This window comes from Ranitomeya imitator, chromosome 1, assembly GCF_032444005.1.
Source record: "Ranitomeya imitator isolate aRanImi1 chromosome 1, aRanImi1.pri, whole genome shotgun sequence".
Lineage (NCBI taxonomy): Eukaryota > Metazoa > Chordata > Amphibia > Anura > Dendrobatidae > Ranitomeya > Ranitomeya imitator.
In genome coordinates, this window is record NC_091282.1 from 1,034,108,709 (window position 1) to 1,034,685,424 (window position 576,716).

Here is a 576,716-nt window from a genome sequence, read left to right on the forward strand (position 1 = left end):
AAATGTACACTAGCGCATGGCCGTGCAGTCATGCAAACCTTTTATAGCTGCAGCATGTACAGGACCTTCCCAAAAGGACCAATGGGAGGCTGCCACAGAAGTTGAGCACCTTCAGGACCTTCCTGGAGGACCAAAGGGATCTGCTGCAGTATCTGAGCATGTGACCTTCGATCTCCAAAGGGAGATCTTGCCCTGGGCATGCTCAGAAGGGAAAAAACAGGACAAAAGCATCTGCTCGCCGCTGCCCAGCACTGGCTTCAATGGCAGAAGCTGGAAAAGCAGCAGTAACCCTTTGCACAGAGTGAGACTGAGCAAGATGCTGGGACCGACGTCTCCGCTGAGCAGGCTCCACTGCAGCAGAATGGGAGACCGCATCGGAGATGGCCCGAGATTCCCCCTGTGCAGAGGCGGGAACTCGGCCCCTAACATATACTTAACAAAAAAGGGTGAAACATCTGAAAATATGTCTTATATTCTAGGTTCTTCAAAGTAGCCACCTTTTGCTTTTATGACTGCTTTGCACACTCTTGGCATTCTCTTGATGAGCTTCAAGAGGTAGTCACTGGAAATGGTTTTCACTTCACAGGTGTGCCCTGTCAAGTTTAATAAGTGGGATTTCTTGCCTTATAAATGGGGTTGGGCCCATCAGTTGTGTTGAGCAGAAGTCTGGTGGATACACAGCTGATAGTCCAACTGAATAGACTGTTAGAATTTGTATTATGGCAAGAAAAAAGCAGCTAAGTAAAGAAAAATGAGTGGCCATCATTACTTTAAGAAATGAAGGTCAGTCAGTCCCAAAAATTGGGAAAACTTTGAAAGTGTCTCCAAGTGCAGTTGCAAAAACCATCAGGCGCTACAAAGAAACTGGCTCACATGAGGACCGCCCCAGGAAAGGAAGACCAAGAGTCACCTCTGCTTCTGAGGATAAGTTTATCCGAGTCACCAGCCTCAGAAATTGCAGGTTAACAGCAGCTCAGATTAGAGACCAGGTCAATGCCACACAGAGTTCTAGCAGCAGACACATCTCTACAACTGTTAAGAGGAGACTTTGTGCAGCAGTCCTTCATGGTAAAATAGTTGCTAGGAAACCACTGCTAAGGACAGGCAACAAGCAGAAGAGACTTGTATGGGCTAAAGAACACAAGGAATGGACATTAGACCAGTGGAAATCTGTGCTTTGGTCTGATGAGTCCAAATTTGAGATCTTTGGTTCCAACCACGTCTTTGTGCGACGCAGAAAAGGTGAACGGATGGACTCTACATGCCTGGTTCCCACCGTGAAGCATGGAGGAGGAGATGTGATGGTGTGGGGGTGCTTTTGCTGGTGACACTGTTGGCATTTATTCAAAATTGAAGGCATACTGAACCAGCATGGCTCCCACAGCATCTTGCAGCGGCATGCTATTCCATCTGGTTTGCATTTAGTTGGACCATCATTTATTTTTCAACAGGACAATGACGCCAAACACACCTCCAGGCTGTGTAAGGGCTATTTGACCAAGAAGAAGAGTGAAGGAGAGCTACGCCAGATGACCTGGCCTCCAGTCACCAGACCTGAACCCAATCGAGATGGTTTGGGGTGAGCTGGACCGCAGAGTGAAGGCAAAAGGTCCAACAAGTGCGAAGTATCTCTGGGAACTCCTTCAAGATTGTTGGAAGACCATTTCAGGTGACTACCTTTTGAAGCTGATCAAGAGAATGCCAAGAGAGTGCAAAGCAGTCATTAAAGCAAAAGGTGGCTACTTTGAAGAACCTAGAATATAAGACATATTTTCAGATGTTTCATACTTTTTTGTTAAGTATATAATTCTACATGTATTAATTCATAGTTTTGATGCTTTCAGTGTGAATTTACAATTTTCATAGTCATGAAAATACTGAAAAATCTTTAAATGAGAAGGTATGTCCAAACTTTTGGTCTGTACAGTATATCTTTTTTATGTTTTGGTGCTTTTATACAATAAAAACTATTTTATAGAAAACAATTATTTTTGCATCGCTTTATTCTGAGGGCTATAACTTTTTTATTTTGTTGCTGATGATGCTGTATGTCAGCTCGTTTTTTGCGAGACAAGATGACATTTTCAGCGCTACCATGTTTATTTATATTTGTCTTTTTGATCGCGTGTTATTCCATTCCACTTTTTGTTCGGCGGTATGATGATAAAGCATTGTTTTTTGCCTCATTTTTTGCCGCGTTAATTAGTGGGACAGTTTTATTGGTCGGGTCGTTACGGACGCGGCGATACGAAATATGTGTACTTTTATTGTTTTTTTTTTATTTAGATAAAGAAATGTATTTATTGGAACAATATATATATATATTTTTTATTTAGGATTTTTTTTTTATAACTTTTTTACTTTGTGCCAGGGTGGGACATCATGATCAGCGATCTGACAGGCAGTGCTGCAGGCTTGCCGGTGCCTGTGAGCAGGCGCTTGCAAGCCAACTCCCTGCTGGACCCGGAAGGCCCCCCATGGCCATATTAGATTAGGAGGATGGAGGAGACGCTCAGAACAACCCCTCCCTGCACGATGCTTCCCTATGCCGCCGGAACGCTGTGATCATGTTTGATCTGGCACATAGTGCCAGATGTCAGCTGTAATAATCAGCTGACACCCGGCCGCAATTGGCCGTGCTCCCCCGTGAGCGCGGCCGATCCCCTATGACATACTATCCCGTTCCTGGGAATTAAGTCCCAAGTCACCTCGATGGGATAGTACATCTAATGGCAGAAAGGGGTTAAAGTGGGGCCCCAAATGTTCACATATTACACCATCACACTGAAACATTTCTATGGTATTTACATACGCTGAGTTCAGGCCTTTAAACGTGCGTGATTGACAATAATGAAGTCATTTGATACTTGTTTCCTGGCCTCTTTAATCTGGCTGAGGAAGAATGATGGGTACAGATAGTCCTCGATATAGAATAATGCAGGTTCCATATAGTACAATGCACTCCCCTCAGAGTAAAATGCAACCTCCTTCAGAGTATAATGCAGCCTCCTTCAGAGTATACTATCGCCCCCCTCAGAGTATACTGCAGCCCCCCTCAGAGTATAATGCAGTCCCACACACACATGGTATAATGTAGCCCCCTCAAAGCATACTGCAGCTCCACCCGAGGATAATGCAGCCCCCCACAGATTATAATACAGCCTCGTCAGAGTATCAGTAATGCAGTCCCCCATACAGTATAGTGCTGCCTGCTCACACACAGTATAGTGCAGCTTCCCTACACACAGTATAGTGCACAAACACACTAAAATGCATATACACAATACTTACCTCTCCTCATTCCCCCACTGCTCTGAATTCTGCAGTGCATCTAATCAGCTCCACTGCTGGCACATGCTGCTGAGTCAGAGGCAGAGTGTTGGGAGAGAGAGCGTCAACACTGCTTTCAACTGTATCGGCATCTATTAGCGGCACGCCACTGGCTGGGGCCCCTGGACAAGTGGGGGCCCTAGGCAGCTGCCTGGTCTGCCTGCCCCTACTCAGAGGGAAAATTGTCAAATGATTCATATATGAATCGGTTTGCCACATAACTGAAATCATGACAAGCAAATATGCAGATATAAAACATTACCAACCTAGACCTGTCTGAAAAGAATAGCTACAAGAATCACTAAAAGTGCATTTAAGCTACTTTCACACTAGCGTCGGACTCGGCCCGTCGCAGTGCGTCAGGCCGAGGTTCCGACGCTAGCAGTGAATGCGCCGCACAACAGGGCAGCTGATGCATTTTTCCTGCGCATCTGCTGCCCCATTGTAAGGTGCGGGGAGGTGGGGGCGGAGTTCCGGCCGCGCATGCGCGGTCAGAAAAAGCGGTCCGTCGGCAGCAAAAAAACGTTACATGTAACTTTTTTGCTCCCGGCGGTCCGCCACAACACGGCACAACCGTCGCACGACGGTTGCGACGTGTGTCAATGCGTCGCTAATGTTAATCTATGGGGCAAAAACGCATCCTGCAAACAACTTTGCAGGATGCGTTTTTTCCCATAAACGACGCATTGCGACGTATTGCAAAAACGCTAGTGTGAAAGTAGCCTTAGACAGTCCAGAATCAGTTGAGACTGATTTTCTTTTAGCACTATGGGTGTTGTTGTGGCCCAGAAATCTTGTATGATTTATGACCGGTAACTTGCCAAGGAGGAAGTTATCCAACATGTTTATCAAATCTCGAAGGGTGCAATATTTCAAGCCAGTGGCTCAAATTTTGGTTCAATGCTTCTACCTTTTGCATGCCATTTCTATTTCACTGCAACACTTGTTCACAATTAATGACCAGTTTCAAGATAATAACGATCACCCAATGGAAGAAAATGCTGTTCTTCGGTTGATCAGATAATTTATGTTGACAAAAATCATTGTTATCCACAGCAAATTGCTTTCTGTAAACAGGGAATGTGCTACCGTCAACAAGATGATGTATGGAGACTGGGCGATCATATTAACGAATATTCTGTTCCCCTCAGTTTTCATTAGCCCGCATGAACAAGCCAGTAAATGTGCTCTATTTCTTTATTATTGATCACAGCTTGTTTACACACTGACATTAGATCTATATGCGCCTTAAGCAGAAGTCTGTTATAGACCCCATACACATTAGATGAAAGTTGTATGAAACAGTCATTTTCAGTAGAACCTTCTGACCACCTAATGTGTAAATAGGCCTCCTGACTCTAACCCAGGGTTGTTCAACTCCAGTCCTCAAGAGCCACCAACAGTGCGTTTTTTCAGGATTTCCTTAGCATTGCACAAGTTGCTGGAATCCTCACCTGTGCATGTCATTAACCCCTGACAGCGGCATTTAACTAGCGCTTCCGGCCATCGAGGCGGAAATGAGCGCATCGCTGACCTGTGTCACGTGATCGGGGGTCAGCGATGCTTCGGCATGACAACCAGAGGTCTATTGAAGACCTCTATGGTTGTTGATGCCGGATTGCTGTGAGCGCCACCCTGTGGTTGGCGCACATAGCAAGCCTGTAATTCAGCTACATAGGAGCGATCTATGCAGCAAACCAACACATATTTGGTATCACCGCATTCAGAATCGCCCGATCAATACAAAAAAAAAGGATTAACCTGATCGCTAACTGGTGTAGCGAGAAAAAGAGTGAAACGCCAGAACTACGTTTTTTTGGTCACCGCGACATTGCATTAAAATACAATAATGTGATCTAAAGAACGTATCTGCACCAAAATGGTACAATTAGAAACATCAGCTCGTCAAAAATAAGCCCCCACCCAACCCCAGATCATGAAAAATGGAGACGCTACAAGTATTGGAAAATTGCACCATTTTTTTTTTTTAGCAAAGTTTGGATTTTGTTTTACCACTTACATAAAAAAAGAACCTAGACATGTTTGGTGCCTATGAACTCGTAATGACCTGTAGAATCGAAACGGCAGGTCAGTTTTAGCATTTAGTGAACCTAGCAAAAAAGCCAAACAAAAAACAAGTGTGGGATTGCACTTTATTTTGCAATTTTACTGCACTTGGAATTTTTTTTCCCGTTTTCTACTACATGATATGCCAAAACCAATGATGTTGTTCAAAAGTACAACTTGTCCCGCAAAAAATAAGCCCTCACATGGCCATATTGACGGAAAAATAAAAAAGTTATGGCTCTGGGAAGGAGGGGAGCAAAAAACGAAAAAGCAAAACCGAAAAAAGCTGGGGTCATGAAGCGGTTAAATAATCACCTGTGTAATATTAAAGAAAGCCTGAAAACGTGCGCTGTTGGTAGCATTTGAGGACTGGAGTTGTGCACCCTTGCTCTGACCCAACAGATGCCAGGGCAGGGAAAGAGAAGGCAGTTGAAATGTCATTGTCTAATCCTTTTGTATTTAGGAGTGATATGCTCCTGTCAGATTTGTCTTGCAGATGCTTTCTCCTTCCTCTATGTTGCACGTTTTACTGTGTTGAGTGCTCATGTATGGGGAAGATGAACAAAGATTTGTCTGACATCCATCTCATGTATGCCCAGCTGTAGATACCCCTTCTTTTTCTGTGGGACACGATGAGCGTTTTTATTTAGGGGACAACTCATTAGGCAATATGAGGCATTCTGGAGGGGCCACCAAAATCCCAATAAGAATATTATCCACTTACAGTCAATGCAATTATGGTAAAATTGATGACAAGCTTGGTAGTTCATCCGGAAATAGATGATTGTAGTAGATCCTTTAGTAGATTTAGCAGCTGGACTCCCATCTCAGCTTGACTTTGGGGACATCTCTTCAAAACCTCAAAATGTTAATCAATGAATAGAATGAAATTTGTCTGTTAAACTTTTTATCCAATGTTAAATCTAAATAATTACAAATTGTTACAGTCTTGGATTACAGGAGATCGACACTAATGCTTAAATATACACAAGTCAGAGGCTAAGAAATAGATGAATATGTGGGCACCAGTAACTAAACAGTTGCATATGGCCTCATGAATTCTAAAATAAAACCTACCTTGACAGTGTAATAAATGAAATAGCACACTGTAAGGCCTGTAAGTCTGGTTAGGACGGAGAAAAGAATAATCAGATCCACAATTTCCCTCGGGATCAATAAAGTATATCGTATCATATCGTAATTCATATAAAGAAGGCGAAACATATCATCTAGAAAAGAGTGTTAAATGACTATAGAATTGTTTATTCTCATAACAAAGCATGGTCATTTAAGGATAACACAAAGACACAATGACAACGTTTTTACATCCTAATATTTTGTTAATAGAAAACTGTAAAATTGTATAGATGTTCCATCAAAAACATTTGATAACATTGTAAGATCCCATTGTTACTACAGAATACCACTTACTGAGCCAGCACTTTACTCACTTGGTATTCAGAGAGTGATGCCAGGCAGTATCCCACTTCCCTGTGTCGTGTACCGAATAACCATTGGATAAAAAAAAAAAAAGACTGAACGAGCTGCCCTGTTGCCACCAGTCAGCATCTTTACACTATCCTGGATCTTTTAAAATGACTCTTCTCTTCTGGGACTTTCTTGGGCCAGATTTACACACACTTCATGATCTCCTCTTATAGGGAAAATAAGCATATAAAGTGCCATATTCCTGGCCTATTAGGCAACAAAAAAGAAATGTGCAAGTATTTGAACACTAGCACTCTCATCATTGAGGGTCAAGGTTATAAGAGTTGGTAGGTTAAAACGAGTAAGTCAGCTATATTTTAAAGATAAATTCTCTTTTTCATAAATTTGTTATTATTAACTATGTATTTGAATTATTCCCACAGAACCGTGCAAAAATCTGAGCCATGAAAGCTCAATAGTCAGTACCGAACGCTCTTTATATACCCACTGCTCCATTTTCACACTTTTTTCACTTTACTCGAGTTTACTTCTTTTATTGCCAAAAATATAATCTTGTGGGTGAGCAGGGGAAGCTTTTTTTATTAAGGATCTTGACATTATTTGGTAAGTGCAACTTTAGCCATACTATATGGTAATGCCATATATTAAAAATGTAGATTTTATTTTTAAATATATCTGTTCTCTAACAAAATACTTATCATTCTCAGAAACCCTGGTGTGCCAGTCTAAGTCTACACTAGTACTTGCATGGCAACCAGTACTATTGATTGAGCCCCAGTATACTCTAGATAATGTAGTTTTGGGGATTTTGGATTATGTCATACAGCAAGTAAAGTGCACTCAAGAAAGTTAATTTTTGGCATGCCTCATCACACCTCGCTTTGTCATATCCCTAACAACTGATGCATGGAGATATTGTAGTTTCCTCTTCAAACAAGCATATCTTAAAAAAAAAGGGACCCTGGAATCCCGTAAGAAGGCTTTGTGTTCAGTAAATTTCTCAGGAAGCCTTTCCTATGATTTAGCTAATTCCAAGATACTTACAGTAACTCCATCTTGGAGGTTAAAATAGTGTAATTCACAAGGAAAAAGGAAAGATTCCTAGAAAGTGTGCTCCAATATTTGTTGCAAGCAGTACACAAAAAAGTAGAACATTTTCCTTTTTACAGAAAAGTAGAAAACCTTAAATATAACTGAAAAAGGGGGTTAAAGTGTGTCTATTTACAAACAGATATTGCAAAATGGTAAATTAGATATGATGCTAAAAAGGCACAGCTTTCCCTTCCTTAAATACACTGTAAACAGTTCAGAATCCATGCAAAACATTTTCACTTTACAAAAAAAAAATTACCTTATTTAGACAAAGATAGTACTTAAATATTCTCCATCAAAATAGAATTCTTTCAAAAATACTTTCCTATGCTTTCCATTCATCCGTAGTCATTAAAGATTGTTTGCCTCATTTACAAAATTACCATACATTTTTTGATCCATGTCCTTCACAATTTATACATATACAGCAATATACAGTACAGCATAGACTGCATTAAGCCAGCACAATATAACCCTTAGAAAATCCAGATGGGGGCATTTTTCTATCTTCCTTTTTAATTAAATAAATGTCTACATTACACGTTAGGGTTTGTGGAAAAATTGCTGCATGCGTATACGGCAGAGGACATCTGGACTGCGGCCTGGGCGCACTGCTCAGAGTGCCCATTTCGATGATCACTCTTCAGCAAACATAAAAGAATATGGCCACTGCCTGCATCCTGCAACATGATGGGACAACTAATGCCACAAATGCGTAGTGATATTCAACATCAAATGTTTCTTAATATTTTATACAATAGCTTTTTATTTTTATTTTTGATACAAGAAAAGAATATTTAATGCCCCATAATGACCAAACACATTGTGTGCAAACCAAGGATAACCTTTTAAAAAGTCTTTCTGAGTCCATAAACCCAATTAAAACAAACAAAACCAGAAACTCCATGGCATATTTTAAAATTTCATTGTTAAAATATCAAAATGAATCAGTTATTGACTAGATATGGCTTTTTATCCATAGGAATAGGAGTAATTTTCAAGCGCTTGGGGTGCTGGCGGCAGCTCTCTTTATTCCTGGCATGTCTTCTGTGCCCAAACAGTGCGATTTATTTTTATCATTTCATGTTTGTCTTTGTTTTTGAATGAAAAGTGTCATTTCTTGGAACCAGCTTGGGTATGGAACATCAGAGGAAACTTAAGGCAAAGTTCTCCTGTAAGACTCTTCCAGTTACTTTCTATGAAAGTATAAAGGCTTGGCGTTCCCAGATTCCACTTTTGGTAGTTGATCACTAATGATTTCCACAAGCATTGCAGGAAACTCCACTTTGAGTGCCTGAGATTCCCTAAATGTGTAGAAGCAGAACTCCAATAAATCGCCTACCACCTGTAATAGAGCACAAGTTTGTTAAGTCACATGAATTGGCATCAGCATCTAAAAGAAATTCAGTGCATACTGAAAGATATTATGGTCATCCTAAAAATGTCAAGTAGGGTATCCACATTGTTACTTAGAGTCTTAAAGGGACACTGTCACCTGGATTTGGAGGGAACAATCTTCAGCCATGGAGGCGGGGTTTTGGGGTTTTTGGCTGCATGCTGGCTGCAATATTGGATTGAAGTTCATTCTCTGTCCTCCATAGCACACGCCTGCGGAAGGCAAGATTGCACTGTGCAGGCATGTACTACGGAGGACAGAGAATGAACTTCAATCCAATATTGCAGCCAGCATGCAGCCAGCGGGTAAGGAAAGGGTGAATCAAAAACCCAAAAACCCCCGTCTCCATGGCTGAAGATTGTTCCCTCCAAATTCAGGTGACAGTGTCCCTTTAAAAAATATCCCTGTCTTTGACTGTGTTCATCTTACTTGCAGCCATTTTAGGCTGCCATCACACTATCAGTATTTGGTCAGTATTTTACATCAGTATTTGTAAGCCAAAACCAGGAGTGGAACAATTAGAGGAAAAGTATAACAGAAAAACTTCACCACTTCTGCATTTATCATCCACTCCTGGTTTTGGGTTACAAATACTGATGTAAAATACTGACCAAATACTGCTAGTGTGACAGCAGCCTTATTGTGATTTATAAAGTATATCCTCCTTAAGGCAATAAGGATTCTTAGCTTGCAGTCTCATATCCAATACCCAAAATACTAATTTTACAGCATTCAGTCAATTTCCAAAGAGATTTGGTAAGAAAGTAAACAGTCAAAAGTTAATCTCAAATGTGGCATCCTGCATAGAGACGAGCGAACCCTAAAAAGATTGGTCCCGAACCAAATAGTAGTCAATGGGGACCTAAACTTCGGTGCTTTAAAATGGCTGTAAAATGGTTATAGTCAGGGCTAGGAGGCTGCAAAAGGAAGCTAAATGGGGGTAAGAGCAGGTCAATTGCCCTGCACACAAATGTGAATAGGGAAATGGCAAAAGGGTTCTGTCACCATAACAATCACAGTAAAATAGGAAGTAAATGAATAACAATTTTAAAAGTGCCCTCAAAGAGACTGCGGCTAGCTACTTCCAGTCCAGTTAAAAATTTCACCCACAGATCATGGGGCACAGTACCCCCAGAGCTCCGAAATGTCTGCTCCAACAGCGCTTATTCCAAATGCCGCCAATGAAAAACTTGGCTTGCTCCCAGCAGTCCAGTTACAAATTTCACACACAGAGCATGTTTCCACATTTCCCCCACAGAAGCTGATAACAAATTTCACACCAAGACAATGGCCCACAGTAACCCCCACAGGCAGGGTTACAGAGTACACACAGTGGCTTAAAGGACATTACTCCCAGAGATATGGGTTAGGCTAGGGTCACATTGCGTTAGGGCAGTCAGTTTAGCGCATAGCGCTACGGACTGCGCTAACGCAATGTCCCAAAAGGTATCGCGTTAGCCGATCCCGCTAGCGCAGATCCCCAATCTGCTCTAGTGAGGAACGGACCGCGAACGCTGCAAGTAGCGTTCGCGGTCCGTCACTCAAATGACGGCACATCGCTAGTGCACGCCCAATGTGGGCGTGCGCTAGCGATGCGTTCGCCATTACAATCAATGGCGGCGTTAACGGACTACATTACACCGCGTTATCCGCGGTGTAATGTAGTCCGTTAAACGAGGTCACATAACGCAATGTGACCCTAGCCTAAAAGAATACATATAGCAGCTTTTGGCAAAGTACTCCACAGATATGGGCAAGAATATAGACAGCGGCTTTTGACACAGTACTATCACAGACATGGTTGCCTAACAGTAGAAAAATGTTTACACACACATCACTCCAGGGCAGTGGGCAGTGTTATATACTACGTGGCTGTGCTATATACTACGTGGGCTATGTTCTATACTGCGTGCTCTGTACTACGTGGCCAGTGTTATATACTACGTGGCTGCTATATACTGCGCGGGCTGTGCTATATATTACGTGGCCAGTGTTATATACTGCGTGGCTGCTATATACTGGGCTGTGTTATATAGTACGTGGCTCTGTTATATGCTGCGTGGCCACTGTTATATATTGCGTGGCCTGTATTAACGCATCGGGTATTCTACAATATGTATGTATATAGCAGCTACATAGTATATAGCACAGACCACGTAGTATCTGTCTGCTATATACTACATGGCTCCTATATACTACGTGGCTGCTATAAACATACATAAATACATATTCTAGAATACCCGATGCGTTAGAATCGGGCCACCATCTAGTATTCAATAAAGACAATGAAGACACAAAAGAGAATAGTAAAACCAAAAACACTCAGTTTGAAAAAATGTTGCAGTAATCCGCAAGTGCTAGTAAAAGATGTAAAAAACAGGGTATTTGGTTGATACGTTTTTTGCAAAAAATGTATACTAAGCTGCTCTACCAATCTTCACGGTATACCCTTATCAGAGCAGTCCTGACTAATGTATGCAATCCCTATCTGATGTATTTAAAAACCTGATCATCTGTATATAACCTGTGTGAACAGGGTTCAGAGAGGAAAAATCCATGTGTGCATACAGGGTAGAACAGCTTTTGTGCAGATAGCCCAAGAGGAGTGGTGGAACTCCCCAGTCTTGTAGACACAAGAGAACAATTATGGAAACAGGAACACATGGGCTACTTGCACAGTGAACAAGTCTGTATGATCATGTTCACACACCACCAAGAAATAATAAAGACAATGGTCTATATTCCATATGTAACCCCATTTAAGGCGTCATACTAAGAACAGACAGAACCAAAAGGCATAGAATAACAGATAAAACTATTACATTACCAGAGCTGGAGTGTAGTACCCTTATGATAATTTCAATATAGCTATATCTTCAGATCAAATGTAATACACTATGTAGTTACCATACTTAACCTATCTGGAATGTGCACCAATTTTTGGCTAGTTTTGTATGTGTATTTCTTTATGATTCATTTAATAAAGTTTATGTTTTACTTCAAAGATGATGGGGTTACTTACAACTTCTTTCCTATATGATCTATGCTAATTAGGTGTAACCAATTTCTACGGTCCCTGTTATTCTGTATCATGTCAATGACTATAATACATTATTAACATACTTATTCTTTGATACCAGTTACAAGTTGCCGGCTTTTAGAGATGTAGGAGGAGAGATAGCATTAGTTGATAGTTAGTAATAGTTGTAGCAGAAGTAATATCACTGAAATATACATGGTAATAGTAGTTCTGGGAGAAGTATTCGCATTGGTATATATTTAGTAATTGTAGTTATAGAAGAAGTGACAGCATTATTATACAGTATATGTAGTAAATGTAGTTGTAGAATTTATAACATTAGTGTGGTATATATTTAGTACTAGTGATGTAGAAGAAGGAATAGCATTAGTATAGATTTCGTACTAGTAGTTCTAGAAGAAGTAATAGTTCTTGGAAAAGTAATATTAGTATATATTTAGCAATAGTAGTTTTAGCAGAAGTAAATGCATTAATATATATTTAGTGATAGCTGTAGGGTAAAGTAATAGCATTAGTAAATATTTAGTTATACTAGTAAAAGTGTTGGTAGCAGAAGTAATATCACTAGTATATATTTACCGTAGTACTACCAGTTAGAGGAAGTAATTGTGGGTGTAGCAAGTGCAATAGAAGCAAAGTCACTATACACGGTACAATAAGGCTATGTTTCCACGTTCCATAAAGGCAGCGCTTTGGACGCAGCAGATACCCACTCTGTCCAAAGCGCTGCCAGCTTTTGTACGTGTGGTGATTCCGCATGTGTTCATTGAACACGTGCGGACTCACTGCATCCTATACATAGGACAGTGCTATTTATCTTGTGGAGACTGAGCAATATGCGTGCGTATACGCAGGTCTGCCACCTGCATCTTTAAACGCATAGTGGAGACGGGATTTCATAAAATCCTATCAACCATGGTGTAACATCTGGCCGCTGTACGCAATGTCCAATCCGCAGCAAATACTGGACGTGGAAACACACTTTAAGTAGTACAATATGTGAAGTAGAGAAACTAATAGTAGCAAGTACTAATCAAAAGTAACAATAATAAAGTACATAGGTGTAACAGAAATGTTTGCAGTAGCTTTGGTGGAACTACTGTAGTCATAGTAATTATTCTGATCTTTTATCAAAAGAATTAGATTCAATTTTCACAGAATAATATAAAAAAAAAAACGCTTCCCAGAAAAATGGGTTTCCATATCACTGGAATAATGAAATGCTCTATATTAGGCTGCAATTCCGTCACGTTGTAGATACATGCATTTCCAACTTCCTGCTTCATTATAGAGGCAATGACGAAACCTTACTTGTTCACGTATGACTAATATGCTTGCCTTGAAATACAGGCAAGCATCTCCCTTAACACATGCTCCTTACTTATACGTGATCAAAATGACTACTCACAGCACTGTATGGAATAGTACTCTCACTATCCTCGAAGTGCCAATAGAGCCACAGAAAGAAGGGCGAGGGGTTATGATTATGACCTTACTACTGTGCCTGCCTGAATCAGACATCCCTGCATGAATTTAAAAGAAAAATAATACAGAAAGGAGGGAAATTCATGACATCTGAAATATGCAATTGAAGAGAACTGGATACATATTTCTTCATATCGCTCTTTTGAAGGCACATTAACAGGGAGCGGGGATAGGTGCAGATGAAATAATTCTTGGACTATTTGCTGCTATTTTGTGCTTCTTTAACATGAAAGCCTAACAAGTGTGACTAGATTCATCTTAACCTTGCTTCTACTATCAATGAATCTATCTACAGTATACATGTATGTGTCTGTTGCATGGAAGCATTTAAGTCATACAGTGCCAGCAAAAAAAATCTTTATAAGTTCAACGAAGTCACAAAATATTAACATTCAAGTGTTTTATTGTGGATATTTCATTACAGTTAGTATTTTGTCACTAATATTTACATTTTATTAAGCCAGTTTTGCTATTAGACAGTTTTCGGTTATCTCCCGCATTGTGTGCACTTTTAAGAAGTAAAATCATGACGTGGATTTTACATGTAAAGATTTTTTTTGCCAGCACTGGTTAATGATCTTACAGTAATAAGGTCGGGGTGGGTGGGGGACATATCTGTGTCAGTTATTTCTGTTTTATAGTCACATAATTATAGCTCTTATGATATCCTGCCTGGGTGGATTTTACCTGGGAAGTAGGTGACGTGGTAATCATTGGGAAACACTTTCTAAGTCTCAGTTACTAATAATCCAGGACGTGGCACTGATCTGCACCCACTAAATGGTCAAACCTGGGATATAGGGAAGTCCTGATATCTTGCGCACAGTGAAGAAAGAGAGGTAAAAAGCAGCGATAGTCCACCATCATAAATGGACGCATCAAATAATCCTGAAATCTACACCGCATATAACCAAGTTCACGAGGCTAAATTTAGAGATGAATGAAATTTGGAAATTATCCAATCTAATTGCTGACATTTCTCATTTTGTCTCTGAAGTTGTGGCATTTTCAAGTTAGCTGATTAATAGCATTAAACAGTGTGAGTTTTAGTTGATTAACGTTCCTACAAGATCCAAGGAGATATTCAATGTTATATTACAAGAAATAGACTTATTTTTTTATGTAGCGCAGTGTTCTCCATCATAGGTCAAGGAAGCAATCTGCTGATCAGTTGTTATCGCAAGATATGCCACAAGAGCCCATACATTTTACCTGCAGCCCCAAAAATGTTGACCATGAAATGCAGGTTCTGTTTCGGCAGACAGCGCAGGAAAGCTCCCCCTATGACACCTGTCATGCGTTTTGTGGTTTTTAAACAAGGGTTATCTTATAGAACATCTTCAATCTTGAAGACATCAATGCTCAAAAAGCCAGATTTAGAGTTGAAGAGGAAATCAGATTGATGCTGGCCAATGAATTGGTTGGCACTGCATGGCTTTTAGTGGAATGCACTTTTTTTTTTATTATTCCTTAGCTGTGATTTATTTATTGGAAGTATAGGGATGAAATGTGCTGTTCATCTGTTATTCTCATTGGAAATGTATGATTAAATGGACAGCTGCATACCCACTGTCTTGACAAGACCACCTTGTCAATATAGTCATACGCTGCCAAAAGAGTTAATGAAACAAATAAGAATTCTAAGAAAATGTTCCATGACATTTTTTATGGGAAATACATTTATTAACTATAATACAAAAGTCATGAGAGCTGAGAAATCCTTGCTGAACCGAGAAATAAATGAGAGGAGCTAAACTTCCAGCCGATGTACCCATGAAGTAATATGGTCCCAATAAGGAACACAGTGTGGATGCCGCCTTAAGTGGTGGTGATCTGGGTGCTGGGTGAAACTTTCCAACAACGATGGACTGAGAGCCTCAGATTACAACATTGAATTGTTAGAAAATAACAGTATCCGCTTGTCTGCAGTGTCACTCTTACTTCACTTTTTAAAGCCGTAGCAGGAAACCTTACATAAAGCGAAGCACTATTCCCCTTCCCACATCAATCACAAATAACTAATTATTATCTCATCACGCATCGTACCTTTCTCACGAACAGGAAGCATGAGTCACCCTGGCTTTCTGCACGCATTCAATATGCCAAGCAAGTTTTTTTTTTTATTGATTTATTTGAAATATCTATTATTTTGGTATCTTCCCACTGTATTTATATGACAACAGTACAAAAGGTGCCTGAAATCTGCCAAGGGTAAAGCCAGCAATTTAAGTCTGTGTTCAATTCACTCAGTTTCTTAGCTTTTCAGAAATAATAACTGAAATTCTGGCACATGCTTAAAGTCACTTGGTGGCAAAAAAATCATAGGAATTCTTCTGAGCCAAGATGCAAAGTTTAAAAAGAAATCGTAATGGGATAAAACACAATGCATTAGATATTCAGTGTGGAAAGCATTTCTTTCAACAATGGTGGATCACATTTTTGTCAATTAAGTGTGTGTGTACAAATATATACATATTTACACATTCACACACACAGACACATACTCACACATTCACACATATGTATAAATGGATATACACACAGTGCTCAGCATAAATGAGTACACCCTAACAAATTTGTCAGAAAACCTTTAGCTTCCTTTCAGAATCAACATTTTCTCTGGGATACCATTCTATAAAAAGCTGTGCTGTGCGGGCGATCACCGTCGGGTGTCAGCTGATTCTGACAGCACTGCTCCCGGGACTTTAACCCCCAAAATGCTGTGATCGAATGAGATTGCGGCATTCCGGGAGCTGGCAGAGGGCCCTCTGCTTTTGAACCAGAGACCCCGCAACATGACTCGGGGTCCATATTATTGCTATGGTGACCCGATGTCGTCATGACGACTTCCGGGTCACCAGAGCTAGGAAACTTGCTGATTATGTGCAGTGCATGATCAGCAACTTTCCCTGTCAGTGCAGAGCTGACAGTTTATACAGCCTGGGGATGCTGCTGCATCCACATGCTGTAGAAGCGATCAGCCCACAAAAAATGATAGTTCCATAGTGGGATAAAGTAAAAAAAAATGAAAACATTTGTTTTAAATAATTGTAAAAATATTTTTTTTAAAAATCAAAAATAATAAAAAAATCAAAAGCTATTGAATACATAAATACATATTTGAATATTAATAATAATAATAAAAAAAACAATAAAAGTACACAAACAATCAAGAAAAGAATTATTTGATTCCTTGCTGATTTTTTAAGTTTGCCCACTGACAAAGACATGAACAGTCTATAATTTTAAGGGTAGGTTACTTTTAACATTGAGAGATAGAATATCGAAAATAAAATCCAAAAAAAATCACATTTTATAAATTATATAAATTTATTTGCACTTTGCAGTGAGATATAAGTATTTGATCCCCTACCCTCCATTAACCCCTTTCTGCCATTAGACGTACTATTCCGTCCATGTGAGGTGGGCTTTACTTCCCAAGGACGGAATAGTACGTCATAGGCGTTCGGCCGCGCTCACGGGGGGAGCGCGGCCGATCGCGGCCGGGTGTCAGCTGCTTATCGCAGCTGACATCCGGCACTATGTGCTAGGAGCGGTCACGGACCGCCCCCGGCACATTAACCCCCGGCACACCGCGATCAAACATGATCGCGATGTGCCGGCGGTGCAGGGAAGCATCGCGCAGGGAGGGGGCTCCCTGCGTGCTTCCCTGAGACCCCTGCAGCAACGCGATGTGATCGCGTTGCTCTGGGGGTATCCTACCTTCCTCCCTGCAGCAAATCCCAGATCCAAGATGGCCGCGGATCCGGGTCCTGCAGGGAGGGAGGTGGCTTAAGCAGGCACTTGGTAACGCTGCAGCACTCTGAGACAGATCGGTGATCTGTCAGAGTGCTGTGCAAACTGGCAGATCACCGATCTGTATTGCCCCCCCTGGGACAAAGTAAAAAAAAATTTTTACAAGTGTGTAAAAAAAAAAAAAAAAATCCTAAATAATGAAAAAAAAATAAATATTATTTTTATATATATAAATACATTTCTTTATCTAAATAAAAAAAACAAAACAATAAAAGTACACATATTTAGTATCGCCATGTCCGTAACGACCCGACCTATAAAACTGGCCCACTAGTTAACCCCTTCAGTAAACACCGTAAGAAAAAAAAAAAAACGAAGCAAAAAACAACGCTTTATTATCATACCGCCGAACAAAAAGTGGAATAACACGCGATCAAAAAGACAGATATAAATAACAATGGCACCACTGAAAGCGTCATCTTGTCCCGCAAAAAACGAGCCGCCATACAGCAACATCAGCAAAAAAATAAAGAAGTTATAGTCCTCAGAATAAAGCGATGCAAAAATAATTATTTTTTCTATAAAATAGTTTTTATCGTATAAAAGCGCCAAAACATAAAAAAAATGATATAAATGAGATGTCGCTGTAATCGTACTGACCCGAAGAATAAAACTGCTTTATCAATTTTACCAACTGCGGAACGGTATAAACGCCTCCCCCAAAAGAAATTCATGAATAGCTGGTTTTTGCTAATTCTGCCTCACAAAAATCAGAATAAAAAGCGATCAAAAAATGTCATGTGCCCAAAAGTGTTACCAATAAAAACGTCAACTCGTCCCGCAAAAAACAAGACCTCACATGACTCTGTGGACTCAAATATGGAAAAATTATAGCTCTCAAAATGTGGTAATGCAAAAAATATTTTTTGCAATAAAAAGCGTCTTTCAGTGAGTGACGGCTGCCAATCATAAAAATCCGCTAAAAAACCAGCTATAAAAGTAAATCAAACCCCCCTTCATTACCCCCTTAGTTAGGGAATAAAAAATAAAAAATGTATTTATTTCCATTTTCCCATTAGGGTTAGGGCTAGGGCTAGGGTTAGGGCTAGGGTTAGGGCTACAGTTAGGGTTAAGGCTACAGTTAGGGTTAAGGCTACAGTTAGGGTTAAGGCTACAGTTAGGGTTAAGGCTACAGTTAGGGTTAAGGCTACAGTTAGGGTTAGGGTTTGGATTACATTTGCGGTTGGGAATAGGGTTGGGATTAGGGTTAGGGGTGTGTCTGGGTTAGAGGTGTGGTTAGGGTTACCATTGGAATTAGGGTTAGGGGTGTGTTTGGATTAGGGTTTCAGTTATAATTGGGGGGTTTCCACTGTTTAGTCACATCAGGGGCTCTCCAAACGCGACATGGCGTCCGATCTCAATTCCAGCCAATTCTGCGTTGAAAAAGTAAAACAGTGCTCCTTCCCTTCCGAGCTCTCCCGCGTGCCCAAACAGGAGTTTACCCCAACATATGGGGTATCAGCGTACTCAGGACAAATTGGACAACAACTTTTGGGGTGCAATTTCTCCTGTTACCCTTGGGAAAATACAAAACTGGGGGCTAAAAAATAAGTTTTGTGGGAAAAAAAAGATTTTTTAATTTTCACGGCTCTGCGTTATAAACTGTAGTGAAACACTTGGGGGCTCAAAGTTCTCACAACACATCTAGATAAGTTCGTTGGGGGGTCTAGTTTCCAATATGGGGTCACTTGTGGGGGGTTTCTACTGTTTAGGTACATTAGGGGCTCTGCAAACGCAATGTGACGCCTGCAGACCATTCCATCTAAGTCTGCATTCCAAATGGCGCTCCTTCCCTTCCGAGCTCTCCCATGCGCCCAAACGGTGGTTCCCCCCCACATATGGGGCATCAGCGCACTCAGGACAAATTGGACAACAAATTTTGGGGTCATATTTCTCCTGTTACCCTCGAGAAAATACAAAACTGGGGGCTAAAAAATAATTTTGGGGGGAATGTTATTTTTTATTTTCACGGCTCTGCGTTAGAAACTGTAGTGAAACACTTGGGGGCTCAAAGTTCTCACAACACATCTAGATAAGTTCCTTGGGGGTCTAGTTTCCAATATGGGGTCACTTGTGGGGGGTTTCTACTGTTTAGGTACATTAGGGGCTCTGCAAACGCAATGTGACGCCTGCAGACCATTCCATCTAAGTGTATTTCAAATGGCGCTCCTTCCCTTCCGAGCCTTCCCATGCGCCCAAACGGTGGTTCCCCCCACATATGGGGTATCAGCAGCGCACTCAGGACAAATTGCACAACAAATTTTGGGGTCCAATTTCTCCTGTTACCCTCGGGAAAATACAAAACTGGGGGCTAAAAAAAAAATATTTGTGGGAAAAAATTTTTGTTTTATTTTTACGGCTCTGCATTATAAGTTCCTTAGGGGATCTACTTTCCAAAATGGTGTCACTTGTGGGGGGTTTCAATGTTTAGGCACATCAGTGGCTCTTCAAAGGCAACATGGCGTCCCATCTCAATTCCTATCAATTTTGCATTGAAAGGTCAAACGGCGCTCCTTCCCTTCCGAGGTCTCCCATGCGCCCAAACAGTGGTTTACCCCCACATATGGGGTATCAGAGTACTCAGGACAAATTGTACAACAACTTTTTGGTTCCAATTTCTTCTCTTACCATTGGGAAAATAAAAAATTGGGGGCGAAAAGATCATTTTTTTTTCACAAAAATTATTTTTTATTTTTACAGTTCTGCATTATAAACTTCTGTGAAGCACTTGGTGGTCAAAGTGCTCACCACACCTCTAGATAAGTTCCTTAGGGGGTCTACTTTCCAAAATGGTGTCACTTGTGGGGGGTTTCAATGTTTAGGCACATCAGTGGCTCTCCAAACGCAACATGGCGTCCCATCTCAATTCCAGTCAATTTTGCATTAAAAAGTCAAATGGCGCTCCTTTGCTTCCAAGCTCTGTCATGCACCCAAAACAGTGGTTTACCTCCACTTATGGGGTATCGGCGTACTCAGGACAAATTGTACAACAAGGTTTGGGGTCCATTTTCTCCTGTAACTCTTGGCAAAATAAAACAAATTGGAGCTGAAGTAAATTTTTTGTGAAAAAAAGTTAAATGTTAATTTTTATTTAAACATTCCAAAAATTCCTGTAAAACACCTGAAGGGTTAATAAACTTCTTGAATGTGGTTTTGAGAACCTTGAGGGGTGCCGCTTTTAGAATGGTGTCACACTTGGGTATTTTCTATCATATAGACCCCTCAAAATGACTTCAAATGAGATGTGGTCCCTAAAATAAAATGGTGTTGTGAAAATGAGAAATTGCTGGTCAACTTTTAACCCTTATAACTCACTAACAAAAAAAAATTTTGGTTCCAAAATTGTGCTGATGTAAAGTAGACATGTGGGAAATGTTACTTATTAAGTATTTTGTGTGACATATCTCTGTGATTTAATTGCATAAAAATTCAAAGTTGGAAAATTGCGAAATTTTCAAAATTTTCGCCATGTTTCCGTTTTTTTCACAAATAAACGCAGGTAATATCAAAGAAATTTTACCACTATCATTAAGTACAATATGTCACGAGAAAACAATGTCAGAATCACCAGGATCCGTTGAAGCGTTCCAGAGTTATAACCTCATAAAGGGACAGTGGTCAGAATTGTAAAAATTGGACCGGTCCATAATGTGCAAACCACCCTTGGGGGTAAAGGGGTTAAGAGTTCTGGCTCCTACAGACCACTTAGACGCTCCTAATCAACTCGTTACCTGCATTAAAGACAGCTGTCTTACATAGTCACCTAAAAGACTCCTGTCCACAGACTCAATTAATCAATCAGACTCTAACCTCTACAACATGGGCAAGACCAAACAGCTTTCTAATGATGTCAGGGATAAGATCATACACCTGCACAAAGCTGGAATGGGCTACAAAACCATACGCAAGAAGCTGGGTAAGGCCGGAGTCACACGACCGTAATACGGCCGAGTGCAATGCGATAAAAAATGGCATAGCACTCGGCCCAATGTTAATCTATGGGGCAGCTCCTATTATCCACTTTTTTCTCGGCCGCATTACATATCCGAGTGAAATCGCAGCATGCTGCGATTATCAGTGTATCTCGGCCGAGAATCGCCAATGCAAGTCTATGGGTGCGAGAAAAAACCGGATTACACACGGACCATCAGTGTGACTTGCGAGAAATACGCACCGATGTTCTATAGAAAAGCCGGCAATTCATTGTGGGGTACAGTAAAATCACACTGACAGGTTAGAATAGAACAGATAAAATTAATGTCTACTAATGTTAGAAGCGTCTGTGTGCAAAATTTGGGGGCTCTAGCTGTTAAAATAAAGGGTTAAACCACGGAAAAAACTGTTGTGGGCTCCCACGCAATTTTATCCACCAGAGTGGGAAAGCCAGTGACTGAGGGCAGATATTAATATCCTAGAGAGGGACCATGGTTATTGGCCCCCCCTGGCTAAAAACATCTGAATGACACACGGATAATTTTTGGAGGAAAAAAATCGCATCCTCGCATTGAATACGGATCACTGTTCAGGATATTTTCTGCGTATCTCGGCCATCAAAAATGGACCGTATTTTTATACGTTGTTTGTGACTCTGGCCTAAGAAGGAGATATTTGTTGGTGCAATAGTAAGAAAAAGGAAGAAATACAAAATGACTGTCAATCGACATCGATCTGGGGCACCATGCAAAATCTCACCTCTCCATATCCTTGACCATGAGGAAGGTGAGAGATCAGCCTGAAACTACACGGGGGAACTTGTTAATGATCTCAAGGCAGCTGGAACCACAGTCAGCAAAAAAACCATTGCTAACACATTAAGGCTATGTTCACACTTTGCGTTGTCCTTCTGCGGGTTCTCCCGCAGCGGATTTGATAAATCTGCAGGGCAAAACAACTGCGGTTCTCCCTGCAGATTTATCGCGGTTTGTTCCGCGTTTTCCGCTGCGGGTTTCCGCCTATACTATTGATGCTGCATATGCAGCAATATGCAGTATCAATAGTAATGTTAAAAATAATAAAAATTGGTTATACTCACCCTCTGACGTCCCGATCTCCTCGACGCTGCACCCGGCGGTCCGGTTCCAAAGATGCTGTGCGAGAAGGACCCTTCGTGACGTCACGGTCATGTGACCGCGACGTCACCGCAGGTCCTGGTCGCACAGCAACTCTGACCGGACGGCCGCGTGCAGCGCTGAAGACTTTAGAGCGTGAGTATAACATGATTTTTTATTTTTTAACCCCAAATATGGTTCCCAGGGCCTGGAGGAGAGTCTCCTCTCCTCCACCCCGTGTAGGAACCGCACATTATCCGCTTACTTCCCGCAACGTGGGCACAGCCCCATGCGGGAAGTAAGCGGTTCAATGTATTCCTATGGGTGCAGAATCACAGCGATTCTGCACAAAGAAGTGACATGCTGCGGGTTGTAAACCGCTGCGTTCCCGCGCGGTTTTTCCCGCAGCATGTGCACAGCGGTTTGCGGTTTCCATAGGGTTTACATGTTACTGTAAACGCTATGGAAACTGCTGCGGACCCGCAGCATCAAAATCGCAGCGGTTCCGCGGTAAAAACCGCAAAGTGTGAATATAGCCTAAAGGTTTAAAATCTTGCAGTCCCCACAAGGTCCCTCTGCTCAAGAAGGCACATGTGCAGACCTGTCTGAAGTTTGTCAATGAACACCTGGATGATTCTGTAAGTGATTAGGAGAAGGTGCCATGGTCAGATGAGACAAAAATAGAGCTCTTTGGCATTAACTCAACTTGCCCTGTTCGGAGGAAGAGAAATGCTGCCTATGACCCTAAGAACACCCTCTCCACTGTTAAGCATGGAGGTGGAAACATTATGTTTTGGGGGTGTTTCTTTGCTAAGGGCACAGAACTACTTCACCGCATCAATGGGAGAATGGGTGGAGCCATGTACCGTAAAATCCTGAGTGACAACCCCCTTGACTCCACCAGGACATTAAAAATGGGTCGCGGCTGGGACTTCCAGCAAGACAATAACCCAAAATATACTGTCAAGGCAACAAAGGAGTGACTCAAAAAGAAGCACATTAAGGTCATGGAGTGGCCTAGCCAGTCTCCAGGCCATAATCCCATAGAAAACTTATGGAGAGAGTTGAAGCTCCGACTTGCCAAGCGACAGCTTCAAAATCTTAATGATTTAGAGATGATCTGCAAAGAGGAGTGGACCAGACTTCCTCCTGACATGTGCGCAAACCTCAGCATCAACTACAAAAAACGTCTGACTGTTGTGCTTGCCACCAAGTATTAAGTCTTGTTTGCCAGTGGGATCAAATACTTATTTATCACTGCAAAATGCAAATACATTTATATTATTTATACAATGTGATTTTCTGGATTTTATTTTTGATATTCTATCTCTCAAAGTTAAAATTAATCTACCCTTAAAATTAGACTGTTCATATCTTTGTCGTGGAGGAGAGCGCTGTCCTCCGCGACTTTGGTCGCATTTCACTCTAAACTGCTGCATACAGGACATTTCAAGGCATCCAGACAACTTAAAACCTTTGGATCTGCAAAGGCAGGAGATTGATAATATCTACTATTCCAGTAAAATTGTTCTGATGAAGGTCCGCATGTGGACCGAAAACATTCAAACCTTCTGCTTTATGGATGCACAATAAATAATGTTTTTTCAAGCCACAATACTACTTATTCACTCTCGTCTGGACTACTGCAACTCTCTTCTAATCGGTCTCCCTCTTTCCAAACTTTCTCCTCTCCAATCCATCTTGAATGCGGCAGCCAGGGTCATATTTCTGTCCAACCGCTTCACCGATGCCTCCATCTTGTGCAAGTCATTACACTGGCTACCCATTCGCTACAGGGTCCAGTATAAACTCATCTCTCTCACCCACAAAGCTCTCCGCAGTTCTGCACCGCCTTATATCTCCTCCCTCATCTCCGTCTATCACCCTACACGTGCCCTCCGTTCTACAAATGACCTAAGACTAACATCCCCCGTAATCCGAACCTCGCACCTCCGTCTCCAAGACTTCTCTCGTGCTACGCCAGCTCTCTGGAATGCACTTCCCCAGACGATCAGACTGATACCTAGCCCCGACCTATTCAAGCGCGCTTTAAAAACCCATCTCTTCAAACAAGCCTACCACATCAACTACTCAGTAAACTAACTTTGTCCTGTTCCCTCCTTCCAAATATTATCTGCATGTGAATCTGCACCCTACTATTCATCTGTCCCCACACCCTCCATGCACACGATAACTGCACTTGATACTTGACTATTGCACTTAAACACACGTGCTGATGACCGGATCATGCAGCTTCATATGAAAATCCCTATTTATTATAATTGCCAGACCTGAAATAACAAGCACTTTTCACCTATTGTGTCCCCCCATTTCCTTGTAGATTCTAAGCTTGCGAGCAGGGACCTCACCCCTAATGTCACTGTTTAAATTGTCTTAACTTATACAGAATTTATGTCCCCGCTTAATTGTAAAGTGCTGCGGAATATGTTGGCGCTATATAAATACAAATTATTATTATTGTTATAATTATTACTTGAGTGCCAAGTTCTTTTCTATTTTTAGTTTCAAAATGGTGTCACTTGTGGGGGATTTTCATTGTTTAGGCACATCAGAGGCTCTCCAAAAGCGGCATGGCATCCACCAATTGTTCCAGCAAATTTTGCATTCGAAAGGTCAAGTGGCGCTCCTTTCCTTCCAAGCTCTGCCGTGCGAACAAACAGTGGTTTCCTCCACATATAGGGTATTGGCATGCTCAGGAGAAATTGCACAACAAATTTTGGGGTCCATTTTTTCCCTGTTACCCTTGTCAAAATAAAAAAAAACTGGATCTGAAATAAAATTTTTGTGAAAAAAGTTAATTTTTTTTCCACATTCCAAGAATTCCTGTGAAGAACTTGAAGGGTTAATAAACTTCTTGAATGTGGCTTTGAGCACCTTGATGGGTGCAGTTTTTACAATGGTGTCACTTTTGGATATCTTTTATCACATAGACCCCTCAAAGTGACTTTAAATGTGATGTGGTCGCTAGAAAAATGGATTTGTAAACTTTGTTCTAAAAATGAGAAATCGCTGGTCAACTTTTAACCCTTATAACTTCCTAATAAAAAAAAATGTTTGTTCCAAAATTGTGCTGATGAAAAGTAGACATGTGGAAAATTTACTTATTACCGGTAAGTATTTTGTGTGACATATCACTGTGATTTTAGGGCATGAAAATTGAAAGTTGGAAAACTGCAAAATTTTCTAAACTTTTGCCAAATTTCCATTTTTTTAACAAATAATCGTATCAAAGAAATCTTACCACTATCATGAAGCACAATATGTCTTGGAAAAAACAATTTGAGAATCACCGGAATCCGTTGAAGCGTTCCAGATTTATTGCCTCAAAGTGACAGTGGTCAGAATGGTAAAAATTGGACCGGTCATTATGTGCCAACCACCTTCGGGGGTAAAGGGGTTGAAAAAAAAAAAACAAACATTTTTTTTTTTTACTTTTTCCCACTTTGGAACTTTGACAGCTCTGATCGTGGTTATAAATAATAGCAATGCAGGAGCTGCATTGACATGTGTTAGTTAGATCATGCATGGTGCATGACCTAACTAGCTTGACAGCCCTGGTAACAGGATGTGGTTAGGACGACATCAGGTCACCATGGCAACGATCGGTCCCTCACAATGACGTCGCGTCGGTGCTAATTGCCTGCCTTTTAAATGCTGCGATCGGTATTGATTGAAGCATTTAGAGAGTTAAATGGCACTGAGTGCCGTGTGTCAGTTGTCACGACAGCTGTACACTTACCAACCAGTATGTATGGAAATGCTCAAGGTCATGAAGGGATTAAAGATGTAACCACAACCTTATATTAAGAGGGTTGGGCTGGCCAGTAAAACAGGTTATCACCTATTCATTGGATAGATGATGGTGATAACATGCTCATTAGTTGGTGTCCCACTGCAAGGACCTGCACAGATTTGCAGATGAAAGAACTTTTATTCCTGACAAGAAAATGTTGTCCCTGTTACAAAATGGTATAGTAGGTCAAACACCTTACCGCCAGTCTATTCATTCTCCATCTGTCTGATTGAAAAGTTGGGTGCAGCACTCGGGAGCCCCATGAGTAATTAATGGATTGCAGATCACAAAAAAATGCACATTGTCAATCCATTATAAATGTATATTATATATATTTTTTAAATGCCTTCTTATTACATACCACTGAGCATTCAGCAATTTGGCATTTGTGTTAATATTTATGCCATGTACCATACTTTACCAGTCGGAGAAGGCTCTTCAATAAATGAAGGCAGAAGCGAAATGTCTTCAATTATTTAGCCATTCCCATCTATTGTTGGTTAATTATGTAACATTTAATTATCATTTGAGAATATAAGGACAGGGTAGTGCTACTGTTCACAGATAATTATTTTGAAACCAATACTGGCAAGAAGCACCTAACCGGGACCCAAGAATCCATCCTATGAAGAAAGGACTTTGTTTTGTGCATTGCAACATACAGAGTGAGTCTCAAAATAAAATTAGGACATAATGTTTTGCCAACAAAACCTTAAGCTCTTCCTTTATCTAAACATGGCTGGGACCAGAGAGCACACCCCGATGTCACTCTTCAGGGACACAGCAGTTTGTTTTTGGCCAGTTTTGAAAGAGGCATTAGAAATAAACTATTGGAAATTCTTAAAAGTAGTAAAAAAAAATTAGAAACTTTGCTTCCTAAATTGAAAAGTGAAGACACAAAAGAGAATAGTGAAACCAAAAACACTCAGTTTGAAAAAAATCGCAGTAATCCGCAAGTGCTAGTAAAAGATGTAAAAAACAGGGTATTTGGTTGATGCGTTTTTTGCAAAAAATGTATACTAAGCTGCTCTACCAAACTTCACGGTATACCCATATCAGAGCAGTCCTAACTAATGTATGCAATCCCTATCTGATGTATTTAAAAACCTGATCATCTGTATATTACCTGTGTGAACAGGGTTCAGAGAGGAAAAATCCATGTGTGCATACAGAGTAGAACAGCTTTTGTGCAGATAGCCCAAGAGGAGTGGTGGATAACTGAGTGTTTTTGGTTTTACTATTCTCTTTTGTGTCTTCAGGTTTCTTGGTGGTGTGTGAACATGTTCCTACAGACTTGTTCACTGTGCAAGTAGCCCATGTGTTCCTGTTTCCATAATTGTTCTCTTGTGTCTACAAGACTGGGGAGGTATCCACCACTCCTCTTGGGCTATCTGCACAAAAGCTGTTCTACTCTGTATGCACACATGGATTTTTCCTCTCTGAACCCTGTTCACACAGGTAATATACAGATGATCAGGTTTTTAAATACATCAGATAGGGATTGCATACATTAGTTAGGACTGCTCTGATATGGGTACACCGTGAAGTTTGGTAGAGCAGCTTAGTATACATTTTTTGCAAAAAACGTATCAACCAAATACCCTGTTTTTTACATCTTTTACTAGCACTTGCGGATTACTGCGATTTTTTTCAAACTGAGTGTTTTTGGTTTTACTATTCTCTTTTGTGTCTTCAGGTTTCTTGGTGGTGTGTGAACATGTTCCTACAGACTTGTTCACTGTGCAAGTAGCCCATGTGTTCCTGTTCCTAAATTGAAAAGTGCAGCATTAATAGATACAGTGGCATGCACAACTTTGGGCACCCCTTGTCAAAATTACTGTTGTTGTGAACAGTTAAGCAAGTTGAAAAATAAATTATCTCTAAAAGGCTTAAAGTTAAAGAAGACACATTTCCTTTATATTTTAGGTCCAAGAAATATACATTATTATTTTTATTTTAAAAATTACAAAAAGGAAAATGGTCCGATGCAAAAGTTTGGGCACCCTTGGATATTTGTGCTCTCAGATAACTTTGAGCAAGGTTTCAGACTTTAATTAGCCTGTTAGGGTTATAGGCTTGTTCACTATCATCGTTACTAAAGGCCAGTTGATGCAAATTTCCCAGCAAATTTCCCGGTCCAGAAAGCTGGCGGGGAAGGGGGAGCAGGAAGCTGGCGGCTATAGCACAGTGACAGCTGATGACCTCAATAATCACCCTCTGTTGCTGCATCTCCGTCCCTGCATCTCTGTCCCGGCACCAGCAGCTCTTTCCTGTTCCTGTGCTCAGCGATCAGGTGGTACCGCTCATTAAGGTAATGAATATGTACGCGACTTCACTTCCATAGGCCCTGGAGCTCATATTCATGACCTTAATGAGCGGTACCACATGACCACTCAACACAGGAAGAAGCTGATGTGCCTGGACAATGGAAATGCAGGGACGATCAGCGATGGCGTGAGGAGGGTGAGTTTGACAGGTGAGGACGCCGTACAAGATGGGATGGGGGAGCCATGCATGCAAGGATGGGATGGGGGAGCCATGCATTCAAGGATGGGATGGTGGGAGCCATGCATACAAGATGGGACAGGGGAGCCATACATACAACAGGGGTGGCCACTCAGAGCAGGACAGGGGAACCACGCATACCGGGATAGCAATGAGGGGACAATACATACCTGGCTTATACTCGAGTCACTAAGCTTACCGAGTTTTCCGTGGCAAAATTATGTACCTCGGCTTATACTCAGGTCAGCTTATACTCGAGTATATATGGTAATATGATGACTGCAATATATTAAGACAATAATAAGTTTGATGGGAGTGCTTCTTCAACCCCTTTACAACCTATGGCAGGGGTGTCAAACTGCATTCTTCGAGGGCTGCAAAAAGGTCATGTTTTCAGGATTTCCTTGTACTGCACAGGTGATAATTTAATCACCTACACAAATAATGAGTTGGTGATTAAATTATCACCTGTGCAGTACAAGGAAATCCTGAAAACATGACCTGTTTGCAGCCCTCGAGGAATGCAGTTTGACACCCCTGACCTATGGCATATAAATACATCATATGTCATGTCTCTCCTTTTGATGCGGGCTCTGGCACTGAGCATGCATCTTTAACAGCACATGACAGCTGATTTGATCAGTTGTCATGTGCCCCTAACAGCCACGGGTGGAATAGAGATCCATTCACTGTCGGCACTTCACATGATCACCCTGGAAGTGTGTCAAACCCTACCTGTCGGTGCCCCTTTCACATGAGCGCCCCTTTCACATGATTGCTGTGGCGATGGGTTGCCATTAGGGACGGGCGAACCCCTGGATGTCCGGGTCAAGCAGGTTCGGCAAAACATTTAAAAAATAAATAAAAGTTTGGTTTGGATACCAGAACAGTATTCGAACCCTGACCACATTCAAAAAAATTTCTCACAATATACTCACTGAACTCAGCGCTGCACAGTGAGACTTTTTCTCGGTGCTAGCAGTGGTCTCACTGAGGTCACCGCATTTCATCAGCTTGGTTGGGAATGTCACCTCAGTGACCTGCGGTAACCTCGATGACATCACCGCTAATCACGGATGCTGAGCTCGCAGCAGCTCATTCTGTGGTTTTCAGCCTGGACGGTCACATCTTGGCAACGTCCAGATTCAAAACCAATTATCGCCGACATGGATTACGGCATGCGACCGTGTGCTGGACAGGTATTTTTGTTGTTTATTTTTTTTGTTTTTAACAGGAGACCAGGGCTACAATGGAATGGGAAAAAGGTGAGTATAACAGTGTTTGTTATTTTTAAATAAATGCATAAAATGGTCTGCATTTTAATTTCAAATAAAGGACTTCATTCAGTTTTCTTTATTGACAATATGATTACGGGGTTAGTAATGGAGAGGCATCTTGTAAATGCCTCTCCATTACTAACCCATTGGCTTGATGGTCACCTGACCATACAAAGGTATCAACAACCCCACAAATATCAACCCCACTTGCCACCGCGAAAGAGCAAGTGGGAAAAGCTGGAAGGAGCCAATATTCATTGCCCCTTATCAGCCTGAGAATACCAGCCCCTAGGAGTCTCCTTTAGATTGGCTGGTCGTTAAAAATGGGGGGACCCCAAGCCACTTTTAAAAAAAATATATTTAAATAATTTTAAAATATGGCATGGGGACCCCTGTATTCTTGATAACAAGCCATGATAAAGTTTACAGCTGAGGGTTGCATCCCGCAGCTGTCAGTTTTGCCATGCTGGTTATCAAAAATAGAGGGGAACCCACACATTTTTTTATAAATTTATTTATAGCGCGGGCACCAGCTGATTAATACTCACATCAGCCGCACCTGCTATTGCTGTTATTAGTGGCAGCAGGCGTAGTATGATGGGAGTAGTACTCTCTCATCAGCTGCTGCCACTCTGAGTGGAGGTAAACTTTTTACTGCCGGTAACAGCTGCTGGTGCTCTGACTGGTGGTAATCATCTTACCGTAGATGAGGGTTGCCAGTGTTTCTCGTGCTGCTATGCTGGATCCTTGCCCGAACAGTAGGTATTCAGTAAAAACCTGAACTTTACTGTTCAGGATTGCCCATCACTAGTTGGCATGACAACTGGGGATTTGCAGAAGATCTCCGTGCTTATCATTGCTGATCTGCTATGATCAGATGATCGCAGCTTCAATTCTCCTAAGTGGACTATGGAAGCCAGTAAAAAGTTCTTAAAAATGTTAAAAATTTAAAAAATATAAAAAAGTTTAAATCACCCCCCTTTTGCCTCCATTCAAAATAGTAGTAACAAAAAAACAACACATTTTTGGTATTGCTGGGTTGAGAAATGCCCGATCAACATATAAACTAAATTAATCCTATCGAAAAACTGTCTAATGGAGAAAAAAAACAAAGTGCCAGAATTAGTTTTGTTTTTTTGCTGCATGATTGTATTATATCGTGGCAGCACTGTGAAAACTATTAATGAAAATCTGTTTATTAAATACAAGGGTATTCTTGTATATCCACATATCTTTACATTATGAGAACACTTTTAAACAATCTTTGATACTGTTTATGTTTGTATCACATGTATTGAAAGATCCTTGGTCAATATTACAGTAATGATCACACGCACAGAAGGTTGTCAGAAATATTTATGCAGGAGTTCTGAATCCTGAAAGAAAAGCCCAGAGAGGTTTATTTTTCATGAAATACTTTATATTTCCTCCCAAATTTGGCTTTTTACGGTTTACTTTTCAGCATAAAATGAGCACAGATATTTACTGACACTAAATGCAGCAGACTATAAAAGTGTCGGACTACTTAGTCATTTCCTACTGAGAAAAAATACCAAGAAAGTCAGAAAGAGAATTGCATTAATTTCTATGTGAAAAAAAATTGTGAATATTTCTGTATATAATTCTATAAATATGTGCTCACAAAGTTTAATATGGAAATTATACACATCAGACAGTGATCATGACTTTATTGCAATTAGCCTACGAGTGAATAGGTGAAGTTGCTGTGGAGCGCCATGTTGGAACGTTAGCATTTCTGAATGGTGCTTTTAATTCAATCTTTACTTTTTATTCATTTTTTTGCCATTTGTAAAGGACCTCTAAACTTAAAAATTACAAAGCATATGTAAATATAATTGATGAAGAAAGCTTATATCACTAACGCATATATATGGACGTATTGGACAATTACCATCATCCTCTTCCCAGTGGCTAAAATTGTATTTACCTTTCCATCAAATGTAAATTGCATTGACAACAAGTTTGCAGTCATAGATCATTAGAGTCAGATTACAGCAGACATGTAACAGTAGATGCCACTAGAGGTCACCCTACCAGTATATTACCCACTGATACCAGGATCCATGTAGGACTTGTTGAGCTGCATACACACAAGTGAAAGGAGCATTTTCTACACATGAAGCTGCATGTAGAATATGGAAAGACACAGAATACAGGAGGACACAACCTTTTCTGCCATAGAGAAACATAACTCTTGTGGGTCACAATAGAGTTATTACCATGAGTCATTTATGTCAAATTAAAACTATATAACATGAATGTCTGATGGGTGCTGGCTCCTATTCCTCTTTAACTCATATACAACGTTTCTAGTGTTCCAAACTTAGATCTCATCTTCTGATATGGTATATGGGGACTCAGATACAGTTACAGAGAACACCATTAATGTGTTACGTCGCTGACCCGAAGCTACTCCTCTAAGATATGAAAATTATATTTAAGCAGTCAAACACAGACAAGCATTTCTCTGTGGAAATGGTCACAGACCATACAGAATAGAATGAAGGGGCACGTAGCCTCAGGGCTCCCTCTGTTGGATTAGAGCTATGTGAGTAACATCAGTACTTTATATTGATGGCCTATCTATAGGGTAGGTAATCAATATCAGATCACTGGAGGTGTGAAACCTGGCACCTCCATCGATCAGCTGTTCTCGGTACCTGGATGTGATCATTTACAAGGTTGAGCTCCATATCCATCAACTTTCTAATGGAAGCAGCAGGGTACTGTAGATCCACCTATATTGAAATGAATAGGCAGGGATCTGCAGTGCCCCACTGAAGCCACTGTACAGATCACACGGCTGTGTAATTCTGCTCCATAACTGTACTCATCCGGCCATCACCAGCACCGATAGCAGCTGATCGGCAGTTGTGCCAGGTGTCCCACTAAACGGATATCAATGACCTACACTAAGGATAGGCCATCAATATCAATTACCAGACAACCGTTTTACATGCACTTGCAGTGTTAGGTGCAGGGAAAGTGGATACTACAATGTTAAATTGTGCTGCAGGAATGCACGCATTCTAGGAGGGATTTTATAAATGCACATTCACTAAGGCTCTCCTCACATCTGCATCGTGGGACACAGTAATAGTGGAAGCAAGAAAGAGGTCACAATGTCATCACGTCAGACACCAGCAGAGACTAAGGCATCCAATACGGTCAGGATCTGTTTTGCTTGGAAAAATAGTGCTTTATGCAACGTGATTTTTAGCTCTAAAAACTGCGAACTTGTGATGGAGGCGCGTAAAAATGCCTTCGGTACAAATGTGCCCCAGGGCTAAGATGTAACATTATTGATAGATTAGCCTCATGATTTCTAATATGTTTTTAATTCTGAAAGTAGCATTAGATTTTCCAAGAATGTTGCAGAATGATGCCTCGTCTCGCATGTGAAACCCTAGCTCTGGCGCCGGCACTCCGGAGCAGAGCGTGCGGCCGCATAGGAACACATGGAGCTGCACTCTCCGCTCCCAAGTGCCGGCGGCAGAGCTTGGGTTTCACATGCGAGACACGGACGTGCTTCTCACATGTGTAAAAAAGCAGCAACCAGCAGCACTCAATCAACCAGGATGCACGCTCCAACGTCCATGGATCCACTGGACCAATACTCACAATGTAGAAAAAGAAGCAGCATCCATTCCAGGTGAAGGGTATATGAAAGAAAAGTCTTTATTCCGCCATCACATCATACAACGTTTCGGCCAGACAAAGGCCATGTCTGGCCGAAACGTTGTATGATGTGATGGCGGAATAAAGACTTTTCTTTCATATACCCTTCACCTGGAATGGATGCTGCTTCTTTTTCTACATTGTGCTTCTCGCATGTGTGATCCCGGCCTTAATCTAATAACAGAGTGTCCGAACAGGTAATCATTTTATTGTTTTCTCTTGGATTCCATATAAATTTGACCTGCTACATTAAAGAGGTGTTATATCTAACTGGCCATATTCACATTTTTGCAATCAGCTTTTAAATACATTTTCATGTCCTGATAAAATGAAGTAAATTTAGCTGAGGGTGGTGGCCTCTGTCATCCATAGTCTATCTTTAATGAAAGATATGTTTGGTTGACAGATACTGCTAGTTACTCAGAAAAGCCTCCATTTACCATATACATGACAAGTTTTGCCCACCTAAGTACAGGTTTCAATACAGTTCTTCACACCAAATGGTGGCAGATATTGTACCTACTGGACTGTGGGACCTTAAATTATGGTTACAAATGCTGTACAGATTTAATTTTTTTTACCTATTTTTATATAAAGTCAAAGCCAGAGTGGATCATACAAAGAGAAAAAGTACAAAAAAAGTTAGATTTCAACTCTAATCTTTGTCCATTCTTGGTTTTAGTAGAATTTCTACATTGGTCTCTTGAAGTACAGCGGTAACAAAAGCAACTGTTTCTACATTATCTATTAATTGTCAAAATATTGATATCGCAACAATTAACACAGCAGATGTAAGAACAGTTTTACAATAGTCCCCAATGAGATCTAACAAGATTTTCTACAGAAGTGATAATGGTAAGAATCACACCTTCAGTCTATCCAGACATCTTGCAGATATTTGCAATTCACCCTTTACCAGCACACATTACCCCTATGCAAGTGCTTTCTGGTTCTCTTAATAAAGGAATTCTAAACCTAGAAATGAATGAATTAATAAATTAATAGATTGAATAAGAAGTATAGCTGCCCTTGCTGTCTGTTAGTCATTTTCTGTAGGCTCCTGAAACAGTCTTGTATAAAGCCTGCAGAAAACACCAATTTTTTTCTGCTGATCAGGTTCATCTTTAGCTTGTTGCCTGGTGAAATCACATACTCTTAAGCCAACAGGGTGAGGCTTAGTGATCTTTCTATATATTTTCAGTTTTAACTTAAATATGAGACAAAGTATGATCACAGGAAAAAATAAATAAAATAAAGGCAGGAATGTCAGGATATTTTTTTTTACATATTTTTGTGGATTTTATGAGTTTAGTGTTCCTTTAAAGTTAGAAAGTCCTAGCCTATCCCTTTATTTCCAATTAAAGTAAAACTAGAGAAACCCAAAGAGGGCCAATCACAACTTGATGGCTATATCGTATAGGGTAAATTGCATCAAGGCACCTTGCACTTTCACGCATTAATTTTTCTTTGTTGCAATCAATTAATAATAGGTTTTATTGCACCCCTTGCTCTCCTGGCAATCTGCATTATGACAGATTGCACTATAGCACTATGCACTTTATTATATCATCTATAACTTTGCTGTAATGTGACTAAGTGTTGAGCCTATGCTATGTCTTTATTCATACGTGCATTCTAATGATATCTGAGGAGGATAAATGTGGAACCTTCTATTTTCACTGTGAATGGGATATTAATGGGTGTTCCCACATATTGCCTCCATCACAAGTAAGATACTCTCTCTCTCTATATATGACTATATTAAATGCACCAAATTATTAATATTAACTTTTTTTGCTACTCCTATCAATTTAAATAGAATTTGATTCATTGGCTCTTTTTTACATATTGTTGTAAAACTTCCTCTACCTCCTGCCTTGAAGTGTACTTTGTTGTCATCTTTCACTTTTTAGTTGTTTTGTCTCTATGTGTGAAGAGAACACGGGTATTCTACCTACACATCCAAAGCACTCAGCTATCAGATGTATGTCCATCTTGGCTATATATACATTTTACCTTGAGGGCAAAAACCCCCGTAATGTCTTAATAGTCATAACCTTATAGTATGTATCTACTTGGAGCACACCAGACAAGTTCATTGTGAGGTCTACAGAGCATGGTAACCCAAAAAAATGTCCATGACTTGTGAGGCCACGTTCACACGTTCAGTATTAGGTCAGTGTTTTACCTCAGTATTTGTAAGCCAAAACCAGGAGTGGGTGATAAGTACAGAAGTGGTGACATGTTTCTATTATACTTTATTTCTGATTGTTCCACTCCTAGTTTTGGCTTACGCATACTGATGTAAAATACTGACCAAATACTGAGCGTGTGAACGTGACCTGAGAAATGTATATAAATGTGGGTATATGCAGGTTTGACCCCAAACTTTGGCAAACTATTTGTATGTGCACCACAGTTAAAAGCACCTCTGCAACCTATTCTGTTCATATAAATGACTGTCTGACTGCCAATGTATAAAGAAGATGCATTTAGCAAAATATGTCATTGCCAGGGGAATATTATCTTCTGCCTCCTACAGTGCTTTTCAAAGAGAAGGAGCAAAAAACACTCCAGAAAAATAATTCCATATGTAAGTTCTTTAAACAACACCAAGCTGTAGTATTCCGGCATGTCCTGAAGTGCACTCCGCTCACCCTATGATCGCGTATGAAACATAAATAATGAACACACATTGGAGTCAGAGGTACTCTCGCATGCCAGCAGCTATATAACAAGCCTCAGTACAGTCAAAAGTTGAGCTCAGCATCAAATAAAGTGACCACATATTGCTTCAACAAGACAGACACAGATCACTTCTGCCTGCTCCAAGATATAGATTACCACAGGTTTTTTCAGTCTCATAAAAGCAAAACTACACTGAAGTAAAAACAGCTCTAGAATCATGTACAAGGAAATACAGGGTCTTAGCACATCATTTTAACTTGGCAAAATCAAGCAGGTAGCACAGTCGTAAACATCACAGGCCAGTACGGCCACAAATTAACTTCTTCTGCAGTATTTATTACTCATTACAAGAAATAAAAATGTCACATAAAAGGATATAGCAATATTCACATAAATCATTTCAACCAGCTACATACCTCAAGTAAGGCAAGGTCAGAGGAATATCCCTAGACAAAATACAAGAATATACCGTATACACTACAATACTAATGGTACAAGAAAATCAGAGCAAAAAGTATCTGTAAAGTGTAAACTGAGGAAATGCATAAATGTTTAAAGGGAGTCTGTAATACCCAAAGCTCAAACTGAACTATTTAGATATTCATATGGGCGCCTTAGCCCCTATAAAAATCAGACTTGTAGTATACATAGTATACATTTTAGTACCGTAATTTCCTTTTATATAAAAACAGTTTTATCAGATATGCAAATGAGGGGGCTTTGGTGCACCCCTGGCGTGGCCAAAGGCTCAGTGCATCATTCTGCCCCCTCAGTTACCACCATCCGCCCCTTGACTGTGCGCACTGTGGAACACTCCCTGATCTAAATGCCCAGACCTGCACACCAACACTGCAGGGGCCGAGAGCACACACAATGTCAGTGTGTTGAGGTGCCTTTTCATTCCTCTCCTGTGTGCATCAGCTGCTTGCTGCACGTAGGCCCACAAAGAGTTGGCGGCCGACATTGACAGGAGAGGAAGATGAGAATGCAAAATGTCAGTGTGTCCGTGCTCTTATTTCCCTGTATGGACAGCTTTGGTTGTCCACAGCTGTGTGATCCTGTGTGCAGCAAGCGGCCGGCCGCTATACACAGGAGAAAGGTAAGAGCACACTGACAGTGCAGTGACCAACTGTGTGCACACATACAGTGCGAGTGCTAATCTCTCTCTCCTGTTACCATCAGCTACCAACTGCTTAGTGCTCCTTTTTGCAGCGAGTGGTTGCTCCACACAGGAGAAGGAAGAGCACTGACATGCACGCATTGACATTATGTGTGCTCTCACCATGCAGTGTCAGTGCGTGAAGGGCTGGGAATTTAAATCAGGCAGCACTCCACAATGAGCACTGTCAATCACCTCAAGGTGTGGAGGATGGTAAACGAGGAGGCAGAACAGTATGCAGAACCTTTGGCCACACTAAGGGTGCACCAAAGCATCCACATTTATATATCTAGTAAAACTGTTTCATATAAGACGAAGTTAATTAAATCTACAGTGCAAGTATGATTTTTATAGGGGCTTGTCCCCTATATGAATGTCTAAATAGTTCAATTTGAGTTTTTGGGGTGACAGACTGCCTTTAAGACTATAAATGCAAATAATAAATTGAACAGCTATTCCCTTCATCTAGCTGTCACCAGCCTGTGCACAATGTCACCCTGTAAAGCCTGTCATGATGGGTGTGGTGACATCACTTTATCTGACCAGCCAACTGATGTCATCTGTAATAAATGTGAGGAACCAGAGGGACATCTAGAAATTAATTCCTTTCTCTTAATAAAACAAGTGATGGAACTTAGATTTCATTTGGTTTTAATATTTTACTATTCTCCTTATTATATTTTTTATTTCAGTTTGTAGTTTGAGACTAGAGCCAGTAAGGGAAAATGTGAAATCTATATTAGGATTAGAAACATATGATCAGAAATTGCACTTTTTCAGCTGCAAGTAACTGTAGGCCAATGCTTCTTCCTGACTACCTGGTTGCCCTACAGGCGACATTGAGACACCCCCTTCCAGATATGTATGAAGTATAGAGCCTGTGTATGGCTTTCAGAGAAGAGTTGATAAGTGGATCAGTACTGTCAGGTCTCTTGTGTACAATCTTAACAGAAGAAGGAACCAGCTATATGTTTTATATTAAGAAAATTTCATATCAACTTGTAAATTATCTGATCTTACAAGTTACCGCAATTTTTCGGACTATAAAATGCACCTTACTACATAACGTATATCTATGTTTAGGCAGCAGGAAATGGGAAAACATATTTCAAAATAATTTAAGGGAACCTGTCAGCTTTCCCAGCAGGCCCACCCAATCACCACCATGTATGTACTGATCTCTTTATACTTTTACTAACAAGTGTTTTTTCATGGATGACTGATTTTTTAATATGTATAAAGTCAGTTTTAAGTTTGGGCTTGTGATATGCTAAACTCTCTGCAGCACACAGTGCACACACACACACACACACACACACACTTAATTAGTCAGAACCTTCAACATCTGTGCAGATCTGATGACATACAGAACCTTGTAGCTTTCTCTCCTGCCCTGCACCGATCAGCAGACTGGTCAGTGTTAGGCTGGAAGAGGGAGAGCTGTGCAGCTCTATAGTTCACTCAGTGATTGTGAAGGAGGCGGTGTCAGCGTTCTCCTTGATCATAGGACGTTGCCTTCAAAGTATAAGACACATACTATTTTAATAATGTGACGGATAGAATGTAAGTCCCGCAAGGACAGGGTCCTCTCCCCTCTGTACCAGTCGGTCACTGTAAACCTGTTTACTGTAAACGATATCTATAACCCTGTATGTAACCCCTTATCACATGTACAGCACCATGGAATTAATGGTGCTATATAAATAAATAATAATAAGCTTTTTTTATTTTTGCTAAAAAGTGAGTCTTACAGTCCAAAAATTACATTAAATATGGAATAATTGCGGGTGGCTTAGCAAACGTGAACCCCCACACACTAGTCATGGAGGAAGAGCAGAGAAGTAAACTGACCACTAGCACTTTTCAAACAAACATTACTCATGCATTATCATTGGGGAGGAGATAAAATGAATGCTATGTGCGGGAGTCACTTACATCATGCATGGAGTCAAGAAGTTTAGTTAAGTGGAAATATCGCTGCCAGCTCTGTCCAGCACTGTGTGGACTCTTCATTAATATTTTCCTCAGTTCTTTAATGTAATTCAGTCTCATTTCTTCAAACGCAGCTTGGCATTTAAGTCCATCTTTGGGAACTTGGTTGAAAAAAACAAAACAAGAAGTCATTGTGCTAAATGTTAAGAGGTATACTAAGAGCAAAAAATGCATAGCCAAAGCACATTTCTATACCTATATATGCATATCAAACGGAGAGGAACTTTGATTCTTATGGCCGATCATTCAATATATAGAAAGTGTTCAGTAACATAAAAAAACATACAAATGGATAACCACACAGAACACTTTTTAATCACAAAATGTGATTTTTAATTCAGTACTTTCATAGCCCTTCAGTCATTTTAATAACGTCCCCCATGTTAATTTTCTGTCACTACAGTTTCTACAGTGTTGCACCAATATCATTTTAGCTGGCAAATATAATAGAAGGGAATTCGACAAACAAACTGAACTAAGTTTAAACACAAAATTCTGGAACAGTGCCCAGATTCGTGGATTGGGCTTATTGAACACAGTTGTACTATTGATCTGGATAACTTCCAATTCTCCATGGTATAGGAAGTATATGAAACACTATGTAATAGGCAAAAAACACACAATGTTTTGCCATTTCTGTTTCATAGTTTGTGACTACAGATAAAACAAATATGTCAACAAATATGTCACCATCCACAATTGTGAGTAATACAATACTGCCAGAACATGATTGCCATGACATTCCATCAGATATACCATTAAATGTATACATTTGAAATCTCCATTCACATAAATGCTAACATCTTGAAATCAGGGTCAGTATTGATTGTATTTTTTATGGAGTGTATCAAGGCCCAGGAAAGAGTGACCCTGAACCTGGGCTGGGATGAGAGGTAGGCACATGCCTGGGGCACTACCTCCAGCTTGCCTGAGGTAAAAAAAAAATCCTGACATTGCTGAATGTCTGTGGTCGCTTGTCACCTTCCTCCGACTGCAGGCATTCAGCACAATTATGGCCTCTCTCTGCCTGTGCACCGGCAGTTGCTCCTTCTCCACACAATTATATTTATGTCTGTAAATGTGCGAATGTTGTTGTTTGCTCCTCATAGGACGTTGTGATGTAGTGATGTCATCCCTCCGTACAGCGCCCACTGCTGCACCAGATGGAAGAGAAGACTAAGCTGCGCTGGACAGTGAGCCTGGATTAGGTGAGTATAAGCTTTTATTTTTATTCTATTATTTTCCTAATTAATGGAGGTTATCTAAGAGGGGCTGGCTATGGGGACATAAGGAGATAGCTATAGGGACATCAGAGGGGATGTGGTGACATCACAAGAGGGTCTAACTATGGGAACATAAGGGTCTGGCTATGGGGACATTTCAAGAGGGTCTAGCTATGGGGACATTACAAGAGGTGGCTGGCAATTTAGATATAAGGAGCTGACTATGGGGAAATTACAGCTCCTTACAATTTATTTACTGATAATGGTTCTTGGGATGTATTCATGCACTGATGGTGGTTCTAGTGACCTATTAATTTACTGTTTGTGATTTTTTTGGTGCCGTTTTTATGCACAGTTAATGACTCTGGTGATGTATTCATGTACTGATGACGATTTTGGTTTTGAATTCCTGTACTGATGATGGTTCTGGTGATGAATACAGCACTAGAACCATCATCACTATGTGAATACATCACCAGAGCCATCAATAGTACATGAATACAGCACCACAACAACCAACACTACATGAAGAGGTCACCACAACCACCATCAGTACAGGGTTACTTGACCAAAACCAACAACAGTACATGAATACATCATCAGAACCACTATCCATACAGGAATATGGCACCAGAACCACCATCAGTTTTGTTGCAAACTGTATTTGTTGAATGACGGATATAAAAACCATCATACGTATCCCTTCAAAATGGGGTCTGTTTAGCTTCCATTGGTGTATCAGCAGCCCCCATTATAGTTAAGTAATATTAGCTTCTATGTCTGTCCTTGGGTTTGTCATTTAAAATATAGGATGTTAGGGATGAATATCGTTATTTTTCCCAGGTATCCTGTAAATGGTCTGCAAGCATATCTAACTATGAAAACACACTCCCTGTTGAGTCTCAAGTTTGAATCAAAATGTCTTGATCTCAGCTGACAAAGGTAGTTAGGATTAATATAATTTGATAAAATTAATGATAAGTGTAAAGTAAACAATTGCTTGAGCAACTGAATATCCCACCAATGTGTTAAAGTGCACTGCTAATATCTTCGGTAAACTATTCCAGACCAATTCAACTCCCACTGTTGTTGTTACATTTGTAATTGTAGATTTTTTCATGAAGTCAATGAAACTTTTTTGTTCAGAATAGTCTATTTTCCAGACATAAAATGTTTTCCACTACACATTGTTTTCAATTTGCCCTTCTTTCAAAAAATGTTTTATGGTTTCACATAGGTCTTACATTGGTGCCCTAACACCTTGCATTGTTCATGATTGTATGGTGGAAGCAAAGCTAAACTTTGGGATCTTGAAAAAAGCAGTAAGAAAAGCAGCAAAAAAAGCCAGCAAAAAGAAGCCAGCAAACTTGCAGCATTTTTTTTTTTACAGCCAAGAGATCAGGCTTTGGCTGCAGCAAAAAAAACAAGGAAACTACCGTAACTACAAGATCCTTTCCAGGTGGTGTAGGACCCCAGAACGCATTCACCATATGTTCCCTGGGACCTCAGACAGATGTTGGAGGTGAGATTCAGATGAGGGTAGTATAATCCATATATGGTGGTCTTGTCCTAAAATTATTAAACTTTGGAGAGCTATCTTTGACCTTTTTTAATAACCTGTTTGGTACTACATTGTGATACACCTCAAGCAGCACACGTCTCTGTGTTTCCTACCTGACTTTCATCCATCAGAAAAAGTTTATTAAGATTATTTTTAGCAGCAACAAGACAAATCATCCCTAGACACTGGAGGTCACCTATCCCTCAAATCTGTGGACTTTTTAATTCATATGGAGGACATGATGGTTTTGGATTACTGGCTGCGGTTACAATCCTATGAATATGAACCTGGCTAGCCTGGACCTCCTTTAGAGGTTCACCTGAGTTTAAAATTTGGATAACTTACCCAACTTGAGTTCAAATAAACTAAAAACAACCCTGGACCTATGAAAAAAATTAAATGGCCACTGCAAAAAGTTTAAACCGTTTTTGTATACGGTTGTAAGTAGTGCTCTGCTCCCAGATCCCAGGAGGTGCCCTTTTAGGTATGGGAGCACTAGTCATTTACCCATTTATCCATACATTTACAATAAAATTATCATCATTAGTGAAATGGCGTAAATATAAAAAAAAAGTTTTTTTCAGCTACATTAACACCTTAGTGACAGAGCCAAATTTTTCAAATCTGACCAATGTCACTTTATGTGGTAATAACTCTGGAACGATTCAACATATCCCAGTGATTTTGAGATTATTTTTTCACGACACATTATACTGTATGATAATGGCAAATTTAAGTCGATATGTTTTGTGTTTATTTATAAAACATATCAGAAATTTGAGAAAAATGTTAAAAAATTAGCAATTTTCTAACTTTGAATGATTATCCCTTTAATCCAGATAGTCATACCACAGCAAAACATTAATAAATATCATTTTCCACATGCCTGCTTTACATCAGCACCGTTTGTAAAATGTTCTTTTGTTAGCATTTTGGGAGGTTTAAAAATGTAGCAGTAAATTTTCATTTTTTGAAGGAAATGTACAAAATTTATTTTTTTAGGGACCTATCCATGTTTGAAGTGACTTTAGGGGTCCCATATATTGGGAAACCCCCAAAAGTAATACCATTTTAAAAACAGCACCCCCTGACATACTGAAAACTGCTGTCAGGTAGTTTATTAACCCTTCGGGTGATTTTCAGTGATTAATACAAAGTGGCATGATAGGAATGACAATGTGTATTTTTACCACCTAAATGCCTCTAACTTCTGAACAGGTTACAACAGCCATCAGACTCTAAAGGTACCTTCACACAACGATTTCGTTAACGATATCGTTGCTTTTTGTGACGTAGCAACGATATCGTTAACGAAATCGTTATGCGTGACAGCGACCAACGATTAGGCCCCTGCTGGGAGATCGTTGGTTGCTGGGAATGATCAGGACCTTTTTTTGGTCGCTGATCACCCGCTGTCATCGCTGAATCGGCGTGTGTGACGCCGATCCAGCGATGTGTTCACTGGTAACCAGGGTAAATATCGGGTTACTAAGCGCAGGGCCGCACTTAGTAACCCGATATTTACCCTGGTTACCATTGTAAAAGTTAAAAAAAAAAACAGTACATACTCACATTCCGATGTCTGTCACGTCCCCCGGCGTCAGCTTCCCGCACTGACTGTCAGCGCCGGCCGTAAAGCAGAGCACAGCAGTGACGTCACCGCTGTGCTCTGCTTTACGGCCGGCTGGCGCTGACAGTCAGTGCAGGGAAGACAGTTTCAATGATGCCGAAGTCTTTCCCCTGATCGTTGGTCGCTGGAGAGAGCTGTCTGTGTGACAGCTCCCCAGCGACCACACAACGACTTACCAACGATCACGGCCAGGTCGTATCGCTGGTCGTGATCGTTGGTAAGTCGTTTAGTGTAACGGTACCTTTAGGCCACTATTAGGCCATGAATTGCCAGGGCAAGCATCAGGACCACAAAATCATGATCTGAGAACACCAATTGGGATAAAGAGGAAGCTCCCACACTCTGTTAACCATTTATAATGATGTAGCCACTATTAACAGCAGCATCTAAAGGGTTAAACAGATTTGGACAGTGCAAACACTGAGCTTGGCTGATGTAGCAAGTTGTCAGCTATAGTGCACAGCCGACAGCTGCTGGATTGTCACTTATGTGGGAATGCTATTTTCTCATATCGCAGGTCAGTTAAAAGACGTATTGGCTGTCATTAAGGGGTTAAAGGAGTCTTTATGTAAACATTGTAGTGATAGTGAACTGCAATCTAGCCATTGAGACTATTTTGTACAGCTGCAATAACTATTGTTATTAAGAACAATACAATCTTTGGCATCAGCTGAAGTAGTTACCTAACATATTTCACAGATGAACCCTGTCATTGTATTATATTGATTTCATTGTAGATTGCTTTGTATTTTAAATTGAAATCTGTTGATAACTTTGCGAGTAGCTGATGTCTTTTAATTATACAATGAAACCTATTGTGCAATGAATGGAGGCTCCGAGAAAGTATACATAAGCCCACTGGTGGGGGTTGGGTAATTTATCACAATTTTCCAACATCATGTAAAAAGCAAAAATTGAAGCAAAAATGCACGATGGCTGCAGAAACCCGCCTAAAGGTCCATTTGCACAGCTCAAAGTGCAGCGTTAAATGACCGCCAACATGTTTGCCGGTCGTTGGTCGATCAACAACATGCTTATGGAGAAAACTCCAATCAGTAATAGATAGTTCAGAGCTCGCATGCTGCCATTGTTCTCGGCATAACACGGCCCATTTTCACAGGACGATGCGCAACTGATGAGCGCTCGTTCACGATAATTGTGCAGAGTAAACACTTTTAGAATGTCTGCAGATATCTAGCTGAATTTCACCCAGGATATCAGCAAAATGATTGCTTTATTACCGGCACACTGTTCAGGAGCCAGATTACGTTTGGGGCTCTTCTTTGCTTTTTGGAACTGAAAATATAGCTAAAGAAGGTCCATTCAAGGACTAAACCCAACATAACATATGATCCTTGCTACTCTGCCATGGTTTGATACAAATTGATATGCAGATAAGATGTACAGCTTCTTTTTGCTGACTCAGCCATCCATATTTTCTGTAAGTGTGTTATTACAGAAGTGTTTTTTTATGCAGTTAGATTAAAGTCTTTTTAACAGATAAAAGGCCATTTATAGGCTTATCGCCACAAAAATAAATTGAACAAGTTCCACTTAACTTTGCCCTTTTCATCCCACCCACACGTCTCACAGAGAAAACACTCATTAGCTTTCTCTTTTTTATGCGACAGAAGATTATTTTTTTCCTTCAAGACATACAAACTGACAAAGTATACTATGCTGCTTACTGAAGACTACCACAACCCCGGCACAGAAAAGTAGGTCCATTGGACCTACATGAGGAGGAAAGCTGATCATACACATCACAAAGCAGTTTTCTATAAAAGCGCCTGTTGATCGAGCAGGTGTGGACTTCTCAAAGGTGATATCGGCATAAATGGCTTATATCTGTAGGGAACAAAGCATTGGCTCTATTGTAATGCCACTACATGACTAACAATTGCAACTGTCCACACATGAAAAAACACCTTCATGCCCTCTTCAAGTAAACATTATTTTTCTTGCATTTAATTATAAAAAATATAAGGTTTTCATAGTGCTTTGTCATTTTTTTAATTGTGTTACATTTTTTTTCTCTGGCATTTGTCCTATACAAAAACTTGATGCAAAAAACATCAGGAAAAAAAAACAGCATTGATTTCCAATTGTTGCAACCTTTTCTGAGCAATAAGGGTAAGTTCAAATGAAAACTTCATGCTGTGGATCTGGCTACAAATCTACATATGTTTCATGCAAAATGTTTTTGAGCCAAACCTAGAAGTGGATCCAGTAGGAAGGAGAAGCAAAGTTTTACAGTGCCAGCAAAGCGTATGAGATTTCAGAAATCTCATGCACACAGCTTGTTTTTTGTCCTCAGTATTTTTTTGCAGAACCTTGTTTTTTTGCAGAATGGAGCATGTCGCTTTTTTTTCAGCGTATTTCACTAATTGAAAGCAATGGGTGGTGCAAAAATGCTGAAAAAACGCAGGCATTAGTCTTTTCTGTGTTTTTTGTGCCAAAACCTGATGAAGTAGAATCACATTTTTGTATGCACTAAATCTTATCAGCATGCACAAGAGACAAATGTATCATGACAAAAAACGCAACAAAAACCTGTTTTTTTGCGGCAAGTTTCTTACTGCGAATAGTGTAGGTTTTGCCTTAGGAAAAAAACACAGCAAAAACGCAACGTGTGGACATAGCCTCAGGCTATATTCCCACATCCATGTGAGTGTTACCATGAGAGAGAAAGGGACGAATGTTTGTCAGGAGTCATCTTAGTTGCACCAGCTTTATGCTCAACCCCCTTTTCTATTGTAGCAGTTAGACAGCTGAACTCATTTTATACATTGTCTCTTAAAGGGGTTGTCCAGTCAAAACTGATAAATATGCAGTCACTCTGTGTGACTGCAGACTTATGAATCCCCCCAGCGCACACATTGTGCGCTGCGTGGATTTGCCAGTTTCAGACTGGGGAACAGTGGGTATGTATGAGTTATACATACTCAAGGCCAGTAGATTTAGCCTCGCTCCATACACTTTTATTGAGCCGAGGCTGCGCCCAGTAGAGTTATGGGGCCATCTAGTAGGCGTGGCCTCTCTCCATACAAGTGTATGGAGCGAGGCTGCACCCACTGGCCTGGAGTATGTATAACTCATACATATCCTCAGGTCCCGGGTCTAAAACGGGTGAATCTTCCCCAGCACATGGTGCATGCACTGGGGGGATTCATAAGTCTGCAGTCACACAGAGTTTTATAATTTATCGGTTAAATATGGATGAAGCTCAAATGGAACTCTGAAGTATAAAGCCTGTCTTTCCTAGATTCATCCATGTCCCATGGATCTCCATAGACTTTAATGGCCGAGACTAATCTTCAAATCAAATAAAAATAGGACAGGCTTTGAGGCTCACAGACCGGAGGCAAGGGCCCATTTGTATCAGATTTGTAAATGGATCAATGAAAATCTATTCATCCTTCGGCCTCACTCAATGGTCTTCTACAGCCACCCACAAAGATGGCTACACACTGGACCTCATCTTCACCCGCTTCTGCTCCCTATCTAACCTCTCTACCTCACCTCTTCCCCTCTCTGACCACAACCTTCTCACATTCTCTTCCCTCTCCACTCCATGTCTACAATCCCCACCCCACAAACTTTCACACCGTTGCAGAAATCTTAAACACCTTGACCTACACTCATTCTCTGAATCCCTCCTCCCTCTCACAGATATAAGTTCCTTACACAATGCGGATGCTGCTGCTGCTCTATATAACACCACAATAGCTGTAGCTTTGGAATCTGCTGCCCCACTTACACATACCAAAGCTCGCAAAATCAACAGACAGCCCTGGCACACCAGCCTGACCAAAGAACTGAGGCGAGCTTCCAGGGCTGCTGAGCGCAGATGGAAAAGATCCCACTCCAACGAGCACTTCATCGCACTACTTTCAAGACCACACTCGCCAAGGCTAAACAAACCTACTTCTCATCTCTCATATCCTCCCTGTCTCACAACTCTAAACACTTATTCAACACCTTCAACTCTCTCCTCCGTCCCCCAGCACTTCCTCCCTCCCCACTCATCTCAGCTGAAGACTTTGCCTCATTTTTCAAGCAGAAGATTGATAACATCAGAAACAGTTTTGGTCAACAACCCCCAGAACCCTGTCTCCCGACTTCCCAGCCCTCCACCTCCAAAACAAACTTCTCCACCATTACAGAAGAGCGACTCTCCACTCTACTCTCAAGATCACATCTCACCACCTGTGCACTTGACCCGATCCCATCCCACTTCATCCCAAACCTCACCAGTCTTCATCCCAACCCTAACCCATCTCTTCAACCTATCACTAACAACTGGTGTTTTCCCCTCAAGCTTTAAACATGCCTCAATCACACCTACCCTCAAAAAGCCCTCTCTTGACCCATCATCTGTATCTAGCTATCGCCCTATATCACTTCTCCCCTATGCCTCCAAGCTACTAGAACAACACGTCTACCTTGAACTGTCCTCCCATCTCTCTTCTTGCTCCCTCTTCGACCGCTTACAATCTGGCTTCCGGTCACTACTCCACTGAAACTGCCCTAACTAAGGTCACCAATGACCTCTTAACCGCCAAGAGCAAGCGACACAACTCTGTCCTCTTCCTCCTGGACCTGTCGGCTGCCTTTGACACAGTGGACGATTCCCTATTATTACAGACCCTCTCATCCCTTGGCATCACGGACTTGGCTCTATCCTGGATCTCATCATACCTAACAGACCGGACATTCAGCGTCTCCCACTGACACACCACCTCCTCACCTCGCCCCCTATCTGTCGGAGTCCGACAAGGTTCAGTCCTAGGGCCCCTGCTCTTCTCCATTTACACCTTTGGCCTGCGACAGCTCATAAAATCTCATGGCTTTCATTATCATCTCTATGCTGATGACACACAGATATCACCTCCCTACTAACCAGAATCCCTCAATGTCTGTCAACTATTTCATCCTTCTTCTCCGCTAGATTTCTGAAACTTGACATGGACAAAACAGAATTCATCATCTTTCCCCCATCTCACGTGACCTCTCCAACGAACCTATCCATTACAGTAAATGGCTGCCCACTCTCCCCAGTCCCACAAGCTCGCTGACTCGGGGTAATCCTTGACGCTGATCTCTCCTTCAAACCACATATCCAAGCCCTTTCCACTTCCTGCCGATTTCAACTCAAAAATATTTCACGAATCCGTTCATTCCTCAACCAAGAATCTGCAAAAACCCTAGTCCATGCCTTCATCATCTCTCGCCTTGACTACTGCAACCTCCTGCTCTGTGGTCTCCCCTCTAAAACTCTCGCACCCCTCCAATCTATTCTAAACTCTGCTGCCCGACTAATCCACCTGTCCCCCCGCTATTCCCCAGCTTCCCCCCTCTGTCAATCCCTTCACTGGCTTCCCATTGCCCAGAGACTCCAGTACAAAACCCTAACCATGACGTACAAAGCCATCCACAACCTGTCTCCTCCATACATCTGTGACCTCGTCTCCTGGTACTTACCTACATGCAACCTCCGATCCTCACAAGATCTCCTTCTCTACTCCCCTCTTATCTCCTCTTCCCACAATCGTATACAAGACTTCTCTCACGTATCACCCCTACTTTGGAACCCTCTACCACAACACATCAGACTCTCGCCTACCATCGAAACCTTCAATAAGAGCCTGAAGACCCACCTCTTCCGACAAGCCTATAACCTGCAGTAATCACCGATCGACCAAACTGCTGCATGACCAGCTCTACCCTCGCCTACTGTATTCTCACCCATCCCTTGTAGATTGTGAGTCTTCGCGGGCAGGGTCCTCTCTCCTCCTGTACTAGTTATGACTTGTATTGTTTAAGATTATTGTACTTGTTTTTATTATGTATACCCCTCCTCACATGTAAAGCGCCATGGAATAAATGGCGCTATAACAATAAATAATAATAATCTATGGGTCAGTGTGCTGACAGCACTAGGACGCTTCACACGTTCATGTGAATGTAGCTTTAAGAAAGATAAAGACCATATGATAGGTAAGGAAAAGTATACATAGGTGATTACTATAGCTTACCTGTGCTAAGTAGAAGCAAAACTTTCATGATTGTATATTCCTCAAAGTTTAGCTGCAAACGATTAAACTCCAGACTTATCTGCTGCATACTTTGGCACAGCTCATACATGGCAGACTGGCGCATCCTATCTCTGCAAGAGAATAAAAAATATATATAATGAGGCATATATGTAAATAGTTCTGTGCAGTCATTAAATCGTAATCAATTACCTAAGATAAAAATGTTATATTAACTTAGAGAAAAACCCGGCCAAGCAAAAATAAGGACACCATGCTTTAAATATGTACTGATAAGGCATAACCTCAGCTAATCTGGTAAGAGATAGTCCTAATATGAAACCTTACAAAGCCGTGCAAATTAAAATTAAATTATTTTCCAGACGGAGATGAGAGAGGGCCTAGGAGCTGTGAAATGTGGAGTTGTAGATATTGCAAGAGATATTGAAAGATTTCCAGGAATTTCTTTTCATTTTTCTTAATGTATTATTAAATGCTGAAATCCAACCAACATGGCGTCTTAGTAGCCTCATATATGCTTGATTTTGGGGGGAATTTTAATTGAGAATTTTACTGCATATGACAGTGCTTCTACGGTATATTTCAGCTTTGTATCCTTTCTGCACAGATGTCAAATTCTTGCAGAGAAAAACTCTAGTCATAAAATCCATATTGACCTCTAAAGGGATCAATGAATGAACTTGTTTGGTTTTTGCAGCAGCAGAGGGCAGAGCGCTTCAGCTACTTGACAGTAATAGATATCACCACAAACCACACAATTACTTTATTTAAATAAACGAATAGATATGGCAGAAAATGACTTTCCCATACAGGAGATAGCGGTGTTACTTCGTATTGCCCTGCAGATACATTGTCTGTATGTGTTTACTACAAGATGTATGTAGCGCCCATGGAAAGACATTAGTGTGCTCACTGAAGATACAATGAAGATTAACATTCATGCATGTATTATAGCAGAGTTTTCATACATCAAAACAACCTGAAAAAAAATCTCCTAAATATCCTATACATACAGTATTACAGCTATATTTAGGACTTGCCAATACTGGACTTTGTACAGTACATATACATATTGAGCTATATTGCTCTATCACCAATAAAAGATTTCATATCTGTCTTCACAATGGTCATAGACCCATCAATAACACAACTGATAATGAGCAGTGAGACAGGTAATTGGTACGTCTAGAATACAAAATCGCCTGCTTACAAGAATGGAAGTCTTTATCAAATAATCACTAGACCCGCCTAAAAATTGACAAAATTATTCCTGAACTAAAAGTGGTTTTCCCACAAAGTATGTTTTAATCACTAGATATTGGAATAATAATAAGTTCCACAATTGGATGTGTCTAAAAATAATGTTCCTGAGATAATTTTATAAATGTTTCCCTACTTTGTACTGTGTAATGGCTGTGTCTGACCGTATAGGGACATGGTTTAACCATACCACATCTCCTGGACAGCATGGTTGTGGAGTCGGTAAGACAAATCTCCCAACAAATCTCATACACTTTATGCAGTTAATAGCCCTCTGTGTCTGTACTGCTACATACTTAGGCAGTTAACTTGTTCATGCAGCTTTACATGAACACCTGAGCCTTACACTTTCGCTGGTCCGAATAACTAAAGCAATTTTTACCCTCCACCTCTCGTGTCTCCCCTTTTCCTCATAGTTTGTAAGCTTGCGAGCAGGGCCCTCATTCCTCCTGGTATCTATTTTGAACTGTGATTTCTGTTATGCTGTAATGTCTATTGTCTGTACAAGTCCCCTCTATAATTTGTAAAGTGCTGCGGAATATGTTGGCGCTATATAGATAAAATTATTATTATTTATTATTATTAACTTCGACTCCTCAATTCCGTGACTCCAATTCCACAGCATGGCCTCACTATTGAGCATGTACATAAAGTGCAGCACAGACTCATCTCAACTAAAAGCAGAGCTCAGGAACAGAACAGACATTTATAGGACACTAGATGGTGGCCCGATTCGAACGCATCGGGTATTCTAGAATATGCATGTCCACGTAGTATATTGCCCAGCCACGTAGTATATTGCCCAGCGACGTAGTATATTGCCCAGCCACGTAGTATATTGCCCAGCTACGTAGTATATTGCCCACTTACGTAGTATATTGCCCAGCTACGTAGTATATTGCCCAGTTACGTAGTATATTGCCCAGCTACGTAGTATATTGCCCAGTTACGTAGTATATTGCCCAGCTACGTAGTATATTGCCCAGTTACGTAGTATATTGCCCAGTCACGTAGTATATTGCCCAGCTACGTAGTATATTGCCCACTTACGTAGTATATTGCCCAGCTACGTAGTATATTGCCCAGTTACGTAGTATATTGCCCAGCTACGTAGTATATTGCCCAGTTACGTAGTATATTGCCCAGCTACGTAGTATATTGCCCAGCCACGTAGTATATTGCCCAGTGACGTAGTATATTGCCCAGTGATGTAGTATGCAAAGAGCCACGTAGTATATTGCACAGTGAAGTAGTATACAACACAGAGCCACGTAGTATATTGGCCAGTCACGTAGTATATTGCCCAGCTGCGTAGTATATTGCCCATATTGTCACAGGTGAAAAAATAAAAAATAAATATATACTCACCTTTCCGAGGGAGCCCTTGTAGTCCACGGCAGCTTGCGGTCCCAGGGTTGGTATTAGCGCAGGACCTGTGATGACGTCGCGGTCACATGACCGTGACGTCATGGCAGGTCCTTCTGCCACCGGATCCTGCAACGGAAGATGGCAGCCGGCGCGAGCTGCTACGGAGGGTGAGTATAGCAGGTGTTTTTTTTTTTTTTTCATTATTTTTAACATTACATTTTTTAATATTGATGCCGCATAGGCAGCGTCAATAGTAAAAAGTTGGGGACACACATGGTCAATAGCGGCGGTAACGGAGTGCGTTACCCGCGGCATAAAGCGGTCCTTTACCGCCAGCATTAACCCTGTGTTAGCGGTGACCGGAGGGGAGTATGCGGGCGACAGGCACTGACTGCGGGGAGTAAGGAGCGGCCATTTTCTTCCGGACTGTGCCCGCCGCTGATTGGTCGCGGCAGCCATGACAGGCAGCTGGCGAGACCAATCAGCGAATGAATAACCGTGACAGAAGGACAGACAGACGGAAGTGACCCTTAGACAATTATATAGTAGATTTTATAACGTTCCCAAATTCTTATGAAAACGTTTGCAGTACCATCCTGCATTGTACAACTGTACCCAATTTATTATATATTTTAAGAGTCGTTTTATACCAACTCTGATTCCATCAAAATGGACACCAACTCCGACTCCACAGTCCTGCTGGGCAGGGGAGCTGTAGTAAGATCAAACCATGTCAAACATTGTTGAAACATTTTTAATTTTAAGAATTTTATAATCCTTGCAGTTTTTGTTCTGACAAAGGAGGCTTAGACGAGTTAAAACATCCTATCGTGTAGAGTTTATTCTCAGAAGATACCATATTATAAGATACTGGATAATAGAAAGCAACATTTCAAGTATAAAGCTGGAGCCAAATCAGAGTCACTTGAAGGCTCACTACTACACCTTAAGATACATTCCCATGAATATATTTTCGGTTCATATACTCTCTGAGCGTGCAATTGACCGCACATGGATATGAACGGAACCCATGTTCGTTCTAGTTATAGGTCCTATGTCCGTAACTTCCAGACGTGAAGGGACCACAAAGTTAAGAGCTCATCCTAACTTACCATAACCTAACGCAAAGAATATTCACAAAACCCTCCCATTGAGAAATGCAATAGGCCATTTTCTTTGTGGGGTTTTATATGTTTATGTGGGTGCTGCATTGCAAATTTCAAACAAAAACAATTTATTGTGGCAAAAAAAAGTACAAAATGACATAGATATATAAGTATGTCGGTTTAAGGTAAATGTTCTTGTGGTCTACTTTTTTTTTTTTTTAAACCTTTGCATAAAGCCCCCATAACTTTATTTGTAACCAATAGTGCTGGTACAATGTAGAAACCTAGGGATCATTTTCGACAGTTCGTAAAGTCTAGGTTCTGAAATTATGGTGACATTGCAGTGGACCTCTATCTTTTGGCCTATACACGGGTCATGGCTGATTTTTATCATATAAAAAAGTCAAAAACAAGAAAAAACTTGGCACTAGCTTATCTCGCATTATGTATTGTGGCCCAGTTGTCAGGCGTTGTCTGCAAATGTTTGTGGTGGCTTTATCTGCTAAAAGGTGATCAGTCAAGTAACCATTAGAAGAGTCCAAAAAAGAGCTTTACTGGCATTCATCAAATGCAATGAAAAAAATTAGAAAAGCAAAGCTAATAGACATAGGAAGTATTAGCAAAATATTTTACAGTCGACAACTGTTTTGCACCTGCTGGGACTTTTTATATGCCTAGATCTTTTTTTTTTAATGGATTTTATTATTTCCCTTGAATATGTCAAAAAATCCCTAAACATTTACCAAAGTAATATAATAGAAAAATTCAGACGTAAAGTAAAAAAAAAAATAATTAGTATTGCTGTAAATACAAATTGCATACAAAATAATAAGAATGTAAGCAGCAGGTAATCAAAGTGGCGAGTGGTGAATGCATGATTCATCCCTCAAATGGTTTTCTTTGTGGGATTTCTATTCTGAAGCTATGAAATAAGAGCTATGGAATAACCATAGATAAGACATCACAAGCAACAGCTTAATCCACTATGTTGAAAATATTTCCTTAGTGCGATTATTACTTTGGACTCGGTCCTTGATTAATTCTTTTAGTGGGTCAGTTCCCTCTTTATGCATCATTTCCTCTGAGATAGTCAGCAGATGCCAGTGTTGTTTGCAAACAATGACATAATCTGCATGTTCTTGCTTTAAGATGCTACTTTACTTCCACAGGAGAATATGGTGTCTCACAGGGAACTCACAAAGCTTTCTAACACAGATCTGTATGGGCTCTGTACACATGACTTTACATGCACAGGGCCAAATGTTTCACCTGATCTCGTCCTCTACTAAAAAACACTATTAACAGAGATTACTAATACCAGAGACTAGGGTTGAGCGAAACGGGTCGGCCAGATTCAGAAGTCGCCGACTTTTGGCAAAGTCGGGTTTCATGAAACCCGACCCGACCCCTGTGTGGGGTCGGCCATGAGGTCGGCAATCTTCTGATCTGGAATCGGACCTCCGATACCGAGTTCCGATATGTTTAAGATATCGGGAATCGGTATCGGAATTCATATTTAAGTGTAAAATAAAGAATAAAAATAAAAAAATATTGATATACTCACCCTCGGACGCGCCCTGGTTCTCACCGGCAGCCTTCCTTCCTAAGAATGAGCGCCTGAAGGGCCTTCGATGACATCGCGGCTTGTGATTGGTCGCGTGAGCGGTCACATGGGCGTCACGCGACCAATCACAAGCTGCGACGTCATCTAAGGTCCTTCAGGCGCTAATTCTTAGGAAGGAAGCGTCCGAGGGCGCGTCCGAGGGTGAGTATATTCCTAATAGGTATATACTCACCCTCGGACGCGCCCTGGTTCTAACCCGCAGCCTTCCTTCCTAAGAATCAGCGCCTGAAGGACCTTCGATGACGTCGCGGCTTGTGATTGGTCGCGTGACGCCCATGTGACCGCTCACGCGACCAATCACAAGCCGCGACGTCATCGAAGGTCCTTCAGGCGCTCATTCTTAGGAAGGAAGGCTGCCGGTGAGAACCAGGGTGCGTCCGAGGGTAAGTATATCAATATTTTTTATTTTGATTCTTTATTTTACACTTAAATATGGATCCCAGGGCCTGAAGGAGAGTTTCCTCTCCTTCAGACCCTGGGAACCATTAGAAACCCAATGCACTGCATTGGGTTTCGTGTTTCGGCCGACCCCGACTTTTCTATAGGATCGGCCGATTTCACTCGACCCAACTTTTGAAAAAGTCAGGTTTCGTGAAACCCGACCCGATATCCTATAAAAAGAAAAGTCGCTCAACCCTACCAGAGACCAATTACTATCTCTGTCTTTGAAGCATGGAGCAGAAGTGCTGAAGGTACAAATCAATTGGCATCACCCTTCTTTTTGCATGTTAGAAATATAAGGCAAGATTCAACAGAAGTAGAATATAGCCCATCTGCAAGTTCTGTCATCTGGTGCTCCTTTCCATTAGCAATGAATGCCCTGTCTGCTATGTCACATTAAAATGACCACAGGACAGTCAAGTGATTAGGGAAAATTAAAAGCAAGTGACCTGTAAAAGGGAGTCTCAGCAGTTTTACTGCAGTACTGCTGACAGAGCTTGGCTGGTGACCTGGACTGTAAGTTCACCATACCTTTGTGGATGGTATTATTATTACCATCACTTTGAAAGAGAAGTTTAATAATACATACACCGTTCCCTTAAGAGCTCTGATGCGTTGATCTTTCTGCAGTATGTACTTCACAACATCTTCCCTCCGCTCTTAAGTGACAGCTGTAGCAGTTTCTTGGTTGGATGATACAGCTGTCACTCTAAACAGAGAGCCGAGGTTGTGATAAGAACCAAAACATTTCAGTATTGGGGTTAACAAAAAGTGAACCAGATATATAACATATATAAAGATTTTATATATGAGTTATCCTTAGGTTATGTCATCATTATACGAACGGTGGAGGTCTGGGCATTGGGACCCCAACAATCAGATACTATCATCTCGGACGAATGTAAACAGTGGCACAACAGAGCTCTGTACATTGTTTAGTGGCTGCTGGGGAGTCTACAGATCAGCTTCTAGTCTATTCACCAGTAGCTGATCTGCAGCGCCTGGTAGCGGCCACTAATCAATGTACAGAGCTGTAGTGGTTTTCACAATCTATTACCGTACATTCAGAAATTTACGCATCTAGGAAATCTATGTAAAAGTAGTGGACAACCCCTTGAAGCGCTAAATACATCAGAATGCATACTACTATTCATCAACTTTCACTACAAAATAAAATGCAAATGTAATACCTTAATTCACAATAGGATAAAAGCCATATGAATGTCAGATAACTAAATGGGTTGCCCATCTCTGAAATTTTTTGCCTTAGGAATGGATGTTGTGGAAAGGGTTATCCAGGACTATTTTGTTTCCTATGGGACTAAGCACTTCTTGGTAGCTAGTCGCTAACTACCTGCCTGTTCTGCCCTCCCATTATTTGCCCCGACCCTCCTGTGATGTCACATCCACAGAACAGTTCTTACTCTTTCACTCTGCTCTGTCAACTGGGCGTTACTTCCAACGACATGTTAAGTTACAAACAGCTCCCCAATGCTGCCTTACTGCAGGGGGCCAGTTGTCAATCAACATGACTTCAGCAGTGATGCCTGTCAACAGATCAGAGAGGAAGATAAGGAATTGCTTGGTCACAAGTGATGCCACAAGAACCATTGGAATCAGCGCCAGGATTGGTCCGTGACTACTCTGACCTGGGAGAGTTTGTCACAGGGCAAAACAGGCAGAGAGTTAGCAACTAACTGCCAATAAGTGCTTAGTCCCATAGGAAAGAAAGAGGATCCTGGATGAAGCCTTTAAAATTGCAAAATAGAGGTATACGCACCTTTTGTGACTCTGGCAGATGCAGTCCAGGCCACCACCGGTCTCCAGAAACAAAATCAGCACAATCCAGATGTCAACAGGACCTCTAAACCCTGTGATTTAGATGCAGCAGTCAAGTACGTCATTTGAGAAAGAAATCTTGAGGCAGTCTTACAATCACAGGCTTCAGCGGTCCTGTTGAGATCTGGACAGTGCTGGCATCGCTTCCAGGCCTGGATCCATGTTGGTGATGGTAGGATAGTAGGTCTCAGGTTGTTGTATTAAAAAAAATCCATGTCTAAGAGAAAAATGTACAGCATCGGACAACTCCTTTAATTAAGTAAACATACCATTCAACAATATTAGCACTAAACAGGTAAGCACACACGATGTTCACATCACTAACTGTACAGCTTGTTATGTGAATTTATCCTGCTTACCGTTACTATAGAAATCAGAATACCAAGAAGAATTACAGGCTTTATAACTAAAAGGTCATTAAGAGGTAGCTGCAGTCTTACAGAACATTATGCAATGCTAATCCCAAATTTCTGAGGCTGCAAACAAATTATCATGTGAAAACACAGGCAAGTAAACGGTGAATATCATATTTACTGCGGCTGAATGTCAGTCTCAAAGGTGACCAGAGCTTGCATGGTTTGCTCTTTATTAGTCAGGCCTAATCATGTTTACTTGTTGTTATTGTTGGGTATTTTATGGTGGCCTTTATAGACTTGGCACTTTAACTTTAGGATGAAGAATGATAAAAAAATAACAAAATAGACATTAAACAGTCCACCTACCACAATACATATGAAGAACAATATGAAAAGGCAAAACTTACAGTCTATCCCTAAACCTTCAGCAACGTAAGGTCTGTATCCATATGGCAACACTTCCAGTCAATACCGGTCCTTGTTCAACATTATCATAGGGACTAGTTTAAATCCAGATCATCTACCACGTCACAATGAAGGCAAGTACATTAAGTGCCACCATTCATGTCAAAAGGTCTACACCAACATTCATGCTTACTTGGATCCACAGGATTAACAAGGCAGTGTGATACAGACAAGTAGAGTGATATTACGGACGCTTTCTGCTTGTAAATAAACCATCAACAAATCAAGTTTGAAAAATAAATCAAGGACACCTAGGGACTGGCATACAGATGCTCTCATGGAATTAAAATAGCCCTTATTTTTTTATCGGGCCGATACATGGCTTTCCATCTAGGATGGCCATTTTTATGTTTTACAGATATACATATGAAGCACACAGATGGCCAGCCTAGATGGAAAGATGTAATATATATGTATCGGATATGTGGGTTTTGTTGTAATATTGTTTTCTTGCTTGCTGTTTCATAAATATCATTCATTTAAAACAAGACAGTCATAAGAAAGAATATGAAAGCCTTGCACCAGGTAAGAACACGCACAGATTGAATTAATTATTTCTTACATCTGTTTGCAGTAAAAATATCAGAATATATCCCACACTGCAATAAGGTAAATTCTTTCAAGTCTTACAATACCACTGCACAGCTCATATAGACTTCCCATTTGTACATGCGTAGAGAAAGGAAAAATAAATATTTCTATGTATAGAAAGGACGGTTCAACCAAGTTCATCTCTTTAATAATTACACAATGTTTTATTTCCGCTGACTCTCCACAGACCCAGTGACTCAATCTGGTGCACTCAATTGCTTTGAATATTAGGAAGTTATTTTAGGACGCAAAACCCACATTCAGCCAAAGTGTGAACATATATCCATATGTCTATGCTGATTATTCCATGTGTGATCTATAGTATTAGAGACACTCAATAATTCCAGGAAAACAGTGCAAAATTAAAGCTGGGGGGGCAGATTCTTTCTCTCTTTTTTTCCACATATAAAAGAACAATAAAAGCATAGATTAATATAAAGTATAAAGATGACCGCTAGTTTACAGTACATATAACAAACCTGGGATGGGATGCAGTTATTTAAATAAATAAAAAACAACTTTAAACTCTATGGCTGAACATATCAGGACATAATGGAGAAAAAAAAAACATCTCTGTCCTTGGAAATTAGGCACTGTGAAATAATTTAACAAAAAAACTATGCCAAAATGCAGAAACAGTCTGTGAAAAATTAAATACACCCCATTAATCAATAGCCCGTAGAAGCACCATTAGCATCAACTACTAGAAGAAATAATTTTCAGTATGACTATCAGTCATAAGGGAATTTTGGTTAACTCTTCTTGATGCCCCCTTCACACGTCGTGATTAGGGTTGAGCGACTTTTACTTTTTTAGGGTCGAGTCGGGTTTCGCGAAACCCGACTATCTCAAAAGTCGAGTCGAGTGAAATCGGCCGATTATGGCGAAAAGCAGCATAGTTAGCGCTGTTCCCAGATGCTGAATGCAGTTCTCATCATTGTCATCCGGTCTCCCTGTGATCATCGAGACCATGCTGCGTTGATGAGTCTTGCAGTCAGCACCGCCATTTGTGTATGGCGCGTATAAAATAAATAATAAAAAACCTGGTGTGGGGTCCCCTATAATTCTCTTGACTAGCTGAGGGAAAGCTGACAGCTGAGGGCTGGTATTAATATTCTGGGAAAGGGGCAAACAGCCACTAAGCTTCCCAGGCTATTAAGATCAGCTCACAGTTGTTTGCTTAGCATTTACTAGTTATTAAAGAGGGAACCCCCCAAAAAATAACGTGGGTTCCCCCCTATATTTACAAGTCAGCAAAGGCTAAACAGACAGTTGTGGGCTGATATTATTAGGCTGGGATAAGGCCATGGATATTGGCCCCCTCCCAGACTAAGAACATCAGCCGACCCAGATACGCCATTGGTGCTGATAGTTTCATCTGTCCAGTAGATACTGTTCCAAAAGTCTTGTGGTTTGTTCAGATGCAACAGTGCTAACGTTAGCAATGTTTTTTTTTTTTTTTTTTTTAAAGGCTTTCTCATGCCAACCTTGCAAACAAGTCAAACTTGTTTAGTCTAATTTTCAAGTTTCTTTTTAATTTTACTGTCTTGAAGTTGAACATTTAGCATGCTAATTGAGATCTATAGAGTCTGAGCCATGGCTCTTTTTTCTTTTCCAATTTCTCAGAGTATTGGACGGTATGACAGTGGGTTAAATTTGCTGAGACGTCCACTCCTGGGAAAGCTTTCAACGGTTTGGAATTTTTTCCACTTGTGAAGAATCCTTCTCATAGTAGAATACTGGACTCCAAATTGTTTGGAAATTGCCTTGTAATACTTCCCAGACTGATGGGCAGCAACAAATGCCTCTATAAAATCACTGACGACTTTCCTTTCTAATATTGTGTTAACACATGCCTCAATGGTCCAGAAAAGCTCACGGCCACAATGTCTATTTTTACAGAGGTGGGCACACTTGATGAGGAATTAATCAAGGACATTTGATTAGTAGCACCTGGCTATCACTTACCTTTTTAAGTCCTATGGAAGCAGTAGGGGTGTATTTAATTTTTCACACACCATTTCTGCATTTTGGCCTAGCTCTTGGTACATACCGTAAATACAGACAGTGTAATGTGTCGCGCTGCTCAGCTGATGTTGTGTTTACCTAATTTTAAGACAATTTAAGGACCAGATTTTTACATATTAAGGCTGCCGTCACACTAGCAGTATTTGGTCAGTATTTTACATCAGTATTTGTAAGCCAAAACCAGGAGTGGAACAAATAGAGGAAACATATAATAAAAACATATGCACCTCTTCTGTATTTATCACCTACTCCTGGTTTTGGCTGAGAAATACTGATGTAAAATACTGACCAAATACTGCTAGAGTGACAGCAGCCTAAGTCATGACACGTAAAACCATAGAACTCAAGAGTACCGTATGTATTTCGTTTTTTCATGACTACATATAACCGTTTCATATTGTCCAACACCTCTTCATGCACAAGACCTATTTCATAAAGTCATTGCATAGTGAGTAGATATGTAGATAACCTGACAAATACACACAATTGGTTCTATGGTTAGTTCATGTGGATTGTAATCACGTTGTTTATGGGCATACAGACTGATACTTAATTTTACTTAGTACAAGTGATCCGCTCACCCTACAGCAGGGGTGTCAAACTGCATTCCTCGAGGGCTACAAACAGGTCATGTTTTCAGGATTTCCTTGTACTGCACAGGTGATAATTTAATCCCCAACTCATTATTTGTGTAGGTGATTAAATTAAAGGGGCTACCAGGTACACATAAAATTGGCCATTTTTATGCGCTAAACGCTCTCATTTTTCATATTTCTAGTGCAGTAATGCAGTTCAAATTTCGTGTTTCAAGTTTGCATGTTTCAGCGCTGCAGTGTGCTGCCTTATTTACTTAACTATATACGAGTTGGCGACTCTAGGTTCAGCACCTGTTCACACTTAGTCTACGTTTGGATGTGCCGGTCAGGTTTTTGAAAGGTGATTAAATTATCACCTGTGCAGTACAAGGAAATCCTGAAAACATGACCTGCTTGCAGCCCTCAAGGAATGCAGTGTTACACCCTTGCCCTACAGGTTATTTACTGTAGATATTATGGGCACCTTGTAGACCGTACTAATAGGTATCTAACATGATAACCTTGCTACAATAATTTTTCATATGAATATGCATTCTATAAGTGACATGTCAGTGCAGTAACAATTGTAGACTAGAAGGCTCCGTTATAAAATGTAAGAAACTGGGTGCTAATGGACAATAGGGAAATCAAAAGAGGAACAAACATGAAGAATTAGGGAAGTAGTTGAACCAATACAGAGACTGTATGCAGTCATATAGAGTAATCATGGCGTATGAGACTGTTAGGATATATTTATTCTATGACAAAGGCTCCTTGGGAATGTTTTTGTAGAATGTGCGAGGTGCAGCCTTCATAATTATTAACAAGGAGGTTCTGCGTCAGTGTTGGGAATTGTGCACCACATTTCAAAATCGGGTGTGTGTTTTTCTTCATGATATATTTAATTGCTGTAATTATCTATCCATTCTTATCTATCATTTTCCTCATATCTGTTTTTCAGTCCATCTGTTTATTTACAAATGTTTCCTTTCATAATTTACCACTAGATCTATGTCAAGGGGGTGCCTTTAGGTAGGTCGTCCACTGGTCATCTATCACCTATAGGTCTCCATAAAACAATCTATATGTTTAATGCCCATCTGTCCATATTTATCCATCTCTCCATATTTATCTATCCATCTCTCCATTCACCCATCCATTGTACTGCTGACACACCACAATGTATTTAAATTCTTTGCAGTCTTAGGCAATAGGATTTTCACAGCTCTTGTAACTGAATAGGACTTAATACATACAAGTTAACTTGTGGGAAAACCAATTTCAATCACGAGAGACTGTCTCCCCCCCTTTCTTACATGTTAAATATTTGTACTAAAGAGCATCCCACTCAAGGGAATGAGAAATGAAAATAGTGAATAAGCAATAAATCGTCTATGCTACATGGATAAATGGAAAAATAAAAATCTGCACTGAAGAAATAGCTCAGCTCGGCAAGATTACTTTATGCAGAAAAGAGCAAAATTAACTTGAATATATTGGTTTAAAAAGATAAATGCCTATCCACTCTTCTTAGGATTCGGCAGAAATGAAAAGTAATGTTCTTTCAGGACACATTTTCTGACTTTATGTTTTGGTGGTAAAAAGCATCACAGAAACAAAGCACTCTGCGAAATCAGATGAGTGTAATAGTGTCATTTACATGAAAACAAATAATGTATTATCTTTCATCCTGGAAGTTGAATGAAGACAATTGTTGCATAAAGCTTATTGTTAACCTACTGTTAAAATGTATTTTTTTATTTTTATATCACTAACTATAGTAAAAAAAAAAATCTAAAATCTTTACTAGACTCAAACGCCTTGCTTTGTTTTTTTTTTCTCCAGACTTACTGACTACTAGAGAAGTATTTTCTGGGCATGCTCTGATCTGTGCAAATATTGTCATGAAGGAGGTAGGAGGAGAAGGTGAGCTGTGAGCAGCATTAACATCACGTACTGTTAATTAAGGATCCTGTGTTATCTACCATATACAGAGGAATTATCATTATCTGCCTTTATAATCTTGTCTGTGACTATAATGAGGCTGCTGGTTGTCATATCACAGACAAAATGTGAGAGCTGAATGCAGTTGCTCCTGATACAGAAGAAATGTAGTATTACATGCAGCCATACATTAATAGTTATTTATTCTGGCTCTGCTGGCTGACCTTAGAGAGCAGTCACCCTAACGATTCTTCACCACCAGATGTCTCTCCTGACGCCCCCATACACATCAACGGTTGATTTGGCCAAGCTTTCATGGCTTCTCAATGAAGAGAAAGGAGAAGCCACAGCCAGACAGAATATTAGAAACTAGAAAATTAGGATTTAATATGTGAAATCATATTTTAATGTGATGTTTGGAATCCGTCTATTTCTTAGGGGTTGTCCTCCTTGTTTTACAAAAGACGGATCTAGACACACAGTCCGTGACCAATCTTTTAGGTCTGATTTAAAGATGACTTGATACATTTCTATTTGTGGCAGGATATGATTAATTCAGCTAGTATTACTATGTTTAATTGTCACTTAATATATGGGAAATTATGGTATACTTATTGCATGATAGTCACCCTGGGAATTACATAGCTTTATGTCCTGTGAAGGGGGTCATCATGTCAGTCCACACAAGATTCGAGGTGATTTAATTGCGTGGAATGTACCACTGAAGGTTTTCATGGGGGTAGTGGGGAGGGACAGAAACTCATATCAAAGATAATGATGATGACTGCAAAGTACCCGCCACACAATAATAATGTAACAGATCACAGTCCAGCCTTGCTGACTGTCTACTTAAAATCTATTAGTTTATTTAGGAGAACATAGAGATGGTACTAGCTCTATCTAGTTAAGTAATGCTGTACTGATGTATAAGGGAATTTTTAGGAGAACATAATGAAAAAAAATGCAGGATGAAAGCTAGCAATCAAAGTGGAAGCTGAAAGGATTAAAACAAGAGGCTGAGCTACATGGAAATAAGTGCAGTATATAAAGTCTAATTTGTTAAGCATCCATATTTTTTTGCCCTGAAGGAGTCTATGAGGCTTTCAAAGGCAAGACACCTCGCATCATATTTTCATACAATAAATATTAGTTCTATGTCTGTGAATTGAGATATTGATTTGGCTTTTATCCTTGGTCATATTGCACGACTCGTTAAAGGGTTGATTGTGACTTGTAGGATCGCTACTTCCAACAGGTGGCGCTATAGAGTTTAAGTCCTCTTTTTCTCAGAAGAGGCAAATATAGTTCTATGTTAGTGAGTGATTAAGAAAAGTACTACCTCTTAGCTGCCAGCATCCATTGCTCAGCTCTTGATTATCTGATCCGGTTCGACTTTACATGGGTGCAAAGCCAACTGATCAAAAGAGCATCAGTGGATGCCGGGGGTTGAGAGGGGGAACGCCATCTCCCATTCAGTGGCTAAAGACCACTCTTGTGGCTGATGGCATGGGACGTGCAAATAAATTTGCATCAACTGTAATTACACTATATGCCCAATTTAATTCCTTAAAAACGCAATCCAGCTACACAAAATGAAAAATTCTTTAGAAAGTTAAACTCAGACTGTCCAGAGACATATCAAATAACAAAAATTGTGCATGAGGGTAGTCGTGGAAGGAATTTATAATACTTACTCATTAAATATCAGGTCTGGAGCAAAGTATAGATATTGGCTGTTTGCATGTTTATACGATCTCCAGCTCAAGGCAAACGATGACAGGCACATCCAGGAGTACTGAATTAAAGTAATTTGGTCCTCAAGAGGCAGGTTCCTAAATCCTGTAGGAAAGGAATAATCACAAATTGATATAATTAAGGAATATTGAAGTACAAAAACATATAAAGGGGAGTAACTTTGCAGTTATACTGTGTTTGTTACTTATCTAGTAATGATCCTGACTGATCGTTTGTATAAAAGCCAAGGGTTACAATAGTGGGGTCCAACTGGTACCCCACTATTATACTGCAGCCCTTCTCAAGAACCTGTTAGGGTGCACAGGAAATCTGGAGACACCCATGAGACCCTATTTTAATTTATAACTGACTTGGCCATGAAGCTTTTAACTGGTTATCCAGTTCTGAGCTTTATGCAGCCAGCTGCTCAGTGTGAGTACATCAAATATGAGACTTATCTGCCTGGTTAGACTGGGCCTGGTATGTTATCAGCAATTTATTAAGATAGCCTAAAACTCTACATAATGGAAATAAAGCCAGTGGCACAATGCTCAGCAATTTCAGCAGTAATGTTGAACATTCTCATGTTGTGCAGGGAGAGGTGAAATAATGTTTATATAATGTCTTCCCCGTTCTACCGCTGATAGATGTGGAATATAGAGATGACTGCAGCAAACTAATAAAGCTCTTCCCTGCTAGGGTCTCACATAGCGGAGGGACACATTTCCTAAATACTTTGTTATAACACTGGAAAATACATCTCTTTAAGCTCAATGTGAGTAAAACACAGAAAAACTATCTGAAAGTCTACAAATTATCAAAGTAAACATTAACAAAAAGAAATAATTTTGTGTTTTTGTAACTGTGATACAAACGTTGAAATAAGTATTAATTGTAATATGAATTTGTCACTTTTAAGACATCAGTTATCAGATATTTGATCGTATGTAGCGGATTTATTGTGGATTTTCAATGTGGTTTTGGTAACAAAAATATACAACAAATTTGAGTACAATGATTGTGAATGTAAAGAATCCTATTCACATGTGGCTGAAAATTCATAGCATATTTTAGGACATTTTCTAGATATTCAAATCTTAATGTAAATTAAGTACGGTATATGCCTAATAAAAATGAATGCTGATCAATTTTAAATGTGTGCATCGTAACCTGTCATTTCTACAAAACCTTCAAGGGACTCTTGTCAGCAGGTTTTTCTGCTATTTAATTTGACAGCAGGTAATATAGGGTAAGAGCATGATTCCAAGGATATGTCACTTATTAGGCTGTGTGCTGAATTTTCATACAATCAGTGTTTTATCAGCAGGAGGTTATAACTGCCTGAATAGGTCAAAAGTGTAGCCCAGTTTAGCTAATCTGTGTAATTCCACCCCCCCCCCCCGCGCATTGTTAGCTTGGAGACAATGCACAGGGTACACAGAAAGTTGCCAGTCAAAGTTTAGGCAGAGCTACACAGCTCAGCGATATCTACAACAGAAAAAAACATGGATTTTATCAAAACGGCATAAATCAGTCTAGTAGCTGATACATTGCTCTCTGCCTCTACATCATGCTGATCCCAGATTGCATAGCAAAAACCTGCTGACGGATTCCATGTAATGGCCTGCAGATCATATCATATATCCAATGCATATAGCATAAGCAACTCCCAACAGAATAACGTGAAATCATGTTTTCTTATAGCTGGTCATCTTTTATCTTTTAATATGCCAACCAGAAAAGGAAAGACGTCTAAATTCCACAGTCCTAACCTTCTAGGTCATTAAAAAGATTTTCTTTTGCATAACTGAAAGACTATGGTCTTGTTGCAATTTTTATCAGGTAATTAGTTATAATGTGATGTTTATGCTACAAATGTATAATTTACTGGGCATTGCGAAATAGCACCTACAGTCATGTTTCAATTATGCATCTAAAGGTCCGATTTGGAAATGCTGCTATATGTTTATCAAGCTTCAATCCCATGTCCTCAGCTAGTCCTACAACTAGGAAGATCATTACACATACATTACTTATTCCTTGCAATCTAAGGGATTACATAATTTGACTCATTGCATATGTGTATTTTTGCATGTTTGGTTCATTTACCTGGAATTACTTTTGCCCATTTCACCACTTGTATCATCTGCTTCCCAGCCAAACGGTTGAGGCTGGACAAGAGGTGCTCCGCTGTGTCTGGCTGAGCACTGTCATATCCTGCATACACTATTTCAGGTTCAATATTTTCAAGTATCACAGCTGCTGACAGGGAAAGTCCGGGGGATACAGCAGATATAATTGGAACGATAGTTGTGTTTGTGGAAACAGAGGTCTCTTTTGAGGTGGACGTGAAGGTAGGCTCCTCTTTTGGACTCTGTACAGGAGGCTGTTGATGTGGTGGTGGTTGCTGGTGATCTTCATGGACTCCTTTTAATTTTCCTAACTTTTTTGACTTTCGAGCTGAAATGGCAAAAATAAAATGAAAAGGAGATTATATGGAACAGTATATAAACATGTGCTTAACCAAAATTTTTTTGCAAATATTCTGAAGCTCTGATATCAAAACTAAAGCTTTGTGAAATTATTGATAAGATTAGGGGCATGTTGACATTCTGGATTGTCTGTGTTGTGGATATTAGAAGTATATTGAATTTAATCTTCAATTTTGTGCAATCTGGTGCCTAGTGCTACATTTCCTGAATACATCTCCAAATATACATGACTTATTTTATGAATTTGATTGCCATCACAGACCTTCGGCATTCGGTATATTTATAATATGAAAGATTCATCTTATCATTCATAAGAACTGACATGTGAAAGGATTACACTGATGGAGTGCCACAAACCATTTGACATCGGATAGAATTTGGTAACTCAACATTTTAATCAAAGGGTCATTTAAATCAATATCAATTTTATGAAAAGTTGTGTCAAATTGTCAACAAGTGAAATTTGTGAGCAGTCCCAAAGGGTTCAAAGAGTTTTGTTCTTTGTTGAAATTGTTTGTCGTCAGGTTCACTGAATTCATCGATTTGACAGGCTTCTATGACGGGGCTTGCAACTCATTGCCTTTCATTTCTTACTATATTCACTTACGGAAGTGATGATATCTGATGTTGCCCAGTATGATGTTTGAAACAGTTTTTGTTTTTTTTCATCTGAACACACAGCTAAGAGTAAGACACGGGTCTTCTGACAGTTTTGAATGATTTTCTTTTGCATTTCTTTTGGAGAAACAACATAAAAACATAAACTTTAAAACTTTAGGGAATCTATGAATACTTACAGCAAAAACCAACACACTGTTTGAATAGTTGACGTGTGCAGAGATATTGAATTTTTTTTCCATCTGTCAGCTGCCAGAAAAACTTGACCAGAAAAAAAGCTTCTTTGTAAACTCTGTGAACATTTCCTACCATATTGAATCTTTTACTCATTGTTGATTGAATTAGAAATAGTCATTACCTTGAGAGAATTTTTTTTTACAAAGCCACATTAACATGCCAAAATACCACAATATCTTCAAATGGAACTAATGGGGCATTTTGCTTTGTATGAATATATAATATAAGTTCTGTGGTTTTGACACATGCAAATTACTTGAGTAGTGTAAAATAGTAATGCAATAGAGAAAAAATGTTAATCCGTTTGTATGTTTTTTTCTGGCCTCAAAGTTTTACTAAAAAATTATACCCTCATGGTAGGTTCATTCAGAGTTTTTATGTGGATTTTTTCTGGCTAAAAAAAATAAAGAAATGCTTCAGAAAGTTAATTTCTTTAGAATATTTTTACATGTCTTTTGAGCATTAGACATTGTGCCCCTTTATTGATTCAGTGATGAAATGTTTTTTGGTTGTTTAGATAGAAACACCTTAATAGAATGTGAACATAAAATCTTTTAAACCAACTGAGTTTTCAAAGAGGAAGACACTTCGGGAAACATCAGTGTTTATATGGTCGTTTATTCAGTGCTTGCTTCCTCCATTTTCAATAATGGTGGTTTTTCTATCATTTTTGGGTTGTCTTTATTACTTAAAAGATTCTAGTAGTTTTTTTTTTTTAATGAATTTAACAATTAAGAAACCACTAGTGGTTTCTGAAGCAAAAATGCTCAAAAAGACATCTGGCTGGCTTTTCAGACTTCCCATGAACTTCTATTATAAATTATAAAGCATCTTCCAAGAGGAAGACGCCTGAAAAATTGTCAGGTCACTTCTTTTAGACACTCGAAAACCTGAACAAATGCACAGTTACGTTATTTACACATGGAGCTTTTTTAGTTAGTTTTTGGAGCAGAAAGTAAGCACGAACAGTAGATACTCTCCAAATCCAAATTCTCCTAAAGAAAAAACAAACTCCATAAAAACTTATTGGGCACATACCTTAAGTCGTTTTTACATAGAAAACACATATGTTCATTATTTTCAACATTTTCTGAGTGTTTTTTTTTAGTCTGCCTTCACATGTCTGTGTTTCAGGAACCTGTAGCATCCATTTTTTTTGCTGGATACCACATGTACCCATTTTAATCTATCGTGCTGTACACATTTCCATGTATCCGTGCCAACTACACGAAGACAAGTCCGTTTTGTACCAGCTGCATGGTTGACAAGGGTCAATACAAGGCCATGAGTCCGTGGGTGGCATCCGTGTGCCATCCGCGTTTAACATTGCAAAGTGTAGGAAAAATTTTGGAATTAATTTTTTGAAGCCGTAACAGTAAAAAACGGATGGCACACTCATCCACAAAACACTGATGACACCGATACCGTTTTTTCCCGGTACTGGTATTATATAGATGTGTGAAGGGGTCCTTAGGTGGGTTTCATGGTGGACCTGCCTAAAAAAAGAGTGTGCACAAACTCTAAGGCTAGTTTCACACAGCGTGTTTTAATGTGGATTTTGAAACATCCACTTCAAAATTTACATCAAAGAGTATTCTTAGGGTACATACACAATTTATGTAGATTTTAGAGTGTATTCTGTTACATAATCCACAAAAAAATGCTTCAAATCTTTGCGTAAATTTCTTAATTGATGTCAATAGGAAACATGTCTATAATGCAAACTGTGTTATTTTTCCATTTGTTTTTTTCCCTCGTATAAAAGGAAGCAATATGTCAATTCCTGAAAAGTTTCTGCTGGGGAAAAAAAAACCCAAAGCTGTAAGGGCTTGTTCACATGCTGCATGTTTGCAGTATTTTTTTTCTGCACATTTTTTATGCTGAAAACACACAGCATTTGACATCACCAGAAAAGTGATTGAGAGTTCTGAAATCTCATACACATGTTGGTTATTTTTTTCTTGCAAATTTGAAGCAATTTCATATCTGCAGGATGTCAATTCATTTAGTGTTTTTTCATCATTTATCATCTATTCAAATATATTGGAAAAACAAACGAAAAACGATGAAAAACCATGTGCATCTTAGGGCTCTTTCACACGTCAGTGTCTCCAGTACGCGTGGTGAGTTTTCACATGTAGTGGAGACACTGACACAAGTGAATGGGTCTGTGCACATGTCAGTGTGTTTCCATGGACTGTGTGTCGCTGTGACCCACACGTAGACATGTCCGCATTTTACGGTCAGCACGGGCCGCAAAAAGGCCAGCATAAGTTCACATGGAGAACATAAATGGATGTTATCAGTGTGACACGCACCGGCACCTGAGAAGCAGCAGTACAGTAAGCACTGTTCCCTGGCGCCGTGTACTCAAGATAGCTCTCATCATTCTCCCCTGATCTGCAGGTGATCAGCGCGAGCAGAGGAAAATAATGAGAGTTGTATTCAAGTGATCACAATGACGGCAGGTGGCGGCTGATGGGACTATTACTCCCATGAGCCTAAACCTGCTGCTGCCACTAATAACAGTAGTAAACGTATTGGCCTACACTCTGTTGTATGACGAGGTGCTGGTGTAACGGGCCAAATGACCCTTAGTCCATTCAATGAAAATTCACTGCACACTCTGTAATTTTGTGGTAATGCATAAAATAATATTTATTTCCAGTTCGTTTGAGCAGAAAAAATAGAAATAGGTAAAGCGCAGGAGAAAATTCTAAAGCGACTATATTTGAGTAACGTTTCGACCTGTCCCAGGACTTATTCAATACGTCGTTGGTAATTCCTTAGTCATGGAGATAGATGCAGTTTGTATGAGGCTATTTCCCTGATCAGGGTAGTGTGGAAAGTGAGCTTTAAATCACATTACTGGTGGTGCTCCTGCACCTTGTCTGGCCTCCTGCTGAGGTGTCGCCAGGTCGAAACATCACTAAAATATAGAAGCTTTCAAATTTTCTCCTGCGCTTTACCTATTTCTATTTTTTCTGTTCCCACGAACTGCAAATAAATATTATTTTTTGGCATCACCACAAAGATAGAGAGTGTGCAGTGAATTTTCATTGAAAGCTGCTGAGTGGCCGATGAGAGTATTAATCAGCCGGCTCATGCGCTGTAAATAAATAATTAAGAAAAAAAAAACTACAGCGTGGGTTCCTCTCTATTTTCTATAACCACCCAGGCAAAACTCACAGCTGGGGGCTGCAACTCACAGCTGTTGGCTGCAACCCACAGCTGTCAGTTTCATTGAGGTTACTTTTCAAGAATAGAGGGGTCCCCACGCTGTTTTTTTAAATTATTTAAATAATTAAAAAATAGCATGGGGTCCCCCCATTTTTTACAAACAGCCTTGCTAAACTGACAGCTGGGGGCTGGTATTCTCAGAGTGGTAAGGGGCCATTGATATAGGGGGTCCCGGCCTAAAAATAGCAGCCCGCAGCTACCCAGAAAAGGCACATCTGTGAGATGCGCCAATTCTAGCGCTTTGCACGGCTCTTCCCACTTGCTCTGTAGCGGTGGCAAGTGGGGTTCATATTTGTGGGGTTGATGTCAAATTTGTATTGTCAGGTGACATCAAGCCCACGACTTGGTAATGGAGAGGGGTCTATAAGACACCTATTCATTACTAATCTTACAGTTATATGTAAATAAGGACACAGCCAGAATAAAGTATGTTAACAGAAATAAAACAAAACACGGCAGCACCCCTCTTCCCTGGGTGGGAGAAGAGAACTGACAGAGGGCTGATTCAGGAGATAAGGCAAGGATGGAGGCCCTGGCATCTGCACCTTCAGAAGTATCTCAGGGAATAGGGTGAGCAAGGCCGCTAGTGTTAGGGACATGAATGGAGCCCCTGAGTCATCCGACTACTGTGTCGCTACAGGTCTCTTCCTTCCTGGATTGTTAATGGGAGAGAAGATGATCTCTATCCTCCTGGTAGGTGGGAGTCAAAGATAACTCCTCCTCATATAACCACCAAAACACCTGTCCTCCAAGTCATGCAGCATAAGCTAGCTCTGACGAAGTGTTTCAATCAGGACCCAGATTATAAAGCTGAGCGCTAAGACTCCCAGAGCTCCCAACATGGCCGATTAACCCCTGCTCTGCCAAAAGAAATTAACATTATTTAAAAAGGTGAAGTGCTTCTTTTCAGTGCCGGAGAAGGAGCAATCAGATGCTGATGTCTTCTGGCACTCTGTTGCCGTAACCACGTGACAAGCCCTTGGATTCAGCTTTCTCCATAGTTTCTGTGGAAAGTTGGCACAGTCGAATATTTGATTTCTTCCATAAACGACAAGGATTAAGGCACCCCTCATGCATTTCCACTCCTTCACATCATATACACCTTCGCTAGATGATGACATGGTCACTCTCATGGCCACACTGCAACTTAATAGATACCCACCCCTACAGTGCTACCCGACACTCCTCTAATCCCTGACATGGAAAGCACATATGAGCAGCCACCAAACACTGTCAGGCATGTCCATGACCAGATAGTTGATGGCTGCACAGAAAGGCATCGAGGGGGACATGTGGCCCCCGGGCTACAGGTTGTGCACCCCTGCTGTAAAATCAACAGGATTGTATATTTTTCTAAGAGATGAAGAGCTTACATACATAAACCTTGCTAATATTGTGTAGCTATAAGCTGTCCTTCACAGAGCTGCTTTAACTGATTTGCGATTTCTGATGAAAATACTTTAGGCATCTACCTGTTAGGCAATCACAGACAATCATGCAAAACCGCTTAGTGGCATATTTACATTTCCCCTGTGTGATCCGCCACGTCTGCAATTCTTTTTTACATTATGATTCTAATGGATTCAAATGAGTGTTCTTCAAAACTTTACAAGAGCTAAACGGCATTTTCACTGGTCACAAAATCATACATTTCATGAAAGCCTTGGAAAAATTAACGCGGAGTATTAACAAAAGCTGGTGTACAGCATTAGTTAGAGACTGGTTGCCTTCCACATTAGTGGAAATCAAAGGCAATGACTGTCTAGAAACATGCTGCAGAGATCAGGAATATTCATGCTGCAGAGCTGTCGCTCTCTTTTACCTTTTAAACCATTTTAAAGGCAAATCATTTTAGAAAATGCTCTTACTGCAATGTTCTTACTGTCTCCACCTGTAATTAAATAGGTCAGCAGCACTGTTCAACTACTATTTCCACTAGCAAGACCCTATTTCTCAGCTAATTACAAGCTCTCATGACAAGCACAATATGGTCTATCAGTTGGAATGCTAAGATTTTCTTGATTGAAGGGTGTGTGTAAGCAGTTTTGATCACTTTACTTTTAGAGATTAAAAGGCTGTATTGGTTTCAGAAAATACAGTAAAGATCCTATATATTATAATTAAAAAAAACTAAAGATGTGAACTGGGATATAAACTGGCATGCATGCAGCATGTAAGAGCACGTTCACACTGGTCACTAAACAGAAAACATACTGATTGAATACCCTGCAGTACATAAAATAACATATGGTACATAGTTAATTTTTTAATAACAAAATGCAAAAGCCATCCCACCACTTCACGGTGACCCTCATTGGGACAGTCCTAACTCTAATATGAATAACCTTACCATTTGTCAAGTGACATGCAGGTGAATAAAGGCTGAGAAGGACTGGACACACAGTCATGGGGAACCACATCAATATAATGTCCAGCTTAAAGAAAGGCAGGGTATTAAATCATTATGTTTCTATAATTATAATTAGTAGTGGACACAGACTGAAGAGGGGACTCTATACAAGAACAGTAAATGGGCCCCTTTTTGTGTGACAAATTCTGCGGGCTGCTTTGGAGGTGAAAATCTTGGACCCATGTGCAGCTGCACTGACTGCACCGATGGTTTGTCCACCCCTGATAATAATGATGCAATATGTTAAAATGCTTGTGTATTCATTTACCAGTCTTCATATATGTATCTAGTCATATTTGTTTTATCTAACCACCTGACTTTATGGATGATGAAACATTTTTCAGTCCTTACACCTTCCTCAGACTGGCTAAAAAATACAATAGATAGAATTACACTATGTTTGCCTGTTTTATTTTATCAATCTTTAATGAGCAACAGTATGGTCCTATAATGGCTAACCTCAGAATTTTGGACGTTCACAAAGCCTTACAAAAGAGAGTAGTAGAAAGGAACTGGAAACCATAAGGAACATGGAGATGCTTAATTTGAATTTATTCAGAATATTTCATATCCATAAATTACACAGCATCAGTTGAGATAAATACTCTCAAAATTATAAAGGTCCAAGTTTTGGGGTGGGCTTAATCAGAACAAAAAGGCAAACCAGGACCAAGCATTATTTAGAGTGAGAAGTCCAAGACTTGGTTCTAGTTTGCCTTTTTTTCTCTGGGTAAGCCCACCCTAAATCCTGGACCGTTCTGATTTTGAGAGCATTTACCACAACTGACATATCTGATGAAGGGCATTTTTACCTGAAACATTTTTTTGTATATTCTGAAGGTGGCATAATCTATGGATATGAGCTATTCTGAATGAATCCGAATTAAGCACCTGCATATGCTTTATGGCGCGCACTTTGTTCCATTTACTATGGATCTACAGGAGCTAAGTGGTTGGCTTTAAAGGATTTAGCACCCTATACAAATTCATACCTTCCAATAAGGGGTTGCCACTTATCCCTTTTGATTATGCCATCCTAAAAGAGAGTCACACAGTTGGTATCACACTATACCTTCCCACATACCACAGAATATTTGCTACTCTAGATACGATACATGAAGATGGATCTTACTAATAACAAAAAATTCTGCATTACACATAAAAACTGTTCTGTACTGAGGGGCGATCTAATAACCATGTATAAGTATATAAGGGGACAATACAAATATCTCGCTGAGGATCTGTTTATACCAAGGAAGGTGACGGGCACAAGGGGGCATTCTTTGCGTCTGGAGGAGAGAAGGTTTTTCCACCAACATAGGAGAGGATTCTTTACTGTTAGGGCAGTGAGAATCTGGAATTGCTTGCCTGAGGAGGTGGTGATGGCGAACTCAGTCGAGGGGTTCAAGAGAGGCCTGGATGTCTTCCTGGAGCAGAACAATATTGTATCATACAATTATTAGGTTCTGTAGAAGGACGTAGATCTGGGGATTTATTATGATGGAATATAGGCTGAACTGGATGGACAAATGTCTTTTTTCGGCCTTACTAACTATGTTACTATGTTACTATGTTACTCTACTGTACTTAGTTGTCTGCTGTGGTAAATTCATTAAGCCTCCTAAACATCCTCTCTAAATCTCAAATTTTTTGTGCTTGTTAACCCTTCTTGGTTTATTGCTTATACAGTAACACATCCAATAGAGTGTGTTATTAGGAGTTCATACAGGGTCCTTGGGAAAAAAAAATCATGAAAAACACTTTGTGATGACCTACATAGACTGCAAGAGACGAGGAGGATGTAATTTGTTCATTTTATCTAGAAATTTTCATATTTCAGTTTTAAGGTTTTTCTTTTAGGTCAATTGCAACTTTACATGATGCTACTTTTAAAAACATAACCAATGAATTTTTACAAACATAATTATTCTTTAACTTTGTCAATGTGAAAAACATGATAGCCTTCTTTTCGTTTGGCTTTTATTAAATGAAATGCACAGAAACACTTCTCCGGTGATGTAATAGATTTCTTCAAACATATAGAAACTTAGTTAAATACAGAAATATTGAAATGACTGATCTTGAAACTGTTACCTTGGTGACCAAACTTTCTGACAAAAAGTTACAATTCCATATCGAAGGTCAGATAAGATGGTACTAGAGCTGGCTTATAAAAAAGACCTTCTGCCTCCGAGAACTACCCGCATGTCATAGATGTCTGAAAGAACTTAGCTACGATTTCTCGATATTATTTGTTTGGAAAAGCAGATGTACTATGTTGCCAAGGAACCGATTAACTACATACAGACACATCAGATTCATAATGTGTTTATCTGCTAATGTGTAGAATGTCTACAATACAGAAAGTCTTGGAAACAAATGAAAACATTTCATTTACTATAGCAAGCAGCAAAATTAATAGAACAGTAGAGTCTTCTCATGGCAGCACAGCAGCACATACATTAGTTATTAGTCAGGTGAAAATGGTTTACAGGTAGCCGAAACTATTCTTTACTTAGGCTAATACATGATAAATTATTTTTAAAGTGGTTTGTCACGCTCTCTCCCTGACTGGTGGGCGTAGCTCTGCCACAAACCAGACTACCCTGGAAGGGGCGTGACTATGACAGCTGCCTGGGTTTTCACTGGAGCCTCTGATGGTGAGGTCAGGCTTGTGCAGCAGGCAGCTGCCAGGTGCTACTCCAGGGTGGTGTCTGGCTGTGGCTGCTGATCCCACTTGGAGAACAGGAACACTAGGACAGGTGCGGGCATCAGGAAGGACTGGCAGAAGAGCACGGCTGAAACTCAGACGAGTAGGCTGGCACGGCTGAGACACAGGGCTGGCAGAGACACGGCAGAGAACACAGGGCTGGCAGGCACGGCAGAGAACACAGGGCTGGCAGGCACAGCAGAGAACACAGGGCTGGCAGGCACGGCAGAGAACACAGGGCTGGCAGGCATGGCAGAGAACACAGGGCTGGCAGGCATGGCAGAGAACACAGGGCTGGCAGGCAAGGCAGAGAACGCTGGGCTGGCAGGCAAGGCAGAGTACACTGGGCTGGCAGGCAAGGCAGGGAACACTGGGCTGGCAGGCAAGGCAGAGAACACTGGGCTGGCAGGCAAGGCAGAGAACACTGGGCTGGCAGGAACACAGGACTGGTTGGTGTGGTGTATGAAGGAACAGGTAGGGACCTATTCACACAGGAGATGCAGGTATGGATATGTAGTAAGAAGAAACAGGTAGGGACCTGTTCACACTGGAGGTGCAGATAAGAAAACAAGCAGAAAGGAATGAAGTATGAAGGAACAGGTTGGGACCTGTTCACACAGGAGGTGCAGTTACGGAAACAAGCCAGAAGGAAAGAAGAATGAAGGAACAGGTTGGGACCTGTTCACACAGGAAGAGAAGTGCAAGACTGCAGATAGGAGTGGAAAAGCAGCAAGAGATAGTGTAGCAACAAAAGCTAAACAGAGCGGAACCGCAAGGAATGCGGAGAGGAGCTGCAGCAAGAGATTACTGCAGCAGCAGAAGCTAAGCAGAGTGGAGCCACAAGGAATGTGGAGAGGAGCTGCAGCAAGAGGTTTCTGCAGCAGCAGAAGCTAAGAAGAGCGGAGCCACAAGGAATGTGGAGAGGATCTGCAGCAAGAGGTTTCTGTAGCAACGGGAGCGGAGTAGAGTAGAACGGAGCAGGACCACAGTAGTGCGGAGTAGAGATAAAGCCACGAAGCTACAGAGCAGGCAGAGCCGCAAGAGTGCGGAGCATAAGCAGACTAAGAACACAAGGAAAAACACAGCAGGGAAGGAAGCCACAGACAAGGAGACCGAGATAAGACAAAGTACAGACAAGGCAATGGAACAAGACACAAGGACAAAGACACAGTGACCAGGATATTCTGCCTCCTGGAGGGCGGACAACAAGATCAAGGCAAGACGAGGAGAAAAGCCTCTAGAGAGGGAGTAACACAGAGCAAGGCCTGGCAAACTCAGAAGCAAAGCACAAACTGAGTTAACACATTGCACAGGCCCAGTCCACTGGGTGGAGCTTGTTATGCACCAAATCAGAGGCAATCCAGTGACACAGTGTGCCAGCAATCAGAGCACATACAGTGATCTGACAATAACCCAAAAACAATAGAACGAGCTCTGAGACGTGGAATCTCTGTAGACCGCAATACCTGAACCTAACCTAAACACAACTAAAGGCAGCTGTGGATTGCGCCTGACACTACCTATGCAACTCGGCACAGCCTGAGGAGCTGACTAGCCTGAAGATAGAAATACAAGCCTGACTTGCCTCAGAGAAATACCCCAAAGGAAAAGGCAGCCCCCCACATATAATGACTGTTAGCAAGATGAAAAGACAAAACGTAGGGATGAAATAGATTCAGCAAAGTGAGGCCCGATATTCTAGATAGAGCGAGGATAGCAAAGAGAACTTTGCAGTCTACAAAAAACCCTAAAGCAAAAAACCACGCAAAGGGGGCAAAAAGACCCACCGTGCCGAACTAACGGCACGGCGGTACACCCTTTGCGTCTCAGAGCTTCCAGCAAAACGAAAAGACAAGCTGGACAGAAAAAGTAGCAACAAAAGCAAAAAAGCACTTATCTAAGCAGAGCAGCAGGCCATAGGAAAGATACAGAAGCTCAGATCCAACACTGGAACATTGACAAGGAGCAAGGAAGACAGAATCAGGTGGAGTTAAATAACAAAGCAGCCAACGAGCTCACCAGAACACCTGAGGGAGGAAGCTCAGAAGCTGCAGTACCACTTGTGACCACAGGAGTGAATTCAGCCACAGAATTCACAACAGGAGCTGCACTAAATACTGGAGGTCTCTTGGTAATTGGTCAGAAACAGATTAAACAGGTGCACCTGATTCCTATAAGAACCAGAGCGTTCAGGCACCGCCCCCCTATGCAAACAACCAGGAAGCATGCAGAGACCAGAGGAACAGAATATGGAGCTGGCAAGAAACAAACCACATCATGGCCTGGAGCAGTGGGTAAGATAGTGTGAAAGATGAGAGGCTATGCCGTGATGCCAGCAGAGTTGTTACATGGTTGTTACATGGTTTTTGGATGTTTCCCTTTCTTACAGTAATAGAAGTATAATGGCTGGCACTGACAGCAAGCACACAACCAATGACTATGAGGATCTGAAGGAAAAATAAAAGAAAATGTTTTTTTTTCTTATCATATGTCAGTCTGAAAATCTCATTGAGCCTGTACCAGTCAAAAGCCCCAGTCCCAAATTCTTACAACGGTGCAAGGGAAGGTGCAAAACGGTCATGCCTGGGTCCTGCTCTGCCCCGTCTATGGAGGCCTGCAGGAAAATAGAGAGGTTTAATACTAAAGTTAAGGAACTTCCTAATTGGATAGACCATATCGTGATGGGATGACTTTTACATTATTTTAAAATCAAAATAGTGTCAACTAAGTCCCTTATGTTACTTACATGCACTATTATTTACTTACTGTAGGGTATTTACTTGTTGTTTTTATTCTAGGTTTTGTCTGTTAGGGGTCGAGTTCCCGCCTCTGCACAGGGGGAATGTCGGGCCATCTCCGCTACGGTCTCCCATTCTTCTCCTGCCGCAGTGGAGCCTGCTCAGCGGAGACGTCAATCCCAGCGTCTTGCTCAGTCTGACTCTGTACAAAGAGTTACTGCTGCTTTTCCTGCTTCTGCCATTGAAGTCAGTGCTGGGCAGCAGCGAGCAGATGCTTCTAGGACTAAGTCCTGCTTTTCTCGTTCTGAGCATGCCCAGAGTAAGATCTCTCAGTGGAGATCGAGGGTCACATGTTCAGATACCATTCAGATACCATTGGTCCTTCAGGAAGGTCCTGTAGGTGCTCAAGCTCTGTAGCAGCCTCTCATTGGTCCTTCTAGGAAGGTCCTGTACTTGCTGCAACTATTTAAAGCTTGCATGGCCGCACGACCATGCGCTAGTATCTTTCTAAGCTATGTGCTTTGCGCCAGTGTGATCATGTAAGATTGTGCTCCGGGACCCAGCTGAAATAAGCCCCTAGAATGCTGGCACCTCCAGCGAGGAGATTGTGCTTGTGTGTATTCAGGGACCTGGCTGAAATAAGCCCCTAGAATGCTGGCACCTCCGGCGAGGAGTTTTGTGTGCATGCATGACCAATGACTGCTCTCAGTTGGGTAAGTGAAGTCTAACAGGGAGCAGTGCTTTGCTTTCACGGCTACTCTGTGAAATAACAGAGCTAGTTCATACCGCCATATAGTGCCGCCGTTTGACAGCAGCAAGTTCTCCTGCATGGTGGACCCCGTGCTGCGAACTCATCTATAACAATAAAACATCTATATTTACTCGGTGCGTTCCGCTAGCCCTAACATTGTCTATATACTATTAGAATTTTAATCAATGTCCCAACATATACCAAAATGGCACTTCCCGGAAGAAGCAAAAGGGCGAAACGCGCGTTGGGGCGTGGAGGGTCACTGGCGGACATAACTCCCATTTCTCTTCACTTTCTATTGTTTGTATTAGGATATAGCATAGGTATATATGTGCATACAGGGATCATTTGTTAAACCAATAGAGGAGATACTTTTTAGCACTTGGTAAACTGATTAATATTATGATTCATATACAAGTGCATATCTTTAAAGTGTTTATTTGGGTGTATAATTATTTGTTTTAGTATAACTGTACATCTTTCAATATTAATCGATTTGCCAGTGTTGCCCTCCTCTGGGGTAAAGTTTTGCGCAATAATGGATATGTGGCTCATTTTAAAAAAGGTTTTGTTTTTTTTAAAAAAACCTTTTCAAAAATAAATATCTAAAGTTGTTATGTTTCGCTTCATTTAAGTGATGCTTCATTTCACCGCCCCTTTTTGAGTTGTATATACTACTAGAGTCTGAATAAGACCTTGAAGACAATATTGTTCAAACATTAATGTGATTGCCTAGTATAAAAACAAAATCCATATATAAATTCCATCAAATAGCCTATCAGATAATCACCATTATTATTAGTATTCTGGATCTCCATTAGTGCCTAAAGGAATGCCCCATCAAGTCCCAAAGAGATTGTCAAAACCTAATAAAGTAATTAGCATTTTGAAAACCCCCCTAGTCCAGCATCACTTTGGTTACATGAATCTTGGCTCAAATATAAAGCGTAGGAATCATATTGCAAGAGTCATGATAGTAATGTAATATAGCAACAGGCATTGGCTACTACAATCAAAGAAGATGTGCTCAAACTGTGAACGATCCATTACCAAGATCAATAAATATGCAGTAACATGAAAACCCCGACAGGCAGAGGTGCCTATGAGGTGTCTATATGTACCTTTGTAAGATGAAATTTTGGCACATAAAAGCTTTTCCCTCTCATTGATTATGTGAAAAAATTTGGGCATGCTCAATGCCATGATGCCTTACGGACCAAATTACTTCCAGGAAATAATACTGAGATACAGACACAGAACGTTGATTATGAGGCTTATTACGACAAATAATAATAAGCAGTGCAAGTGTTGCCAATAAGATACAATTAGGTCACAAGGGTTAATTTAGCAGCTACTGGTAACTGACAATACTTTATGGAATGTAAAAGTGTATTGTGGTCAAAGGTGGCCTAAATTACTAACTCATTGGTTGTATACAATATATGGAGGGGACAAAGTTTTACTAAAAGTATGGGATATGGTGTGATGAATTCTAAAATTGGAGAAACATCCAATATGCAGTTATGTAAAGAAGTTTTCCAAGACTTTGATACTGAAGGCAAATCTTAAGAAGAGGTCAGCACCCCCCAAATTTCACAGTTTACAGAGATAAAACACCACAGCTCCATACACTGTACAGTTTCCATTCTTGGGTACTTCAGCTTAGCTTCAATTAAGTGAGCTGAGCTGTAGTACCCACAATGGCCACTATGGAGCTGTGGTGTTTTGGCTCTGTGTAGTGCTTGTTGCCAGCACTCAATTACCTATTTAAACTAAACAATATATGATATACATTACATATTTTATCATTAAATAACATCTTGGTCAGTATTATTCAAATAGAATATGAAAAAAGACTAGACAATACAGATGGCAAAATACTAATAAATGAAATACAGTCAACAGAGTGGAGAATAATGACAAAAATCTAGACAATGCAGTTGTCTTATCTTTCATAAATTAAAAACAAAAGGAATTAATGTGGAATACTGAAATTGTTATATTTTATAACGATAGATTGCAAATAACATGATCCTAAAAAAATAGCTTTCTTCCATTGTGAATCAGCACAATCTTTTTTTTCTTGTGACAGATGGAATTATCTCCTTGGGTTACGCCTGGTTGATTTCACAGGACAGACCATATGGTGTCTATCCCTCAGTCTTGTACACACAGCTAGGCATTTGGGAGGGAGTTGTACGAGTCTAGAGAATCAGTCATCTACAGTTTCTCATTTCTATACGTTTTCATCACATTTTTGTGGCCTGGCTATTACTTAAATTATTTCAAACTTAAAGGAGTTGCTTCCTTTCAGACAGTGCCCAAGCTGCAGCTTGTTAAAGCTTAACAAACCATGCTGTATTCATCTTCCCTCTGTCCACACGCGAGTCTCCAGCACGTCTCCCGATGTCTGGCATTGGCTGCAGCGCGGACATCAGCTCAACAGCTTCTTGTAAATGAAACAACCCCTGCACAGCCACCAAGCTCACTGACTGGTGGCCTTGCTGTTGACGTGTCACCATCACAGTCAATGCTATACACCGGGAGTAGTGGCGGAGACTCAGTGGTGGGCCCGGGGAAGGCAAGAACAGCTTGGTTTGTTATGCTTTTACAAACTGCAGCTGAGGCAAAAGATTATCTGAAAGGGAACAAAATCTTTAATGAAAAAAGGAAATTCTTGTATCCTGTTTAGGTAGTAAGCTATTATAAGCAAAGTGGCCTCTCCTGTTGGATCATAGTTCATCTTTCTCTGATTAAATCATTTTTTTCACTATTTCCTGAATTATTAAAGACTGTGGAATATGGTAGCTATAGAAATATTTAGAAACACACTTGTTATTACTATTCAATTTTCATAGACCTAGAAGGCAAATTTGAAGGAGAATGGTGGCTGAATCCATGTTGGATTGTGGCGGTTTAAAGGGACCATGTGTGGCTGGACCTCCTTACGGGCACTGTGGCTGGCATAGGGCATATGCAGATGGAACTCAGGAGCAAAAAGCCACAATTCAAGAAAATATAATTTATGTACTGTTCATCTGTCTGTAGCTTATCAGTACTGTGGAAACAATTGGTCACAGTGTGCTGGTTGTGATCAGTCATAATATTTTGGTATTATTGAATTACTTCAGCATTATATGGTCCTTGCATTGTGGCAATATTCATTATGACAACAATTTGTTTAATTATGATATGCAAAATTATTCTGCGGTGGCATGAAAACTGGACAAGCCATATTTCAGTGAAATCCCTTTCTATCACCATAACCACCACCCCAAGTCGACAACCAATGTCTTCAAAGTTTACTAAAGCCCCTGAATTGAAGAGTAAACTGATTACCAAATTCACCCATGTGTGTAGGATAAACATTAATTAATATGGCCTTTAATTAATTTGAACAGATAACATGACGATATCTCACATATGTGAACATATATTGAAAAATGGCGATTACACACATAGCTTTTTTTAAAAAAAACACCAATGCAGTTTTAAATGCAGATTTTTTTAACCATAACGCTAATTGATTTTTAATTCAAAGATTTATAAGTACATCTGACATCTTTGTATTTATAGTGTTATCCAAGTTTGTGCGTACACTACTAATCAAAGTCATTGCACAATTGCACAACTGCAGATCTGTACAGAGACACAGACATACAGTCGAGAAAGTTTGGAGAGTTGAAACAAATTTTGACTTTCACAAAACTTGCGGCTTCAGAGTTTTAGATCTTTTAGTCAGTTGTTTCTAACGGTACTAAAATATAATTATAAAATTATAAGCATTTCTTAAGCCTTATACTTTTATTGGCAAATACATGAAGTTGTTGCATAGACTCGATATTTACCATTTTGACTCATTTTTGTAGTTCGCCCTGACATGCCAGGTATCAGCTCCTGAGCCAAATTCTGACTGATGACAACCCAATCTTGTCTAATCAGTTCTTGGAGTTCATCACAATTTCTGTGTTTTAATTTGTTTACGCGCTTTTTGAGGATAGACCACATGCTCTCGATGGGATTGAGACCTGAGATGCTCCCTGGTTATGTAACCAAAATTTCAATGTTTTGTTCACTAAGCAACTTACCGTAGTTATCACTTTTCACTTGATGCTGCATCATGCTGGAAAAAGCATTGTTCATCAAAAAATTGCTCATAGATGATGTCTAGATACCATTCTATATTTATGGCAGTTCTTGAGTGAGACCATTCCCCTAGAAGAAGACCGACTCCATTCATGAATGGTCTCAGGATGCTTTACTGTTGGCACAATACAGTACTCATGGTAGCGCTCAATTTTTCTTCACTGGACACTCATTCATAAAGATGTCCCAAACAATCTGAAGATGTCCCTGAGTCTTTGCATAAAGTTGATGCATTTGTCAATAATAGTTTCAAAAATTTGAGATGCTTATAACTGTACTTTTGCGTATGACTCGAAGGTCGAAAAACACTGAAGCAGCAAAGTTGGTGAAAAACAAAATTTGTGTGAATCTCAAAACTTTTGGTCACGACTTTAGAATTAAATCGCAGAGAAGTGAAACAAGCAAAAGGAAAAAAGAAGCAATAGAACAGTAACTAAACTAAGCTTCATGAAGTAGGAAAAGTCCTTGCTTACATATTTGCCATTCCCTTTGAATCTACTCCTGGCTTTGGCTCATAAAACTGCATAAAATGCAGAGAAACCACCCTAATATTGCCTTCATTAAAACAAAAAAAATCAATTCATATTCAATGTAATTTTCCAGAAATGATCTGACACCTCCATGGCTAACCTCAAAATGTAATATAAAGGTTAACATAGCTTAAACATTCAAAGGTTTACAAATTATAAAAGGTGACTACACATTTACTGACAGTATAAGGATGAACACTACCAATCACTGGGAAACAAGCCACAGTCAACAATTAGAAGTTGAAATTGAATGTGTTTGTTCCTTGAATAAAGGTTTTAGATGTTCTTTCTTCGTTACCAAAGTTCAGCTCTACACATTTGCTGAAACACATTAAACTTTTCAAAACTTAAATCTGCCGAACACAGCAAAGTACACAGTAAAATAAATTACACTAATTTAATTAGATCTACTGAGGTATTCATCTTTATATTATGTTATTTATTATATACAGAAACTCCTATTTAATAGGCCTAAAAAAAGCCACAAATCAAATGAAAGACAGAATAAAAACATGTGAAACACTTTAAGAAAGTCTTCTTTCATACTAATGCCCAAATATTCATCTTACTCAGCCCTAGTTGGAAAGGGCATTTAAGGTGACCTCCTCGAAGATAATAAGAGATATTATATTAAAGCAAGAACAGGGAAAATGTATTTCAGGTTTCTGCCTCATTAATAAAATAGAGAGTTTCATGACTGTGGCTGAACCACTGATCTACCTCTATGTAATATATAAAAATCATTCAAGACAGGCCAACACCATCATTTCAATTGTACAAATATACACCTTCTTAAAGTATATAAAAATGCAACTATTCTGCATCCATAAGTGGCCATGTAACAATCACTTTTAATAATGCGATGAAATTGGAAATAGAAATTTTATATAAAGAGATCTTAAATGGCCTTAAAGAATAACTTTTTCATTTGAATTACCCTTTTGGCATTACAATATTATGAATTTTTGTAATATGCTTCATTATTTTATCTTGCTTCCTTCTCTTGAAAAAACGATGCTGCAGTGTTCCAATGCTCAATTTATGCTGCTTTGGGGTTTCTTTTCAACTGCTACTCAGCAAAAATCCATATACTAAATTCAAACACTCTGTGTACAGGACTGTCCCCTGTCTGAGCCTCTAGTACCAACTCAATATTCAGACCCAGGAATTCCCTTGCATCAGCTGTTTGAATATAGGTGTACTGTTTATATATCTATATAGTGTATTGCTGAGAAGCAGCTGAACGGTGCTTCTAAAAGAAGCATGACCTGGGCATTGAAACATCACAACTGCAGTGTTTGGGAGAGATATTACAAACCTCACAACTTTTCAGTGCCTTGAGCATAATTAAAATTAAGGTTAAGTTACTCTTTCAAGAAACACCCAAGTAAAACTGTTCTATTCCTGAGTAATGCACTGAATGCTCAAGGCCTTTACCAGGTTAAAGCACAGCATGTAAGCTTGAGGATTATTCTGTTATTTTTAGGGCTGCAGAGAATACAGTGCTATGTATGTACAGGTGCTTCTCTCAAAATTGAAATATCATCAAAAAGTTACCGTAATTTATTTCAGTTCTTCAATACGAAAAGTGGAACTCATATATTATATAGCGTCACTACAAAAAGAGTGGTCTAAGTCAAGTGTTTATTTATGTTAATTTTGATGGTTAAGGCTTACAGCTAATGAAAACTCAAAAGTCATTATCTCCGTAAATTAGAATAATTTATAACACCAACTTTAAAAATTATTTTAAAATCCGAAATGTTGGCCTACTGAAATGTGTGCTTGATAGCTTTGATAGCCACCGTCAGCTTGTCTGCATTGTGGGGTCTGGTGTCGCTTATCTTTCTCTTGACAATACCACATAGATTATCTATGGGGTTAAGGTCAAGCGAGCTTGCTGGCCAATCAAGAACAGTGATACTGTTGTTTTTAAACCAGGTATTGGTACTTTTGGCAGTGTCGACAGGTGCCAAGTCCTGCTGGAGAATGAAATGTCCATCTCCAAAAAGCTTGTCGGCAGAGGGACGCATGAAGTGCTCTAAAATTTCCTGGTAGATGTCTGCACTGACTTTGGTCTTGATAAAACACAGTGGACCTCACAAGCAGATGACATGGCTTCCCAAACCAGCACTGATTGTGGAAACTTCACACTAGATCTCATTCAACTTGGATTGTGTGCCTCTCCACTCTTCCTCCAGACTCTGGGACCTTGATTTCCAAGGTCTAGTGTGAAGTTTCCATAACCAGTGATGGTTTGGGGAGCCACATCATCATGGACAAAAAACCCCATACCAAGTAGAGTCATAAAATAGCGTTTTCCACTTTTAATGTCATCTATAATTTGTACAATTCAATTGAAAAAAAACCCCTGAAATCTCTAAGGGTGGAAAAAAATTAATGAACCAGCGTAATGTAGTTGCATAAATATGCACACCCTCAAACTAATACTTTACTGGAGTTCCCTTTGAATTTATGACATCATTCAGTCTATCTGAATGGCACATCTAGAAATGGCAATCTTTGCCCTCTCTTCCTTGCAGTAGTGCTCCAAAAATGTCAGATTGTGAGGGCATCTCCTGTGCACATCCCCCTTCACTTCTGTGTTCCCCTCACCACGAATCCTGCTTCAGACCCTCTTTAACCCCTTAGTGACCGAGCCAAATTTTTGAAATCTGACCAGTGTCAATTTATGTGGTAATAACTCTGCAACGCTTCAACAAATCCCAGTGATTTTGAGATTGTTTTTTCGTGACACATTATACTTTATGATAATGGTAAATTTAGTTCAACATTTTTTGTGTTTATTTATAAAAAATATCAAAAATTTGAGAAAATGTTAAAAAAATTAGCAATTTTCTAAATTTGAATGATTATCCCTTTAATCCAGATAGTCATACAACAGCAAACCATTAATAAATAACATGTCCCACATGTCGGCTTTACATCAGGACCATTTGTAAAATGTTATTTTATTTTGTTAGCATTTTAGGAGGTTTAAAAATGTAGCAGCAATTTTTCATTTTTTCAAAGAAATTTACAAAATTTATTTTTTTAGGGACTTATCCATGTTTGAAGTGACTTTAGGGGTCCCATATATTGGGAAACCCACAAACGTGATACCATTTTAAAAACAGCACCCCTAAACATATTGAAAACTGCTGTCAGGTAGTTTATTAACCCTTCAGGTGCTTTACAGGAATTAATGCAAAGTGGTATGACAGAAATGAAAATGTGTATTTTTACCACCTAAATGTTGCTAACTTCTAAACAGATTACTACAGCCATCAGACTCTAAGGCCACTATTTGGTCATGAATTGCCATGGCAAACATCAGGACAACAAAATCATGATCTGAGGGCACCAATTGGGACAAAGAAGAAGCCCCCACACTCTGTTAACCATTTATAATGATGTAGTCACTATTGACAGCAGCATCTAAGGGGTTAAACAGATTTAGATGGTGCAAATACTGATCGTGGCTGGTACAGCAAGTTGTCAGCTATAGTGTACAACCGACAGATGCTGGATTGTCACCTGTATGGGGAGGCTATTCTCTTATATCTCAGGTCAGTTAAAAGACGTATTGGCGGTCATTAAGGGGTTAAATAAGATCTGTAGAGTACCGAATGCCATTGCATGTCATGAATTTGATGAGTGTTCGGCATGTCATGAATTTGATGAGTGTTCGGCACGCCCTATCCCACCCCAGCTACAGCACAACCCATTTTGGCGGAGCTGGGTGACACTGGTGTGAAGATGCCAGAAGACAATGGATCCTACCAATCCTTTAAATCAATAGACTTCTTGCCCAGGAGAGTCATACCTAATAGAAATGGTTTCCTTCCAGATAAAAGTCGCCTTGCCAAGGTCTGTGGGCACAAAACAAATTGACCAATCTGTAGACTAAGTACCTTCATTTTATAAGTATATTTTATATAGAAGTAATACTTCATTCTGTTACGAGGTGCAGGTCGGATTTTTGTTTCTTTGCAGTAAACACACACTAAAGATTATTGGAATTTAGTCATAATTGACAACTCTCCTTTGACAAAATAGGTAAATGCCTTGAAAACGATTTTGATTATAGGCCCCATTCTGACCCTAATAACCTGCCCTTACCTATAGCACTGACCCAGGTAATAACTTAAAACAATTCATTGTACTCTTTGTAGCCAGACCTAGGACTCAAATGACACCCTTGTATTCTTTGAATAAGTAATCTTCTCAGTAGCGAGCGCCCACTCTGGACCTCTATTGATGAATCTATACAGAAGTGTAAAATATGTATAATAAAAGTGCTAAATATCAGTAATAATATTAAAGGGGTTGTCTCTGAGTGTGTCCTTCACTTCTGATAACCTGGACAAATGGTTTTGCAGGGAAATGTCAAGGTCAGCCAGGTGGCCACTGTAGGGGAAATATAGTATTATATGCCGGATGAATGAAATAGAAGGACGGAACAAATATGTTTACCATCATTAAAAATAATATTTCTACATAGCATTCCATTCCAAACAGATGATATACAGAAAAATTCTTGTGTTCATTCAAGATTAATGCAATAATTAAGATTACCCTATTTATCTATCCCTGAGGAACAAATGATTGGTAATTTAACGTGAAAATTGTTCATTTCTGGGAATCAATGCAAAATAAATAATATGTAAAGCTTCCAATATTGTGCTTAGTCAACTGCTTTCATATGATATTTAAATAGTTATTACCAATCATTAGTGAATTTGACAATTACAGAAGAACTTTTAAGGACATGGATCGCTTAGTTATAAGAATTAATTATTATCTAATATCAACAGACATTTATTTAATCATGGTCACAGCATGAGTCAACCGAAAAGTATAATTCTTCATCAAGCAAAAGTAAAACTAATAATATGGTACATTTTTTTTCAAAGTTAATAAAAGGCGCTGTCTTTTTCTGCAAGCCTGATGTGGAACAATGCAAAGTACAGTCTTGCATAAAGACTTAAAATAAAAAGAAATAAATGGTTCAGTGTACAGTCTCACTCAAGGTCAGTGTAAAACTTCACCATCCTGAACCTGCCATATAATGGCCCATTTTAGAATAGAAAGGTTTAGTGGCATAGAAGAGCATAGCCTATAACTTGTCAGAAACAAAAGGATAGTGGAACACAGGATTTGAGGTAAACCGCCTGGATTATCATTAAACTCATCAATACACACTTGTAATGGATTAAGTGATAACGTCGGATTAAGTGATAACGTCAGGTTTTCTATGACCACTGTTGAAGAGAACCTCTATAGCCAAAGTTGCAAACCAGTCAACGGCAGTTCAAGCTCCAATTTAAACCTTATCTGCTTCCTCCATAGAGTTTGGGTCCACTTTGGTAGACTGCAGAACAGATCTACTCTGAGCAAAGGAGAACACAGCCCAAGTAAAAGCAGCAGCCATCAATGTTCCTGACTAAGGAGCCAGATATCCTATACCAGTGCTGGCGAACATTGTAGGGAACAAGTACCCAAACTGAAACCTCAAACCCACTTATTTATGGCAAAGTGCCAAAACGGCAATTTAACCTGAATGCTGAGGTTTTAGTGTAGAAAAAAACTTTTATGGACAGCAAGAAAAGCGGGAGAGAGCAGGTAGGGACAGCAGAGAACAGCCAGAGATGGGCGTAACAGTACCAGACTGCAGATATAAAGGGATATGTTCCCTATCCTGGTATATCATCCCCTCATCCTTGTTTATGCCACCCATCCTGGTATATGAATCCATCATCCTGGTATATGAATCCCCTGTCCTTGTGGTATATGCTCCCTCCATCCTTGTATATGCTCCCAAATCCATGTTTCCCCAATTCAAGTATATGCTCCCCGAATTCATGTATATGCTCCTCCAATCCATGTATATGCTACCTCAAAGCAAGTATATGCGCCTCCATCCTTACATATGGTCCCACAAATTCATGTATATCCCCCCATCTTAGTATATGCTCCCTCATCCATGTATATGTCCCTTATCCTGCTGGCACCGCTGTTGTTCAACGCATAGAAAAAAAACACAATAAACACTTCTACTCACCTTCAGTCCTCTCCCCCACCGCGCCGTCTTCTGAAGCCAGCAGCTGACTTCAGCATCCAAGAGAGAGCGACAGGGGAGCATAACGTCAATGACAAGTGCCCAGTCACGTGTATACCGACATCAGCTGCTTGACTCTGATTGGCCAGGAGTGGGTATTGATGCGCACGGATCCAGCAAGTTTGAGCGCTGCAATACACTTCAGTTGGATGTGTGTCCGAGGACACAGATTCAGCTGAAGTAGGAGCTGGTGTCGTATGCCGCTGGGAGGGCTCTGCGTGCCCTCTCTATAGCATGCGTGCCATAGGTTCACCCCACCTCTGTCCTTTAGGCTTGGGATTGTGTGGTAAGTGGGCTAAGCTGAATTGCAACACCAAGGCAGGCACCTACGCCACCACTACAGGATACTAGTAAACAGCTAGAGGTGAAGCCACCTTTGACAACTATTCTTGAAGGCACACTGTTTGGGACTTATTTTGGGGGGCACTGTGGGCATCATACATCATCATTGGCATTGTTAAGGGCACTGAGCTGGGCAATAGTTACTGTCATGATGATTGTCCACAATAATTTTCTAAAACAATATTTGTGAGATTACTATGTGGCAGCATATGAAGCATTGTATACGATACTGGGATTTTTTTTATTTTTTTTTTACTGAAATGCCTTAATTTTGAGCAAAAATAATATTTGCAATTATGTTTCATAAAAAGTTTTCTGCCATTTGGCTTATAAAGCTGTAGGTTTCCCTGTACTTTGCTGGCTGCTGAATGAGATTAAAGAATCACTCCCTATAATTTATTTCCCTTAAGCCTGTGTAAATGCTAGTGCATGAGAGAATCAACAACCACGTGACCCTGGCTTAAAAGCCACTACTCGGTCAGAGAGCGCTGTGTGACCAGGAGAGTCTGAATCGCCGCCACATGACTCGACTCAGAAGAGGAGCAGAGCGGCACTGGACACTGGAGAAGATGGCCATCATTTACCAAACTGCTTATACAAAGTTGACCGTACTACAGATGCGCACTGAACGGTCAGTAATAGATCGATTAGTACGCATAGGTTGCCAATGTTCCAAGCAGATAAGATCCTGTTTCGACAGGATGATGCACTGCTGAGAACAATGATTTTGTGAGCAAGCCGAAAGATCATTTCACCCAACGTGATCGATAGGCTTAGAGTTAGACTTCATGATTATCAAGAAACGTGTTCCTGGGGATGCTCATTCACGATAATCGCACCAATGTAAATGCATTTTAGTGATCCAATTCTGCAGTCACAAGGAGACAGTGCAACAAAGAGGATATAAAAGACAAATGGTGCAACATTTGTCATGAAACCCAATTTAACCCCTTCGTGACTGGAGGTATTTTCATATTTGCGTTTTCGCTTTTTGCTCCCCTTCTTCCCAGAGTCATAACTTTTTTATTTTTGGGTCAAAATGGCAATGTGAGGGCTTGTTTTTTGCAGAACAAGTTGTACTTTTGAATGTCACCATTGGTTTTAACCTATCATGTACTGGAAAACGGGAAAAAAATTCAAAGTGCGAAGAAATTGCAAAAAAAGTGCAATTCCACAGTTGTTTTTTGTTTTTTATTATGTTAAACTAAATGCTAAAACTGACCTGCCATTATAATTCTACAGGTCATTATGAGTTCATAAACATCTCTAGGTTCTTTTTTATTTAAGTGGTGAATAAAAATCCAAACTTTGGTTAAAAAAATAAATAAAAAATTGCGCCATTTTCTGATACCTGTAGCAGTTCCATTTTTCGTGATCTGGGGCTGGGTGAGGGCTTAGCCCACCGAGCTGACGTTTTTATTGATACCATTTTGATGTAGATACAATCTTTTGATTGTCTGTTATTGCATTTTATTGCAATGTAGTGGCGACCAAAAAAACATAATTCTGACATTTTGATTTTTTTCTGGTAACGCCGTTTAGCGATCATTTTTTTATATTGATAGATCGGGCGATTCTGAACGCGGCTATACCAAATATGTGTATATTTGATTTTTTTTATTGTTTTATTTTTAATGGGGCGAAAGGGGGGTGATTTGAACTTTTATATATTTTTAAAAACATTTTTTTTACTTTTTGCATGCTTCAATAGTCTCCATGGGAGACAAGAAGCTGCAAGTGAGCAGATCACCTGTGTGTAGCAGAAATGCTCACTTGCTTTGAGCACAGACCACCGGGAGGCATTAATAGCAATCCGGCTATGACAATCATAGAGGTCTCTTGGAGACCTCTTGGGTGTCATGCCAACCCATCGGTGACTTGCGATCATGTGACGGGGTCACCGATGGGCGGGATTTCTGGCGTGTTTCCAGTAAGCATGAGTTAAATGCCGCTGTCAGAGATCGACAGCGGCATTTAACAGGTTAACAGCTGACGGTGGATTGCGATTCCACAAGCGGCTGTTAGAGGCACATGTCAGCTGTTCAAAACATCTGACATGTGCCGGGAAATATGTGGGCTCAGCACCAAAGTCCACATCAAGGGGAGGGATTCTGATGTGGAAATACCATTACGCCCAACGTCGGAAAGGTGTTACACAATTATTTTTAGCACAAAACTCATTTGTTCAAGTAAAAAAAAAAATATATGGTCTCCAAAAGGTGTCCATATCCTTGTATGCATGCATGCATGTTGACAGAGTAAAAATAGGCTAGTGAATGATGCACTCCTCCCAGTCCACAATCTTAAATGTAAAGTATATTCAGCCTCTTCTCCATTTTTTTAATGAAATTTACAATCCCTTTAAGCTAACAGATTATCTTAACATGTTTCTGTTTAATTTTAAGGAAAGTGAAAAGAAATCTGTTTAAAAAAAAAAAAGTTTTCAGATATGATAAAGATCAGCTTAGTTTCTGTCATTTTCATCTGAGGTGTCTTAGCCACATGGTGAAATTGCCAAGTCAGCAGCACACATCTAAGGCTGCCGTCACACTATCAGTATTTGGTCAGTATTTTACATCAGTATTTGCAAGCCAAAATCAGGAGTGGCTGATAAATACAGAAGTGGTGCATATGTTTCTATTATACTTTTCCTCTAATTGTTCCACTCCTTGTTTTGGCTTACAAATACTAATGTAAAATACTGACCAAATACTGCTAGTGTGACGGCAGCCTAAGAGTATAGAAAGGTGTAAACATGTAAAGCAGCTCTCATCTGCTAGAGCTAGTATGCAAAGTCAAGCACATGTAAAGGTGACCTAGATGGTGCAGAGAATGTTTCAAACTAGAGACAACTCGTTAGCATGTTAAGAAAAAATATTTCAGAAACTGCATTGGGTGAAATTTTAATCGTTGCTTTTAATTGGAAAATGGTGAAAAAAACCCAAACAAGGCACATATAACACTTTACAACAAACTGTAATGGTATAAAAATGTGAAGATAAGTTGTTAGCTTTCCTGACCTCTAAAATAACAATTTCAGAGCATTTTTTTTTTTTTTTAAACTCCGCTTCGGCCTGTTCCCTTGTTGCTCTTCCTGGAAATGCAGAAATACAATGGCAACTAGGAATTGCTAATCCTACTGTAAATTATACATTTTTCCTACACAAACAAAAGAATACAGCAGCACACTGTAAGAAGCAAGATGTATGTAAACATTGAACACATTAAATTTGACCTGCATCACTGTTCAGTATGTTCAATGTTTGCATCCATCTTCGCGCTTAAGGTACCGTCACACTTAGCGACGCTGCAGCGATACCGACAACGATCCGGATCGCTGCAGCGTCGCTGTTTGGTCACTGGAGAGCTGTCACACAGACAGCTCTCCAGCGACCAACGATGCCGGTAACCAGGGTAAACATCGGGTAACTAAGCGCAGGGCCGCACTTAGTAACCCGATGTTTACCCTGGTTACCATCCTAAAAGTAAAAAAAACAAACAGTACATACTTACCTACAGCCGTCTGTCCGCTGCACTCCTCCTGTACTGTCTGTGTGAGCACAGCGGCCGGAAAGCAGAGCGGTGACGTCACCGCTCTGCTTTCCGGCTGACCGACGCTCACAGACAGTACAGGAGGAGTGCAGAGCACAGCGCTGGAGGACAGACGGCTGTAGGTAAGTATGTAGTGTTTGTTTTTTTTACTTTTAGGATGGTAACCAGGGTAAACATCGGGTTACTAAGCGCGGCCCTGCGCTTAGTTACCCGATGTTTACCCTGGTTACCAGTGAAGACATCGCTGAATCGGTGTCACACACGCCGATTCAGCGATGTCTGCGGGGAGTCCAGCGACAAAATAAAGTTCTGGACTTTCTTCCCCGACCAGCGACAGCACAGCAGGGGCCTGATCGTTGCTGCCTGTCACACTGGACGATATCGCTAGCGAGGACGCTGCAACGTCACGGATTGCTAGCGATATCGTCTAGTGTGACGGTACCTTTACAGAGTGCTGCTGTATTCTTTTGTCTGTACAGTATATTATGCAGTCGTTGCAGCTTGCACCTGTTCACACTTGCTTTATTCTGATCGGAGGAGCTGGTCAGTTTATTTATTTTTGTAGTATATTGGATGTGGAGACTGCCTCCTTTTCTCAGTACTCTTGCCATCAGCCAAAAGCTATTTTTGATTATTGCTAAATCCTATCTGCCCTTTGTATTTGTAGGCTTTAAGCTCGGGAGAGGCACGATATTAGGTCAGGGTGGGCTCTCATGAATTGGCCAATAAGTACCTTCATTTTTGCAAGTATAGTCTATATAGCAATAATACAATTCAAACTTCATGTGTTCAATGTTTGCATACATCTTGGCACTCAGGTTGCTGCTATACTCTCGTTTGTATTTTTCCTACAGTCTGGCACTGTCTAATCAGTGCTAATAATGTTTTTTTTAACCGTGTAAAGGCAATTTATTCATAGTTTAACAGGATAGATGACAATGGAAGGGGAACAGCACAACTTTGAGTTTACTTTGTAAGTTATTTGTATCTTCAATAAACTCAGCAGTAACACGTGGCATTTATAAATTTAGAGAAATTCTTATTGAGCTTAATATGTGAGCAATAGCCAATGTCGAGATCCCATTTTTCACGTAAACATAACATAGAGGATTCAAGGATGGCAGAAACTCTTTCTTTATTCAATTCTTATTAACAACACGTTTCTGGGTATAAGTCCCTCTTCATCAGGTTTAAAAGACAGCAAATACACATATAAACTCACGATCCATACGAATTAGCAAGGCCGGCTTCCCCTGTGAGGCGGTCAATGTCAAAGAGAATGCCAGAACACTAGAAGCACTTGACCTAAGAGTTCCTATTATACTCTATGAAGTTGTGTTTATTCCCTAGCATAACCCATAGAGGTGAGCCTCACCAACCTTGAATAAATAAACCATTTCTATTGTTCTTTCTAACCCAATCCCTATTTATGACTTTAGAACATCAACTAGTATGATCTATGTGTGGTGTTCATAGTCATAGTGGTTTCCAGAGATCAGACAAGATTGGCTCAAAATCTGCTAAACCAAACAAGATTTACAAATGTATTGGAGGTCCTTAAGTCTTTATTCACAGGTCTGTACTGGTGATGTCCTGTCTACAACATACTGTATGACCACTAGAGCCAATCTCTGGTCTCTGCAGTGATGCTGATGTAGATGGCAGTGATTTGCTGCAGCGGTCATACGTTGCAAATAGGACAACACCGCGGCAGCCCGATAAACAAAGGGCAGCACGGAGCAGAAGAGACGTTGCTGGAGTAGCACGGGCTTCAATAGGGTAACCGTTGCTTATTTCATTATTGCTTTACTTAGCTTTGTCACAATTTTTTCTAATCCTGGACAACTCCAGTGATATAGTTAAGTACGGTCTGTTACTACAACCTGCTACGAACATTAATATATATTTGTATGCTTGCTGACCAGCATACAAGATGTATTTGTGCCTTACCTCCTAAATTCATCCCAGCCTGGAGACACTTCTGTAATCGGCATGCAGGACAATTCTTCCTCCGAATCTTGTCAATAATGCAGTCATTCCTTCCTGCACAGAGATAGCTGTGCTGCCCTGAAAATACACAAAAAGGAATTATTTTCCATCTCATCACTTTCACACTTTAAGTACACGCATTTGTTTGTAAATCTTAACATCAAGATTAATATGATTAAAAAAGATGAGGCAGTCAAAACTGATGAGGAATGTGGTGACATCGAAACAAGAACTTGGACACGGAACAAAAAACAGACATTGATGGATACAGTGAGGATTGTGCTGAAATATATATGTTCAAAAGATTGTAATTTACAAAAGAAGTTTCATTTACATCTCATACCAGGATGTCATTCACTGTGCGACTATCTCAATTATCTCTCTCACTTTCAATAGGATAAAAACCCACAATGAACATCTAAATAGCACACATGCGGGGCAAACAATAATCTAGAAAAGCAGCATTATAGAGAGATGACATGTAGGTACTCAAGGGAGCCTTGTGATATTCTATACTGAATACATCTACATAATAGATGTATGGATTGCCGTGCAATGTGTTTATTCCAATACAGCCCAAGAACATTATCAGAATGAACCACAGTGTAATAGGTTGTCAGTACCATCGCTGGGAATTATCTGTTCATCAAGCCCTACATTGCCACCGATCCTTGAGAAAATATTTTCCACTTAAATGGGTATAAATCACATACATTATGTGAATCTCCAGAAAATTGCTTTAAACATTAAGGAAAATATGTCAAAAACATGATTATTTCTAGAACCTTACAATTACTTTGTGAAATGCAATTCCTTATTTGAAAGTTCATAGAAGTTAAATACCGATATAAAGTAAATGATCAATTTATAATACAATGTCATCATTAGGCTCAAAATTCAGGGCAGATACATTTATAAAGATATGTTTATTGTGGGGGTTCACTGTAGTGTTGTACGACTCTCCAGATCACTGGCATAAAAGTAGCTTAGGTGCTTGCTGTACATTGTTTTCAGCCTCATTCAGACATCTGTGATTTTTAACATACACAAAAAGTAGTACAAGTGTCACTAGTGTTTTGGATCAGTGTATCATCAGTGTTTTTCACGTATTGATTAATACATTTACAAAGATTGTCCTATCCTTTGCAGTAGTAGCATTCACGTGCTATCAGTGATTCTCACAGACTCATAGGGTATGTTCCCACGATCAGGAACTAGGAGCGCTTTGGATGCAAAACATGTTCGCAGAGTCCAAAGCGCTGCCTTTTATTGAACACAGGTAAATCCGCATGTGTTCACTGAGCCGTGCGGATTCACTACGTCCAAAATATTCTATCGATGACCTTCCTGTTGCGGAGACTAGCGGAGGGCCTCTGCAATAGTAACTGACAAGTTGCACTCTTGAAAGACGCGCTGCATGTCAGTGTCCGCAGGTGATCCACAGGCGACTAGGCACTCAGAGTGGACATGGGATTTCTAGAAAGTCCATCCACTATGCTGTAACATCTTGCCGCTGTAGTTTTGACGCAGCGTCAAACCCGCAGCAATTCCTGAGCATGGGAACGTACCTACAGACTTGTATTGGTACTTTTCATCCATGATGTTGATAAATGCGGACATGTCGCTCTGATTTTTGAATCGACAAAGAAACACAGACATGAGAACGGCCTCATAAGCTATAATTGCTATGTGTACTATCCATAAAAATTAGGGATAGAAACCACTGATGTCTGAAAGAGGCTTTATAACTTGTTTTAATGTATACCAGTATGCAGTTGTGGCTGCGGTATACCAGACTAATATCAAAAGATGTAGATAACAATATGGAGTCATTTTTGGAGAGTCTACTGGAGAGTCTATGATTGATACCATCTTGGGATGGAAGAAGGCCAGGTTGAGTAGTACTAGACCTATGCTTGAGGAAGACTGCAGCTGAGTCTAAGGCATTCAGACATCATTGATTTTACTCCCATGCAAAAAAAATGGTCAGAGTTTCATCAGAATGTCATCAGTGTTTGGTTAGTGTGTCAGTTTTTACCATCAGAGTTTTACCAATTTTTGTCAGATGAAAAAGAAGCCAATGATGAAGGTTTCTTAAACCTTCTCCTATCAATCAGTGTGTAAAAAATGGACAGTATATGGATGACATCCTAGTAGTGTCTGATTGTTTTGAGGAGCCATAGACATGCACTGGTGACTTAAACATGTCTTCATGATTTTCTGCAGACCACTTGGTCCGCAATAATACCCAGACATGTGAACAGCTCTATAGACTTTAATAGGTATGAGTTCTATCCGTGAAATCCATGGGCAGAATTTATATGCGAAGAAAATATGGCTGAATGAGCCCTTAGAGGTAATGATTGGGACATCAAAATGTAGAGGACTGGTCAGCAGAAGGTTGGCAGCCCTGATAATCGTAGTATCATCTGGTTGCTTCAGTCCTGTGCTATATAGACATAATTAATTCACATTGGTTAATAAAGGGCTCAGGTACGGACTGGGACTGAAATTCAGCCATGTCATTTGAAATCACACAGGCCCATGCTGTCCCCGTCCCCAAGCACCAGGTGGAATATATTACTAATATTACCCTGGATGGAAATTTACTACATGACCAATATTTCTAATCATTCCCTTGGCCTGCTGGGATAAGTGATGGAGTTGGCGACTTTGTGCTCCATCACAACTCTTAACAGTATAGGTGTCTAGAGAACACCAATTCTGTTAACAATGAAGCAGACAAGGCGGCCCATGACCAGACAGGCCATTCTGGCATTTGCCAGAATTGCCAGTCCGGCCCTGAAAGGGTTCATAGGAATAGCAATAACGCTCTTCCTATTTGATAAAAAAAAGGCTAAGCAGTGAGATAATGCTTAACTGTGATAAATCCTAAAATATGGTGTAAAGAAAACACCGTCCTGAGGTTTGTGTGAAAGCAACACTGGTCTGAGGCCCTGTAAAGTCAACCATGGCCAGTGAGTGACACTGTTGTGTTCTGGAATAGATGATAGCTCCATCTACTAGATACCGGTAATTGTCTAAGGGTCACTTCCGTCTTTCTGTCTGTCCTTCGGTCTTTCTGTCACGGATATTCATTGGTTGCGGCCTCTGTGTCATGGAATCCAAGCCATTGATTGGTCGTGGCAAAAACGCCCACGACCATTGCCACGACCAATCAGCGACGGCCGCAGTCCGGCGGCAATATGGCCACTCTTTCCTCCCCGCAGTCAGTGCCCGCTCCATACTCCCCTCCAGTCAGCCCTCACACAGGGTTAATGCCAGCGTTACCGGAGCGCGGTGTAACGCACTCCGGTTACGAAGCTATTAACCCTGTGTGACCAACTCTTTACTATGCAGCATCAATAGTAAAAAGATCTAATGTTACAAATAATAATAATAATTAAAAACGTTATTCTCACCGACGTGTCGTTCTGTCCTCGGCAGTGCAAGCGGCAGGTGCTAAGGATGATATGCGAGAAGGACCTGCCATGACATCACAGTCATGTGACCGCAACGTCATCACATGTCCTGCGCTCATACCAACCCTGGCACTGGAAACTGCAGTGCACCCAGTCCTCATCTCTCTCTCCAGCCCGCAGCTATGGCATTTCCAGGAGGAGGCTACTATCCGGCCCCGGGGGTGAGTGCTGTGCCGCGGCCTCTGTGCGCTCACTGACTGCCTTTGGTTAGTGATGACCAGGAGGGGGGCTAGGTATAATCGCATGCGGTACCGCGTGTAGTCTGCACGAGGAGCTCACAGGGCGGAGTGCAGGTATGCACAGGGTGGGGTTCCTCACTTGGTTCCTTGAGAAGTCACTTTTAGGGCAGTTCCCACATTTTGCAAATTGGACCATAGTCCTGTATAGGAGGTAATAGTGCAAAAAAAGGAAGTTCTAGGAGCCACGTAATACTACGTGACTGGGCAATATACTACGTGGCTGGGCAATATACTACGTGGCTGGGCAATATACTACGTGGCTGGACAATATACTACGTGACTGGAAAATATGCTACGTGGCTGGGCAATATACTACGTGACTGGGCAATATACTACGTGGCTGGGCAATATACTACGTGACTGGGCAATATACTACGTGGGCTGTGCAATATACTACGTGGACATGCATATTCTAGAATACCCGTTGCATTAGAATAGGGCCACCATCTCATCTAGAATATACTGCAACCACAAAGCATCTGAGCCTTGTGTGAGATGTAACGATCAAGTGTGTTGTGCCACAGCTGTGTGAAAAAAAGGAAAAATACATTTATTTTTTCTTTAACCAATAAAGGAAAACTTTTTATTTAAAGGGGATCACTCAGGCTACCTTATACAAAGTCCATTCCTTATTTAACTAAAATTATGAAGTAGCAAACAAGAAAACAATTTCTGAAGCAGATTGTGTAAAGGCTTTCAGTGAACACCTCTGACTTTTTTCCCACTGTTTCAAATTACATAATCTGCAACTGAATAAACAGGCAGTGGGAGCTCTACTAACGTTTTCAGGCTTATGACCACTATATTGTGATGCTTCTAATACCTGGTGACTAATATAATCTCATTTTGATTTGTCTGCACCAATCTCTGACTACAAAAACTAGAAGTCATTAACCTTACTGGGGTTTACCATGGACATTTTCTACACTATATCAGCATTCCTCACACTCCCCAGGTCCAATGCTACCTCTCCGCAACTTCTTCGGTGACTGTTTACAGGCTGCAGTGGTGACATCACAGAGCTGCTGTCAATCACTAATTTCAGTGTCAATGTAGACAGCGAAAACCCCTTAAAGGTTCCAAGTAGACAAAAAGTGGCTACAAAAACAAGGACTGAGCATTTTATGATAAGCTCACCAGGTACAAAACCTATTTGACATGGTACGCAGATACATAAAGGGCAGAGCCTACAAACCATGGTAAAGGTGAGGCTACAAGGGGTGCTGAAGTGGCACTTGCACCAAAAGACACTTGTCTGATTAGAAGACACTAGTATTATAAATGGCAAAGATAGTTGGGGCACACATTTCACACATTGCACTGGGACCTGCTTTTGAATGAATTAATATAAAAAATTGCACACCATGCAACCTTGAACTAGCCTCCGTGTCACAAGGGCACAGGAAGTAAAATTTATCCCACTGCCTTAAAAGTAACTTGTCTAATGCCTGGATATGAGAAATTTGCAGTTTTCCATAGGATAAAACAGCACAGCTGCGAACACATTTCCAGGAACTGGGAACTATGACATCTTTCATGCATCATCTATGTGGTGAAGATCCTCTCTCCTAATAGTGCAATCTAATACCGGCTTAAAAATCGTTAGCTAGCATTAAAATATTTCAGAAATTTCGTAAGAATTCAGGTAGCCCAGTCCACACGTTTGTTTAATATGCATAATATTACCAAATACTGGCATTAGGAGAATATATGCCATTTTGCAGAACAATGATTCACATATTCAGATCTTATCACGATTGATTGCTTTTTGTCTTTGTTTTTGTTTCAATGCAGAATGAACATGCATACGCTAGAAAAAAGGAGTTTATTATCTAATGTTACAATCTTACCTAATAAGTGACCGATTAAACAAAAAATAAAGTTACCAAGCAGCAAGAAGTGATGGGCAAGTGGCCAGTAAAATAAACTTGGCTTCGTGACACTACATGGGCGCTGCCCAAATCTGCTTCCTGTCTCATTGAAGTAGCGGAGTAGACGGTAAAACAGAGTTATGTAACTGTTGTGATCTAGCCTTAAAGTGGGACTGCCGTTGCTGGGCAGTTTCTGGAGACTCAGAGAAAAATCCTTAAAAGTCTCGAGGAGGAAATGTTCCACAAAGAAGACTGAAAACAGTTTAATCACTGCACTAATCACTAGTATACAAGGCACACTGATCATTTTCATAAACCCAGCGAGTGTGAGATTAAAGACAAGTTCCAAAACCAATTTTTTTGCTATCTATTAAGCATCTTTTAGCAATGATTTCTTGTATCAGCAACAATAGGGACAGCGGGAGTATTTCTATACAAACTCCACCATGGCTGGCGACATCAATGCACCGCTCAGTCATTATATTGTCACTGTATGATGTAAGTAACTGCTCCTATTTATAATATTTATAAGGCTAGTTTCACACATCAGTTTTTTTTTTTCAGGCTAAATCCGGCAAATTTGTAAAAAAAACGGATCCGTTTTTTAGCTGGATCCGGCCTTCTTTAATGCGCATGGATTTTTGACTTCCTGTTTCGGGGACGAGAGAGAGATAGACCAGAACGGAAAATCTGCATGATTTGTATGGAAAATGCTTTGAAAACCGGATTCATTGTTTCACACCTCCGTTTCATGTGTTTTTGGCCGCTTCCGTCACTGTGCGCTTTTTTTCGCCAGACAAAAAAACGTTGCTGTGGACGTTTTCTCCGTCCGCTGGAAACGACTATTTGGACGGATTCAGAAAAAAACGGATGAAACGTCTGGCCATCAGGCACAATCCAGCGCTATACAACTCTATGGCATAAAAAAAAGGATCCGTTTTTTCCAAAAATTGCCGGATTGTGCCTGAAACAAAAAAAAACATTTTTTTTCCTTTTATATATTTTTACCCATTTTTCCCTGTAGTTCCCTACTTTTAAAGGTATCTGGTATGATTAGCCACAAAAACAGATAAATTATTCCTAAAGAAGATTTCAATCCTTACATTAGTGAGGGAGGCAGAGGCATGCAAGACTCGTGGCCGGAACGGTGCCTTGAGTCTTTTGGCCACACCAAGGGTGCGCCGAGCACACTAAATAGCATAGCTGTTGAAACATCAGTTTCTGCTGAACGAAGACCACCTAAAACACTGAAGGAGAGAAATTTGTAGGGGTTACGTGCCCTACAAGGCTATGTGCTTTGTCTACACTGTCAGCGCTACAAATCCTTCCCATGTCTCAGATATCAATCAGGTTTATAATGTTTAGAGCAGAAAAATATCGCTCCCGAAAGACTGGTTACATGGCTTTACTGGACTCCTAAGTGGCAAATGGCACTTATGTAGTCATACATTACTTCTCCTGTATCATAACATATATAGGCAAATTTGTCAAGAATGGGTTTGAGAAAGCTGTCAACTGGAAATTTGCTGAAATGTTAGCTATCTGATAAAACTCATGTCATGTTTGAAAGAGAGGGTGAAAATCTGTGCTACAATCTATGTTCAGGCTCTCCATTCTATTAGGGTATGTATCCACGTTCAGGATGGCCAGCACTTTGGACAGAGCGTAAAACTCGCTCTGCCCAAAGCGCCGCCCCCTTCTGTAGACGCGATGATTCTGGATGTGTTCACTGCACACATCCATAATCATCGCACCCCATTCATAGGGCCCTGTGTGTTACCTTGCGGCGGCGCAGCGTCGCCACAAGGTAAACAGACATGCTGCGTTGTAAAAAGACGCGCCGCATGTCCGGAAACGCAGGGCCGCCGGGTGCGTGTTCGCACGCATAGTGGAGACGAGATTTCATAAAATCCCCTCCACTATGCTGTAACATCTGTACGCTGCGGATTGAACGCTGCGGCTCTACGTAGTGTTCAATCCGCAGCTATTCCGGATGTAATACGGCCCATGGACACATACCCTTAGTGTATTCATAGCTCATAATAAGGGAATATTGGGTAATGAACACGATGAAGAACTGATCTCTATTACAGATGTAGCACTTCCTCTTAATGTGAGAAAAGCAATGGTGAAGAAAGAAATTTCACTTTTAAATCTAAAAACTAACACTTTTTTGTAACGGGCAAACCAACAATGGAAACTGACTCATCTCACCAAAGCTTTTCTTGTCTTAACTCGACTGATCTGATAAGCACATCCTTTTCCTCTACAATAGAGTGTTACAAAAACTTTAAGCTAAACATCCCCATGATTTGCTGAGGTAATCAATTTACAATGTATTTTCATTCAATTTAAATATGCCATACATGGATAATAAAAATAACTCATTCATTATCAGCCAACTATTTCCAAGGTTTAGTTTCCAACAACTGAATTTTACATAAAAAATATTAAATTCTGAATATAAGAGGGTTTTTTTGTTCAGCTCCTCTCCTTACTGTTACTATCACCTAAAGGCATAGGAAGATTCAACAAATTTAGTTTTGGTTTTGTGAAAGTTTTCAGATGTGGAAAATTTCGGTGCACAATATATTTGGGATAAAGTTGCAATACTTTTCAATTCTTAAATTGAAGAGTATGAAAGGTAAGGCAGCTTTCAACCGTTCGTCCAATGGAGTTATTAAGGCGGGATTGCAGAAAATCAACTTACATGCATAGGATGCAGAATTTGATCCAAAATGTATGCTCTTTTTGTTTTTTTAAAGATGTATAGCACTTAAAGAGGACAAGTCACTTGCTCAAACAATTGAGTTAAATACCTTGCAAATATCTGTGCTCCCTTAGTTATTCAGCTCTTTTACCTTTTGTACTGCATCATACCATTACATAGATATTCACATTTGATTCTTCCAGAGCGCACTATGTGAAATCTGTGTTGCAATCCAACTGGGCGTTTATTCAGAGTATTCTCTTGTACCGTGCGCTTTCATCTCTCCTTCCCAGATGTTGTCACATCTTTTACAGCATTCTATAATGTGGTCCGATGAGTGTCGCCGGTCCGGGTCTGGCGCCTCCCATCTTTGTTGTGCTGCTACCCTCCTGCTCCTTCATCGCTCCCCGGCATCAGCGCTCCTGTGCAGGCGCTCCTGTGCGCCTCCTCCTTGAGGGAAGAGTAAAGTACTGCAGTGCGCAGGCGCTGGGCCTCTGACCTTTCCCAGGGCAGAAAAGTACACCTGCGCAGGAGTTCAGATGCCCGGGAGTGATGAAGAAGCAGGAAGGCATCGTCGCAAAAAGATGGGAGGCATTGGACCCCGACATGCGACACCCATCGGACCAGACAGTCCCCCCGGGTGAGTATAATATAACTTATTTTTGTTCACTTGCAGGTTGGACCGGGGGCTTATCTACAGCATTATGTAATGCTGTAGAGAAGCCCTGAAAGGCAGTGGCCATATCTTATAGTGGCAAAATCTGCTGACAATTTCCCTTTAAGTGAGTTAAGATGATGCATCTGAGGCATGGATGGAAATAGACTAGGGTTCCAGGTCTACGTGCATTGTAGTTTAGGTGTGATGCTAAAAGCAATGCAATAAACACTTTATTTCTGTGTATATTGTCTTCCTTAATGTTATTTTACACTATGGCAAGAAAATGAGCGGAGACGTCACCAGGCACAGCTAAATGACATTTGATTGAGTTGTCTGTGTGGGTGGAAAACTTGTTTTTCATTTTTTTTCCTCTCTCTCCCTGCGTAGCAGCAAATTGTCTTAAAAATATCAGGCGCTGTCACGTCGGTAAATAACTTAATGTAGGCCTCTAACGTGCAGCATGTGTTACATACGGCAGATCAAGAATTTATATTCAACTAAATATACAAAAGAAGTCCTGAAATTGCTCATCAGTTGTCTAATTGCTAAAGGCTTCATTATGTTCTCATGACTAGGCTCCGGATATCTGTAATAGAGATATTGATGCTACGTATCTGCTGTGTGTTCGGATATGTTGCAGTAGTCAAGCTTTAAGAACAGACAAAAATGGCTCCATAATATTTTATTTTATGAGACTTTCTTTATTGAGTCTTGGCATAAAGGGGCCATATGAAGCCATATGAAGCCGAGAAATATGATGAATGCTCATTCAACTCTGTAGGTACTAAATGCATTCTTCCTTTGTAGTACTGAGTTTATGAAAAATATCTCAATACTGCCTGCATGGCAGTGCACATAGACTGTATGGCTCAGTACTCAGGACTGTTCTTGTTTCTGGTGTCATTATCCGCTTATCATTGTGTTTAAACTGTAAACAGGCTGACGTTACGCTGGACGCCCACAGCTGGATCCTACACTCTGTTCAGCAAGAATGAGGCCCCATACGGGGAGATAACCAGCAGTGCTATTTGTTACAAGCACAATCCTTTGCTTTTCTCATCGCAGCATAAATTGGCATATTTTTAATTTTCTAAGTAAATCAATTGCAGCAATTATAAGCCACATTTAACTCAAAGGTCAGTGAGACAGTAAGGATATTTCTGTACTTCCTAGGTGCCCCAACAAAGTACAGGAGTACTCTTCTCGGCAAATATAAAGTAGATGGGTGCACAGCGTTATTGTGACATCTGTCTACCTGCCCTACCTGTCTCTGCTTCTGTGCTATTGTTGTGGTTGACAGTTCTAGTTCTGTGTCCTCTGGGACTTGTAGTTCTGTTCAGGCTGGGAGATATATGGTAACTTCAGTCGGTGTTGCTCCTTGCTGGGTGGGGCTGCAAGCTATTTAAGCTCCAGATTTCTTGCTATCCTCTGCTAGTTATAAACGGACTTGCTCCTGTGTTTTCTGTGCTTTGCTATATTTCCAGTAGAATTCCTGTTTTTGACTATTCTAGATCTTTACTATTTTGTCTCTACACTGACCTCTTATTTCTGACCCAGCTTCCAGACTATTCTTTTGAATCTGATTTGCTCCTCTGGACCGTTTTTGATAGTTGAGAGCTGCTACATCGCTCCAGTGTTTGCTTGGCAAGCTGCAAGTCACTTCTCAATGTAAGTGAATGGGAGCCAGAAAGAGACCCTCAAAGACACACATTGACCATTACCTCTGACTTCCAGTCAGTCAGAAGCTGTGGTCAAAAGCTAGTGGATAGGGACTGATCACTACAGTGGCACTGTAAAATATATTAGCAGGGTCAGGAAACTTACATTTTTCATACCACTCCAGTGGTGAAATAAAAGAATAAAAACACTTTAGTGGTGCATTAAATCCAGGTCTAAAGCAAACTAAAGTGTTTGCAATGTTGATCTTAAGGTATGATAGTTGTCCTTTAAATACGATTTCTCAAAAAATATATTTATCACTGATCCGAAAGAAAAGAAAAACATATGATTACTAGGAAAAGTTCTGGTTTTTATTTCTCCATAGAGCTTGATCTGAGAAAAAAAAAAAGGTGGCGTAAAAGCGTAAAATAGCTTTAGGCCTGGGCTACACTTTTTAACTATTTAGCTATAGCTGTAGTCCAAAGCAATACCTTGAGTTGTACGCAAATGTGTGGACTCCAGCAACCACTTAAGGATCCCAGAAAAAGTAGCAGTGGAGCCGAAGCCTTATGCATATAAAAGAGTAGGGGTACACTGTACAGAATGATTGCTGCAAATCTGCTATCATTTCACAGCAACATCCACATATATACATGGTGAAAATCAATGGCAGGAGGAGCTGCATACTCTATTTCACTGCCAGAAGGTTTTTGCTACATTTGAACTGCAGTTTTATAAACACACACACACAGTATATATTGTACGTTAACTTGCTGTCAATTGTGGTGTAGAATCTGCAGCAAAAAACTGAAACAAAAAGCTGCATGTTCCACTACATGAAACTGGTGACCTATACTTAGGATAGCCCATTAATATATGACAAGTTGAGTTCCAACATCAGTCACTCCCACTGATCAGCTGTCCTCAGCCCCTGTGATGGCGGAATGTCAGCAGTAGAGGTGTTGCACAGCACAGCTCCATCCACTACTTAGTGGCATCTATTCCCTATTCACATGAATAGAAGCAAATCTGCAGTGATTAGCAAATGAAAAGCAAAGGATCTATCTGGCAGATGTTTTTGATTGACCTATGCTGTGCTTCACTCCTCAACTGCTCAAAACCAACCATTGCTGAGAACAGCTGAGTAATGGGGTGCTGAGTGTCTGACCCTCATTAACCTGATATTGATGACCAACAGCTTCACGGATTCTATGAGCCAGATTCAAGATTGGCATTGTTCACGCCAGTCATGATAAGGGTGTGTGCTGGAGTCAGACGCTCCTCATTCATGAAGTGGTGTATGCCTCTTCATGAAACTGGATCGTCTGATGAGTGGCATGCACCTCCATGCGCAGCGCCAAAAATCTCATTCCAGTCAGATACTTGAGTGAGATTTCTGCAGTACGCAACGCCACAACTTGTAACGCATTAGACAAGCTGTGGTGTCACATCACTGCTTCGCCGCATTCCGCTTATTTTGACGAAGCTGGGAGAAACTGGCATGAAAACTGCATAATTTAGTTGCAACTCCGTTTTGTGCCAAAATGTAGCACCTTTTCAAAGCTTTTCCACCAGAATTCTGGCATGGAAGATTTGAAAAATCAGGCCCTGTTTGTTCTTCCTTCGTGTTTCAGTGGTTTCCCTCAAGGTCTCCTAGTTTCCTTGCACTCCTAAAAAACATCGATAAGTTTACTGCTGTCCCATAATACTGGCCCTAGTGAGTATCTATTTGTTTTACCCATGAAATTTGTGAGACTTTTGGGTGCAAGGAATGATGATGTGAATGGTTACAATGTTGGGAATTCTTTAAAATCACTAAATTGTTAAGCATTTTAATATCAGGCTTTAGTCACAATGGTGCTTTCCTATTTTTCTAGTCTATCCCAAGCACAGACAAAACAGGACAGATAGACACAATGACCTTGAAACGGTTTCATGAATGTAATGTTGGGTTTTGTCAGACCTCTATGTAATCAATTATTTCACTTCATTAAAAAAGCTCTCAGAAATTCTGTTTATGGACTTGGTACCATTTTAATGTCTCTGAATATAAGGTACTAGATCACACAGTAGAAGTAAATTAAATTCACAATAGCAGTAATACTTCAAAAAGCTGTCAGTAAATAGTCTACTGTCTTTTTCCTTAGGGACCTCAGATTCCGATAAGAAACCACTTTTCTTACTTTTCCATTTCAAAATTATCTGTGATGATACGAGTTATCAGGAGAGTTATAAAATGCCTTCTAAAAGAAACGTACACTGGTTTGTACAGATAAAAACTGTTTATGTGATCTATTGTACGGATAAATCTGATTTATGCTTCCGTAAATGCATCATTTACATATGCAAGGCATGTTGCAATATAACATCGCAGCACGACATTTCACAACCCGGCAAGGATTTTACTCTCCTTCACTTATTTAAAGATGTAAAGCTACATCGAATTATTAGAATTCATATTGGGTAGAGACGTCTGGGTGAATGTTCTCTCCCACAAGCCATGAAAATCTCGGCATTAAGACTATCATTCCATGTAGACTGACTTGACTCGGAAACAGAGGTAAAAAAGTTGTGGGCAGTTGATGTGACAGATGAACTCTTTAGGGACAAAGTTATACAACATGCAGGTCTCAGGGGACGCTTTATGACAAGAAGCAATCTGGTTAAATAAAATACTATACTGTTAATATCGGTAAAAATGCAGCAATTTTTCACCAGTCCATCACCATTTAGACAATATTACTGCCATACAGCTGCAATAAGAGGAGAGAATAACGCAATCCTGACCTGTTCAAGGTCTTTTACATAAACCTGTGCTGAAGCACTTTTCTCAAAATTGTTTTTGCAAGAAGCCTTAATAAATGTGCAGGTAAAAACCTTGAGAACATTAAAGCCCTTTTTGGCATTTTTTAAATATGTTTTTTGTAGTTTTATTTTGTGTGTCTTTTTTCATACATATTTTTCCAGGCTCCTCTGAAGACAAGGTGCTACTACGAAGAAGCTTATGTGGGAAAAGCACCTAAAAAAAATCTTCAGAATGTTGTTTTGATAAAAATGCTACTGACCCCCAAAATTAAAGGCCAAAGTTCTGAATATGTGGACATTTTTATATTTTCCAACAGACCTTTAACCAACATGACTGTAATGTGTTAGACCCCCCACCCAAAAATACAGAGATAAACAGAATAAAAAAACAGCTTCATCTGGCAGGGTAAAGCTGTAATCTTCTTTCACACTGTACATGCAAAAGGCCATAGACTTTGCTGGCCAATACGGTGTTCTTTTGGCATATATTTGCCGAAAAAAAAGTCAGGTTTCTGCTCCAATACATTGAATCTGACAAACCCCCTACGCAGTTTTCTACGTTGAATAATGGTGTCCAGAAATGTGATCCTACAAAGGTATCATGTATATGCCACTGACTACAATAAGTGTATTTTGTAATTGGTGCACTTAGAATGTAATTATAAAAAGTTGACACACACTATTGTTATAACAAAACATAAAGTTACTTGAAAATTAGTCAACTCTGCAAACAAAACATGCCGAATTACCGATATGCCAGTCGTAATAACTAATTATACAAAACAACAAATTACCCATAAATTAGTCAACACAGCACAACATAAAATACATTCTACTACTTTGTGTGCAGACTATGGAAAGCAATCTTTAAAAGACTTCACAAATACTGAAAAGAATTTGACTTTGGGAAACGGAAAACTTTCCCCTAGAGTTTTCTCTATCTTTTCAGATTTTGGCAATACATTTCCTGACTACGACGTTAATTATTCAGACATCATAACTAATTGAATGTCAAAATGATTAAGAGTTACTTTCCAATGGAATGGAAAGAACAGACAAATATAAGGCAGTGAAAACTGCAACCCTCTGTGTAGTAGGGAAACGAAATGAGGTTTAATTGCTTATTAAAAATGGACTGTGTCTGCAACAGAAGAGAAGATGAGGCGATTTGTGGAAAAAGCATTTTGGGGTAGGTAGATGGACTGCTTAGTGGAGGGGGTAATTACCTTGACAGTAAATGAAATGTAGTGTTTTGAGTAGGTCTGAGTATTGTGCTGCATTGTTTTCTATGGATTGATTAAAACTAATAAAACGAGATATACTAACCTTCCTGCTCTACCGCTGATCCAACACAGGTGGCTCCTGAGGTCTCCTCCAACTCTGGACACGGTGTCTGCCCTGTTCAGAAGTCGCAGAACAGCTGCAGCGATCAGGTGACTAGTAGAGCATGTCATTGGATGTTTCTTCAATGCTTTATTCTAGTCACCTAACCGTTCAAATTACTTAGGCCGGGATCACATTAGCGTTTCTGTGTGCAGCATATGATTCGCATGCATCATGCGTACATATGTTTAACATGATGTACGTAGGGACATGTGTTTGCGAATGCATCGTTTTGCGGTGTGCGGCGGTGCCCTGCAAACGCAACATGTTTCATTTTTTGAGGCGTCAAATATTGTGCAATCATGCGCATGCGGATGATTGAGGATTAGTGCGTACAAAAACGCATTACAGTTTATGGGAATGCATTGGAATGCACGGACATGCGTACGCATGCGTTCGATACGCATGCATACTTCAGACTGAACAGGAACTGGCTTTAGCCACTCAAAAAACAAAGGGGTATAAAAGGGAGTGAGGACACAGCAATTTCATTACTTTCAAGACTCTGGATGTAAGCACAAGACTTTGGATGTAAGTATAGAAGCTTTGAACAGGTCTAATTTTTTTGTTCCTTCTAGACAGTTTGCTGTTCCGGTCCTGGTGCTGCCGTCCTAGTGCTGCCATCCTGGTGCTGCCTGACTGCTGTGCTGTTGGACTACTGCCTGTAATGTAAGTATTGGTGTTCATTGTTCTGTTTTTTGGGGGGGCTACATTGTGTTTGTCTCTTAACAAGTTAAATTTTTCTTATCTGTTCTTTTCTCTAGTGCTTCACTTGATTCCTGCCTGCTATTCCAACATGTCCTCCACTGAGGCTTCTGAAAGTGGACATGACACGGATTACGTAATCACATTTGATTTACTGATTGGTATGTATTGACTGGCAATACTATACATGTGGTAAATCATGTATTTTCTTTACAGGTACCCTCCAAAGTGGAAGAGCAGGAGAAACCAAGTGGATTCTTCCCAGGGTCGTCGGCCTCAAGTTGCTGAGGAGGAAAGACGGGGGTGTAAGTAGGCTTTATCAGAGTTGTAATTGAATTTGTTTTCAGTTTTACTTACAAATTCTTTTTTGTATTTCATCTATAGGTTCCACAGCGTGAGGAAGGACGTGACGTAGATAACGACCTACTTATTCACGTTGTGCAAGAGCAAGCAGCGTTGTGGGACCCCCGTGATCGGAATCATTCCGACTCAGCCTTGATCCGACGACTCTGCGAAGAAGTGGCAACATCGCTGCTGGCTGTCCAATCCAAAATTGAAAATGTAGAGATCTTAAGGTCTCTCCGGTAGCCAGGAATCGGTGGAAAAGAAATTGGGAAAAAAACAGTATGTGGCTTTTAGAACAGTAATATTCATGACAGGTGTTTCTTTTTCAAAATGACGTACCTTAGGCTCACCAGACGTTCCTCAGCAGAAATTGCTCTACATAGCTTGTGTCCTGCCTGGTGAGGGATCCTCTGACACGTAGCAGCAATTCTTGGATGCTCTTTTCAGACATTCTTGTCTACTCGAAAAACTTTTGCGGGTTTTCACGAAGCTCAGTTTACAATGAGTGGTAGGCTCCACGGCTCTCTCGGACTTCAACAATGGGGTGCTGCAAATAGCGACGATGAAGTCTTCTCCATCTTTCTCTTCTCCCTTCTTCCTCACAACCCACAGCAAACGCAAAAGCTAGTTTCAATGATAAATCCAGGTCCAGATAGAAGCTCTCCAAGCTAAGATCCATCTTGCAGCAGGATACAGCATCAAAAGACGATGATTTCATCTGTGCAGTGTGTCTATATATAGAAATCCCATAAGCCATGACCATTGGGAAATACCGTACACGCATGCGCATGAACAATGCAAACACATACAAAAACGCATACAAAAGCAGCGTTTTTTTATGTAATGCGCAAGATCATGCGGATAAAAACGCTGCGTAAACATGCGTTTCCAAGCGTTTTGATATGCGTTTGCGAATGCAGATGACATGCGCACAGAAACGCTAATGTGAACCTAGCCTTACAGTTGCAGTGATACTGACATTTCCAAGCAAGGCAGACACCACTTCAGCAGGTGGCAGAGACCTTTGGCGTAGCCTGCGCTGAATCTGCGGGGGTGCTGCAAGATGTGCATGTGTCCAATTATTTTCAATTAATCTCTGCCTGAAAAAAATATTTTCCTCTCAGACAGCCTCTGTAACCCCAATAGCGTGTATAAAATGAGTACAGAAGAAGATAATCAATGGCCATTGTCTCTGCACAGATAACTGGGAAAATATTCAGGGAGAGTGAGTAAAACAATAAATCTTTCCTCCATGTAACAGTCAGTGAGTTCAACTCTAAAGGTACTGTCACACTAGACGATATCGCTAGCGATCCGTGACGTTGCAGCGTCCTCGCTAGCAATATCGTCCAGTGTGACAGGCAGCAGCGATCAGGCCCCTGCTGGGAGATCGCTGGTCGGGGAAGAAAGTCCAGAACTTTATTTCGTCGCTGGACTCCCCGTAGACATCGCTGAATCGGCGTGTGTGACACCGATTCAGCGATGTCTTCACTGGTAACCAGGGTAAACATCGGGTAACTAAGCGCAGGGCCGCGCTTAGTAACCCGATGTTTACCCTGGTTACCAGCGTAAAAAAACAAACAGTACATACTTACATTCAGCTGTCTGTCCCTTGCCGTCTGGTTCCTGCACTGACTGCTGGCCGCAAAGTGAAAGCAGAGCACAGCCACAGCGGTGAGTCACCGCTGTGTGACTCACCGCTGTGCTGTGCTTTCACTTTACGGCCAGCAGTCAGTGCAGGAACCAGACGGCAAGGGACAGACAGCTGAATGTAAGTATGTACTGTTTGTTTTTTTACGCTGGTAACCAGGGTAAACATCGGGTTACTAAGCGCGGCCCTGCGCTTAGTTACCCGATGTTTACCCTGGTTACCGGGGACCTCGGGATCGTTGGTCGCTGGAGAGCTGTCTGTGTGACAGCTTTCCAGCGACCAAACAGCGACGCTGCAGCGATCCGGATCGTTGTCGGTATCGCTGCAGCGTCGCTAAGTGTAACGGTACCTTAAGGAATTGGCACTGAGCACACATCAGTAGTATCTGCAATCACCTTCTTCGCAAACCACCTTTGTACACAATAGTATTGTTCAAGATGTCATAAAGCTATAGTCTATGCCATGGAACAGAGACAGACTGTTTGGATCTGATGAGGCACAAAACCACAGGTACTAGTGTTTGGAAGCCTCTCAGCAGGAGACCCCTACCAATATTCTTTTCCAATAACTCTATGAAAAATTAAAGTATAAACATTTGTGCACATAGTTCACCTTTTTGTCTAAATAAATAATACTAGTCCCATGTTAAGATTAAATAATTATTGTAGTTTCAATAAACTTTGCATAAATGAATATTACAGCTGAATATAATACAATTTATATTATCGTTTATGGAAGAAATCTGCTTCTTTTTCCACTTATTAGCCACTTTTCCCTCTCCCTCTACAATCTGTCATGGTCAAAGCAAGATGGATTGCCAGCATAGTGAGGTGACATGTTACACAGCATATTAAACTCTATGTAAAGTACAGGGAGAGGTGATGAGATTAGTGGAGAGTGAGGTGTCTTCAGCAGAGTGAGACCAGACACATTGAGCTGCAGCTTCTAGCAAATATATTTTACTATAGTGCAGGATTCACAGCCACAAAGTTCAGTACTGTCATATAATGTCCTCTATGCTGCTGCTGAATCTCTTTGTGTACTACAGAGAAAGAAGCCATATTTTTCTGCGTACTGTGTATGGGAAACATCATAGCAGATAATCTCCACCCCCTAGCTCAGAGACAACTGAAAATTAGAGATTTAGTATTAGTATTGTGAAAAATTAATTCAGGATACAAGTCACTTATTGGCCCGAAATGGTGTTATTCTTCATGTACACAAATAGCATCCTATTCTGAAAAGTCACCTGACAGGACAGGCATGCTTAAAAATGTATAATTATTCATTTAATGTTGACATCACTGCATCACATTTTAAGAACATTTGCCACATACACTCATGCAGTATGAATTGTATATCATTTTTTTTAACCTGTGACTTTTTGAACAAAAGTCTGATGCAGTGCAAATACATATGGCTTTACAAAAACCCATTTGTAGGTTTTTTTTTTTAAAATAACTAAGATTTCACCTATTTTATTCAAATGTCTACGGTAAAATCTGCATATTAATGCAGAAGGATTCACATTCTGATTTATCCCAGCCACATTACGGAAAGAATGTGCTTGGTGTGAACTGTACCATACAGCCACACTTAACCCCCAGCACATGCCTCATTTCTCCATGTCTTGATACATCTATGGACCCTGGGCTGTCAGGATTTTATAAGCACAGACCGCGAGCTGGGGTCATATTCAGGTACTTTCAAAGGCAGAATGCAATGCTCAACTAGTGCCCAAATCAAACTTGACAGGTTAGAGATGATGTTTAACAGCTGGATTTAATTTTCATGTTATACATTTACAGTCTAGGAGACACACAAAAAAATATAAGAAGTCTGAACTGATTTTGACCCCACATATCTCACTAAGGCTGCACTGGAAGATATTGTTATGAGAAAGATGCTTCCTGGTGATCACATGCATACAGTGAGCCAGGAGCAATGAATATAGCATAATATATACGGCAACCTAATCCATGAAAATTCAATTTAACATTGTCACACTTTTCATGGTCGCCCAATGCCAACACAAGCTCTAAACTTGTCACAGCTTTTCATATATATTAAACATAGGCAGGTTGACAGGACACGTCAAAGCTGAAAATGTACATGCACTCATTAAGGAACTGACAATAGAAGTAGTCTGACAGATGCCAGATCTGAAGTCTATATAATGTCACCCAAAAAAAGCAGGCTTACTAAGTTAAAGTGGTTGCCAGGTCTAAAACTACAAGGCCACGTGCACACACTGAGTATTTGGTGAGTTTTTACCCCAGTATTTGTAACATAACCCAAAACCAGGAGTGGAACAATCAGAGGAAAAGTATTAGGGTATGTGCACACGTCCGGATTTTTGGCGTTTTCTTTGTGGAATTTCGCCATAAAAACGCTATAAATCCGCTAAAAAAATGCTAACATTATGCATCCTATCATTTAGAATGCATTCCGCATTTTTTGTGCAGATGTTAGCGTTTTTTCCCGCAAAAAAAACGCATACCGCAAAAAATCCGGACATGCTCTATCTTTTTGTGGATTTTTTGCGGATTACCTATCAAAAAGGACATTCCGGAAAATAAAATAAACGCAAAAAATCCGCGCAAAAAACGCGCAAATTCCGCGAGAAATCCGCACGAAAAAAGCGTGCGGATTTCTGGCAGAATTCTCAGGATTATGTCAGGAAAAAATCCTGACGTGTGCACATAGCCTAATAGAAACATGTAACCACGTCCTCATGTTTCACCCACTCCTGGTTTTGGCTTACAAACACAGAGGTAAAAACTCACCAAATACTCAAAGGGTACAGACTTGTGAGTCCTCACATTGCACACACTGTACGCTATGAAGATTCTCTGGTGCCAGTGAAGTTGGGTACAGGGTCAGTTGTTGTGGGCCTGAACTGAGTTACCTTTGACCTGAAAGCCCCCTTCTAAACAGGAATCACAGCTGAGTGTGATGTGCTTTCTTTATTTACTTGCTGTTCGGCAGTCCTTGTTACCTACCCTTCTATGGGACAGGTTACAGCTACAGACATGACAGGAGACTATAGGTCCAGTTCATCAAGTTCAGCTTTAATGTGCAATTCGGATACATGTTAGTGCAGCACACAGAACACAGAGTGAGACAGAATCCACTCTAGAGAATGTTCCCTTTGTCTAGTGTACTATCAGTCCTTGACCCGTTCTGTCCACGCCTCAATAGCTCCTGTTGGTACCAGGGACCTTCTATCTGGCATAACAGCTTCCCTGAGGCCCATCATCCTTCCCTTTTGCTGAGACCCGGCCGAACTCTTCCTCACAGAGACAAGAGATATGGTACTCAATACCTCTACACTCCAGGCCACATTCCGACTAGATGGCCGCAGCCTTTCTTAATGCAAATATATTGTGTGAAGCCAGAAAGAGTCTAGTCAGAATGTGGCTGGGAGCATGCATGTCACACACTTGCAGTCACATGATCACCACTCTTGGTGCCGGCACTGATAAAATCTTTACAGAGCACACGTTCTGAGGTTTCACAAGTCTGAGGTCACAGAGTGACGCAGGCTTTTAGTTTTAGATCAACAACCCGTTTAAGGCGCCCATATAACTTTGGCCAGTTTCACACATCCAAAATGTAAGGTCTAAGTATGACACATGATGGCTGTGGATCTCCTAACCAAAAACAAAAAAAACCTCATAGGCATATATGAGGCTGTTCAGTCTGGGCCAAGAGAGCAGAGTCCCTACATCTGACTGTGAATGACGAATGTGTGAAATTGCCCTGAGATTGTTTGTTGAGCACTTGTTTGGATCTCAGTTATGTCTTCCATCCCTCCTGTACACATACACGTTTGACTTGTCTGAGCACACGAGTCTTCATTGAGGAAAGTGGAATAAGACCTGTGTGAACAAAAAGTTTCTTGTGTTGAAATTCAACAAGACTAATCCTTCTTTCAAGTGCCATCATCGGTTGAGGAAGAATTGGGAGACAATTATTGTGGCTGAATTCTACCATCTAATCTAGATGTACCTTTAGGGAAATTAAAGGGAATCGGTCACCGGGATTTTGCTATCTGAGCAGAGCCCCTTATTCTGACAATGTGTCACTTGTTGGGCTGTGTGTTGCTGTTGTGATAAAATCACTGCTGCAGATCTAGCAGTTCTCTAAAGGCTGAGCTCTGCATAACCCCACCCACAACCCCGACTGAAAGCTTTCTGTGCACATTGGCAGCTTTCTGCCTATGCACAATCACTGGTGGGGTTATACTCAACCTAAATTGTACATCGCAATAATACTGTAAAATTGTATATCGCAATAATACTGTATAGTACCCATTACTTTTAATTTACATAGAGGAATACTGAGGCTTCAATTTGCTGAACTTCAACCCATGTCTGACAAAAAGAATTGCGGTATGCTATATCTACCATTGTATAGAGCAGTACTTAGCAATGCTTTCAGGGAAGAATAACCCCGCACTGTATGAAGCACCATTTGGCGGCACACTGAATGGCCTTAGTCTGAATAATGATTGCACTACGTCTGAAGTCTTCACGTTATGAACACAGATATATACAGCCAATTTTACTGCATGGGGCTTTGCTGTTCTGTACTTATTAATACCAAGCTTTAAAAAGTAAACCTCACACTGCTCTCTATACATCATGCCAATACCAGCAAAATGGAGAGAGTGCCTTGAGGCAGTGGGTGGCATAACCACTATCCATTTGAAATAGGACCTAGGTTTGATTTATTTCTCCAAATAAATAAAAAAAAAGTCAGCTGAGATCTTTACAGCAGTTTTTCTTTCCTTTCAAGAAAAAAAAACAAAAAACAGCTTTTAAATAAAATGCAAACCCACACATCAATTCGCACATTTTTTCCCCTCCATCATTCCTTTCACAATAAATGGAGTAAGCAATCAAATGGAAAAGGCTGACCTTATTTTGTCTGTGTATGTGAGTATTTTTTTATAAAGTGAATTATTGATTAAAACATTACAGACTTGGCTGAGCACTGCGGCAATGATTACTGCTAAGAAATGGACCTTCCCCAATTTATTGAGAGTTTAATTGTGTCCTTATGAAATATTTTTCAGTGGTCTCTTTACTTCGTTTTTTTCCTTCAGAAACATGAAATACATACAGAAAGCTGTCACACAACTGCCGATGATGGGGATAATTATTATTAGACATGATATTTTTACACTGAACACGTGCTCAGTATGACCGCTATATGGAAACAAGTGACTGTATCCTGGCTAATGCTGCACATAGCGTGTCTACAAGTCTAGCCAACCAATATTTTTCACTATATCTCAAAAAAAAATATACCATATGACATTGGCTTTCCTTATACTTTCTTATATTTGTTCTGGTCAGTGATGACTGACTTATAATACCAAAGCACCATATTTAAAGGGGATGCCCATTACTAGGACAACCCTTTCTTGATCTAAATGTTTTGCCCTGATGAAATAAAAAAGCTTATACATGTGTCATGTGCCGGCACTGTTCCAGCAGTGACGGATCTCGCAGTCCCAGGGCTCTAGTGCAGTTGTTATGACACGTGAGCCAGGCGCCCAATGAGCGCTGGAGTCACTGTCCCCACCTTTGTAAATATGGAGGAAGTCAGGGCTGCGGTTGATCTCTGACTTCATCTTCATGTTCAATTCGTACAAAGGCGAAGACCGTGACACCAGCTCTGATTGGGCGCCAAGGTCACGTGTCACAACAATGCACGAGAGCCCTGGGAACCCGAGTGCCGAGGACACTGCTGGAATGGCGCTTTAACGGGAGTTGAGTATAAGCTTTTTTTATTTTATCAGGGCCAAACATTTAGATCAAAAAGGTGTTGTCCTACAAGTGGACAAGCCCTTTAAGTGATGGATAGGGGAATGCGGATGGATACCGGGCGCTGGGGGCTAATAGAGGTTAATCCAGGCAATAGGTATAAAAAAACCTTCCAATTTATTGCAACACATTTCAGAGTAGAACCTACTACTTCCTCAGGCATCATAATAGTGTGAGTACAACAGTCGAAGAAGCAACCAGAATTGGAATATACATCACTCCTTACATAGCTGTGCCGCGCACAACTTGTTCAAGTGAGCGATCAAACCTCCAACTCACCCTTACCTGCTGTCCATGATGTTACACAAGGAGCACCTCTTGTTTTTTCGCTCTTTGTGAAGCGTTTAGGAATTGATTTCATTTTCCCATTTGGAAAGTATTTGGACATTATCATAAATAAAATATTTTTTAATATTTTGTAAAAAATCCTTTGCAGGCAATGACTGCCTGAAGTCTGGAAGCCATGGACGTCACCAAATGCTGGGATTCCTCCTGTATGATGCTTTGCCAGGCCTTTATTGCAGCGGACCTTTAGTTGTTTCTTCTTTGTGGGTCTTTTTGCCTTACGTTTTGTCTTAAGCATGTGAAATGATGCTCGATGGGATTAAGAGCTGGTGATTGACTCTTCATTGCAGAATATTTCACTTACTTGCTTAAAAAAACTCCTGGGTTCCTTTTACAGTCATTGTCCATCTTTAATGTGAAGCTCTGTCCAATTAACCTTGCAACATTTGGATGAATCTAAGCAGAGAATAAAGCGCATATACTTCAGAATTAATTTGACTGTTTCTGTGGCACCGAGGGCAGCACACTCAGTACTCCGGGCATGGGTCGGATCCTTTCTAACTTACATGGGGTTTGGGAGTCATACCCGATGCCTGGCGCTCTGGTGTACAGTGAAAAAAAATGGGCACACTGCTAAGGGTATGCAGGGGTTAACACTGCTTCTCAGACTGTTCTCTCTCTTTGTGTGGTGGTAATGGTGGTGTTCTCATGGTGCTGATGACTAGGGAGGCAGGAGAGTCAGAAGGCAGATGAACTTTATAACAGAAGAAACTTTTACTTGCAACACAGCCAAAAAGGATCACAGCCCTAGATGGTACAACATAACATGTGCAGATGACAAATTTCCTCAAACGGACACTCAACAGATGCAGGAAATGGCACATATGAGGTGTGATAAACAGCAAGCTGACACAATAGAGTCTTCTTCTATCCCAGCGTGGTGATGTTCTCCAGTAGTAGACCCCTATATCCCTGCTTCAACTGACCTTCATTATGTTGTAGGATTTCAGTTTTCCCATCTCCATTATGGGGGACCACCCTCCAGGCCGATACTCCTGCATCCACAGCATTGTATTCTGGTCGGCTAAGGGTGCTTTGCAGACCAGAGAAAGCCATCTACCTCAAGGGTCCTAGTCCTCAGGCTATCCTACAGGTTTTCGTCTGGTCAGTCCATCTCTATTCGGCCCACTGGAAGGGGGGAAAATAATCCCCTCACATGTTTTCCGGCTTAATCACTGTCTGGTCCCCAACTGATCTCTGAGGCGCTCACTGGAACTTAGACTGTAATAACGGTTACAGGTTTTTTTTAGTACACCAGAGGCTTCACCTACCAAGCCATTCGCCCAGCAACTGCCTCAGTGAGGAGCCTAAGGCTACGTTCACATTAGCATCATGTGACGCAGCGTCGCCGACGCAACGCACGACGCATCGAAAACGCACGCAAAAACGCACCTTTTTTGACGCAAGCGTCGGACGGATGCGTCGTGAAACGCAGCGTTTTTGTTGCGTTTTTGTTGCGTTTTTTCAAAAAACGCAGCGTTTTACGACGCATGCGTTGTCAAACACTGATTAAATCTTTACACACAATTTAGTGTCTAGACACTAGATAACACCACCAATGAATAGAAGAGGGTGGGTCTAGTGTCTAGACGATCGATAATGCCACCAATGGGTAAATGGGGGTGGGTATTAATGTAATAGTGGTATATATACCCCGGCATAGATTATTTCCAACCATAGAGCATCAAGATGGATCGTTCCATGGAGAGTATCTACCTCAATTTTCAGCTGGAATTAGCCCTTGCTATTTCTTATGCTATTGCCTGTCATGAACAGAGGAAAAGAGACAAACTACGGAGAAGGAGTCGTCGGCGTTTTTGGCTACACCCTATAGTGGAAGTCCGAGAGAGTCGTGGAGCCTACCATTGTCTGTTTGGCGAATTAAATGAGAACCAGGACAAATACTTCGAATACACCAGGATGTCAAAGGACAGCTTCCGATATCTGCTGCGTCTGGTGGAAGGAACCATTTCCAGGCAGGACACGCAGCTCCGTAAATCGATTTCCCCTGAGGAACGTCTGCTAGTGACTCTACGGTACGTAATGGAATGTGAAGGATTTATATGTTGTTGCCATTTTTTAAAGTACGTGTTTTTGTTTTGTGGGGTGGGGGGGATTGTTATTAAAAATGAAAAATTCTTTCATAACAATTTTATTAATTATATTTATTTATTTTTCTTCTTGTCAGTTTCCTGGCTACCGGAGAGACATTGAGATCACTGCATTTCCAGTTTCGGATTGGAGTCTCAACACTGTCGGGTATTATTGCCGACACTTGCCGCGCATTGTGGGACAACCTCCGGGAGGAATTTTTACCCATCCCTACAAGAGAAATATGGCTTGCCAACGCCCAAAAATTTGAGCAAGTGTGTTCTTTCCCTAACTGTATTGGAGCCGTGGATGGGAAGCACATTAGGATTACCAAGCCTTCAAGAAGTGGATCTCTTTTTTATAATTATAAAAAATACTTTTCCACCGTGCTGATGGCAATTGCAGGTGCGGACTGCAGGTTTCTCGCTGTGGACATTGGAGCTTTTGGTCGTGCAAATGATTCACGGACATTTAAGGAGTCTGATATGGGCCGAAGATTGTACAATAACAATTTTAATTTCCCCCAGCCACGACCTCTTCCCAACACCGACGGCCCGGCCCTGCCATTTGTTGTGGTTGGGGATGAGGCTTTTCAAATGAGTGGCAACCTACTTAAACCTTACTCAAGTCGTGGGTTGGACTGCACAAAAACTATATTTAATTACAGACTGTCCAGGGCCAGAAGAACTGTGGAGTGCGCCTTTGGCATCCTGGTCTCCAAATGGCGTATCTTAGGATCCGCCATAAATTTGAAAATTGAGACAGTGGATGAGGTGGTGAAGGCGTGTGTGGTTCTCCACAATTTTATTATTGATAAAGAGAGAGTCAACGTGGAACTTGATGAACCCATACCAAATCCATTGCATGATTACCAAGCTCATCCTCTGCGGACAACTCTGGAGATTGCTCATATGAGGGACCAATTTGCTGCATACTTTGTTTCAGATGTTGGGCGTGCTTCATGGCAAGATCAAATGGTTTAATTCTTCGTGTTATTATGATGTCATGTAAACACCGTGTAGTCCATGTCATTTAACCATCCTATGTTTGGTTATTGTTATAATGTCCCCTGATTTTCTAATGAGTTGTGTTTTGAAATAAAGTTCTTGTGCCTTTCCGTTTTCACCAAACAAATCTCACATACGTTTTTCCATAGTTAATAGAATTGTAAAATCCAATATTGAAAGTAATGTGTGTCACACAAAATTTGTGTGTTCCATAGTTTGGATGTATAATTACATAATCGGCTCCCACCTTGTCAACCATTTTTAATCCTGCAGACTATTTGCATATGGAACCTGGCTTGACAAGGAGGGAGACGATCATGTTTGCAAAACTCTACAGAGTTAACACTATTGTACTCAGGATGATAGAATTTGTCCAGAGTAAAATAGTGGCGACACTGTGAACATTGCTTCCACCTCACCTGACCAATAATCTTAAGGTACATTAATAAAACTATTATCCAACGATACCGACCAGTGATACGACTGGATCGAGATCGTTGTTTAGTTGTCGCGTGGTTGCTGGAGAGCTGTCACACAGACAGCTCTTCAGCGACCAAAAAAGAGCAAGTCCCGTGTAATCTGGGTAAAAGCGCTTTGCCACACTCACGATGTTTACCATTGTAAATGTAATTTTAAAAAGTACAAAAAAAACTTACACTCCGGTGTGTGAAACGTCCATCGCCGTCAACTTCCCGTACTGTGCCAGCCCTAAAGCACAGCACAGCGTTTATTATTAAGTCAACGCTGTGCTCAGCTTTACGGGCGGGAATCACAGTGTCAGTGCGGAAAGATGACGGCGAGGGACGTGGTAGACACCTTTTTATATTTGTGGGGTATTGTTAACTTTTTATTTGAGTGTTTAAAACAGTGCGCTAGTAACCCAATATTCCCTTGTTTAAAACAAAGACATCGCTGGATCGGTCTAAACTCGCCGATCCAACAATGACAGCGTCTGATCATTTACCCAAAAAAAATTCCAAATCATTCGCTGACACCAAAAAACTCACAGCAGGGGCTCAATCGTTTTACGATTTCAGAAAAGATAACGTTGGTTACACACAAAAACCAACGTTATCTATACTGAAATTGTTGTGTGATGGTACATTGTAAACTTGACATATTGAGCAATGCTGTTTGTGTTGTAACATCTGAGTACAATGAGCGACAGCCCTATAAAACAATAAAAAATAACAAATTTATAAATATTGTCAGACATTGCACATCAGGTGTTACAAAGACAAGATTTGTGTATACGGCGCAAGGTGTGATTTGGTGCAAACTTTATTTGAGACAATAAAAACTAATATTTTTTTAAAAAAATAACATTTATTTAGGTTACAAAAAAAAAAATTGGGAAATGTTATTAGGGGGTACCAACATCGGCAATTAAAGGAGATTGATATCCCACATTTTTTGGGGGAGTTGACGAGACAGAGAAGGAGGAGGACGAGGGGGAGGAAGCAGCAGCATAGTCTATCACACTAGACGGGATGCCGACATCAATCCAGGCAGTGGATGGTGGTGAGATTAGCAAAGCAGGAGGTGAGGGAGGAGGAGGGACGACCAGTGTCCTTGGCTGGCTACTCCGGCTCCGGGTCGACCCAGGCTGTGTAGATGGTGTACTCCTCGTTGACCCAGGCTGGGTACTGGGTGTGCTCCGTGTAGACCCAGCCTGGGTACTTGGTGTGCTCCGGGTCGACCCAGGCTGTGTTCTGGTGGTAGTTGTGGGAGCAGCCATAGCCAAGGTCGTATTGCTTGTCGTCGTCGTTGTCTTCTTCTTCTTTTTCCTCCTCTCTCCCTCTGGGTGTGGGTCGGCATCCCGTCTGTGTCCCCTTGAAGGCCTGTCAGGCTCTGAACTTTGGGGCTCTGTTCTGTGGTGGCGGTGGCGGTGGCCCTCGGCACGCGGAGCTCTGTGGTGGTGCTCTGCAGCAGGAGTCGGAGTCATGGCAGCTAGCGATGGTACTGCGGGCATATTTGTCGCTGACTGCATGACCCGAGCCTGCTGCAGAGCAGTGACATATGCGTTGTTGCAGGCCTGCATGACCGAAATCTGGAGTTCCGGCGTAAGATGTTCAACCATGCCGTTGTGAATGGCATTAAAAAAAATGTTTGGCCGGCCTCGAGAGATCCGTTTCGATGTTTTCAAGACGCCGTTCGATATTGCACATTTTATCGCACAGCGCCTTGAAACCATTCTGAAATACGGTACTCAGATGTAAAAATTCGGGCATGGGCGCCCTGTCCGAGGCCCGCTGACGCTGTCGGAAAGACCCGAAGGAAGGAACGCCAGAGGCCTCGGCCAGGGGAACATCTGATGGACCGGCTGCCGGTTCGCCAGATTGTGGTGGTGCAGACCTGCTCTCGCTGTGGGATGGCTGCGAATGTTCAGATGGCGCTTCACAAAGGACCGCTCCAGAGGGTCGGACAGTCTCGCGGGTGCTGCTGTGTGTTCTGTGAAAACATAAGGAAACCATTAATATACAAAATATCACATTTCACATGCGTCATTAATTAACTTTACCGGCGGTATCCATTGCCGCCGTTAATATTAACCTATTTTTAATATTGACACTGCATATGCCGCATCAATATTAAAAAAAGAATGCATTTATTTATTTAAAAATAGTCACCCATGGTTGTGGTTTGCAACGCCAGACAATTATGCTTACGTTGGAACTGCCATGACGTCACGGTCATGTGACCGAGACGTCATCACAGGTCCTGCGAGCTGAGCAACCATGGGAACATAACCTGCTTTGCAGTGGAATGTATGCCGTATCTATTATATTTTACTTTTTTGTGTTTAAAAAAAATCGGGGATATACCTGGATAGCCACTATACTACTACACTATTAAATATTGGCTGGGCATGGCCATTCTACTATTTTTCTGTGTTCTGTATACTTCTGATTTCAGTGAAATTGCTAGTAAGTCAAGCTCACCATTGTAGTAATCCCAGAAGGGAGCCGCTGTGTCAAGTGTGAGAAGACCAGAAATGAATAAAAAATTCTAGGTCAACGAGGCGTGAAAAGTAAAAACAAAATACTTTATTCACTTCAATCAGAAGCAGAGGATGAAACATCTGCACAATACAATAAAAACACTATCTACGCGTTTCAGGTCTGATGTTCCCTGTCACCTGAAACGCGTAGATAGTGTCTATTGTATTGTGCTGATGTTTCATCCTCTGCTTATGATTGAAGAGGATAAAAGTCTGTGTTTTTAACTTTTCACGCCTCGTTGAGCTTTCCTTTTTTTCTTCCTTTCTATACTTGGTACTTGCCAAAATAAATGGCTGGGCAATAAGCTACGTGGCTGTAATGTAGTATGTGAATATTAATGTTGTAAAAACTAGGTGTGTGCATAGGTACTATACTTACTCTCTGCTTTCAAGGACCGGTCGCAAGAACTGCAGTATACGGTTGTACTTATACACCGAGGTCCTTGAAGCGGCAGCACCACTACGAGTCTGTCCCTCCTTTTTCAGACCCCTCCGGAAGCGGTCCTTCATGGAGCGCCATCTGGTCCTCAATTGTTTAACTGTGTATAAAGATAAAAAATAAAAAAGGTTTTAGATAATATATTGAAAACGATTACGCAACCGTGTGCAATCCCAATAGAAGACATCACAGACGGTTGTGTAATCCTGGCATGATGGGTCACAGCAGCATTTTGTTAATACTTACGGAAACTAGTTTTGGCCTTTGGTGAAGCGCTGTCGAAGCCATCCCACAGCAATTGTGCCACCTCCAACCACAGACGCCGCAATATGCCCTGGTCCGCGTGCCGGGGGTCACGGCTGTCCCACAACGGGCCCCGTGCTTCAATGGATGCCACCATGAGGTCTATGTCGAGTGGTTCATCCAGGGCCCGTTGTGAAACCTAGAAAAAATGGAAAATATTAATGTTTGAAAGATAAAAACAATGGTCCCTACCTCCTCCACCGCCACCTACTACACACAACACCACAACCTCCCACCACCCCCCATAACCGCAAAAACAAAAAAATTAAACAAAAAAAAAAAAAAAAAAAGGTTTGAAATAAATACTTACTCTCCGTCCTGCAACCACAGCTTGGCCCCGTGGTCCCTGCTGCTGCTCCCTCTCTTCCTCCTGGTTCTCCTCCTCACTTGAAGAAGCCTGCAAAATAGTTTACCAAAAAGTTGAGTGACCCATCTACTAATGACAGCGAATATAAGCAATAGTAGATCATGTACTCACCGGACTCCTCAGCGGTGGGGTTTGACTCAAGTCGCTGCCGCTGGCCATGACTAATGCAATTCTGAAATAAAGAACAAAATAACATTGATACTATGCTCCTATGCACAATCCAGCAATAAATAAAAAAAAAAAAGGCATTTAAACCACAAAGAACATTGCACTCCAACTGAACTAACGCTGAGCAAACAACACTGCCACATTGATTAAATTAAAGAAACAATGGCAGAGACAACCCAATGGCAGAGTACAAAAGCCTAAAGATAAGAAAACTAATCTACAACAGACCCTATGTAGTAATCCCAAAAGAGTGTTTTTTTTTTTTTTTTTTAAAGTACAGTATGCACGGAGCAACCCAAAAAACACAATAGTTTTTTGAAAGTAAAAAATTAACAACCCCCAAAAATTAAGGGCAGAAACATTAACACACCATACTTTACAATAAAACCGACAGGGACGGAGACAATAAAAGGCCACACAACGCCATTCATCACAACCATAAACATACAACAATGTCTTTACACAACCACAGTGCTGAACATAATACACAACTTGCAATAAAAATTATTACATTTAATAACAGGGCGCAGAATCATTCTATACTACCATACTTAACAATAAAACCGACAGGGACGGAGACAATAAAAGGGCCATACAACGCCATACATCACAACCATAAACATACAACGATGTCTTTACACAACCACAGTGCTGAACATAATACACAACTTGCAATATAAATTATTACATTTAATAACAGGGCGCAGAATCATTCTATACTACTATACTTTACAATAAAACCGACAGGGCCGGAGACTATTAAACGCCATCATATAACGCAAGAAAAACATCACAACTGAATACAAAAAACACCACCAAACCAAAAAATGGAAACGAAAAATCTATCCTGGAACAATAATCTAGGCCGCAGACAATGAAACGCCATTCTACAACGCCATACATCACAACCAGACTAAAAATACCACAATATCTTTAACCACAGTGCAGATTATAATACACAATTTGCAATAATAATTTTAAAAAACATGTAGAAAATGCACAGAATCATTCTATACTTACATCTCTGGACAGCGGATGAGAAGACAGTTGCTCAGATTTTCTGGTGTGATGTAGACTGTTGTGTAGCCTGCTGCAGAAGTGACAAACAATCCAAAGATTTTCTTTATATATGGGGGATGTTTTTCTCACTGTTTGCACTGTCTAGACACTTTTTTGTTTCATTTTATCTAACGACGCATGCGTCGCACAACGCACGCACGACGCACACCCGCAACGCAAGTGTGTTGTCAATAGGTTTCAATGGGAAATTGAACGCATTGACGACGCACGAGCGACGCAAGTGCGACGCGTGCGTTTTTTGGACGCTAGAAAAATGCAACAAGGTAGCGTCGCCGACGCCACTCAGGCGCGGTGAAACGACGCATGCGTCGTGCGTTTTACCGAAAACGCACGACAACACAACGCATGCGTCCCCAATGATAAAGATAGGGGCGCATGACGCATGCGTTGTCGTGCGTCGGCGACGCTGCGTCACATGACGCTAATGTGAACGTAGCCTAACTGCTTTCTACCTGGGCTGCTGCAATAAGGGCGGACATACAATAACAATACTACAAATCCCTACTATGAAATAGTACTAAACGCCTAAAAGATAAATAACAGCACACAAAGTTATAGTAATACCCAACTCTGGGGTATTACATTTCTGTCTTCAGTCACATCATCAATAAACACTAGTGACCCAGTGCCATTGGAAGCCATTCATGCACGTGTCATCACACTGCCTACACAATGTTTTACAGAGGATGTGGTGTGCTTTGGATCATGAGCTGTTCCAAGCCTTTTTCCAAAGTTTCTTATTCCCATCATCCTTGTGCAGGTTGATCTTTCAATTGTCCAAAGAATGCTTTTCCAGAACCAGGCTGCCTTCTTTAGATGTTTTTTGTCAAAGTCTATTTGGGCCTTTCTATTTTTAAGGCAGATTAATGGTTTGCACATGTAGTGAACCCTCTGTATTTGCTCTCATAAAGTCTTCTCTTTCTGGTAGAATTAGATACTGAAATACCTACTTCCTGGATGTTCTTCACTTGGGTGAATGCTATGAAGGGGTTCTTCTTCACCATGGAAACGATTCTACGATCATCCACAACTGCTGTCAGCCATTGACGTCTAGGCTTTTTTGAGTTCCCAAGCTCACTTGTGCGCTTTTTTTTTGCAGAATGTACTAAACTGTTGAATTGGCCACTCCTAACAATTCTGCTCTCTTTCTCTGATGTATTTCTTTTTTTCTGTCTAATGATGGTCTGTTTCTCTTCCACTTAGAGCTCCTTTGACTGAATGTTATAGCTTCAGAAATATATATACAATACATATACAAATATATATACAATATATACATAAAAATGTTTTATTAAGAAATTGTGGCTTTGCCACTTATTGTACGATTCCTCCTTGTATGCCTGATCATAGCACCATGGACCTGAAATTACTTGTATTGAAAGGTAACTTCAAATCTCAGAGAGACAGGAGAATTTGGGAGTATAAATTTATGACAACCTTTGACACACTTAGTGCAGGAATGAATGTTTCGCATGGAGTTATGTCTTTTTACATCAATTAAGGAATTTGCACATCAGACCATGTGGGGTCATCATAACAGAACCAGACCCCAATCAGAGGACAACAAAACATTCACTCCTAATCTAGGAACTGTTCCAATATTTATGGACACAAATGTTTATCACTTATCACTCTCCCATAATGGCAGTTCTGTGCTGTGTTGTGTATAAATATGTGATTCTTCAGATGTTGTATTAGTCTATACCTGATGAAGAGGCCTGAGTAGTCTCGAAAGCTTTCAATTTGTTACTATCTTTTCAGTTAGCCATTAAAAGGTATCAACCACTGATGACCCTTAATTCAAAATATTTTTCCTGTAGGTCTATTCATTTCATAACTTCTAGTTATTACCCTTTGGGATGTTTATTGTTGAAGATATGTATTGCATGAATATACACTCATAAGTGGATTACTCTTTTTCACTTACCTGCTCATCACCCCTTTTGTATGTCTATTTTTTGTATGGTTTTAATTGTTTTTAATGTGGAATGGTCCTGGTAATAGACCTGCTGCCAGACATGTCTGGCGACAGCTTTCTCATAGAGAACACCCTTGTACATGGGAGAGATGGTCAAGATGGCTGTCTGCGAATGGATGGCCATAGCAGCGTTTTTCCGGCAACCCCTCAAAGTGTATGATGAGCTTAAGAGTAGTCCTAGCCTACGGGCCCTCACCCACATTAAATGGTCAGATTCTTATTACGTTAATGTGTACAATAACAGATGATAATTGGGGAATTAAGGATCGGACCATAGAAGTCTAGCTCTTAATCCTTTGGTTCTCCATAGAGATAGGCCACCACCAGAGGTCTCTGGCAGCGGCTTTTTCTCTCTTACCACTGAAGGCACATGAACACTTGTCTAAGCTGAATGCTCACTTGTATAGTGGGGGAAGAGAGCCGTCAGCCAAATGATCCTTCATCAAAGGAATATGTCCACCCTAATATAATTTGTAAGAGCAGTTCTCTCCATGATGGGATGGAATGCAAGGCTCCTGTACAGTGTCACCATTACACACACCCATACTAAAATGATGGATATTGATTTATAACAAAAATATGAAAAAGTGTATAACTTATTTCTCCACTAACAAACATTGTTTTATTTCTTTCTAAGCACATATGACTGAATCACTTATTGTATTAGAAATGCACCGCGCAATATCAAATTGTTTTCTATTGCCATTTTATGATCACATCTTTCCTCTATAGATTGCGGATCTCTTCATTTCTTTACCATATAATCAGCTTCATAAACTCCAAGCTGCTCAGAGAAAAGAGACAGTCCTATCGGGATTAGCATATGGAAAGTGCAGTTAATCCTGCTGACCCCAGTACAGTTTCCTGAGAGAACACACCTGTTCTAAAATGCCAAATGTCAGGAATACGCCAGTCTTCATGTGCCATAGGCTGATAATGCTCTATTCAGGAAAAGTAAATGCTGACGGATACGTGGAGGTCTGGTGAAGTATTACTGTACTTACACTGTAGCACTTTCAACACTCAAAGGTGCAAATGTATCTTGCTCAAAGTTGCTGACTTTACCATATCATTATCCTTCTATCGTTAGCACTCCTAGTAATGGCTCATTCAGACATCCGTTATTTTCATGTATGAGTAGTCTCTCTGTGATCTTGCTCATGGTCTCAGTTCATTTTTATCTGAGTGTTACCTGGGTTTGGTCTGAGTTTTATCACAGACCCATAGATAGACTTGCATTGCTAATTTTGATCTGAAACTCGGCTCAATATCAAACATGTCTCCACGATTTTGCAAGGTACGAATAGAAAAACACAAATAGAACTCGTATGTGAAAAACAGACATCTGAATGATCCTTTAGTTTTATGTAGAGAACACAAATACCTGCCCATTATTATACATCCTTGATAAAACAAAGCAGATTCTGGCTAACAGTATCAAAACCCCCAGCGTGGTTAGCTATGGAAACCCTTCTAAATAAAAACAACCACCCCAAAGATTTAATTATAAAAACACTAACTGGTCATCAACTCAACTCAGTGACTCACCCAATATTCCAGGCCACCAAACATGCTTGGGAAAAATTGTCCAGATCAAGAAAGGGAACATCCAAAAAATCTATCTTGGTTAAAATTCCTCTCTCTACTATTTCTACATGTAACAATATTACACTTCCAACTCTATGGGAAGAAAGGGGAATTACGAGATTGGGAGACGTCAATGACGGTAGCTCTTTCATAAAATTTAGCAACCTAAAAGAGAAGTTTAGACTCCCGTCATCGACGTTTTTACAATTTGTAATGTTAAAAGAACAAGTCATGAAGTTTCTCCAGAAGGGTCCTAAATTCTCCGAAGTATCCTTAAACTTAGTAAGTAACACGGAGTCTTTTGGAGTCACAAATATATTTATGACTGGTTTAATCATGATTGGGAAATGCCTAAACACCCCTATATATGCAAGTGGGAAAGGGAACTGCAGTCTACCTTTACCAGAGAAGATTGGGAGGACGCTCTGTCTTCCACATATGATTCCACGTTATCTATGTCTCTTCAAGAATGTCATTTCAAAGTAAATACCCGCTGGTACTATACTCCAGCACGATTAGCTCATATTAACCAAGATGGATCTGCCTCCTGTTGGAGAAAATGTGGCATTAAAGGGGACCTCCTTCACATGTTTTGGCATTGCCCAAAACTAAAACCTCTCTGGACACAAATATCTACCCTTATTAACAAAATTTATGGCAAACCACTAAATTTAACTCCCCATATAGCTTTGCTTTCCCTGGGCCTCGAGGACCTTAGTCTAGATAAAAGGAATATGATTATACAAATACTACTGGTAGTAAAAAACAGCATAGCTTTTAACTGGAAACATCATCTCCCTCCTTCATTTTCAGACATAATAGAACAACTATCTCTCCATAGGACATATGAATTATCCTTCGCCCTAGCGAATAACCAACTGGTGAAATATACAAATAAGTGGTCTCACTGGGACAATATATATCCATAACATCTATTCTCATAGATATATATCTAATATACGTACCTTAAAAATTGTTGTATAAAGTTTACTTTATTTTTGTACATTTCAGTTTATTTTTACTGTATATCTATAAAGTGATATAAAGCGTTTATAATACCCAAAATTGATATTGAAGCAAAATAAAGCTTTATAGAGAATGATTAAATATAAAAATATTATATGGTATGTTATGTTACATATCGGCAAAAATGCCTATAAAAATGAGTCATGTTTTGTTACGAAAACGAAAATATTGGAATGTACTTTTTCTGTACTTTTTCTATATCTTTAACACGATATGAAGCGTTTGATACGCTTAAAATTGTTAATGAAACAATACAAAGTCTTATAAACACCCATTATATGTCAAATGTCTATTATAATATGGAATATTATATGTTACCTAATGACAAACAATGCCTTCAAACTTGAATCTTGTTATGTTGCTAAAATGAAAATAAAAACATTGGAAAAGAGAACACAAATACCTACTAAAGGGAACCCATCGTTAAAAAAATGCTATTACCTGCAGATATGGGATTAATCTGCAAGCCAATAGCGCTCCGCCACACTGAGAGCCCCGCTGCCAGGAGGAAATTAACTTTCTTCCCACCGGCAGCCTCGCTTTTTCAGTCATTGGGATGATGCCGGCATGGTTTCAATCACCGCTCTGTACATAGACAGAAGCGACTATAATTGTGCCCTCGGCACTGACAGCAGCTCATCGAGTTTTCTTTTACATGACAGGTTCCCTTTAATTACATATCCTACGTCTTTACCAACGTGTCCTGTGAATCAGTAGGAATACAGAATAAACTGGAATTCAAGAGGCGGAGAGATTCAGGAGACAGCAGGGTGTTTTAAGGACACCATATGATTTATACGAATCTAATAACTATGTATAACAGTGCTGCCGCTATCACAAAAGCTGGATTCAGTTTACCTTGGGTCAGTGGCTGCTCACAATATGGGTTTCCTATTAAATTTGTATAACTGTTCATGTGAACTCTGAGGCTTCCCCTTAATATTCAACGTACAACACCAATATAGAGACATGTCAGGATGAACAAGACAGAGAAGAAATCCCAAATGTAAGATTAAAGGGGAAGATAACACATGTAATTATTAGATATTATTGCAAGAGAAAGTATATAACAGTATATGCTTACAACATGCATACTGTACATACCATAGTAAAGCAAGTATATTGCTATATATTAATCATATACTGGCATAACCATATAGTAAATGGCGCTATATAGCCATAATAATAACATCTAGCCTTATATTGCCATACACTGTATATATTTCTACACTGTACAGTATAGATACATTCATTCAGCATTATGTCTTCACACTAAAATGCTATGTTATACATTTATTCCACATTGTGACTACACGTTTAAAGGAGTTCCCCATATATTTTTTAAGGTGACCCTGCAGTCAATCAGCGGCCTCAGTAGTCAGGTCACTGGTGGTCCCGACGTCATTGCTTCTAGTCTGGTAGACTGTAGTGAGGAATGGGCTAAGGCCAGTATCACACTGGCGTATTGCATCGGATGCGAGATCATCGGATGCGATATGCTAATGACACTCGGCTCCTGTTCGCAACAGAGCAGGAGGCGAGTGTCATGCGTCTGTGCTCCGATTCTCTCGCACAGGGAGGATCGGAGTACAGCTGCGGAGGAGGCGGAGAAATGAATTTCTCCATCTCCTCCATTGCTGGGGTCCGCTTATAACGCACAGCACTCAGATGATATCCGAGTGGTGTGCGCTGTCTCACTCGCACCCATAGGCTTAAAGTACCGTTACACTAAACGACTTACCAACGATCACGACCAGCGATACGACCTGGCTGTGATCGTTGGTAAGTCGTTGTGTGGTCGCTGGGGAGCTGTCACACAGACAGCTCTCTCCAGCAACCAACGATCAGGGGAAAGACTTTGGCATCGTTGAAACTGTCTTCAACGATGCCGAAGTCCCCCTGCAGCACCCGGGTAACCAGGTTAAACATCGGGTTACTAAGTGCAGGGCCGCGCTTAGTAACCCAATATTTACCCTGGTTACCATTGTAAAAGTAAAAAAAAAAAAACAGCACATACTCATATTCCGATGTCTGTCACGTCCCCCGCCGTCAGCTTCCCTGCACTGACTGTTAGTGCCGGCCGTAAAGCAGAGCACAGTGGTGACGTCACCACTGTGCTCTGCTTTACGGCCGGCGGCGCTGACAGTCAGTGCAGGGAAGCCGACGGCGGTGGACGTGACAGACATCAGAATGTGAGTATGTACTGTTTTTTTTTTTTACTTTTACAATGGTAACCTGGGTAAATATTGGGTTACTAAGCACGGCCCTGCGCTTAGTAACCCGATATTTACCCTGGTTACAAGTAAACACATCGGTGGATCGGCGTCACACACGCCGATCCAGCGATGACAGCGGGTGATCAGCGACCAAAAAAAGGTCCTGATCATTCCCCACGACCAACGATCAGGGCCTGATCGTTGGTCGCTGTCACTCATAAGGAGATCGTTGGCGAGATCGTTGCTACGTCACAAAAAGCGTGACGTTGCAACGATATCGTTAACGATATCGTTATGTGTGAAGGTACCTTTATATGGGTGCGAGTGAGCCGAGAGTTTTCCTCGGTCCGAGACAATCGCAGCCTGCTTCGATTGTCTTGGACCGAGGAAAACGGCCGACAAAAAGTCGGCTGCTGGGAGCTGCCCATAGCTTAACATTGGACCGAGTGCAATGCAATTTTTTATCGCATTGCACTCGGCCGTTTAAAACGCCAGTGTGACGCCGGCCTAAGAGTCAATGTCTCTTATACTAAGTAGTAAAAATGCTTGTAATGAAGGGTTTGAATAATTTTGATACTGCTGTAGTCAGGAATAGTGGCATTTTGTGCTGAATTTGGAGAAACAACTTGTTACCTAAGTTGTATTGAACTATATAAATTGTTTTTGTTTGATTGGTTTTGCAAACAGCAGAAAGTCTTAAAATGTTACTAAAATAAATAAATAAATAAATCTGTATTAGGAGTAGGGTTTGAGTATTTTTCATTACAACTGTATAATGGGGTCTTTCAGATTTCATTGGCGTGATCTGTCATTTGAAGGCTAGAAATTAACCTCAAGGTGTGTTAATCTACCATCAAATCCACTTAAAGGTAATCTGTCAGCAGGTTTTTGGTAGCTCACCAGCATGATGTAGGCAAAGAGAAGCTGAATCCAGTGGTGTATCACTTAGATTATTGTGTGCAGTGGTTCTGACACAATCAGAGCTTTTACATTTAGACTGAAGCAGAGCTGAGAGAGCTAACCCCACCCACGCCAGGCTCTGCATGTACAATACCCATAGACAGGGAGGTGCTTAGTTGCAGGAATAGTCGGCAATGTTACTCTCTTAGTGATAAATCTATATATATATAAGAGGCATCGTGATTACTTGCTAATCCCGCCCCCTGCACAGTAGCTCTGCCCCCACCCCATTACCACACACAATCCCGCCCCCCACCCCATTACCACACACAATCCCGCCCCCACCACATTACCACACACAATCCCGCCCCCCAATCCATTACCACACATAATCCCACCCGCCCATCACCACACATAATCCCACCTGCCCACCACATCACCACACATAATCCCACCTGCCCACCACATCACCACAGATAATCCCGGCCCCCACCACATCACCACACATAATCCCACCCACCACATTACAACACATAATCCTGCCCCCCCACCACATTACCACACATAATTCCGCCCCCCACCACATTACCACTTATAATCCCACCCCCCCACATTACCACACGAGGCTCTGGCCCCACACATTACAACACGAAGCTCTGTCCCCACACATTACCACACGAGGCTCCGTCCCCACACATTACCACACGAGGCTCCGTCCCCACACATTACCACACGAGGCTCCGTCACCACACATTACCACACGAGGCTCTGTCCCCACACATTACCACACGAGGCTCCGTCCCCACACATTACCACACGAGGCTCCGTCCCCACACATTACCACACGAGGCTCCTTCCCCACACATTACCACACGAGGCTCCGTCCCCACACATTACCACACGAGGCTCCATCCCCACACATTACCACATGAAGCTCCGTCCCCCCACATTACCACACGAGGCTCTGTCCCCACACATTACCACATGTTAATTTACCACCTGTGTAAGCGCTATTGAATTTTGTCATTATTTACTTTAGTTTAATCACCAGCAGCGTTAATTAGATAGCAATGAGCGTGCTGAGCGTTAGCTGGCTGGAAACACCTAGTCCTTCATAGTTAGTAAACAGCACGTACTTTGACAAGTGACACATCTCTGAATTCTGTGTTTCAGCAGCGATCTTCTGTCTTCAGATTACATAGCAAAAAACTGCTGACAGATACCCTTTAATACAACAATGGAAACTCTGATCCATGAATAGATGTAATAACATGAAGGTTAATTTCTCAGAATGAGTTTTTGAAGCTGCGTATTTTCACTGCGTATTACACTTCTAGAAAACTGTACGAAATTTATATAAATCTCATGCCCACTTTGCTTCTTTTTTTTTTACTCAGTATGAACTGAACTGTGGTGCGCAAAATGTACATTTGTTTTGTGGTAAATATGCTTTCATTTGCACATGTTTCCTATGAACTTGAACGAGATGAGGAGAATCCACAGGTAAAAAACACAAATGCGCTTTTATTGTGTCTCAGCAGCAGAAAAGTCCTAAAAATCATTTAATCCGCACATGACAGTGTCAAACTTTTATCAAAGCAACAGAAGTATCAAAAACAAAGCAGCTTGACATACCAAAAAAAAGACAAAAGCGCAATAGAAAAAGAAAAAAAATGCTATAAAAGGCATGTAAATAAACGGAATTAAAAAATGCAGGTAACCCAAGATAGCTAATGGGTACAGAAGTGCTCCAGAAAATGTGCAGCATCAAATACTCACTAAACACTCATCCAGAAAACTTAACTTTAGGGAAGAGTCTGACGGCCATATAACTCAGACAGGGATCGCAATGCAATGCTCGGACTGGCCACTGGCTCTCTATGCATCTGTCACCCTCCGGTCAGGAGAGCCAACGGCCAGTCCAAGCATTGCACTGAGATCTACAACAGGTTATAAGGCCTTCTGAATCTTCCCTTATTGTGCGAAGTTATCACTTAAATAATGTGGTTTAGGTTAAGAAAATAAATTGGCATCAATGCAGAAATATTGATCAGTTAATGGACACAGAATGGTCAGATTTTGGCAAGACAAAAGTATGGCGCTCACAGAAAGAAATGTGATATTCAAACAAATAATTAACTTAAAATACAAATATATGTTGCATAACATTAGTGAATGAAGTTGTGGTGTTATTAGAGTCATATTTAATATTTTGTGTGACTTCTATGAGCTTGAAGGACTGCATCCATGCAGTACAACAATGATTCATACAATTTATTAATGAAGTCATCAGAAATAGCAATGAATGCAGTCTTACATGCCTCCCAGATTCTTTGGTTTTGTCTTCCAAGCTTCCTCTTTCATCCTACCCCAAACATGCACAATGATGTTCATGTCTGGTGACTGTGCTCGCCAGTCCTTGAGCACCTTGATCTTTTTTGCCTGGAGGAACTTTGTTGTAGAGATGGATGTATGAGATGAAGCACCATCCTGCTGCAGAATCTGACCCCTTTTAAGATTTGGAATATAAGAGGTAGCTAATACTTATTGATATTTTAGGCTATTGATATTGCCTTCCACCTTGCAAATGTTTTGCACACCGCCATACTGAATGTAACCCCAGACCATGATCTTTGCATCACCAAATTTAACTGTTATCTGGGTCTATTTTGGATCCAAACGGGCTCCAGTAGGTCTCCTGCAGTATTTGCGGTGGCTGTGGTGTAGTTCTACTGAAGATTCATCAAAGAAATTCACCTTCTGCCACTTTTCCAGCGTCCATCTATTTAGCAGGCTGTGAGACTTTGCAAATGTCACACAGTTTTTTATTTGCCTTTTGTTTAGTGCTGGCTTCTGGGCACTGATTCGACCATGGAGGCCATTTCGAGACAATCCTACAAACTGTTCTAGTTGACACAGGGACTTGAGGTGACCAGGTCTGTTGGAGCTCTGCTGCAGTGGAAGATGGGCTTGCTTTGGATTTTCTAACCAACAATCGTTCCTCCTGAGCAATTGTCTTGCGGGGTCTGCCGGACCTGGGCTTGTCAAACACATCTCCAGTCTTTCCAAATCTTTGTTTAATTCGTTGTACTTGATGCTGAGACACATGAAAGGTGCCAGCCACCTCTGCAGTGGATCTGGTCTTCAGCCTCTTGATATTCCAAGCTTTGGTCGCAGGGTGGATTTTTGGCATGTTCTCAGAGCTCAAGTTGCAGTTCAAGTAAAGGTCTGGGGTGCTGGGTTTCTTTTTATACACACACTAATTAACCAATCATTTACTGAGCACAGGTGAGGATGTAAACTAGGATTGGGTGCATTATATGATCAGGCGTCAAAACTTTTGTCTTGCCAAAATCTGACCATTCTGTGTCCATTAATTGATCAATATTTCTGCATTGATGCCAATTTATTTTCTTAACCTAACCCACGTTTTGGAGGGTTTCAGCTTTCAAAAGAATAATTTATACAACCAATGGATGAATTTAATGTCAGGTTAACATGGATAAGCGACATAACTTCTGTCAGGGAGTGTATATACTCGTGTATAAGCAGAGTTTTTCATAACCTTTTTGTTGTGCTGAAAATGTCCTCCCTCGGCTTATACACGAGTCACGGTACAGAAAGCCATGGGGGAGTGGCGGCGGTGGAGCAGGGGGTGCTAGGAGCCGGCGCACACATTATACCTACCTGCGTGCCCTCGGTGCTGGCACTGCATCTCTTTCCGGCCGCCGACGCCTGCCTGCAGCTCTTCCTGTGCTCAGCGGTCACTTGTTACCGCTCATTAAGGTGATGAATATGGATGCGTCTCAACTCACATAGGCATGGAGCGCATATTCATCACCTTAATGAGTTGTACCATGTGATCACTGAGCACAGGAAGAGCTGCAGGCAAGCGCCGGTGGCCGGAACGAGATGAGGTGCCAGCACCTAAGGTACGCAGGTAGGTGAGCATGAGGTTTTGTTTTTTTCTCAATAGGAAACATGCACACAGAGATAGGGGATAAGTAGGCATGTATACAGGGACGGAACGAGGAAGGCTTGCATGCAGGGACGGAATGGGGAAGGCATGCATACAGGGACGGAACGGGGTAGGCTGTTGTGAGTTCTGTTTCTGGGCTCCCTCTGGTGGTTACTGATGGTACTGGGTGACTTGTGTTTTCTGCGGTCTCTGGTGTCCACCTGTTCCATCAGGTTATGGGAGTTTCCTATGTAACCTGGCTTTTTTTGTCATTTCCTCGCCGGCTATCAATGCAATCAGCGTGTCTTTTTACCTCTGCTCCCTGCGTCTGTTATCTTCAGGACAAGCTAAGTTTTGATTTTCCTGTTCCACGTTTTGCTTTATTTTTGTCTTAGTCCAGCTTGCAGATATGTGATTCCTTGCTGCTGGTTGCTCTAGTGGGCTGAAATTACTCCTCATGTTCCATGAGTTGGCACATGAGTTCAAGTAATTTCAGGATGGTTTTTTGAAGGGTTTTTCGCTGACCGCGCAGTTCACTTTTGTATCCTCTGCTATCTAGCTTTAGCGGGCCTCATTTTGGCTGATTCTATTTTCATAACTACGTATGTGCTTTCCTCTCATTTCACCGTTATTACATGTGGGGGGCTGCTATTTCTGTGGGGTGTTTCTCTGGAGGCAAGTGAGGTCTGTGTTTCTTCTGATAGGGGAAGTTAATCCTTCGGCTGGCGCGAGACGTCTAGGAATCATCGTAGGCAAGTTCCCCGGCTACTGCTAGTTGTGTGTTTAGGTTCAGGATCGCGGTCAGCTCAGGTTCCATCACCCTAGAGCTTGTTTTGTTTTTGTGCTTGTCCTTTTGTGATCCCCTGCCATTGGGATCATGACAGTAGGCATGCATATAGGGACGAAATGGGGAAGGCATGCATACAGGGACGGAAATGGGGAGGCATGCAGACAGGGGCAGGGACGGGGAGGCATTCATACCAGGACAGGGAAGGGGGAGGCATGCATACAGGGACGGAACGGGAGAGGCATGCATAGAGGAGCAGGGACGGGGAGGCATTCATACCAGGACAGGGAAGGTGGAGGCATGCAGACAGGGACAGGGAGGCATTCATACCAGGACAGGGAAGGGGAGCCATGCATAGCAGGACAGGGACGAGGGGACAATGCATATCCGGCTTATACTCGAGTCCATAAGCTTACCCAGTTTTGAGTGGCAAAAGTAGGTGCCTCGGGCTTATATCCGGGTCGGCTTATACTCAAGTATATACAGTAACTAAAATTAAGACATGAAAATAAAAGACCATATAAATAATAAGGAACGTAATTCTTCATGGCGTCTACGCGCTAGACAAATCATTTTTCAAAGTTTTTCATTTACAAAAATATGGATGGCATGGAATTTGTGTGTTTTTCCTATCTTGGCAGGAGTTTTCTCCAAGTTCTCCAGCTTTCTCACACATAAACATACAAAAAATACTGATAGGTTAAATTGATCCTAGTGTGAGTACTGCGTTGCATATTTTGGCGAAATGTAAGTAACAAAAAAACACCTACATAAACATGTAAAATTGCACGTAAATGGGCAGACAGGGCGAGACATAGGCAAGAAATTGAGGATAGTTTCTTTTCTTCTGGGGCTGAGCACACCTTTATAGCAGTCACCGCCATCAGCTGTGAAATCATCAAAAAAAAACAAACACATAAAACAGATTCTAATGAGACAACTGATATACTATAATTAGTGTGATTTCTGCCCAAAAGATTACAGAATGACATACATCACAGGCAGAAATCTCAGAGGAGGACACATTTGTAATTTATTGTAACCACAAAGAAGCATAATCTCTAAACACACTTCCAGGCAGCGACTGCAAGATTTATCTAATGAGCTGGGACGTACTGCGTGCTCATCGAAATCAGACTACAGGAGTCCTCGCTTTATCCACTGGACAGAGAAGACACAAGTTACTATTCGTTTTCTTTGAAAGATCTCTCCCAAACAATTACTACTGAAGTAAAGCAAGAGAAGCAATCACAGAAAGAAAGGCAAAAAACACGTGAGACTATCTGTAACCATGAATCCAGACAAGAGGTGTACATATGACGATGGTCATAATGAGATCGTTAAACAACGATGTGTAAAATACAAGTCTGCTTTAGGGAAATGGCAGATGGGCCTTTCATATCAGTACAATTTTTTTCATTGGGAACCAAAAAATAACCAAAAAAGAGCATCCATAAAGTATGCGTCCAGTGTCATACTGTATGTAATATCATCATACAAAATCTGATATCAAAACTCATGCTATGCTCCATCAGACTCCGCATGTGCAGAGAACAGCTGCGGACTGCTCACATGTGCCATGCCAAGGTGCATGAGACCTAACATGTTGAGTCTGTTGACTGCAATTATTGATTTACTTCTTTTCCTACTTTATTCCTACAGTATATCACAAAAGTGAGTACACCCTTCACATTTTTGTATATATTTTATTACATATTTTCATGGGACAAGACTGAAGAAATGACACTGATAAAATGTAAAATAGTCAGTGTACAGGTTGTGTAATGGTAAATTTGACATTAATGGCTGTGTGTTGCGTCATTTAGAGGGCACATCAAATTTACACTGTTATACAAGCTGTACACTGATTGATACAATATAAAGTGTCATAGCTTTAGTGTTGTCCAATGAAAAGATATAATAAAATATTTATAAATATGCGAGGGGTGTACTCACTTTTCCGATACACTATATACGGTAACTACTACATAAACCTTAGACAAAAATGTAATTTTGATGATACTGTAGTCAACTGCGATGTAGAATACTTGGTACTCATATAGGTGTATTCAAGAACTTATTTATTGAATGTAGAAATTCCAGAAAAATAAGAGACATTTCGGTCAATACCTGAGTCATCTTGATAGAGGAGACCTGTGTTGTTGCAGTGTGCTGTATGAGGGTCTGCAGTGTCCACTGCTGAGACTGGAAGCGCTTCGGTCTCAGAGGTGGACAGTCTGGTTGATAAATTATCTAAAATTTATGAATAAAAGGAAGTGTAGGAGGATTTTTTTAAATCACTTAAAAGTGAAAATATTGTGAAGAGTAAGGGCTTGTTTCCATTTGCGAGAAACACGTCCGTGTCTCGCATGTGAAAACCAAGCTCTGGCGACGGCACTTGGGAGCGGAGCGTGCGGCTCCATGTGTTCTTATGCGGCCGCACGCTCCGCTCTGGAGTGTCGGCGCCAGTGCTTGGTTTTTACATGCGAGACACGGATGTGTTTCTCGCAAAGGGAAACAACCCTAAGGAGTGGACACAGACAGAAGAGGGCCCCTGTGCAAGAACAACATATGGGTCCTTTGCAGACCAATAGCTCATCATAATGCACATTTCCATTTGATTTGATGGTGAAGGTGGCCCCCTTTTTGGGCACTAGTGCAGTATATTGATTTGCCTGTCCCTGAACGGAATGCTCAAAGTGTCACATTTACATCTCATTCAAACATCGGTGATTTTTATGGTATCCAAAAAAAAATGGTCAGAATTTCATCAGTGTTTTGGATCAGATTTTCATCGGTATTTGGTCCATGTGTCAGTTTTTACCATCATTAATTTTCCAGTATAAAAAAAAAAAAATACCGAATATACTCCTGTATAAGCAGAGATTTTCAGCACATTTTTTGTGCTGAAAACACCCTCTCAGCTTATACACGAGTCATTGTACCAGAAAGACGGCGGGAGAGGGCGGGAGCGATGGAGCAACGGGTCACAGGAGGCAGGAGATGGCAGCTGCAACTGTGCCCACTGCTAAAGAGAAATGAATATTCACTGCGCTGGCCGCAGCCTACATACCTTCGCTGCGCACCCTCGCTGCATCTCCTTCTGGTGCCAGTCTTCCGACCAAGCGATCACGTGTTCCCGCTCATTAACCCCTTTCTGCCATCTGACGGAATAGTACGTCAGCTGGCAGATCCCCTGCTTTGAGGTGGGCTCCGGCGGTGAGCCCACCTCAAAGCCGCGACATGTCAGCTGTTTTGTACAGCTGACATGTGCGCGCAATGAGCGCGAGCGGAATCGCGATCCGCCCGCGCCCATTAACTAGTTAAATGCCGCCGTCAAGCGCTGACAGCGGCATTTAACTAGCGCTCCCGGCCGCGCGGCCGGAGTTACTCGCACTGCTGACCCCCGTCACATGATCGGGGGTCATAAGTGCATCGCCATAACAAACAGAGGTCTCCTTGAGACCTCTATGGTTGTTGATGGCCGATTGCTTTGAGCGCCACCCTGTGGTCGGCGTTCAAAGCAACCCTGCATTTCTGCTACATAGAGGTGATCTGTACTTCACCTCTAAGTAGCAGAGCTGATCGAGTTATGCATGCTTCTAGCCTCCCATGGACGCTATTGAAGCATGCCAAAATTTAAAAAAAAAAGTGATTAAAAATATATAAAAAAAATATATAAAAGTTCAAATCACCCCCCTTTCGCCCCAATCAAAATAAAACAATTAAAAAAAATCAAACATACACATATTTGGTATCGCCGCGTTCAGAATCGCCCGATCTATCAATAAAAACAAAGGATTAAGCTGATCGGTAAATGACGTAGCGAGAAAAAAAATCAAAACGCCAAAATTACGTTTTGGTCGCCGCGACATTGCATTAAAATGCAATAACGGGCGATCAAAAGAACGTATCTACACCAAAATGGTATCATTAAAAACGCCAGCTCGGCACGCAAAAAATAAGCCCTCACCTGACCCCAGATCATGAAAATTGGAGATGCTACGGGTATCGGAAAATCGCGCATTTTTTTTTTTTTTTTAGCAAAATTTGGAATTTTTTTTTACCACTTAGATAAAAAATAACCTAGACATGTTTGGTGTCTATGAACTCGTAATGACCTGGAGAATCATAATGGCAGGTTAGTGTTTGCATTTAGTGAACCAAACAAAAAACAAGTGTGAAATTGCACTTTTTTTGCAATTTCATCACTCTTGGAATTTTTTTCCCGTTTTCTGTTACATGGCATGGTAAAATCAATGGTATCGTTCAAAAGTACATCTCGTCCCGCAAAAAATAAGCCCTCACATGGCCATATTGACGGAAAAACAAAAAAGTTATGGCTCTTGGAAGGAGGGGAGCAAAAAACGAAAATGAAAAAGCGGAAAAAGCTCTGGGGGTGAAGGGGTTAAGGTAATGAACATTCACCCCTCTCCACTCTCATAGGCGTGGAGTGAATATTCATTACTTTAATGAGCGGGGACACGTGATCGCTCGGCCGGAAGAGAAGTTGGCGCCGGAACGAGATGCAACGAGGGCGCGCGGAGAATGTAAGTAGAATGTTTTTTGTTTTTTTTATAGGAACCATACATACAATGATAGGGGATAAGGAGCCATGCATACAAGGACCCATAAGGAGCCATGCATACAGGGATGGGAAGCCATGCATTCAAGGACTGGGAGCCATACATACAATGACGGGAAGCCACGCATACAAGGATGGGGAGCCCTGCAAGCATAAATGGAGAGTCATGCATACATGGACAGGGAGCCATGCATACATGGACGGGGAACCATGCATACAAGGACGTGGAGCCATGCATACAAGGACGTGGAGCCATGCATACAAGGACGGGGAGCCATGCATACAAGGACGGGGAGCCATGCATACAAGGACGGGGAGCCATGCATACAAGGACGGGGAGCCATGCATACAAGGACTGGAAGCCATACATAAAAGGACAGGGAGCCATGCATACCAGGATAAGTATGGGGGGACAATGCATACCTGGCTTATACTCGAGTCAATATGTTTTCCTAGTTTTTCGGGGGAAAATTAGGTGCCTCGACCTATACTCAAGTATATATGGTAAATTGCCAAGCTTCCCCTATACATTACAATGACAATCAGGGATATCACATGGATGACAGTGTGCTATCCGTGATTTTCAAGGAACAATAGACTTGTATGGGTAAGTCTGATTCGTGACTTGGATCAAACACATGGTCTACAAAAAAACCACGGACAGTGAAGAGCTCCATAGAGCATAATAAATATGTGTTCCATTTGTGAAACACACGGATAAAACACATGAATGAGCCCTAAGTGTCACAATTATGGCCAATTTCTTTACTTTTCCTTATAAAGTAACCGAATATCACATTTTTGTTTCCAAGAAACTGGAACCAGGAAATAACAGCATTTCTCTCTATGTTCGCTTGCTCCAACCTCACAGGTCACAGAGAGCTATAGTCAATTTAACGCAATTGACATATCATTACCTCATAACATGATTGCATGGATATTTTTCTTGGAAAGCCATAACATTTGTATAGAAATCTGGATATGTTTCCTTGGCATTTAGGAGAAAAGGGAGGAAATACCAAATCAATTAAATGATTCCAACCACATTCTCTCATTAAATTTTCCTTGATGTGCTAAGTCTTTCATCTGTTCAATATGAATCACTCACTGTATGCTATCAGACCACTGTGCACTCATTCACAGAGTCAATTAAAACCACGTATAAAAAAAAGGCACGGCCAGCTAAAATGCCAGGAACGAGCGCAAGAACACAATTATTCATTACCCCGGCATCACATCATAATTTATACTTCATTAAGTGATGGGCAACTGAGAGTTATGAATTGGTGTTAATGGTATAAATAACCTAAGCCAATCTCAGGTCATCAATTCAGAAGACAGAAAAACTAAGACAGATTGAGTTATACGGCCATTTAGTGCTAAGTGGCATATATAAATGCTTCAAAGAAATAGATACATACATGCTAGCCACCTTAGGGAGAGACCCAAGTTGGGCTAAATGTAGCGGGACGAAAGAGACCGAAAAGCCCTCTACTTAAAGGAAATACATAGTGGATGCTTTCCTGAAACGGAAAGTACTTGCAAGCAGCATAATACAAAGAATAGCAGGTTTACCCAGAATCCTTTGCAGTAGGCGGAGCTATGCAAATCATCTCTTTCCACCCCTGTCTAATCCACAGCGCTTGGAACCGCCAAGCGTGCAATGCTGCGGATTAGTTTCTAAATTTACACAGCCAACCAATTCCTACCTGTGGACACGTGTTTCGGGCTTTAGGCCCTCATCAGCACAGGGCTGGAATTGGTTGGCTGTATGGAGTGGGGCTCGGTGAGCAAGCGATACATACATGCTAGCCACCTTAGGGAGAGACCCAAGTTGGACTAAATGTAGCGGGACGAAAGAGACCGAAAAGCCCTCTACTTAAAGGCATAGTGGATGTTTCAGGAAAGCATCCACTATGTATTTCCTTTAAGTAGAGGGCTTTTCGGTCTCTTTCGTCCCGCTACATTTAGCCCAACTTGGGTCTCTCCCTAAGGTGGCTAGCATGTATGTATCGCTTGCTCACCGAGCCCCACTCCATACAGCCAACCAATTCCAGCCCTGTGCTGATGAGGGCCTAAAGCCCGAAACACGTGTCCACAGGTAGGAATTGGTTGGCTGTGTAAATTTAGAAACTAATCCGCAGCATTGCACGCTTGGCGGTTCCAAGCGCTGTGGATTAGACAGGGGTGGAAAGAGATGATTTGCATAGCTCCGCCTACTGCAAAGGATTCTGGGTAAACCTGCTATTCTTTGTATTATGCTGCTTGCAAGTACTTTCCGTTTCAGGAAAGCATCCACTATGTATTTCCTTTAAGTAGAGGGCTTTTCGGTCTCTTTCGTCCCGCTACATTTAGCCCAACTTGGGTCTCTCCCTAAGGTGGCTAGCATGTATGTATCGCTTGCTCACCGAGCCCCACTCCATACAGCCAACCAATTCCAGCCCTGTGCTGATGAGGGCCTAAAGCCCGAAACACGTGTCCACAGGTAGGAATTGGTTGGCTGTGTAAATTTAGAAACTAATCCGCAGCATTGCACGCTTGGCGGTTCCAAGCGCTGTGGATTAGACAGGGGTGGAAAGAGATGATTTGCATAGCTCCGCCTACTGCAAAGGATTCTGGGTAAACCTGCTATTCTTTGTATTATGCTGCTTGCAAGTACTTTCCGTTTCAGGAAAGCATCCACTATGTATTTCCTTTAAGTAGAGGGCTTTTCGGTCTCTTTCGTCCCGCTACATTTAGCCCAACTTGGGTCTCTCCCTAAGGTGGCTAGCATGTATGTATCGCTTGCTCACCGAGCCCCACTCCATACAGCCAACCAATTCCAGCCCTGTGCTGATGAGGGCCTAAAGCCCGAAACACGTGTCCACAGGTAGGAATTGGTTGGCTGTGTAAATTTAGAAACTAATCCGCAGCATTGCACGCTTGGCGGTTCCAAGCGCTGTGGATTAGACAGGGGTGGAAAGAGATGATTTGCATAGCTCCGCCTACTGCAAAGGATTCTGGGTAAACCTGCTATTCTTTGTATTATGCTGCTTGCAAGTACTTTCCGTTTCAGGAAAGCATCCACTATGTATTTCCTTTAAGTAGAGGGCTTTTCGGTCTCTTTCGTCCCGCTACATTTAGCCCAACTTGGGTCTCTCCCTAAGGTGGCTAGCATGTATGTATCGCTTGCTCACCGAGCCCCACTCCATACAGCCAACCAATTCCAGCCCTGTGCTGATGAGGGCCTAAAGCCCGAAACACGTGTCCACAGGTAGGAATTGGTTGGCTGTGTAAATTTAGAAACTAATCCGCAGCATTGCACGCTTGGCGGTTCCAAGCGCTGTGGATTAGACAGGGGTGGAAAGAGATGATTTGCATAGCTCCGCCTACTGCAAAGGATTCTGGGTAAACCTGCTATTCTTTGTATTATGCTGCTTGCAAGTACTTTCCGTTTCAGGAAAGCATCCACTATGTATTTCCTTTAAGTAGAGGGCTTTTCGGTCTCTTTCGTCCCGCTACATTTAGCCCAACTTGGGTCTCTCCCTAAGGTGGCTAGCATGTATGTATCGCTTGCTCACCGAGCCCCACTCCATACAGCCAACCAATTCCAGCCCTGTGCTGATGAGGGCCTAAAGCCCGAAACACGTGTCCACAGGTAGGAATTGGTTGGCTGTGTAAATTTAGAAACTAATCCGCAGCATTGCACGCTTGGCGGTTCCAAGCGCTGTGGATTAGACAGGGGTGGAAAGAGATGATTTGCATAGCTCCGCCTACTGCAAAGGATTCTGGGTAAACCTGCTATTCTTTGTATTATGCTGCTTGCAAGTACTTTCCGTTTCAGGAAAGCATCCACTATGTATTTCCTTTAAGTAGAGGGCTTTTCGGTCTCTTTCGTCCCGCTACATTTAGCCCAACTTGGGTCTCTCCCTAAGGTGGCTAGCATGTATGTATCGCTTGCTCACCGAGCCCCACTCCATACAGCCAACCAATTCCAGCCCTGTGCTGATGAGGGCCTAAAGCCCGAAACACGTGTCCACAGGTAGGAATTGGTTGGCTGTGTAAATTTAGAAACTAATCCGCAGCATTGCACGCTTGGCGGTTCCAAGCGCTGTGGATTAGACAGGGGTGGAAAGAGATGATTTGCATAGCTCCGCCTACTGCAAAGGATTCTGGGTAAACCTGCTATTCTTTGTATTATGCTGCTTGCAAGTACTTTCCGTTTCAGGAAAGCATCCACTATGTATTTCCTTTAAGTAGAGGGCTTTTCGGTCTCTTTCGTCCCGCTACATTTAGCCCAACTTGGGTCTCTCCCTAAGGTGGCTAGCATGTATGTATCGCTTGCTCACCGAGCCCCACTCCATACAGCCAACCAATTCCAGCCCTGTGCTGATGAGGGCCTAAAGCCCGAAACACGTGTCCACAGGTAGGAATTGGTTGGCTGTGTAAATTTAGAAACTAATCCGCAGCATTGCACGCTTGGCGGTTCCAAGCGCTGTGGATTAGACAGGGGTGGAAAGAGATGATTTGCATAGCTCCGCCTACTGCAAAGGATTCTGGGTAAACCTGCTATTCTTTGTATTATGCTGCTTGCAAGTACTTTCCGTTTCAGGAAAGCATCCTCAAAGAAATAGATACTTTCTAACAGGAGATGGCACCTCCGCAATACAACAATACGGCCATGTTCCCATGTAGTGTAAATAATGCATTTTTTCCACTGCATTTTTGTGCAGAAAATGTGCTGCATTTAACTGTTCAATTAAAGTGGGTGAGATTTCATAAAATTCTTGTCTACTGTGCATCTATAGACGCTTTGAAGTGAAGTGCAGAATCAAAGCTTTTCTGTAGTAAAAAAAAAAAATCATTAAAAAATGCTTCAAATCTGCACCCAAATTGCATCCCATAAGAGGAAAATGGCATTAAAATGAAATAATTTAAGAAGATTGCTATTGTGCATTTTTGTACAAACATCTGCAGAAAACATGTGGATAAAAAGCAGCAGAAAAAAAATAGCAATAACGCTATGTGTGAACATTGCCAAGCTTTAAAGCAGACTGCAGTGACCAATTGCAATATTACCATTTCTTTTAGACTATGTGCACACGTTACGGATACATACATTAAGCATCCCATCATTTTTAATGCATTCCGCAATTTTTGTGCACATGTTGCGTTTTTTTCCGCGATAAAAACGCATCACGGAAAAAAAAAGCAGCATGTTCATTATTTTGCAGATTTTTTGTACTCGTTGCTCAGGTTTTCCCCGAGCACGCTTGGGTGACCTCCGAGTATTTATGACTGCTCGGAGATTTAGTTCTCATTGCGGCAGCTGAATGATTTACAGCTACTAGCCAGCCTGAGTACATGTAGGGGATGCCTGGTTGCTAGGGAATCCCCACATGTAATCAAGCTGGCTAATAGCTGTAAATCATTCAGCTGCAGCGATGAAAACTAAATCTCCGAGCAGTCAAATACTCGGGAGATCACTCAAGCGTGCTCGGGAAAACCTGAGCAACGAGTACACTCGCTCATCACTAATGCTGATACACTATAAAGCAATGAAGGAGTAGAGAGCGTCATGTGATGCTCGCTCTTCCATCATCCCCCTTCTGACACAGTGGGCGGGATTACGTAATCGTGCACAACGCTGTGCTGTGAGCCGGAGAGTGGAGTGGAGCCTTACTATATCAGCAGCGTGAAATAAACGATCATTTGATAAAAAAATATATAAAGTATTTAAGGTGTGTTTGTGATTTTTTTCTTGCTAGAATTATGGGAAAAATACATAAATAAAAAACTGCTTTTCTGCCCTAACTTGTAAAAACCTGTGGGTTTAAAAGGGTTGTCCACTACTAAAACAACTCCTTCTTAAACAAAATGTTCGACCCCGAGAAAATAATAAAGACTGTACTCGTCTCCTGTGCTGACTCCATTCCCGCGGTGGAATGATACGTGATGCCAGGCGCCCAACCAGCGCTGGCGACACTGTCTCCACCTTCCGACAAACTAAACATGAAGAGCAAGTCAGGGATCAGCTGCAGCACAGGCTTCCTAATCATATTCAGTTTGTCTGAAGGTGGAGACAGTGAAGTCAGCGCTGGTTGGGTGCGGCATCACCTGTCAAAGCAACAGCATGGGAACGGCGCTGGCAGGGGAGGTGAGTAAGGGCTTTATTATTTTATCAGGGCTGAACATTTAGTTTAAGAAGGGGTTGTCCTAGTAGTGGAGAACCCCCTTTAAATACAGCCTATATCCAAGTTCCACAGCGTAAACTGACCTGTGATGCATTTTTTGTAAGTCAATCTCTCTTGCAGTAAACATGCGTTTATTTGCAGATTTTCCCCACTGACTTGATTAAGATGACAAAAATCGCATAAAAAATGCATATTTACCGCCATAGAAGTTTACATTTTGCAAATCTAAAAAATGCCCAACAGGTCTGTTTATGCTGCATAAAAAAAAGCACAGTGACCATAACATTTCCTTAAATTCCATGCACTCTGCTAAAGTTTTTTTTGAGCAGAGAAAATACACAGCAGCGAAACAATCTACTAAAAATGGTGATTGACACTGGAATCTTGTAGAAATGTTATGGAATTGCAATTCTAATAAGGCCACGTTTTGTGCTAGATGGCAGAGTGTTCAAAGTGACTTTCGATGTTCGGCTCTGTTAGATTAAGAGAAAATCGGAACTCCTTCCAAAAACTGAAAAAAATTAGGCTGCATCATTTGCTTTTTCTCCTCATTTGCTTTTTCTCCTCGTAAAAATTATGTCACTCACGATGGAAGTTTAAAACAAGTTCTTGGGAATAGCAAACTCGCATCCTATGGGCTCGTGCACAAAACAGATTTTCTCGTACAGCACTCGTACCTACGGTATTCTATAAGACTCTCCACATGTCCAATTTTTTGCTCGTAGTCGGAGGAAGAAATTGAAGACTGATTTGGATCTGACTGTTGGAACCAAATTGACGCATTTCCAATCCGCAGCATGTCAATTTATCTAGCAGGAAAGCGGAGTTTTATGTGTGGATTTTTCCCATAGACTTGCATTAGATGTGGAAAATCCACGGTAAAAAAAAAACACGCATTAGTGCATGTCCGTGGCAGAAGCATAATAAAAACACATGTAATCCGCACATGACTATATTCAAGTTTTGTGAAAGCCAAATACCAGGAAGTATCAAAAACAAAGCAGCATTGTTTAAAACATGGCATAACAACAAGAGATAAAAAACAGCGTCAAAAGCGCGATATTCTAAAAATGCAATGAAAAATCGCAAGTAAGCTAATTTACTTAATAATGGTTCTAAAAGTCTGCTATATCAAAACCTCCTCAGAAGCTCATCATAGAAGCGTGGCCTGATAGAGAAAAATCTCCTCCCGTACTGCATTCCACAGGACTGAGAATTATGGAATACATTTCTAGCAGAATGATGAACGCTTTCAATGAGAACAGTATTCCACCATAAATATCATATAGACATGAACTTTATCCCTAGATGTAAAAATAATTTATAGCTGCAAAAAGTCTATTGAAATTAATTTTTCAAGAAGCATAATGTGCAAAAATAGGATTGCCGATTGCAATAGACATAAATGGGTAATAGGTAACTTACAAAATCGAGTTTTGATAGAATGATCTAAATTAACAAGTCTGCACACCCCCCTCCGAGCCCACAGTCTACATACGGCATTTACGTTAATATGTGGCTGCACAAGTGGTCATTCCTGAAACAATTTATGTCAATTTATCATCGTCTTCCTAAGCCATAAATTGCTGTTGACGAGATTTTGAGAGGCAATGGATTGTTTCTGTTTAGTGTTTTGCTATGTATGCTGCCATTTGTTCAGCCTGCTAAATCTTTAATGCTTGAGGGCCTGTAATGATTAAGTGCTCGGCTAATTGGCTAAGCCAACTAAACTATCAGCAAGATGCAGCTGAAGATCTTGAAGGCGAGTGTTAACCAGTGCCATGCTGCATTTCCTAAATAGAAATATATACATTTCTTGAGTTTATATATAAATAGAGATGAGCGATGAGTTTAAAGTTCATACCGCATGGTTCGTGTCTGATCCAAAATGCCGAACAAAGACTTCTACCGGAAGTCCGCTGTAATGTTCGGAGTTCCGGGGGAAGTCTGGGAGTAGAGAGATAATTTTCTAGATCAAAGGTTTGAGTCCCCATTTTTTTTGTAATGGGGTTTTTGCTCTGGTTTAAATTCAGGTACAGTTACCCGGAATTGGAAATAAAATTCTGTCGGGTATGTTCATCCCTATATATAAATACATACACAAATGGTATGCATACAGTAGACAGTTTACCTAATTCATCGTATCCCCTTTTTTTTCTCCAAGGCCCACACTGGTTCTGCATGGTTTGTTCTAATATTTTGTCACCCAACAGTTGACACTGGGTTGATGTCTGGTTTCTATTCTACTATACTTAGCCTCTATTTATTTGAATGCAAATCATATGTATTAGACATAATGGAAGCTGAAAAAATATTAAGGGGATTGTCTCAAGTTCCTAAAAGGGTAAAATTGCAAAATGCTTGTAAAAAAAATAAAAAGCAATTTTGCAATATATCTTTTAATTTTATAGTGTATGGCACATTGCCTAGGTTACCGGTCACCTGTAGTTTCAAGAGGGTAGCGCTTATAGTAGGAGTTATGTCTTACAACCTGCTTGCACCACTCTTAAGTTGGCTGGATCAATGGATCTGACCAGCCTCTGTGTGCCTGTACTTCTCCCATGTGGCCTAGGCAAAGACTGTCTCTGCTTGCAACCCGGTAGAGCACTCGACTGTATGACCATGCTGCTGGACTGAACTGTTAATCTTCAGGAGTGCGCTGTCCCTGGGAATCAAGAAGCCAGGAGACAGAGCAGCGGTGTACTCCTGAAGACCCCCTTACCTATAATGATAGTCTTAGGCCAAGTTCCCTGGATATTTGGGGTGTTTTTCCGCTGTGTATGTTCATTGCACAAATACACAGCATGGTACAGTTTCAGCAAAGTGAATAGGATATCTCTGAATATCTTGCCCACTGCTCTTTTTCATGCTGCATAAACTACCGTAATCTGTAAAGCAAGTTTGCAATCTAAAATCTGCAACATGTCAATTTCTCTTGTGGTAAATCGGCATTTTATTTAAGGAAATATTTTCTCTGTAGTCTTTAGTGAGTTTAGAAAAATCTGCACATAAAAGAAGCATATGCGTTTTTAGTGTGTTTCTGTAATGCAATCTGCATGATTTTAGAAAAAAAAATTGTTTAGCCAAATACCAGAAAGCATGAAAACCATCCCAAAAAACGAGGTAGGGTCCCACTATAATTAATAACCAGCAAAGGCTTGTTTTTATCTTAAAGACACCTCTTCATTACTAACCTCTGGGCTTGATGTTAACGACAATACAAAGATGACATCAACCCCAATACTATCACCCCACCTACCAACGCATCAGAGCAAGGGGGAAAGCGAGGCTACATGCCAGGATTGGCGCATCTTATGGATGTGCCATCTCTAGGGAAGCTGAGAGATGATGCATTTAATCTGGGAGTCGGACAATATCCATGGCCCCTTCCTAGGTTATTAATATCAGCCCGCAGCTGTCTGCCTAGCCTATGCTGGTGGTTAATTACAGGGGAACCCTAGGTCATTTTTTTACTTGCATTAGCGACTCTCGTCTGATATATGAGGACAATTGCAGCACACTGCGATTTTTTTTCTCAGTCTAATTTCAGCTGAGAAAATAATTGCACATGAGCAGGGACTCAGATAAATATTGGTCCGAATCCAATCTGATTTTTCATTGGATTGCACTTATGAATTTTTCTTGCAGATGAGTATGAGCCCTAACACAAATAACAGAGCTGGCATTTCAAGACACAAAAAAGTGTAATTTGACACCTTACATGACATCAGTCAATGGATTGGGCAATGTTAGTTTATCTTAATCCTCATAGAGGGGTTGTCTCCTGGGACTAAAGGTACCGTCACACTCAGCGATGCTGCAGCGATATAGACAACAAGCCGATCGCTGGAGCGTCGCTGTTTAGGTCGCTGTAGAGACGTCAAACACAATTACTCCAGAACGATGCAGGAGCGATCCAGTGACGTAACGGCGACTCACTTATCGTTCTCGCTGGTTGTTAGCTCCATGTAAAACATTGCTGGCATCGTTGCTTTTGATGTCAAACATGACGATACACGCCGACCTGACGACCAAATAAAGTTCTGGACTTCTAGCTCCGACCAGCGATGGCACAGCGGGATCCAGATCGCTGCTGCGTGTCAAACACATCAAGATCGCTATCCAGGACGCTGCAACGTCTCGGATCGTTGTCGTTCTCGTTGTAAAGTTGCTGAGTGTGACGGTACCTTAACACTGATGTCCTATCCTTAGTATAGGTCATCGATGAATGATTGGTGGGGGTGCAACACTTGGTTCACTTGCCGTTCAGATGTTCAGTGTCAGCGGCAGCCAGAACTGCTCTGTTGCAGAGATGCACAGCACAGATCTGTCAAACAAGTAGTGGCCACAGTGGGGTACTGCAGATCCACCCCTATTCAAAATAATAGGGGGCAGATATGCAGTATTCATCAGTCGCCATCTACTGTTGAGAGAGCTGTTCTGTGCAAAAAAAAAAAATTGGGCATATGCATACAATCCTATAGTGTAATCTGGTGTATTCCAATCAAGTGTTTCTTCCAGCTTAGCAACTAAGCTGTTCCGGCTGACACTGGGAACAGCTGATAGGCAGGGATGCCAGGTGTCGTAAAACCAATGACATTGGTGGACAACCTCTTTAAGTAAGAAAACATTCTGTAACAAGTTATCAAGATGGCGTGAAATTTATCAAGTTAAACCTGGCTATATCTAGATATACTGGAGAATCACCTATTCAGGTTGTACTACAGTGACTATTTTGAGTTCATCAGTAGTGTTGAGCATTCCGATACCGCAAGTATCGGGTATCGGCCGATACTTGCGGTATCGGAATTCCGATACCGAGATCCGATATTTTTGTGATATCGGGTATCGGTATCGGAAGTGTAAAATAAAGAATTAAAATAAAAAATATTGTTATATTCACCTCTCCGGCGGCCCCTGGACATCAGCGGGAGGATCCGGCGTCCGGCACGGCTTCTTTCTTCAAAATGCGCGCCTTCAGGACCTGTGGAATGACGTCCCGGCTTCTGATTGGTCGCGTGCCGCCCATGTGACCGCCACGCGACCAATCAGAAGCCGCGACGTCATTCCTCAGCTAAAGTCCTAGAATGAGCGCCTTCTAGGACCTGAGGAATGACGTCGCGGCTTCTGATTGGTCGCGTGGCGGTCACATGGGCGGCACGCGACCAATCAGAAGCCGGGACGTCATTCCACAGGTCCTGAAGGCGCGCATTTTGAAGAAAGAAGCCGTGCCGGACGCCGGATCCTCCCGCTGATGTCCAGGGGCCGCCGGAGAGGTGAATATAACAATATTTTTTATTTTAATTCTTTATTTTACACTTTAATATGGATCCCAGGGCCTGAAGGAGAGTTTCCTCTCCTTCAGACCCTGGGATCCATGAGGATACATTCCGATACTTGATGTCCCATTGACTTGTATTGGTATCGGATATCGGTATCGGCGATATCCGATATTTTTCGGGTATCGGCCGATACTATCCGATACCGATACTTTCAAGTATCGGACGGTATCGCTCAACACTATTCATCAGACAAGAAAGTACAAGCCAATGTTCATGATCTCTCTGGAATGGCAGTAAGAACCTCAGCGGGAGAAACAGTACCAATTGTAGATTGATAGCGAATTAGCATCCTCAACACCAAGTGGTCAAGACAATTTTTCAGCACCAAATGTTCATGAAATCTAGGACCCATCACTGCTACTTGGCAAAGGTGCTCACTGAGCCCATAAATGCATTATACATTCAGACATAAAATAATGCTTACATTTATATCATATCACTGAGGGCTCCTGGAAGTTTTGCTTTAAAAAATTGTCCAAGCCATTCTATTAAAGATGAAAACGTCCTACCAGTCTACAAGACACAATTTGGATGGTTTGGACACAATTGGATGGTTTGGACACCACACTGCAGGATCCTTCCACTGTGAACACTAATTTTAATTCTTTGTAGGTCATAAACATACGGTATGTAGCATTTTGAATAAATGATTTTATCCAGTTTGCTGCTTCACAAGTAAATAAAAAAGACAGACAGGATCATCGTTGGAAAGATTGCCAGGTCATGTATTACACTATGGTTGCATTTTTGGCGTGATAATATTCCCTTTACACCTTAAAGTCTAAATTCCCCAGAGAAAATACACTGTCATGTTATTGGTCGTGCTAATACTTTTTTCCATATGTCTTAACAAAGACATTTTATTTCTCAGATTGCTCACTTTATAGAAGAAATTTAAGTATGCAAACCACCACCACTCTATTACAGATGAAAGGAAAAAATAGAATGTACAGGGATGAATGCAGGCAATGGTCATTACAGCACAGTGCATCTCACACATATACAATGGACAATGGTACAAATTTTAGGCTATGTTCACATGTCCAGTAGCGATCAGTTAGAGTGGATCCAGTAGCAATCCGTTGGCCAATAGTTGTGCAGACACAGCTTTTTAGTCTGTTTTTAAAAACGTTTTTGACAATGGATTGCTGCTGGATCTGTTCTAACTGATCACTACTGGACATGTGAACATAGCCTAAGAGTTACACAAAGGACTGCACTGTAAACAAGCTGGCATGTAAATGTTCCAAAATCACAACAACAAAAACATTGAGTAAAATAGTAAAATATAATCACCCACTTGAACATTTACCTTCCACTGCTCTTTTGAAGAAGACTTTACAGCTTCCACAGGTGACTACTCCATAATGGCATCCAGATGCCTCGTCCCCACAAACTAAACAAACTTTGGACGGTCTAGATGACCCTGTTGACATGGTCCGTAGTGCAGAACTAGGGAAAAAAAGGAATTAATATAACAATTAGTGACCATATTTAAAAATCAATAGTGTGGCAAGTACAGAAAAAAAGAAAACATTCTTCAGAGCTTAGATGGATGATTCAAGCACCAGAGAAGGTTTTACTATGGGTATAGTCTCACTGAAATCAGTTCAATGAATCTAAATGGAGTTTTTGCAGCAACCATGAAAGGATTTCTCAAGCCTTATTCAGTCTGCAGCAAAACTTATAACAAAATAATTTAGCAAAGCTAAATACTGTTTTCCCCTAAATTAAGACCCTGAAAATAAGCCCTAGCATGAATTTTCAGGATTTTTGAGGAAGCCTGAAATACAAGTCCTTCTCCAAAAATAAACCTCAGTTACAGTTCATAAAAAAAAGTAAGTTTAAATAGAGTCCAGGCAGCTCTACATGTAAAAAGGCTAAATCAATTGGCAATAGAATATAGTAGAATAGAAAGACCCTTCACTAAGAAAAGTGGACACCCTCAAAAGAATTGCACTCAAAAGACCACATGAAACCCCAAATAACAAATTTTGGCAAGTGCCAGGTTGTCACATACAGAGCAGATAGTCCCGCTAGCTTCACTCCACTCCCTAGCCCATTATATAATAGCGTTATGGCTGCTTTTGGTCATCATGGGGAGCCAACGGCTACACTTGGCATCAGCAGAACGCGGAAGAGAGCAGCTGGGACCTGGCCGCATGTAATGTGCCTGTGACAGGAGAGACGCCAGCTGGACTACCTGACCTGTGTGTAAGAGCCCGGAATTTGCCACCCCTTATTGTTTGGGGTGTCGTGAGGACTTTTGAGTGCGATTCTTTTGTGAGTGTCTGATTTTGTTAGTGAAGGGTCTATCCACCATTTACTATGGTACAGAACAGTAAGTATGTAAACAATTGAACAAGAAATATACCGTAGTGGTAATAAATGTAGATTGTTGTTCATGGAAACATAAGACATCTCGTGAAAATAAGCCCCAATGAATCTTTTGGAGCAAATGTTAATATAAGACCTTGCCTTATTTTCAGAGAAACAGAGTAGATTGTGCAGTGTGTAATAATTAGGGGCAAATTAGAACAAACTAATTGTATATGAAATTACTGAAGGTGCTTTGTTTAGGAGGGCACAGTTCATAAGCATAATAGAGAATAATTATGACTCATAGTTTAAAGCTAATGCTTACATTACATAAAATATGTTTATGATGCTTTTGAGCTTCTAATGAATGGAGTAGTTTATACCATACATTAAATGGTCTCCTATTCATTATTGCATTCACATACGGTACATAGAAGATTACTGGGAGTCAAGTCGAGGTTACAAGCATCTCAACTATTTCTTTCTAAACAATGGCTCACAGCAAAAAAACCCAAAGACTTTTCATGTTGCCCTTTATGTACTAAAAGAAAATGAAATTATTATTTTGTAACAGCATTAAATCTCTTCGCTTTAACTTGAAATTCAGTCAGTCTGTTCAGGAAAGCTGTTTCTTGCACAACATGTATACACAGATGGCTGGAAATGAAATTCTCTTGCATCAAGTCTGCAGCATGCTGTCAGATAAATTCTCAATCACTTCACTTGACCATAACTGCCGACATAATGAGATGAATAGAGCACAGACGATATACTTTACTCCTACAGAACGCATGGGTGTTGAACTCTTTTGAACTTTTTTTTAATTGCAGCATTTTGCCTTTGGTGTAAGGTCACAAGCACACTATCCTATTCCGCATCTGTGTGGTACTGATCCTGGATGCACCACCACAGAGTACCTCCATCTCTAAGAAAAAGACTTCATCACATGAACCATTATGGAGGAATTCTCCCCTAAAAGCATTGGAAACACAATTCAGCAGCACACAGATTGCCTATGGGTCCTTCGTATACACCTGTATATACTTAAAGGGGTAATCCAGGACTATATTAATTTTTTTACTTTTGGCCTAAGAACTCATAGGCAGGTAAGTTGCTAACTACCTGCCTGATCTCCCCAGCGCAGATCTCTAATGGCGCAAAGAGGTCAACAAAGCAGCTGCTTTTCTCCTGCTCGGTTGACGGCTCATGCCATGCTGATTGACAGCCACTACATCACTGCGGAAAGCAAGCTGTCAATCAGCATGACGTCAGAAGTCATGAACCATCGATAGAGCAGCTTGGAAGAAGAGCTGCTCTGTTGAAATAGAGCAGCTGAATAGACAGCGAGAGCCAGCGCCAGATAGGACAGCCAGGTAGTTGGAACTAGCTGACCTGCCTAATAGTTTTTTGGCTCTTAATACAAAATAATTTTGTCCTGGATAACCCCTATAATTTGCCACTGTGTCGAATCTATGCATGGGCTATGTCAGAACCACAAGTGAAACATACATAAAGAAAAAGTATAAAGTACTACTTGTGTTTTTGACCCACTCCTATAGAATAATAAATGCAAGTGTGGACAATGCTGAATTGTATACCATGGAGTGATGAACGAGCATGCTTGGATAAGGTGTTATCTGAACATGCTCGGGTGCTAACCGAGTGTCTTCGGCATGCTCTAATAATAGTACCCGCAGCTGAATGTCTCGCGACTGTTTGCCAGTCGCAACACATGCAGGGATAGCCTGTTTGAGAGAAATGCAGGTGCGAGGACCCAACATATAATTTGAGCACGCTAAAGACACTCAGATCCAGAGCATGCTCGGATAACACCTTATCCAAGCATGTTCACTCATCACTAGCACCAATGTAACTAATCATGATCCACGATTTAAAAAGAAAAAAAATATATATAAAAAATTCTCAGTGTGAGAACAAAGAATACTTGAGAGAAATCATATACAAACCTTCCAATAAAGTCAGAGATAAAAACACTCTGATAATCTACACAGCTTCGTCTGGCACTGGAGGGCCCAGTTATTGTACAATTGAAGGAAAACTAATTGGACAATTAACATTAAGTAAAACAAAATAACTGGTTAAAAGGACTTTCCAAGATTTGGATGATTAAGCATCCACGATTAAACTGTGCGTAAGAGTTCTCCTCGGACCTATTTATTGTCTCAATGACTACAGATCTCACTCTTGGCGGGATCATCAAAGTCATTGTGAGCACTTTAGGTGCACTAGTACACCAACACTGCAGCTTATAGCGAATGTGAGAACATTTTTCTATTTTAGAAGCACGGTTCTATAACTGTTCCTGAGTGTGGCATATAAATACACCTTTAAGGCTCACTCAGACGTCAGTTTTTCACATATGAGTACTATCCGTACTCATACCTATTATGGTCTTTAGAGCCATTTCACATATTTTTGCAGACTGAGTGGTCAACACAAAATCACAAAAACATGTCCAATTTTGATCCGAATAGCACTCACCAATGCAAGATTACTAGTTTGTGAAAAAAAAAAAAAATCGGCCAGCACTCAGATGCCATCTGTGTGCGCTGTTCGTTTTTCATGGGCTGTTTGATAGGAGAAGCTCGAGAAACCTCCATCAGGTTTTTTTTCTTCCAATAAAAACTGATAAACCTCTCCCCAAACTATGATGGCAAAATTTAAACCATGAGAAAACTCAAAAACACTGATGAATCTGAGGCCATTTTTTTTGTATAAGAAAAATCACAGATGTCTGAATTAGCTCTTGAGGGATACAATGACTTATAGCAGAAACCAGTTCGAGATTTTATTCTACATGAAAATATGCAAAAATCTTTAAAAACTAAATAATTGAGTAGACAGACTTTCCAGTATGGTCACGCTCCGCTCCTACTGAATGTCCCACTTGGGTTGCAGGTCTTTCCTAGTCTGCCTGAGATCTGGAAGGTGAATGGTTGCTAGATCACTTTTTCAAAAAGATTTTTTTTCATTGAGAAATAAAACGTTACTATGTTCCGATGTATAATAGAGAACACCCGACAATTGTCTTCATACAAAAGGCCACTTTATTTGAAAACAGAGCAATCTTGGCATGCACATCCCTATTTACTACAGCAAGGTCTGGCTGGCAGCCAAAATTGATGTTACTTTTCTTTTACACTATTTTGTTGTTTGCAATCAAGGAAAAACACTTATGCTTATGGTGTTGCTGACCCGCTTTTCAACTCCAGCATTATAGGAAGTCTTGCTGTTGCCATAGAATATCATGACCTTCCTACTAGATTGCAGCTTGTTGAAACTAGGATGCATCCCTCCTGGCAGTGTGTCAAGCTTGTGTTGTGTTGCAATATTGAAAAGTTTTTTTTCTGGTTAAACTGGTTAACCTGACAATTTATTTCATTTACTTTAAGCAAATTGGAGACATGTAAAATTTGAAAAAAAAAAAAATCATAAATCATCAATATACAAAATGTCTCTGTTTTCAGGTACACAAAATACTTTTGAAGAATAAAATAAGTACAAATAATGACTTATTCTATAAGACAAGGAGGTTATAAGACTAATACAAACGGGGAGTACGAAATCCTGACTTGGTTACAGAGACAAACCTGCTTTGAATGTTTTATATTTTGCAATAATCTTGTAATATATTTATGGAAACTGAATTTTATTAAGGCTTTGTTCACATGTCCAGCTGTCATCCAATTGTACCGAATTCATTATTTAAAGAATGTGATCATTTATTTGAACAGTCACAATACGGTAGGATGGCTCTAAGGGAGAGCCACACACGGCAGCTTCCAATGTGCCCAGTTATTGAGAGCTCCACTTACAGCATCTTCCCACACTCCTCAGCACATATTTACAAGGTTCATCCATCACAAAGACTATAGTAGTATATTCTAGCATCATATATCCTATAGATGGATTCGGCATAGGAAGAGGTATCAGAAAGTCACAACAGTCAGGCTGATGATCACTGGTCAGCGAAACATTACTTGTTTTGTTACTTACTTTCTGTTGCAGTAGATATATGAAAGCCACAACTTTCCCTTCCCACCACAATTTAGCAATCTGACAAGCAAAAACACTGACATTTATGACCAAACCAATAAAGCACATTTTGAGTGATAATTTTATTTTGATTTAGATGTACTGAAATTGAAAAGAAACGCGCACTACAGAATACTATACAAAAAGCATAATACACAATTACTAAATCATTGAAGTTTCAGCGTTATCTTGGTCTCCCCCCTCTGAGTTGGTACATACTTGATGTCAACCACAATCTGCATATTTAGCAGTTTCACAGTGTAAGTAGCTGAACAGAAATTCGGGCTTAACGAGATTGCCCACTAATAGGAAAACTCCTTCTTGATCTTAGCATTTGGCCTCGATTAAATAAAAATGCCCATTATCACCTCCTGTGCCGGCACCGTTCCAGCGGTGTAAGTACTCGCGGTCCCAGAGAGCTCGTCTGGTTGTTGTGACATGTGACAACAGTGCCCAATCAGTGTCATCAACACTATTCCAAAGACATACTGATAGGGAATTTAGATTGTGAGCCCCATCGGGGACAGCGATGATAATGTGTGCAAACTGTAAAGCGCTGCGTAATATGTTAGCGCTATATAAAAATAAAGATTATTATTATTATTATTATACCCGCCTTCAAACATATCAAACATGAAGAGGAAGTCTGGGCTGCAGCTGCTTGCTCACTTCCTCATCATATTCAATTCGACATGAGGTGGAGACCGTGACGCCAGGACTCATTCGCCAGGGTCATGTGTCTCAACAACAGCACAGGGGCTCCGGGAAGAGCGAGAGCCGGCACCATGGGAACGACGCCAGCAAGGGAGGTAAGTATAAGCTTTTTTAATTCTTCGGCGCAAAGTGTGGGGTAGGAGAATAAGTTGTCCAAGTAGTGGAAAACGTCTTTAAAGGAAATCTGTCAGCAGGATTTCCTCTAAACTATTTATACACCCTTGTAGTTCTTTGAAAGACAAGACAAGCAATACTTTTACATGGCCAGTCCATTCCTTCATTACTAAGAAATCAGCTTTTGAATTGATACGCATATGAGGCTAAAGAACTATTTGTAGATCTGAAGTCTCCGTCACCCCAGCTCTATTCCCTGTCCGATGTTGCCTCCTCATTCTTGACAGATGACTCCTTTGCTTGAAGTCACATAGCATGGAGGCTGTCAGTCAAGGAATAGAGCTAGAGTGACAAAGTATTCAGGTCTACAAATAGCTCTTCAGTCTCATTTGCATATCAATTCAAGCGTTGATTTCTCGGTAATGGAGGAAAGAACTGACCATATAAAAGCATTGCTGGACTTTTGTTTTATAGAGCTACATGTACTATTAATAGGTTTGGGGGGTGAAATCCTGCTGACAGGTTCCCTTTAAAGAGTTTTTCCCTATTTTAACCCCTTCATGACCTTTGACGTATAAATAAGTCATAGGTCATGTCGCTCCCTTTGACGCGGTCTCTGGCACTAAGCCCGCATCTTTCCTGGCACATGACAGCTGATTTGATCAGCTGTCATGTGCTCCTAACAGCCACGGGTGGAATCACAAACCACCAGTGGCTGTTTACATGTTAAATGCCGCTATTAATCACTGACAGCGGCATTTAAATGGAGAATGTCGGAAGGCATCACAAGACTTGCCCATTGACGCCCGTCAGATGAGTGCGGGTCACCAATGGATTGGCACGACAGCCGAGGGGCTGCAGAAGACCCCCGTGCTTGTCATTGCTGATCACGGGCTGGTGTTCATAGGAGATGATCTCTGCTACACATAGCAGGGCTGAAGCTGATTGAAAAGCCAAAATTACTTTACTTGGTTGCCACAACATTGCAATAAAATGCAATAACAGGCGATCATAACATCATATCTACACTAAAACAGTATCAATAAAAACGTCAGCTTGGCGCACAAAAAAATAAGCCCTCGCCCAGACCCAAATCCTGAAAAATGGAGACGCTATGAGTCTCAGAAAATGGCATGTTTTTTTCTTGCACATTTTGTATTTTTTTTTTCACCACTTAAATAAAAAAGAACCTATACATGTTTGGTATCTGAGAACTCGTAATGACCTGGAGAATCATAATGGCAGGTCAGTTTTAGCTGTAGGTGAATGTGGTAAGAAATCCCAAAACACAATTGTGGAATTGCACATGTTTTGCAATTTCCACGCACTTGGAATTTTTTTCCCATTTTCCAGTGCAGTATATGGTAATCAATGGCGTTGTCCAAGGGTACAACTCGTCCTGCAAAAAATAAGCCCTCACACAACCATATTGACGGAAAAATGTAAAAAAGTTATGGAAGGGGAACAAAAAACGAAAACGCAAAAATTGGAAGATAGTGAAGAGGTTAATACTTATTGTGTACAGGTCCAGGGTGTATAATAAAAAAAAAAAAAAGACAAAATGTGAATGCTACACCTATTCTGCAGGGTATGGAAGAACAACACTGTGCTCAGAGGAGAGACACCGCCACTAACAGTTTACACTATCATTATTGTGTTTTGGAAACCCCTTTCATGTTCTGTTCAGTAATTTCTATTTCAGGAGAAGACACAATAACAGAAATAGGTTTATACCTGAAGTGAAAGCAGAATATGGTGAAATATCACAGCAATTTTACAATATTTTTTCACTTTCACACTTCTATGCAAGAAATCAAGGAGCCAAAAGCAACAATAGTGTGTATCAGCAGCGCTTTCTCTCTGTCTGCATTAACACTTATCTTGGACATTCAGTTTTTAATTTACACTGATTAAAGTGAGAGGACATAGCAATGATTTCGTACTGTAATTACACAGCACAATACAGTGTCTTTTCTACCATTTCAGAGTGGTGCGTTATGAATAACCCACTCTGTGATGTGTGCATGGTGCTGTGCCAGTGTATGTCACTTCAGCCCTCTTTGCCAAACCCCTCTGGCCATCAACACAAAAGTAAAAAAAAGAGCTAGAGGCAACATCCAGTCCTGAACTTGGAAGGAACAGTAACACCTGGACTTTACTGGCCTAGATTCAAAAGACAACATTTCATTCTCCCTCCTAGATTTTGAAGCTTTTAAATAAATAATGGCTCTATTATGCCACAGTCATTTGTAGCCACTACAATAGTGACACTTTGTGATGCAGATAATTATCTTTAGAAGACAATAAATACAATAAAAAACTGGGCTGTTCCTAGGCAACAAAACATAAGTAGAACTTTTCCACAAGGGACCATGTTAAAAGGACATATGAGAAATAAGCATCTATTAAACAATGTTACACAGTTACAACAAAATGCAAAAAAAAACAAAAAAAAAAACAATCTGTGGCCAACTCTCATTATGTTTTACAACATTTTTTACGTGTTGTAAAGTATGGTTCTGATTCTCACGTCAAATACATCTGATACTTTGTTTTCTTCTACATAATTGTATGCAGAGTTCCTTATAATTGTTATCAATTGTTATTACTTCAGCATTTTTTCTTTGGAAATACAATGTTTACTCACTCATCACTATTTTCTCTACTTATTTAGTTCATCCTACCTTATTTACAGCTATACAACCTCCCCCCCCCCCCCCCCTAAATATTAGGAAGTTGGGTCATGGGTCCTCCAGCAAAAAGTCCAGAAAATGATCTAATCTATAGATCTAAAGTCAGTCTCAGAGTTCCTGTGAACTATAGGATGTATAATCAGCCATTAAGTACCGCCTAGCAGCCCTCAGACTGCTTCCCTCCCCACCCTGTCACCCTGTAATATCCTGAAGATAAAGGTGAAAACTTATCAAATAGGTAAAATTCTCTGTACTGCCCACAGCAACCAATCATACGGCAGCTTTCATGTATATTCTGCTCCAGATAAAATTTAAGTTGTGCTGTGACTGGTTTATTTTTCTATTAGACACTTTTGCAATTTTAGCCTATTACTCTGCTCTTTAGAAGAGAACAGTGACATAGGTAAAGATGTATCACACAGAATATATTGATACTCTGCTGTATCTATCACATAGGATACACAGATTATTGTATACTAACAAAAGGAAAGACAAGAGACTATTTGTCCAAATCAGTAACAAAAGCTGGATAATGTGGAACACTGCTGAAGCACCGGTACCCTTTTTAAATATTATAAATATCAATAAGGTGGATCCATAAGGTTAGCTGCAAAAAAAGTAAAGTGCTAGGTATTAACTTGATCTAATCGTTCATTCAATGCCCCTATACAGTGTTTAATAATCCTTAAGCATATGGATATATACTAACTATTCAGTTACAATCTCAGTTACAGTGTTCTGTAAGATTTGACCCTTAGCACCACTTGGTATAGGGTTCTACTGATATGAGTATGTATTCTGTTCTATGGTTTTTGTTTTCAACATATTATTGTATGCATTTCATAGGATACACTGAGACTGCTGTATACATCACATGAGCTACAGAGTCAACTTTACACATCACATGGCATACCTTGACACTGTGCTATAGACACCTCTCCATTACTAAACTGTGGGTTTGATGTCACCTGACAATACAAAGGTGACGTCAACCCCACAAATATGAACAGCTACAGGACAAGTGAGAAAAGCCAGGCAAAGCACCAGAATTGGCACATCTAATAGATGCGCCTTTTCTGGGCAGTTGCAGGCTGCAATTTTTAGGCCGGGGGAGGAAGGGAATATCCATGGCCCCTTACCAGCCTGAGAATACAAGCCTCCAGCTGTTAGCTTTAGCAAGGCTAGGGGGACCCCACGCCATTTTTTAATTATTTATTTAAATAAGTAAAACTAAGGTGTGGGGACCCCTCAATTCTGGATAACCAACCTTGCTGAAGCTGAGGGTTGCAGCCCCCAGCTGTAAGCTTTGACTCGACGGTTATAGAAAATACGGAGGAACCTACGCCGGGTTTTTCATTCATTTAGTCATATCGCAGGAGGGTGATGAATACCCCCATCACCCAGTGCCGGAGAACAGTGCTTACTGTAGTGCTTCTTCCCCGGCGCCGATGCGTGTCAGATGGATAACATCCATGTGTATTCTCCATGTGCATGCACGCAGGATGTTTTGCCACCCATGCTGACGGTAAAAACCGGACATGTCTACGTGTGGGGCCCACGTTCCGTGGAAACACACTGACATGTGCACAGACCCATTCATTTGAATGGGTCTACATGTGTCAGTGTCTCCGCTACATGTGAAAACTGTCACCACACATACCGGAAACAAACACAGATATGTGAAAGGGCCTAAAGTTGAGGAGGGAGAGAAGAGCGATTCTCCTCCTCCTGTGCAGGGATGGATAGTGAGTGGAGGGAACGGTTTCTGAGCTGCCTCCACCAATCACACATCTGTCTCTGCACACTATGTAATGTTGCAACTATGGTACTCACAAGTCCGAGATCCTTTTAGGAAAGGAGAGCAAACAACCCCCATCATCCTTCAGAATATACTGTATCAATGGGTATATTCTGAAGGATAATGGGGGTTCTAGCCATACTTAGTGTAAATACAGACTGTAATGTAGTGTCCAAAATGTTTATTGCAAATGTGACTACCATCTCCCTCCTCTTTCAGAATACAACCATGTATACAGTAAGTGCGTGTATTCCTGAGGATTAGGGTGGTGGTAGTCACAATATACGGTACTGAAGGCACTGCGCTGTAATTCACAGATCCCCAATATCAGAGCGTCATACACAGATAATATTTTTGTATTTTATTAAAGGTTTTTGCACACTATTTGGCTCAAAATATTTTTTTTCCTTATTTTCCTCTCTAAAATCTAGGTGCGTCTTATAATAGAGTGCGTCTTATGAAGCGAAAAATACGATAAATCAAATGAATGAAAATATCTACATTTAGTGTTCCTCAAAGCATGTTCTGCGATTTTGAAATGTTGCCATAATGGCTACAAATATTTTATCTCATTTGCATGTAAGCCTCAGCATTTATTGGGTTTAGCAGCCAAATAGGCATCGCTAATTTTTTTTGTTTTAGAGAAATCTATGAAGAGATTTCTTAGCATTCTTAAAACAGTCCAACATGTTAACTACATAGACAGAAAGATGAAGCTTATAAAACTCCAGCCTTGCCTGCTCCAAAAGAAGGAAGTGATTCAATTTGATTTCAAAGTCAGGGAGGACTTGTGCGCTTCCCTGAAATACATAAGATGAGGAACAGAGATCCATTCACTTTAATTACACTGATGAGTGAGTTTAGCTGAGTTTCCTAAGGATAACAGAGTCATGAGGAGCATGGACGTCTTCCAGTGAACTGCAGCTATTGAGTACATTAGAAGAATATGTGCGGTACATGGCTGACCAAGGTCATATAAGGCAGACGGAAAAACATCCGACTCCTGTGTATGTGTGTATATATACACACACACACATACAGTACAGACCAAAAGTTTGGACACACCTTCTCATCTAAAGATTTTTCTGTATTTTCATGACTATGAAAATTGTACATTCACACTAAATGCATCAAAACTATGAATTAACACATGTGGAATTACATACTTAACAAAAAAGCGTGAAACAACTGAAATTATGTCTTAAATTCTAGGTTCTTCAAAGTAGCCACCTTTTGCTTTGAGAACATGTGAGCCAGTTTCTTTGTAGCTCTTGATGGTTTTTGCCACTGCACTCGGCGACACTTTCAAAGTTTTCCCAATTTTTCGGACTGACTGACCTTCATTTCTTAAAGTAATGATGGCCACTCGTTTTTCTTTACTTAGCTGCTTTTTTCTTGCCATAATACAAATTCTAACAGCCTATTCAGTAGGACTATCAGCTGTGTATCCACCAGACTTCTGCACAACACAACTGATGGTCCCAACCCCATTTATAAGGCAAGAAATCCCACTTATTAAACCTGACAGGGCACACCTGTGAAGTGAAAACCATTCCCAGTGACTACCTCTTGAAGCCCATCAAGAGAATGCCAAGAGTGTGCAACGCAGTCATCAAAGCAAAAGGTGGCTACTATGAAGAACCTAGAATATAAGACATAATTTCAGTTGTTTTACACTTTTTTGTTAAGTATATAACTCCACATGTGTTAATTCATAGTTTTGATGCCTTCAGTGTGAATGTACAATTTTCATAGTCATGAAAATACAGAAAAATATTTAAATGAGAAGGTGTGTCCAAACCTTTATCCTGTACTGTATATAGTTAGAAAAAAATTAAACAGCACTAAAAGTTAAATGGGTGCAAAGTCTCCCAGCAATCAATCCATACTTGCCAACATATAGCAGTAAAAAAACAGAAGGCAGCACTCCAAGAAGTAGTTTCAAAAAGGTGGACTTTATTAGGTCCACATGGCGTGGCGACGTATCAGCTATAAGCCCTTTATATATATTTTATTTTTATACATATATGTACAGCTTAAAAAAAAGGAACACTAATATCCCACATCCCAGTTGTAAATCTTTATTCATTACATAGTGGAATGTGTTGAGAACAATAAAACCTAAAAATTATCAACGTAAATCACAACTAATATCCCACAGAGGTCTGGAGTTGGAATGATGCTGAAAATCAAAGTGGAAAATTCAGGTCTGGGGAACAAGTGGGGCAGTCCATAGTTTCAATGCCTTCATCTTGCAGGAACTGCTGACACACTCCAGCCACATGAGGTCTGGCATTGTCCTGCATTAGGAGGAACCCAGGGCCAACCGCACCAGCATATGGGGATCTCATCTCGGTACCTAATGGCAGTCAGGCTACCTCTGGCGAGCACATGGAGGGCTGTGCGGCCCTCCAAAGAAAAGCCACCCACACTGACCCACTGCCAAATCGGTCATGCTGAAGGATGTTGCCGGCAGCAAATTGCTCTTCATGGCGTCTCCAGACTCTGTCACGCCTGTCACATGTGCTCAGTGTGAACCTGCTTTCATCTGTGAAGAGCACAGGGCGCCAGTGGCGAATTTGCCAATCCTGGTGTTCTGTGGCAAATGCCAAGTGTCCTGCATGGTGTTGGGCTGTGAGCACAACCCCCATCTGTGGATGTCGGGCACTCAGACCATCCTCATGGAGTCGGTTTCTAACAGTTTGTGCAGACACATGCACATTTGTGGCCTGCTGGAGGTCATTTTGCAGGGCTCTGGCAGTGCTCCTCCTGTTCCCCCTTGCACAAAGGCTGAGGTAGCGGTCCTGTTGCTGGGTTGTTGCCCTCCTACGGCCCCCTCCACGTCTCCTGGCACACTGGCCTGTCTCCTGGTAGTGCCTCCAGCCTCTGGACGCTCGCATTGTTGTGCCATCCTAAATGAGCTGCACTACCTGAGCCACTTGTGTGGATTGTAGAGTCCGTCTCATGCTACCACGAGTGTGAAAGCACAACCAACATTCAAAAGTGACCAAAACATCAGCCAGAAAGCATTGGTACTGAGATGTGGTCTGTGGTCCCCACCTGCAGAACCAATGCTTTATTGAGTGTGTCTTGATAATTGCCAATAATTTCCATCTGTTTTCTATTCCATTTGCACAACAGAATGTGAAATTGATTGTCAAACAGTGTTGCTTCCTAAGTGGACAGTTTGATTTCACAGAAGTTTGACTTACTTTGAGTTATATTCTGTTTAAGTGTATCCTTTTATTTTTTTGAGCAGTATATATATATATATATATATATATATATATATATATATATATATATATATATATATATATATATATATATATATATATATATATATATATACACATATACACTCATTGTGTCTGCAGGGATAGACTTGTCCCTACTGTCTGCACTATCTATGTGATATATATTCCACAGAATATTCTACAGACAAGCTTTTTAGAGAATTAGATAAAATAAGTGGAAATAAGTGCTTTGAAAATTAGGGGATACATAGAAACCAAAATGTGCTAAGGGACGACTCCAGGAATTTATTGCTCTGTACTTATCCACAACTTTTAATAGTGTGTTGTGTTCTCCACCTAAACAACTTTGCCATGTAAACAACATTACGATGTACCAAAAATCAATATAATGCAGTTGAAAAGAAGACTATTTTGCTCTTCCTCTAACATTATATAATTAAATGTGGTCCAGCAAGAAAAACAATAACATAATTATCCCAATGATTTAATAGGCTATAATTTGATGTGACATTTTATTCTACATTTCAGACTGTACAAATAATGTTAAATAAACAGACATAATCCTCTGTGAACATAAGAGCAAAACATAAAATGGGTCACAAACCTTTTGTATAGCTAAGTGCTAACGTGTATAACTCGTAATGCCACATGTTTTTACTTATGTATCACAAAGGTATGGGCAGTGTAGAGCCACCAGTACTATTAAAAAAAATTCACGGATAGTAGCCAATCACTACAAAGAAAAAAAAATAAAGATTTGCTACAGTCACCATTCCATGGTGAGTCAGTCAGACGTTCCATGAACAGTTTAATCAATTTCATCCTACCATCAACTTGACACTCAACTACTCCTGCAATGAAATTAACGTTTTGGACACCATCATTAAGCTGCAGAACAATAAAATAGAGACATCCCTGTATCAGAAGCCAATCGACCGCCCAACATACCTTAAATGGGACAGTTTCCATCCAAAACACATAAAAAACTCTATTGCCTACAGCCAAGTCATCAGATACAATCGTATATGTTCCAACCCAATGGATAGGGATGAACACCTTGGTCGCCTCAGAAAGACCTTTTTGAATCAGGGCTACCATCCAAGAGCAATTGAAAACCAGATTACAAGAGACACCAGAATATCAAGGAATCCCCTGCTACATTACAAAGCTAAAGAATAAAATAACCTGGTGCCTCTAGTAGTTACCTACAATCCAAATCTGGAGGTGCTAAGGGGAGCTGCACGGAAATTAGAACCTTTACTGCAAAAAGATGCCCGCTTACAATCCATTTTTCCAGACCCCCACTACTGTGTTTTAGGCAGCCCCCAAATCTAAGAAGCATCATTGTCAAGAGATCCCTGTCCTCTCCAACAGCTGCAGGTACCTTTCCTTGCAACCAGAAAAAATGTAAAACCTGTCCATTTATAATGACCACGGACAAGATAAAGATCCCCATTTCACATCAGGACTACAAGATCCCAGGTACTTTCAGCTGCGTCACTTCTAATGTGGTGTACCTAATTATTGGTACTAAATGTCCAACTAGGGGTCTGTATGTGGGGGAGACAGGGCACAAGCTTAGAACAAGAATGAATTCTCACCGCCACACAATAAGAGAAAAAAGAATGGATCTACCTGTGGCAATACATTTTTGTCTCCCAAATCATAACATTATGTATATGAAATTACTTGTGTTAAAAGGTAGCTTCAAATCTCAGAGAGACAGAAGAGTCTGGGAATATAAACTGATGACGACCTTTGACACTCTCACTGCAGGAATGAATGTGTCGCACGGATGTCTTTTTACATCAAGTAAGGAACTTGCCCCTCAGAATATGAGGGGTCATCACAACATAACCAGACCCCAATAAAACAATCCTTATCTAAGAACTGGCCCAATATTTAAGGACATAACTGTTTATCACTCATGGTAATTCTGCTTCATGTCACCTGTCTTATCCATGGTTTTTCCTTTTTTTTTTTTTTTCTATGCTATGTTGTGCATAAATATGTCATTCTTCAGAATTTGTTTTAGTCTTTGCCTGATGAAGAGACCTGTGTAGTCTCGAAAGCTTGCAATTTGTTACCATCTTTTCAGTTAGCCATTAAAAGGTATCAACCACTGAGGACTCTCAATTCTAAATATTATTCTACAGTCACCATTACAACTTTTCTATTATCCTAGTATATACTCTCCCTCTCCCCAAATTTGTATAGATTCATTAATTCAAATTCTCAATTTCTCTGGTTAGAAGATTTTAATACAATTTTTATGTAATATTGTATGTAACATTTATGTTTAAGGGCTCATACAACCGTTATATTTTTGTGCCAAGACTTATATATGCAGCAAAATATTTGTTTTATTATTAAAAAAACATCTGGTGTCCTACACAGAAGAATATGGTAAAAACATCTTACAAAAAATGTTGCATTTTGAAAAACAAAACACATCACTAACCATAAAAAAAACCGCAAAAATGTCAAACACCAAAATGCTATGTACGTGACATGAAATGTCCTATATCGATATCCCAAGAATGATGCGAATTAACTCAATTCAACTCAATTGAGTGAATTCAGAGTAAAGCTAGTCATACACATTAGATATAAATGAGAATTGGATCAACCATCTAATGTGTAAAGGAGCCTCCAGACTCTTCCCAAACGATATTGGGGGCGATAACGATAGGGCACTTTAATTTCCACCAACTGTTTTGTTTATGGAAAAATTAGCAGCAGTTAGAGGTGGTGTCTGGCATCGGCTTACTCCTTTCTTCCTACTGATAACACTCTTAGTGTGCATATGTATAGCGGAATCAGGCAACATGCTAATATTTTTGGATAGGCTAAAGGTGCTTTTACACATACCAGGTATACGGCCAATTTTTGTCAATTATCCAGTACCAATTTAAATTGGTAACTAAATGGCCAAGTCATTTGTAAAAAAAAAAAATAATCTGCCAATCACAATAATTTTAACATGTAAATTGGAAAAGCAAGTCTATTATAGGGAATAAAAAGTCATAACTTGAAAAATCAGGTGAGGATGATGAAAATTGGTTTCTAGCCTAACAATAGACAGGCTAACTCAGACCAATGTCATCATCTGACAGATGGGTCTAATTGGTCAGAAGTATGAGTGTAAAGGGTAACAAAGGTCTAGAAAAACTGGAGTACATGAATAGATTCTCACTTTTCAATTTTTAGGTCAGTTTTTAACTTCTGCTTTTGGTCTTGTGGATAATCCTTCAGATCTATACTAGAAACAAGTAATGAATTACCAGACTTTCTAGATTATTGGATGCCACTATAGTGTAATTTTACTGTACAATACATAGAAAAATCGGAAAGAACAACAGGAGTATTTAATATTTTAGCTATGTCAAGTGCATTTATTCTTCTTTTTAAGATTTGAAAGCTAGAACGTCCATATCCATCACATTGATTTCTGGGCTATGAAAAGCCTCTTCAGTATTCCAAGAAGCCGCTGTACTATATCCATGCCAGTGCAACCTTCAGAGTGCTGTGCCACTGATGGAGTGTTGGCGCTGCATACTGAGCAGGACCTGGTGATTGATCTAGTAAATTAGAAATGCGTCTTAAGAAAAATGAAATTGACAAAGAAAGATGTAAGATTTTTTTTCACAAAACTAAAAATCACAGCACCGGCAACCTTACTAATAAGCTCATTAATTAAAAGTGAATGTGTTGCATAATGTTGTTTGGATTGTACTGTGTCTCTTTCATGGCAGTGACTTTCTTCTCCAATGGAAAAAAAAATGAAATTAAGAAAAAAAACGGGCAGAAAAAGCATTACTGTTGCCAAAATAGACAAAAGAAATTCACTGAAACAATTTAATGAACATTTACACAATCGTCTAGACCAGAGTTTCCCAAACTTCAGTCTTCACCGCCCTCACCACCATGTTATTAGGATTTACTCAGTATTGCACAGGTGAGAGAACTTGTGATAATTTCTGATGCCTTGATAATCATTTCATCAGCTGTACAATACTAAGGGAATCCTGAAAACATGATTTGTTGGGAAGCTATGCCGACTGGCGTTTGGGAAACACTGGTCTAGAGCCTCCAGAGAGTTGCATTTGCTCAACCTTCACTCCATTTATGGTTTACACACTGGAATACCATAATAAATCATTATGATTATAAGTGATAGATATCCAGCCCATAATACTGATAAGACATAAGCTGCATTTACAGTAACCTTGAAAATGATAATTACAGTCAAAATAATCTGTATGTTTCTTCAGCTTCAAAAAAAAAAAATCACAGACACCTTATTTTTTTTACGGACAGGGCAGATGAGTGACCTATTTTCGCGGTTGGTTTTGGAATTTCAAATAAATGGATATCCACATATGGCTTTAAAGATGCAGTTTGAGATTAGAATATGGATATATGCACAAGCATACATTTTCTACTGTGGCTATGGTTGCTGTGCCTATGATTAATTTTTATCTGCTGTCAACATTCAGTTTTGCGAAGAACGCCAACCGGAGAAGCTAACGCAAAACGCGCCTTGGGGTTGGTCACCTCTCAGTACCAGGTAGTATTTGGCTATTTACTCAAGGGTCTGCTGCTATTTGTGGTCTAAGTATGCATTTGAGAATGGGACTTTGGTTGGTTTGTTAGACAATGGAAGTTTGACTTATGTAGGGCCATTAATTCACTTTGGAAACTTCCATATTATATTGTAAATTGTCTATATGGCAATCTATTGTTGTCACTGTTGACATGTCCGTTTTGATTATAGTAATCGTCCTTTGTCCCCATGTGTGTGGCATATGTACCTTTTATTGTACTCCACTATTAGTAATCAACTGAAATGTGATACTATATACCGGTACTTGGATTTGTGGGGATTATATACACCGCATGGCGCTATGAAACTCACGGACACTTCTTGTTTTTAATTTACATTTTGCAAATAAGTGCCTTTTGCTTCTTTTCTTTTGGTTGGAATGGTATATTGTTGGAAGTGTGTACTAATGCTGACTGCCTAAATTGGATTATCTATTACAATACAGGTTTGATCAATGAACCCATATGCATTGGTGACAGTCTATGTACCCATAAGGCCAAATTCACAAATCCATGTTTCAAAAGCATAGCGCACGGATGCCATATGAGTGCTGTCCATTGGCGAGTGTAGTGTGAAAACTGGACCAAATTCAGACAAGTCTTTGTTCCTTTCTTGTGGATCATCTGGCCACATATAAAAAATATGTGAAAAGGTGCAGACTATAAAGTGTGCATTTGTAATCCATTAAAAAAAATGGATAGCACGAGTACATGAAACATGGATGTGTGAATGAGGCCTAGAATTTATGCCAGGGGGAAGACACCCAGAAAATGCAATGTATGCATTGACTAGAGGCAGCCATGTGAATCATTGTAGTCTGGACCAGAGTTGCCGCCTCCACTATGTGTAGATAACAAATACACTTTAAAGACCAAGAATCATTATTTCTCCATTCCCCTTTCCATAGTACCAAAGCAAAACTCGTTGCTCCATTGTAAATCCCAGTTATTCCAAAAGCAGCACAAAATAAACACGTATTTACACAACTGTATTCTCGTGCCAACGTTGGAACATGCGGTTTCTCTCAAATGAAAGGTGCATGATGTGGTAGATTAGTTGATAGGCAAAAAAAGTTGAAAGGGGAAAATTATTGTTCAAGGTTGACTGTAGAAAACAAACAAAGTTGAAAACGTCATCGTCTAGGTACTGTAGTTAGCACAGCAGGTCACAGAGTTATTGTGGAGGCATGCGAGCGCTACAAAAGCTAAGGTGTACAAAGTTAAATGCACTCATTAGGCGATGCAAGCAAAGATGAATTAACAGTTGTTCATATGCAGAATGTCAATCTAGTGTACCACGCCGTGCACTATGGGCTGGCAGCACAAACCAAAAGGACCCCAGTATTATGGATACTGTACTCAAAACCGCAAATTTGCCAAGCAAAATGAAAGCGCTAGAATATAAAGTATTGCCTGACAAAATTTACAAAGCCAATCTCTTCATGTGTAAATGAAGGCATAAGACTGAAGCCTAATAACACACATCTAATGATGCACACAGATAGATTTATTGGAATCAAACTTGACTTGTTTAATTATCCATTAATAGCTTTCATTGTTGGATTCAATCTAAAGTAATAGTTATAAAATCCCTGTGGAAGACAGCCTGTACACCATACAAGAATTGCATTTCTCCATTACATGGATTATAACAAGCACAAGAAGGCAGGTCATGCTGATGTCATAGGTGGATAAAGTGATAACACTTAAATGCGCATTTATAGAAGAGCATGTCTCTTCTATATAAAAATATGAACACGGAAAGTCAGTCAGTGGTAAAGTGATATATGAGGAGCATACAATGTATACAGGGAGAGACACAGTAAGACAAAATCATATTCCTAATTCAATTTTAAGAAAAAAAGGAGGGGATCACAGCTCAGTTTCATGCAAAAATTGACCGGCCATCATCAAAAAACAGTATATCACCATCACAGATGAGGTGTGGGAGGCGACCCAGTAGTAGATTGCATAGATGAAATAAATATATACGAACTCAAAAATGTATAAATGCAGATAGGAAATATGAGGCAATGGCACCAGAAGCCCAAAAATGGAACGTTAATGTGGTCATAAAGCAGCTAAGAAGATTGTTCAGGCGAAAGAAGAAAGGGGTTACAGACCCTACCATCAGAATGAGATCACTGTTAGCTCATTCTGTAACTTCCCATGTACTCTGATACACACAGGCCAAATGGTACAAGACAAAATTTAATGAAATTTGATGGCAGCAGTAATTTCTTTTAGTGAAAAAAAATTATATATACGGTATATATACAGTACAGACCAAAAGTTTGGACACACCTTCTCATTTAAAGATTTTTCTGTATTTTCATGACTATGAAAATTGTACATTCACACTGAAGGCATCAAAACTATGAATTAACACATGTGGAATTATATACTTAACAAAAAAGTGTGCAACAACTGAAAATATGTCTTATATTCTAGGTTCTTCAAAGTAGCCACCTTTTGCTTTGATAACTGCTTTGCACCCTCTTGGCATTCTCTTGATGAGCTTCAAGAGGTAGTCACCGGAAATGGCCTTCGAACAATCTTGAAGGAGTTCCCAGAGATGCTTAGCACTTGTTGGCCCTTTTGCCTTCACTCTGCAGTCCAGCTCACCCCAAACCATCTCGATTGGGTTCAGGTCTGGTGACTGTGGAGGCCAGGTCATATGGCGTGGCACCCCATCCCTTCTTGGTCAAATAGCCCTTACACAGCCTGGAGGTGTGTTTGGGGTCATTGTCCTGTTGAAAAATAAATGATGGTTCAACTAAACGCAAACCGGATGGAATAGCATGCCGCTGCAAGATGCTGTGATAGCCATATGCTGATTCAGAATGCCTTCAATTTTGAATAAATCCCCAACAGTGTCACCAGCAAAGCACCCCCACACCATCACACCTCCTCCTCCATGCATCACGGAGGGAAGTAGGCATGTAGAGTCCATCCGTTCACCTTTCTGCGTCGCACAAAGACACAGTGGTTGGAACCAAAGATCTCAAATTTGGACTCATCAGACCAAAGCACAGATTTCCACTGGTCTAATGTCCATTCCTTGTGTTCTTTAGCCCAAACAAGTCTCTTCTGCTTGTTGCCTGTCCTTAGCAGTGGTTTCCTAGCAGCTATTTTACCATGAGGCCTGCTGCACAAAGTCTCCTCTTAACAGTTGTTATAGAGATGTGTCTGCTGCTAGAACTCTGCGTGGCATTGACCTGGTCTCTAATCTGGCTGCTGTTAACCTGCGATTTCTGAAGCTGGTGACTCGGATAAACTTATCCTCAGAAGCAGAGGTGACTCTTGGTCTTCCTTTCCTGGGGCAGTCCTCATGTGAGACAGTTTCTTTGTAGCCCTTGATGGTTTTTGCAACTGCACTTGGAGACACTTTCAAAGTTTTCCCAATTTTTCAGACTGACTGACCTTCATTTCTTAAAGTAATGATGGCCACTTGTTTTTCTTTACTTAGGGGCTTTTTTGTTGCCATAATACAAATTCTAACAGTCTATTCAGTAGGACTATCAGCTGTGTATCCACCACACTTCTGCACAACACAACTGATGGTCCCAACCCCATTTATAAGGCAAGAAATCCCACTTATTAAACCTGACAGGGCACACCTGTGAAGTGAAAACCACTTCCGGCGACTACATCTTGAAGCTCATCAAGAGAATGCCAAGAGTGTGCAAAGCAGTCATCAAAGTAAAAGGTGGCTACATTGAAGAACCCAGAATACAAGACATACTTTCAGTTGTTTCACACTTTTTTGTTAAGCATATAATTCCACTTATTATATATATATGCACACACATATACGGTAATATATATATATATATATGCCGTATATATGTCCTCCGACCTAGGCTGTCAACCTCAGTAAGCAATTAATTATTATCAGCTTGCAGTGAATTGTACTTAGGAGTGCAGCAATTACCTCGTTGGGCGTCAGTCAACTTCTGCAAAGTTGCAGAAGTAAAATGGTCCTGTATGTAGCATCAGAGTTAGAACAGTTCAGGCTAATGGCACTACCACCTGAATTTTTAACCATTCAAGAGTGCAGCGTCCTGGTAAGCAGGAAGTCGGGAGGCAGGGGAGAGATAAGGAAAGAGAGCAGCAGACACAGCGAATGGTAAAACAAGAGGTGCGTTTAAGACTCCCTCAGACAAGAAGCAAATTAGCCAATATAGAAGAGTACAAGTAACAGGTAAACATTACCTATAATATACGGCCTAAATATACTTTACAGAGCTTACCGTAACTAGAAACCCACTTTACATTGATAACACAAATTAAAAGATTTCAAAGTAAATGCTGCTTAGCTATAGTCATCATAACCCAACCACAAAGACAAACGAACCTACAGGAATCCAGCCTGGGTGACAGTGAGCTTTATATCGATCACATATCTTTCAGTTATGTGTCGTATAATGATGGATAGCCCACCACCTGCCAACAGTCCATCCTTGTCATACAGAGAAATAATTACCTACTTTATGATTTATATCGACAGTAGAGGATAACGCTTCCTTACAGTACTGCGCAGAACTTCCCAAGTTTAGTTCCAACATGTCAAGAGTGATGGAACTAATCACAATCATTCAGGACTTATATATTATGGAATCACCATGACCTTTCTATTAATGAAGTGACAGAGTTTCAAATGTTTCCTATGTGAAGTTTAGTCATTGTAATACAATAGATACATTAGGAAAACATTATTATATTGGGTAACAATATATTTCCAATATGTGGAGGAGCGCAATAATGACAGAAAATGACCGAATTGATTAGATTGCACAAGACTGAACGGTGGATGACACATTCAATATATAACCCAATGGCAAAAGAACAGGTTACATATTTGGAGTGCACAAGCCCCACCTTCAGACATATTAGAGATAATCTCTTTGACTCTCATCTATTAACACCGGCGAAGAGGGGGCATGCTGAATTCAGATGCTCCTGATTTATTAAGAAGCACACGCCTCTTAAATCAGGAGCGTCTAACTAGTGGACTTTATCATGGGGGACCTGCTGCATCCTGTTTGTACATTTGCCTGGACATGGTATTGCAAGTATGGCTGCTTTTTCTCCCTTTCAGTGATGTTTTTTTAGCGGACTACTGAGCCCACACCATGACTTTAACTCCAGTCTGTGCAAGGAATGCCACAGCTCGTCATGATTAATATGAGCTATGGTGTCATTCCCCTACTATGCCCATTTTCCAGCTCCAACCATTTTGGCAAAGCTGAGCAAAACTGTTGTGAAGATGGCAAAAGTCACATAGTTGCGCACCCATTGAGACTCTTTAAGGTATTTTACACCAGACTTTTGTCATAAAAGCCTTGATGAATTTGGGCCAAGTCTTTAGACAGTGGTGTCGTGTTTTGGACAGCACCCTTAGAACTGGCATCACTTTCACATTTACTGGCCATAATAAAATAAGTAAATTGTGCTTAAAATCAGAGTTTCGTTCGGATACCTCCAAATGACTGGCTGTCAACTTTCCACTGTCTTGCCAGTTTTATGCAACTTAATAAGATAATATTGGCAACACAATATAGCTCTCCTTAACCTTTATTTGACATGATAGCATACAGGCTGATATCAAACACTGTGTCTAGCTGTATATGACCACTCAGGGCTGCCACTAGGAATTTCAGTGGCAAAACTTTTTTGCCTCCTTGAGACTGCGCCCAGGCTCCACCCAAGCTCCGCCTCCACCTCTCAAATCTACCACAGTCCCACCACCCACTCTTGGAAAAACTCCACTTCTGCACCACATCCCCACAATCACACATTAACAGTTTCGATCAAACTCCATATCACATACATAGCCATCAGTTTTTGCTTTAGCCAAAAGATTTCTTCAGCCTGCCACCACGACAAGATAGACTCTTTTGGCAGGGCCCTACTCTAACCTATTAAAAATTTCTTAAAATACCCAATACATTTTAGGTATATTTTTATTTATTTTTCTTTAAGGTAGCGTGTCACATACATTTTTTAAAATGACCAATAATACCACATACAAAAGACAAACACCATCAAGACATGGCCGGACCACATATTACTACATAGTGACCGAATACTACAATACTGATCAGTTAAAAACCACAATACTACGTGCCATTATACAAATGAGCTCTCTATATTGTGTCAGTGTACAAGTAATACTGTGATCACCGGTGACATTATACACAGAAGCTCTGTATATAGTGTCACTGTACAGGTAATACAGTGACTCATCAGTGGCATCTCTAGATGAAGTCTTTCATTTTCGCTCTTCTTCATCCAGCACAGACCGCTATCACTTCTTCCAGTCAGAACTTGCCTCTGCAGAAAATAACACACTAATACAAATCACAGCTACCAGAGCACATTTCCCACTTTTTCCGCAACTTCTACTCAGCTGTATATTGACGTGCACCCACCATTAATATATTCGTTATTATGCAACCCACCATTTCAAATATAAACTGTAAACCACGAGTGTGCCCCCACCAACTATAAATAGCCACTTTCTTTACCCAATAAATATTTAAATTAATTAGCAGTTGTACTCTTTCCCTCAATTCAATACCAGTCACACTCCTCAATAACCTCACTTTGTACCTCACGCTCACCCGATTCATTATACGATTCATTATATTTACATGCCCCTTCCACCTCAATTCAATGTTATTTCTTCCCTTTCTCCTACCTCTACTCATTATCAACAGCTTTCCCCACACTCAATATATCATTATATGCTGCCCCACACCCAATTTCATCATAATTTATTGTCCCCCACCCTTCATTCATTTACTGTCCTCATCCCCCAGTCTCAATACATCATTTACTTCCCCACCCTCAAAATTCATCATTTGCTTTCCTCCAGACCCTCAAGTCATCACTTGCTCTCCACACCCCATCTTCAACTCATCATTTGCTTTCCCCACCTTTAATTCATCATTTGCTGTCCACCACCCTCAATTCATTATTGGCTGTCCCCCACCTCCCACCCTCAATTCATTATTTGCTGTCCCACACCCTCAGTTCAACAGAATTTGTTCCCTCCCTTTTCAGACTTACCTCTCATATGATCCCCTGCAGGCACAGGGTGGTGTCCTGGAGACCGTGAGCGTACATGCCGGCGTGTACGTGATGACATCATCGCGTATGCACTGTCACCAGACATCACAGAAAAAGCGTCGGGAGCAGGAGCTGTGCAGCTGTTTAGTTTACATAGCCGTGGAGCTCTGGGAAAGCTCCCTGAGCCGAGATGTGTGCAGCCAAACAGCACTATTATACCTTAGGGCCCCAGTGAATAGAGGCCCGCCCCCTGTGCATTTCTGCTCACCAGTTTCCATACATTAGTAAAGGCAGTAATGCCCTTATGGTGGTCTTGTGTCCACTCACCCACTGTATAATTCCACTCACTATGATATCCAATCAACACACAATTTGGTTTCAGTATCTTGGGGTTATTACGCGTCATGGGGGTGGAGCTGAGGTTGCAAGTAGCTACATGCTGTGTGTCCACAGTATCTCCCTAAGAATAATGTGGTAGTAACAGCAATTAGTTTTCAATTAGATTGTCTACCATAATAACTGTATTAGAAGTGATAAAGTCAAGTTAACACAAGATATCTTGCAACCCTTTGTGCCAAACGTCACTGGCACCCACTTTTGTTATAAACTTGCTTCCAAAACGTGAGTAGGATAAACTAGTGAAAGTGATATTCACCAATTATTCTTAGATCATGAAGTCACTGCATTAAAATACCAAATTGCTGACATATTATTTCCAGGTTCATTTTTCCCTTATGCTAAAGAAAAAAAACTCAGCAATGAAATGGACGTTATTGACCTTAAAGCTAAGGACACCACACTATTTCAATGATTTATGGAGAGGTTTGAATTGCAATCAAGAAAATATTAAGGCTTCAACTTTTTCTTAATGCAAAAGATTTCTCTAAAGAAATTAAACCCTGAGGAACTTCCCATTTAGAAAGAAAAAGAAACAATATTCTTTGTTCATTTATTTAGGTGACTCAGTCTCCGGTAGAAACAGAACCTGCAGAGCTGGCCTTTTCTCTAAATTAGCAAGTTCTACACATTAAACACTCTTATGAGCTTTCTTGCCCAGTTGTACCTGAAGTTACCCAGATGTTACACCTCAGTGAAGAAACCTTTCGTTTAACATCTACATAGTAAAACTAAGCGTGGCTATTCCCTAAATGTAATACTTCATTTTAACTCTTGTCAAAATATATTATATTCTTTTGATATGTAAGTAACTAGCTGAAGAGCCCGGCGTTGCCTGGGCATAGTAAATATCTGTGGTTAGTCATAGCACCTCAATTCTCTTATTTTCCCATCACGCCTCTCATTTTCCCCCTCACATCTCTCATTTTCTCCCTTACACCTCTCATTTCCCCCCTCACTCCTCTCATTCCCCCCTAACACTTGTCATTTCGACCTCATATCTGTCATTTTCCGATCACTCCTCATTTTGCACTCACACCCCTCATTTTCACCTCATACTTCTCATTTTCCCCTCAGTATATACATGTTTGTCATCTCCCTTATACATATACACCTGTAATATCATCTCCTGTATATAGATATACCTGTATGTCATCTTCCCTGTAAATAGTATATACCTGCTGTATGTCATCTCCTCCTGTATATAGTATATACATGTATATCATCTCTTTTGTATATACTATATACCTGCATGCCATATCTCCCTATATATAGTATATACCTGTATGTCATCTCCTGTATATAGTATATACCTGTATGTCATCTCCCCTGTATATAGTATATACCTCCTGTATGTCATCTCCTCCTCTATATACCTATGTGTCATCTCCTCTTTTATATACAGGTCCTTCTCAAAAAATTAGCATATAGTGTTAAATTTCATTATTTACCATAATGTAATGATTACAATTAAACTTTCATATATTATAGATTCATTATCCACCAACTGAAATTTGTCAGGTCTTTTATTGTTTTAATACTGATGATTTTGGCATACAACTCCTGATAACCCAAAAAACCTGTCTCAATAAATTAGCATATTTCACCCATCCAATCAAATAAAAGTGTTTTTTAATAACAAACAAAAAAACCATCAAATAATAATGTTCAGTTATGCACTCAATACTTGGTCGGGAATCCTTTGGCAGAAATGACTGCTTCAATGCGGCGTGGCATGGAGGCAATCAGCCTGTGACACTGCTGAGATGTTATGGAGGCCCAGGATGCTTCAATAGCGGCCTTAAGCTCATCCAGAGTGTTGGGTCTTGCGTCTCTCAACTTTCTCTTCACAATATCCCACAGATTCTCTATGGGGTTCAGGTCAGGAGAGTTGGCAGGCCAATTGAGCACAGTAATACCATGGTCAGTAAACCATTTACCAGTGGTTTTGGCACTGTGAGCAGGTGCCAGGTCGTGCTGAAAAATGAAATCTTCATCTCCATAAAGCATTTCAGCCGATGGAAGCATGAAGTGCTCCAAAATCTCCTGATAGCTAGCTGCATTGACCCTGCCCTTGATGAAACACAGTGGACCAACACCAGCAGCTGACATGGCACCCCACACCATCACTGACTGTGGGTACTTGACACTGGACTTCAGGCATTTTGGCATTTCCTTCTCCCCAGTCTTCCTCCAGACTCTGGCACCTTGATTTCCGAATGACATGCAAAATTTGCTTTCATCAGAAAAAAGTACTTGGGACCACTTAGCAACAGTCCAGTGCTGCTTCTCTGTAGCTCAAAAGTGGCTTTACCTGGGGAATGCGGCACCTGTAGCCCATTTCCTGCACACGCCTGTGCACGGTGGCTCTGGATGTTTCCACACCAGACTCAGTCCACTGCTTCCTCAGGTTCCCCAAGGTCTGGAATCGGTCCTTCTCCACAATCTTCCTCAGGGTCCGGTCTCCTCTTCTCGTTGTACAGCGTTTTCTGCCACATTGTTTCCTTCCAACAGACTTACCATTGAGGTGCCTTTATGCAGCACTCTGGGAACAGCCTATTTGTTGAGAAATTTCTTTCTGGGTCTTACCCTCTTGCTTGAGGGTGTCAATGATGGCCTTCTTGACATCTGTCAGGTCGCTAGTCTTACCCATGATGGGGGTTTTGAGTAATGAACCAGGCAGGGAGTTTATAAAAGCCTCAGGTATCTTTTGCATCTGTTTAGAGTTAATTAGTTGATTCAGAAGATTAGGGTAATAGGTCGTTTAGAGAACCTTTTCTTGATATGCTAATTTATTGAGACAGGTTTTTTGGGTTATCAGGAGTTGTATGCCAAAATCATCAGTATTAAAACAATAAAAGACCTGACAAATTTCAGTTGGTGGATAATGAATCTATAATATATGAAAGTTTAATTGTAATCATTACATTATGGTAAATAATAAAATTTAACACTATATGCTAATTTTTTGAGAAGGACCTGTAGTATATACCTGTATGTCATCTCCTCCTGTATATAGTATAGACCTGTGTGTCATCTGCTCCTGTATATAGTATATACCTGTGTGTAATCTTCTCCTGTATATAGTATGTACCTGTGTCATCTCCTCCTGTATATAGTATATACCTGTGTGTCATCTCCTCCTGTATATAGTATATACCTGTGTGTCATCTCCTCCTGTATATAGTATATATCTGTGTCATCTCCTCCTGTATATAGTATATTTCTGTGTGTCATCTCCTCCTGTATTAGACCGCATTCACACGTTATTTGGTCAGTATTTTTACCTCAGTATTTGTAAGCTAAATTGGCAGCCTGATAAATCCCCAGCCAACAGGAAGCCTTTGTGCAAGGAGGAACAGGAGGAGCACTGCCAGAGCCCTGCAAAATGACCTCCAGCTGGCCACAAATGTGCATGTGTCTACACAAACGGTTAGAAACCGACTCCATGAGGATGGTCTGAGTGCCCGACGTCCACAGATGGGGGTTGTGCTCACAGCTCAACACCGTCCAGGATGCTTGGCATTTGCCACAGAACACCAGGATTGGCAAATTCGCCACTGGCGCCCTGTGCTCTTCACAGATGAAAGCAGGTTCACACTGAGCACATGTGACAGACGTGACAGTCTGGCGACACCGTGGAGAGCGATCTACTGCCTGCAACATCCTTCAGCATGACCGATTTGGAAGTGGGTCAGTAATGGTGAGGGGTGGTCCTCCATGTGCTCGCCAGACGTAGCCTAACTGCCATTAGGTACCGAGATGAGATCCTCAGACCTCTTGTGAGATCAAATGCTGGTGCGGTTGCCCCTGGGTTCCTCTTATTGCAGGACAATGCCAGACCTCATGTGGCTGGAGTGAGTCATCAGTTCCTGCAAGATGAAGGCATTGAAGCTATGGACTGGCTCGCCCATTCCCCAGACCTGAATCTGATTGAACACATCTGGGACATCATGTCTCGCACCATCCACCAACGTCACATTGCACCACAGACTGTCCAGGAATTGGCGGATGCTTTAGTCCAGGTCAGGAAGGAGATCCCTCAGGAGACCATCCGCCAACTCATCAGGAGCATGCCCAGGCGCTGTAAGGAGGTCATACAGGCACATGGAGGCAACATACACACAACTGAACATAATTTCCTTGTCTTGAGGCATTTCCACTGAAGTTGGATCAGCCTGTAATTTGATTTTCCACTTTGATTTTAAGCAGCTTTCCAAATCCAGACCTTCATGGGACATTCATTTTGATTTACATTGATCATTTTTATGTTTTATTGTTCTCAACACATTCCACTATGTAATAAATGAAGATTTGCAACTGAAATATTTCATTCAGTGATATCTAGGATGTGGTATGTTAGTGTTCCCTTTAATTTTTTGAGATATATATATATATAAATATATATATATATATATATATATATATATATATATATATATATATATATATATATATATATATATATATATACTAGCTGAAGAGCCCGGCGTTGCCTGGGCATAGTAAATATCTGTGGTTAGTTATAGCACCTCACTTCTCCTATTTTCCCATCACGCCTCTCATTTTCCCAATCACATCTTTCATTTTCTCCCTCACACCTCTCATTTTCTCCCTCACTCCTCTCATTCCCCCCTAACACTTGTCATTTCAACCTCACATCTGTCATTTTCTGATCACTCCACTATTTTTCCTCACTCCTCTCATTTTGCACTCACACCTCTCATTTTCACTTCAGTATATACATGTTTGTCATCTCCCTTATATATAGTATACACCTGTATGTCATCTCCTGTATATAGTATATACCTGTATGTCATCTCCCCTGTATATAGTATATACCTGCTGTGTGTCATCTCCCCTATATATAGTATATACCTGAATGTCATCTCCTTTTATATATAGTATATACCTGTATGTCATCTCCTCCTGTATATAGTATATACCTGTGTGTCATCTCCCCTGTATATAGTATATATCTGAGTGTCATCTCCTCCTGCATATAGTATATACCTGCATGTCATCTTCTATATATAGCATATACCTGTATGTCATCTCCTCCTGTATATAGTATATACCTGTATGTCATCTCCTCCTGTATATATATGTACCTATATGTCATCTCCTCCTCTATATAGTTTATAACTGTGTGTCATCTCTCCTGTATATAGTATATATCTGTGTGTCATCTCCCCTGTATATAGTATATACCTGTGTGTCATCTCCTCCTGTATTAGACCTCGTTCACACGTTATTTGCTCAGTATTTTTACCTCAGTATTTGTAAGCTAAATTGGCAGCCTGATAAATCCCCAGCCAACAGGAAGCCCTCCCCCTGGCAGTATATATTAGCTCACACATACACATAATAGACAGGTCATGTGACTGACAGCTGCCGTATTTCCTATATGGTGCAATTGTTGTAGTTTGTCTGCTTATTAATCAGATTTTTATTTTTGAAGGATAATACCAGACTTGTGTGTGTTTTAGGGCGAGTTTCGTTTGTCAAGTTGTGTGTGTTGAGTTGCGTGTGGCGACATGCATGTAGCGACTTTTGTGAGATGAGTTTTGTGTAGCAACATGCGTGTAGCAACTTTTTGTGTGTCGAGTTGCATGTGACAGGTTAGTGTAGCAAGTTGTGTGCAGCAAGTTTTGCGCATGGCGAGTTTTGCGCGTTGCGAGTATTATGTGTGGTGCCTTTTGAGTATGTGCAAGTTTTGTGTGAGGCAACTTTTGCATGTGTTGCAACTTTTGTGCATGTGGCAATTTTTCCGCGGGTGCAAGTTTTGCGTGTGGCGAGTTTTTCATGAGGAGAATTTTGCACTTGTGGCGAGTTTTGCAAGAGCCTAGTTTTTGCATGTGGCGAGTTCTGCGCGTGGCGAGTTTTGAGTGGCGACTTTTGTGTTTTCACTTTTATGTGGCGAGGTTGGTGTATTTGTGGTGAAATGTGTGCTGAGGGTAATATGTGTTCAAGCACGTGGTAGTGTCTGGCGCATTTTGTGTGTGTTCATATCCCCGTGTGTGGTGAGTATCCCATGTCGAGGCCCCACCTTAGCAACTGTACGGTATATACTCTTTGGCGCCATCGCTCTCATTCTTTAAGTCCCCCTTGTTCACATCTGGCAGCTGTCAATTTGCCTCCTACACTTTTCCTTTCATTTTTTCCCATTATGGAGATAGGGGCAAAATTGTTTGGTGAATTGGAAAGCGCGGGGTTAAAATTTCACCTCACAACATAGCCTATGACGCTCTCGGGGTCCAGACGTGTGACTGTGCAAAATTTTGTTGCTGTAGCTGCGACGCTTCCAACACTTTTCCGTTAACTTTTTTCCCCATTATGTAGATAGGGGCAAAATTGTTTGGTGAATTGGAAAGCGCGGGGTTAAAATTTCACCTCACAACATAGCCTATGACGCTCTCAGGGTCCAGACGTGTGACTGTGCAAAATTTTGTTTCTGTAGCTGCGACGCCTCCAACACTTTTCCTTTCACTTTTTCCCCATTATGTAGATAGGGGCAAAATTGTTTGGTGAATTGGAACGCACGGGGTTAAAATTTCACCTCACAACGAAGCCTATGACGCTCTCAGGGTCCAGACGTGTGACTGTGCAAAATTTTGTTTCTGTAGCTGCGACGCCTCCAACACTTTTCCTTTCACTTTTTTCCCCATTATGTAGCTAGGGGCAAAATTGTTTGGTGAATTGGAAAGCGCGGGGTTAATATTTCACCTCACAACATACCCTATGACGCTCTCGGGGTCCAGACATGTGACTGTGCAAAATTTTGTGGCTGTAGCTGCGACGGTGCAGATGTCAATCCCGGACATACACACACACACATACACACACACACATTCAGCTTTATATAGTAGATATATATTATATATATATATATACATATACACACACACACATTATATATATATATATATATATATATATATATATATATATATATATATATATATATATATATATATATACACACACATACATACATATAGATTCAAGATTCAAAGAAGCTTTATTGGCAGGACCAAATACACATCAGTTTTGCCAAAGCAAGTGGATAAAGGCAATAGGGATAGGGACTGTGGGGATGTTGGGTAGGAGCTGTAGGGAAGGTGGATGGAGCAGATCCATTGTGGGGGCTATAGTCCATGGCATAGGGAAGGTGGATGGGGCAGATCCAGGTTGGGGGCTATAGTCCATAGCATAGGGGAGGTGGATGGGGGCAGATCCAGGGTGGGGGCTATAGTCCATGGCATAGGGGAGGTGGATGGGGGCAGATCCATTATGGGGGCTATAGTCCATGGCATCATAGTTCTCTTTTTCGCAGTCTATGACATTCGCTCACATCCCGCGCTGCTATCTCCACCGCTCTCTCTTCTTCTCCCAGCAGGATATATGTTTTCTCTTCCTCCTTCATGGTGATGAAGTCTGGGAAGAGATGTAAGAGTCTCCTGAAGTGAGTGTCCCTCACTGCTGAGTATTTGGAGCAGTGTAGCAGGAAGTGGGTTTCGTCCTCTATGGCCTACTGGTCACAGTGTTGGCACAGTCTTTCCTCCCTGGGCTTGTAGTTCTGCCTGTGTCGGCCACATTCGATGGCCAGACTGTGGGCACTGAGTCTATATCGGCTCAGGATCTTGCGGTCTCTGGGGTCCGGGAGTTTCTCCAGATATGGGGCCAGTCTGTAATCTCTCTATAGGCTCTGGTACATGATCAGTTTGTGAGCTGTTGATATCATTCTTCCAGTCACTGACATACCTCTCCTGGCCTTCGTCTGCCATCTTCCTAATTCCGGCTTTTGTCAGGTTGTTGTGATTGGTGTTCTGGTCCGGTTGGGTTTGGCTGGGCTGTTCCGAGGGTTCTGGTTTTTCTGTTTCACCTACATGTATCAGGGCTTTATGGTGATGGGAGCTTGGATTGCCCCTATGCAGGTGAGCCCGGAATGACAGCGCCCTCTTTAGAACTGTTAGGTGTAGAGGGAATCTGCCCAGCTCGGCCTGACAAGCACTGTTGGAGGTGCTCCGATGGACCTGGAGAAGGTGCTTGCAGAATTCCAGGTGAAATATCTCTGTTGGACTGGAATCCCACTATGACCAGTCTGGGTAGGTGTGAGGACCCCAGACTTCGCTGCCATACAGGAGGATTGGGGCGATGATGGAGTCGAAGATTTTTAGCCAGACCCTCACTGGTGGCTTCAGATGGTAGAGTTTCCTTCGGATGGCATAGAAGGTTTTGCAGGCCTTGTCTTTCAGGGTCTCTATGGCTTGTTTGAAGCTCCCTGACCAGTGAATCTCTAGGCCCAGGTAGGTATATTTGTCCGTTCCTGTGAGGTCGCAGTTGTTGAGGACAAATGATGGGTGCTGGTCTGATCTTCTCTTTCTCCTCTGGAACACCATGGTGTTGGTTTTCTTTAGGTTGACCAGTAGAGCCCAGGTGGAGCTGAATTTCTCTAGGATTTTCAGGTTGTCCTGGAGGCCTTTCTCGGTTGGTGACAGCAGCAGCAGGTCATCTGCATACAGCAGGAATTTCACCTGAGCGTCGTGGAGGGTGAGACCTGGTGCTGAGGAGGATTCCAGGGCGGTAGCCAGCTCGTTGATGTAGATGTTGAAGAGCGTTGGACTTAGGCTGCAGCCTTGTCTGACTCCGCAGCTCTGCTGGAAATAAGCCGTTCTTTTGCCGTTCACACTCACGCTGCAGCAGTTCTCGGTGTAGGAGCGTTTGATGACACTGTAGGTCTTTCCTCCTATTCCACTCTCCAGCAGTTTCAGGAATAAGCCCGGGCGCCACACTGAACAAAGGCCTTTTTAAAGTCCACAAAGCAGGCGTATATCTTCCCATTTTTTGTATTGTAGACGTGTCTCTGAATGAGGCTGTGTAGAGTATAGATGTGGTCAGTGGTGCGGTGGTTCGGCATGAACCCTGCTTGGCTCTTGCTGAGGACGTTGTACTCTGTGAGGATCCTCTTGTTCAGGATACTGTTGAACAGTATTCCCAGGTTGCTGCTGACACATATGCCTCTGTAGTTGGCTGGGTCATACCTGTCCCCACTCTTGTGGATGGGTGTGATGAGGCCTTGGTTCCAGGTACGAGGGAAGTAGCCGGCACTCAGCACAATATTGAAGAGTTTAACCATTCAGCCTGTATTTCTGGTGGGCTGTACTTCAGCATTTCTGGTAGGATTCCATCCAGGCCGCCGGCTTTTCTACATCTTATGGAGGAGAGTCTCTCGGTTACTTCCTGTAGTGTTATAGGTGTATCCGAGTTTTGGAAGTTTTTGATTTTTTCCTCCATTGCTTTTAGTTTCGCCATTATGTTTTCCTGTTCTTGGCTTAGTCCTTCCTTTGGAATGTCTTTATAGAGGTCTCTGAAGTATTGGAGCCAGAGGTTGCCATTTTGGATATGGGTGTTGTTTTTCTTGTCTTTGGTGCCCATGTGGTTCCATAGTTCCCAGAAGGAGTTGTCTTGGAGGGCGTCTTGGAGTTGATTAAGCTTGGTAGAGATGTAACTCTGCTTCTTCCTCCTGAGGATGGTTTTGTACTGCTTTTGTATGGAGTCATAGGCTTCCCTCAGACCCAGGTGGTTGGGGTCTCTGTGTTTCTTGTTGGAGGCTGTTCTCAGGGTCTTCCGTACAGCTTTACATTCTTTGTCAAACCAGCCATTAACCTGTGTTTCTTTTGGTCTCTTGTAGTCGACTTTTTTAAGGTCGGACAGTCTGGCCATTGCGTAGAATATATTGTTGAGGTCCTTTGCGGCTTGGCTCACTCCCTCTGGGTTTGGCGTGTACTCGAGGTTGTAGAAGTGGTGGAGCATCCGCTGTATTTCAGGTCTGCTGGAAGCTTCTTTATACTTTAGTGCCGACATTTTGGACCATTTATAGGATGGAGGCCGGGTGAAGAGGCCGCTCTGCTGTGGCTTCTGAGTGGATGGTTTCTCTGTAGATTTCATGTACAGAAGAAGTTGGCTGTGGTCTGACAGGTGCGTTTGTGGGGTGACTATGAAGGCGCTGACATCTGCCAGGTTCAGATCTGTAATGGCGTAATCAACTACACTCCTCCCTACATAGGAGTTTAGTGTATACCTTCCTAAGGAGTCACCCTTGCTTCGTCCATTAAGGATATGAAGTCCTAAACTTTTACATACGTTCAGGAGCTTTCTGCCACTTTTGTTGACTGTACTGTCATAGCTGTTTCTCTCAGTGTGTACAGGGTCTTGGCCGTCATTCTCTGCTCCAAGTATGTAGATGTTTCCATCCGTGGTCAGGAAGTCTCTCTCTCTCTCCCTGTTCTTGCATTGAGGTCTCCAAAGATGAGAACTTTGCCCAGGGCCTGATAATGGGCGGCTTCTCTTTGTAAGATCTCGAAGCAGTCTGGATTGAAGTAGGGGGACTCTGGCGGTGGTATATAGGTGGCACAGAGGTGGACATCAGACTGACAGGTGAGGATGGAGCTGCTGATTCTGATCCATATGTGGCTGCCTCCTTTCTTCACCGGTTTGATGTACTGGTGGAGCTACTCTTTATACCAGATCGCTACTCCTCCTGAGCCCCGGCCCTGTTTGATGTTTTTATTTTTCTGGGCATGGACCGAGAATTCCTTGTATCCAATAGGCACCAGGGATTCGTTTTCGGCTCTGGTCCATGTTTCCTGGAGGATCTGAATGTCTATATTTTTCATACTTTGTATAAAATCAGGGTCCTTTGTTTTAGATCCAAATATATATTTTAGATAGAGAGAGAGGGGGAGAGAGAGAGAGAGACAGAGAGAGAGAGAGGGAGAGAGGGAAAGAAAGAGAAAAAAAAAGGAATAGCACAAACGAGGCATAAAAGGTGGTTGCAAGGCCTCCCAACCAATAATCCAATTTTATGAGAAATGAAAAATGTAAAAAAAACAGACAAAAGATGGTGACAAACAATTTTTAATCTTTATTCACTACTTAACCCCTTAATCCCATATGACGTACTATCCCGTCCAGGTGACCTGGGACTTAATTCCCAGGGACGGGATAGTACATCATATGCGATCGGCCGCGCTCACGGGGGGAGCGCGGCCGATCGCGGCCAGGTGTCAGCTGCCTATCGCAGCTGACATCCGGCACTATGTGCTAGGAGCGGTCACGGACCGCTCCCGGCACATTAACCCCCGGCACACCGCGATCAAAGATGATCGCGGTGTGCCGGCGGTGCAGGGAAGCATCGCGCAGGGAGGGGGCTCCCTGCGGGCTTCCCTGAGACGATCGGTACACGGTGATGTACTCACCGTGTACCGAGCGTCTTCTCCCTGCAGTCCCCAGATCCAAAATGGCCGCCGGGCTGCATCCGGGTCCTGCAGGGAGCACTTCCGGGTCAGGATCAGGCTGCAGCTGCAGCTCTAATCCTGCCCGGCTGTATGTCAGATCACCGATCTAACAGAGTGCTGTGCACACTGTCAGATCGGTGATCTGTATTGTCCCCCCCTGGGACAAAGTGAAAAAGTAAAAAAAAAAATTTCCACACTTGTAAAAAAAAAAAAAAAAAAAAAAAATTCCTAAATAAAGCAGAAAAAAAAAAAATATTATTCCCATAAATACATTTCTTTACATAAAAAAAAAACCAAAAAAACAATAAAAGTACACATATTTAGTATCGCCGCGTCCGTAACGACCCGACCTATAAAACTGGCCCACTAGTTAACCCCTTCAGTGAACACCGTAAGAAAAAAAAAAAAAAAACGAGCCAAAAAACAACGCTTTATTATCATAACGCTGAACAAAAAGTGGAATAACACGCGATCAAAAAGATGGATATAAATAACCATGGTACCTCTGAAAACGTCATCTTGTCCCGCAAAAAACGAGCCGCCATATAGCATCATAACCAAAAAAATAAAAAAGTTATAGTCCGCAGAATAAAGCGATGCCAAAATAATTATTTTTTCTATAAAATAGCTTTTATCGTATAAAAGCGCCAAAACATAAAAAAAATTATATAAATGAGGTATCGCTGTAATCGTACTGACCCGAAGAATAAAACTGCTTCATCAATTTTACCAAACGCGGAACGGTATAAACGCCTCCCCCAAAAGAAATTCATGAATAGCTGGTTTTTGGTCATTCTGCCTCACAAAAAATCGGAATAAAAAGCGATCAAAAACTGTCACATGTCCGAAAATGTAACCGATAAAAACGTCAACTCGTCCCGCAAAAAACAAGACCTCACATGACTCTGTGGACCAAAATATGGAAAAATTATAGGTCTCAAAATGTGGAGACGCAAAAACTTTTTTGCTATAAAAAGCGTCTTTTAGTGCGTGACGGCTGCCAATCATAAAAATCCGATATAAAAAACGCTATAAAAGTAAATCAAACCCCCCTTCATCACCCCCTTAGTTAGGCTAGGTTCACATTGCGTTAATGGGTTAACGCTAACGGACAGCGTTGCACGGCGAAAATGTCACAATGCCGTGCAACGGGTCCGTTAGCACAACCATTGACAGCAATGTGATTTTCGGGTGTAGCGCATCGCTAGAGCGTGCTATTTTCGGCTCGCGCTAGCAAGGTGCCATTCTTTTGTGGCGCGCCTCAGACGCTGCTTGCAGCGTCCGCGGCGCGCCCGAGGTCCGATCCCCGATCTTCCAGACCGGGGACGTTAACGCGACCACTAAACACGACACCTAAAAAGACATTGCGTTAGCGCAATCCGCTAGTGCTAAACGGATTTCGCGAACGCAATGTGAACCTAGCCTTAGGGAAAAATAATAAAATTAAAAAAAATGTATTTATTTCCATTTTCCCATTAGGGTTAGGGTTAGGGCTAGGGTTAGGGTTTGGATTACATTTAGGGTTGGGATTAGAATTAGGGGTGTGTCAGGGTTAGGTGTGTGGTTAGGGTTACAGTTGGGATTAGGGTTAGGGGTGCGTTTGGATTAGGGTTTCATTTATAATTGGGGGGTTTCCACTGTTTAGACACATCAGGGGCTCTCCAAACGCGACATGGCATCCGATCTCAATTCCAGCCAATTCTGCATTGAAAAAGTAAAACAGTGCTCCTTCACTTCCGAGCTCTCCCGTGCGCCCAAACAGGGGTTTACCCCAACATATGGGGTATCATCGTACTCGAGACAAATTGGACAACAACTTTTTGGGTCCAAGTTCTCTTGTTATCCTTGGGAAAATAAAAATTTGGGGGGCTAAAAATCATTTTTGTGGGAAAAAAAAGGATTTTTTATTTTCACGGCTCTGCGTTGTAAACTGTAGTGAAACACTTGGGGGTTCAAAGTTTTCACAACACATCTAGATAAGTTCCGTGGGAGGTCTAGTTTCCAATATGAGGTCACTTGTGGGTGGTTTCTACTGTTTGGGTACATCAGGGGCTCTGCAAATGCAACGTGACGCCTGCAGACCAATCCATCTAAGTCTGCATTCCAAATGGCGCTCCTTCCCTTCCGAGCTCTGCCATGCGCCCAAACAGTGGTTCCCCCCCACATATGGGGTATCAGCGTACTCAGGACAAATTGAACAACAACTTTTGGGGTCCAATTTATTCTGTTACCCTTGTAAAAATACAAAGCTGGGGGCTAAAAAATCATTTTTGTGAAAAAAAAGAATTTTTATTTTCACGGCTCTGCGTTATAAACTGTAGTGAAACACTTAGGGGTTCAAAGTTCTCACAACACATCTAGATAAGTTCCTTGGGAGGTCTAGTTTCTAATATGGGGTCACTTGTGGGGGGTTTGTACTGTTTGGGTACATCAGGGGCTCTGCAAATGCAACGTGACGCCTGCAGACCAATCCATCTAAGTCTGCATTCCAAATGGCGCTCCTTCCCTTCCGAGCTCTGCCAAGCGCCCAAACAGTGGTTCCCCCCCACATATGGGGTATCAGCGTACTCAGGACAAATTGGACAACAACTTTTGGGGTCCAATTTATTATGTTACCCTTGTGAAAATACAAAACTGGGGGCTAAAAAATAATTTTTGCGAAAAAAAAAAAAAATTATTTTAACGGCTCTGCGTTATAAACTGTAGTGAAACACTTGGGGGTTCAAAGCTCTCAAAACACATCTAGATAAGTTCCTTAGGGGGTCTAGTTTCCAAAATGGTGTCACTTGTGGGGGGTTCTAATGTTTAGGCACATCAGGGGCTCTCCAAACCAACATGGCGTCCCATCTTAATTCCAGTCAATTTTGCATTGAAAAGTCAAATGTCGCTCCTTCCCTTCCGAGCTCTGCTATGCACCCAAAAAGTGGTTTACCCCCACATATGGGGTATCATCGCACTCAGGACAAATTGCACAACAACTTTTGTGGTCTAATTTCTTCTCTTACCCTTGGGAAAATAAAAAATTGGGGGCGAAAAGATCATTTTTGTGAAAAAATAAGATTTTTTATTTTTACGGCTCTGCATTATAAACTTCTGTGAAGCACTTGTTGGGTCAAAGTGCTCACCACACATCTAGATAAGTTCCTTAAGGGGTCTACTTTTCAAAATGGTGTCACTTGTGAGGGGTTCCAATGTTTAGGCACATCAGGGGCTCTCCAAACGCAACATGGCATCCCATCTCAATTTCAGTCAATTTTGCATTGAAAAGTAAAATGGCGCTCCTTCCCTTCCGAGCTCTGCCATACGCCCAAACAATGGTTTACACCCATATATGGGGTATCAGTGTACTCAGGACAAATTGGCCAACAATTTTTGAGGTCCAATTTCTTCTCTTACTCTTGGGAAAATAAAAAATTGGGGGCGAAAAGATCATTTTTGTGAAAAAATATGATTTTTTATTTTTACGGCTCTGCATTATAAACTTCTGTGAAGCAATTGGTGGGTCAAAGTGGTCACCACACATCTAGATAAGTTCCTTAGGGTGTCTACTTTCCAAAATGGTGTCACTTGTGGGGGGTTTCAATGTTTAGGCACATGAGGGGCTCTCCAAATGCAACATGGCGTCCCATCTCAATTCCTGTCAATTTTGCATTTAAAAGTCAAATGGCGCTCCTTTCCTTCCGAGCTCTGCCATGCGCCCAAACAGTGGTTTACCCCCACATATGGGATATCAGCGTACTCAGTACAGATTGTACAACAATGTTTGGCATCCATTTTATCCTGTTACCCTTGGTAAAATAAAACAAATTGGAGCTGAAATAAATTTTGTGTGAAAAAAAGTTAAATATTCATTTTTATTTAAACATTCCAAAAATTCCTGTGAAACCCCTGAAGGGTTAATAAACTTCTTGAATGTGGTTTTGAGCACCTTGAGGGGTGCAGTTTTTAGAATGGTGTCACACTTGGGTATTTTCTATCATATAGACCCCTCAAAATGACATCAAATGAGATGTGGTCCCTAAAAAAAAATGGTGTTGTAAAAATGAGAAATTGCTGGTCAACTTTTAACCCTTATAACTCCCTAACAAAAAAAAATTTTGGTTCCAAAATTGTGCTGATGTAAAGTAGACATGTGGGAAATGTTACTTATTAAGTATCTTGTGTGACATATCTCTGTGATTTAATTGCATAAAAATTCAAAATTGGAAAATTGCGAAATTTTCATAATTTTCGCCAAATTTCCGTTTTTTTCACAAATAAACGCAGGTACTATCAAAGAATTTTTACCATTGTCATGAAGTACAATATGTCACAAGAAAACAATGTCAGATTCACTGGGATCCGTTGAAGCGTTCCAGAGTTATAACCTCATAAAGGGACAGTGGTCAGAATTGTAAAAATTGGCCCGGTCATTAACGTGCAAACCACCCTCGGGGCTTAAGGGGTTAAAATAAAAAAAAATACAGATTTAAAGGGGAACCTGTTGGGTCCCCCGTGCCCCCAGAACCACCAGCAGTTGTGTCTGCATATATAATCACACTGCCTAACAGTCCCTGTATTACATTACACACAGACAGATTTTTAGAAAAAAGTATTTCTATAGTCCATTTCTGATATGTAAATGACTGCTTTGTCTAATCGATGGGGCGTTAGTGTTCCCAGACTACCCAGCCCACTAAGATGTCATCACGCACCTGTGGGGGTGATAACATAACTTACAAGCGTCAGCATTATTGCCAGCTTTATACCTCTCGCATACAAGCGGCTTTTCCTCTTGCATCATTGATCCTCTAAAGCTAGGTGTATGCGTGTCGGCTTCAAACAGGTGCACTACGCATGACCAGAAGTTTTCTGCACTTCCGATCATGTGCAGTGCGCCTCTCTGAATACGGGACACGTACACCGGGATTCAGGGGATGAATGCAGGAGGTAAAGAACCCGCGTGCATGCACAAGTTAAGCATAGCGCTAGCGATGACGCTTGTAAGTTATGTTATCATGCCTACAGGGGCGTGATGACATCTAAGTGGGCCGACTAGTCTGGGGACACGAACGCCCTATCGATTAGTCAAAGCATGAAAAATAATATCGCCAGGTCATTTTTACCACAATAAGCACAAAACCCCCCCCCAAAAAAAAACAATGGTAGAATTACTCTTTTTTCACCATATCACTACACTTGATTTTTTCCCCCCAATTTTTCAGCACATTGTATAGTAAAGTGAATTGTGTAGAATTAAAACATAACTTTTCCGTCACATATATAAAAACCACTATAGTAGTATAAAAACTAGAACACCTCAGTCTCTCATGAACATAGATTTGAATGAATATACAGTGGTGGGCAGTGCATCTGTAAACACAATATAGACCTGCAAGGATTTTTTTATATACATATGCCTAAAAAATTACAGCGGTCACATATAATTCATGTAAGATAATTAAGAAACTGTAGGCTACTGAGGAAATAAAATTGGAAATCACTCACCCAAAGTTCAGATCCATGGGGTAGATAGAAAATTCCTCCTCATCCCAAACAAACACCAGACATGATCCTCCTCAGGTCAACGGCTAATGTCATTTTTTAGGCATATGCATCAAAAACATTTTCTTGCAGGCATATATTGTGTTTGGAGACACACTGTCCACCACTGTGGCAGTATATTCATTTAAAGCTATATTCCTGAGAGACTGAGGTGTTCTCATTTTTATACTACTAGAGTAGTTCTTACATATGTGAAGTAAAACTTGTTTAATTTTTCTCACTTTGCTATTCCATGTCTATAAATATGGGAGTTATTGAGGACCACAAAGTTTGTATGGGCTCACAATGGTGACACCCAAAACTTTTAACTCGCAATGCAAAAAAAAAAGTCCCCATACGTTTATAAGTCGATGGAAATATATAAAATTTACGGCTATTGGAAGAAAGAAAAGAAAAAATAAATGCAAAAATGAATCTTGGCCAAAGTTGCAACGGGTTAATAAATAATGACCTATGGGTATTACCAAAAAAATGGAAATAATGAAGTAGACAAAACATATAATCCTGGCTACGCCATGTACTCCCAGCAAAATATTTATCACAGCGGTGGACTAAATACATATTTTAGGTCAGCATTTCCCAATCAGCAAACCAAGTGTTCCCTAGACGACAGAAAAAAAAAATTCTGCCGCTTTTACAGTGGAAATAGCAAAATGATTTCAGCCTTCTCATAGTTGCCTGGCATGAGGGCGGCACTCAACAAATCTCAGCCAGAAGAATGAATTATAGAATGGAGTTAGGGACAACTCCAGGCGCCAGTTAAGTTGTGTGGCGGGAGGAACTGCAAGATTGAGGAGATCAAGAAAAATGGTAGCATGTGGTCTGCAAGGTTCGTGAAATTTTGGCTCAAAGGTACAGCTGTGGGGACTCAAACATATTTTTCAAGCACGCTGAAGACACTTGGTTAGCACCCATATGGTGTTATCCGAGCATGTTTGCTCGTCACTACTTACGTCATAAAGATGAGCCCAAAGTGTAATTACAAACGCTAGTAAAGGTTGGTAAAAAACACAGCTCACAGAATTAGGATGGCACAAAAGAAATTTCATAACTTCAGAGCTGTGGAGTTGGAGGCATGGAGTCGGAGACCGAGTCGGTGTCCATTTTGGTGCAGTTGGTATAAAATGGACTGACTCTGAAAATATATAATAAATTGGTTTCAGTAGTACAATGCAGAATGTTTTCATAAAAATTTTGAAAAGTTATGAAATGTCCTATAAATGTCTGCCCTGTTCCTGATCTTGGCTTTTAGTTGAGATGAATCTGTGCTGCACTTTACGTACATGCTCAGTAGTGAGGCAGTACTGTGGAATCGCAGTACTGTGGAATCACAGTCGGGTGTCAGGGAAATTGAAGAGTTGGAGGTTTGGCTTATCGACTCCACAGCCCTGGTTTTGATATCAAGCACTGGCTGATAGCAATGAAAAACAGACTGGAACATACATTTGGAGCTTGATGCATTTACTTATACCTTTAAGTGCTGTGCTCATCTTCTTTTGCTTTTCTCTATATTACTATAGTGTTAAAATCAAGCTTTACTTTTAGAGTATTAAAAAAAAATGTTATTAGATATAATATACCGTATATACTTGAGTATAAGCCGACCCGAGTATAAGCCGAGACCCATAATTTTGCCACAAAAAAACAGGGGAAACTAAATGACTCGAGTATAAACCTAGAGTGGAAAATGCAGCAGCTACCGGTAAATGTCAAAAATAAAAATAGATACCAATAAAAGTAAAATTAATTGAGACATCAGTAGGTTAAGTGTTTTTCAATATCCATATTGAATCAGGAGCCCCATATAATGCTCCATACAGTTCATGATGGGCCCCATAAGATGCTCCATACAAAATACGCCCCATATAATGCCCCATACAATTTATGATGGGCCTCATAAGATGCTCCATATTAAAATACTAGATGGTGGCCTGATTCTAATGGATCGGGTATTCTAGAATATGTATGTATATAGCAGCCACATAGTATATAGCACAGGCCACGTAGTATATTGGAGTACTACGTGGCCTGTGGTATACCATGTGGCTGCTATATACATACATACATATTGTAGAATACCCGATGCGTTAATATAGGCCACACAGTAAATAACACAGCCCACGCAGTATATAGCAGCCACGCAGTATATAACACAGCCACGCAGTATATAACACAGCCCACATAGTATGTAACACTGGCCACGTAATATATGACACAGCCCACGTAATATATAACACAGCCCAAATAGTATCTAACAGTGGCCACGTAGTCTACAGCACGCAGTATAGAACACAGCTACGTAGTATATAACACTGCCCACGTAGTATATAGCAGCCATGTAGTATATAACGCAGCCCACACAGTATATCACACTGGCCACGTAATATATAGCACAGCCCATGCAGTATAGAACACAGCCCACAAAGTATCTAACACTGGCCAGGTAGTATATAGCAGCCACGCGGTATCTAACACAGCCCACGTAGTATTTAGCAGTGTGGGCACAATATCCCTGCTAAAAAAAAAAAATGAGTAAAATAAAAAATAGTTATATACTCACCTGGCGGGATCCAGCGAACCTCTGGCGGTGCGCGCGGTTGCCGCCATCTTGCGTTCCCAGGATGCATTGCGAGATTACCCAGATCACTTAGTGGTCTCGCGAGACGCTAAGTCTTCTGGGTAATTTCGCAATGCATCTCTGGGACCGGAAGCTGGCGGCAGGCGCGAGTGCATCGTCGGACTACCGAAGGTAAGAATAGCAGGTTTTTTGTTTTTTTTAATTATTTTTAACATTAGATCTTTTTACTATTGATGCTGCATAGGCAAATGATGATTATGGCCCCATAAGATGCTCCATAGACACATTTGCCTCGTATAATGCTCCACAAATGCTGACTATGGCCCCATAAGATGCTCCATAGACACATTTGCCTCATATAATGCTCCACAAATGCTGATTATGGCCCCATAAGATGCTCCATAGAGATATTTGCCCCATATAATGCTGCACATGGCCCCATAAGATGCTCCATAGACATATTTGCCCCATATGCTGTTGCTGCGATTTAAAAAAAAAAAAAAAAAATCACATACTCACTTCTCGTCGCTCAGGCCCCTGGCACTTGCTATAGTCACCAGTCCGCGTTTCACTGTTGAGCGTCGCTGTGTCTTCCGCGTCCTCTGCACTGACTGTTCAGGCAGAGGGCAGCGCACACTAATTGCGTCATTGCGCCCTCTGACCTGAGCGTCACTGCAGAGGATGCGGTGGATGGCGGGACAGGTGAATATCGCGCACTGCCCCCGTCATACTCACCAGCTCCTGGTGCGGTCCCTACACGTCCCTGGTTCTCCAGGTGCTGACAGCTTCTTCCTGTAATGAGTGGTCACATGGTAACGCTCATTACAGTAATGAATATGCAGCTCCACCCCTATGGGAGTGGAGTCGGGTCCATATTCATTACTGTAATGAGCGGTACCATGTGACCGCTCAATACAGGAAGAAGCTGCCAGCGCCCGGAGAACCAGGGACGTGCAGGGACCACGCCAGGAGCAGGTGAGTATTATTACACAGCTGCCGCTCCCTCTCCCCTGCCGACCCCTTGGAGTAACTCGAGTATAAGCAGAGAGGGGCAATTTCAGCCTAAAAAAATGGGCTGAAATTCTCGGCTTATACTTGAGTATATACGGTAATTTAAATAAAATATTTATAGCTAATAAATGTTATTACATATAATTTAATGTTGTTAGAGACATATGGCCAATAGCCTTGAAGGGAATCCGCAACCAGCTTTTGCTATGTATTCTGAGAGCAGCATAATATAGATACAAAAACAGCAGTCCAGTGATGTGTCACTTACTGGGTTGCTTGCTGTGGTTCTGATAAAATCACTGTCTTATCAGGAGATTATGACTAGTAAACCTCCTGCTAAGTAGTCCTCCATATTTGTGAGCTCTCTATAACTCCACCCCTATCACCGATTGTGTTGTGAGTTCTGTTGTCGGGCTCCCTCCTGTGGTCATGAATGGTACTTCGGCTGGTTCTGTCCATGGACTTCCTCTGGTGGGTGTTTCTAAATTTCCTTCCACAGGTGACGAGGTTAATTCATTGGCTGGCTGCTCTATTTAACTTCACTTAGATCTTTGCTCCATGCCACCTGTCAATGTTCCAGTATTGGTCTAGTTCACTCCTGGATCGTTCCTGTGACCTGTCTTCCCAGCAGAAGCTAAGTTCCTGCTTGTATTTCTTTGGTTTGCCATTTTTCTGTCCAGCTTGCTATTTTTATTGTTGTCTTGCTTGCTGGAAGCTCTGGGACGCAGAGGGAGCGCCTCCGCACCGTGAGTCGGTGCGGAGGGTCTTTTTGCGCCCTCTGCGTGGTCTTTTTGTAGGTTTTTGTGCTGACCGCAAAGCAACCTTTCCTATCCTCGGTCTGTTCAGTAAGTCGGGCCTCACTTTGCTATATCTATTTCATCTCTGTGTTTGTATTTTCATCTTTACTCACAGTCATTATATGTGGGGGGCTGCCTTTTCCTTTGGGGAATTTCTCTGAGGCAAGGTAGGCTTTATTTTTCTATCTTCAGGGCTAGCTAGTTCCTTAGGCTGTGCAGAGTTGCATAGGGAGCGTTAGGAGCAATCCACGGCTACTTCTAGTGTGTTTGATAGGATTAGGGATTGCGGTCAGCAGAGTTCCCACGTCCCAGAGCTCGTCCTTTATTATCAGAAACTATCAGGTCATTCCGTGTGCTCTTAACCACCAGGTCCATTATTGTCCTGTCCACCAGGTCATAACAGGATTGGCAGCTTTCTGCCTTTGTGCGGTGTACACAGAAAGCTGCTGCCAATCAGTGTTGTAAGCGGGGTTGTACAGAAGACAGAATTCAGAGAACTGATGAATGTGCAGCAGCAATAACAGTTTTTACTAAAAAACTGCAGAATCCAGCTCCCTATTGTGCGGTTTGCTTCAGTTTTAGACGGTGTTTCTGTTTTACTTCTTATTTGTATATTTGTATTCTTCATGAAATAATTTGGATCCTCTTTTCTAATACCCCTACACTATTATTCTTCTATTATTTCTCCTAGAAAAGCATTAAGGGGGTTGTCCACCATTCCAGTGATGACTGCAAGCCGTTGATTGTCATGTAGGGCTCACATGACTATGTTACGCGAACAGTGCAGCCAATCCACAGCTGCTTCACTCTAACCTTCTTTAGATGGAACAGACATTTGGGGGGACGTCAGAGAGCAGCAGATCTCACTTCTTCCAGTGTCAGTTTCCTCCGAGGAAAGAGACAGTGAAGCAGCTGACAGGGATTGTGTCACAACGTCATGTGAGCCCCGGCAGACTAAGCGCTGGCGTCACTGAAAAGGTGTTGGCACCAGAGGGGAGTATGGGCTACTTTTATTTTAGAAGGAGTAATGTAGCAATTCTGGAGGGGTTGTCTGAGTAGTGGACAAGCCCTTTAATATATTGAGAACTGGGAACGCCCCTGCACGGTTAGACACTGTAAAATCAGTGCTAATAGTGCCAAACTATGACAAGGTGAATTATATCTAGGAGGATAACAAAGGAATGGTACAATACAGAGTTCTTAGAAACGATGCTGCAAAATTGTTACTTCATGGGAGAATGCAATTATTTACTAAAAAACATACCAGGAGAAGGAACAGATATTTCTTAAGAAAATCAGCCAAAGTCATATGTTTCTTTTTGAACTATAATTTTACCACCAACAACTTCCAATGCTGAACCCCACTTTATGGTTAGCAGACAAGAAGGCAGAGCCCGAAGCCCAGGATACTGGTGATATCTTGCTGTATAAAGTGCCATAATTAACAAATGTTATTCTACGCTACCCAAACTTCCAAGTAAAATGTAGTTTCAAATTTGGACAGTGTTACACATTTCCCTGTATACTGCCCATAGTTACAGTTACATTTCCTCCAAACTTCAGGCGCTGATGAAGCTGCTAGTGTGTAATCAACAGGGGACCGATTCTCAGCACTGATCATATCCAAGGCTTGAATTGCTCACAGCCAATTTGTTCCTTGCCAGAAAGAGGGAACTAAACATTTTTTAGGAAATACAGTAATGTGTAGAAACTTCAAGATAAGTTCCAGTTCAAGGAATAAAGTGAAGCTCCTCCACTGATGGAATAATCACACATTATTGCAAAATACCGCATATACTCGAGTACAAGCCGAGATTTTCAGCCCATTTTTTGGGGGCTGAAAGTCCCCCTCTTGGCTTATACTCGACTCATACCCAGGGTCGGCAGGGGAGGGGGAGCTGTTTAACTATACTCACCTACTCCTGGCGCAGTCCCTGCAGGTCCTTGGTTCCCCGGCGCTCCAGCTTCTTCCTGTACTGAGCAGTCACATGGTACCGCTCATTACAGTAATGAATTTGCGGCTCCACCTCCTATAGGGGTGGAGCCGCATATTCATTACTGTAATGAGCGGTAAAGGTGACCGCTCAGTACAGGAAGAAGCTGCGGCACCGAGGAAGCAGGGACTGCATCGCGACAGGAGCAGGTGAGTATAACGGGGAGGGGAGCGCTGCACGATATTCACCTGCTCCTCGTTCCGGGTGTCGCTCCGTCTTCAGCATCTTCTGCAGTGACGCTCTGGTCAGAGGGCGCGATGACGTGGTTAGTGTGCGTCCTCTGCCTGAATGTCAGTGCATTAGATGCTGAAGATGGAGCGGCGCCGGAACAAAGTCAGGTGAATATTGAAAGTGCCAGGGGCCGGAGCGACGGAGAGGTGAGCATGTGTTCTTTTTTTTTATATCGCAGCAACAGCAAATGGGGCAAGTGTCTGTATGGAGCATCTTATGGGGCCATAACGTTTGTGCAGCACTATATGGGGCAAGTGTCTGTACGGGGCCATAATCAACGTTTGTGCAGCACTACATGGGGCAAGTGTCTGGATGGGGCCATAATTAACGTTTGTGCAGCACTATATGGGGCAAGTGTCTGTATGGGGCCATAATCAACGTTTGTGCAGCACTACATGGGGCAAGTGTCTGGATGGGGCCATAATTAACGTTTGTGCAGCACTATATGGGGCAAGTGTCTGTATGGGGCCATAATCAACGTTTGTGCAGCACTATATGGGGCAAGTGTCTGTATGGGGCCATAATTAACGTTTGTGCAGCACTATATGGGGCAAGTGTCTATATGGAGTATCTTATGGGGCCATAATCAACGTTTGTGCAGCACTATATGGGGCAAATATCTTTATGGAGTATCTTATGGGGCCATAATCAACATTTGTGCAGTATTATATAAGGCAAATGTTTCTATGGAGCATCTTATGGGGCCATTATTACCCTTTATGCAGGATTATATGGGGCATATTTTAATATGGAGCATCTTATGGGGCCATCATAAACTTTATGGAGCATTATATGGGGCGCCTGATTCAATATGGATATTCAAAAACACTTAACCTACTGATGTCTCAATTAATTTTACTTTTATTGGTATGTATTTTTACTTTTGACATTTACCGGTAGCTGCTGCATTTCCCACCCTAGGCTTATACTCGAGTCATTAAGTTTTCCCAGTTTTTTGTGGCAAAATTAGGGGGGTCGGCTTATACTCGGGTCACCTTATACTCGAGTATATACGGTATGTAAGGCTCTGTACACACTAAATGTAAAATAACAGACCATATACGGTAATATTCCCAACCAGTGAGAAAACTATAAGTTACAAGTACAAGTGTAAGCAGACCCTTAAAGGCAAATTTATACATCCATGTTTGTGAATGCAGACTTGTGGATCCTCACATCACGCGTACTGCACGCTGTGAGGATTCTCTGGGGTTGGATTGGGAATGGCAGAAACGTGACCGTAAGTAGGCAATATCCTAAAAACAGAAAAAAAAGGTGGCACTCACCATCCGGTAAAACATTCCTTTATTTAGTCCATAACACTGGTACAGCGGAAGAGTAGCGGATCCCTTCTGTGGACGACCGCTGTTTTGCTCTAGCTGCACTTCAAGGGGTCCTATCAGGTCAGAAGGTATGGTGTTCCCATAAATCAGGGGTGGGGAGCTTTTTTGTCTTTTACTGCCAAGGGCCATTTGGATATTTATACCATCTTTTGGGGGGGTCGTACTAATTGTGTGCTAATTCTTCCCAAGAAGTACGTCCTGACACTAGCACTGGTGTCAAGACGTAATCTTTCATTGTACGTGCCTCAGCGTTCAGTAGTGAAGACTGCTTGCACATTAGCACTGAGAAAGAAGAAATTAAAAGGCCTGTGGCCTTCAAGACACAGCTGCTGGTCCAAGCACTGCGGTGCCCGGGAATCTACCCACGGCCAGAGAAAACAGCATGAGCTTTGCCTGTGTAGATGGCATGAGCAGCTAAACTAAGCTCACTAATTGGCTGCAGAGCTATCAACATTATGTCAGCTCTGCAGCCAATAAAAAAACACTAAGAGCAGTGAGACATAACGCTGGACCTGGGGAGGGGAGTAAATAACTTTTTTTTTTTTTTTTAAATAAACAGCACTTGGGGACAGGGGTTTTCTGATAATAGAAAACCCTTTCAAGTGATGTCCCCTATTAAAATAAGCTCAAAGAGAAGTTAAAGATCCAGGCACTGAACCCACCTCCCTGCAGAAAGCAGCGGTGCTGCAATGCATGCAGACTCCACAATGAGCTGTGTCCCTGGATCAGATACAGCAGATACAGCCCTTGGCTCGGACACATGGGCAAGCAGCTGAAATACATTTTCTGGTCCATTTGGAAAATGTTCTGCTTTTTGTTATGTCTAGTCCTTCAGGACATTTATAGTTAAAAAAAATTTTTAGGCCCTGAAAATAGAATTTAACAACTTTATAACTAGGAGGATGTATACAGATTCCAAAGCCGAATTTCAATTAAACTAACTTTCTGGAAATATGAACAAGAATGCTGGGTACAAGAATTCTGAATGAGAAAAAGTCCCTACTTTGTGATGGATACATTTCCCTGCTGCTTAAAACATATAAATATATTGGACTTTTTTATTTTAGACATCAAAGAGTAACTGAAAGCTACTCTTAGCAAGAACCATCAGCTGACAGTTAATGCTAAAAAGGGATCTAAAGCTTTTCCAAGCTTGTTTTAACTAACATTTGCAGCTTATGTAGTTATTCATTTACCACAATGTGCTGTCTATTCAGATATATTTAACTTAGTAATAATTTTAGCCTTACTTTGCAGCAGCATATTATGCTAAAAAGCTTCTGGAAAAGTATGCTAAAAGAGGTCCTGTTTTAGCACAATTGTTTTCCTTGTGAAAGAATTTAGGATTGTGTTTTCTTCGAACTCTGCATTGTGTTGGACCTCTGTTACTGGCAAGTGGGAATAACCAGTTAGAGGTGTGTCTCTACATAGGCAATGTCCAATCTGCACTGACCGTGTAGACACACCCCTTTGACAATAAGAATGGTAACAATTAGTTGTCAATTTATTCAGAAATGTCTAGGTGGAAAAACTGAGGAGCAGTACAATTCACTTTTGAAAGGATACTGGATCAACCCTCCAACGTTGAATAAAATGGTACCTCGATAGCTGCGATCTGATGCCTCATGCTAGAGAAATCCACATGTAAATGAGCTGTTAAGATCTATGGGCCGGACATCTGATCTCCGAGAATCTCCTGCCAGAGATTATTTTAAATGAAAAGGGAACTTACCAGTGAGAGACATGTAATGACTGATGGTCTGCTCTCCTGATTTAGGCATAATGCCCCCTTCATTTAAGATTAGCTCTGGAGGCAGATTCTCAGGGAGATCTGTTTCCGGTCCATAGATCCACCACAAGCAGAGCTCAGTTCCGGATATTAGACACAGATTCCGGCTATGTAATATAGTTGGTATATACCTGTGTGTGCCCTCTACGCACACGAGAACCCCTGCAATGACAATTATGTACATGATCTTGCATTAATGGGTTAATATGCATGCCTAATAATGTCACTAGGAATTCAGAAAGATCAAGGGTATGGAGGAGTATGTATTTGTTTTCAGGCCTTCAGACATGCAACCAAATTAGACTTTCAGACACACAGCAACATTGTGCATTAAAAGTATATAGAAATATACAATAACAGACACAGATCTATCAACAATACATTTGTGCACTGCACGACACAGCTTTATTCAATCTATTCAAACATTTGTTGCAAAAGGTCCTACATGGTATATGCATCCATAGCTTCAATGGAATTGTCTGAAAGACTACTGATACAGATACAAAGAGAAAAAGACCATATGTATTGGTTTACTGTGAAAACATCTATTGTATATTTGACATCATTTCCTCCAATAGATCTTATTGCATCTGTTAGAATAAACCAAAACAAAATGGCCACTGACGTTCAGAAGCCGCCATCAATAAGTGAGTGCAGCATTTGTAGCGGATTTATTTTCAGCTATTACTATTTTTTCTATGCATCACCATCCACAGAAAAGTCGAAGAAGGGAGCATCTACTCGGCTTTAAATTTTTAAGTAAACGGAATTATATAAAGTAGCATTTTGGGAGTTCATATCACTTGTTTCCATAAATAATATAAAAGCTGACGAATTAAAAACAAAAACAATAAAAAAAACAACTTTGGATGGTCAGCCTCTAGTTACAAAGTATTAAAGTTTATAAAGGCCCACCAGAATAGATTAATGCCGTTGCTTAGCAACAAGTTCCCTTAGCCGTCCGATGACTAAGCTGATTCTCAACATTCACCTACCATACTGTATAAAGGTGAACATGACTAACGATCTTCAAAACTTATGTTTATGGTGCAGGGAGGGAGGCAGGTAGGAGACACATTACTGTCTGCCTCCTGGAAATTTGTCAAAAAGAGAAAAAAACAACATTATTTGTATGAAATAACAGAATAATATTACGTCAACAAATAACAATATTTTAGCCATAAGAGGAGACTAGCTGAAAAACTGAAACAAAGTAATGAATTTTCCTATTGCCTCGCTTTATAATTCATGGAAGGAGCTGCAGAAACTGTACATATGGGAAGTGGGTGGAAGTGACAGAGAATAACAGAGGAAAAGGATGTTTTATGTGTTTCTTCAAGGGCACGGCAGATTGATTTAGAGGACAACAGCCGAGCAGGCAACTGCAGCGTGCACAAGCCTTCTCATGAAGCAAGCAGTATTATAGATCTTATGTAAATCATCTCAGTAAATACATCCTGGACAGTATACAGCAGAACGCCCAGAATATATAGCAGGCATGCCCCAACGTACAGGTAACGACATCTACTGTACACAAATAATGATCAAGAATAGATCGGTCTGCACAACAGATTCCCAAGTCAAGTGTTGCTATCACTTGTCAATGCCTACATGCATGTCTGAAGGAGTCTTCTGCGTAACACCATAGATACAAACAGTGCGTGACCAATGTCAGAGTAATCAAGTAACGAAAGTCATCCACAAAGTGGGAGGAAGAAACTAGCAATGCCATTGCTTCCCTTATCCTCACCTGACAGGGAACATAAGACCCAAGTCTCATCTATTAAATAGGAAAGACAGAGTTAACAACTACAGAAGGGAAACACATTTTCAGGTACACCACCCTGACCCATTCATTGCTCATTTTAAGAATGGACATTTTATGTCGTTAAAATACATCTGCAAATTTGATTCAGTCAGAAGACATTGACTTCATCAGATTTGTGAATAATGCAACAGATTCGTTACCCATAACTACCAAATATTATCTCAAAAAGAACTCTAACTTGTGGTTTATATTATTTTTCTTCCTTTTCTTTTTTTTTCTTGTACTGGTCATGGCCAGTCAACTGTGCAGTCTAAGCAGCCAGACTACAACCCCAAGATACTTTGTCCAAAAAGATCTCTGTCAAAATAAATGACTGCTGAGGAGATACAATCCCATAAATGACGTCGGTGGCACGGACATCACACCTCTCTGCTTCCGCACACACAATGCACTACTGTAAATATCAAGGCAGAGAGAAATAACCAATAAAAGTTTTATATCTATCATTTATCTAATTTGTATCCACCATCTCTTTTGATGGTTGAAAATAAAATCTAAAATTAATAATAGTCCATAGAGCTTTCTTTCTACCAACCATTGTTCAAAGAGCAAGACAAAGCAACAGCCAGAAGAGTACAACTAGTGACTTTCAGATTCCATCTATTAACAAGGAAAACAGAATCTATGATTTATCCAAATTTACCATAATATTGATAAATTGCAAATTCACATTTCAGGTCATTATATTATATAAAACATACAGTTATTATGTTTCACAGCAAACGCTAGTGCTATATAAAGTTCAAGAAAAGTTTTCAAATTCAGCAGGTGCAGAAATAGGTGTTTAGTTGAAAGTTTATTAACTAAACAAGTTTTAACTCAAACAGATAACCAAATCTGTAACCCAGCTAAGAAATGGATGAACAATTGTAGTCAACCAATCGCAGTAATAGTTCTAGAAGTTAAATGATAGAGAAAACACTACCAGCCAGCCATCAATATCTGTACTAGATAACATCTTAGTATAAACTGTCAGTAAGATGCCTACAGACAATATAGACATACATTGGTGCAATGTGTTGGGTCATTATGCTAGTTGTATTGACAAATTCATACAATATTGTAAAGTAAATCCATCAAGCTATGACTAACATCTGATCAATGCTTTTTATACCATATCCATCTGTCTTCCATGTGTCTAAAACATGAGAACAGCAAAAAAGAATTTACTTAAAACATCAGAAAGAGCCCAAACACGAGGAAAAAGTATACCGGTGGGTCTCCATCACAAAGCAATTTTTTTTATTTGTAATTAACAAGGAATGGATTTGTAGCATAAGTATTGTGATCATGTTTTACTATAGGGAAGATGATGGGAAAAAGCCAAAAAGAGCAATGCCTACAGAATATTGTATTAAAAAAAAACAAGCAAAAGATAAAAATGCACCAAAAAGCGTTTTTTGGGGAAAAAAAAACAGCGTTTGAAATCACCCATAACTTGTCTATCGAAATTGTTGTCCATGTCCTGAGAGAGTGCAAAACTTTGACTGTCTCAATGACGGGCTAGCAAAACATCCGACACCTCCACCAATCAGCTTATCTTCTCTGTTGACTGTTAGATGACAATCACAGAGAGCCAGAACAGAACAGCTACCTACAAGACCATATACAGCAGTCATCATTTCGTGGGTTTATTTAGGGTTCTTCCGTTGTTAAGAACTTAATCACAAAGCTCCAAATCCCTCACCTTCTTTGAAGATCCGCACTGTGTAATGCACTCGCCACCCTATGACTTTCATAAGAATGAACTTCTACTATGTCTGTTGCCTGTCCAGACATGTCTCAACAGTGGGTGCTCCTAGGTACTGCGCCGTATCTCCCATTTATTTGGATAGGGGATAAAGAGAAGACCTCCACCGATCTGATATTGATGACCAATGGATATGTCACCAATATGTTAGTCCTGGACAACCACTTTAATTTGTCCACTTTGTACAACTAAATAACGATCACTGCTTTATAATAATAATTATAATAATAATAATTTATTGTTTGAAAAACCCAGCATGATGCTCTTTCTTTTAATACATCATTAGTCAATTCCAGCAACAACGAAAAATGCTGATATTGTCGCCTTTTTTATGTTGCAGCTGGATGTTAACTGTAATTTATTAGGAAATATTTATTTTATTATCTTTTTTTTTCACTTCTTTGGTGTGTTTTGGGGTCCTTTTTTTTGTTTAAAAATGCAATAAATAGGCTGCCATTTTTCCTGATAAGATTATTATTTTACTAAATTCAGCTAGTTTGAAAAATTTGCATGTAGCCAAATTCCAACACATGACTGGCTTTAATTAAATAGCGCCAAGATAATGAACAATCGACTGTATTAATGGTCACATTGATTAAACACTGATTGCAATCTACGTCCTCACATTGTAGCATACTCGGAGGATAAAAGAAATATCAAAGCATCTTTCTAAACAGAGATACATTATTAGATAGAAGGCATACCTCGATAAAAAAACAAAAACAAAACACCAGAATACTTTCCAACAATAATGAAGAATGATGGGACTTCTCGGAGACTGCTATATATGTGCCCTGGTAACTCAGTCTCCCAATCCACCCATAGGCTGCTTATTGTTACATTAGAGTTTATTTCTTTGGCGGTTTGTTTTCCTTTGCTGGCTCTTTGTTATTCACATAGATTTCTGCCAGAGCCTTTTCCCCTCCACATTCTGCGCACAACTCTGTAACTGCATTGCAGGGAAGAAAAATGAGGAGTCATATCTACAACTCCAAGCTTGCTTCCTAAATATTTTATAAACTTGCCGCTTTAGAATTCAAGTCTACACTGTGCTTTGGATTCACAAATGTCTGACTAGACTTTGATTGCAGAAATACTAATAACTTTTTTTTTCCTAGGGCTTTACACTCAACCAACTGAGAGATAAAGTCTGAGTGAGTATATTGTCCTCCACTGAACAAGATCAGTCAATCTGTGATTGCTCTGAAAGACTGAGGTTTACATATAGTTCAAAAGGATTTAAAGTGGATCACAAATTTCCCAATAAAATATGTATTCTATTGATTTTCCCATGGTGTATTGTAGTAATTGCTGTCATTAACCACACAAAAGAGCCCATTGTCATCTACTACTGCTGAAATATAACTTGGATTGGAAACATTTACTGTAATGAACTTATTGTAACTTCTTAAAGGGCCACAGAATATGTAATTGTTGGATCTCTCGCTTCACTTGATCAAATCTTCAATGGTCATTTCTACTCATTAGCACTTAAATTATGCATTTCTAGTTGGACGAGATTGTTTTTAACCAGAAGACAAACAGACACACATAGAGAGCAGACATGAAAGATGTCACTAACCATACATTGTGGCCCCATAAGATGCTCCATACATTGTGGCCCCATAACATGATCCATACATTGTGGCCCCATACGAGGCTCAATACATTGTGGCCCTATAATATGCTCCACACATTTGCCCCATATGCTGTTGCTGTGATTAAAATAAAAAAAAAAATCACATACTCTCCTCTCTTCGCTCAGGCCCCCGGCACTTGCGATAGTCACCTTCCTCGTTCCACGCGCCGCTCCTCTGCATTGACTGTTCAGGCAGAGGGTGGCGCGCACACTAATCGAGTCATCGCGCCCTCTGACCTGAACAGTAAGTGCAGAGGATGGAAGACAGAGCAGCGCGCAGCGGTGGAACGAGGAAGGTGACTATCGCGCAATGTTCTCCACCCCCGATATACTCACCTGCTCCTGGCGCTGTCCCTGCATGTCCCATGCTCTTCGGGAGCCGGCGACATCTTCCTGTGTTCAGCGGTCACGTACCGCTCATTACAGTAATGAATATGCGTCCATATTTATTACTTTAATGACCGGCACCATGTGACCGCTGAACACAGGAAGATACAGCCGGCTCCCGAAGAGCATGGGACATGCAGGGACAGCGCCAGGAGCAGGTGAGTATGTCACCGCGCTGCTCCCCCTCCCCTGCCGATTCCCCCGCTGACAATGACTCGAGTATAAGCCGAGGGTCACTTTCAGCCCAGAAAAGTGGGCTGAAAATCTCAGCTTATACTCGAGTATATACAGTATATGTCAAAAACAAAACTACCTTTACAACACTTCTAAACTTTCCTACTCTCCTATCAGCATCCACCAGGTTCTAGCGCAGGGCGTTCCGTGGTCTGTGCAGAGACAGGAAGCAGTGATGCCACCATTACACCAAATACTGAAATGCTGCGATCTGTGATTGGTTGCAGCAGTCACGTGACTTTGACCAGAGCCCCATCATAAATCATCTGATGGTTCATTGATGAATTCACCTAAGCCTTACAGACCATCTTAGGCCATGGGGCAGCTGTTGGGATGATGACATTACTACTTCCTGTTGTTGGGCAAACCACGGACTAAGCTGCATCTGCTGCATCAGGATGGGTGAGAGCAGGGTATGGCTGAATTTGTTTTTTTACATATTCATTCCCTTGAACAAAGGTATATTTTGCCCAGACAACAGCTTTAAGGGGGAAATGACTTGTAGCAGAATTGAGGTAGAAATTGAAGTTTTGCATTCCCATCATACTTTTCCCTAGGCAGATTTGCCTACTAAGGCATTATGGTGCATCATCACTTTTGCATGCCAGCTACATTATTTTGTTGACACCTTGCTGTAATATTCGCTTTGATCAAAGCCTTTTTCCAATGATATGTAAAAAAGCTACGCGGCACTCCAAGAAAAGGGGTGCACAAATAGGATACTACTAGAAAAACAGAATTCGGCATTCCCAATTGAGATGCAAAAAAAAACAACAACATTTTTATTAAAGTACTTATATCCAAAATTGATGTTTCGGCCAATACTAGGCCTTCATCAGAACTACATTATCAGTTCCTGAGGACAAAAAGGTCCGGCACACCTTGAGCAAATGGATATGAAGAAACCAGAACGAGCAAAGTCTGATGTGAACAAAAGTGCCCCCAAACACAGTATGATGCCCTCACAGTGAATACTTCAACGCATGGTATGATGACCCTAATGTACACCCCACACCCCCTCCCTCAATACTCCCAACAAAGAATGGTGAACCTTTCACAGTAGGATTCTCCAACTGTAATCCCCACACAGCCCTCAATACAGTACAATAGCCTCAAAAAGTGCTCCATACAGTAAATAAGAGCCCTGCATTGCCTTCCATACAGTATAATGGGCCCCACATACAGAATAATGGCCACAGAAAGTGCTTCATACAGTGTAATGGCCCTATATAGTATAAAAGGTTCTACATGAAAAAAATAAAATACTCACCTCTGCCCAGTCCCCTGCAGCTCCAGTCTCTTCATAGTGTTTTCATTTCCTTTGCACATCTCTGAACAGCGGGAGAATGGAATGCCGTCATCACCTCTGCTACGCTGAGACGTCAGATGCAAAGGGGGAATGATGGGAGAGGAAGTGTCAGCTGATGCTCCTTCCCCCATCTTTGCTTTCAAGTGTATCAGCATCTAGGGCAAAACATATAGTTGTGGGCCAAATATACTCTCGGAGGACCTGCCTGGCATCGCAGGCCAAATGTACTCAATTTGGGAGACAGACTTTGATATGTGATCTAAGTCAGAGGGAGGGGGTGCTTCCATCATACCTTCAACCACACTAGACAGTAAATGCCATAAAATCAAAAACTTGGAGAGACCTCCCCTCCCCCCTTAAACTCTTCTTCTTTCGGTTCTTTTCTTGTTATATGATTTTGGTAAAGGAGAGTCACAGCAATAAGTTCTCACTTTCATGAGGTGGGAGCTCTAGAGCTTTTAATCTCTCTATATTCATCTGGAAATTAATAGCCATGATGTTTGTAATCTTTTAAGTGCGGAAGTGAAATATTGTACCAATGTCAGGTCATGATTGATTAGATCTTTTTGCTACCAACTGTGGACATAAAAATCTTCATATACCATTTTGGAAAAGCATAGGAATAAGTTGTCACTTGCACGAGGTGGTCGCCCCTGGAGCTCTTATTCTCTCTCTATATATATGGATATAATAGTCATGATGTTTGTAATCCTTTAATTGCGGAAGCGAAAGATTGTACAAGTCACGATTGAGGATATCTTCTTGTTATCACTGTTAATATGGAAATCTTTAATATGAGCTTCCATATAGGAAAGGCAGTCTGCCAGCACATACCGGTACCTGCCAGATAGAGGCCAGAGGAACAGACATCTGGCCATGGTAGGCCGAATTGGGGCCTATGGTGTCTGTCGGAAAAAGCTAGCAACAAACACAGTGGGCACCTAGTCTAAATGATCCAACCTAGAAGATTCAGCGTTTCCATACAATGCTTATTATTGCGATATTATTTTAATGTTTTTTGATTAAATCAGAATTCCATAATGTAAGAATTAGCATAAAATGATTATGCTATCTGGAAATTTAGCATTGATGTTGCACACTAATCAAACAATTATATCACACGGAGAGAGACGGGGAACAGAAAAACAAAGCTAATTAGCTCCACAACTTTACATTTGCACAATGCAGAGAGCCTTTATTTGCAATCACGTTAGGGATTTGTTGAAAAGAGGCGAAGAACCGCTGACCTAAAGGTTTCACGCACCTAAAATAAATAAAAAAGAAATATCTAAAAGTAATTAGAAGTCTCTACTACAAGAAACCTCCAGAGAGCGGGGTTCACAGTTTGGCTTGCGCTAGTGTTTTCAGCCACTGCTAGAAGAGTATGATAAAAAGAAATCACATTCTGCATGGCTCCTTTGACCAAGCAAAGATAATAACTCTGCTGTAACTACCTACTGAGCAGCAGATAAAAGGTCCGGCATGGTTACTAGAATATATTACCAGGCAGAACCGTCCTGCCATGAAACAAGTGGCATTAACACATGAGATACTAACTGTGGTGTGCGCTCTTTAGTGGCATCCAGCCAGCCGAAATCTGTGCAAATAATAGGCAGCAGTCTTAGGACTTGTCCTGTACTCCCTCCTGTACAAAGCATCCATCTGTATTCTCCGAAGGAACCAGCATAAAGCCTCTGGGTGTCCTGTTATTCTCGCACTACAAGGCTCAGCATGTCCTATGGCTGCAATGTGGCCTGACGGAAAAGCCCATGCTGACACCTTTAGTTCCAAACAATCTCCAGCATTCAGATGATAAAGAATAAGAGAATAGTAACTCATGAAAGGGTAATACAGTCACTGTTCATTCTAAACAAATCTAGCTGCCAAATATACATATGCTGGATGACTGAATTTTCTTTACTTTATAGAAATAATATTTTTTCATATTAAAAGGGGTTTTCTCATCCAGCATTCTTTGCTAAAAATAATAGAAATAACCAGAACTCACCCTCCCAGGGTTTACTGATGTGTCTCCACCGCCACTCCAGTGATCGTTGGGACCACTGACTTTACAGCCCAAGACAGCACAAGTAGCTGCGCCCACTGATTGTTTACCAGCTGCAGAAGTGAGGTTACATGAACAGCGCTGCAGCCAATCACTGGAGCAGTGGGGAGGGAGAGTACCGTCTGTTTCTGTTATTTTGAACATCGGCACACCAAATATGTGCAGAATGCTGAAAAGAATAAGCTTTTTAAAGGTAACCATGAAAATGCAGTCTAATCGGCAGGCACAATGTTCTAGAGCAGGGAGAGTGTATGAATTGTGTCATTTAAAGCTCTGCCTCCGCTGGGAGTTTTGGCCCAGTAGAGGTCCCATCAGTGACTGACAGCTTTCTTGTATAAGAGTGCATATTGTGTTACAGTAGCTGTCAGTCACTGATAGGACCGCCCAGTGGACTAAAAAACTCTGAAAGAGCAGAAGTTTATATGAGGAAAACACAAGTTAAGGTACCTTCACACATAACGATATTGTTAACGATATCTTTGCTATTTGTGACGTAGCAACGATATCGTTAATGAAATCGTTATGTGTGACAGCGACCAACGATCAGGCCCCTGCTGGGAGATCGTTGGTCGCTGAATAAAGTCCAGAACTTTATTTCGTCGCTGGACTCCCTGGAGACATCGCTGGATCGGCGTGTGTGACACCGATCCAGCGATGTCTTCACTGGTAACCAGGGTAAACATCGGGTAACTAAGCGCAGGGCCGCGCTTAGTAACCCGATGTTTACCCTGGTTACCATGCTAAAAGTAAAAAAAAACAAACAGTACATACTTACCTACAGCTGTCTGTCCTCCAGCGCTGCGCTCTGCACTCCTCCTGTACTGGCTGTGAGCCGGAAAGCAGAGCGGTGACGTCACCGCTCTGCTTTCCGGCTCCCAGACAGTACAGGAGGAGAGCAGAGAAGCAGAGCGCAGCGCTGGAGGACAGACGGCTGTAGGTAAGTATGTACTGTTTGTTTTTTTTTACTTTTAGCATGGTAACCAGGGTAAACATCGGGTTACTAAGCGCGGCCCTGCGCTTAGTTACCCGATGTTTACCCTGGTTACCGGCATCGTTGGTCGCTGGAGAGCGGTCTGTGTGACAGCTCTCCAGCGACCAAACAGCAACGCTGCAGCGATCCGGATCGTTGTCGGTATCGCTGCAGCGTCGCTAAATGTGAAGGGGCCTTTACCGGTATACACGCTCCCTGCACTCTCATAACATTTTATGGTGACAGTCTCCCTTTAAAGATGAATTGGTATTGTTTCAAAGTAAAATATACAAGATATTCTCAATTAGAGAATGCACACTGCATTTAATGAATACATGAACTCCACTATTGTTATACACATTAAAAAAAAGAATTAGGTAACATTTTTTCATCCAACCATGTAAAGGTGTACCTTAATTTTGGATGATCCCTGTATCTGGTTACTCTCAGTATGCCTTTTCAGACTTCAACTGAACAAAGGAGGAAATAGGAACCAGGTTTCGTTCTTAATTAAAACCATTCGGGAAAAATGACTGCTCCACTACAGTAATTTACACTATTGGTGTGCAAGGTCTTTTTCTATTCTTTTGTAGTATTTTCAATTAGGCTATGTTTTTAGGCTATAAAAACGAGATAACACCGAAAAAAAAAAAAACACATTAAGCATCCTATTATTAGAATGCAATCCGCACTTTTTGTGCACATGTTGCGTTTTTTTCCGCGGTGGAATCACATTCCGGAAAAAAACACAGCATGTTCATTCTTTGTGTGGAATTACGGGGATTCCGCACACATAGGAATGCGTGGATCCGCTTACTTTGCCCATGGGGCTATGTCCACCATGCGAGAAGTAAGCGGATCATGTGTGGTTGGTACCCAGGGTGGAGGAGAGGAGACTCTCCTCCAGGCCCGGTGAACCATATAATTGTTAAAAAAAAGAATTAAAACAATAAATCGTGATATTCTCACCTTCCGGCATCCCTCGCAGCGTTCCCGCTTCTTGCAATGCTTCTGTTCCTAATAATGCATTGAGAGAATGACCTGACTGAACGCTAAGTCATCCAGTCATTGTCGCTACGCATCATTGGGAACGGGAGCTGCCGGGAGCATCGCGAGGAGCGGGAAAGCTGCTGGGGATGCCGGAAGATGAGAATATCACGATTTTTAATTTTCTTAATTATTTTTAACATTAGATCTTTTTACTATTGATGTTGCATAGGCAGTATCAAGAGTAAATGTTGGTCACACTTGTCAAACACCATGCTTGACAAGTGTGACCAACCTGTGAATCAGTTTTCCAAGCGATGCTACAGATCGCTTGGAAAACGCTAGCATTCTGCATGCTAATTACGCTTGTAAAACGCTAGTGTTTAGCGGGAAAACGCATGCCAATTCTGCATGCATTTTTCCATTGGCAGTGAGTTCCGGAATTGCCGCGGAAATTTCTGAACGTGTGCACATAGCCTAAGACTGATAACTTTGTATGATGCATCTAATAACCACCATAATCTTCTCTATAAGCAATGCATCTAAGGGTACCGTCACACTATAACATTTCGATCGCTACGACGGTACGATTCGTGACGTTCCAGCGATATCGTTACGATATCGCTGTGTCTGACACGCAGCAGCGATCAGGGATCCTGCTGAGAATCGTACGTCGTAGCAGATCGTATGGAACTTTCTTTCATCGCTGGATCTCCCGCTGTCATCGCTAGATCGGTGTGTGTGACACCGATCTAGCGATGCGATCCAGCGATGCGTTCGCTTGTAACCAGGGTAAACATCGGGTAACTAAGCGCAGGACCGCGCTTAGTTACCCGATGTTTACCCTGGTTACAAGCGTTAAACTAAAAAAAAACAAACAGCACATACTTACATTCTGGTGTCCGTCAGGTCCCTTGCAGTCTGCTTCCCGCACTGTGACTGCCGGCCGTAAAGTGAAAGCAGAGCACAGCGGCTGTGCTTTCACTTTCACTTTACGGCCGGCAGTCACTGAGTGCGGGAAGCAGACGGCAAGAGACCTGACGGACACCAGAATGTAAGTATGTGCTGTTTGTTTTTTTTTAGTTTAACGCTTGTAACCAGGGTAAACATCGGGCAACTAAGCGCGGTCCTGCGCTTAGTTACCCGATGTTTACCCTGGTTACCCAGGGACCTCGGCATCGTTGGTCGCTGGAGAGCTGTCTGTGTGACAGCTCCCCAGCGACCACACTACGATTTACCTACGATCACGGCCAGGTCATATCGCTGGTCGTGATCGTAGGTAAATCGTATAGTGTGACGGTACCCTAAGGGAGACTAACAGCATAACATGGCATTATGTGCGCCCCCTGACATTTATGCACCTCATATTCTAGGCTCCTTTCTGTGGCTTTGCCTTTTGTAGTTTATACAGGATGTGAATTGATTGGCTTTGTCCTTAAAACTGCAATGGAGAGGACCTTACCGTGCATGTTACCACCTCAACTTCTTCTCTCTGTGGTGCCAGATGGGGTGCAAGGGATTACATTTTTTTGCAGAAGTGGAAGATCCAGAAATAAGATCCCCAATGTAGCAGATATTTATAGCATATACTATTTCTGATGGGATACATCTTAAAGGTTTATTGACGAAAGGTACAACATATTGTGGCTCGTGGTCCATAAAAAGCTTGTAAATTTCTCAGAGCAAGCCTTCCTTCACACAGATTCTTTATGTTTCTATGTAAAATCAGGGAAAATAGGAGGAATACTGTGGATCTACCATTTTCTACGGCCACCATATTACAAGTTCATGTCAAATGCTAAAGTGGCTGTCTTCTTTTCCAATTTTTTTTTAAAAACTCATTTCAGAAAATGTTTAGCAAATGTCAGACCTCAATGTGAAGAACAAGTCCAGGGAAGGAGTGGTGAAAAGCGGACAATCCCTTTAAATATGATCATTTATTGCCTATTTCAAAGAACACATGCCCATTTCTAATCATGTAAAGTAAAGGTCCAAACTTGATTGCAATCCAACCTACAATTCTGAAATATCTTCCAGTTGTTGCAAATACGTCCAGCAATGGCTACTTCAACATCCTAGTTTCTAATGTACTCCTTTATAAAAGTATAAATATGAATAGGGGAAATTTAGGAAACACACAATGGTCATAATTATTACAAGCCAGGAAATAAAGTAGGGCCACCATTTTCAATTTGCGAAGTGTAACATGGCTAGAGTAAATTTGCCAATAGTGCAATAATTCTGCAAATGAGCGGCATGTGTAATCAGCGTGCATTCTATTCCAGGATCTACAATGCTTAATTTCACAGGCATTGTGTGCATGTTTGTGTGGGATGGGATTAAGGGTGTTCCTGAATATAAAATCCCACTTTCAGTTAAAGATACACTTGTTTACTGCCTGCTCTCAATCAGTAGCACATTTAGACTAAATGCAGCCTTTGGATGAAGAAGAAACTTATTAAGTGGCTATTCAAAGGCGCCATAAACTGTTGTGCTTTAAAATAGGCTCATGTAAGTCTATAAAAACTTCAATTGATTCCTCTCTTTTCAGTTTTATCAATAGGGGGTAAAATACAGCAGCATGATGCAAAAGACAAGGATAATTTATCACAGATTACAAGGTCTTTGGTATTTGTTGAAGCCCAGGGCTAGCGTTCCTCTGTACATAATTTCTTTTTAGCGACAAGTACTACTTAAAAAGATATGAAAAAGAGATTCCACAGACTTAACTAAGCAGGGGGACTATTTTCCACTCCAGCCTTGCTGCAGTTAATCAGATAATCAAACCTTTCTTCTGTGCTAGCTGAACTGAAAATCCAGAGTATTCAATCCTGACATGTACAGTACTGTATTCAGTGTGGATTCTGCCCTAACTAAACAGCACATGCCAATATCACGGAGCATGTACAGTCTCCTGACTCCAACTACACCAGGAGAAGTATACATAGACATACCACATCTTGAGTCCAACGACTAAAAAAAAGGTCTGGACATACATTTTAGGGCTTATTCACACGACCGTATTTAACATAGTAACATAGTTAGTAAGAACGAAAAAAGACATTTGTCCATCCAGTTCAGCCTATATTCCATCATAATAAATCCCCAGATCTACGTCCTTCTACAGAACCTAATAATTGTATGATACAATATTGTTCTGCTCCAGGAAGACATCCAGGCCTCTCTTGAACCCCTCGACTGAGTTCGCCATCACCACCTCCTCAGGCAAGCAATTCCAGATTCTCACTGCCCTAACAGTAAAGAATCCTCTTCTATGTTGGTGGAAAAACCTTCTCTCCTCCAGACGCAAAGAATGCCCCCTTGTGCCCGTCACCTTCCTTGGTATAAACAGATCCTCAGCGAGATATTTGTATTGTCCCCTTATATACTTATACATTGTTATTAGATCGCCCCTCAGTCGTCTTTTTTCTAGACTAAATAATCCTAATTTCGCTAATCTATCTGGGTATTGTAGTTCTCCCATCCCCTTTATTAATTTTGTTGCCCTCCTTTGTACTCTCTCTAGTTCCATTATATCCTTCCTGAGCACCGGTGCCCAAAACTGGACACAGTACTCCATGTGCGGTCTAACTAGGGATTTGTACAGAGGCAGTATAATGCTCTCATCATGTGTATCCAGACCTCTTTTAATGCACCCCATGATCCTGTTTGCTTTGGCAGCTGCTGCCTGGCACTGGCTGCTCCAGGTAAGTTTATCATTAACCAGGATCCCCAAGTCCTTCTCCCTGTCAGATTTACCCAGTGGTTTCCCGTTCAGTGTGTAATGGTGATATTGATTCCTTCTTCCCATGTGTATAACCTTACATTTATCATTGTTAAACCTCATCTGCCACCTTTCAGCCCAAGTTTCCAACTTATCCAGGTCCATCTGTAGCAGAATACTATCTTCCCTTGTATTAACTGCTTTGATCAGTATTTGTATACCAAAACCAGGAGTGAAACTTTTAGAGAAAAACTATAATTGAAAGATTGACACCCATTCTGTGTTTCGGAGACACTCCTGGTTTTGGCATACAAACACTGATGGAATACTGATGATCAAAAATAAGACTGTGTTCTTCCTTCTGGGTTGAGTTTCAATATGGCTCCTGCTTTTTTTTTTTTGAAGACAGGTAAAACCCAGCTCACCTTGGCCCTGGCTTTGCTGTGACTATGGATACCCTGCCATTTAAAAAGTTTTTTTCAATAAAAATTGTTGCCTGTTTGGGAACCAGGACTTCTCCTTTTCTCCTTTTTTTTGACAGCAAGAATACCATAGTCTCCACAGACCAATGATCCACAATACTGAAATCAACCCTTACCTTCTGTACCAGGAAAGTGCTAGTATGACCCTCCTGATTAGTACACGCTAGGTTACATCAGCTAGAGGAAGCTCTGTTAATGACTTATGTAGCGTATACTGTACCCCGCCTCCTCTCTCCCATTGTCCCCTTCATTTATGTACATCCCAACATTGATTCATCAGAGAACTGTATCCCAAAACTACTAAGGACACAGAAATCTTCAGAATGTTGGATTATCAAAGCAAGTGATATGTGTACCCCCATTAGGGTCTTTGCTCTAACATCCTGTTCCATCCTGGTACATTTGTGCACATTTGTACATGAAATCTCTCAGCTCTTTTGCCAAACTTATCCATTGACCACACAGAGCCCAGGTATTGCACTTATTTTCCATTTAAGTTCTACCTATAGCAGATCTGTTACTGTTTTTGGAAGGAAACAGCATAAATAGGTAGCACATGAAGCATGTAGTTCCCTTTTCTCCACCTGAAGACTTTTCGAAAAAGGTTCACAACCTGTCACTAACCTCTAATGTACTGTCCGAATTGTAAACTGCTGCAGAAGACATGGCTGCTTTATGAATACTACTTATTGCTATTATTATACAGCTGGTCTTGGTTAACACATTACCTAGAAACTAAAGTCACAGAGGAAAAAAGAGGGAGTAGGAAATGGGTAGATGGTGCTGCAGTCTAGGTCTCAGCCTGTTTGAGAGGGAATGCAGCAGTCATCTGATTGGTCACAACATAAAGCCACCCCGCCACGCACATTAGATGGGCTGTGGATCATCAGCTGCCAGACATTTCTTGTGGCAGCTGATCTCCTAGAGAACAAAAGAATCAGTAATCTGCCTGATCATTTTGCCTCCTGACATTTGTTGGGGAACAAGCGGGTGGCCTCCATACACATCGGACCATCTAAGCTAGTCTAATGTATGTGGGGACCAAGCTGCAGGTCAAGAACCACTCAGCACAGTTATAGAAAGCAATCATTTCCAGAAACAATACAGATGGAAGGAAAAAAGGAAATGATTAACGTTACAGGCTATGTTCCCACGATGAGCTTTGGGTTAGTCTTTGATCTTGCAGATTTTCTGTACCCTTTAAGTAAAATTAGTTACTTGCATTTTTTAAAAAATATGCAGCATATAATACTCACCAAAAACTCATCATGGGAACGTAGCCTCATACAACATTTTTGACTGCTCTACATCGGATATATTTTCCCATATGCTTTAAGAGGAATTATGATTTAAAAAAAAATGTCATGCACACATTGTTCTTTTCTGTCATCAGTATTGTGTGCTATGACTGTTTTTTTGGACACAGAGCATGTCATTCTTTCAGTGCTTTTCAGCGTTTTTCACCCATTGAATTGCATAGAAAAAAATTCATGAAAAAATGCACCAAAAACTCAGCAAAAAAAAGCAAAAACGCCCAGTGTGAACTTAGCCTAATATTAGTGAAATAAAAACAACAAGTCATATCATTCGACGTCAATGGTGGATGCATGCTATTGTGATTCCAAGTGATTTGTCACTGAGGTTCTCCCATTTCACTAATAGGAGCCAGATACTGCATGTTATTTAGGAAAGGATCTGAATTATAGCGTGCGATTCTAAAAAATTCTCTTAACGAGATTATCTACATATTTAAAGAGAGCCCGGAATACGTGTCATTGAACTGTCTCAGCTCTTGTGTGATGTTCTGGCATGTCATAAATATATTTCAGAACAAGCCTAATCTTACGGCAATGTAAATGCCCAGAGGACACAGAGGACACAACTCTTATTTCAATGTTAGAATCTCTCAGGTTCTGCACACTGATATTTCTGGAACACAAAACTACTAAAAATTTCAGGCAAATTTATCAAGCCATTTTCCTGTCATGTTATTTTTATGAAGGAAAAAAAAAAGGAAAGAAATAGACCAAGTGAAATACGCTTTTATCCTATTTAAGTGATGTACCTTCACCAGTCGCGAGTTTACATTTTGTTTGATCACCCTGGCATGTTCAAGCGAGTCCTAGGAAAGATGTTTACTGCTAAATAGATGGTAATAAAACAGTATGCACCAATTTCCCCAACAAGCAAACTTACTGACAGCTTGTTTTGGGATGATAATATTTTACATTTGCTACATTTGAAGGGTAAAACTAAAAAAAGTCACCAAAACTGAATGTGCCTTATTTAAAATGTGGGTTGAATGGTATGAACTTGCCTCGTGGAGAACGTCAGATCATTTCTATTTACAGGAATTACAGCACCAGTCAACTAATATTTTAGTATTCCTGATTCTGTAGTGTAGGAAAAGTGAGAATCTCAAGGTGTGAAGAAGAACTCAGCACACAACATAAGGCTCAGTGCTTGAAAACGGATGTTGGAGCAGAAATATGAATCAAAACCTAAGATATGGAACATGTGAAATTCATTAAGCTGGGCAGACTATGGCTGAATATAGAATATCTGCAATGGTTTTATTAATCAGGAGATAAATGCAAAAATTCCAAAATGGTTTAAGTTCCTGTGATTGTTGCAGCTGGCCCAGACCTCTATTTCCCTGTAGAGAAAAAAGGTTGATCACTATTTTATCGCAACAGTTGCTGAGCAAGATGGTAAGATGGTAAGATGATGTATAGAAGGAAGTTTCACTTGAAGAACCTTTACGTTGAGAATCTAAAGCTCATTTTGGGCTACCGTCGCCGCCAACTTCCTTCATAAGTTTTGAAACTTTTGATGTAAATGCTTTCATTCCCTAAAAGACAAAAGTACTGAAGGACTGATCCCTTTAGCAAACCTGATAATGTATATTTGCAAGCTTTCAAAGCACAAAGGCTCCTTCATTTAGCATGTTTACAAATTAATGTTTAGAAATAGAATGTTTCTTGTTAGCTAATAAAGGTATCACTCCTTGAATACTTGTGTGTTTTGGGGGGCATAAAAGTATTAACATAGAATTTTTCTGGCTAACGTTGTACAAGAATATCTTTTTTCTTGGACATCAAACTTTTATTGACAAATGAATCAAGTTTATGCAAAGACTCGATATTTTCAGTGTTGACCCTCATCTTTCAAGACTTCTGTAATGGTATTTGCACATGTTAAATATTTGCTGCAAATACTGAAGAATTGGCAAGAAAAACACGGCATTAAAAAGCACATTTTTGCAGGGTTTGCTATACTTTTTTTGCCCATTCATAAGAATAGGTGAAAAACGCTGAAAGAATTAACATGCTGCAGATTAAAAACTGCTCCAAATCTGCAAGGAAAAAATAAGCAATGTGTGAATGAGACTTTAGGAATCTCATGTACTTTGCTGGTACTAGGAAACCTTCAGTTATTGTGACAGAACTGCGTGACTCAAACCCAACAAAAACGCAGCAAATGCATATCGTGTGCACATGCCCTAATCCACACTCAGGCAACCCTGGAAGGGGTGACGGGAGTACATTTGAAAAGTCGCAAATGATAATGAAAACAACTAGAAACCCTAAACCACGTTCACAATAACTAATAAAAAAAACAAACAAGTGACTACATAAAATAGAGTAAAAAAAATGAATTTTGTGCAAACAAAAAAAGGCGTAAAAAAACAAAAACTAGAAAAAAAACAGGTGCACATGCAATAATTAATCAGGCCCTTGAAGTCTGATCCTGAGCCTTTGAGCATCTTTCAACCAGTTCTCTAGAGGAAAGCAATAAGGAAATATACAGCATTTCCCTTCTGGATGTCCTTAACATAGTTTTAATGTGGTTTATTTCTTCCTGTACATAACCACAAAACACAATTTATTCACCATGGACAAAAAAAATTGTGAAACTAGTACAGCATGTAAATATTTAAATAAAAGAACCCTGAAACCAAAGTTTGCAGATTGTAAAACTCCACTAAATATTTATCTTTACAGAAACTGCACAGATAATCAGATACTGTATATCTGTATTTTTGCAGAGCCACAAACTTTCCTGCTTATCCCCAAATGATGCAGAGTACAGATCTGTGAAGTTTTAAGGGGAATCTGTCAGCAGGTTTCTGCTACCTCATCTGAGAGCAGCGTAATGTAGGCAAAGAGAAGCCGAATCCAACGATGTGTCACTTACTGGGTGAATCTGTTCTCACACAGCTTTTAGATTTAGGAATGAAGCAGAGCTGAGAAAGCTAACCCCGCCCCCACCAGGCTCTGTATGTACAATATCTATAGACAGTGAGGGGCTCATCACAGGAGGGGGCTTTGCTGGACCAGGAGGCATTTCTTGCTGTTTTGGAGCAGTAATAAACTACTGGTGCTAAAACAATAATTACAAGCAAACAAAACCATGGAGCTTGATAAGAGAGGCATCACTGAAATCTGTATTTTAACCCCCACAGAAAGCAGGTTTTTGCTATGTAATCTGAAGACGGCAGACAGATCCCCTTTAAAGATGGATTTAAAGATTTATGTAATATTATAGCAATTAAAGAGGACCTGTCAGCAGGATTTTGCACTCTTCACTAAACACATGGCTGTGATGGAGCTTTGAAGCTTATTAAATTGATAACTTTTTTGAGGAGATCAGTTTTGCTGTTTTTTGGTCATCAGCTGGGGGAAAATTTATGCTAATGAAGTGCAACAGGTCTGGACATTGCACTTGGTCTGTCTGGGTGTTATTCGCATCACCGGCTTGCCTCAGGTCTATGAATGACCGTTCCCTTCTTTTTCAACAACTGGCCAAAAACTCACGCAGGTGCCACAATAATAATGCACAACAGCTTACAAATAACAATATTGAGTTGAGAAATCAATCTGCTCATGCCCAACACCCAGCAATGCTGGCACCTGCATAAAATTTCAGCCAGAGGAGGAGAGTCACTGAAAAAGCAATGACCTGGCAGTCATAGACCGGAGGCAGCATGGGCGGACAACATCCAGACAGGCCATAGAAGACCATGTGCAACATCCAGCTCACTGCACCTCACTAAAAGAAAACTTCCACTGCAGATTACAGAAGAACGACAAAACATACTTCAGAAAAAAGTATCATATTAATCACCTTCAAAGTGTCATTAAAGTCATGTCTTTAATTAAAGCCTTGTTATGACTTGGGGTACAAGTCTGAAGTCACCAAGGCTGTGAAGTCGGTAAGCCAAACACAACTCCACAGCACTGCATCCCTACTGAGCATGTACATAAAGTGCGGGACAGGTTCATCTCATCTAAAAGCAGAGATCAGGAACAGAACAGACATTTATAGGACATTTCATAACTTTCCCAAATTCTTCTGAAAACATTTATAGCACATCCTGCCTTGTACTACTGATCCCAATGTATTATATGTTTTAGGAGTTGGAGTCGGTCCATTTTATACCGACTCCACAGACCTGGCAGTCACCGAATGTGCACACTGTCAGGATTCTCCAGCAAACTGCGTACTCATGGTCACCGTCATGTCCCGACAGAGTGACTGCAGCCTTGTACCCAAGGGCTGGACAACCCTGTTAACAGAGTTCAAAATCCTGCTGATTGTTCCTGTGCAATTGAATTCATAGAAATTAAAATCTAAGTTTACATTTACGGTTTTAAAACTAAATTTACCCAAAAATAATGCTAGTAATTTATTGATCCTATTGCTAAATTTCAGGCAGATTAAAGAGGGTGCCGGAGGCAAAATGTCAGAAGCCACTGGGAACAACATAATAATTGATGGGACAGGCAGGATCAGTGTACTAGCCCGGTGGGAATGAAAGAGGCTTGTACACATGAAAGAGGAAATGGAGAGTTAATGGAAAATTACAGTATTTAATCCACATGCTCCATAAAAGAAAATATCTGATGCGGAAGACAAAAGAAAAACTTCAACAAAATGGGTGTCACTGACTGGAGAAGTCTGGGGTCAGAGAGGTGTACAAAAAATATTTAGGGTTTTGATGTGAAAGTGGCTTGAAATATGCATACATGTGAAAATGTACAAAGAAAATGACATAACATACTAGGGGCTTAAAAATGAAAAGACTATTGCATAGAAAAAGTGGAAAATCTCCATACTTTATATAACACGAAAGGGCGGCAACTAAAAATGTGCAGCAAACACCAGCTCTAGTACATGCCCCTGCTGAACATCGATGGAGCACATACATGCGTATTTATTTACATACTGTAATGTAGATACATTGTATATGTAGGAGAAAACAATACATAGCATTACCTATGTACTACACTGCTTGTAGAGCTCTTATGAACGCTGTTCTCAGCAGTGAGGCATTAGTAACTTATCCTTAGTAATGTAGGACCCAAGGGTCGATATTGGCCTTTAGGACTGTGACTTTCATTAGGTGGCACTGGAGTTCCTGTCTTCTCCATCTCTGAAGAGGCTACTTGCAACTTATTCTACACACAGCATATTATTTTACTTTACATATGTTGACATTTATTCTTCTTTGTGGGTGGGAAAACCAGTATTTTGTAGTAGTTTTCCCCAGTTTTTCTTTATTCCATCTACCAATGTCAACTGCTTCATATGATAAAGAGTCTTCTGCCTGTGTCCCCTGTGCTGTTAAAGGGGTTGTGCAGGACAGTGATATTGATGACATCCGACACCCAACACCCCCACCAATTGGCTATCATGGCTTTGTAAATTGTGTGTTAGGATGCTTTCACATTGCTCTTTGTCCCATGGTCCCATTGGGCTTACGTCCGAGCCCCTGCAAAACGGGATTCCGGCATATGCGCCGAAGGGGCCATTTACTATAATGGTGCTGACCATGTGAATGTGTGCTCTGTTGTGCTTCATTTTTGGGCGAATATGCCTACCTTGAGGTTGACAGATGATGTACCCAAATACCGTATCTGGGGTGGGGGGGGGTTCGACGTAAGCTTCAACGGGACCACTGAGAGCGGGGAAGATCACAGCTCCTATTAAAGTGAATGGTATCGCTATTGCTTACTACAGAGAGGCTTACATTGGTCCTTCCACAATGGTCATTTATCACCTATCCATCATATCCAACATAGCCCAGAAAGTGTACGCAATACATGGATGGTCCATTAGATTAGCATTGTTAACATTTGAAACATTTGGACAACCCAAGATGAACTTATTTTTAAGGAAATTATTTACTCCATGACAGCAACGTCTAAAACCCTACTGCAGTCAATGGGGTAATTTGGGAACCGTTTGTGTCCATCATTTTATGGATCTGCCTTCTTTATTAACATCACTTTACTGATAGGAATTCCATGTTAGACATGAACCTTCCCTGAAAAGTTTTTTAAATATTAAAGGGAATCTGTCACCTCATTTTGCCACTTTAAACTGCAGACACCGCCATTAGGGGCTTGTCTACAGCATTCTGGATAAGCCCCCGATGTAACCTTAAAGATAAGAAAAACAAGTTAGATTATACTCACACAGGTGCAGTCCGGTGCGGGCCGGTCCCATGGGCATCGTAGGTCACATGTGGCCACAGTTTATAGCGGACAAACGAGGTGACAGATTGCCTTTAATGCACTGAGAACTAAAAGCACCTAATCCAGAATTGAGGTTTGTGGGGGCATTTCTACGGGGGGGCTGCATGGTTTAGTTTGAGAGATTACCAGACTGACACATTTGGCTGGTTGGCTGCTTTCTGAGCTGATTGTGTCTGTGCATAAAAACAGTAAGCAGTCACCAATAACAGCAATCTCAATGATCATGTCACCCAGTGGTTGTCTTTTATGATTATTACACAGGTGCTCATGATTTAATAGTATTTTCACTTTGACAATAAATAAATCACTAGTGGAAATCATTTTTAAAATTTTCTCAAAATTCATTCCAATTGATTGCATATATTATTACTGATATTATCTGGCATAGTGTGTTCATTAAAATATTCTTGGTAGAATTTCCATAAAAATGACTTCCTCACAAATACATCAACAGCTCCAGCTGCAATACAGCGCGCCCCCTAGTGGGTGAAGCCACAACCACTATCTCCTTTATTTACAGAGAAGACTACAGTAAAGAAAAGAACAGCAACTGAAAAAGAGATCTGCACAAGACAAAATGTAGAGTTTCCGGCGATATACATACACGGTATTGCCTGACATTAGAAAGCTGTCAGTTTTCATCTTGAAGTTTCAGGTGCAGCCTTATGAGATCCAGCTGACTAATGTACAACGTTTCTGCCTAAAAATAGGTTGTAAAGTATTGGATCTAGAAAAGAGCAAGCCGTCTGCCAAAAAGTCATTTTTAGAAAAGCACCGCGTGCCAACTACAGTAATGGCAACTCAATACCACTTCATATATGACTAAATGAATTCGGAGCACCAGGCTTATTTTATAATTGAGCAGAATGAAAGCCACCCCCAACATGATGCAAATATACACGGGGGTATGCGAGTACACAGGGAGGTGGGCTGCAGAATGACAAGTCTAACAGAAAACAGGGGAACAACTGGAATAAGAAAGGAATGCCAGTGAGAGGATTAGTGTGCACCAACTTAAAGAAGGAAATATTTAATGAAAGGGAATTTGTCACCAGGTGTTATAACCCCATCTGAGAGCAACATGATGTAGGGACAGAGAGGCTGATTCCAGCAACCTGCTGCAGATCTAACAGTTCTCCTAAATCAAACCTGTCAGCAGGATTTTGCTAAGTAAACTACAGGCATTGCCGGGTTGGCGCTGTTATACTGGGTAAAACGATACCTGGGGTGAAGAAAGATATCTTGTGGTTTTTGTGTAATCAGTGTTACAAGTTTTCAGTAAATAAGATTCTCGTGCTCCGGGGCAGTACTGTAGGCAGAGTCCTATCTTCCTGCTCTAAGCCAGAGAAACCAAGGAAAGACCTGTCCACAGGCCTGACCTTACTCTACCTACTGTCCCGCCCCAGAGCACAAGAATCTCGTTAACTGATTGCACAAGAACCACAAGACAGATTTCACCCCAGGTATCATTTTAATCAGTGCAACAGAGGCAACATGACAATGCCTGTAGTTTACTTAGCAAAATCCTGCTGACAGGTTCACACACTCATACACACACACACACACTATGAATAGCAGAAAGATGCCAATCACTGGTTGGGGTGGGCTGATGCAGAGTTCATGTACATAGAGGTCGACATGGCAGCAGGTTTACTGGGTCCTCTAATTATAATCTCCTGCTGATAAAAGTGGGATTATATCAAACTAAATTAATCAGCCCAGTAAGTGACACATCTCTGGTATGAGAGTCTCTGATGCCTACATTATGCTGCTCTCAAACTAGGTAACAAAAACCTGGTTACAGATTCCATTTAAGAGGATAGTGTTGATGTCAATCAGTACATTTGTTATTTGGATAGATTGAAAAACGCAAAGGAACAAAATATGGGCAGCACGGTGGGGTCCTGGGTGCAAATCCCACAAAGGAAAACATCTGAAAGGAGATTGGATGTTCTGAAAAGGGAGAGGAGATCTAGCAACCAAAGAAAATAGGGAAAAAAAGATTTAAAACATCACACTTAAACAATTGATTAGAACCAGGAAAAAAGCTTTAAAAACACAAAACAAGGGGGAAAAGGGGAAAAGGGGAAGGGGGGAGGGGGCGGTGTGACACCGGGTCTATGTGTTTCAAGCTATGAAGCACTTAGTTCTGACAAAGTATGTCTAAAAAAGTGAAGATATAGCACTCACCGTAGTTGAAAACGTTTATAATGTCCAAAAGGTGTATTAACCCTGTATGGTATAGAATAAATAAACTAGAAAACCTGAAAATTGCATAATAGAAAATTAAGAAAAAATAAGACCTACTTAAATTTTTTATTCAAGGTAACATCTTGAAAACATTAATCACCTTCAAAATACTATCCATTAGATAAAATGCACTTGTCCCAACAGTTTTTCCACTGTCAAAAACTTTTTTATATTCTTTTGAACTAATGCTGTTAAAGGGAACCTGTCAGGTCCCCCGTGCCCCTAGAAACACCAGCACTTGTGTCTGCATGTATAAACACCCTGCCTAACAGCCCCTGTAATACAATACACACATAACCAGATCTTAAGAAAAAGTATTTCTAAACTCCATTAATGATATGTAAATGAGGGCTTTGACTAATCAATGGGGTGTTAGTGTTCCCAGACAAGTTGGCCCTCTTAGCATGTCATCAGACGGTCCCTGTGGTCATCACAGTATAACTGTGAAGCGCTGGAGTAATCGGTAGCACTACATATATCTCTCTTCTTCCCTCACACCATTGATACTCTGAAGCCCGGTGTATGTGCCCAATTTCAGAGAGGCGCACTGCGCATGATCAGAAGTCTCTGCACTTGCGATCATTCACACTGCGCCTCTCCGAAGCCGGCACGCTGAAAAAAAACACGTGAACAGCCCCATAAGCTATAATGGGAATGAATCTAACTGTGAAAAACCAACAAGGATAGAACATGTATGAGAAAAAACAGACGTGTGAATGAGGCTTTATGGGAATATTCAATAATTAATATCACAAGGCTCTGTACATGGAAATATTCTAGACATAGCAATGCACTGGCATCTTGAATAATTCCTTATAAGTTCAGGGATATTCCTGTCTAATAACTAAACATTTATTGTTCAATGTAACAACAAAACCAACTAAAATAGCTCCTAATTATTTAATATTGAGCTGTTTTCATCTAAACAGAAACACATTTCAAGAAAAAGCCATAATTAATGGCACTAATGTGATGCAGGAAAATAGATACAACATGCTTTACATATTCATTAGCTGCCCTTTGCTTTATATAGCAGCATGACAGAGAAACAATACAGTATTAAGCAAACAGACGTCATTCATATTTATGCTTTATTCTGCACTCATTTTTAGCATTAAATGGGCCCACGCGTTCTTTGAATTTAACTGTGAACGCTAAATGCAGCTCCGGGATAAAAGCTTTATTTTCTTATTTAAATGAGAAAAGAACAAAATCCAAAAAGGAAAATATATATATAATTGTCTAAGGTCCACTTCCGTCTGTCTGTCCCGGAAATCCCGCGTTGCTGATTGGACGGAAGTAGGGAGGGACTAATTCTCGGCCGAGCTGCCGTGACCAGTCAGTGTCCGGCGCCCGCTCCATACTCCCCTCCAGTCAGTGCTCACACAGGGTCAATGGCAGCGTTAACGGACCGCGTTATGCCGCGGATAACGCACTCCGTTAACGCTGCTAGTAACCCTGTGTGACTAACTTTTTACTATTGATGCTGCCTATGCAGCATCAATAGTAAAAAAATCTAATGTTAAAAATAATAAAACAAAAAACATGCTATTCTCACTTTCCGTCGTCCGCCAGTGCACGTTCGGCTGCCGCCAGTTTCCGTTCCCAGAGATGCATTGCGAAATTATCCATAAGACTTCGTGCTATGCGAAATTACCCCGAAGACTTAGCGGTCTCGCGAGACCGCTAAGTCATCTGGGTAATTTCGCAATGCATCTCTGGGAACGGAAGCTGGCGGCAGCCGCTCGCGCATCGGGACAGCTTCGCTGGACAACCGAGGGTGAGTATATAACTATTTTTTATTTTATTTTTTTTTAACAGGGATATGGTGCCCATACTGCTATATACTACGTGGGCTGTGTTATATGCTGCGTGGGCTGTGCTATATATTACATGGGTTGTGTTATATACTGCGTGGCCTGTGTTATATACTGCGTGGCCTGTGTTATATACTGCGTGGCCTGCGTTATATACTGCGTGGCCTGCGTTATATACTGCGTGGCCTGCGTTATATACTGCGTGGCCTGCGTTATATACTGCGTGGCCTGTGTTATATACTGCGTGGCCTGTGTTATATACTGCGTGGCCTGTGCTATACATTACATGGGCTGTGTTATAAACTACGTGGCTGTTATATACTGCGTGGCTGCTATATACTACGTGGCTCCTATATACTACGTGGCCCGTGCTATATACTATATGGCTGCTATATACTACGTGGCTCCTATATACTACGTGGCCTGTGCTATATACTATATGGCTGCTATATACATACATACATATTCTAGAATACCCGATGCGTTAGAATCGGGCCACCATCTAGTGCATATATATCTATATCTATATCTATATCTATATCTATATATATCTATATATATATATATATATATATATATATATATATATATATATATATGGAAAAATGTAATAAAACATTGTTGGTAATGGAATACATTATTTATGTCACTTAGTTGGAATCCCCACTTATTCAATGTAGTAGTTAAATTGTCTCTGGTAAAGTTTTCTGTTTGGGTCTTTGATTGGGTGCTCCATTCATTCATACCTTCCTTACAAACATACAGTATGCGGCTTCTTGGCTGTTATATTAATTATATCAACGTTTTTTGTTTTGGTTGTGATCCTTCTAATTTTAAAAAATATATAGATTTCTACAATTACAGGTGTAGTTGTGGCAATGGTTTTTGCTGGTGTAGGCAATGTATTGTTTTCATGTTTATTTTACTTTAATTTATTTTAATATCATATAGAAAATGTCTCATAAAAGACCTCTGAAAGACATTCACATTTTATACTTTTTTATTTTGCGGATTTACACTAAAACCGGGCCAGTTCTTGATCTCCTAGATACCGGGTACAATCTCAACACCTGTCATTGGCCCAGCAAAAATTCCGCAGCACAGCCATTGTGGGGGGCACGGCCACTTGCTTTATTTCCTATATAGCACTTGTATTTAGGTTGGAAAACATAAGGCCTGCGATAGCTGGGACTCTAATTACGTAACATATATTTCCAACTGAGGAAGATTAACGCTTATGACCAAACCATGGCAATGCTGTTATTAGTTTAAAGGGTCTTTATTGTTGCCACAAACCCTGGACAGCTCATTGTTGGGGGGTATGGCAGTATAGTGGGGGTCACTTCTGGGAGATCCTTCAGGCCGGAGCAGAGAATCATTACAAGCATCAATGCTGGAAGCGAAAATTACACAAATCACAGCTGATCATTGGTGAGTTCTAAATAATGGTCTTATGTCGATCAGCCAAAACGCCAAAGTGTTGAACTACATAAATTATAAGTAGATAATAACATTCCTCAGCAACATTAACTATTAGCTCTCATACTAAAAGCAACCCCTTGAAGCAAAATATATTAGAAAAATTAAATCTCATGGGAAGCTGAAAACATATAAATACTACGACTGTTTTCTATATTCATAGATTGAAAAGATTTTCAGCTAGCATGCGTGCTTCCAAAGTAGAACAGGAAAAACACCATATTTTCCTGCTGATCTGACATGCAGCTATTTCCAAGCTATTTTAAGACTAAGGTTTAAAAAGAACCTGCCCATCCTTATAGGTTCCGCTTCAAGAGCAGAAGGGTCACAGTATCTGGTGACATTGACCCTTCCCCACTGAAGGTCAGTCTAGTCATGCCTTCCGGAACCATGGACATATGGCTTTTACCTATATCTAGTGATGAGTGAATATACTCGTTACTACGCTCGGGGGTCCTCTGAGTATTTGTTAGGGCTCGGAAATTTAGTTTTTATTGCCGCAGCTGAATGATTTACATCTGTTAGCCAGCATAAGTACATGTGGGGGTTGCCTGGTTGCTAGGGAATACTCGGAGGACCCCCGAGCGTGCTCGAGAAATCTCGAGTAACGAGTATATTCGCTCATCACTACTTATATCACTTTCCTTCATTCATAATCTCTCCCCCATCACTGGGTGGACTTGGTAGACTAGTGCGTCTTTTCCACAGTACTATGTAACTAGGTACTGTTCTAAATAACATGAATTGTTATTAATGCTTTAATTATCAACGAAGGCCTGTTTTGATTGGGGGCAGGTATAAGAATTATGGTAGGAGTGTACAACTTTTTTATTAGATGCTTAGGAAACTAGCCTTCCAAATACAGTTGATCTGTAGTAAATTAATGTATAGGTGCACGAACGACCTAGCTCCTGGACATTTATGAGCTGAGGGATGGTGTTCAGTCTGATTCTGCAGACCTCCAGGGAAGCTTTGTCATAGTAGTATTAACATTGCAGTATTACCCTGCTAAAATTAGTCAATGTTGTCTCGCTGAACCCAGCACGTTTAGATTTTTTGTTGATCCACATGTTCAGGTTGCAATGCGATCATGTCTGCAATTTAGCAGCACAACACAACAACCTTAACATTGTGTACACAAAAGTTGCAGTGAAGTTCTGGGCTCTGTCAGCACAGAATGACTGTCCAAACCAAGTACCATAGCGGGCCATTTATTTATATACACCTTCCCATCTGCTAGCTTCCATCTATCTCCACCCTTCTCTGCCTCCATGAAGCCAGAACTGTCAATCAAAGAAGGGGGTGGGGCGATGGAGATGGAGGGGAAAAAACCATGTGGGAAGGTGTGTGTAAATGTATGGCCCCACCATGAAGCACTGAGGGCCTGTACTTGGTTTGGTCAGTCATTCTGTGCTGACAGAGTCCCTTTAGGCTCTCCCATCTACCCCTTCCTTTACCTTCTGTAGGTTAGTAAAAAAGTAACAGTACAGATAATATACAACCAGTAGGGTAACATATGTGTGCAGGAACAGAGTACACACCAGGGCTGGTTATACTGGGTAACCATGAAAATACATCAGCTCAGAAGCTACTGTACCTGAATGATTCGTAGCTATTCTAAAGCAAATAAAGAAAGTCATGTGTACAGAACAGTCATTCGCTCATAATAATAATATAAATATATATGTATAATATATCTGCGGTATAATATATATATATACATATATACACACATTCATAGGGCATAGACGCACCTACAAGGTTTAATCAGAACTAGACTAGGGATTATTAAAGATGTCACACTACTTATATCTATAATATAACGCTGGGAGCGTCACTCTGTCCGAAGCCTTAATAGACTGCGCAGGCGCGACGCTCCCAGCGTTACATTATAGATGCCGCCGAGAGCAGGGGGTCGAGAGCACGGGGAGATGCCGCCGAGAGCAGGGGGTCGGGAGTACGGGGAGATGCCACCGAGAGCAGGGGGTCGGGAGCACGGGGGCGCCGTATGTGCGCCCGGCACAGAAAGTTTTTACTTACGCCAGTTCCGGCGCCATTGTCTTTCTCCTCCTGGTGCCGGAATTGGCGCCTGCGCAGTACGCGCTTTCCGGCGCCATTTTATTGAAGACACACTGCAGTGTCTTCAATAAAATGGCGCCGGAAAGCGCGTACTGCGCAGGCACCGATTCCGGCACCAGGAGAAGCAAGACAATGGCGCCGGAACTGGCGTAAGTAACAAATTGCTGTGCCATGAGGCTGTGGCACTTCATGCCACAGCCATTTGTTACTTACGGCATTTCCGCCGCCATTCTCTTTCTCCTCCTGGTGCCGGAATCGGCGCCTGCGCAGTACGCGCTTTCCGGCAGTGTCTTCAACAAAATGGCGCCGGAAAGCGCGTACTGCGCTGGCGCCGATTCCTGCTGCCGGAATCGGCGCCTGCGCAGTCCGCGCTTTCCGGCACCATTTTCTTGAAGACACACCTGCAGTGGATCCGGACGATAGGTGAGTATGGTATTTTTTTTTTTTTTATATATGGCAGCAGCATACGGGGGCATATAATACAATAGTGGCGCAGGATGGGAGCAGCACATGACAGAACGGGCGCAGGATGGCAGCAGCACATGACAGAACTGGCGCAGGATGGCAGCAGCACATGACAGAACGGGCGCAGGATGGCAGCAGCACATGACATAACGGGCGCAGGATGGGAGCAGCACATGACAGAACGGGCGCAGGATGGCAGCTGCGCATGACAGAACGGGGGCGCAGGAAGGGAGCAGCACATGACAGAACGGGCGCAGGATGGCAGCAGCACATGACAAAACGGGCGCAGGATGGCAGCAGCGCATGACAGAACGGGCGCAGGATGGCAGCAGCACATGACAGAACGGGCGCAGGATGGCAGCAGCACATGACAGAACGGGCGCAGGATGGCAGCAGCACATGACAGAACGGGCGCAGGATGGCAGCAGCGCATGACATAACGGGCGCAGGATGGCAGCAGGATGGGAGCAGCACATGACAGAACGGGCGCAGGATGGCAGCAGGATGGGAGCAGCACATGACAGAACGGGCGCAGGATGGCAGCAGCGCATGACATAACGGGCGCAGGATGGCAGCAGGATGGGAGCAGCACATGACAGAACGGGCGCAGGATGGCAGCAGGATGGGAGCAGCACATGACAGAACGGGCGCAGGATGGCAGCAGCGCATGACATAACGGGCGCAGGATGGCAGCAGGATGGGAGCAGCACATGACAGAACGGGCGCAGGATGGCAGCAGGATGGGAGCAGCACATGACAGAACGGGCGCAGGATGGCAGCAGCACATGACAGAATGGGCGCAGGATGGCAGCAGCACATGACAAAACGGGCGCAGGATGGCAGCAGCGCATGACAGAACGGGCGCAGGATGGCAGCAGCACATGACAGAACGGGCGCAGGATGGCAGCAGCACATGACAAAACGGGCGCAGGATGGCAGCAGCGCATGACAGAACGGGCGCAGGATGGCAGCAGCACATGACAGAACGGGCGCAGGATGGCAGCAGCACATGACAGAACGGGCGCAGGATGGCAGCAGCACATGACAGAACGGGCGCAGGATGGCAGCAGCACATGACAGAACGGGCGCAGGATGGCAGCAGCACATGACAGAACGGGCGCAGGATGGCAGCAGCACATGACAGAACGGGCGCAGGATGGCAGCAGCACATGACATAACGGGCGCAGGATGGCAGCAGGATGGGAGCAGCACATGACAGAACGGGCGCAGGATGGCAGCAGCACATGACAGAACGGGCGCAGGATGGCAGCAGCACATGACAGAACGGGCGCAGGATGGCAGCAGCACATGACAGAACGGGCGCAGGATGGCAGCACATGACAGAACGGGCGCAGGATGGCAGCAGGATGGGAGCAGCACATGACAGAACGGGCGCAGGATGGCAGCAGCGCATGACAACGGGGGCGCAGGATGGGAGCAGCACATGACAGAACGGGCGCAGGATGGCAGCAGCGCATGACAGAACGGGCGCAGGATGGCAGCAGCACATGACAGAACGGGCGCAGGATGGCAGCAGCACATGACAGAGACCATATACCAATATAAATGCTCGCCACCCGGGCGTAGAACGGGTTCAATAGCTAGTAGGTATATATTCCAACTGGAACATTCACACAAGGGTGACTCCATATACTGCAATACATACAATATCTCTTTCATGTCTGTTTTTCTCAACAGCGTTTTCCTTCTTCCAATGGTAAATTGCTCAATTAGCTAAAAGCTTAATTAACACTGACAAGAGAGCTTTCTAAATTTCTGTCTCTTTGAAAGAAATTTTTAAGCATTGTCGCTAATTCAAACAGATCGTTTGTACTTCTGCTCAATTACATAAGCAATTAGAAATGTTTTATGGAGGACTGGACCCGACAGATGCATTAAGAGGTGAATGCAGAATGCAAGAGGTTAACTTTCATGAAACAGCCTATGTATATAGTGCTACATACTGTTAAATCTTGTTACCCACATGCAACCTTGTGACAGTACCTTGGCAGTACAGCAGAACCAATGATACAGTAGCATGAATAATTGCATATAAAATACATATTTTCTGCATTCGGCAGCTGGAAGATATATAGCATAAAAATCTAAAATTAATTAACTATAGCATCCAGCCACACTCACACACAGACATATCGTTTGTTGCAATGGTGCAAAGCATGGGATCCAAGTGTGACTGTTGAATTTCCTCTCTGTGGTTCCACAACCTACAAATAAACTAGAGGAAATGTATTTAGTGATATAAAGTTGAGATATTTGTATATTTTTTTCTCCTCTTACAGACAAACTAGGGTATGTTTCCACGTTCAGGAAACGCTGCGTTTTTAATGCTGCGTTGAGCCGCAGTGTCAAAAACGCGGCGTCCGGATGTTACAGCATAGTGGAGGGGATTTCATGAAATCCCGTCTCCACTATGCATTAAAACACGCATGCGGCAGACCCGCAAAACTGCACATGTGACTTCTACAGTTTTCTTCTTTGCAAATTATTTCTCTTAATCTATGGTGAGCTGGTGGTAGGAGGCCAGCTACAGTATTCTTTGCCATACAGAAAGAAGCAGAAGAAGCATGGATGATACCATACAGCAGTGCTCTAATTAGTACTTTAGCTGGACCTCCTGTTTAAAGAGAATCAGTAGAATCGGTCATGTGCAGAAACCCCATTTACCTGCAAATAGAGGTACGGTAAGCTGCCGGGAAATATCACTTAAATCCTGTTTAGGCGACCTCCTTGAACAGCAGCTATAGGGAGAAAATTAAGTTTAATTTTCTCTATAGCCGCTCGTTCCCAGTTATTGGGATGGCGTAGCAAACTGTTAGAGTAAATCACTTTGATTGACCGTCTGCTCGGCAGTGTATGTGCAAGTAAACTTTCAGAATAAGCTGTTATGTCTTAGTACATTAGGATTATATTGACAATTGTATGACATGTATTCTGCATTTTTCACCAGTTTTTCCTCCATCTTTACTTTTCAGTTCTCTTTTGACCTCCAGTGGGCAGAGACTAGCTATGAAGTCTCCTTTACATGACATACTCAGAGAGATGGATTCCTGCTCTTCTGTCTTTGTAGCACTGGCATGGAGATTAATATACAGAACTAATGAGCTGTGCGGCTGTGAATCTAGCACTGGATTGAGGCAAAAAAGATGCAGATGCAGCTTGATCTGCCTGTGTCTGCCTAATCTCTCATTGTGCCGAGTGCTCTTCTCATTCACACTTCTTTAAACATTTTAAAATTAGCTGATCTTCATATAGGTATTAGTCAATAAATTATTTTTTGGGAATTGTTATAATGTCAAATACATAGCAATTAACTGACCAAACGATTAATCAAGCAATACTAGCTATAAAACCTGTCAAACGTTTACTATTAAGGAGATAGTTTAGGACTAAGATAGCAATCATCTCACATTGGAAAAAGACATTGATATCAGACTGATGGGAGTCTATTATGAAGTTAAGCAGCCTCTTGAAGTACACTGTAGTGGACATAAGTGATTAATCTCAATAGAAGCCAAGATCTGGTACCTGAAAATGGCCACTACACAGCATACGAAGCTGTGTCAGACCACCGAGGTCATCAAAGACAAAGTTCCAGACAACACCTTTAATTTGAATAATAAATATTATTTTAATTCTTATGGGGGAAAATTATTATCAATGTGCCTTATTATTGAGTCATTTGATGTGATATTACTTTATGTATATGGCTCGGTTCCTTTTAGGCCTCATATATCTGTGGGGGATTCTGGACAATAAAATCTTTCTAATTGTAAGGTGTTATTTGCTTTGTAAAAACCCAGTCAAATATAGTAGGTGACTAAGGCTACTTTCACACATCAGGTTTTTTCCCTCCGGCCCAATCCGACTCTTTTTTGAAAAAACGGAACCGGTGACATCAAAAGCGGGATCCGTTTTTTTCTCATTGACTTGTATTAGTGCCGGATTGAGCCGCATAGCCCACCGTTCCTTCCATTTTTTTCCAGATCCGACGAAAATTTCCATTCCGGCGTCTGGAAAAAATGTCTACAGTAACGATTTTTGTCTGCGGCGAAAAACCAGAAAACACCGGATCCGGCGCTTCCAGATTTTTGCTACAAAGCAAGTCTATGGTGCCGGATCTGGAAAATGACAGATCTGGCGCAGCATTCCGGTTTTTAAGTCTGAGCATGCTCAGAACCAATTGGCCAGCCCCTAGGAAACATCCTGCATGTCTATTGCTCCAGTCCCTGACAGCAAGCAGCTTGAATGGTAAACAGATCATTCATTCTCTGAGCTGAAATATCCTGCATGTCTATTGCTCCAGTCCCTGACAGCAAGCAGCTTGAATGGTAAACAGATCATTCATTCTCTGAGCTGAAATATCCTGCATGTCTATTGCTCCAGTCCCTGACAGCAAGCAGCTTGAATGGTAAACAGATCATTCATTCTCTGAGCTGAAATATCCTGCATGTCTATTGCTCCAGTCCCTGACAGCAAGCAGCTTGAATGGTAAACAGATCATTCATTCTCTGAGCTGAAATATCCTGCATGTCTATTGCTCCAGTCCCTGACAGCAAGCAGCTTGAATGGTATCTGAGTCATTCCATCTTCGGCATTGAATCCTGCATATATCTATATATGTTAGTCATCCTATTATGCATTTTTTGTGTTTATAGATATTTAATCTGACTTTGCATGTCCTTACTCAGAGAGATCACATAACTGTTTCAAAGTGGTCTATGATCCATGTAGACCTGGACATTTGTTTATCTGATCACTACATTTATTGTGTCCTGTTGTCTCAACTGAGTTTGATTGATTGCTAACGAGCTTTAACACAAAAAAAAAAAAAAAATAGGAAGATCTAAGGGCTAGCCTTCTATAAATGTAGACTTAGCTTGGGGAAGCATTCATGCAGGGGTGCATTCGTGCACTGTTATTCGTGTATTTTTATTCAAAGTACTTTTTTTTCTAAGTACTCGGCAGTTATAACATGGCAGTTAGACAGGGCAGGAGACAGGTAAGAAAAACTAAATCTAATCCATATTCACTTGAAACAACACAAATACTCACCATATTTATTTGCATATTCTATATCCTGGCTGCTGCATTCACTCACATTCACCGCCCTTGCATTAACTCTCTACACTCCATCCATATCGGCCCCTCTGTCCTTGCCTCTCCTATGTATAGCACTCATGCTCTGTTCACATTGCTTAACAGCACAGATCCATTCAGTCCCACCATCCAACACAAGAGACGCTCTCACAAATCACTTAACCATCTGCTCACTCTTTCGATCCTCCTCCTAGTTGCTGGAGACATCTCTCCAAACCCCGGCCCCCCATGTTATAGCCAGTCAAACCTCCCAATTGCTACACCCAGAAACCCCTCTAACCTTATTAATATTCCCTGCATGCCTTCTGTCTCTTTGAATTGTGCCCTTTGGAATTCTCGCTCTGTGTGTAATAAACTCTCCTTCATCCATGACTTCTTCCTTTCTAATTCTCTTAATCTCCTGGCTCTTACTGAAACCTGGATCCAGCAGTCAGACACCACCGCTGCTGCTGCTCTTTCATATGGTGCACTACACTTTTCTCATACCCCAAGATCGGACAACAGAGCAGGTGGAGGCGTTGGTCTGCTCCTTTCACCAAAATGTACTTTCCAAGTTATCCCCCAAGTACCCTCACTTGTCTTCCCTTCCTTTGAGGTCCATGTGGTCAGACTCTACGTCCCCTTCTCCATGCGAGTGGTGGTGGTGTATCGTCCTCCCGGCCCCTCTCATCAGTTCCTGGATCACTTTGCCACCTGGCTTCCACACTTTCTTTCCTGTGACACCCCCACCCTTATCATGGGTGATTTCAACATCCCTATTGCCTCTCCCCTCTCCCCATCTGCTTCTCACCTTTTGGCTCTAACCTCCTCTTTCGGCCTCTCGCAGCATACTAACTCGCCAACACATGAAGATGGAAACTCCCTTGACTTGGTCTTCTCCCGGCTTTGCTCAGTGGATGATTTCACAAACTCCCCTCTCCCACTCTCTGACCACCACCTTCTTTCATTCTCTATCAAGAACTGCCATCCCGCTCAGGTCACCCCCACTTTCCACACTTATAGAAACATACAGGCCATTAACACCCAGGAACTTATGAAGAACTTGCAGTCCTCATTGGCCCCAATCTCCTCCATCTCATGTCCTGATTCTGCTCTGAAGCATTACAATGAAACCCTGCAAAGTGCCCTGGATGAAGCTGCTCCTCCTATACATAAAACAACTCGGCACAGACGGCAACAACCGTGGCACACGCTGCAAACACGTTTCCTGCAGCGGTGCTCCAGGTGCGCAGAACGTCTGTGGAGAAAATCTAATCTACCCGAAGATTTCATCCATTATAAGTTCATGCTAAAGACATACAATTCTGCCCTTCACCTCTCCAAACAAACCTACTTCAACACCCTCATCACCTCCCTGTCCAATAACCCTAAACGTCTCTTTGACACGTTCCAGTCCCTACTCAACCCAAGAGAGCAGGCCCCAACCACGGATCTCCGTGCTGACAATCTGGCCAATTACTTCAAAGAAAAAATTGACCATATTCGACAGGAAATCATCTCCCAATCTCTTCATACCATGCACTGTCCTCCCTCCCCCACTGCATCTAGTTCACTCTCTGACTTTGAACCAGTTACAGAAGAAGAAGTAAGCAGGCTCCTTGCATCTTCTCGCCCGACCACTTGCACCAGTGACCCCATTCCGTCACATTTCCTCCAGTCCCTTTCCCCGGCTGTCACCTCTCACCTAACAAAAATATTCAACCTTTCCCTCACTTCCGGTATTTTTCCCTCCTCATTTAAGCATGCCATCATACATCCATTACTTAAAAAACCATCCCTCGACCAAAACTGTGCCGCTAATTATAGACCTGTCTCTAATCTTCCCTTCATCTCTAAACTCCTCGAACGCCTGGTCCACTCCCGTCTTACCCGCTATCTCTCAGATAACTCTCTTCTCGACCCTCTTCAATCTGGTTTCCGCTCTTTACACTCTACTGAAACTGCCCTCACTAAAGTCTCTAATGACCTACTAACAGCTAAATTTAATGGTCACTACTCCATGCTAATTCTCTTGGATCTCTCTGCAGCATTTGATACTGTGGATCATCAGCTCCTCCTCACTATGCTCCGCTCCATCGGCCTCAAGGACACCGTTCTCTCCTGGTTCTCCTCCTATCTCTCTGACCGATCCTTCACTGTATGTTTCGCTGGTTCCTCCTCCTCTCACCTTCCCCTTACTGTTGGGGTTCCTCAAGGATCAGTCCTAGGCCCCCTCCTCTTCTCTTTGTATACTGCCCCTATTGGACAAACAATCAGTAGATTTGGCTTCCAGTACCATCTCTATGCTGACGACACCCAACTATACACTTCTTCTCCTGATCTCACGCCTGCCTTATTAGAAAACACCAGTGATTGTCTTACCGCTGTCTCTAGCATCATGTCCTCCCTCTATCTGAAACTAAACCTGTCAAAAACTGAACTCCTCGTGTTTTCTCCCTCTACTAACCTACCTTTGCCTGACATTGCCATCTCCGTTTGCGGTTCCACCATTACTCCAAAGCAACATGCCCGCTGCCTTGGGGTCATCCTTGATTCTGACCTTTCATTCACCCCCCACATCCGATCACTGGCTCGCTCTTCTTACCTGCATCTCAAAAACATTTCTAGAATTCGCCCTTTTCTTACTTTCGACTCTGCAAAAACTCTTACTGTTTCACTTATTCATTCTCGTCTGGACTATTGTAACTCTCTACTAATCGGCCTCCCTCTTACCAAACTCTCCCCGCTCCAATCTGTCCTGAATGCTGCTGCCAGGATCATATTCCTCACCAACCGTTACACCGATGCCTCTACCTTGTGCCAGTCATTACACTGGTTACCCATCCACTCCAGAATCCAGTACAAAACTACTACCCTCATCCACAAAGCACTCCATGGCTCAGCACCACCCTACATCTCCTCTCTGGTCTCAGTCTACCACCCTACCCGTGCCCTCCGCTCCGCTGATGACCTCAGGTTAGCATCCTCAATAATCAGAACCTCCCACTCCCGTCTCCAAGACTTTACACGTGCTGCGCCGATTCTTTGGAATGCACTACCTAGGATAATACGATTAATCCCCAATCCCCACAGTTTTAAGCGTGCCCTAAAAACTCATTTGTTCAGACTGGCCTACCGCCTCAATGCATTAACCTAACGATCCCTGTGTGGCCTATATTAAAAAAAAAAAAAAAAAATTAATTAACTGGTTCATGCAGCTTTACATGAACACCCAAGCCTTACACTATGGCTGGTCCGAATAACTATAGCAATTGTTACCATCCACCTCTCGTGTCTCCCCTTTTCCTCATAGTTTGTAAGCTTACGAGCAGGGCCCTCACTCCTCTTGGTATCTGTTTTGAACTGTATTTCTGTTATGCTGTAATGTCTATTGTATGTACAAGTCCCCTCTATAATTTGTAAAGCGCTGCGGAATATGTTGGCGCTATATAAATAAAAATTATTATTATATTATTATATAAACAATGTCAGTGCGCCCCTCACTCATTACCAGCCAGCAAGAAAGCCAGCAACAGAGCCTGCCAGCAACAGAGCCTGCCAGCCACAGAGCCTGCCAGCCACAGAGCCTGCCAGCCACAGAGCCACGCGTCATTCTCTGTGCAGTGATGAGGTGGATCCACAAACGTCGTCGGCACAGACGCATAATGCCCTGTCTCTCTCACTCCTGCTCCAAAACAATAGCTTTCAAACCATTTGCCTTCACAATAAAATCCACGTTGATCTTCACAATATTCACAATAACGCCTTCCATCTTGCTCTCCAACCTGCTCCTCTACAACCTGTCACAGATGGACTGAAGGAACATTGTATATATAGGTTTTCAGTAGCCAATCACATTTTGGAGCCTCCCAGGGGTGTTTTTAAAAAACGGATGAAAAAAGGATGGAAAACTGATGAAACGGATCTGGTTTTTCGCCGATTCCGCTAGTCGGATCCGGCAGAAAACCGGATCCGTTTCATCAGTTTTTCACATTTTACGCCTGATCCGTCGCGACGGCAAAAACCTGATGTGTGAAAGTAGCCTAACTGAGACTTAAAAGTTGGAGAGCAAGAATACAGAAAGACTTGTACATTTATGCAGGTTTTTCAGATATACAGTACAGACCAAAGGTTTGGATACACCTTCTCATTTAAAGATTTTTCTGTATTTTCATGACACTGAAAATTGTACATTCACATTGAAGGCATCAAAACTATGAATTAACACATGTGGAATTATATACTTAACAAAAAAGTGTAAAACAACTGAAATTATGTCTTATACTCTAGGTTCTTCAAAGCAGCCACATTTTACTTTGATGACTGCTTTGCACACTCTTGGCATTCTCTTGATGAGCTTCAAGAGGTAGTCACCGGAAATGGTCTTCCAACAATCTTGAAGGAGTTCCCAGAGATGCTTAGCAGTTGTTGGCCCTTTTGCCTTCACTCTGCGGTCCAGCTAACCCCAAACGATCTTGATTGGGTTCAGGTCTGGTGACTGTGGAGGTCAGGTCATCTGGCGTAGCACCCCATCACTCTCCTTCTTGGTCAAATAGCCCTTACACAGCCTGGAGGTGTGTTTGGGGTCATTGTCCTGTTGAAAAATAAATGATTGTCCAACTAAACGCAAACCGGATGGAATAGCATGCCGCTGCAAGATGCTGTGGTAGCCATGCTGGTTCAGTATGGCTTCAATTTTGAATAAATCCCCAACAGTGTCACCAGCAAAGCATCCCCACACCATCACACCTCCTCCTCCATGCTTCACGGTGGGAACCACGCATGTAGAGTCCATCCGTTCACCTTTTCTGCGTCGCACAAAGACACGGTGTTTGGAACTAAAGATCTCAAATTTGGACTCATCAGACCAAAGCACAGATTTCCACTGGTCTAATGTCCATTCCTTTTGTTCTTTAGCCCAAAAATGTCTTTTCTGCTTGTTGCCTGTCCTTAGCAGTGGTTTCCTAGCAGCTATTTTACCATGAATGCCTACTGCACAAAGTCTTCTCTTAACAGTTGTTGTAGAGATGTGTCTGCTGCTAGAACTCTGTGTGGCATTGACCTGGTCTCTATTCTGAGTATATAATTCCACATGTGTTAATTCACAGTTTTGATGCCTTCAGTGTGAACGTACAATTTTCATAGTCATGAAAATACAGAAAAATCTTTAAATGAGAAGGTGTGTCCAAACTTTTGGTCTGTACTGTAGATACTGAACAAAACAGATTTTGTGAGGTGTATGTGGTGGCAGCAGTTCCCACAATGCAGTACAACAACAACAATGTACTTTTGCTGACCTTTCGTTAATGTCCCTGAGTACCATATAAAGCACACTATGGCACTATGGATGCTTTCCACAATATAGCGGCTTTAACAGTGATTATAGATACTGAAATGTAACCAATGATCACATGGCTTAAAAAAGGATAAACAAGAGCAGCACTAACATGCTTTCACCCACTTCAGAGATAACAAAAATAAAAAATAAATGTTAAAATGTTTTATGTTATATCCAAATATATGGATAGCGAAAAAAATAGTACGCAGTAGGCAGCGTGCAACCCGCAGCGCTTAATGATGGCCTGCACATACCCTCAGGGTATATGTTCATTTTGTTTTTGTCTTCGGTTTCGTCCCCATATATGTATAGGCATATACATCATGTTTATATACACTTCTCAAAAATAAAGGGAACATTTAAACAACACAATGTAACTCCAAGCTAAATCACACTTCTGTGAAACCAACCTGTCCAGTCATGAAGCAACACGGATTGTGAATCAATTTTTCCTCCTGTTGTGCAAATGGAAGAGACAACAGACAGAAATGATAGGCAATTAGCAAGATAACTCCTATAAAGGAGTGGTTATGTATGGGGTGACCACAGATCATTTCTAAGCGCTCATCCTTTTTGGCTGTTTTGGTCACTTTTGCATTGCTCTCACCCCTAAGTACTGTAAAGTAGAATGAGGCGGTGTCTACAACCCACAGAAGTTGCTCAGGTAGTACAATTCATCCAGGATGGCACATCAGTGTGAGCTGTAGCAGGAAGGATAGCTGTGTCTCATCACAGTGTCCAAAGCATTGAGCAGATACCAGGAGACAGACCAATACACCAAAAGACGTGAAAATTGCCAACGGAGGGCAGCAACCCAGCATACCAGGAGACAGTCCAGTACACCAGAAGACGTGAAAATGGCCGACGGAGGGCAGTAACCTAGCAGCAGAACCGCTACCTTCTCTTCACAGGAGAAGCAGTGCCAGAGCCCTGCAAAATGACCTCCAGCAGGCCACTATCATCTATGAGGGCCCGATGTCCACAAGTGGATTTTGAGCTTACAGTCCAACACCCTGCAGGGCAATTGGCATTTGCCAGAGATCACAAAGATTGGCAGATTCGACATTGGCAACCTGCGATCTTCACAAATGAGAGCAGGTTCACATTGAGCACATGTGACAGATGTTAAAGAGTCTGGAGACGCCATGGAGAACATTCAGCTGCCTGCAACATCCTCCGGCATGACCGGTTTGACAGTAGGTCAGTAATGGTGTGCAGAGGCATTTAATTGCAGGGATACACAGCCCTCCATGTGCTGTCCAGAGATACTCTGACTGCCATTAGGATCCAGGATGAGATACTCAGACCTATTCTGAGCCCATATGCAGGTGCAGTGTGCCCTGGGTTCCTTCTGATGCATTACAATGCTATATATACTTCATGTGGCTGAAGTGTGTCAGCAGTTCTTGCATGATGAAGTCATTAATGATATGGACTGGCCTGCCCGTTCCTTAGACCTGAACCCAATCGAGCACATGTGTAACATAATGTCTCGTTCCATCCACCAACGCCATATTGCACTACAGACTGTCCAGGAGTTGACTGATTCTTTAATCCAGGCCTTGGAGAAGATGCCTCAGGAGAACATTCGTCGCCTCATCAGGAGCATGCCCAGGCATTGTAGAGAGGTCATACAGGCACATGGGGGCCACACACATTATTGAGCATCAATGGCATTTCCAATGAAGTTGGGTCAGCCTGTAATTTGATTTTCTGCTTTGATTTTGAGTACCATTCCAAATCCAGACCTCCATGGGATATTCATTTTGATTTACATTGATCATTTTTATGTTTTATTGTTCTCAACACCTTCCACTATGTAATGAATAAAGATTTGCAACTGTAATATTTAATTCAGTGATACCTAGGATGTGGTATTTTAGTGTTCCCTTTATTTTTTTTGAGCAGTGTATATTTGTATATATACATATACACACTCATACAGACACACTGTTTAACATTGAAATTGCAACACCAAGATGAAAAAGTCATGGAATTCTGGAAATCACAGGCTATAAATGTTAATAATATGCAAATGATAAATAAAATTAGAAACAAAATTATCAAAACATCTCGATTTATTCAATGTCACGTACAATCCACGCTCACAAAATTATACACACTTACAGGACTTGGCTGTTATCAATAAGGTTATTAATGGTCGTATGAGGAATGTTCTGCCATGCTGAAGGCATTGGGGCACGCATATCATCAAGATCTGCTGCTGGTCACTCTATTTGCAATTGTCGACTAATGATATCCCAGATGTCCTGGATGGAAGACAAGTCCAGAGATGCTGCAGGACAAGTTAGCAGGTTAAGGCCACACAGGCTGCTCACAGTATCACAAATAACATGGGCCTGGCGTTGTTCTGTTGAAAAGTAACTCCTGTAACACTTTCCCGTTCTTTGTGAAGGCCTCTTTATCATGTTGCCTTTGTCTTGGATGGAGATTTGTTTGGAGACAATGTAGGCAAGTTTCATAGGATATTACTCCATTCTAGATCCACTGCTATCTTGCTGTGCAACATTATAGCCTTTGAGAGCAGAGTCATGAAGTAAATGGAACACCTGTATCTAGATGTATATGCCTTCTGATGGTTTGTGTGGCCATTGCCTGATAACTTAGGCTTTGACTGTGACTTTTAATTTCACTTGATTTAAGTAGCAGAATAGGAAGTGTTTCAACGCTCTCCAGAATAGGAAACCAATATTGGTAAATAAAATTGTAGTTTTATTGTCAATGCGTTTCAGAGTCTACTGACTTCTTCAGGACAACCATACATCTTGCTACTTAAATCTACTGTTCCATGGAAGCTGAGCGTTTGTATTATAATTATAAGACCCTATTGAGCTCTTGCATTTCTTTAAAGTTTAATTTCTCTTGCAATACAGAATGGATCACTTCATGCCATTCTTTAAATCTTATGTAATCACGTGGGCAATGCCATGGAGATCTTCAGAAGAGAACTGCACATTGGTATAACTTCTGGGATTATGGTTGGTTGTGGCATAATGTATAGTAGCCAGACAATATTGATTATTGGTACATTAGCATATATTACATTGATTTGGTCATATAACCAGTTGTACGGCCATTTCCCTAAAGTTTGTTTCTATTTTTCCGGCAATTACATATTATTAACATGTATCAATCTTGGGATTTTCATAATTCCATAATTTTTCCTTGTTCTCAGTTCTCACGGTTCTCTAAGCAGTCCTGCATGTAAAGGGTCCCATTAGATAGTGGTCAGCCAAACAGTTATTATTAGGCTGAAAGCTATCACCCTGAACTCCCCCACACATAGGCTACTTTGCGCTCTATTAGGCCCTTTCACACAACAGTTTTTTGCCGTCAGTTACAATCCGTTAGCTCGACGGATCCGTCGCAGATTGTGAAAAACTGATGCAACTGATCGGATCCAGTGAAAAAATGGATCAGTTGCATCAGTTTTTCACAATCTGCGACGGATCCGTCGAGCTAACGGATTGTAACTGACGGCAAAAAACTGATGTGTGAAAGGGGCCTCAGAGAGCTGCTGCAAGACTCTGCGGCCAGCATTTTATCTGTGCTCTAAGAAAAAGGATTGGCTGTAGGAATTAAACTGTGCCAATCCAACCAACATATGGCAGTATTTCTTGTATTCATACAGATATAAAGGGTGGGCCATGTATATGGATACAAGTAAATAAAATGGGAATGGTTGGCGATATCAACTTCCTGTTTGTCGCACATTAGTATATGGGAGGGGGAAAACTTTTCAAGATGGGTGGTGACCATGGCGGCCATTTTGAAGTTGGCCATTTTGGATCCAACTTTATTTTTTCCAATGGGAAGAGGGTCATGTGACACATCAAACTTATTGAGAATTTCACAACAAAAACAATGGTGTGCTTGAATTTGCAGAATGGGCAAAGCAAAAATTGGAACAGGACCCTCAGTTTAAACAGAACATTATGTTCAGCGATGAGGCACTTTTTTGGGTGGGCCATTTATATGGATACACCTAAGTAACATGGGAATGGTGACAGTTTTCTTGCGTAGGGTGTCTTGCATTGAAATCTGCTGCAATGACCTGGGTACTGTGTTCACCAAACATCAGCACAATGTCTATCCGCTCCTCACGTGTTAACCTCTGCGACATGTCAATGGCTGTAAACAAATAGAAACTTGTAAATAACCCATGAAAGAATAAAGTTACGTTAAAACCAAGCACACCAGTGTTTTTCTTGTAAAATTCCCAATAAGTTTGATGTGTCACATGACCCTCTTCCCATTGGAAAAAATAAAGTTGGAACCAAAATGGCCGCCATGGTCACCACCTATCTTGAAAAGTTTTCCCACTTCCATATACTAATGTGCCACAAACAGGAAACTGATATCACCAACCATTACCATTTTATTTAGGTGTATCCATATACATGGCCCACCCTGTATATCTGGAGGGATCAGCATTATACATATGGAACCACAAAATATTAGTTTTATTGTTTTTTTATCTTCCACATTTACACTCGGTAACTCTAGAAATCAACATAGTTCGCAAACAAGCGATAATTGGCTGGCGTAAACAAGGTTGCCAATGCCTGTAAATGTATGTATAACAGGTGTCAAAATTTGGGGGATTAAATATTACCTAAATATTTCTTCAGTTGTCCAGTAAAAATAAATAGAAATTTGGTAACAGTTTTCCAGCTACCCGATACAAGCAATCGCTGGAAATGATGTCCCATCAATCAAGTAAGACGACTGCCCCACAATCACATAAAGATAAAAACAGAATACATGCAATGAGACAGTAAAAACAAAGCAATATCACAAAATAAAATCAGATCCAGAAAAAGAGGTGAGAAGGTGATGCTTTCCCTTTAACATTCTCGGTTCCTACAGAGAATAATGACAAATTCATCTCCAACCACATCTGTACACAACTAGCGATTAAAACGTAAGGAGCAGCCTGTATTAAAAATGACAACTATGAAGCTAATATTATAGAGACACAATCACATTCTTGCTGGCTGTAAGTCACACAGGACAATAAACCACTGCATATGGTTAGCAGGTTAGGAAGCATCTGAGGTGAGCATGCTCCCGCCTGCACTGGCTCACTAGCTGGAAGCAAATCATTATCTGTGTCAATAGAGAGCTAAATATAGACGAAACCGAGACAGAGGAAGTTGAATAATAGTAATAACAGAGCTCTTTTCTGTTGGTACCGGATCAGAGGAGGTCTATGTGACAGACCGATCCTGAGCTCTACCACCACAATGATCTGGTAAAGTAGAGCCAGTGCTCGCTGTATGTGAAGCGCTCTTTCATGTGATTCTGTTTTTGGAATCTGAAATTGATACATGAAATGATTTGTTTTGAGGTTTTGCTACAGCATGCTTCCTTCATGTACATGCACGCAAGCGACCGAAAGTTCTTACCCAACGCTAAACAATAGCACTTGTTTATACTCCGCCAATGCGATAACAAACGGACAGGTATAGGCAAAGCGCATCTGGTCTGAGCACAGCTTTTCTACGCCTCCTCCCATAGATCATTTCAGGATTGACCTATCATCAGATCCAAATATCATGGATGATGGAGGATCTCCTGGAAATCTTTACCACAAAATATCAATATATTACAGTCCTATTAGTATCATGGCTTAAGGGTTCGTGACCACAGGCAAGATTATAATATATTTAGACAAAGTCTAGGGGTTTGGCGGCTTAACAAGTACCCTGGCTTTGGAATCAAATGTGAACAAGGCAACATCTGCATGTATGTACTAAGTGTTAAAATTTTACGTAGCCTCCATGTATAGGTTAGGAAAATTAGACTAAGCACAAACAAAAGAATACCAACAGTACACTCATAGATGTCTCCCATAAATGTCACATGTAAGCATACGCTACATGTGAGTACATCAAGTCAAAAATAAGAGACGCTCCATTGAGTGCAACTGGGCTAAGTGATTACTCAGAAAGTTCCACACTTTAGGAAATGAAAAACAATGAAACTCCCAATAACCAGACAATACACTAATCAGGTCATTTAAGAAATTTCTAAAAAGCCAATAATGTTCATGACGAGAATTGAGAAGACAACATGCTGAGATCCATGACCCTTAAGTATTTTGTGAAAACAGATACAAGGGAAGATAACATTAAACATTAAACTAAAGCTAAAAAAAAAAAATTTTAGTTGAGAAAATCTAGTGTATGGGAGAGCATGGATGAATTTATGATTTCTAGCTGCAGACACCTCACTCACTCAATAAAACTTTAGTTTTAGATTTATAAACATTTTCACATTTTAAGCGGCAAAAAACAAACAAACTGTGAAGCTCAGTGGGTACTGGTACTCACTAAGGGTTCGGTATATGCACATTACGTCTTTTTCAGGCAGATTCTGCCTGAAGAAGCGTTTATTACAATTTAAAATAATGACTATATGCAGGAAAGTTACAACAATTTGCTCTGTATATGTTCAGTCTTTTGTAACTTTTTTTAACCTCTTTGGGCTTTGAAAGGGGTAAGGCTACGTTCACATTAGCGTTGCGCGACGCTGCGTCGGCGACGCACAAAAAAACGCGCGCAAACGCACGCAAAAACGCTGCGTTTTGCGACGCGTGCATCGTTTTTTGACGAAAATCGGACGCACGAAAAATGCAACTTGTTGCATTTTCTTGAGTCCGACGCTAGCGTCGGAAACGACGCACGTGTCGGAAAACGCAACAAAAAAAACGCACGCGTCCCCCATGTTAAACATAGGGGCGCGTCGCCGCTGCGTCGCCGACGCAACAGCGACGCACATTAGCGGAACGCTAATGTGAACGTAGCCTTAAGCAGCTAAAAGAAGTGATTTGACCACTCTTCAGGTGTTGTCTGCTGTTACTTATTATAGATAAAATTTCAATAAAAGGACGACAACGACAAAGCCACCAAAAGGATGGCGGGAAAAATTACATACACAACACTTAAGGAAAAACACAGCTTCGGGTTTTTTGACCTCATCGGAGCAAAGTTGGCTCAATTATATGCCTTTGATGCAGCTGCTGGCTGCATAAGGATCATCATCTACAAAAATGCCCTAGGCCACAAAGCTACATGTGACTAAATATGTACTATTCATGTAGTCACAAAAACTGAGTATATAAGTCTAATCAAACATGACTACAGTAAACAAATTGTAACACAAATAATCAATATTATACTATTAGTTACATCATTAAAACAAATTAAAAACATGGAGAATTGTCATGTTTCCAGAAGTCAACAGGGGTATACATAATTATTGTTCATACATGATAATAAAGTTCAGAAAGAGCTTGATCTAGTTAAGCGATTCCTCGATGTCATGTGACTTGTATTGTATACTACCGTTGAAAAGTTTAGAGTCACCCAGACAATTTTCTGTTTTCCATGAAAACTCACTTTTCTTAATCAAATGAGATGCCAAATGAATTGAAAATCTAGTCCAGACATTGACAAGGTTCGAAAAAAAGATTTTTATTTGAAATAATAATTTTCTCCTTCAAACTTTGCTTTCATCAAAGAATGCTCCCTTTGCAGCAATTACAGCACAGCAGACCTTTAGCATTTCCCCCCATGCATCCAGAAACCCCTCCCACAAGTTGGTTTGGCTTGATGGGCACTTATTGCGTACCATACGGCCAAGCTGCTCTCACAACAGCTCAATGGGGTTAAGAATTGGTGACTGCGCTGGTCACTCCATTACAAATAGAATACCAGCTGCCTGCTTCTTCCCTTAATAGTTCTTGCATAATTTAGAGGTGTGGTTTCGGTCATTGTCCTGCTGTAGGATGAAATTGGCTCCAATCGAGCTCTGTCCACAGGGTATGGCATGGCGTTGCAAAATGGAGCGATAGCCTTCCTTATTCAAAATCCCTTTTACCTTGTACAAATCTCCCACTTTACCAGCACCAATGAAACCCCAGACCATCACATTACCTCCACCGTGCTTGACAGATGGCGTCAGGCACTCTTCCAGCATCTTTTCAGTTGTTCTGCGTCTCACAAATGTTCTTCTGTGTGGTCCAAACACCTCAAACTTGGATTCTTCTGTCCATAACTTTTTTCCATTCTTCCTCTGTCCAATATCTGTGTTCTTTTGCCCATATTCTTTTCCTTTTATTAGCCAGTCTCAGATATGGCTTTTGCTTTGCAACTCTGCCCTGAATGCCAGCATCCTGGAGTCGCCTCTTCACTCTAGAAATTGCAACTGGCATTTTGCGTCTACTATTTAATGAAGCTGCCAGTTGAGGACCTGTGAGGCGTCGATTTCTCAAACTACAGACTCTAATGTACTTGTCTTGTTGCTCAGTTATGCAGAGGGGCCTCCCACTTCTTTTTCTACTCTGGTTTCTACTCTGTTTGTGCTCTCCTCTGAAGGGAGTAGTACACACCGTTGTAGGACATCTTCACTTTCTAAGCAATTTCTCACATGGAATAGCCTTCATTTCTAAGAACAAGAATAGACTGTTGAGTTTCACACAAAAGCTCTTTTTTTCTTGTCATTTTAAGAGTTTAATGGAACCAATAAATGTAATGCTCCAGATTCTCAACTAGCTCAAAGGAAGGTCAGGTTTATAGGTTCTCTAATCAGCCAAACTGTTTTCAGCTGTGCTAACATACTTGCACAAGGGTTTTCAAGGGTATTCTAACCATCCATTAGCCTTCTTACAGTTAGCAAACACAAAGTACCATAAGAACACTGGAGTGATGGTTGTTGGAAATAGGCCTTTATACACCTATAAAGATACTGCATTACAAACCCGACGTTTGCACCTAAAATAGTCATTTACCTCATTAACAATGCATAGAGTGTATTTCTGAATCATTTAATGTTAGCTTCATTGGAAAAAAAACTGTGCTTTTCTTTCAAAAATAAGGAAATTTCTACGTGACCCTAAACATTTGAACGGTAATGTATCTGTGAACAACGCTGGTTTTGATGAATCTGGGTCTATGTGCTTAAATATATAGAGACCCATACAAAAGATGCAAGTAGATCTGTGCCACAACAGTAGCTTAGTAATAAATCACTCCATAGGGACAGAGTATATAGTAATTACTTGAGCTGCTTGTGGATTTTATTACCCTATGTATGTGAACGATGAACGTTTTGCCATCACTTTCTCAAGGGGAAGATGATGTTATCACTAACGGAACCGATGACATGGGAACTTTATTATCATGTATGAACAATAACTATGTATACTCTCCTTTGATTTCTAGTAATGTGACATTTCTACATATTTTTACTTTACTATGATAAACATTTATTTACATTTTACTTGTAGTAGTCATTTTTATAGGTTTATAAATGGTTCGCATTGGAGTAAAAAGACTGCATCAAAAGCATCACATCCAGCCAATCAGAAGCATGCTCTGTACAGGTAATGTGCAAACATCCCAAAACCGCTGTCTACAGATGGTCGGATTTGGTGTTTTCCTTCTGCAGTAAAGCCAATTTGTGTTTGCCTCTTTAGAATGGAACTTTGCCTGTAAGTATCCATAAACCAGCTATGTCTTTTCACTTAACACCAGTACCCCTGCATCAAAAGGCAAATTATCCAGCCAATCATTACCTGACTCCGCAATGATGATGGGCAAAACCCAGAAACAACTGTCTGCTAATAGGTGTCTGATTTTATTTTTTCTTTATCCAGGAGAGGGTTGCAGACTGACTAATATGCAGGTAAATTTTCCTTTTCAAATTTAGTCTATGGGTTAATGTACCTTTAAGGAGATAAGCACAATAAAACTGCAGTGCTCACCTAGAAAATGTGCCCTTCAGTCAGCCTGAAAACTTTATTTGACTTCCGGGATTAAGTATTGATTCACGAGTGAGGAGGGTGGACGTTCTTGTTTGCCTCTCACCCTTTAGGAACAAAGCTTTGCATGTACTGTATGCGGTATGCACAGTAGACCTTGCTACTGTAAGTGGAAAGAAAAAAAGACATAATAAGGGTCAGATGAGGAAGAAAATAAAATGAAAACAATGATGCATACAGGAATCACATTCTATTTTCCTTTAAAGAATAAACGTCATCATTTTCCACAGCGCTGTACAAGTAATGAATACACAATCAGCACCCACTGACACATACAAATGGTGCAGACGGCTTGGCTCATGAAATTCTAAATCAATCTGGCTAAATTATAAAGTTTGCTCGCCCCAACCTCTCCCACACACAGGTGGAGGATCGATGTCACATCCAGTACTCTGCTGTATAGAAAATTAAATCCGCTTACTAATGCAATACTTTACTAAAAGAGAAAGGTGTGGTGTCCGCAGCCCCAAAACCTGGGTGGCACACCCTGCTGCACACCTACAGAATAATCTCCAAATATGAAAAAAAAATCTGCCCTTATTTAAGTTGCAAATGATCTATCACGTAGCAGTAAAATACGGGCAGCCTGAGAAACACCAGTCTTCTTGTGTCCTTAACCTCCACGGGCTACTGAAACGACGATAATGAAAGGTGACTACAGAAAGAAAATACTTGCTGAATTTTTCCTTCTTGCAGAAATAATATTTGTTAGTAAAAGTGGGTTTGTATACTGTACATTGACAAAAGCGGCTCAAATTTTTTCCCCGTTGCTTCATTCGAAACAGACATTGACACTATGTAAATAATCCTGATTCATGCTGCTTTGTTCGGTATCATCAAGTATACTGTACATGGCAGAAATCCAGAATGAGTAGTTGTCCTTAAATGACTTCCACTCAGCCCTGCCAGATACTGTGGCTCAGAAGCAATTCAAAGGCAGAACACTGTAGCAAATGAGAACTAATGTAAAACAGAGCATGCTCTCGCCCCGCTCACGCTGCCTGTTATTGCAGCCTACAGTACCCGCACATACATGACCAGCACCGTGCCAGGTCATTACAGATCACATCTTCCATGGGGAAGAAACACAGGCTCGAATCTCTGCTGGATTATTTCAGAGATTTACGTCTGATACAAGTCAGATTCTCTGAAAATCCACAGCAACATTGGCTGTATTGTATTAAATGCGTGATGTGGTTTTCAAGCGGTTCGCTTTGTTTATCTTCTTGGACCTTCGCATTTTCTCCCTGCGGTTCTAAACCCTTTGCCATGGTCACTTGTTCCGCTGTTCCAGGGTTTCTCTCTAACTGGGGCACGTATTTTATTTTAGACAAAAAGAGAGGGGAAATATAATATAGAGGACAATTAATAAATTCATTAATATTATAGAATTTCCTATTAAACAGCAGGATTAAGCTTGCACTCAGAGCACGTTATTTCACCTCTGGGTTTTCCGTAGGACTGCATGTAATGCACTGGCATCATTTAGCACAGTGAATACCCATTGTGCACTAAGGAGATACTGCAGTTAAGTTTTACAAAATATAAAAAAAGTAAATAGTTTGAAATATCGTTGAAATTGTCATAAAATGTGAGAAATGTATTCCGTGCTGATTAGGTGACAGGTGCCATAGAAATAAGGCTCTAAAGTCTTCCAATGTACAATATACACCGACTTGACTGTTATGTTCACAAACAAAAATATGGCAAAATGGTGTATACACCTGGCCAGTATTTAGGATTGTGTAGCCCCATGTGCATTAAAAAGTGAAAAAGTGAAATGGACGGTGCCTATCAATACAACTGTATACAAAAAGACCCTTAAAGGGGTTCTCCATTACTCGGACAACTCCTTCTCAATTGTTATATTGCCACAAAGCAGAAGAGAGAGAAATGCTTGCAGCACAGACTTCCTTCCAAAAAGGTGAGAGTGAAGAAGCCAATGATTGGCTGCAGGGCTCACGTGGCATGACAATGTCAAGCAAGCATCGGGAGACCAGGCGCCAACGTCACTGGAATGGCACCAGTACTAGATGTGAGGCTCTTGTTATGTTACATAGGGTAACATAGCAATTTAGAAGGCGTTGTCCGAGTAGCGAACAACCCCTGTAATGGCAGCCAAAGGCAGACGTATACAATTATACAGACCTAAAGCCTTCGGCCAGCATTCTAGCTGAATGTTATTCACCTGTAATATACAAGTACTTATGCCCCAGTCTTCTTACTACAGTGCACAATTTAAAATGATGGACTGCAAGGGAAAAAACAAGAGAACATGATGTCTGTTCAATTGACGTGAGTTTTATAGTGGTGTTTAGCTTGTAACTGCTCAATTACAAACGCAAATTAAAGCAGTATATTGCACAATGCCCTCCAAGACGACCGGCTGTGCAAACATACAGTACAGGCTGGTGAAATATAACACAAGGGTGTTATAAGCAGAGTTGGAGCTCAGGTTACATGTACATGGCGGCACAAGTGGAGCAATAATTCACAACTTTATTTTTTTGCTGTAAGGTCACATATAGGTTACATAGGGACTAGGGAACTGGTATGCTGAAACTTATACTCATTGGCAAAGGCAGATCATGCAATACCTAGCAAACCTGCAACATACTTTTGCTTCAAAGAACTGCAGCAAAAATGTAGTCCATTTCTTTTTTAATTCCTCCTTTGTTTCAGATTACCAGATACAATCTAAAGCTGCTTGTTACTTGAGATAAACATGTAGAAAAACACCCTGTTTCCTCTACAATTCATCCATGCCACATACGGAATTTCCTATTAAGTGGTCCGAGCACAAGAGCCCAAGTCAGATTGCAATCTCTACCAGCCTTTAAGGGTACCATCTCACAGTGGCACTTTTGTCGCTACGACGGTACGATCCGTAACGTTCCAGCGATATCCATACGATATCGCTGTGTCTGACACGCAGCAGCGATCAGGGACCCTGCTGAGAATCGTACGTCGTAGCAGATCGTTTGGAACTTTCTTTCGTCGCTGGATCTCCCGCGGTCATCGCTGGATCGGTGTGTGTGACACCGATCCAGCGATGCGTTCGCTTGTAACCAGGGTAAACATCGGGTTACTAAGTGCAGGGCCGCGCTTAGTAACCCGATGTTTATCCTGGTTACCATCGTAAATGTAAAAAAAAAAAAAAACAGTACATACTCACATTCCGGTGTCTGTCAGGTCCCTTGCCGTCTGCTTCCCGCACTGACTGACTGCCGGCCGTAAAGTGAAAGCACAGCGCGCTGTGCTGTGCTTTCACTTTACGGCCGTCAGTCAGTCAGTGCAGGAAGCAGACGGCAGGGGACAGACACCGGAATGTAAGTATGTAGTGTTTGTTTGTTTTTACGCTGGTAACCAGGGTAAACATCGGGTTACTAAGCGCGGCCCTGCGCTTAGTAACCCGATGTTTACCCTGGTTACCCGGGGACCTCGGCATCGTTGGTCGCTGGAGAGCTATCTGTGTGACAGCTCTCCAGCAACCACACAACGACTTACCAACGATCACGGCCAGGTCGTATCGCTGGTCGTGATCGTTGATAAATCGTATAGTGTAACGGTACCCTAAGAGGCAACTCTATTCTCACACAGTGTAAAGCTATGTTCACACACTGCAATTTTTTCACCAGGTTTTTTTTTTTTCAGTGTTATTTATACAAACTAAGTGCTGCTTTTCACACAACCAGCAAAATATGGGATTTCAGAAATCTCATGCACATACTTATTTTTCCTGACTGAATTGGTAAACTACAGCGTTTTTTTTTTGTTTTGTTTTTTAATCTGCAGCATATAAAATCTCTCAGCATTATTTTCAAAGTTTTTTCACCTATAGAATGCAATGAAAAAGTACAAAAACATTGCAAAAACCAAAACCATGTGGTTTTGCTGGATTTTTGGTGAATAAAATTAACTGCATTGTACATGAACTGTAGAAAAATGACACGATCTGCACCAGAAAAATGCAGCCAAAACGAAACCCAAAATGCGGCAAAAATGCAGCAAAAAAAAAATATCTGCGTTTCCTATAAAAAAAAAAACACGGCAAAAATGTGTGAACAAGGCCTAAGAATGCTATGGTGGTAGCTTACTTAGTCCAAATAAATGAACAGAAAAAGAAAGGGGAGTGAAATCACAGACTACTGGGATTTTTAAATTCCTCAAAGTCTCCAGCAAACTCTTGGCAGATGCACCAGGAAACCTCCCAATTAATACAGGGAATATATAGCCTGGAATATACAACTCCCAAAGTAACATTTGTTTGTGTTCTTAAAAGGGCAAGATCCAACAGTGTTACAGATTTATTCACATGAATGAAAAACCTAGAGGACATTGAGTCATTTGCTAAACATATTAATGGTATAACAAAGCCAGCTAGGCTAGGGTTCAATCATAGCTCTACATGTCCTGATTAGATCACCTGGCTAGCCCTGCATATAAATAGGTTAGCTGTGCTCCTAAGTCAGTCAGTCAGCTCAGGGAAGCTGACCAGACTAGATGTGTTTTGGAGCCGAAGAGAGAAACAAACCAGAATCCCCCTCTAAGAGCCTGCACAGGCCATGTGCAGAGAATCGCAAGTATCAGTGGTAGCTATGGACAATATCTGTTTTGCTTGACCGAGCTGTGGCTAGCTCAGGTGTGTACGAGTACCCAGGGTTTGTTCTGTTTAGTTAGCACCTGGACAAAGCTAGGGATTTATGACTTTGTTTTAGTACTGTGCAAACTGTGGAAAGCAATAAAAACTGCACGTGTTTTGATCAAAATTACCAGAATCAGTGAATCCCTAAATGGAGGGAGGGCTTGGGTTGTTAAACATACTTTATTTCACATAGTGAAATGCAGACTGTACTAGTCCGATATGACACAAACGAGCACTATCGTATCCAATATAAATAATTGATCCTACATTATCTCTGGGAAGAAGCTTGTACATTTTGAGTTCTTATGTACTTTAACAAAATACATCTACCGTATATATATAAAAAAAAAGGTAAAGTTTTATTCTGTTGTGTAATAGTGGCATTTTGGTTGCTTTAGAGCAAATGGAGAATTTTGTAGTCAACTACACGTTAAAGCACAAATTTATAACAGAAAAAAAAGGAAAACTCTGAAGTTAAATGATTTGCTTTATCAAAAAATAATTTAATGAATTAAATTACCCTATAATAAAGTATCTCTAAATTATAATATTGCAGTCAGGTGTCCAAAAGGCATAAGCATTGCCCAGCACAATGTTTCCGAGAATAAACAGGCTGAAATTGCTGAGCGTGCAATAAAGATGAAACAAAGCAAAGTAATGATAATAATAATAAATGTGTCCACCACGCCTTTCTCACCAAGCCTGGTCTAGTTTGACATGTCACCTGAATTGTCACCTTGTGAGCGGCTTTGCCTGTGCTGCTGTCCTCCGATGCCTCCCTCTTCTCTCATTAGGAGTTTGCACCCACAGTACTGCAGCGTTCAGCACTGCTGTCTAGACTGTCTACTGTACGCCACACGGCCTCCCACTCACAAACGCTCCGTCACTGTCAGCTACTGTACAGAATACATTGCAGCTACTAGCACATTATCTCCGCACAACTTCTTCTACATTTTTACACCCCTATCCATAAGTTCTATATGTCTATCACATAAACATTCTGTGAAGCCTGAGTGACAATCACCAGCATTCATAGGATACAAAAGCTGGTAAACTAGACCATACGGCATACAGCGTTTGTATTTCTCTGCACCCCATTAATATTCCTATCAGGGAAGCTCTGATTGGGGCCACTTTTAGGAGCTAATATATTAGGGGACTGCATTGGGAGCATAATGTGAAAATCCCTCCCGATTCCAGAACAAAATATGATATATCTAGCAAGCATGCAATCATTGCTCCCACTGCTTCTTGGAGACACAACTTATCGCATCCTGAATTATCTGCGTGAATGTTACAATGTGCACCTGTAAGTCAGGACCCATCTGTTGTGCGCAGTTCAGACACTGAATATGTACTGCCGGTATAATGCTTACCGCACCTGCACAAGCTTTATCTCGGCCCCAAGGCCTATTATTGAATTCACTCTGGCTTGTAAAGAAAGACTTGCTGGTAATAGCATTATAGAGAAATGCTTACACTGCAATTTCTTAGTATAAAGGTTAAAATTGCTCCACGCCTCAGCCTGAAGCCAATGACAGGGACTCCTCAAACAAGGGCTCCTATGAGATAAAAAGTTCACGAAGAGTAAACCAGCAGACGTGCAAAATATATAGTGCTGTCAAACTGATTAGAGGGGAACTGACCACCGACAGGGCTTTCCTACGGAAGAGCAGAGGAATAGCAGAAACATCTGTATAGGGCAAGTTAGGTCTATGGCCTCATTCAGATGTCCGTGATTTTCACGCATGTAAAGATAGTGACTCTTGTTCCATTTTGGATCCAACTTTCACCAGTGTTTGGTCTATGATTCAGCGGTGATTTTTCACTGATAAAAAAATATAAAAACTGCAATGTTTCCAGCACAGTGTTAATCACAGACAACACACGGATGCAATATGTGTGCGGTCTGTAATTTTCCTAGATATACAGTACAGACCAAAAGTTTGGACACACCTTCTCATTTAAAGATTTTTCTGTATTTTCATGACTATGAAAATTGTACATTCACACTGAAGGCATCAAAACTATGAATTAAGACATGTGGAATTATATACTTAACAAAAAAGTGTGAAACAACTGAAATTATGTCTTATACTCTAGGTTCTTCAAAGTAGCCACCTTTTGCTTTGATGACTGCTTTGCACACTCTTGGCATTCTCTTGATGAGCTTCAAGAGGTAGTCACTGGAAATTGTCTTCCAAAAATCTTGAAGGAGTTCTTAGAGATGCTTAGCACTTGTTGGCCCTTTTGCCTTCACTCTGCGGTCCAGCTCACCCTAAACCAGGGGTGTCAAACTGCATTCCTCGAGGGCCGCAAACCATGCATGTTTTCAAGATTTCCTTAGCATTGCACAAGGTGCTGCAATCATTATGTGTGTAGGTGATTAAATTATCACCTGTGCAGTACAGGGAAATCCAGAAAACATGACCTGTTTGCAGACCTCGAGGAATGCAGTTTGACACCCCTGCCCTAAACCATCTCGATTGGGTTCAGGTCTGGTGACTGTGGAGGTCAGGTCATCTGGCGTAGCACCCCATCACTCTCCTTCTTGGTCAAATAGCCCTTAAACAGCCTGGAGGTGTGTTTGGGGTCATTGCCCTGTTGAAAAACGAATGATGGTCCAACTAAACGCAAACCGGATGGAATAGCATGCCGCTGCAAGATGCTGTGGTAGCCTTGCTGGTTCAGTATGCGTTCAATTTTGAATAAATCCCCAATAGTGTCACCAGCAAAGCACCCCCACACCATCACACCCCCTCCTCCATGCTTCACTGTGGGAACCAGGCATATAGAGCCCATACAGTCACCTTTTCTGCGTCGCACAAAGACACAGTGGTTGGAACCAAAGATCTCAAATTTTGACTCATCAGACCAAACACAGATTTCAACTGGTCTAATGTCCATTGCTTGTGTTCTTTAGCCCAAACAAGTCTCTTCTGCTTGTTGCCTGTCCTTAGCAGTGGTTTCCTAGCAGCTATTTTACCATGAAGGCCTGCTGCACAAAGTCACCTCTTAACAGTTGTTGTAGAGATGTGTTTGCTGCTAGAATTCTGTGTGGCATTGACCTGGTCTCTAATCTGAGCTGCTGTTAACCTGCGATTTCTGAGGCTGGTGACTCAGATAAACTTATCCTCAGAAGCAGAGGTGACTCTTGGTCTTCCTTTCCTGGGGGGTCCTTATGTGAGCCAGTTTCTTTGTAGCGCTTGATAGTGTCTCCAAGTGCAGTTGCAAAAACTTTCAAAGTTTTCCCAATTTTTCGGATTGACTGACCTTCATTTCTTAAAGTAATGATGGCCACTCGTTTTTCTTTACATAGAATTTGTATTATGGCAAGAAAAAAGCAGCTAACGGTCTATTCAGTAGGACTATCAGCTGTGTATCCACCAGACTTCTGCTCAACACAACTGACGGTCCCAACCCCATTTATAAAGCAAGAAATCCCACTTATTAAACCAGACAGGGCACACCTGTGAAGTGAAAACCATTTCCGGTGACTACCTCTTGAAGCTCATCAAGAGAATGCCAAGAGTGTGCAAAGCAGTCATCAAAGCAAAAGGTGGCTTCTTTGAAGAACCTAGAATATAAGACATTTTCAGTTATTTCACACTTTTTTGTTAAGTATATAATTCCACATGTGTTAATTCATAGTTTTGATGCCTTCAGTGTGAATTTACAATTTTCATAGTCATGAAAATACAGAAAAATCTTTAAATGAGAAGGTGTGTCCAAACTTTTGGTCTGTACTGTATGTATGGCTAATTCTGATCCATGACTCTGGCCGATATGTCTGGGTACATTTTTAGCAGACTACTCGGCCTGCAAAAAGCATGGACATGTGAACAGTCCCATACACTATTCCCTTGTAGATTGTGAGCCCTCGTGGGCAGGGTCCTCTCTCCTTCTGTACTAGTCTTGACTTGTATTGTTTAAGATTACTGTACTTGTTTTTATTATATATACTCCTTTTCACACGTAAAGCGCCATGGAATAAATGACGCTATAATAATAAATAATAATACACTATAATGGGCATGTGCTCTAATCAGTGAAAATCACATACCGTAAGTGATTTGCGGATGCCTGAATGAGACCTAATGGCCATTAAAAAGCCTTGAAACAATTGAGTGGCTGTCTTTTATGAGGAATTTAAAATAAAGTCTGACGTTTTACACAGCACATCAGATGCTGGCATATCCTCATGTATCATAATGAGAGTGACAGTTCGCTCACACTGCTGTATAACATGGCAGAGTGCTGCCAATGTTTTATTTAACTCAGCCCAGCCACATCAAACCTGTCAAGATCGTACTGACCACCAAACAGACACCTACCTGGTTTCTAGGACAATACTACGTTCATGTAGATACCCTTGTACAGTCTATTAAACAGTAGGGTGTTTTTGGTCTGTGGTCGTCCATAAACTCAGAAAAGATAAAATCAGCTCTCTTAATGATTAAAAACTGCCATTAATAAGTATATCATAACGTTACATGATAAGGACAAGTTGAACATAAACATTTGTATTGTGATTTTCTCACAATGGACTCATGCGGGTACACAACTTGTGGGAAGACAGACTCGCGATTTGTACATCATGTCCGGTTAATGGAGCATCTTAAGGAAAATTACATTCTTTATAGGGAGAATCAATTGAATTGTAAGAATCAGTTTGCCCACAGAAGTCACTGGGGTTTAGTATCTGAAGATCACAGCTCACCGCACCAAACACAAATCTTTCTACTGCTTTCATCCAGGTAAGGAAGCAGAGATGTTTGCATAACAAATCCCTTGCCAATGCAAGTACAGGAGAGGAGAGAAAATAAGGATGGGCATACCCTGCAGGGAGCTGGAGGTTTTGCTGGGTGAAAGAAATACAAATGCATTTGCTGAAGTGTACACAATGGTAAATTTATTGCTCGTACTCCTACCACACTGTGACTGAGGATTTGGCGCTATTAATAATACAATAAATGTTATTTCATTACTTATTTAGAAGAGATGGCAGAAGCATTTGCAAGATCTAAACATGCAAAGGCAGTTTTTACGTCTCTCTCAGGGCACAATGCCGAATATTTCAAACGACAGTTTTATTGCATAAGCCTTACCTGATATTTAGGTCAGCAGTGGACTAGCTACATCAGTCTAAGAGCAGCCAATGTCATCTCTAAGTATGTGTCACATCTCCACAATGGCTCTACCGCATAGACTCCCAGCCCTGACCTTGGATGACACCACTAACCTTTCATCCCGTGTTAGCCGAGGACAATGGTAGAAAAAAAAGGCTTCAGCCTACGCCAGTAATTACTATATTGCTAAGCATTGGCCAAGCTTTCTTTCATATTCCCTGCCTGAGAATGATGGCCTTATACCCGAAAAAATAATACTATTAAGCAGAGGATACAGTACATATAAAATATAGTAAAGAAAAACTTAAGCATCCTTCCTCATGAGGACAACTCCTATTTAAATTACGGTAAGTCTGATTTTTATAGTCCCCAGTGATCAGTATTTCATCATTTTCTTTTCTTTTTTTGGGGGGAAGGTTAAACAACTTCACTTCTTTGTCTTGTGATATTCGCTCCTGATTTTTGCCCCAAATTGCACGCTGTTGATGAATATAGTGTAAAATTACAGTTGTCTTTTTGGGCATTTTATGTATAAGATATAGGTAATACCTTGGTATCCCACTTTTTTTAATTGCGGGGGATTCCTGTATCTTGCAATATACTTATTATGTACTAAAAAAAGCCTCTTCTGTCTTCTATAATGTAACAGGAAATAGAGGTCTTTAGCCAAAATTACCATAAATGTAGTAATAAGTCAGTAAGTGCCCAAATTATGGCTATATTTACAGATTTATACTAGACTAGCTGAAGAGCCCGGCGTTGCCTGGGCATAGTAAATATCTGTGGTCAGTTATAGCACGTCACTTCTCTTATTTTCCCATCACGCCTCTCATTTTCCCAATCACATCTTTAATTTTCCCCCTCACATCTCTCATTTTCTCCCTCACACCTCTCATTTTCTCGCTCACTCCTCTCATTCCCGCCTAACACTTGGCATTTCGACCTCACATCTGTCATTTTCCGATCACTACACTATTTTCCCTCACTCCTCTCATTTTGCACACACCTTTTCATTTTCACCTCCCACCTCTCATTTTCACCTCAGTATATACATGTTTGTCATCTCCCTTATATATAGTATACACCTTTATGTCATCTCCTGTATATAGTATATACCTGTATGTCATCTCCCCTGTATATAGTATATACCTGCTGTGTGTCATCTCCCCTGTATATAGTATATACCTGTATGTCATCTCCTCCTATATATAGTATATACCTGTATGTCATCTCCTCCTATATATAGTATATACCTGTATGTCATCTCCTCCTATATATAGTATATACCTGTATGTCATCTCCTTCTATATATAGTATATACCTGTATGTCATCTCCTCCTGTATATAGTATATACCTGTGTGTCATCTCCCCTGTATATAGTATATATCTGTATGTCATCTTTTATATATAGCATATACCTGTATGTCATCTCCTCCTGTATATAGTATATACCTGTAGGTCATCTGCTCCTGTATATAGTATATACCTGTGTGTCATCTCTCCTGTATATAGTATATATCTGTGTGTTATCTCCCCTGTATATAGTATATACCTGTGTGATCTCCTGTATTAGACCTCGTTAACACGTTATTTCCTCAGTATTTTTACCTCAGTATTTGTAAGATAAATTGGCAGCCTGATAAATTCCCAGCCAACAGGAAGCCCTCCCCCTGGCAGTATATATTAGCTCACACATACACATAATAGACAGGTCATGTGACTGACAACTGCCGTATTTCCTATATGGTACATTTGTTGCTCTTGTAGTTTGTCTGCTTATTAATCAGATTTTTATTTTTGAAGGCTAATACCAGACTTGTGTGTGTTTTGGGGCGAGTTTCGTCTGTCAAGTTGTGTATGTTGAGTTGTGTCTGGCGACATGCATGTAGCGACTTTTGTGAGATGAGTTTTGTGTGGCGACATGCGTGTAGCAACTTTTTGTGTGTCGAGTTGCATGTGACAGGTTAGTATAGCAAGTTGTGTGCAGCAAGTTTTGCGCATTGCGAGTTTTGCGCATGGCGAGTTTTATGTGTGGTGCCTTTTGAGTATGTGCAAGTTTTGTGTGAGGCAACTTTTGCATGTGTTGCAAATTTTGTGCATGTGGCAATTTTTCCGCGTGTGCAAGTTTTGCGTGTGGCGAGTTTTCCATGAGGTGAGTTTTGCACTTGTGGCGAGTTTTGCGTGAGCCTAGTTTTTGCATGTGGCGAGTTTTGCGCGTGGTGAGTTTTGAGCGTGGTGAGTTTTGAGCGTCGACTTTTGTGTTTCAACTTTTATGTGGCGAGGTTGGTGTATGTGTGGTGAAATGTGTGCTGAGGGTGGTATATGTGTTCAAGCACGAGGTAGTGTGTGGCGCATTTTGTGTGTGTGTTCATATCCCCATGTGTGGTGAGTATCTCATGTCAGGGCCCCACATTAGCAACTGATCGGTATATACTCTTTGGCGCCATCGCTCTCACTCTTTAAGTCCCCCCTTGTTCACATCTGGCAGCTGTCAATTTGCATCCAACACTTTTCCTTTCACTTTTCCCCATTATGTAGATAGGGGAAAAATAGTTTGGTGAATTGGAAAGCGCGGGGTTAAAATTTCACCTCACAACATAGCCCATGACGCTCTCAGGGTCCAGACGTGTGACTGTGCAAAATTTTGTTGCTGTAGCTGCGACGCTTCCAACACTTTTCCTTTCACTTTTTTCCCCATTATGTAGATAGGGGCAAAATTGTTTGGTGAATTGGAACGCGCGGGGTTAAAATTTCGCCTCACAACATAGCCTATGACGCTCTCGGGGTCCAGACGTGTGACTGTGCAAAATTTTGTGGCTGTAGCTGCGACGGTGCAGATGCCAATCCCGGACATACACACATACACACACACATTCAGCTTTATATAGTAGATTTCTCAAAATGATTATTTAAAAAAAAATACCAAAGGATAACTCGGGTTATTCCCACGGGCCTGATTGTAGCAGCAGGCCCAATCTCCTATATGCCCAGACTTCAGCAGGTGCCTTGTGGGTAGCACTGATCAGCCAATTACTCTCTGTACCTGAAAGAAACTTCTCCCTTATTAATACACAAAAGGTGAAAACTTGTTGTGAAACATAAATGCCAGCAATAAAATACTGAGACACAAAAACAAGGCATGAAAATGTTTATCACGCATCGTTACTTTAGGACTGCAGCTAGACATAGCTCAATGCAATTATCACTACCAACCATAAGCAACGGCTTCATTGATCTGTTTTCTTAAATGCTGCATTGCTACAAAGTAGAATGTGGAAGATGAGCATGTGGTGCAGTAAAAACTAAAGTAAAAAAATTACTTTTTTCTAAGTTTACAGCAGTACACTCAAAGACAGCTGGCGATACACTGATAGGAGTTAATCGCTCCTGAGCTGCCGTGAGAAAGTTCTCACGCAGTGGTAGTACTGTAAGTGAGATCACCGAAGCTGATCAGTTGATGAACTCCAGTGAACTCTCTCACGGCAGCTCAGTGACAGACTGTGGCAACAATTACCTCCTGTCAGTGTATCACCGGCGGCCGAGTAGAGCAGTCACATCTCCCGAATACGTCTCCCATCAGCAGCACCTGCTGTCACTGTTATCAGTAACAGCAGATGTAGCCCGATGGGAGCAGTAGTTTCATCAGCCCATGCCTGCTGACCTGCGGTAAGCTTTATTCCGCTGGTCACTGTCACAGCTGCGGGGTCACGCTGACATCTGACAGCATGACCCCACAGTTCTCTGACCGGCGGTCTTACTGGCAGTACCGACACTGCCAGTGACAGCATAGGAAACACCATAGGAAGTACGTGAAACTGCAAACAAAAACTCAGCAAATCCGCAAACATTTTTTTACACCTGCGTTTTTGCTGCGGATTTGGCTGACTCAATTGAAGTCAATGTGTGAAAAACGCTACAGACACGCACACAGAATGAACATGTTGCAGAAAAAGAAAACTCTGCAATACTTAAGGAAAATTTACTGATCATATGCACAACACTTCGGGATTGTCATTGAATTAGCTTGCATAAGGATTCCATAGTGTTTTTGGCCCATTTCCGCATGGAAAAAAAGTTCAACAACGCACTGAATTTACACTGGTCGAATGTTGATTAAGAGATCCTAGGAATGCTCATTCCTGCTTATTGGCCCGGATAAACAGGTTGCAAGTCACCCAATGAATAAGCAAAGTGCTTTCTCATTGGTTAAATTTTTTTAAGTTTTCTTAAAAACTATTATTCTCAGCAAAATGTCCTGAATACAAAGGATAATATGCTACAGAGAACAATGTTTGTTTACATGCACAGAAAGATTTTGCTAATGATCCATCCTGTGTGCATTAGGTGTGGTCAGCCAGTATAGACAGGCGAGTAATCAAGCACAAATTGGTTTCTATGTAGCCGTTCAATTGTCATTCTGACATGTATCAAGATCCAAGTACAAAACATAAAATACAGACTGGCTGCGGATCTCCCAACCCAAATTCAACAGCTTAATTTGCCTAATATATGCCTATTAGGCCGTCAAGTTGGGGTGGACACCAGGCCAGTCTCTGTATCGTAGTCTGTACTTGGACCACTCTACACAGATATGTTCACATGTTACAGATCTAATGATGACTTAATTGTGATCATACATGTTCACATTTTGCAAACCTGACTCAGAACCCACAGCACGGCCTCCCTACTGAGAATGTACATAAGGTGCAGCACAGATTCATCTCAGCTAAAAGTAGAGATCAGGAACAGAAAAGACATTTATAAGACATTTCACAACTTTCCCAAATTCTTAGGAAAACATTTACAGCACATCCTTCCTTGTACTACTGTACCCAATTTATTATATATTTTGTACCGACTCCACCAAAATGGGCACAGACTCCACAGCCCTGTTGCATAGTACACATATTGGCTATAGGTAAATCTGTGACCCGAGCCCATACCCTAATACTCCTATGTAGTATTTCCCAATAGCATAACAAGAAACCATTCATACCGGTCAACAAATTAGTGTGGCATCCCTTCTGAACTTTCTGGTTAATCATCAATTGTTCAATCTAACATGCATGCAAAAATAAAGTCTCATTGAGGTTGACTATCAACCTATTATAAACGTAATTACGTGCTGCTTGTAATGGTATACATAAACAAGGCTTTTATTAGGGGGCAGCAGAGAATTGGGAGGGACCTGAAATCATTTATCTAACATTCTCCCCTAGGGAAACAGGAAAGCAAACATGAGCATGCCACATAGCATTTGATATCAACATTATACGTTACATATTAGCCAAAGCCATATAAAAGGCTGACTTACAACTCATATTTTACCATGACCTCTACTTATCCATGATCAAGAATGTGGAATCAAAAGCAATCAAGTTTTATGTGATACTGTCTGACTAAACTCAATGTAATAAATCTGCTAAAGTACGCTCACGCTACACAAGTCCTACGTCAACACACAGACCATAGACCAGAACAGGTAAGCAGAGAAAACCAGGTTTTCCCTAGGAGTAAAGATTACTAGATGTGCAAAAACCTGAAATTCACCATTTTAGGTTGGATAAATAGATCCAGAGGTTTTCTTTTGGTGCCTAACATTATTAATCGGATGGTTTTCTATTGAAGAGGATGAATCTGTCAGGTCCAGTCACAAGGCAGGTTTGACTGCTGCCTAAATATTGCTCTGCAACCACGAGCTATTCTGCATGCCGATCTATCTATATATTGTAGTTGAGCACCACCCTTGTCCAGCATCCAGTCTGGTCCTCTCAGGCAGTCAGACCAGGGCGGTCTTCACTTCTGAGCCTGGCATCCAGGGGACTTCTTGCTCCTAACTTACTATGCCTTGTGGCGTCATAAGATCGTGGCGCGTCACATCTTGATTTTGGGTCATGTGTGATAAGTGCAAGAAGTGAGGACGCGGAGGATGCTGAGCGCAGAAGTGAAGACTGCCCTGGTTGGCAAGGAGAACCGGACTGGTCGTTGGATCATGATAGCGCATACCTTTCTGCTTAACTCCTATAATATATATATATATATATATATATATATATATATATATATATATATATATATATATATATATATATATATATATATATATATATATATATATACATACAGTCATGGCCAAAAGTATTAACACCCCTGCAATTCTGTCAGATAATACTCAGTTTCTTCAAATACTCAGTTTCTTCCTGAAAATGATTGCAATCACAAATTCTTTGGTATTATTATCTTCATTTAATTTGTCTTAAATGAAAAAACACAAAAGAGAATGAAGCAAAAAGCAAAACATTGATCATTTCACACAAAACTCCAAAAATGGGCCAGACAAAAGTATTGGCACCCTCAGCCTAATACTTGGTTGCACAACCTTTAGCCAAAATAACTGTGACCAACCGCTTCCGGTAACCATCAATGAGTTTCTTGCAATGCTCTGCTGGAATTTTAGACCATTCTTCTTTGGCAAACTGCTCCAGGTCCCTGATATTTGAAGGGTGCCTTCTCCAAACTGCCATTTTTAGATCTCTCTACAAGTGTTTTAGGGGATTCAGGTCTGAACTCATTGCTGGTCACCTTAGAAGTCTCCAGTGCTTTCTCTCAAACCATTTTCTAGTGCTTTTTGAAGTGTGTCTTGGGTTATTGTCCTGCTGGAAGACCCATGACTTCTGAGGGAGACCCAGCTTTCTCACACTGGGCCCTACATTATGCTGCGATATTTGTTGGTAGTCTTCAGACTTCATAATGCCATGCACACGGTCAAGCAGTCCAGTTTCAGGGGCAGCAAAGCAACCCCAAAACATCAGGGAACCTCCGCCATGTTTGACTGTAGGGACAATGTTCTTTTCTTTGAATGCCTCTTTTTTTCTCATGTAAACTCTATGTTGATGCCTTTGCCCAAAAAGCTCTACTTTTGTCTCATCTGACCAGAGAACATTCTTCCAAAACGTTTTAGGCTTTTTCAGGTAAGTTTTGGCAAACTCCAGCCTAGCTTTTTTATGTCTCGGGGTAAGAAGTGGGCTCTTCCTGGGTCTCCTACCATACAGTCCCTTTTCATTCAGACGCCGACGGATAGTATGGGTTGACACTGTTGTACCCTCGGACTGCAGGGCAGCTTGAACTTGTTTGGATGTTAGTCGAGGTTCTTTATCCAACATCCGCACAATCTTGCGTTGAAATCTCATGTCAATTTTTCTTTTCCGTCCACATCAAGGGAGGTTAGCCACAGTGCCATGGGCTTTAAACTTCTTGATGACACTGCGCACGGTAGACACAGGAACATTCAGGTCTTTGGAGATGGACTTGTAGCCTTGAGATTGTTCATGCTTCCTCACAATTTGGTTTCTCAAGTCCTCAGACAGTTCTTTGGTCTTCTTTCTTTTCTCCATGCTCAATGTGGTTCACACAAGGACACAGGACAGAGGTTGAGTCAACTTTAATCCATGTCAACTGGCTGCAAGTGTGATTTAGTTATTGCCAACACCTGTTAGGTGCCACAGGTAAGTTACAGGTGCTGTTAATTACACAAATTAGAGAAGCATCACATGATTTTTCAAATGGTGCGAAAACTTTTGTCCACCCCTTTTGTATGTTTGGTGTAGAATTATATCCAATTTGGCTTTAGGACAATTCTTTTTGTGTTTTTTTTCATTTAAGACAAATTAAATGAAGATAATAATACCAAAGAATTTGTGATTGCAATCATTTTCAGGAAGAAACTGAGCATTATCTGACAGAATTGCAGGGGTGTTAATACTTTTGGCCATGACTGTATACGCACACACACAACTCATAAAATGAGTATTAGCAGGAATGTGGTTTTCCATTTTTTGTCTAAAGAGAATCCTGAAATCCTGCAGTTTTCACATGGACGATTGAGTCTCTCAATAGACTATTTGTTTTGTAGCGATAATTTATAAATCGGTCATCACAAATAGAATGGCAAAATATCATAACTTCCCTATTAAAAGAGAATCAGTCACCAGGCTTTTGCTACCTCATCTGAGAGCAGCATAATGTAGGAAAAGAGACCTTGATTTCAACGATCTATCACTTACCGTAGTTTACTTTGTACAGCTAACCCCACCCACACTAAGCTTTTTATACGTTGTCTATTGACTGTGAGCATCTTATCAGAGGAGGGGCATGGTCGAACTAAGGCTCAAGTGCACTGTGGTCCAAGCAGTAATAATCTCCTGGTGATAAAACCTTCAATGTATGGAAACAACAGCATATAACCTAATAAGTGACATATTGCTAAAATCTACGTCTCAGCTCAACCTGTCCTTAGATTACATAGCAAAAACCTGATGACCAATTCCCTTTAAAAGCTGTAAACTGATAACACAGAGATCACTGCTCACGGAACAGAGCACATCCACAACACTCTGTTAGGATTTTTATACCTAATGGAAAGGAGTGTAATTAATAAAGTTGCGGGACTACGAGATGTCCAGATTAAGGGAACTTTGTTAGATATTCCATCGCACTTGATCAGTGTCACATGAATAGTGATCATATCGCATTTTCCTTTAATGTTGAGTGAAACAAATGTCCATCAGAGTCACAATAAATAAGATGAATACTAGAGGAGAATCCATCTGAGATTGATCTACACTGGATCTTTGCGTAATGAAATATTTTTGGATCTTCTAATAAAAGGAAATCTATTTGTGAAAGTAGCAAACGATATAGTAATGTGGGATCATTTCTTGTGCTGATCTTCATATATTTTCTCTGTTCAGATGTCCATGGGTTACTGGCAATTATATTTTAGTAATTGCTTTTCAAGTGCTGCTTGGTGCCTAGGAGGTGGAAAGCACATTTAGAAGTGGCTTGTCTCCAATAAATGAGAACCCGGAAAGTAAGACATGATACCTGAGCCTCCTGAAGGAAATGAACTGCAGCCCTAATGTGCCTTATGGCCGTGCCTTTTGTTCACCAAACTAAATAGGCTATTTGAGTCTCGCTGTCTCCTGCTATTTTGTGGTGGAGCTAAAAATAACGGGAGCGCTCAGCTTTGTTTGGGATGCAGATGGCTGAATATTTATGACAAAAAAATGCATTTTGAATGCAAATTGTTATGTTTTTGTAAGTAATTGAAGGACAGAGAAGGAGCGCAGATGAACTTTTCACAGCACAGACCAACCAAATTGGCTTCTTACAGAATAATTAATTAAATAAAGCTAAATCAAATACTTAATCCAGAAATTCTGTACTACTCCTCGTTCTAAACCATGTTGTTTCTGGGAGTAAATATGTTTTGCAAAGAGGGATGCCACTTAATAAAGTAATTAGTAAGCTCCAAATTCAAAATGATGTGTCTAGGGAGGGGTTATAATGAAGAATTAGTATGCATAGCGTGTACAGGCAAGGAATACAAGTGTATTAACGTAGTGTTGTAAGAAGTGGATATTGAAGAGCTCAGGAAGGAAAGATCAGACCCCAAAGAGATGTGGAATATGAAGTGAAAGAAGTTGTCCACAACTACTACTGTCCCCGCCTTTTGGCAAATTGAGCAGGAAGAGGAAGTCCGAGATCAGCTGCATGCCGAACTTCCTCTTCACGATCGATCAGTCCGAAGGCAGGGACAACGACGCCAGCGCTGACTGGGCGCCAGCATCACTTGTCACAACAACCACGCAAGAGCCCCGGCAGACAGAGTGCAGAACCACGGGAACGGCACCAGCATGTGGGGAGGGTATAAGCTTTATTATTTTATGGGGCCAAACATTTTCATCAAGTGGTTGCCAAGTAGCGGACAACCTCTTTAAGGAAATGATGCAAAAAGGATTAGTGAAAGATAAGGTGAACAAGTTAAGGTACCTTCACACATAACGATATTGTTAACGATATCGTTGCTATTTGTGACGTAGCAACGATATCGTTAATGAAATCGTTATGTGTAACAGCGACCAACGATCAGGCCCCTGCTGGGAGATCGTTGGTCGCTGAATAAAGTCCAGAACTTTATTTCGTCGCTGGACTCCCTGGAGACATCGCTGGATCGGCGTGTGTGACACCGATCCAGCGATGTCTTCACTGGTAACCAGGGTAAACATCGGGTAACTAAGCGCAGGGCCGCGCTTAGTAACCCGATGTTTACCCTGGTTACCATGCTAAAAGTAAAAAAAAAAAAACACTAGATACTTACCTACAGCCGTCTGTCCTCCAGCGCTGTGCTCTGCACTCCTCCTGTACTGGCTGTGAGCCGGAAAGCAGAGCGGTGACGTCACCGCTGTGCTTTCCGGCTCCCAGCCAGTACAGGAGGAGAGCAGAGAAGCAGAGCGCAGCGCTGGAGGATAGACAGCGGTAGGTAAGTATCTATTGTTTGTTTTTTTTTACTTTTTGGATGGTAACCAGGGTAAACATCGGGTTACTAAGCGCGGCCCTGCGCTTAGTTACCCGATGTTTACCCTGGTTACCGGCATCGTTGGTCGCTGGAGAGCGGTCTGTGTGACAGCTCTCCAGCGACCAAACAGCGACGCTGCAGCGATCCGGATCGTTGTCGGTATCGCTGCAGCGTCGCTTAATGTGAAGGGGCCTTTAGTGGAGATGAGAAAAGAGTAGTCTATTAATGACAGTTCTGTGCTGTGTTGTGTATAAATATGTGATTCTTCAGATGTTTTATTAGTCTATGCCTGATGAAGAGGCCTGAGTAGTCTTGAAAGTTTGCAATTTGTTACCATCTTTTCAGTTAGCCATTAAAAGGTATCAACCACTGATGACTCAATTCTAAGTATTTTTCTAGTCTATCTAATATATAATTGCCTAGAATACTACTTCCTGCAACTTGTGCCAACTTCCTGTCCGGAGCTAATGTCCGGAGCTAATGTCCGGAGCTAATGTCCGGAGATAAGTGACGTCAACAGTGTCCAGTGTCTGATTGGTTGCCGCCTGCTGCGAGCGACCAATCAGAAACGTGCTGTACTGTGACACACTCCGCCCGCCATTTTGGTGTGATTTTTGAATTTTTACCTCACAGCAAGTTTCTACTGCGTGGAGGCGGGCCCAGTGACGTTGCTCTTCAAGCTCCTGCCGAATTTCGTCAAAAAAATGATAATACCATTTACCAAAACTATATATATTTAGTTGTGAAGTGGTTCAGTGACATTTTCACACCAATTTTGAACTTTTGTTTGGTGTTTTCTCCATATACTGCCTATTATTCACTGACTGTTATACTGAGAGACTGCCGTTTATTAACCTCTTCTTTGCCACATTGGGTATATTGCTCTATTATTTGCCACATAAGGACATTGTCAATTATTGCCCAGCAATTTCTCTGCAATATAAACTGCCTATTTATTAATATCTGCATTCCTGCAAAGAACTATTGCCTATTATTAACTGGCTATTTTCCTACTACCTGACATTGTTCTTAAGCAAAGAACCGTTGTTGTGGCATTTGCCACAACACGCAAAGTTGTCGTCTGATGTCTTTCATCCCTCCCCTCATAAGCATGTTCATGGATCCTGTGTAACTGTACCTTAAATAACAAGAATTGTCAAGAGCTGGTGAGTGCAGCCATTTTTTGTTCTTTCTTACTATTATTTATTAATTGTATTATTTTTACATTTGAATAAATAAAGTATATATGGATTCTAGACTCCCGATTCTTTAGAATCGGGCTGCCATCTAGTTAATAATAATTGAATAAAACTTTAATTTGTTTAAAAAGAGCCAAGTTTAAAAGGCATACGACGAATGAAGAAACCTGGATTTAAAGAAGCACTCCCATCAAAATTTGAATGGATTCTCTTAATGTATTGCAGTCATCATATCCTTTTATAGCACTGTGTACTTACACAATTGCTCATTTTGCCTTTCTAGCCAGCTACTTCTTTTCCACTAGGTCTATGTTATCACGTAATTAAAACCGATTAGGTAAATCCTTCTAAGCTCTATGTAGAAACAGGAGGTCAATTTTCACTGAGTCACTGCAAAAGTCCCTGGCAGGGAGGAGGAGCGGAGCAGCTGAGTCAGGAGTTGGAGGGGAATGATAAATACAGGGACAAGAGACTTCCTATTACTACATAGAAAGGAGAAAAAATTACTGGGTAGCAGGGCAAAATGAGCCATGGTGACTGGAATATATTAAGAGGATAAAAATCTTGATGGGACTGCAGTGCTTAAAGCTTTTCCATAATACACAGCCCTGTTAGGAAACCCTGAAGTGTTTAAAAGAAGTGTCATACTCAAACATTGGCGGCTTCCCATGGGAAGCTGCCCATTTCTATACTCCAGAGTATGGAGTAAAAGATGCTGACGTCAGAGCTGCTGCCAGAATTTCAGCAAAAACTTTAGGAAGTTGACCACCGGCATTTCCCTGATGCAGCTTTGCCTGGGAAAACTGGGCAGCAGCACTGACATAAAAGATGCCGTCGGTACATATCCTGAAGATGGGATTTAGGCTATCTGCTCATTCTGAAAAGGTTACCTCACCAATTCTACAAAGTTTTCCATTGACCTTTTAATCCAGAATTGTGTCTGTGTGGATGGGGCCCCAGTTGCCACTTACATTTGCAGAACAGACTTCAGAGGACTGTTCTTTATAGATTCAAATGTGAGAAACTTATTGGACATTATATAATAATGTTGTGATTGGCACAGTGTAAAAAGCTGGAACACCACAGCTCCATTCACTGTGTAGGGGTCATTCGTGAGTATTGCAGCCTAGTTCCTATGTAAGTGACTAGCATCTGAGCCCAGATGGAGGACAATCACTACTTAGTGTACAGAGCTGTGTTGTACCACCTCCAAGAATGGTGTACATCCAACGGTCACTGAACCTGATAACAGCTGATCTGTGAAGTTGACAGGTTTTGGCCTGCACTACAGATAGGTCATCGATATTGTCGTCCTGGACAACCCCTTTAATCAAAAACATAAAACAAATAAATGACTTCATTGCTATTCATTAAACTCACCTGACACTTTATACTAAGTTTCCCATACTGAGTATTTGGTGCGTTTTTGATTGAGCAATTTTTCACTGCGTAAAAAAAACGCAACGAATTACAGTTCCGGCAAAGTGAAAGGCATTTCTTTAAATCTCACGACCGCTGTGGTTTTTTTTGGTAAAGCATAACCTGACCTATAATGCGTCTTTGAAACGCGCAACATGTCAACTTCTCTTGTGGTAAATATGCATTTTATTTGAATGAATGAGAAAAGGAAAATCCACTGGTAAAAAAATAAACGTACATTCCCACTGGTAAATCGCACTAAAATGTAGTGCATGTAGTTTTTGCATGACACAATTTTATTAAAGCGAAGAAACAAGAAGTTTTCCAATGAAAGCAGATTTTTTTTTTTTTTAAATGACATACCAAAGGGAGACCGAAAAAATGCAGTAAAAACACAAAAAAAACCCGCAGTAACAAAAAAAGAAAAAGCTGAAAATCTGCAACATTAAAAATGAACCAAAGACTCATTGTGGGAGCTTGGCCTTAGGCCGGCGTCACACTAGCGAGTTTTAAGGACGTATGAGCACAGAAAATACGTCCAGAAAATACACATTGTACACGGCCCAATGATTCTCTATGGGGCAGCTCCTATCTGCCGTATATTACGCATGCGTAATATACGGTATGTTATGGGCGTAGAAAATCGCAGCATGCTGCACCAATAAAAGTCTATGGGGGCGAGAAAATTACGGATTACACACGGACCATGCATGTGACTTGCGAGAAATACGCAGCAGTGTTCTATAGAAAAGCCGGCAATACAGCGCGGTGTACAGTAAAATCACACTGACAGAGTAGAATAGATAGAATAAATGTGTACACATAGTATAAGTATGTGTGTGTGTATATATACATATACATACATATATATATATATATATATATATATATATATATATATATATATACATATACATACCGTATATACTCGAGTATAAGCCGACCCGAGTATAAGCCGACCCCCCTAATTTTGCCACAAAAAACTGGGAAAACTTATTGACTCGAGTATAAGCCTAGGGTGGAAATGCAGCATTTACCGGTGAATTTCAAAAATAAAAATAGATCATTATTTCCCCATAGCTGTGCCATATAGTGCTCTGCACCGTTCATATTTCCCCATAGGTGTGAACCATATAGTGCTCTGCACCGTTCATTGTGCCCCCTAGCTGTGCCATATACGGTGCTCTGCACCGTTCATTGTGCCCCATAGATGTGCCATATACGGTGCTCTGCACCGTTCACTGTGCCCCATAGCTGTGCCATATACGGTGCTCTGCACCGTTCACTGTGCCCCATAGCTGTGCTGTGCCATATACGGTGCTCTGCACCGTTCACTGTGCCCCATAGCTGTGCCATATACGGTGCTCTGCACCGTTCACTGTGCCCCATAGCTGTGCTGTGCCATATACGGTGCTCTGCACCGTTCACTGTGCCCCATACATAGCTGTGCTGTGCCATATACGGTGCTCTGCACCGTTCACTGTGCCCCATAGCTGTGCTGTGCCATATACGGTGCTCTGCACCGTTCACTGTGCCCCATACATAGCTGTGCTGTGCCATATACGGTGCTCTGCACCGTTCACTGTGCCCCATAGCTGTGCTGTGCCATATACGGTGCTCTGCACCGTTCACTGTGCCCCATACATAGCTGTGCTGTGCCATATACGGTGCTCTGCACCGTTCCCCATAGCTGTGCTGTGCCATATACGGTGCTCTGCACCGTTCACTGTGCCCCATAGCTGTGCTGTGCCATATACGGTGCTCTGCACCGTTCACTGTGCCCCATAGCTGTGCTGTGCCATATACGGTGCTCTGCACCGTTCACTGTGCCCCATAGCTGTGCTGTGCCATATACGGTGCTCTGCACCGTTCACTGTGCCCCATAGCTGTGCTGTGCCATATACGGTGCTCTGCACCGTTCACTGTGCCCCATAGATGTTCCACATAAATTTGTGCCGCCGCTGCCGCAATAAAGAAAAAAAAACACATACTCACCTCCCTTGATTGCAGCTCCCGGCGTCTCGTTCCGGCACCTCCATCTTCCCGGCGTCTCTGCTCTGACTGATCAGGCAGAGGGCGCCGCGCACACTGTATGCGTCATCGCGCCCTCTGCCTGAACAGTCAGAGCGCAGACGCCGGGAAGATGGAGGCGCCGGCCGGGAAGATGGAGCGGCGCCCGGCGGCTGGAACGAGGACAGGTGAATATGCTATACTCACCTAGTCCTGGCGATCCTCGCGCTGTCCCCTCCGGTCTTCGGTGCCGCAGCTTCTTTCTCTATCAGCGGTCACCGGCACCGCTGATTAGAGAAATGAATAAGCGGCTCCGCCCCTATGGGAGGTGGAGCCGCTTATTCATTTCTGTAATGAGCGGTCCCACGTGACCGCTGAAGAGAGGAAGAAACTGCAGCGCCGAAGCCCGTGGGACGGCAGGGACAGCGCGAGGATCGCTGGGACTAGGTAAGTATACCCCAGCGCCCTCAGCCCCTCACCTGCCGACCCCACCGCTACCGTGACTCGAGTATAAGCCGAGGGGGGCACTTTCAGCCCAAAAATTTGGGCTGAAAATCTCGGCTTATACTCGAGTATATACGGTATATATATACATATACATATATATATATATATATATATATATATATATATATATCAAAAAGCAGCACCATAAGAAGACCAAGGGTGCAAAAAATCCTTCCAGGTATGTACCAAACCTCATGCTATTGTCCAGAAAAATGAAGGCAGCACTCCAATAGAAAAAATAAGGGTGATTTATTGGCCCATGTGCGACGTTTCAGTCCAGGGTGTGGACCTTTCTCAAGCGTGTGTGTGTGTGTGTGTGTGTGTGTGTGTGTGTGTGTGTGTATGTGTGTGTATATATATATATATATATATATATATATATATATATATATATATATATATATATATATATATATATATATATATATATATATATTATTCAGCGCTAGATGGCAGAAAAGCCGGCTTCAATTGCCGGCTTTTCCTATCTCCTTCACAAACCAGACAGGATATGAGACATGGTTTACATACAGTAAACCATCTCATATCCCTTCTTTTATTACATATTCCTGTCTTTGTGTCAAATTTGGGGTCTCTAGCTATTAAATTAAAGGGTTAAATCCCGGAAAAAATTGGCGTGGGCTCACATGCAATTTTCTCAGCCAGAGTGGGAAAGCCAGTGACTGAGGGCAGATATTAATAGCCTGGAGAGGGTCCATGGTTATTGCCCCCCCCACGGCTAAAAAAATCTGTCCCCAGCCACCCCAGAAAAGGCACATCTGTAAGATGCGCCTATTCTGGCACTTAGCCTCTCTCTTCCCACTCCCCTGCTATTGTAAGGTGACATTAAGCCAGGTTAATAATGGAGAGGCGTCAATTATGACACCTATCCATTATTAATCCAATAGTACGAAATGGTTAATAAAACACACACATTATTAAAAAATATTTTAATGAAATAAAGACACAGGGTGTTTTAATATTTTATTATACTCTTAATCCACCTGAAGACCCTTGTCACCTGAAACATAAAAAACAAACAACAAAAACAAACAATATTCCATACCTTTCGTCGTTACAGTCTTGTCCCACGCTGTAAATCCATCTGAAAGGGTTAAATCATTCACCTGCCTGTAAAACTTGGTGAATGAATGGAATGCAGGGGAATGTACTGTAGTTACCTCGAGTCGCGGTGATGCGCCCTCTGCTGGATGAACTTATATGAACTCGAGCGTGGGAAAATATTCTGAAAAGTTCCCAGGCTCGAGTTCATATGAGTTCATCCAGCAGAGTGGCTTTCCCAATCTGGTGGAGAAAATTGAGCGGGAGCCAACGCCAATTTTTTCCGGGATTTAACCCTTTAATTTAAAAGCTAGAGACCCCAAATTTGACACAGAGACTTCTTACATTACTAAAGAGGAATATGTAATAAAAAAAGGGATATGAGATGTGACGCTGGCCTTTTCCATGGAGGAATAACTTTTCCATGCAGCTATCGCACTACGTATAGCACAGCCATATGGATATATTTATCCAAACAAAGCGGTGAATTTAATATTATATATCTTGTCATTGTGTAATGATGACTGCTGTCGGTTACACGCAGATATAGTACAGTGATTTTATTACCTGTTTCTGCACAAGTGTCCATCGGGTGATGAAAATAGTGGCGGTCTCATTACATGCTCCAGTTACTACAGAGGCATGTTCATAATCTGACACATAAGTACGACCCTCTGGTATGTTTTCTTAAGTAAACCGGGTGCCAAGTATCAGTGAATATATAACTGAACAATAATGTTGACATGTGGTTGTAGGATTAGTTTATTAGGCTTAATGTAAAGGCTAAAAAGGCCACACAGTAAGTACAGCTGACATTTCAGATTACCGTATATTTTTACATTTGCTGTGCTGAATTAGCCCCTAAAACTTAACATGAAGAGAAAACGTCTTCATTTGGGATCTGGAATTTTCATGGGAAGTATCTATTGCACTGCATTTAGTTTATGCCATTTTGCTGGTTCACAGGGTTTTTGAAAATAGGAACAAGTAGCAGAAACCACTTTTAGAAACACATCTAATGTGGGAAAAATAATATTTTCATTTTTGCACACGCTCCAAAGATCAATGGAATAGTTCAGTAGAAGTTAAAAGGGTTGCCGAGGATGAAAAAAAAATATAGTTTCTACAACAAAAAAGCTGTGTCACACCTGTTTACGGATTGTGTCTGGTATTCCATCTCCACCCCCTCTTCACCTCAATAGCAGACACAACTCGTGGACAGGTGTAGCCCTGTTAAGGCCGGCGTCACACTGGCGTATTGCATCTGATGCGAGATCATCGGATGCGATATGCTAATGACACTCGGCTCCTGTTCGCAGCAGAGCAGGAGGCGAGTGTCATGCGTCTGTGCTCTGATTCTCTCGCACAGGGAGGATCGGAGTACAGCTGCGGAGGAGGCGGAGAAATGAATTTCTCCATCTCCTCCATTGCTGGGGTCTGCTTATAACGCACAGCACTCGGATGATATCCGAGTGGTGTGCGCTGTCTCACTCGCACCCATAGGCTTATATGGGTGCGAGTGAGCTGAGAGTTTTCCTCGGTACATCCTGCGATTGTCTCGGACCGAGGAAAACGGCCGACAAAAAGTCAGCTGGTGGGAGCTGTCCCATAGCTTAACATTGGTCCGAGTGCAATGCGATTTTTTTATCGCATTGTACTCTGCCATTTAAAACGCCAGTGTGACCCCAGCCTAAAAAAGAAAGCTGCTTTCCTAATGCTGAACAACCCCTTTAGGGTATGTGCACACGTAGAAAGATCCTCTGCGGATTTTTCCGCAGCGGATTTGATAAATCCGCAGTGCAAAAACTGCACGTTTTCCCTGCGGATTTATTGCGGATTCCACTGCGGTTTTACACCTGCGGTTTTCTATTATGAAGCAGGTGTAAAACTGCTGCAGATTCCGCACAAAGAATTGACATGCTGCGGAATGTAAATCGCTTAGTTTCCGCGCATTTTTTTTCCAAAGCATGTGCACTGCAGATTGCATTTCCCATAGGTTTACATTGTACTGTAAACGCATGGGAAACCGCTGCGGACCCGCAGCTGTGGAAATGCTGCGGATCCGCAGCAAAATCCGCAGCGTGTGCACATAGCCTAAAGGATATGTTCCCACAATGAGTTTTTGTGTTGCACATTATCTGCACCCATTAAGGCATTTTGCAGCTTTTTAAAAAAAAAAACTTTTTTAATGCAAATTTTCAGCTGCGTTTTACACTACCAGCTATGTCAGATTTCAGAAATCTCAAGCACACAGCTTGTTTTTTGGTCATCAGGATTTTGTGCTTTGACAGCGTTTTTTTTTACTATTTTTCATCCATTGAAATTAATGGGTGGTAAAAAAAATGCTAAAAAAAATACACACCAAAAACGCAGGTATCCAGTTTTGCTGCATTTTTTTTCTACCAAAACCTGATTCTATAGAACTTTTTTTCAACACTAACTTAATCAGCATACACAAGAGACAAATCTAGCATGCCAAAAACGCAGCAAAAAAATGCACACAAAAAAGCAAGAAAAAAAACATGCTTTTTTCTGCAGTTTCTTTCCTGCCAAAAGATCAGGTTTTGCTGCAGAAAAAAAGGCTGAAAAAACTACTAGTGTGAACACACCCTAAGTATAATAGGTCACTTGCATTTAAAAAAAAATACACAGCGTAAAAAAAATCATCGTGGGAACACAAAATAGGATATAACAAGTGATTTAAGGTTAACTGATCTTTACAGCAGTGATTATTATCTAGGACAATAAAGCCTTCGATCCTGTTGTCTGGATATAATGATACTTCCTGTTGAAGTACTTATATAACAGACCTATTGTCTCTAGCTTCCTCCATTATCCAGAGTCTGTGACTGAAAGCTGAATGCAGGGTGAAAATGCCCAATATGTGGCTACTAAACCTGCCGAATGGGTAACCTAGGGGGCTGTATTAGGATAAGCAGACAAATGGCACGGAGATACCTATTTTATATAAAGAAACTAACACGAACAGTTAAAATATGCACCACATAACGTGCTGCTCTATTTATCCTCACATGCCCTACATTAGTCACACCAAGGCTGTACAGAAATGTGCTTCTCTGCAGAAGTGTAAGTGGATCAGTGCAAGGCTGGAAACCTAGAGCCTGGGAGTTATGGTGCTACATGTATTTATACTTAAGAATGTCAGTAGATCTATAAGTAAATAGGAGGTCATACCACTCTTAAGAAGTTGGTTAAACAGCCTCATTATGCTGCAGGTAAATATAATTACTTTTACGGTATTATGGGTGGTAAACACACACCTTAAAAAAAATGAGTTCCATAGTTGTTCTGAGTGTATATCCTGGTGGCAGTGTGCACTCATGTAAATACAGAGAAAATACAATATTGGAAATGTATCTGTGGAAAATCAACAATGAAATCACTGGACGAGGTCTTCAAATCAAGGAACATTTCACTGGAGACTAACACACGGATCATACTTAGTCTGGTCTTTTATATAGTAACATACGTATGTGGAACCTGGATAATAAAGAAACATGACAGATGAAGAATCGACGCCTTCAAATAGGTTATCCATACCATGGGTGGCAAGAAGATCAAATATATCAATTTTGGAACAAATCAAGCCAGACCTGTCACTCGAAGCAAGGGTCACCAAGCTACAACTTGATAACTTTGCTCTCTTTGTATAATTTCTCTTATCACTGGAGAAGGAGATCATGGATGGAAGAAAGAGGTAGAACAGCAACCCAATGGCTTAATACTATCAAGATAATGGTGGAGAAGACCTACAGTATCTGTAATTGAACAAGATCTATTTTCCTACAGATAGTTCATCAATTATCATGACTCAAGATTGTTGTTTTTTTTTATCCATTTTTTTTTAAATTCTCTTTGTACATATACCTTAAATAGTGGCTGACTTGTAGCGGGCTGTAGCCGCCGAGTGAGGATGCGGAATTATGGCGCTAGAAAGAGTTGAGCAGAAGACTGGATTGGGTCCGGATGTGAATTGAATTTTCTGGCTAAGCTTGCATTTTGTCATTTTTGCTCTTGGCAAATTGTGTTCTATAGATGTAAGAAAGTTCTAGAATCTGGACTAAAAATGTCTATATTCCTCCTGGTACCATCCATCCCTGGTCACCTCCAAATTTGTAAAAATGTAGATGTTTTGACACTTATAATAAGTGGACATTATCCTGAGTTTAATTTACTAGTGTGATCAAACTACAGCAAGTTAAAGAAATCTTGATATCAGGCTGTAGTGAAGAGAGGGCTGCTGTCACGTTCAGAGGAAATCAGCCATTCTTAGCCAATGCTGCATCAATTTATCTTATTAATGAACTGAAATAATGATGTCGGTCCACATTAGTCAAGCCCCAGTAATGCTTGAAGTTCATATGTTCTAAATCTCTACACTAAGACGTACAAACGAGATGCAGAAAATGGATTATATTAAAACAAATGTAACTGTCAGATTATTCCTAAAGATTTTTGTTTACTACAGAACACTGGAGTATAATTATCCTGAGAATGATGTAGGCAGAAGCTGTTACTCTATGGTACCTATAACATGCATCTCACAAATGGATAAAATTATTTGAATGAGTCTTACAACCATGGTGGATGTTAAATACAGAACGATAATATATTGCTGCTGAAAAGAGCTTATTGTAATAGAAAATCCCATTTACCGTATATACTCGAGTATAAGCCAAGAATTTCAGCCCTTTTTTTTTGGCTGAAATTGCCCCTCTCGGCTTATACTCGAGTCACACCCAGGGGTCGGCAGGGAAGGGGGAGCAGCAGCTGTCTAATAATACTCACCCGCTCCTGGTGCGGTCCCTGCACGTCTGTTCCCCGGCGCTGACAGCTTCTTCCTGTAGTGAGCGGTCACATGGGACCGCTCATTACAGTAATGAATATGGACCCGCCTCCCATATGGGTGGAACCGCATATTTATTACTGTAATGAGCGGTACCATGTGACCGCTAACTACAGGAAGAAGCTGCCGGCGCCGGGGAACAGACGTGCAGGGACCGCACCAGGAGCAGGTGAGTATAACGCAGTGCACGATATTCACCTGTTCCCCGTTCCACCGTCCGCGCCTCTGCGTCCTCCCCATCTTCTGCACTGATGCTCAGGTCAGAGGGCGCGATAACGCAATTAGTGCGCGCCGCCCTCTGCCCGAACAGTCAGTGCAGAGGACGGGGAAGACACAGCGGCGCCGACGGTGGAACGGGAAAGGTGAGTATAGCAAGTGCTGGGGGCCTGAGAGGTAATTATGTGATTTTTTATTTTTTTAATCGCAGCAACAGCATATGGGGCAAATGTCTGTATGGAGCATCTTATGGGGCCATGTGCAGCATTATATGGGGAAAATATCTGTATGGGGCCATGTGCAGCATTATATGGGGCAAATATCTGTATGGAGCATCTTATGTGGCCATGTGCAGCATTATATGGGGGCAAATATCTGTATGGGGCATCTTATCCGGCCATGTGCTGCATTATATGGGGGCAAATATCTGTATGGAGCATCTTATGGTGCCATGTGCAGCATTATATGGGGGCAAATATATGTATGGAGCATCTTATGGGGCCATGTGCAGCATTATATGGGGCAAATGTCTGTATGGAGCATTTTATGGGGTCATAATCAACATTTGTGCAGCATTATATGGGGCGTATTTTGTATGGAGCATCTTATGGGGCCCATCATGAACTGTATGGAGCATTATATGGGGCTCCTGATTCAATATGGATATTCAAAAACCTCTCAACTAGTGATGTCTCAATTAATTTTACTTTTATTGGTATCTATTTTTATTTTTGAAATTTACCAGTAGCTGCTGTATTTTCCACCCTAGGCTTATACTCGAGTCATTAAGTTTTCCCAGTTTTTTGTGGCAAAATTAGGGGGGGGTCGGCTTGTACTCGGGTCGCCTTATACTCGAGTATATACGGTAAATCTTATATTTGCAAATGACCTGTAGATGTCTAATTGCATACACATCGAGACTCTGCTACTTGCTCAAAGTGACCATGGGGCCAACATAAAACAGAGATGTATTCTCTATTGAGGTATGCCATGTGATAACTTTCCATTGACCTTAGAAAAATGATTTTTAATACTCAGTGACGGCAAGTACTGGCACTAGTATATGCTATTGTATATGCAAATATGATCGGTTAGAGAACTATTAGCCCCTTTCCGACATGTGCCGTAATAATCCGAACATGCACGATTCCCCGTTTGGCTCTGGTGCCGGAGCCCGCACCTTTCTGGGCATATGGCAGGTGATCTATACAGCTAACATGTGCCTTCAACAGCCGCGGGTGGAATTGTGATCCACCCGTGGCTGTTAACTAGGTAAATGCCGCTGTCAATCTCTGACAGCGGCATTAAACTTGCACTTACAGGAAGCGTGTCACTGGCTCCATCCATCGGTGACCCCATCACATGATCGTGGGTCACCAATGGGTCGGCATGACAACCAAAGGTCTGCATAATAACCATAGAAATTGAAGCATTCCAACTCACAAACTTTTATGTTAAAAATATATAATTTTATTAACAATAGAATGTATAAAAAGGTAGTCCAATAATATTATAAACAAGATATAACATCAAGAGCTATTTGAATATAAGGTATAGGTGCACCCAATACACAGTGTTACACCAGATCATGCGGGCCCCCCAAGGAAGCTGTGGGCGAAATGCATGTAGGGGCGCATGTTTACACTAATGGGTGGAAATATGGGTAAGGACATTTGATGAGACTTTTTGTCCTCTTTACATCTGTTAGATCAAGGGGTCACTGGACTATGGAGATAGTTCCCTCTTAACTTTTGTAATAGTAGCATAATGTCATTATTCCTATACTAGTTTTGCACTGGCACCTTAGTATGATATAGTGGTTGATCAAAGTGACTTGTTCGGCTATTTATGCCCTAGTTCTATTTCCATGGTTTAACACTGTGTATTGGGTGCACCTATACCTTATGTTCAAACAGCTCTGGATGTTATATCTTGTTTATAATATTATTGGACTACTATTTTATAGATTATATTGTTAATAAAATTATATATTTTTTAACATAAAAGTTTATGAGTTGGTATGATTCAATTTCTATGGTTATTATGCATTAGGAAGCGTCACAGGGTATTGTCCCAAGTCCTGGGTGGTCTCTTAAGGATTATCTAGTGATTATGGTATCTGTATCTGAGTTTGTGTACCAAAGGTCTGTATTAGCCCTCTGTGGTTGTCATTGCTAGATTGCTAGAGTGCTGCCCCATGGTCCACACTCATAGCAGGTGAGCATTTGTGCTCTACACATGCAATCTGATCGTTGTAGTACTGAAGCTTCTAGTCTCCCAAGTTGACTATTGAAGCATGCAAAAAGTAAAAAAAAATGTTTTAAAAACATTTTTATAGATATAAAAGTTCAAATCACCCCCCCCCCTTCCACCTTATTCTGAATAAAATTATTTAAAAAAAATAAATCAAACATATTTGGTATCGCCGCATTCAGAATCACCTGACCTATCAATATAAAAAAAGAATTAATCCAATCACTAAACGGTGTAAAAAGGAAAAAATTAAAAATGCCAGAATTACATTTTTGAGTTACTGATGCATTACAATTACGGGTGATCAAAACACTGTATCTACACCAAAATTGGATCAATAAAAGCATCAGCTCAGCAAGCAAAAACTAAGCACTCACCCAGGAAAATGGTGCCATTTTTTAAAAAACACAATTTGGATTTTTTTTTGCACTTAAATAACTATAAATGTTTGGTGTCTGTGAACTTGTAATGACATGGAAAATCATAATGACTGGTCAGTTTTAACATTTAGTGAATGTGGTAAACAAAAAAACAACAACAAAAAACAACTGTGGAATTGCACTTTTTTTTGCAGTTTCACAGCACCTGGAATTTTTTTTGCCGTTTTCAGTACAAAATATGTTAAAACTAATGGTGTCCAATACACGCGCAGTGAGATGGTATTCATTTACATTTTGTATGTAAACAGTAGAAAGCAAATGACAATATCAATGATGAATGTTAATGTGAACCGTTTTGTATTTGGTTTGTAATGACGTATATGTTTTTTTATTTGTTTGTTTGCTTTTTGTGTGTGTGTGTTTAATTTTGATTGTTTCAAAAAAACAAAATCAAAATGTGAATATATCTTGATATTTTTCACAATAAAAAATTATCTGATTGAAAAACGAATGGTGTCATTCAAAAGTACAACTTGTCCCTCAAAGAACAAGTCTTCACATGGCCATATTGATTGAAAAATAAAAAAGTTATGGCTCTGGGAAGAAGGGGAGCAAAAAAAAGGAAAACGCAAAAAAAAAAATGGAAAATGGCTCGGGGTTTAAGGGGTTCATGTGATAGTAATATTACAGAACAATGTAAGAGTATGCTATTACTGCAATAAAAAATTGTTTCTGCTGGAAAACGGTCAGCAACATCTGAATTAGTCCATATTGTCTCTACTTTGTCCTATATGGATCATGTTTTTAGGATATCCTCAGTATTGCACAAGTGAGAGAACCTGTGGCAGTTTCTGATACTTGATAATTCCATCACCTGTACAATACTAAGGAAATCCTGAAAACATGATCTGAAGACTGGAGTTTGGGAAACGCTGATCTATAGGGTACCGTGAACTTGGTCCTTACCTGCTTATATCTAGTTTTCCTGTTTCAGTCATCGTGCTTACAGTCCAGCCAATTCCTAGTCCAAAAGCAAGGAAACAATTATGACACCGTAGGCCAGTCAAACACCAGAAGACAGCCATCCACAGTTGACTACAATTTACCTGTACTTGGCAACTACTACAGAAGATTCCCATGAAATATAGTCAGTGTAATGTTATACTCACTTGTGTTTGTGGCGAGTGCTATGAAAAGCTGTATTCCTTTAACTATAGCTCAAACATATGAACCGCTCTGAACACAGGTCTTATTTCGGACATTGCCTTGTGCCCATTGGTTTCTATTTCCGACAAGGGGATCTGTGACTGTTGCAGCAGGCCGCACTACTCTAAGCAATGCCTGCATGTAATACAGATCACTTACCACCTGGAATGTTTGAAATAGCAGTTGCCCCTTGGCCAGGAGCCTTGAAGGGGTACATAAACACGTGGACATTAGTATTATAAATGGCAAATTATAGGTGGTAAGTAGTTAAAAGACACAATAAGAAAAGCATTAAAAATTCTTCAACTGCAAATGGAATCATATAAGGTAAATTATTGGGCATCACCCATCAAGTGCCTGAATTACACGCCACAGGTGACCTTTGAGGCAAGCAATGGTATGGAAAATCAATTTCCAAACAGTCACTTAACAGGTAAAGCTCAATGCCCCGGAAGTGCAGTAATCTACAGGTACGTGATGATTGCAGTTAGGGCGCACGCACGTTCACTCTGCCGTCATCACTGCAGTTTATTGCCCCTTCGGCGCATGTGCATGTCCGGCAAGTCACATCCTACTGGAGACCGATCGTAGCGGCTCTGATAACAGAAGAAGTTGGTGGCTGACGAGTATAAGACTAGGGGCAGGGAACTTAGATTAGAAGCATCACTCCAGTGATGAAATAATAAAAATGCTGGAGTGGTGCACTGATTTCACAACAGAGGCAGCAGCTAGGAGAATATTATGGATATTAGTGAGGAATGCAAGGCATTGGCTATTTTATCTTTTCAGTGCATACATGTTAAATGATGATTTGGGAGGTTTTGTGTTCCTCTGTGTAACACCTAGCATTCTCCGTGTGCAGTCACGATATGAATCATTCGCTTACTCTCAAGGCCTTGAGGCCGCAGTGAACGAAGCTGCTGACATCCACAGGGTAAATAAACTCGCTGCCATTCGCCTTCTGCTAAATGAACCCTGTGCTACATAGGATTTCTACTGTCTGCACCTAAGTAAGAACCTGGCAGCTGTGAGCGGAGTGGGCTAGGTTCATGGTCAGTGCTTACACTATCACCCAAAAGCGAGGCAATAAAGTATATTACAAGGTGGCTAATGGCAGTGACTCAGTCTGTGTCTCCCTGTAATCGTTAACCAGTCCTCAGACTACATTTACTTCTTCCCACTCACAGAGTTCTGACTCTCAACCAAGGAAGAAAATAGAAACAAATAACAAGCAGAACTGTAATTCTTGTCTTCACGCCAGGTTACAGTATTACAAGCACAAGAAGAAAAGGCTCTGCGCCACAGACTGGCAGCCAGCCATACGTACAGTAAGCTATTGGCTGGATTGGCCAACAGGAAGGACAAAGGAATCGGTGTAGCAGTTACTGCTCTCTCACATCTCAGCCATTCTGCTGGACTGAAATCCAATGCTCACTGCCCTTTGGCTGCAGAAAAGGCCTAAATTACATTGCAATGCGCTACTGGCTCGAATGACAGCTATAAGAGATTAAGTAGTTAAGCAGAATAAAAAAAAAAAAGTTCTCAAACACCTAACACTTTCTCCGACTGTGAGAATGACCTGAAATGATTCCACATGGGACCCCTCTATCTATGGGGGGAGAGGAAGATATCAGGAGTAGAACATATTATTTTATTTATTCTTCTGCTACATTTCTCTTACTTTTATTTTCTTCTGAAGCTATTAACTTTGTTTTGCTGTCAGTTCTTCATGGTGCACAGATGTTCAGGAAACGACTACATTCCCACATCGTGAAAGCAGCTAGATGCTTGGTAGTCATGCATGATAAATAAATCACTTCAACAGGCCTAAGTTGGCTAATTCATAACTCAGATTAATCTCTGAAAAGGCCTCATGCCCTTCACTGACCTCGGTAAAACAAAAAAAGGAGCTCTGAATGGTTGGATGTGACACCTAGCTATTGATTACCGTATATACTCATGTATAAGCCAACCCAAACATAAGCCGAGGCACCTAATTTTGCTACGAAAAACTGGGAAAACGTATTGACTCGAGTATAAGCCGGGGGGGTGTGCATTGTCCCCTAATCCCTATTCTGGTATGCATGGTTCCTCATCCCCATCCTTGTCTGCATGGCTCCATATCCCCATCCTGGTCTGCATGGCTCCTTATTCCCATCCTTGTCTGCATGGCTCCTTATTCCCATGCTTGCTGCATGGCTCCTTATCCCCATCCTTGTATGCATGGCTCCTTATTCCCATCGTTGTCTGCATAACTCCTTATTCCCATCCTTGCCTGCATGGCTCCTTATCCCCATCCTTGTATGAATGGCTCCTTATCCCCACCCTTGTATGCATGGCTCCTTATCCCCACCCTTGTATGCATGGCTCTTCATTCCTGTTGTGAATTCTGTGGCTGAATTCACTCCTGTGGTCACAAGTGGTACTGCAGCTTCTGAGCTTCCTCCCTCAGGTGTTCTGGTGAGCTCGTTAACTGCTTCATTACTCAACTCCGCCTGATGCTGCTATCCTTGCTCCTTGTCAATGTTTCAGTGTTGGATCTGAGCTTCTCCTGATTGTTCCTGTGACCTGCTGCTCTGTATAGCTAAGTGCTTTTTGCTTTCTTGTTGCTTTTTTTTCTGTCCAGCTTGTCTTTTGTTTTGCTGGAAGCTCTGAGACGCAAAGGGTGTACCGCCGTGCCGTTAGTTCGGCACGGTGGGTTTTTTTTGCCCCCTTTGCGTGGTTTTGCTTTAGGGTTTTTTGTAGACTGCAAAGTTCGCTTTACTGTCCTCGCTCTGTCCTAGAATATCGGGCCCCACTTTGCTGAATCTATTTCATCCCTACGTTTTGTCTTTTCATCTTACTCACAGTCATTATATGTGGGGGGCTGCCTTTTCCTTTGGGGAATTTCTCTGGGGCAAGTCAGGCCTATTTTTCTATCTTCAGGCTAGCTAGTTTCTTAGGCTGTGCCGAGTTGCCTAGGTAGTTGTTAGGCGCAATCCACAGCCGCTTTTAGTTGTGTTTAGGATAGGATCAGGTGTGCAGTCTACAGAGTTTCCACGTCTCAGAGCTCGTTCTTGTATTTTTGGGTATTTGTCAGATCACTGTGTGCGCTCTGATCGCTAAGCACACTGTGTTTCTGGATTGCCTTCATAACACCTGTCATTAGCAAACATAACACATTCCTGTCCTGGTATGCATCGTTCCTCATCCCTATCCTTGTATGTATGGCTCCCATAATAAAAAAAAACCATCCTACCTACCTTCCCTGCGTGCCCTCACAGCATCTTGTTCCTGTGCCAGCAGAATCTGTGGCCGAGCGATCATGTGTCCCGCTCATTAAGGGAATGAATATTCACCTCTCTCCCTGTCTATGGGAGTGGAGAAAGGTGAATATTCATTACCTTAATGAGCGGGCATCCGTGATAGCCCAGCAGCTGCTTTGTAGCTGGCGACTACTGCTGACACTGCGCGTGCTATAAGAGAAATTAATACTCACTGCCAGTGCAGTGAAAATTCATTTCTCTTTAGCAGCAGGCACAGGCTTTAGCAGCAGGCACAGGCTTTAGCCGCAGCCGCCGGCTCCTGCCTCCTGTGACCTGCTGCTCCCCCTCCCCTGTTGGGACAATGACTCCTGTATAAGCTGAGGGGAGCGTTTTCAGCACAAAAAAATGTGCATAAAAACTTGACTTATACACGAGTATATACGGTAATATGCATTAGGGCTAAGCCTGAGTATATACGGTAATATGCATTAGGGCTAAGCCTAACAAATCACATGTGCCGTGTCCCAGACACTAACCTTGAACAAAAACAAATATTGGTAACTGGTTGCTAGAGATAACTGGGAAGCAAATGATAATACCAACAAAAAAAAAAAAAAAAACTGACTAAAGTGTACATAGATCATATCATATGGCAAGGAAGATAAAGTCGCAGGTATACAGTATACAGCGGGGGGGGGGGGGAGGGGAAGGGTACCATCCAAACGCAAGACCACATAATCAGTAGGTATACAATTCTTCATTGCTTCCATGCTTCAACAAATGCTTACTTGTACTATGACGTGTACCTTACATGGAGCTTTACATTTGGTGCTACAAGAATCCCATTACCTTATTATGTATGATTTATTTTTTGATGACTTCCATTATGATTAACTCCCATGACTGATATTCATCTAAGTATAATATTGGTATATTTCCAAGATCATACTTTTCATATCTATATACCTTACTATACACTGATTATTTAATATTGGTTTCTATATTTCTCCTCTGTTAAGGTTTTAGCCCCCATCTTTTCACTGTATACCTGAGATTCTACCTTCCCTGGTTTATGATAAAAGTTTAGATACAATTTTACTCATCTGATATATGGACTTTTTAGTTGGTTTCTTTTTTTTTTTTGGTATTGTAGTTTGTACACTGACGTGTGTTATATTTTACGTCTCAGATGACAGGACTTCTCATTTTTATTCAATATAGATATCCACTTAAAGGGAATCAGTCAGCATGTTTTTCCTATGTAATCTAAGGATACCGTATAGTAAGGGTTAAAACACTAAATTTAATGATGTGTCACATGTCCAGCTGTGTGCTGTTGTTTACCTAGGCTGAAGTATTAAAGGGGTCAGAGAGGTCCAGCACCTGCGCACTGCAGTACTTTGCAAAAGTCCGCCTGCACAGGAGCCGCAACAAGAAGCAAAGAAGAGGATGTCATCGCATGAAGATGGGAGGCACCGAACCCGGACCTGTGACGCCCATCAGACCGAACAGCACCGGGACCGCCCCTGGATGAGTATAATATAACATGTTTTTCTTCTCTTTCAGGTTACATCGAGGGCTTATCTACAGCATTGCAGAATGCTGTAGATAAGCCCCTAATGGTGGTGGCCGCAGCTTATAGGCCAAAAATGGGGTGACAGATTCCCTTTAAGGTCACAAAATGGGTGGAAAAACATTTTTTTGTTGATTTTGCACAAAATTCATTAGGCCAGTGGACCATTTTGAAGAAGTGAATACCACATAACAAAAAATAAAAGGGCCTTATAAAACCCCACAAATGATAAATCAGGCTCTAAATTCGGATCCCATTAGGTATTTTCCATGAAGAACATTTCTGTATATGCTCCCTTATTTGTTATGCAGATAAATCTTTCTTGAAGTCATGTATACATATGACGCCCCTATTTCCAGTCATCGGGCGGTGACAGAGTTAAGATGGCTACTGTCTGACAGCAGGCGGCCAAACCTGCACAGCGCCCCGTCTGTACCGCCCTCCTGTGTTGGCAATTGAAGTACCGTATATACTCGAGTATAAGCCGACCCCCCTAATTTTGCCACAAAAACTGGGAAAACTTATTGACTCGAGTATAAGCCTAGGGTGGAAATGCAGCATTTACCGGTGAATTTCAAAAATAAAAATAGATCATTATTTCCCCATAGCTGTGCCATACAGTGCTCTGCACCGTTCATATTTCCCCATAGCTGTGCCATATACGGTGCTCTGCACCGTTCACTGTGCCCCATAGATGTGCCATATACGGTGCTCTGCACCGTTCACTGTGCCCCATAGATGTGCCATATACGGTGCTCTGCACCGTTCATTGTGCCCCATAGATGTGCCATATACGGTGCTCCGCACCGTTCACTGTGCCCCATAGATGTGCCATATACGGTGCTCTGCACCGTTCATTGTGCCCCATAGATGTGCCATATACAGTGCTCTGCACCGTTCACTGTGCCCCATAGATGTGCCATATACGGTGCTCTGCACCGTTCACTGTGCCCCATAGATGTGCCATATACGGTGCTCTGCACCGTTCATTGTGCCCCATAGATGTGCCATATACGGTGCTCCGCACCGTTCACTGTGCCCCATAGCTGTGCCATATACGGTGCTCTGCACCGTTCACTGTGCCCCATAGATGTGCCATATACGGTGCTCTGCACCGTTCACTGTGCCCCATAGATGTGCCATATACGGTGCCCTGCACTGTTCATTGTGCCCCATAGATGTGCCATATACGGTGCCCTGCACCGTTCACTGTGCCCCATAGATGTGCCATATACGGTGCCCTGCACCGTTCACTGTGCCCCATAGATGTGCCATATACAGTGCTCTGCACCGTTCACTGTGCCCCATAGATGTGCCATATACAGTGCTCTGCACCGTTCACTGTGCCCCATAGATGCTCCACATAAATCTCTGCCGCCGCCGCTGCTGCTGCTGCAATAAAAAAAAAAAAAAACACATACTCACCTCCCTTGATTGCAGCTCCCGGCGTCTCGTTCCGGCGCCTCCATCTTCCCGGCGTCTCTGCTCTGACTGATCAGGCAGAGGGCGCCGCGCACACTATATGCGTCATCGCGCCCTCTGCCTGAACAGTCAGAGCGCAGACGCCGGGAAGATGGAGGCGCCGGCCGGGAAGATGGTGCGACGCTCGGCGGCTGGAACGAGGACAGGTGAATATGCTATAACTTACCTAGTCCTGGCGATCCTCGCGCTGTCCCTCTGCCTGGTCTTCGGTGCCGCAGCTTCTTTCTCTATCAGCGGTCACCGGCACCGCTGATTAGAGGAATGAATAGGCGGCTCCACCCCTATGGGAGGTGGAGCCGCTTATTCATTTCTGTAATGAGCGGTCCCACGTGACTGCTGAAGAGGGGAAGAAGCTGCAGCACAGAAGACCGTGGGACGGCAGGGACAGCGCGAGGATCGCTGGGACTAGGTAAGTATGCCTCAGCGCCCTCACCCGCCGACCCTGCCACCCACCTTGACTCGAGTATAAGCCGAGAGGGGCACTTTCAGCCCAAAATATTGGGCTGAAAATCTCGGCTTATACTCGAGTATATACGGTAATTGGCTATTTAATCCTAAACAGCCAATCACAACGATGTGTCAATAAAGCTGAAAAAAATATATGGCATGCTGTGATCGGTGTTGGCTGTGACAGCACCAATCACAGCAGTCATAATGGGTGGGGTGATCGCGACGTCAACTCGCCTGATTAACCTCTTTGGTGCTGATTGGCTGAACAGTGGTTCTTGACCAATCAGCACCAAAGGGGTTAATCTAAAATAGTGATCACCGACGTACCGCACGCCGTACGTCAAATTGTTAGTGACATACGTTTTTCTTTTGCAAAAAAAAAAAAAAAGGATCGTCAGCGCATAGTAACTTTATAGGGAGGGAATTAGTGCAGTGAACATCACTGTAATTTTTTTTTTTTAACTACTGATTTTTCATTTCATTTTTTTTCTATGTGTTTCTTCTAAAAGTTTCCTTTTATTTTTTCTCTACTTTTATAACAGTATCATTTACACAAGCCCGTCACAATACAAGGGTAAACGCACCACTTACACACATCCCCAGTGTTTTGAAGAATAAAAAAAAAATGGCCTATTCGTCAATAAGACACCCAGAGGAGGCGTACGCTTTTCTTGCCTCCAACACGGATTCAGCCAGTGAAGACCCACACATTCCTCTATTCCTCTTCCTCATCTAGTAAAGAAGGATCCCCAGCATGACGGCCTACGACCCAGGCAACCCCTGCAGCAATCAATCCCATATGGACTCCACCACCCGAAAATTATTAGCCTGTTATTCCGGATTTCATGGGCAGCTGAGGAATGCAATTTGATGTTACAGGTCTCACTGAAATTGACTTTTTCAAATTATTTTTCAACTAGGAAATAATAAATCTTATGATGGCCCAGACAAATTTGTATGCCTATCAATTTTTCACCCAAAATCCCATTTCATCACACGCCAGATCGACACACGTAAATGCAACCGAAATTATTACATTTTGGGGCACTGTGCTGCATATGGGCATAATCAGAAAACCAGAGCTTCGGCAATACTGGAGTACATACAATCTCTAATGCAAAAATTTTTGCATTTTAGTGATAATGCATAGTTTCCTCCCTGAGACAATACTAACTTTGATCTATATAAAATTCGGCCAGTAGTTGGCCACTTCAGCAGAAAATTTGCTAAGGTGTACAACCCCCAAGGGGCATCTGTATATATGAATCTCTGGTTCATTTCAAAGACTAAAATTCCAACAATATCTGCCCAGTAAAAGGGCCGTATAGGGAATTAAACTGTACAAACTGTGCAAAAGTACCTCAGGGTACACCCACAGATTTAGCATGTACAAAGATAAGGACACCCAGATTGACCCCCCCTGTATGCCCACTGTTCGGGGGTGAGAAAATTGTGTGGGAATTTCTTGCACCCACTACTGGATGAAGGTTATCACCTCTACATAGATAACTTTTAGGGTACCGTCACACAGTGGCACTTTGATCGCTACGACGGCACGATTCGTGACGTTCCAGCGATATAGTTACGATCTCGCAGTGTCTGACACGCTCCTGCAATCAGGGACCCCGCTGAGAATCGTACGTCGTAGCAGATCGTTTGAAACTTTCTTTCGTCGTCTAGTGTCCCGCTGTGGCGGCATGATCGCATGGTGTAACAAAGGTGTGCACGATATTGTATACGATGTGCGCATAGTAACCAACGGCTTCTACATCGCACATACGTCATGAAATTATCGCTCCAGCGTCGAACATTGCAAAGTGTGACAGCAGTCTACGACGCTGGAGCGATATTGTTACGATGCTGGAGCGTCACGGATCGTGCCGTCGTAGCGATCAAAATGCCACTGTGTGACGGTACCCTTACACCAGCATTCCACTCTTCAAGACCCTCTGTCAGAGGTACAGTTACATGTGGCACAGTGTGAAAAAAAAGCTCCCAGAGAGAACTCCTTAAGTCGCTAATTGGGCAACTGCTGAGAATGGGTGAAAGCAGAGCCCAATGCAGCGACAATATGCTGGTGGTCAAGTATAAGGACAAGAGAGATTTCCGTATCTTGACCACCATATATCGTGACACAGCACCCTTGTCACTGTCCAGGCACCACAACAAAAGTCCCGAAGCCAGATTGTATCTTGGATTATTACAAGTACATGGGGTTGTAGATCTCTCAGATCAGGTTCTCAAACTGAAAAAATTGGCCTGGTCAAAAAGGTGAAAAAAGGCTTCAGTGGGAAGGGGTTAATTAAGTCGCTTAATAAGAACTTTAAAATGTATGCAGATTTAATGCATATGCACCATACTTGCCACCTAGTTTGGGTATTTCTTGTCATTATATTCATGCTGTCACAATACGGCAGTATGAATCAATGTCTGCCTGCACGACTGCAACCAGGTAAGCTTTACTTTGAAATTTTGCGCTTTTAAAAAAGTTCGCCAAGGACTACAGGCCTAGAGCATGCTAGCTTCTCCCCGACCCACTCCAATTGACAGGTCTCTCCCAATGTACATTTTTCAGCATTTCAGAGTAAAATATCTTAGTGCAATCACGCTGTTAGACTCGGATTCATGCTGACCACGGTACGCGCAGCACACATTTTAAAGACAGGATCCTTTTATAGTCAATTAAATGGTCTATATTAGCCAGCATATGCTAAAAGTTAAACATCTGTCATAACAGAGTGGAACAAGGTGGGGTGAATTTTCTTACACAGAAAGAATGGCACAGGTCAAACAATAAACTCAATAAAAGTAGTTTCAAACTAACAGACTTGCCATAAATTCTCAGAATCTGTTAAATATTCATCAAGATACAGTAGTTTGCTCTAGTAGAGAAGATCTCAATGCTGTAATATTACAGGCCATCATGAAATATTCTGCCAGTAATGACATAACTGTAAGCTGACATACATACGAACATTTTAGTGAATGTGCAAACACTGGGATGACAAATATAGGAGAAGCATAAAAAAACACAAATGCATTAATTTCATGGCTTAACATGGAGTTCAAAAACTTCACATTATCTGCACACATTTTCTTATGTATAATACAGAAATATGTATAAATATGTATAAATACAGAATAGGTCAATATCCCAAAAATGAGGTGTGCTACAGAAACACCGTAAAGTGGAACATAACGTACTCTATGATTTTAACATGCCTCTAGCACACAACGCCTCGATATTGCGGCCTTGTAACCCATTTTACATGATGCTCCTTTATCACATGATAATTTACTATGTACTTACTGTAGAAGTCCTGAATTTTCTCTATGAATCTCAAGAAAATGGTTGGTGATGAATATTTACTATGATCTCCACCCATAGTCTAAAAACATTAGATTCAGTGGCAGTTATTGAGCAGCATGGTGGATCAGTAGTTAGCACTGTAGCCTTACAAGTGTTGGGGTCCTGGATTGAAACCCTACTAAGGACAACATCTGCAAGTAGTTTGCGTGGGTTTCCTCCCACACTCCAAAGTCATACTAGGAAATTTAGATTGTGTGCCCTAATAGGGACAGCGATGACGGCTGTGGAATCATTGGCGCCATACAAGTGAGCTAAATAAAAGTTGGTAGATTATGTATCTAGAGTGCTCTATGGGTATCTCCCATTTGCTTTTGTGGACTGATAGTCTGCGTAAAAAAAAAACAAAAAAAAACAAACAAATAACTTCTATTATGGTTTGATATCCCACCTAAACTTGCCTAATCAAGTTAATGGGTCACTGATTCAATGGACAGCACATAGGAGGCATTGTGCGGTCCCTTATTCACAAACCTGTTGCTGATACATTTAAGATATGTGAAAAATGGATGATACAAGGATAACAAAAAGTAACACACAGATTGCAAACAAATGAAAAAAATGAAGCAGCACATGGATGAAAAAGGCCAGAGTTTCCACAAAATAGCATGCACATTAGACTCATTAACTTCAACATTGCTGAATCTGACACAAAGGAACACTAACAAAAGTTAAATACTGATAACACCTGAAAAAATTAGTGGTTGATGCACATTCACATTTGAGAGCCTTAAATTTCCCTCTTGTCTACGTAGTGATTACATTTTGTATTACCATACTGTGAACATACTGTTATTAATAAAAAGTGTTCCTGAAATACATGCCCCCTCCAAGGTTTTCTTTAAACTGAGATCAATACAAAAATATACTACAAAGTATTTCAAATTATTACAGAGGTGGTCCACTACAACTACAACCCTTTAAAAAAAAGTATTCCACCCTGCTAGCAGGTAAAATTATTACAGGGGTAGTCCACTACAACTACAAGGACATTTTATGCCATGTGAGCCAAGTAGCCAATCAGCAGCTGAGAAGTTAAAGCTCAGCAGCTCAATAATGGCCACTGATTGGCTTCAGGGCTCATAATGTTTTCTGTATTGTACAAGAAGGAATATTTTAACTATTTATAAAGGGGCTGTCCAGGTAGAGGAAAACCCCTTTAATACATTTACTATAACCCTCTTGTTCTAAAACTACCACTATGTTGAGGGATGTTATTAAAACATTTTTGAAAAATTGTTAAATGTACAGCACGTGAATTTTAATGGTTGATTTCAGGTAGGTAACATCACTTAGCACAATCTTCTGTGGCATCTGCTGATTGTAATGCCGGTGTAGCTAGAATATATATAAATTGGACTCTTCACAAAACCAAATAGAAGATAATTAAATTCAGCATGGAGGTCTCCAACAATTCCACAAGGTTAAATCAACAATGCTCTGTGTCAGAATCTGTTGAGTGTGTTATCTCCAAAGTGTGTATAGTAAGTCTGACATATCATCACATAAAGCAGGCTGTGATGGGATTAGCAACGTCTCAATAATCTGATGAGCACTACAGACAAAGATTTATACCTCCAGATGCTAATTAAACCGCTTACTACTTCTCCATAAATAGATAAGCTTAATGCAGAAAAGAATGTTTATGTTTCCGACTAAAACAAGATTCACTAGACCAGAACGGTTTTCTCGATTATTCACGAAACAAGAGGAGACTCAACACCTTGCGGAAATTTGAGGAAACTTAAATTAACAGATAAGGCACGGTAAATCTGGAGACTTGTTTTTGCTGAAAACTGAAAATATGGTAATGCCGCCATCTCCTGAAAGATAATTAATACTTATTATCCAATTAACTATGAATCATATGGCAATAAAATGTGTAGCACAGCACAGTAAGACAGCAGTGGTAAGGAAGCGCTTAGTTTAAAAGGTGAAAGCCATTTCTAAATTCACATATACATATCAGTGTTGACAGAAATCATAATTGGCTGCCAGGATAGGAATCCTTTCCTCATTAAAATGCACAAAACATTTTGGCCAACACTTGTGAATCCTAATGATATAACAACCTAAATATATATATATATATATATATATATATATATATATATATATATATATATATATATATATATATATATATATATATATATATATATATATATATATATATATATATATATATATATATACTAGATGGCAGCCCGATTCTAAAGAATCGGGAGTCTAGAATCCATATATACTTTATTTATTCAAATGTAAGAATAATACAATTAATAAATAATAGTAAGAAAGAACAAAAAATGGCTGCACTTACCAGCTCTTGACAATTCTTGTTATTTAAGAAATTGCTGGGCAATAATGGACAATGTCCTTATGTGGCAAATAATAGAGCAATATACCCAATGTGGCAAAGAAGAGGTTAATAAACGGCAGTCTCTCAGTATAACAGTCAGTGAATAATAGGCAGTATATGGAGAAAACACCAAACAAAAGTTCAAAATTGGTGTGAAAATGTCACTGAACCACTTCACAACTAAATATATATAGTTTTGGTAAATGGTATTATCATTTTTTTTGCCGAAATTCGGCAGGAGCTTGAAGAGCAACGTCACTGGGCCCGCCTCCACGCAGTAGAAACTTGCTGTGAGGTAAAAATTCAAAAATCACACCAAAATGGCGGGCGGAGTGTGTCACAGTACGGCACGTTTCTGATTGGTCGCTTGCAGCAGGCGGCAACCAATCAGACACTGGACACTGATGACGTCACTTATCTCCGGACATTAGCTCCGGACATTAGCTCCGGACAGGAAGTTGGCACAAATTGCAGGAAGTAGTATTCTAGGCAATTATATATTAGATATATATATATATACATATATATACATAAACACACAAACCATGGTTAATACACAAGTGTGTCAGTTTTTTAAATTTTACTTTATGAAAGTTTATTTTTTTTAATGTATAATTTTTGTGAAAATCTAGGAGCTGAGTTATATTGGGGCTGGTTCATTCCAGATATTGGTGATGATGTGAGAACAAAGAAAATACTAAATAATGGTTTGATCCTTTGTAAACACGACATCACTGCTTTACAAAATGCTTAATAGCGTACCACAATTATTGTAGATGTGAGGGTCAGATTTATGAAAAATACCCCGCCCTAAAATCTATTGATATACAATGCAAATGGTAAAAAGCTAGATAATTATAGCACATTTATGATCACACTTATCAGGAGCTGTAATAAAGACTATAATTTTTTTAACAAGTTAATTGGCAAGTGTAGAAATTAGGGGGCAGACAGACGGCCGTAGTTCTCTTGTGAGGATCACATTGCAATCCTCGGACAGACCATCGGCACTCCTAACCTCAGCGTGACAGCTGCATAGAAAAACATCACGTTGTCATGCTCAGGTCAGGAGATGTGCCAGATCAGGAGAGGTGCCAGGCCAGTCCATGCAGTGCGTGCCATCCTCGCACGAGAAATAAAGACAGTCTGTCTGCGTCCTTAGAGTATATTCCGCGGAAACAGCAATTGGAATAAGGGCAACACAAAGGACTTGTGCTTGAGTCCATGGGAAACACCTTGGTGACTGGATTATGTTGAATATTTTTGGTGACTCACATCTTTCACACCTTTGGAATAAAACTTCCCTTTATAAAGTGCAACACATTAGTCCAAGCCACCTTAATGATACATAATTAAAATTAAATTACCCAAAATTTAGGAAGGCAGTTGTGAAATATAGTCAAGATTAATAATCATGTCCAGTTGATTCTGACCAGCCTTTATAAGAAATAGCATTACTTAGATGAATCGTTCGAGGCAGACAACTACTGTATATTTATTTACATCACCTACTAGTTGCTTATTCTGTGCCAAAGTTTTGCCAAATTTATTGGAGCATGCTGGACCACACCTTTTCATAAGTCACGTGCACCACTTAAAGTATTTAAGCACATAAGTATGGTATAAGGAACGAGATTCAATTGCCGGCGTCAATTGTGCCTGAATTCTGGCATACTAATCCCATCCCTAACCCATCTATTCAACCTTTCACTAACTTCTGGTACCTTCCCCTCTGCCTTCAAACATGCCACAATCACACCTATCCTCAAAAAGCCATCCCTTGACCCAAGCGGTATGTCCAGCTATCACCCCATTGCTCCCATTTGCTTCCAAACTCCTTGAGCAGCACGTCCATGCTGAACTTTCCTCTCACTTTGCATCTAACTCTCTCTTCGACAACCTACAATCTGGCTTCTGTCCCCACCATTCCACTGAGACTGCCCTAACCAAAACTACTAATGACTTACTTACAGCCAAAGCTAACAGACAATTCTTTATACTCTTCCTCCTAGACCTGTCCTCTGCCTTCGACACAGTTGACCACTGCCTCCTACTACAGATCCTCTCTTCCTTTGGGATCAAAGACCTTGCCCTATCTTGGATCTCCTCATACCTTTCCAACCGCACATTTAGCATTTCCTACTCCCATACTACCTCTTCATCTCGCCCCCTCTCTGTTGCAGTCCCCCTAGGCTCTGTCCTAGGACCCTTACTCTTCTCAATCTATACACTCTGCTTGGGTCAACTCATAAGGTCCTATGGCTTCCAGCACCATCTATATGCCGATGACACTCACATCTACCTCTCTGGCCCAGATGTCACCTCTCTGCTCTCCAGAATCCCAGAGTGTCTATCAGCCATATCCTCCTTCTCCTCTTGCTTCCTCAAGCTCAAATGTGGACAAATCAAAACTCATTATCTTTCCTCCATCTCGCATATCTTCCCTACCTGATCTATCTATCAAAATAAATGAAATCACACTTTCCCCTGTCCCCAAAATCCGCGTCCTCGGAGTAACCCTTGAATCTGCCCTGTCCTTCAAATCGCACATCCAAGTTCTCGCCACCTCCTGTCGCCTCCAGCTCAAAAGTATTTTCAGAATCCGTCCTTTCCTCAACCCACACTATACCATGCTCGTGCATGCCCTAATCATCTCCCGCTTGGACTACTGCAACATACTCCTCTGTGGCCTACCTTCCAACACTCTCTCACACCCCTCCAGTCCATCCTTAACTCTGCTGCCCGACTAATTAATCTCCCTCCTCGCTACACTCCTGTTTTCCCTCTTTGCAAATCCCTTCACTGGCTCCAAATTTCCCAGCGTATCCAGTTTAAATTACTAACACTGACCTACAAAGCCATCCATAATCTTTCTCCTCCGTATATTTCCACACTAATCTCTCAATATCTTCCCTCACGTAATCTCCGGTCCTCCCAAGACCTCCTCCTCTCCTCTATGCTTATTCGCTCCTCACCCAATCGCCTCCAAGACTTCTCCCAAATATCACCCATCCTCTAGAATTCAGTGCCCCAACACTTCCGGTTATCCACTACTTTTGGATCCTTCAAAGGAAACCTGAAAACCCACCTCTTCAAGGAAGCTTAGAGCCTGTAAAGACCACACGGCCACCTCAACACCATTGGAGCTACTGCAGCCCTCGGCCTGCTGTCTCCTTCCCCATAATCCTGTAGAATGTAAGCCCGCAAGGGCAGGGTCCTCTTCCCTCTGTCTGTTATTGTTAGTTTTGTTTACTGTAAGTGATATTTGTATTTTGATGTAACCCCTTCTCATGTACAGCACCATGGAATTAATGGTGCTATATAAATAAATAATAATAATATTTAGATCAATAATTCTCCCCCACGGTGTCTTTAAAAGATCCTTACCAAGCGACCATGATCTTTTTAACTGATTCTTTATTATCTGCTTTTCAATCTCTAATTAACCTATAATGAGCCTGCTTGTCTAAATACCCCAAAACACTAAATAACTGTCAAACGATGGTTTACCCTGCAGCTATCACACCCAAACGATGATGTCATAATGGTTGCCATGGCGACGATGATGTCATAAAGGTTACCTCGACCAATCAGCGACGGGCACAGTCTGCCGCGAATTCTGGAATCATCATTGTCCATAGACTACGGGGACATGCATATTCTAGAATACCCGATGCGTTAGAATCGGGCCACAATCTAGTATATATATATTTGTCTAAGGGTTTTTCCGTCTGTCTGTCTTTCTGTCTGTCTGTCTGTCCTGGAAATCCCACATCTGATTGGTCGAGGCCGCCAGGCCTCGACCAATCAGCGACGGGCACAGTATCGACGTAGAAATCCCACGTCTCTGATTGGTCGAGGCCGCCAGAACTCGACCAATCAGCAACGGGAACGGGCACAGCGACGATGATGTCATAAAGGACGTAGAAATCCCACGTTTCTGATTCAGCGACGGGCACAGAATCGACGTAGATGTCATAATGGTTGTCATGGCGACGATGATGTCATAAAGGTTGCCTCGACCAATCAGCAACGGGCACAGTCTGCCGCGAATTCTGGAATCATCATTGTCCATATACTACGGGGACATGCATATTCTAGAATACCCGATGCGTTAGAATCGGGCCACAATCTAGTATATATATATATATATATATATATACACACACACACACACTGCTCAAAAAAATAAAGGGAACACTTACACAACAGAATATAACTCCAAGTAGATCAAACTTCTCTGAAATCAAACCCTCTATTTAGGAAGCAACACTGATTGACAATTAATTTCACATGCTGTTGTACAAATGGAATAGACAACAAATGGAAATTATTGGCAATTATTAAGACACACTCAATAAAGGAGTGGTTCTGTAGGTGAGGACCACAGACCACATCTCAGTGCCAATGCTTTCTGGCTGATGTTTTGGTCACTTTTGAATGTTGATGTGCTTTCACACTCGAGGTAGCATGAGATGGACTCTACAACCCACACAAGGGGCTCAGCAAGAGCAGCTCATCCAGGATGGCACATCAATGCGAGCTGTGGCAAGAAAGTTTGCTCTGTCTGTCAGTGTAGCGTCCAGAGGCTGGAGGCGCTACTAGGAGACAGGCCAGTACACCAGGAGACATGGAGGGGTCCGTAGGAGGGCAACAACCAAGAAGCAGGACTGCTACCTCAGCCTTTGTGCAAGGAGGAACAGGAGGAACACTGCCAGAGCCTTGCAAAATGACCTCCAGCAGGCCACAAATGTGCAGAAACCGAGACCATGAGGACGGTCTGAGTGCCTGACGTCCACAGATGGGGGATGTGCTCACAGCCCAACGCCATGCAGGATGCTTTGCATTTGCCACAGAACACCAGGATTGGCAAATTCGCCACTGGCTCTTCACAGATGAAAGCAGCTTCACACTGAGCACATGTGATAGACTTGACAGAGTCTGGAGACGCCATGGAGAGCAATCTGCTGCTTGCAACATCCTTCAGCATGACCGATTTGGAAGTGGGTCAGTAATGGTGTGAGGTGGCATTTCTTTGGAGGGCCGCACAGCCCTCCATGTGCTCGCCAAAGGTAGCCTGACTGCCATTAGTTACCAAGATGAGAATCTCAGACCCCTTGTGAGACCATATGGTGGTGCGTTTGGCCCTGGGTTCATCCTAATGCATTACAATGTCAGACCTCATGTGGCTGGAGTGTGTCAGCAGTTCCTGCAAGATGAAAGCATTGAAGCTATGGACTGGCTCACCTGTTCCCCAGACCTGAATCCGATTGAACACATCTGGGACATCATGTCTCGCACCATCCACCAACGTCACATTGCACCACACACTTTCCAGGAGTTGGCGGATGCTTTAGTCCATGTCTGGGAGGAGATCCCTCAGTAGACCATCCGCCTGTAACTTTATTTTCCACTTTGATTTTGAGCACCATTCCAACTCCAAACTTCCGTGGGATATTAGTTGTGATTTACGTTGATAATTTTAAGGTTTTATCGTTCTCAACACATTCCACTATGTAATGAATAAAGATTTACAACTGGAATATTTCATGCAGTGATATCTAGGATGTGGGATTTTAGTGTTCCCTTTATTTTTTTGAGCAGTGAATTTATTTTTTTTTTTTTAATTTGCTTCATACTATATATATTTAATAATTAAATCATATATTTGAAAAGGAAATTGAAATGCAAGTAAGCATAATAACAGATATCATAACTAAGAAGGTTGCACAACAAGCCACTTTCTGTCCTTAGTTTACCTATGAAGTCATTTCACATTTTCATCAGATGTTTATAAGATAAACACTTTACAATACTTATCACCCTTTTTAATACGAAGATAATGAGACTATTATTTGCCTTGGTCGGCTCGTATTATCACAAAACAATAAGGATATGTTCCCACAATGAGTTTTTTTTAGAGTTTTTTACGCCTCATTTCAAAAAATGCAAGTAACCTATTTTTTACTTAATGGGTGCAGAAATAGTGCTGAAAATCTGCAACATCAACAACTCACCAAAGCTCATCATGGAAAAGAAGTCTAAAACATTCTTAACCTTTTGTGTAAAACTAGTGTTAGGGGTCGAGTTCCTGCCTCTGCACAGGGGTAATCTCGGGCCATCTCCGCTGCGGTCTCCCATTCTTCTCCTGCCGCAGTGGAGCCTGCTCAGCGGAGACATCGATCCCAGCGTCTCACTCAGTCTGACTCTGTGCTGAGTTACTGCTGCATTTCCTGCTTCAGCCATTGAAGTCATTGCTGGGCAGCGGCGAGCAGACGCTTCTGGGTCCAAGTCCTGCTTTTCACGTTCTGAGCATGCCCAGAGTAAGATCTCTCAGTGGAGATCGAGGGTCACATGATCAGATACTGCAGCTAAGGTCCTTGTAGGTGCTAGGACTAAATCCTGCTTTGCACTCTGAGCATACCCGAGGCAAGATCTCTCAGTGGAGACCTGGGGTCACATGCTCAGGTACTGCGGCAACTCCATTGGTCCTTCTTTGGAAGGTCCTAAACGTGCTGCAGCTATTTAAGGCTCGCATGGCCATGCGCTAGTATCAATTCTAATAGGTGCTTTGCGCCAGTGTGGTTATGTATGTTTGTATTCAGGGACCCGGCTGAAATAAGCCCCTAGAATGCTGGCACCTCCGGCGAGGAGATTGTGTGAACGTGATTCAGGGACCCGGCTGAAATAAGCCCCTAGAATACCGGCACCTCCGGTGAGGAGATTGTATGTGCATAACCACTGACTGCTATCAGTTCGGCAGTAAGCTTGTGCTCCTGTGAGGCTAACAAGGCGCAGTGCTTCCCTTTCACGGCTACTCTGTGGAGTAACAGAGCTAGTCTATACCGCCAAACAGTGCCGCCATTCACTAGCAGCAGGTTCCTCCTGCACGGTGTACCCCGGGCTGCGAACACACCATTCATAATAAACATCTATTTTACTCGGTGCGTTCCGCTAGCCCTAACAACTAGAGAATTATTCCAGCCAAGAAACCTAAGTGCTTTTAAGTCCTAGAAATACTTGTGTCCTTGTTTCTGTTTATATCACAAGCCATGAAATGTGCTGGATCCATCATTCAACAGATCCAAATGGTGAACAATGAACCCTACTGACTTATGGGATCCTCCAGGATTCTGCAGTGGTATCACCGGATACATAGAGCTGAATGCTGCGCTAGCATTGCCATTGAAAGAATTTCTGATTTCAAAACTTTAGCTCAGAAATGTAAATCTGCAGAGCAAAACTGATTATTTTTTTGGTACTGTAGTATGCTCATCCAGCTTTTCAAAAATAAATCTTAGGCCACATGTCAATATTCTATAGCCTAAGATTCAACACTGAGAAAAAGTCTAATTGAAAAATATGCACCATCTCAGTGGTTTCAGCTCCCAAATACTAATCTAAAATACTGACCAAAATACCGTACTTGTGTGAAAGTGGCATTAAAGTAATCTATAGCTAGGAAGATGAAGTGTATGGGTTTAACACTGCAGCATAGGGTAATCTTAGGTGAGAAGTGGCTCAAATGCAAACAGACCTCAGAAGACCTTTTTAGTCTAAATATGACTGTACTGAGCTTTTAACTAATTACATTTGCACAAGAATCAACCGCTATTGGATTTCTCAATCGTACTGAAAAAGTACAGGATTTAGAACCATCTATGGAGGTTAAAATATATTGTTTAATGTATGCTGAAAATCTCAAAGAAACCGAGAAAACAATGTTAATTTATTGTAACCAAGCACTGTGTAAATCTAGAGAAATACAGTGAGCTTCTCACAACAGAAAGACACTGATTACATATAATACAGATCTAAACACAAAGATCATGTGATATGTTCCAGATTCTAGAATCTAGAATGAAATGAAAACCCCAGCACTGAATCAAAAATAGCTTGCTGGTTTCCAACTTTGTCTACTTTTAGAGCCCTCTGAAATATAACATTATGCCCCGCTTTTGGGTGACATACTGGCTGCCATGCTAGAGAACTTTTGGGGATAAATAAGTAGTCATGAATTGAAAATTGCTGCGGAATATGCTGGCACTATAGAAATAAAAAAATATTATTATTGCCGTCCTCTGGGATTTGGCAATTGACAACCATGGTTACTCCCACTACAGCGGTTCAGTGCAGATCCTCTTTTGTACAGCACATGTTGCTTGGCACCTACCCAAACAAACTGAAGGATGAACCAGCAAAACACAAAGTCTGAAGCCTAATGAATTATTACAAACGTTATCCGTGCGTTTACTTGAGTAATCTCTTTTGACAAAATGATACGAAATGTCTACACAATTATATGGTGCTCTGAGGATAACAGCAAGAACCCAACAATAGACAATTGTGGTAAAGATAGTATTACTATGCAGAAATATCCAGCTACAATCTTGCTAGAGTGAGAGCCTATTCCTAGCATAACCAGCCCACTATATTATTATTTTTTTTTTTTTTAAAGGGAACCTAGCAGCTGATTACATGCTGTGCAATCCACGGGCTGTATGATTTCAGCCCACCTTTCCACTATCAGGGATTGAGCTGAATGGGAGACTAGTCAGACAGATGGGTCCCCAGTGGCTTCTCCATTTTGGCAACTCTGAAGTGACAAGCCTCTCACCGCGTTCGTGTATAGGCAGATCTGTCATGTCACTGCAGGGCAACAGTCAGGGAGAAGCTGCCAGGGGCCCGCATGACTGACTGGTCTCCATTGCGACTCCATCCCCGGCAATTTTTAAAGTATGTTTTTCTTTGAAACAACTCAGCCGTTCAGAGTCAAACAAACCTGGCTGAGATGATATAGGCAGTGCGTGATAAAAAACGGCCATGCATAAGGCAGCATTGGTCACCTGTTAAGATTCCCTTCAGCAGCTGAGATGGCATGGTCAATAGTGGCTGAGACATCTAGGTTGTCAGAAAGAGGGTCACCTTATTATTGCCAAGCACTCCAATCATGGGGAGGTGATGGGTTACAATTGAAGCCCACGGCCTAACAAGCAAACACATGTCTGGCATGGTTTTATGCATGCAGTTTATTACAAACAAGCATTAATGTTATTGCATATTTAATATACCAACGTATTGGAAAATAATCAGTAGATTGCAAGCCTTCCTAGTGAAAATGGAAATAAAAAAACAACCAAACAATGGCATAAATGTCAATCACAAAAAAGGTTCTCTTAAAAAAAAAAAAAAAAAAAAAATACAAAAACAAAAGTGATTTTACTTTGCAAAAAATGAAATGCATACATATGGCAGTCATAATGACCCGTGTAATAAACTGAAAGGGGTTTTCTCAACATCATGAACTGCTAAAAAATGCCAACTGATTGTAAAAACAAGCAACTTTGCAATTTACTTTTTATTAAAATTCTCCTCTCGCCTCAAGAATGGTAGTATTTTTAATAATGTGGTTCACTGCTCGTTGCCTAGGTTACTAGTCAACCCTGCAGTCTATCAGCGGTGGACGATCCCCTATGCAAAAGAGCAGCACCTGCAAGTTCTTTCCAAAATAACTTGTAAGCGCTGCTCTGGAGCAGGACAGGATGCAGGGAAGTGGCACACCCCTGAAGACCGATGAGAAAAAAAATAATTTAACATGTTACTTAACCATAAAGTTTAAGGATGGTAGCATAAATAATGGAAGAACTGCTAGTTTTTAATTTTCCGATCAAAATAACAAAATGTAATAATTTATATGTACTCCAATATGATTCTTAAAGGAAAAATTGATTTGGCATGCCTATATATGGCTATTTGATATAAAACTAAAAAGTTATAGCTGTTATGGAACACGGACACAATATTTTATCCTTTAAATGTGCTAATATTCTGCAAAAAAAAGTAACAAAATATAAAATAAAAACATACATATTTGAAACCACATAAAATGTACTTATTAGTGATGAGCAAAGGAGCTCGTATAAGGTGTTATCCAAGCATGCATTGGTGCTAGCAGAGTGACGTCGGCATGCTTGAATAATATATTCATGTCCTCGCGGCTGTTCGACAGCCGAAACACATGCAGGGATGGCCTGGCTGTTAGGTAATCTCTGCATGTGTGGTGGCTGTTCGACTGCAGCGAGACATACAGGCGCGGAGACTTGTGCATATTATTCTAGCGCACCGAAGACACTCTGTTAGCACCAGAGCATGCTCGGATACACGACGAACTTATCCATGGTATTAAAGCAATAGATAAGACGAATAGTGTAAATTTGGCATGCATGAAACATTTGCAGAAATTACGTAGGTTTTTTTTAAATATTTAAAAAAAAAATGAATATCGTACTTAAAGTTAGAAAGTTATTGCTAATCCAAAATTGCACTGAAGTATACAACGCATCCTGCAAAAACATTCGCTCATACACCTACAACATTGGAAAATCTGGCTCACTGAATTCATGTAAATGTCTTACAGTACTAAAGATCGAAAAAGCTTTGTAGCGAAAAGTGAAGGATCATACACATAACAGATCCACTTGAAATAAACTTACAACTGTACAACATAAATATACAGTAACATATAAATGTATATTACATTTTACTATTGCAATATACGGTATGTAAATGAGCAGATTCGACTTAAAAATTATCACAAGTTGTGGGAAAAAAAAGTCTTTAGAGATGGAACAGTAAAAGGATCAAGGAGGAGACTTTAGTCAAAACCCGTTATCCAACAAAAAGCCTCTAAAGGCATTTTTCTGCTAGAAATGTTTTTTTCATTGCAAAATAAGGACTGATATTCACAACTGAATGGTTTTCAACTAATTACACAACTCTGCCCTCACTTAATGACTGATGCATATGAGCATCTAAGTAACATGTATGTAGAAGACGGGATCCTAGATCTCTGATTATTGCCGGGACCTAAAGTGGCAATGTTTCCTCTACCATAGCTAAGACAATCTACGAATACAGCCGATCAGTGGCTGACCTATTGGGGGTAACCTCTGTAGCAGTGCCCTAGGGTCTTCTCTGTGACCCATTCACCTCACCATAGATACATGTGGAGTTTTAGCTGCCTCACTGTCATTTCAAACCAATTAACATGTCACTTAATTATAAACGCCAATGACTTATTTTTACTTTCAAGTTGAAGCAATGCAGACAGATAGAAATGCCCCGTAGGGACCATTTCTTTATAAAAGGAAACCTTATTTGTAAGAGGTGACAGGGAAATTCCAGCCTCCGCCCTGCAGAGTATTACTTACTGTAATTTATCCTGCTTTTGTAAGAGATCATTTTATTGCTTTTTATTTAAGGAAGGCTCAGAAGTTGTTTTTAAATATTGACCTGCGGACCTTGCCAACATGATGACACAAGTATATAATGTGACAATGACATGAAAAATTAACAGTTTGAAAAAGTACACTGGCAAGAAAAAAATAACAGCGCTCGAGAGCCCACGGTAAGTAAGGCTTACCAAATATAAAAATGGAAAGTCAATCCACTATGAGCTAATGCAAGGTTGTCTGCACTAAAAAAGAAAACTGCTCTAGTTGTCCTCAGACATCACAAACAGTTGGAGATTGGTTGCCACGAACTTCCAATGAAGTATGCCGAGACCCCTTCACTATCCATTATGTTTTCTATCCGGCCACAGTTTTGTATTTCTGCCCCAAACATATGGGATAGTGTATGAGACATGAAAAAGTAGAGTGGTCTGAGCTTAGAAACACTGAACTAGGTTTCTGTATGTGACATTACTGTATATATCTATGGTATGATTTTGACATTTGTCGTAAGAATTTACTTACAATATATATATACACACACATTCATATGTACAGTGGGGGAATAAGTATTTGATCCCTTGCTGAGTTTGTAAGTTTGCCCACTGACAAAGACATGAACAGTCTATAATTTTAAGTGTTCATTAATTTTAACTTTGAGAGACAGATTATCAAAAACAAAATCCAGATAATAACGTTGTATAAATTACGGTATAAAAATTTATTTGCATTTTGCAGTGAGAAATAAGTATTTGATTTCTCTGGCAAACAAGACTTAATATTTGGTGGTAAAACCCTTGTTGGCAAGCACAGCAGTCAGATATTTTTTTGTAGTTGATGCTGAAGTTTGCGCACATGTCAGGGAGAATTTTGGTCCACTGCTCATAGCAGATCATCTCAAAATCATTAAGATTTTGAGGCTGTCGCTTGGAAACTCGGAGCTTCAACTCTCTGGGACTAAGGTAAAAGTGTAGGCCCCTTAAAAAATTCTGAGGAAAGAGTGGTTGTAGATGACGAGGAAAAGCTAATATATTAAACACCTTCTTCTCAACGGGATTCATGGTGGAAAACAAAATGCTAGGTGAAATGCCGAGAGACAAAGAAAACCATATATCTAACCCAAGAAGAGGTGCAAAATCGGCTAAAGATTAAAATAGGTAAATCTCTGGGTCCGGATGGCATACACCCATAAGTACTAAGAGAACTAAGTAATGTAATAGACAAACCATTAATTCTTATATTAGGGACTCTACAGCGACAGGGTCTGTTCCACAGGACTGGCGCATAGACAATGCGGTACCAAGATTCAAAAAAGGGCTCTAAAAGTGAACCTGGAAATTATAGGCCAGTAAGTCTAGCCTCTAATGTTGGTAAAATATTTGAAGGGTTTCTGAAGAATGTTATTCTGGATTATCTCAATGAGAATAACTGTTTAACTCCATATCAGCATGGGTTTATGAGGAATTGCTCCTGTCAAACCAATCTAATCAGTTTTTATGAAGAGGTAAGCTATAGACTGGACCAAGGTGAGACATTGGAGGTGGTATATCTTGATTTTTCCAAAGCGTTTGATACTGTGCCACACAAGAGGATGGTACACAAAATGAGATCTGGGGGAAAATGTGTGCAAATGGGTAACTAACTGGCTTAGTGATAGAAAGCAGAGGGTGGTTATAAATGGTATAGTCTCTAACTGGGTCGCTGTGACCAGTGGGGTACCGCAGGGGTCGGTGTTGGGACCTATTCTCTTCGACATATTTATTAACGAGCTGGTAGTAGGTTTACACAGTAAAATATCGATATTTGCAGATGATACAAAACTATGAAAAACAGTCATACAAGAGAAGATCGTATTCTGCTACAGATGGATCTGGATAAGTTGGAAACTTGGGCCAAGAGGTGGCAAATGTGGTTTAACAATGATAAATGTAAGGTTGTACACATGGGAAGGAGGAATATCACCACTACACACACTGAATGGGAAACCACTGGGTAAATCTGACATGGAGAAGGACTTGAGGATTCTAGTTGGAACAGCTAGTGCCAGGCAGCATCTGCCAACGCAAACAGGATCATGGGGTGCAATAAAAGAGGTCTGGATACACATGAGAGCATTATACTGCCTCTGTACAAATCCCTGGACCGCACATAAAGTGCTGTGTGCAGTTTTAGGCATCGATGCTCAGGAAGGATATAATGGAACTACAGCGAGTACAAAGGAGAGCAACAAAATTAAAAAGGGGGATGGGGGAACTACAATACCCTGAGAGATTAGCAAAATTAGGATTATTTAGTCTAGAAAAAAAGACGACTGAGGTGCAATCTAATTTCCATGTATAAGTATATAAGGGGACAATACAAATATCTCTCCGAGGATTTGTTTATACCAAGGTCACAAGGGGGCATTCTCTGCATCTGGGGGAGAGAAGGTTTTTCTACCAACATAGAAGAGGATTCTTTACTGTTAGGCCAGTGATAATCTGGAATTCCATGCCTGAGGAGGAGGTGATGGCGAACTCAGTCGAGGGGTTTCAGAGAGGCCTGGATGTCTTCCTGGAGTGTAACAATATTGCATCTTACAGTTATTAGGTTCTTCAGATGGACATCGATCTCGGAATTTAGGCTGAACTGGATGGACAAATGTCTTTTTTGGGCCTTGCTAACTATGCTACTATGTCTGGAGACTGGCTAGGCCACTCCATGACCTTAATGTACTTCTTTTGAGCCACTCCTTTGTTGCCTTGGCTGTATGTTTTGGATCATTATCTTGCTGGAAGACCCAGCCACGACCCATTTCTAATGACCTGGCGGAGGGAAGGAGGTTGCCACTCAGGATTTTACGGTACATGGCTCCATCCATTCTCCCATAAATGAAGTGAAGTAGTCCTGTGGCCTCCCTTAGCAGAGAAACAGCCCCAAAACATAATGTTCCACCTTCATGCTTGACAGTGGGGACAGGGTTCTTTGGGTCATAGGCAACATTTCTCTTTATTAAAACACGGCGAGTTGAGTTAATGCCAAAGACCTAAATTTTTGCCTCATCTAGCCACAGCACCTTCTCCCAATCACTCAGAGTCATCCAGGTGTTCACTGGCAAACTTCAGACAAGCCTGCACATGTGCCTTTTTGAGCAGGGGGACCTTGCGGTCACTGCAGGATTTTAAACTTTTACAGCATAATGTGTTATCTATGAGTTTTCTTGGTGACTGTGGTCCCAGCTACCTTGAGATCATTAACCAGTTTAACCAGTAGTTTTAGGCTGCTCTCTCACCTTCCTCATGATCAAAGCTACCCCATGAGGTGAGATTTTGCATGGTGCCCCAGATAAATGTCGATTGACAGTCATTTTGTATTTCCTCCATTTTTTTACTATTGCACCAACAGTTGTCTTCTTCTCACACATCATCTTACTAATGGTTTTGTAGCCCATTCCTGCTTTGTGCAGATCTATCACATTGTCCCTTATATCCTTATAAAGCTCTTTGGTCTTGCCCATGTTGCAGAGGTTAGAGTCTTGACTGATTGAGTCTGTGGACAGGAGTCTTTTATAAAGGTGACTATGTAAAACAGCTGTCCTTAATGCAGGTAAACGAGTTGATTAGGGGAGTCTAACTTGTCTGTAGGAGCCAGAACTCTTAATGGTTGGTAGGGGATCAAATACTTTTTTCTCACTGCAAAATGCAAATAAATTTATATAATTTATACAATGTGATTTTCTGGATTTTATTTTTGATATTCTATCTCAATGTTAAAATTAACCTTCCCTTAAAATTATAGGCTGTTCATGTCTTTGTCAGTGGGCAAACTTACAAAATCAGCAAAGGATCAAATACTTATTTCCCCTACTGTGTATATATATATATATATATATATATATATATATATATATATATATATATATATATATATACACACACATTGTGTATTAATAGGGGTTTAACATAGTCATCTGAACTTAAAGAAACGCTCCCATTAAACTTTTTATTGAATTAACCTGTGTATATTTACATTGTAAGTCCTCTTTCAGACGTCCTGGTGATTCCTGTACAGGAAAAACCATTCCTGGAGAGATCTGTGTCCATGTCCCATCCGTATGTATGTGACATCTGTGTAACATGTACCTGCGCCTGAGAAAAGCACTACAGTTCGCGCTGATCTCAGTCATTGGCTGCTGAAGGCAGCTCTCATCATTGTTGCCTGGTCTCCCTGAGATTACTGCGACAAGGATGAGAGTTGTATTCAGAACCCGTTGTGTACCTCCTGTGCAAAATGAAGAATTAAATTTATTAAAAAAAAGAAAAAAAAAGAAGGAGGACTGATGTTAATAATCTGGGAAGAGGGGACAATATCCCAAATTATCCCAAAAGGTTCCCAGGCTATTAATCACTGCTCAGCTGTTTGCTCAGCCTTTACTGACTGGTGAGTTTAAAGGGGACCTTGCATCTTTTTTTTTTCTGGGGTCCCCACACGGTGAGTATATAAACACACTTACACTACATATACATTCACACAAGTTTAGCTCATACAAAATTTAATGGGAGTGCTTCTTTAACACTAGAACTACCAATGGGAGTCATTTTGACTCCTTGCAATTTTTCTCTTCTGTGACTACATTTTTCCGAATTCTGGCTTGAGACTCGATGACTTTTACTCATTTAGGATGCGAAAAAAGATTTTGTGACAATAAGTAATTTTTTTGGGGGAAAAAAGGACCTTTTTTTTTCAAAATGTATCTTTAATTACCAAAGGGAGTTATTTTGACTCACTACTATATCTTGCTAGTCTTTGTTGCTAAATGCTATTATATCTTTTCATTTTCATTTTCTTGTATGTTAAGAATACATGTTGGCTTAGACTTAGAATAATTAGCATTTTTGCAAATATGCTTGACATATACAGGACATCCGTCAGTGAACTCTCGAGTGGACTACATAATTTCTATAGAATAAGGCCTGCAGTTTTGCTAATTGCTAATATGGCTAGAAGAAGTCCGCTAAAGCCTGACGATATTCTTGCTATTTTGCATTCTATGCATTCTATATACATTCTATAAATTAAAGTTACAACAATACCAGGAGCAAGAAACTCTAAAAATAAACGAAAACAAGCCAGGAGTCAAAATGACTTCATTTGGTAGTTCTAGGGGGTGTGACCAGTCCGGTAGTCCTAGTGTTAAAGGGGTTGTCTGGCCTTAGAGTGACTGCAGACTTGTGAATCCTCACATTGGGTACACTGCATGCTGTGAGGATTATCGGATGCCAGAGTTGGGAGCGGGGTGTCTTGTGACCGCAAGTGTGCAATTTGCATACTTCCGATCCCATTCTGATTAGACACTATCCATTCTCGCTCAATACACTTTCATAGAGCGAGGCCACGCCCATCAAGTCGGCACGTGACTGCAAGTATGCAAATCACATGCCTGCGGTCTCACGCTGGCACCAGAGAATCCTTACAGTGCCGACAATGTGAGGATTCATAAGTCTGAAGTCACACAGAGTAACTGCAATAATATCGCATGTACTAAACATTTGGTTCTGTCTATGGATTCTTTAGAGGAAATGTATTGTGTATTTAAATGTGGTTTAATCACCTAGGCATAAAGGATGTATTTACTTTTAAAGCTACAAAAAACAAAATGTTTTTGTGTCGACATTTTCTGGGATACAATTTTTTTTTTCCAGTCCATAGGGGAGAGTGAGGGCTTGCATTCTGGATATGAAGCTGATGTTTTTAGTGATACTATTTTGGGATTCATATGACATTTTGATTGCTTTTTATATTCTGTTGTTTCAATTTTCTTTTTTTGTTTTTTAACTTAGTGACAGAGCCAAATTTTAAAAATCTGACCAGTGTCACTTTATGTGGTAATAGCTCTGGACAAATTCCAATGATTTTGAGATTGGTTTTTCGTGACACATTATACTTTATGATAATAGTAAATTTAGGTTGATATGTGTTATGTTTATTTATAAAAAATATCAGAAATTTGACAAAAATGTAAAAACAAATTTGCAATTTTCAAACTTTGAATAATTGATTATCCCTTTAATTCAGATAGTCATACCATAGCAAAATATTAATAAATAACATTTCCTTCATGTCTGCTTTACATCAGCACCATTTGTAAAACGTTATTTTATTAGCATTTTAGGAAGTTTAAAAATGTAGCTGCAATTTTTCATTTTTTCATGGAAATTTACAAAATTATTTTTTTAGGGACCTATCCAGGTTTGAAGTGACTTTAGGGGTCCTATATATTGGAAAAACCCCAAAAGTGATACCATTTTAAAAACAGCACCCCTCAACATATTTGCCATCACGTAGTTTATTAACCCATCATGTGATTTTCAAGAATGATTGCAAAGTGACATAACAGAATTAAAAAGTGTATTTTTACCACCTAAATGTCGCAGACTTTTGAACAGGTCACTATAGCCGGCAGACTCTAAGGACGATATTTGCTCATGAATTGCCATGGAAAACATCAGGACCACACAATCATGATCTCAGGGGGCCAATGGGGATAAAGAGGGAGAAGCCACACTCTTGTAAACACTTATATAATCTAGTCATCATTGACAACAGCATCTAAGGAGTTAAACAGATATGGATGGTGACAACACTGATCGAGGCTGATGCAGTAAGTTGTCAGCTATAGTGTACAGCCGACAGCTGATGGATTGTCACCTGTATGGGGATGCTATTCTCGTATATCTCAGGTCAGTCAAAAAAAACTTACTGACAGCCACTAAGGGGTTAATGTAGAATTTAGAGGACAATGGTTCTTCTAATTCCCTTATGTTTCTTTTCTAGACTTATGAAGTCTCTGAGCATCAAGGTTACTGTTATGCCCTATAAAAATAGAAGTGAGTACATACTTTATTGGAGAGTATGTTCTATATACCCATAAACGAATATGCTAATAATTTGGGCTTTGCTTGTTTTTAATTTTTTTTATTTTAATTTATTAAAGCAAATCTCTCGTATGCCATTTTGTGCTCCCGCTTTTTAAATATCAATAACAGTTAAATGTTAGGGCTTGTTAGTGAGGGTTTTTTGGAAGGGTAACCCCAATTTGTGTGGATTTTTTTAATGTAGAGTTTAAAGGGCATCTGTCAGTAGGATCAACCATCCTAAGTCATCTATATTATCCAGTGTCCAGCTCCATTCTGCAGCACTTTGCAGGGACTCTGTGTGAGCAGGAAGTCTCTTTTACACTGTTAGACTATGAAACCTTGTTCTGGCGCTCTATAGACTTATACTGTAAGAGACACTTCAGGTCACGCAAAGCGCAGTGAGACCCAGAGACTCTCTGCAAAGCGTTGACGTCACTGAGAGAGAAGCGGAACGTGCAGGGGAACTGAGAGCTGCAGTAGATGAGTATATTAATACACTCATGCTACGTTACATGCACATATACGCACATTTAACCCCTTACCGGCATCGGACGTACTATACCGTCCGATGCCGGCTCCCCTGCTTTGATGCAGGGCTCCACGGTGAGCCCGCACCAAAGCCGGGACATGTCAGCTGTTTTGAACAGCTGACATGTGCCCGTAATAGGCGCGGGCAGAATCGCGATCTGCCCGCACCTATTAACTAGTTAAATGCCGCTGTCAAACGCAGATAGCGGCATTTAACTACCGCTTCCGGCCGGGCGGCCGGAAATGACGTCATCGCCGACCCCCGTCACATGATCGGGGATCGGCGATGCTTGTGAATGGTAACCATAGAGGTCCTAGATTCCTCTATGGTTACTGATTACCCGTCGCTGTGAGCGCCACCCTGTGGTCGGCGCTCACAGCACACGTGCAATTCTGCTACATAGCAGCGATCAGCAGATCGCTGCTATGTAGCAGAGCCGATCGTGCTGTGCCTGCTTCTAGCCTCTCATGGAGGCTATTGAAGCATGGCAAAAGTTAAAAAAAAAATGTGAAAAAAATAAAAAAACATAAAAAAGTTTAAATCACCCCCCTTTCGCCCCAATCAAAATAAATCAATAAAAAAAATATCAAATCTACGCATATTTGGTATCGCCGCGCTCAGAATCGCCCGATCTATCAATTAAAAAAAAGTATTAACCTGATCGCTAAACAGCGTAGCGGGAAAAAAATTCGAAACGGCAGAATTACGTTTTTTTGGTCGCCGCAACATTGCATTAAAATGCAATAACGGGCGATCAAAAGAACGTATCTGCACAGAAATGCTATCATTAAAAACGTCATCTCGGCACGCAAAAAATAAGCCCTCAACCGACCCCAGATGATGAAAAATGGAGATGCTACGAGTATCGGAAAATGGCGCAATTTTTTTTTTTTTTTTTTTTTAGCAAAGTTTGGAATTTTTTTTCACCACTTAGATAAAAAATAACCTAGTCATGTTTGGTGTCTATGAACTCGTAATGACCTGGAGAATCATAATGGCAGGTCATTTTTAGCATTTAGTGAACCTAGCAAAAAAGCCAAACAAAAAACCAATGTGGGATTGCACTTTTTTTGCAATTTCACCGCACTTGGAATTTTTTTCCCGTTTTCTAGTACACGACATGCTAAAACCAATGATGTTGTTCAAAAGTACAACTCGTCCCGCAAAAAATAAGCCCTCACATGGCCAAATTGACGGAAAAATAAAAAAGTTATGGCTCTGGGAAGGAGGGGAGCGAAAAACGAACACGGAAAAACGAAAAATCCCCCGGTCATGAAGGGGTTAATTAAAAAATTATAGACTAGACTACTTCTTTAAGAATAAAACCATCAAATCTTAAATTATTAAGAAATGGAAATCTTCTAATGTACACAGCAAAGTAGAAAAGAAAGGTGCGTAAACCAAAAATGGCAGCCTAATGTAACTACCTTAGGATGGATAGTCATAACAATTAGTATACAGTTTGCATTTAAATGATTTGTATGTTTGTTGATCATAAATTTCCATTTAATTCCTTATTGATTACTTTGTCAAGTTCTATTTAACCCCTTTACCCCCCAAGGGTGGTTTGCACGTTAATGACCGGGCCAATTTTTACAATTCTGACCACTGTCCCTTTATGAGGTTATAACTCTGGAATGCTTCAACGGATCCCAGTGATTCTGACATTGTTTTCTCTTGACATATTGTACTTCATGATAGTGGTAAAAATTCTTTGATATTACCTGCCGTTATTTGTGAAAAAAATGGAAATTTGGCGAAAATTTTGAAAATTTCGCAATTTTCCAAATTTGAATTTTTATGCAATTAAATCACAGAGATATGTCACACAAAATACTTAATAAGTAACATTTCCCACATGTCTACTTTACATCAGCACAATTTTGGAACCAAAATTTTTTTTGGTTAGGGAGTTAGAAGGGTTAAAAGTTGACCAGCAATTTCTCATTTTTACAACACCATTTTTTTTTTTTAGGGACCACATCCCATTTGAAGTCATTTTGAGGGGTCTATATGATAGAAAATACCCAAGTGTGACACAATTCTAAAAACTGCACCCCTCAAGGTGCTCAAAACCATATTCAAGCAGTTTATTAACCCTTCTGGTGCTTCACAGGAATTTTTGGAATGTTTTTATAAAAATGAACATTTAACTTTTTTTCACAAAAAAATTACTTCAGCTCCAATTTGTTTTATTTTACCAAGGGTAACAGGAGAAAATGGACCCCAAAATTTGTTGTACAATTTGTCCTGAGTACATCGATACCCCATATGTGGGGGTAAACCACTGTTTGGGCGCATGGGAGAGCTCGGAAGGGAAGGAGCGCCGTTTGACTTTTCAATGTAAAATTGACAGGAATTGAGATGGGACGCCATGTTGCGTTTGGAGAGCCACTGATGTGCCTAAACATTGAAACCCCCCACAAGTGACACCATTTTGGAAAGTAGACCCCATAAGGAACTCATCTAGATGTGTGGTGAGCGCTTTAACCCACCAAGGGCTTCACAGAAGTTTATAATGCAGAGCCGTAAAAATAAAACAAATTTTTTCCCACATAAATTCTTTTTCAGCCCCCAGTTTTGTATTTTCCCGAGGGCAACAGGAGAATTTGGACCCCAAAAGTTGTGGTCCAATTTGTCCTGAGTGCGCTGATACCCCATATGTGGGGGGTACCCCCGTTTGGACGCATGGGAGGGCTCAGAAGGAAAGGAGCGCCATTTGGAATGCAGACTTAGATGGAATGGTCTGCAGGCGTCACATTGCGTTTGCAGAGCCCCTAATGTACCCAAACAGTCGATACCCCCCACAAGTGACACTATTTTGGAAATTAGACCCCCTAAGGAACTCATCTAGATGTGTTGTAAGAGCTTTGAACCCCCAAGTGTTTCACTACAGTTTATAACGCAGAGCCGTGAAAATAAAAAAATCTTTTTTCTTCCCCCACAAAAAATATTTTTTAGACCCCAGTTTTGTATTTTCCCAAGGGTAACAGGAGAAATTGGACCCCAAAAGTTTTTGTCCTATTTGTCCTGAGTACGCTGATACCCCATATGTTGGGGTAAACCCGTTTGGGCACACGGGAGAGCTCGGAAGGGAAGGAGCACTGTTTTACTTTTTCAACGCAGAATTGGCTGGAATTGAGATCGGACGCCATGTCGCGTTTGGAGAGTCCCTGATGTGACTAAACAGTGGAAACCCCCCAAATTATAACTGAAACCCTAATCCAAACACACCCCTAACCCTAATCCCAACAGTAACCCTAACCACACCTCTAACCCTGACACACCCCTAACCCTAATCCCAACCCTATTCCCAACCGTAAATGTAATCTAAACCCTAACCCTAACTTTAGCCCCAACCCTAACCCTAACCCTAGCGGGAAAATGGAAATAAATACATTTTTTTAATTTTTCCATAAGGGGGTGATGAAGGGGGGTTTTGATTTACTTTTATAGCGGGTTTTTTAGCGGATTTTTATGATTGGCAGCCGTCACACACTGAAAGATGCTTTTTATTGCAAAAAATATTTTTTGCGTTACCACATTTTGAGAGCTATAATTTTTCCATATTTTGGTCCACAGAGTCATGTGAGGTCTTTTTTTTTTTCGGGACGAGTTGACGTTTTTATTGGTAACATTTTCGGGCACGTGACATTTTTTGATCGCTTTTTATTCCGATTTTTGTGAGTCAGGATGACCAAAAACCAGCTATTCATGAAGTTCTTTTGGGGGAGGCGTTTATACCGTTCCGCATTTGGTAAAATTGATAAAGCAGTTTTATTCTTCGGGTCAGTACGATTACAGCGATACCTCATTTATATCATTTTTTTATGTTTTGGCGCTTTTATACGATAAAAACTATTTTATAGAAAAAAATAATTATTTTTGCATCGCTTTATTCTCAGGACTATAACTTTTTTATTTTTTTTGCTGATGCTGTATGGCGGCTCGTTTTTTGCGGGACAAGATTACGTTTTCAGCGGTATTATGGTTATTTATATCCATCTTTTTGATCTCGTGTTATTCCACTTTATGTTCTGCGGTATGATAATTTTTTGCCTCGTTTTTTTTTTTTTCTTACGGTGTTTACTGAAGGGGTTAACTAGTGGGCCAGTTTTATAGGTCGGGTCGTTACGGACACGGCAATACTAAATATGTACTTTTATTGTTTTTTTCTTATTTAAAGAAATGTATTTATGGGAATAACTTTTTTTTTCATTATTTAGGATTTTGTTTTTTAAATTTTTTTTTTTTTACACATTTGGAAAACATTTTTTTTTACTTTTTTACTTTGTCCTAGGGGAGGACATCACAGATCGATGATCTGACAATTTGCACAGCACTCTGTCAGATTACCGATCTTACTTACAACACTGCAGGCTTACCAAGCGCCTGCTCTGAGCAGGCACTTGGTAAGCCACCTCCCTCCCTGCAGGACCTGGATGGCGCAGCCATCTTGGATCTGGGCCTGGAGCAGGGAGGGAGGTAGGGAGACCCTCGCAGCAACGCGATCACATTGCGTTGCTGCGGGGGTCTCAGGGAAGCCCGCAGGGAGCCCCCTCCCTGCGCGATGCTTCCCTATGCCACCGGCACATCGCGATCATGTTTGATCGCGGTGTGCTGGGGGTTAATGTGCCGGGGGCGGTCTGTTACCGCTCCTGGCACATAGTGCCGGATGTCAGCTGCGATAGGCAGATGACACCCGGCCGCGATTGGCCGCGCTCCCCCCGTGAGTGCGGCCGATCGCGTATGACGTACTATTCCGTCGGTGGACATATGGGCCCACCCCACCTCGACGGGAACTAGTACGTCATATGTCAGAAAGGGGTTGAAAAGCAATACAAACATTTTTTACGAAACACAGCACATTAAAATTAAGCCACAATATTTGGTACCTCTCTATAAAACTCTTATTTAAACCCACATTAAAATATAACTTCTAGTTCCATTGCAGGTACAAGTAAGATTCGGCACTCAGAAGGATATGACATGAAAACGTGATTTTATTCCAAATAGTGACACCATCACTCCAGGCCGCTGTGATCGATATAAGTTTCCTGACACAGTCCACACTTATCTGATGAAGGTCTGAGTAAGATCGAAACATTATAACAGACTGTTTTGGATAATAATAAAATAAAATCATTATTTTCATCACATATCCTTCTGCATTTTACTCGTACTAGTTACTATGGAATCCTACTAGAACCTGTCATCATTTCTGGAGTGCCATATATATTTTTCTTTCATTCTCGTTCTCTTGCATAATATGTGACATATACTTCAAGTGACAGGCATCATATTGAAAAAAAAAGTATCTACTATATAATTGTCTAATTCTGTCTGTTTATCATTAACGGAAATCCCGCATCGCTGATTGGTCGCTACATAGTTCACTCACGTTTACTGAGCAAGTTCTGTCAGTCACAGTGCCACGTAGTTCAGTCACATTTACTGAACAAGTTCTGTCAGTCACAGTGCCACGTAGTTCAGTTACGTTTACTGAATAAGTTCTGTCAGTCACAGTGCCATGTAGTTCAGTCATGTTTACTGTGAACACGTGCTGTCAGTCACAGTGCGACATAGTTCACTCACGTTTACTGAACACGTTCAGTCAGTCAATGTGGTATACAAAAATATTTGGGGTTGATATTGTTAACAAATATAGTGTCGATGTACTTCTTTCGTCCGACGATTGATTTATTTAAATACAGTTAGATATTCATGTAATGGTTTACATATTTTGATGATCTGTTTAATAATTTCGTTCAGTTGTATTAAGTTCTATGAGCAATAAAATTTAATGATAATGTATATATTTTACCTGGAGAATCCTGTGTATTCGTTGCATTATTCTTAAATCTTCATAAATAAACTACATACATATTCTAGAATACCCGATGCGTTAGAATCGGGGCACCATCTAATATATATATATATATATATATATATATATATATATATATATATATATATATATATATATATATATATATATATATATATATATATATATATATATATATGTGTATGTGTGTATGTATGTATGTATGTATATATATATATAATATAACACTGGGAGCGTCACTCTGTCCGAAGCCTTTATAGACTGCACAGGCGCAAGCGCCGGCGCAGTCTGGGCCGCACAGAGAGACGCTCCCGGGAGATCGCGGTGAACGCACACCGCGATCTCCAACAGAGAAGCAGGGACCGCCAGGAGGGTGAGTATCGCCTATATTCACCTGTCCTGCGTTCCATCGCTGAGCGCCGCCATCTTCCCGGTCTTCGGCCTGTAACCTTCAGTTCAGAGGGCGCGATGACGTGCTTAATGCGCGCCGGCGCCGCCCTCTGACTGAACAGTCACAGCCAGGAGACCGGGAAGATGGCGGTGCTCAGCGATGGAACGCAGGACAGGTAATAATAATAATAATAATAATTTTATTTATATAGCGCCAACATATTCCGCAGCGCTTTACAAATTATAGAGGGGACTTGTACAGACAATAGACATTACAGCATAACAGAAATACAGTTCAAAACAGATACCAGGAGGAGTGAGGGCCCTGCTCGCAAGCTTACAAACTATGGGGAAAAGGGGAGACACGAGAGGTGGATGGTAACAATTGCTTTAGTTATTCGGACCAGCTATAGTGTAAGGCTCAGGTGTTCATGTAAAGCTGCATGAACCAGTTACCTGCCTAAGTATGTAGCAGTACAGACACAGAGGGCTAATACTGCATAAAGTGTATGAGAACATGATGCGAGGAACCTTTTTTTTTTTTTTTTATTATAAATAGGCCACACAGGGATCGTTAGGTTAATGCATTGAGGCGGTAGGCCAGTCTGAACAAATGAGTTTTTAGGGCACGCTTAAAACTGTGGGGATTGGGGATTAATCGTATTAACCTAGGTAGTGCATTCCAAAGAATCGGCGCAGCACGTGTAAAGTCTTGGAGACGGGAGTGGGAGGTTCTGATTATTGAGGATGCTAACCTGAGGTCATTAGCGGAGCGGAGGGCACGGGTAGGGTGGTAGACTGATACCAGGGAGGAGATGTAGGGTGGTGCTGAGCCATGGAGTGCTTTGTGGATGAGGGTAGTAGTTTTGTACTGGATTCTGGAGTGGATGGGTAGCCAGTGTAATGACTGGCACAGGGTAGAGGCATCGGTGTAACGGTTGGTGAGGAATATGATCCTGGCTGCAGCATTCAGGACAGATTGGAGCGGGGAGAGTTTTGCAAGAGGGAGACCGATTAGTAGAGAGTTACAATAGTCCAGACGAGAATGAATAAGTGAAACAGTCAGAGTTTTAGCAGAGTCGAAATTAAGAAAAGGGCGAATTCTAGAAATGTTTTTGAGATGCAGGTAAGAAGAGCGAGCCAGTGATCGGATGTAGGGGGTTAATGAAAGGTCAGAATCAAGGATGACCCCAAGGCAGCGGGCATGTTGCTTTGGAGTAATGGTGGAACCGCACACGGAGATGGCAATGTCAGGCAAAGGTAGGTTAGTAGAGGGAGAGAACACGAGGAGTTCAGTTTTTGACAGGTTTAGTTTCAGATAGAGGGAGGACATGATGTTAGAGACAGCGGTAAGACAATCACTGGTGTTTTCTAAAAAGGTCGGTGTGATATCGGGAGCAGAAGTGTATAATTGGGTGTCGTCAGCATAGAGATGGTACTGGAAGCCAAATCTACTGATTGTTTGTCCAATAGGGGCAGTATACAACGAGAAGAGTAGGGGGCCTAGGACTGATCCTTGAGGAACCCCAACAGTAAGGGGAAGGTGAGAGGAGGAGGAACCAGCAAAACATACAGTGAAGGATCGGTCAGAGAGATAGGAGGAGAACCAGGAGAGAACGGTGTCCTTGAGGCCGATGGAGCGGAGCATAGTGAGGAGGAGCTGATGATCCACAGTGTCGAATGCTGCAGAGAGATCCAAGAGAATTAGCATGGAGTAGTGACCATTAGATTTAGCTGTTAGTAGGTCATTAGAGACTTTAATGAGGGCAGTTTCAGTAGAGTGTAAAGAGCGGAAGCCAGATTGAAGAGGGTCGAGAAGAGAGTTATCTGAGAGATAGCGGGTAAGACGGGAGTGGACCAGGCGTTCGAGGAGTTTAGAGATGAAGGGAAGATTAGAGACAGGTCTATAATTAGCGGCACAGTTTTGATCGAGGGATGGTTTTTTAAGTAATGGATGTATGATGGCATGCTTAAATGAGGAGGGAAAAATACCGGAAGTGAGGGAAAGGTTGAATATTTTTGTTAGGTGAGAGGTGATAGCCGGGGAAAGGGACTGGAGGAGATGTGACGGAATGGGGTCACTGGTGCAAGTGGTCGGGCGAGAAGATGCAAGGAGCCTGCTTACTTCTTCTTCTGTAACTGCTTCAAAGTCAGAGAGTGAACTAGATGCAGTGGGGGAGGGAGGACAGTGCATGGTATGAAGAGATTGGGAGATGATTTCCTGTCGAATGTGGTCAATTTTTTCTTTGAAGTAATTGGCCAGATCGTCAGCACGGAGATCCGTGGTTGGGGCCTGCTCTCTTGGGTTGAGTAGGGACTGGAACGTGTCAAAGAGACGTTTAGGGTTATTGGACAGGGAGGTGATGAGGGTGTTGAAGTAGGTTTGTTTGGAGAGGTGAAGGGCAGAATTGTATGTCTTTAGCATGAACTTATAATGGATGAAATCTTCGGGTAGATTAGATTTTCTCCACAGACGTTCTGCGCACCTGGAGCACCGCTGCAGGAAACGTGTTTGCAGCGTGTGCCACGGTTGTTGCCGTCTGTGCCGAGCTGTTTTATGTATAGGAGGAGCAGCTTCATCCAGAGCACTTTGCAGGGTTTCATTGTAATGCTTCAATGCAGAATCAGGACATGAGATGGAGGAAATAGGGGCCAATGAGGACTGCAAGTTCATCATAAGTTTCTGGGTGTTAATGGCCTGTATGTTTCTATAGGTGTGGAAAGTGGGGGTGACCTGAGCGGGATGGCAGTTCTTGATAGAGAATGAAAGAAGGTTGTGGTCAGAGAGCGGGAGAGGGGAGTTTGTGAAGTCATCCACTGAGCAAAGTCGGGAGAAGACCAAGTCAAGGGAGTTTCCATCTTCATGTGTTGGAGAGTTAGTATGCTGCGAGAGGCCAAAAGAGGAGGATAGAGATAAAAGGTGAGAAGCAGATGGGGAGAGGGGAGAGGCAATGGGGATGTTGAAATCACCCATAATAAGGGTGGGGGTGTCACAGGAGAGAAAGTGTGGAAGCCAGGTGGCAAAGTGATCCAGGAACTGATGAGAGGGGCCGGGAGGACGATACACCACCGCCACTCGCATGGAGAAGGGGACGTAGAGTCTGACCACATGGACCTCAAAGGAAGGGAAGACAAGTGAGGGTACTTGGGGGATAACTTGGAAAGTACATTTGGGTGAAAGGAGCAGACCAACGCCTCCACCTGCTCTGTTGTCTGATCTTGGGGTATGAGAAAAGTGTAGTCCACCATATGAAAGAGCAGCAGCAGCGGTGGTGTCTGACTGCTGGATCCAGGTTTCAGTTAGAGCCAGGAGATTAAGAGAATTAGAAAGGAAGAAGTCATGAATGAAGGAGAGTTTATTACACACAGAGCGAGAATTCCAAAGGGCACAATTGAAAGAGACAGCAGGCATGCAGGGAATATTAATAAGGTTAGAGGGGTTTCTGGGTGTAGCAATTGGGAGGTTTGACTGGCTATAACATGGGGGGCCGGGGTTTGGAGATATGTCTCCAGCGACTAGGAGAAGGAGGATCGAAAGAGTGAGCAGATGGTTAAGTGATTTGTGATAGCGTCTCTTGTGTTGGATGGTGGGACTGAATGGATCTGTGCTGTTAAGCAATGTGAACAGAGCATGAGTGCTATACATAGGAGAGACAAGGACAGAGGGGCCGATATGGATGGAGTGTAGAGAGTTAATGCGAGGGCGGTGAATGTGAGTGAATGCAGGAGCCAGAATATAGATTATACAAATAAATATGGTGAGTATTTGTGCTGTTTCAAGTGAATATGGTTTAGATTTAGTTTTTCTTACCTGTCTCCTGCCCTGTCTAACTGCCATGTTATAACTGCCGAGTACTTAGAAAAAAAAGTACTTTGAATAAAAATACACGAATAACAGTGCACGAATGCACCCCTGCACGAATGCATCCCCAAGCTACATCTACATTTATAGAAGGCTAGCCCTTAGATCTCTTTTTTTTTTTTTTTTGTGTTAAAGCTCGTTAGCAATCAATCTAACTCAGTTGAGACAACAGGACACAATAAATGTAGTGATCAGATAAACAAATGTCCAGGTCTACATGGATCATAAAGCACTTTGAAACAGTTATGTGATCTCTCTGAGTAAGGACATGCAAAAGTGAGTTAAATATCTATAAACACAAACAAAGGCATAATAGGATGACTAACATATATAGATACATGCAGGATTCAATGCCGAAGATAGAATAACTCAGATACCATCCAAGCTGCTTGCTGTCAGGGACTGGAGCAATAGACATGCAGGATATTTCAGCTCAGAGAATGAATCATATGTTTACCATCCAAGCTGCTTGCTGTCAGGGACTGGAGCAATAGACATGCAGGATATTTCAGCTCAGAGAATGAATCATATGTTTACCATCCAAGCTGACAGGTGAATATAGTAAGTGCTGGGGGGCCTGAGCTGGCGGCGATACCGGCACCTGACCCCCACAGCGCGCCGGTGTCCCCACCTGCTCAGGCCCCCGGATGGATGCAGGACATACCAGGATGGGGACGCAGGATGGGGACGCAGGATGGGCACTCAGGATGGGGACGCAGCACATACCAGGATGGGGACGCAGGATGGGTGCAGCACATGACAGGAAGGGGACGCAGGATGGGTGCAGCACATGACAGGATGGGGACGCAGGATGGGTGCAGCACATGACAGGATGGGGACGCAGGATGGGTGCAGCACATGACAGGATGGGGACGCAGGATGGGTGCTGCAAATGACAGGATGGGGACGCGGGATGGGGACGCAGGATGGGGACGCAGGATGGGTGCAGCACATACCAGGATGGGGACGCAGGATGGGTGAAGCACATGACAGGATGGGGACGCAGGATGGGTGAAGCACATGACAGGATGGGGACGCAGGATGGGTGTAGCACATGACAGAACGGGGGCGCAGGATGGGAGCAGCACATGACAGGATGGGGACGCAGGATGGGTGCAGCACATACCAGGATGGGGATGCAGGATGGGTGCAGCACATACCAGGATGGGGACGCAGGATGGGTGCAGCACATGACAGGATGGGGACGCAGGATGGAGCAGCACATGACAGGATGGGGACGCAGGATAGAGCAGCACATACAAGGATGGAGACCATATACCAATATAAATGCTCGCCACCCGGGCGTAGAACGGGTTCAATAGCTAATATATATATATATATATATATATATATATATATATATATATATATATATATATATATATATATATATATATATATATATATATATATATATATATATATATATATATATATATATATATATATCTATATAATTGTCTAAGGGTTTTTCCGTCTGTCTGTCTGTCCTGGAAATCCCAGCTCTCTGATTGGTCGAGGCCGCCAGGCCTCGACCAATCAGAGACCGGCACAGCATCGACGTAGAAATCCCGCGTCTCTGATTGGTCGAGGCCGCTAGGCCTCGACCAATCAGCGACGGGCACAGCGACGATGATGTCATAAAGGACGTAGACATCCCGCGTCTGATTGGTCGAGGCCGCTAGGCCTCGACCAATCAGCAACGGGCACAGTATCGACGTAGATGTCATAATGGTTGCCATGGCGACGATGATGTCATAAAGGTTGCCTCGACCAATCAGCGACGGGCACAGTCTGCCGCGAATTCTGGAATCATCATTGTCCATATACTACGGGGACATGCATATCCTAGAATACCCGATGCGTTAGAATCGGGCCACAATCTAGTCTATATATATAATTGTCTAAGGGTTTTTCCGTCTGTCTGTCTGTCCTGGAAATCCCGGCTCTGATTGGTCGAGGCCACCAGGCCTCGACCAATCAGAGACCGGCACAGCATCGACGTAGAAATCCCGCGTCTCTGATAGGCCTCGACCAATCAGCAACGGGCACAGCGACGATGATGTCATAAAGGACGTAGACATCCCGTGTCTCTGATTGGTCGAGGCTGCCAGGCCTTGACCAATCAGCAACGGGCACAGCGACGATGATGTCATAAAGGACGTAGACATCTCACGTTTCTGATTCAGCGACGGGCACAGTATCGACGTAGATGTCATAATGGTTGCCATGGCGATGATGATGTCATAAAGGTTGCCTCGACCAATCAGTGTATGTATGTATATATATATATATATATATATATATATATATATATATATGTATATATATATATATATATATATATATATATATATATATATATATCTATATCTATCTATCTATCTATCTATATATATATATATATATATCTATCTATATATATATATATATATATATATATATATATATATCTATATATATATAATTGTCTAAGGGTTTTTCCATCTGTCTGTCTGTCTGTCTGTCTGTCCTGGAAAGCACAGTGACGATGATGTCATAATGGTTGCCATGGTGACGATGATGTCATAAAGGTTGCCCCGATCAATCAGCGACGGACACAGTCTGCCGCGAATTCTGGAATCATCATTGTCCATATATTACAGGGATATGCATATTCTAGAATACCCGATGCGTTAGAATCGGGCCACAGTCTAGTATATATATATATATATATATATATATATATATATATATATATATATATATATCAGCAATGGGCACAGGGCCTGGCGGCCTCGACCAATCAGCGACGGGCACAATCTGCTGCGAATTCTGGAATCATCATTGTCCATATACTACAGGGACATGCATATTCTAGGATACCCGATGCGTTAGAATCGGGCCACAATCTAGTATATATATATATATATATATATATATATATATATATATATATATATATATATATATATATATATATATATATATATACACATACATATACACACACACACTAGATGAGGCACCCATTTTCTTCATGAAGTCTCAAATGCTTCATGTGATATTATAACTATTTCTGCTTAATAATGTCTCATCTCTTACATTCTAACCTAAAAGCTTTTTTAGTCATCCCTCCCACTCAATCTTTTGTTAAGCAATTTCTTATCTATTTTTAAATGGAGACTTATTTCTCAGTCTCATTTCTTCATTATGAACATTTCTTTATTATATTCAACCTGCTTTTAAACCTAAAAAAACACCTTGCTAAAATTCATATCTATATTTTATTAGCTCTTTATACAGAATTATATAGAAAGCAATAACAGAGCCTAATTTTCCTGTATCTCTTGTTCATATGGTTCATTCAAGGTGTTTCTGTATGGAAGACAAGCAAGACTGATGGGACCTGTGAAGCCTGTGCTAGACAATGACTTCAGGAGCACTACTCAAATGACATGCAGCTGACAGTCATCCATAGGAAAGCACCGTATATGCAATTGTAACACAAACACAAATCTGTCTGATACTCATACTCCAATAAAAGTGAATAGGCAGCTGCACAATTATTGCACAACTTCAATTTTCATTCCCCTGATGAGAATAAAGCAGGAAACATTTGCCTAGCCATTGCATAAAATAGGGCTGTAGCAAAGCTGACTTTCAACTGTGGTAAAGTTTAAACTTAATAGCCTTAGCCTTGTGTCTAAATACAAAGCCTAAAGGTACCATTACACTAAGCGACGCTGCAGCGATATAGACAACGAGCCGATCGCTGCAGCGTCGCTGTTTAGGTCGCTAGGAGACGTCAAACATGGCAACAGCAGAACGATGCAGGAGCGATCCAGTGACGTACTTATCGTTCTCGCTGGTTGTTAGCTCCATTAAAAAACATTGCAGGCATCGTTGCATTTGATGTCAAACATGACGAATCACGCCGACCTGACGACCAAATAAAGTTCTGGACTTCTAGCTCCGACCAGCGATGTCACAGCGGGATACAGATCGCTGCTGCGTGTCAAACACAACGAGATCGCTATCCAGGACGCTGCAACGTCACGGATCACTGTCGTTCTCGCTGCTAAGTTGCTTAATGTGACGGTACCATAAGAGTATGTCAGGAACAAGAAAGTTGTAAGGGGCACAGGACGGTAACCATGGGTGAGGGGCTGCTGTTCTCTGACACTCTGGCACACTACAAGCAAATAATGTCTCATCTATTGTGCGGCTTGTGTAAAGTTAATAACACTCACTTTAAATCCTGAAAACTCTGTTCAACGATCCCGGATCCGGAAGCAACCAAACGATCAATCACAAACTCTTTATCCACTATCAACTGTTCAGATTTACTCAGTAGTTGAGTCTTAGTCATGGATATAGCACAGTATGTTAGCTTGCAAACAGTTCCTTCATCCTGCGCTATCCCATCCTTTGTTGGCATTACTTGTCCCGGAGATGTTCCGCCCGGAACCGCAGCTTCCCAGAATCCCGACCCGATTCCATTCTGTGAATCCTCGTCAGTTTTCCCCTTTGGGGACAAAAGCAAGGCTGGCTGCTCGATAGCTTTTTCAGGCAGTTGGCCACGAATGTTAAGGGGGGATCACCAAAATTTGTCTGAGCCGTTCTCATGCGGTGTTTTCCCTCCATTTTCTTAGTGACCTTCAGCCCTTTGACCCTGAACCACTGCTTCAATCAAAACTATCTCCAACCATCGAAAACCAGAAAATACTTCTCCTTATATATGCACCCATGCTCCTTCCTATCTGGGGCTGTGACTATCTATGTTAGCGATTATCTTGCTAGACCCAACCACTTCCTGATTCTATTATGCCCTCCACTACACTTCCCAAACTAAAGGTACCTTCACACATAACGATATTGTTAACGATATCGTTGCTATTTGTGACGTAGCAACGATATCGTTAATGAAATCGTTATGTGTGACAGCGACCAACGATCAGGCCCCTGCTGGGAGATCGTTGGTCGCTGAGGAAAGTCCAGAACTTTATTTCGTCGCTGGACTCCCTGGAGACATCGCTGGATCGGCGTGTGTGACACCGATCCAGCGATGTCTTCACTGGTAACCAGGGTAAACATCGGGTTACTAAGCGCAGGGCCGCGCTTAGTAACCCGATGTTTACCCTGGTTACCATGCTAAAAGTAAAAAAAAAACAAACACTACATACTTACCTACCGCTGTCTGTCCTCCAGCGCTGGGCTCTGCACTCCTCCTGTACTGGCTGTGAGCCGGAAAGCAGAGCGGTGACGTCACCGCTCTGCTTTCCGGCTCCCAGCCAGTACAGGAGGAGAGCAGAGAAGCAGAGCGCAGCGCTGGAAGACAGACAGCGGTAGGTAAGTATCTAGTGTTTGTTTTTTTTTTTACTTTTAGCATGGTAACCAGGGTAAACATCGGTTTACTAAGCGCGGCCCTGCGCTTAGTTACCCGATGTTTACCCTGGTTACCGGCATCGTTGGTCGCTGGAGAGCGGTCTGTGTGACAGCTCTCCAGCGACCAAACAGCGACGCTGCAGCGATCCGGATCGTTGTCGGTATCGCTGCAGCGTCGCTTAATGTGAAGGGGCCTTAAGCTATACTTATCACTATATCTTATCCCTATACCTATGTCCTAATTTCCTATCCTTATACTTTCCCTGTTCTTAAAGGTACCGTCACACTTTAGCGACGCTGCAGCGATACCGACAACGATGTTGATCGCTGCAGCGTCGCTGTTTGGTCGCTGGGGAGCTGTCACACAGACAGCTCTCCAGCGACCAACGATCCCGAGGTCCCCGGTAACCAGGGTAAACATCGGGTAACTAAGCGCAGGGCCGCGCTTAGTAACCCGATGTTTACCCTGGTTACCAGCGTAAAAAAACAAACAGTACATACTTACATTCAGCTGTCTGTCCCTTGCCGTCTGCTCCTGCACTGACTGCTGGCCGTAAAGTGAAAGCAGAGCACAGCCACAGCGGTGACTCACCGCTGTGTGACTCACCGCTGTGCTGTGCTTTCACTTTCACTTTACGGCCAGCAGTCAGTGCAGGAAGCAGACGGCAAGGGACAGACAGCTGAATGTAAGTATGTACTGTTTGTTTTTTTACGCTGGTAACCAGGGTAAACATCGGGTTACTAAGCGCGGCCCTGCGCTTAGTTACCCGATGTTTACCCTGGTTACCAGCGAAGACATCGCTGAATCGGCGTCACACACGCCGATTCAGCGATGTCAGCGGGACCTCAACGATCAAAAAATGGCCCAGGCCATTCCGACACGACCAGCGATCTCACAGCAGGGGCCTGATCGCTGGTACGTGTCACACATAGCGAGATCGCTACTGAGATCGCTGTTGCGTCACAAAACTCAGCGATCTCGCTAGCGATCTCGCTGTGTGTGACGGGGGCTTTAAGCAATATTAGAACACACCATTATAGAAATACACTTGTGACAGTATTAACAAGACACACAAGTCATCCATAATAAAACAGTTATCAAAATATATAAATATTGTACAGCATAAGCCACATTATAGCAAAATAATTGCAGTTTTATTAGGAAGGGATGAAGAACATGCATGGCAGTACTGCTGCAACCCATCAAAAAAGACCAATACAATGGCAGAGAGGCAGCACTGGACTCAAGGAGGGTGAGTAACAGATCCATTGCCCCATACAATTTTAAACTGGGCAACATCAATAAGTCACCATCTCCTATTATAGTATTGTGCTGCCATTTGGTATCAGTTGCCATTATCCTGATAATGTAGAATAGTAGTTCTCCAGCAAATACCAATGGCACCTACCGCTCCCCTTCACGAGTTCTACACGATATCGCCAATTTACTAACTGCATTCTTATCATTTACTGCTGCAATGAAAGAAAAACGACCCGGTATTTGATCTTTATACTGTACTCAGACTATTCCTGGTGCATACATAACAGATGTCAAATACAGATAATGCGCCTCCACTTACAAAAGCTTTAGGCAGTATTTTATTTCATTGTGCTGTTGTCCGTCTTTCTGCGACTATACCGTGACAGTCTATTGTGCATTTCTTGTTTCGGAAAACCGCTGGCCTGCCAAGAATACTTATCGATGCACATTATTGTAATTGTAAATTGCTGAAGTAAACATTTTTATCTGCAGGTAATGCTGAACTTTTTTTTAAAATATTTCTGGTGAGATGAGAACAGCAATTTACAATTCCAGAAGTAGGTCACCAAAGATGCACATATATTTCTGAGACGGCACTGGAAGAGAACGCAAAGCTAGTGGTAAATGTGTCTTACAATCCAGCCGGCAATTAGGGATAGTCATGCTTCATTCATTACTTCGGAAATGCTCAACTTTTGTACCTTAAAACCTACTTTGTAAGAAAGATTCAGACTTAATTGCTCATTTTTCTGCATTAGATATGTCAATGAATCTGCATAGCCCATAAGATCTCCCACCCTAGCTCCTTGTTATAGTAAGGGGGTATAAAGAGGTATTCTGGTTTTAAGAAATAAGTGTTATTTCTTGTGGAATGACAAGTTATACAATTTGTTAATATAGTTTCTGTATCAATTCTGCCCATAAAGATTTAGCCACAATTTGACCACCATTGCATTTTAGATACCAGCTCTTCTGGAACGGATCTATAAGAAAATATATTTTTCATGATAAAAATTATTTTTAAATAGTTTATACAGTGCAAATATTCTATATTCTGCATTCTGTTTTGGAGAAGATTTCCATTGATCTGAACCCCTTTTTTTTTGTACCAAAAATCCTAAAAAGCAAAACTTAATCCGCAGTGGCTTAAACCTTAAAGGGGTTGTCCGGTGAAAACCGATAAGTCTGCAGCCATTCTGTGTGACAGCAGATGTATGAATCCCCCTGGCACACGCACTGTGCGCTATGGGGATTTGCCGGATTTAAGGTACCGTCACACATAGCGACGCTGCAGCGATACCGACAACGATCCGGATCGCTGCAGCGTCGCTGTTTGGTCGCTGGAGAGCTGTCACACAGACAGCTCTCCAGCGACCAACGATCCCGAGGTCCCCAGTAACCAGGGTAAACATCGGGTAACTAAGCGCAGGGCCGCGCTTAGTAACCCGATGTTTACCCTGGTTACCATCCTAAAAAGTAAAAAAACAAACACTACATACTTACCTACCGCTGTCTGTCCTCGGCGCTCTGCTTCTCTGGTCTGGCTGTGAGCGCCGGGCAGCCAGAAAGCAGAGCGGTGACGTCACCGCTCTGCTTTCCGGCTGACCGACGCTCACAGCCAGAGCAGGAGGAGAGCAGAGCACAGCGCTGGAGGACAGACGGCTGTAGGTAAGTATGTAGTGTTTGTTTTTTTACTTTTAGGATGGTAACCAGGGTAAACATCGGGTTACTAAGCGCGGCCCTGCGCTTAGTTACCCGATGTTTACCCTGGTTACCAGCAAAGACATCGCTGAATCGGTGTCACACACGCCGATTCAGCGATGTCTACGGGGAGTCCAGCGACGAAATAAAGTTCTGGACTTTCTTCCCCGACCAGCGATCTCCCAGCAGGGGCCTGATCGTTGCTGCCTGTCACACTGGACGATATCGCTAGCGAGGACGCTGCAACGTCACGGATCGCTAGCGATATCGTCTAGTGTGACAGTACCTTTAGACCCAGGACCAAAGAGTATATACCAGTTATTATTAAAGTGTTATCCGAGCACCGAGCACGTTTGCTCAACACTAGAGCAAAGTAAAAAAAAAAAGGGTTTTTTTTTTTTAAACCAGACACATAATTTATAAGCCTTTTTGAGATAAAAGATGCAACTTTTCCAAAATGCTGTAAAAGATGCAACTTTTTTAAATTTAAGTACAAAGTATCACACCAAGAGAGGAGCTGGAGTGAAAATGCCCCAATTTTGCAACATTTTATAAACTCGAAATTGATGAACCAAACTAAAACTGGAATTGTTAGACTCTGCCCACACAGGGGAAAATAAACAACAGGTGAGCAAATATAAAATAGACTTCAAAAAAGGCACACATAGAATGAATTAGGTGCAGACAAAAGCGAAAAACACGCAAAACTAGACAAAAACCAGGCACAAAGGCAATAATGAAGTGGAGACTTTATGTTTAGGGATATGGCGGTGGGAAAAAAAGATTGAGCATGTTGAATTTGAATTTTCCCAAGTCTTTTTCAAAGAGTGGCTTAGTCCATAAAGGAGGGTCCGAGTAATACAGGAGTAACCCGTGATTTTCAGCAGCAGTATGGGCACGGATTCCAAGCTCAAGTGCGGTTGTTTTCTCCACTCAGAGTGAAGAAGTCCCTTACCAGTGGGGTCAGACCTGAAGCCATCATCTATACTGTGGGTAGGTTATAACTTTACCAAAATACCCTTTTAACTCTAATTGTGAATTGTGGTACAATCTGTTGTCTTAAATGCTTCACTTTTAAGTGTGGAGGATGCCCCTTAAATGGGATTGGTAGGTCCAATATTTGAGATCTCAAATTAATGTCAGTCTTCAAAATTACTCTACTGCTCTATTTCTGAGAATCTCCAGGCAGATTTACATGTGTGAATAATATTATCTATTTTTGTATTATACCAAATTACAATTAATTATTATTATGTATTAAATATATGTATTCAAAAGAGGGAATAAATATAAGACAAAATAAACATTTGTTAAAAAGCCATTAAAGGGAATCTGTCTCCTCATTTTTCGTATCTAAGCTGCGGCCACCGCCATCAGGGGCTTATCTACAGCATTCTGTAATGAGGTAGATAAGCCCCGATGTAACCTGAAAGATAAGAAAAACAGGTTAGATTATACTCCCCCAGGGGCGGTCCAGTGCGGTCCGGGTCCGATGCCTCCCATCTTCATGCCATGACGTCCTCTTCCTTGCTTCTGTTGTGGCTCCTGCGCAGGAGTACTGATTTGCCCTGTTGAGGGCAGCGTAAAGTACTGCAGTGCGCAGGCGCAGGGCTTCTCTGATCTTTCCGGCCCCTGCGCACTGCAGTACTTTGCTCTGCCCTCAACAGGGCAAATCAGTACGCCTGCGCAGGAGCCACAACAGAATTAAGGAAGAGACGTCATCGCATTAAGATGGGAGTTGCTGGACCCGTGACGCCCATCGGACCCGAACCGCACCGGACCGCCCCTGGGAGAGCAAAATCTAACTTATTTTTCTTATCTTTCAGGTTACATTGGGGGCTTATCTACAGCATTATAGAATGCTGTAGATAACCCCCGATGGCGGTGACCGCAGCTTATATGCGAAAAATGAGGTGACAGATTCCCTTTAATATTAAAGTGACACTAGAAATGTAGTTTTATGTTGAGGGTTCATGTGCTCTCAATCAGGAAACCCTTATTACTAAGTGAGAAAAAAAAACGTATTTTTTTTATAAACTATATGTGTACTTTCAGACCAGTTACTGGTTACAATACTCATTGTTGACACCGACTTAGTCTTAAAAGAAACATGATTCACCAAGGTCCAAAACCACCCCAATACCATTTAAAACAGGGGTGGGGAACCTCAGGCCCCAGGGCCATTTATGGCCTTCAATGACCTTTTATCAAGCCCCCAAGCAGATTCTCAGGGGCCGCATTATTGGGCAGGGAGCTGTATTTTGATTACAACCAGCTCATTAATTTCTTCTTGCTCTGTAAGCACACATGCAGTGTTCACTACTGAACACTGAAGGGCATGCAATGAAAGATTACGTCCTGACACCAGTGCCAGAGTCAGGATGTACTTCTTGGGCGGAGTTTGTATGCACTCTGAAGGATGGTATAAATATCCAAATGGCCCTTGGCAGAAAAAAATATTCCCCACCCCTGATTTAGAATATTAATGCAGATTCCCTGTAATGCCACTGATCAACCACACAATAGCGGTTACAATACCATCTTGGGAAGTTGGATTATGGTTCTTAATGGTAGTGAGCGAGGTTTATTTGGTTTGGTGGACCGGACAAGTTACCTGTCAGACAGATTTTCTCCGATAACATTGACTTGTAACGAATGTTTAGATTGTACATTCTAACTGGATATAGTGGAGCATCATGCTTTGCTACACTGCCCATCAAAGAGCAACTGAAAGCTGGAGCAAACGCAAGTCTCATTTCTGTGATTCACTAGCTAATGAGGGACAGAAGGAGTGATCTGAAGCTGTACTTCTGGCTGCCAGAACAAGGCAACTTAAAGGTTTTTGTGTCATTTTTTGCTAGACAGGTCAGAAGTTCTGTTCGAGAACTAACCCCCCCCCCCCCCCCCCCAGCTCATTGGAATAACGTTTCGATGTACAAACTGAGCAATGTGCTCTTTTTGGTTTTGCTCATCTGATACTGGGAGAAGTGAATAGCATTGTGAAGAACACAATGCAATATAGCAATCACCAAATGGTATGGAGGCATGAGAAAGTGGACTTGAGCAAAAAAAAATCCCAAGGCTGTGGTCCAACAGTAGACCAGATCCCTTTGATCCTTCTCCCACCTGCTGATATCCCCTGGCTGATCTTTTGATTAGTAGGACTGAATAAGAGTAATCCGTGTGTCAAACCACAGTGATGAGTTTGCACCAAGCCTACTAATTAGAAGAAGCATCGTGGATGCTATCAAGTAGGAGGGGGTTCACAAAGCTCTGTTTAGGTGGCCATTAACTATTGACATGGATGCTGGATCAGGGTCCTGTGAATCTGTTTGCTCACCTCTAAGGACTAGTTTAAAGACAGTTCTCACACTGTAGCGTGGATCTGGCTGTCCTTGTTTTGACCTTGCACTATTTTGTTTTCTACCTTATGACTGTCTACGGCTGTTCATATCATGTCCCTTGCTGTATTGCTAGGAAACTAAACTCTGAACTGCTGCTATCTGGTATCACAACATGCTTTTTCTCTAAAGGGCAACATGTTACCCACACATAAATATGAGCCTACTGACAAGTGCATTTGGAAGGGATTTCAAACCAACAGGTTGGGACACAGTTTTTCTGCCACCGTCACTGCCTGGATTTTTAATTTTGGTGTCTATGCTTGCGAACATTCTAAAATCATTTCCAAGGAAATCAAACGTGACATTTTTTTGGCAGGTTTTTATGGCTTAATAGTAAAGGTATTGTTATGTATTCGAATTGTTTTGCTTTAGAAATATACAAAACTCGTAATACATATTATATGTTAACATTTATGGTTAGTGAATCTTATCTGTAAAAAAAAGGTAATGCGATAAAGTAACAATCAACCGGGCAGCTCAGATGGTTAATTTAGAAGAGATGAACCAAAGAGGAATTTTTTTTCTGGGAAAGAAAGGTCACAGAAAAATTTAAAATTCCATTGAACCATGTGTTAGGGCTTGTGCACATGACAGCATTTTCGAGTGCGATCCAACAAAACACTGGCTTGCACTCAGACCAATGTTATTCTATGAGGTCGTGCACATGTCCGATTTTTCCCTCAAATCGCAGCATGGCCGAGTTGGATCAGATTATCAGATAGCACTCGGCCATGCAAGTAAATGAGTTTGTGGAAAACATCAAGCTGCGCTCGGATGAAATTACAGCAGGGAGAAAACTGAGAATTTTTTATTTTTTATTATCTTCTCATCCAAGAAAATATTATCAGAGTTTGATCAGTGTAATTAGCATAATCTGCACAATTCTCACGGATTAGAGAATATACGCTGGTGTGACCCTAGCCTTAGGCCACCTTCAGACGTTCAGCATTTACATCAGAATTTGTAGCCAAAACCAGGAGTGGAGCAATCAGAGGAAAAACATAACATATGCACCACTTCTGCATTTATCACCCACTCCTGGTTTTGGCTTACAAGTACTGATGTAAAATACTGACCAAATACTGAACGTGTGAGCGTGGCCTTAGGGCCCTTTCACACTAGCGTTGTTTGCTGTACGTCGCAATTCGTCATTTTGGAGAAAAACGCATCCTGCAAATGTGCCTGCAGGATGCGTTTTTTCTCCATAGACTTGCATTAGCGACGCATTGCGACGTATGGCCACACGTCGCATCCATCGTGCGACGGATGCGTCATGTTTTGGCGGACCCTCGACACAAAAAACCGTTACATGTAACTTTTTTTGTGCATCGAGTCCGCCGTTTTTGACCGCGCATGCGCAGCCGAAACTCCACCCCCTCCTCCCCGGAACTCAAAATGGGCAGCGGATGCGTTGTAAAACTGCATCCGCTGCCCACGTTGTGCTACATTAACACACTGTCCGTCAGTACGTCGGGCCGACTGTTTGCGACGGCCCGTACCGACGGACTAGTGTGAAAGTAGCCTTAGGGTGGATAGCTGCTGGAGAGACAACCATTTATTAATTGGTCATCCCTTTATTTATTCTGGCCAGTGCAAGAAAAAAAACAATTTAACGCACATAGCTTCTCTTGATATGAGCTTTAGATCTAACCTGTGATGTTGAGAAGTAACGTGAAATAATGGAAACAAAGGAGCAGCCGTCGCAAAAACATTATTTTAGGGAACCTATGGCCCAACTGATGAGGGTCTAGGTTGTTGCATAGTGATTCTTAAAGCAACATTCTAAGGACCGACTATGCTGTTATAAATTACCATATTTATGTCAGACAAGCATTATATGAAACCAGTAAACAGGTACAATACTAAGTAAAACGTCTGTAAACGCCACCACGAAGGTTACTGCTTCTGCATTCAATTAACACGAAAGTAATTATTTTCAAATGCATTGTGTCTGTACTTGTACTCAATTTACTGTGTTATCTTAAAGTGTTTCAATAAAGGGATAATCCAAAATGCCTATTGTAGAGGACGCAGAGCTTACAGTGCGGAGAGTTTGCCAGTAAAACTGTACTTTCAAGAGAGTAATAATATGCATTGCATGGTGTTGACTGAGCACTTGCTAAACCCACAATTACATCACGCATAAGGGAGCAGCCACAGGAAATCAAACCCCTCCCAAGTCTAACTTCTAAAATGTATTTTAAATAATGTGCTCGAGTGCTGCTCAAAATAATATCACAAATTTACAGCATAGCCAAACATAGCATTAGGCCTGACAGATTGCTTCCAGCAGACATGCTGTAAAACGTCCTAGTTTACATCAGATATTACAGCACTTTGTTAATTGAGATGTAGCTGAAATTTCTTCAACAATTTGAGAAAGACTAAGCGGCATATGGTGCAAGGGCGATTGACCTTAACGTACATACATAAAGCTGAAGAAGTATCCTTTTATTAAGTCCCACAGGATGAAATCTGTTTCATAAAACTTCCAGATGCAACAGTTCTTGAATCTTCCCATGCCAAGAGCTTGCCACACTGAGCGGCTTCTCGCTAGCATAACAATTCTGCACTCATTTGCATTTTTAGTTCAGTCTCAAGGAGAAAAAAGTCACTTCTTAATTTACCCACAGGCTTAAGGGTATGTTCACACGTTCAGGATTTCCATCCTTTTTTTTTCAGGACAGTTTTTTTTAAAAAACTGCAGCTCTTGGCAGAAAACGCAGGTCCTTTTTTTGGTCCTTTTTTTGTCCTTTTTTGATGCGTTTTTTGATGCTTTTTTTTATCCTTTTTTTATGCAGTTTTCTATGCAGAGACTGTGTGTTTCCTAGGAAGCTTTTTAGGGCTAAAATGGCTGAAAATACCCTAACCCTACCCCTAACCCTACCCCTACCCCTAACCCTACCCCTATTCTAACCTTAGTGAAAAAAAAAAAAATTCTTAATTTTTTTATTGTCCCTACCAATGGGGGTGACAAAGTGGGGGGGTGTCATTTACTATTTTTTTATTTTGATCACTGAGGTTATATCTCAGTGATCAAAATGCACTTTGGAGCGAATCTGCCGGCCGGCAGATTCGGCGGGCGCACTGCGCATGCGCCCGCCATTTTGCAAGATGGCGGCGCCCAGGGAGAAGACGGCCGGACGGACACCGGGACGCCGGGTAAGTATAAGGGGGGGAGATTAGGGCACGGGGGGGGGCATCGGAGCACTGGGGGGGGCATCGGAGCACGGGGGGGGCATCGGAGCACGGGGGGGCGGGATCGGAGCACGGGGGGGCAGCCACACTCCGCCCACGCACTTCCGCCCGCTCCCCCGCACTTCCTGCTGCAGCGGTTCTGCACATCAAATCGCAGTAAAACCCGCAGATATATTTTTGATCTGCGGGTTTTACTGCGATTTTGACCTCACAATGGAGGTCTATGGGTGCAGAACCGCTGCGGTTCAGGAAAAAGAAGTGACATGCTCCTTCTTTTTTGCCGCAGCTATTCTGCGCGGCTTTTTAAACGAAATTACGGATCATGTGCACAGCAGTGACTGTTTTCCATAGGGTTACATTGTTATGTACCCTGCATGTAAAACCGCTGCGGTTCCGCAGTAAAAAACGCACAGTGTGAACATGGCCTAACAGACACTTAAAGGGGCAACTGAAGCCACCCAGCCGCAGACATGTTCCATACATAATCTTACGTGGCATAAGTATTTTACTGTATTAACCCCTTTACGATACACGTTGTATATTACACATAATAGAACATGCCATATTTATGAAGAACTTGCTTTGGTCTCAGACCCTTATGGCTTGTTCACACACTGCATTTTTGCTGCACTTTTTTAGTTATAAAAATGGATCATTTGACTGTACGTAACATGTTTTTTGCAGTTTTTTTTATCTTGTAATTCTGGTGCCGATTTTTCCCCACTCATTAGTATGGGTGAAATCTGCAGCAAAAACTCAAAAGTCACAAATAAGCAACATGTGCATGAGACTTCATGATCCTCATTCATTTTGCTGGCAGAAAGAAACCTTTTCCAACAAAATTCATAAAACCATTTTTTTTAGAGACCACCTCACATTTGAAGTGACTGTGAGGGGTCAATATGACAGAAAATACCCAAAAGTGACACCATTCTAAAAACTGCACCCCTACAGTGCTCAAAATCACATTCAAGAAGATTATTAACCCTTCAGGTGCTTCATGAAAACTAAAGCAATGTGGAAGGGAAACAAAAATAAACTTTTTTCACAAAAAGTTTACTTTAGACAAAAACTTTTTATTATTTTCACAAAAGTATCAGGAGAAAATGGACTACAAAATGTGTTGTGCAATTTCTCCTGAATACACCGATACCCCATATGTGGGGAAATCCACCGTTTAGGTGCATGGCATGGCTCAGAAGGTAAGGCTTGAACTTTTGACAGCAAAATTGGCTGGAATCAATGGCGGGCACCATGTCGCGTTTGGAGACACCTGATGTGACTAAACAGTGGAAACCCCCAATTCTAACTCCAATCCTAACAGCCCTGACCCTAAAACACCCCTATCCCTAATCCCAACACAACCCTAACCCCAACCTTAACACAACCCTAAGCCTAACACAACCCTAACCACCTAAATGCAGAGAATGTAAAAAAAAGGATTTTATTATTTTTATCTAACTAAGGGATTGACAAAGGGTGGTGATTTACTATTTTTTTATTTTGATCACTGTGATAGGGTCTATAACAGTGATCAAAATTAACCAATAGAAAAAAATCTATTGTTGCCAGGTATCGGCATGTGCCCACCATTTGATTTCAGGAAGAGGACATGGAGGGCTGGGGGATGGAGCAGGAGATTTCGGGGATGGTGGAGGTACCGGGGGAGGGTCTCGGGGACCCCATTTCTCCCTTCTCTGATATTGTAGATCATATCAGAGGAGAGAGAAATGAATTGAAAATCTGACTTTTTTTGTGATCGACGCTATTCTTTGAATAACGGTGATCACGTAATCAAAAGCCGGCCCTGATCATGAAAAGCAGCTCTGAGGACTAAGTACCCTTAACTGCCGCCGTTAAAAGGCGTATCTATGGTCATTAAGGGGTTAAATCTGCAGCATATCAATCCTTTCAGAGTTTCTTTATATATATTTCATATGTTAACGAGTGACTGCTCTTTTGTATGTACTAGTGTGACAAACACTTGAATTTCACAGCCCCCAGAACCAAACTGATACGGAGGGCAAGGGGTGAGAAAGGAGCACGTCAGATATTCAGAAATAATCAATACACCCCAAGAGGTGGTGGCATATCTCCTTATGATGGCCCTGAGCCCTCTCTTTTTAGGGTAGGGTTACACAGCAATTTTCTGAACATCCGAGAAAAACAGTCCAATAATTCTGATCAGTCTTTGATCAGAATGGTGTCAGTTTTTCCACCAAGTTCTCCACCTTCATCGGACAGCACTTGTATGTCATCTGAGCATGGCCCAATATTTTTCACAGACCCATTGACTTTCTTTGCCATTTTTGATTTGACACTTGGATCAAAATCGGACATGTCTCCATTTTTTCCCAACAGTCCACTTGGTTTAAAAAAAATAAAAAAAATCAGACATGTGCACAGCCCCATAAAATACCACAGGTACGAGTGCTATCCGTGGAAGCCTTTAGTGGGCTCTTAAAGAGAAGCATGGGAAATGGCTTATTAGGCCCTATGCACATTTTGAGTATTTGGTGCATTTTTTACCTCAGTATCTGTAAGCCAAGACCAGGAGTAGGTAAAAAAAATATAGAAGTGGTGACATGTTTCTATTATACTTTTCTTTTGATTAATCCACTCCTGGATTTGGCTTACAAATACTGAGGTAAAAAAAAACACACCAAATGCTCATCGTGTGTACGGGGCCTTAGATTTTATTTTATTATATGCGGTGTCTAGAAGTCAATAAGACTCAAAAGACATTGTATAAAGATCAAACCTATAGAAGCCTATTCCAGAAAGGCTCAGTTGGTCACCTATGGCATTTTTTTCTTCCTAATGCTGGCCTGCCAAAAAGAGAATTCAAGGAAAAAAGTGACTGTATTTATGTAATGCTACTTGAGAAAATTACTTAGTGGCAATCAGGACCTGGATCCCGCCATCTCTGAATTAGGTTATTAGAGTATTTTTAAATGCAAACCATTAATGTTTCTATGGAAACCAAATGCACTACAGCACTTTAACAATACACATCCAATCTACCATGATAAAACCTGTGTTTTTCAACCCTGCACATTGTTAATGGCTGTGTGTTCCTTTGTTTCCTGTCACAAAGTAACTATAGGTATTAACATTTACAAGTAGTTAAATGTTCCAGGATTTCCCCAGACACATTACAAATAACTGTTGTTAGATAAAAGTATTTTATTATTATTATTATTATTAATATAAAACATAACAGAGGCAACCACAAACAACAAAATCTAAAACATAGAAATGGACACGTCTAATTCTATAAAATTCCCCAAGTACATGCTAACTGTAGGACTATTCGGCAAAATGGACCAAAAAGGGGGAAGAGTGTCTGCTATATTTCTGATTCTTGTAGGTGTGGGGCTTCAATGTTGTACCCCAACATATACATTGTAATCTGACAAAGAAAAGTTTCATATTAAATTAAGGGCTCATGTACACAACAGTCTTGTGCACCACCTGTGACACATGGAGTGGCTCCGGGTCCGCATTATAAGCTCTTTTGCCACTATATGGCGGCTTTGTGGGGCAGTGCAATCTCTATTAAGCATTGCTTCTGGGAAGAATAGCTGTATAATACGGGATGGCTACAGTAGGAAACATGGACTTCCTAGACCATTTTATTGGCTCTAATGAGGCACAATTGTTTGCATCAGATTTGAATCATACTTGTAATCCCCTGTTCTTATGGATCCTGTCACAGCAAGATTTTATTTTACATAGAAAAAATAAAAACACTACTAACGCACAACAATCTTCTGAGATCATGCAGTGAGACTCTGTCTACACAGTATAGTAGCTGAGTTCAGATCTTAAATTGAAGAAACTGGAGCTGCCTCTTAATCATTGTCCTTTTTACCTTCTTTAAGAAAATGTAATGCACTTATTATTATTACTATGAATCAGCACTGTTCCACACTGTTCCACCAGCCATGTTGGTAGTCCATAGCTGCTAGACCAATAGTCTTTGAACCTTCTTCTACCTGTTAGGATTCAGGACACCTCTTCTAATTAGCAGGACTTACACAACTTTATTGTTGAGGCACAATACACATCGTGCTAGGCCTACTAAATAGAAGATATGCCCGGTATACTGTAAGATACGAGGAGGTTCACAGGACTGAGGTCCAGTGGCCCAGGATTACTGGCGTGACCACTGGACAAAGGTCCAACTCTTTTTGCTCAACTCTCATTATTATAGCGTTATACATCATAATAGAGTGTGAGAAGCAGCTGTTTCTCCAGATACATAAATAGGCTTCTAAATCATGACATGCATTAATACAACACACATACAATATAACCGTGAACTAAGCAGCAACACACCTAGACTACGACTTCATAGTTTGAAGTTGCAAGTGGGTCCATATGCCGGTGTACAGTCTCCCACATAAACCCCTGCCATATGCAGTAAGACCTTACTGTTCTATTTAACCAGTAAATTAGCTGTAACAGTAGCATATTATGTGTTACATGGTAAAAATGGAAGTTTATAGCCCCTATAAATACTGATTGTTTAAAAAAAGAAGAAAAATACATAACACAGGAGTTGAAGACTTTATCTTTCTACTTGTATAAACTTGATCAACATGTCAAACCGGTTTGGCAATCAGTTCTACATAATCTTTTCTTCAAAACTATTTTCACGCATAGGATATACTGTATATTCTTTATTAGGAATAATAATGGTGAGCATCAAGTTATAAAGGAAAAAATAAGATCCTTTAAAAAGTTCATGTGTGTTTTGCCCTAGGCCTAGATGTTTCAGTATAGCTGTACTGACAAACATTCGGCTATGTGGTTAAATGCTTTCCCCAAGACAGTCCCCCACAAAACCATACATCAAAGGGCCTGCTGCTCATGAACAGTTAAAAAAGATGCCTATGGCAATGAATCAGATGTTCAGTTCAATTCTCCAGCCTCTGCTTGTAAAACAGCAGTTGAACTGTGATGGCCTAAAACTACATTTCTTTTAGTAGAGTGACTGGGAAATAAAGGCAGAAAGACACTAGTTATACAGATCAATGGAAGCTACATAACTTGCAGAACTGGGACTCTAGTATTTATCAAATTGATAATGATTGGAATAAAGTGGATTTACCCACAAATTCTGTCCGCTAAAATACAACGGGCCTAATTTACAAATACTATGAAAATCATAATTAATAAAAGTGTAGCGTGTTCCTTATTCAAAACAATGCATGTCGATCATGAAGTGTGGCGCAGCTACTGCGCTACACTAGGTCGTTGTGAGCTACCGGACGATGCCAGGTTATATTTGGCACAAATGGATATCACTTTTTCTGCGTGGAAAGGTTAAAGGGAACCCGTCACCCCGAAAATCGCGGGTGAGGTAAGCCCACCGGCATCAGGGGCTTATCTGCAGCATTCTGTAATGCTGTATATAAGCCCCAGATGTTACCTGAAAGAGGAGAAAAAGACGTTAGATTATACTCACACCCAGGGGCGGTCCCGCTGCTGGTCAGGTCAGATGGGCGCCGCAGCGGACCGGAGACGCCCATCCGACCTGACCAGCAGCGGGACCGCCCCTGGGTGAGTATAATATAATGTCTTTTTCTCCTTTTTCAGGTAACATCGGGGGCTTATCTACAGCATTACAGAATGCTGCAGATAAGCCCCTGATGCCGGTGGGCTTACATCACCCGCGATTTTCGGGGTGACAGGTTCCCTTTAAAGGAAATCTTTTATCGAAACCAATAAAAGGGATATTCCCACCTCAAAGATCTTATCCCAATATGTAGTATCCATGGTTATGACCACCCATATAGTGATAGTTAGTCGTTAGTGGTCATAGCTCAAGCACCTCGCAGCCGTCCATCATCCCACCTGGCGCCACCTCCTCTGTCGTGACATCACCGACACCTTCGTGTAGCTGAGGTCCCAAATCCCGCCCCACAGTGTGTTATGATGTATTCACACTGCGGGGCTTGGAATCTGGCGCTTCGTGGGTTGATGGATGGCTGCGAGGCGCTTGAGTCACGGAGAAATCATACCTCCCTGACTCAATAGTTATGGCACCAAATTGATAAAACTGATTATTTCAGCATTCCTAGGGATGCTAAACATAAGAGCCACCTTCACAGAAGGCAGCCTTAGTGCTGCTGAAGGTGGCTCTTTTACTTAAAAACGCCCTGGGGGGGGGTGACAGGTTCCCTTTAAGCTTATGCAATGCCCTGCACATGGTGTAAGTGGCATAACGAATCAGGAGAACTATACTACATTTCTAATTGGAGGTATTTTCTAATAATATTATTTCACCTACTATATATTGGGATAGGATCTTTGATACAGGAGTATGCCTTTAAATGGATGCCAAAAAATGCTGCAGTATTACAGTTTTGTGAGATCAGTTTGACAAAAACTAAAAACTGATATCAACACCTTTCGTTAGTCGAATGCAGATTTTTTTTAAAGCACCTGAATGAGCTTTTGCAGCATGCACATCAATCGGATAGAGCAGGATAAATCTGCCATAACTGAATGTACCTTTCTAATGATGGCTGTGATTTTGAAAGGGAACCTGTCATGTCATATTTTGCATCTAAACTGTGCCCAGTGCATTGTTAGTTATGTAATGTGCATAACACTTTTTTCATTAAAAACGGAGCTGCAATGATGTGCAAAAAGCCCTATTATAGAAAGATTGCGCCTGCTCACTTAGTCATAGGGGTGTGTGTAATTTCATGCACACAGTCAGTGAAGCTGGGTACTACACACTGCTTCAGCGCGCATGCGCGGGAAGCGCTCATCATGGTGCAAGTGCGGCTCCACGATACAATGCGCAAGCGCTGGATTTCAAAGCGCAACCACGAGAACATCATTCAAATTGTACGGGTGGCAACAACAGTGACTGAACAAAATTAAGCACACCCCTATGGCTAAATGAGCAGGTACGATCTAACTTTATAAAGTGCTTTTTGCAAATGATTAGATTCTCAAGCTTAACAGTTTGAAAATTGCGCTATAATATCTACCATCGAGATTACCGTCACTTCAGTCCTGTTCTCGGTATAATAATTCAACAGAGTGCAAATTACAAAGAGTTTGGACAAGTGAATTTTCCATTCTCAAAAGTTGCCCAAAAGATGGAGTGCATTCTAAAGAACTCAGGGTAGCACAGCCCACATATTGCTAATATAATAACCATATGGTTCTATCGATGTACAAGTGATGGGCCTTTGAGAATTGAAGACAAGAAATGTTTATTTATTGCAGAGAAAATGATGGCGGATTCATAACCTACTGCACGTTCAATGTATAATTTCCCTGCTCTCTAGTGATCTTGCCATCTTGTTCTCACTCCACATATCTTGGGAATAGAAAATTATTGGAGAAAGATAAGCATTTATATATGAAATTAAAAATAAATGGACCCATTTAATGAACTCATTCTAAAGCTCACTGCCGTACAGCAGTCACAAGAAAGGGAATATGCATAGTAGGAAGGAGATGAAAACGTATTTCTCTGCCATCGACAGGAAAATGACACATGCAAATACAGTCAAATTCTACAAGCTCTTTCTGGGATCATTTGTGTTGCCTTTAAACTGTTTCTAAAAGACAAAAATTAAAACAGAAAATATCACTCAAAAACACTAATAGTGTATATTTGGGAGGCTTGAATGCAAATACACGTGGGTTATTTTATTATTAATTTGTCTAAAGAAAAATCAGGATGAATTATTTTTGTTCTACTAGAAACAAGAGCCATAAACCTTACCCATGAAAGTCAGGTTTGGAGATTCCTACTCTACAATATAGTGTATTTTCTAACATAACAAAACCTCTGTCAAAGCTACTTTTTAAAGTAGTAAGCGAAACTGAATTTTACTAGTAATACAATATTTTTTTTGTAATAAGAAAAATTAGAAAAATTTAAAATATTTCTATCTGAACTTGCCAATGGCTGTTCTGTCTACTTTAAAGTGAGTGTCAGCACAAAACGACTGTTCAAACCAAGCACAGGAGCACGGTGCACCCTTGGCGTGGCAGAGATTAAGTCAAGTTTGCATCCATGTCAGCCCGTCTTCCTTGAATGATAGCTTTGTCTATACCGTGAACGAGAGGAGGGTGGAAAGCAAGTAGCTGGGAAGATGAAATTGATTGTTTGGCCCCACTAAGACAACACCAAGCACCTGTGCTTAGTTTGAACAGTCATTCTGTGCTGACAGACTCGTTTTAAAGGAGTGTTGTAATCTATCCTCATAAGCGCACCACTCTTGCCTCCTAACTTCCCGCTTATCAGGGCCGATGCACTCCTAAAGACAGGCAGTTTTGACCAACCAAATTAGCTGATTTGCCTCTGCAGCATCGATGAAGTGTCAGGAAACTGAAACGGGCTGGATCAAGGGAGCCGCCAGCTTTACTGTGGCACTTGAAGACCCTAAGGTAAAGCCTGCAAGCAGCGTGCAGACCTTGCTTAGGAAACCAGTAACCTAGACCACGGGATGTCTGGCAACTATAGAATTAAAAATCCCTCTATTTTTGAAATCACTGAGGTTTTTTGAATAGGTGGTAAATTGCAAACTTGTTTGTTTCTACAAGCAGTTGTGACCACCCCTTTAAGCATCCTATGCTGCCATCATAGTTGCACTCGGTGGTACATGAACTTACTTTTTATAATGCTGGTAATACTGAGCAGTGCAGCCTGGTGCAATGTGTTAACTGCCTCAACTTTGTAAAAGGAAGAGAACAAATCTTAGCAGCGCATAACTCAATCTACTATATAATTGACTAAGGGTCACTTCCGTCTGTCTGTCTCAGAAATCCCGCGTCACAGATTGGTCGCAGTCCACGACCAATCTGCGACGGGCACAGTCCGGCCTCGAATTGGCCTCTCCCTCCTCCCCTGCAGTAAGTGCCCTCTCCCTACTCCCCCCAGTCAGCGCCCACATAGCGTTAACTGGACTGCCTTACACCGCAGCATAACGTGGTGTTAGGCAGTCAGTTAACGCTGCCATTAACCCTCTGTGTGACCAACTTTTTAATAATAATGCTGCCTATGCAGCATCAATAGTAAAAACATATAATATTAAAAATAATTTTAAAAAATTAAAAAATCATTATATACTCACCCTCCGACGGCCCCCGAATCCAGCCGAGGCCTTTCCCGCTCCTCGTGCGTCGCTTCGTTCCCCCGAATGCTACATGCTATGTGGGCTGTTATATACTACGTGGCTGTGTTATATGCTATGTGGGCTACTATATACTACGTGGCTGTGCTATATACTACGTGGCCGGCCGCGAACAATCAGCGACTCAGGCCATGAATTGGCGCAGGATTTGAACCACGCTTCGCTAATTGGTCGCGCCCGGCCAGCCGAATTCTGTGTATTCATTGTATTATTCTAAAATATTCATAAATAAACTACATATGTATTCTAGAATACCCGATGCGTTAGAATTGGGCCACCATCTAGTAAGTCATATTTACGGAGGAAGCTAATACTTCTTACTCTTATATCATGTCTTCTATGACAGCTATATGACAGCTATGATGGATCCATTTTCAAAGGGATCCCAATAAATTCTTACAGACCCAGGACTTCTAATCAGGTCCATCTGGTGTTGGGTATGTTGATCAGCATGAACTGCCCTACAGGCCATGTGTGATACAGCAGAAGACATCACCAAACAGATCGAAGAAATATACAACTGTAACTTGATGAAAACAAAGCTTTTTCTCACTCTCACAAAGCATGTAACACGTGCTGTGTTTCTTAGTTTCTGCCTCTATACTAGGACCTGGAAAAAGCTTTTCTTTAAATAATGTATACATTTTTGGAGTGCCAATTTGTTTCTATAGGAACCTAAATTATATAGCAGTCAAAACCCCTCCACGTTGCTGTTTGGATTCTTTGTTTGTTTTATTCATAGCAGGAAGTGTCTTCTATGTTATCCTTGAATCATATACATTTTTGGATTTGCATGAAGATTTATAATATAGTTCAGCAAGGAAAACTTATATCAACACATTGGAATGTATGGGCTGCTTTCTTACATATGGAGTCTGACAAGAGAAAGAACACAGAATATGCTACAGTTGTAAACAGGCTTTTAACATACAAAATACTTCCACTGTACCGCAACGGGAAAACGGCCATAAACCCAAAATGTTTGCAGTTTTTTCTGTGGGCTGAAAGGCTGCAAAATGACTACAGAATGGAGTCTACAAGCTTCAATAGGTTCTCTTCCATGTAAATGACATATGTTGTACATACGGAATGTTGTACGGTAACACAATGATTACATCCATTCAAAGCACCCTGAAAAAATGGTTTATAGTGACTACAAAGAATACCCAAAGGGAAGAGGAAAAATATAGCAAACAAATAACACTATCACACAATATAATAAACCAGAGATACAAACAACACAAACAGCTGTTAAGGGAAACACTGCATGTAGAAGCATGCCACCTTAAAGGAATCCATCAGAACATTGGTAAACGGATTTGCTTAAAGCAGTATTCCATCTCCAGGATCCTATCCCAATATGCAGGAAGAGTAATAATAATATTAGCAAACATCTCCAATTATAAATGAAAAATAGTTCTTTTGATTAGCCATGTTGTTTACTCCTCCATGTTCAGGGCATTGCAGTAGCTTAGGTATCCATGGTTATGACCACTTATATATTGAATGTCATTAGTGGTCGTAACCATGAATACCTCAGCTACTGAAATCCGCAGCACGAAGGCTAAGCAACAGCAAATCAGAAGAACTATACTACATTTCTAATTGGAGGTCTTTGCTAATATTACATCTACTACACATTGTGATATTATCTTGGGTATATGAATACCCCTTTAAGTTCAAAAGTCTTACAGGTATGCCCTTGTCCAATGCCATAGTTATGAGCCAAATGGTCAAATACATAATGAAATCTGCTTTCATCACACATATTTGTGTGAAAAATTTCCAAACCATTTTTAAAGCTATTGGCATCTTAATGCAGGGGCAGACACCATTAGTGCAACCTGCCACACAAGGGCCCAAGAGGTACAGGAGCCATACATCCACCTCCAAAGCAGGGGAAATTGTGCATTATGAGGAACTATAAAGGGCCCATATAGTGTTCCTACAAATGGGCTCTACTCGGTCTGTGTCTGCTCCCGTCTTAATGGTTGAAAGGGATAAGTTGCTGTTTGTTAGTAGGAGAGATAATGGCTCAAATATATCAAAAGTGGCATCATTTTAGCCAATGTCTAAGTTATAGGGTTTATCAGGTCCAAATCGATAAGTTTGCAATTACTGTATGTGACTGCAGACTTATGAATCCCCCGCAGCACACATACTGTGCACTGCGGAGAGCCGCCGGTTTCTGAGTAGGGACTGGTGGGTACATATGCATTATACATACTCCGACTAATTGGCATGGCCTCGCTTCATACACTTCTATTGAGTGAGGCCATGCCCCGACTAGAGGCGTCTGTCTTGTGGGCGTGGCCATCTAGTGGGCATAGCCTCACTCCATACGGAGCGAGGCCACGCCCACTAGACGGGCTCTGGCCGGGAGTATGTATAACTCATACATACCGGCTCAGAAACCGGCGAATCCCCATATTCAAAAGTCTCCAGTTACACAGAGTGACTGCAGACTTATGTTTTGACTGGACAACCCCTTTAACGGGAACCTGTCACCCCCAAAATCGATGGTGAGGTAAGCTCACCATCATCAGGGGCTTATCTACAGCATTCTGTAATGCTGTAGATAAGCCCCCGATGTAACCTGAAAGAGGAGAAAAAGAGCTTAGATTATACTCACCCAGGGGTTGTCCCGCTGCGGTCTGGTCAAATGGGTGTCTCAGGTCCGCTCCGGCGCCTCCTATCTTCATTCCATGACGTCCTCTTCTGGTCTTCACGCGGCCCCTCAGGCGCAGGCGTACTTTGTCTGCCCTGTTGAGGGCAGAGCAAAGTCCTGCAGTGCGCAGGCGCTGGGCCTCTCTGACCTTTCCGGCACCTGCGCACTGCAGCACTTTCCTCTGCCCTCAACAGGGCAGACAAAGTACGCCTATGTCGTAGCCGCGGCGTGAAGACCAGAAGAGGACGTCATGGAATGAAGATAGGAGGTGCCGGAGCGGACCTGAGACACCCATTTGACCAGACCGCAGCGGGACAACCCCTGGGTGAGTATAATCTAATGTCTTTTTCTCCTCTTTTAGATAAGCCCCTGATGACGGTGAGCTTACCTCACCATCGATTTTGGGGGGTGACAGGTTCCCTTTAAAGCTCGAGCTCTGCTGATTTTTTTGGGACACATATGGTGGCACATTTGTGAAAGTTCCCATCTTTGATAAATCTGTCATAAACATACTTAAGTGCCATTAACTTTCAGAGTAGTAAAAATTATAATACGTATTTTGTTATTTTCGCCTTTTCTTTGACAGCTACTAAGGGGCCATTTATCAGTACAATGGAAAAATAAAGCAATCTGTAATAAATACAAGTATAAATATGCGCCAATATCTGAGTCTTTCTTCAAAGTAGCCACCTAGTTTGGTGCCAAGTGATACATTATATAATATTACATATTTACCTTTACAAGTGAAAAAAAATAATCACAATGCTATAGTGCAGAAGTGTGACTGCCATTGTCTGCCTGTAACCAACGACTAAAAATGGCTGATTGACACCCTTCAGAATATCACTACCGTATGCAGCCCATTCACACAGTACAGGCGACTATAAAACAATGGCTGTGGTCCCAGACCATCCATAAAAAGGAGCAAAACTATTTTCCTCTATGGTTTGCCGGCTTATTACTGGAAATATTCCCAATCATAAGAAAAGTGATTCTTTTAACAGCAATTCAATTTACTTAGCTCACAATTTATAAAATTAATTTATTGCACATACTAGTTTTGTTTGCAGATATTATCAATAAATAGGACATCTATAGTAAGACGGCTATCAAGTGTTATTAAACTGAAAAAAAAAAAAAACTTGGTGCTTTAGATACTCCTTTGGATAAATGTGTTTAATATAGCTTGTAGCTTGTCGCAGGTAGCAACAGCAAAAACATTCTGCGCTCCGGTTTATGCATACTAATACATCTTTAGTGGAACTTTGTGGAGTAGATTTAAGTAATAGATTAAGTAGCAGATATTTTAGAACATTCATAACTAATGAACGGTTTTGTTTTTTTACTTGCAACCCTAAGGTACCAATACTGTTAAAACAAATGTAATTTTGACGGGAATGGCCAAACTACTTGTATGAGTACAGCAATGGCTTATTCTCTCCCCAATAAAAGCGCATGCACACTCACTCAAGCCAAACATCCATATAAAATGCGCAAGTGAAAAAACAGTACCATTTTCAGTTTTTTACCATCAGTGTGCCATCGATGTCTGTTTTTACCATCAGTGTGTCCATAGTGTGCCATCCATGTGTCCATTTTTAACATCAGTGTGTCAGCAATGTGCCATCTGTGTGTCATTTTTTACCATCAGGGTGTTAGAAGTGCCATCCGTGTCCGTTTTTACCATCAGTGTGCCATCCGTGTCCACTTTTACCATCAGTGTTTCATCATTGCGCCATCCGTGTGTCTGTTTCTACCATTAGTGTGTCAGCAATGTGCCATCCATGTGTCCGTAGTATGCCATCCGTATGTCCGTTTTTACCATCAGTGTGTCAGCAGTGTGCTATCCATGTGGCCATTTTTATCATCAGTGAGTCAGCAGTGTGCCATCCGTGTGTCAGTAGTGTGCCATCCATATGTCAGTTTTTACCATCAGTGAGTCAGCAGTGTGCCATCTGTGTGTTTGTAGTGTGTCATCAGTGTGTCAGCAGTGTGCCATCTGTGTCTCAGTAGTGTGCCAGTGTGTCATTAGTGTGCTATCCTTGTGTCAGTAGTGTGCCATCCTTGTGTCCGTAGTGTGCCATCCTTGTCAGCAGTGTGCCATCCGTGTGTCTGTAGTGTGTCATCAGTATGTCTGTAGTGTGCCATCCTTGTGACCGTATTGTACCATCCTTGAGTCCGTAGTGAGCCATCCTTGTGTCCGTAGTGTGCCATCTATGGGTATGTTTGTACCATCAGTGTGTCAGCAGCATGACATCCTTGTGTCCGTAGTGTGCCATCAGTGTGTCTGTAGTGTGCCATCAGTGTGTCCGTAGTGTGCCATCCTTGTGTCAGTAGATTGCCATCAGTGTGTCCAAAGTATGCCATCCGTGTGTCCGTAGTGTGCCATCCGTGTGTCTGTAGTGTGCCATCCGTGTGTCCGTAGTGTGCCATCCGTGTGTCCGTAGTGTGCCATCCGTGTGTCCGTAGTGTGCCATCCGTGTGTCCGTAATGTGCCATCCGTGTGTCCGTAATGTGCCATCCGTGTGTCCGTAGTGTGCCATCAGTGTGTCCATAATGTGCCATCCGTGTGTCCATAGTGTGCCATCCGTGGGTACGTTTTTACCATTAGTGTGTCAGCAGCTTGCCATCCATGTGTCAGCGGTGTGCCATCCGTGTGTCCATTTTTACCATCAGCGTGTTAGCAGTGTGCCATCCGTGGGTCCGTTTTTACCATCAGTATGTCAGCAGTATGCCATCCATGTGTCTGCAGTGTGCCATCTGTGCAGGTACGGACTGAGGCTGAAATTCAGCCCTGGCATTTAAAATCATACAGGCCCATCTTGTCCCCGTCCCAAGCACTAGAATAGATATATTACTAATAATAACCTGGATGGAGGAAAGCAAGATTTACTACAAGACCAATATTTCTAATGATACCCGTGGTCTGATGGGGTAAGTGACGGAGTCAGCAACTTTGTGCGCACTCATAACTCTTAACAGTATGGGTATTTTGAGAACACCGATTCTGTTAACAATATTGCAGAAAAGGCAGGCCACAGTCAGGCCCTTCTGGCATTTGCCAGAATTGCCAGTCCGGCCCTGCATCGTGTGTCCGTTTTTACCATCCGTGTGTCAACAGTATGAAATCCATGTGTCCGTAGTGTGCCATCCGTGTGTCAGTGTTTTTCTGGAATGGATAAAGAATAAAATAAATGACAAAGTTCTTCCTCAATATTAAACATAGACAGCACACAGAATGTACCCAATGCCATTCATGTGCTGACCGTGTTTTTCATGGATCCATAGACTTCTATTGGCACTGGTCATCGGTGCTGCTGGAACAAGACGAACAGGTCTCTGAGTTTCACGGAAAAACGATCTTAGTAAAAATTAGGACATGTGCATAACATAGGTACATGGCATAACATAATGGGTACTTGTGGTATCTGTGAATACAACATATGCTACATGTACTGGAGACACGGACGTGTGAAGGAGGACTAAGCGCTGGAGGACGGACGGCTGTAGGTAAGTATCTAGTGTTTGTTTTTTTTCACTTTTAGCATGGTAACCAGGGTAAACATCGGGTTACTAAGCGCGGCCCTGCGCTTAGTTACCCGATGTTTACCCTGGTTACCAGTGAAGACATCGCTGGATCGGTGTCACACACGCCGATCCAGCGATGTCTCCAGGGAGTCCAGCGACGAAATAAAGTTCTGGACTTTATTCAGCGACCAACGATCTCCCAGCAGGGGCCTGATCGTTGGTCGCTGTCACACATAACGATTTCATTAACGATATCGTTGCTACGTCACAAATAGCAACGATATCGTTAACAATATCGTTATGTGTGAAGGTACCTTAAGGTGTATGAGAATCTTTACATTTCTTCTTTGCATTTAACTATGTGTAAGTATATTCAGAACAGTGGATAGGATAACTGTGAAAGTCAAAGAAATGTAAGCAATGGGAGAAGATAAAGGTTTAAAAAACATAACAAAAACACTGGTTCTCAAACCGGTTTTCTCACTTCAAATGGAGGTCATATAATCAGGAGGCCACTCCTTTCTAGAAGAGCCAGGAGGGATTGTGAAATTAAAGCGGCAGACCAAACAATCTATATAGCAGTTAAAAATGTCAGTCTTCCAACCCCAACCTGAAAAAAAAAAATTCTTGGGTTAAAAAAAATGTGACCTAGCTGGAGGCAGCATGGCTCTTCATAAGCGGAGGAGCAAAGCAGCAGTAACACCGCCTCGCTGGGCCGTCTGCTCTGCACACTGTAGAGGGGCTGCGCCTAAATAGCTTAGTTTTAGCTCTTGTGTGCCAAAACAAAAGTGGACGAACAAGAAACTAAGCACTGGTGTCTGGGCAAAGCTCCGGGATCCCTGCAATGCTAGCTGAAATTTGTAAGTTAGGGGAATGAAATAATACATTATGTAAACAGTAATTGAAATATAGAAGTAAAAAAGTCTCATTAGACTGTGTTATACAATATGAGATATGCCGCATATGCTCTCCCTGTGTTCTGTCTGTGATTATATACGTGCTTATTAATACTTCATAAGACCAATTTCATCATATAAATCACTGAAATATAATGTAAAGTTAACCCTCTAGACATAATCTCCCATGTGATCAAATCAGTGGCATACTGCCCATAGTAGCAGACCACACTAACGCTATGGGGCCGGCCGGCTGGTGAGGGCTGTGTGGGCCCCTTTGTGCATTAGCAAAGTGGCTGCCCGCAAATCCACTAATAGTAGATGTGTCCCCATGATGGGAGCTTCTTCCCAACACACTCTTCTGTCACACTCACCAAGGTACCTGTCAAAGAACAGATGGTAAACTGGGGACCGAACACCGTTAGAGGCTATTTCTTCCACAAAGCTGCCCGTTATAGAGCTGGGCCCACCGACAGGATACTCGGCAAGGAGTTTAGCTGGGCACTGTTGATATGTACTGCAATGCACCCTCCTGAGGTGCCGTCCACCATCATTGCCAGGCCCTCTTGCAGTGCCGATGGCTCTGCACATTCAGGTGCTGTCAGACTGGATGATATTGTACATAGCTGTGATAAGCTGAGGGAGAGGATGGTGACCCATTGAAAAGTTTGCAATGCAGCCTTGGCTTTTCTAGTTAAGCCTCTGCATCAAATATCTGCAGACATGGCAGTATATGTAGTGTTACAATAATCGAGGTAACGATTAATCAAGGTAATGATGCCTTGCCAATTAGAACAGGACCCATGCAATACACTTGCAGGATCTATGCAGGTGTGTCTCTAAACAAATGGGACATTTTATAGGAAAACTTTGCTCCTGGACAATGTTTCACAGTTTAAGTCTACATTCAAGATCAAAAAAATAAAAACATTTTTTGCTGCTCAATATGCAAAATTCTGTTGCACTCCTGCTATCAAAAAGCAGTGCATTGAGGGAGACCCGAGACCACACACATATATACCGCTACCACATGTCTTAGGCTAGGTTCAGATTGCGTTAGTGCAATCCGTTTAGCGCCTAGCGCTAGCGGATTGCGCTAACGCAATGTGTTGTAAAGGGGTCGCGTTAAACGTCCTTGCTCTCGGAGATCTCCGATCTGCGAGAGCGGGGAACGGACTGCGGGCGCGCCTCGGACGGTGCAAGCAGCGTCCGTGGCGCGCCACAAAACACGGGCACATCGCTAGCGCATGCCGAAAATGGCACGCGCTAGTGATGCGCGTCCCCATTGCTGTTAATGGGCACGCTAACGGACGCGTTGCACGGCGTTAATATTGCCGTGCAACGCTGTCCATTAGCGCGGTCCCTTTAACGCAATGGGAACCTAGCCTAATATAGTGGTATGGTGCTAAACAGTGGCAATCGATATTAAAGGGGCATTGCATGAATCTAAAGATATCCATTATGCATAGGATAGGGGCTAACTTACTAATCGCTGGTGGTCCAAGAATGGGGGCTCTGGCTCCCAGGAATGGAGGAGCTCTGTAGAGCCATGTCTTGAATTTAGCAGGAGTATACTTGCAATCATTACTTATGGGAAAGAGGATATCTGTATTTTTCCAGCATCCTCAACCTTTTACTCCACAGAATGGATTTTCCGTGCAGTGCAGCTTGTAGAGTTACAATTTCAATATATTTATGCAGTTCCCCATTACATAAGCCATGGTTCACCACCTATTTTGTATCCTATGTGATAAAAAGAAACACCTTTAATCTTTAGCTCAAAATAATTAAAAAAAAACCTGAGTGATGCACATATTTGTAACTTATTTCTAATAGCCATAAAAGACTTTAAGAACATCGTGACAGCAGACAATAATGCTAGACTTTACATTGATTTTTATGCATGATGGACCAAATATATAAAGGTTTTTGCTATTTTTCATAATATTTAGGATATATACCGTAACAGTTCAGCAACTACCATGTTAAAAAAGGCAGAAAATTGCACAACTCCTACTCACACAGTCTGGAGCCACCAGTCATAGTTATAATTTCTATTTCTGGAAAGCGCCATCTGAATAATGACAATGTCAAACTAATGTTTCGAGGGGCTTAGCAATAATTTTGGTTATTACAGATTTTAACCCACACATGCAGCATGCAAGACACTGCAATCTTTCTCCGGCAAGCGCACAAAAGAGGCAACAGCGCCTTAACAACCCTGTCATTTACACAGAACAAATAAAGCAACAAGATTTTATTTTCTGGTTAACCCCTTTCCTGGCATCAGTATGAGGAACGCAATTAATCAAACTAACAATATCACAAATTTATTGAGTCTGTTGCAAAATTAGACTTCTGTGGTTGAGGGTAAATTAAACAGGGCAGCGAAATGTAGAGACAAGTTTATCTCTTATCAGAAGCTAAAACCGATGACTATGAAAATAAACTTGCTGGAAGGATAAACAAGAATATATTAGTCAAAATAGCTTATTAAAGGATTGTCTCATGTTCATAAATGGTTAGAATTTCAAAGTGCTTGTAAAAGCAATCAACTTTACAATTTACTTCTTATTAAAGTCCTCTCCATTCTTTAGAATTCAGAAACTGGAGTAACATTTCTGGAGTAAAAAACAGTGCCACTTGTAATGAATTTAAGGGGTAGCCATAACCTACCACCTCCCCAGCCATTTTGCCATAGCTCCCCGAAACTGAACACGCCAAATCTCGCAAAGGCTGTGTGCACACGATGCAGATTTGGTGCAGAAAAATCTGCTGCAGTTCTGCACTAAATCTGCATCTCCTGGCAGAATCTGCAGGTGCGTTTTTTATGCGTTTTTTATGCGTTTTTGATGCGTTTATGCGTTTTTTGAGCACAAATCTGCACAAAAAACGCATCAAAAACGCATCAAAAACGCATAAAAACGCATAAAAACGCATAAAAAACGCACCTGCAGATTTCTATTATGGAGGGGTGCAGAAACGCTGCAGAACTGCACAAAAGTAGTGACAGGCACTTCTTTGAAATCTGCAGCGTTTCTGCGCAGATTTTTCTGCACCATGTGCACAGCTTTTTTTTTCACATTGATTTACATTGTACTGTGATCACAGTGCAGTTCTGCAGCGTTTCTGCTGCAGAAAAATCTGCTGCAGTTCTGCACTAAATCTGCATCGTGTGCACATACCCAAAACGTTTGGGCAACTTCGCATTGCACAAATATTTTGCAACTTTTTTCTAGAGTAAACACTGATGAATCGGGGGCCCAAATTTTCACACTATTAGAGCACTAAAACGTTATTCTTTCATCTGAACGAGGGGTCTACCCTTGGGATTTTTTTTTTTACTTAAATGTATGTATTTTTTAGCTAAAAATTCATTTTTGCACTTCAGTTTTATTAAAAACTGTAAACCATTTGCCTTTTATAGACACTATGTTACATAATTGAGACTCATTTTGTGATCTCAAATCCAACTTAAAAAGCCTCTGAATGAAATCAGATGAAAAAGAGCATGGAAAATACACTATAATATGAGCACTATTATTCTTGATCCTATTGATGGTGTATAAATATATATATATATATATATATATATATATATATATATATATATATATATATATATATATATATATAATTAATTTGGTTGGTAAGGTGGATGATGTAAAGTAGAATTAGGCTAATTAATTAGAATACTGCATGATTATTCTATTTGAAAAAAGGCCTCAACCAATCACAAGAAAGACTACATTAAAGAGAAACGGGCTTGGGCAGCATAAATCAAATGCGTTATTACGGCCATTTTTGTTTTACACTTAATGATGCAACATTTCAGAGAAAACACAATTTGAAAATCCGGCTTGGGAATATATGTTGCAGATGACTAGCCCAATGCAAGTTCCCGCAAGTTCACTCCTCCCCAAATAGCGAGAGACCTGTCAGTCTAGGAGAGCAGAGCAGGGAGAAGCAACCAGGGAATACCTTGGACTAGTCATCCAAGAGATATAGGCCATGATTAATCAATACAATCATTCACACCGATCTTCATGTGGGGGCATACTGAAGTCAGAAGTACTTGAATCATTAAGAGGAACACAGATCTTATTGAATCAGGAAAGTCTGGAAAGTGGCCTTAGTCTCTGTGTGCAACACCAAAAATCTTACCCCAATCAGGCACTGGAATAAGATGTGTAGCATAAGGTACACCACAACTCGTTAGTAATTTGACAAATTGCCACTCCTTGATGTTTTCATGAATCAATACCATGGTCTCTGGCTGTCTTTTCAACATATGTTTTCTCTGAAATGCAGCAGCATTACAGTATAAGGCTATGTGCACACGTTGTGGATTGTATGCGTTTTTGCTGCGGTTTTTGATGCTGTGCTAATGTGTATTTTTCTGCGACGGAATCGCACACATAGGAATGCATTGATCAGCTTACTTACCGCATGGGGCTATGCCCACCATGCGCAAAGTAAGCGGATCATGTGCGGATGGTACCCAGGGTGGAGAAGAGACTCTCCTCCAGGCACTTAAAAAAAGAATTAAAATAAAAAATAGTTATATACTCACCTTCTGGCAGCCCCTGGATCCAGCCCAGGCCTTAGCGATGCTCCCAGCAGCTCCCGTTCCCAGTGATGCCTTGCGACAATGACTTAGCGGTCTCATGTGATGCTATGTCATCTGGGGTAATTGTCACAAGGCATCGCTGGGAACGGGAGCTGCCAGGGCCGCCGGAAAGTGAGAATATCACAATTTTTTAAAATAATTTTTAACATTCTATCTTTTACTATTGATGCTGCATAGTCAGCATCAATAGTAAAAAGTTGGTCACACTTGTCAAACACTATGTTTGACAAGTGTGACCACCCTGTCAATCATTTTTCCAAGCGATGCTACAGATCACTTGGAAAACGCTAGCATTCTGCAAGCTAATTACGCTTGTAAAACGCTAGTGTTTAGCGGAAATACGCATGCCAATTCTGCATGCATTTTACCGGCGTCAGGGAGTTACGGAATTGCCTCTGAAATTTCCGCGGCAATTCTGGAACGTGTGCACATAGCCCAAGACATACTTGGCTGCAAAAACGCAGCTAGTGTCAGGTAGATGCTGCTCCTGCTCCGAGCAGCATGAATCTATTTCGGATTACTTTTAAAATGTACGGTTGGTTTACTGCAGGACATAGCAGATGATTTGTTTTATGATGCCATTTGCCCATTAAAAACCATGTAACTTACTAATTATACATGGTGGGGTCAGGAAAACACCCAAATTATAGCCTGCTGCAGGAACCACCAGAACATGTCCAATAATTCATTTGACATATTTCACATACTTACAACTAAAATAGTAAAATTACAGAACAATGAACAAAAAACCTGAGACCAACGCTTGTGTTCTGGAGTTAAGTATTCAGCCGCACTGAGCCATAGAAGAGTAGGGTGAATATCGCCACCTGATTTTTCCAGTCATTTCCACGTGCCAGCTCATTTATGTCATCTTCAGTCACATTGGAAAACTGGCCATTACTAGAATTTATTTTTAACCCAGCAATGAATCCAATTAGAGGCATAAGTTTATCAGCGCTATTTTAGCATGTCAAAATGAAGTAAACTGGACAACGTGATCATGGACAGATACAGAAACTTTTACTGTGTGTTTGTGGACTTCAGATGCTGTGCTCCAAATCCAGACTAACCAAAGCTGCAAAGCTCTGACAGATGAAACTAGGTCAGAGAGGTTTCCAGAATGCACAGCCGAGAAACACTCAAAATAACAAACCTTGTTGTGAGGATGCATCATTCCGGATAATAATCATTTAACAAATCTTGTACTGCTTGGGTAAAGTACGGCTCAGAGCATGTATGCACTAATAAGGGCACAACTGTGCTTAGCCTTAGGAGAGCCGCAAATACAAGTATCATCATACCTGCTCTCCTCTACCTCTTACAAACAGTAGGGGACACTCAGAAAAACCAAGAAAACTGGTGCGGTGAAACGCAGGTTGTGTTGCCCACAGCAGCCGGACAGATCACTACTTGCACTAAATGTGCCCTAAATCTGCAATCTGATTGGTTACTATAAATCTCACCACTGCTTTTGCATTGCATTGGCATTTGAATCTACTCTCCTAGTGCACTGGCAGTATAATGATACACATTTCTATAAATACATGCTGAGCAATAGACGAAGAAGCAAATATTTGCTAGGAGGGATAAGTTTACCACCAGTGGTCAAAACTAATTATCACAACTTCAGTTCTATATGTGCACCAGGCTGTAACACTTTCTCCAAGGCTTAAAAAGGATCTGTCACCAGATCGAACGCTATAATATGTATATATCACAAAATGGATCATCTAGCCCCAGGGAGCTTGGTGGCTCTACTTTGCAAATCCATCCCAGAATGACTATGATCCTTTTGGATTGCTCAGCATTGTGTGTCCCGCTATACGCAGACAGCTGCCAGATTTTATGAATCCAAGTGTATTCAGGCTGTAAACTCCTCCTAGCCACAGTGGTGCACATGCTCAGTAGAAGTGTCAGTCTGCACAGCACTACCGTTTGATAAAGTCTGCCTTACAGCACTATTTTCAGTGTGTAATAACAGTGTATAAGACCATCTGCTGCATAGCTGTACATTATATCTGGAGTTAAATGTGGTAAATTTGCCCAGACTTCAGGAAATCTTGGCTGTCAATCACAGTGATTGGGGCAGGAGGGTAAAGGTGAAACTAAACATGAAACAAAAGTCCGATGAACCACCCTTTAACATGATTTACACAATTGCAAGGGTATAAGGATAAAAGTTTTTTGAAGGACATAATCTAGAAACATTCCAACAAGCACTGTAGGAAGTGTTCAAAGCTTTCCACTGCTTGGGCAACTGTTTCTTAACTTTTGTATTTCCACTATGTAAAAATATAAAAACCCAAAATTAATGACAATTACAGTGATGACAGCTCCGGATCTTCTGTTACTCACATGAGCGCTGTGGACAATCAGCGGCTGCTAATGGGTTTCAGTGGTCATACTTCACCCATACAAAACTAGGATGTCCGACAGAGGTGTAAGAACGTGAGCCATTAGCTATTCCAGACTGGCTCAGGCATTGCCGAAATGGCACTGGTGCAGGGGGATATTGCATTTAGGAAGGGACTGTCCATTGTGGTGACATTAAATGGGCATGGTTGTTCTAGTGACAAATATTATAAAAGTTACCAGCATATAATAACTAATAATTTATATTTGATGTATATTGCACACATTTCATAGATTTTTTATACTTTATTAATGTATAATAATTCTTCCTAATAATGTGCAATACGAAAATATTGCAGTGCTGCCGATAGAAACCAATTATGTGTTTCATCCTTTAACACGAACTAGGAAAAAGTAGACCTAAATTTGATCACCACCACTTTGCACTTGTTTAAAACCTCTTTCCTTATGCCAGTTATAAGCTTATAACAGGGGTAGCTTTCTTCCAACCATTTGTTATTTCTATCCATTGCATCTATGAATATTTATTAGGTTTGCACGAACATGTACACAATAAAGAAACCTTTACATAAATGGCACTTCTACACTACCTTTGAGCATCCACACAGCTGTTTACTGGAAATCACATCACCAAAAAGTATTTGGGGGTCTAGTATATCTTACAGTAAATCTTGCTGGTACATGTAGAAGTCTACAGTGAATACGGTCCATAAATACAATTGCATATTTTGCTTCTGAGCCATGTAGCTCAGGGCTGATATAAACATACTGGCCTGTGATGCCAATGTATAATTATATGCTGTTCTACAATCTGATGCCAGCTATTCTGAAGGTCTGCGGAACAATGGGAAGGATACAAGTCTTATAGAGGATGCAATAACAATGTAACATTTTCAATGTGTAATAAAAAAAAGTCCTGGTTTCTTTGTCATCCAGCTTCTAAACGATTTGGTCACAAGGATGTGTCCTTTCATAGTCCCCCCTGAAGTTCCTATTTGTAATGGGTGGTGACTTTGGCAGAATACATTTTCTAGATTTGCACAGGTCACCCCAGAGAATCAAAAACACGTTGTAAACAAAATAATATAAAGTCCGCTTATATCTTTTTAGGCTAGTCTAATAATTTCTGATAATGCTTTTTGATTATTTGATCATTTCTGACAACTGCTAATGTAAGCAGAAATCCAGCATAAAGGGTATTGTGCCGTAGGAAGGAAGCGCAATTATAGATGAAAGTATAGACAAAAACGACATTTCTGATATACAAGTGCAAGAAGTAGAGTGTTTATCTTAACTGAAACGCTTTATTTTATGAAGTATGCTTTTCTTTGATGCATTTAAGCCAAAGTTGTCAGAGATAATTTTTAGTTGAAAAAAAAAAGTTGTTAAGCAAAAAGTCCCTAAAAGTCTCTGATTTTAAAGTGACAGACAACTACCATTTAGATTGTGAATTGCCAAAAAATTCACCTCGAATTTTAAGTCTCCATTTCACTTCCAAACTGAGTGGATGTCTAACTACAGGCGTAATGTAAAGGAGCCTCTCAGGCAAACACGTTCCCTCGGTGCGAAGACGCAATCTGAAAGTCACTACAACATGCGTCACTATACTGGAGGAATCACTATAAGTGGCTACAAGCCATTCTTTTGAAAAAAGGATGTCAGTGTTGAATTTAGCTATTCAGTCTTGACATATCTAAGGTGGCTTACATGACGTTCAGTCATTGGCCTAGTTGGCCACAGAAGAATATTTACAGAACCTTTGGTAAAACATACTTCAATCCGAAATTAGATTGCTCTCCAATGACAGATCCCCTTTAGTCAATGTTACTTGTACACCCTTAGAAAACATGCCATACTTCATAGAATATAATTTTCTTCTCAGCTGAAAAAAAAAAAACCCAAAAACCACTTTTCACATTAGCCTTTATCGTGTATTGAAATGACATACACATTTTAACAGCAGAATGAAATAAGATGTATAGTGTGAAAAATTATTCATACTTGTTATTAAAGAATTCTGTTTTATTCTAATTGGAGAAACATCTAATTAGCTTTGATTCAGATAGTGTAATAGCCTAACAATTAGAGTCTCTGCTGTACATTGTTTACAAGGTCATTAAACCAGATTTCTGATTTAATTCTGCTTAATCTAATATTGAAATGAGCTTAGCTTCCCCGCACGATGCATAATTAGTTACAGCTCAATGGATCTTCTCTTAAAAGTTGATATTAATATTTATTGATCCATAGAATACTTTATTTGAGATTTGTTTGGAAACGCTCCTACATATCTGCATGTTGTCGTCTCACTTTTTAATTAAGCTCTCCCATGCGTGGTTACTTAACCAGAACCATTTCTGAAATTATTATGGCTACAGGAAGGATAAAAAAAAGAAAATCAACCAACATTTGTATTCAAGTATTCACTTTTCAGCCATTAGTACTAGCAGGATAAGGTGTAAGCGCCCTGCAAGAAAGATACTTCGATAAAGGGGGTGATGCACCTTTCATAAACTCTCAGTTCAAAAGCACTGTGCAATGTAAACTTTTTACCTACATCTGTTTTCAGTGCTCTAAATCTAGGGTTTTCAACCTGAGGTACATACCTTGGGGAACCTGCCATCAGGTTTTTCTCATATAACCTACGGCCACCACCATTCAGCTCTATATGACAGCATTCTATAATGCTGTATATATATGACTCCGATTCACACTGTAAGGCAAAAAGACCTTTCATTACAGGGAGATCAGGTGGCTGTCGCTAGTCTTGATCCAGTGCCTCCTCTTGTCTTGTGATGCCATCCTCCTTCTCGGCTTTGTATAGATGACACGTTCTATAACATTCACACGGTGTTCCCCTTTACGCTCATATTTAGGTGCACTTCTCTCTGTTACTGTAATATGCATGCACCAGCGATTTATGGCTTTTCCCCACACATGCGCAGAACAGTACTTTGCTCTGCCATCGACAGGGCAGAGAGAAGTGCGCCTGGAAAGACTTGGAATATCCCCCCTCCCATCTACAGTATACAAAGATATCCATGTGCACAAGGGACAAGGCCAACAGCCAATATTGGATGATCAAGATTTACGGGCCCTAAGGTGGCACTGCATTAAAAACAGGCATAACTTCCAGAAAACAATTTCAATGAATAGTTTGCCGTGCAATCCGCAAATACAAGTGAAGACTCTATCATGGAAAGAAGCAGCCATAAAAACACAATCCAGAAATGTCTTCTCTGGGTCAAAACCCATTTAAAATGTCCTGAGGCAAAACAGAAAAACGTTCTTTTGTCAGATTAATCAAAATTTGAATTCAATATGGAGACCACTGTGGACCGCAGTGGAAAGGGACCATGTAGCTTGTTATTAGCACACATTTCAAAAGCCTACGTCTTTGATGGTATGGAGTTGCAACAGTGCCTATGACTTGCGCAGCTTATACATTTTGAAAGACACTATCATTTCTGTGCATAATGTAGAGGTTTTAAAACATAAAAACCTCCAGACAACATTTATTTCAGAGAAGATCTTGCACATTTCAGAAAGATTTATTTAACTCACTTACCGTATATAGCGCCATTCATTCCACAGCACTTTACAGAGATTATCATCACTATCCCCATTGGGGCTCAATCTAAATTCCCTAAAAGTAGGGTTGGAGGAAACCCTCGCAGACAGGGGCAGAACACACAAACTTCTTGCAGATGTTGTTTGAACCAATGACCCCTTGTTGAGTTACTGTGCTGCCCAAACACAATGCTAAACACCATATAAATAACTTACAAATAAAAATAACAAAACTGAAATAATGTGGTTGCATAAATTTAAAAAACCCCATTATAATAATTGGGGATGTGATTGTGTTCAGAAGTAGACAATGACGTTTAAACTCATGTTAAATAATAGTACACAAAGTATAGTTATTCTAGTAAGATTTCTTAGTTGCGTTACACAGTAAAAACCATGGGCCATAAACCATTTACAACACATCAAAGGTATTTAATTGCTTAAAGTTATCAGTCAGGAGAAGGGTAGACATTTTTTTCTTCAAGGGATTTTATATACTAGGGTAATCCAAGAAGTATCGTTTCTCCTTGCGGAGATCGACATGCTAAGCATGCCGAGATGAGGAGACTTAAAGCCGCAATGCTCCTCTGGGAAATATGCTAATTATGCAAATTGTCTCTTCAGAGAGGAAGAGAACTAGAACTCTAGTGCCACCTATTAGAAGGTAGCAATCCTACAAGTCAATGTTGACCCTACTTCGCCTCTCATACAGCCAAACCAGATCTCCGCTTTGCAAATTGAGATTCTGGTTTGGCTATCATCCTAAGTCATGTGACAAGGCTCGTTAAAGGGTCAACAATGACTTGTAGGATTGCTACCTTCCAATAGGTGGCACTAGAGTTCTAGTTCTCTAACTCTCTGAAGAGACAATTTGCATAATTAGTATATACTAGGGAACACGGTTATCAAGAAGTGGCTTAAATTTAGCATCCAAACCCAACTATATTTTGACAAAACCTACATGAAATCTACCAAAAGTGTGTGAGAAAACATGTTTTGGTCTGATGGAAGGTTGAACTTTTTGGCCACAAGTCAAAAAGGTATATTTGGCACAAAGCCAACATTGTGCATCACAAAAAAAACATCAGTGAAGCATGGTGGAGCCAGCATTTTACTTTGGGGCTGTTTTCCAGCAGCTGAAATTTGGGCTTTAGTCAAGGTGAATGAAATTTGAACAGCTTCGAAAATCATTCAAATTAACAATAGGATAATGAAGACTAAATTGCATTTTTCAGCACAACAACGACCCTAAGCATATCTCCAAATCAACTAGAATAGCTTTGCCAGAAAAAGATCAATGATTTCTAATAGCCCAGCCACAGCCCAGACCTAAATCCAAATGAAAATTTGTGTGCTGACCTGAAGACGGCTGTACACAAGACGTGCCCCCGCAATCTGACAGATTTGCAATGCTATTGCAAGGAAGAGTGATTTTTTTTACATGGCAAAAACCTTGCATTTTAAAATAAATAAGATGTCTTTATTACATTTATTGTGTAACTTTTAGTTAACACAGGGGTGCATATAATACATGAAAGCAAGAGTTTAGGGAGAAGTGTAACAGCAATAGTTTTTGCTGGTGCCTAAATAATAACTTACTATGCATGCTTCAGACGTTCTACAATGCTACATCACTGCATCAGGTCAGAACTGGTTTAATGTGTATTTGCTATGCAGCAAGAACTTTAAGACACAAGTGAAGGGATGCTAAGCCTAGGTGTGTCAGGAGGAGTATTAGGGTTACTCAAATACTGCCACGTTCATGCCAGACAAGGAAAGACTTACAATAAGTTGAAACCAGACAGGTCTCGCTTGGATAGCTTAATTGTTTGTAGTTTTCATGCAGAGTAAAGGCCAGGATGACAATGGGCCCACCAGAAAATAATTATTCAGATATGTTACCATCTAGACACCTAGATAAAGTATCCCAAGCAAGAGAATGTCCACTTTTACTTGAATCGGAAGCTATAATCAAAATTGTAATGAGTGCATGCATACAATGTAGGTGTTATTAAATATTATTATATTATTATTATTATGTAGAAGCAGATATGAAGTCTCCACTTCTATGAGCTGAAATATTTGAGATTTACGTGAAAAGCTTTTGAAAACTACTTTAATTGCAGGAAAAACTTCACGCTTAGATGTGAATACATCTATATGAGATGAATGCAGAATTACAATGGGACTAGCAGGATAATATGTGAAAGAGTCCATAGCCATAATGTCTGTGTATAGAATGAATAATGAATACATTACAGTCAAGTCTATCAGCCCACCTACTGTAACATGGAGAGTAGTGAAGTATCTTTCTAGAATATTAATTACAGTATCTCTCATATACAGTGGGGCAAAAAAGTATTTAGTCAGTAAGCAATAGTGCAAGTTCCACCACTTAAAAAGATGAGAGGTGTCTGTAATTTACATCATAGATAGACCTCAACTATGGGAGACAAACTGAGAAAAAAAAATCCAGAAAATCACATTGTCTGTTTTTTTAACAATTTATTTGCATATTATGGTGAAAAATAAGTATTTGGTCAGAAACAAAATTTCATCTCAATACTTTGTAATATATCCTTTGTTGGCAATGACAGAGGTCAAACGTTTTCTGTAAGTCTTCACAAGGTTGCCACACACTGTTGTTGGTATGTTGGCCCATTGCTCCATGCAGATCTCCTCTAGAGCAGTGATGTTTTTGGCTTTTCGCTTGGCAACACGGACTTTCAACTCCCTCCAAAGGTTTTCTATAGGGTTGAGATCTGGAGACTGGCTAGGCCACTCCAGGACCTTGAAATGCTTCTTATGAAGCCACTCCTTCGTTGCCCTGGCGGTGTGCTTTGGATCATTGTCATGTTGAAAGACCCAGCCACGTTTCATCTTCAATGCCCTTGCTGATGGAAGGAGGTTTGCACTCAAAATCTCACGATACATGGCCCCATTCATTCTTTCATGTACCCGGATCAGTCGTCCTGGCCCCTTGGCAGAGAAACAGCCCCAAAGCATGATGTTTCCACCACCATGCTTTACAGTAGGTATGGTGTTTGATGGATGCAACTCAGTATTCTTTTTCCTCCAAACACGACAAGTTGTGTTTCTACCAAACAGTTCCAGTTTGGTTTCATCAGACCATAGGACATTCTCCCAAAACTCCTCTGGATCACCCAAATGCTCTCTAGCAAACTTCAGATGGACCCGGACATGTACTGTCTTAAGCAGTGGGACACGTCTGGCACTGCAGGATCTGAGTCCATGGTGGCGTAGTGTGTTACTTATGGTAGGCCTTGTTACATTGGTCCCAGCTCTCTGCAGTTCATTCACTAGGTCCCCCCGCGTGGTTCTGGGATTTTTGCTCACCGTTCTTGTGATCATTTTGACCCCACGGGGTGGGATTTTGCGTGGAGCCCCAGATCGAGGGAGATTATCAGTGGTCTTGTATGTCTTCCATTTTCTAATTATTGCTCCCACTGTTGATTTCTTCACTCCAAGCTGGTTGGCTATTGCAGATTCAGTCTTCCCAGCCTGGTGCAGGGCTACAATTTTGTTTCTGGGGTCCTTTGACAGCTCTTTGGTCTTCACCATAGTGGAGTTTGGAGTCAGACTGTTTGAGGGTGTGCACAGGTGTCTTTTTATACTGATAACAAGTTTAAACAGGTGCCATTACTACAGGTAATGAGTGGAGGAAAGAGGAGACTCTTAAAGAAGAAGTTACAGGTCTGTGAGAGCCAGAAATCTTGATTGTTTGTTTCTGACCAAATACTTATTTTCCACCATAATATGCAAATAAATTGTTAAAAAAACAGACAATGTGATTTTCTGGATTTTTTTTTCTCAGTTTGTCTCCCATAGTTGAGGTCTACCTATGATGTAAATTACAGACGCCTCTCATCTTTTTAAGTGGTGGAACTTGCACTATTGCTGACTGACTAAATACTTTTTTGCCCCACTGTAAAAGATGGTTTCTTCAATACTTTAGTTCTTGCCAACCAAGTTAATAAAGTTCTATTTACCCTTTGCCATAAAGATACACATTTTTCTACCTGGTGTAAATACAGTTGTTCTCCTGAATCTGGCGTTGCTTATTTCTTGATCCTGCACCTATCCATTCTTGAGCTATGGCCACTTTCTCTCTATGTATCCAGACTTCTTAGCCAAGTGGATGTGATCCTAAACTCTGATGTATAGGAGTGTTCTTGAGGACCATGCACAATTTGCTAAAAAGACTATGGTCTAAGGGGTATCGTTTCTCCTTATGGAGAGTGACATACCATCTCTGGCTTGTCAAGGTAAGGAGGCTTATTCGCCGTGCAATGCTCCTCTGGGAAATATAATATGCAAATTGCCTCTTCTGAGAAAAAGAGGACTTAAACTCTATAGCGCCACCTGTTGGAAGTAGCGATCCTACAAGTCACAATCAACCCTTTAACGAGTCGTGCAATATGACTTAGGATAAAACTCGACTCGTTAAAGGGTTGATTGTGACTTGTAGGATCGCTACCTCCAACAGGTGGCGCTATAGAGTTTAAGTCCTCTTTTTCTCAGAAGAGGCAATTTGCATATTATATTTCCCAGAGGAGCATTGCACGGCGAATAAGCCTCCTTACCTTGACAAGCCAGAGATGGTATGTCACTCCCCATAAGGAGAAACGATACCCCTTAGACCCCAGTCCAGAGCCTCTCACCTAGCCAAATCAGTTCTCATGCTTCACACTGACGAGGGCCAACAGCCCGAAACACCGTGTCTGCGAATTGAGATTATGATTTGGCTTTTATCCTAAGTCATATTGCACGACTCGTTAAAGGGTTGATTGTGACTTGTAGGATCGCTACTTCCAACAGGTGGCGCTATAGAGTTTAAGTCCTCTTTTTCTCAGAAGAGGCAATTTGCATACTAAAAAGACTAGACTCACAAATAGGCAAGACCATATCTCACAAACGGAAAGGCACAGGAACAAAAAATAAACAGCAGCAGAATTAGTAGAAAAAAGGCATGTACATAAAAATATTACCCATTTATGTCAAGTGAAATGTCATCTTTAAAAAATGTCATCCAGCTTTCTCTGACTCCAGAATGTAGAATTAGCTAGTTATGCAGTGATACAACCATTTACCATTCAGGTCTAGAAAGGAGTCTATTGTGCAATTTGTGAAATCAGTAACTTATACAATACAATAGAAGTATTGGGGACACCAAACAAAGTCACAAATGCATCTTAAAATATGGCAAAAAAAACCAAACGATTCTTGATGCTTGTGGAAAACGTTACTCTCTATTCTGGGCAGTGACAATCCCTGTGATGATTTCCATAAGCTGTATTAAAACTGGTGCAGACAGATGAGTGATATGGGGTCATCTATGATTTCTATATACTGTAAATATCCCTTCTTTAAGCAGATGTTGAGATACTGACATCTTTGAGACAAAGTTACATGATGTTCTCACTAGATCACCCCTTTAACAGTGTTATTATATTTTTAAAATGCAACTGAAATAAGGAAATGTGAAGCTCTATAACTAGATAACATGGGCATGACCTAAAATCAGAAAAGTACCTTATGTTGCAGTAAATCAGATGATCTCTCCTAATTCATCGATCTATTCATATCATTCTACAGCCACATGTGAACTTGTATCCTCCTCAGAGCCCTTCTGCTATGACCCACTGAGAAGTCACTTAATTTTCAATTTGTATGTAAGTAAATGCGATACACTTCCGTTCTGCTGAGTTTACCCAAAATCGCGTCTCTCGTAGACACAGCTATGACTGAATGAATACGAGTCAGGTTCTAGTCTGAAGCCTTGCATGGTAATGCTAAGGAACTGCACAGCAGCCTTGCAGCGCTGGAGTCCTGGGTTCAAACCCCACCAAGGACAACATCTGCAAGGAGTTTATATGTTCTCTCCGTGTTTGCGTGGGTTTCCTCCGGGTACTCCGGTTTCCTCCCACATTCCAAATACATACTGATAGGGAATTTAGATTGTGAGCCCCATCGGGGACAGCGATGATAATGTGTGCAAAAACTGTAAAGGGCTGCGGAATATGTTAGCGCTATATAAAAATAAAGATTATTATTAAGGAAATAGTGATATACCTGAGGAAAGGGCATGATTAAGGGACCCTATGCCCTCTGACTGCAGACACACTATCACGCATATGGGCAGATACTGCCGAGCCAGGCATAAAATCATTGTCATGTACAGCAATTTTACCTGGCTTGTATTTTTCCCTCTCTGTGCACTAATATATAAGGCAACACTGTATTTCCGCTATATAGTTAGATCTGCCCATACTGGAGTCGGAGACACAGCACCAGTTTGCACAAAACGACCAGTAATCTGGAATAGGCGAGTCATTAGTGGCAATATGTTATGTAAAAGATGCACATGAGGACAGGGGTTATTAGTAAACTTCCCAGGTAGTTTTTAAAGAAATTAATCCCAAAGAAGTTTCTCTGAACACAGTACTGAAATATTAACGGAAAAGAACCTCATGTGCTCAGGAGATGCTATCATTTTGCTTCATTTTCACAGCTTTCACTCTACAAATGATAGGAATTATCAAGTCAATTCCACTTCAAAATAATCTGCACTAATCTTCCCTTGCTCATTCTATATGTAGATCTCCTCTAGGGAGGCTAAGTGGAATTTCCCCTCTTCTGCTGTCTTACATTCCGATCATTTCTTCTGCTGCACATTTGTTACAACATGTTTAAACAATATGTCATTTCTATTCCAAACTCAGCTGTGGATCCCAAATATGATCCCTGGTTCACTGCACAGACAGAGAAGTGACATGATACCTAGGAGATCCCCACCGAGCCTTTGAAAAGCTTAGAACAGGACCGAATATTTATAAGCACATGACCTTCTAGAAAACAATCAGTAGAGGTGATCAGTGGTACAGAGAGATGCATTCATATACTCGCCTTCATATACTCTGCAGTGTGCAGCGTTCAGAATAACTACACGTTGTGTAGATGAGTGATATGGCAGGTACGGTTGTGTTTGTCACATGTTGGGGACAGAGATATGCAAAGGATTCGGCAAAGCATAATTAAAAGATAAATGTGAATACTTGATCTATGTTCCTCAATCCGATGTGTGGATATTATAGCTTGGCTCATACTTTAACATGTCTTAGTTGAGTAGTTAAGACATTTATAAAAAGTTCATAGAACAAACAAAAAATAATCACAAGAGATCTGCTTTTTGTAGGCAACTCTCTCTTCAATATCCCCCCCAAAAAAAGAATATTTAGCTGCAAAATCAAGTATCAATGAAAAATATTATTTTATTTAGCATCCATTAAAATTCAAAGGGCATCATGTAAACACATATTTGTTGATGCGTTTTAACCCTATGCATCTTTGGATACTTTGCGTTGACAATCCAAAAGGGCCAGACGACATCCCAGTGCTACGCGGTTGTGAAAAAAACTGAAGTGGTGAACTAATATTCCCTTTTTTACTTGCTGGTTTGCACTAGTCTCTCTCCAGTATACCGATGGCTGCCGGCTTATCTGCTGGAGACCGGTTATTGCTGGCAGAAGGTACACACATCCATATTCTGCAGGGAAATGTAGTCTATAGAAGTCTTTAAGTGACCATGTAAGATTTGGTCATGTTGAGTGTCGAATAAGAGTAACTAAAATACTCCATTACCTTCATATACTTAGTCAAGTGCAAAGGAATTTTTGTGATTGGACATCTTCAATATGCAGGAATTGTGTATATAAATGAGGTTGATGAGGGTCCTTCTAAATTAATATAAAGCACTATTCCAGCATTTTGTTATTGCATCCCTGGAGTGGCGCTATTAATATAAGGTCCCTGCACCTAAAATTATACTCCCCACCCGCTGTCAGTCCCATGACATCATCATGCAACCGCAACTTCTGAATGACCAGAAGTCAGACGTAACTGTCACAAGCTCTCAATGTAAGTCTATGAAAGGCAGAACAAGGCCAGAATGAGGCTCCCATAAACTTGCATTGAAAAGTGACCTCCGGCTCACTCCATGAAACACTGGAATGATGTGGTAGGTCACAAACTGGTGGAGACAGACAGCAGTGGGGCAGATAACAGAAGACGGACAATATTAAGTATAAGACTAAGTCCAGGGCCTTAGGTTAGTAGCGCCACTCTAGTGCTTCAATAACAAACACTGGAGTGGTGCTTTCACTTTAATGACCTATTCATAGGATAGCCAATCAATGTTTGATCAGTAGGGGTCTAATCTTCAAGTTCACTGCCGGTAAGCTCAGTGATGAGGACAAGGTTACAGCCACTTGTACAACCCAACAGTTGTGCCTATGTGAATAATAAAGTGGGTCAAGCACTCTTCCAAAGTTGGACTCCTGGCCACAGGTTAAAAAGTCCTTTTAGCTCATGACAGATGCCTTTCCACCAATTAAATTGCTGCCAATACTGTGTTATACCTTTCAGAATTTATCTCCGTGTGTCTGTTACACCTGATGGCCAATATGTAAAGACAGAGGAGCACGACAGCCAATGTGATTTTTGGAGGAAATATCAATACATACCAGCTTCTTCAACATCAGTTAATTAAACTCCAATTTTCTCCCTGCTTACTTTATTAAGAGAGAAGTGCTTATCAAATATTGCCACATAAGTATGGCTTAGTTTATAATGAATTTAATATTAGTCCTGAAATGTCAGTAGTCTGCAGCAATATTTACCCTATGTCTAACAAGGGTGGGAATTCACTTCACAATGCCTGTATACTTTGACTGACAGCGGTTCCTTAGAATTATCAGTTCCAAATGCTTATTAACAAGAATTATTCATTTTACTCAAAATAATGAGATCAGTGTATTCATACGTTGTACAGGAAAAAAAAATAATTGACTGATGTCTATTCATCAGCCTGGATCCTTTAAATAATACTGAGGGACTATAAAAGCAGTAATGGATTTCATGTGCTTTATAAGTCAATAATAAGAAGCCACCGATTCATGATCATCCATGAGTTTCCTGAGAGCAAGGGACAAATGTAGAGCTCAGCTCCTAATAATTGCAATGTTACCTTTTATAATTTTTTAATAATGAAACTTACAATACATTCATTTATTATAGATTTTATTATATCATTTATTTATAATTCAGCAAATTACTTGGATTTTGCAGGGAAATTTGATTCATATTCAAATGATTCAATGCAAATCGAATGTTCCTTATTACGGTCTGTGGTCTCTAGAACCCAGAACATATTAAATATGGGTTGAATGATAAAAACAAAAAAGACTCATCTCGCCACTTACCCGTATTTTTCGGACTATAAGACGCACCGGACTATAAGACGCACCCAGGTTTTAGAGGTGGAAAATAGGGAAAAACATATTTGAAGCAAAAAAGGTGGTAAAATATTTAATAACAAACATACTATTATATGTGTTATTATATATAATAGTATGCTATTATGTTGGAAGCTACGGGACCAGTGTGGTGGCTGTAAAGTACTATATGAAGACGCTGGAGGGGAGTATAAGAATTGGGGCATAGGGCTTATATTTAAAGCACCACTCCAGCACTGAAAAATAACACTGGAGTGCTGCTTTGGGGTTCCATTGGGAGAACTATAACTCCCAGAATGTCCTGCAGATCCTATGGCATGCTGGGAGTTATAGTTCACCACAGAAGTGGCAGAGTGCTATATTATGTGTTGTAGTAACTAACCTTTTAATTGTGGCAGCCAGCCACACTGTGGTGAGGTAAAATGCTGGAGCATCCCATCCCATGACACCACAGAGCCCTCCCTCTTGTTGCTTCTCCACCGCACAGGAGTAAGCTTGCAGACTGTAGTGCGGTGTCTGCAGGACATGACATCAGAAGAGGGAGTGCTCTGTGCTGCCAGGTGATGCTCCAGCCCGCCCTCTTCATGACATCACACAGGTCCTTGTGCTGGAGCACTCAGCATCCAGCACAGCCCCGGCAGGCAGGTATGCAGCGATCTTGTCCCCTCTGGCCCCTGCTGCCTCCTCCTCCACCAGACACACAGATCTCCCCAGCTGCTGCAGGAATCCAGCGCTGGGGAAGCCATGTGTGTCCCTGTGAAGGAGTATTCATTTGCTGCTCTGGCTCAGCTGACAGGTGGGCAGGGAGAAGCTAATGAATATTCACTGCACTTTAATGATCGGGACCATGTGGTTTCCCCAGCACTGATTACTGAAGCCAGGCAGGGATATTTTTCTGCCTCCTGCTTCCCAGTGCAATCCCACTCACTGCTGCCCCCTCCCCACGTTACATCCCTACCATAAGACGCACCCACACTTTCCTCCCAAATTTCGAGAAAAAAAAGTGTGTCTTATGGTCAGAAAAATATGGTACATGTCATGCCACTGTAGCTCTCCATACGGTGTTCCATCTAGCCTCTTCTTTTGCTATCTTTACTCAGACATATGCCAAAGATATCACAGCAGCATGTACTCATGACGCAAGTAACTAGAGGGACTGACTATGCTTTGCGAGATGCGTGCCATGACGTCGCGGCGCGCGTTGTGACATTTGAGGCCTACTTGGCACCAGAAGCCCAGTGCTGAGTAAAGATCACAGAAGAAGATGTGAGAGAATGCACAGAGCATCGGATGGAAGGCTGTGAATCAGATAAGCAGTGAGGTGAGGATTTCTTTGTTTCTATTTCGCTCACTACAATTTAGAAGAACGGAGACTCCATGGCTGCCTTTCTGCTAAATTAGACAGAAATGAATAGCAAAAAATTTGAATTCTGAAGCATTCTATTTTTAAAAAACAATTAATTCATCTCTAATTTATTGTAATCTAATCAAGCACTATAGAACACTGAGTGCCACCCACTCTGGCCAAAGATACCAGTTCACATATATATTCAGATATCTATTGTTATGAGTGGAGCAGGCGATCTGGCAGCACTGTTCTTGGTACTGTGAACATCAATTCAAGCAGGCTATGAAACCTGAGTTCACAAACCATAACCCTATGACATCACCATTCAGAGCACACTGCTCTTAAAGCTGATGGCTCAGTGCTGCTTTCCACATACATGGATGTGCTTGACTAACAGGCTACGTACTGTTCAGAATATGTATAGAAAAACTCTGTACTCTATGCCTTTAACTCAATAATGCAGGAAGGAAGAAGCTACTGGTCACATGAATGCATATGACAGCTCAGGAAAGGCTCCAATACACATTAAAGAGGTTGTCCACTACTTTATCATTGGTGACTTATCCTTACGATAGGTCATCAAAGTCTGATTGGTCGGGGTCCATCACACGGCTTCCCTAACGATCAGCTGTTCACTGTGTCAGCAGCCGAAAATGTTCAATTATCGATTTGAATAAGAGATGGATGTGCAGTACCCAGTCGCGCCCACTATCAGAAGACGGAGTCGCTTCGCAATTGAGCAATTCCAGCCACTGCCTCTGATAACAAGAACAGCTGATCGGCGTCAGGTGTCTGACCTCAACAGATCAGGCATTGATGATAAAGTAGTGGACAATCTCAATACTCACCTAACGCCAATTCCATTAAAGCCCTCCTCTCCTGTAATAAAATAAAAACAACCATATCCCTCACCTGTCCATCATTCTGTCTCACACCATAACCCATGTCTGGAGATAAACAGTTTTCAACCTGGACTATGCCAAGATGCGACCGTCTAGGCTGAGAACAGAGGTTACCGCAGATCATTAGCCAGGCTAGAAACGCAGACTCAGTGACCTGCGGTAACCTCGATGATGTCACTGCTAATCACTGAGACTGAGCTCGCTGCAGCTCATTCCTCAGTGGTTCTCAGCCTGGAGCGCATCTTTCCACCGTCCAGGTTGAAAACTGTTTATCCCCAGACATGGATCATGGCGTGGGACAGAATGACAGACAGGTAAGGAATATGGTTGTTTTACTACTTTTGCTTTTATACGGGAGAGGTTGGCTTCAGTGGAATTGTGAGTTAGTGGCGTATAGCTGTGTGTTATTTTTAAATAAAAAAAACAAAGTCCTAAAGGACTTTATTCTGGCTGTGTCTTTATTTACAATGTAACTACAGGATTAGGGATGGATAGGTGTCTGATAGACGCCTGTCGATTACTAAGCCGTGGGCTTGATATCATCGGACAAAACAAAGATGCCATCAACCCCACAAATATGAACCCCATTTGCCACCGCCACAGGGCAAGTGGGAAGAGCCGAGCAAAGCGCCAGAATTGGTGCATCTAATAGATGCACTTTTTCTGGGTGGTGAACACTGCTATTTTTAGGTTAGGGGGCAAATATCCATGGTCCCTTAAAAGCCTGAGAATAAAAGCCCTACAGCCATCTGCCCAAGCTTGGCTGGATGTCAAAAATGGGGGGACCCCATGCCATTTTTTTAAACTAGTTATTTAGACAATTGGCGTGGGGACTTCTCTATTCTGGATAACCAACCACATGACAGTGTGGCAAACACCAGATGTTCGGGTCCCCCATTCAAGCGAATGGGTTCCTGGTTTGTGCACTGTTCTGGTGCCCGAACTGAACCTTTTTTTTTTTTTTTTTTTTTAAACTGTTCGGCCAAACCTGCTGGACCCGCACATTCAGTGGATCGTCCATCTCTATAAATAATGCAAGAGTTGACAACAAATCAAATACCAAAATCCCCTTTTAACCGTTGTTAATATTTGATTTCTTCTCTACATTCATCTTCCAAATAAAAGGTATTTTTCTAAAATTAACCATACCTATTATTAAAGGGTACCTGTCAGCAGGATTGTGTTGAGTAATGTACAGACAGCGTCAGGCTGACCCCGTTATACTGATTAAAATTATATCTTGGTTGATTAAATCCGTTTTGTGAATTTTAATCAGTATAACAGTGCCAACCTGACACTGTCTGTATGTTACTCAGCACAATCCTGCTGACAGGTTCCCTTTACGAATTGAAAAAAATGCTTAACCAAGAAAGCAAAAGAAAGCAATATTGTGCTCTTCCTAATTAAAATATTACACATTCAGTGTCAAACAAAACATTCAGGAATTCTGTGCTGTAGTGCTAAAATGTGGGGTGAATCTAGGTGGTAAGAATGCAGGTGCAAAGGTACTAAACGATGCTCATAGTTGTGACACAAGTAATAAAATAAGTAATCCAAAATGATAAATTTGAGCATTCTGCTCAATGTTGGATGTTAGCGATAAACAAGGCAGCTTTGGGCAGCCAGAAGAGTAGATCTGATACATAGCAGAGCCATGAACTCTATTTTCCTGCCCAAATATAGCGAAGCACAGTTTGCTTGGAATTAAATCTGAAATTTCAATTAATAAAGCAATGTTAAGCAAAATGTAATATCAGAGATCAAAAGATAAAATATAGACCATCCAGTTCTCAATTCAATAAAACTGGGGGTTACATAGTCTTTGGCATGTAAGGGATCGATACATACAGTAATAAAGCTATGAGCCAAAATATCAAGTAGTAGTGCACAATAATTATTATAAAAATACAGTTGCAACATTGAAAACACCTTACAAAATTATTAAAAGAGCAGAAATGAATAAATATTTAATGAAATACCTTAAGATTATACTTTTGGTATTATTTGCAGCTAGCACTTAATTGCAAGTGCATGTGTACTTTATATATCAAAACTAAAAAAATGCATTAATAAATCATTCAAAGTCAGTAAAAAGTACAAAAAGTGCAAGCCTGTCTGAACAAGCCTGTCTTTAAATCCAAAGAAAGGGAAAAAAAAGAAAATACATTTGTAGGTAAAAAATGTTATGGGAAACAAACTTTCAAAAGCATTGTGGTTATGAATATTTACATCTGGGCTATTGAGGGTTAAGCAACTTGTGAACATAGGAGAATGAAAGGAATGTAATACATTAAAGCGTTTATTGTGTGTGTATTAAACTTAATGCTTCTTCCACAAGTCATGCAAAAAACATGATGCACCATCAGAAGAATGCTCAGCACTCATCTCGGGCCATTCCTGCTCTCACATTTAACATTCAAAGTACTGTATCTGCTATATGGATGCTAAGCATTAACCCAAACATATTCCCAGAACATATGTAAAGTTGAAAGTACATGTATTAATCTCTAAAACTAATGAGCATTCTTATATTTTTCATTATTGTTACTCGTCAGGAAAGGGACTACATGATCAATTGAAAAGTATTTCTATTGAAAAAAAATCCTTCCAATCATCATAATATTAATTTCTTGGTATCATTGAGGGGAATCTGTCAACAGGTTTTTACTATGTAATCTGACAGCAGCGTATCAGGGACAGAGACTGATTCCAGCGATGTATCACAGTTTTCACTGCTACAAATCTAGCAGGTCTCTGAATGCTGAGCCCAGTATAATCCCACCCACACCACTGATTGCCAGCTTTCTGTGTACACTGTGCATTAACACAAAGCCCTGTTCCCCTCGGTATTCCATTTTTTGGGGGGAAATACACCATATGGTTACAGAGATATGATCTTTTTTTTCCTTTGTTAATTTTTATGGTCTTTATGAAGGGGCATGTTTAAAGAATTCCCTTGGGCTTTGTCTTTAGGCTGTTCTGCGTTACTGTAAGACCAAGCCCCCGACCTTGGTAAAGACCATAACAATAAATAAAAGTCCAAATAAATATCTTCTAGAGCAGGGGTCCCCAACTCCAGTCCTCAAGACCCACCAACAGGTCATGTTTTCAGGATTTCCTTAGTCTTGCCCAGGTAATAATTGCATCACCTGTGCAATGCAAAGGAAATCCTGAAAACATGACCTGTTGGTGGGCCTTGAGGACTGGAGTTGGGGACCCCTGTTCTAGAGTATATGGCTATATTTAAGGTCTGGGTGGAAATCTTCAAGCAATATGATTACATAAGCAATGCCAAAATAACAAGTCTATCCTGTTAAGGAGGGCTATGGCTAGTTTCACACTAGCGTTTTGGAGGAGCTGCGGAGGGCTGTGGACTTCCTCCATGAAACCCCGCCCTTGGCCGCTAACTCCGCCTACTTCTGCATGCGGCCGGCATGCGGCCTGCGTACCTATATTTAACATTAGGTACGCAGGTCGTGCCGCTGTATGCTTCCGCATGCGTCGTTTTGACGATGCGGAGGAAAAAAAAATTGCTGAAAGCTGCGTTCTACGCTGCTCGCCGCATCGTCAAAACAATGCATGCGGAAGCATCCGCATACAGCCACACGACCTGCGTACCTAATGTTAAAGATAGGTATGCAGGCCGCATGCAGAAGTAGGCGGAGCTAGCAGCGGAGGTGCAGCCGGGGGCGGGGCTTCACGGAGGAAGTCCGCAGCCATCCGCAACGCTAATGTGAAACCGGCCTAACATTGAGTGTCTTAGCATAAAAACTTGTTTGTTGATTAAAAAGTTATTTCCAGCAATTCCGAGAATGGTCTCCTGAACAGAGTGGAGATTGACATCCTCTGCCAGCTTCAAGATGGTGACTTTTGTGAGTAGATCTCACTGGCTTCAAGCACCTCCTGGATATGAATATACTGGCCATAGGGGTGGAGAGATAATTTAAGTATGGTAAGCTGGAGACAGGATGCTACTATCTTGCCAGAGGAGGTGCTTGAAGCTTTATGCAACAGTGTGGTTGGGAGTGCTTGATGTGAGAATACTAGATGGGGGTACTGTGGGAACCCCTAAATCTGGGCATACTTTATCGGTGTGATTTATGTAGAAAAGCTTTAGTTGTCATTATGCCGGTAACGGGGGCTCTAGTTGTCACCACAGTGTACTGTGATGTGAGGGGGTGTAAGCTGGATGTTACTCATGACCATCTCTCAAAGCTGAATGTGGTCCTCAGGGTCAGAAAGGTTAGGGATCACTGGGCTAGGGGATAGCTTGTTAGTTTGCAAATTGCCCTTTAACAAAGAAATGAAGGTCTTTATGCTAGTGTTCTACTTCGGAGGCCATAAAGTATAGCTGTTACCTTGGGTACAAGGCAGACAAACTAACTTTAGACTGCATGCAATCACAATAGAGCACCTGCCACTACAAGCCCAGAACCCTCAGGAAAACTCTGGGCCACCAACAGATTTTCCAATTAATCCATCTCTCAGGAGAATGTTTCATAATATAAGGAGGAAGATAAGACAGAGGCCACTGTGCTCACATGTCCGTCTCATATTCTGCCACTATTTACTAAACAAATGAAAAGACAAGACGAAGTGCGACACTCACGTTGTATAGTATTCTCCTAGCTCTACCGGTGCTCATGTGTACAACCACTGAAGTGTGACTCACAGTGTCATGCACGCGTGGCAGGACTGTGCTAACATTGCATCATAGAAAGTGCTGCATCATTTCCTTCAGCGGATGGCTCTTTCACAAGCAGTTTACATATATACAAGCTGCGGAGGGATGCTACAGGTAGACAAGCCAGGTACTAACATTAACTACTTCATTACAGGATGTTTCCCCTCTTCATTACTCGGCCTATTTCATCAGAATTAGCTTGTTTCAGTATCACTGCACTCAGAGGCAAAACAATTGTTTTTCAATGTAGCTTTTTTTTTTTAAAAAAAATTCTGAATATTTGTAATTTATTCACTTTTTAGGGGAAAAGATCTGAAAAAAACCCACCCTTTTTAGCAATTCCAATTATCGCCCTTTACCATATATCATCAATTTGTTAACTTTATGTTATGTGTTAGTATAATCATGGCAATGCAAAATATGGAAAGGGTTTTTCTACTTTTGCACAATAATGGCACATTGAATGGGAAAGCGTTCTAAGCGCTTTATTCTTCCACTAATGTAGCTGTACGTGGATTCGTTTTCTGTGGGTAAAGTAATACTTTTATATTCTATTTTGTAACTTTTGATATTTTTCTGGGGATTAGGTGGAGGGGTTAATACTCAGTGACCTTGTGGATAATATATTGTTAGTTTTATGTTACGTAAAAAAAAATTTTTTTACACTTTTGTTGAATAAAACCACTATTTTTTTAATTACATTTTTTAATATACTTTATTTAAATTTTAAGGCCCTGATTCAACAAGACTGGTGTTTTGCATGCCAATGTACGGTAAGTGTCCATGGGAGTAAGAATCATGCACTCCTCACGAATTTAGTGCATCTTTACGCTGCCACTGCAAGAGATGTAGTCCAAGACTGGAGTATATTTCTTATGTAATTTATTCCACTTAGGGCCACACCCTTCCTAGCTAAACTCCTCCCATTTTCCAAACAGGTGACGGAGCGATCGATGCTGGCAAAAAAAATGTTGTAAGTCACTATATTTTTGTGAAACTACAAGTTGTGCAAAAATTTTGCGATATCTCAAGCTATTTTACTTTCTTCTATGATGCATCTAAAACAATCAATCTACCAACACTTTTGTGTCTTTCAGTAATCAACAAAGTTTTTCCAAAAACAATCAGCCTTTGTTAATTCCGCATCTGCCACAACAACCTACTGACACCACACAGTCGCTCCGATGCGATTATGATGCGACCGACAGAGCCAACCTCCTTTGTCCAACTTAATCCAACGCTATAGATGCTACAGTTATTATTGACAGTGGCATCTAAGGAATCAACCATGTTGCAGCGCTACCACAGTACTGAATGCCTTTTGTCCTGTGCTGTAAAGCAAGGCTATGCTCACATGCTGCATTTTTTAATGGAAATAAGCGGTGTTTTAAAAGTACCAGAAAACATTATGAAAAAAAAAAAAAACTAAAAAAAAGAGTCATAAAAACGCACCAAAGAACACTGCGAAAGAGCAGCAAAACGTGCTTGAATGCATCATTCAAAGAGAGCAGGTTTCGGCTGCAAAAAATAAAAATAAAGCTGAATGTGAAAATAGCCCAACGGTAAAATCACAGGGCTTTGGTCAACTCAGCATCAGCAAAGAACAGATGGTGCAGTAGCTTAAGGGCAGATTCATATGACTTATGTCTTCACATCCAAGAAAAACGGTCCAATTATTCTGATCAAACTCTAAATCAGGGTGGCATCAGTTTTTCTTGGAGGAAAAAAAAAAAAAAACGTTTTTCCACCTTCTCCATTCTCTCAGACTGTGACAATCAGACCATACTCTGAGTGCAGTGTGTTTGTTTTTTCATAAACTTGCAAGGTCCAAGGCTCAGCTCAAAATCGGACATGTGTGATTTTTTTTCGCGGACCACTCGATTTGAGAAAAAAAAAAATTGGACATGTACACACTGCATAGAATATCATAGGTTCAAGTGCTATCCGTGAAACCCATGTGGTCATGTGCACAAGCCTCTAAACTGTGCTACGTAGTTTACAGCATAATGTTTAAGGTGGTTCTGCAGTAGGTAAGTGGTTAAACATGCTTTTTCAGCAGGTAGATTAGAGATATAGAGCCTGAGACACTTCACTTACAAGAATGATCAAAGTCCAGTGTCTCTGTCTACAGAGAATGTGACACATTGTACTTGACACAATCCGTTCTATTGACTTGAAGTATAGGAGTTAGGGTACGTGTCCACGTTCAGGATGGCCGGTGCGGAAAACTCGCTCGGCCCAAAGCTCCGCCCTCTTCGTAGACGTGATGATGCCGGATGTGTTCATTGCACACCTCCAGAATCTACGCACCCCATACATAGGGTCCTGTGTTTTACCTTGCGGCGGCGCAGCGTCGCCTCAAGGTAAACTGATATGCTGCGATCTAAAAAGGCGCGCCGCATGTCCAGAATCGTAGGGCCGCCGGATGCGTGTTACTACGCATAGTGGAGATGGGATTTCATAAAAACCCCTCCACTATGCTGTAACATCTGGACGCTGCGTGTTTGACACTGCGACTCAACGCAGCGTCAAACACGCAGCGTTTCCTGAACGTGGAAACATACCCTAAGTATAAGGCTGTGTGCACACGTTCAGGATTTATCACATTTTTTCGGCGGTTCTCCGCTATAAAAACGCAATAATACCTCGAAAAAAAAGAATACATTAAGTATCCTATTAACAGAATGCAATCCGCAATTTTTGTGAGCGCTTTTGCTGCTATATTATTCAATTGGGGAAGCTCCGAAAAAAAGTGAAAAATCCGCGAAAAAACGCGCAAAAAACAAGATAAAAACGTGAGTCTGGTTTTGGTCAGGAAATTTCTGCAAAGAATCCTGACGTGTGCACTTAGCCTAAGGGTTTGGCTGAGGGGCATAATGGGGATGTCGGAAGTAATCTTTAGGTACGGTATATAAAAAATAAAAAAGGAACCTTACAGAGCATTACCCAAAATGCCCTATTAAAAAGGAAAAGATCACTTCGCAGTCCCAAGTAATGATAAATCAACATCCAAATTCAAATAAGGATTCTATATACTTAAATAACAAACTATTTTTGCTTGCATCAATTATGTGCAGTGTGTATGAAGTGCATTTCCGAGTCTAGTGTGAATATGTACTTAGGAATTTTTGTATAGAATACTTACCGTATTTGTTTATTGCTCTCGTGCTGTAATTGCCACTGTGAACCAGAGAAGAAAATCAAGCAAACTACAAAAGCCAGATGAATGGAAGCAAACTGTATGTGGTCATTATCTGCATTTTAAGTAAACCAAAACCAGGAGAGGAACAATCAGAGGAATAGTATCATAGAAACACGTCACCACATACGGTATTTCACCCAATCCTGGTTTTGTTTTACAAATACTGATGTAAAAAACGCAAATACTCAACGTGTGAACGTGGATTTATGCTTCGGTTTTCATCATGGCCCCATCTGTGTTTACCACTTCAAAGTCAAGTGAATTTTATTTCAAAGCTGCAAGGTTTCTCGTTGCTCAAGTAATAACTAATCTACTCAAGTTTAAACTAACCAATGTTTTTTTATTCTACAAAACTCATTTTTATGAGGATTTACAAAGATAAGTAAATTGTTTTTTGTTTTTCAACAACTGCAACCAAAACTAACAAAAAAAAAAAAACAATATGTGGCTTGGAGCATATTTCAATAAGACAGATGTAAGTGTCTCAGTCCTGGATGAGACACAATAAAGGTCAGTTTTTTTTTTTTTTTTTCAATCGTACTGTTTTATAAGTGGCTCTGACATTTCCAACAGTATTTGGAAAATTACAACAACCACAATTCATAAAACTGTTCCCTGACACACAGCCAACCATGTACTTATAAGTGAACTGAACCTGAACTAAGTTCGGCTTAACTGTTGCTCGCATGGAGGCTCCGTGGTGTTCGGACGACGCTGAATTATATTTGGTGTAATTAGTAGCAATGTACTTTACCTATAACTATAAGGCTATGCTCCCACAATGAGGTTTTGGGGAGTTTTTGATGCTGCAGATTTTCTGCACCTATTATTTAACCCCTTCCCGACCTGTGACAGCGTATGCGTCATGAAAGTCGGTGCCAATCCGACCTGTGACGCATATGCTGTGTCACAGAAAGATCGCGTCCCTGCAGATCGGGTGAAAGGGTTAACTCCCATTTCACCCGATCTGCAGGGACAGGGGGAGTGGTAGTTTAGCCCAGGGGGGGTCACCCCCCGTGGCTACGATCGCTCTGATTGGCTGTTGAAAGTGAAACTGCCAATCAGAGCGATTTGTAATATTTCACCTAAAAAACTGGTGAAATATTACAATCCAGCCATGGCCGATGCTGCAATATCATCGGCCATGGCTGGAAATACTAATGTGCACCCACCCCACCCCACCGATCGCCCCCCCAGCCCCCCGATCTGTGCAGCGCTCCCCTCCGTCCAGTGCTCCGCTCCCCCGTCCTCCTGTCCGCTCCCCCCCGTGCTCCAATCACACCCCCTGTGCTCCAATGAAACCCCCCCGTACTCCGATCCCCCCCCGCACAGCGATCCCCCCCCCGGGCTCCAATCCACCCGCACGCACACCGATCCTCATCCATGCTCCGACGTCCCCCCCCCCCCCGTGCTCCGACGCCTCCCCCGTGCCCTGATCTCCCCCCCCCCCCCTTATACTTACCGAGCCTGCCGGTGTCCGTCTTCTTTCCCGGGCGCCGCCATCTTCCAAAATGTGCAGTGCGCCCGCCGAATCTGCCGGCCGGCAGATTCGTTCCAGAGTGAATTTTGATCACTGCGATATAACCTATCTCAGTGATCAAAATAAAAAAAATAGTAAATGACCCCCCCCCCTTTGTCACCCCCATAGGTAGGGACAATAAAAAAAATAAATAATTTTTTTTTTCCACTAAGGTTGGGGTAAGAACTAGGGTTAGGGGTAGGGTTAGGGGTAGGGTTAGGGGTAGGGTTAGGGTTAGGGGTAGGGTTAGGGGTAGGGTTAGGGATGTGCACACGTATTCTGTTCCTCTGCGGATTTTTCCGCAGAGGATTTGATAAATCCGCAGTGCTAAACCGCTGTGGATTTACCGCGGTTTTTCTGCGCATTTCACTGCGGTTTTACAACTGCGATTTTCTATTGGAGCAGTTGTAAAACCACTGCGGAATCCGCAGAAAGAAGCGACATGCTGCGGAATGTAAACCGCTGCGTTTCCGTGCAGTTTTTCCGCAGCATGTGTACAGCGATTTTTCTTTCCCATAGGTTTACATTGAACTGTAAACTCATGGGAAACTGCTGCGGATCCGCAGCGTTTTCCGCAGCGTGTGCATACCTTTAGAATTAGGCTATGTGCACACGGTGCGGATTTGGCTGCGGATCCGCAGCAGTGTTCCATCAGGTTTACAGTACCATGTAAACATATGGAAAACCTAATCCGCTGTGCCCATTGTGCGGAAAATATCGCGCGGAAACGCTGTGTTGTATTTTCCGCAGCATGTCAATTCTTTGTGCGGATTCCGCAGCGTTTTACACTTGTTCCTCAATAGGAATCCACAGGTGAAATCCGCACAAAAAACACTGGAAATCCGCGGAAAATCCGCAGGTAAAACGCAGTGCCTTTTACCCGCGGATTTTTCAAAAATGGTGCTGAAAAATCTCATACGAATCCGCAACGTTGGCACATAGCCTTAGGGTTAGGGTTGGAATTAGGGTTGTGGTTAGGGGTGTGTTGGGGTTAGGGTTGTGATTAGGGTTATGGCTACAGTTGGGATAAGGTTTAGGGGTGTGTTGGAGTTAGAATTGAGGGGTTTCCACTGTTTAGGCACATCAGGGGGTCTCCAAACGCAACATGGCGCCACCATTGATTCCAGGTAATCTTGTATTCAAAAAGTCAAATGGTGCTTCCTCACTTCCGAGCCCCGACGTGTGCCCAAACAGTGGTTTACCCCCACATATGGGGTACCAGCATACTCAGGACAAACTGCGCAACAATTACTGGGGTCCAATTTCTCCTGTTACCCTTGAGAAAATAAAAAATTGCTTGCTAAAACATCATTTTTGAGGAAAGAAAAATGATTTTTTATTTTCACGGCTCTGCGTTGTAAACGTCTGTGAAGCACTTGGGGGTTCAAAGTGCTCAGCACATATCTAGATAAGTTCCTTGGGGGGTCTAGTTTCCAAAATGGGGTCACTTGTGGGGGGTTTCTACTGTTTAGACACACCAGGGGCTCTGCAAACGCAACGTGACGTCCGCAGACCATTCCATCAAAGTCTGCATTTCAAAAGTCACTACTTCCCTTCTGAGCCCCGACGTGCGCCCAAACAGTGGTTTACCCCCACACATGGGGTATCGGCGTACTCAGGAGAAACTGGATAACAACTTATGTGGTACAATTTCCCCTGTAACCCTTGGGAAAATAAAAAATTCTGGGCTAAAAAATTATTTTTGAGGAAAGAAAACGTATTTATTATTTTTACTGCTCTGTGTTATGAACTTCTGTGAAGCACTTGGGGGTTCAAAGTGCTCACCTCACATCTAGATAAGTTCCTTTCGGGGTCTAGTTTCCAAAATGGGGTCACTTGTGGGGGGTTTCTACTGTTTAGCCACATCAGGGGCTCTGCAAACGCAACGTGACGCCCGCAGAGCATTCCATCAAAGTCTGCATTTCAAAACGTCACTACTTCACTTCCGAGCCCTGGCATGTGCCCAAACAGTGGTTTACCCCCACATATGGTGTATCAGCGTACTCAGGTGAAACTGGACAACAACTTTTGGGGTCAAATTTCTCCTGTTACCCTTGGGAAAATAAAAAATTGCGGGCTAAAAAATCATTTTTGAGAAAAGAAATTTTTTATTTTATTTTCATGGCTCTGCGTTATAAACTTCTGTGAAGCACTTGAGGGTTCAAAGTGCTCACCACACATCTAGATTAGTTCCTTTGGGGGTCTAGTTTCCAAAATGGGGTCATTTGTGGGGGATCTCCAATGTTTAGGCACACAGGGGCTCTCCAAACGTGACATGGTGTCCGCTAATGATTGGAGCTAATTTTCCATTTAAAAAGCCAAATGGCGTGCCTTCCCTTCTGAGCCCTGCCGTGCGCCCAAACAGTGGTTTAACACCCACATATGGGGTATCTGCGTACTCAGGACAAACTGGACAACAACATTTGTGGTCCAATTTCTCCTATTACCATTGGCAAAATAGGAAATTCCAGGCTAAAAAATCATTTTTGAGAAAAGAAAAATTATTTTTTATTTTCATGGCTCTGCATTATAAACTTCTGTGAAGCACCTGGGGGTTTAAAGTTCTCAGTATGCATCTAGATAAGTTCCTTGGGGGGTCTAGTTTCCAAAATGGGGTCACTTGTGGGGGAGCTCCATTGCATAGGCACACAGGGGCGCTCCAAATGCGACATGGTGTCCGCTAACAATTGGAGCTAATTTTCCATTCAAAAAGTCAAAAGGCGCGCCTTCCCTTCCGAGCCCTGCCTTGTGCCCAAACAGTGGTTTACCCCCACATATGAGGTATCGGCGTACTCGGGAGAAATTGCTCAACAAATTTTAGGATCCATTTTATCCTATTGCCCATGTGAAAATGAAAAAATTGAGGCTAAAATAATTTTTTTGTGAAAAAAAAGTACTTTTTCATTTTTACGGATCAATTTGTGAAGCACCTGGGGGTTTAAAGTGCTCACTATGCATCTAGATAAGTTCCTTGGGGCGTCTAGTTTCCAAAATGGGGTCACTTGTGGGGGAGCTCCAATTTTTAGGCACACGGGGGCTCTTCAAACGTGACATGGTGTCCGCTAAAGAGTGGAGCCAATTTTTCATTCAAAAAGTCAAATGGCGCTCCTTCCCTTCCAAGCCCTGCCGTGCGCCCAAACAGTGGTTTACCCCCACATATGAGGTATCAGCGTACTCAGGACAAATTGGACAACAACTTTCGTGGTTCAGTTTCTCTTTTTACCATTCGGAAAATAAAAAAATTGTTGCTGAAAGATCATTTTTGTGACTAAAAAGTTAAATGTTCATTTTTTCCTTTCATGTTGCTTCTGCTGCTGTGAAGCACCTGAAGGGTTAATAAACTTCTGGAATGTGGTTTTGTGCACCTTGAGGGGTGCAGTTTTTAGAATGGTGTCACTTTTGGGTATTTTCAGCCATATAGACCCCTCAAACTGACTTCAAATGTGAGGTGGTCCCTAAAAAAAATGGTTTTGTAAATTTCGTTGTAAAAATGAGAAATCGCTGGTCAAATTTTAACCCTTATAACTTCCTAGCAAAAAAAAATTTTGTTTCCAAAATTGTGCTGATGTAAAGTAGACGTGTGGGAAATGTTATTTATTAACTATTTTGTGTCGCATAACTCTCTGGTTTAACAGAATAAAAATTCAAAATGTGAAAATTGCGAAATTTTCAAAATTTTCGCCAAATTTCCGTTTTTATCACAAATAAACACAGAATTTATTGACCTAAATTTACCACTAACATGAAGCCCAATATGTCACGAAAAAACAGTCTCAGAACCGCTAGGATCCGTTGAATCGTTCCCGAGTTATTACCTCATAAAGGGACACTGGTCAGAATTGCAAAAAACGGCAAGGTCTTTAAGGTCAAAATAGGCTGGGTCATGAAGGGGTTAAAATAGGTCACTTACATTTTTTCACCGTTTTTGTGTGCGCGTTTTTTTAACATGCAGTTATATCGCGTTTTTAACCCGCGGCTTTTGTCTCTGTTTGGTGTGTCATGCTGTAAATAAATCTTGCTCGTTTTTGAAACTTTCTGGTATTTTGATTTCACTGAACGTTATTGACATACTTAGGGGCAGATTTCATGACTTCGTGATACATTTCCGCCATGAAAACACACTGTAAATGGATTCTTTATGTGCAGATTTTCTGCATTTAGGCTGTGTGCACACTTGCGGATTTTTCGCATTTTTTCGCTATAAAAACACGAAAAAACGTATAAAAAATGCATTACATATGCATCCCATCATTTAGAATACATTCTGCAATTTTTGTGCACATGATGCGTTTTTTTTTCCGTGAAAAAAACGCATCGCTGTAAAAAAAACGCAGCATGTTCATTAATTTTGCGGATTTCCCACTATATTATTGCACTGGGAAATCTCCGGAAAAAAACACAAAAAATCCGCAAAGAAAACGCGCAACATATGCATGCGGATTTCTTGCAGAAAATGTCCGGTTTTGCTCAGGAAATTTCTGCAAGAAATCCTAACATGTGCGTAGCCTATGTGGAAGTCTATGGAAGTCTATGGGGAAATTTTGCACAGAAAACTCAGTGCACCTACACGGGAAATTGACATATTGCGGATTTGAAACGCGTACCGCAGGACAGTTTAAGCAATGTAAGTGAGAAGCACGGTGGGCATGAGGTTTCTAGAAATCCCATCCACTTTGCTGGAACTGTAAGACGCTGCGTTTGACACATCAAAAATACGTGGCATCAAATGAAAAAAAATCACCAAAAACTCACTGTGGGCACAGTCTGAAGACTTTGCAACTTGTGGGAAGGGTGCAAAAAAAACAGGACTCTGTCTCAGAATGAAGAATGACCTGGAACATACAAAGTCTAGAGAATAATAATAATAATAATCTTACTTTTGGACTAAATTTTTTTAGGTCTCAAGTGCATGTAAAAAATAAACAGTCTAGATTAAAAATCTCCTGTTTTGTGCCTACAGATAATATTCAGACCTACTGGAATCGCTCCTGTCCATGTGTGTTCTGTACACGCTTTTAATGGAAGAATAAAGTTCATCATTTACTCGTCCGAGTGCTGGACACCTCCTCCTTGCTATATGTCTATGGCTACAGCCTTCAAACCTGTGCAATATGACCCTTGTTTCATACTTGTATGTACATTTAAAAAAAAACCTACAGGATTGCAAAAGCAGACTACACCATACAAAAAGTGGCAGAACCGTGTACATGTGCAGTGTGACAAATGTATATATTGTTTGGACAGTTCTGGATAGATGTGACGGTCACTGAGTTGCATAGTTATGATGAAGAATGTTGCAACATTTCAAAGTAAACAAACATGTTGGAAAAGTACAGTTCAGTTTCATCAGTAACCTACTGCACAGGTAGGGATTTTCAGGTACTGATGACCTATTGTAAGGAGGGGCCATTAATATTAAATGCTGGGGGCCCGACTCCTGACACACCTCACAGAAAGGCACTGTGGTGCTCTGCTCTATTTCATCATTTCCCAGGCACAGCTCTTCAGTCTTCACATTTTATATGTGCCTCTTACTACAGGTCTAATTTTATTCAAGTGAATGGTGTAAAAAAAATAAATACATACTACATGCACAGAGACAGCGACTGCACCTCAGAGTTGTATCCGGAATAATCCTATACTGAACGTAAAGTCCCAAAAAGACAACCACAGAGAAACATTTAAAAACACAAATACGGTAGTTATGTAGAAACAAGCGATTTCACATCTGTCCACATGTGGCTACAATAAAGCCTATCCTGCCAGGTACATAACATGAAAACTCAAGACAAAAAAGACCAATGTGTCAAAAAAGGTACAAAATGCAAAAAAAAAAAAACGGGTTACAAGCAAGATACAACGCCAACCCATATATAATTGGACATAAACAGACAAACCATATATTCGAGGAAGACGGACAAAAGATCTCCTACACATATTGCAATGTTCAAAGCTTCATTAGGGGTAATACAGCTACTACATTACCAGTGATATCTCATCATGAAATCATCATTGAGTAATTAGGTAACACATATCTACTGGGAAATGTATCAGTCACCCACATCTGCCTTCCCCATCCCATTGTTTCAAGGTACGGTGTCCAACATTTTACAAGCCAATTTTGGCTTAACCTCCGGCATGCAGGTAATAATGATCTAATATATACAGTAGGTGCACAACGGGAACAAGGAAATTATGTTCACTCAAGTACTACATACCCAACACAGTGCATGTGCTAATGAAATAAACAATGTTTAGCAGGAACATGGGGATTTTAGAGCTACTTTGTGCACTTGATTTAGTAATGTCAGAAGAATTGTTATGATATCAATAACATTCACAGAACAGCACATAGATTACTGCCTTGATTGTGCATTTGATAATAAGCTCTGAAATTAAAACTAGAGTTTACAAATGGGATATATTCGTTGGGGAAGCCCTCAGAAATTGCTAGTAGGTATAATTCACCTCCTCTACTGGTAGGGGGACAAGACCGGCTCCCCAACAACAAGAAGAGCGAAGCAAGTGCCAACTTGGTAATGAATCTAATGAGGCACTTCATCTCCCTGATTTTTCGCATCAAAATAAAAAAGTTAGAATCACATATTTTAGTATGCTTATGTTTGTGGCGCTATACATATAAAACCTATTTTTTCTTTCTCAGCTTTGAATTGGTTTTTCACTAAGTGTGATGCAGTGACGCATGTTATTATTATACATTTTTATAGCGCCATTTATTCCATGGCGCTTTACATGTGAAAAGGGGGCAAATATAGACAAATACAATTAAACGTGCGCAAAGAACAAGGCACACAGGTACATAAAGAGGGAGGACCCTGCCCGCGAGGGCTCACAGTCTGCAGGGGATGGGTGAGGATACACTAGGAGAGGGAAGAGCTGGTTGTGCGGCGTTTCAGTAGGTTGAGGATTACTGCAGGCTGTAGGCGTGTCGGAAGAGGTGAGTCTTCAGGTTCTTTTTGAAGGTTTCTATGGTAGGCGAGAGTCTGATGTGTTGTGGTAGAGAGATCCAGAGTATGGGGGAAGCACGGGAGAAGTCTTGGATGCGGTTGAGGATCGAAGGTTGCGTGTAGGTAAGTACCGGGAAACCATGTTACAGATGTATGGAGGAGACAGTTTGTGGATGGCTTTGTATGTCATAATAAAGGTTTTGAACTGGAGTTTCTGGGCGATAGGAAGCCAGTGAAGGGCTTGGCATAGGGGAGAGGCTGGGGAATAGCGGGGAGACAGGTAGATTAGTTGGGCAGCAGAGTGTAGGATGGATTGGAGAGGTGCTAGAGGGGAGGCCAGAGAGTAGGAGGTTGAAGTAGTCAAGGCGGGAGATAAGGGCATTCACTAGTGTTTTTGTGGTGTCGCGGTCAAGGAATGCTCGGATCCGGGAGATATTTTTGAGTTTGAAACGGCAGGAAGCGGCAAAAGCTTGGATATGTGGCTTGAAAGAGAGGGCAGAGTCGAGGATCACCCCGAGGCACCGGGTGTGTGGGACTGGGGAAAGTGAGCAGCCATTGACATTGATAGGTCTGGTGAGGGGGGTAGAGCAAGATGGGGGAAAGATGATAAATTCTGTTTTGTCCATGTTCAGTTTTAGAAAGTGAGCAGAAAAGAAGGTCGAGATAGCAGACAGACAGTGTGGGATTTTGGTAAGGAGGTGAGGTCCGGTCCGGATAGGTAGATCTGCGTGTCATCGGCGTAGAGATGGTACTGCATACCATGGGATTCTATGAGCTGTCCCAGGCCGAAGGTGTAGATGGAGAAGAGTAGAGGTCCTAGAACAAAGCCTTGAGGAACACCGACAGACAAGGGGTGGTGGTGTGGTGGAGTGAAACACTGAATGTTCGGTCTGTCAGATATGACGAGATCCAGGATATGGCCAAGTCTGTGATGACAAGAGATGAGAGGATCTGTAGCAGAAGGGAGTGGTCCACAATGTCAGAGGCAGAAGACTTAAGGCATAATCGTGACTCTGTAAAAGCTTTCCATTTTGCATATATATGTCATTCCAATTAGAACTGCAGTAGTTGAACCAAATGCCAAATAGCATAGGAAATGTATGGTAATTTTGTTCATTTCTTTGCCAAGGGAGAATGGGCAAGAATTTCAGTCTCTCAATGTACAAAACTGATAGAGACATACCCCAAGCGACTTGCAGCAGTAATTGCAGCAAAAGGTGGCGCAACAAAGTATTAAGTTAAATATTGCACGCCCCACTTTTCAGTTTTTGATGATACAGCCAGGGGGCGCTGTATGAGCTCCTGAGGATACGCATGGAGGCGTATCTATAATGGTGATAATGAAACAGTGTCCAGCATGATTGTAAATGGCCGGTATGTGTCGCAGAGGGAGTCTGCGCTTTAAGCCTGTAGTATTGTTGTTCTGAGACCTGTAGTCCCACAAGTATTTGTATAGTTAAAAGGGAGGCTTGCAGGGTTAGTCAGAGAGCTGGGCAGAATTGGCTAACCACACACACCTCACACCTATAGGGGTGGTTACAGCTACATAATGTGACCAGGGTTGGGTCACATGTTGAGAGTGTATGCACCAGAATGGTCAAAAGTGTGAAGTCCTGGATAGCCTGTGTGTTGGAATGTCCTGGAGTCGACTGGATTCCTGGAAATACATGGTGAGGCCATGGACTGAAGGCCTGTGTGTTGGAAGATCCTGGGAATGGACTTCCTCAATAGCGCACGGAGAGGTCGTATCTGCAGAGCCTGGGATGGCTACTGTGTGGGGAAGCTACAGTTCTGTCTGCGGGTCTGGACTATCTGAGGTGCCCTGGTCACAAGGACGGTGATCCCAGTTCAGCAGCTTCCTTGGGAACCCAGGACTGACAAGAGTCAGTGTGTGGAGCAGGAGCTCCTGTAAGGTAACTTCAGATAAAGGGGGTTACGGGCAGAGAAGTATCTGCCATTGGAACAGACTGTCAGTGCTTATGATGTTCCGTTGATGTAAATAATGAACTTTTTGTGGTGTGGTTTATGATGTTTAATAAACTGGATAGACTTTTTGTGAGAAAACGTGCCTGAGTGCTTTAATCTCGTTGCCAAGCGAGTGTCCCCCAACGCACTCAGGGAGCGCTATCTCATATAAGGCAAACTTTCTTTTAATTCTTCTCAAAATATCAAGAAGCTGGCAAAGATCTGGCATACTCCTTGATCTGAAATCTGACAGCTAATTGAGTTAAAATAGCCTGTTAGAACAAAACGATTCTGAAAGGCCGAGCTTTCTGGGCAATCAAGCCATATAAGCCATATTCATTTAAACCAAGTACAATTATACATTTTTATGGCACTGTCATACCCATTGACTAAGAGATACTTTATTTACAAACATAACGACTGCAGTTTATTTTACCATTCAGATGTCAGTATGAAAGAAGATTGAAAATTAAGCTAAAGAGCAGCTTCAGTTTTAGAGCTACTTTATCTCATCACATACATAACTACTTTAGGCCCCATACACACATCAGTTTTTTCTCTTAAAGAAAAAAAAGGACCTATTTTCATCAATGCACTACATCCATTTTGCATCCATTTTTGGTCCGTGTTGGTTTTGACCATCCCTGTTATAAGCCAGTGAAAAATGGACGGCAAACGGATGCAATAAAGAATACGGATTGCATCAGTATATTGTTCATTTTTTAACAGGTTTGATCTGCAGAGTGGATAGTTATCTGGTATACCGTGAATAAGTAAAAATTTGTTCAGACTAAAACACTCCTTTATTTATTACTTGGGCTACACTTCAATTTAGGGCCACATGGTGGCGCTCTAGAGTTCAAGTAAAAAATGAAAAAGCATTTACAGAATGGGAGGAATAGGGCTAAGCAACAGCACATGTGAAAAAGACTTGGGTATACTAATAGATGATAAACTGAACATGAGTCAATAGTGTGATGCAGCAGCAAAAAAGGCAAATGCAATTTTGGGATGTATTAACAGAAGCATACAGTCTAGATCACGTTAAAGGGAACCTGTCACCCCGTTTTTGAGATTGAGCTATAAATACTGTTAAATAGGGCCTGCGCTGTGCGTTACTATAGTGTATGTAGTGTACCCTGATTCCCCATGTATGCTGAGAAATACATTACCAAAGTAGCCGTTTTCGCCTGTCAATCGCGCGCTGTGTCTTCACGTGGGCGCAGGGAAGTCGGAACTCTGGACATGCACACACCACTACGCCACCAACGGAAAGCTGGGGAAGAAAAGAGCGCTGTGAACACGCCCACCTGACCAGACCAGCCTGATTGACAGGCGAAAACGGCGACTTTGGTAATGTATTTCTCAGCATACATGGGGAATCGGGGTACACTACATACACTATAGTAACGCACAGCGCAGGCCCTATTTAACAGTATTTATAGCTCAATCTCAAAAAACGGGGTGACAGGTTCCCTTTAAGTCATTATTGCCCTCTACTCCTCTTTGGTCAGACCTCATCTGGAATACTGTGTCCAGTTTTGGGCACCACATTTTAAAAAAGACATCAGCAAACTGGAGCAAGTTCAGAGAAGAGCAACCAGAATGGTGACCGGTCTGGAAACCATGTCCTATGAGGAACGGTTACAGGATTTGGGAATGTTTAGCTTGCAAAACAGAAGGCTGAGAGGAGACTTAATAGCTGTCTACAAATATCTCGAGGGCTGTCACATTGTAGAATGATCATCTTTATTCTTATTTGCACAAGGAAAGACTAGGAGTAATGGGATGAAACTGAATGGGAGGAGACACAGATTAGATATTAGAAAAAAAAACTTTTTGACAGTGAGAGTGATCAATGAGTGGAACAGGCTGCCACGAGAGGTGGTGAGTGCTCCTTCAATGGAAGTCTTCAAACAGAGGCTGGACAGACACCTGTCTGAGAAGGTTTAGTGAATCCTGCTTTGAGCAGGGGGTTGCACCAGATGACCCAGGAGGTCCCTTCCAACTCTACCATTCTATGATTCTATGATTCTTCCTCTCAGAAGAGGCAACTTACATATAAAATACCCTAGTAATATAAATCCTAAAATGTGTTCCATTTCAGCCGTGTCAGACTGGCCTCAGTACATTTTTCTCCTTTCTGCCATCTACATAAACAAAGACGACATTTTTTTAATTTGTTTTCAATTAGAAGAACAAAATTGCATGTTCACCTCTGACAAAAACTGATTCTAAGCACCTGACTAATGCGTTATACAAGCTGAAAATCAAATAAGGTAATCATAGTGGGGTTGCTGTGCACCAGATGTCAGTGACGTGTTTGCTGATGACTTGTTGAGCTATGGTTTATATTTCTTGGCAAGTTAAATATTAACATGTTTAGGTTACACTTCTATGGGTCCAAACAAAAGCTTAGTATATCAGCTGAATACACGTATCCCTATCATAATCAGCATAACAATCTTATATATAAATCTTTATATAGCGAGATGCAAATATATAAGCCATAAACACACATATTGTATCTGCAAGTCATAAACTGATTAATTAAAGGGCACATTAGGCACCAAAAAACATATTACTGCTCTGTCTTTACACAGTCACACAAGTGCACAGGTCACTACAAAGCTTAAAATAATCTAAGCTGCTGAGATCCAGTCAATGACCTTAAGCAGTTGCCCTTCTGTGGCAATGTTCAAAGCCCAACCCGTGCTTAAAAGGATGAATATAATTGAAAAAAAAGCAAGTATAATAGGGATGTAGCTTTCACTATCCACTTATTTTAAGGATTTATTAATAGCCTCCACTCCGCCTCTCAAAAATACACATAAAAATGTCCAATAGACACCACTACTGTAGATATTCGGTGATGTGACCAACCATCAGTAACCACAAATATTTGGACCACAACTTGTCAAGGAAAACTATTCATTCGGAGAGTTGTATATAAAAGTAAAATGTAACTCTGGTTTAAAGCTTATATTTATAGGCTGCATATTATATGAAGGAGGGTAGATGGGTAAGTGTGATGAAATAAGTGCCATTGAAATATCACATTTAGTAACAAACAGTCATATGTAAATGTCTGTACACACACAGCAATGCCTGGACTGACGGCAGGTCTCCCAACCTAAACTAACAGTTTCATATATGCTTAACTATACCTGAAAATCAACCACAGAAAGCAACAACATAAATTTGGGTTAAGTGGCAATGAGCAGCCCAAGATTGAATGGGAGTACCTCCTCCAAAACAGTATAGATTTTGAGAAAGGGCAACACATGTGATGCCATACACTTGGGACAGAGTAATCAAAGTAACCAATGCTATACGGTACATAAAAGGAAGGCGTAAATTGATATACAGTAGAAATATACAACACTCCATCTATAAAAGATGTGGAGCTCGAGTAGGAGTCCATTCCATATAGATAGATGAAAGTCCAGAGATCTGATCAGAAAAGGATTACAATTAGTCTACCTACACAAACGGCAACGTGGCAGCACAGTGGGAATGCGACCTCCGCCGCGTTTCTCTCTCTCTACATTGAATCATTTTCTACATGAAGCTAGGTGAGGAAGAATTAATAAAGTTTAGTACCAAAGATCAAAAATGTTCAGAAAAAAATCCAAAATCACATTCTCAAGAAATTTGAGTTTTAGACAACATTTTGGAGAAAGAATGGTCTTTCGTGCACCTATAAAGATATGATTGCCTACCTTCCTGCCATTACTTTGTGATTTTACAACTGAAAATTGAACCTGAGGTGAAGAGAGAACAATGTGACAAGGCGGTATGTCTCCTACACAAGTATTCGAGCATCTATCAGTATCGACAAACTTATGGTTACATCTAATGTACAGGCTTATGCATACTTCATAGTAACAGGTGCTAACATTTCAATATGAGTGGAAGCACTCAGTATTGTTTACTGTCTGAGGTTTCTTCTGAATGGAAATTAAGTAATATATATCTATCGATCGATCGAGGAAAATAATAGTCTAACTAGCACTCTGGAATATTTCATGCAAGCCCCTGGACACTGAACCATGGCTCAGTCCGAAAAAGAGAAAAAAGTAAGTAGCAATCTAAATAAAATGTACAAAAAAGTAAACTTCCTTTGTTGACCCATCTTAATGCAATGTTTCGACTCCAGAAAGTTCAGTGGTGAGCCACTGTCAGGCATGAGAGTCTCAACACAGTTTTTTTCTGGAGTCAGAACATCGCACTGAGATGGGTCAATAAGGTACCTCCTCTACGTTGTACACTTTATTTGCAGTGCTACCTATTTTTTCTATTTACCTCTCTATTTATCAATCCATACTTGTAATGACTAGGACCTGTACTGGCATATTACAACCTTGAGTCGGATTAAAAAAAAAAAATGTAAAAAAAAAATTAGTTGTCTGAGAAATTACTGGCATCATGTCAATGTGATGTCAGATTTGAGTTATTATGGCCCTTTCATATAAAATGATAATTGGCTAATGAATATTCATAGGAAAACTTGTTATCTGCTGGTGTTAACATGGCGGCAATCACCCAACATCAACCCTATGGAAACAGGTGATGTACAGCTGAAAATATACTGTATATGGGGACAGAACTATAATTCTGTCCTTATCCTTCCCCATTGGACAGTAGATTAGATTAACGCCAAACCGGCTTGACTATAGTTTATTCGGCGCTTGTAACTGGACTGCCATTAATCCATGAAAAAAGCACCAGTCATTTTTAAACACGGATATATTTGTAACATAAAAATGCCTCAACTACCATATTTTTCGGATTATAAAAGACACTCCGGATTATAAGACGCACCCCAAATGTTCATGAGAAAAATAGGAAAAAAATAATTTAATAAAATGGTGGTGCTTTTTATAATCCATGCATCTTATTGCTTACAGGGGGTGGTGGCTGTGGTGAAGCAGGGTCCCAGGGTTGCTGCTGGGGGATGCAAAAGTGGACCGTTGCTGCAGGCTGGGATGAGGGGGTGTTCCGATGCGCGGCACGCCGCTGCGGGTATCCCGGAGGCGGTTTTGCATTGTGTCCCCGGTGCTTTGGGGGGTTATGCCGACATTTTGTGAAAGGCCAGAGGCCCTGGCAGTCCTTCCATGGTTTCCTGTGCGGCGGCGGACTTCGGGAAAATGGCCACCGGGAGGCGGCGCATGCGCAGTTGGAGATCTCGGCACGGAGATCTCAGGAGATGAGAGCTCAGTGTTGATGTCTCATTTCCCGAGATCTCGGTGCCGAGATCTCCATCTGCGCATGCGACGCCTCCTGACAGCCATTTTCCCGGAGTCCACCGCCACACAGGAAACCATGGAAGGATTGCCGGGGGCTCTGGCCTTTCAGAAAATGTTGGCAGAGCCCCCCGCAGCACCAGGGACACAGCACAGCACCGCCACCGTGGACACAGCGCAGCACCGCACCACCAGGACACAACGCAGCAGCACACCGATAAGGTATATCCGCATTATAAGACGCACCTCCATTTTCCCCCCAAATTTGGGGGGAAAAAAGTGAGTCTTATAATCTGAAAAATACGTTATATAATTGATAATTAGAATAAATCCATAAGAGGTCACAGTACACAGGTTTTTTTTCCATTGAATTAATTTCTTTTACAACAAATACAATTTAATGAGATAAAATATTCAATATCATCAAAATTGCAGAAGTGTTCAATGTTGCTGTATTCTGATATTTGCCTCCATAAATATTTTCACAGATTTATTTTCAATTTAGCCTCTTAGACAATGCAGGTATAACTTCGATTAGAGCATTAAGTTACAAATGCCACAGTATGTGATTTCTGTATAGCAAGAAACCGAGTCATTGGCAAACAGTTCACCATCAGTTTACTAATGTCAAAATAAACATCTTAGAAGTCAAGAAAAACGATCTGCATACACCGAAAGTTTCCAATTGCTATAAATAATAGCCAGATATTATAATAAGCATTGCACAACACTATTCATACCTATAGCTTTTCTAAATGTATATCACACCCATTCATTTTCTCACTGATTGACATATGTATGTGGCAATAACAATCTTGTGACATTCGCTGCCTTCACAACATGATTACTCTCTTACTCACCTTGACATGTTTTCTGGAATGTATCCTGGACCCGGAAAACCATCATTTCTTCTGGATGACAAAGAGCTTTGAGACAATTCAGAATGGGACTTCCAATTTTCAACCAGTGAACCAACAGGAGGGAATGAGCTCAAATGCTGGAAAGGCTGCTCTCTGTTGACAGGTCTGGTTAAAGAGATAGTGCCTTGAGCTCCAATCCTATAATGAAATGACTGTCCACCTGAGTTAACGCCCACAATAGCGGAGGAAGGCATAGAGTTATCTGGAAAGAAATTATCATCAGCCTCCTGTTTAATCCCCATGGCAAGACCTTGGCTAGAATATCCATTACCGTCACAACTGCCAACAAATGACGAAACAGGTGGTCCTAGTATTCCAGATAGGGAATAGTAATCTTTATCATCCATAAAAGTAAAGTATGAGCCATCCATAAAAGGAAATGGATTTGCAGATTGGGTTGTTTTAAAAAGAGAACCAGAACAAGTGCTTTTACCTGGCTCTTGCTTTACGGAAATTGGAAACGTTGTATCAGAAGCACCCTTACCGTGATCTCCATAACAGGAGTCAATAAATGTGGCACCAGGTTCTTGCTTAATAAACTTTATCATACTACTTGTGCCACTCTCACTAGTTTCATGATCCATAGCTTCCATTTTGGGAAATAGTAGTTGCTGAGCAGCTTTATCTTTAGCATCTGTACTGATATTGGTGGTATCAGTTCGACATTCGGTAGGCAAAACAGCAGAAGGAAATCCCAAAGTGTTGTGTGCTGGACTGCAGATAGAAGACCCCATAGAGCTTGCAGCAGGACTAGAAATAGTGGACCTATTATTGACATTGGAAGGACTCGAGAGAGAGCATCTTGTGTTTATATTCCCAGGACTAGACACGTTGGGCCTCACTACAATATTTAATGGACTTGACACTGGGGATTTTAAACTGCAGTGACTTGGTGGGCTCGATATGGGTGATCTCAAACTACTCAATGGGCTTGACAAAGGGGACTCCACTGTACTATTATGTGCAGGACTATGTGAAATAGAACATCTATTATCAACATTTGGGGAACAGGAATGAGACGTTCCCTGGTTAACTGGACTGTGTACTGTAAAATTTCCAAAGTTGGTTGAACAAGTAGTTGAGGAGACAGAGTCAATTCCAGTTGGGCTACAAACAGAAAGTCCCATATTAGGTGGGCTATTAGTTGTTGAGCATTTCTCATTGCAGGATGAGGGGCTCCTTAACGTGTTGCTATTTATTTTCCCATTCATGGAACTGTCAACTTCCAAAATGGAGCTTACAGATTGATTTTGGCAGTCTAATGGAAAAGTGCTACAAGCATTTTGCTTGTAAAATTTTACAAAGTGTTCCATATTTTGATAAATATTTTCAGTACCAATCATTCCTTGCTGGTTTTGCTGTTCATATGCAAATTCGGCATCCCGAACTGAATCCATGTATAATCCCATTGACTCTGCTACAGTTGCAGAAAGTTCTTTTGACTCTAATTCAGGTTTAATCTCTTGTGTTAAAACACCAGACTGATTACTATCTTGCTGTAGGCAAGGGGGGAGATCTTGTTTTTCTTTTTCACTTTCTGTGACATTTGGTGGAAAGGTCCCAGGGGCGCAGCCCACATTTACAATTTCCATGTAGGAGTCAGCACCCTGCTGCCTGGAAGATGATAATTCCATAGGCTGTGGCACCTGGCCCCATCGCCTCTCCATATCTCCTGCTTCCTGGAAGCCGTGATATCCTTTGGTTTCCATACCTAGAAAATGTAATAAAAAAGTTAATCTTCAGCTTTCCCTTAGCAATACATGTCATTGTGATACATCTTAAAATGTACAAAAAACATACATCATTTTAACTAAACACAAGCTACTATGTATAAACATATAGTATAAATCTAAGCATGTTATATATATTGTGCATGCGGAAACAAACTACATGATAACCAAGGTTAGAATATAACAATGATAATTTAGAAAGGCTAAATTAGTTGTCCCTCCTAAAGCAGACAAAACATGTTCAAATACAATAAAGTTGACCATATATTGAGACAGCTATCCCTCATAACTCCCCCATGTACAAACATTAAGCTCGGTAGATTCATTTTCAACTGGGAAAGAAGAGTATACAAATAATTGGGAGCAGAAATTCCCATTGCCTGATCCTTTTGTACCCCCCACTAGCATTGGATGAATCGTGAGCCCACCCTCCCCCATAGAAATCAGATGGCTGGTTACACTGACCAAAATCTGTTGGTTTGCTGGCTTTCATCGATTATGAATGGGGATCTTTAGTTTATATTTTGTTAATTGGATGCATACCTTTTAACAATTGTAATTTAAACTTCCTTTAGAAAATATCGGACAGTCTACTTAACGGGCTTGTCCGGTCTTAAGCTACAGTCTGGAGTCACTACGTAAGTGGAGACTTCAGCATCCTTAGGGTATGTGTCCACCTTCAGGATGGCCGGCGGTATCGTCGGAGCGGCTTTGCCGCTCTGCGGTAAGCCCCGCCCCCTTCTGGGACGCGATGATGCCGGATGTGTTCATAGCACACATCCGGCATCATCGCACCCATCGCATAGGGCCCTGTGCTATATCTTGCGGCGACGCAGCGTCGCCGCAAGATATACGGACATGCTGCGATCTGAAAAGACGCGCAGCATGTCCGGAGTCGCAGGGCCGCCGCGTGCGTGTTACCACGCATAGTGGAGACGGGATTTCATTCAATCCCCTCCACTATGCTGTAACATCTGGACGCTGCGTGTCTGAAGCTCCGGCTCTATGCAGCGTCAAACACACAGCGTTTCCTGCACGTGGAAACATACCCTTACAGGTTGCGCACTGTGTGCAGTGAGGGGTGTCTGTGCCGGGTGGCCAATGTGACCGCATGTACAGGTGTTTTTTACAAAATTAGAATATCATCAAAAAGTTAATTTATTTCAGTTCTTCAATACAAAAAGTGAAACTCATATTATATAGAGTCATTACAAACAGAGTGATCTATTTCAAGTGTTTATTTCGGTTAATGTTGATGATTATGGCTTACAGCCAATGAAAATCCAAAAGTCATCATCTCAGTAAATTAGAATACTTTACTTTACTTTACAGCTTGAAAAATGATTTTAAAATCCGAAATGTTGGTCTACTGAAATATATGTTCAGTAAATGAACTCAATAATTGGTCGGGGCTTCTTCTGCATCAATTACTGCATCAATGAGAAGTGGAATAGAGGTGGTCAGCCTGTGGCACTGCTGAGGTGTTATGGAAGCCCAGGTTGCTTGGATAGCAGCCTTCAGCTCATCTGCATTGTTGGGTCTGGTGTCGCATCTTCCTCTTGACAATATCCCATAGATTCTCTGTGCTTAATTGGCCAGCAAACTCGCCTGACCTTAACCCAATAGTGATGCTGTTGTTTTTAAACCAGGTATTGGTACTTTTGGCAGTGTGGACAGGTGCCAAGACCTGCTGGAGAATGAAATTTCCATCTCCAAAAAGCTTGTCGGCAGAGGGAAGCATGAAGTGCTCTAAAATTTCCTGGTTGACGGCTGTGCTGACTTTGGTCTTGATAAAACACAATGGACCTACACCAGCAGATGACATAGCTCCCCAAACCATCACTGATTGTGGAAACTTCACACTAAACGTCAAACAGCTTGGATTGTGTGTCTCTCCACTCTTCCTCTAGATTCTGGGACCTTGATTTCCAAATTAAATGCAAAATTTACTTCAATCTGAAAACACCTTGGACCACTGAGCAACCTTCCAGTTCCTTTTCTCCTTGGCCCTGGTAAGACGCTTCTGGCGTTGTTTATTGGTCATGAGTGGCTTGACACATGCGACACTTGTAGCCCATGTCCTGGATACGTCTGTGTGTGGTGGCTCTTGAAGCAATGACTCCAGTAGCAGTCCACTCTTTGTGAATCTCCCCAAAATTTTTGAATGGCCTTTTCTTAAAGGGACTGTCACCTGAATTTGGAGGGAACAATTTTCAGCCATAGGGGCGGGGTTTTTCGGGTGTTTGATTCAACCTTTCCTTACCCACTGGCTGCATGCTGGCTGCAATATTGGATTGAAGTTCATTCTCTGTCCTCCGTAGTACATGCCTGCACAAGGAAATCTTGCCTTGCGCAGGCGTGTACTATGGAGGACAGAGAATGATCTTCAATCCAATATTGCAGCCAGCATGCAGCCAGCGGGTAAGGAAAGCGTGAATCAAACACCCGAAAGACCCCGCCCCTATGGCTGAAAATTGTTCCCTCCAAATTCAGGTGACAGAGTCCCTTTAACAATCCTTTCAAGGCTGCAGATATTTTGGTTGCTTGTGCACCTTTTTCTACAACACTTTTTCCTTCCACTCAACTTTCCATTAATATGCTTGGACACAGCACTCTGAACCGCCAGCTTCTTTAGCAATGATCTTTTGTGGCTTACCCTTCTTGTGGAGTGTGTCAATGACTGCCCTCTGGACATCTGTTAAGTCAGCATTATTGCGGATCCTACTGAAACAGACTAAGGGACCATTTTAAACACTTAGGAAACCTTATCAGGTGTTTTTTTGATAATTATTCTAATTTACTGAGATAATGACTTTTGGGTTTTCACTAGCTGTAATCCATAATCATCAACATTAACAGAAATAAACACTTGAAATAGATCACTCTCTTTGTAATGACTCTATATAATACATGAGTTTCACTTTTTGCATTGAATAACTGAAATAAATTAACTTTTTGATGATATTCTAATTTTGTCAGAAGCACCTGTATGTGATACACATTTTCCCGACCAAATTCTTACTAATTGGCCGTGGTAACATGTAGAAACTCAAGAGAAGTTCCAATACAAGGAATAAAATGAAGCTCCTCCATTGATGGAATAATCACACATTATTGTAAAATGTGTAAGGCTCTGTACACACTAAAGGTACACCAGATCATATAATATTCTCAGCCAGTGATAAAACTATAAGTTAGAAGTACAAGTATAAGTGTAAGCAGACCCTTAAGGCCGCATTTAGACATCCGTGATAGTGCCTACAGACTTGTGAATCCTCACATCGAGTGTACTACACGCTGTGAGGATTCTCCGCGGTTGGACCAGCAATGAGGCAATGTGCCCTTCAGATGGGAGCTGCCTTCCTCCATGAAAGTATATTAAGCAAGGCTGGAAACAGTCCAGTAGAAACATGGAAGGGAATATGCATATCTCATACTTGCAGTTATATGACAACCTAATCATGGTGCCGGCAGTGGAGAATCTTCATAGTGCGCAAGACGTGAGGATTCACAAGTCTGCAGTCACATAGAGAGACTACCGACTTGTAGCTTAAGACTGGACAATCTCTTTTACGCAAATCAATAAATACAATTTAGATAAAAAACAAAACCATGGCCAGTGTTTGTTAGGCCCTCTGCATATCATATATAGTTGGTCTTCCAGTTTGTTTGCCAGTCACAGAGGAACTTATCTCATTGACTTCAATGGTATGGAAGTCTGGTAGTCATTTGTTGATCCAAACAGGTCCTGGCATCAGTGTGAGGCAACGTTTTTTGATCCAGATGATGGAAACTGGTGGTTTTCAGGAATAAATACCAAAAATAGCCTCTTGAAAACTGATATTTTAGCACCGGTTGAAGCACAGAAATGCGAGCCTGATGCAACTGAAATGTGTGAACGCATCCTTACCCTTTGAGTAAAAGGTAACTCTGAGGATCTGGAGCACTGGGAGGTGGCACTTTCAATTATAATTTCTGCAGACAAGTATATTCTGAAATAATCTAGAATGCCCAACATATAATTTCTACTGGTTTAGTTAATACTCAATATTGAAAAATCATAAAAAAAAGATATTAGGCTCTGTTCACGCCATGTTTTGTACTCTGTTCCACAACATCCATTTTTGACCCAAAGTAGTTAAGCATTGTTTTTAATCCAGAAAAGCTATGCATTTGCCCACATATACAACCAAATGTAAGTCCAATGCATCTAAAATGTATAAAAAAAGCAACTTTGCAAAATGTCATATAGAAAAATGTAATGTCTCTAGTTCCTTGCAAGTCTGTTACCACGGAAACACAGCACAGACAACAAACACACCCTGTACAGTCTGATCTTGAAGTCATATTGACATAACATACATTTGGCAAGTAAGCAAGAAATAAGGGACAGATAAACACAGCAAGATCAGACTACAAGTGGTTGTTTCTGTAAACATATAGTTCCATGTAAGAGCTTTGAGGATGGAAACACGCAAGCAGTTTCTGGAGAGGTAGAAAAAATTAAAGAAAAATCTTATCCCACAATTTATCAAGACTATTGTTTTTCATGCCGCTCTTGATGAAGGGGCGTGGAATGCGAGGTTCCTGTTATTATATGTTTCTTCTTTGGGAGTATGATGACCTGGGCTCGCCATGCCTCCATCCCACCCACTTTGTTAGAGATGGGCGAAAATGGGGTGAAAAAAACTTTGCGGCTTTTTGAAGTTCTTTACGCCAGTTTTATGGTGTAAAAGATTTGATGATTCGGGCCGTTAGACTTTTCGTACCTGACAGATTTGGCTCAAATACTGCACCTCAAAAAGTACATACCATAAATATACTGCTTGTATGTTTCTAGCTTTATGCTGCATAGTTATGGTATGTTGACACGGCACATTTTTGTGACTTTGCTTGTCACCTGATTTGGCCTTGCAAATATAAACAGCCCTATTTAAAAAGTGTGGAATGGAAACTTTTGCAACATATTTGCCATGTATTGGCTTTTAAACAACACATACAACATGATGCACTTGTCTTTCTGATCTTACTGGAGTTGTTCTGTGAATGTTGGGCTGTGGTCACACTACAGTTGTGACTTCTGTTCGTACTGGATTTGTTTGTTCTGCTAGATCAGCCTAATGACGGATACCAATGTTTCCCATATATCTCAATGGGTAAGCTAGGGTAATTTTGATTGGATAAAAAAACTCAATAAATCTTTCTGCTGCAAGTCATATGTATTGGTATTCTATTGAAATCTACAAAAAAAAGCAGATGAAAGTCCCAAATGAAGGAAGTGTGTACAGAGCCTAAATTAACATGTAAAAAAAATGCTAAGGAAAAAAAAATCATTTTTACCGGCATGTTACATTGCAACCTTATTTTATATCCATTGAAAATTTAAAAAACACTGTCATTAACTCTATACACAGCAGCAGACCTGAAGGCATCTAAGAAGTTAACAGTTCTCCACATCATGTCAGAGTCTTTTGTTAATGGCGCAAGTCATTACTTTCAGCTTTTTAATCATGAGGATGTCATTATGTGCACATATGGCATTTCTTTATATCTTACCTCTGTCACTTTAACACAAAATGCCTAATAGTTTAAACACTTAATTAAAGGATTATTCTTGTCTATAGCTCTAATTTTTCTCTGAAGGGCGCCATGTCTCTGCACACAGTCTCACAGAACACAGTAAAGGCTCCTGTACAATCTAGATAAAAAAAAGCCGAACCTGCCGATTTTAACAAGACCATATTTAGTGTTGAATGACGTAATTCGAGTTCAATCACCTGATCCTTTTGTTCGTTGGGGATATAGGCAGACAGAGGATTCTGCCAGCGGCTTTCAAAAAGACCAGAGGAGTCCTCGGCCAAGCCAGGAGGGCCAGTTATCTTAGGCTACTTTCACATTTCCGTCTTTCCTCTGCCGTTGCAATACGTCGATTTTGGAAATTGCAGGATCCTGTATTTTCCCATAGACTTGTATTAGCGACGTATCACGACAAATGGACACACATTTCGTCCGTCGTGCACTGGATCCTATGGAATGTGACGGGCCGTCTTTTGCAAAAAACGTTCAAGGAAACGTTTTTCTGTACGTCGCATCCAGTGTTTCAGACTGCGCACGCCCAGCAGGAAATCTCGCTCTCACTCTCTTCCCTCAGCCAGAATACAGACGGAAATGTGAAAGAACAATATTCCGTCGGTACGTCGCACCGACGCTATGTGACGGGCGACTACCAACGGAAATGTGAAAGTAGCCAAGCCGACAGCTATCTAGTGTGCATGGTGAGCTTTAGTTCCTGACATTTGTCAGCCATCAGTCTCTATCACAGGCTATGTACAAAGGGCTTCTCGGCTAAAGTCACAAGTGGACCAAACACCCACATTTAAAACCTTTATGATGGGGATATACAGATGGGCTCATTCAAACTTCATACATTAGTGTATTTAGCTGAACTTTGAATTGGTGGAAAAACATACTAAATATATAGCATATAGTGTGAAGAATGACACAGACTAAACCTATAGAGTTTTCCATTCCGTTATTGGACAGGCAGGCTTTAAACACTAGTGAGCCTTTGGGATGAGTGTATGGGCAGGTAGATTCACTTTCATAACACAACTGTTACCTGTCACCTAGTGATTGCGGCAGCATCTTGCCACACGCCAGAGATTATTTTTGTCTGCTACATTTTGACTAGGATATATGACTAGAGCTGAATGATTCATTTCCAGGACCGCTGTCCATCAGCCACATTGGTGGTGCTTGGCTGCTGAATGGGAACATGTGAGCTGCCTTCTACCTGTCGGAATCCCTGATGCCTCTTCTGATTTGTAGTTCCAGCATGATATCATGTGTGCCTCACACTGCAGCGATGAGCCTACTAATCAAAAAAGACATTAGGGATGCCATGAGTCAGGAGGTAGTTCATAGCACTCCCGTCCAACAGCCACGAAACACTGCCGGACCAAGTATTTGCTTCTGACATATCTGTTTTAGTAAAAGCTTGTAAATGCAATTCTGGAGCATCGTGTCTCATTAGGCTCTGTGCTGTTTTGTTCCTGTTTTGCCTTCTGGAAATGCATAACTAGACAACTAGTGTTACCATTCCCCTTGACCAAGGGGGTGTGTCCCTTCACAGACTAGACAGTGTCCGAATGTACAGAGCACACCCCTCCCCCAATTAGTAACACCCAGCTGTCAATGTATTCATAAATTTCTAGCAGGAATAAAAGAGGAATAGTTTTCAGTGCGGAGTTATGGAAAAAAATGCTGTATTATGGGGAATATAAGCATTTACTAAAAACAGACTGGTCACTCTGTAAGACTTCATACTGATGGTCAACAGCAAAGTCACAAGTATTGTACTGGCGTAGGAAAGAAACTTACAGATATCTATGTAAACCTGATGGCTGCTAGGAAGAGTTATGCAAACTCTTCAGCCCCTAAATCAGACAGTTAACACATGCTATACTGGCAGGATCTGAGAAAGCTTAATATGATTAACTTTTGTGGCAGAATAAAGGAAAAATGAATGTCAGAATGTATGGAAGGATGATCAACCCGATGCACCAGCACAAAATTCAAGTGTGCCGAGACTGTATATTATGCAAGAGCTTGCAGTTCTTGCAAAAAAAAAACATGTAAAACACGAAATCCTAAATGTATTTAGTGCTACTGCATGAAAGTATTTAACCTTTTCACATAGCATAGTAGAACAGTGTGATCTCAGCATTACAGAGCTGCACTGCACTGAGGAGATGTGAAAAAGATTAATGAGCCATGCTAATTAATATTGTTCTGTTTACCAAGTTGGATAAGAAACTGCCACTAAATGTTGACACTTCCAAACTGTAAGATTTATTTAACCTTCTTATGACTCCAGTTTTTCATGGTCGTGGTGCCCCATTGTGAGCCCCAACGCACCCCAGGGAGATATCCTACAACCACAGCACATTTTTTCGACTGCTCTGGGACTTTCAAAGTCTATGCACATCCGAGCCACAAAGACATTTTACATTAATTTATGCTGAAAAATCAGCCTTAAAATAAAGCATGTACTTTATATAATCTATAAGATATCTAGGTCACTTTTTAATCATTGCTGTTCCATTCTCAGTATAAAAGCAGCATATAGGCAATGTAGTCCAATACTTTAGCCTAGCAGCGACTGGTTCGCTTATGAAGTCTGACATTTGCACCTGCTCCCTACCTGCATTAATTCCTACTTGGCATTTACCCGCTTCCCTCCCCCTCCTATCTATTTATCCACTTTCCTATATCCTCCAGGTGCAGTAGGTACAGTAGTGAAGGGAGATTAGCACTAGTTTGTAAACACCAGACTTGGCATTAGTCTGCCATTGTATACCCAGAGGTGGAAGCATCACCAGGGTTTGGGTATGGCAGGCTGCTCCATGCATCATAATATTGCACATGCTGCTCACAAAAAAAACCCTGAATTATATAACACAATAGTGCTCTTCTTCTGCTCGACAACTCAAACCAAACACTGCACATAAATGGTTAAGCACTACGTCTGTCACATGGCAAGTGCTAGTTGGACCCTGCCCCGCTCCTCTCTAGCTGACACTCCTTCAGTGCTCTCAGCCATCTCACTGGTTCCACTGACCTGTCAGTTACAAGGAGGGTGGCATGACTGATATTAAGTTGCTGCGACACAAAAGACAACCCTTTACGTGCCAGGCTGAACCCAAAACTCAGTCCTGGTCACTTTTAAATGTGAAAAGTGCGTAATTCATCGAGCAGTCAAGTCAGAGCCCTGTGCAACAACCAGGAGCTGAGAAATGTAAAAAAACAATAAAGTCCCCATGTTAGAATGCATTCATCAGAGGCGATAGATGTTACAGGTGTGATAGCTATGACCTCTGATAATATAAAATGTATCAAGAGATAGATCAGTCTGCCTCCAACATAAGAGTGCAACGTTATGTAATAATATAAATAAATAAGAAGAATCTAGCCATCCATCGGTAGTCTCTTTTTATAAATCTATAATATATACTATCTTATGTAAAATGTATCTGATAACATATGTGGCATCCAATCAAAATCTAACTACTTGTACAGATTTATGTATTTAAACTATTGTATTTGTATACTTTTAATAGAAAATAAGTCAAGTATATATCCAAATCAACAAACTGCAGCTAAATACAGAAAAGTAGCACTCCTGCTTGCTCTCCAGGACCCCAATCCACATTCCATCCAATAATCAGCAATACTTTTACCACTCCTGTCACACCCTAAAAGTAATTCCATGTCAGTGCATCATTCTGTCTCAGGCAGATCAGGTTATTGGAAGGTTATTTGGAAATCCGCGACTGACCTAGCAGGTATAACAAGGAGTCGAAAAGGGCAAAGATGATTTAAATGAAAACACTGAGTCTCTAGGAGACTGTGCTGCGAGCTCCACCTGCACCACAGTGAGCCACATAGGCCTGCAGCTATTTGGCATGCAGCCTGGTGCCCTGTGTGGTTTATTCAGCATTACCTGGCACAGCATCATTCTGTATCAAGTTCAAACCCACTCTCTACTTGTTTGCAATAATGCATGACATTCACGTATGTAGAGTCCTGGAAATTTCCATGTATTCACGACCCATAACTATCACAAAATATAAAACTGTGGCATCTGAACATCGTCGCTTAAGCCCAACTTGTGGCTCGTTCACCTTGATGAGCAATCATTTCTTGCCAAGATAGGGGGCACCTTGACGGATCATAGCCTGAATATGAGCACCTAAAATACAGTGCAAGTCAGATGACACCCCCATCAATATTACATGTACAGCATTGTCCACCGAAGATGATGGATGAAGACACAGACACACGACTCCACATAAATACTTTAAGACCAGATGTGAGATTTTCCACCCATTTTTTAGTTGCCAGCCCAAATATTCAACACATCACATCCATTTATTGACAGACAGACTCCCAATGGCCAAGAAATGCCGTCCGCGTCCGTCTTAATCAGTTTACAATCTCGCCTTAGATAGTTGCTAAAATGACAAATATCGTTAATCAGGATGATACAATGTCTCAATGGGGCACTCATGGAAAGTTACATTGATGGCACGTGGAAGGGGCTGGAGTCACTGGTATTTAGATTAATACTGTAAGTAATTGGGCGGTGACCAGTCTCTAAAAAATAAGTTCTGTATGAAGCCTGTAGGCTATTTCCAAAGCTGAGATAAATATCACATAGGAGGAGTTATTTCCTTTAGGAGAGGGGGCAAATAGCATTATTAGTGGGCTATGGGAAGGGTGAGGGGGGCGGAAATCCTAAAACGTGTCCATGATCTCCAGAATCAGGTGATATACTGAAGCCAGACACCTAAGCGTGGGGGCTAAGAGGGAGAGGAGCATGGTGCAATCAGGAGGGCACGCACCCTGGGCTCCCAATAATGTCTGGCCCCCTCCTCCCCGAGCACTGTGCTCACTCACCTTGCCTATGACATGGTAGTCGGGCAGCTTCTCCCTCCTGTCAGAAGAAGGTGACACGTCCAGTCACACCCTCCAGCCAGTGCCACAGACCGGGGAGCCCGGGAGTCTGGGGCAAGGTCACCCCACATACACGGCTCCCTGCGCACTCCAGCGGGCACCGCACACACTTGGGAAACTTTTCCTCCTTCCCGTCTGTCCGCCCCGTCCTGTGAACCCTCCAGCCTGTCACATTCCCCCGTTCCCCGGCGGCTCGTGTCTGGCAGCTGCTGGAGAGGGTTACAGCCACGCTAGAGGTCGTGGGCACGGCGGTGGGCTCCGGGCGGCCGCGTCCAGGGCAGTGTGAGCGCGGACAGGCGGGCACGGTGCAGCCCGGACAGCAGCACTCTGGGAAGCGGCAGCGGCGGCGGCTGAGTGACAGCAGGCAGACTGAGCACCGCGCTGTCTAGTTCCCATGCAGAGACAGGAGCTGGGATGTCAGCGTGACGTCACACGTCACATGACTCGGCGGTCACGTGGGACGGCGTCTGGCTTGTGTCTGAGAAGGTGGCTGGGTGTTCGCTCTGTACTGTACACGGCGCCGTCACCACAGCGCCCCGGAGGGCAGCGATAAGCGTCCACCCACCCGGGGCACACCGACCGGACCGGGCACGGGGGTGGACGCTCAGTACAGGCAGAGTCACCAGGTCGAGAGCCCCTCCATGACCGGCACAAGGAGTAAAGTCTCAGCCTAACTACAGATAGCTGCTGCTGAGTGTTCATCATAAGCCAGGCTCCGCCATAGGGGAGGCAAATGGCGCCAACATACACCCAGGCAACAGGAGAAGAAGCGGGTATAGGAGGACTAGCCATAGATAGCCACGGGTGACTATAGGTGTAATATCCACGGGTGACCAGTGAGAATAGGTGTAATATCCACAGGTGACTATAGGTGTAATATCCACGGGTGGTCAGTGACTATAGGTGTAATATCCACGGGTGACCAGTGACTATAGGTGTAATATCCACAGGTGACTATAGGTGTAATATCCACGGGTGGTCAGTAACTATAGGTGTAATATCCACGGGTGACCAGTGACTATAGGGGTAATGTCCACGGGTGACTATAGGTGTAATATCCACGGGTGACCAGTGACTATAGGTGTAATATCCACAGGTGACTATAGGTGTAATATCCACGGGTGACCAGTGACTATAGGTGTAATATCCACAGGTGACTATAGGTGTAATATCCACGGGTGACCAGTGACTATAGGTGTAATATCCACGGGTGACTATAGGTGTAATATCCACGGGTGATTAGTGACTATAGGTGTAATATCCACAGGTGACTATAGGTGTAATATCCACGGGTGACCAGTGACTATAGGTGTAATATCCACAGGTGACTATAGGTGTAATATCCACGGGTGACCAGTGACTATAGGGGTAATATCCACGGGTGACTATAGGTGTAATATCCACGGGTGACCAGTGACTATAGGTGTAATATCCACAGGTGACTATAGGTGTAATATCCACGGGTGATTAGTGACTATAGGTGTAATATCCACAGGTGACTATAGGTGTAATATCCACGGGTGACCAGTGACTATAGGTGTAATATCCACGGGTGACTATAGGTGTAATATCCACGGGTGATTAGTGACTATAGGTGTAATATCCACAGGTGATCAGTGACTATAGGGGTAATGTCCACGGGTGACTATAGGTGTAATATCCACGGGTGACCAGTGACTATAGGTGTAATATCCACGGGTGGTCAGTGACTATAGGTGTAATATCCACAGGTGATCAGTGACTATAGGGGTAATGTCCACGGGTGACTATAGGTGTAATATCCACGGGTGACCAGTGACTATAGGTGTAATATCCACAGGTGACTATAGGTGTAATATCCACGGGTGACCAGTGACTATAGGTGTAATATCCACGGGTGGTCAGTGACTATAGGTGTAATATCCACAGGTGACTATAGGTGTAATATCCACGGGTGGTCAGTGACTATAGGTGTAATATCCACAGGTGACTATAGGTGTAATATCCACGGGTGGTCAGTGACTATAGGTGTAATATCCACAGGTGACTATAGGTGTAATATCCACGGGTGGTCAGTGACTATAGGTGTAATATCCACGGGTGATCAGTGACTATAGGTGTAATATCCACAGGTGACTATAGGTGTAATATCCACGGGTGGTCAGTGACTATAGGTGTAATATCCACAGGTGACTATAGGTGTAATATCCACGGGTGACCAGTGACTATAGGTGTAATATCCACAGGTGACTATAGGTGTAATATCCACGGGTGGTCAGTGACTATAGGTGTAATATCCACAGGTGACTATAGGTGTAATATCCACGGGTGACCAGTGACTATAGGTGTAATATCCACAGGTGACTATAGGTGTAATATCCACGGGTGGTCAGTGACTATAGGTGTAATATCCACAGGTGACTATAGGTGTAATATCCACGGGTGGTCAGTGACTATAGGTGTAATATCCACGGGTGATCAGTGACTATAGGTGTAATATCCACGGGTGGTCAGTGACTATAGGTGTAATATCCACGGGTGGTCAGTGACTATAGGTGTAATATCCACGGGTGATCAGTGACTATAGGTGTAATATCCACGGGTGGTCAGTGACTATAGGTGTAATATCCACGGGTGACCAGTGACTATAGGTGTAATATCCACGGGTGGTCAGTGACTATAGGTGTAATATCCACGGGTGGTCAGTGACTATAGGTGTAATATCCACGGGTGATCAGTGACTATAGGTGTAATATCCACGGGTGGTCAGTGACTATAGGTGTAATATCCACGGGTGATCAGTGACTATAGGTGTAATATCCACGGGTGGTCAGTGACTATAGGTGTAATATCCACGGGTGACCAGTGACTATAGGTGTAATATCCACGGGTGATCAGTGAGAATAGGTGTAATATCCACGGGTGATCAGTGAGAATAGGTGTAATATCCACGGGTGACCAGTGACTATAGGTGTAATATCCACGGGTAACCAGTGACTATAGGTGTAATATCCACGGGTGATCAGTGAGAATAGGTGTAATATCCACGGGTGATCAGTGACTATAGGTGTAATATCTACGGGTAACCAGTGACTATAGGTGTAATATCCAGGGGTAACCAGTGACTATATGTGTAATATCCACGGGTGATCAGTGACTATAGGTGTAATATCCACGGGTGACCAGTGACTATAGGTGTAATATCCACGGGTAACCAGTGACTATAGGTGTAATATCCATGGGTGACCAGTGACTATAGGTGTAATATCCACGGGTGATCAGTTACTATCGGTGTAATATCCACGGGTAATCAGTGACTATAGGTGTAATATCCATGGATGATCAGTGACTATAGGTGTAATATCCACGGGTAATCAATACATATAAATGTATCCATGGGTGATCAATAAGTATAGGTGTAATATCCATGGGTGATCAGTAACTAAGTGTAATATCCATGGATAATCAATACATATACTTATATATCACCCATGGATACATCTATACTTATTGAGTACCCATGGATATAATACCTATAGTTACTGATCACCCATGGATATTACACCAGTACTTAATGATTACCCATGGATATTACACTTAAACTTATAGATCACCCATGGATACATCTATAAGTGTAATATCCATTGGTAATCAATAAGTATAGGTTTAATATCCATGTGTGATCAGTAACTATAGGTATAATATCTATGGGTAATTAATACGTATAGATGTATCCACGAGTGATCAGTAAGTATAGTTTTAATATGGATAATCAATACATATAGGTGTAGCCATGGGTGATTAATAAGTATAGATGCAAGTATCTTTGGGTAGTTTGTATAGGTGCCAGTATCAGGGGGATCAGTAAGTATAGGCAGGGCTTTATTTGGCGGTCATGCTGCCCTAGGCACTTTAAATGGTCACACCCCTTGGTAAGGCAGACTAAGGGTATGCGCACACGACGTCTCTTTTAGGCAATTCTGCTCTGTAACCCGCTTGAAAAAATGCCAAATAAGCGCTAAAAAGAATTAACATATGCCATGCAGTGTACAAACAACTTGCGGTGCATACGTTCAGACTTTTGAGCTTTTTTTCTCTTCAAGTTTCTAGAGACAACAAGCTGTTAAAAGAAAATCATATAAAGGAAAAAGCACCAAAACGAACCAATAGCCAAAAGTACAAAATTTTATTAAATACCATTAAAATACAAAAGCAAAACATGACAATTGGGTAATCACAGGGAAGTGACAGTGGTGAACCAAGAACAAGGTAGGCACCACAGTTAGATACAGGTAATGAAACCCAATGGCAAAAACATAATAATTGTGTCACAATACCTGGGTATTAATGCTGCAGGGGAAACTGCACTCAGCAGCCACGGAACTGGACCAGAAACCAGTTAAATAATATGAACACCAGCGGGACCTTCCACATGAGACAGATTGATCAGGTAAAGCAAAAGGACCTAAGATCACGTGACAGAGTAGAAGGCGGTCAGGGGCGGAGACAGACGCCAGGAGACCCAGAAGGAACAAACATAAAAGAATAGTGAAACAAGCAGAGGTCGTAGCCAGGAGATTACAAGATACTAACAGGGAGAGTCAGAGAATAATCAGAAGCCAAGCCAGGAGTCAGTAATCCAGGAAAACAAATAAAGCATGTGACAGCAAGACACTAAGCAAGCCAGCACACACTTCAGAGGTCAAGCATACAGACTGCAGAAAAACCTATAGCTGACAAGGATGCCAGGTTAGGAGCGAGTATAAATAGCCCTCCCATCTTGAAAGAGAGGCTAAGAACATTAACCCTGAGAGCACAGGACATTAACCTTGTCCTAACAATGACAGTACCCCCCCCCCCCAACGAGGGTGCCACTGGACCCCCAGGCTTCTCAGGGTACCTGGCATGAAAAACCCGCAGCAGTCGATCAGCATGCATAGAACTGGACGGAACCCATGACCGATCCTCAATAGAATATCCCTTCCAACGTATTAAGTACTGACGCCTTTGTCGCATCCACCGTGAATCAATGATGCGCCCTACCTCGTACTCCGGCTGACCCTCTACCAACACTGGCGGAACATTGGATGAGGAATCTTCTCTAACTGTCCCCACAGGTTTTAATAGGGACCTGTGGAAGACATTTGATATTTTGAAGGAAGCGGGCAACTGTAATCTATAGGCCACCGGGTTGATCACCTCTAGTAACTTGTATGGACCTATAAACCTGGGGCCCAACTTCATAGAGTACTTTAAGTTTGATGTTACGGGTAGACAACCACGCCTTCTCCCCCACCGTTAGTGTAGGAGCTGACCCCCTCCTGTCTGCAAAATGTTTGTACCTCCTTTGAGCTTTGAAAATATTACCCTGAACCTCCTTCCAAAGGGTTCTTAACTTGCACCAGACCCTCAGCACCAGGGCAACCAGAATCCATGCAGGAAAATTCTCCAAATTGTGGAACACATCCATAATTGACCTGAAAAGTAGATTTGCCAGTAGAGTGATTAATACGACAGTTGAACGCAAATTCTGCCATGGGTAATACCTCACACCAGTCCTCCTGTCTGGAAGAGGCAAGGCATCTTAAAATTTGTTCCAATGACTGGTTGGTGTGTTCAGTCTGACCATTAGATTCCAGGTGATATGCAGAGGAGAAAGACAACCCCAACTTCTTACAAAAAGCCTTCCAAAATCTAGCAACAAATTGCACACCCCTGTCAGACACCACATTCACAGGGACCCCATGCAACCGAACTATATGCTGAATGAACAAACGAGCTAAGGTTTCAGCAGAAGGCAACGCAGATAATGGCACAAAGAGGGATTGTTTAGGAAACCTATCAACCACTACCCAGACTACAGCGTTGCCCTTTGAAGGAGGAAGGTTAGTGGTAAAATCCATGGACAGGTGTGTCCAAGGTTTATTCGGAATTGGCAAAGGTACCAATTCCCCGGCCGGCCGGACCAGAGAGCTCTTAGAGCGAGCACACACCCCACAAGTATTCACAAATTATTTAATATCAGTACCCATAGAAGGCCACCAAAAATTCCCGGGTAGCTGCAATCCTAGAGTGTGCACTCAACACAGAGTCATGAAATTCTTGCAGAAGTGTGAGACGGAAATGATCGGGTACAAACAATTTGCCAGAGGGTGTATTCTTGGGAGCTTGTGACTGTGCTTCCAAAATCTCTCTCTATAACTCAGATGAGATTTCAGCCACAACCACTCCAGGTTGAAGAATGGAGGAAGGAGGTTCTGGAGGGGACACAATCAAAACTTCGGGATAAGGCATCCGCCTTTACATTTTTAGACCCTGGTCGGCATTTAATGGTAAAATGAAACCGAGAAGAAAAAAAAGTGCCCACTAGGGTTGAGCGACTTTTACTTTTATAGGATCGGGTCGGGTTTCACGAAACCCGACTTTTTCAAAAGTCGGGTCGAGTGAAATCGGCCGATCCTATAAAAAAGTCGGGGTCGGGGTCGGCCGAAACTCGAAACCCAATGCAGTGCATTGGGTTTCCAATGGTTCCCAGGGTCTGAAGGAGAGGAAACTCTCCTTCAGACCCTGCGATCCATATTTAAGTGTAAAATAAAGAATTAAAATAAAAAATATCGCTATACTCACCCTCAGACGCACCCTGGTACTAACCGGGAACCTTTCTTCCTTCGAATCAGCGCTTGCAGGACCTTGCGGTGACGTCGCAGCTTGTGATTGGTCGCGCGACCGCCCATGTGACCGCTCGCGCGACCAATCACAAGCCGCGACGTCACCGCAAGGTCCTGCAAGCGCTGATTCTTAGGAAGGAAGGCTGCTGGAAAGAAGCAGGGCGCGTCCGAGGGTGAGTATATTCCTATTAGGTATATACTCTATTCCTCTATTCCTATTAGGTATATACTCACCCTCGGACGCGCCCTGCTTCTTTCCGGCAGCCTTCCTTCCTAAGAATCAGCACTTGCAGGACCTTGCGGTGACGTCGCGGCTTGTGATTGGTCGCGCGAGCGGTCACACGGGCGGTCGCGCGACCAATCACAAGCCGCGACGTCACCGCAAGGTCCTGCAAGCGCTGATTCGAAGGAAGAAAGGCTGCCGGTTAGTACCAGGGCGCGTCAGAGGGTAAGTATAGCGATATTTTTTATTTTAATTCTTTACACTTAAATATGGATTCCGATACCGATTTCTGATATTGCAAACATATCGGAACTCGGGATCGGAATTCCGATACCAGATTCAGAAGATCGCCGACTTCATGGCCGACCCCACACAGGGGTCGGGTCGGGTTTCATGAAACCCGACTTTGCCAAAAGTCGTCGACTTCTGAAAATGGCTGACCCGTTTCGCTCAACCCTAGTGCCCACCGAGCCTGTCTGCAGGTTACCGGGTTAAACAAAAGGTCCCAGGTTACAACACGGACCATTACCCTTACATCTCCATTGAGTAATCTCCCCCGCCACCCAATCAATGGCAGGATTGTGGTGTTGAGGCCAGGGCATTTCCAGAACCAGTTCTGCAGGCAGATTATTCAATACAAAACAACTTAATTGCTCCACGTGAGTGGAACCCACTTTCAGAGAAAAAACATCAGTTTTGAAACAAATTCCATCCCGGGTAAGAGGGGACGAATCAGCAGCCACAATTTTAACAGGGTTTTTCAACCTAACTGTCCCTATCTTGTTACGAGTCACAACTTGGGCATCAATCAAATTAACGAAAGAACCGCAGTCAACAAAAGTGATGGTGACCACAGGACCGCCAGCAAGTTCCAATTTCACCTGAAGCACAAGTTTTGTAAGCGAGAAAAAATGTACCAGGGAGTCTGGACAACCTCCTCGATTGTTGCACAGTCGTTTCTCAGATGGTTTCACAGAAGGGCAGGATGGACAGTTCCTGTCACGAGATGAAAATAGGAAGTCAGGAGATTAGGAATCTGGGCCCCTGAACTGCCCCTCAGGCTAGGTGAAGCCCTGTCTTCCCTTAACTTGGGGGGTACCCTTGAAGGTAGGGAGGCCCAAGTCACCGACCTTTCCCTGTCTCCTGTTAAACCCTGAACAAACCCCCAACCCCCACCCCAGGAGGTGAACAGTGTAAACATCACCACAAAGCAAATAAACAATATAAGAGTGAGGGGAACACGATACCAAAAGGTGAATGCACAAACTACAAAATAACAAAACTCAGAACTTAGCTTGTGCACGCCGCTGCAAACTCCACAACAAAGATAGAACAGGAACTGAACGCCAAACACCAGACTTGGCTGACACCAGGGAGCTGCTACTGACTGCGAGGTTGGTCACCTGAAAGGAACTGTATAACCAACAGTCAGCTGATGCACCAGGTGACCTTATAAAGGATGGTGGGAGTGGTCACAAACATCTGCTGACCCAGCAGCAATGCAATGCAATAACACCAGCGGCCACCAGGGAGAGAAAACTGCATTAAACCCCAATGACAAGAAAAGGAAAAAAGGTTTAAATCTGAGAGAAACCAGATCTGCCACAGATCCAAACATGGATCGTGACAGTTCCTTTTCCAATGTCCAGAGGCTGCACAGTAAAAACACAGTTGATTGTCTCTGTGGTGTCTTCTCTCACTCTCAGAGACTGAGACTCACCCAATCTCCATGGGCTCAGATACAGGTGCAGCGTCACATAATTTAGAGAACAAGGAAGTCTCCTGTTGCATAATTCCTCTAGCACAGAGTCTCCGGTCCATTTGAACTGCCTGTGTCATGGCATCCTCTAGGGTATCAGAAGGAGGATGAAGTGCCAGAGCATCCTTCAGATGGTCAGACAGACCCATGCGTTACAACCCCCTCAGGGCTGCATCGTTCCAAGAAACTTCAGCTGCCCAGTGTTGGGGGTCGACTTCCTGCCTCTGCACAGGGGGAATCTTGAGCCATCTCCGCTGCGGTCTCCCATTCTTCTCCTGCCGCAGTGGAGCCTGCTCAGCGGAGGCGTCGGTCCCAGCGTCATGCTCAGTCTGACACTGTGCAAAGGCTTACTGCTGTCCTTCCAGCTTCTGCCATTGTGGCCAGTACTGGTCAGCAGCGAGCAGACGTCTTTGGGACTAAGTCCTACTTTTCCCCTTCTGAGCATGCCCAGGGTAAGATCTCTCATTGGAGATCAATGGTCACATGCTCAGGCACTGTAGCAAATCCTATTGGTCCTCTAGGAAGGTCCTGAAGGTGTCAAACGTCTGTGGCAGTCTCTCATTGGTCCTTCTAGGAAGGCCCTGTACTTGCTGCAGCTATAAGAGGTGCGCATGACCGCACGGCCATGCGCTAGTGTCAATTTAAGTATGAGCTCAGCGCCAGTGTGGTCATGTTTGTGTGTGTATTCAGGGACCCGGTTGAAGTAAGCCCCTAGAATGCTGGCACCTCCGGCGAGGAGTGTGATGTGTGTGTATTCAGGGACCCGGCTGAAATAAGCCCCTAGAATGCTGGCACCTGCAGCGAGGAGTTTCATGTATGTATTTGATTGCATGACCACCATCTGCTCTACTTAGTAGCTGTGTTCCTCTGTGAGCCAAACAGGGCACAGCGTTATCCTTTCTAACAGACTCTGTGAAGTAACAGAGTCTGTTTTGTTGTGAATTCGGTGGTCAAGCTCCCTCCTGTGGTCATGAGTGGTACTTCGGCTGGTTCTGTCTATGAGCTTCCTCTGGTGGATGTGAGTGGGGCTGCGGCTTCTGAGTTTCCTTCCTCAGGTGACGAGGTTAAGTCGTTAGGTGCTGCTCTATTTAACTCCACCTAGTTCTTTGTTCCTTGCCTCCAGTCAATGTTCCAGTATTGGTCTTGCTCTCTCCTGGATCGTTCTTGTGGCCTGTCTGCCCTGCATAAGCTAAGTTTTGCTTGTGTTACTTTTGTTTGCTATTTTTTCTGTCCAGCTTGCTATATTGGTTTTTCTTGCTTGCTGGAAGCTCTGAGACGCAGAGGGAGCACCTCCGTACCGTTAGTCGGTGCGGAGGGTCTTTTTGCGCCCTCTGCGTGGTTGTTTGTAGGTTTTTGTGTTGACCGCAAAGCTATCTTTCCTATCCTCGGTCTATTCAGTAAGTCGGGCCTCACTTTGCTAAAATCTATTTCATCTCTGTGTTTGTATTTTCATCTTTACTCACAGTCATTATATGTGGGGGGCTGCCTTTTCCTTTGGGGAATTTCTCTGAGGCAAGGTAGGCTTATTTTTCTATCTTCAGGGCTAGCTAGTTTCTCAGGCTGTGCCCGAGGCGCCTAGGTCTGGTCAGGAGCGCTCCACGGCTACCTCTAGTGTGGTATGATAGGATTAGGGATTGCGGTCAGCAGAGTTCCCACGTCTCAGAGCTCGTCCTATGTTATTAGTAACTATCAGGTCACTTTGTGTGCTCTTAACCACTAGGTCCATTGTGGTTCTGAATCACCAGTTCATAACACTGTTTATACTGCTAAATAGTACCACCATATCTAGCTGCAGGTGCTTTCCTGCAAGGTGGATCCTGGGTTGCGAATGCACCAACTTCTCCTAATAAATATATATATTCGGTGTGTTCCGCCAACCCTAACAGTACACTAGCGCCAGGATCTGGCTAGTTATGGCGGACACACAGCAATCCTTGCGGTACATCCAGCAGCTGGAGGGTAGGTTGGCGGCTCTCGAGTGCACAACCTCAGCTGTGGACGTAACTGCAGTTGCTGTTCAGGCTGCTAGCGTGGCTGCAGCAACCCTGTCCACTGCCACCCCTGTTCCAACTCTCTCTCACCTCCATCTGCCAGAAAAATTTTCTGGTGATAGTAAATCTTGTAGGGGTTTCGTGAGCCAGTGCTCTATACATCTCGAGCTTCTGGCTGCACGTTTCCCCACAGAGCGGGCTAAGGTGGGATTTATTGTGTCTCTCCTGTCGGACAGGGCGTTGGAGTGGGCTACGCTGCTGTGGGAGCGTGGTGATCTTGTGGTGCAGAGTGCTCCGTTGTTCCTGAGCACTCTGAAACAGGTCTTTTTAGGACCTCGTGTCACCCATGATACTGCGCTCCAGCTGTTGGCATTGACTCAGGGCTCGTCCTTGGTCAGTCATTTTGCCGTCCACTTTCGCACCCTAGCATCTGAGCTGGAGTGGGCGGATAAAGCCCTTATTCCGATATTTTGGAGGGGGCTGGCTGACCACGTGAAGGACGCTCTGGTCACTAGGGAGATTCCCGCCACACTGGAGGAGTTAATAACTGTATTCACTCGTATTGACCTCCATTTTCACGAGCAGAGGTTAGAGCGAGCCCAGTGTAGGCAGAGGTTTCGGCTGGCTCCCACCTTTGCCAAACCTTTGGAATCTCCCGTCCTGGTCCCTGAGTCACATGAGGCCATGGTAGGGTCACGAACGGGATCTAAGTCCCGGACTGTTATGAATTCTGTGGCTGAATTCACTCCTGTGGTCACAAGTGGTACTGCAGCTTCTGAGCTTCCTCCCTCAGGTGTTCTGGTGAGCTCGTTAACTGCTTCATTACTTAACTCCGCCTGATGCTGCTATCCTTGCTCCTTGTCAATGTTTCAGTGTTGGATCTGAGCTTCTCCTGATTGTTCCTGTGTCCTGCTGCTCTGTATAGCTAAGTGCTTTTTGCTTTTTTGTTGCTTTTTTTTCTGTCCAGCTTGTCTTTTGTTTTGCTGGAAGCTCTGAGACGCAAAGGGTGTACCGCCGTGCCGTTAGTTCGGCACGGTGGGTTTTTTTTGCCCCCTTTGCGTGGTTTTGCTTTAGGGTTTTTTGTAGACTGCAAAGTTCGCTTTACTGTCCTCGCTCTGTCCTAGAATATCGGGCCCCACTTTGCTGAATCTATTTCATCCCTACGTTTGTCTTTTCATCTTACTCACAGTCATTATATGTGGGGGGCTGCCTTTTCCTTTGGGGAATTTCTCTGGGGCAAGTCAGGCCTATTTTTCTATCTTCAGGCTAGCTAGTTTCTTAGGCTGTGCCGAGTTGCCTAGGTAGTTGTTAGGCGCAATCCACAGCCGCTTTTAGTTGTGTTTAGGATAGGATCAGGTGTGCAGTCTACAGAGTTTCCACGTCTCAGAGCTCGTTCTTGTATTTTTGGGTATTTGTCAGATCACTGTGTGCGCTCTGATCGCTAAGCACACTGTGTTTCTGGATTGCCTTCATAACACCTGTCATTAGCAAACATAACACCGGACCACTCGTGCACTCCAGGCTTGTCATGTTTGCCTGCAGTCAGGACATCTTGCCACCAGATGTCCTCAGCAGTCGAGGGAACATCAGCGTCTAGTTGTAGTAGGTGGAGGTACACTAGACACGGCGACGTTTGCTCCAAATTGTCCTTTAAGGGGACAATTACTATAGGCTCATTTACCCACTCGGTAGAGCTCTGCGTGGATTCTGGGGCGGAGGGCAATTTTATGTCTTCTGCCTTCGCCCAACGTCACGCAATTCCCCTGGTGATGTTAGCTTAACCAGTAACAGTACGTGTGGTAAATGTGTCGACACTGCCCTCACAGATTACACACCAGACCATCTCTTTCACTCTGTCCTTGTCGCCGTCTCATCAGGAGATTATATCTTTGCTCGTCATTCCAGAAGGAATTGATGAGGTCCTGTTAGGGATACCTTGGCTACGGTACCACTCTCCTCATATTGAGTGGTCCACAGGCTGAATTTTGGGATGGGGTGAATCTTGTGGGGTTAGATGTCAGAGTGCTTTCAGGTTGCTACAACAGAGGTACCCGCAGATCTTTCCTCTCTGCCCAAGCAGTATTGGTCCTATGCTGACGTGTTCTCCAAAAGGGCTGCGGAGACCCTTCCGCCTCATCGCCCCTATGACTGTCCTATTGACCTCTTGCCTGGTGCTGAGCCTCCACGGGGTCGAGTCTATCCGTTATCTCTCCCGGAGACGGAGGCAATGTCTCAGTACATCCAGGAAAATCTGGCAAGAGGATTCATTAGAAAGTCAGTGTCACCTGCAGGGGCTTGGTTTCTTGTTCGTGCAGAAGAAGAGTGGAGAACTACGTCTATGCATAGACTACAGGCATCTTAACGCCATCACCGTTAAGAATAAATATCCTCTGCCCCTGGTATCTGAGCTTTTGATAGGCTTCAGGGAGCAAGGGTGTTTACTAAACTAGATCTGCGGGGTGCTTACAACCTGATTCGCATCCGTGAGGGGGACGAATGGAAGACGGCTTTTAACACCAGAGATGGGCACTATGAGTATCTTGTGATGCCCTTTGGGCTCTGTAATGCCCCAGCTGTTTTCCAAGACTTTGTGAATGATATCTTCCGGGAAATGCTCTCCACCTCGGTCGTAGTCAATCTGGATAATAGTCTCATCTACTCTCCAGATATTGACTCCCACCGGAGAGATGTTTGCAGAGTCTTCGACCTCTTACGAACTAACTCCCTCTACGCCAAGTTGGAGAAATGTGTGTTTGAGCAGGAGTCTTTACCTTTCCTGGGCTATATCATCTCCGCCCAAGGATTGGCTATGGATCCTGCCAAACTACAGGCTGTGATAGTCTGGCAAGAACCCCATTCCCTTAAAGCGGTGCAGCGCTTTATGGGGTTCATTAACTATTATCGCCAGTTCATTCCTCATTTCTCAACTTTGGTAGCCCCCTTGGTTGCCCTCACCAAGAAGGCAGCAAATCCCAAAATATGGTCTGTGGAGGTCTCCAAGGCTTTTGCTTCTATTAAATCTCATTTTGCTAGCGCTCCCATTCTACATCGCCCCGATGTAGATAAGCCGTTTATAATGGAGGTGGATGCGTCTTCCTTTGGTGCTGGAGCAGTCCTCTTCCTAAAGGATGCTCAAGGTCGGAAGCATCCTTGCTTCATCTTTTTCAAAACCTTCACATCAGCTGAGAGGAATTATTCCATCGGGGACAGGGAGTTGCTAGCAATGAAGTTGGCCTTTTCAGAGTGGAGACATCTCCAGGAAGGGGCTCGTTTTCCCTTTCAAGTATACACAGACCACAAGAATTTGGTTTATTTACAGACCGCCCAGCGGCTAAATTCTTGCCAGGCCAGATGGTCCTTGTTCTTCTCTCGCTTTCATTTCACCCTCCATTTTCTTTCCGGGGAGAAGAACATTCGTGCCGACGCTCTCTCTCGCTCCGTTGTATCATCTGAGAAGGTGGAAGAGGAGCCTCGGCTTATTGTCCCTTCCGAGAGCCTGAGAACCGTGACCGTTTCGCTAGAGTCTGTGCCTCCGGGCAAGACATTTGTACCATCCAGTTTGCGTCCGGAGGTTCTCTCTTGGGCTCACTCGTCTAGCGTGGGTGGACATTTTGGGACCAAAAGGACATCTGAGCTCCTCGAGGACATATTGGTGGCCGCATATGGCCCGTAATGTCGCAGACTATGTTCGGGCATGTGTCTCCTGTGCCAGGAACAAGTCTCCTCGTCAACGGCCAGCTGGGTTGCTTCATCCCCTGCCGGTGGCAGACAGACCCTGGGAGATGGTCGGGATAGATTTTGTGGTGGGCTTACTCAAGTGTCGTAGCTGCACCATTATTTGGGTTATCACCGACCATTTTTCCAAAATGGTGCACTTGGTTCCTCTTCCATGGCTACCTTCTGCACGGGCTCTGGCGGCGTTATTTATCAAACACATATTTTGCCTACATGGTATGCCAGACAAAATTGTCAGTGACCGGGGTCCCCAGTTTGCGTCTCGGTTCTGGAGAGAGCTTTGTCGCCTACTCAGCATTGAGTTGAATCTCTCTTCAGCTTATCATCCCGAGACGAATGGGTTGGTAGAGAGGGCCAACCAGACCTTGGTCACATATCTTCGACATTTTGTCTCAGCCAGGCAGGATGACTGGGCATCCTTGCTACCGTGGGCGAAGTTTGCGCTGAATAATGCCGTAGCCGACTCCACTGGACAGACCCCATTCCTCCTAAACTATGGTCAGCATCCGCGGGTACCTGTGCCTATTCCCGTGTCTTCCGCCAACTCCAAGGTGGCAGACTGGGTTGTGGAGGTGCGGGACATTTGGGACCGCACTCAGGATGCCATTCGGGCCTCCAAGGAGAGAATGAGGTCCTTCGCCGATGCACATTGGCGCCCTGCTCTGACCTTTGCTCCTGGCAACTTAGTGTGGCTCTCCGCCCGTAACATCAGGCTGCGAGTTGAGTCCACTAAGTTTGCTCCTCGCTACTTGGGCCCTTTCAAGGTCCTCAAACAGGTTAACCCAGTGGTCTACCATCTGGTCCTTCTGCCACGTCTGGGTATCACCGACACCTTTCATGTGTCCCTCTTGAAGCCCGTATACATGTCCCGGTTTTCTGAGTCATCTGCTAGGACATCGGGTTCGTCTACGGACGATTATGAGGTGATTGCTATTTTGGGGTGCAAGGTGGTACATGGCAAAAAAATTTATTTGGTGGACTGGAAGGGTTATGGTCCTGAGGACAGGTCCTGGGAGCCTGCTGAGAATATTCGGGCTCCGCAGCTCATTGCTGCCTTCGAGCGTGGCGAGGTCCAAGGGGGGGAGGGGCCTAGAGGGGGGTGGGTAATGTTAGGGGTCGAGTTCCTGCCTCTGCACAGGGGGAATCTCGAGCCATCTCCGCTGCGGTCTACCATTCTTCTCCTGCCGCAGTGGAGCCTGCTCAGCGGAGGCGTCGGTCCCAGCGTCATGCTCAGTCTGACACTGTGTGAAGGCTTACTGCTGTCCTTCCAGCTTCTGCCATTGTGGCCAGTACTGGTCAGCAGCGAGCAGACGTCTTTGGGACTAAGTCCTACTTTTCCCCTTCTGAGCATGCCCAGGGTAAGATCTCTCATTGGATTCTTTACTGTTAGGGCAGTGAGAATCTGGAATTGCTTGCCTGAGGAGGTGGTGATGGCGAACTCAGTCGAGGGGTTCAAGAGAGGCCTGGATGTCTTCCTGGAGCAGAACAATATTGTATCATACAATTAGGTTCTGTAGAAGGACGTAGATCTGGGGATTTATTATGATGGAATATAGGCTGAACTGGATGGACAAATGTCTTTTTTCGGCCTTACTAACTATGTTACTAGATCAAGGGTCACATGCTCAGGTACTGCAGTAAATCCTATTGGTCCTCTAGGAAGGTCCTGAAGGTGTTCAACGTCTGTGGCAGTCTCTCATTGGTCCTTCTAGGAAGGCCCTGTTCTTGCTGCACTATAAGTGGTGCGCATGACGGCACGGCCATGTGCTAGTGTAAATTTAAGTACGAGCTCAGCGCCAGTGTGGTCATGTTTGTGTGTGTATTCAGGGACCCAGCTGAAATAAGCCCCTAGAATGCTGGCACCTCCGGCGAGGAGTTTGGTGTGTGTGTATTCAGGGACCCGGCTGAAATAAGCCCCTAGAATGCTGGCACCTCCGACGAGGAGTTTCATGTTTGTATTTGATTGCATGACCACCATCTGCTCTACTAAGTAGCTGTGTTCCTCTGTGAGCCAAACAGGGCACAGCGTTATCCTTTCTATCAGACTCTGTGAAGTAACAGAGTCTGTTTATACTGCTAAATAGTACCGCCATATCTAGCTGCAGGTGCTTTTTTGCACGGTGGATCCCGGGTTGCTCCTAATAAATATATATATATTCGGTGCGTTCTGCCAACCCTAACTCCCAGCGCCTAAACTCTGAGCAGAACCATTCAGCGGAGTGCTTTCCCTTTGTCACACTCATCACCATATCTTCTGCAAGATGCACTCTATCAGGCTCATCATAAATGTGCCCCAAAGACTCAAAAAGCAGGTTCACAGACATACGTTCAGGAGCAGAGGAAGAAAGAGAGAAGGCCCATGCCTGCGGGGACCCCCTTAATAAAGACATAACTACCCCCATGCTCTGTCTTTCATTTCCAGAGGCCCTTATATACTCAAAGCAATAAAAGTCGGTATGCAGAGAGGATGTGACGCTTGCTCAAAAGGCGGCGCATGCGCAGTCGGCCGCTCACGGAGGTCAGAATCACCGAGGGCGTCATCGGATGAGAGATTCCACGTCACCAGGCCACACCCACAAGCGAACACATGAGCGGGGCCAAGGACGCAACCTGCCCAGAGTCGGGAGAAGGCAATTCTAAGCAATGGATCGCCGAAGCGCATGCGCACAGAGCAGTTAAACATGAAGAAAGGTATCAGGATATCGCAGGAAGGTAAAAGTAATGAGGGAAAAAAATTATAATAATGATTGTGAAATGATATCAGTGAACAGGATGAAATTACAGTGATGAATAAGACAATAAATAAATACTCCAGGATTGTGAATAGATAAAAAAGAAAAAGGGGAGACAGAAAGTGACGCAAAATATACCATATTTTGAATTAATCATGACACACAATTATGAACAATACACAAAAAGTGTTTGTGGAATAAATACAAAAAACATAATTATAATATATAGGTATAAACATATCATTTATACATATGTTGAAGAAATAGTCCTATGAAGCAAAGTGCAATAAAAGTGCAATCCTTCGATGGAAAGGATGAAACTTTGATTCTTCAATAAAAGTATGCAGCAAAAGATGACACGAGGGTTAGGCAAAATCTAAGAGAATTGAAAATTAATAAAAGCAAAATAATAAAATCAGAACAAGGGAGAATAAAAAGTGGATAAATATATAAGGGGAAACAAAATAAAAGACATCAATTAAAAAGCCTCGGGAAAACGATCATAAGGGGGCAAAGCTTAGGGTTTCATTAATGCCATAAGGTTGTAAGGTACGCAGCCTCCATATCCACCGATAATCCCTCTGTGCCAAAAGGCGACCCAAATTACCCCCCAAAGATTCGATACTATGTGATCAATCCCTTTAAGTTTGTAACCAGAAGGATCACAGGAGTGGTGGAGCTAAAAAATGTTAGGGAATTGTTTTAAATCCTCAACATTCTCCTCTTTCATAGCTGCCATAATGTCCCAGACATGCTCACGTGCCCGAACCTTAAAGGCACGTGTTGTTAGACCTATACATATCTTGTTACATGGGCACGTCTCATGATAAATGACTGTAGTGGTCGAGCATGTAATAGTTTGAGTTATTAAAAACTCCCTACCATCAGAGGAATTGAAATGACTGGCCTGGACAATATTGGGACATGCTATGCATTTTCCGCAGGGTGTGCAACCCCATGTAGAAACACTGGGAGCTGAATCCATGGGAAAAACTGGAGGCGGATTAGATGGTGTCAAATAACTCCACGAAATGATCACCCATGTTCTGCGACCTGCGAGCTTTAATTGAGGGATGGGAGAGTAAGTATTGTGTCAAAATGGGATCAGCAAGTAGTATGGGCCAGTATTTGGCCACTTAATCTACCATCAAGTTCCAATAAGAGTGATATTGCGTAACCAATCTTACCTGGTTATTCCTTTTCGTTTTGAACGAAGAATATAGGAGTTGATTTCTATCAGCATTCCTTGCCCTATTATGGGCTTTTTTTTAATGCTTCTCTTGCCATAACCTCGATTCAAAAACCGGTTCTTCGATACTCCAGCTTGCATCTCGAAAGCTTCATTGGAGGAACAAATCCGTCTAATGCGGAGAAATTGGCTGGTGGGAACAGAGTTGATCACATGGGGTGGGTGGGAAGATGATGCATGCAGTACTGAATTGACTGCTGTATCCATACGGAAAAAAAGTTGTTTGAAAAAAAACAACAGAAAAGAAGCAGAAAGAGTCGCTTTGGGTCAAGTCACAGGGGTATCCTGAAGAGTATTCCACCTGAATAACTTGTTGGCTGGCTTTACAGACGTCTGAAGACATCATGTTCACATACCCTGCTTAGTAGTAGTAGTTAAGGCACCTTAAATTAAAGGGTTGGAACATAACACAAATTAATTTTCATCCTAAATGCCTATCTATTTAATGGCTTAGTATAATCTATTTTCTAATAATTTTTTATTAGAAATTCTCTGTATAATAATGATGTAGTATCAAGTTTAACATATTAAAGATTACTACTTCTACATGACTACGTCACCAGAACCACAGCAGTACATGACTACATCACCAGATCCACCATCAGCATAGGAATGCAGCTTCAGAAACACCATCAGTACAGGAATACAAAATCACCATCAGTACAAGAATAAAACACCAGAACCACTATCAACAAATACATCACCTGAAGCACCATCAGTACACGAATACTTTACCAGAACCACCATCAGTTCATTAATTCAGTACCAGAACTATCAGAAGTTCTGGTGCTGAATTTACACTTATTCTTGAACCAAAAAAATCAACATTTATTCGAATATAGTCATATCCAAAACCTTAGCTCTCCTGTCAGCTACCCATTCACAGAATCATGACTTAAAGCTCAGGAAATAATGGTTGCTGACCTGATGCACACTTGTGCTTCTCAGTAATACCCTTGTGCACCTGTTAACTGAGGTTATCGTATTCTGCTTATCATCTTCGGACCATTCAGATACCCAACACATCTTTGCAGAAAGCAGTATATTTTTGCCTTGGAAGTCCTTCATGATTCCTCTCTTGTACTTGGTGGAATAGCTCTTTTTTTGTGCTCACCTTTGGGGGTCAAAATATCAGTCCGGTATATTTCTTGTTCATCTGTTTACATATGGCACCGTACCATGGTAAACAGTGCATAGACCCTTCACCAAGAATAGCAGACACCCTAAAAAAAATTGCATTTAAAAGACTCAATGACACCCCAAACAATAAGGGTTGGCATGTGCCAGCTCTTACACACATATCGTGTAGTCCTGATGGCGTCACTTCTGTCACAGATGCGTTACAGATGCATTACATGCTGTCAGGTCCCTTGGTATTTCAGCTGCTCTCTTCTGGGTTGCACTGCAGCCAAATTTGAGTGCAATTCTTTCGGGGGTGTCTGCTTTCCTTGGAGAATACCAATTGTTTTTTTTTTTTACATGTGTATTTCACTCGATATTATTTAAATTGACTTTTTATTATGTGTAGCCAAAGCTCATTTTTGGAGCAGGGCTTATATTTCGAGCATCTTCAAAAATCCTGAAAAATCATGCTAGGATTTATTTTTGAGGTAAGGCTTATTTTCAGGGGGTAAATATGGTAAACTAATGGATGTCAATACAGCAAAGAACGCAATAGACATATTAAACACAAAAGGTTGAGGAATGTGTATAGAGCTAATTGTGGGTAACATTAACCCCTTAATGACCGCCGATATGCATTTTAACGGTGGCAGTTAAGGGTAAGGTTCTAAGAAATAAGGTTATAACACCCCCCAGCGTCGGAAATTCTCCAGAGTCTCAGAGAACATGATTCGGGTTGATTTTTACCGACCTCAGTGTTGCGATCACCATTATTTACAGAATAACGGCGACCGGAAAAAAAAAGTCAGATTTCCCATTTAATTTTTCTCTCCTCTGATATGATCTAGCACATCAGAGGAAAGAGAAATGGGGTCCCCCAAGCCCCCCGATGTCCCTGGACTCTCTTGCATCACCTAGTCCTGTACTCTGGCCTCTTCTTCCAGTAAGAAAATTGTGGGACCATGCGTAGTGCGCCCTTCCAGATCTATCACAGTGATCAAAATAAAATAAAAAATAGTAACATAGTAACATAGTAACATAGTTAGTAAGGCCGAAAAAAGACATTTGTCCATCCAGTTCAGCCTATATTCCATCATAATAAATACCCAGATCTACGTCCTTCTACAGAACCTAATAATTGTATGATACAATATTGTTCTGCTCCAGGAAGACATCCAGGCCTCTCTTGAACCCCTCGACTGAGTTCGCCATCACCACCTCCTCAGGCAAGCAATTCCAGATTCTCACTGCCCTAACAGTAAAGAATCCTCTTCTATGTTGGTGGAAAAACCTTCTCTCCTCCAGACGCAAAGAATGCCCCCTTGTGCCCGTCACCTTCCTTGGTATAAACAGATCCTCAGCGAGATATTTGTATTGTCCCCTTATATACTTATACATGGTTATTAGATCGCCCCTCAGTCGTCTTTTTTCTAGACTAAATAATCCTAATTTTGCTAATCTATCTGGGTATTGTAGTTCTCCCATCCCCTTTATTAATTTTGTTGCCCTCCTTTGTACTCTCTCTAGTTCCATTATATCCTTCCTGAGCACCGGTGCCCAAAACTGGACACAGTACTCCATGTGCGGTCTAACTAGGGATTTGTACAGAGGCAGTATAATGCTCTCATCATGTGTATCCAGACCTCTTTTAATGCACCCCATGATCCTGTTTGCCTTGGCAGCTGCTGCCTGGCACTGGCTGCTCCAGGTAAGTTTATCATTAACTAGGATCCCCAAGTCCTTCTCCCTGTCAGATTTACCCAGTGGTTTCCCGTTCAGTGTGTAATGGTGATATTGATTCCCTCTTCCCATGTGTATAACCTTACATTTATCATTGTTAAACCTCATCTGCCACCTTTCAGCCCAAGTTTCCAACTTATCCAGATCCATCTGTAGCAGAATACTATCTTCTCTTGTATTAACTGCTTTACATAGTTTTGTATCATCTGCAAATATCGATATTTTACTGTGTAAACCTTCTACCAGATCATTAATGAATATGTTGAAGAGAACAGGTCCCAATACTGACCCCTGCGGTACCCCACTGGTCACAGCGACCCAGTTAGAGACTATACCATTTATAACCACCCTCTGCTTTCTATCACTAAGCCAGTTACTAACCCATTTACACACATTTTCCCCCAGACCAAGCATTCTCATTTTGTGTACCAACCTCTTGTGCGGCACGGTATCAAACGCTTTGGAAAAATCGAGATATACCACGTCCAATGACTCACCGTGGTCCAGTCTATAGCTTACCTCTTCATAAAAACTGATTAGATTGGTTTGACAGGAGCGATTTCTCATAAACCCATGCTGATATGGAGTTAAACAGTTATTCTCATTGAGATAATCCAGAATAACATCCCTCAGAAACCCTTCAAATATTTTACCAACAATAGAGGTTAGACTTACTGGCCTATAATTTCCAGGTTCACTTTTAGAGCCCTTTTTGAATATTGGCACCACATTTGCTATGCGCCAATCCTGCGGAACAGACCCTGTCTCTATAGAGTCCCTAAAAATAAGAAATAATGGTTTATCTATTACATTACTTAGTTCTCTTAGTACTCGTGGGTGTATGCCATCCGGACCCGGAGATTTATCTATTTTAATCTTATTTAGCCGGTTTCGCACCTCTTCTTGGGTTAGATTGGTGACCCTTAATATAGGGTTTTCATTGTTTCTTGGGATTTCACCTAGCATTTCATTTTCCACCGTGAATACCGTGGAGAAGAAGGTGTTTAATATGTTAGCTTTTTCCTCGTCATCTACAACCATTCTTTCCTCACTATTTTTTAAGGGGCCTACATTTTCAGTTTTTATTCTTTTACTATTGATATAGTTGAAGAACAGTTTGGGATTAGTTTTACTCTCCTTAGCAATGTGCTTCTCTGTTTCCTTTTTGGCAGCTTTAATTAGTTTTTTAGATAAAGTATTTTTCTCCCTATAGTTTTTTAGAGCTTCAATGGTGCCATCCTGCTTTAATAGTGCAAATGCTTTCTTTTTACTGTTAATTGCCTGTCTTACTTCTTTGTTTAGCCACATTGGGTTTTTCCTATTTCTAGTCCTTTTATTCCCACAAGGTATAAACCGCTTACACTGCCTATTTAGGATGTTCTTAAACATTTCCCATTTATTATCTGTATTCTCATTTCTGAGGATATTGTCCCAGTCTACCAGATTAAGGGCATCTCTAAGCTGTTCAAACTTTGCCTTCCTAAAGTTCAATGTTTTTGTGACTCCCTGACAAGTCCCCCTAGTGAAAGACAGGTGAAACTGCACAATATTGTGGTCGCTATTTCCTAAATGCCCAACCACCTGCAGATTTGTTATTCTGTCAGGTCTATTAGATAGTATTAGGTCTAAAAGTGCTGCTCCTCTGGTTGGATTCTGCACCAATTGTGAAAGATAATTTTTCTTGGTTATTAGCAGAAACCTGTTGCCTTTATGGGTTTCACAGGTTTCTGTTTCCCAGTTAATATCCGGGTAGTTAAAGTCCCCCATAACCAGGACCTCATTATGGGTTGCAGCTTCATCTATCTGCTTTAGAAGTAGACTTTCCATGCTTTCTGTTATATTTGGGGGTTTGTAACAGACCCCAATGAGAATTTTGTTACCATTTTTCCCTCCATGAATTTCAACCCATATGGACTCGACATCCTCATTCCCTTCGCTAATATCCTCCCTTAAAGTGGACTTTAGACAAGACTTTACATAGAGACAAACCCCTCCTCCTCTCCGATTTTTACGATCCTTTCTAAACAGACTGTAACCCTGTAAGTTAACTGCCCAGTCATAGCTTTCATCTAACCATGTCTCGGTTATTCCCACTATGTCAAAGTTACCTGTAGATATTTCTGCTTCTAGTTCTTCCATCTTGTTTGTCAGGCTTCTGGCGTTTGCGAGCATGCAGTTTAGAGGATTTTGTTTTGTTCCAATCTCCTCACTGTGGATTGTTTTAGAAATGTTCTTACCTCCCTTCTGAGTATGTTTTCCTGGGTCGTCTTTGTTCGAGTCTAATGTTTTTCTTCCCGTCCCCTCTTCTTCTAGTTTAACGCCCTCCTGATGAGTGTAGCGAGTCTTCTGGCGAATGTGTGTTTCCCAGGTTTGTTGAGGTGTAGTCCGTCTCTGGCGAGGAGTCCATCATACCAGTAATTCACACCGTGGTCCAGGAATCCAAATCCTTGTTGTCTGCACCATCGTCTTAGCCAGTTGTTTGCATCAAGGATCCTGTTCCATCTCCTGGTGCCATGCCCGTCTACTGGAAGGATAGAAGAAAAAACTACCTGTGCATCCAGTTCCTTTACTTTCTTCCCCAACTCTTCAAAGTCCTTGCAGATTGTCGGTAGGTCCTTCCTTGCCGTGTCATTGGTGCCAACATGTATCAGAAGAAATGGGTGGACGTCCTTGGAGCTGAAGAGCTTTGGTATCCTATCGGTCACATCCTTGATCATCGCACCTGGAAGGCAGCATACTTCTCTTGCAGTTATGTCCGGTCTGCAGATGGCTGCTTCGGTGCCTCTCAGTAGTGAGTCTCCCACCACCACCACTCTTCGTTGCTTCTTGGCTGTACTTTTTGCTGTCACTTGTTGCTGTGTGCCCTTTTCTTTTTTGCTTGCTGGTATTGCTTCATTCTTAGGTGTGCCATCTTCATCCTCTACAAAGATTTGATATCGGTTCTTCAGTTGTGTGGTTGGTGATTTCTCCATGGTCTTCTTGCTTCTTTTGGTCACATGCTTCCACTCATCTGCTTTTGGAGGTTCTCTGACACTTTTTGCACCTTCTGTGACCAGTAGAGATGCTTCTGTTCTGTCTAGAAAGTCTTCATTCTCTTTGATGAGTTTCAAAGTTGCTATTCTTTCTTCCAGACCCCGCACCTTTTCTTCTAAAAGGGCCACTAGTCTACAGATATACAGATATAGATAAATAGAATTAGATAGATAGATAGATAGATGTGGGATAGATAGATAGATAGATAGATAGATGTGGGATAGATAGATAGATAGATAGATAGATAGATAGATAGATAGATAGATATAATTAGATAGATAGATAGATAGATAGATAGATATGGGATAGATAGATAGATAGATAGATAGATAGATAGATAGATAGCTATGGGATAGATAGATACATACAGATATATCTATATATCTATTTCCATAGATATGTCCATATCCATGTTTCTAAACCCCTTCACCCCTGGAGCTTTTTCCGTTTATCGCTCTCCTTCTTTCCAGAGCCATAATGTTTCCGTCATTATGGCCATCTGAGGGCTTATCTTTTGCGGGACAAGTTCTACTTTTGAACGACACCATTGGTTTTACCATATCGTGTAACAGAAAATGTGAAAAAAATTCAAAGTATGATGAAATTGCAAAAAAAGTGCAATCCCACACTTGTTTTTTACTTGCCTTTTTGCTAGGTTCACTAAATGCTAAGACTGTGTGCACACGTTGCGGATTTGATTGCAGATCCGCAGCGTTTTTTGCCGTATGGAATTGCATTAAATCCACAGTGTTGTGCACAACCAATGCAAGTCTATGGGAGCCGCAGACTTGATGTGCACATACTGCGGAAAAGGCTGCACCGAAACGCAGCTTGGTTTTAACCTGCGAGCCGTATCTCGCTGTAGTGTGACTCCGGCCTTAGACTTTCATTGAGATGTAACAAATATCTGCAGTTTTGCTGCGGATGTGGGTCCAAGAAACGCTGCAGTTCAGGAGGAGGGAAGTGTGTGGGCGGTGACCAGGGCCGGACTGGCCATCGGGCACTTCTGGCAAATGCTAGAAGGGCCGGTGCTAGTAGTGGGCCGCTGCACTCTTTCCCCCCTACTCCCGCAAGTGCCGCCGCCGCATTCAACTATGCGTCTATGACGTCGGTATAGTTCAATGCAATGATGGAGGAGAGAGCGTCTGCTGACGTTCCCTCTCCCATCATTCCCCGCTCTGCCTCTGACACTGCGGGTGCGCGATGATGTCATATCATCGCACACCTGCTGTGTCCCGGGCAGACTGCAGATGCCGAGACAGGAGCAGCGCAGGCAAGAGGAAAGGTGAGGAGAGTGTGGAGCCATTATCGGGGGGATGAGATGTGGGTTGTGCTGTATATACCACTGTGTGGGCTGTGCTGTGTATATACCTACTGTGTGGGCTGTGCTGTGTATGTACCACTGTGTGGGCTGTGCTGTGTATATACCACTGTGTGGGCTGTGCTGTGTATATACCACTGTGTGGGCTGTGCTGTGTATATACCACTGTGTGGGCTGTGCTGTGTATACTACTCCGCGGGCTGTGCTGTATATACTACTATTCGTGTTGTGCTGTATATACTACGACCCGGGCTGTGCTGTATACTACTACACGGGCTGTGCTGTATACTACTACGCGGGCTGTGCTATATTATGTGGGCTGTGCTATATACTATGCAAGTTGTGCTATATTATATGCGGGCTTTGATATACATACTATGAGAGGTATATTATATTCTATGGGGGAGGCCGTGTTATATACTATGTGGCTGTGTTATATACTATTGCGGGGGTATATTCTATTCTATGGGGGAGGCTGTCTGATATACTATGGGGGGCTGCATTATATTCTATGGGGGCTACATTATACTCTGGGGTGGCTGCATTATACTCAGCAAATTCAGATGTAAGGCTACTTTCACACTTGCATCGGTACGGGGCCGTCGCAAACCTTCGGCCAGACGTACCGACAAACGTTATGCTAACTTTAGCACAACGTGGGCAGCGGATGCAGTTTTACAACGCATCCGCTGCCCATTGTGATGAGCGTGGAGGAGGGGGTGGAGTTCCAGCCACGCATGCGCGGTCGGAAATGGCAGACACGTCGCACAAAAAAAGTTACATTGAACTTTTTTTTGTGCGTTGTGTCCGCCAAAACACGACGGATACGTTGCTAATACAAGTCTATGGGTACAAAACGCATCCTGCGAGCACATTTGCAGGATCCGTTTTTTTTGCTGGATCTTTTTTTTCTGCCGGATCTTTTTTTTCCCGCCGTATCCGTTTTTTACCACCTGATCGTTTTTTTCCACCAGATCCATTTTTTTTTTCATAGAGTTGTATTAGTGCCGGAGTGCGTCTGATGGCCACACGTTTCATCCGTTTTTTGCTGGATCATTTTTTCAACGTACCGAAAAACCGTTCCTCTGTATGTGTTTTCCGTCTGGTGGAAACAGCTTTTTTGACGGATCCTGCAAAAACGGATTAAACGTGTGGCCACCAGGCGCAATCCGGCGCTAATACAACTCTATGAGAAAAAACAGATTTGGCGGAAAAAAAAACATCCGGTGGAATAAAATGGATCCGGCGGAAAAAAACGGATCCGGTTGAAAAAAACGGATCTGGCAGAAAAAACGATCCGGTGCAAATAAACGGATCCTGCAAATGTGCTCGCAGGATGCGTTTTACCCATAGACTTGTATTAGCGACGGATCGTGACGGATGGCCAGACATCGCCTCCGTCGTGCTACGGATCCATCGTGTTTTGGCGGACCGTCGGCACAAAAAAACGTTCAATTGAAATTTTTTTTGGCCGGCTCGCCCGCCATTTTCTACCGCGCATTTGCGGCAGAAACTCCGCCCCCTCCTCCCCGCACTTCAGAATGGGCAGCGGATGCGTTGAAAAACTGCATCCGCTGCCCACGTCGTGCACAAATTTCACAACGTGCGTCGGTACGTCGGCCCGACGCATAGCGATGGACCCGTACTGACGCAAGAGTGAAAGAGGCCTTAATGAGCGATGAATTTAAAAAGAAAAAAAAAAGCAGAAAAAAACGGCGTGGGCTCCCGCGCAATTTTCTGCGCCAGAGGGGGAAAGCCGACGGCCGGGGATAATATCTGTAGCCTGCTATGAATATCAGCCCGCAGCTGTCTGCGTAGCCTTTACTGGCTATTAAAATAGGGGGACTTCCCCCCCCAAAAAATGACGTGGGGTCCCCCTATATTTTATAGCCAGAAAGGCTACGCAGACAGCTGCAGGCTGATATTCATAGCCTAGAGAGGGGCCATGGATATTGCCCCCCCCCCAGCTACAAATACCAGTCCGCAGCCGCCCCAGAAATGGCGCATCTGTAATATGCGCCAATTCCGGCACTTAGCCCCTCTCTTCCCACTCCCGAGTAGCGGTGGGATATGGGGTAATAAGGGGTTAATGTCACCTTGCTATTGTAAGGTGACATTAAGCCGGGTTAATAACGGAGAGGCGTCAATAAGACGCCTATCCATTACTAATCCAATAGTAAGAAAGGGTTAATAAAACACACACACATTTGGAAAAAAGTATTTTAATATTCTTCATTTAACCCCTTCATGACCCAGCCTATTTTGACCTTAAAGACCTTGCCGTTTTTTGCAATTCTGACCAGTGTCCCTTCATGAGGTAATAACTCAGGAACGCTTCAATGGATCCTAGCGGTTCTGAGATTGTTTTTTCGTGACATATTGGGCTTCATGTTAGTGGTAAATTTAGGTCAATAAATTCTGTGTTTATTTGTGATAAAAACGGAAATTTGGCGAAAATTTTGAAAATTTCGCAATTTTCACATTTTGAATTTTTATTCTGTTAAACCAGAGAGTTATGTGACACAAAATAGTTAATAAATAACATTTCCCACACGTCTACTTTACATCAGCACAATTTTGGAAACAAAATTTTTTTTTGCTAGGAAGTTATAAGGGTTAAAATTTGACCAGCGATTTCTCATTTTTACAACGAAATTTACAAAACCATTTTTTTTAGGGACCACCTCACATTTGAAGTCAGTTTGAGGGGTCGATATGGCTGAAAATACCCAAAAGTGACACCATTCTAAAAACTGCACCCCTCAAGGTGCACAAAACCACATTCAAGAAGTTTATTAACCCTTCAGGTGCTTCACAGCAGCAGAAGCAACATGGAAGGAAAAAATGAACATTTAACTTTTTAGTCACAAAAATGATTTTTCAGCAACAATTTTTTTATTTTCCCAATGGTAAAAGGAGAAACTGAACCACGTAAGTTGTTGTCCAATTTGTCCTGAGTACGCTGATACCTCATATGTGGGGGTAAACCACTGTTTGGGCGCACGGCAGGGCTTGGAAGGGAAGGAGCGCCATTTGACTTTTTGAATGAAAAATTGGCTGCACTCTTTAGCGGACACCATGTCACATTTGGAGAGCCCCCGTGTGCCTAAAAATTGGAGCTCCCCCACAAGTGACCCCATTTTGGAAACTAGACGCCCCAAGGAACTTATCTAGATGCATAGTGAGCCCTTTAAACCCCCAGGTGCTTCACAAATTGATCCGTAAAAATGAAAAAGTACTTTTTTTTCACAAAAAAAATCTTTTAGCCTCAATTTTTTCATTTTCACATGGACAACAGGATAAAATGGATCCTAAAATTTGTTTGGCAATTTCTCCTGAGTACACTGATACTTCACATGTGGGGGTAAACCACTGTTTGGGCACATGGTAAGGCTCGGAAGGGAAGGAGCGCCATTTGACTTTTTGAATGAAAAATTATCTCCATCGTTAGCGGACACCATGTCGCCTTTGGAGAGACCCTGTGTGCTTAAACATTGGACCTCCCCCACAAGTGACCCCATTTTGGAAACTGGACCCCCCAAGGAACTTATCTAGATGCCTAGTGAGCACTTTAAACCCTCAGGTGCTTCACAAATTGATCCGTAAAAATGAAAAAGTACTTTTTTTTCACAAAAAAATTATTTTCGCCTCAATTTTTTCATTTTCACATGGGCAATAGGATAAAATGGATCCTAAAATTTGTTGAGCAATTTCTCCCGAGTACGCCGATACCTCATATGTGGGGGTAAACCACTGTTTGGGCACACGGCAGGGCTCGGAAGGGAAGGCGCGCCTTTTAACTTTTTGAATGGAAAATTAGCTCCAATTGTTAGCGGACACCATGTCGCATTTGGAGAGCCCCTGTGTGCCTATGCAATGGAGCTCCCCCACAAGTGACCCCATTTTGGAAACTAGACCCCCCAAGGAACTTATCTAGATGCATACTGAGCACTTTAAACCCCCAGGTGCTTCACAGAAGTTTATAATGCAGAGCCATGAAAATAAAAAATAATTTTTCTTTTCTCAAAAATGATTTTTAGCCTGGAATTTCCTATTTTGCCAATGGTAATAGGAGAAATTGGACCACAAATGTTGTTGTCCAGTTTGTCCTGAGTATGCAGATACCCCATATGTGGGGGTAAACCACTGTTTGGGCGCACGGCAGGGCTCAGAAGGGAAGGCACGCCATTTGGCTTTTTAAATGGAAAATTATCTCCAATCATTAGCGGACACCATGTCGCGTTTGGAGAGCCCCTGTGTGCCTAAACATTGGAGATCCCCCACAAATTACCCCATTTTGGAAACTAGACCCCCAAAGGAACTAATCTAGATGTGTAGTGAGCACTTTGAACCCTCAAGTGCTTCACAGAAGTTTATAACGCAGAGCCATGAAAAAAAAAAAAAAAATTATTTTCTCAAAAATGAATTTTAGCCCGCAATTTTTTATTTTCCCAAGGGTAACAGGAGAAATTTGACCCCAAAAGTTGTTGTCCAGTTTCTCCTGAGTACGCTGATACCCCATATGTGGGGGTAAACCACTGTTTAGGCACATGCTGGGGCTCGGAAGTGAAGTAGTGACGTTTTGAAATGCAGACTTTGATGGAATGCTCTGTGGGCGTCACGTTGCGTTTGCAGAGCCCCTGATGTGGCTAAACAGTAGAAACCCCCCACAAGTGACCCCATTTTGGAAACTAGACCCCGAAAGGAACTTATCTAGATGTGAGGTGAGCACTTTGAACCCCCAAGTGCTTCACAGAAGTTCATAACACAGAGCAGTGAAAATAATAAATACGTTTTCTTTCCTCAAAAATAATTTTTTAGCCCAGAATTTTTTATTTTCCCAAGGGTTACAGGAGAAATTGGACCACAAAAGTTGTTGTCCAGTTTCTCCTGAGTACGCTGATACCCCATGTGTGGGGGTAAACCACTGTTTGGGCACACGTGGGGGCTCAGAAGGGAAGTAGTGACTTTTGAAATGCAGACTTTGATGGAATGGTCTGCGGGCGTCACGTTGCGTTTGCAGAGCCCCTGGTGTGCCTAAACAGTAGAAACCCCCCACAAGTGACCCCATTTTGGAAACTAGACCCCCAAAGGAACTTATCTAGATGTGTGGTGAGCACTTTCAACCCCCAAGTGCTTTACAGAAGTTTATAACGCAGAGCCGTGAAAATAATAAATACGTTTTCTTTCCTCAAAAATAATTTTTTAGCCCAGAATTTTTTATTTTCCCAAGGGTTACAGGAGAAATTGGACCACAAAAGTTGTTGTCCAGTTTCTCCTGAGTACGCTGATGCCCCATGTGTGGGGGTAAACCACTGTTTGGGCACACGTGGGGGCTCAGAAGGGAAGTAGTGACTTTTGAAATGCAGACTTTGATGGAATGGTCTGCGGGCGTCACGTTGCGTTTGCAGAGCCCCTGGTGTGCCTAAACAGTAGAAACCCCCCACAAGTGACCCCATTTTGGAAACTAGACCCCCCAAGGAACTTATCTAGATATGTGGTGAGCACTTTGAACCCCCAAGTGCTTCACAGACGTTTACAACGCAGAGCCGTGAAAATAAAAAATCATTTTTCTTTCCTCAAAAATGATGTTTTAGCAAGCAATTTTTTATTTTCTCAAGGGTAACAGGAGAAATTGGACCCCAGTAATTGTTGCGCAGTTTGTCCTGAGTATGCTGGTACCCCATATGTGGGGGTAAACCACTGTTTGGGCACACGTCGGGGTTCGGAAGTGAGGGAGCACCATTTGAATTTTTGAATACAAGATTGGCTGGAATCAATGGTGGCGCCATGTTGCGTTTGGAGACCCCCTGAAGTGCCTAAACAGTGGAAACCCCTCAATTCTACCTCCAACACACCCCTAACCCTTATCCCAACTGTAGCCGTAACCCTAATCACAACCCTAACCCCAACACACCCCTAACCACAACCCTAACCCCAACACACCCCTAACCCTAACCACAACCCTAATTCCAACCCAACTCTAAGGCTATGTGCCAACGTTGCGGATTCGTATGAGATTTTTCAGCATCATTTTTGAAAAATCCGCGGGTAAAAGGCACTGCGTTTTACCTGTGGATTTACCGTGGATTTCCAGTGTTTTTTGTGCGGATTTCACCTGTGGATTCCTATTGAGGAACAGGTGTAAAACGCTGCGGAATCCGCACAAAGAATTGGCATGCTGCGGAAAATACAACGCAGCGTTCCCGCGCGGTATTTTCTGCACCATGGGCACAGCGGATTTGGTTTTCCATATGTTTACATGGTACTGTAAACCTGATGGAACACTGCTGCGGATCCGCAGCGGCCAATCCGCACCGTGTGCACATAGCCTAATTCTAAAGGTATGTGCACACGCTGCGGAAAACGCTGCGGATCCGCAGCAGTTTCCCATGAGTTTACAGTTCAATGTGAACCTATGGGAACCAAAAATCGCTGTACACATGCTGCGGAAAAACTGCACGGAAACGCAGCGGTTTACATTCCGCAGCATGTCACTTCTTTCTGCGGATTCCGCAGCGGTTTTACAACTGCTCCAATAGAAAATCGCAGTTGTAAAACCGCAGTGAAATGCGCAGAAAAACCGCGGTAAATCCACGATAAATCGGCAGCGGTTTAGCACTGTGGATTTTTCAAATCCGCTGCGGAAAAATCCGCATAGGACCAGAATACGTGTGCACATACCGAAACCCTAACCCTAGCCCTAACCCTAGCCCTAACCCTACCCCTAACCCTACCCCTAACCCTAACCCTACCCCTAACCCTAACCCTAACCCTACCCCTAACCCTAACCCTAACCCTACCCCTAACCCTACCCCTAACCCTAACCCTAGTTCTTACCCCAACCTTAGTGAAAAAAAAAAAATTCTTTATTTTTTTTATTGTCCCTATCTATGGGGGTGACAAAGGGGGGGGGTCATTTACTATTTTTTTTATTTTGATCACTGAGATAGGTTATATCTCAGTGATCAAAATTCACTCTGGAACGAATCTGCCGGCCGGCAGATTCGGCGGGCGCACTGCACATGCGCCCGCCATTTTGGAAGATGGCGGCGCCCAGGAAAGAAGACGGACGGACCTCGGGCGGCCAGGTAAGTATAAGGGGGGGGAGATCAGGGCACGGGGGGGGCGTCGGAGCACGGTGGGGTGGATCGGAGCATGGGGGGGGTGGATCGGAACACGGGAGGGAGGATTGGAGCACGGGGAAGGATTGGAGCACGGGGTGAGGGATCGCTGTGCGGGGGGGGTGGATCGGAGCACGGGGGGGGGTCGCTGTGTGCGGGGGGGGGATCGGAGTGCGGGGGGGTTTGATTGGAGCGCGGGGGGTGTGATTGGTGCACGGGGAAGCGGACAGGAGGACGGGGGAGCGGAGCACAGGATGGAGGGGAGCGGACCACAGATCGGGGGGCTGGGGGGGCGATCGGAGGGGTGGGGTGGGTGCACATAAGTGTTTCCAGCCATGGCCGATGATATTGCAGCATCGGCCATGGCTGGATTGTAATATTTCACCAGTTTTTTAGGTGAAATATTACAAATCGCTCTGATTGGCAGTTTCACTTTCAACAGCCAATCAGAGCGATCGTAGCCACGAGGGGGTGAAGCCACCCCCCCTGGGCTAAACTACCACTCCCCCTGTCCCTGCAGATCGGGTGAAATGGGAGTTAACCCTTTCACCCGGCCTGCAGGGACGCGATCTTTCCATGACGCATATGCTGCGTCATGGGTCGGAATGGCACCGACTTTCATGACGCAGCGTATGCGTCAAAGGTCGGGAAGGGGTTAACCATACTTACCATACTTCAGCGCCTGCAAAAAAAAGTAAAATAATAAACCGTATACTACCTTTCCGCCGTAGTCCAATTAATAACGAGTGTCCCACGACGATCTCCCCTATAGAACAGTGACATCAGGTGATGTCACTGCTCTATAGGACCCTCAGTGACACACTGACAGGAGACAATGGCTCCTGCAGTGCATCACTGAGGTTACTCTAGTTCACTGGTCTCACTTTATCGCAATTGCTGCGTGGGAAAATGTCTCACCCAGCAATGCCAATAATGAGACTAGGGACTATTTTCTCACAGGGGCGTAGGAATACCTTGTGAGGAATACATGATGGAAGGATACCTTCCATCATTGTGTTCCTGGAGCCCCTGGAGAGTGGTCGCATCAACTGATGCTCCTGCTCTCCACTGGAGATCGTCGTGGGACACTCGTTTTAATTGGATTTCTGCGGACAGGGAGTATATTGTATGTTTATTATTTTAATATTTTTTACAGGTGACAATGGCTTCGGGGAACAAAGTGACAAGTGATGGTGAGTATGTACTCTATGTTATATGTACTGTAAGTCTGTAGTATGTATGTATGTACTGTATGTCGTTGCATGGTGCATGTCGTCGCATGGTGCATGTCGCATGTTGTCGCATGTTGCATGTCACATGGTGCATGTCGCATGTCGCCGCATGTAGCATGGTGCATGTCATCGCATGGTGCATGTCGCATGTCGTCGCATTGTGCATGTCGCCGCATGGTGCATGTCGCCGCATGGTGCATGTCGCCGCATGGTGCATGTCGCATGGTGCATGCAGCATGTCGCCGCATGGTGCATGTCGTCGCATGCAGCATGTCGTCGCATGGTGCATGTCGTCGCATGCAGCATGTTGTCGCATGGTGCATGTCATCGCATGGTGCATGTAGCATGTAGTCGCATGGTGCATGTCACCGCATGGTGCATGTCGTCGCATGGTGCATGTTGTCACATGTAGCATGTTGCATGTTGTCGCATGGTGCATGTTGCATGTCAAATGGTGCATGCAGCATGTCGCCGCATGGTGCATGTCGTCGCATGTAGCATGTCGCATGGTGCATGCAGCATGTCGCATGTCGCCGCATGGTGCATGTCACATGGTGCATGTCGTCGCATGCTGCATGTCGCCGCATGGTGCATGTCGTCGCATGGTGTGTGTTGTATGTATGTATGTACTGTGTATGTTTTTTTTTTACATTCAACACATTAGCTGGATGATGGGACTACTACTGTCCCATCATTGGCTAATGTGTCACTTACTGTCAGTGTAGCAGGCAGAGCCCGATGGGACTTGTAGTCCCATCGGACGATGCCTGCACACACACACACAGCGCCGGCAAACACACATCGCCGGCACACACACACACATCGCCGGCACGCACACACACACACACAGCGCCGGCACGCACACAGACTGTCACGCCCTACAGACGTGTCTATCGGGTGGACCCACTGGACCGCAAATACAGCGGTTACTGATACCAGGAAGGGAGAACCAGACAAGGAAAGCAGGTTCAAACGCTTTATTGTACAGTAATACAAACACTAGGGGAGACACCCCAAAGGAAGGCCACAGGGCCACAAACCAGAAAGCCGCTAAGGAGACCAAGGCTTGGAGTGACCCCTATACAGGGATTTCCCCTAGACCACCAATAGAGGGTCCGATGAGGCAGACACCTGTGTTAAACCGACGTAGGAGGTAGGAAGAAATGAATAAACAAAACAGGGCTGAATGTGGAACTTGGAAGCAGGAAGAAGACTGCAGGGAACCACACAGGATACTGGACTCAGGATGCTGTGGAGACCAGACTCGATCCTAGGGAAAAATGGAACACAGAGTAAGACAGGCAAATTGGACTGATAAGCCTAGCATGATAAGACCTGGAGCAGCAACTTCAGGATAATAGAAGTTGCCCAGGCGGCGTCCAGGAGTGACTGAGATCCTTATATACCTCCAGCCTCCAGGTGATAGGCTGGGAGGAGGGGCAGTGAGTAGGGAGGGGCTGACCCTTTAAGAAGCCAGAGAGCTCGCTTGACCGCCCCCTATGCACTCCCTAGGAGAGGGAGAGAAAGGAGGAAGTGCAGCAGACATGGGAGCAAGGACCCGGGCAGCATGTCTGCAGGGACGGACCCCGGAGCGCCGGGGGACGACCGGAGCGTGACCCTGCTGGCTAAGGACAGGACCAGAAGAGGTAAGAGCAGGCGGGGAAGAGAAAGAAGGCGCCCCGGACTGCGAGGTGGTGACAGTACCCCCCCTCCAGGCCCCCCCGGCGGCGACTGGCAAAGAACCGCCGTAGGAGACGAGGAGCATGGACGTTGCCCTCCGGCTCCCAGGACCTCTCCTCAGGACCAAACCCCTTCCAGTCGACCAGGTACCATGTGGCACGCCCTCTCTTCTTCACGTCCAGGATGGCACTGACCTCATACTCGTCATTGGCCGAAATCGGAGGAGGACGCTCTCCCAGATCCTGGGAGAAGCGGTTGAGGATCACAGGTTTGAGGAGGGAACGGTGGAAAGAATTATGTATTCGTAGAGAAGGAGGCAGTAGTAGCCGATAGCACACATCGTTGAGTCTCCGGGACACCTCGAACGGTCCGATGTACCAAGGTCCGAGCTTGAAGGAGGGCACCTTAAGGCGGACGTACTTGGCTGATAACCATACCTTGTCTCCCGGTTGAAACATCTGGGCATCAAGTCTTCTCTTGTCGGCATGGTCCTTCATGCGCTGGGATGCTTTCACAAGAGCCTCACGAGTCTTGTTCCAGATGTTGGCGAAGTCACGAGCCATGCCGTCTGCTGCAGGATTGGGAGTCGCGATGTCCAAGGGAGTCGGGATCCTCGGGTGTTGCCCATATACAATAAAAAATGGAGTGTTACGAGAGGACTCACCAACATGATTATTGTACGAGAACTCCGCCCAAGGCAGTAGGGACGTCCAGTTGTCGTGGTGTGCGTTGACAAAGTGTCGTAGAAAACCTGCCAACACCTGGTTTACCCGTTCCACCTGTCTGTTAGACTGTGGATGATAAGCCGAAGAGAAGTCCAAGGCAATATCGAGTTTCCTGCAGAGAGACCGCCAGAATCGGGACACGAATTGTACTCCCCTATCTGAAACAATGTTGGAGGGTAACCCATGCAACCGGAGGATATGTTGAACAAACAACTCGGCCAGCTTGGGTGCCGAAGGAAGACCAGGCAGAGAAACGAAGTGACTCATCTTGGAAAATCTGTCCACCACGACCCAGATGACAGTATTCCCGGAGGATGCAGGGAGATCCGTGATGAAGTCCATCGCAATGTGTTGCCATGGTTTTGATGGTATAGGCAAGGGCAAGAGTTGACCGGTGGGAAGCCGTTTGGGGGTCTTGTTGCGGGCACAGGAAGAACAGGCTGAGACGTAGTCTGACACCTCTTGACGCATCCCAGGCCACCAGTAGTACCGACTGATCAACTGTAGAGTCTTTGTCAGACCTGCGTGGCCGGCTAGTAAGGAGGAATGTCCCCAGCGAAGGATGCGTTCTAGACTCAGTTCGGGCACCAGCGTCTTACCAGGAGGTACCTGCGACAGTCGAAGCGGTGCAACCATGATCACCTTGGATGGATCGATGATGGGACGAGGTTCCTCCTCCTGATCGTTGGTAAGAAAAGACCGGGAGAGGGCGTCAGCCTTGATATTCTTATCTGCGGGACGAAAATGAAGACGGTAGTCAAACCGAGCAAAGAATAAAGACCAACGGGCCTGACGAGGATTGAGCCTCTGGGCAGACTGGAGATAGGCCAAGTTCTTGTGGTCGGTGTAGATCACCACCGGGTGCACCGCTCCCTCTAGGAGGTAACGCCACTCCTCCAAGGCCATCTTGATGGCAAGCAACTCACGGTCACCAATGGAGTAATTCCGCTCACAGGGGGTAAAGGCCTTCGAAAAGAAGCCGCAAGAGACCATGCGTCCGGAGGCGGCTTTCTGCGTGAGGACGGCCCCGGCACCTGTGGAGGATGCGTCCACCTCCAGAAAGAACTGCTTCTCAGCGACGGGCCTGTGCAGGGCTGGTGCGGAGGAGAAGGCCCGTTTGAGTGCCTGGAAGGAACACTCGGCCTCTGGAGTCCATCCATTAGCAGGTATTCCCTTGCGTGTGAGTGCTGTGAGAGGCTTGACCAGATCCGAGAAGTGCTGGATAAACTGCCGGTAGTAGTTGGCGAATCCTACGAACCGCTGGATGGCTTTGATCCCGACTGGCCGAGGCCAGTTCATGATGGCCGACACCTTGTTAGGATCCATCTCCAGCCCAGAGTCAGAGACGATGTATCCAAGGAACGGCAGAGAAGACCGCTCAAAGAGGCATTTCTCATACTTGGCATACAAGCGGTTCTCCCGTAATCGAAGGAGAACTCGTCGGACGTCTCTTCTGTGTGTGGGTAGGTCTGGGGAGAAAACCAAGATGTCATCCAGGTATACCACTACACATACGTACAGCATGTCACGGAAGACGTCGTTCACAAACTCCTGGAAAACGGCTGGTGCGTTGCACAGTCCGAAGGGCATCACCCGATACTCGAAGTGACCATCACGGGTGTTGAAGGCGGTTTTCCACTCGTCACCGGCCCGGATGCGGACAAGGTTGTAAGCCCCTCGCAGGTCCAGCTTGGTGAAGATCCGGGCTCCCCGGAGCCGATCGAAGAGTTCTGGAATAAGAGGCAGAGGGTACTTATTCTTTACCGTGATAGCGTTTAATCCACGGTAGTCAATGCAAGGACGCAAGGACCCGTCCTTCTTTTTCACGAAGAAGAACCCGGCTCCCAAAGGGGATGTGGACCTCTGGATGAATCCCCGGGCCAAACTGTCTGTGACGTATTCTGACATCGCCTGAGTCTCAGCAGGGGACAGAGGTTAGATTCGTCCTGTAGGAAAAGAAGCACCTGGAACCAAATCGATGGGACAATCATAAGGCCTGTGTGGGGGCAAGACCTCTGCTTCTCGTTTATCGAAGACATCCGCAAATGCCCAGTAGGCCTCCGGAAGTCCGGGCAAGGACGTAGGTGAGGGAGGCAAACGGATAGGCCGGACGGACAGCAGGCAACGGCTATGGCAGGCCGAACCCCAACGCAGGACCTCCCCACTTCGCCAGTCTATGACTGGCTCATGCGTACGCAGCCATGGCAGACCGAGCATGAAAGGCGGAGAGAGAGTGGGTAGCACGTAAAAGGCAATCCTCTCAGCATGGAGAGCTCCGATCTGAATCTCCACCTCACTGGTAATGCCCTCAACGGAATCTAGTAGGGGTCTCCCGTCTATGGTGGTGATGATGCGGGGATGCTGCAGGGAGTGTATAGGAATGCCAAGGCGGAGAGCCATGTCTCGCTGAATAAAGTTACCTGCAGATCCCGAGTCCAAATACGCCAACTCTGAGAATCGCCTGTCACGACTTTCACCTGTATGGAAACAGTTAACGGTAGAGAGGTATCACTCTCACCTAGGATGGCCTCTCTTACCTGTCCTAGGTGGAGGAGTTTTCCGGTCTTCTGGGACATTGCCGGCGGAAATGGTTGGAGCCACCACAATAGAGACACAACCTCCGGGCGACTCTCTCCTCACGCTCCCGGGGACTCAGCCGGAGACAATCCACCTCCATGGGTTCGGGTGCTTCAGCAGAAGAAGCGTTACCTGGTAACAGGGGCCTCTGAAAAGAGGGTGCCAATCGAGGTGGTCTTTTCTCCTGGGTTCTCTCCTTGGTGCGTTCTTGTAGGCGGCGATCTATCCAGACGGCAAGGGAGATGTATTCATCCAGGGTACCGGGAAGATCTCGTACGGCGAGCTCGTCCTTCAGGCGACTAGATAACCCTCTCCGGAAGACTCCGATCAGGGGCTCGTCAGACCAGCGAAGCTCAGAAGCCAAAGTGCGAAACTGTATGGCGTATTGGCCAACCGACAGAGTACCTTGCTGTAAGTTGAACAACTCCTCCGTGGCAGAAGCCACCCGACCTGGCTCATCAAAGATCTTCCGGAAGGTGTCCAAGAAGGCCCGCAAATCGGATACAATGGGGTCCTCTCTCTCCAGTAGTGGGTTGAACCAGGCCAAGGCCTCGCCCTCCAGGTGTGATGCCAGAAAGGCCACTTTCGCCACATCCGTAGGGTATTGATGAGGAAGAAGCCTGAAATGCAGCTGGCATTGGTTGATGAAACCCCTGCACATCTTTGGATCCCCAGAGTACCTGGTAGGTTTGCAGAGGCGAGGGGAAGAGTAGACGCCTCCTACGGCACTGGGATCCAACACGGGTGCGGCAACCGGAGCAGAAGGAGATCGCTGCAGATTCGAAAGCCGCTCGTCCACAGACGTCATGTAACTCAGCATCTGGGTCTGCATCCGTCCTTGTTGATCCAACTCCTGATGGAGATCTGCAAGATGAGAGGAGAAAGATGCATCCACCCCCTGAGGGGAAGCTATACGGGCCTCAAGGGTACGCATGAACGCAACTACCTGTTCCTGGCTCTGGCGGAGACTAGCGAGCTCCCTCTGAGTATCGAACCTGGCATCAGCGGGGTCCATGGCCTGGGCAAAATCTGTCACGCCCTACAGACGTGTCTATCGGGTGGACCCACTGGACCGCAAATACAGCGGTTACTGATACCAGGAAGGGAGAACCAGACCAGGAAAGCAGGTTCAAACGCTTTATTGTACAGTAATACAAACACTAGGAGAGACACCCCAAAGGAAGGCCACAGGGCCACAACACCAGAAAGCCGCTAAGGAGACCAAGGCTTGGAGTGACCCCTATACAGGGATTTCCCCTAGACCACCAATAGAGGGTCCGATGAGGCAGACACCTGTGTTAAACCGACCTAGGAGGTAGGAAGAAATGAATAAACAAAACAGGGCTGAATGTGGAACTTGGAAGCAGGAAGAAGACTGCAGGGAACCACACAGGATACTGGACTCAGGATGCTGTGGAGACCAGACTCGATCCTAGGGAAAAAAGGAACACAGAGTAAGACAGGCAAATTGGACTGATAAGCCTAGCAGGATAAGACCTGGAGCAGCAACTTCAGGATAATAGAAGTTGCCCAGGCGGCGTCCAGGAGTGACTGAGATCCTTCTATACCTCCAGCCTCCAGGTGATAGGCTGGGAGGAGGGGCAGTGAGTAGGGAGGGGCTGACCCTTTAAGAAGCCAGAGAGCTCGCCTGACCGCCCCCTATGCACTCCCTAGGAGAGGGAGAGAAAGGAGGAAGTGCAGCAGACATGGGAGCAAGGACCCGGGCAGCATGTCTGCAGGGACGGACCCCGGAGCGCCGGCGGACGACCGGAGCGTGACCCTGCTGGCTAAGGACAGGACCAGAAGAGGTAAGAGCAGGCGGGGAAGAGAAAGAAGGCGCCCCGGACTGCGAGGTGGTGACACAGACACACACACAGCGCCGGCACGCACACACACACACACACATCGCCGGCACACACATACACATCGCTGGCACACACATACACATCGCCGGCGGGCAGGCACCCGCACACGCCGGCGGGCAGACTTCCGCACACGCCGGCGGGCAGACTTCCGCACAAGCCGGCGGGCAGAGCCCCGCACATGCTGGCGGGCAGGCCCCCGCACACGCCGGCGGGCAGAGCCCCGCACACGCCGGCGGGCAGACCCCCTCACACGCCGGCGGGCAGACTTCCGCACACGCCGGCGGGCAGACTTCCGCACACGCTGGCGGGCAGGCACTCGCACAAGCCGGCGGGCAGAGCCCCGCATACGCCGGCGGGCAGAGCCCCACACACGCCGGCGGGCAGAGCCCCGCACACGCCGGCGGGCAGACACCGGCGCCGGTCCACAAAAACACCGGCGCCGGCGGGCAGATCCCCGGCGACCGCAGCACAGCCCCGCCCGCACATCATGATCCCAGCAGCAGTGAGCACACAGAGCCCCGCCCGCCCCCAGCACAGCCCTGCAGGCAGCCCCAAGCACCGCCCACAGCCCAGTCACTCTTGCTGAGTGACTGCTGACTGTGGGGGCTGGTCACGCCTGCTGCTGACGTCACGTCAATTTCTAGAGTCTGGAAATTGACGTGACGTCGGCGGAAATGAGCGGCGGCTGCAGTCTGGGGGTCACGTGACCTGGACTCAGCAGGCAGAATAGCGCCGCTCACAGGCGAAAACGGCAACGCAAGGTAATTACCCAATTCATTAGGGGCCCCGGGGGGATACATTGGGGGGTTAATTGAAAGTAGTGGACAACCCCTTTAATGTCACTTTACAATAGCAAGTTGACATTAACCCCTTATTACCCCATATACCAATGCCACAGGGCAATTGGAAGAGAGAGGCTAAGTGCTGGAATAGGTGCATGTTACAGAAGCGCCCTTTCTGGGACAGCAGCGGGCTGATATTTGTAGCCAGGGGGTATCATCCCACAGCTGTCTGCGTAGCCTTTCTGGCTATAAAATATAGTGGGACCCCACTTCATTTGTTTGGCGGGTCCCCCTATTTTTATAGCCAGTAAAGACTATGCAGACAGCTGCGGGCTGATAATCATGGCCTGGGAAGATCCATGGGTGTTAACCCCATTCCCAGCCTAAAATATTGGCCCCCGGCCGTCGGCTTTCCCACTCTGGGGCAGAAATTGCGCGGGAGCCTACACAATTTTTTCCCCATCCCCTTTGTGTTTACACCACAAGGAAGGTATTAAAAAACAACCCCTGAAATTAAATGATTAACAAAAACCCTTGTGTCACCCTATTAATTATGTCAAAATAATAAACATAATTTTTTTTAATTTTCTTCCTGTTTCAAATTAGGATTATGGTTAGGGCTAGGTTTGGGATTAGGGTTAGGGTTGAGGTTAGGGTTGGGATTAGGGTTAGGGTTGCCATTAGGGTTGGTGTTGGTATGGGATTAGGGTTGGGATTTGGGATAGGGTTGAGATTAGGGTTGGGATTGGGGTTAGGGTTGCCATTGGGGTTAGCATTGGGATTAGGGATAGGGGTGTGTTGTGGTTAGGGTTCTGCTTAGGCTTGGCACTATGTTTTGGATTAATGCTTTTTTTTTCTTTTTTTGTGTTTGGCTTATGGTTAGGCCTTGGGTTAGAGTAGGGGTTATATCTAAATATATTCAATATTTCAATTGATATCTCTTGGGTTGGGCCATGATTCATGTCAGTCCACTTGGTGCAACAGCTCTCCAAGGTGTGATCACTCATTTTTAGATGCAGACTAACGAGCAGATCTAATTTGATGCATATGTTATTTTTGTGTATGAAAACTTACAGGGTGATTCCATAATTATTTCCTCAGAATTGAGTGATTCCATATTTTTTTCCCTATGCTTGGTTAAAAAAGTAACCATTACTGACTACCACATTTTTTGTTCTTGATTTCTTTTAGTGTTTCTTAACCCCTTAGTGACAGAGCCAATTTGGTACTTAATGACCGAGCCAATTTTTACAATTCTGACCACTGTCACTTTATGAGGTTATAACTCTGGAACACTTTAACAGATCCCGCTGATTCTGAGATTGTATTTTCGTGACATATTGTACCTCATGTTAGTGGTAACATTTCTTCGAAAACCCTATATTAAGGGTCACCAACCTAACCCAAGAAGAGGTGCGAAACCGGCTAAATAAGATTAAAATAGATAAGTCTCCGTGTCCGGATGGCATACACCCACGAGTACTAAGAGAACTAAGTAACGTAATAGATAAACCATTATTTCTGATATTTAGTGACTCTATAGCGACAGGGTCTGTTCCGCAGGACTGGCGCATAGCAAATGTGGTGCCAATATTCAAAAAGGGCTCTAAAAGTGAACCTGGAAATTATAGGCCAGTAAGTCTAACCTCTATTGTTGGTAAAATATTTGAAGGGTTTCTGAGGGATGTTATTCTGGATTATCTCAATGAGAATAACTGTTTAACTCCATATCAGCATGGGTTTATGAGAAATCGCTCCTGTCAAACCAATCTAATCAGTTTTTATGAAGAGGTAAGCTATAGGCTGGACCACGGTGAGTCATTGGACGTGGTATATCTCGATTTTTCCAAAGTGTTTGATACCGTGCCGCACAAGAGGTTGGTACACAAAATGAGAATGCTTGGTCTGGGGGAAAATGTGTGTAAATGGGTTAGTAACTGGCTTAGTGATAGAAAGCAGAGGGTGGTTATAAATGGTATAGTCTCTAACTGGGTCGCTGTGACCAGTGGGGTACCGCAGGGGTCGGTATTGGGACCTGTTCTCTTCAACATATTCATTAATGATCTGGTAGAAGGTTTACACAGTAAAATATCGATATTTGCAGATGATACAAAACTATGTAAAGCAGTTAATACAAGAGAAGATAGTATTCTGCTACAGATGGATCTGGATAAGTTGGAAACTTGGGCTGAAAAGTGGCAGATGAGGTTTAACAATGATAAATGTAAGGTTATACACATGGGAAGAAGGAATCAATATCACCATTACACACTGAACGGGAAACTACTGGGTAAATCTGACAGGGAGAAGGACTTGGGGATCCTAGTAAATGATAAACTTACCTGGAGCAGTCAGTGCCAGGCAGCAGCTGCCAAGGCACATAGGATCATGGGAGGTCTGGATACACATGATGAGAGCATTATACTGCCTCTGTACAAATCCCTAGTTAGACCGCACATGGAGTACTGTGTCCAGTTTTGGGCACCGGTGCTCAGGAAGGATATAATGGAACTAGAGAGAGTACAAAGGAGGGCAACAAAATTAATAAAGGGGATGGGAGAACTACAATACCCAGATAGATTAGCGAAATTAGGATTATTTAGTCTAGAAAAAAGACGACTGAGGGGCGATCTAATAACCATGTATAAGTATATAAGGGGACAATACAAATAACTCACTGAGGATCTGTTTATACCAAGGAAGGTGACGGGCACAAGGGGGCATTCTTTGCGTCTGGAGGATAGAAGGTTTTTCCACCAACATAGAAGAAGATTCTTTACTGTTAGGGCGGTGAGAATCTGGAATTGCTTGCCTGAGGAGGTGGTGATGGCGAACTCAGTCGAGGGGTTCAAGAGAGGCCTGGATGTCTTCCTGGAGCAGAACAATATTGTATCATACAATTATTAGGTTCTGTAGAAGGACGTAGATCTGGGGATTTATTGTGATGGAATATAGGCTGAACTGGATGGACAAATGTCTTTTTTCGGCCTTACTAACTATGTTACTATGTTACTATGTTACTTGCGATTATTTATGAAAAAAAACGGAAATATGGCGAAAATTTTTAAAATTTCGCAATTTTCAAACTTTGTATTTTTATGCCCTTAAATCAGAGAAATATGTCACGGAAAATAGTTAATAAATAACATTTCCCACATGTCTACTTTACATCAGCACAATTTTGGAAACAAAATTTTTTTTTGTTAGGGAGTTATAAGGGTTAAAAGTTGACCAGCAATTTCTCATTTTTACAACACCATTTTTTTTAGGGACCACATCACATTTGAAGTCATTTTGAGGGGTCTATATGATAGAAAATTACCAAGTGTGACACCATTCTAGAAACTACACCCCTCAAGGTTCTCAAAACCACATTCAAGAAGTTTATTAACCCTTTACGTGCTTCACAGGAACTGAAAATATGTGGAAGTAAAAAATAAACATTTAACTTTTTTTTGCAAACATTTTAATTCAGAACCATTTTTTTTTATTTTCACAAGTGTAAAAACAGAAATTAAACCATAAGTTTTGTTGTGCAATTTCTCCTGAATATGCTGATACCACATATGTGGGGGTAAACTACTGTTTCGGCGCACCGCAGAGCTTGGAAGTGAAGGAGCGCCATTTGACTTTTTCAATGCAGAACTGGCTGAAATTGAGATTGGATGCCATGTCACGTTTAGAGAGCCCATGATGTGCCTAAACAGTGGAAACCCCCCACAAGTGACACCATTTTGGAAACTAGACCCCTTAAGGAACTTATCTAGATGTGTGGTGAGCACTTTGAGCCCCCAAGAGCTTCACAGAAGTTTATAACGTAGAGCCGTGAAAATAAAAAATCGCATTTGTTTACACAAAACTGATCTTTTTGCCCACAAATTCTTATTTTCACAAGGGTAACAGGAGAAATTAGACCCCAAAGTTGTTGTGCAATTTCTCCTGAGTAATTCGATACCCCATATGTGGGGGTAAACCACTGTTTGGGCGCACCGCAGAGCTTGGAAGAGAAGGAGTGCAGTTTTACTTTTCAATGTAGAATTGGGTGGAATTGAGATCGGACGCCATGTCGCATTTTGAGAGCCCCTGATGTGCCTAAACAGTGGAAACCCCCCACAAGTGACACCATTTTGGAAACTAGACCCGTTAAGGAACTTATCTAGATGTGTGGTGAACACTTTAAACCCCAAGGTTCTTCACAGAAGTTTATAACATAGAGCCGTGAAAATAAAAAATAGCATTTTTTTCTACAAAAATGATCTTTTTGCCCCCAAATTTTTATTTTCACAAGGGTAACAGGAGAAATTAGACCAGAAAAGTTGTTTTGCAATTTCTCCTGAGTATGTCAATACCCCATATGTGGGGGTAAACCACTGTTTGGGCGCAATGCAGAGCTTGGAAGAGAAGGAGTGTCGTTTTACGTTTTTAATGTAGAATTGGCTGGAATTGAGATCGGACGCCATGTCGCGTTTGGAGAGCCCCTGATGTGCCTAAACAGTGGAAACCCCCCCCACAAGTGATACCATTTTGGAAACTAGACCCCTTAAGGAACTTATCTAGATGTGTGGTGAGCACTTTAAACCCCCAGGTGCTTCACAGAAGTTTATAACGTAGAGCCGTGAAAATAAAAAATCGCATTTTTTCTACAAAAATGATATTTTTGCCCCATAATTTTTATTTTTGCAAGGGTAACAGGAGAAATTAGACCATACAATTTGTTGTGCAGTTTCTCCTGAGTACGTCAATACCCCACATGTGGGGGTAAACCACTGTTTGGGCGCACCGCAGAGTGTGGAAGAGGAGTGCCGTTTACTTTTTCAATGTAGAATTGGCTGGAATTGAGATCGGATGCCATGTCGCGTTCGGAGAGCCCCTGATGTGCCTAAACAGTGGAAACCCCCCACAAGTGACCCCATTTTGGAAACTAGACCTGTTAAGGAACCTATCTAGATGTGTGGTGAGAACTTTGAATGCCCAAGTGCTTCACATAAGTTTATAATGCAGAGTTGTGAAAATAAAAAAAAAAATTTCCACAAAATACAGCAGAGCTCGGAAGGAAGGAGCACCGTTTTGGAATGCAGAGTCGTGAAAATAAAAAAAATATTTTTTTTTCCACAAAAAAAGATATTGTAGCTTCCAAGTTTTTATTTTCACAAGGGTAACAGGAGAAATTGAACCCCAAAAGTTGTTGTCCAATTGATCCCGAGTACGCTGATGCCCCATATGTGGGGGTAAAGCACTGTTTGGGTGCACGGCAGAGCTCGGAAGGAAGGAGCGCCGTTTTGGAATGCAGACTTTGATAGAATGGTCTGTGGGCGTTATGTTGCATTTGCAGAGCCCCTGATGTACCTAAACAGTAGTAACCCCCCACAAGTGACCCCATTTTGGAAACTAGACCCCCCAAGGAACTTATTTAGATGTGTGGTGAGAACTTTGAATGCCCAAGTGCTTCACAGAAGTTTATAATGCACAGTCGAGAAAATAAAAAATATTTTTTTTCCACAAAAAAGATTTTGTAGCCCCCAAGTTTTTATTTTCACAAGGGTAACAAGAGAAATTGAACCCCAAAAGTTGTTGTCCAATTTATGCAGAGTACGCTGATGCCCGATATGTGGGGGTAACCCACTGTTTGGGCGCACAGCAGAGCTCAGAAGGGAGGGAGCACCATTTGACTTTTTGAGCGCAAAATTGGCTATCGTGTTTGGAGACTCCCTGATGTACCTAAACAGTGGAAACCCCCCAATTCTAACTCCAACCCTAACCCCAACATACTCCTAACCCTAATCCCAACCCAATCCATAATCCTAATCACAACCCTATCGATAATCACAACCCTAACCCCAAAACAACCCTAATGTCAACCCTAACCATAACCCTAATCAAAATACTAAATCCAACACACCCCTAATCCTAATCTCAACCCTAACCTCAAACCTAACCCTAATCCCAATACACCCCTAATCCCAACCCTAACCTTAACCCTAATCCCAAACCTAACTCTAATCCCAAGCGTAACCCTAATGCCAACCCTAACCCTAATACCAACCCTAATCCAAACCCTAACCCTAATCCCAACTCTAACCTTAACTTTAGCCGCAACCCTAGCCCTAACTTTAGCCCCAACCCTAGCCCTAACCCTAAATTTAGCCCCAACCCTAACCCTAGCCCTAACTTTAGCTCCAACCCTAACCCTGGCCCTACCTTTAGCCCCAACCCTAACCTTAGCCCTAAGGCTACTTTCACACTTGCGTCGTTTGTACGTCGCGTTCGCCATTTCCGACCGCGCATGCGTGGCTGTAACTCCGCCCCCTCTTCCCCAGGACATAGACTGGCCAGCAGATGCGTTGAAAAACTACATCCGCTGCCCATGTTGTGCACAATTTTCACAACGTGCGTCGGTATGTCGGGCCGACGCATTGCGACGGCCCGTACCGACGCAAGTGTGAAAGAAGCCTAACCCTAAATTTAGCCCCAACCCTAACCCTATATTTAGCCCCAACCCTAACCCTAAATTTAGCCCCAACCCTAAACCTAACCTTTAATTTAGCCCCAACTCTAACCTTAAATTTAGCCCCAACCCTAACCCTAACTAGTCCCAACCCTAACCCTAATTTTAGCCCCAACTGCTCTCTCCTGCATGCGCCCGCCATTTTCTTTCCCCATGAAGAAGCCGGCGGGCTTGAGAGGACGCAGGAGGACCCAGGGACGCCGGTAAGTATAATAGGGTCCCCGAATCCCCCTATTTCTCTGTCCTCTGATGTGCGATCACATCAGAGGACAGAGAATTACACATCGCTTTTTTTTTTGTGACCGCCAGTAAACAGTTAATTACCGGCGATCGCAAAACAGGGGTCGGTAAAAACCAACCCCGATTATGTTCTTTGGGGTCTCGGCAACCCCCGGCAGCCGAGACCCCAAAGATCCTCCCGGTGCCAGCCGGCGGGCGCACTGCGCATGCGCCCGCCATTTTTTTGCCGGAAAAAGATGGTGGCGCCCATCGGGAGCCACGAGGAGCACCGGGGGAGACAGGTGAGTATCGGGGGGCTTTCTAGGACCCCATTTCTCTGTCCTCTGATGTGCGATCACATCGGAGGACAGAGAAATTAAAAGGGAAATCGCGTTTTGTTTTTTTTTTGCGATCGCCGGTAAATGGTTGATTACCAGCGATCGCAACCCTGGGGTCGGTAAAAAAAACCCTGAATCATGTTCTCTGGGGTCTCGGCTACCCCCGGCAACCGAGACCCCAGAGAAAATCCGACTCTGGGGGGCGCTATTCACTTTTTCCACAGCGCTGTTAATTAACGGTGCTGTGGTTTAAGTACCCTTAACTGCCGCCGTTAAAAGGCGTATCGGCGGTCGTTAAGGGGTTAAAGGCAAAAAGTTGCCATTTGAAATGACTTTAGTTTTGTGCCATGTCTGTGATCTCCTTTTTTCTACAAAATTAAACAACTGAATGAACATCCTCCAAGGCCGGTGATTCCATAATTTTTGCCAGGGGTTGTACAACATACTACAATGGCAGTTTGCAATTTTCACTCAGTGACATCCACTGCTGCTTGTTTCCGGAAAACACCCATGGAGTGAAAATAGTCACTACACCTGTTGGTAAATTTCCAAAGGTGTATAATTTCCAAAATGTTGTCACTTGAAGGGTAATTCAGGTTTTCTAACACTTATGGGCTCTGTATGTGGAGTCCGTAAACTATTATAGGAAAATCTGCGCTCCAGGAGGCAAATAGACCTCAGTCACTCCCAAGCCTCGTTGTATGGCTAAGCAGTACTGTACAGCCACATATGGGGTATTTCACATTCTGCAACAATTGTGGGGCAAATTTTGGTGCCTTTTTTTACCCATTTCCCAGTGTGAAAATGTAAAATCTGGAACTAAAACAAAATTTTGGTGGTAAAAATGTAATTTTTTTTATTTCTTCACAGCCCTTTGGTATAAAATTCTGTGACCCACCTCTGTCAATATGATCACTGCACCCTTAGATTAATTCATTGAGATGTGTAGTTTGTAAAACGGGCTCTCTTATGGGGGGTTCTGCTGTTCTGGCACGTCACGGTCTCTGCCAATGTGACATTGTACCCTCAAACCATTCCAGCAAAATCTGAAATCTAATATGGAGTTTCTTCCCTTCTGAGCTTTGCACTGTGCCTCAAAAGTAGTTTTTGACCACATTTGGGGTATCGGCGTACTTTGGAGAAATTGCATAACATTTTATGGGGTTCATTTTCTCCTGCTATCCTTGTGAAAATGAAAAAATTTGGGGCTAAAGCTAAATTTTTTGGTGAAATATATATATATATATATATATATATATATACATTTTTCATTTTCACAGATCAACGTTGTAAAATTCTGTGAAGCACCTGTGGGTTCAAGGTGCACACCAAACATCTAGATAAGTTCCCTAAGGGGTCTAGTTTCCAAAATGGTGTCACTTGGCTTCCACTGTTTAGGCACATTAGGGGGTATCCAAACGTGACCTGACATCAGCTAATTATTCCAGCAAATTTTGCATTCAAAAAGTCAAATGGTGATTCTTCCCTTCTGAGCCCTGCTGTGCGCCCAAACAGTAATTTTCCCCAACATATGGGGTATCGATGTACTCAGGAGAAGTTGCAGAACAAATTGTATGGTGCAATTTCTTCTGTTACCCTTGTGAAAATGCCAAATTTGTGTGGAAAAAATGTGACTTTTTATTTTCACGGCTCAATGTTAAATAAACTTCTGTGAAGCACCTGTGGGTTCAAGCTGCTCACCACACATCTAGATAAGTTCCCTGAGCGGTCTAGTTTTTAAAATTGTGTCCCTTGGGCGTGGTTTCTACTAGGCACATCAGGGGCAATGAAAATGCGACATTGCGTTTACAAATTATTCCTGCAATTTTTACATTGAAAAAGCCAAATGGGCCTCCTTCCCTTCCAAGCCCTGTTGTGTGCCCAAACAGTGGTTTTGGGGTCCGTTTTTTCCTGTTACCCTTGCAAAAATATAAATATTTGGGTCTGAAGTAAAATTTTTGTGAAAGTTATGTTTATTTTTTCCTTCCACATTCCAAAAACTCCTGTGAAGCACTTGAAGGGTTAATAAACTTCTTTAATGTGGTTTTGAGCACCTTGAGGGGTTTAGTTTTTAGAATGGTGACAATTTTGGGTATCTTCTGTCATATAGACTCCGAGTTCTCAGTGTCACTTCAAATAAAATGTGTTCCCAAAAAATTGTTTTGTAAATTTTGTTGGAAAAATGAGAAGTCGCTGGTCAACTTTTAACTCTTACTGGTGTAAAGTAGACATATGGAGAATTTTATTTATTTTTTGTGCCATAACTATCTGATTTAAAGGCATACAAATTAAAAGTTTGAAAATTGCTAAATTTTTCAAATTTACATTTTTTTCTCACAAAGAAACACAAGTCATATCGAAGAAATGTTACCACTATCATGAAGTACAATATGTCACAAAAATACTCTCTCATATTCAGTGGGATCCGTTGAAGTTTTCCAGATTAATTACCGTATATACTCGAGTATAAGCCGAGATTTTCAGCCCAAAATTTTGGGCTGAAAGTGCCCCTCTCGGCTTATACTCGAGTCACGGTGGGCGGCAGGGTCGGCGGGTGAGGGGGAGAGGGCGCTGAGGCATACTCACCTAGACCCGGCGGTCCTGACGCTGCCCCTGCCCGTTCCACGGTCTCTGGGTGCCGCAGCTCTTCCCCTGTTCAGCAGTCACGTGGGACCGCTGATTAGAGAAATGAATATGCGGCTCCACCTCCCATAGGGGTTGAGCCGCATATTCATTTCTCTAATCAACGGTGCCGGTGGCCGCTGATAGAGGAAGAGGCACCGAAGACCTTGTGACAAGCAGAGGGAGCGAGACGCCGGGAGCAGGTAAGTATGTAATATTCACCTGTCCGCGTTCCACACGCTGGGCGCCGCTCTGTCTTCTCGTCCTCTTGCTCTGACTGTTCAGGTCAGAGGGCGCGATGACGCATATAGTGTGCGCGGCGCCCTCTGCCCGATCAGTCAGTGCGGAGAGACGCTGGGACGAGACGCCGAGGAGCTGCAAGCAAGAGAGGTGAGTATGGCATTTTTTTTTTTTTTATTGCAGCAGCAATGGCACAGCTTTATATGGCACAGCTATGGGGCAATAATGAACGGCGCAGAGCACTATATGGCAGCTATGGGGCAATAATGAACGGCGCAGAGAGCTATAATGCACAGCTATGGGGCAATAATGAACGGCGCAGAGCACTATATGGCAGCTATGGGGCAATAATGAACGGCGCAGAGAGCTATAATGCACAGCTATTGGGCAATAATGAACGCGCAGAGCACTATATGGCAGCTATGGGGCAATAATGAACGGCGCAGAGCACTATATGGCACAGCTATGGGGAAATAATGAACGGTGCAGAGCACTATATGGCACAGCTTTCTATGGTACATCTATGGGGAAATAATGAACGGTGCACAGCACTATATGGCACAGCTTTCTATGGTACATCTATGGGGAAATAATGAACAGTGCACAGCACTATATGGCACAGCTATGGGGCCATAATGAACAGTATGGAGCATCTATTTTTATTTTTGAAATTCACCGGTAGCTGCTGCATTTTCCACCCTAGGCTTATACTCGAGTCAATAAGTTTTCCCAGTTTTTTGTGGCAAAATTAGGGGGGTCTGCTTATACTCGAGTCGGCTTATACTCGAGTATATATGGTACTACATAAAGAGACACTGGTCAGAATTGTAAAATTTGGACTGGTCATGAAGGTGAAAACAGACTTGGGGAGTGAAGGGTTAAGATGTTTACCGATCGGGTTAATTATTTTTATATTTTGATAGATTGGACATTTCTGAACATATCATGTTTTATAATTATTATTTTATATGTAATGAGGCTGAAGGAGGGTGAATTGAACAGGTTTTTTTAAAAAACATTTTCTTTTTACTTTTCACTGTTATTGTTAGTCACCTACTCAAAACTGCGATCGCCTGATCGCTTGTGCTTTATAAAGCGATGCCACAGCATTGCTGCATATATTAAAAGTCATGGTCTACTTTGAAGCCAGGCCACAGCCATATTTTCATAGTAGCTCCATAATGAAAAGCAGAAAAGGATTTGGGTCTTCAGCAGACCCCCAGCTGTAAGTAACCATTGGAGGCCTACGATCATGCCATGGGAACATGGAATGATGCGCCCCCATGCCTGCGCGTGTTAAATGTCGCTGTCAGAGTTAGCAGAATTTAACAGGCTAACAATCGCAGGCTACATTCCGCTCCACCTGCGATTGTTAATAGCAGGTCCTAGCTGTATTAGGCTGCTGTCACACTAGCAGTATTTGGTCAGTATTTTACATCAGTATTTGTAACCCAAAACCAGGAGTGGGTGATAAATGCAGAAGTGGTGCATTTGTTTCTATTATACTTTTCCTCTATTTGTTCCACTCCAGGTTTTGGCTTACAAATACTGATGTCAAATACTGACCACATACTGCTAGTGTGACGGCAGCCTTACACAGGCATGATGTGCCGGGTATGGGGATATACACCCACTTCCGACATGTATGGCGGATGTCTTGAAGGGGTTGAAAAGTTTTAGATTTTGATAGAAAGGACTTTTATGGACATGGCGCTGCCAATCATGTTTTTTTGCTTTATTTTTAAAACTGGGAAGAGGAGGAGTGGATTTTTTATTTTATAACTAGTTTTTTTTTTAAATATTGTTTTCTTTACGTTATCTTTTAGTCTCATTGAACCCGCGATCACTTATACTGAAATAAATAATGTGATCGCTGAAATAAATAATGTGATGCTGGGCACTTGAAAGAAGGATACCTGCACTGAAAAACTTGCACTGCATAGGTGCCTCCACCCTTCTTGCCAGAGTTCATTCTCCTAGTGCATAGTACTGGAGTACAGACAACTAGACTAAGGAGTAAGCAGTAATTTGGATGCAGACTCGGACTGGCCAACCGGAGAACCGGAGGATTCTCCAGTGGGCCCAGGCACTGACACCTGCTGGCATACTGCCAGCAGCTGCCTAGAGCCCCCACTGCTCCAGGGGCCCATAGCCAGTGGCTATGGGGCCCCTGAGTCAAGGCGGCTCACCCTGTGCCAGCCTAGCAGCAGCTGGAGACAGATCCTGTCCCCGCTGCTAAAGCAAAATGAATATTCACGCTTCCCCACGTCCCTATGGATGTGGAGAGGCGTGAATACCATTTATCTTTAATAGCGGGCAGCGTTAGCCGCAGGCTGCAGCTAACACTGCCCACATGTAAAGCCCCACCACCGCAGCACTCACATGCACACACAAAGCAGCACACCACACACACACGCAGGCACACAGCGCAACACATCCCATGATGGTGGGGGAGGCAATGATGGAGGTGATAGGCAATTATGGTGGGGGGAGGCAATGATGGCGGTGATGGGCAATGATGGTGGGGGAGGCAATGATGGAGGTGATAGGCAATGATGGTGGGGGAGGCAATGATGGAAGTGATGGGCAATGATGGCCGTGGGGGGAGGCAATGATGGAGGTGATGGGCAATGATGGTGGTGGGGGAGGCAATGATTGAGGTGATGAAATAGACAATGATGGTGGTGGGGGAGGAGGCAATGATGGAGGTGATGATGTAGGTGATGGAATGGGCAGTAATGGGGTGGTGGGGGAGAAGGCAATGATGGAGGTGGTGATGAGGACAATGATGGGGTGGAAAGGGGCTGCATTATACTTTATGAGGGGGTTACATTATATTCTGTGGGGGGACTGCATTATATTTTGAGGGCTACATCATACTATATGAGGGGGGCAGCATTATGCCCTATGAGGGGGCAACAGTATACTCTATGGGGGCTGCATTATATTTTGTGGAGGGGCTGCATTATACTATATTAGGAGGGCTGCATTATACCCTATGAGGGTGCTACATTATATTCTATGGTGGGGACTGCGTTATACCTGAGGGGGTTGCATTATATTTTGTGGGGTGCTGCATTATATCATTATATTCTATGAGAGGGGGCTGCATTATATTTTATGAAGGGGGCTATGTTATTTTATGAGTGGGGCTACATTATATTCTATGAGGAAGGTTACATTATATTCTATGAAGGGCGACTTTATATTCTATGAGGGAGGCTACATTATATTCTATGAGGGGGCAACATTATATTTTACCCCTCTATGATATTACCCCAACCCCTGTTACATAATTAAGACATGCACTACTTTATATTATACCCTGATATTAGCGTGTTTTACCGCAGAATTGGTGGTCTTGTATTTATTTCTATGTACAATGCCTACAAGTAGTATTCAACCCCCTGCAGATTTAGCAGGTTTAATAAGATGCAAATAAGTTAGAGCCTTCAAACAAGAGCAGGATTTATTAACAGATGCATAAATCTTACAAACCAAAAAGTTTTGTTGTTCAGTTAAATTTTTATAAATTTTAAACATAAAAGTGTGGGTCAATTATTATTCAACCCCTAGGTTTAATATTTTGTGGAATAACCTTTGTTTGCAATTACAGCTAATAATCGTCTTTTATAAGACCTGATCAGGCCGGCACAGGTCTCTGGAGTTATCTTGGCCCACTCCTCCATGCAGATCTTCTCCAAGTTATCTAGGTTCTTTGGGTGTCTCATGTGGACTTTAATCTTGAGCTCCTTCCACAAGTTTTCAATTGGGTTAAGGTCAGGAGACTGACTAGGCCACTGCAACACCTTGATTTTTTGCCTCTTGAACCAGGCCTTGGTTTTCTTGGCTGTGTGCTTTGGGTCGTTGTCTTGTTGGAAGATGAAATGACGACCTATCTTAAGATCCTTGATGGAGGAGCGGAGGTTCTTGGCCAAAATCTCCAGGTAGGCCGTGCTATCCATCTTCCCATGGATGCGGACCAGATGGCCAGGCCCCTTGGCTGAGAAACAGCCCCACAGCATGATGCTGCCACCACCATACTTGACTGTAGGGATGGTATTCTTGGGGTCGTATGCAGTGCCATCCAGTCTCCAAACGTCACGTGTGTGGTTGGCACCAAAGATCTCGATCTTGGTCTCATCAGACCAGAGAACCTTGAACCAGTCAGTCTCAGAGTCCTCCAAGTGATCATGAGCAAACTGTAGACGAGCCTTGACATAACGCTTTGAAAGTAAAGGTACCTTACGGGCTCGTCTGGAACGGAGACCATTGCGGTGGAGTACGTTACTTATGGTATTGACTGAAACCAATGTCCCCACTGCCATGAGATCTTCCCGGAGCTCCTTCCTTGTTGTCCTTGGGTTAGCCTTGACTCTTCAGACAAATCTGGCCTCGGCACGGGAGGAAACTTTCAAACGCTGTCCAGGCCGTGGAAGGCTAACAGTAGTTCCATAAGCCTTCCACTTCCGGATGATGCTCCCAACAGTGGAGACAGGTAGGCCCAACTCCTTGGAAAGGGTTTTGTACCCCTTGCCAGCCTTGTGACCCTCCACGATCTTGTCTCTGATGGCCTTGGAATGCTCCTTTGTCTTTCCTATGTTGACCATGTATGAGTGCTGTTCACAAGTTTGGGGAGGGTCTTAAATAGTAAGAAAAGGCTGGAAAAAGAGATAATTAATCCAAACATGTGAAGCTCGTTGTTCTTTGTGCCTGAACTACTTCTTAATACTTTAGGGGAACCAAACAGAATTCTGGTGGGTTGAGGGGTTGAATAATAAATGACCCTCTGAAAATACTTTTCACAATTTAAAAAAAAAATAAACAAAGAAATAACATTCTTTTTTGCTGCAGTGCATTTCACACTTCCAGGCTGATCTACAGTCCAAATGTCACAATGCCAAGTTAATTCCAAATGTGTAAACCTGCTAAATCTGCAGGGGGTTGAATACTACTTGTAGGCACTGTAGCTACATAGTGGGCCCCAAGAATGATTTTCTCTGGTGGGCCCAAGGTGCTCCAGTCCAACGCTGTTTGGATGCCACTCAGATGCACATTGTCTTACAGGACTGAAGCCAAATCTCTTAAGGGCAATCTGTCAGCAGACTTTATTTAATTTGAGAGCAGCAAAATAAAGGACAATAGAGCCTGATTCCAAGGATATGTCTCTTATTAGGCTGTTTGCTGTCTGTAGTTTCAATACAACCATTGTTTTATCAGCAGGAAATTATTACTGTCTGATCATGTTCCATGTGCAGACCAGTCCAGCTAATCTGTGTAACTCTACCCCCACCCCAGCTATTGGCAGCTTGCTGACAATTCACAGTGTTTACAGAAATCTGCCAATCGGGTGTAGGCAGGGTTAAACAGGACTCCACTTTCTGACCACTGCTATGAGAACAGGGAAAGCAGGAATTCTATCAAGATTACACTAAGCCATCAAGTAAGTGATACATAGCTGTAATCAGTCTCTGCTCGTACATAATGGTAATCTTAGATTGCTTTGCAAAAGTCTGATGATAGATTCCCTTTAGTATAATGATTTTCAAAGTTAAATATCTTTCAAATGTGTAGAATTAGCAAAAAAAAGTGAAAGTTAACTTTTTTTTCTCACAGCAATAGTACATGCTAAGGTAATAAAATGTCATGTATCTTGGTAAAAATAAATTCCTAATTTTCCATGTATCAGACTCCATTCTCCCCATATAGTTGGCAATTTCTCTGTCAACTAATAGGCATGAACATTGACGTCTTACTAAGTGTTCATTACACAGAGCTGACGTACTGAGTTGTGTGCGACGAGAGGGAGGGAGCCTGCCGCACACATGGACGCACATAGTTCTCCAGCTGAACATGGCATTTTCTAGTAGCTAATATAATGCCGTACACTATGTCTAGTAGCTAATATAATGCCGTACACTATCTTACAGTGGGTGAAGTGCTCGTCAGTCTGAGAAAATATCAAGGTTAGTATTGACCGTCCATTTTGGAGCTCAGCTCAGAAAATTTAGAGGAAAAGGATTAGCTACAGAAGCTGCAAACTTGAAGCATGACTCCTACATTATGGTCAGAAATACTGATCGCACACAGGCACAGCTAAATAGTTACAACATATGATAGTTAAAATGAGGCAATCTCTCCATTAAGGAACCTGTAGCAACCAGCTCTTACGTATTTATGGTCTAAGAGTCATTCAATGATTTCCAGATGTCCTGATAGGTTATATAACTACAATAGATAAGTAATGATACTCATTATTAGGTTTTGGAAATTAGATAAATAGGCTTAAGAGTTTGTATCAACAGGTATTTATAGGCATAAGAGTTGGCTGAGCTGATAACAGAATGTTGAGGGTATGTACAATAAATATAGGGGATTATTAATATTAGTTATAGAAATTGCTCTACAAATGGGTACCTCTAGAAATTAGTTTCACGGGGTATTGAATAGATATTGTAAATAGTTAGGTGGTGGATGGCTATATGTGTCACTGACGTGTCATCCCTCTTTGATGTAAGTCCTAGTTCTAAAGTGTAATGCTTTCGTTAGCTGGAGTTTGGGCCCAGGATTGAGAAGTGACTGAAGAGACGGGATGGGATGCTCACTAATATACTTCATTACAGGTGTATCCACTTGGCCAGAAGTAAATGAAACATTAAGGCTTCTTTCACACTTGCGTCGGTACGGGTCCGTCGCTAAGCGTCGGCGCGACGTACCGACGCACGTTGTGAAAATTATGCATGACGTGGGAAGCGGATGCAGTTTTTCAACGCATCCGCTGCCCATTCTAAAGTCCGGGGAGGAAAGGGCGGAGTTCCGGCCACACCTACGCGGTAGAAAATGGCGGACGTGACGTACATTTTTTCGTGCCGATGGTCCGCCAAAACACAACGGATCCAGTGCACGACGAACGCGACAAATGGCCATATGTCGCGATCCGTCGGCAATGCAAGTCTATTGGAAAAAAAACACATCTTGCGGGCACATTTGCAGGATCCGTTTTTTTTCCCCCAAAACGACGGATTGCGACGTACGTCACACGATGCAAGTGTGAAAATAGCCTAAGAGCAAAACTGACAGAAAGCTGTATGTCCTATTTCTGCTGTTCTGAGAAAGGAAGAATAGCTTGGGAATGTTAACCCTGAAGAGATCAAAAATGTTTTGGACTGACCCTATTGGAAATTAAATCAAAGGTTTGGTGACAAGTAGGGTTGAGCGAAACGGGTCGTTCATTTTCAAAAGTCGCCGACTTTTGGCAAAGTTGGGTTTCATGAAACCCGATCCGACCCCTGTGCGGGGTCGGCCATGCGGTACGCGACTTTCGCGCCAAAGTCACGTTTCAATGACGCAAAAAGCGCCATTTCTCAGCCAATGAAAGTAAACGCAGAGTGTGGGCAGCGTGATGACATAGGTCCTGGTCCCCACCATCTTAGAGAAGGGCATTGCAGTGATTGGCTTGCTGTCTGTGGCGTCACAGGGGCTATAAAGGGGCGTTCCCGCCGACCGCCATGTTACTGCTGCTGATCTGAGCTTAGGGAGAGGTTGCTGCCGCTTCGTCAGAAGCAGGGATAGCGTTAGGCAGGGTCCATTAACCACCAAACCGCTTGTGCTGTAGCGATTTCCACTGCCCAACACCACCTTCGGTGTGCAGGGACAGTGGAAGCTACATTTTTTTTTTTCCCCCCCTCAGCGCTGTAGCTCATTGGGCTGCCCTAGAAGGCTCCCTGATAGCTGCATTGCTGTGTGTACGCCGCTGTGCAAACCAACTGCTTTTTTCAAAGCACAAATCCTCTTGTTCCTTCCTTTCTGCACAGCTATCTTTTTTGTTTGTCCACACTTTTTATTTAATTTGTGCATCAGTCCACTCCTTATTGCTGCCTGCCATACCTGGCTGAGATTACTGCAGGGAGATAGTAATTGAAGGACACTCCCTGTTTTTTTTTTTTTTTGTGGGAGATTAAGATTGACATTTCTGCTAGAGTGCCATCCCTGTCTGTGTCATCTCTCACTCAGTGGGCCATAGAAAGCCTATTTATTTTTTTGCTTGATTTGGGTTATAAAATCTACCTGAAAAAATCACTACATCAATCAGTGGGAGATAAATATTGGCCTCAGGGCTTGTGTGCCACTCTTGACTCCTGTGTGCATCATCACTCACTCAGTGGGCCATAGAAAGCCTATTTATTTTTTTGCTTGATTTTGGTTCTAAAATCTACCTGAAAAAATCACTACATCAATCAGTGGGAGAAAAATATTGGCCTCAGGGCTTGTGTGCCACTCCTGACTCCTGTGTGCATCATCACTCACTCAGTGGGCCATAGAAAGCCCTTTTTTTTTTTTTTTGCTTTATTTGGGTTCTAAATTCTACCTGAAAAAATCAATAAATCAATCAGTGGGAGATTAATATTGGCCTTTGGGCTTGTGTGCCAGTCCTAAGCGTGCCATCTCTCTCTCTCAGATAGTGGGCCATAGAAAGCCTATTTATTTATTTTTTTTTTTATTGGGTTTATAAATTTTCCCTGGAAAAAAAAAAAAAAAGTGGGAGATTAATATTGGCCTCTGGGCTTGTGTGCCAGTCCTGAGCGTGCCATCTCTCTCACAAATAGTGGGCCATAGAAAGCCTATTTATTTATTTTTTTTTGGTTTTATAAATTCTCCCTTAAAAAAAAAGGGAGATTAATATTGGCCTTTGGGCTTGTGTGCCAGTCCTAAGCGTGCCATCTCTCTCTGTCTCTCAGATAGTGGGCCATAGAAAGCCTATTTATTATTTTTTTTATTGGGTTTATAAATTTTCCCTGGAACAAAAAAAAAAAAGTGGGAGATAAATATTGGCCTCTGGGCTTGTGTGCCACTCCTGACTCCTGTGTGCGTCATCTCTCACTCAGTGGGCCATAGAAAGCCTTTTTTTGTTTTATTTGTTTTCTAAATTCTCCCTGAAAAAATCATTTTATTTTCTTTGGTTTCTAAATTCTTCCTGAAAAAATCATTTTATTCTATTTTTTTTTTTCCTAAAGTCTCCCTGAAAAAAAAAAAAAAAAAACCAAATCAGTGGGAGATTAATATTGCCCTTTCTGCTTGTGTGCCAGTCTTGACTCCTGGGTGTGCCATCTCTCTCTCTCTCTCCAATTGTGGGCCATAGAAAGCCTATTATTTTTTTTAGCTTGATTTGGGTTCCAAAATCTACCTGAAAAAATCACTACATCAATCAGTGGGAGATAAATATTGGCCTCTGGGCTTGTGTGCCACTCCTGACTCCTGTGTGCGTCATCTCTCACTCAGTGGGCCATAGAAAGCCTTTTTTTGTTTTATTTGTTTTCTAAATTCTCCCTGAAAAAATCATTTTATTTTATTTGGTTTCTAAATTCTTCCTGAAAAAATCATTTTATTCTATTATTTTTTTTCCTAAAGCCTCCCTTAAAAAAAAAAAAAAATCAAATCAGTGGGAGATTAATATTTACATTTGTGCTTCAGTGACAGTCCTGCGTGTGTGGCATCTCTCTCATTTGTTGCCACCAACAACAGAGTGTGTAACATTGTGCCTGATTTTCGTTGTGGTCTCACTCACCTGTAAAGGGGTAGCTAAATCATACTGAAGTTATAGCTCACCGTGTAATTTGTGTGACAGCAACAAATACCGTTAGTTTGTTTACGTTTTTAAAACAATGAGGAAGTATGGTGGAAGAGGTCGTGGCCGGGGGCGTTCATTGTCAGCTGGTAATGAGGGTAGTGGTAGTGGTGGAGCATCAGCTGGTCATGGGAAAAAAAATATTGCACCTAAGTCTGGAGCTGTGGAGCCAGGTTCGTCGTCTGGCTACACAAGGCCTCGAACGCTCCCTTTTCTGGGAGTAGGAAAACCGCTTTTAAAGCCGGAGCAGCAAGAGCAAGTTTTGGCTTATCTTGCTGACTCAGCCTCTAGCTCTTTTGCCTCCTCTCGTGAAACTGGTAAATGTCAACGCAGCGCGTCGTTAGTGGATGTTCACGGTCAGGGACAAGTCGCTTCCTTGTCCTCTTCAGCAAAAACAACAACAGAGAAGAATGCAGCAGGCGACACAACGGGTTACTCCATGGAGCTCTTTAAACATACCGTCCCTGGCTTAGAAAGTGAAGCAGTTAACAGTCCATGCCCATTACAAGTTGAATCTGACATGGAGTGCACTGATGCACAGCCACAGCCAGACTACTATGCTGGTCCTTTGACTCAGACCACAACATTGCCCTCGCAGGGTGCTGATCAAGAATCAGACCCTGATGAGACTATGTTGCCCCATCACGAACGCTATACCACCGACCGACACGGTGACACAGACGAAGTTGCACACGAGCTACAAGAAGAGGTAATAGATGACCCAGTTCTTGACCCCGATTGGCAGCCATTGGGGGAACAGGGTGCAGGCGGCAGCAGTTCTGAAGCGGAGGAGGAGGGGCCGCAGCAGGCATCAACATCGCAACAGGTTCCATCTGCCGGGCCCGTATCTTGCCCAAAACGCGTGGCAAAGCCAAAACCTGTTGGAGGACAGCGTGGCCATCCGGTTAAAGCTCAGTCTGCAATGCCTGAAAAGGTATCCGATGCTAGAAAGAGTGCAGTCTGGCATTTTTTTAAACAACATCCAATTGATCAGCGCAAAGTCATCTGTCAAAAATGTTCAACTACCTTAAGCAGAGGACAGAATCTGAAAAGTCTCAATACAAGTTGCATGCATAGACATTTAACCACCATGCATTTGCAAGCCTGGACTAACTACCAAACGTCCCTTAAGGTTGTAGCACCCTCGGCCAATGAAGCTAGTCAGCAACGCAACATCCCTTCCGGCAGTGTAGGGCCACCATTTTCCGCACCACCTGCAGTATCTGTGCAGGTTTCTTTGCCAGGCCAAAGCAGTCAGGGTCAGGGAATCACCAGTTTCGTAGTAGGAAACACTGCATCTAGGGCACCGGTGGCAACAATACCATCTGCCACCGTCTCTCAGTCTGCCATGTCCACCGGCACCCCCGCTAGTTCCACGATCTCCAGCTCTCCAGTCCAGCTCACCCTACATGAGACTATGGTTAGAAAAAGGAAGTACTTAGCCTTGCATCCGCGTACACAAGGTTTGAACGCACACATAGCTAGACTAATCTCGTTAGAGATGATGCCCTACCGGTTAGTTGAAAGCGAAGCTTTCAAAGCCCTGATGGACTACGCTGTACCACGCTACGAGCTACCCAGTCGACACTTTTTTTCCAGAAAAGCCATCCCAGCCCTCCACCAGCATGTTAAAGAGCGCATCGTCCATGCACTCAGGCAATCTGTGAGCACAAAGGTGCACCTGACAACAGATGCATGGACCAGTAGGCATGGCCAGGGACGTTACGTGTCCATCACGGCACACTGGGTAAATGTGGTGGATGCAGGGTCCACAGGGGACAGCAAGTTTGGGACAGTTCTGCCTAGCCCACGGTCTAGGAAACAATTGGCTGTAGCCGTTCGCACCCCCTCCTCCTTCTCTTCATCCTCCTGCAGAAGTGAGAGCTCGTCCACAGACCGCAGTCGCACAACCACTCCATCCGCAGCTGCCACTGTTGCACACCAGGTCTCCCATTATGGGGCAGCTACTGGCAAACGTCAGCAGGCTGTATTGGCTATGAAGTGTTTGGGCGACAACAGACACACCGCGGAATTTCTGTCCGAGTTCTTGCAGAAAGAAACGCAGTCGTGGCTGGGCACTGTAGATCTTGAGGCAGGCAAGGTAGTGAGTGATAACGGAAGGAATTTCATGGCTGCCATCTCCCTTTCCCAACTGAAACACATTCCTTGCCTGGCTCACACCTTAAACCTGGTGGTGCAGTGCTTCCTGAAAAGTTATCCGGGGTTATCCGACCTGCTCCTCAAAGTGCGTGGACTTTGCTCACATATCCGCCGTTCGCCCGTACACTCCAGCCGTATGCAGACCTATCAGCGTTCTTTGAACCTTCCCCAGCATCGCCTAATCATAGACGTTGCAACAAGGTGGAACTCAACACTGCACATGCTTCAGAGACTGTGTGAACAGAGGCGGGCTGTTATGTTTTTGTGAGAGGATACACATACACGGGCAGGCAGTAGGATGGCAGACATGGAGTTGTCAGGTGTGCAGTGGTCGAAGATTCAAGACATGTGTCAAGTCCTTCAGTGTTTTGAGGAGTGCACACGGCTGGTTAGTGCAGACAACGCCATAATAAGCATGAGCATCCCCCTAATGCGTCTGCTGATGCAAAGTTTGACGCACATAAAGGATCAGGCGTCTGCAGCTGAGGAAGAGGAAAGCCTTGATGACAGTCAGCCATTGTCTGGCCAGGGCAGTGTACAGGACGAGGTAGCGGGCGAAGAGGAGGAGGAGGACGAGGAGGATGATGGGGATGATTATATTTTTAATGAGGAAGCTTTTCCGGGGCCACTGGAAATTGGTGGCGCGGCAAGGCCGGGTTCTGGTTTTTTGAGGGACACAAGTGACGTGGATTTGCCTGAAACTGCCCCTCAACCAAGCACAACCGCAGATTTGAGAACTGGAACTTTGGCCCACATGGCGGATTATGCCTTACGTATCCTCAAAAGGGACACACGCATAACTAAAATGATGAATGATGACGATTACTGGTTGGCCTGCCTCCTTGATCCTCGCTATAAAGGCAAATTGCAAAATATAATGCCACATGAGAACTTGGAACTAATATTAGCAACCAAACAATCAACTCTTGTTGACCGTTTGCTTCTGGCATTCCCTGCACACAGCGCCCGTGATCGTTCTCACACGAGCTGCAGGGGCCAGCAGACCAGAGGAGTTAGAGGGGCAGAAATCAGAAGTGGCGTTGGCCAGAGGGGTTTTCTGACCAGGTTGTGGAGTGATTTTGCTATGACCGCAGACAGGACAGGTACTGCAGCATCAATTCAAAGTGACAGGAGACAACATTTGTCCAGTATGGTTACAAACTATTTTTCATCCCTTATCGATGTTCTCCCTCAACCGTCATTCCCATTTGATTACTGGGCATCAAAATTAGACACCTGGCCAGAATTGGCAGAATATGCATTGCAGGAGCTTGCTTGCCCGGCAGCTAGTGTCCTATCAGAAAGAGTATTCAGTGCTGCAGGTTCAATACTAACAGAAAAAAGGACTCGTCTGGCTACCCAAAATGTAGATGATCTAACCTTCATTAAAATGAACCACAACTGGATTTCGAAATCTTTTGCCCCACCTTGCCCGGCTGACACCTAGCTTTCCTATGAAAAGGTCTTGCCTGTGGACTATTCTGAATGCCTTTTCCAATCTTGTAATTTTCTGCACCTGATTGTCCAGCATACGACATGTTTACACCTCACTAAATGGCCAAACTCCCCACACGGGGCCGTGGTATCGACACTTGGCGACAGCACCCGTGAGAGTGCAGTTTGTCTGAAGAGGTGGGTGAGCCCGCTTTTGGTCGACGGCACTGCCACTGGGTCCCTCCTAGTACAATAAAGTGTCTCTGGCGGTGGTGGTGCGCACCCAACGTCAGACACACCGTTGTAATATGAGGGGCCCTGGGCCTGTGCCGCCGGCCACAAGACAGTTTCCCCCCACCCCAGCTCAAACAGTGCTCTACCACTTGCAAAATTATCTCACAGCTCCACCAATGTTTAGTCTATGCGCTGACATCCTTCAATGCCTGCCACTGACAATACCATTGTATTGACATTTTTGTTATGTTAGGCCTTCGATGCCTGTCTGTGGTCACTCCTTCCACTAGGCCTCCACTGACCACACCACTGCTGCCCGTGTACCCCTGGAACCAATTTAAAATTGCCTACAGCCATGTGTTATTATTTTAGGCCTTCGATGCCTGTCTGCGGTGACTCCTTCCACTAGGCCTCCACTGACCACACCACTGCTGCCCGTGTACCCCTGTAACCAATTTAAAATTGCCTACAGCCATGTGTTATTATTTTAGGCCTTCGATGCCTGTCTGCGGTGACTCCTTCCACTAGGCCTCCACTGACCACACCACTGCTGCCCGTGTACCCCTGGAACCAATTTAAAATTGCCTACAGCCATGTGTTATTATTTTAGGCCTTCGATGCCTGTCTGCGGTCACTCCTTCCACTAGGCCTCCACTGACCACACCACTGCTGCCCGTGTACCCCTGGAACCAATTTAAAATTGCCTACAGCCATGTGTTATTATTTTAGGCCTTCGATGCCTGTCTGCGGTGACTCCTTCCACTAGGCCTCCACTGACCACACCACTGCTGCCCGTGTACCCCTGTAACCAATTTAAAATTGCCTACAGCCATGTGTTATTATTTTAGGCCTTCGATGCCTGTCTGCGGTGACTCCTTCCACTAGGCCTCCACTGACCACACCACTGCTGCCCGTGTACCCCTGTAACCAATTTAAAATTGCCTACAGCCATGTGTTATTATTTTAGGCCTTCGATGCCTGTCTGCGGTGACTCCTTCCACTAGGCCTCCACTGACCACACCACTGCTGCCCGTGTACCCCTGGAACCAATTTAAAATTGCCTACAGCCATGTGTTATTATTTTAGGCCTTCGATGCCTGTCTGCGGTGACTCCTTCCACTAGGCCTCCACTGACCACACCACTGCTGCCCGTGTACCCCTGGAACCAATTTAAAATTGCCTACAGCCATGTGTTATTATTTTAGGCCTTCGATGCCTGTCTGCGGTCACTCCTTCCACTAGGCCTCCACTGACCACACCACTGCTGCCCGTGTACCCCTGGAACCAATTTAAAATTGCCTACAGCCATGTGTTATTATTTTAGGCCTTCGATGCCTGTCTGCGGTGACTCCTTCCACTAGGCCTCCACTGACCACACCACTGCTGCCCGTGTACCCCTGGAACCAATTTAAAATTGCCTACAGCCATGTGTTATTATTTTAGGCCTTCGATGCCTGTCTGCGGTGACTCCTTCCACTAGGCCTCCACTGACCAGACCACTGCTGCCCGTGTACCCCTGGAACCAATTTAAAATTGCCTACAGCCATGTGTTATTATTTTAGGCCTTCGATGCCTGTCTGCGGTCACTCCTTCCACTAGGCCTCCACTGACCACACCACTGCTACCCGTGTACCCCTGTAACCAATTTAAAATTGCCTACAGCCATGTGTTATTATTTTAGGCCTTCGATGCCTGTCTGCGGTGACTCCTTCCACTAGGCCTCCACTGACCACACCACTGCTGCCCGTGTACCCCTGGAACCAATTTAAAATTGCCTACAGCCATGTGTTATTATTTTAGGCCTTCGATGCCTGTCTGCGGTCACTCCTTCCACTAGGCCTCCACTGACCACACCACTGCTGCCCGTGTACCCCTGTAACCAATTTAAAATTGCCTACAGCCATGTGTTATTATTTTAGGCCTTCGATGCCTGTCTGCGGTGACTCCTTCCACTAGGCCTCCACTGACCACACCACTGCTGCCCGTGTACCCCTGGAACCAATTTAAAATTGCCTACAGCCATGTGTTATTATTTTAGGCCTTCGATGCCTGTCTGCGGTCACTCCTTCCACTAGGCCTCCACTGACCACACCACTGCTGCCCGTGTACCCCTGGAACCAACATCAGAAAATATAAAAATAAGTATTTTGCTTATAAAAAAGAAAATACTGGAGAGATATCAAATGCAGACATTTTAACATTAAAAACAAACACATACAACAAAAATCTGGTACAGTACTAAAAATGGCCACCAGCTACAATAACTTTCTCCTGCAAGTAGTTAACTGAAAGGTTTTTTCAATTTTAAACACAGATATGGCATCCACCGAGTGTTGTCCTGTCGCGTCTTCTTTATATTATTGCCAAGAAGATGCAAAACAATGAAAATAATAAAATCATTATTTACCAAAAAAATAGAGTAAGTCAAAACCACATTGCAAATAAACATTCATTACAAATAAAGAAGCAGGGCGCGTCCGAGGGTGAGTATATACCTAATAAGAATATAATCACCCTCGGACGCGCCCTGCTTCTTTCCGACAGCCTTCCTTCCTAAGAATCAGCCCTTCCGTGGTGTAGAGAGAGGGTTTGTTACACTCCAAGGTGTTCCCCAGGTTGCCTTTCCTGAGCTTCGATCTTCCGGCTCTCGTTTAGTAGTTGTTGGAAACTACGCTGCATTGGGCCTACAAATTGGGTATGGGGTGTAGAGAGATGGTGTGTTCCACTCCAAGGTGTTCCCCAGGTTGCCTTTCCTGAGCTTCGATCTTCCGGCTCTCGTTTAGTAGTTGTTGGAAACTACGCTGCATTAGGCCTACAAATTGGGTATGGGGTGTAGAGAGATGGTGTGTTCCACTGTAGAGAGATGGTGTGTTCCACTCCAAGGTGTTCCCCAGGTTTCCTCGCCAATGCTTCGATCATCATGCTCTCGTTTAGTAGTTGTTGGAAACTACGCTGCATTAGGCCTACAAATTGGGTATGGGGTGTAGAGAGATGGTGTGTTCCACTCCAAGGTGTTCCCCAGGTTTCCTCTCCATTGCTTCGATCTTCATGCTCTCGTTTAGTAGTTGTTGGAAACTACGCTGCATTAGGCCTACAAATTGGGTATGGGGTGTAGAGAGATGGTGTGTTACACTCCAAGGTGTTCCCCAGGTTTCCTCTCCATTGCTTCGATCTTCCGGCTCTCGTTTAGTAGTTGTTGGAAACTACGCTGCATTAGGCCTACAAATTGGGTATGGGGTGTAGAGAGATGGTGTGTTACACTCCAAGGTGTTCCCCAGGTTTCCTCTCCATTGCTTCGATCTTCCAGCTCTCGTTTAGTAGTTGTTGGAAACTACGCTGCATTAGGCCTACAAATTGGGTATGGGGTGTAGAGAGATGGTGTGTTACACTCCAAGGTGTTCCCCAGGTTTCCTCTCCATTGCTTCGATCTTCCGGCTCTCGTTTAGTAGTTGTTGGAAACTACGCTGCATTAGGCCTACAAATTGGGTATGGGGTGTAGAGAGATGGTGTGTTACACTCCAAGGTGTTCCCCAGGTTTCCTCTCCATTGCTTCGATCTTCCGGCTCTCGTTTAGTAGTTGTTGGAAACTACGCTGCATTAGGCCTACAAATTGGGTATGGGGTGTAGAGAGATGGTGTGTTACACTCCAAGGTGTTCCCCAGGTTTCCTCTCCATTGCTTCGATCTTCCGGCTCTCGTTTAGTAGTTGTTGGAAACTACGCTGCATTGGGCCTACAAATTGGGTATGGGGTGTAGAGAGATGGTGTGTTCCACTCCAAGGTGTTCTCCAGGTTGCCTTTCCTGAGCTTCGATCTTCCGGCTCTCGTTTAGTAGTTGTTGGAAACTACGCTGCATTAGGCCTACAAATTGGGTATGGGGTGTAGAGAGATGGTGTGTTCCACTGTAGAGAGATGGTGTGTTCCACTCCAAGGTGTTCCCCAGGTTTCCTCGCCAATGCTTTGATCATCATGCTCTCGTTTAGTAGTTGTTGGAAACTACGCTGCATTAGGCCTACAAATTGGGTATGGGGTGTAGAGAGATGGTGTGTTCCACTCCAAGGTGTTCCCCAGGTTTCCTCGCCAATGCTTCGATCATCATGCTCTCGTTTAGTAGTTGTTGGAAACTACGCTGCATTAGACCTACAAATTGGGTATGGGGTGTAGAGAGATGGTGTGTTCCACTCCAAGGTGTTCTCCAGGTTGCCTTTCCTGAACTTCTATCTTCAGGCTCTCATTAAATTGTGGTTAAACGGAACAACTGCATTTGGCGTACTAGTTGGTTTGGGGCCTACTATCGGTGTCTGCCGCTCCTTGCTGTTCTCCTGGTTTCCTGTCCTGAAATTCCGTTTTCAGGCGCTCGTTAAGTAGTTGTTAATGTTAGACTGCATTTGGCCTACTAGTTGGGTTGGGGCCTACTATCGGTGTCTGCCACTCCTTGCTGTTCTCCTCCACTGAACAAAGCTGTGCCGCCTGTTTACTACTGTTGCCAATTTTGAACTGCATTTCGACTACTTACTGATTTGGGCCTACTCTCTGTGTCAGCCTCTCATTCCAGTTGTCCTCCACTGCAATGCCCCCTGATTAGTCCTGTGTTACCAATTTTGAACTGCATTTAGCCCACTTTATTCTTTGGGCCTATATCTGTGTTTCCTCCTCATCCTGCCCATTGCCCAGCCAGTGATAGATGAGTCTGCTGGTACATTGACCCATAACGCAACATTTCCCGTGCACGCTACACTGCAAGATTGTGACCCTGCTGAAAGTCAGGTTCCTCTTCCCGCATACCATACCACCTTACACGGGGACAAAGAGGAAGGTGCAGATGAAAGTGCAGGTTCCTTCATCAGGTGGGGGGAGGAATACTAGTTGGCGACGTCACTGGCACAGGGCCTCTCATAGTACGCAAAAGTGTTGCTGCCGGTGGGAGGCGCCCCCGCCGTGCAAACACACCGCTGTACTTTGAGGGGCCCTGTGCCAGTGCCAATGCCAACGAGTGGGCCCCCCCTGCTTGCTCAGGTTCACAGCACTTGCAAAGTTGAAATACTTACCTCTCCCTGCTCCACTGCCGTGACGTGGTCCAGATTTCCTGGGCCCACTAATTACTTGAACCAGCCCTACCCACCACAACTTTAGCCAAATGACCCCCAATTTCAAATGCCTTCCAATTATTATAAGGTAAATTACGCTTGACAAGCTTCATTAAGAAGAATGGATGGTTTTGACATTAAAATGGGCACTCTAGGTGTTTTCCTGGCCCCCACTCACTGCCGACTATGCTGCCCCATTGACTTGCATTGGGTTTCGTGTTTCGGTCGATCCCGACTTTACGTCATAATCGGCCGATTTCACTCGACCCGACTTTTGAGATAGTCGGGTTTCGCGAAACCCGGCTCGACTTTAAAAAGGTCAAGGTCGCTCAACTCTAGTGACAAGCATGGATATTGAATTCAAGTGTTAAAGCCTGACATTATATGTGTTGGCCGCCATGAAAAATTATTTTTAAACTAAAAAAAAAGGCAGCACTCTGTAGCCCCATGGCATGCAAATATCAATATAATTCAGAAGACTAATGAATACAAAATTAAAAAAAACTGACCGTCACATCCAAACATAAACTAAGTATGAACAGGTGCTAACCTACAGTCAGAGTGCTGCCTTTTTTTTGAGTGTATATGAGTTGGCGACTCTAGGTTAGCACCTGTTCACACTTCGTTTATATCTGGACGTGACGATCAGTTTTTTCAAATTTGTATTCATTAGCCTTCTGACTGAGCACTCCGCCTTTTAGCCACAGGTGTTTTTAATCCCTGTAGGACCACTACTCCACAGAGATATAGATTTTAGTCTAAGAGAGGGTTCATGTTCCCATATAGATGAAGACTTTATTTTAAGAGAGGAAAGACATTGTTTAGGTCCTGGAAACGAGAAACGCCTTAACGTGGCTTCCAGGTACATATGAATTGGCCAATTTATGCGCTAAGCTTTCTCAATTTTTCATACTTCTAATGCAGTAATGCAATTCAATTTTCATATTTCATATTTGCATGCTAAGGCGCTACAGAGTGCTGCCTTTTTTTAGAGTGTATATGAGTTGGTGACTCTAGGTTAGCACCTGTTCACACTTAGTTTATGTTTGGATGTGACAGTTTATTGAAATTTGAAATTTTTTTTTAGACATGTGGTGTTGTAAAATAAACATCCTGTCACTCTGTGGAGCCAGATAGATCAGGCCTCTTAAAATGTTTGCGCTTGCTCCAGATATGAGGCCTTCACCATCCGGATTTCACAGGCTGCAGCGTTCACCCAACAGAAACTATGTGTCATAGGATCTTTTTCTGCAGCCGATCACAGACTTCAGTGGTCCTATGATTTCTGTACAGCACAGCCATTGCCACTTGAGCCAGTGCAGACCATCTCAGCAGCCATGTTTTATTAAGAGAAATTTTTCACAAAGACAGTAAAGAACCTTCAAGAAGTGAATATGAAGCCCTTACAGGGCTAAATTATGAAGCAAACTTTCAGTAGTATAAAACAATGCAACGTAAGGAGTTTCCTTTTGATATATACACTGATCAAAAAAATAATGGGAACACTGAAATCCCACATCCTAGATATCATTGAATGAAATATTCCAGTTGTAAATCTTTATTAATTACATAGTGGAATGTGTTGAGAACAATAAAACCTAAAAATTATCAATGTACATCACAACTAATATCCCTCGGAGGTCTGAAGTTTTAATGATGCTCAAAATCAAAGTGTAAAATGAAGTTACAGGCTGATCAAACTTCAATGGAAATGCCTCAAGACAAGGAAATGATGCTCAGTAGTGTGTGTTGTCTCCACATGCTTGTATGACCACCCTACAATGCCTGGGAATGCTCCTGATGAGGTGGCAGATGGTCTCCTGAGGGATCTCCCAGACCTGGACTAAAGCATCCACCAACTCCTGGACAGTCTATGGTGCAACGTGATGTTGGAAGATGGCGCAAGACATGATGTCCCAGATGTATTCACTCGGATTCAGGTCTGGGGAATGGGTGGGCCAGTCCATAGCTTCAATGCCTTCATCTTGCAGGACACACTCCAGCTACATGAGGTCTGGCATTGTCCTGCACTAGGAGGAACCCAGGGCAAACCGCACCAGCATATGGTCTCACAAGGGATCTGAGGATCTGATCTCGGTACCTAATGGCAGTCAGGCTTCCTCTGGCAAGCATATGGAGGGCTGTGCGGCCACCCCACACTATTACGGACCCACTGCCAAACCGGTCATGCTGAAGGATGTTGCAGTCAGCAGATCACTCTCCACGGTGTCTCCAGACTCCAGACTTCTGTCACATGTGCTCAGTGTGAACCTGCTTTAATCTGTGAAGAGCACAGGGCGCCAGTGGTGAATTTGCCAATCCTGGTGTCCTGTGGCATATGTCAAGCGTCCTGCATGGTGTTGGGCTGTGAACACAAACCCCATCTGTGAACGTTGGGCACTCAGACCATCCTCATGGAGTCGGTTTATAACCGTTTGTGCAGACACGTGCACATTTGTGGCCTGCTGGAGGTCATTTTGCAGGGCTCTGGCATTGCTCTTCCTGTTTCTGTTTGCACAAAGGCTGAGGTAGAGGTCCTGCTGCTGGGTTGTTGCCCTCCTACGGCCCCCTCCATGTCTCCTGGTGTAGTGGCCTGTTTCCTGGTAGCGCCTCCAGCCTCTGAACACTACGCTGACAGACACAGCAAACCTTCTTGCTTCAGCTCGCATTGATGTGCCATCCTGGATGAGCTGCACTCCCTGAGCCACTTGTGTGGAATGTAGTGTCCGTCTCATGCTACCACTAGTGTGAAAGCGCAACCAACATTCAAAAGTGACCAAAACATCAGCCAGAAAGCATTGGTACTGAGATGTGGTCTGTTGTCCCCACCTGCAGAACCACTCCTTTATTGAGTGTGTCTTGATAATTGCAAATAATTTCTATCTGTTGTCTATTCCATTTGCACAACAGCATGTGAAATTGATTGTCAAACAGTGTTGCTTCCTAAGAGGACAGTTTGATTTCACAGAAGTTTGATTTACTTGGAGTTATATTCTTATTCTGTTGTTTACGCGTTCCCTTTATTTTTTTGAGCAGTGTATATATATATATATATATATATATATATATATACATATATATATATATATATATATATTAGTTTTGGCCAAAAGTATTGACACCCCTGCAATTCTGTGAGATAATACTCAGTTTCTTCCTGAAAATGATTGCAATCACAAATTCTTTGGTATTATTATCTTCATTTCATTTGTCTTAAATGAAAAAACACAAAAGAGAATGAAGCAGAAAGCAAAACATTGATCATTTCACACAAAACTCCAAAAATGGGCCAGACAAAAGTATTGGCACCCTCAGCCTAATACTTGGTTGCACAACCTTAAGCCAAAATAACTGTGACCAACCACTTCCGGTAACCATCAATGAGTTTCTTACAATGCTCTGCTGGAATTTTAGACCATTGGCAAACTGCTCCAGGTCCCTGATATTTGAAGGGTGCCTCCTCCAAACTGCCATTTTTAGATCTCTCCACAGGTGCTCTATGGGATTCAGGTCTGTGTGTTTTGGGTCATTGTCCTGCTGGAAGACCCATGACCTCTGAGGGAGACCCAGCTTTCTCACACTGGGCCCTACATTATGCTGCAAAATTTGTTGGTAGTCTTTAGACTTCATATGCCATGCACACGGTCAAGCAGTCCAGTGCCAGAGGCAGCAAAGCAACCCCAAAACATCAGGGAACCTCCGCCATGTTTGACTGTACGGACCGTGTTCTTCTCTTTGAATGCCCCATTTTTTCTCCTGTAAACTCTATCTTGATGCCTTTGCCCAAAAAGCTCTACTTTTGTCTCATCTGACCAGAGGACATTCTTCCAAAATGTTTTAGGCTTTTTCAGGTAAGTTTTAGCAAACTCCAGCCTGGCTTTTTTATGTCTCGGGGTAAGAAGTGGGGTCTTCCTGGGTCTCCTACCATACAGTATCTTTTCATTCAGACGCCGACGGATAGTATGGGTTGACACCGTTGTACCCTCGGACTGCAGGGCAGCTTGAACTTGTTTGGATGTTAGTGTAGGTTCTTTATCCAACATCCACACAATCTTGCGTTGAAATCTCTTGTCAATTTTTCTTTTCCGTCCACATCTAGGGAGGTTAGCCACAGTGCCATGGGCTTTAAACTTCTTGATAACACTGCGCATGGTAGAACATTCAGTTCTTTGGAGATGGACTTGTAGCCTTGAGATTGCTCATGCTTCCTCACAATTTGGTTTCTCAAGTCCTCAGCCAGTTCTTTGGTCTTCTTTCATTTCTCCATGCTCAATGTGGCACACACAAGGACATAGGACAGAGGTTGAGTCAACTTTAATCCATGTCAACTGGCTGCAAGTGTGATTTAGTTATTGCCAACACCTGTTTGGTGCCACAGGTAAGTTACAGGTGCTGTTAATTACACAAATTAGAGAAGCATCACATGATTTTTTAAACAGTGACAATACTTTTGTCCACCCCCCTTTTTTATGTTTGGTGTGGAATTATATCCAATTTGGCTGTAGGACAATTCTTTTTGTGGTTTTTCATTTAAGACAAATTAAATGAAGATAATAATAACAAAGAATTTGTGTTTGCAATCATTTTCAGGAAGAAACTGAGTATTATCTGACAGAATTTCAGGGGTGTCAATACTTCTGGCCACAACTATATATATATATATATATATATATATATATATATATATATATAGGACAATTATTACATCTGCTACAATTCGAGCAACAATATACATGTCAGATGTTATGTATAAACCCCAAGGAACTTAGAGCACAATATAATCCACTTACAATACAGTGATTTTACCTAATAGATTATCAAAGGAATAATGGAACACTGAAGATAGTTATAGAGAAGGGAAAATAAAGGAGAGGGGAGAAAGAGTGAGGAGAGAGAAGGAAGAGAAAGGGAAGAAGAGAAATAAGGAAAAAAATGGGGAAGGGGAGAAAAGGAGAAATTAGGGAGAAGATGGGTGATACGGTGTAATATGTAAGCTTGTCAAGGCATTATTGGTAATGCCATCAACTCTTGGATCTAATCATAACAGATTGGTCTTTTTTTAGAGAGAACTAGCTGAAGAACCCGGCGTTGCCTGGGCATAGTAAATATCTGTGGTTAGTTGTAGCACCTTACTTCTCTTATTTTCCCATCACGCCTCTCATTTTCTCCCTCACATCTCTCATTATCTTCCTTACACCTCTCATTTTCCCCCTCCTCTTATTTTCCCCCTCACTCCTCTCATTCCCCCCTAAACACTTGTCATTTCGACCTCACATCTGTCATTTTCCGATCACTCCACTATTTTCCTCACTCCTCTCATTTTGCACTCACACCTTTTCATTTTCATCTCACACCCCTTATTTTCACCTCACACCTCTCATTTTCCCCTCAGTATATACATGTTTGTCATCTCCCTTATATATAGTATACACCTGTATGTCATCTCCTGTATATACTATATACCTGTATGTCATCTCCCCTGTAAATAGTATATACCTGCTGTATGTCATCTCCTCCTGTATATTGTATATACCTATGTGTCATCTCCTCCTGTATATAGTATATACCTGTATGTCATCTCTTCTGTATATACTATTTACCTGTATGTCATCTCTTGTATATAGTATATACCTGTATGTTATCACCTCCTCTATATACCTATGAGTCATCTCTTTTATATAGTATATACCTGTATGTCCTCTCCTCCTGTATATAGTATATACCTGTGTGTTATTTCCTCCTGTATATAGTATATACCTGTGTGTCATCTGCTCCTGTATATAGTATATATCTGTTTGTCATCTCCTCCTCTATATAGTATATACGTGTGTCATCTCTGTATATAGTATATACCTGTGTGTCATCTCCTCCTGTATATTGTATATACCTGTGTGTCATCTCCTCCTGTATATAGTATATACCTGTGTGTCATCTCCCCTGTATATAGTATGTACCTGTATGTCATCTCCCCTGTATATAGTATATACCAGTGTGTCATCTCCTCCTGTATATAGTATATACCTGTGTGTCATCTCCCCTGTATATAGTATATATGTGGGTGTCATCTACTCCTGTATATAGTATATACCTGTATGTCATTTCCTCCTGTATATAATATATACCTCTGTGTCATCTCCCCTGTATATAGTATATATGTGTGTCATCTCCCCTGTATATAGTATATACCTGTATGTCATCTCCCCTGTATATAGTATATACAGTACCTGTGTGTCATCTCCCCTGCATATAGTATATACCTGTGTGTCATCTCCCCTGTATATAGTATGTACCTGTATGTCATATCTCCTGTATATAGTATATACCAGTGTCTCATCTCCTCCTGTATATAGTATATACCTGTATGTCATCTCCTCCTGTATGTAGTATATACCTGTGTGTCATCTCCCCTGTATATAGTATATACCTGTGTGTCATCTCCCCTGTATATAGTATGTACCTGTATGTCATCTCCCCTGTATATAGTATATACCTGTGTGTCATCTCTCCTGTATATAGTATATATCTGTGTGTCATCTCCCCTGTATATAGTATATATCTGTATGTCATCTCCTCCTGTATTAGTCCGCGTTCACACGTTATTTGGTCAGTATTTTTACCTCGGTATTTGTAAGCTAAGTTGGCAGCCTGATAAATCCCCAGCCCTCCCCACTGGCAGTATATATTAGCTCACACATACACATAATAGACAGGTCATGTGACTGAATTGGAATGCGCGAGGTTAAAATTTCGCCTCACAACATAGCCTATGACGCTCTTGGGGTCCAGACGTGTCATTGTGCAAAATTTTGTGGCTGTAGCTGCGACGGTGCAGATACCAATCCCGGACATACACACATACACACACATTCAGCTTTATATATTAGATATACCTCTAAGTCATCTTTCCTGTATATAGTATATACCTGTATGCCATCTCCTCCTGTATATAATATATAGCTGTATGTCATCTCCTCCTGTATATAATATATAGCTGTATGTCATCTCCTCCTGTATAGTATATACGTGTATGTCATCTCCCCTGTATATAGAATATACCTGTATGTCATCTCCTCCTGTATATAATATATAGCTGTATATCATCTCCCCTGTATATAGTATATACCTGAATGCCATCTCCTCCTGGCTGTCAATTTGCCTCCAACACTTTTCCTTTCACTTTTTCCCCATTATGTAGATAGGGGCAAAATTGTTTGGTGAATTGGAATGCGCGGGGTTAAAATTTTGCCTCACAACATAGCCTATGGCGCTCTCGGGGTCCAGACGTGTGACTGTGCAAAATTTTGTGGCTGTAGCTACGACGGTGCAGATGCCAATCCCCGACATACACACACACATTCAGCTTTATATCTACTATATAAAGCTGAATGTGTGTGTGTGTGTGTGTATGTGTGTATGTCCGGGATTGGCATCTGCACCGTCGCAGCTACAGCCACAAAATTTTGCACAGTCACACGTCTGGACCCCAAGAGCATCATAGGCTATATTGTGAGGCAAAATTTTAACCCCGCGTGTTCCAATTCACCAAACAATTTTGCCCCTATCTACATAATGGGGAAAAAAGTGAAAGGAAAAGTGTTGGAAGCGTCGCAGCTACAGCAACAAAATTTTGCACAGTCACATGTCTGGACCCTGAGAGCGTCATAGGCTACGTTGTGAGGTGAAATATTAACCCCGCGCTTTCCAATTCACCAAACAATTTTGCCCCTATCTACATAATGGGGAAAAAAGTGAAAGGAAAAGTGTTGGAGGTGTCGCAGCTACAGAAACAAAATTTTGCACAGTCACACGTCTGGACCCTGAGAGCGTCATAGGCTACGTTGTGAGGTGAAATTTTAACCCCACGCGTTCCAATTCACCAAACAATTTTGCCCCTATCTACATAATGGGGAAAAAGTGAAAGGAAAAGTGTTGGAGGAGTCGCAGCTACAGCCACAAAATTTTGCACAGTCACACGTCTGGACCCCGAGAGCGTCATAGGCTATATTGTGAGGCGAAATTTTAACCCCGCGCGTTCCAATTCACCAAACAATTTTGCCCCTATCTACATAATGGGGAAAAAAGTGAAAGGAAAAGTGATGGAAGCGTCGCAGCTACAGCAACAAAATTTTGCACAGTCACACGTCTGGACCCCGAGAGCGTCATAGGCTATGTTCTGAGGTGAAATTTTAACCCCGCGCTTTCCAATTCACCAAACATTTTTGCCCCTATCTACATAATGGGGAAAAAAGTGAAAGGAAAAGTGTTGGAGGCGTCGCAGCTACAGAAACAAAATTTTGCACAGTCACACGTCTGGACGCTGAGAGCGTCATAGGCTACGTTGTGAGGTGAAATTTTAACCCCGCGCTTTCCAATTCACCAAACTATTTTTCCCCTATCTACATAATGGGGAAAAGTGAAAGGAAAAGTGTTGGAGGCAAATTGACAGCTGCCAGATGTGAACAAGGGGGACTTAAAGAATGACAGCGATGGCGCCAAAGAGTATATACTGATCAGTTGCTAAGGTGGGGCCCCGACATGAGATACTCACCACACATGGGGATATGAACACACACACAAAATGCGCCACACACTACCACGTGCTTGAACACATATACCACCCTCAGCACACATTTCACCACACATACACCAACCTCACCACATAATAGTCGAAACACAAAAGTCGCCACTCAAAACTCGCCACATGTAAAACTAGGCTCACGCAAAACTCACCACACGTGCAAAACTCACCTCATGGGAAAACTCGCCACACGCAAAACTTGCACCCGCGGAAAAATTGCCACATGCACAAAAGTTGCAACACATGCAAAAGTTGCCTCACACAAAACTTGCACATACTCAAAAGGCACCACACATAAAACTCGCCACGCGCAAAACTTGCCATGCGCAAAACTTGCTGCACACAACTTACTACACTAACCTGTCACATGCAACTCGACACACAAAAAGTTGCTACACGCATGTCGCCACACAAAACTCATCTCACAAAAGTCGCTACATGCATGTCGCCACACGCAACTCAACACACACAACTTGACACACGAAACTCGCCCTAGAGCACACACAAGTCTGGTATTATCCTTCAAAAATAAAAATCTGATTAATAAGCAGACAAACTACAAGAGCAACAAATATACCATATAGGAAATACGGCAGCTGTCAGTCACATGACCTGTCTATTATGTGTATGTGTGAGCTAATATATACTGCCAAGGGGAGGGCTTCCTGTTGGATGGGGATTTATCAGGCTGACAATTTAGCTTACAAATACTGAGGTAAAAATACTGACCAAATAACGTGTGAACGAGGTCTAATACAGGAGGAGATGACATACAGATATATACTATGTACAGGGGAGATAACACACAGGTATATACTATATACAGGAGAGATGACACAGGTATATACAGTACTATATAGAGGAGGAGATGACATACAGGTACATACTATATACAGGAGGAGATGACATACAAGTATATACTATATACAGGAGTAGATGATACACAGGTATATACTATATACAGGAGCAGATGACCTACAAGTACATACTATATACAGGAGGAGATGACTTACAGGTATATATTATATACAGGGGAGATGACACACAGGTATATACTATATACAGAAGGAGATGACATACAGGTATATACTATATATAGGAGGAGATGACATACAGGTATATACTATATACACGGGAGATGACATACAGGTATATACTATATACAGGAGATGACATACAGGTGTATACTATATATAAGGGAGATGACAAACATGTATATACTGAAGTGAAAATGAGAGGTGTGAGGTGAAAATGAAAAGGTGTGAGTGCAAAATGAGAGGAGTGAGGGAAAATAGTGGAGTGATCGGAAAATGACAGATGTGAGGTCGAAATGACAAGTGTTAGGGGGGAATGAGAGGAGTAAGGGGGAAAATAAGAGGAGTGAGGGGGAAAATGAGAGGTGTGAGGGAGAAAATGAGAGATGTGAGAGGGAAAATGAAAGATGTGATGGGGAAAATGAGAGACGTGATGGGAAAATAAGAGAAGTGAGGTGCTATAACTAACCACAGATATTTACTATGCCCAGGCAGCGCCGGGCTCTTCAGCTAGTCTACTATATAAAGCTGAATGTGTGTATGTGTGTGTGTGTGTATGTGTGTGTGTGTGTATGTCCGGGATTGGCATCTGCACCGTCGCAGCTACAGCCACAAAATTCTGCACAGTCACACGTCTGGACCCCGAGAACGTCATAGGCTATATTGTGAGGCGAAATTTTAACCCCGCACGTTCCAATTCACCAAACAATTTTGCCCCTATCTACATAATGGGGAAAAAAGTGAAAGGAAAAGTGTTGGAGGCGTCGCAGCTACATAAACAAAATTTTGCACAGTCACACGTCTGGACCCTGAGAGCATCATAGGCTACATTGTGAGGTGAAATTTTAACCCTGCGCTTTCTAATTCACCAAACAATTTTGCCCCTATCTACATAATGGGGAAAAAGTGAAATGAAAAGTGTTGGAGGCGTCGCAGCTACAGCCACAACATTTTGCACAGTCACACGTCTGGACCCTGAGAGCGTCATAGGCTATGTTGTGAGGTGAAATTTTAACTCCGCGCTTTCCAATTCACCAAACTATTTTTCCCCTATCTACATAATGGGGAAAAGTGAAAGGAAAAGTGTTGGAGGCAAATTGGCGGCTGCCAGATGTGAACAAGGGGGACTTAAAGAGTGAGAGCGATGGCGCCAAAGAGTATATACCGTACAGTTGCTAAGGTGGGACCCCGACATGGGATACTCGCCACACACGGGGATATGAACACACACACAAAATGCGCCACACACTACCATGTGCTTGAACACATATACCACCCTCAGCACACATTTCACCACACATACGCCAACCTCGCCACATAAAAGTCGAAACACAAAAGTCGCCGCTCAAAACTCACCACGCGCAAAACTCGCCACATGCAAAAAATAGGCTCACGCAAAACACGCCACAAGTGCAAAACTCACCTCATGGAAAACTCGCCACACGCAAAACTTGCACATGCGGAAAAATTGCCACATGCACAAAAGTTGCAACACATGCAAAAGTTGCCTCACACAAAACTTGCACATACTCAAAAGGCACCAGACATAAAACTCACCACGCGCAAAACTCGCCATGTGCAAAACTTGCTGCACACAACTTGCTACACTAACCTGTCACATGCAACTCGACACACAAAAAGTTGCTACACGCATGTTGCCACACAAAACTGATCTCACAAAAGTCACTACATGCATGTCGCCACACACAACTCAACACACACAACTTGACAAACGAAACTCGCCCTAAAACACACACAAGTCTGGTATTAGCCTTCAAAAATAAAAATCTGATTAATAAGCAGACAAACTACAAGAGCAACAAATGTACCATATAGGAAATACGGCAGCTGTCAGTTACATGACCTGTCTGTTATGTGTATGTGTGAGCTAATATATACTGCCAGGGGGAGGGCTTCCTGTTGGCTGGGGATTTATCAGGCTGCCAATTTAGCTTACAAATACTGAGGTAAAAATACTGAGCAAATAACGTGTTAACGAGGTCTAATACAGGAAATCACACAGGTATATACTATATACAGGGGAGATGACACACAGATATATACTATATACAGGAGAGATGACACACAGGTATAAACTATATAAAGGAGGAGATGACATACAGGTACATACTATATACAGGAGGAGATGACATACAGGTATATACTATATACAGGAGGAGATGACACACAGGTATATACTATATACAGGAGCAGATTACCTACAGGTATATACTATATACAGGAGGAGATGACATACAGGTATATGCTATATATAAAAGATGACATACAGGTATATACTATATACAGGAGGAGATGACACACAGATATATACTATATACAGGGGAGATGACACACCGGTATATACTATATACAGGAGGAGATGACATACAGGTATATACTATATATAGAAGGAGATGACATACAGGTATATACTATATATAGGAGGAGATGACATACAGGTATATACTATATATAGGAGGAGATGACATACAGGTATATACTATATACAGGGGAGATGACACACAGCAGGTATATACTATATACAGGGGAGATGACATACAGGTATATACTATATACAGGAGATGACATACAGGTGTATACTATATATAAGGGAGATGACAAACATGTATATACTGAGGTGAAAATGAGAGGTGTGAGGTGAAAATAAAAAGGTGTGAGTGCAAAATGAGAGGAGTGAGGGAAAATAGTGTAGTGATCGGAAAATGACAGATGTGAGGTCGAAAAGACAAGTGTTAGGCGGGAATGAGAGGAGTGAGGGAGAAAATGAGAAGTGTGAGGGAGAAAATGAGAGATGTGAGGGGGAAAATTAAAGATGTGATTGGGAAAATGAGAGGCGTGATGGGAAAATAAGAGAAGTGACGTGCTATAACTAACCACAGATATTTACTATGCCCAGGCAACGCCGGGCTTTTCAGCTAGTATTAGATAAACACGGAAATTCTGCAGATTCCCTAGAAAAGGATCCAAGGCTGCCAAATCCGTAAAAATTTAGCATTGTCTCCAGATGCTACTGCTGCTAATCCCTCCATATCATGGATTTAAGCAAACTTTCTCTGCCACTCTGTCAACGAAGCGCCATTGTTGTACACTAATGCCTAGGAATCACTGAGAGAGCCGCAGTTAGGCAGAATTGCAAAAGACTATGTTTTTGCATTGCAATTGAACCTAGTAGCATGGAGAGAAGCGCTAGCTGGGTTGTTGGTTTAATTTTTTCTCCCGTAATCTTATGATATGCTGAGAAAACCGCTTCGACACCAGAAGTTTACTTTTTCACAGTAGTGCTAAATATGTAGCATCGAGCCCTTTTCAAGTCCACAGTGCCAACACATATATGATACTGAAGGGAAGATTGCATGCAGTTTTACAGGATATTGGTACCACCTTGTTAGAATTTTATAGTGTTTCTCCTGTGCAAAACCTGCCGGAAACATTTTGTGGGAGAACAAGTATACCGTATGTATTTCTACTTCCAAGAAGAAACTATATAGACTATATTATATTATTATATTATATTATTTAGACTATATAAATAAGGGAGATCACATGAGATGGAGGCAACCCCTGTAAAAACAAGCAATCTCTCAAAAGGGGTCACCAGAGGAGGTAGAGAGTTCCGTTCTCCCCCTTCTTTGCCTGCCAACAAATTACCTCAGCTGCATGTATTCCAACCAAGACAATTTTTGTGGGGGATCTTGGTTTTGGATCTCTTCAAAGGACGGAACCTCGGATCCATTCAGAATACAATCAAGTATCTGAGTCTAAGTTCCATCTAAGAAACTTATCTCTATTGAGGCCTGGGATGAAGAAAATATAGGCGTTAGGGGATTATAAGAGCTTTATGAGGCAGTTTTTCTTTCTTATTGTAACCAATACCTTTAACCCCTTCGCGCCATGCGCCGTACTAGTACTGCGCTGCCAGCACTGCATTTGTGCCAGCAGCAGTACTAGTACGGCGCACCGATCACCGCGGTCTCGCGCTGAGCGCCGCGGTGATCGGGTGCGGGTGTCAGCTGTATATGACAGCTGACACCACGCAGCAATGCCCACGATCGGCGCTATCGCCGATCGCGGGCATTTAACCCCTCTGATGCCGCTGTCAGTAGTGACAGCAGCATAGAGGGGGATCGCGCAGGGACGGGGGCTCCCTGCGCTCTCCCACCGGAGCAACGCAATGAGATCGCGTTGCTCCGGTGACCCGGAAGGAGTCCCCGGATCCAAGATGGCCGCCGGACTCCTTCCGGGTCATGAAATGACCTGGCTAGCCGGCGCCTGCTGAGAGCAGGCGCTGGAAAGCCAGCTAAACTGCATGTCAGATCGTTGATCTGACAGTGTGCTATGCAGTGTCAGATCAACGATCTGATCTAATACAGAGATGTCCCACCCTGGGACAATGTTAGAAAGTAAAAAAAAAAAAATAGAATGTGTAAAAAAAAAAAAAAAAAAAATCCCCAAATTAAAAAAAAAAAAACATTTCCCAATAAATCCATATATGTATGTAAATTAAAAAAAAACAATAAATGTACACATATTTGGTATCGCCGCGTCTGTAACGACCCGCTCTATAAAACTATCCCACTAGTTAACCCCTTCAGTGAACACCACAAAAAAAAAAAAAAAAAAACAAGGCAAAAAACATTGCTTTATTATCATACAGGCGAACAAAAAGTGGAATAACACGCGATCAAAACGACGGATATGAATAACCATGGTACCGCTGAAAACGTCATCTTGTCCTGCAAAAAAAAAAGCCGCCATACAGCAACATCATCAAAAAAATAAAAAAGTTATAGCTCTCAGAATAATGCGATGCAAAAACAATTATTTTTTTATAAAAAATAGTTTTTATTGTGTAAAAGCGCCAAAACATAAAAAAAATTACATAAATGAGGTATCGCTGTAATCGTACTGACCTGAAGAATAAAACTGCTTTATCCATTTTACCACACGTGGAACGGTATAAACGCCCCCCCCTAAAAGAAATTCAGGAATTGCTGGTTTTTGTTCATTCCGCCTCCCAAAAATTGGAATAAAAATCGATCAAAAAATGTCATCTGCCCGAAAATGTTACCAATAAAAATGTCAACTCGTCCCGCAAAAAAACAAGATCTCACATGACTCTGTGGACCAAAATATGGATAAATTATAGCTCTCAAAATGTGGTGATGCAAAAACTATTTTTTGCAATAAAAAGCGTCTTTTAGTGTGTGACAGCTGCCAATCATAAAAATCCGCCAAAAAAACGCTATAAAAGTAAATCAAACCCCCCTTCATCACCCCCTTACTTACGGAAAAATAATAAAATGTAAAAAAATGTATTTATTTCCATTTTCCCATTAGGGCTAGGGTTAGGGCTAGGGTTAGGGCTAGGGTTAGGATTAGGGCTAGGGTTAGGGCTATGGTTAGGGTTGGGGTTAGGGTTAGGGGTGTGTTTGGATTAGGGTTTCAGTTATAATTGGGGGTTTCCACTGTTTAGGCACATCAGGGGCTCTCCAAACGTGACATGGCGTCCGATCTCAATTCCAGCCAATTCTGCTTTGAAAAAGTAAAACAGTGCTACTTCCCTTCCGAGTTCTCCTGTGTGCCCAAACAGTGGTTCCCCCCAACATATGGGGTATCAGCGTTCTCAGGACAAGTTGGACAACAACTTTTGGGGTCCAATTTGTCCTGTTACCCTTGGGAAAATAAAAACATAGGGGATAAAATATCATTTTCGTGGAAAAAATTTTTTTTTTTATTTTCACGGCTCTGCGTTATAAACTGTAGTGAAACACTTGTTGGTTCAAAGCTCTCACAACACATCTAGATAAGTTCCTTGGGGGGTCTAGTTTCCAATATGCGGTCACTTGTGGGGGGTTTCTACTGTTTACGTACATCAGGGGCTCTGCAAATGCAACATGACGCCTGCAGACCAATCCATCTAAGTCTGCATTTCAAATGGCGCTCCTTCCCTTCCGAGCTCTGCCGTGCACCCAAACAGTGGTTCCCCCCAACATATGGGGTATCAGCGTACTCAGGACAAATTGGACAATAACATTTGTGGTCCAATTTCTCCTGTTACCCTTGGGAAAAAAAAAATTGCGGGCTAAAACATCATTTTGTGGAAAGAAAAAATGATTTTTTAATTTTCACAATGCTACATTCTAAACTTTAGTGAAACAATTGGGGGCTAAAAGTGCTCACCACACATCTAGATAAGTTCCTTAGGGGGTCTTCTTTCCAAAATGGGGTCACTTGTGGGGGGTTTCCACTGTTAAGGCACGTCAGGGGCTCTCCAAATGCGACATGGCGTCCGATCTCAATTCCAGCCAATTTTGCATTGAAAAGTCAAATGGCACTCCTTCCCTTCCGAGCTCTGCCATGCGTTCAAACAGTGGTTTATCCCCATATATGAAGTATCGGCGTACTCAGGACAAATTGCACAACAACTTTTGGGGTCCAATTTATCCTGTTACCCTTGGGAAAATAAAAAATTTGGGGCAAAAAATCATTTTTTGTGAAAATTAATATACATTTTTTTTTATGGCTCTACATTATAAACTTCTGTGAAGCACTTGGAGGTTCAAAGTGCTCACCACACATCTAGATTAGTTCCTTAGGGGGTCTACTTTCCAAAATGGTGTCACTTGTGGGGGTTTCCACTGTTTAGGCACATCAGGGGCTCTCCAATCGTGACATGGGCTCCGATCTCAATTCCAGCAAATCTTGCATTGAAAAGTCAAATGGCACTCCTTCCCTTCCGAGCTCTGCCATGTGCCCAAACAGTGGTTTACCCCCACATATGGGGTATCGGCGTACTCAGGACAAATTGTACAACGACTTTTGTGGTCCAATTTCTCCTGTTACCCTTGGTAAAATGAAACAAATTGGACCTGAAGTAAAAATTTTGTGAAAAAAAAGTTAAATGTTCAATTTTTTTAAACATTCAAAAAATTCCTGTGAAGCACCTGAAGGGTTAATAAACTTTTTGAATGTGGTTTTGAGTACCTTGAGGGGTGCAGTTTTTAGAATGGTGTCACTTTTAGGCACTTTCTGTCATATAGACCCCTCAAAGTCACTTCAAGTGTGAGGTGGTCCGTAAAAAAATGGTTTTGCAAATTTTGTTGCAAAAATGAGAAATCGCTGGTCAACTTTTAACCCTTATAACGTCCTAACAAAAAAAAATTATGTTTCCAAAATTGTGCTGATGTAAAGCAGACATGTGGGAAATGTTGTTTATTAACTATATTATGTGATATAACTCTCTAATTTAAGGGCATTCAAACTAAGAGTTTGAAAATTGCTAAATTTTCATAATTTCCGACAAATTTTTGTTTTTTTCACAAATAAATGCAAGTCATATCGAAGAAGTTTTACCACTATCATGAAGTACAATATGTCACGAGAAAACAATGTCAGAATCATCATGATCCGTTGAAGCGTTTCATAATTATGACCTCATAAAGTGACAGTGGTCAGAATTGTAAAAATTGGCCCTGTCACTTAGGTGAAAACAGGCTTTGGGGTGAAGGGGTTAAAGTAGCTTTGATTAAGAACCCCTATGAGGCTATAGGCACCTTGCCTTTGGATTCAATCCCAGTCAAAATTTTTAAAGGTGGGTGAGAGCATTCCTGTTATATTATGACCCACTGGTTAGATCTCGAATTAAAATGGCAATCAATGAGTATAACTAATGAGGCAAACTGATGATATACTTTTGGCTCTGGGAGTCCAGTATCTCCCTTGGTTCTAGGCTGCATCATATAAGCCTGGGTCTAGGCTGTTTCCATGCAAATTTGGTTAGAGCAGACTTTAGTATATTTTAAAAAAACTTGATGGGGATATGACTGGGACTGTCTGGAAGATATATAAGAATCTAGGGAGAATATCCATTTTAAACTAATTTATTCTCCCAAACCGTGAAATGGGTTTCTTATCATATTTCGCAAGATCTTTGAGAGTTTTTTGAAGTGAATGATAACTTAGGGAATAGAGATTGTTCATATGCGATGGTATAAGAATACCAAAATATTTGATTGCACTTGTTTTGCCATTTAAATGGGAAGTTCTTCCTAACTAGCTTAACATCCCCTCATTCCAGAGTAATACTCACTGTTTCGGTCTTAGAACAATTAACTTTAAAATTATTATCAAAACTCTGTTGTCAGGTGTCAGGTGTCCCGGCTCCTCCTTTGTCCTCAACGATAGAGACGCTCTAGCTTGCCCTGTTCCCCGGATTACTTCTGATGATCAAGATGCCTGAGCCACGTAGCTTGCCTTACTCCCTTAATTCGCCATCAGTCTGTACTCTTCCCCCATCCATGGAAGAGGGGAGTAGTAGTGAACTGTAGTACACCAACAAGACTAATAAGTAAATACAAACAAAGATAAAGAAAAATACCAACCATACAAATATACTAGATCCAGTCTCAGATAAATCCACCAAACGACTTCTCAACAACTGCAAACCACTGTCTCCTAACCATGCAGCATTAGCTAGATCTGGCAATGAGTACTTGCCAGGGCCCAGATTATCTAGGAGATAGGAATGGATAACAGCGAACAGCTGAGAGCCTTAATGCAGGAAAGCTTCCGTGGCCCCTGGCTAGTCCCATTGCGAATTGCTATCAGAGAAGACAGGGTGCCAATGGTCTTGATACGAGTGGTTGGGCATGAGTGCAATTCCAAAATTATGTTGAGGAAACATTTTACAATACCTATTTGCTTAAGGGCACCTTTCATAAACCCCAATGTACAAGGTCAAAGGCCTTTTCCGCATCAACCGACAACAGTCCAAGTGGCTGTAGGGAAGATCTGGCTCTAGCGATGAGTGAAATTGTTTTTATTAACATTGGTTCTGGCTTCTCTACCCTGTACAAATCTCACCTGGTCCGCATACAGTGAAGGAAATAATTATTTGATCCCTTACTGATTTTGTAAGTTTGCTCACTGACAAAGGCATGAACAGTCTATAATTTTATGGGTAGGTTAATTTTTAACATTGAGAGATAGAATATCAAAAATAAAATCCAGAAAATCACACTGTATAAACTATTTAAACTTATTTGAATTTTGCAGTGAGAAATAAGTATTTGATCCCCTACCAACCATTAAGAATTCTGGCTCCTACAGACTAGTTAGATGCTCCTAGTCAACTCTTTACCTGAATTAAAGACAGCCGTCTTACATAGTCACCTTTATAAAAGACTCCTGTCCACAGACACAAATAATCATTCAGACTCTAACCTCTACAACATTGGAAAGACCAAAGAGCTTTATAAGGATGTCAGGGATAAGATCATAGAACTGCACAAAGCAGGAATGGGCTACAAAACTATAAGTAAGATGCTGGCTGAGAAAGAAACAACTGTTGGTGCAATAGTAAGAAAATGGAAGAAAAACAAAATGACTGTCAATCGACATTAATCTGGGGCACCATGCAAAATCTCACCTCGTGGGGTATCTGTGATCATGAGGAAGGTGAGAGATCAGCCTAAAACTACATGAGGGAACTTGTTAATGATCTCAAGGTAGCTGGGACCACAGTCACAAAAAAAAAAAAAAACATTAGTAGCACATTGTGCCGTAAAGGTTTTAAATTCTGCAGTTCCCAAAAGGTCCCCTGCTCAAGAAGGCACATGTGCAGGCCTGTCTGCAGTTTGCCAATGAACATCTGGTTGAATCTGTGATTGATTGGGAGAAGGGGCTCTGGTCAGATGAGACAAAAACTGAGCTCTTTGGCATTAACTCAACTCGCCGTATTTGGAGGAAGAGAAATGCCTATAACCCAAAGAACATCGTCCCCACTGTCAAGCATGGAGGTGGAAACATTATGTTTTGGGGGTGTTTCTCTGCTAAGGGCACAGTACTACTTCACCACATCAATGGAAGAATGAATGGAGCCCTGTACCGTAAAATCCTGATTGACAACCTTCTTCTGTAATAATGCTGCCTGGTGTAGCAGAGAAGCAGGCTAAGGGGGCGCTAGCGGGAGTGCAGAGAGAGGAAGGAATGAGGCACGCAGTGCACACAGGACCTGAAATAAGCAGGTCACGTGATGACTGAAGGGGCGATGAGGGCGGAGCTGCCACACGAGAACTTAGGGTCTACAAAAAATGCAGGACACAGAAAACTAAGACAGAGACTGTTGTGAATTCAGCTTTTGGGCTCCCTCCGGTGGTTGTAGAGGGTAATGCAGTTGTGCCTGGACTGCAGGAGTGGACAGGTGTATCTACTAATTGCAAAACTGACTGGGGTATATAGCTTTGCTGGATCCTTTAGTCAGTGCCAGTTGTCCATTGTTCTTGAAGGATTCACTTCCCTGCTGGTCTCTCCAGTTTGCTGTGTTTTTCTACAAAGATAAGTCCTGGCTTTGTTTTTGCTGTCCACTTGCAGTGGACCTTATAGTTCTGTGCATTTTCATGTTTTGTCTTGTCCAGCTTGGTCTGTGAAGGATTTTTTGCAGCCTAGCTATTTCTCTGGAGATGCAGATATACCTCCCATGTCTTTAGTCAGATGTGGTGATCCGTATTTTCTGCGGTGGATATTTTCTAGTGTTTTTATACTGACCGCATAGTACTCTGTTCTTTTCTTTCTTTTTAGCTAGTATGGCCTCCTATGCTAAAATCTGATTTCATTTCTGCGTATGTTTTTTCCCTTTCCTCTCACAGACAATATTTGTGGAGGGCTATCTATCCTTTGGGGATTTTCTCTAAGGCAAGATAGGTTTCCTGTTTCTGTCTTTAGGGGTAGTTAGATCTTAGGCTGTGTCGAGGGGTCTAGGGAGTGCTAGGTACCCCCCACGGCTACTTTTAGTTGTGCTGCTAGGTTCAGGGTTTGCGGTCAGTACAGGGACCACCTTCTCCAGACTACGTCTCATGCTGCTCCAAGGCCACCAGATCATAACAGTACAACTGGCCAACAATGAGTTAATTGCATCTCAGAAGAAGGGTGGAAAGATTTTGAGCCATTTTTTTTTCCTTAGTCTGTTTGGTCTGTTCCTCCCTCTTTACCTCTGGGTGGCTACGGAGCCTAGTATTAACATGAATGTTCAGGAGTTAGTTTCTTGGGTGGATCAGCTTGCTGCTAGGGTACAGGATATTTCAGATTTCATTGTTCAGACTCCTGCCTTAGAGCCTAAGATTCCCACTCCTGATTTATTCTTTGGTGACAGATCCAAATTTTTGAGTTTCAAAAATAACTGTAAACTGTTTTTTGCATTACGACCCCAGTCTTCTGGTGATCCTATTCAGCAGGTTAAAATCATCATATCTCTGCTGCGTGGTGACCCACAGGATTGGGCATTTTCCCTGGAATCTGGCAATCCTGCTTTGCTTAATGTTGATTCGTTCTTTCAGGCATTGGGGTTGTTGTATGATGAGCCTAATTCTGTGGATCAGGCTGAGAAAATCTTGTTAGCCCTGTGTCAAGGTCAAGAAGCGGCAGAATTGTATTGCCAGAAATTTAGAAAATGGTCTGTACTGACTAAATGGAATGAGGATGCCTTGGCGGCAATTTTCAGAAAGGGTCTTTCTGAATCCGTTAAAGATGTTATGGTGGGGTTCCCCACGCCTGCTGGTCTGAGTGATTCTATGTCTCTGGCCATTCAGATTGATCGGCGCTTGCGTGAGCACAGAATTGTGCACACTGTGGCGTTGTCCTCTGAGCGGAGCCCTGAGCCTATGCAGTGTGATAGGATTTTGTCTAGAGCTGAACGTCAAACATTCAGGCGTCAGAATAGGTTGTGTTTTTACTGTGGCGATTCTGCTCATGTTATTTCTGATTGCCCTAAGCGTACTAAGAGAATCGCTAGTTCTGTTGCCATCAGTACTATACAACCTAAATTTCTGTTATCTGTGACCTTGATCTGCTCATTGTCGTCGTTTTCTGTAATGGCATTTGTGGATTCAGGCGCCGCTCTGAACTTAATGGACTTAGAATTTGCCAGACGTTGTGGTTTCCCCTTGCAGCCTTTGCAGAACCCTATTCCTTTGAGGGGCATTGATGCTACACCGTTGGCTAAAAATAAACCTCAGTTTTGGACACAGCTGACCATGCGCATGGCGCCAGCCCATCAGGAAGATTGTCGTTTTCTGGTGTTGCATAATTTGCATGATGATATTGTGCTAGGTTTTCCATGGTTGCAGCTACATAATCCGGTGTTAGATTGGAAATCCATGTCTGTGACTAGTTGGGGTTGTCAGGGGGTTCATGATCAGGTTCCTTTGATGTCAATCTCCTCTCCCCCCTCTTCTGAAGTTCCTGAGTTTTTGTCTGACTTCCAGGATGTATTCGATGAGCCCAAATCAGTTCCCTTCTGCCGCATAGGGACTGTGATTGTGCTATTGATTTGATTCCAGGTTGTAAGTTCCCTAAGGGCCGACTTTTCAACCTGTCTGTGCCTGAACATACCGCCATGCGGAGCTAAATTAAGGAGTCTTTGGAGAAAGGGCATATTCGGCCATCTTCTTCACCGTTGGGAGCGGGGTTCTTTTTTGTTGCCAAGAAGGATGGCTCCTTGAGACCCTGTATTGATTATCGCCTCTTGAATAAGATCACGGTTAAATTTCAATACCCCTTGCCTTGGCTTACTGATTTGTTTGCTAGGATTAAGGGGTCTAGCTGGTTTACTAAGATTGACCTTCGAGGGGCATATAATCTTATTCGTATCAAGCAGGGTGACGAATGGAAAACTGCATTTAATACGCCCGAAGGCCATTTTGAATACCTTGTAATGCCATTCGGACTCTCTAATGCCCCATCTGTGTTCCAATCCTTCATGCATGATATCTTTCGGAGTTATCTTGATAAATTCATGGTTGTATATTTGGATGATATTTTGATTTTTTCCAATGATTGGGAGTCTCATGTGAAACAGGTTGTCACCACCTCGCAGTCCGGGGCGCCTTCTTTCTCTTCCCCGCCTGCTCTTACCTCTTCTGGTCCTGTCCTTAGCCAGCAAGGTCACGCTCCGGTCGTCCGCCGGCGCTCCGGGGTCCGTCTCTGCAGACATGCTGCCCGGGTCCTTGCTCCCATGTCTGCTGCACTTCCTCCTTTCTCTCCCTCTCCTAGGGAGTGCATAGGGGGCGGTCAGTCGAGCTCTCTGGCTTCTTAAAGGGTCAGCCCCTCCCTACTCACTGCCCCTCCTCCCGGCCTATCACCTGGAGGCTGGAGGTATATAAGGATCTCAGTCACTCCTGGACGCCGCCTGGGCAACTTCTATTATCCTGAAGTTGCTGCTCCAGGTCTTATCCTGCTAGGCTTATCAGTCCAATTTGCCTGTCTTACTCTGTGTTCCTTTTTTCCCTAGGATCGAGTCTGGTCTCCACAGCATCCTGAGTCCAGTATCCTGTGTGGTTCCCTGCAGTCTTCTTCCTGCTTCCAAGTTCCACATTCAACCCTGTTTTGTTTATTCATTTCTTCCTACCTCCTAGGTCGGTTTAACACAGGTGTCTGCCTCATCGGACCCTCTGATGGTGGTCTAGGGGAAATCCCTGTATAGGGGTCACTCCAAGCCTTGGTCTCCATAGAGGTTTTCTGGTGTTGTGGCCCTGTGGCCTTCCTTTGGGGTGTCTCCCCTAGTGTTTGTATTACTTTACAATAAAGCGTTTGAACCTGCTTTCCTGGTCTGGTTCTCCCTTCCTGGTATCAGTAACCGCTGTATTTGCGGTCCAGTGGGTCCACCCGATAGACACGTCTGTAGGGCGTGACAGATTTTGCCCAGGCCATGGACCCCGCTGATGCCAGGTTCGATGCTCAGAGGGAGCTCGCTAGTCTCCGCCAGAGCCAGGAACAGGTAGTTGCGTTCATGCGTACCATTGAGGCCCATCTAGCTTCCCCTCAGGGGGTGGATGCATCTTTCTCCTCTCAACTTGCAGATCTCCATCAGGAGTTGGATCAACAAGGACGGATGCAGACCCAGATGCTGAGTTACATGACGTCTGTGGACGAGCGGCTTTCGAATCTGCAGCGATCTCCTTCTGCTCCGGTTGCTGCACCCGTGTTGGATCCCAGTGCCGTAGGAGGCATCTACTCTTCCCCTCGCCTCTGCAAACCTACCAGGTACTCTGGGGATCCAAAGATGTGCAGGGGTTTCATCAACCAATGCCAGCTGCATTTCAGGCTTCTCCCTCATCAATACCCTACGGATGTGGCGAAAGTGGCCTTTCTGGCATCACACCTGGAGGGTGAGGCCTTGGCCTGGTTCAACCCACTACTGGAGAGAGAGGACCCCATTGTATCCGATTTGCGGGCCTTCTTGGACACCTTCCGGAAGATCTTTGATGAGCCAGGTCGGGTGGCTTCTGCCACGGGGGAGTTGTTCAACTTACAGCAAGGTACTCTGTCGGTTGGCCAATACGCCATACAGTTTCGCACTTTGGCTTCTGAGCTTCGCTGGTCTGACGAGCCCCTGATCGGTGTCTTCCGGAGAGGGTTATCCAGTTGCCTGAAGGACGAGCTCACCGTACGAGATCTTCCCGGTATCCTGGATGAATACATCTCCCTTGCCATCCGGATAGATCGCCGCCTACAAGAACGCACCAAGGAGAGAACCCAGGAGAAAAGACCACCTCGATTGGCACCCTCTTTTCAGAGGCCCCTGTTACCAGGTAACGCTTCTTCTGCTGAAGCACCCGAACCCATGGAGGTGGATCGTCTCCGGCTGAGTCCCCGGGAGCGTGAGGAGAGAGTCGCCCGGAGGTTGTGTCTCTATTGTGGTGGCTCCAACCATTTCCGCCGGCAATGTCCCAGAAGACCGGAAAACTCCTCCACCTAGGACAGGTAAGAGAGGCCATCCTAGGTGAGAGTGATACCTCTCTACCGTTAACTGTTTCCATACAGGTGAAAGTCGGTGACAGGCGATTCTCAGAGTTGGCGTTTTTGGACTCGGGATCTGCAGGTAACTTTATTCAGCGAGACATGGCTCTCCGCCTCGGCATTCCTATACACCCCCTGCAGCATCCCTTCATCATCACCACCATAGACGGGAGACCCCTACTAGATTCCATTGAGGGCATTACCAGTGAGGTGGAGCTTCAGATCGGAGCTCTCCATGCTGAGAGGATTGCCTTTTACGTGCTACCCACTCTCTCTCCGCCTTTCATGCTCGGTCTGCCATGGCTGCGTACGCATGAGCCAGTCATAGACTGGCGAAGTGGGGAGGTCCTGCGTTGGGGTTCGGCCTGCCATAGCCGTTGCCTGCTGTCCGTCCAGCCTATCCGTTTGCCTCCCTCACCTACGTCCTTGCCCGGACTTCCGGAGGCCTACTGGGCATTTGCGGATGTCTTCGATAAACGAGAAGCAGAGGTCTTGCCCCCGCACAGGCCTTATGATTGTCCCATCGATTTGGTTCCAGGTGCTTCTTTTCCTACAGGACAAATCTACCCTCTGTCCCCTGCTGAGACTCAGGCGATGTCAGAATACGTCACAGACAGTTTGGCCCGGGGATTCATCCAGAGGTCCACATCCCCTGTGGGAGCCGGGTTCTTCTTCGTGAAAAAGAAGGACGGGTCCTTGCGTCCTTGCATTGACTACCGTGGATTAAACGCTATCACGGTAAAGAATAAGTACCCACTGCCTCTTATTCCAGAACTCTTCGATCGGCTCCGGGGAGCCCGGATCTTCACCAAGCTGGACCTGCGAGGGGCTTACAACCTTGTCCGCATCCGGGCCGGTGACGAGTGGAAAACCGCCTTCAACACCCGTGATGGTCACTTCGAGTACCGGGTGATGCCCTTCGGACTGTGCAATGCACCAGCCGTTTGCCAGGAGTTCGTGAACGACGTCTTCCGTGACATGCTGTACGTATGTGTAGTGGTATACCTGGATGACATCTTGGTTTTCTCCCCAGACCTACCCACACACAGAAGAGACGTCCGACGAGTTCTCCTTCGATTACGGGAGAACCGCTTGTATGCTAAGTATGAGAAATGCCTCTTCGAGCGGTCTTCTCTGCCGTTCCTTGGATACATCGTCTCTGACTCTGGGCTGGAGATGGATCCTAACAAGGTGTCGGCCATCATGAACTGGCCTCGGCCGGTCGGGATCAAAGCCATCCAGCGGTTCGTAGGATTCGCCAACTACTACCGGCAGTTTATTCAGCACTTCTCGGATCTGGTCAAGCCTCTCACAGCACTCACACGCAAGGGAATACCTGCTAATGGATGGACTCCAGAGGCCGAGTGTTCCTTTCAGGCACTCAAACGGGCCTTCTCCTCCGCACCAGCCCTGCACAGGCCCATCGCTGAGAGGCAGTTCTTTCTGGAGGTGGGTGCATCCTCCACAGGTGCCGGGGCCGTCCTCACGCAGAAAGCCGCCTCCGGACGCATGGTCTCTTGCGGCTTCTTTTCGAAGGCCTTTACCCCCTGTGAGCGGAATTACTCCATTGGTCACCGTGAGTTGCTTGCCATCAAGATGGCCTTGGAGGAGTGGCGTTACCTCCTAGAGGGAGCGGTGCACCCGGTGGTGATCTACACCGACCACAAGAACTTGGCCTATCTCCAGTCTGCCCAGAGGCTCAATCCTCGTCAGGCCCGTTGGTCTTTATTCTTTGCTCGGTTTGACTACCTTCTTCATTTTCGTCCCGCAGATGAGAATATCAAGGCTGATGCCCTCTCCCGGTCTTTTCTTACCAACGATCAGGAGGAGGAACCTCGTCCCATCATCGATCCATCCAAGGTGATCATGGTTGCACCGCTTCGACTGTCACAGGTACCTCCTGGTAAGACGCTGGTGCCCGAACTGAGTCGAGAACGCATCCTTCGCTGGGGACATTCCTCCTTACTAGCCGGCCACGCAGGTCTGACAAAGACTCTACAGTTGATCGGTCGGTACTACTGGTGGCCTGGGATGCTTCAAGAGGTGTCAGACTACGTCTCAGCCTGTTCTTCCTGTGCCCGCAACAAGACCCCCAAACGGCTTCCCACCGGTCAACTCTTGCCCTTGCCTATACCATCAAAACCATGGCAACACATTGCGATGGACTTCATCACGGATCTCCCTGCATCTTCCGGGAATACTGTCATCTGGGTCGTGGTGGACAGATTTTCCAAGATGAGTCACTTCTTTTCTCTGCCTGGTCTTCCTTCGGCACCCAAGCTGGCTGAGTTGTTTGTTCAACATATCCTCCGGTTGCATGGGTTACCCTCCAACATTGTTTCCGATAGGGGAGTACAATTCGTGTCCCGATTCTGGCGGTCTCTCTGCAGGAAACTCGATATTGCCTTGGACTTCTCTTCGGCTTATCATCCACAGTCTAACGGACAGGTGGAACGGGTAAACCAGGTGTTGGCAGGTTTTCTACGACACTTTGTCAACGCACACCACGACAACTGGACGTCCCTACTGCCTTGGGCGGAGTTCTCTTACAATAATCATGTTGGTGAGTCCTCTCGTAACACTCCATTTTTTATTGTATATGGGCAACACCCGAGGATCCCGACTCCCTTGGACATCGCGACTCCCAATCCTGCAGCAGAGGCCGTGACTCGCGACTTCGCCAACATCTGGAACAAGACTCGTGAGGCTCTTGTGAAAGCATCCCAGCGCATGAAGGACCATGCCGACAAGAGAAGACTTGATGCCCAGATGTTTCAACCGGGAGACAAGGTATGGTTATCAGCTAAGTACGTCTGCCTTAAGGTGCCCTCCTTCAAGCTCGGACCTCGGTACATCGGACCGTTCGAGGTGTCCCGGAGACTCAACGATGTGTGCTATCGGCTACTACTGCCTCCTTCTCTGCGAATACATAATTCTTTCCACCGTTCCCTCCTCAAACCTGTGATCCTCAACCGCTTCTCCAAGGATCCGGGAGAGCGTCCTCCTCCGATTTCGGCCAATGACCAGTATGAGGTCAGTGCCATCCTGGACGTGAAGAAGAGAGGGCGTGCCACATGGTACCTGGTCGACTGGAAGGGGTTTGGTCCTGAGGAGAGGTCCTGGGAGCCGGAGGGCAACATCCATGCTCCTCGTGTCCTACGGCGGTTCTTTGCCAGTCGCCGCCCGGGGGGGCCTGGAGGGGGGGGGGGTACTGTCACCACCTCGCAGTCCGGGGCGCCTTCTTTCTCTTCCCCACCTGCTCTTACCTCTTCTGGTCCTGTCCTTAGCCAGCAGGGTCACGCTCCGGTCGTCCGCCGGCGCTCCGGGGTCCGTCCCTGCAGACATGCTGCCCGGGTCCTTGCTCCCATGTCTGCTGCACTTCCTCCTTTCTCTCCCTCTCCTAGGGAGTGCATAGGGGGTGGTCAGTCGAGCTCTCTGGCTTCTTAAAGGGTCAGCCCCTCCCTACTCACTGCCCCTCCTCCCGGCCTATCACCTGGAGGCTGGAGGTATATAAGGATCTCAGTCACTCCTGGACGCCGCCTGGGCAACTTCTATTATCCTGAAGTTGCTGCTCCAGGTCTTATCCTGCTAGGCTTATCAGTCCAATTTGCCTGTCTTACTCTGTGTTCCTTTTTTCCCTAGGATCGAGTCTGGTCTCCACAGCATCCTGAGTCCAGTATCCTGTGTGGTTCCCTGCAGTCTTCTTCCTGCTTCCAAGTTCCACATTCAACCCTGTTTTGTTTATTCATTTCTTCCTACCTCCTAGGTCGGTTTAACACAGGTGTCTGCCTCATCGGACCTTCTGTTGGTGGTCTAGGGGAAATCCCTGTATAGGGGTCACTCCAAGCCTTGGTCTCCTTAGAGGTTTTCTGGTGTTGTGGCCCTGTGGCCTTCCTTTGGGGTGTCTCCCCTAGTGTTTGTATTACTTTACAATAAAGCGTTTGAACCTGCTTTCCTGGTCTGGTTCTCCCTTCCTGGTATCAGTAACCGCTGTATTTGTGGTCCAGTGGGTCCACCCGATAGACACGTCTGTAGGGCGTGACACAGGTCAGGATGGTATTTCAGATCCTCCGTAATAATGCTTTGTTTGTGAAGGGGTCAAAGTGCCTCTTTGGAGTGCAGAAGGTTTCTTTTTTGGGTTTCATTTTTTCTCCCTCATCTATAGAAATGGATCCGGTTAAGGTTCAGGCCATTTATGATTGGATTCAGCCCACATCTGTGAAGAGCCTTCAGAAATACTTGGGCTTTGCTAATTTTTATTATCGTTTCATTGCCAACTTCTCCAGTGTGGTTAAACCTCTAACCGATTTGACCAAGAAAGGCGCTGATGTGACGAATTGGTCCTCCGTGGCTGTTTCTGCCTTTCAGGAGCTTAAACACCGATTTACTTCTGCCCCTGTGTTGCGTCAGCCAGATGTTTCTCTTCCATTTCAGGTTGAGGTTGACGCGTCTGAGATTGGGGCAGGGGCCGTTTTGTCTCAGAGGAATTCTGATGGTTCCTTGATGAAACCGTGTGCCTTCTTTTCTCAGAAGTTTTTGCCTGCGGAACGTAATTATGATGTCGGCAATCGGGAGTTGTTGGCTATGAAGTGGGCATTTGAGGAGTGGCGTCATTGGCTTGATGGGCCAAGCACCGTATTGTGGTCCTGACCGATCATAAGAATCTGATTTACCTCGAGTCTGCCAAACGGCTGAATCCTAGACAGGTTCGATGGTCCCTGTTTTTCTCCCATTTTGATTTTGTGGTCTCGTACATTCCTGGTACTAAGAATGTTAAGGCGGAAGCCCTCTCTAGGAGTGTTTTTCCTGATTCCCCTGGGGTTCTTGAGGCGGTCGGCATTTTGAAGGAAGGGGTGATTCTTTCTGCCATCTCCCCTGATTTGCGACGGGTTCTTCAGGAATTTCAGGCTGATAAGCCTGACCGTTGTCCTGTGCAGAAACTGTTTGTTCCTGATAGATGGACTAGTAAAGTGATTTTTGAGGTTCATTGTTCTGTGTTGGCTGGCCATCCTGGGATTTTTGGTACCAGAGATTTGGTTAGTAGGTCCTTTTGGTGGCCTTCTTTGTCACGGGATGTGCGTTCTTTTGTGCAGTCCTGTGGGATTTGTGCGCAGGCTAAGCCTTGCTGTTCCCGTGCTAGTGGGTTGCTTTTGCCATTGCCGGTCCCTGAGAGACCTTGGATGCATATTTCTATGGATTTTATTTCCGACCTTCCTGTTTCCTAAAGAATGTCGGTTATCTTGGTAGTCTGTGACCTATTTTCTAAGATGGTTGATTTTGTGCCTTTGCCTAAATTTCCTTCTTCTTCTGATTTGGTTCCGCTGTTTTTTCAGCATGTGGTACGTTTGCATGGTATTCCGGAGAATATTGTGTCCGACAGAGGTTCCCAGTTTGTTTATAGGTTTTGGCGGGCCTTTTGTGCCAAGCTGGGCATTGATTTGTCTTTTTCCTCTGCATTTCATCCTCAGACAAATGGCCAGACTGAGCGAACTAATCAGACCTTGGAGACCTATTTGAGATGCTTTGTGTCTGCTGATCAGGATGATTGGGTGGCTTTTTTGCCCTTGGCCGAGTTTGCCCTTAATAATAGGGCTAGTTCGGCTACTTTGGTTTCGCCTTTTTTTTGTAATTTTGGTTTTCATCCTCATTTTTCTTCTGGGCAGGTTGAGCCTTCTGACCTTCCTGGTGTGGATTCTGTGGTCGACAGGTTGCAACAGATTTGGGCTTGTGTGGTGGACAATTTGGTGCTGTCTCAGGAGGAGGCTCAGTGTTTTGCTAACCGGTGTGTTGGTTCCCGGCTTCGTGTTGGTGATCTGGTTTGGTTATCTTCCCGTCATGTTCCTATGAAGGTTTTTTCCCCTAAGTTTAAGCCTCGATTTATTGGTCCTTATAGGATTTCTGAGATTATTAATCCGGTGTCCTTTCGCCTGGCGCTTCCGGCCTCTTTTGCTATTCATAATGTCTTCCATAGATCTTTGTTGCGGAAATATGTGGAGCCCGTTGTTCCCTCTGTTGATCCTCCGGCCCCTGTATTGGTCGATGTGGAGTTGGAATATGTTGTTGAGAAGATTTTGGATTCCCGTTTTTCGAGGCGGAAGCTTCAGTACCTTGTCAAGTGGGAGGGTTATGGCCAGGAGGATAATTCTTGGGTTTCTGCCTCTGATGTCCATGCCGTTGATTTGGTTCGTGCCTTTCATCGGGCTCATCCTGATCGGCCTGGGGGCTCTGGTGAGGGTTCGGTGACCCCTCCTCAAGGGGGGGTACTGTTGTGAATTCAGCTTTTGGGCTCCCTCCGGTGGTTGTATTGGGTAATGCAGTTGTGCCTGGACTGCAGGAGTGGACAGGTGTATCTACTAATTGCAAAACTGACTGGGGTATATAGCTTTGCTGGATCCTTTAGTCAGTGCCAGTTGTCCATTGTTCTTGAAGGATTCACTTCCCTGCTGGTCTCTCCAGTTTGCTGTGTTATTCTATAAAGATAAGTCCTGGCTTTGTTTTTGCTGTCCACCTGCAGTGGACCTTATAGTTCTGTGCATTTTCATGTTTTTGTCTTGTCCAGCTTGGTCTGTGAAGGATTTTTTGCAGCCTAGCTATATCTCTGGAGATGCAGATATACCTCCCATGTCTTTAGTTAGATGTGTTGATCCGTATTTTCTGCAGTGGATATTTTCCAGTGTTTTTATACTGGAACAAATATATATAGAAAAAGCATCCCATGCGGCCATAACAAGGTAGAAGCCACTAATAAGGATCCAACAGGGGAAAGTAAGTGTATTCCCACAAATGCATGGCCTAGGCTAGATAGGAAACCAAAGTCCTAGAATAAACAGGACAAAGGAAAGGCAATCAGCCATATAAGCAGCACCAATAAAGACTCATAATGAGATCCCAAAGTGCATACAACCTGGTGTAAACCGATATCCCACGCGTATCGCCCGGCGAACCGGGCTTCCTCAGGGAGTGTGTGGAAAAGCGCAAATGTAGGGCTTATATACATACAACATAAATGACAAACAACATACCGGTGTGCAAGGCCCGGCCAACCGGAAGGAGCAGGAGAGTCGCGCGGTCATATGACATAGCAGGAGCTAATGGAACATAAGGCTGACACATCGCATTCAGATGAAGCACCGCCTCCCATCAGGAGAACAAAAGAGCAGGCGCCTGCGCGGACACCCAATAGCAAGCCGCACAGACGCTGAGGCCGGCACCATGGGAACCAGCGGCACCCCAAGCTCCACCTCCCATAAGGAGAGTAGGAGAGCAAGCGCCTGCGCGGACATAAGATAACAAGCCGCACAGACGCTAAAACCGGCACCATGGAGACCACACGGCACCCAAAGCAGGGCCAGCCGGGCGTTTCCACGGAGCCGGTGTGCCAGCAAAACTCCGCCCTACATTTGCGCTTTTCCACACACTCCCTGAGGAAGCCCGGTTTGCCGGGCGATACGCGTGGGATATCGGTTTACACCAGGTTGTATGCACACCAGGTTGTATGCACTTTGGGATCTCATTATGAGTCTTTATTGGTGCTGCTTATATGGCTGATTGCCTTTCCTTTGTCCTGTTTATTCTAGGACTTTGGTTTCCTATCTAGCCTAGGCCATGCATTTGTGGGAATACACTTACTTTCCCCTGTTGGATCCTTATTAGTGGCTTCTACCTTGTTATGGCCGCATGGGATACCATCATATGAGCCAGTTAGGTTAGGATTTGGTGGTTGCCTTATTTTGTATATGATTCAACCTGTTATGTTTTGTGTCAGTTTTTAAGTATGTTTTATTTATTGTTTGGCGTGTTTTAAGTGCATTAATAAATTATATTTTTTCTTTGTATATTTGTTATTATTTGGATGGTGTGCATATTATGCAGTGATGCTTTTTCTATATATATTTTTTCTGGTTCTGTTTATTACTGCTCTTTGCACCCTCCTTACTTATGTTACATTTATGTAGCTGTGCGCCTTGCTCCTATTCTAGTGTTTTTATACTGACCTCATAGTACTCTGTTCTTTTCTTTCTTTTTAGCTAGTATGGCCTCCTATGCTAAAATCTGATTTCATTTCTCTCCTCTCACAGACAATATTTGTGGGGGGCTATCTATCCTTTGGGGATTTTCTCTGAGGCAAGATAGGTTTCCTGTTTCTGTCTTTAGGGGTAGTTAGATCTTAGGCTGTGTCGAGGGGTCTAGGGAGTGCTAGGTACCCCCCACGGCCACTTTTAGTTGCGCTGCTAGGTTCAGGGTTTGCGGTCAGTACAGGGACCACCTTCTCCAGACTACGTCTCATGCTGCTCCAAGGCCACCAGATCATAACAAGAGACATAGTCAAAGGACAAGGCGAGGGTCAGGGGCCAGATGGGAGCGAGGTACCAAGGGCAAAACAGCAAATTAGTTTCAGACAAGCCAAGGGGTCAGAGATCCAAGACAGCCAATAAAGTACCAAGCAAAAAAGAGGGGCAGTAGTCAGGGGGCAAACCAGGTCATACACAACAGGACACACACACACAGAGGCACAGAAACTACAGACGAATAACCTGAGTCAGCTATCTCAAACGGAGTAGACGGAAATATAACGGACTCAGAACTACCAGCATTAAATAGCCACCCCAGAACCAATGAGAGGCGGAATAATTTAACCTAGACCTGACCATGAAGGAGCCAGAACCATCCCATCCAAAGTCGTGACACCTTCCCTCCGCCTGGACATTAAAAATGGGTCGTGACTGGGTCTTCCAGCAAGACAATGACCCAATACAGCCAAGGCAACAAAACAGTGGCTCAAAAATAAGCACATTATGGTCATGGACTGGCCTAGCCAGTCTCACAGATCTTAATCCCATAGAAAACTTATGGAGGGAGTTGAAGCTCCGAGTTGCCAAGTGACAGCCTCAAAATCTTAATGATTTAGAGATGATCTGCAAAGAGGAGTGGCCCAAAATTCTTCCTGGCATGTGCGCAAACCTCACCATCAACTACAAAAAAATCTGACTGCTGTGCTTGCCAACAAGGGTTTCGCCACCAAGTGTTAAGTCTTGTTTGCCAGAGGGATCAAATACTTATTTTTCACTGCAAAATGCAAATACATTTATATAATTTATACAATGTGATTTTCTGGATTTTATTTTTGATATTCTATCTCTCAATGTTAAAAATGAACCTACCCTTAAAATGAAAGACTGTTCATGTCTTTGTCAGTGGGCAAACTTACAAAATCAGCAAGGGATCAAATAATTATTTCCTTAAATGTAGATTATCAAAGGGAGAAGAGGTGTCAATCTGTTGGCCAATTTTTTATAGAATATTTTGATACCAGTATTAAGTAAAGAAATTGGTCTGTAGTTGGACACTACAGAAGGGTCTTTCCCGGGTTATTGCTTTGACCATAATGTGGACTTCTAGAGACTGTGGGGCAAAGGAGGAAGAGTCCGAGACCGAATTAAATTCCTTCGTAATGAAAGTGGTGGAAGTTCCCGAAATAATTTAAAAAAATAATGGCGTAAACCCATCCAGACCAGAACTCTTTGTTATTTTTTTGTTATGCTTTAAAAAATGACAAAAACTTCTAAAACCACTTTGAATTTATTTCTGATTTGCTGTTGAAATATGCATTTGTAAGTTGCTGTTTTCTTTTGGATCTGTACAATAAACCCTGGACATTTGAACTTTTACTGCCAGCGTGTGCCTGTTTGCTTGGCTAACTAGAGGGTCCGGTTTCACAGTATCTATAAAAATAGCCTTCGAAACGTGTAACATTAAATATATGTCAAACAGTGTCAGATTCAGACGAGTACAGATTGTAGCACTAGTGTACCCCATTCATAACATGTATATAGAAACATGTCAGTCTGTAAATAGTCTGTAAACAAGATAACACAGGTAATAATCCACCATCAACTACAAGTCACATATGTCTATCTAATCTATCATATATTTTAGATGGAATCTTGTAATCATGCTAAACCATCTATGCAAACCCAGTTTATATGTTACAATGTACTTTCAATGCTCTGTGCCATGATATATTCTAGAACATGTCTTCTCAATCTGGTGCTTCAACAGCCAGAACATGGTGATACCTGGGCTTTACCATAGGATCCTATGGTAAGGCCTGCAGGATTTAAAAATTACTTTGATCTATTATCTTTCTAGATCATCTTACCTCATGTAAGAAAAGCTGGCTAGTATGAATGCAATAGTTGGAAGATATGAGAATACTTTCCATAACGAACTAATGTAGCAAACAGGTATTTTCCCTGTGGAGTTGGAGGCTGGAGAAATACTCTCTGAATTTCCCTTCTTGCTACCTAGTCTTATCTTCTTTTTTTTCTTCCCTTCTATCTCACCTCTATCATGTTCTTTTATTCTATTATTTGGTGGCTTCCTATGCTCTGACTGGGGCGAGGTGGGGAGGAAGGGAAGAGTGGGGTGTAAAAGGTACTCGTATAAAATACAGGCAGTCCCCAGGTTACCAACTAGATACGTTCTGTAGGTTTGTTCCTAACCTAGATATATACAGTGGGTACGGAAAGTATTCAGACCTCTTTAAATTTTGCACTCTTTGTCTCATTGCAGCCATTTGGTAAATTCAAAAAAGTTCATTTTTTTCACTTTAATGTACACTCTGCACACCATCTTGACTGAACCCCCCCCCAGAAATGTAGACATTTTTGCAAATTTAGTAAAATAGAAAAACTGAAATATCACATAAGTATTCATACCCTTTGCTCAGACACTAATATTTAAGTCACATGCTGTCCATTTCCTTGTTAACCTCCTTGAGATGGTTCTTCTTCTTCATTGGAGTCAAGCTGTGTTTAATTAAACTGATAGGACTTGATTTGGAAAGGCACACACCTGTGTATATAAGACCTCACAGCTCACAGTGCATGTTAGACCAAATGAGAATCATGAGGTCAAAGGAACTGGCCAAGGAGCTAGGAGCTCAGAGACAAAACTGTGGCAAGGCACAGATCTGGCCAAGGTTACAACAGAATTTCTGCAGTACTCAATGTTCCTAAGAGCACAGTGGCCTCCATAATCCTTAAATGGAAGAAGTTTGGAACCACCAGAAGTTTTCCTAGACCTGGCCATCCAGCCAAACTGAGCAATTGTGGGAGAAGAGCCTTGGTGAGAGAGGTAAAGAAGAACCCTAAGATCACTGTGGCTGAGTTCCAGAGATGCAGTAGGGAGATGGGAGAAAGTTTCACAAAGTCCACTATCACTGCAGCCCTCCACCAGTCAGGCCTTTATGGCAGAGTGGCCTGACAGTAGCCTCTCCTCAGTGCAAGACATGTGAAAGCCTGCATAGAGTTTGCTAAAAAACACATGAAGGACTCCCAGACTATGAGAAATAAGATTCTCCAGTCTCATGAGACAAAGATAGACCTTTTTCGTGATAATTCTAAGTGGTATGTGTGGAGAAAACCAGGTACTGCTCATCACCTTCCCAGTACAATCCCAACAGTTAAACATGGTGGTGGCAGCATCATGCTATGGGGGTGTTTTTCAGCTGCAGGCACAGGACGACTGTCATTGAAGGAAACATGAATGTGGCCAAGTATAGAGATATCCTGGATGAAAACCTCTTCCAGAGTGCTCTGGACCTCAGACTTGGCTGAAGGTTCACCTTCCAACAAGACAATGACCCTAAGCACACAGCTAAAATAACGATGGAGTATCTTCAGAACAACTCTGTGACCTTTCTTAACAACCGAAGAAAATGAAGTATAGCAGCTCACAAAATTAGTATAAAAAAGTATATTTTATTTAACACTAAAAAGTACAAACCATGATCCAATAATATTTCCAAAGAGATATAACGTACAGAGTTATTTGAATATCAAATATGGGTGCACCAAAAATAATCATTGTTTGCACCATGGAAACAGAGAGGGGCATAAATTATGACAAAAATGAGTTCCAGTAGTCACCCATTATCACATGATAAAGTGCCAGTGCTCAATAAATCCCTAAGTAACTACACAGACCCATTCATGCACAGATACAAAAGGGATATACCCTATGGTCCAATGACCCAAAATATCACTAATGCAAAAGGGACTAGTAGTCCCATAATGTAGTCTTACCCTTCTCTTTCTCCATTAGTGCCAACACAGTGCGTGCACCCGTATTTGATATTCAAATAACTCTGTACGTTATATCTCTTTGGAAATATTATTGGATCGTGGTTTGTACTTTTTAGTATTAAATAAAATATACTTTTTTATACTAATTTTGTGAGCTGCTATACTTCATTTTCTTCGGTTGTTATACAATAGGAAGTATCTCAAGGTATTATCCCAAATAGTCCTGGGTGATCCTGACAGGACTAGTTTCATGATTATGGTATCTGTATCTGAGACTTTGTTTCTGTGACCATTCTTGACTGGCCCGGCCAGAGCTCTGACCTAAACCCAATTGAGCATCTCTGGAGAGACCTGAAAATGGCTGTCCTCCAACGTTCACCATCCAACCTGATGTAACTGGAGAGGATCTGCAAGGAAGAATGGCAGAGGATCCCCAAATCCAGTTGTGAAAAATTTGGTGCATCATTCCCAGGAAGAATCATGGCTGTACTAGCTCAAAAGGGTACTTCTACTCAATGCTAAGCAAAGGGTCTGAATACTTATGACCTTGTGATATTTCAGTTTTTCTTTTTTAATAAATTTGCTAAATTTACTACATTTCTGTTTTTTTTCAGTCAAGATGGGGTTCAGAGTGTACATTAATGAGAAAAAATGAACTTTTTTGAATTTGCCAAATGGCTGCAATGAAAAATTTAAAGGAGTCTGAATACTTTCTGTACCCACTGTAGATACCCAAGTGAATTGACCAGTATGCATCAATTTTGGGGAAGGTGTAAAAGAGACCTGGGATCAGATTTCGGACGATATATGCTTTAATCTGATAGAGAGCATGTCTTGAAGGATTCTGGCAATGCTGAAAACCAAAAGTAAATTTACAAAGTCCTATCAAAATAATAAAATTAAAAGATTTTTTTAATAACAAAACAATACAATGCAGTGACATAACAAGAATGTGCATAAATAATCATATGCTAAATGGTTACAAGTCAAATTTATCTATGAGATAGCTGAGATGATTGTCTATAAAATGATGGTAGTCTCACTTTCTAAACAGTAGTGGATAGTGAGTTATGGAGCCTGAAAGTCAAAAGTTCAAAACATTGTTAACCTTTTGCTTGTCAGTGTGTATACCTCGGTTTCTCTTATGTAAATACAGCAGTCTCAGTGTCTCCTATTATATGTATACAGCTCGCTCTGTTTCTCCTATGTGCTGTGTATATGGCAGTCTCAGTGTCTCCTATGTGATTTATATACAAGCAGTCTCGATGTCTGCTTTGTGATGGAGTATTGTCTGTGTCCCCCATGTGATATATATGGCATATATTCCACTGCTTTCATTCCATAAATGTAATATGAAAAGTGATAAATTTCCCACTGTGAAGGAAATAAGCAAAGACAGAGAAAGAAAGATTGTGCTGAACGCTCTTAAGTATTTTAAACTAGCTGAAGAGCCCGGCGTTGTCCGGGCATGGTAACTAACTGTGGTTAGTTATACCTGGGTTGGAGAAATCCATCTTATGTTTCTGCAAGCATGGATGTGGAAACATTATGTTTGGGGATGTTTCCATTCTAAGGGCACAGGATTACTTCACCGCATCAATGGAAGAATGGATGGAGCTATGTACCGTAAAATCCTGAGTGACAACCTCCTTTCCTCCGTCAGGACATTAAAAATGGGTCGTGGCTGGGTCTTTCAGCAAGACAATGACCTAAAACATACAGCCAAGGCAACAAAGGAGTGGCTCAAAAAGAAGCACATTAAGGTCGTGGACTGGCCTAGCCAGTCTCCAGTCATTAATCTCATAGAAAACATATGGAGGGAGTTGAAGTTCCGAATTGCCAAGTGACAGCCTCAAAATCTTGATGACTTAGAGATGATCTGCTAAGAGAAGTGGACCAAAATTCCTCCTGACTTGTGCGCAAACCTCATCATCAACTACAACAAACGTCTGACTGCTGTGCTTGCCAACAAGGGTTTTGCCACCAAGTGTTAAGTCTTGTTTGCCAGAGGAATTAAATACTTATTTCTCACTGAAAAATGCAAATACATTTATATAACCTATACAATGTGATTTTCTGGATTTTATTTTTGATATTCTATCTCTCAATGTTAAAATTAACCTACCCTTAAAATTAGACTGTTCATGTGTTTGTCAGTGGGCAAACTTACAAAATGAGCAAGGGATCAAATTATTTCCCCCACTGTAAGTGTTTTTTTTTAATGCTTTTCTCTTTGGGGGCTATACATACTAGGAGGGGGATGAGGATCCATGCAGACAAGGATGGGAATAAGAAGCCATGCATACAAGGCATGGGAATAAGGATCCATGCATACAAGGATGGGAATAAGGAGTCATGCATACAAGGATGGGAATAAGGAGCCATGCATACAAGGATGAGAATAAGGAGCCATGCATACACGGATTGGGATAAGGAGCCATGCATACACGGATGGAGATGAGGAACCATGCATACCAGAACAGGGATTAGGGGACAACGTATACCCAGCTTATACTCGGGTCAATAAGTTTTCCAAGTTTTTCAAGGCAAAATTAGGTGCCTCTGCTTATACTCAGGTCGACTTATACACGAGTATATACGGTTATTAAAAATCTGAATTTTAAAATGAATGAATATTGTCTTATTTGTTTGCTATTTTTATATTTGCATTTTATATAGATCTGTGTATTGACAATTGTTCTGATGTAACTTTTTTCTTTTTTTTCAATAAAAGTTTATTGATTTTGAAAAGAAACTTTTTTTTAGGGGGCTTGAGGTACAGTAGAAAGATTACCCTTAAGTTACATCCACATTTCATATTGAATAAAATATAGTATTAACCCATTCATGACGTATACAGTGGGGAAAATAAGTATTTGATACACTGCCGATTTTGCAAGTTTTCCCACCTACAAAGAATGGATGGGTCTGTAATTTTTATCGTAGGTACACTTAACCCCTTAGTGACCGAGCCAAATTTTTTAAATCTGACCAGTGTCACTTTATGTGGTAATAACTCTGCAACGCTTCAACAAATCCCAGTGATTTTGAGATTGTTTTTTCGTGACACATTTTACTTTATGATAATGGTAAATTTTGTTCAACATTTTTTGTGTTTATTTATAAAAAATATCAAAAATTTGAGAAAAATGTTAAAAAATTAGCAATTTTCTAAATTTTAATGATTATCCCTTTAATCCAGATAGTCATACAACAGCAAACCATTAATAAATAACATTTCCCACATGTCGGCTTTACATCAGCACCATTTGTAAAATGTTATTTCATTTTGTTAGCATTTTAGGAGGTTTAAAAATGTAGCAGCAATTTTTCATTTTTTCAAAGAAATTTACAAAATTTATTTTTTTAGGGACTTATCCATGTTTGAAGTGACTTTAGGGGTCCCATATATTGGGAAACCCACAAACGTGATACCATTTTAAAAACAGCACCCCCTGACATATTGAAAACTGCTGTCAGGTAGTTTATTAACGCTTCAGGTGCTTTACAGGAATTAATGCAAAGTGGTATGACAGAAATGAAAATGTGTATTTTTACCACCTAAATGTTGTTAACTTCTAAACAGATTACTATAGCCGTCAGACTCTAAGGCCACTATTTGGTCATGAATTGCCATGGCAAACATCAGGACCGCAAAATCATGATCTGAGGGCACCAATTGTGACAAAGAAGAAGCCCCCACACTCTGTTAACCATTTATAATGATGTAGTCACTATTGACAGCAGCATCTAAGGGGTTAAACAGATTTAGATGGTGCAAATACTGATCGTGGCTGGTACAGCAAGTTGTCAGCTATAGTGTACAACCGACAGATGCTGGATTGTCATCTGTATGGGGAGGCTATTCTCTTATATCTCAGGTCAGTTAAAAGACGTATTGACGGTCATTAAGGGGTTAAACTGTGAGGGACAGAATCTATAAATAAAAAACAGAAAAGCACATTACATAATTTTTAAATAACTAAATTGCATTTTACTGTGTGAAATAGCCAACCAGCGAGAATTTTATCACCTACCAGCCAGCAAGAATTCTGGCTCTCACAGACCTGTTGATTTTAGTTTCAGAAGCCCTACTACTCTGCACTCTTTACCTGTATTAATTGCACTTGTTTGAACTTATTACCTGTATCAAAGACTGCTGTCAACACACGCAATCAAACTCCAACCTCTCCACCATGGTCAAGACCAAAGGGCTGTCTAAGGAAATCGGGGACAAAATTGTAGACCTGCACAAGGCTCGGATGGGATACAGGACAATAGGCAAGCAGCTTGGTGAGAAGGCAATAGCACAATTAATAGAAAATGGAAGAAACCCAAGATGACTGTTAATCTTCCTTGATCTGGGGCTCCGTAAAAGATCTCACCTCGTGGGGTAAGAATGATTCTGAGAAAGGTCAGGAATCAACCCAGAACTACTCAGAAGGATCTGGTCAATGACCTGAAGAGAGTTTGGACCACATTCTCAAACATTACTGTTAGAAACAGAAACACACTATGCTGTCATGGATTAAAATCCTGCAGGGCATGCAAATTTTTCCTGCTCATGCCATCACATATCCAGGCCTGCTTGAAGTTGCCAATGACCATCTGGATAATCCAAAGGAGGCATGGGAGAAGGTCATGTGGTCAGATGAGACCAAAATAGAACTTAGACTGCACTGTATTGAAGGGAAGATGGAAGGGGTCATGTATCTGTAACGCTAGTCACTTCTCACGGCCAAGCCGTGAGTCAGAGTTGTCAAAGAGTCCAAGGTCAGAAGCCAGGAGGGTACGTCATAAACAGAATGAAGAGACAAAAGTGTAGTCAGGTAACGTTCTGATGTCAGAGTACCAGGAGGATAACAAATCAGAGCTGAAGGGGTTAAACAGGCGGGTAGTCAGTACAAAGTCCAAGGTCAGGCAACAGATCAAACATATAGAACTCAAGGCGCAGAGAGCACAGCACAAACCTCACAAGATGAATGTACGTCTGTCAGTGTGGGAAACTCAGTTCAGTTAAGAAGCAAGGCCATTAAGTAAAATATTGAACACATGAGACAGCCGACGCCTCACAGTCTCAGATTGGATAGTCAAGCTGTCAATCAACACATTGACAGCTCAGCATGCCCCTGTTCCAGATTGGATGGCCAAACTGTCAATCACAGTACTGACAGGTTCTGCACACCCCTATACCAGATTGGATGGCCGAGCTGTCAGTAACTGCATTCCAGACACTTTGAGGGGTGGAACCGTGACAGTACCACCTCTTCTAGGGGGGCCACCGGACCCCCAGGCTTCCCTGGAAATTTTACATGGAAGGCTCTGACTAGCGGATTGGCCTTCACATCTCGAGCAGGGACCCAGGATCTCTCCTCTGGCCCGGATTCCCTCCAGTGGATGAGGTGCGGGAGGGAATTATGGACCCTCCGAGAATCCACAAGCCTCTGAACCTCATATTCCAGGCCACCGTCTACTGAAATCGGAGGAGGCAGTGATGAGGCTGGAAATACCAAAGAAATATACTCCTTTAATAGGGATTTATGGAATACGTTAGGAATGCAAAGGGATGGAGGAAGCTTTAACCTGAATGCCCAGGTTTGACCACCTGTAGGATCTCATATGGACCAATAAACTTTGGACCCAACTTCGCCGACTGCACTTTAAGTTTAGTGTTCCTAGATGACAACCAAACCTTATTCCCAATCTTAAAAGCAGGACCCACCGACCACCTTCTATCGGCCTTTTGATTTTGGTGAATCTGAGCAGTCCCAATATTCTTTTGAACCTCCCTCCAGACATCCCCAAGTCTCTGCATGGCGGCCTCAACCCCAGTGCATACAGAACTAATCCTAGAAAATTCGCCAAAATGGGGATGAAAACCATAATTACAGAAGAATGTCGATGGTCTGGTAGATTGGTTTACTCGACTCAGCGAGAGGTAAAAACGAAGACCAGTCCTCCTGTCGCGCTGCCACAGAGCACCTTAAAATCTGTTCCAAAAGATTGATTTGTCCTCTCAGTCTGACCATTGGTTTCATGGTGATAAGCAGATGAAAATGACAAGTCAATCCCTAGTTTATTGCAAAAAGCTCTCAAAAATTTAGACACAAGTTGTACTCCCCTATCAGATACAATGTTCAGTGGGATCCCTTATAATCTTTCAAAATGAGAGCTGAACGACCTGGAGAGTGTCTCTGCATTATGTAATCCTGACAAAGGAACAAAATGAGCTTATTTTCTGAATCGATCAACTACCACCCAAATAGCAGTCTTCCCATCAGGCAGAGGCAAATCAGTAATGAAATCCATGGACAAATGAGTTCATGGCCTTTCTGGAATAGGCAATGGAGCCAATTCCATAGCCGGCCAGCTATGATTGACTTTGGCGCGTGCGCAAACTTCACAAGCAGATACAAAATCCTTAATATCCTTATGCATGGATGGCCACCAAAAAAGTCTAGCGATGGCTTTCCTTGTGGCAGTAACCCCAGGATGACCACTTAAAACGAAATCATGAAATTGCTGTAACACCCGCAATCTTTGGTACACAGTCACAAATAATTTGGACCCTGTGGAGGTAGAAGGAGTCAACGACTGGGCTTTACGAATCTCCTCTTCCAGCTCCGAGGTTACTATAGATACCACAATACCCTGAGGAATAATGGAGGATGGAGGTTCTGGAGGAGAAATGGAATCTAGACTACAAGATAAGACATCAGCTTTCACATTCTTAGACCCTGGCCTGAATGTAATATAAAAATTAAATTGTGAGAAAAACAAGGACCTTCTAGCCTGTCTAGGAGTAACCTTTTAGCTGATTGAAAATAAGCTAAATTCTTGTGATCCGTGATCACCTTAACTGGATGAACCACCCCCTCCAAAAAATGCCACTATTTCTCAAAGGCCAATGTGACAGCAAGTAACTCCGATTCCCAACATCATAATTTCTCTCCACCTGTGAAATTTATTTAGAAAGAAAAGTACATGGATGCAGGTTAGACAGAGTTTTGGGCCCATGTCATAAGACTGCCCCCACTCCGATCCCTGAAGCATCCACCTCCACAAATGAACGGTTCTTGGAGATCAGGTTGGATCAGAATGGGTGCGGACATAAAACACTCTTTTAATCTTTCAAAAGCTGTGATAGCATCCAGAGACCAAACCAAAAATATAATTTAGCAAATAGAGTACTCCCTCAGTCTCTGTAACACTACACGGACATGTTTCTGGTGAGTGTCCAAATCTTGTGAGAAAATTAGAGTGTCATCGAGGTAATATTACAACAAATCTTCCATTGCAATCAGAGAAAATGTTATTCATAAATTTTTGAAACACAGCAGATGCATTAGATAATTCAAAAGGCATGACAAGGTTTTCAAACAGACCCTCAGATGTTAAAAAACACCATTTTCCACTCATCACCCTTCCGGATGCATTTCAAATTGTAAGCCCCTCTAAGATCAAGTTTAGAAAACACCCTGGCCCCCAGAAGCTGATTATATAGGTCGTAGATGAGTGGAAGTGAGTAGGTATTTTTAACCGTGATCTTGTTTAGTTCTCAGAAATCAAGGCAAGATTGGAGACCCCCATCTTTCTGTTTAATAAAGAATAATCCAGCAACTACAGGGGAGGAGGAAGGATGGATATGACCCTTCCGTAAACTCTCGTTAACATTCTTTCATGGTGGCCAGCTCAGGACCCGACAAATTGTAAAGGAGAGCTTTTGGCAATTCGGCGCTAGGAATAAGGTAAATAGCACAATCATAGGGACGATGGGGAGGTAGTATCTCCGCCTCTTTTTCCGAGAACACATCTCCTAATTTTTTAGACATTTCTTGGAACAGTTGGAACTCCATTTCACAATCTCCTTCAGACAACAATCAATAACTGGATTGTGAGTCTGCAACCATGGAAACCCCAGTACCAATCCAGCAGGTATATTATCCAACACAAAACAGGAGATGAATTCAGAGTGGAGTGCTCCCACTTGGAGAGTGAAACCCACCATTTCTCTCTTGACCAAATTGTGAACTAACGGTCAAGGGCGATGATCTGAATGCGTCTTTCTAAACTAACTGTCCCTAACTTCAGAACCAGTGCGGAATCAATAAAGTTAACAGCAGACCCACAGTCAATGAATGCCAATGTTGATAACATCTGGCTCTCAAAGGAAATCATCGTATTAATCAGTGGAAGAAAAAGGTACCTGGGCAGTCACCCAGACTCAGACGTTCTCCTGATGGTTTGGTGGCTTGAGGACGAGTTGGGCAATTCTTTTTTTTTTTTTTAAACATCACTTTATTTTTGTTTTTTAAAACAAATCAGCAAAATACATACTGCAAATGTTGTTTTAGATTGTTACACAAAAAACAAAACAATCGGTAATCTTTGTACCACAAATACAATTAACATATCCCTTAATGTCCACATCTATCCAGCTTCAATGATTGTAATCCGACAACCAAATCCTGAACATACAACATCTGATGCAATTATCATGTGACAAATTTTAATTTACCCAAACTACCACTTAAGTGTTCTAACAAATACCAATCTGACACATCTGCAGATACATATCTTGAACCGTGGTCCAAAGCTCCAAAGTCTTGGTACACGACCATATGCCGTGTTACATATCTGTTTTGGATGTGTTACATTTGGGGCAACTCATCTGCCTATCGGGATTTTGTGGAGTATTATTATTTTGTGCATTATTTGAAATTGGCTATCCCTCCATTGCTCATTTATAATATACTCCCTCACCAATTTCCATTCATATAGTATTTTATGCTCAAGTTCTTCATCTTGCATGTATTTTTCCCATTTGCAAACCACTTTGTCTGCTCCTGATGGACGTAATATATCTCTCATCATCCCATATATCGTGGAGATATTTCCTTAATGTCTTTGGTAACTAAGTCACCCTATATATCTGAGTCAACCTCCCTTACATCTTGTAAGAAATCTAGTACATAATGCTTTAATTGACTATATAGCATCAAATAGAATCCAGGTAGCTCATTTGTCTAACACCTCAGATCCCGTTAGCCAACGACCTTCTTGTAAATGTAATAAATCTGGCCAATTCTTAAAGGGACACTGTCACCTGAATTTGGAGGGAGCAATCTTCAGCCATGGAGGTGGGGTTTTTGGGTTTTTGATTCACCCTTTCCTTACCCGCTGGCTGCATGCTGGCTGCAATATTGGATTGAAGTTCATTCTCTGTCCTCCATAGTACACACCTGCGCAAGGGAAGATTGCACCTTGTGCAGGCATGTACTACGGAGGACAGAGAATGAACTTCAATCCAATATTGCAGCCAGCATGCAGCCAGAGGGTAGGGAAAGGGTGAATCAAAAACACAAAAACCCCGCCTCCATGGCTGAAGATTGTTCCCTCCAAATTCAGGTGACAGTGTCCCTTTAACAAAATGTCCAGAGAGACCACAGTATAGACATAGTCCTAGATCTTGTCTCCATCTTCTCTCTGCAACACGAAGACTGGAATGGACACACAAACGCCATCCAAGTAGACAAGCGGTGGACTCTGCATCACATACTGGACATCCTCACCCTAAGGTAACCCAATTGCACGCCATAGTGGAAACTAGACTCCTTAAGGAACTTATGTAGATGTGTGGTGAGTAGGGTTGAGCGAAACGGATCGTTCATTTTCAAAAGTCGCCGACTTTTGGCACAGTCGGGTTTCACGAAACCCGACCCGACCCTGTGTGGGGTCAGCCATGCGGTATGCGACTTTCGCGCCAAAGTCGCGTTTCAATGACGCTAAAAGCGCCATTTCTCAGCCAATGAAGGTGGACGCAGAGTGTGGGCAGCGTGATGACATAGGTCCTGGTCCCCACCATCTTAGAGAAGGGCATTGCAGTGATTGGCTTGCTGTCTGCGGCGTCACAGGGGCTATAAAGAGGCGTTCCCGCCGACCGCCATCTTACTGCTGCTGATCTGAGCATAGGGAGAGGTTGCTGCCGCTTCGTCAGAAGCAGGGATAGTGTTAGGCAGGGTCCATTAACCACCAAACCGCTTGTGCTGTAGCGATTTCCACTGTCCAACACCACCTTTTGTTTGCAGGGACAGTGGAAGCTACATTTTTTTTTCCTCAGCGCTGTAGATCATTGGGCTGCTCTGGAAGGCTCCCTGATAGCTGTATTGCTGTATGTACACCGCTGTGCAAACCAACTGCTTTTTTCAAAGCACAAATCCTGTTGTTCCTTCCTTTCTGCACAGCTATCTTTTTTGTTTGTCCACACTTTTGATTTAATTTGTGCAGCAGTCCACTCCTTCTTATTGCTGCCTGTCATAACTGGCTGAGATTACTGCAGGGAGATAGTAATTGTAGGACAGTCCCTTTTTTTTTTTTTTTTTTAATTCTCCCTAAAAAAATAAGTTGTGGGAGATTAAGATTGGCATTTCTGCTAGAGTGCCAGTCCTGTGTGTGCCATCTGTTAGGGACTGGCGGAACGCACCAAGGATCAGATGTTATGGTATTAGGTGCGTTCGCAGTCCGAGGTCCACCGTGCAGGTAAAAGACCCTGCTGCTAGTAAGACGGACTATATGGTGGTACTAAGTATACACACATGGGTTAACTTCACCCTGCGTGAAGGAAGCGATCATGTTGCGTCACAGGACCGCAGTACCGCACATAAAGCGCGAGCAAGAAGTCAGCGGACTCAACCCCTACACAGGATTGAAGTCCGATTAGACACTTGCTGGCACAACACCGCAACTGGGTGTGTCAGAGGAACATAAATAATAATATTAAGGCACAAGAGTGCGTGCGGTGCCGCACTGACGGACGCCACTAACCACCCAGGCTTGAGTCAGGAAAGCGCAGAGCAAGCGCACAGCGCCGTACTGGCGGACACAGCAACTGGTAGCTGTAATGTGTGTTTCGTGCTGTTGGATAAGTCGGGCGCTAGATAGCAAACATACACCTTCCGCGAACAGACATTCAATAGGGAGGGTTATTTAAAGAGCGACTTTCACTCACAACACACACACATATTTACAAGACAATACTAGCGCATGGCCGTGCGGTCATGCGCAGTTTATATAGCTGCAGCACAGGAAACAGCTACAGAAGTTTTGCCCTTTCAGGACCTGCCAAAAGGACCAATGGGATGTGCTGCAGTACCTGAGCATGTGACCCTCGATCTCCAACGGGAGATCCTGCCCTGGGCATGCTCAGACAGAGAAAAGCAGGACTTAGATCCAGAAACGTCCACTCGCCGCTGCCCAGCACTGGCTTCAATGGCAGAAGCAGGAAAAGCAGCAGTAACTCTTCGCACAGAGTCAGACTGAGCGAGACACTGGGATCGACGTCCCTGCTGAGCAGACTCCACTGCGGCTGGAGAAGAATGGGAGACCGCAGCGGAGACGGATCGAGATTCCCCCTGTGCAGCAGAGGAAACTCGACTCCTAACATTACCCCCCCTCCTTGGGCTTCGCTACGTTCGAAGGCAGCAATGAGCTGCGGGGCCCGAATGTGCTCAACAGGCTCCCAGGACCTGTCCTCGGGGCCATAACCCTTCCAGTCCACCAAATAAAATTTTTTGCCACGTACCACCTTGAACCCCAAAATAGCGTTCACCTCATAATCGTCCGTAGACGAACCCGATGTCCCAGCAGATGACATATACACGGGTTTCAAGAGGGATACATGAAAGGTGTCGGTGATACCCAGACGTGGCGGAAGGGCCAAACGATAGACCACAGGATTAACCTGCTCGAGGACCTTGAATGGGCCCAAGTAGCGAGGAGCAAATTTAGTGGACTCAACTCGCAGCCTGATGTTACGGGCGGAGAGCCACACTAAATCGCCAGGAGCAAAGGTCGGGGCAGGGCGCCGATGTGCATCGGCGGAGGACCTCATTCTCTCCTTTGAGGCCCGAATGGCATCCTGAGTGCGGTCCCAAATGTCCCGTGCCTCCACTGCCCAGTCTGCCACCCTGGAGTCAGCAGAGGACACGGGCATAGGCACAGGAACCCGTGGATGCTGGCCGTAATTAAGGAGGAAAGGAGTCTGACCGGTGGATTCGGCTACAGCGTTATTAAGGGCGAACTCTGCCCATGGTAATAAAGATGCCCAGTCATCCTGCCTGGCAGAAACAAAATGTCGTAGATATGTGATCAGAGTCTGATTGGCCCTCTCTACCAACCCATTCGTCTTGGGATGATATGCGGAAGAGAGATTTAACTCAATGCTGAGAAGACGACAAAGCTCTCTCCAGAACCGAGATGCAAACTGGGGACCCCGGTCACTGACAATTTTGTCTGGCATGCCGTGTAGGCGGAAGATGTGTCTTATGAACAACGCTGCCAAGGCCCGTGCAGAAGGTAACCGTGGGAGCGGCACCAAATGCACCATTTTCGAGAAATGATCGGTAATAACCCAAATGATGGTACAGCCGCGAGACTTGGGCAAACCCACTACAAAGTCCATCCCGACCATCTCCCAGGGCCTGTCTGCCACCGGCAAGGGATAGAGTAACCCAGACGGCCGTTGTCGAGGAGACTTATTTTTGGCGCATGAGACACACGCCAGAACGTAATCTCTGACATCTCGGAGCATATGCGGCCACCAGTACGTCCTCGCCAGCAGCTCAGATGTCCTTTTTGTCCCAAAGTGTCCACCCACCCTGGAGGAATGAGCCCAAGAGAGAACCTCCTGTCGCAAATTTATGGGCACAAAAGTCTTGCCCGGAGGCACAGACTCAAGCGACACCGGAGCCACGGTTCTCAAGCTCTCAGAAGGAACAATAAGCCGAGGCTCTCCTTCCTCCTCCTCAGATGACACAACAGAGCGAGAAAGAGCATCAGCTCGAATATTCTTCTCCCCAGCGAGATAATGGAGGGTGAAGTGGAATCGGGAGAAGAATAAGGACCATCTGGCCTGGCGAGAATTTAGCCGCTGGGCTGTTTGCAAATAGAGCAAATTTTTGTGGTCTGTAAAAACTTGAAAGGGAAAACGAGCCCCCTCCAAGAGCTGTCTCCACTCTGAGAAAGCCAATTTCATCGCTAGCAACTCCATGTCCCCGATGGAATAATTCCTCTCCGCTGGTGTGAAGGTCTTGGAGAAGAAGAAGCACGGATGCTTCCGACCTTGAGCATCCTTTTGGAAGAGGACTGCTCCAGCACCAACGGAAGAGGCATCCACCTCCATTATAAACGGCTTATCGACATCGGGACGATGTAGGATGGGAGCACTAGCAAAATGAGACTTAGTAGAAGAAAAGGCCTTGGAGACCTCTTCAGACCACACTTTGGGATTTGCTCCCTTCTTGGTGAGGGCTACCAAGGGAGCTACCAAAGTTGAGAAATGGGGAATGAACTGGCGGTAATAATTAATGAACCCCATAAAGCGCAGCACCGCTTTAAGTGAATGGGGTTCTTGCCAGTCCATCACAGCCTGTAGTTTGGCAGGATCCATAGCCAATCCCTGGGCAGAGATGATATAGCCCAGGAAAGGTAAAGACTCCTGCTCAAACACACACTTCTCCAACTTTGCGTAAAGAGAGTTTGCCCGTAAGAGGTCGAAGACTCTGCCAACATCTCTCCGGTGGGAGTCAATATCTGGAGAGAAGATGAGAATATCATCCAGATAGACTACGACCGAGGTGGAAAGCATATCCCGGAAGATGTCGTTGACAAAGTCTTGGAAAACGGCTGGGGCATTACAGAGCCCGAAGGGCATCACCAGATACTCATAGTGCCCATCTCTGGTGTTAAACGCCGTCTTCCATTCGTCCCCCTCACGGATGCGAATCAGGTTATAAGCTCCCCGCAGGTCTAATTTGGTAAATACCTTAGCTCCCCGTAGCCTATCAAAAAGCTCAGAAATCAGGGGCAGCGGGTACTTATTCTTAACGGTGATGGCGTTAAGACCCCTGTAGTCTATGCAAGGACGCAACTCTCCATTCTTCTTCTGTACGAAGAAGAACCCTGCCCCTGCTGGTGACACTGACTTCCTAATAAACCCTCTTGCCAAATTCTCCTGGATGTACTGGGACATAGCCTCCGTTTCCGGGAGAGAGAGGGGATATACACGTCCCCGAGGAGGTTCTGCTCCAGGCAAGAGATCTATAGGACAGTCATAAGGACGGTGAGGCGGAAGGGTCTCCGCGGCCTTTTTGGAGAAGACGTCTGCATAAGACCAATAGTATTTGGGGAGAGTAGAGAGATCTGTGGGCATCTCAGTGGTGGAAACCTGAACGCACTCTTTCACACATCTGCTCTTACAGGATTCACTCCAACCCAATATCCTCCCAGAGGTCCACTCAATATGTGGGGAGTGGAAACGGAGCCAGGGTATTCCCAGCAGAATCTCATCCATTCCCTCGGGAAGGACAAGAAGGGAAATAATCTCCTGGTGGGATGGGGACATGGCTAACGTGAAAGGGACAGTCTGATGTGTGATCTGTAGCGGAAGTGTCGACCCATTCACCACTCTAGCGGTTACTGGTTTGGCAAGCATAACCAGAGGTACTGCGTGGCGCAGAGCAAAAGCAGAAGACATAAAATTTCCTTCTGCTCCTGAATCCACACAAAGCTCTACTGTAAGAGTGGATGTGCCTAACAGGATTGTCCCTTTAAAGGACAATTTGGAGGAAAATGCCGCTGTGTCCAGTGAACCTCCTCCAATGGTCACTAGATGCGATCGTTTTCCCGACCGCCGTGGACATTTATTAGCGTAATGTCCCGGTTGCTGGCAATTTTTACACACCACAGGTACTCGAGCGGTCTGAGACCTAGGTCCCGCTCGAGAAACCTCCATGGCCTCATGGGAGTCAGACGCCATAACAGGAGATTCTAAAGGTTTGGCAAAGGTGGGAGCCAGCCGAAACCTCTGCCTACACTGGGTCCGCTCCAACCTCCGCTCGTTAAAACGGAGATCGATGCGGGTAGCTATAGTAATAAGCTCCTCCAGTGTGGCGGGAATCTCCCTAGTGGCCAAGGCGTCCTTTACATGATCTGCCAGTCCTTTCCAGAACACCGGAATAAGGACTTTATCCGACCATTCCAGCTCAGAAGCTAGAGTCCGGAATAGGATGGCGAACTGGCTGACCATGGACGAAGCCTGAGTAATTGCCAACAATTGGAGCGCGGTATCGTGGGTGACACGGGGTCCCAAAAAGACCTGCCTCAGAGCGTCCAGGAAGATAGGAGCACTCTGTACCACATGATCACCACGTTCCCAAAGCGGCGTTGCCCACTCCAACGCCCTGCCCGACAAAAGAGACAAGATGAATCCCACCCTCGCTCGTTCCGTAGGAAAACGTGCAGCCAGCAGCTCGAGACGTATGGAGCACTGGCTCACGAATCCCCGACATAGTTTACTGTCACCAGCAAACTTGTCTGGAAGCGGGAGATGGGATAAGGTCGGAGCAGGGGTGGCAGCGGACAAACTGGCTGCAACTGCACTTGCAGCCTGAACAGCGACAGCAGTAACGTCCACAGCTGAGGTTGCACGCTCTAGAGCCGCCAACCTACCCTCCAGCTGTTGGATGTACCGCTGTGAACGCTGATCGTCCGTCATTACTAGCCAGACCTTGGCGCTAGTATTCTGTTAGGGACTGGCGGAACGCACCAAGAATCAGATGTTATGGTATTAGGTGCGTTCGCAGTCCAAGGTCCACCGTGCAGGTAAAAGACCCTGCTGCTAGTAAGACGGACTATATGGCAGTACTAAATATACACACATGGGTTAACTTCACCCTGCGTGAAGGAAGCGATCCTGTTGCGTCACAGGACCGCAGTACCGCACATAAAGCGCGAGCAAGAAGTCAGCGGACTCAACCCCTACACAGGATTGAAGTCCGATTAGACACTTGCTGGCACAACACCGCAACTGGGTGTGTCAGAGGAACATAAATAATAATATTAAGGCACAAGAGTGCGTGCGGTGCCGCACTGACGGACACCACTAACCACCCAGGCTTGGGTCAGGAAAGCGCAGAGCAAGCGCACAGCGCCGTACTGGCGGACACAGCAACTGGTAGCTGTAATGTGTGTTTCGTGCTGTTGGATAAGTCGGGCGCTAGATAGCAAACATACACCTTCCGCGAACAGACATTCAATAGGGAGGGTTATTTAAAGAGCGACTTTCACTCACAACACACACACATATTTACAAGACAATACTAGCGCATGGCCGTGCGGTCATGCGCAGTTTATATAGCTGCAGCACAGGAAACAGCTACAGAAGTTTTGCCCTTTCAGGACCTGCCAAAAGGACCAATGGGATGTGCTGCAGTACCTGAGCATGTGACCCTCGATCTCCAACGGGAGATCCTGCCCTGGGCATGCTCAGACAGAGAAAAGCAGGACTTAGATCCAGAAACGTCCACTCGCCGCTGCCCAGCACTGGCTTCAATGGCAGAAGCAGGAAAAGCAGCTGTAACTCTTCGCACAGAGTCAGACTGAGCGAGACGCTGGGATCGACGGCCCTGCTGAGCAGACTCCACTGCGGCTGGAGAAGAATGGGAGACCGCAGCGGAGACGGATCGAGATTCCCCCTGTGCAGCAGAGGAAACTCGACTCTTAACACCATCTCTCTTAAATAGTGGGCCATAGAAAGCCTAGTTTTTTTTTTTTAAATTTGGTATCTAAATTCTCCCTGAAAAAAAACAGTGGGAGATTAATATTGGCATTTCTGCTTGTGTGCCAGTCCTAAGTGTGCCATCTCTCTTAAATAGTGGGCCATAGAAAGCCTAGTGTTTTTTTTTTAAATTTGGTATCTAAATTCTCCCTGAAAAAAAAAAACAGTGGGAGATTAATATTGGCCTTTCTGCTTGTCTGCCAGTCCTGAGTGTGCCATCTCTCTTAAATAGTGGGCCATAGAAAGCCTAGTGTTTTTTTTTTAAATTTGGTATCTAAATTCTCCCTGAAAAAAAAAACAGTGGGAGATTAATATTGGCCTTTCTGCTTGTCTGCCAGTCCTGAGTGTGCCATCTCTCTTAAATAGTGGGCCATAGAAAGCCTAGTGTTTTTTTTTTTTAATTTGGTATCTAAATTCTCCCTGAAAAAAAAAACAGTGGGAGATTAATATTGGCCTTTCTGCTTGTCTGCCAGTCCTGAGTGTGCCATCTCTCTTAAATAGTGGGCCATAGAAAGCCTAGTGTGTTTTTTTTAAGTTTGGTATCTAAATTCTCCCTGAAAAAAAAAAAACGTGGGAGATTAATATTGGCCTTTCTGCTTGTCTGCCAGTCCTGAGTGTGCCATCTCTCTTAAATAGTGGGTCATAGAAAGCCTAGTGTTTTTTTCTTAAATTTGGTATCTAAATTCTCCCTGAAAAAATAAAAAAAAAACGTGGGAGATTAATATTGGCCTTTCTGCTTGTGTGCCAGTCCTGAGTGTGCCATCTCTCTTAAATAGTGGGCCATAGAAAGCCTAGTGTTTTTTTTTTTAATTTGGTATCTAAATTCTCCCTGAAAAAAAAAAACAGTGGGAGATTAATATTGGCCTTTCTGCTTGTCTGCCAGTCCTGAGTGTGCCATCTCTCTTAAATAGTGGGCCATAGAAAGCCTAGTGTTTTTTTTTAAATTTGGTATCTAAATTCTTCCTGAAAAAATAAAAAAAACGTGGGAGATTAATATTGGCCTTTCTGCTTGTCTGCCAGTCCTGAGTGTGCCATCTCTCTTAAATAGTGGGCCATAGAAAGCCTAGTGTTTTTTTTTTATTTGGTATCTAAATTCTCCCTGAAAAAAAAAACAGTTGGAGATTAATATTGGCCTTTCTGCTTGTGTGCCAGTCCTGAGTGTGCCATCTCTCTTATATAGTGGGCCATAGAAAGCCTAGTGTTTTTTAAAAAAAAAATTTGGTATCTAAATTCTTCCTGAAAAAAAAAAACAGTGGGAGATTAATATTGGCCTTTCTGCTTGTCTGCCAGTCCTGAGTGTGCCATCTCTCTTAAATAGTGGGCCATAGAAAGCCTATTTTTTTTTTTTAAATTTGGTATCTAAGTTCTCCCTGAAAAAAAAAAACAGTGGGAGATTAATATTGGCCTTTCTGCTTGTCTGCCAGTCCTGAGTGTGCCATCTCTCTTAAATAGTGGGCCATAGAAAGCCTAGTGTTTTTTTTAAAATTTGGTATCTAAATTCTCCCTGAAAAAATAAAAAAAAGTGGGAGATTAATATTGGCCTTTCTGCTTGTCTGCCAGTCCTGAGTGTGCCATCTCTCTTAAATAGTGGGCCATAGAAAGCCTAGTGTTTTTTTTTATTTGGTATCTAAATTCTCCCTGAAAAAAAAAACAGTGGGAGATTAATATTGGCCTTTCTGCTTGTCTGCCAGTCCTGAGTGTGCCATCTCTCTTAAATAGTGGGCCATAGAAAGCCTAGTGTTTTTTTTTTAAATTTGGTATCTAAATTCTCCCTGAAAAAAAAAAACAGTGGGAGATTAATATTGGCCTTTCTGCTTGTCTGCCAGTCCTGAGTGTGCCATCTCTCTTAAATAGTGGGCCATAGAAAGCCTAGTTTTTTTTTTTAAATTTGGTATCTAAATTCTCCCTGAAAAAAAAAAAAACAGTGGGAGATTAATATTGGCCTTTCTGCTTGTGTGCCAGTCCTGAGTGTGCCATCTCTCTTATATAGTGGGCCATAGAAAGCCTAGTGTTTTTTTTTTTAAATTTGGTATCTAAATTCTCCCTGAAAAAAAAAAACAGTGGGAGATTAATATTTGCCTTTCTGCTTGTCTGCCAGTCCTGAGTGTGCCATCTCTCTTAAATAGTGGGCCATAGAAAGCCTATTTTTTTTTTTTTTTTAATTTGGTATCTAAATTCTCCCTGAAAAAAAAAAAACAGTGGGAGATTAATATTGGCCTTTGTGCTTGAGTGACAGTCCTGCGTGTGTGGCATCTCTCTCATTTGGTGCCACAGAAAACAGAGTGTGTAACATCGTGCCTGATTTTCCTTGCGGTCTCACCCACCTATAAAGGGATATCTAAATCATACAGAAGTTAGAGTTCACCTTGTAAGTTCTTTGACAGTAACAAATACCGTTAGTTTGGTGACGTTTTTAAAACAATGAGGAAGTCTGGTGGAAGAGGTTGTGGCCGTGGGCGTTCATTGCCAGCTGGTAATGATGGTAGTGGTAGTGGAGCACCCGGTGGTCGTGGGAAAAACAATATAGCACCTAAGTCTCGAGCTGTGGAGCCAGGTTCGTCGTCTGGCTACACAAGGCCTCGAACGCTCCCTTTTCTGGGAGTAGGAAAACCGCTTTTAAAGCAAGTTTTGGCTTACCTTGCTGACTCAGCCTCTAGCTCTTTTGCCTCCTCTTCTGAAACTGGTAAATGTAAAAGCAGCGCGTCGTTAGTGGATGTTCACGGTCAGGGACAAGTCGCTTCCTTGTCCTCTTCAGCAAAAACAGCAACAGAGAAGGATGCAGCAGGCGACACAACGGGTTACTCCATGGAGCTCTTTACACATACCGTCCCTGACTTAGAAAGTGAAACAGTTAACAGGCCATGCCCATTACAAGTTGAATCTGACATGGAGTGCACTGATGCACAGCCACAGCCAGACTACTATGCTGGTCCTTTGACTGAGACCACAACATTGCCCTCGCAGGGTACTGATCCAGAATCAGACCCTGATGAGACTATGTTGCCCCATCACGAATGCTATACCACCGACTTACATGGTGACACAGACAAAGTTGCACACGAGCTAGAAGAGGAGGTTATAGATGACCCAGTTGTTAACCCCGATTGGCAGCCATTGGGGGAACAGAGTGCAGGCGGCAGTAGTTCTGAAGCGGAGGAGGAGGGGCCGCAGCAGGCATCAACATCGCAACAGGTTCCATCTGCCGGGCCCGTAGATGGCCCAAAACGCGTGGCAAAGCCAAAACCTGTTGGAGGACAGCGTGGCCATCCGGTTAAAGCTCAGTCTGCAATGCCTGAAAAGGGATCCGATGCTAGAAAGAGTGTAGTCTGGCATTTTTTAAACAACATCCAATTGATCAGCGCAAAGTCATCTGTCAAAAATGTTCAACTACCTTAAGCAGAGGTCAGAATCTGAAAAGTCTAAATACAAGTTGCATGCATAGACATTTAACCACCATGCATTTGCAAGCCTGGACTAACTACCAAACGTCCCTTAAGGTTGTAGCACCCTCGGCCAATGAAGCTAGTCAGCAATGCTACATCCCTTCCGTCAGTGTAAGGCTACCATTTTCCGCACCACCTGCAGTATCTGTGCAGGTTTCTTTGCCAGGCCAAAGCAGTCAGGGTCAGGGAATCACCAGTTTCGTAGTAGGAAACACTGCATCTAGGACACCGGCGGCAACAATACCGTCTCCAACCGTCTCTCAGTCTGCCATGTCCACCGGTGTTATGGACCTGGTGGTTAGGAGCACCCGGAACGACCTGATGGTAAACTCACACAGGACAAGCTCTGAGAAGTGGGAGCTCTGCTGACCGCAACCCCTAATCCTATCACACAACTAGAAATAGCCGTGGAGCGTACCTAACACGACCTAGACGCCTCTTCACAGCCTAAGAGCTACCTAGCCCTAAAGATAGAAAATAAAGCCTACCTTGCCTCAGAGAAATTCCCCAAAGGAAAAGGCAGCCCCCCACATATATTGACTGTGAGTTAAGATGAAAGTCACAAACACAGAAATGAAACAGGTTTTAGCAAAGGGAGGCCAGACTTACTAAACAGACTGAGGATAGGAAAGGTATCTTTGCGGTCAGCACAAAACCCTACAAAAAGACCACGCAGAGTGTGCAAAAAGACCTCCGCACCGACTCACGGTGCGGAGGTGCCACTCTGCATCCCAGAGCTTCCAACTAGCAAGGCAAAATCATGATAGCCAGCTGGACAAGGAAACAATGAACAAATAATTAACTTAGCAGGGACTTAGCTTCTGCTGGAGTAGACAGGTCACCAGAAAGATCCAAGAGCAAACTGAACCAGTACAAGAACATTGACAGCTGGCATGGAGTAACGATCTGGGTGGAGTTAAATAGAGCAGCCAGCCAAAGAATAACCTACGTCACCTGTGGAAGGAACCTCAGAAGCAGCAGCTCCACTCACAGCCACCGGAGGGAGTCCATGGACAGAACTCGCCGAAGTACCATTCATGACCACAGGAGGGAGCTCGATAACAGAATTCACAACAGTACCCCCCCCTTGAGGAGGGGTCACTGAACCCTCACCAGAGCCCCCAGGCCGATCAGGACGAGCCAAATGAAAGGCACGAACTAGATCGGCAGCATGAACATCAGAGGCAAAAACCCAGGAATTATCTTCCTGACCATAACCTTTCCACTTGACCAGGTACTGGAGTTTCCGTCTCGAAATACGAGAATCCAAAATCTTCTCCACCACATACTCCAACTCCCCCTCGACCAACACCGTGGCAGGAGGATCAACGGAGGCAACCATAGGCGTCACGTATCTCCACAATAACGACCTATGGAACACATTATGGATGGCAAAAGAAGCTGGAAGGGCCAAACGAAATGACACAGGATTGAGAACTTCAGAAATCTTATACGGACCAATGAAACAAGGCTTAAACTTAGGAGAGTAAACCTTCATAGGAACATGACGAGATGACAACCAAACCAAATCCCAACACGAAGTCGGGGACCAACACAGCGCTGGCGGGGAGCGAAACGTTGAGCCTTCTCCTGGGACAATGTCAAATTGTCCACCACATGAGTCCAAATCTGCTGCAACCTGTCCACCACTGTATCCACACCAGGACAGTCCGAAGGCTCAACCTGCCCTGAAGAGAAACGAGGATGGAAACCAGAATTACAGAAAAAAGGCGAAACCAAAGTAGCCGAGCTGGCCCGATTATTAAGGGCGAACTCAGCCAAAGGCAAAAAGGACACCCAATCATCCTGATCAGCAGAAACAAAGCATCTCAGATATGTTTCCAAAGTCTGATTAGTTCGTTCGGTTTGGCCATTTGTCTGAGGACGGAAAGCCGAAGAAAATGACAAATCAATGCCCATCTTAGCACAAAAGGACCGCCAAAACCTCGAAACAAACTGGGAACCTCTGTCCGAGACGATATTCTCCGGAATGCCATGCAAACGAACCACATGCTGGAAAAACAATGGCACCAAATCAGAGGAGGAAGGCAATTTAGACAAGGGTACCAAATGGACCATCTTAGAGAAGCGATCACAAACCACCCAAATGACCGACATCCTTTGAGAGACAGGGAGATCTGAAATAAAATCCGTGGAAATATGCGTCCAGGGTCTCTTCGGGACCGGCAAGGGCAAAAGCAACCCACTGGCACGAGAACAGCAGGGCTTAGCCTGAGCACAAGTCCCACAGGACTGCACAAAAGAACACACATCCCGTGACAAAGAAGGCCACCAAAAGGATCTAGCCACCAAATCTCTGGTACCAAAGATTCCAGGATGACCCGCCAACACCGAACAATGAACCTCAGAAATAACTCTACTAGTCCATCTATCAGGGACAAACAGTTTCTCCGCTGGACAACGGTCCGGTCTATCAGCCTGAAACTTCTGCAGCACGCGCCGCAAATCAGGGGAGATGGCAGACAAAATTACCCCCTCTTTGAGAATACCCGCCGGCTCAGGAACACCCGGAGAGTCAGGCACAAAACTCCTTGACAGGGCATCAGCCTTCACATTCTTAGAGCCCGGAAGGTACGAAACCACAAAATCAAAATGGGAGAAAAACAGCGACCATCGAGCCTGTCTAGGATTCAACCGTTTGGCAGACTCGAGATAAGTCAAATTCTTGTGATCCGTCAAGACCACCACGCGATTTTTAGCTCCTTCAAGCCAATGTCGCCACTCCTCGAATGCCCACTTCATGGCCAACAACTCTCGATTGCCAACATCATAATTGCGCTCAGCAGGCGAGAATTTTCTAGAAAAGAAGGCACATGGTTTCATCACCGAGCCATAAGAACTTCTTTGCGACAAAACAGCCCCTGCTCCAATCTCAGAAGCATCAACCTCGACCTGAAACGGGAGCGAAACATCTGGCTGGCACAACACAGGGGCAGAAGAAAAACGACGCTTCAACTCCTGAAAAGCCTCTACAGCCGCAGAGGACCAATTGACCACATCAGCACCTTTCTTGGTCAAATCAGTCAACGGTTTAGCAACACTTGAAAAATTAGCGATGAAGCGACTGTAAAAATTAGCAAAGCCCAGGAACTTCTGCAGGCTCTTCACAGATGTCGGCTGAAACCAATCATAAATGGCCTGAACTTTAACAGGGTCCATCTCGATAGCAGAAGGGGAAAAAATGAAACCCAAAAATGAAACCTTCTGAACCCCAAAGAGACATTTCGACCCCTTCACAAACAAGGAATTCGCATGAAGGACCTGGAACACCATTCTGACCTGCTTCACATGAGACTCCCAACCACAACAAGAAAACAGAAATCCCTAAAAAATAACTTTTAATAATGAATTTAAAAAGACTATATTTACCCACAAAATAAATAAAACAGTATTAAATGTACCTAGTGGACCCTAAATTGAACTACAATGAGTTCTACCTGGCAGTGGAGGTTGGCACCCTACTTTACTGCCGTTGGCGCCCCCACTCCTCGACGGCTCGCCCTTACAAGCCCTAAAAGTCCCTATACTATAGGAAAGGCTGAGTAGACACTACTCTCAATACCTAAAATGATAACCTGCCTATCAGTGGAGGTTGGCACCCTAATTTACTGCGGTAGGCGCCCCCACTCAACGACGGCTTACCCTAGGGTCCCTAATAATCCCTATAATACGGGATAGACAAAGAAAATTTTGTCCCACAAACACCACCGATACCCGTAGAAGAGAAAAAAAAACAAAACAAAATAGAAAAATAAACCTAAACAAAATAATATAAGTAACGAAAAAAAGTATCACTATACTAGACTGATGTATATATTGGGCAAGCAAATAATGCTTTAATAGATAGAATACTATAACCCAAATACGGGTACACTGGGTGCAATAATATTTATGTCCACAAAATAGAGACCCAGCACTCAGATAAAGTCCACTCTTGTGACACTATATGATATACATATGCTTAATAACAAATAGTATATGTCCATAAATATGGCACAGCAACCATAGCAAGAAGTGGACAAAAGAAAAAATCTTCAAGGCAGCCAATATAACCACAGCCACCACTAGATGAACAATAATAACAACTCCTCTAAATATCTAGTATGAGGATTAGAGGACACGATCGTCCTAGTGGTGCAAGATAGACTGTCAGGATTATATATCACCAGTGTACTCATCCATTTACTGCGATTTTTTGGCGTGGATCCAGCTGCCAAGAATACAGAGCGGTTTCATGTGGATAAATACAACTAGCCCCACAAGGCAGCCCATGTGACCACAACCACTACTAGATGAAAAAAATGATAACAACTCCTCAGAAAATTTAACATGAGGATTAAAAGGACACAATCGTCCCAATGGTGCAGAATAGACAGTAAGGATTACATATCACCAGTGTACTCATCTATTTGCTGCGGTTTTCATGGCGTGGATCCAGCTGCTGCCAAGAGTACAGAGCGGTTTCATATGGATGAACATAACCGGCATCTGTCAAATAGTCCCCAAGCAATGCCCGACGCGTTTCCCCCCCATAGGGAATGGTGGGGGTTCATCAGGGGTATGCAGACACGCATAGAATGTAGGTGCTGTAGCGGCACACTGGTTGTGGTCACATGGGCTGCCTTGTGGGGCTAGTTGTATTTATCCACATGAAACTGCTCTGTATTCTTGGCAGCTGGATCCACGCCAAAAAATCGCAGTAAATGGATGAGTACACTGGTGATATATAATCCTGACAGTCTATCTTGCACCACTAGGACGATCGTGTCCTCTAATCCTCATACTAGATATTTAGAGGAGTTGTTATTATTGTTCATCTAGTGGTGGCTGTGGTTATATTGGCTGCCTTGAAGATTTTTTCTTTTGTCCACTTCTTGCTATGGTTGCTGTGCCATATTTATGGACATATACTATTTGTTATTAAGCATATGTATATCATATAGTGTCACAAGAGTGGACTTTATCTGAGTGCTGGGTCTCTATTTTGTGGACATAAATATTATTGCACCCAGTGTACCCGTATTTGGGTTATAGTATTCTATCTATTATAGCATTATTTGCTTGCCCAATATATACATCAGTCTAGTATAGTGATACTTTTTTTCGTTACTTATATTATTTTGTTTAGGTTTATTTTTCTATTTTGTTTTGTTTTTTTTCTCTTCTACGGGTATCGGTGGTGTTTGTGGGACAAAATTTTCTTTGTCTATCCCGTATTATAGGGATTATTAGGGACCCTAGGGTAAGCCGTCGTTGAGTGGGGGCGCCTACCGCAGTAAATTAGGGTGCCAACCTCCACTGATAGGCAGGTTATCATTTTAGGTATTGAGAGTAGTGTCTACTCAGCCTTTCCTATAGTATAGGGACTTTTAGGGCTTGTAAGGGCGAGCCGTCGAGGAGTGGGGGCGCCAACGGCAGTAAAGTAGGGTGCCAACCTCCACTGCCAGGTAGAACTCATTGCAGTTCAATTTAGGGTCCACTAGGTACATTTAATACTGTTTTATTTATTTTGTGGGTAAATATAGTCTTTTTAAATTCATTATTAAAAGTTATTTTTTAGGGATCTCTGTTTTCTTGTTGTGGTTGATATACTTTTTTCTGGGATTTCACATGAGACTCCCAATCATCCGAAAAGACCAAAATATCATCCAAATATACAATCATGAATCTATCAGGTATTCTCGGAAGATGTCATGCATAATGGACTGAAAGACAGATGGAGCATTAGAAAGCCCGAATGGCATAACCAGGTACTCAAAATGGCCCTCGGGCGTATTAAATGCTGTTTTCCATTCATCGCCCTGTTTAATTCGCACAAGATTATACGCCCCTCGAAGATCTATCTTGGTGAACCAACTAGCCCCCTTAATCCGAGCAAAGAAATCAGACAGCAGCGGCAAAGGGTACTGAAATTTGACTGTGATCTTATTAAGAAGGCGGTAATCAATACAAGGTCTCAAAGAGCCATCCTTCTTGGCCACAAAAAAGAACCCTCCTCCCAACGGTGATTACGACGGGCGAATATGACCTTTCTCCAAGGATTCCTTTATATAACTCCGCATAGCGGCGTGCTCTGGCACAGATAAATTAAACAGTCGGCCCTTAGGAAACTTACTACCAGGAATCAAATTAATAGCACAATCGCAATCCCTATGAGGAGGTAAGGCACCGGATTTGGGCTCTTCAAATACATCCCGGTAATCTGACAAAAACTCAGGGACTTCAGAAGGAGTAGAAGGCGAAATTGACAGCAATGGAACATCACCATGTACCCCCTGACAACCCCAGCCGGACACAGACATAGATTTCCAATCCAATACTGGATTATGGACCTGTAGCCATGGCAACCCCAAAACGACCACATCATGCAGATTATGCAACACCAAAATGCGAATATCCTCCTGATGTGCAGGAGCCATGCACATGGTCAATTGAGTCCAGTACTGAGGCTTATTCTTGGCCAAAGGCGTAGCATCAATTCCTCTCAATGGAATAGGATACTGCAAGGGCTCCAAGAAAAAACCACAGCGCCTGGCAAACTCCAAGTCCATCAAATTCAGGGCAGCGCCTGAATCCACAAATGCCATAACAGAATAGGACGACAGAGAGCAAATCAGAGTAACGGACAAAAGAAATTTAGACTGTACCGTACCAATGGTGGCAGACATAGCGAACCGCTTAGTGCGCTTAGGACAATCGGAGATAGCATGAGTGGAATCACCACAGTAAAAACACAGCCCATTCCGACGTCTGTGTACTTGCCGTTCAGCTCTAGTCAAAGTCCTATCACACTGCATTGGCTCAGGCCTATGCTCAGAGAATACCGCCAAATGGTGCACAGCTTTGCGCTCACGCAAGCGCCGATCGATCTGAATGGCCAAGGACATAGACTCATTCAGACCAGCAGGCATGGGAAATCCCACCATGACATCCTTCAGGGCTTCAGAAAGACCCTTTCTGAAAATTGCCGCCAGGGCACACTCATTCCACTGAGTAAGCACAGACCACTTTCTAAACTTCTGACAGTACACCTCCGCTTCATCCTGACCCTGACACAAAGCTAGCAAGATTTTCTCTGCCTGATCCACTGAATTTGGTTCATCATAAAGCAATCCAAGCGCCAGAAAAAATGCATCTACATCACGCAATGCAGGATCTCCTGGCGCAAGGGAAAATGCCCAGTCTTGAGGGTCACCACGCAACAAAGAAATAATGATTCTTACTTGTTGAACGGGGTCACCAGAGGAGCAGGGTTTCAAAGCTAGAAACAGTTTACAATTATTTTTGAAATTCAGGAACTTAGATCCATCCCCAGAAAGCAAATCAGGAATTGGAATTCTAGGCTCTAACATCGGATTCTGAACCACAAAATCTTGAATGTTTTGTACCCTTGCAGTGAGATGATCCACACAAGAGGACAGACCTTGAATGTCCATATCTAGACCTGTGTCCTGAACCACCCAGAGGTTTAGGGGAAAAGAAAGACAAAAAACACTGCAGAGAAAAAAAAATGGTCTCAGAATTTCTCTTATCCCTCTATTGAGATGCATTAATACTTTGGGCCAGCTGTACTGTTATGGACCTGGTGTTTAGGAGCACCCGGAACGACCTGATGGTTAAACTCACACAGGACAAGCTCTGAGAAGTGGGAGCTCTGCTGACCGCAACCCCTAAAACTATCACACAACTAGAAATAGCCGTGAAGCGTACCTAACACGACCTAGACGGCTCTTCACAGCCCAAGAGCTACCTAGCCCTAAAGATAGAAAATAAAGCCTACCTTGCCTCAGAGAAATTCCCCAAAGGAAAAGGCAGCCCCCCCACATATATTGACTGTGAGTTAAGATGAAAGTCACAAACACCGAAATGAAACAGGTTTTAGCAAAGGGAGGCCAGACTTACTAAACAGACTGAGGATAGGAAAGGTATCTTTGCGGTCAGCACAAAACCCTACAAAAAGACCACGCAGAGTGTGCAAAAAGACCTCCGCACCGACTCACGGTGCGGAGGTGCCATTCTGCATCCCAGAGCTTCCAACTAGCAAGGCAAAATCATGATAGCCAGCTGGACAAGGAAACAATGAACAAATAATTAACTTAGCAGGGACTTAGCTTCTGCTGGAGTAGACAGGTCACCAGAAAGATCCAAGAGCGAACTGAACCAGTACAAGAACATTGACAGCTGGCATGGAGTAACGATCTGGGTGGAGTTAAATAGAGCAGCCAGCCAAAGAATAACCTACGTCACCTGTGGAAGGAACCTCAGAAGCAGCAGCTCCACTCACAGCCACCAGAGGGAGTCCATGGACAGAACTCACCGAATTACCATTCATGACCACAGGAGGGAGCTCGATAACAGAATTCACAACACACCGGCACCCCTGCTAGTTCCACGATCTCCAGCTCTCCAGTCCAGCTCACCCTACATGAGACTCTGGTTAGAAAAAGGAAGTACTTAGCCTCGCATCCGCGTACACAGGGTTTGAACGCCCACATAGCTAGACTAATCTCGTTAGAGATGATGCCCTACCGGTTAGTTGAAAGCGAAGCTTTCAAAGCCCTGATGGACTATGCTGTACCACGCTATTAGCTACCCAGTCGACACTTCTTTTCGAGAAAAGCCATCCCAGCCCTCCACCAGCATGTTAAAGAGCGCATCGTCCATGCACTCAGGCAATCTGTGAGTACAAAGGTGCACCTGACAGCAGATGCATGGACCAGTAGGCATGGCCAGGGACGTTACGTGTCCATCACGGCACACTGGGTGAATGTGGTGGATGCAGGGTCCACAGGGGACAGCAATTTTGGGACAGTTCTGCCTAGCCCACGGTCTAGGAAACAGTTGGCTGTAGCCGTTCGCACCCCCTCCTCCTCGTCCTCCTGCAGAAGCGAGAGCTCGTCCACAGACCGCAGTCGCCCAACCACTCCATCCGCAGCTGCCACTGTTGCACACCAGTTGTCCCACTATGGGGCAGCTACTGGCAAGTGTCAGCAGGCTGTATTGGCTATGAAGTGTTTGGGCGACAACAGACACACCGCGGAAGTTCTGTCCGAGTTCTTGCAGAAAGAAACGCAGTCGTGGCTGGGCACTGTAGATCTTGAGGCAGGCAAGGTAGTGAGTGATAACGGAAGGAATTTCATGGCTGCCATCTCCCTTTCCCAACTGAAACACATTCCTTGCCTGGCTCACACCTTAAACTTGGTGGTGCAGTGCTTCCTGAAAAGTTATCCAGGGTTATCCGACCTGCTCCTCAAAGTGCGTGGACTTTGCTCGCATATCCGCCATTCGCCTGTACACTCCAGCCGTATGCAGACCTATCAGCGTTCTTTGAACCTTCCCCAGCATCGCCTAATCATAGACGTTGCAACAAGGTGGAACTCAACACTGCACATGCTTCAGAGACTGTGCGAACAGAGGCGTGCTGTTATGTATTTGTGGGAGGATACACATACACGGGCACGCAGTAGGATGACAGACATGGAGTTGTCAGGTGTGCAGTGGTTGAAGATACAAGACATGTGTCAAGTCCTTCAGTGTTTTGAGGAATGCACACGGCTGGTTAGTTCAGACAACGCCATAATAAGCATGAGCATCCCCCTAATGCATCTGCTGATGCAAAGTTTGACGCACATAAAGGAGCAGGCGTCTGCAGCAGAGGAAGAGGAAAGCCTTGATGACAGTCAGCCATTGTCTGGTCAGGGCAGTGTACAGGACAAGGTAGCGGGCGAACAGGAGGAGGAGGACGAGGAGGATGATGGGGATGAGCATTTTTTTAATGAGGAAGCTTTTCCGGGGCCACTGGAAATTGGTGGCGTAGCAAGGCCGGGTTCTGGTTTTTTGAGGGACACAAGTGACGTAGATTTGCCTGAAACAGCCCCTCAACCCAGCACAACCGCAGATTTGACAACTGGAACTTTGGCCCACATGGTGGATTATGCCTTACGTATCCTCAAAAGGGACACACGCATTACTAAAATGATGAACGATGACGATTACTGGTTGGCCTGCCTCCTTGATCCTCGCTATAAAGGCAAATTGCAAAATATTATGCCACATGAGAACTTGGAACTAATATTAGCAACCAAACAATCAACTCTTGTTGACCGTTTGCTTCAGGCATTCCCAGCACACAGCGCCCGTGATCGTTCTCACACGAGCTGCAGGGGGCAGCAGACCAGAGGTGTTAGAGGTGCAGAAATCAGAAGTGGCGTTGGACAGAGGGGTTTTCTGACCAGGTTGTGGAGTGATTTTGCTATGACCGCAGACAGGACAGGTACTGCAGCATCAATTCAAAGTGACAGGAGACAACATTTGTCCAGTATGGTTACTAACTATTTTTCATCCCTTATCGATGTTCTCCCTCAACCGTCATTCCCATTTGATTACTGGGCATCCAAATTAGACACCTGGCCAGAATTGGCAGAATATGCATTGCAGGAGCTTGCTTGCCCGGCAGCTAGTGTCCTATCAGAAAGAGTATTCAGTGCTGCAGGTTCAATATTAACCGAACAAAGGACTCGTCTGGCTACCCAAAATGTGGATGATCTAACCTTCATTAAAATGAACCACAACTGGATTTCGAATTCTTTTGCCCCACCTTGCCCGGCTGACACCTAGCTTTCTTATGAAAAGGTCTTGCTTGTGGACTACTCTGACTGACTTTTCCAATCGCGTAATTTGCAGCAGCTGATTGTCCAGCATACGACATGTTTACACCTCCCTAAATGGCCAAACTTCCCCCACGGGGCCGTGGTCTCGCCACTTGGCGCAAGTACCCGTGAGAGTGCCGTTTGTCTGAAGAGGTGGGTGTGCCCGCTTTTGGTCGACGGCACTGCCACTGGGTCCCTCATAGTACAATAAAGTGTCTCTGGCGGTGGTGGTGCGCACCCAACGTCAGACACACTGTTGTAACATGAGGGGCCCTGGGCCTGTACCGCCGGCCACAAGAGAGTTCCCCCCCCAGCTCAAACATTGCTCTACCACTTGCACAATTATCTCTCACAGTTCCACCAATGTTTAGTCTATGCGCTGACATCATTCAATGCCTGGCACTGACAATACCATTGTGTTGACATGTATGATGGTACTTAACATAGTCAGGGGCAGTGTCCTATATTTACACCAGTAAATAATTAGCCCCAAATTACTAGGTCTAAAACTCAGTAGAGGAGCCCACCCCTGTACCTAAGTATTCCACCCTTTTTGTGTTTTGGTTTTGTTGTAATGCGAGACATTAACATCTATTTATTTTTTTGGAGTACTAACTGGCAGATACTCATTACAATCGGCCTCCGCTGACAACACCAATGCCCTGCGTACCCCTGCAAGAGAATTGCAAGTGCCTACAGCCAAATTTTGTTATGTTAGGCCTACTACGCCTGTCTGCGGTCCCTCCTTCCACTAGTCCTCCAGTGACCTGTCCACTGCTGCCCGTGTACCCCTGGAACCAATTTTAAAGTGCCTACAGCCAAATTTTGTTATGTTAGGCCTACTATGCCTGTCTGCGGTCCCTCCTTCCACTAGTCCTCCAGTGACCTGTCCACTGCTGCCCGTGTACCCCTGGAACCAATGTAAAAGTGCCTACAGCCAAATTTTGTTATGTTAGGCCTACTACGCCTGTCTGCGGTCCCTCCTTCCACTAGTCCTCCAGTGACCTGTCTACTGCTGCCCGTGTACCCCTGGAACCAATTTAAAAGTGCCTACAGCCAAAATTTGTTATGTTAGGCCTACTACGCCTGTCTGCAGTCCCTCCTTCCACTAGTCCTTCACTGACCAGACCACTGCTGCCCGTGTACCCCTGGAACCAATTTAAAAGTGTCTACAGCCAAATTTTGTTATGTTAGGCCTACTACGCCTTTCTGCGGTCCCTCCTTCCACTAGTCCTCCAGTGTCCTGTCTACTGCTGCTCCTGTACCCCTGGAACCAATTTAAAAGTGCCTACAGCCAAATTTTGTTATGTTAGGCCTACTACGCCTGTCTGCGGTCCCTCCTTCCACTAGTCCTCCAGTGTCCTGTCTACTGCTGCTCGTGTACCCCTGGAACCAATTTAAAAGTGCCTACAGCCAAATTTTGTTATGTTATGCCTACTACGCCTGTCTGCGGTCCCTCCTTCCACTAGTCCTCCAGTGACCTGTCTACTGCTGCCCGTGTACCCCTGGAACCAATTTAAAAGTGCCTACAGCCAAAATTTGTTATGTTAGGCCTACTACGCCTGTCTGCGGTCCCTCCTTCCACTAGTCCTCCACTGACCAGACCACTGCTGCCCGTGTACCCCTGGAACCAATTTAAAAGTGCCTACAGCCAAATTTTGTTATGTTAGGCCTACTACGCCTGTCTGCGGTCCCTCCTTCCACTAGTACTCCAGTGTCCTGTCTACTGCTGCCCGTGTACCCCTGGAACCAATTCAAAAGTGCCTACAGCCAAATTTTGTTATGTTAGGCCTACTACGCCTGTCTGCGGTCCCTCCTTCCACTAGTCCTTCACTGACCAGACCACTGCTGCCCGTGTACCCCTGGAACCAATTTTAAAGTGCCTACAGCCAAATTTTGTTATGTTAGGCCTACTACGCCTGTCTGCGGTCCCTCCTTCCACTTGTCCTCCACTGACCAGACCACTGTTGCCCGTGTACCCCTGGAACCAATTTTAAAGTGCCTACAGCCAAATTTTGTTATGTTAGGCCTACTACGCCTGTCTGCGGTCCCTCCTTCCACTAGTCCTCCACTGAACAGACCACTGCTGCCCGTGTACCACTGGAACCAATTTAAAAGTGTCTACAGCCAAATTTTGTTATGTTAGGCCTACTACGCCTGTCTGCGGTCCCTCCTTCCACTAGTCCTCCAGTGTCCTGTCTACTGCTGCCCCTGTACCCCTGGAACCAATTTAAAAGTGCCTACAGCCAAATTTTGTTATGTTAGGCCTACTACGCCTGTCTGCGGTCCCTCCTTCCACTAGTCCTCCACTGACCAGACCACTGCTGCCCGTGTACCCCTGGAACCAATTTAAAAGTGCCTACAGCCAAATTTTGTTATGTTAGGCCTACTACGCCTGTCTGCGGTCCCACCTTCCACTAGTCCTCCAGTGACCTGTCCACTGCTGCCCGTGTACCCCTGGAACCTATTTTAAATTGCATAGAGCATCCTTTTTTTAATAGTAGGCATACAAACTCTGTCTGTGGTCCATAATTGAAATTGTCCTCCACTGAACAGACCAATGCTGCTTGTGTACCCCTGTAACCTTTTTTAAACTGCATTGAGCCAAATGTTGTGTTTAAGGCCTACTACCTGTGTCTGTCTGCGCCACTCAATACAGCTGTCCTCCTTTTAAAAAAGCTGATATATATATATAAAGCCTATAGGAATTTGAAAACTGCATTGGGGCTACTACTACTACTTCGCTACTAACGGTGTCTGCCGCTCCAAGGTGTTCCCCAGGTTTCCTCTCCATAGCTTAGAGCTTCTAGCTCTCATTTAGTAGTTGTTGAAAACAACACTGCATTCGGCGTACAAGTTGGGTCTGGGGTGTAGAGACGGTGTCTTCCGCTCCAAGGTGTTCCCCAGGTTGCCTCTCCATTGCTTCAATCTTAAAGCTCTTGTTTAGTAGTTGTTGAAAACAACACTGCATTCGGCCTACAAGTTGGGTCTGGGGTGTAGAGACGGTGTCTTCTACTTCAAGGTGTTCCCCAGGTTTCCTCTCCATTGCTTCGATCTTCTGGCTCTCGTTTAGTAGTTGTTGAAAACAACACTGCATTAGGCCTACTAGTTGGGTTGGGACCTTCTATCTGTGTCTGCCGCTCCTTGCTGTTCTCCTACAGTGAACAAAGCTGTGCCGCCGGTTTACTACTGTTGCCAATTTTGAACTGCATTTAGAATACTTACTGATTTGGGCCTACTCTCTGTGTCAGCCTCTCATTCCAGTTGTCCTCCACTGAACAAAACAATACCCCCTGGTTAGTCCTGTTACCAATTTTGAACTGCATTTAGCCCACTTTATTCTTTGGGCCCATATCTGTTTCCCCCTCATCCTGCCCATTGCCCAGGCAGTGATAGATGAGTCTGCTGGTACATTGACCCATAATGCAACATTCCCCGTGCACGGTACACTGCAAGATTGTGACCCTGCTGAAAGTCAGGTCCCCCTTCCCGCATACCATACCACCGTACACGGGGACAAAGAGGAAGGTGCAGATGAAGGTGCAGGTTCCTTCATCAGGTGGGGGGAGGAATACTCATTGGCGACGTCACTGGCATAGGGCCCCTCATAGTACGCAAAAAGTGTTGCTGCCGGTGGGAGGCGCCCCCGCCGTGCAAACACACCGCTGTACTTTGAGGGGCCCTGTGCCAGTGCCAATGCCAACGAGTGGGCCCCCCCTGCTTGCTCAGGATCACAGCACTTGCAAAGTTGAAATACTTACCTCTCCCTGCTCCACTGCCGTGACGTGGTCCAGATTTACTGGGCCCACTAATTACTTGAACCAGCCCTACCCCCCACAACTTTAGCCAAATGACCCCCAATTTCAAATGCCTTACAATTATTATAAGCTAAATTAAGATTGACAAGCTTCAGTAACAAGAATGGATGTTTTTGCCATTAAAATGGGCTATGTACATGTTTTCCTGGCCTCTACTCACTGCCGACTATGCTCCCCCATTGACTTGCATTGGGTTTCGTGTTTCGGTCGATCCCCGACTTTTCGCGATAATCGGCCGATTCCACTCGACTCGACTTTTGAGATAGTCGGGTTTCCCGAAACCCGACTCGACTCTAAAAAGGTCAAGGTTGCTCAACCCTAGTGGTGAGCATTTTAAACCCCCAGGTGCTTCACGGAAGTTTATAACGTAGAGCGGTGAAAATATAAAATCGCATTTGTTTACACAAAAATGATTTTTTGCCCCCAAATTTTTATTTTCAAAAGGGTAACAGGAGAAATTAGACCACAAAAGTTGTTATGCAATTTCTCCTGAGTATGTCGATACCCAAAATGTGGGGGTAAACCACTGTCTGGGCGCACCACAGAGCTTGGAAGAGAAGGAGTGCAGTTTTACTTTTTCAATGTAGAATTGGCTGGCATTGAGATCGGACGCCATGTCGCGTTTGGAGAGCCCCTGATGTGCCTAAACAGTAGAAACCCCACACAAGTGACCCCATTTTGGAAACTAAACCCCTTAAGGAACTTATCTAGATGTGTGGTGAGCACTTTAAACCCCCAAGTGCTTCACAGAAAATTATAAAGTAGAGCCATGAAAATAAAAAATCCTTTTTTTTCCCTCAAAAATGATTTTTTAGCCTGCAATTTTTTATTTTCTCAAGGGTAACAGGAGACATTGGACCCCAAAATCTGTTGACCAGTTTGTCCTGAGTATGCTGATACCCCATATGTGGGGGGGGGCACTGTTTGGGCACCCATCTGGGCTCAGAAAGGAAGGAGCACCGCTTGGAATGCAGACTTTGATGGGATGGTCTGCGGGCATCATGTTGCATTTGCAGAGCTCCTGATGTACCTAGGCAGTAGACACCCCCCACAAGTGACCCAATTTTGGAAAATAGACCCCCCAAAGAGCTTATCTAGATGTGTCGTGAGCACTATGAAAACCCAACTGCTTCACAGAAGTTTATAATGTAGAGCCATGAAAATAAAAAAATCATATTTTTTCCACAAAAATGATCTTGTTACCCCCAAATTTTTACTTTCACAAAGGTAACAGGAGAAATTGGACCCCAAAATTTATTGTGCGATTTACGCTGAGTAGGCTGATACACCATATGTGGGGGGGACCACTGTTTGGGCGCATGGCAGAGCTCGGAAGGGAAGGAGCGCCGTTTTGGAATGCAGACTTTTATAGAATGGTCTGCGGGCATTATGCTGGGTTTGCAGAGCCCCTGATGTGCCTAAACAGTAGAAACCCCCGTAAGTGACCCCATTTTGGAAACTAGACCCCCCAAGGAACTTATCTAGATGTGTTGTGAGAACTTTGAATGCCCAAGTGCTTCACAGAAGTTTATAATGCAGAGTCGTGAAAATAAAAAATATTTTTTTTCCACAAAAAAGATTTTTTTAGCCCCCAAGTTTTTATTTTCACAAAGGGTAAGAAGAGAAATTGGACCCCAAAAGTTGTTGTCCAATTTGTCCTGAATATGCTGATGCCCCATATGTGGGGGTAAACCACTGTTTGGGCGCACGGCAGAGCTCAGAAGGGATGGAGCACCATTTGACTTTTTGAGCGCAAAATTGGCTGTCGTATTTGGAGACCCCCTGATGTACCTAAACAGTGGCAACCCCCCAATTCTAACTCCAACCCTAACCCCAACACACCCCTAACCCTAATCCCAACCCGATCCATAATCCTAATCACACCCCTAACAATGATCACAGCCCTAACCTCAAAACAACCCTAATCTCAGCCCTAACCATAACCCTAATCAAAACCCTAAATCCAACACACCCCTAACCCTAATCTCAACCCTAACCTCAAACCTAACCCTAATCCCAATACACCCCTAACCCTAATCCCAACCCGAACCCTAATCCCAAACGTAACCCTAATGCCAACCCTAACCCTAATACCAACCCTAATCCAAACCCTAACCCTAATCCCAACTCTAATCTTAACTTTAGCCGCAACCCTAGCCCTAACTTTAGCCCCAACCCTAGCCCTAACTTTAGCCCCAACCTTAGCCCTAACCCTAACTTTAGCCCCAACCTTAACCTTAACCCTAAATTTAGCCCCAACCCTAACCTTAACTTTAGCCCAAACCCTAGCCCTAACGTTAGCCCCAACCTTAGCCCTAACCCTAACTTTAGCCCCAACCCTAACCCTAGCCCTAACCCTAAATTTAGCCCCAACCCTAAACTTAACTTTAGCCCCAACCCTAACCCTAGCCTAAGGCTACTTTCACACTATCCGTCATTTTAGACAAAAAACGGATCCTGCAAATGTGCCCGCAGGATGCGTTTTTTGCCCATAGGCTTGTATTGTCGACAGATCGCGACGGATGGCCACACATCGCGTCCGTCGTGCACTGGATCCGTTGTGTTTTGGCGGATCGTCGTCACAAAAAAGCGTTCAATGTAATGTTTTTTTGTACGTCGTGTCCGCCATTTCCGACCGCGCATGCGTGGCTGTAACTCCGCCCCCTCATCCCCAGGACATAGACTGGACAGCGGATGCGTTGAAAAATTGCATCTGCTGCCCACATTGTGCACAATTTTCACAACGTGCGTCGGTACGTCGGGCCGACGCATTGCGACGGCCCCGTACCGACGCAAGTGTGAAAGAAGCCTAACCCTAACCCTACATTTAACCCTAACCCTAAATTTAGCCCCAACCCTAACCCTAAATTTAGCCCCAGCCCTACCCCCGGCAGCCGAGACCCCAAAGATCGGCCGGCGGGCGCACTGCGCATTTGTCCTCCATTTTTTGGCTGGAACAAGATGGCGGCGCATGCTCAGTGCGCCCGCTGGCCGGCACCTGGAGGATCTTTGGGGTCTTGGCTGCCGGGGGGTAGGGCTGGGGCTAAATTTAGGGTTAGGGCTAGGGTTGGGGCTAAGAGAAGGAGGAGGACAGAGAAATTAAATGGGAAATTGCGTGTTGTTTTTTTGTGACCGCCGGTAAATGGTTAATTACCGGCAATCGCAACTCGGGGGTCGGTAAAAAAACCCTGAATCATGTTCTCTGGGGTCTCGGCTACCCCCGGCAACCGAGACCCCAGAGAAAATCCGACTCTGGGGGGCACTATTCACTTTTTACACAGCGCCGTTAATTAACGGCGCTGTGGTTTAAGTACCCTTAACTGCCGCCGTTAAAAGGCGTATAGGCGGTCGTTAAGGGGTTAAAAGTGAAGAAGTCACAAAGGATATAGATTTTGTAAATTTATTGAAAAAATCATCTCAACAAAATAAATCTGTTTAAAAATAAACCTCATGTAAACTAATTATGTGGCAAATGTTATTTATTAACTATTTTGTTTGGTATGATCCCCTTTTGCAATGACATTAAAATACAAAGTTTAAAAATTGCAAATTTTTCAAAATTTCTGTCAGTTTTTCAATATTTTCAAAAATAAACACAAATCATTTCATCATAAATTGTTCTGGAAAAAAATATATTGGAATCATTGAGCTATATAGAAGAGTTTCAGAGTTAGTACCACATAAATGTGACAAAGGACACATTTGAAAATGTTTACCTGGTCAGGAAGGTGAAAACTGGCTTAGGTACAGTATTAAGGTGTTAAAGAGGTTTTCTGGACTTTAAGAAAAATCTGTCAGCAGATGACATAACAAATAAGTTCTTTGTAAGTTCATAAATTACCCACTGCTCCAAAACCCTATAGCACAGTTTCCATGCTGACAATACACATCCCATCCATGTGATCATGGTTTTAGTAAATCTAATCAGATGTACCAAAAAATTTCAAATGGGATTTTTGGAAGTAGTTTTCTACTTAATTTGTGCTGAACAGCTGAGGATGAGCCCCAGTGGCAAGTAGGGCTAAACTTCATGTGAATTGGCTGCAAATCAATAGCATATCAATGGCACAAATCCAACCTCAGATTTCTGCTGTGGATCTTCTAAAATATGTGACTGATTTGAAATATTGAACTTTGACATGTGAAAACATCTTTACAAACCTTATCACAGAATAAAATAAAAAAAAATACTCATTGTTTAAACATGTGATATGACTTATTTATTAGTGATATGTGATGTGAAGTTAGCATCCTTTTTCCATCACTTGCAACATACAGAGGACAGATGACGGATGGTCAAAAAGTGGGAAATAATGGTTGCCTCTTGGAAGCTGCTGTGTTTAATATTGCTGCTTGTCTTAATCACTTACTTGGGATTAAATATTAAATAAAGCTGATACTAAAAGTACAAATCAGAGTGAGTATTTAAAGAGACTGATCACTTGCCGGAGAGTCTCGGTCACCTTTAAACAGCTGATAATTTGTGGACCCGGGGACGGTGCATACATAACTATTTGTTTTTTTTTATGCTAAACTGTGCCTGGAGATGTAGGCTTCCTGAAAAGAGACAACCCCTTTAAGTCCTAAAGTTGGGTTTATTTAATATGTGTTTATATAATATAATAGGTATATGTATATTTAGTACATGTATATGTATAATATGATACACAAACTTTTGTAAGCGTCTATACAGCAATTGCACCATGCATTTGTAGGGAGATAGACTGGCCCTCGGGTATCTGCATGCCGGGTCCGGAACTAAGAAGGCTGCATCCTCTGTTCCCGGGGGGCAGCTTTGAGGAGGTGGACCTTCCCTTGCAGCCTGAGGGAAGCCTGAGTGGGAGGGACCTTCCTGCGGACCCAGAGAGGCGGGGAGAACCAGAAAAGGGTGCGCAGCTAGTGAACAGAAAGCACACGCAAGAAGAGAATTGTGGGCCAGAGCAGAGCAGCGCGCAGAGCACTGAGTGGCGCATTTGGTCTCCCTTGTCCTCAGAGAGTACTGGTGCTGTAGCAGGCTACATAGAAGGGACCCCATCACCTGCAGAGCCGAGCATGCCCAGCAGCAATCTGGAGAGAGGAACCACTGCAGAGACGTGCAGAACAGAGAAGAACCGTGCAGAGCCGAGCTGAGTACACAGAGCTGAGCCATGCACACTGAGCCAGCTGTGCAGCAGACAAAGAGAGAAGTGCCCTGCCCAGCGTGCAAACCAGTGCCTGCCATTGCCCACAGTGGGGACCAGACAGAAAGAGAAGTGTGGTGTGAGTCCAACCTCCATGTCCTTGAGTACTACACCCATGCACCATAAGAGTGACTGGGGACAGTACAGACCTGCGCACCCTGACTGGGCCATTAAACACCTACCGAGCCATGCTGGGCTCGTACAAGACCGTGACCCGTATTACCATCATCCACTTTGGGCTCATTTGACGAGACTGTCAGGAGAGTAGTACAGGAGACGCGTCGGGCTTAGACCGTACCGTGGCCCATAACCTTGAAGGCATCTGCAGTATATGGACTAGTGGCAGTGGAAGGTACCTGAGACCGACCACTGCCACCAGAAGATGGGGTATTATTGTCTACTTGACCCCATTAATGTGGACACTGCGTCGGCCATTGCCGTCACCATTGAGTTTGCAGCAGGAGCTGCAGTATTAACTTCCTTATACGTTTGCTGATATTTGAACTGTTGTATTGTACTATGCCTTTAATACAGTTTAACTCTTTTCCTTCAAGTGTGGAGTATTCCCCTGTAAATAAACCTGATAACCCTTGCTCTGCCTCCCGTCCATCACTGCATCCTACGCACCTGCTAGTATCCTATGCATGGCTTAGTTGGCAGGATGCAGTCTGCAGATGCAGGGGTGGCAGACCAAGCGGTCAGGGGAACCCCAATAGCCACCATACTATTGGGGACAATATTGAATAACCTCCCTAAGTTTACAGGAAGCAATATTCTGCTGTGGAGC

The 576,716-nt window shown here is 42.5% G+C and overlaps 2 protein-coding genes across 3 annotated transcripts; both read right to left on the minus strand.

Annotated features, from left to right (window-relative positions):
- Positions 1 to 6,634: 6,634 nt before the first annotated feature.
- NR3C2 (nuclear receptor subfamily 3 group C member 2) lies at positions 6,635 to 430,096 on the minus strand. Of its 2 annotated transcripts, none has more exons than XM_069744049.1 (9): positions 429,636 to 430,096; positions 417,388 to 419,158; positions 159,542 to 159,681; positions 97,496 to 97,612; positions 67,768 to 68,118; positions 65,619 to 65,763; positions 50,310 to 50,440; positions 39,801 to 39,958; positions 6,635 to 9,283 (listed from the first exon to the last, which is right to left on the minus strand). In XM_069744049.1, the coding sequence occupies exons 2-9, from the start codon at positions 419,154 to 419,156 to the stop codon at positions 9,128 to 9,130; spliced, it is 2,967 nt and encodes a 988-aa protein (XP_069600150.1). In that variant the 5' UTR covers positions 419,157 to 419,158; positions 429,636 to 430,096; the 3' UTR covers positions 6,635 to 9,127. The 2 variants fall into 2 exon arrangements, with proteins under 2 accessions (XP_069600150.1, XP_069600149.1); XM_069744048.1 differs by having other exon boundaries at positions 159,530 to 159,681; positions 429,636 to 430,079.
- On the minus strand, positions 125,664 to 130,681 carry LOC138657546 (uncharacterized). The gene is made up of 7 exons (XM_069745314.1): positions 130,624 to 130,681; positions 129,618 to 129,687; positions 128,541 to 128,601; positions 128,373 to 128,459; positions 128,006 to 128,201; positions 127,700 to 127,859; positions 125,664 to 126,770 (listed from the first exon to the last, which is right to left on the minus strand). The coding sequence occupies exons 1-7, from the start codon at positions 130,679 to 130,681 to the stop codon at positions 126,416 to 126,418; spliced, it is 987 nt and encodes a 328-aa protein (XP_069601415.1). The 3' UTR covers positions 125,664 to 126,415.
- Positions 430,097 to 576,716: the final 146,620 nt, after the last annotated feature.

What these genes read in the sequence shown, in the direction of transcription:
- LOC138657546 (XM_069745314.1), bottom strand. Translation starts at nt 130,681, where the DNA reads ATGGTGAAGAAGAACCCCTTCATAGCATTCACCCAAGTGAAGAACATC. An exon ending in GAAGAACATCCAGGAAGTAG is followed by an intron (nt 129,688 to 130,623) that starts GTATTTCAGTAT and finishes TCACTTCTGCAG; the next exon opens with CAGGCTACACAACAGTCTAC. An exon ending in AAAGGCCAAAACTAGTTTCC is followed by an intron (nt 127,860 to 128,005) that starts GTAAGTATTAAC and finishes CTTTATACACAG; the next exon opens with TTAAACAATTGAGGACCAGA.
- NR3C2 (XM_069744048.1), bottom strand. Translation starts at nt 419,156, where the DNA reads ATGGAAACCAAAGGATATCACGGCTTCCAGGAAGCAGGAGATATGGAG. An exon ending in ATTCCAGAAAACATGTCAAG is followed by an intron (nt 159,682 to 417,387) that starts GTGAGTAAGAGA and finishes TTTTTTCCCTAG; the next exon opens with TTCTGCACTACGGACCATGT. An exon ending in GGCTGGGATGAATTTAGGAG is followed by an intron (nt 68,119 to 97,495) that starts GTAAGGCACAAA and finishes TTGCCATTTCAG; the next exon opens with CTCGAAAGTCAAAAAAGTTA.